We start from the raw sequence: 576,716 nt of genomic DNA on the forward strand, positions 1-576,716 counted from the left end.
TCACTTATAACAGTGGAAGCATTTGTTAATTTTTTAAAGACTCTCAGTCAAGCAAAGTGGTTTGGGAGAATTAATAAATCAAGCAGGATTGAGTGAAAATTTAAATAATGCTGTTATGCATTAGTCATCTAACATTTGTTTGTATTTGTTAATTTTCTTGTTTGATCTATTTAGTTTGAATAAATGTAAGGAAAACTGAGATTTCCTTTTAAAAAGTTAACATGGGCACCAATAAAAAATGCGAATGAATAACAAAGTGCTAATAATGTTTATAAGACCTATGAGGCATATTGGAATAGTCCTTTTTTAATTTTTTTGAAATTGCAATGTTGCATGTTAGATAAGTGAAGGAGAGCAATCTATTTTTCTACATTTGGATTAAGAGTTGGAGCAAGAGCATCCATGAGAATTTGATGACCAGCAGTTCCAAAGCTAAGGTCTTATAAAAGGTCTTCTATGCCTGGATGATATCTTAGTATCTATACCAGCAGGGGGTATTCTGATAGTTCATATAAGGGCCACAACCTATTTATAAAAAGCCTTTTGGCATTGTCAAATAAAAGACAGACAAAAAATCAATGTGTCAAGATCAAAAATCAACAAATTGCTGAGGTTTGCATGTGAGTGCAAACAGCACATAATTAGAAAGATCTTGGGAGATGAAGGATCTAATATTCAAGCCTGTCGCACAACCAACACAAGGTCAAATGTTCTGAAAGCATGTATCCTTAAGGCAAATATCCTAAGCTGTGCTCCATACTTTGTCTCGCGGTAGAAAAAAATAACCAAGGAACATTAATCTCTGAGCATGATCAGTTCTTTGAAGAAGAATAAGAACAAAAATAATTTTAGGTATTTTTTTGACATATATATTCCAGTTTACTCACTCTGATTAGTCATCCCATGAATAAAATGTTAATTTATTAAATCTCTTAACCCTTAATATAGAGGCACTGTTAATTGCTTTAATTAATACATGAGCATATTGAGTCAGAGATAAAGTTTGTTTGGATTCAGAACCAGACCCTTTAACTACACTGCACTGACATTATAATAGAATTAGATGTGTATTAGTAATTATTGCTGCATAAGAAATTACCCCCAAAACACAGCACCTATGACAACCACTACTGATTATCACAGTTTCTGCAGATCAAGGACCTCAGCATGGCTTAGGTGGGTATAGAGCTCAGGGTCTCACAGGCATGCAGTCAAGATGTTGGCTGGTTGTGTTCTTATCTGGAGATTCAAAGAAGGAAGAATCTGCTTCAGGCTTAGCCAGGTTGTTGGCAGAATTAAGTTACTTGAAGCTCCAGGACTGAGAGTTCTCGCCATTTCTTGCTGACAAAGACCAGTCCCCCACCTTAGGTCATTCTCAGCAACTTGACAATTGGGCCTCTCACCTTGATGACTGACTTCTTCAAAGTCAGCAAGAGAAGAAATCTAGCAAGAGTCTGCTGGCAAGATTGAGTTTTATGTAGCATAAGGTAAACAATACAGAGAAGTCACATCCCATGATCTTGGACACAACCAAGGAGTGTGTCATCATACACAAGGGTGTGAACACCAGAAGGTGAGAGGCATTGAGGGTCACTTTAAAGTCTACCCGCTACAGCTAAGAGGACATCTGGGCTACTCCAATATGGCTGCTTATATCATTGAGCCAACAAGGAGAACCTTTCCCTCTGATGAAGTTAGACCTGCCCAAGATAATCACCCACTGGATTTACTTCAAATCAACTAATTTGGGGTCATTAATTACATCACAATTTTTTGCACCTTCTCTATATTCTGCATAACTAGAAGTAAGGCACAAGTCCTACCAAACTCTGTGGGAGGGAATGGCACACAGGTCTGGACACCTCTATGGGGACCATTGGCATCACCTTGGAAATATATTGTCTATCACAGTATATTTGAAATGCTTATGCACAAGTTCTGAGAATATAGAATTCTAAACAAAATTATCACTGGCAACTGTTCATAAAAGAAAGAAAGATGTTTTTCAGGCATAAGTGACTCCAAAACTGTTTCATTCAGATCTTCATACAGACAATATGAAAGGATATACTTTATCATAAATATAAATAAAATGAAATAAATAGGAAGTTCTATGTGTCAATGTGCAAGATAAATAAGGGCCACTAAGAGCCATGTTGTTAAATCTATTAATTAATGTTAATTGTAACTATAATGTTAACATAATGTTAAAATGTTATACCAAAAAGTAAGCTGCAATAGAAATATTAAAATCAATAAGGGATGAGATGTAGGGAAGGGCCTTGACCAGGTTGGGTACACTAATACAATTATCTCGTGCAGAAAGAGGATAAAAGCTATGAAGTTTACTAGAAAGTTAGAAAATCTGAATATTTTAAAGAGCAAGTGGAAAAAGTAAGGAAGCTAAGCCAATAATGAATAGCATCCTCAGAGGCCAGAAAACGAGAAGAAAAAAAGAAGTCAGCTAAAGGTCAGGGGTTAAAAAATGGAAAATATAATTGAGATAGTAGAAATATGCCCATTTATCTGTTATCACACTAGACATGAAAAGCTAAATTTCCCTATTAAAATGGCACAGACACTCAGGTTGAATTAAAACTAAATAAAATGATAATCCAGCTCTAAACTATTTAATAGTGATACACCTATGAAAAAAAATTTGAAAATAATGGAAATGAAACTTGCATACCATGATAGCAATAACCAAAATTAAGTTGATTGCAATAGAATTGAAGACAAAAGTAAGTAACAAAAGTTTAGGAATTTAATATCATAAGAAAAATGTGCCATCAGATATCCATAATAATCAAAAACTCATTATATTGAGACTAAGAAGAGAGTTTTATTGTTTGTTTGTTTGTTTTTCGTTTTTTATTTTTTTGTTTTGAGACAGAGTCTGGCTGTGTCACCCAGGGTGAAGTGCAGCGGCACAATTTCAGCTCACTGCAACCTCTGCTCCTCGTGTTTAAGCGATTCTCCTGCCTCAGTTTCCCAAGTAGTTGGGACTACAGGTGCACCCATCACACCTGGCTAATTTTTGTATTTTTAGTAGAAATGGCATTTCACAATGTTGGCCAGACTGGTCTCAAACTCCTGACGTTGTGATCCACCTGCCTAGGCTTCTCAAAGTGCTGGGATTACAGCTGTGAGCAGAAGAGAATCTGCATAAATAAGTAAATAAACATATGTGTGTGCATGTGTGCATCTATGTATTACATATAGTATGTATAGCATAGTAGTACAGTATACTATAGTATAATATACTATAGCATAGTATAGTACAGTATAGTATGTATAATAGTATATGTGTGTGTGTATTTATATATATATACATACACACACAGGCACATATATATATATATACACACACAGGCACATAAAATGACAGAATCACTAAAAGATATTTTGAAACCACATCTGTAGAAGACTTGAAGGAACCTTTGTCAAGTGTTAATAAAGAAAGCAGAACTCTCTTCCACCAAAAAAATGAGAGAGAAAAGTATACAACGTATAATGTAGTAATTAACAAACTTCATCTGATTGATATATCAATATGTATCACAAAAAGGCATTATGTGTTATTTTTCAGGCATCTAAATTATTTTGAAAGATTAACCTGTGCTACAGACAAAATCTCAAAAATTCCATAGCCAAATTCATAGAGACAACATTCTCTGGCTATTGTGCAGTTACACACCAACAATAAAGGAATATAAAACTATTTGGGTGACAGCTTCAGCTGAGGCCCAAACCTCAGCATCATGCAATATAATCATGTAACAAAGCTGCACATGTACCTCCAAATCTAAAATTTACAAATATAAATAAATAAAAATTAAAACATGCAGAATGCATTGGCTAGAAGAGAAAATTGGAAGCACACAAATAAAAACAAACAATAAAGGTTTAAAATCATTATTTGAAAACACAAGAAGATGACTTTACATCCTTGATTTAAGAAGAAGCCTGTTGCAAATTGTTAAATCCACTGATTTCTTAGCCTAATTTGGCTACTACCAATTATTACTGTTCTTGCAGAAAAATCAGAAAAATTCTGATTTTCAAGGGTCAGATCATAATTTTTGAAATGTGACTATGTTGCATGTGGTTAGCCTTGATTCTGTTTCCCCAGCACCCGGCCATTGAAATCATACATGGATGTAGAAATGCACATTTGTTATTATTTGCAATATGTATTCATTTTCTTCTGTGGTGGAATCACTTGTCTTTCATGGCTGTATTGCTAAAATGTATACATTTAGAACTTTCCATTTGCAAGAGTATATTTATCTTAGAAATATCTTGCGCACTACTCATATAGTATACAGCAACTATATGGCACCTGGAAATGTATGGATTTATGATTTCCCTAAAGCACCCAGGAAGGAGATGAAGGATTAAAAGATGCCATACAGCAAAGTAAAAATAGGGTGCAATCACTAATTACTATTTTTATGTTGACTGAAATTTCAGATGCAGGTTTTTAAGAAACATTCTAGGTTGAAAATGGATTTTAGAATGACTTTCCCAGAACAATGCATCTAATTAAATCTCTGGAAAGAAAAGTGCTTTTCTTTGCTTTGGCAGAACTATAGTAGATAAAGTCAACATAAAGATGTGACTTATGCATAGATCTATTGTTAATGCCCTTGAAAAAATACTTCCCAAGTCATTTAATTGATGATTATGTAAAATAAAGTCAATTTTAGACTTTATTTTCTTACAATTCTAGCTACAATAGAGCTTTTAGACAGTTATTTACAATTTAAAAAGGTGAATTGACTACTCATCTGTGTGAGTACAGCCACTAACACTGAAGTTATTGCTATACCTGGTGGAATTCAACAATAAAAGGGTAAAAGTCTATGAAAGTAGCCTAGATAAACATTATTGCTACAATTCATTGATATAATTTTGTCTAACAATGTAACAATTGCATTAAAGTCAACTGCTTTACTTGTAACCTGCTCTCACAATAAAAGGAATTAGGAAAATTCAATTAGATGTAGTAAAGTACTAACCTTGGCATGTTTGGTTCTAAGTGTGGAGCAATTAAAAAGTAAACGACATTCATTTCATTATTGTATGTGAAATAGGATTATCTTCACAATCCATTAGGCACTTTTCATCAACATATTTATTTTCCATGCATCCTCCTGTATCCTAAAATAGCTTTAGATAGTGATTTAGGGAAAGATGTTCTGAATATTTAGTAGCAAAGAGAATAGGTCAATTAAAGTTAATAATTGGAAAGTTGCTGGGTGATAATTAGAATCATGTAATTCATGTACCTAAATCACTCTGTCCTTTTTTTTTTTTTTTTTTTTTTTTTAAGACGGAGTTTTTCTCTGTCGCCAGGCTGGAGTGCAGTGGTGCAATCTTGGCTCACTGCAGCCTCCACCTCCCTGGTTCCAGTGATTCTCCTACCTCAGCCTCCCCAGTAGTTGGGACTACAGGCACTCTCCACCACACCTGGTAAATTTTTTGTATTTTCAGTAGAGATGGGGTTTCACCATGTTTGCCAGGATGGTCTTGAGCTCTTGATCTCATGATCCACCCATCTCAGTCTCCCAAAGTGCTGGGATTACAGGCCTGAGCCACTGTGCCTGGCCAGCACTCTGTCTTTATAACTATGGAAAGTAGCCCAGGTGTCAGCCACAATGTGTTCCTAGATCTTCTTGTATTTTGAAGTCTCCTTTTAATAGGCACATATTGAAGGATGAAAGACCCATCTCATATCTTGCTTTGGTTTCTTATCACTATCCCTGGGGACTCCAGAGGAATCCAGGGGACATCCACCCATCCACCCTCTGTCCAGTCCTCATTTGGGGCTAAGGATGAACCTGCCCCATGGCTTCATCCTACTATGAATGCCAAGCACCTGTCAGGTTTCCATCTGCAAACCCGACCCCAATGACTTCAGACCTCCTACAGGGTACTCTGACAAAACCATGGAAGGTTTGGGCCATGGTGAGGGGTGATGGAGACTTCAAATTAAATATTAGAAGTTCCAGTCTTAAGAATTTCATTTTCTTCTGAGAGCACAGGCTTTATCTGAGCTCTGTCTTTTCAGATCAGACCCAAAAATTTCACTCTTCACACTCAAGGGAGAAATTCAAGGCATTTCTCTCAACCAGGAGTTTGCAAGCATTTTCCATAAAGGCCTGGATAAAGAAAAATTTCGACTTTGTAGGACTGACAACCATCTCTGTCTCAGCTATTCAGTTCTGCCACTGTGGCATGGAAACAGTCACAGACACTATGTAAAAGATTGGGCATGACTATGTTTTAATGGATATACACTGGAATGTGAAATTTGTATGACATTCATATGCCAAGAAAGATTCTTATTTGTTTTCAACATGCAAAATGAAAACTCCATTTGTAGTTTGTAGCCCACAAGAATACAGGTTTTGTGTGGATTTGCCCCAGGGACCATAGTTTTCCGTGTCCTACCATAAAAGATAAGAATCATTTTGGCTATGCTTCTTAAAACACTAACCCAGTACATGGAAACTGCAACAAACAGATTTCTTTAAGTAACGTAATTAAAGAATTTTACTACACCCAAAGAGACATATCTTGAACAGAAATTGGACTTAGTGGGGTGCAGGACTCAGGCTTATAATCCCAGCATTTTGAAAGGTTGAAGTGGGAGGATCACTTGAACTCAAGAGTTTGAGACCAGCCTGGTCAACATAGAGAGACTCCATCTCTACAGAAAAATAAATTTAAAAAGAAAATTAGTCAGTTGGGTTGGTCCCAACACAACTACTGGGAGGCTGAGGTGGGAGGATGGCTTGAGTTTAGAAAGTCAAGGCTGCAGTAACCTACGATTGCATCACTGCACTCCAGGCTAAGTGACACAGCAAGATCATGTCAGAAAGAAAGAGAGAAAAGAAAGGGGAGAGAGACAGGAAGAAAGGAAGAAAGGCAGGAAGGAAGGGAGGAAGGAAGGAAGGGAAGAAGGAAGGAAACAAGGAAGAAAGGAGATGGCAGAAAAGATTGAAAGAAAAAAGAAAGCAAGAAAGAGAAAGAATGAATGAAAAGAAGAAAGAAAAAGAAATTAGGCTTAGAATCAGAAAACCTTGATTTCAGGCCTAACTCAGCTGCACCTGTTTTGGAACTTCTGAAAACAAGGCCTGACTACTAAATTCCTAATGCAATAAAAACAATAATAATTCCTGTCTTGTCCAATCCTGTGGATTTCTGAGCAGTTGATAAGAAGGAATGTAGAGAGAGGCTGCACTCCACATTGTTTCCTCCCAATGAGGGTCACAGCAAAGAGGTTTTATGTGGCTAGGATTTGATTCTTTGGGCCTCAAAGAAGGAAACCTATTACCTGCATGCATTGCAACATACACCTCCAGAAAAGGCAATGAAGTTTGACCAGACTTGTTTTCTCTTATTCTGCCTTTGTATAAAAAATCAGCAGATATGACTCTCTGGCCACAGGTTAGTCATGATCATGGGATTCTCCCCAAGGTGAAAATCATGCTGTAGTGCTTGGGTCAGTGGCAACTCTTCACTTCAAAGGTTGGTGATGATCAAGGAAGCTCTGTTTATTTGAATCAATCAGGTTTGCCTTACAAGGTTCTCCCGCACTCTCTATCCTTAGCCTCTGAAACAATTTGTCTGCATCGTCCTGCTGCAGATCACCAGCAGAGAGTTTAGGTAAGACTCCAGTGCAACTGAAATATTTATGTTCCATTTTTAAAGTTTTATGACTCCAAATCTCTTCAACAGGCAGAGAGATTAGGTGAGATTCCAGGCAATTGCTCACTTAAAAATGTTATGATTCCACGGCAAACATGGTGGCTTATGCTTGTAATTCCAGCACTTTGGGAGGCTGATGTGGGCAGATCACTTGAGGCCAGGAATTTGAGACGAGCCTGGGCAACGTGTTGAAACTCCATCCCTATAAACAACACAAAAAAATAACTGGGTGTGGTGGCATATATCTATGGTCCCAGCAACTTGGGAGCCTGAGGTGGAAGGAGAGCTTGAGCACGGGTAACGGAGGTTGCAGTGAGCTGAGATCATCCCATGGCACTCCAGGCTCAGTAACAGAGTGAGACTCTGCTAAAAATAAAAAATAGGAAAAAAAAAAAAAAAAAAAGAAAAAAAAAGGCTTGACTCCGTGGCTCAAGCCTGTAATTCCAGCACTTTGAGAGGCCGAGGCAGGTGGATCACGAGGTCAGGAGTTCAAGATCAGCCTGACAAAGACGGTGAAACCCCGACTCTACTAAAAGCATACAAAAAAAATAATTATTAGCCAGGCATGGTGGTAGGTGCCTGTAATCCCAGCTACTCAGGAGGCTGAGGCAGAGAATTGCTTAAACCCAGGAGGCAGAGCATGCAGTGAGCCAAGATCGTGCCACTGCACTCCAGTCTGGTTGACAGAGCAAAACTCTGTCTCAAAAAAAAAAAAAAAAGATTCCAAATTTTTCTATGTTGCTTTTGTTTTAGTGCTTTAAAATTTTTAAATATTTTATGTTCATTTTTATTTATTTTTTTTCCACTTAACTTTTACATTTTGTTGAAAAAAAAATCCCAACTCCCCAGTCAACTTTTAAAAATATTTTTAACACACAATCTCTAACTCTACTGCCTTGAACAACTATGGTGACATAGACCCTCTACTTGGAATTTATGGCACTAAGCAAACCCACCTATAAATACCAGGTATGTTAATTGTGTAAAATACAATGCCTGAGGGATAACGAAGAATTTTCAGGGTGTTCAATTTCTCAGGTTGTCTATAATTTCAGTCTCATTGCTTAATAAGTAATAAACACATAGAGGACTCCTGACACGCTTAACAAAAATAATTAGTTGAAATAAATGATCTCATTTTTTAAGGCACGGAGAACCTACAGAAAAAGTTTTGTGTACTCTCAACTTAAAATTTATTTAAGAAGGAATGCCTTCTCAGGTTGGAAGATCCTATTAGGTCCAAGTGGAGATCAGGCCCACCTCAGCCTCCCAAAGTGCTGGGATTACAGGCATGAACCACCGCGCCTGGCCCCCAGAATTTTTAAATTGAATTCTTCATGGAATTTTTCTTGTTTCGATTTCCTAGAAAAAGTTGTGGTGTGCTTTCTTTCTTCTCTGATAGCCATGAAATCAAATTTCTAAATGATGCCAAACAGGGAGCTGAAAAATTAAAAAAAAAATCATTTATACGGGTTGAAGTCCAGCCCAAACTGAGACCGACTTAGTGGCTAGACCAAATTGGTTGTTCAATGTCAAGGTCTACCAAAACAAACTGAGTGTACTTCTCTTTCAGATGACTGCAGACCTATTAAGAGAGCCAATCCATTTCTAAAAAACAACAAAAACAACCCCAGCTCCCCAACAACTTCGAATTTGTGTTACGTCTGACATATCCAGAAACAGAAGCAACCGATCTCCTGTTTTGGTTTTAGATTACCTTGGATAAATCCGCAGTATCTTTCACAATTATGTTTCTTTTGGCTGTATATAAGTTTGTTTGGAGGATTCTTGTTGAGTATTTCAACACAGGGTTTAGTAAGAAAATCTTCTGTGTGTGAGAATAGAATATGACAGGTGACTTGTCCTTTTATCTCATTTTTCAGTTTATCTCAAGGGAAAGCACTCTTCCAAATAAGAATATTGTTATATATTTGCTTGTCTTGGAAGAAGCCCCTCTGGAGATTAAAAGAGCAACACGGCGAACACTCATCAGTTTTGCAAGCATTAAAGTGAAGTGGATTCACTTTGGGCTATTTGTTTTTCTTGACACCCATTTTTCTTGAATTCTCTCTGAGGCCCTGATTGACACTCCCTTAAAATTGGTAACACTCAGAAAGATTCAGGACAGATAAAACCAATTCCAGTCAAGCGGTAACAACCAAAGCAGAATGGGAAAATCTGGTCAACAACTAAAACTTCCTCACATAATCAATCTCAATCTCAATGTCAATGACAAATGCAACCTGCAAAGAAGAAGTCAATCTTAGGACATCCACAAAGAGCTCAGTATTTCAACGTGGTTCTGGGTCCAAATGTTTGAAAGTAGGGGAAATGTAATTCTCCTCATGAAGTGCAATTAAATAAAATTTGTTCACACCCTGAGAAAACACAAACACTGCATATTAACTACCTATTTTTATTTTTAAGAAACAGGGTCACTCTCTGTTGTCCAGGCTGGTGTACAGTGGTGAGATCATGGCTCACTGCAGCCTCAAACTCTTGGGCTCAAGTGATCCTCCTGCCTCAGCCTTGAGAATAGCTAACAGTACAGGTACACAGCTCCTTGACCAGCTAATTTTTTTTTTTCTTTATTTTGTAGAGATGAAGGTTTGCTGTATTGCCTAAGATGGTCTCAAACTCCTGGCCTCAAGTGATCCTCCCGCCTTGGCCTCCCAAAGTGCTGGGATTAGAGATTTGAGTTACCATGCCCGGCAAGCTACCCACTCTTAATGCAAGCAATTTTCCACCAAAAGTTCATTGACTTTATTATAATAAACTGATGTGGTGTTGTGGAAACCTAGCCAAAGTATTTTCCGTCACATTTTTTTTTCTCATCGTCTCTTCACCGTATTTCCGTGGTTTTCATCCTCAGTAAAAATTGATAGCTATGCCCCATGAATCATATTTAAATCAGAACAAATTTAAAGAAATAATAATCTTCACTTTATAACCATCAAAAGGTCTTTCACATTAGTTACTTCCCTATCCAGAAATATCCCCAGCTGAAATAACAAAAGTTTTGCACAGCCTTTTAAAAAATATAACACAATTTTCATAAATGTTTTTAAACATCAAACTTGATAAACAGAACATTTCAACTGCCACTCTGTGAAAGTAAATATGAATGACCATGTAGGAGTAGAGCTTTTCAAATTGTGTAACAGCCTTAGTATTCTTCATGAAAGCTGCCTATGTTTTCGTCTCCCAAGAAAGCTGAATACAGGAAATCAATCTTAGCACATTCCTACAGTTAACTTCTCAAATTGTTTCCTGTCATTTTTCTCTCATAAAGTAAAATATTCATCCACTGAAAATGTTCAAATTCAATCACTATATTACTTTTACTGAAATCTCTACTTCAATAAGAGAAAGCAGGAGATTTTAGTAACTAAATCGTATAAAAGTTTCACTAAAAACAACTAAAATTTTGTGTTACCACTATTAATCCCTTTAAAGCATGTGGTACATGTTTAAATTCTTCTGTCTCAACAAAACAAACTTCCATCATGTTCACAGAACAAAAAAAGTGCTTTGAATTATATCATTTAATTATAGTTTCATATGGCATTGGCTTGTGATAAAAAAAAAAATTTTCCCAATCCTTGACTTCGAATGACAGATATGGAATACTGTCTTGATGACTCAGGTTGAGTGAGAATGTCTACTGTAATTGTGTCTGATTCATTCCCAACTGTCCAGTAAGGTCAATTCTAAGTCTTCCATTGGAGAGTTAGGGGAAAGGGCTGTTGCTGTCATTTTTAATAACAAGAAAGGTGTCACAATTACTGTGTTTAATTTGTTTATTGTGCATTTTGTTGAAACATAAAATTTCTTAGCCATGTTGTTATAAAATATTTAAATACTATTGGTAATGCAAATAAGTAAAATCCATATATTATGGAAAGATATCATCAAATTCATTGAAACTAACTTTAATACATGCCTCCTAAACATATTAGTAAAGTCCCACACCTAACAGCTCAGTTTTTCTTTTCTTTTCTTTTTTTTTTTTCTTTTTTAAGACAGAGTCTCCACCCGGGCTGGAGTGACAGCAGTGTGATCTTGGTGCACCGTAAACTCTGCTTCCTGGATTGCAGTAGTTTTCCTGCCTCAGCCTCCTGAGCAGCTGAGGTTACAGGTGCCTGCCACCATGCCCAGCTAATTTTTGTATTTTTAGTAGACACGAAGTTTCACCATGTCAGCCAGGCTGATCTTGAACTCCTGACCTCCGGCGATCCACCTGCTTCGGTATCTCAAAGTGCTGGGATTACAGGCGTGAGCCAAGGCGCCTGGCCACAGCTCAGTTTCTTCTAGGCCCATGTCTCCCTCACTCCCACCCCCAGATCATAAGAACTTCACTCCACCTCCTTTGGAGAAAAAGGCCTCAGCCAAGGACAGGAATCAATCTCCAACAGCATTGTAACCAAATATGCATTTTTTTTTTTAATGAAAAAAGCTAAATTTTAAATAATAGCCATTCTAACTTATGTGAGGTGGTATCTCATTGTGGCTTTACTTTGCACTTCTCTGATGACTCGGGATGTGGAGTATTTTTTCGTGTTTATTGACTGCATATATGTCTTCTTTTGAGAAATGTCTATTCATGTCCTTGGACCACTTTTTAATGGGGTCATTTGTTTTTTCCTTGTTAAATTGCTTATGTTTCTTATGTCCTTATAGATTCCAGATATTAGAACTTTACTGGATGCATAGTTTGCAAATATTTTCTCTTATTCTGTAGGTTGTCTATTTACTCTCTCAATAGTTTTCTTTGTTGTACAGAAACTCTTTAGTTAAACTAAGTCTCGTTTCTCAATTATTGTTTCTGTTGTGATTGCTTGTGAGGTCTTAGTCTAAATTTGTATTTTCTCATGGTAGGTTTTATGGGGTTAGGTTTTTGACAGTTATTAAGCTTACAAATATTAAAACTTAAGACTGGTTTATAACAACAGGCAGTTGCCAAAAAGCATGTGTCCTTTTAAGATGTCTGGCTCCATGCCCAAAGGACAAAGTGATTAGGTTAAAAAGGTTTTCACTAGGCTTGTAACAATCATTTAATTATTTTACATAAAATTACTATAAAACCAATTGGGACAAGCTGCATTTGTGAAAAGCCATCAAACCCCAACATAGATGAAATGGAAAAGCTAAACTACGGTTAACTAGCAGGTAGATATATAGATATAGCCTATAATTTTACACTATGTTTCACTGTTTTATTAATTGGGCATCAATTAATCAATTTTTTAACTCTTGAAAAGTATTCCATATAATGCAAGAATTATTCACATTGCATCTTCCAGTTCTCCCTAATAGCTGCAGCAGTCTCCTAGACCAATTTGCACTGGATCATGACAGTTAATCTCTCGTATTTCAGAATTTTTAAAAATGCCATGGTTAAACAGAGTGTCCATTAAAAATTTAATTTTACAATCTTAAAAATAGATACATTATTTTAAAAGGTAATACATGGTCAAAAGTTATTACTAATTATTGTGCTTCATTTTACTATTATCTATACTCTTGAGTTACTTAAGCCTGTTACATCTTCATTGTGGAAACCCTCTAAAATCCTACACTAACGCACCTCTCTTTGCATGTCCACCCTCTGGGAGTTCACTTTGATATATGACGTTTGACAGAATCCAAGTAAATACACTTTGGAAATCAGTAAATCCTACTAATCAAAGTTTCCGCCTCTGACACTTGTTAATATTTACCAGCACACTTCATGTAGAATTTTTCCCTACAATTAAAACAAACATTTTCTGAGGACAATGCCTAATGCCTTTCGTTTTGTTTTTTGTTTTCTTTTTGAGACAACGTCTCATTCCAGTGCCCAGGCTGGAATGCAGTGGTGACATCATGGTTCACTGGAGATTTGAACTCCTAGGCCCAAGTGATTCTCATGCCACAGCCTCCACAGTAGATGGGACTATAGTTGTGCACCTCCACACCCAGATAATTTTTTATATTTTTGGTAGATACAGAGTCTCACTACCTTGCCCAGGCTTGTCTGTAATTCCTGCACTCAAGTGATACTCCTGCCTTGGCCTCCCAGATTGTTGGGTTTACAGGCATGAGCCAATGTTCCTGGTCCCATCCCCTTTCTGAGCAAATTAACGTACTGAGCACCGTACTGCTTATATCCACCTCAGTAAACTTTTTTTTACATACTTTTGGTGAATGTCTATTGATGCTATTTGAAGACATGGTAACATTTTATAATTTGTCCCTTAAATCATAGATTCAGTGCCTTATAGAAATATTTATCAGCTTATTGTTCATTATCCCCACCACCACCTCCAGGAAGACAATTTAGATGTATTTTTAAAATTTGCCTCCACCATGTGATTTTCACGCTGCTGACAGATCTGTTTTTGCTTGTCTACACTATGCAAATCTTTATACATAAAAGACTAGCTTTTTAGCTCTTCAAGGACCACTTTTTACTCCCCAGAGGTTGACATTATCCTGTCAAGAAGAAAAGTCTAATTTGCTGTTGTTGTTACTCATTCATTGTTAGCTAAGCCATATCCTGTGAAACTCTTCTTCAGTATTTTGTTCATGTCTTTTGCTGTGTCTGCTTCTGGATAGAAACAAAAATTCTTGGCCAGCCACAGTGATTCATGCCTGTAATCCCAGCACTTTGGAAGGCCAAGGTGGGAGGATCACCTGAGGCCAGGAGTTTGAGACCAGCCTGGCCAACATGGTGAAACCTCGTCTCCACCAAAAATACAAAAAATTAGCCAGGCGTGGTGGTGCACACCTGTAGTCCCAGCTACTTGGGAGGCCGAGGCAGGGGAATTACTAGAACTTGGGAGGGAGAGATTGCAGTGAGCTCAGATGGAACCATTGCACTCCAGCCTGGATGACAGACTGAGACTTCATCTCAAAGAAAAAAATATATATATTTAAAGTCCTACCTATAGCATTGTGTCCGGAATTTATTCCTTCTGGTGGGTTGTTGGTCTTGCTGACTTCAAGAATGAAGCCGCGGACCGCCACAGTGAGTGTTACAGTTCTTAAAGATGGTGTGTCTGGAGTTTGTTCCTTCACATGTTCAGATGTGTCTGGAGTTTCTTCCTTCCGGCGGGTTTGTGATCTCGCTGACTTCAGGAATGAAGGCACAGACCCTAGCCGTGACTGTCACAGCTCACAAAGGTAGTGTGGACCCATAGAGCAAGCAGCAGCAAGACTTATTGTGAAGAACTGAAGAAGAAACCCACCACACCAAGAAAGCAGATGCTAGCAGGTTGCTGCTGCAGGCTCCATTGGCCAGCTTTTATTCCTTTATTTGGCCCCACCCACATCCTGCTGATTGGTCTATTTTACAGAGTGCTGATTGGTGCATTTTTACAGAGTGCTGATTGGTGTGTTTACAATCCTTCAGCTAGACACAGAGTGCTGATTGGTGCATTTACAATCCTTTAGTCCCCACCAGACCCAGAAGCTCAGGTGTCTTCACCTCTCAGCATTATTATCTACATAAGTCAAGACACGCTTAAGAGACGCTCTAGGCCTCACTTTTCTTAACTGTGTTCTGAAGTGATCAAAGACCATCTTCCCCCCCACTTATTGAAAATATTCAGGAAGAGGTTGCATGTGGAAAACTCAACCCCATTCTCTGATTATAAATGAATCACTCTTCCTCTTAAATATTTTTCCACATTCCGGTTTGGTCAGTTTCATTTCAGTAGATGAGAGCATCTTAAACACTATTTATAAACACACTCTTATGTAGACCAGATGAAAATATTTATCTTTGTATCAATAGTTTGCTATCTCTGAGTGTGTGTGTGTTTGTGTGTGTGTGTCTGTGTATATCTCTCTCTGTTTATCTGTCTCCCTCTTTTTGCTCTGGCTTTTTTCTGCTTCCTTTCTCTCCTGATTTTCTTCCCTTTAGCAAAATAGTAAGCGGGCTTAAAACACCTGGACTACTGGACAGATACGGTGGTTCACACCTGTTATCGCAACACATTCGGAAGCCAAGCGGATAGATTGCTTGAGCCCGGGAGTTTGAGACCATCCTGGCCAACACCGTGAAACCCTGTCTACTAAAAATACCAAAAGAATTAGCTGGCCTTGGTGGCATATGCCTAGATTCTCAGCTACTGGTGAGGTTGAGGCAGGAGAATCGCTTGAGCCCTGCATGTGAGGAGGTTGCAGTGAGTTGAGATCAAGCCACTGCACACCAGCCTGTCTGAGAGAGGGATACTCTATCTCAAACAAAACATCAACAAAAATACGTAGAGTACTGGGGGAAAAAAAGGCCAGAAATTGGAAGCAGAGTGAAAGAAAAGCCCTGTGGATAGCAGGATGCTTCAAGACACACAGAAGCAAACATTTGTTTCTCTAGGAGTCCTCTACCAGGGTAATTTAGCTTCTAAACCAATGCAGTGTGTTTGACCTCCACAATAAATGAAAAGTGCATGTCCTTAATTAAGAAAATGGTGGCTTGAAGGAAGCCATCTTGTGGAGGAATGAGCCATTGGAGGGAAGATATCTTTGCTTCTCTGACAAGGCAGGTGTGATGCAAACTGATTGATCCCCAGAAAGGCCCGGTGTCTGCACCCCAGGGAACATTGCAGTGAAGTATTTCCCGATCTAATTTGGTAATTTAAAGTGCCAACAAAGGGAAGAGCAAAAGTCTTGTGAGTTGCTAGTCACTGCCTAGTTTTTGTGCTGGTTTTCTGCTCATACGGAGCAGACAAATTAAAGGGGAAAATTCCTCTAGGGCAAGCTCTTTGAAGTGTCAGAATCACTCTCCCCAAGCTCTGGGGAACTAGCCAGGTGGAGATGGCCAGAGGAAATTCAAACTCAGGACATGTGTGTCTGTGTTTCAGAGGTTTCACCTATGTATAAAAATAAATGTGCCAGGTGTGGTGGCTCATGATTGTAATCTCAGCACTTCGGGAGGCTGAAGTGGGAGGATCACTTGAGGTTAGGTGTTTGAGACCAGCCTGGCCAACAAAGTGAAAACCTAGAAATACAAGCATAGTGGTGGTGCATGCTTGCAATACCAACTACTTGGGAGGCTGAGGCAGAAGAATTGCCTGAACCCTGGAGGCAAAGGTTGCAGTGAGCCGAGATCACTCACTGCTCCCCAGCCTGGGCAAGAGAGCAAGACTCTTTTCCCAAAAACAAACAAACAAACAAATAAATAAATGAAGATAGTTTAAAAGACAGTTATAAAAATCATGAAATCTTTGTTTGTTTGTTTGTTCGTTTGTTTGAGAGGGAGTTTCACTCTTGTTTCCCAGGCTGGAGTGCAATGAATGGTACAATCTTGGCTCACTGCAACCTCCGCTTCCTGGGTTCAAGTGATTCTCCTACCTCAGCCTCTTGAGTAGCCAGAATTACAGGAGCCTGCCACCTTACCAGGCTATTTTTTTTCCTGTATTTTTGGTGGAGATGGGGATTCGCTGTGTTGGCCAGGCTGGTCTCGAATTGCTAACCTCGTGATCCACCCACCTCGACCTCCCAAAGTGCTGAAATTACAGGTGTAAGTCACCAGGCCCAGCCAAAATCATGATATCTGTTAAACACACACAATGAAATAGTTGATACTTTCAGCACATAAAAGAAAATACAGTGATTGTGTATATCCTAAAGAATCTCATGTTGGGGCCCTGCTATTATTGATGGTGAAGAAGTTGATGCATGAATTTCTTACCCCTGGGTCTCCTTCCTTATCCTGCCTCCTCTTCTTGAGGCTGGAAGTGTGGCCACAGATTTATGCCTGGAAGTCAGTCAGGAGGGTGCTGTCCTGGGACAGGCAGCCCCTTGTGCAACCCTGAACACAAGGATGGTTCTCAAAGAGGCTGAGTTCTCAGGTCAGGGAAGGGCTTCTCAAAGGAAAAGTGTGAGAGAGCCTGAAGTTTACAAAGAGCAGCCTACAGATCCCTCATGGGAAGCAGAAGAATTCCCTACATTTTATAATCTTTGCTTATCACTGCCCAGTTCTGTCCAAGGGGAAAAATGGTGGTTGGGGGTAGGGGTTGTGGGATGGGTGTGTGTCTGTGTGTGTGTGTGTGTCTATGTGTGTGAAGGAGAGAGAGAGAGAGAGAAAGAGAGGAAGGGAGACAGCAATTACTTTTTCTGAGTGTTATGAAACATTTCCAATTTGAATAAAAATATAATGTATAAATGATTTTTATTTTCTTTAAATTGGCCAACTTGAAACAAAGATTTCTTTGTAGTCTTGTATACCTTATGTGCTAGAGACTGCAATATAGATATTTATCCCCATTCACTATTAAAGGCTGCTTTACCATCTGGGGTCTAAGAACAGAATTGCTTAATATTGCTAGTTGTTAGTGCCCATAACTTAAGAATTATAATGATGTGTATAGAAACTGTGTTTACCTGGGACTTCCATCTGTTCCTTTTGTTAATAAAAAGCATGTTACTTCATTTAATACCAGAAGGCCAATGGCATTAAGATTTTATTAGATCTCATGTGCAAGTGACTACACCATGGTCTGCATTAAGACAAGAATCTCAACACTTAAGAAAGATGGAATGTAAATGGGAAGATGTGGTAACATCCACTGCTCCCAGTAAGTTTCCATTGATTTTTGTGAGTAATCAGATCAGTGTACAAAATGAAAGTGAAGTGAAGAAAGTGAAGGCAAATTTATCTGTTATGCAAAATACGTGAAGGGAAAACAAGATTATAGATGTATTGATTACCAGTGAACTGCACACTTAACAATGGCAAAGACAGTAAATTTTATATCTATATTTTACCTCAATTAAAAAAATGAATTAGCTGAGTGCAGTGATTCGTGCCTGTAATTATGGCATTTTGGGAGGCCGAGGCAGGTGGATCACTTGAGGTTAGGAGTTTGAGACCAGCCAAACCAACATGGTGAAACCTCGCCTCTACTGAAAATACAAAAATTAGCTGGGCGTGGTGGCATGTGCTTGTAATCTCAGCTACTCAGAAGGCTAAGGAAGCAGAATCACTTGAGCCTGGGAGTGGCACAGGTTGCAGCAAGCCAAAATTGCACCAGTGCACTGCAGCCTGGGCAACAGAGCAAGACCCTGTTAAAAAATAAAACAAACAAATATTTTTAAAGCAAGGCATTAGGACAGACATGGAAATGGGACCTACATTGTGATGGACAGACCCCCCACCCCGCCCCAGCAACCCACACACACATGCACACTGTGCATGTCATTACAAATAGGGCAATTAGGTGCTGTTAGAAAGTTAAGGTGCTTTTAGAATAGGAAGGTGGGATGATGAATTTTTCTGAGGAAGGGATTTTTGGGGAAATGGGTGAGTCCAAGGAAATTGCAATGATACCATCTTGAGGAAGATTTGGGGGACTATGCATCAGTCCATGAAGAGGAAGGCATCTCCTGTGGAAGGAACACGAAACACTGTAGTCAGCAACTAGCAGTATGTGATCAGCCAACACCTACTAGTTTAACAGTGGTTCTTGGCCAGGAAACTCAACACTCCCTTCTCTCCTCCCCAAGGAGTATTTGCGAATATACAAAGGTTGTTTGCTTGTCAACATGACTCAGGAGCCTAGTGCAATTATGACACAGGTGCCAGAAATGGTAAACATTCTGAAAGGCACTGGAGACAGACATATCACAGAGATTCAAAATGACAGCGGGAAGGTGGTGAGAAGAATTGCCTAGTGTGGCTTTCAATTTTGTGCAAATTGAAGGAGTGATTCCTTGTCTTTTTTTTTTTTTTTTTTTTGATGGTTTGTTTCTTTGTTGTTTTAGAACAATGATTCTCAGTGATGGTGATTTTGTCCCCCAAGACACACTGAGCAATGTCTGGAGATATTTTTTATTTAAACGACTGGGTGGGGCTGGGGAAATGATACTAACATCTAGTGGTGGATGCCAGGGATGCTGTCCAACACCCTGAAATGCACAGGATATCCCTCTATGAAAAAGAATTTTGGAGCCACAAATATCAATTGTGCCGAGCATGGGAAACCTTGCTACAGCCCTTTCCATATGTATGTAGTTCAGGAAATTTGAAGTCCCTGGAATGGCATACTTCTGGTCTCTCACACGCTGCTCAGCACAGTGCCTTCCAGATATTAGGAGGACGTGCTAATCATGTATTGATGTGGTGAACTGTAGAAAGATCAAGACTATTGATGACAGCAAAACAATTCTCAGACAAAGTTAAGAAAATCTATTTTGCTTGATGCAGAAACTACAGATTTGATTGTCAAATTTCTCCTCTTTCTAATTTAACACGTTTTGGCAGGCTTTATGAGCAGATGATGAACGTTTTACTCTGGTTCAGTCATCTATGCTATGTCTGAAAGAGCTGTTGCAGCAATCCTGCAAACTCTAAAACAGCTAGCATATTTGTTCAACTTGCTCAATTTCTTTTTACTCTTCCTATCTGCTAAAGTTGTTTATTGTCATCTGTGTCTATATCTATCCCTACATATGTATTTGCATGCATACATAAATAATAATTTATTACAGCATGGTGGCTTGAAAAATACAAATTTCATATGTCTTGGCTTCTGTGGATCAGAATTTGGAAAATAGTTGTATCCTCTGCATCATTTTTTTTTTTTTTTTTTTTTTTGCGAGCTGCCATCAAGGTGGCAGTCAGGGCTCTGGTCTCATCTGAAGACTCTGGTGGGGAAGAACTCACTTTGAGGCTCACATCATTGTGGGTAGAATTTGGCTTCTCATAGGCTGCCGAACTGAGGGCTTTAGTTTCTCATTGACTGCTGGCCAAGGCCCAATATTAGTCCCTTAATATGTAGACTTTCTCAACATGAAAGTTAGTCAGCACCTATTATTATCACAGGGGCACCCCAGCATGTGTGGAACAGGCCTTAGCCATCCCATGCAGTATTTGACACTCTCCTTTAAAGCCATATGCATTCCACATTGATCCTTTTTATGACAAAAATATTAAAATGAACAAAGACATCCTACAGTCACCATAATCACAAAATAGGTGTTTTATTTTTTTTTTCAAACATAAATCAGCAAGGAAGAAGGCTGGCTGGCAAGATGGAAGTCACAATCTTTATAAGCTAACCACAAAAGTGACATCCTTTAAATATTGAAGTATTGTATTGGTTAAAGGCAAGTTAATCCAGTAGAGGATAGATAAATATACAAACTTATGTAGTATATGGTATTCAAGCCTGGTACGGTGGCTTATCCTGTAATCTCAGCACTTTGGGAGGTTGAGATGGACAGATCCCTTGAGGTTGGGAGTTCCAGACTAACCTGGACAACATGGGGTAACCCTATCTCTATTAAAAACACAAAAATTAGCTGGGTGTGGTGGGATGCAATGGTAATCCCAGCTACTTGGGAATCTGAAGCATGAGAATCATTTGAACTCAGGAGGTAGAGGTTGCAGTAAGCTGATACCATGCCACTGCACTGCAGCTTGGGGGACAGAGTGAGACCACATTTGAAACAAAAAAAAGTATGTAATGTGTGGTACATAGTCTGTCACTCTCTCTCTCTCTTTCACTCTTGCTTTTGCTCTCTCTCTCTCTTTTTCTCTACATGCATGTGAAAGTGTGTGTGCATGTGTGTGTATTTTTAGGATAAGTCTTTCTCTGTTGCCCAAGCTGGAGTGCAGTGGTAGCACAATCTCAGCTCGCTACAGCCTTGAACTCCTGGACTCAGGCAATCCTCCTGCCTCAGCCTCCTGAGTATCTGGGTCTATTGGTTTGCACCATTGCACCCGCCTAATGTTTTAATGTTTTTAGAGATGGGATCTCTCAGTATTGTCCAGGCTCTTCTCAAACTCCTGGCCTCAAGTGATCCTCCTGCCTCTGCTTCCCAAAAGTGTTGGGATTACAGGCATGAGCCACTGTGCCAGGACTGTAGTCTATATTCTTTATATGTATATATAATGATCTTTTACAAATTACATGTATTATCTACATATATAATATACACTATATATGTTCGATACACACACACACACACACACACACACACACACACTATATAATGTTTTTTTCTTATCTTTTTTTTTTTAAAGAGAAGCTCTGGTTCTGTTGTCCAGGCTAGATGGCAGTGGTGCAATCTCAGCTCACTGCACTGCAATCTTCACCTCCTGGGTTCAAATGATTCTCCAACCCCAGCCTCCTGAGTAGCTGGGATTACAGACACCTGCTACCAAGCTCAGCTAATTTTTTTTTTTTTTTTTTTTTGTATTTTTTGAGTCTCCCAGGGTGCTTGGCTTACAGGCATGAGCCTCTGCACCTGGGAATGCATATTTTCAAATTGCGTTTCCTGCAGCCACCTCAAAGACAGAGACTAGAAAATGGTCTGTCATCCCCCCCTATCAGTACACACACTTCATTTACAGCATCCATGCATGGCCTATGTCATAATTCCCAGATTCATGTTGTTGTGGAAAAATAAAGGTGACTTGCATTAAAAAAAAATCTGTATACCCTTTCCATCTCCAATATTATGTCTGCAAAGTTCATTTCATCAATTATTCCACTTTTATATATTAAAATTTTAATATTTTATTCTCTTAAGGGCAGCACTGGATTAACAGAAGAATTCTGAAGATAGTAAGACAGTCACCATACATATTATTGAGGGTACATTCTATCAACATAACATCACTATTGATGATGACCTTGCCCACGTGTTTGATGTAGTGTTTGCCAGGTGGCTCCACTGTGAAGTTACTCTATTGTCACTCTTTTCCAAACTGCAGGTACAAAGTCACTATATCAGCCCACACTTAAGGAATGCAGATTAATGTGCCCCTCCATGAGGGTGGATAATGGTATTAGTGCATTCTTGCATTGGTATAAAGAAATGCTTGAGACTGGGTAATTTATAAATGAAAGAGGTTTAATTGGCTCTTAGTCCTGCAGGCTGTATGGGAAGCATGGCAACATCTGCTTGGCTTCTTAGGAGGCCTCAGAAAACTTACAATCATGGTGGAAGGCGACAGGGAAGCTAGGTGTCTCACAAGGCCAGCATGGGAGGAAGAGAGAGAGAGAGGGAGGGGGTGCCACATGCTTTTAAAAAACCAGAGGTCGTGAGAACTCACCCACTATACAGTACCAAGAGGGAAAGATTCTAAACTCTTCATGAGAACTCTGTATCCACGATCCAGTCACCTCAGGCCTCAAACCCTGAGGATTATAATTCAACATGATATTTGGGCAGGCACAAAGATCCATGCCATATCACAATATCTGAATAAATTATTTGGAATAATTTATCTATTACCTCTCACAAATTATTTATATTATCAATCATTTGTGTATATTAATATTGAACTCATAAAGCATTTTTTATTTTTTGGGTTATAATCAAATACTGCTTTATTGACTCAACTGCTCAAATGGCTACAACTGTGGCCATTGGGAGCTCTTTTGATTGGCTTTTCTGTTCCTTTGATATACTCTTATCATTGCATTTTGTTTGTCTTTGCTTTTTGTCTGTTTTAGCACATTTTTACTTTCTGTAAGTACATGATGCTACAGGCTTATCTTGGATATTTCCTGCCCAAGTCCTAGAATCATTGATTTCTGTATTAAATCCCTTGATTCTTTTATTGGAGAATAGTATTACAAACCAAAGTCTGAGCATTAGGTGTGCTTATTGGTACTTAGACTTTGTGGCTTTTAGATTTCACCAATTGTTTTTAATTATCATTATCATTCCATTATCAAGTGCCAGGAAAAGTACAGCATAATGACAGCATGACTCTGTGGTGCATTTCATGTAGGTTTTATTCCTATAATATTATTGGCAAGCACCAACCAATAGCTAAATTTGAATCACCTATTAGCCAGTCTTTAATAATCTATGACAGTGTGTTAGATCAACTGGTTGATATGATTTGGCTGTGTCCCCACCCAGAAGTCAACTTGAATTGTAGCTCCCATAATTCCCACATATCATGGGAGGGACACTGTGGGAGGTAATTGAACATGGTGGTTCTTTCCCATGTTGTTCTTGTGATAGTGAATAAGTCTCATGAGATCTAACAATTTTATAAAGGGGAACAACCCTTGAACAAGCCCTCTTGCCCATCACCATGTAAGAAGTCCCTTTGTTCTTCCTTCATCTTCTGCCATGATTGTGAGCCATGTAGAACTGTTAGTCCATCAAACCTCTTTCCTTTACAAATTACACAGTCTTGAATATGTCTTTATTAGCAGCATGAGAACAGACTAATAGACTGATTTTATAGGTACTGTATCTCCCCCAAATTATTGCTAATGATTCTGTGTTTTGTTTTGTTTTTTTCAACAAAATGAACTAGATCTGGTTGAAGTGGCTACTTGGCATTTTAGATTGATTATTTTAAAAATCCACTGTAATTAGTCCGATTAAGGATAAAGTTCTAGCACTGTTCTGCCAACGTGTATTTATGTAGTTTCACTGAAACCCAGCAGGTGTAAGCAACAGAGAGAGTGATGAGTGGGCATTCTAATTGGCTTTCATGGCAATGAGAGCAAACTCGTGTCAGGGGATGACAAAATGTATGGCTAAACCTAAGGATGAGCTCAGAAATTTGAAGTTAATTCTCAGTGAGTCACTGGAATCAGCCCAGAAACAAAGTGGCTCAAAGCAAGAAAAAATATTTCAGTGCAGAAGGTGAGAAAAGCTGCCTTGGGGAAAGTTAGAGTTATCCAAGAAGCTGGGTGTAACTGCTGTGCTCAGAATACCTCTCCTCACAAAGTTTGTACATTGAAATTGAATTCCCCATATGATATTAACAAGTAGGCCCTTTAGAAGGTGATAATTTATCTTATGAATGGGATTGGTGCCCTCACCAAAGAGGCTTTCAGGATCCCTTTGTCTCTTCTGCCATGTGAGTACACACAGCAGGCATCATCTTTGAAGGACAGAACCCTCCCCATGTGCTCAATATGCTTGTGCCTCAATCTTGGACATCTAGGCTTCAATAAATTGCTGTGGTTTTATAAACTATTCAGCCTAAGGCAATCTGTAATAGGAGCCCAAATGGACTAAGAGAGTGGCTTATTGGACATATGGAAACATTTTCTCATTAACCAAGAATGGAAAGTCCACAGCAAGTTAAATACATCAGGAAGCAGGATGTCATTGACCTCAGCCAGATATATTTTTACTTTTTTCTACAGTCAGTGAGTCAATAAATGTAGGTGACCACAGATCTATCTGCTCAAATTTGATCCTGAAGATGGATGTATGGAGTTACATTAGGTGTGGGGAAAGAAGGATCATACTGAAAACCAGCTCCTGATACAAGGTCAATTGGAAGCAGAGTTTGTGTGAAAGATTCTGGGGTATGTGGCATCAATGGGTTTGCCAGACAAAAGTCTAGAACGCTAAGTTACATTTTTTTCTTTTAGACAGAGTCTCACTCTTCACCCAGGCTGTCATGCAAAGGTGTAATCTCAGATCACTGAAACTTCCACCTCCCAAGTTCAAGTGATCCTCCCACCCCAGCCTCAGCACAAGTAGCTGAGCCTACAGGAGCACATCACAACACCTAGCTAATTTTTGTATTTTTGGTAGAGACAGGGTTTTACCATGTTGGCTTGTCTGGTCTCAAACTCCTGACTTCAAGTGATCCATCTTCCTTGGCCTCCCAAAATGCTAGGATTACAGGGGTGAGCCATTGCGTCTAGCCCCTAGTTGCATTTGAATTTGAGATAAACAAAGAAAAAAATATGGCATAATTGTATCTCAAATATTGCATGAAATATAATTTCACTAAAGTTTTGTTATTATGAGTCCTGTATTTTTAGCTGTTAAATCTGGAAACCTTAGGCCTAGATGTCTGTACTAACATCTGTCCATCTACCATTTAGATAGATAATTGTGTGGTTATATGCTGTCTACACATGTGGTTATAAGCTGACCACTCCACTTCTCCCAGACAGCTTCCTTACATAGGTTTGCTATGACAAAGCCCCTGTCTTAATACTGCTCTTCTTGAAGATGCATTTTAAAAAATACATTAAACGTGGATTAATAGGTAATCCACCTTGCATATTAATTAGGAGACTTCCTGTGCAAGTAACATAAACCCAGTTGAATAAGTTTAATCAAAAGAAAACAGAAAAGGAAATTTGTTCAAGGACACAGAATGTCTCAGAGGTTCCAAGGGCAGTTTATCAAAATGAATACTGTCCACTAAAATTTCATGTCTACCTAGAACCTGGGAATGTGACCTTATTCGGAAACAGGGGCTTTGCAGATGTGATTAAGGTAAGAATGAAGATGAGATCATACCAGATTAAGGTGGGTCGTCAACCTAATGAGAGTATCCTTACAAAAGACAGAAAAAGACACATGAAGACACATACAGAGGAGAAGGCAATGGGGAGATGGAGGCAGAGACTGGAATGATGCCGCCACAAGCCCAGAGGTGCCTGGGGCCATCAGGAGCTGGGACAGAGAGGAAGGATCCTCCCCTAGAGCCTCCAGAGAGAGAAGAGCCAGGCAGACACCTTGATTTCAGATATCTAGTCTTGAGAACTAGGGGAGAGTAAACGTCTTTGGTTTAAGCTGCCTAGTTTAAGGTAAAGTGTTACAGGAGGTTTAGGAAATGCATACTGGTAAGAATGTGATGGGGCTGGGTGTGGTAGTGCACTTCTGTTATTCTAGCACTTTAGGGGCATTGAAAAGCTGGAGGTTCCTGTGAGGTCAGGAGTTTGGGACCAGCCTGGGCACTCTAGTGGGACCCTGTCTTTATATTACATTGTTCCTAAATAATTGTGGGTTTTGCCATTAAAAGTAATTGTGAAAAACAAAACTACTTTTGCACCAACTTAATAAAAATTATGAAATACCTGGGCGTGGTGGCACATGTCTGTAGTACCCAACTACTAAGGAAGCTGAGGCAGAAGGATCACTTGAACCCAGGAATTCAAGGTTGCAGTGAGCTATGATAATGCCTCAACAGAGCAGACTGTCTCTAAAAAAAAAAGAAAAACAACAACAACAGAAATGAAAACAAAACAAAATATGATGAAGATCTAGAAGGATGTGCAGACCATCTCTTTGTCATTCATTACACTTCTGTCTTCATATCTACTTCCTTCATTTTCCGCTGGACAAGATGAAAAAGCATGACCAGGAAGACCCCTAAATTTACCTGTTGCCCATCTACTCTTGTAGAGCCACTGTTTGCTGTGTATATGGCTGTGTCCATGGATTACAGTGTCACAGTTGTGAGACAAATTTCCAGGGAATGCATATCCATAGGCCAGCTTAGCTTACATGCTCAACCTTGTACCAAGCAATGTGGCCAGAAGATGCAAAGCTCTTTGGGTAGACCCAGAAACTCCTACTTTAACTCTAAGCCTGTGTGACCAGATGCCTTGAAGGCCATGCAAATCTGTCCTGCAGGCAAGAGCTTCTTCAACTTCAGCATTTGGTGCAAATCACCAGAGAAAGTGTTTGACACAGTTGACCTGGGATGGGGACCCAAAGTTATGCATTTTTAACAGACTTCCTGGTATTAATAACACCCATGATATTAGATCCAGGACTATAATCTGTTTAGCAAAGTACCAAAAGTTTAGATCTTTTTGTATATTTGGAGGAAAAGAACAAGTATTGCATGAGTCCAGGTGTTCTTTACATAATTTTAGTCATGAAAATTCCAGGAAAATATTACCAGGCTCCTAATACGCCAGTGTTTTATAACAGATTGATCCTCACTTAAAACAATCCCATTTGTATTTATATGTATATTCCATCTGCTCTGTTTCCACTTGTATACATACACACGTGTGTACTTGTTACATGCAATACAGTATTTGCAATACGTTCCTTCTCTTCTCAATGAATCATACCTGAAAAAAAACAAAAGGGGTGTTTTAAAATGATTCCAATACAGACTTTGAGTTTGAAAGAATAAAAGAGGGCCATTGTCTTAGAAATTTTTTGTCAACCTCACTTTTTTTCAACTAAAATTTGTAAAGCATACTGCATTCACCAGAGAAGGTGTATATGCCTATATGCCTATGTCTGACACTGGTAATTAACAAGAGAGAAGGCTGTTTGCTTGAGCTTTGATAAATAAAACATATTGATGCTACCTCTCATTATGTCTTCCCGCCATGTTAAATGTTTCTTTTTAAAAACATAGATTATTTGAAGTACAAAGCAAGAAAGCAGGAAGAGAGTGTATGTGCACACACAGAAGAGAGATACAATCAGGCATAAATCAACCATTCTGGGAATATAAACTCCTCTGTATCACATACATATATATAGATATAAAAATATAGATATTCACATACATATATAGATTTAAAAATATAGATATACATATAGATAAATCTCTACATATCAATATATAGATATAACTATACATATAGACAGATACATACATATCTCTATAGATATCTAAAGAAGCTACATATATATATACTTCTACAGATATCTACAGAAGATACAGATATCTATAGAGACAGAGGTAAAGATATGTATTGAAATACACATAGCAATCTTTATAAACACCTATATACAGAGGTAGACGTATGAATCTATATAGATCCATCTGTCTATATTCCTATTTCTAAATCTCTCTCTCTCTCTCTCTCTACATATATATATATATATGTACATATATACATATATGTATATCAATAATTCCAAGGTCCTAATTAACTTGGAGAAAGATTTATGTATATTTGCATACTTTTAAAGTGTAGTGCATGTGTCATTCATCAAAGAGACATAGACATTGTAAAAGATTTTCATTAAAAAGTCTTAGACAAGAACATTGGTACAGTCACTGTATAATGTCATTTAAAAATGAACTCTAGGGCCTCTTATATGAAATTCAATATCCTTCATTTTCTTACAAAAGCAATAGTTAATGGATTTCTCACCATCAATGAATGTTATATAATTAACGGTGTGTTATGGGTTTGAAATAACAGATTTCAGAAGAATAAAGGTCAAGAAAACTGAAATATCTTGCCTACAAAGATATCTTTATTCCCATTTATAAGATACAAAACTTGAGTTAAGGACCTGTACAACCTTCTTACTGGAAAACGTCAACTTAAAGTATTTCCTTCAAGGTTTATTAATCTTATAAAATACTTTCCCTATAAAACCTATGGGAATAAACAAGATAATCTCTTTATCTCTTCCAACTGTATTTCTGTAACTATGTTTATATGTAAAAAAAAGTACCGCCATCAACTATTTCAAGAAAATCTCATTTAAGTGACTGACTTTGATTTTAAATTTATGATAACTCAACTTAAACTGGTCTGGAGTTTACTTGATATCATTGAAAGAAAAAGGTTTATTTAGCAACAGAGTGAAATTTGCTAAACCTTAAGGGTGCAAACATTTCTAAGGTATACAGCATATTGCTCTTATTTAATCCATGTTGTTAATGATCTTACTCTTTAATCTAGACTTTAAATCCTGTTTGGGAATAACACTCCTTAAATGTTTTCTAAAAAACTGAGTATGTTTTTTACCCTAGTTTATGATTTATATATAGATAGTATATAACTTATACATTATATATTTTAAATATATAATATCTATATTCATATGTGGATATAGACAGATATAGGTATCAAAACAGATATTACACAAATGTTACTTTTTGTCCTGTGATTTCTGATGTATATTAAACCTTATGCTCTGAACTGGCCTTATATAATTGTGAAACCTGTGGCATTTACCATCAATATGTTGCAGAGATTTTTTTCTAAACTATGCCTACAATAGCAAATAAAAGTAAGAAACACCATAAATAAACTCACAGATATATAAAAATAAAATGAGGGAATTGTTTTGATTAGAAGGGGCATTGGGTAAAGAATTAGGTAAGTGAGAGCAAAAACTATGTCTTGTTTATCCATCTTTTGTATTTTGCAGAGTTTGTGGAACAAGCAACAGTTCTCACATTCGTGCTTAGTGAATAAGCGAATGAAAACAACAATTAGCAAACCACTTAAAAATGTTCCACCACGAACCACAAGGTCAGGAGATTGAGACCATCCTGGCCAACATGGTGAAATATCCTCTCTACTAAAAATTAGCTGTGTGTGGTGATGTGCACCTGTAGTTCCAGCTACTCAGGAGGCTGACGCAGGAGAATTGCTTGAACCTGAGAGATGGAGGTTACAGTGACCCGAGATCCCACCACTGTACTCCAGCTTGGCAAAACTATAAGACTCCATCTAAGAAAAAAAAGAAAAAAAAACAGATCTACCACAACCCTACTATTTCTGAATTTACCTTATCATTTTTTTTCCTTTCATAGTAAGGCTATAATTATGATTTCAGCTTCCTCATCTGATCCCCAGTCATGGATCTATCTAACATATTCAGCTGAAGACTGTCAATGTTCTACGGATTCCAAAATGCAGTGGTACTCTCCCATTTTCCTTCACTACTAAAATCTCTGAAGACTGTGACGCAATTGACTCCTGACTACTCCTTGTGGAGGTTAAAATCCTTCCTTGAATTCCATGCCATGTTTTCTCTTGCCAGAGATCTTTGCAGATGGGACAATGACCCTATTTCAGGTTGCTATCGAGACCCTAACAAGTGTCGCTTCCTCCAAAGATTTGCCTTTCCTTTTACGTGAATATTTTCTCTATTTTACACCAAAATGCTAAGTATCATATCCATAGGGTTTGTGTTCAGATCTACAGATCCTACCTTAAGATCCCTATTCAGGTCAAATCTCCTGTCCCAAAGATCTCAGGTCTGTGGGTCATTGGTATTTCTATGATCCACCAGCATCTCATTTTTCTTTCCATTCAAGTGACTTTGGGTGAATGCACTATCATTCATCTTAGCTTTCCATCGCACCACATCAAAGCTATCTTTAGTCTTTTCTCATTTTAGGGCTCCATCCCATTTTTACTCAACTTTTGCAACTAGGCATATAGTCAAACGCCATCCACAGTGAAAAAAACTTACTACTACTGTGAAATTTCCCTATTACTGTGTATTTTCACTATTAATACCTTAATTTATGAATGCTGCAGTATCACTGTCCTCTTTTGTTTTAGAATGTCCCAGCCCTTAAATTCCCTCATAGTAAATTCTCTGAAAGGTAATCTCTGCCACCATCCCCCAATAACACCAATAAGGATTCCAGTCAATGAATATTCATCATCCTTTGTAGTCCAGCCTTCTTATTCTCCTCTTTGAACAACAAGAAGAGTGAGCCTACAAGCAGCTCACCTCCTTTCCTGTTCTCAGAGTTTAACTTGAGCATTATCTAATAAAACAACCTCATGTAGCAGGGTGGCCCCCCATATGCAGATTCCCAGAACTCACTAGAGACCTGCTAAGTTTGAATCCTGGTGTTTAGCTCTAGAGGCATAGATTTTGTAACCATCTTCCTGGGTCATCCTTGTGGACCTTGAAGTTCCAAAGCCTCTGCTCATTCCATATCTACTTATCTTCTCTCTATATTATTAACTTGGAATAATTTCCCATATCTACTCTCCAATTCACCAGAAAAACCTTGTTCTTCTGTGAACCTTTTTCTCATTATCCCAATAGGACGCCTGTTATGCCCTCTGTATTCTTTGGAGATGGCATATATCACACATTGAGTTGCATTTTAATAATTGGAGAGCTTAATTTATTCCCTTATTAGATTTTAAGTACCTTTTATACTATATATATTTATCTCTCCAATAATGATTAATAACATAGTGTATATTATTATTGAACTAACAATTATCCTACTGAAAATATTTCTGTTTCAATTTGACCATTGTACTAGGAGAGTCAATAGGAATCAGTAGAGTCCTATAGTGTATCTAGCTTCACCAGTATTGTATTTAGTGTTCCACTTATTGATCCCATAGGAGCATTAACATAATAGTATGTATGAATGTATGTATGTTCATAATAGTATGAACATAACAGTATGTAGAATGTAGTTGATAAAGACACTGAGATGGAAAATCAGAGAGAACAAGTAATGTGGTATAGATTATGTCTCATGTTTCGTCCAGTTCTTTGTACCAAACCCAGCTTATATATCCTTCTAGGAACCCAACTCTTTTATTTCATTTTATGACTCCTCCTAGCTCCCACATCTCACTATACTACAGAATTAGATTTCAAGTGGAAACACAAAGAATGATATCCTTATCTCTTCCAGGAATCCAGGATTTAAACCTCTGAAGCTCTACTGTCTGTGTTGTAATCCTGTGGCTCACTTGTTAAGAATTGGTGTTTTAGGTTCTATCCTGGTCACCTATGAGGGATTTTGGATTAGGGAAAATTATAAACTCATAATATCTTATATTCACTTTTTTTTATTAGCATGATTCCATTTGTATAAGATGCTTTCTGATTTTTTATTTTTTTGAGGGAGGGTTTCACTCTGCAATGCAGGCTGGGGTACAGTGGCATGATCATGGCTCACTGCAGCCTCAACCTCTCTGGCTCAAGTGACCCAGCCTTCAGCCTCCTGAATAGCTGGTACCACAAGCATGCGCTACTACTCTTATTTTAATTTTTTGGTAGAAACAGGTTCTCACTACATTGCCCAGGCTGATATCGAACTCCTAGGCTCTAGTGTTCCCCCTGCCACAGCCTCCCAAAATGCAGAGATTCCAGGCATGATCCACTGCTCCTGGCCTTTTTTTTTTTTTTAAGAAATTAATTAATTAATTTTAAAAAGTCTCAATGAGGTAATTCTGATAGAAGTGACTTATCTGCTCTCTCTCAGGTCACATGTCTCAGGGAAGAGATCTGCTACCCAACCAATGCACCCACAAACTAAGCCAAGCATTCAGATTTTGCCCAAAATCTCTCTCCCAATCTCACTTTATCATGCTGCCTTAAAGTATTTAGAAGTGATGTCTCCCCACAGCAACCTCCCCTCTCTTCCCTTCCCCTCTCCCCTCCCCTCATCTCCCCTTCCCTCGACTCCCCTCCACTTCTTTCTGTCCCTTCCTTTTCTTCTTTTCTCTTTCTCTCTCTGTCTCTCTCATTCAGGACTTGATTTGTCACAGCCATTCTTGCAACAACCTTACAAACATTTTCTTTGCTTTCCACATTGCCCCTCTTCAACTAGTTCTCCATGTTGCCATCACAGTGATTGTCCTAAAATATAAATCTGATTATTTCTTCTTCCCTCACTGCAGAAAAATATGTTATTGGCTTTCCCACTGCCTACTGGATAAATTCCACATTTTCAGCATGACATTCAAAACTCTTCACAATTAGGTCTCTTATCCTTTCCTCACTACATTCTTTTCAAACTCAATGTCCTGCCATGCCAAACCCTCCCTATTTCTAGATCTCCACACATACAATATTGCTGCATGTCTTTAGCCACGGCTTCTTTCTCAGCTTCTTCACCCAATCAGTGTCGAAGTACCATTCCTTCCATACTCCAAAAGTTCTTCCTTTGCAAACCCTTGGTTAATCATTTTAACCTCTATGGGTCCCTGTGAATTTATATGTATTCCTTGTACACACCTTCTTGTAATCACATTTTTTTCTTATGCTTTTTGTTATCTTGTATACTATACTGTAGGCTTTCTCAAAAATAAATGGATAAGTCTCACTCACAGATATATGTCTGTGCTTAGCGCTGTGTCAGTGCTAAAAAAAACCCAAAAAAACCTGAACTTATGAATAAGTCAATGAATTAATACATCCTTGGCAAAGTGCATGACTTTGTGGCCTCTTATAGATTAGTGTGTTCAAGTTGAGGTTCTGGTTTAGTTTAGGACATAGATATCTATATATAGTCCATATATCTACATATATATGTCTACATACATGTATATCACTGATTTGGGGATACGCTATATTTATAAACAATACTATCATGTTAATGGGTCTTCAATATCTACACAATAATGGAAAAATGTATATGTATATTTCTAAATATCCAATAATGGGAACACACACACACATATGTATGTATGGATATACATTTTTCCATTATTGGGTATAGATATCTTTTAATAGATAAGTGTATATCTATGTACCAATCTTGTTGGCAAAGGGTGCTTTCATACATATTATCTTTTAGTCCCCACAAGGAAAAGCAACCCACAGGAAAGGTAATAATAATGTCAGCTCAACAGAGTCACAGAACATAACTGACTTTACAACAAGGCAAAGTTTGTGACGATAGAGTCTTAACATGAAACCAGGTCCCCGAATTCATGTCCATCATCTTCCCCATTATTGCTCATGTTGTCCAAAATCCTTCGCATCATCATGGAAGCCTTCATGCTTACGTTTACTTCCTAAAGCAGAAGCAATTAGGAGAATGTCCTATGTGTTGGGGACATTATCTTTTTCCTTCCATAAATGAATTAATGGGCCATGAAATAATTTTAAGAAAAGCTGACTTTTGGGAAATTGGGTGGAGCCAAGATGGCCCAATAGGAACAGCTCCAGTCTACAGCTCCCAGCATGAGTGACGCAGAAGACAGGTGATTTCTGCATTTCCATCTAAGGTACCGGGTTCATCTCACTAGGGAGTGCCAGACAGTGGGTGCAAGACAGTGGGTGCAGCGCACCGTGCATGAGCTGAAGCAGGGCGAGGCACTGCCTCATTCGAGAAGCGCAAGGGCTCAGGGAGTTTCCTTTCCTAGTCAAAGAAAGGGATGACAGACGGCACTTGGAAAATCGGGTCACTCCCACCCTAATACTGCACTTTTCCAATGGGCTTAAAAAACGGCACTCCAGGAGATTATATCCTGCACCTGGCTCGGAGGGTCCTATGCCCACGGAGTCTCACTGATTGCTAGCACAGCCATCTGAGATCAAACCACAAGGCGGCAGTGAGGCTGGGGGAGGGGTGCCTGCCATTGCCCAGGCTTGATTAGGTAAATAAAGCAGCCAGGAAGCTTGAATTGGTTGGAGCCCACCACAGCTCAAGGAGGCCTGCCTGCCTCTGTAGGCTCCACCTCTAGGAGCAGGGCACACACAAACAAAAAGACAGCAGTAACCTCTACAGACTTAAATTTCCCTGTCTGACAGCTTTGAAAAGAGCAGTGGTTCTCCCAGCATGCAGCTGGAGATCTGAGAATGGGCAGACTGCCTCCTCAAGTGGGCACCTACACCCCGAGCAGCCTAACTGGGAGGCACCCCCCAGTAGGGACAGACTGACACCTCACACGGCTGGGTACTCCTCTGAGACTAAACTTCCAGAGGAATGATCAGGCAGCAGCATTTGCGGGTCACCAAAATCCACCGTTCTACAGCCACTGCTGTTCTGCAGCCACCACTGCTGACACCCAGGCAAACAGGGTAGATAAAACCACAAAGATGGGGAAAAAAAAGAGCAGAAAAATTGGAAACTCTAAAAATCAGAGTGCCTCTCCTCCTCCAAAGGAATGCAGCTCCTCACCAGCAACAGAACAAAGCTGGACAGAGAATGACTTTGATGAGTTGAGAGAAGAAGGCTTCAGACAATCAAACTACTCCAAGCTACAGGAGGAAATTCAAACCAATGGCAAAGAAGTTAGACACTTTGAAAAAAAATTAGATGAATGGATAACTAGAATAACCAATGCAGAGAAGTCCTTAAAGGAGCTGATGGAGCTGAAAGCCAAGGATCGTGAACTATGTGAAGAATGCAGAAGCCTCAAGAGATGATGTGAACAACTGGAAGAAAGGGTATCAGTGATGGAAGATGAAATGAATGAAATGAAGCGAGAAGGGAAGTTTAGAGAAAAAAGAATAAACAGAAATGAATAAAACCTCCAAGAAATATGGGACTATGTGAAAAGACCAAATCTACGTCTGAATGGTGTACCTGAAAGTGACGGGGAGAATGGAACCAAGTTGGATAACACTCTACAGGAAATTATGCAGGAGAACTTCCCCAATCTAGCAAGGCAGGCCAACATTCAGACTCAGGATATACAGAGAATGCCACAAAGATACTCTTCGAGAAGAGCAACTCCAAGACACATAATTGTCAGATTCACCAAAGTTGAAATGAAGGAAAAAATGTTAAGGGCAGCCAGAGAGAAAGGTCAGGTTACCCATAAAGGGAAGCCCAACAGACTAACAGCGGATCCCTCAGCAGAAACTCTACAAGCCAGAAGAGAGTGGGGGCCGATATTCAACATTCTTAAAGAAAATAATTCTCAACCCAGAATTTCATATCCAGACAAACTAAGCTTCATAAGTGAAGGAGAAATAAAATCCTGTACAGACAAGCAAATGCTGAGAGATTTTGCCACCATGAGACCTGCCCTACAAGAGCTCCTGAAGGAAGCACTAAACATGGAAAGGAACAACTGGTACCAGCCACTGCAAAAACATGCCAAAATGTAAAGGCCATCAGGGCTAGGAAGAGACTGCATCAACTAACGAGCAAAATAAGCAGCTAACATCATAATGGCAGGAACAAATTCACACATAAAAATATTAACTTTAAACGTAAATGGGCTAAATGCTCCAATTAAAAGACGCAGACCGGCAAAGTGGACAAAGAGTCAAGACCCATCAGTGTGCTGTATTCAGGAAACTACCCATGTCACGTGCAGAGACACACATAGGCTCAAAATAAAGGGATGTAGGAAGATCTACCAAGCAAATGGAAAACAAAAAAAGGCAGGGGTTGCAATCCTAGTCTCTGATAAAACAGACATTAAACCAACAAAGATAACAAGAGACAAAGTAGGCTGTTACATAATGGTAAAGGGATCAATTCAACAAGAAGAGCTAACTATCCTAAATATATATGCACCCAATACAGGAGCATCCAGATTCATAAAGCAAGTCCTCAGTGACCTACAAAGAGACTTAGACTCCCACACAATAATAATGGGAGATTTTAACACCTCACTGTCAACATTAGACAGATCAACGAGACAGAAAGTTAACAAGGATACCCAGGAATTGAACTCAGCTCTGCACCAAGTGGACCTAATAGACATCTACAGAACTCTCCACCCCAAATCAACAGAATATACATTTTTTTCAGCACCACAGCACACCAATTCTAAAATTGACCACATAGTTGGAAGTAAAGTACTCCTCAGCAAATGTAAAAGAACAGAAATTATAACAAACTGTCTCTCAGACCACAGGGCAATCAAAATAGGACTCAGAATTCAGAAACTCACTCAAAACTGCTCAACTACATGGAAACTGAACAACCTGCTCCTGAATGACTACCGGATACAAAATGTAATGAAGGCAGAAATAAAGATGTTCTTTGAAACCAATGAGAAGACACAGCATACCAGAATCTCTGGAACACATTCAAAGCAGTGTGTAGAGGGAAATTTATAACACTAAATGCCCACAAGAGAAAGCAAGAAAGATCTAAAATTGGCACCCTAAGATCACAATAAAAAGAACTAGAGAAGCAAGATAAACACATTTGAAAGCTAGCAGAAGGCAAGAAATAACTCAGATTAGAGCAGAACTGAAGGAAGTAGAGACATAAAAAATCCTTCAAAAAAATCAATGAATCCAGGAGTTGGTTTTTTGAAAAGATCAACAAAATTGATGGACCGCTAGCAAGACTAATATAGAAGAAAAGAGAGAAGAATCAAATAGAAGGAATAAAAAATGATAAAAGGGATATCACCACTGATCCCACAGAAATACAAACTACCATCAGAGAATACTACAAACACCTCTACACAAATAAACTAGAAAATCTAGAAGAAATGGATAAATTCCTTGACACATACACCCTCCCAAGAATAAACCAGGAAGAAGTTGAATCTATGAATAGACCAATAACAGGATCTGAAATTGTGGCAATAATCAATAGCTTACCAACCAAAAAAAGTCCAGGACCAGATGGATTCACAGCCGAATTCTATCAGAGGTACAACGAGGAGCTGGTACCATTCCTTCTGAAACTATTCCAATCAATAGAAAAAGAGGGAATCCTCCCTAACTCATTTAATGAGGCCAGCATCATCCTGATACCAAATCCTGGCAGAGACACAACCAAAAAAAGAGAATTTTAGACCAATATCCTTGATGAACATTGATGCAAAAATCCTCAATAAAATACTGGCAAACCGAATCCAGCAGCACATCTAAAAGCTTATCCACCATGATCAAGTGGGCTTTATCCCTGGGATGCAAGGCTGGTTCAACATACGCAAATCAATAAATGTAATCCAGCATATAAACAGAACCAAAGACAAAAACCACATGGATTATCTCAATAGATGCAGAAAAGGCCTTTGACAAAATTCAACAACCTTCACGCCAAAAACTCTCAATAAATTAGGTATTGATGGGACGTATCTCAAAATAATAAGAGCTATCTATGACAAGCCCACAGCCAATATCAAATGGGCAAAAATTGGAAGCCTTCCCTTTGAAAACTGGCACAAGACAGGGATGCCCTCTCTCACCACTCCTATTCAACATAGTGTTGGGAGTTCTGGCCAGGGCAATTAGGCAGAAGAAGGAAATCAAGGGTATTCAATTAGGAAAAGAGGAAGTCAAATTGTCCCTGTTTGCAGATGACATGATTGTATATCTAGAAAACCCCATCGTCTCAGCCCAAAATCTCCTCAAGCTGATAAGCAACTTCAGCAAATCTCAGAATACAAAATCAATGTACAAAAATCACAAGCATTCTTATACACCAATAACAGACAAACAGTGAGCCAAATCATGAGTGAACACCCATTCACAATTGCTTCAAAGAGAATAAAATACCTAGGAATCCAACTTACAAGGGATGTGAAGGACCTCTTCCAGGAGAACTACAAACCACTTCTCAATGAAATAAAAGAGGATAGAAACAAAAGAAGAACATTCCATTCTCATGGGTAGGAAGAATCAATATTGTGAAAATGGCCACACTGCCCAAGGTAATTTATAGATTCAATGCCATCCCTATCAAGCTACCAATGATTTTCTTCACAGAATTGGAAAAAACTACTTTAAAGTTCATATGCAATCAAAAAAGAGCCCACATTGCCAAGTTAATCCTAAGCCAAAAGTACAAAGCCAGAGGCATCATGCTACCTGACTTCAAACTATACTACAAGGATACAGTAATTGGTACTGGTACCAAAACAGAGACATAGATCAATAGAACAGAACAGAGCCCTCAGAAATAATGCTGCATATCTACAACCATCTGGTCTTTATCAAACCTTAGAAAAACATGCAATGGAGAAAGGATTCCCTATTTAGTAAATGGTGCTGGGAAAACTGGCTAGCCATATGTAGAAAGCTGAAACTGGATCCCTTCGTTACACCTTATACAAAAATTAATTCAAGATGGATTAAAGACTTACGTTTAGACCTAAAACCATAAAAACCGTAGAAGAAAACCTAGGCAATACCATTCAGAACATAGGCATGGGCAAGGACTTCATGTGTAAAACACCAAAAGCAATGCAACAAAAGCCAAAATTGACAAATGGGATCCAATTAAACTAAAGAGCTTCTGCACAGCAAAATAAACTACCGTCAGAGTGAACAGGCAACCTACAAAATGGGGGAAAATTTTCACAACCTACTCATCTGACAAAGGGCTAATATTCAGAATCTACAATGAACTCAAACAAATTTACAAGGAAAAAACAAACAACCCCATCAAAAAGTGGGCAAAGGATATGAACAGATATTTATGAAAAGAAGACATTTATGCAGCCAAAAAACACAGGAAAACATGCTCATCATCAATGGCCATCAGAGAAATGCAAATCAAAACCACAATGAGATACCATCTCACACCAGTTAGAATGGTGATCATTAAAAAGTCAGGAAAGAACAGGTGCTGGAGAGGATATGGAGAAATAGGAACACTTTTACACTGTTGGTGGGACTGTAGACTAGTTCAACCATTGTGGAAGTCAGTGTGGCAATTCCTCAGAGATCTAGAAGTAGAAATACCATTTGACTCAGCCATCCCATTACCAGGTATATACCTAAAGGATTATAAATCATGCTGCTATAAAGACACATACATACAAGTATGTTTATTGTGGCACTATTCACAATAGCAAAGACTTGGAACCAATCCAAATGTCCAACAAGGATAGACTGGATTAAGAAAATGTGGCACATATACACCATGCAATACTATGCAGCCGCACAAAATGATGAGTTCATGTCCTTTGCAGGGACATGGATGAAACTGGAAACCATCATTCTCAGGAAACTATCACAAGGACAAAAAATCAAACACTGCATGTTCTCACTCATAGGTGGCAATTGAAAAATGAGAACACATGGACACAGGAAGGGGAACATCACACTCCGGCGACTGTTGTGGGGTGGGGACAGGAGGGACGGATAGCATTAGGAGAAATATCTAATGTTAAATGACGAGATATTGGGTGCAGCACACCAACATGGCACATGTATTCATATGTAATAAACCTGCACATTGTGCACATGTCCTCTAAAACTTAAAGTATAATAAAAGTAATCACCATGAGATATTGTGAAGATAAGCAGGCCCCACACACTAGTTCAGCTAATCAATACGACAATATTACATGGAGATTATCTGTTCTATTTTACAGATGCAGAAATGGAGGCAAACATTAAAATTCACTCCTAAGTTCACATGCAACTTTAACCCAAGCAATCTCATTTTAGAATCTGTGTTCATTGCCACAACATTCTATGATATCCTCTGTTCTTTGCATTGCCAATTTAAATCCAACTTTCTTCAACCCAACTTTAAATACCAGGAACTTTAAGCATTGTAAATTTCAAGCCAAGTTTCTCCAATCCAACATTAAATGCAGGGGTCACCCTCCTCCTCACCCCCTGCAACTTGAAACTCCCTGGGAAAGATAACCTCCTGGACCTGGGAAATGAGGAGTATTTGGAAACAACTGCCTCATGGTGAGCACACCTCCTATATTTTATCCAAATCATGAAATTATAAGAATAGAAGTAAACAAAAAGACTTCATTCATCCCCTTTCAACCATATCTTGGGCATAAAAAGTTCCTGTACTTTACAGAGCTGAATTCCAATTTTTGCTGCTCTTCAGATTGTTACTATGTCTGTGTAGAAAGACGTAGACATAGGAGACTCCATTTCGTTCTGTACTAAGAAAAATTCTTCTGCCTTGGGGTGCTGTTAATCTATAACCTTATCCCCAATCCCGTGCTGTCTGAAACGTGTGCTGTGTCAACTTAGGGTTAAATGGATTAAGGGCGGTGCAAGATGTGCTTTGTTTAACAGATGCTTGAAGGCAGCATGCTTGTTAAGAGTCATCACCACTCCCTAATCTCAAGTACCCAGGGACACAAACACTGCCGAAGGCCGCAGGGACCTCTGCCTAGGAAAACCAGAGACCTCTGTTTATGTGTTTATCTGCTGACCTTCTCTCCACTATTATCTCATGACCCTGCCACATCCCCCTCTCCGAGAAACACCCAAGAATGATCAATAAATACTAAAAAAAAAAAAAAAAAATTTATATCATTGCTTCCCAACTGACTCACAATAACGCAGACATAGGGATTGCTGGAGATTGTGACCTTAAACAGTTAAAGATGTCTGCATATACTGCATCATGTTTGGTGTGGAGAGTACCTAGAGATTCCTAAAAAAGCAAAGAGGAAGAAGGTTTGGTGTGCGCATCTGGGTACCCTGCTGTATCTCTAGGGTACCTAGGATCTCTCCGTTAAGGCTGGTTTGCACTGGGATTAGTTGCTCTTTGCATGAGTTTGTAGCTGTGGACGTGGTTTTTGTAGCGATTGGGCCGACTCCGGAGATCTATTGGCTGCTGGCTTTGTAAATTTCATTCAGTTTGGTCCAATGGCAGAAGGAGGGCTCCGGAGGCAGAAGGACCTCTGGCCCTGAGCTCTCTTTTTCTTGCAGAGACATTTTCTCCCATCTCTGTCTCTTAGTACAGAGCTCTCATTCAGCCACTAGCTCAGCCCTTCCTGCTTCAATTGTAATTCTTGTTCTGCCTGGGGACACACTATTGACAGCAGAAACAATGAATTTCCTCCAAACCCGGCAATGTTGGCGGCTCTTGCATTCCTCTGGATGAGCGAATCTAGTTGGGGGGTTCCAGAAGGGGAAGGCGCCTGGGCTTTCAATACATCCTCCTGAATCATACCTCGTTTCGGGTTCCCTAGAAAAATTTGGATGTGTAAAAGGAACTCTTAACGTCGGTGCAGGTCTTCCACAGCTAAGGTAGGTGCAGTTTTAAGACGTGTCTCTGCCATATTTTTGTTCTTATTTTAAAAAGCCGTTTGAACAGTTTGACTTGCAGTGGCTCTCCAGCAAAGGAGGGAAAGCCTCACTGGGGATATCTGAGCTTCATTTCATCTGATATTTATTTATTTTTTCCTTTTATTATTATTATTATTGGAAAATTTGGGCAGGACTTTCTCCCATTTGCCTCGCTCCATTTCTTCTATGTGGATGGGAATGTGGACATCAGTGTATGGCTTTTACATGCAATCTCTCCACAGGAACATTTGGTTTTATTTTCACTTAAAAATAAAAATGCAGACCACCAATGTTGTTTGGAAGCATTTTGCTGCAATGAGCTGTTTGAAAGGCTCTGGGGCCATGTGCGATGTGTTTAAAAAGTAGAGCTGCCTTCCATACAAATTAAAGGAAGACTGTGGCGGGGAAAGGAGGGGAAAAATACACACGCGCGCACACACACACACACACAAACACACACACACACACACACATATATGCAGTACAGGGGAAACGGAGCGAAGCGGCCAGGGCTGGAGATGGCGAAAGCAGGAGGACTTCTGCAAACTGTCAGCATGGAAGGCTTTTATTCTCTTTTCTCCCCACCCCAACGCTCCTGTCTTTTTTAAGAAGACCACCACCGCCTGAGGTGCTTTTTTTGGGAGGCTGGGGTTGGGGGTTTGTGCCATTAACCAGAGAGAAAAGGGGAAATAAAGCTTGGTTGGGGTTGCATTAAAATATTTTTTTTCCCTTTCCTTCATCTCCCGGCCTCGGATAAGATAAGGCTTGGGGGATGCACGAAATAATCCAAGTGACTGATTAGGCCTGGCTTGGCTTGGTTGGGCTGGAGAACGATCCGGACGCGCTGGAAAGCCCTCGTGAAGATGAAATGACTGTAGCTCCGTGCTGCTCCTCCAAGCCGCAAAAGTGGGGTAGAGCTGGTGGTTTTGCTTCTTCGGAAGGCTTTGAGTGTGGCCTGGACCTTAGATGGGGGTGCAGGGCGGTTTGCCGCTGCCACCGTGGGCACCATCTCTGAACTGCCCGCTTTTCCGGAGGAGCGGAAAAGTTGGAAGCCGAAAGGAGAGGCGCCCAGAGCCCTGGTCTAGGTATCAGGGGATCCGGAGCCCTAGTTGGTGCCCACTAAGAACACCCCTTCTCCCATCGGGGGTTGGGAGGAGTGTTAAGCCTGCGGGTCTGCCAGTCCCTAAGGTAGGGTTGGGCGAGGGGTCTGAGGAATCCGTTCCAATTGTCACACCACCCCCACAGCCCTAGAAAAGACAACCACCACCCGCTCCTTCCTCCCATACCATCCCATCTGAAGGCTCTCTGCTGACCCTGGCCGATTTCATCTGCTCTCTTCTCCCCCGCTTCCCACCTCCCAATTCCCGCGCAGCTCGGCTCCTTTCCCTCCCACTCCCCTAGGCGGAACTGAAAGCGAGTATCAGCCCAGAGCGCAGTCTAAGGCGGGAGAGACGGTGGCGGGTGAGCTAGGGGCTGCTAGACGAAGCGGGGAGAAAGTGAACTTCAGCCCCTTCCCCTCCCCACTGCCGCGGCTGGGGCAACCCAACCCGCGCCTGAAACGGCTTGGCTTGACCTGCGGAAGCGTGGGCCGGGATGGCGTGGGGAGAGGGAGGTAGGTGCCACTGGGCTGCAGATGACGCGTGGTTGGGGGGGTTTGCTGTGGGACAAGAGGATCAGGCCCCGGCCTGCGCCCTCCAATCAGCGGTGGCTCTGTCTGCCTGCGGTTTTCCTGGAGGCCTATCTACCCCGGGGACACTCTCATCCTTCAGGCGGTCTCCTGGACGCCCTTTCCTCCCCTTGCCCCGAGCCTGACCTGGCTCTTTCGCCCCTCGGAGAACCGGTAGGTTGGGGTCCCTCGGCGGGGGTCTAGTGAGCCGAGCCGCGAGCTTTTCGCCCCCGGTATCTAGGCCCCATGCCCCTCGCAAATCTGGGCCCGGGCGTACCGTTCTGGAGCCTAGTCGCCTCCAGACACAGCGCCCTTTCTACCGGGAGCAGCGAGGGTGGGAGCGGGGGGGATGGTGGTGTCAGGCCAACCCTTGCACCCCAGAGGCCTGCCCAGGGCCACCCTGGGAACGGATGTCCCGCTCGGAAAACGAGGTGCACCTGGAGGACGTCCTCCGCATCATACACCTCCCCTTGCTTAGAAGGCTTTTTCTTTTTTTTTTTTCCCGTACCGAGGGTTTCCTTTTCTCTGGCTTCTTCCACACTTTGCCGCAGGTGTGGGCCTCTTTTCATGTATGTACGGCGGCTATCTTGGGGATAGAGGGGAAGGGGGTGTAGTAGGCAGCATGAAAGGGTACTAGGAGGTGGCGGCGGGGTGATGCGCCCGAGCTTGCAGCTCGCGGGGACGCTGGGCTCCCAGGTCACGAATTCACCCCAGGGCTTGGGCGAGACTGCCTGGAGCGAGGACGGAGGCTCCAGATTTACCATTTGGACCCAACTTAAGAAATTTGGGGTGGGGGTTGGGTAGGGGTTTTGAAACTAAGCAGGTGATGATGTCCTTGCGAGCTGAATCTACAAGGTGGTAGCATGGCTCATTTTTATTTTTATTTTGTTATTTTATTTTTCTATTGTTTATTTTTTTTGTAGGGAGTGGGGGATTATTTTTTGTCTGTGTACTCCAATCTTATGCTTTTTGAAGGCATCCGTTGCCCGTAAGGTTTACATAGGACCGCGTTGCATTATTTTTTTTTAAAAGGGGGGTGGTGTCCATGAGCTTCCATTTCAGAATCAGTCGCTCCTGTGATGTGAGGGAGGCAAAAGCAAAGAAAAGGAAAAGGAAACAAAATAAGAAGCTTAGGGAGACTTCGTTATCCCGATGAAGCCGGAATTGCCAGTTTGTGTGGTCGTTCTGCGGGCAACATTGAATTGCGTGTTTCAGAAATCCTGGGTAGCTTCTTTCTTCTCCAACCAGAAATTAAATGGCCAGGGTGCAAACACCTGACTTTGATGAAAACAAAGTGGTAGAAACTGCAAGAGACCTGCCTGGTTTCAATGAACGCACTGAGTCTTTTCCTAGACGATGGCAGAGCTGGGAGAAATCAGATCTCAAAGAAATCTGCAGTTTTGTGAGGGCAGATTTGGAGAGTGGAGAATTATTTCATACCTTTAGCTGGCACTGAAGAAGATGTTAGCAGTAATCAATTAAATCCTTAGCATAGATTTTCCTGTGGAAATGAGCAAAATATTAAGGGGTTGGGGGATGGCTATATAGGAATTTCATGGAGACCTCTGCAAGGATGTATTTTCTCAGATTAGAAATCCAGTATTTTATTACATAATGCAATGAATGCATTCTACACACACATGCATTCCATATTTCTGTATGTGTGTCTCTGTGTGTGTGTGTGTGTATGTATGTGTGTGTGTGTATATATATGGTCTTTTTAAAGAGTATCTTGTATCTTTGACATGTAAAAACATAATCAGGGCCATTGTAGGAAGTGGAAAATTACCTCATCAGTTTTAAATCAGTGGATTAAAATCGGAGGCTTGATTTTGTGTGTGTGTGTGTGTGAGAGACACTAGAATGATAATTGCATTTTCATAATAATGGCTGTGCTTGGATACCATTTTAAAGGTGCTTTGATGTTTACTTCTCTGGTGAAAGAATTTTTCTTTTCTTTGTGTTTTATTTAAATAAACTAATGCGTCATATACAGTAGGCCCCAAAACCAGTAACCTAGCTGATTTTTACCCAAACCTAAGAATATAACAGATATTTGGTAAGGGACTTGTGGCTGCATAAGGTAAATAATGTTGTTATCTTGATGCTGTAAAATTTACAAGCGGACTTGAAGGAATTTGAAAGTTCACAGTTTTGGGCCTGGAATGTAGACTAATGGTAAGCATACAGATATTTTTTTTTAAATTTGTGAATTTGGCTTTTTCATTTTTGTGTGTGTAGTAATTTGTGGAAAGGTTGTAGTCTCTCCACAAAGACGGGAGTTTTTGACTGACTCCCCACCAGAGAGTTGCTTTCATAAGTGCAGGGGTCTCTTTAAAATCTCTTTGCAATAATGTGCTTTTATTTCTACACCACAAAAAAAGGATCTCACAAAAGTAAACCTTCAAGTGCATGACTGAATGACCTTTTTTTAACATTCTTTCATTTTAATTGGTACTCCACACTTCAAACCTTTCCTAAAACTTTGAATATTGTCAATAATGCAACTTGCTGAGCGAATATTGCGAATATTGCATTCAAATGAACTAGCAATATAAAAATATTTTAAGTCCTTTAATGTCCTCCTTCTGAAGACAGGCATATGTGGTTAAAATATACTTAAATTCCAAATATGGTGAGAGCCGGTCTTAGGATGTGAATGTCAAGTTTAAGCAACACAATTTTAGTTTGTAAACCAGAATGTATTCTTTCTGTACTACTTTCTGATTTTTAACAATATGTATTCTATTCCTAAATGGGAAAAATATGTTCAGTTTAGTTCAAATCCATTGCTCTTTTTTGTTTTTGTCTGAGCACTATACTTTTTCAGAGGAGAGACTTCATCTCCTACTTAATTATATGAATGAATATTCAGACAGACTGTGCCTTCTGTATAGCCCCCTTTTATTTCTTAAACCCCTGAACTACCAGTTTTAAATCAAAGAAACAGCTTTTGCCCAGTCATTTAGAGAAAGTGAGAATGGAAATTAAAGCCCAAGCTGTTAAGGCAATTAGGTCATCTGCTGTGCCCTCTGCTACCATTCAGTCAACGAATGTTTTCCAGTTTCATCATTTTAATCTAAACAACCTACATTTGGACTTTGAAAGGCTCCACTCTTCTTTGTTAAGTGAATGGCAGTGTAGGAAACCCTTCTTCATTTTTCTTGGGGCAGAGTGACACACATGAATGAGAAAAAAAGAAGGTGATACCTCCTAGCAGTTTGTCATTGTGACATTCATAGGCTTTGAATAAATGTATAGATGAAAAGGCCCTCTCTCTGCAGGTGATTACATGAAATAAAAAATAAGTAAATAAAAGGCTTATAAAAACAGTACAGGAGTGGAAGGTTGATGGTGGAAAACAGCTTATCTACCTTGGGTTGAGATTTCAAACTTTAGACATTTCGTGTTGAGTTCACATGTCCCAGAGGTAGGCAGAACACCTCCATACACCACATCTTCCCAAGGCATGCTTATCTTCCCAGAAATGGTACCTGAAGGAGAGCAGGCCTAACTCCCCAATATTTTTAAAAACTCTCTCTATATATGTAACTATATATAGAGAGTAAAATCTGTATCTTACTATATGTAATATATATAGTAATATATATTATAATAAAGTTTGTATTTATAAAGGAAAGAAGTTTAAATTACTCACAGTTCAGCATGGCTGGAGAGGCCTCAAGAAAGTTACAATTATGGGAAAGGAGGAGCAAACACATCCTTCACAGGATGGCAGGAAGGAGATGAATGAAAACCAAGTGATTCAGGGAAAGCCCCTGATAAAATGATCAGATCTTGTGAGAACTTACTCACTATCATGAGAATGGCATGGGGGAAACTGCCCCTATGATTCAATTATCTCCCACCATGTTCCTCCCATGACACATAGGGATTATGGAGCCACAATTCAAGATGGGGTTTGGGTGGGAACACAGTCAAATCATATCATGAGGTTTTATTATTTAAGACAGGAAAAGAGTAATCCTTCATAATTTATATCAGAGATGAAGTACAGTGAACATTTATAGTCTCATTAGTTGAAGAATACATTTTGAAGAGAGAAATGTTAATTTCATTATATTGCTAATGAAATGATCTAGGCTTTCACTGCTCTCTGGAAATGTGTAGAAGTGGCCCAGGAATTTGTTTGGGTTGTTCTATTTAAAATGTATATTATAAAAAGAAATCATGGTTTGTCAAAGTAACAGAGTGGTATTTTTGGCTTATAATGGGAGTTTCTTAGCTCCACCTGTTAATATCAGTGATCATTTTGGTTTTAAGATGCCAGTACCTGATTGGATGGTGAAAACTTGGATCTCAAAGCCTTCACCCCAGACATGTGATTTTATTAACATTTGTGGGCATCTCTCTGGCTCCCACATCAACCCTTCATCCAGGCTCATTTTCTCTGTTTGTTTTTGTTTGGTTGTTTGTATGCTTTGGGTGGGGAGAGGGGACACATATTTTGCTAAGGGCCCCATTTTCAGTCATGAAATGTAGCCTGTCATATAAGCTGAAAAGGAACTTGGGTTGTTTCAACTTGCATTACATAGTAAGTTTTTGGATCCTTAAAAAAAAAAAACACTGAAGTTACTATAAGTGTTATTGGCACTGATAAAAGAGCCATGGTGAATTGTGGTTTGTTTTCACAAGGTGTGGAAAAGGCCCCCTTGGTTCTGTGATAATGGCTGTAGTGAAGTTGCTGCAGTGCTATTTTCCATGTTTAGTATTTCAACACCACCAATATGTGGCTCTGGAGTATGGGATGGGCAAGTCCAAGAACTCAGTGAGGCATGCCATGTGACTCCAACGGTCGATCAGAGCTGTTCAGCATGGAACTGTGGTCCCAAAAGCATGAGAGATAGAGGCAGAAGAAACTCATTTGAACTGAGTGTCTTTAACTTGTTCCAATCCTCACTACTGTCTGTGAATATAACTCTGTGAATGGGTTAGGTGGGGAAACTCACAAAAGTAAATGCATGTTTTCACAAACAAATTATATCATTGTTAACGGTTTTCCTAAGTGAGACAATATGCCCTCATCTCCTGAAGCTACACTGTAAGAATGGCAGTGTGTATCAGCAGGTGTATACACATACATATGCGCATATGCCAACACGTTAACTAGGAACTAGTCCTTGCAGAAAATGTTTTTCTCAGCCATTGTAACACACTAGATAAAAGCAAGTATATGTGCATATATATATATATATATACACACACACATATGTACGTACATGTATACACACATGTATATACATATATACACATATATGTACATACGTATATACACATATATGTACATACGTATATACACATATATGTACATATATATCTGAAGGAAAAATATGATTTTTCATTAGTTATTTTCCTTTTCTTATTCCCATCATTCACCAAACCTATGTTATATTAAACAATCCATAACATCTGGCCTGGACAATAGAGTGAGACCCTAACTCCACAAAGAAACAAAAATTCAAAACAAATTAGCTGGCATGATGGCAAGTACCTGTGGTTCCAACTGAGGTGGGAGGATCACTTGAGCATAGGAGTTCTTGGCTGCAGTGAGCTATAATTACACCACTGTACTCCAGCCTGAGAGACAGGGCAAGACCCTATCTCTAAAAAATATACATAAATAAAACATAAAAAATAAAAATAGAAAATTTACAATAAAAGGAGTAAAGTTACCTATGATGGATCTGGGTGTAATCTTCAACTAGGAGTGAATACATTCATTAAAGTGAGACCTAAGTAGTGGAAAGTATGACAGGTGCCCATTTTCTCTAGTTCTCCTGGAAGTTTTTTTTTCTAATTTGAGTTCTGATTCCAAAACAGGTGTTATCCCCTGTGCTTATGGTGACACTATCTATATGTGTGACAAAATGCTACTCTGTTTTGTCCATCAATATTGTGCAACGTGGTATTCTTTCATGGAACAATTGACAACTTTTACAGTGATCAAACTGGGCACCCTTTACTAAGGCTAAACTCATAACCCTTTTATCTGACTTTGTAGAAGATTCTCACCTTTATTTCTCTTGGTGCCCAAAGGCTGGCCTGAGAGACTGTTCCCATTGAAGCCTTATGGAAAGGCTGGTAGAGCATTGTAACAGCCCAGCTTCAGAAACCCAGCCTTCACTTTCAATAAATATGGAGTTTGAAGTCACAAATATTGAGAACCTCATTATAGTCTCTTTATGATCTTGGATCCTTCTCTTCCTGCAGACTTCCTTTGAACTCAAATTTAATGTGCACTACTTATTCACACTTGTACTTACTGAAAAGCACTGACAATCCCAGGTAATAACTGCAGAAGAAGTGAGTGAATGCTAGAGGGGTTATCATTTAGGTTGTTCACTCACCACTGTGCACAGGCTCTTTAGAAATCTACTTACACATGATGAGACTGTAAGCAGACTTATGTTTCTGAAGCATCAGTATACACGTGTACAGAAAGAAATGGGCTAGGTCACTTACAGCTACCAGTATAACTAAGATGGACAAAATAGTTTTATTTGCAGATTATATCTACAGAGCCTTCATCATCTATATCTATATCTATATATAAAATAGGGTGCATATAAATATACACAGATCATAGATTGTTCATTTCAGCTTCTACATATAATATGTAATTTATATACAGTTGCATTTATGTGCATTTATATAATAGTATTTGTATACAACTTATATACTTGAATAAAACCATCATCTTCAATAGCTGTTTAATATATTTATTTCTAGATAGTTGTATTTATGTACATTTACATAATTGTATTTATATACAGTTTATATTACTGATGAAAGCCTTTATCACTTCCAAACTTACTTATACAAAATACAATTTAACTAAGCATACAATGTATTATATAAATATAAGTTATATGTTAATATATAGCATACGCAATAAGTCATATATAATAAAAATGTGTTTTGTATACTTATTTATTATATATTGAGTATAACTCATTTAAATACAATTTGTGTATTATATAATGTATTATATATTGTATAATAAATATAATTTATATATTACTATTATATATACCTATTATATATAAGATATAATAAAATCCGTCAAAATCTATAATAAAATATGTATATATTTGTGTTCTGTATATGTATTTTTCTTGCTCTTTATGTATTAAAAATACATGCAAACTATATATGTAGTATATTGCAAACTATATATATAGACATGCATTTTCCAAAAGAAACTGTGTTATAGGTTGTGAGTGAACTTCTAGACTGATTCACAGGAGCTATTGTTACTATGGTTAGTGGTCCACGGAAACTACAACTTTACCTTCAAGTGGAGCAGAAGAGCTGTAAATGACTGTAATATGATGGCAAGCACATCATGGCACTCTGTGAATCCTGAGGAATCGACCTTTAGTGTGTGTTCTGAACCAGTCAGGAAAGCTCATTTGAGTGGGAGTATGTGTCAAGCCATGTGTCTCTCCCACTGAGATGGATGGACAACATCTGCTTATAGACCATAGGATTGAGAAACTATCTGAGGTGTTGTGGAAGCCATGACAAATTGGCAATGTCCTCAGTGTGTTCGGGGTGGGAGGTGGTGATGTCACTGGATCTACGCTTAGCTCTTGTCCCTCTGTGAGATAGATTCTGTTGGCAAAATCACTTCTGTGGTCTTGCTCAAGATGAAAAATCAACATGGAAGGCTTAGGAGTTTAGTGCTCTAGAAATGGCAAGAAAGAAAATCAGTGACTAAGATCGATTTATCCTTTTGTGCAAAACAGCTTTTTAACCAGCGGGAGCTAGCTGTTATATAGAGCCACATAGTATGTTCTTTCATTTGTCACTTTTATTGAGCAGCTACTATATGCCAGATACAGGCCAGAAAGCGAATTCTGTGCTGTTAATAGAGAGGTAAAATAGGCTATCCCTGTACTCTAAAAAATCCTTCCTATGTGTGGATGTTCAGAAGAACATTGTTAAGATTTTTAGTTCAGGTATGGATTACTTTCTTTCATTTTTCTGGTATACATTGTTTTTTTTTTTTTCTTTCATCCTCATCCCTCTCTCCTTCCCTTCCTTCCTTCTTCCCTTACTTCTCTCCCCCCTTCCGTCTTTTTCTCTATTTTACTCCCTTTTTACCCTCCCTCCTTCCCTCCCTCCCTCTATCCTTCTTTCTCTCCTTTCTTTCTTCTTCCCTCTTTATGCTATTTGGATAAGTGATAAAATCTCAGGGGTCCTTAAAATATTAAAGGGAAAATAAAGATAATTCTATTGAAGAACAGATCAAATAGGAAAGAGTAATGAAAAGAAAGCCTCCTGGAATGACAAATAAGCATGTCCTTTACAATTTAATAGAATTTTTCATATGCCATATTTGTATAGCTGGTTAGATTTTAAAACTTTGTCAAATCCTATATTTATGAAACCTTAGTTTTCATTTTAGTAAATTATATGGATGAATGCACACATAAAGCGGATTACCTTGATTCAACAAAAGCATTCAAATATCAGTGATCCCTTTTTTTTTTTTTTTTTTTAACATATGGTAGTGGAAACAGCTTCATTAATTTATGGCTATTTTCTACATACTTTTTAAAATCAATAAGCAACAGTCAGATATTTCCACATTTTTAAGGCACGAACAGTACATTGAATTCTAATATATTTTAGTCTAAAACATCTGGTAACATCACAGGTAATTGCCTCAAACTGTACCGTGCCTCATATAATTCACTTTTTCAACAATTTAAGGTCTTCTAGAGTCATGAAAAAATCTTTAAAATGGACAACATCACTCATACTGTTGAGCTAGGATTGCTTAAAGATGGAGCATAGATTACATTGTCTCAGAGGAAAATACTTTATGAAGATTCTTTTTTTTTTTTTTTATGTTTTTGGATACATGTGCAGAATGTGCAGGTTTGTGACAGAGGTATACATGTGCCATGGTGGTTTGCTGGACCTATCAACCGGCTATCTAGGTTTTAAGCCCCACATGCATTATGTATTTGTCCTAGGGCTTTGCCTCCCCCTTTCTGCCACCCTGCAACAGGCCCCAGCGTGTGAAATTCCCCTCCATGTGTCCATGTGTTCCCATTGTTCAAATTGGACTTATGAGTGAGAACATGTGGTGCTGGTTTTTGGTTCCTGTATTAGTTTGCTGAGAATTATGGTTTCCAGCTTCATCACATCGGTGGAAAGGACATGAACTCATTCTTTTTCATGGCTGCTTAGTATTCCATGGTGTATATGTGCCACATTTTTTTCTATCCAATCTATCACTGATGGTCACTTGGTTTGGTTCCAAGTCTTTGCTATTGTAAATAGTGCTATGGTAACCATACATGTGTATGTGTCTTTATAGTAGAATGATTTATAATCCTTTGGGTATATATGCAGTAATGGGATGGCTGAGTCATACGGTATTTCTGGTTCTAGATCCCTGAGGAATCTCCACAGTCTTCTGCAATGGTTGAACTGATTCACAGCCAACAAACATATGAAAAAAAGCTCATCATCACTGGTCATAAGAGAAATGCAAATGATTCTTTAAAAAGTATAAGAACTCCCAAATCAGGTATTCTATCTTGAAGAGGCTCCGTAGTCCAATGTTTCTGGAAAACCTCATGTATCATTTGCCTCTCTTGAATTTTACCCTGAAGACAGACACATTATGGCCTTAAAGCCTCCTGCACTAATGGATTTAGCAGGCATGACAAATAACTTAAGGTTGGTTCCTTGCAATGAATTTTAATCAAATTAACTACCTAACAGTATTGAGAATACTTCCATTGACACAGAGCAGAAAGAAGGGCTAACAGGGTATGAAGTATCTTTAAATTACCAAAATAATTTGGAGAAATTAACTTGTTGATTTTTTCTTTATTTTACTTACTTATTCAAAACTTTTTGAGTGCCAAGAAGTAGGATACAAAGACAATGAAATTGTTTATTTTTCCTATATTAACCATAGGCTAATATTATTTTGCACCTCTGGTCTTATGTTTGAGAAAAAATAAGTTTTATCTGAATATTTTATCTCTCATGTGTGTGTGTGTGTGTGTTTAATCTCTCATGTCCTGTGTCAAAAATTAAGAAAAAGAACTGTTTGATTCAGTCTTCACACATCTTAAACAGTTAAAGGCAAAATCATCAGAGTTACATGGCCCAAATATTGGGAGTTAGGTTCATGTTTGAATTCTCAGAGGGTGATTATATAGTTCAATTTTAACTTCTTCAACAGACAGACTACTATCGTTGATGAGCAAGGAGACAAAAGTATTTGATAAATATTATGTAGTTAATATGATTCTTGAGGGAGGGGAGAAGGCTGCCTGTCTTAAGCAATGCTTTCAATGGTAGGTTTGTCCTAGCCTTGAGGTAGCAGGCTTGCTCTGTTGGCTGAAGAAGGCTTAACATGCATGTCAGTATTGCAAATTTACCCACATGCCAAGTGTATGCTGTGGGAAGAAATGAATAATGTAGATCCCATTACACAGAATGATGTAGAACAGATGGACTTAATGCATCAGAACCATTGGGAAGTAGACATTCAGAAAATAACAACAGCAATGAAAACAAATATAAATAAACCACAATCAAAACCATTACATTTGGGTTTCTAGTTGCCTGTTACCACAGAGGGTTCTGGTTACAAGCTGAAATGTAACCCAGTAGGAAGGTTAAGGCAAGGCCCTTTAAGCTGTGTAAAACAGTAACAAACAGTAAGGATGACCCAGGGAGAAAGTGTAACAGTTACATGGAAATTAAATACCAGTTACCTGTGCAGAGACTAAAAAGACAAAGCAGGCACAGGAAAGGTAGTAGTAGAAGGACAAGGGGCTGGGTGGGGGGCGGGGGGGCAGGAATCTGAATTTGTTGCAGCTTGAAATTGCAGCTTGAAACTAAGTAGCCAACTCCAATGAGGGCATTGATATGGGAAAAACACTACCTCAGAAAACAAAATCTGACAACCTAGGCAGAGATCAAATGGTACCTTATTCTGAGGATGGAATAATAATTCACACATGGCTTCACATAAAATTTGTGTGACAATGGTTATTTACTATGATTCAGTCTGCCATGACAATTTTACCAGTAAAATAACTTTCTTTTTTTTTTTTCTTTTTTTTTTGAGATGGAGTTTCGCTCTTGTTGCCCAGGCTGGAGTGCAGTGGTGCGATCTCGGCTTACCACAACCTCTGCCTCTGGGGTTCAAGCGATTCTCCTGCCTCAGCCTCCCGAGTAGCTGGGATTACAGGCATGTGCCACCATGCCTGGCTAATTTTGTATTTTTAGTAGAGACAGGGTTTCTCCATGTTGGTCAAGCTGGTCTCGAACTCCCAACCTCAGGTAATCAACCTGTCTCAGCCTCCCAAAGTGCTGGGATTATAAGCATGAGCTACCGTGCCCAACCAGTAAAAGAACTTTCTAGGATTTATTTGATATCAGTTGATCAGCCTACCTTAAATGAGTAACCAGAATATGACAATTGAAAATTGATGTAAAATTACACATATAGTTATGTGTCTAGGTATTTCACAATCAAATGTATTTGGGAATTTAATCTAGTCAGATCCCAATAATAAAAAAAATCTTTCTTTCTACGCCAACATTTATCTTGATATTATATATACGTATGTAAATTACAACCATATATTTGCATATGTAAATTACACAGCAATTTACACATAGATACATACATAGCTCACTTTTTGTTGGGGAACACATTTTCCTGAAGGTTTTTAAAATAATAATTATTCTACCTGTAATGCTATAGCAGTATTGGTAAAAAGTTCAAATGTGGCTGGGTGGAGTGCCTCATTCCTGTAATTCCAGCATTTTGGAAGGCCAACACAGGAGGATTACTTGAGTCCACCACTTTGAGAGCAGCCTGGAAAACCCTATATGTACAAAAAATAAAAAATAAAAAAATAAATAAAGTAAGCCAGGTGTGGGTGGTGCATGTCTGTAGTCCCTGCTACTCAGGAGGCTGAGGTATAAGGATCACTTGAGGAGTTTATCAGGAGTTTGAGGCTGCAGTAGGCTATGACCTCACTACTGCATTGCAACCTGGGCAACAGACTGACACCCTGTCTTTTAAAAAGAATGCAAATGCATCATTTATGTGGACAGAATTTGACTGGTGTCATTCTGTTGCTGAATCATTCCAGGGTATGCATTTACCTTTTCTCTCTTGACTTTATACAGCTTATGCAAAAACAAACAACTAGAGAAGCAGTTTGCAAAACTATATTTACAGATAAACCATACTCCCTTACCCCTGTCACCACAAAAATACTGTTTTATGTAGAGAAACCACAGATGGTGCAGCCCCCAAATCTGGAGCATCCTCAGGTACCTTGGGGTATTCTGGATTGAAAGGCTAAATCTCAGAGGCATTTGGTCACACTTGGGTAGGCATCCTGATTGGCTAGTGAAGAAATAGCTGTCCATGCCGTGGTCAGTTTCAGCCTTTCCAGTAGGGAATTTATCCAGCATTGGGGGTTCCTGAAGATGCTTATAGCAAGTTATGTTCAGTGAAGCCAGCTGCATCCTGATTTATCTGTTATTCAATCTAGGCTGCATAATAAAAAAGGTCTGCTTTGAAATTGAAATCATGCACTTTGCTTTATTTTGCCCATTTGGTGTTTCTTCTAATGTTGTAAGCTTGTCATGAATTGGCATAAGCAGATGTGTTAAAAATTTATCCATTCAGGACATCCTTGCTAGTCTTAGCTCACCATAGCAGGTCAGAATGGAAGACAGTTGCTTCTCTTTCCTCCTGCCTTCCTCTCCTCATTCCACCTCACATCTGACATCCTTCCCCTCTGAGGAAAAAAATCTTATGTTCAAATTAAAAAGCGTGGCCTGGTGTGATGGCTCATGTCTGTAATCTCAGCACTTTGAGAAACCAAGGTGAGCAGATCACCTGAGGTCAGGTGTTCAGTCAGTGATACACTCTCTATACTAAAAATACACAAATTAGCCAGGTGTGGTGTCATGCACCTGTAGTCCCATCTACTTGGGAGGCTGAGACAGAAGACTTGCTTGAACCTGGGAGGTAGAGGTTACAGTGGGCTAATACCATGCCACTGGACTCCAGCCTAGGTGACAGAGCGAGTCTCTGTCTCAAAAAAAGAAAAAAATATAGGAAAGTGTTCAAGTATACGCTGTCCACATCTTTCAGCTATTTCACACTTCACTGGGATTGTGAAGTGAAATGGAGTGTTATTATTACCTTGTTATCCGCTTTCAATTTGGAAAGGTAAAAATGTCCTTCAGTGGCTATTGAACTACCTGCACTTAATTTAAAGTACAGTTTGTTGGAATATTCATGATGAAATTGAAAAATAGAATTACGGATTGTTAGGACTTGAATGTACTTGAGCAATCATTTGTATTCCCTCATGTACACAAGGAAATTGAGTCACAGAAAGTTTCAGGGATTTATCCCCATACTTTTAATCACTGAAATGTTCCTGAAATGAAATGAAATACTCCCAATTTTTAACATATCTGCTTATGTCACTTCATGACAAGCTTACAAAATTAGAAGAAATATCAAATGGGCAAAATAAAGTGAAGTGCATGATTTCATTTTCAAAACAGACTTTTTTTATTATGCAGCAGACATTGAATAACAATTAAATCATTTCAATGAAAGGAACAATGAGAGAAAGCAAGAAAAGACATGTCCTGCTTTGAAAGCTGCATTTGGTGGTAACTCATTTTGTTTTATGAGTTATAATGAATGCATCTTAGCTGTTTCTAACCTCACCCCCCTTCCCTATTTTTATGTGTCAGTTAAAACACAGCATTTTTCCTTTTTTTTTTTTTTGAAGTGTTAATTAATTGCATTTGTTTAATGCATCTGGCTGTGTCTCAGGCATTGTTAAGAAGGGATAAGACCTTTTTTCAGGGATGATTCCTTCCTTTCCTTACAGGGCTTTGTCTGTGATGGGAACTTTATGTCTTATTTATTTATTTTTTCTTTAAGAGACAGGGTCTCACCAGGTTGCACAGGCTGGTCTCAAACTCCTGAGCTCAAGGGGTCCTTCTGACTGACCTCTTGAAACATTGGGATTACAGGCTTGAGCCACCGCACTTGGCTCTATCTTTCTGCAAAAGACTAGCAATTCTAATTCTCTCTCCATCTATGTATAGACCAGGCAGATATAATCAAGAGAAAAGAAACATCTACCTTCATTAGATTAAGAGTCAAAAGGGCCTACAGGCGAAAAGGCTCCAGGACCCTCTTGGGTGAGCCTGTGCATTGAAATCATCAGCTTCATAGAGATACAGAAGTCCAAATAGGAAGTTGGATTTGTCCTGTTTTCTTAGCCTCCTCTAGTCTGTGACCGTTTCTTAGTCTTTTCCTTGTTTTTCGTGACCTCAATAGTTTTGTGGTATTAATATTATGGAGAATGTCCACCACCTGGGATCTGTCTGATGTTTTAGACAGGGATATGTGTTTTGGGCAGGAAATCTGCAGAGATGAATCAATCATTTATATCAGTATGGGCACATGGATGTTTTGGATATGCTTTAGGTTTTAATTCAATACTATGTTACTGTGACTTGTTCTACTTTATATTCTTTGTGGCCATGATGAGACACTAAAAAGTCTATTCACTTGAATAGCAAGTAAATGAGAGGACTCAATGGCAAATGACTCTTAGAGAAAATCTTAACCCCACTGATTCATGGATGCTCAGCTTGCGGAAACACCTTCTTCCATCAGGAAACCTCAGTGGACAGGCAAACATTACAGTATCTTTGAACATGCTTCATTGCTTTAATCTATGACCTTCCTATGCAGTAAGCAAAAATACCCATACCACAGCTTAAGAGCAGGGCATAGGTCATTACTTCCCACTACTCATCCTAGTGTTTTTTGATAAAGAGTTACAAAGTTGAAGGAACACATTACTAACCAGAAGGCTTCCAGGAGACCCCATTGATCAGGATAGATGTTGTAGTCCCCATATAAATGGCTGTGTTCATCATTTCACAACCATCTATTTTTCAAAAGGTGATATCATCCTCTTAATGTTATAATGTATTTTAACATAAAATTTTATTATGCATATAAGCAGTTATTATTTAAGGATTGCTTAAGAAGCACTCTTTTTTAAAAAAAAAAAATCATATAACTGGATCCATTCCCTGAATAAAGAATATCAGCAAATCATAACCATTCAAAGAGGCTTTTAAAGGCAGGATGATTTTTTTCTTATGGTTAAGGAATGAGGAGTAGTATAGGAAAGAAATACAGAAACTTTGAAAAAAATGTAAAACTGGATCATCATTCCATAGGCTAGTACTTAATGGTAAATAACGTGTATAATTTGTGCCCGGGATTTTCTGAATATTTTAAACCATAGACAGTAGTTCTCTATCTACATCTATGTGTTTATCTGTATTTATATCGTATGTATGTATATACATTTATATTTGCATGTATATAACATCTTTGTCCATATGGTATCTGTACCAGTATTAGAGTCTATAGCTACAGCATATCAATAACTGTATCATATCATATTGTACCTTTTCTTATCTGTATCTTAATCATATGTTTTTGTATCTGTGTCTGTACAAATATCTTTACTGATGGTGATATTACGTATCTATATCTAGATCAATCTATATTTCTATACCATTTGAACTTACATTTCATACAATATTATAGCATAAGCCATTTAAGGATTATTAAAAATCTTTATAAGCATTTTTCATGATTAAGTTTCTCCAAAGATTATGCTTTAACATATCCAGTTCTTTGTATATTTTTTGACATTTAGGTTATTTTAATGCTTTCGCTCCTCTAAGGTATTTCCCTCTTTTTTTTTTTTTTTTTCTCCACACCCCTCCCTTCTCTAACTTGTTTTCAAATTCTTCCTTGTAAATTAATTGTGCATTCGTCATTCTAGGGACGTTACTTATTTTCTTTTGCTTGCTTCAAAAAACACTCTGCATTGGTCTGTACACATTTTCCCTCTTATATCCTTTCTGTAAACATTTGTATTCAGTTGAAATCTTATGGTATACTTTACCACAGAAAATGTCTGGTGTATGCCAAAAAAGGAAAAGAAAATAGAATAATGGAACCCATGTGCCCATCATTTGCTTCAGCAATTATGAATTCATAGCGTAATCTTTAGTATTTAACCTCATTTATGTTTCCATTCTTATTATGGCATGACGCAATTTATTTAAAGATAGTTCAGTGAGAACCATTCACTCCCCTGGAAAGGAGGCTGAAGCCTGGAAGTCAAAGTGGTCTGGCTTGGCGGGTCCCATCCCCACTGAGTCCAGCAAGCCAAGATCCACTGGCTTGAAATTTCACTGCCACACAGCAGTCTGAGGTCAACCTGGGACACTCCAGCTTGGTGGAGGGAGGGGTGCCCACCATTGCCAAGGGTTGAGTAGGCAGTTTTACCCCCACAGTGTAAAGAAAGCTGCCTGGCAGTTCCAACTGGTCAGAGCTCTCCACAGCTCATCAAGGTCACTGTGGCAAGACTGCCCCTCTAGATTCCTCCTCTCTGGTCAGGGCATCTCTAAAAAAAAGGCAGCAGCCCAGTCAGGCACATATAGTTAAAACCCCCATCTCCCTGGGACAGAGCACCTGGGGGAAAGGGCAGCTGTGGGTGCAGCTTCAGCAGACTTAAACGTCCCTCCTTGATGGCTCTGAAGAGAACAAAGGCTCTCCTAGCACAGTGTTAAAGCTCTGCTAAGGGTCAGACTGCCTCCTCAAATGGGTCCCTGAACCCTGTGTATCCTGACTGAGATACACCTCCCAGCGGGGCCAACAGACACCTCATACAGGAGAGCTCTTGCTGGCATCTGGCGGGTGCCCCTCTGTGATGAAACTTCTAGAGGAAGGAGCAGGCAGCAATCTTTGCTGCTCTGCAGCCTCCGCTGGTGATACCAAGGCAAACAGGGTGTGGGATGGACCTGGAACAATCTCCAGCAGAACTGCAGCAGAGGGGCCTGTTAGAAGGAGAACTAACAAACAGAAAGGAATAGCACATCCACTCAGAGGCCCCATCTGAAGGTCACCAACATCAAAAAACAAAGGTAGATAAATCTATGAAGATGGAGAGAAACCAGTGTAAAAAGCCTGAAAATTCCAAAAACCAGAATGCCTCTTCTCCTCCAAAGGATCACAACTCCTCATGAGCAAGGGAACAAAACTGGATGGAGAATGAGTTTGATGAATTGACAGATGTAGGCTTCAGAAGGTGGGCAATAACAAATTCCTCTGAGCTAAGGAAGCATGTTCTAACCCAATGCCAGGAAGATAAGAACCTTGAAGGAATCTTAGATGAATTTCTTACTAGAATAACCAGATTAGAGAACATAAATTACCTGATGGAGCTGAAAAACACAGCATGGGAATTTCATGAAGCTTATACAGATATCAATAGCTGAATTGATCAAGTGGAAGAAAGGATATCAGAGATTGAAGATCAACTCAATGAAATAAAGTGAGAAGACAAGATTAGGGAAAAAAGAATGAAAAGGAATGAACAAAGCCTCCAAGAAATATGAGACTTTGTGAAAAGACCAAATTTAAGTTAGAGTGGTGTACATGAAAGTGACGGGGAGAATGGAACCAAGTTGAAAAACACTCTTCGGGATGTTATCAAGGAGAACTTCCCCAACCTAGCAAGGCAGGCCAACATTAAAATTCAGGATATACAGACAATACCACAAAGATACTTCTCAAGAAGAGCAACCCCAAGAGACATAATCATCAGATTCACAAAGGTTGAAATGAAGGAAAAAATGTTAAGGGCAGCCGGAGAGAAAGGTCATGTTACCCAAAAAGGGAAGCCTGTAAGGCTAATAGCAGATCTCTTGGCAGAAACCCTACAAGCCAGAAGAGAGTGGGGGCCAGTATTCAACATTCTTAAAGAAAAGAATTTTCAACCCAGAATTTCATATCTAGCCAAACTAAGCTTCATAAGTGAAGGAGAAATACAATCCTTTACAGACAAGCAAATGCTGAGAGATTTTGTCACCATCAGGCCTGCCTTACAGGCGCTCCTGAAGGAAGCACTAAATATGGAAAGGAACAACTTGTACCAGCCACTGCAAAAACATACCAAATTGTAAAGAACATTGACACTATGAAGAAACTGCATCAACTAATGTGCAAAATAACCAGCTAGCATCATAATAACAGGATCAAATTCATACATAACAATATTAACCTTAAATGTAAATGGGCTAAAATCTCCAATCAAAAGGCACAGACTGGCAAATAGGATAAAACGTTAACACCCATTGGTGTGCTCTATTCAGGAGGCTCATCTCATGTGCAAAGGCACACATAGGCCCAAAATAAAGGGATGGAGGAATATTTACCAAGCAAATGGAAAGCAAAATAAAAAAGCAGGGGTTGCAATCCTAGTCTCTGATAAAACTCACTTTAAATCAACAAAGATCTAGAGACAAGGGCATTACATAATGGTAAAGGCATCAATGCAAGAAGAAGAACTAACTATCCTATATATATATGCACCCAGTACAGGAGCATCCAGATTCATAAAACAAGTTCTTACAGACCTACAATGAGACTTAGAATGCAACACAGTAATAGTGGGAGACTTTAACACCCCACTGTCGATATTAGACTAAACAATGAGACAGATAATTAGCAAGGATATTCAGGATTTGAACTCCACTCTGGATCAAGTTGCATCAAGTGGACCTAATAGACATCTATAGAAGTCTACACCTCAAATCAACAGAATATACAGTCCTCTCTGCACTTCATCTCAATTCTTCTAAAACTGACCACATAATTGGAAGTAAAGCACTCCTCAGCAAATGCAAATGAATGGAAGTCATAACAAACAGTCTCTCAGACCACAGTGCAATCAAATTAGAACTCAGGATTATAAATCATTCTATTATAAAGACACATGCACACATATATGTATTACGACACTATTCACAATAGCAAAGACTTGGAACCAACCCAAATGCCCATCAGTGATAGACTAGATAAAGAAAATGTGGCACATATACACCATGGAATACTACACAGCCATAAAAAGGATGTGTTCATGTCCTTTGGAGGGACATGGATAAAGCCGGAAAACATCATTCTTAGCAAACTAACAAAGGAACAGAAAACCAAACACCACATGTTCCTACTCATAAGTACGAGTTGAATAATGAGAACACATGGACACAGGGAGGGGAACATCACACACCAGGGCCTGTGTTGGGGCTGGGGGACAAGGATACTATTAACATAAATACCTAATCTAGATGACTAGATGACGAGCTAATGGATGCAGCAAACCACTATGTCATGTGTGTACCTATGTAACAAACCGGCACATTCTGCCTATGTACCCCAGAACATAGAGTATACATAAAAAAAGATCTTTCCGTACGTTACTCTAAAATATAGGAACCATTTTATTTTATTTAGCTGCAGAATCTTTTCTATGCCTAAAATTATCAACAATAATTCCTCTATGTCATAAACTGTCAAATTATAAATGTCAAAATAATATTTTCATAGTTTGCTAACTCACACAAGGTCTATGCACTACTATCAGTTGATTTGCCTTTTACATTTCTTTTAATGGATATAGATTTCTTATCCTTTTATGCACATTCTTGTTGAAAAAACTGCTCTTTTTAGTCTACACGAAAGTGGGTTTTAGAATCGGAAAATGTAGTTGTTAAGTTATTTTAGAAGGAACGTGAGTATTTTCCATAATGCACAGTCTTAGGTTACTAACTCCTTAGGAGCAAATGCTGTATGACTTGGTAGTGATCTACCCAGAAGGAATGCTGCTGGATAAATTTGGCCAGCTTGTGTGACAACTCTTTGGACTCACTATACCTCAGTTTTATCTACTTTTAACAGTATTTTATTTTGAAGACAGTTTCTGACTCTGTCGCCCATGCTGGAGTGCAGTGATGCAATCATAGCTCGACGCAGCCGTGAACTTCTGGGCTCTAGCAGTCTTCCCACATCAGGCTCATATTATCTAGTACCTGGCAGAGATACAGATCTGATGAGAAACAAAGATAAAGGGGTGTCAGAAGGTAGCTTTTGCTGCATCATCACACACACACATGCGCACACACATACACGCATACACACATGCGTATGCACACACAAATAATCAACTGCAATTTTTTTCCTCTTTACCAACCCACAGTTAGCTAAAATTATCAGTTCTATTGAACTCCATGTAGTATATGATATTCTGAATGCTAGAGACTAAAGAGAGGCCAGAGAGGGAGGATCACTTGAGACCAGGAGTTCAAGACCAGTTTAGGCATCATAGTGAGACCTCATTTCTAACAAAAAAAAAAAAAAAAGAAAGAAAGAAAGAAAAAATAATTAATCAGGGATGGTGCCTCACTCCTGTAATCCCAGCTATTTGGGAGGCTGAGACAGGAAGATGGCTTGAGCCCAGGAGTTGGATGCTGCAGTGAGCTCTGATAGTGCCACTGCACTCCAGCCTGGGTGACAGATCCTGTCTCTAAAAAAACAAGAAGATGACTAAAGAAAAACAAACTAATCTAATCCATGCAGTTATAAATAGTTGGCTATCATTCTTATATTAGTGTAAGTATGACTCATTTTAAGATGAAGTGTGTGTGTGTGTGTATCTGTGTGTGTGTATGCATGATATAAATCCAGACTTCTAAACAAGTATCAGGGGTGGTGAACTATTATTAGCAGAAGATCATTGGAATCTGTTACACAGGATATGCCAGAAAATTTTGCAAATGATTAAATTATGTATAATTTAAAATGTGACTTGCTGTACTCAGATATTTTGCAAGGGTGCCTATCTCTTACAAAACAAGATTTACTAACGTTGATGCTCTTGACATTGAGGCTGGATAATGCTTTGTTGTAGTTGGCTGTTCTGTGCTTTGTACGATGCTGAATGGTATTGCTGGAATTTAGTTTCTAGGTGCTCATAGTACATACATCCCTGTTATTTTTTAAAATATATAAATTTAATGGGCACAAGTGTCATTTTGTTACATGGATATATTGCATAGTGAAGAAATCTGTGTTTTTAGTGTAACCACCACCCAAATCACATACACTCTGTTAGGTAATTTCTCATTCCTCACCATCCAACCATCCTTCCACCCTGCCATCCTTTTGATTCTCCAGTGTCTGTTATTCTACTCTCTGTGTCCATGTGTACACATTATTTAGCTCCCATTTATGAGTGAGGATGTGTGTTTTTTTACTTTCTGTTTACAAGTTGTTTCACTTAAGATAATGGCCTCCAGTTCCATACATGTTCCTGCAAAAGACATGGTTTTGTTCTTTTTATGGCTGAATAATATTTCATTATGCATCTGTATCCCATTTTCTTTATTCATTTTTCCATTGATAGATGCCTAGTTGGATTCTATATGCTTGCTGTTGTGAATAGTGGTGTGTTAAACATATGAGTGCAGGTATCCTTTTGACATAGCAATTTCTTTTTATTTGAGTAGATATCCAGTAGTGGAATTGCTGTGTAAGGTGGCAGTTCTATTTTAGTTCTTCGAGGAATTTCCACACTGTTTTCCACAAAACTTATGCTAATTTACATTCTCATCAACAGTGTATAAGGATTCTCTTTTCTCTGCATCCTCCCCAGTCTTTGCTACTTTTGAGTTTGACATCCACAAATGTCTCCAGACATTTTCAGATACCCACTGGGGAGTAAAATCCATCCCAGTTAAAAAGCTCTGTTATGAAATGAGGTGTACTTATTCCAAGTTTTGCATGTGGAATTTCGCTGGTTTTTGGGTTCTAGTAGTCCTGATGTGTATGCTGGGCATGACCAGATAAGGTAAACCAGGCAAAGAGTGCAATGAGAGATAGTAAGCATATTATTTTGGAAGATATTTTTCATAACCAGAATAGACTTCACGAATTCTATCAATTGTAATGAGAATCGGATTGACATTTGGTGACAGTCAATATAACGCACATTATCCGAAAGGAGATGGCATTGATTTATGTAAATGAGAGCTTAACAGAAAACAAAGACAGGAAATAAAGAAAAAGAAAATCCCTGATAAGTATCTGATAGAACAAAGTGCAGAAGGAAATGCAGCTAGCTTATCTAAAATTGGGCAAAATCATGTTCCAAATGAAAGCTCAGTAGATGGGAAGAGAGTATTTAAACATTTGATGTGAAAACTGAGATATACTGTTCCACAGATATGAACACATTGATGATGGCTGTCAGTTATTAGAAGTTATTAACATCAATGGGAACACCAGAAATGTGTTAAACAGAAAATTAAACTTAAGACTCATTGAAAATGGTGTTATATTTTCTGAACTGTTGCATTGATTAAAATTAGATTATCCAACAAAATAAAAAATTGTAATATTCCATGAGTGAGTGAGATGAATTTATGTGGAAAATGTGTTTCTTAAAAATGTCTCTTAACCTCAGAGGCTCAGAATTAATGTCACTAACCCTGAAAAATGCAGTATAACCTTTGTCATAAATGACCCCATAATAAGTTATTTTTTATTATTGTTTTTAATTTGGATAATAAATGGGGAAGTTTTATACCTTTTATAATTAAAGGATACATGCAAAACAGTTATTTTTATTCCAAGGTTAATAAAATAGCAGTAAGCCTCATTTCATTTGAAGTGCCAACTTCCACTCCATATGAAATTTCTAAAAGTCTGGGAAATACACACCAACTAGTTAATAAAATTTTAATTCTATAAAATTGTATAATGCAGTGAACCCTGTTGTTTTCCTATATACATTTATTTAATATTTATAGTTGATACAAGAGGTCTGTATTATTTTCACTAAACCACTTATAAACCTCAGTGTTTTACTTCTCCCTGGGTACATTTTTAAAAATTTGGTTACATTTTTGAAATGTTGATGCCGTGGTTAAAATATTACGACTAAGTAATGGGGTAGGTTTACAATAAGGTTTTGCTCTACAAGGAAATAGGTCAATAAATTAGGCTCCAGCCAATTACAGGAGAAAAGGAAATGTTATGTATTATTGCACACAGGGTTTGATGTATGTATGCAGATTGCCTCCAAATACAGTTTGGTTGTAGTTGTGTTCCACATTTATGGCGGATGCAGTTTTGAATATGTGCAGAGAGAATATATACTCACCTCATTCATCAGTGTGATGCAAATATGTAGAAATGGCAGGGTCATTTTTGTACGATGATAAAATGCCTGTTTGAAGTAAACACATCCACCCATCCAACCAAAGGTTGCATTTTCTCAATTCCCAATTCTAAATGTGTCTCTCTCTCTCTCTCTCTCTCTCTCTGTGTGTGTGTGTGTGTGTGTGTGTGTGTGTTTGAGAGAGAGAGAGAGAGAGAATCTAGTGCATTTTTCTCATTCTGCTTTGTCCCAGGCTTCACATTTTAGTGATTGAAACTAAAATACCTTGATTCTCACCCTCTAATTTTACAAATAAAATCTGATTTACTGTTAAGGATTGAACTGTGTTACAGATTGATTTGCATTCCCCAAAAAGATATATTGAAATCCTTATGCCCAGCACCTCAGAATGTGATCTTATTTTGAAATAAGGTCTTTGCAGATGTAATTACAATGAGGTGATTAAGGTGGCCCTCATTCTGTGTAACTGGTGTCATAAACACCGTGTGAAGACACAGGCACTCACAAGGTGAAGATGGCCATCTGATGATGGAAGCAGAGGTTGGCATGATGCAACTACAAAAAAGGGAATGCCAAGGATTGCTGGCAACCCCCTGAATTTAGAAGAGACAGGAAACATCCTCACCAAGAACCCTCAGAGGCAGCATGGCCAACACCATGATTTTGGACTTCTAGACTCCAGAACTTTGAGAGAGTATATTCCTGTTTCCTGAGACATAAAGCTTGTGACTCTTTCTGACAGCAATTCTAGGAAACTCATACACTGAGACACAGAGTTCTTTATTAAAATTCATTTTTTCATTTAAAAATATTTAATTGACAAAGACTGTATATATGGAAAATGTCCAATTTGATGACTGGATATACATATACATTGTGTAACGATGATTGCAATCAAATTAATGAACACCTTGCTTATTGACCTTGTGATGCATAACGGATAGACCCAAAGTTATACGGCCAGCCTGGGGCAGAGCTGGGTTTGAAGGGCATACTCCTAACCCAGCCACACTTATCTTCCATAATCACTTTCACATCATCCTGAGGATTTTAATATTCCACTGCTCCATGTCACTACATCAACACATTGTGGAATGAGGGTCCCATATTTCATTGCAGGCATCTGAAGATCAACAGTGGAGTTTCCCTTCCCTCAATTTTAAAATGAGTGAGTTGGAGCAATCCCCAGGACCTTTCTAAGGTACGTGAGTTGAGAGCAATGATCATTGTAATTAAGACTCTTGACTTGAGTACTGCTCATTTAAATCATGATTAGGGATATGAGATGATCTGTGAGTTTTCTAAATAAATTTTAGAGTGACCTGATGATTTATAGTGACCTGCCGAAGTGTTGGATATGAATTCTCAAGAAGGGCCTTGCTAGTAGCAATGGTGTAATTTAAAACCCATCCACAAGTGTTTACACAATCAAAGACATTTAGACCCTCTGAAGTCGGCTGGTTTCCTGTAAGCCCAGTGTGTTATTTATGGTAGACAGTTGAAATTGCACTGAAGTTAAACTTGGTGGTGGAGAGTACACTTCATCGTATTCAATTTTTGCCCTTCAGTTTCTTCTATGTCTGACTTTCAGGAAATAGGAACTGCAACATTGCATTTTTCCAGTATATTTTCTTTTCTTAAAAAATTATATTTTAAGATCTGGGGTACATGTGCAGAACGTGCAGGTTTGTTAAATAGGTACACATGTGTCATGGTGGTTTGTTGCACCCACCAGTCCGTCAACTACATTAGGTATTTCTCCTAATGCTATCCCTCCCCTACCCCGCAACTCCAGGACAGGCCCCTGTGTGTGATGTTCTCCTCCCTGTGTCCATGTGTTCTCGTTCAACTCCCACTAATGAGTGAGAACATGTGGTGTTTGGTTTTCTGTCTCTGTGTTAAGTTTGCTAAGAATGATGGTTTCCAGCTTCATCCATGTCCCTGCAAAGGACATGAACTCATCCTTTTATATGGCTGCATAGTATTCAATGGTGTGTATGTACCACATTTTATTTATCCAGTCTATCATTGATCGGCATTTGAGTTGGTTCCAAGTCTTTGCTATTGTGAACCATGACTCAAAAAACATACGTGTGCATGTGTCTTTATTGTAGAATGATTTATAATACTTTGGGTATAAAACCAGTAACGGGAATGCTGGGTTAAATGCTATTTCTGGTTCTAGATCATTAAAGAATGGCCACAGTGTCTTCCACAATGGCTGAACTAAATTACCCTCCCACCAACAGTGTAAAAGCATTCCTATTTCTCCACATCTTCTCCAGCATCTGTTGTTTCCTGACTTTTTTATGATCACCATTCTAACTGGTGTGAGATGGTATCTCATTGTGGTTTTGATTTCCATTTCTCTGATGACCAGTGATGATGAGCTTTTTTTCATTTTTGTTGCTGCATAAATATCTTCTTTTGAGAAGTGTCTGTTCATATCTTTTGCCCACTTTTTGAGGGGGTTGTTTTGTTCTTGTAAATATGTTTAAGTTCCTTGGAGATTCTCGATATTAGCCCTTTGTCAGATGGATAGATTGGAAAAATTTTCTCCCATTCTGTAGGTTGGCTGTTCACTCTGATGTTAGTTTCTTTTGCTATGCAGAAGCTTTTTATTTACATAACATTTGTCAATTTTGGCTTTTGTTGCCATTGCTTTTGGTGCTTTCTTCAAGAAATTTTTGTCCATGCCCATGTCCTGAATGGTATTGCCTAGGTTTTCTTCTAGAGTTTTTATGGTTTTGGGTCTTATGTTTAAATCTTTAATCCTTCTTGAGTTACTTTTTGTATAAGGTGTAAGGAAGGGGTCCAGTTTCAGTTTTCTGCGTATGGCTAGCCAGTTTTCCCAGCACCATTTATTAAATAGGGAATCCTTGCCCCATTGCTTGTTTTTGTCAGGCTTGTCAAAATCAGATGGTTGCGTATGTGTGGTGTTATTTCAGAGGCCTTTGTTCTTTTCCATTGGTCTTTATATCTGTTTTGGTACCAGTACCATGCTGTTTTGGAGGCATCACACTATCTGACTTCAAACTATACCACAAGGCTACAGTAATCCTGTGTATTTTTGACTTCAAACTTGTGAATTGTAAACTATTAAGCAAATGAACAAACTTCACATCTTTCCTCACTCTTGTGTGGACATACAGTTTTGTTATGCATGCCTTTTGCTTTTCTTATCTGGGAGGAGATCTTTCTTAACTTGAGAAATTGGATTAATGCTATTTTATGTAACCTCATATTTGATGTGAATGTCAGAACTTTTTGAAACTTAGCTGTGCGTTTAGTACATTGGTCACTGAGTGCGTATTGCCTAGCAGGCACTGGGCAGCCCAGTGAGGGTAGGTGAGGAAGAGACATGAGCTCCCTTCTGGTGTGTGCTGTGCTGGAAGATAAAGACACTGCTCAAGCAATAGCATAAATTCATCTAATACTATGACTCTAATCAGAGTGGCACAGCTGATGAGCATGGGGCTAGGAGAACATTAGAACTTGGGGGAACAGGAATGCTGTCAGAGTTCATGAAAGGTCTTCCCAATGATGGGAGACTGCAGTACTGGAGGAGGTAGAAGTATCTGAAAGAAATGGTGGTAGAGGTCCAGGCGCCGTGGCTCACACCTGTTATCCCAGCACCTTGGGAGGCCGAGGCAGGCAGATCACAAGGTCAGGAGATCGAGACGATCCTGGCTAACACAATGAAACCCCCGTCTCTACTAAAAATACAAAAAATTAGCCGGGCATGGTGGCAGACACCTGTATTCCCAGCTACTTGGGAGGCTGAGCCAGGAGAATGGTGTGAACCTGGGAGGCGGAGCTTGCAGTGAGCCGAGATCGCGCCACTGCACTCCAGCCTGGGTGACAGAGCGAGACTCTGTCTCAAAAAAAAAAAGGCAAAAAAGAAATGGTGGAAGAGATGAATACATTGAGGGATGATCGTGTTGCAGGGTGACATCTTTGAGGGATAAAAGGAGTAGAGTTTGAACTCCTGCTGCAAACCCTCAGTCTTGCATTGTAATAGTAAAAATTGGCTCATGGTTTCCTGGTTTGTCTGATAGCTGCATCCACACATCCATGGGTTCAGGGGTTAATTCCCATTCATTCTATTGTTGAATTTCTTAGAATGATCATCTTCAGTACATTGCTACTGTAAGGAGGGGCTAAACCCAATGTCTTCATTGCTTTTGAAGCAGATTTTATAGTGTTTCTCAAACATAAGCATCAGAGTCTGCTTGTGAGCTTATTAAAGGCAAATTGCTGGGATCCATCCCAGGAGTTTCTGAGTCAGCACATCTGAGATGGGACCCATAATTCCCCAGTTCAAGTTCCTGCTGCTGGTCTTGGGATCACCCTTTTAGAACTACTGCATTAGGGTATTTCTAGCTTATATGTGCACACAGGACCTACTTAAGTACTGAGCTCAACATTCTGTTTTACTCCTTCCTGTTCAGAGGCTGGCATCCATAGCTCTGGGTATCATTATTTGCTTTTTGTCATCCAGTTGTGCTCTACTGATTTAAAAGTTATCTTTATATTTTCAGTTTCCCAGTCAATTCAAGCCAAAGCATATTTATTGGGCATCTACCATGTGCTATGGACTGTGAGGGCCTTAAAGATTAATAACAACAACCATAAAAACTCATTGATATGCTGGGCATTATTTCTTTCCCCATGGCCTCCAAATGCTTGACTCATAATTCAAAACATTACAGCAACTTGAAGGCAGCAGATTGTTTCTCATTTCAGGGATCCACAGATATATGGCTTCTCAAATGAAGGTCTGGTAATTCCAGGCTGCATGCAGCTATTCTTCCTTTAAAGACTGAGAAACCATGCATATGACATCTTTTCTTCCTTCGTCATTTATACATTTGATAACTAAGTACTGACATCTTACTTTGAGAAAGTCATCATACCAGATACCATCAGTCATAGAAACAGAGATAAGATTCAACCTCTGATCCCAAGGAAGGCAGACTCTCAGTAAGGAAGACAAAACGATAAATGAAAATACCCATACTACAAGGCATGCGCATCATACATTCCATAAGTGGATAAAAACACGCCTTGGCAGCACAGAATCTTGCTTTCCATTTGTGTCATTTAGCACAGTGCATTAGTTATCTATTGCTGCATAAAAAATTCCTCTAAACCTTAGGTTAAAACTGCAAACATTTATTATCTCATACATTTCTTTACTTCAGGGATTCAAGAACAATGTAGCTGGCCATTTGTAGCTCAGGATCTCTCATCATGTTGTGGTCAAATTGTAGATAAGGCTTGCAGTTTTATGATGGTGTGGGAGAATCTCACTTATGTGTCGCTGGGCAGGAGGCTTCAGTTCTTGGCCACATTGGCTTCTCCCTAGGGCTATACACATGACCTTAACAGCTGGCATTTCTGAAAGTGAAGGCAGAAAGAAGGAGGCTGAAAGGGAGTCTAATATGAAAGCCACATACTCTTAGAACTTGATCTTGGAGGTGACACCTTGTCACTTTTGCACTAGATTTGGAGGTGAAATCTTGTCACCCCAGAAGGTGTTAATTGTAGGTGTCAATTGGCCATCTTGGAAGCTAGACTATCACAGAAGCTCTTCCAAAGGAGGTAGCTTAGGAGCTGCATAGAATTCTGTCATAAGGACAAAGGAGAAACTGTGAACAAACACGTAGGTACAGCAAGTGTTGAGGAATGGGCTGTGTTGTGTTGAGTGTCATCTTAAGGGCATGTTGAGCTTCTGTGATGAAATTGAAATCAGATCATTTCAGGTGGTGCAACTTGCTGGTAAGTCATGGATGTTATTCTGTAGGCAATGGGGGAATCATAGCAGAACTTTGCAGAATTATTTAAGGAATATCCGTTTCGTGATAGCAGAGGTTGGGATAGAATACAGAAGATTAGTAGTGCAAGTTGAGATCTACTAATAGATTCAACTGTGTTAGAGATTGAGGAAATGGGGAAGGAATGAGGATCTGCAGAGGCATTGGAAGGATGACACTGATAGAAATTTGCAAACTGTTAGAGGCCAAGACGAGAAATAACCATCCAAAGTTGCAGTTATAGGTAAAACTGTCCAGATAAGAAAAGGGAAAGAGTTCAGAGGTGGGTGAAGGTCAAAATTATTAGATGCTTTAGAGATCCATGGGACTGACAGATATGTTATTTATTATTTTCTTGGTGATTATAAGGTAGTTAGTAGACTTTTAGAGATTATTGTTTTTCTATATTTTCTTGTTTGGATGCGTATTTTTTAACCTGAAATTGGCATTTCTGTTTTTACCTGAAACATATCCATTATCAAGAAATTTTCAACGAGGCATGGTGGCCGAAGTAGAAGGATGACTTCAGTTCAGGAGTTGGAGACCAGCCTGGGTAACGTGGCAAAATGCGTCTCTACAAAAAGTATAAAAATTAAGCCAGGCATGATGGTGTACACCTGTAGTCCCAGCTATGTGGTAGGCTGAGATTGGAGGATCAGTTAAGCCTGGAATGCAGAGGCTGCAGTGATCCCAGATCACACTATTACACTCCATCTTGGGTGACAGAGCAAGACCCTGTGTCAAAACAGAACAAAACAAACAAAAAACAAAACAACAAAAACAAAAACAATAAAACCTTCTCAACCATTCTAACCTAATTATAATTCTAAGACCTATCTGTGTCCTGACCTCAAGAGCAGGTAAACTTATTGAGAAACATTTCTTTAATTATTCCCACTTCTCTTACACCTTTTATTTTTCTCACAATAGGCAGCATCCCCTCAGTTATCCAGCTGACCACCGGAAGGGCTGATACCTCAGGAAACACATACCCTGCTAGGAGATTCTCCATAGGCCCTGACTTGTTTATTGCCCCGCTTTAGGTAACTTTCTCCTTCCTCACATTCTATTCTCCTAATTTTCTTCCACTGCCTAAAATTGAACTGACTTTTCTGACTGTCTGTTCCTCCTGCCTTTGCAGTCATTGTCACTCCATAAATGCCATCGTTGAGTCACTTCTATTCCTTCCTACTGTCTCTCTTACTGTCCTATGAAGCTTTGCATATACTCATGGTTTGATGATAATTTCCTTTGGAGAGACCCCCGGGGCCTATACTTTCTGCCCTCACTTCCCCTCTAAGTTTCTTCCTGTCCTTATAGCTCCCCTTTGAACAACATTACCTATATGTTCTGCCCAAAACTCAGTTCAGTGTTCCCGAAATTGTCTCATCATCTTCCCAAGCTTACCCTGCTCTCTGCTCATAGCATCTCCTCTCAGTCCCTCATCTTGGATTTGAATCCCCTCTCTTTCTCATCCCCAATGTAAATCACTTTCAGAAATAACAGGTCCTACCATTTCTTCTTATGTGATACATCTCTAATTTCCTTGGTCATCTGCTCACTTTTTGTGTTACTATTTTAATCATATCCTGTCTATGACTTGTACATCCTCTAATCTATTTTTAAAGCTATTCTTTCTTCATTTTCCTATATAATTGATTGTGTAAGACGATCTCGTTCAAAATTCATCAACAAGTCTCCACTGTGCTTCACCACTTGCCCCTTCTCCATCGTTACAACCACAGTCATCATTTCTTTCTTCTGGACGGTATACTTCATCTTCCATCCAACCTGAGTATACCTAGGAATCACTGCATTTCACCCTTGGTTTCTTGCTTTTTCTCATTCTTTTCAGGCCTCCTTCAACTTAGAGTACTGCTACTATTCCATCTCCACACAACTTATTCATTATTGAGGGCTAAAATGCCGTTTCTTGCACTTCTCTCCCAGTTTCCTTATTCTGCAAAACTAATTTACTGATTCCTCTCTCATCAGGGGCCATTGCTTTCCGAAATCCTGCAATGTGGGTCCATGAAATCAGCTAGAGAAAAAGAGGGACAGGATGGAGCACTCGGATTATCATGGGCACTGACATACTGGCCTCTTGGGGTAGGAAGACTAATACTCCCTAGGAAAGAAAGAAAAGAGTCTTGGTGAGGACTGTTTTATCTCAGTATTTCCCAGAAGCTCCAACAGTGGACACTTCCCTGGGACCTTCACCCCATCTGCTCCTAATGAGCTTCCTGCCTATGGTGCTCCACGCGGAACGTTACACCCCGTGATGCATAGGGCATCATTTGCAGAAATGTGTGCATGCGTCCTGGCGTGTGCCTGCTTCCTGGCATGTGAGTGCATGTGCGCATGCGGCATTTACCGAGCATGCATACATGATGTGAGAATGTATTTTCTTCCTTTCCACGATGAACTGCCACAGAATGGGTAAAGTTTTTCAGGGCTGAAAAGGGTGTTTTAGCTTGAATACACACAAATATGTTTTTATCGCAGCAATCATTTAAAATAGCTCTGAAAGCCATTATTTTCCCCATTCTTTCTTCCCCCAAAATTTGACTCTTTATCCAGTTTTCCAGTCTGTGTCTTAATTGAGGCATTTAGCCCGTTTACATTTAAGTTTAATATTGTTATGTTGATTTGATCCTGTCATTATGATGTTAGCTGGTTATTTTGCACATTAGTTGATGCAGTTTCTTCATCGGGTCCATGGTCTTTACCGTTTGGTATATTTTGGCAGTGGCTGGTACCAGTTGTTCCTTTCCATACTTAGTCCTTCCTTCAGGAGCTCCTGTAAGGCAGGCCTGGTGTTGACAAAATCTCTCAGCCTTTGCTGGTCTGCAAAGGATTTTATTTCTCCTTTGCAAGTGAAGCTTAGCTTTGCTGGATATGAAATTCTGAGTTGTAAATTCTTTTCTCTAAAAATGTTGGATATTGGCCTCTACTCTCTTCTTGATTGTAGGGTTTCTGCAGAGAGATCCACTGTTAGTCTGATGGGCTTCCCTTTATGGGTAACTGAGCTTTCTCTCTGGCTGCCCTTAACATTTTTCCTTCATTTCAACCTTTGTGAATCTGACAATTATGTATCTTGGGGTTGCTTTTCTCGAGGAGTATCTTTGTGGTGTTCTTTATATTTCCTGAATGTGAATGTTGACCTGCCTTGCTAGGTCGGGGAAGTTCTCCTGGATAATATCCTGAAGAGTGTTTTCCAGCTTGGTTCCATTCTGCCTGTCACTTTCAGTTATACCTGTCAAACATAGGTTTGCTCTTTTCACACAGTCCTGTCTCACGTGCAGAAATACACATACGCTCAAAATAAAGGGATGGAGGACCATTTAGCAAGCAAATGGAAAGAAAAAAGAAAAAGGAGGGCTTTCAATCCTAGTCTCTGATAAAACAGACTTTAATCAACAAAGATCAAAGAAGACAAAGAAGGGCATTACATAATGGTAAAGGGTTCAATGCAACAAGAATAGCTAACTGTCTTAAGTATATCTGCACCCAACACAGGAGCACCTAAATTCATAAAGCAAATTCTTACACCTACAAAGAGGCCTAGACTCCCACACAATAATAGTGGGAGACTTTAACATCCCACTGTCAATATTAGACAGATCAATGAGACAGAAAACAAGGATATCAGGACTTGAACTCAACTCTGGATGAAGTGGACACAGTAGACCTCTACAGAACTTTGCACCCTAAATCAACAGAATATATGTTCTTCTCAGCACCACATCACACTTATTCTAAAATGGACCATATAATTGGAAGTAAAAAACTCCTCAGAAAATACAAAAGAATGTAAACCATAACAAACAGTCTGTCAGACCCGAATGTGATCAAATTAGACTCAGGATTAAGAAACTTACTCAAAACTGCACAACTACATGGAAACTAAACAACCTGTTCCTGAATGACTACCGGGTAAATAATGAAATGAAGTCAGAAATAAAGATGTTCTTTGAAATCAGTGAGAACAAACACACAACATATTAGAATCTCTGAGACCCAGCCAAAGCAGTGTTTAGGTGGAAATTTATAGCAATAAATGCCCACAGGAGAAAGTGGGGGAAGATCTAAAATTGACACACTAACATCACAGTTGAAAGAACTGGAGAAACAAGAGCAAACAAATTGCAAAGCTAGTAGTAAACAAGAAACAACTAAGATTGTAGCAGAGCAGAAGGAAAGAGATACAGAAAAACCCTTCAAAAAATCAGTGAATACAGGAGCTGGTTTTCTGAAAAGATTGATAAAATAGGTGGACCACTAGCGAGACTACTAGAGAAGAAAAGTCAGAAGAATAAAATAGACACAATAAAAAATGATACATGGCCTGTCACCACTGATCCCACAGAAACACAGCTACCATCAGAGAATACTATAAACACCTCTATGGAAATAAACAATGAAATCTAGAAGAAATGGATAAATTCCTGGACACATACATCTTCCCAGGACTACACCAGGAAGAATTCAAATCTCTGAATAGACCAATAACAAGTTCTGAAATTGATGCTGTAATTAACAGCCTACCAACTAAAAAAAGCACAGGACCAGAAGGATTCACAGCTAAATTCTACCAGAGGTACAAAGAATAGCTGGTACCATTCCTTTTGAAACTATTCCAAACAATAGAAAAAGAGGGAACCTCCGTAACTCATTTTATGAGGCCGGCATCATCGTGATACCACAACCTGGCAGAGACACAATAGAAAAATAAAATTTCAGGCAAATATCCCTGATGAACATTGGTGTGAAATTTTTCAATAAAATACTGTCAAACAGAATCCAGCAGCACATCAAAAAGTTTATACACCACGATTGAGCCGACTTCCATCAATGGGATGGAAGTCTGAATCAATGTATGAAAATCAATAAATGCTGTCCATCATATAAACAGAACCAGTGACAAAAAACACATGATTATCTCGATGCAGAAAAGGCCTTCAAAAAAATTCAACATTCCTTCATGCTAAAAATCCTCAATAAACTAGGTATTAATGGAACATATCTCTAATAAGAGCTATTTATGACAAAGCCACAGTCAATATCATACTGAGTAGACAAAAGCTGGAAGCATTCCCTTTGAAAACTGGCACAAGACAAGGATGCCCTGTCACCACTCCTATTCAACATAGTATTGGAAGTTCTGGCCAGGGCAATCAGGCAAGACAAAGAAATACAATATATTCAGATAGGAAGAGAGGGAGTCAAATTGTCTCTGTTTGCAGATGACATGAGTGTATATTTAGTAAGCTCCATTGTCTCAGCCCCAAAACTTCCTTAAGTTGATAAGCAACTTTAGCAAAGTCTCAGGATTCAAAATCAAGGTAGAAAAATCACAAGCATTCCTATACCCCAATAATACACAAACAGAGAGCCATATCATGAGTGAACTTCCATTCACAATTGCTACAAAGATAATAAAATGCCTAGGAATACAACTTACAAGGGATGTGAAGGACCTCTTCAAGGAGAGCTACAAACCACTGTTCAAGGAAATAAGAGAGGACACAAACAAACGGAAAAACATTCCATGCTCGTGGATTGGAAGAATCAATATTGTGAAAATGGCAGTACTGCCCAAAGTAATTTATAGAATCAATGCTATCCCCATCAAGCTACCATGACTTTCTTCACAGAATTAGAAAAAAATACCTTAAATTTCATACGGAACCTAAAAAGAGCTTGTATAGCCAAGACCATCCTAAGCGAAAAGAACAAAGTTGGAGGCATCACGCTACCTGACTTCAAGCCATGCTACAAGGCCCCAGTAACCAAAGCATGGTACTGGTACCAAAACAGTGTGTGTGTGTGTGTGTGTGTGTGTGTGTGTATATAAAAATATATAAATTTTTAGTATATAAATATATATATTATATTAATATATAAATACATATACATATATAAAAATATATAACTATATAAATTTATATATCATAAATTCTGACATGTAGGTTTCCCTCCTCTTAGGAATTCCATCAAAATTACATGAGTAGCACTATTCTAAATTTTTACCTACTATCATTAAAAAAAAAGACTTTACTCAAAGCCCTGACACTCATTGGAGCAAGTTGATATGGTAGACAATTCTAGCCCTATGCAACTGGAGTGATCTTGATGCTAAGACAATATGACCCAAAGCCTTGTCTTTTCCTTTTGGCTATATGAATATTTTCTAACTTTTGTGAACAAAATATGTCTCATTTTCCTCATGATGGTGTTTCAAAGTGAATCGATGGGTGTTTTTCAGTTATTAGTGGATAGGAGCTCTCTTAGCTCAACCGTTCAAAAGCTTGTGTTTGATGTTGGAATTTTGTAAATTATCTCAATGTATGCATATATGCATACACACATAATCCCCTACCTAAAAGATCAACATATGCTTAGAATTTCTTCCTTTTTTTTTCTCTTTTTCTTTTTCTTTTTTTTTTTTTTTTTTGAGGCAGGGTCTTTTTCTATTGCTCAGGTTGGAGTGTAGGAGTACAGTCATAGCTCACTGCAGCTTTTGAGCTCCTGGGCTCAGGCGATCTTCCCATCTCACGCTTCAGCCTCCCCTGAGACCACAGGCACGTTCCGCCACACCTAGTTGATTTAAAATCTCTTTTTTTGTACAGATGCAGTTCCTATGTTATTCAGGCTGGTCTTGAACTTCCGGCCTCTAGTAGTCCTCCTGCTTCAACCTCCTCAGAGTACAGGTGTGAACCATCATGCCTGGCCCCTTACTATTTCTAATTTTTTTTTTAGCATAAGTCCGTGAAAGAAGTATATTTCTCATAGTTTGTTTTACTGCGCAAATGATGATGTTGAAGGATCTGCACGATGGTTATGATGGCTGCTGTCACTGCACTACAGTACTTTTAAAAACAATAATGAAAATATTCATTTCTCACTAGAATAGTCATACAGGCATTTATTTGTTGCTTTAGAATTTGGAAACTTCTTTTTATATTCACGGTTGTATTTCATTCTGCCAGCAGGTTAGGCAGATTCATCCTGTCCCACTTTCCAGTGGTAGAAACAGGTGTCCTGAGGCAGTGAAGTAGTTGTTGGAAAATCACTGTGGTTTGCCTTCCAGGGGTTTTCTTGTCCTCTGAGTACAAAAGTATCATAATACATGGCACCTTCCCACAAGAAGTTTAGAGTGTGAAAAGTCAATGTATTAATGTACATATGGGATCCACTTCCACTTAAAGCAAAACACATTGAGTCAGGTATCAGAGCTCAGTGGGTGTACATGATGGCATTTAATTATCCTAAATTACTTCATATAATCAATATACACTAAGTTTTGTTATGATGCTACCCATCATTTTTGGAGTCACAATCTTTCAACCTTCATCTAACTAAAAGATGGATATCTGCATTTTATATTAGGTGGTCTGGAAGCCATAGTAGTGTTAGAGACCACATATGGAATGTTTTAGTCTATTTGGATTCCTGTCAGGAAATACAATAGACTGTGTGGCTTATAAATACCAGACATCTATTGCTGAGTTCTGGAGGCTGGGAGTCCAAGATGAAGGTGTGGCAGATTCAGTGTCTGGTGAGGACACATATCTTGGTTTGTAGATAGTGCCTTTTCCTTGTATCCTCATGTGGTGGAAGGGATAAAGGAGCTCTCTGAGTTCCCTTTAATGAGGGCACCAGTCCCATTCATGAGGCTCCAACCTCATGACCTCATCACCTCCCAAGGGCCTCACCTCCAGATACCATCATCTTGGGGGTCATGATTTTAACATAGGAATTTGGAGCGACACAACCATTCAGATCATAGCAGAGAGAGAGAGAGAGAGAGATGAGACTTGCCCAACTCCATAAAGCCATGTGAATATTTTCAGTTCCAGTCCTATTTCCATTTTTTAATGTTGAGTTATGAACTTTATTGATACCTCCTGGTATTTTTCAAAATGTTCTAGAGCTCTCATGATCAATATTAAACCTTTCCCATTCAAAGGACATGATTATTTTGTGTGAGTAATGTGTTGCTATTTGACAAATGAGTACAACTATAAATAAATCTTGACCATCTTGAGGTATGAAATAAATACACCTGTCAAGATATCCTATAATGCTTTTGTAGTCAAAACAATGATGGGGCTGGCATGGTGACTCATTCTTGTAATCCCAGCACTTTGGGAGGCCGAGGGAGGTGGATGACTTGAGGTCAGGAGTTTGAGACTAGCCTGTCCTACATGGTTAAACCTGTCTCTACTAAAAATACAAAAATTTGCCAGGCATGGTGGTGCATACCTGTAATCCCAGATACTCTGGAAGATGAGGCAGGAGAATTGCTTGAGCCCAGGATGGAGAGGTTGCAGTGAGCCAAGATGGTGTCACTGCACTCTAGCTGGGCACCAGAGCGAGACTCCATCTCAAAAACAAAACAAACGAACAAAAAATGATGGATAGAATAGGATATTATTTAAATGAAAACTGTAAGGGGAGTTGTATGCTCTCAAATGTCATTATGTGCAGTCTAATATGTCCCTTTCACTCTGCCACTCTACCTGCTAATTTGCTTCCTTAATTCAGACTTACCTATTTGGTTATTAGCTGTAATATAGGTTGACAATTATGCAGCTTTTCTTCTTTACTAAGACCTGTTCCAAGTGCTTTTTATATTAACTCATTGGTGTCAACAACTCTACCCCACAGTAACCATTAGTATTAGTTTCCTATCTGTGCTGTGGTAGCAAGTTACTACAGACCTAGTGGCTTCATACAGTTCTAGCATTCAGAAGTCCAAAATGAGACTTAGGAGGCTAAAATCAAGGTATAATCAGGACTACATTATTTTTGGAAGCGCTATGAGAGGATACATTTCCCTACCTTTTCCAGATTCTAGAAACTTCCTACTTTCCTTGGCTCATAGGCTCCTTTCTCTGCCTTCAATGCCAGTAGCCTGAGTCCCTGTTCTGTCATCTTTTTGTTTGTCCCTCTTTTTCCCTTTTCTATGGGCCCAATGGATAACCTGCAATCATCTCCTGATTTCAAGGTCTGCTGACTGGGAACCTTAATTCCACCTGCCTCTTTCATTCAAATCCCTTTTCCATGTAAGACCACACAAAGTCACAAGTTCTGCATATTAACACATGGGCATCTCAGGGGGACCATTATTATGCAGACCACACAGTTGTTATCTTCATTTTACAGCCAAGAAAGACAAACAGAGTGAAGTCACTTACTCAGATTGTTGGGCTGCTAAGTGGTAGAGCTAGTTAAAATTAGGAGCATACACAGGGAAGCTAGGCAGTGTTGTGATCAAGGCCCTTGGCCCCCTAAAGATTCAATGAAAAATGATGGAGACAATCAGTGACTATTACTGTCCACTCAACCAGGTTGCACAGCGGGAGAGAGAGACCAGGAGCCTGGCTGGCTGATGAGAATGTCTTACCCTATTGCCAGCAGTGTTGGTTCCTGGGTTCTCCGAACTGCGGCTTTCAAAAGAGCAGAGCAGCTTTCATGAACCCGCTCATTGTGTCATAACTGTAGAGGCCAAGGCTTTTTACCCCCTTAAGTTCTACTGAAAAATTACTGACTAGGCAGACCAATTTACAGGAGAAATGACATACAAACATGCATAATGCAGATACAAAGGAGCCTTCAGAATGAAGACGCAACCTCCCATGAGATCCTGAAGCTTATATACCAACCTGAGGTTACAGAAAGAGTGGGGGCTTGGATCCCAGTAATACAGATGATTGGAGGGGGAGAAGAGGAATTCTGTTGAGGAGATTACTAGAACAGAGATTAACTTGTAAATAACTTTTTGAAAATTAAATAATCCTTGAGGATAACCTTGGAAAACTGACTGCTCAGGTGTGGTGTCATCTTGGTTTTTTTCTGCAGTCAATAAAGATATAACAGTAAGGGGTTGAAAAACAATCATTCTCCTTGTGGGAGTCTGTGTCTTAGGCAAATAGAGAAACTTCAGCTTCTTTGGGAGAGGCAGTGGGAGAGGGGGAGGTCAGAGAGACCTTGGACTTCTTCAGCTCAGCCTGTCAAAATGCCGTATTTTGGGGTATTGGTTTCTGAGCCTCAGCAGGACTCATGTAGTGTTGCGGGATTTGGGGCTGGGCCATGGTGGGACAGATTTTCCCCTGAGATCCTTGTACACCCAAATCAGCGGGTGCCTGTTCACCTCCAACATGAAAAAACTGACACAAAGAAATGAGTATGAAATTGGGGGTAAAAATAATGAAACTAATATGTATATTAAACAACATTTCTCCGTATTAAACTAATGTGAAGAATTTAGAGTCAAGAATTTTTCTGGAAAGAGTAGACTCCAACTTCCTCAGAGTATGAATTTGTAGGATGCTCTTCCCCATTCAGTACTGCACCCAACATTTCTGACAGTTGTCAGAAGAAAGAGACCTGGGATAATTAATCAAACTCAAAACATTTAGAGCATTGTTTGCTCAAGATTCATCAGGAGGTCTTCTAACCACGCCACAAACACTTTAACTCATCAGGGCTTCACAGATGAATTTGCTGATTCCATAAACTTGTAAATTGTATTTCCAGAGCCAATGTGAACTCTCTCAGTTATGGCTTTTGTCTTGAAGACTGTGACTTTTATTTAAAATATTGTTTCAATGATGCATTTTCTGAACTCAATGAAATTATGAAGGGACAGATTTTAAAGTCCATAACCATTTTGTTTTATTAAAGCTGCCAAATATTTTTAAAATGGTGTTAAGAGGCAAAAGAAAATGTAAACCTTAGTTACCACTGAGAGGTCCCATTGTTTAGTCATTTCAGCACCACTGTGTAGACTTCCATAATATGAGAAAGAGACTTAATATTCTAGTCATGAGGAGCACAGGGTTTAGGGAAAAAAACATACACAGATATATCTATATATTTATACACACACACACATATACTGCACACACACTCACATACACAATCAGTAACTTCTTATGATGGTTCAACTAATGATTTTCAACCTTATGATGGTGTGAAGGCAATACACATTGTAGATGTCCATAAAATATTTAAAGAGCTTTATTCTGAGCCAAATACCAGTGACCTAGGCCTGTGACACAGCCCCAAGAGATCCAGAGAACATGTACCTAAGGGGGATGAGCATGATTTTATACATTTTGAAGGGGAGAGAAATTACAGGCAGACATTCATCAATTCAAGGTATACATTTGTTTCTTCCAGGAAGGTGGCACAACTTGAAGCAGGGGGTTCCAGGTTATAGATGGATTCAAAGGTTTTCAAATAGGCAATTGGTTGAAGGAGTTAAGTTATCTAAAGACCTGGAATCAATAGAAAGGAGTGTCTGGGTTAAGAAAAGGTGTTGTGGAGACCAAGGTCTTATGCATATAAAATCTCATAGTTGGCCATCGTTAGAAGCAATAGATGGCAAAAGTTTCCCATTCAGACCCTTGAAAGATGCTAGATGCTCATCTAATTGCATCAAGATGAGCAAAAGACCAGTCAAGGGAAGTAAACCTGAAAAACTTGTTCACGCCACTTTATCTCTCCTTGGATTAGATAGTGTTTGCCTCATGGTTAGAAGACTTCCTGATGAATCTTGAGCAAACAATGCCCTAAATGTCTTGAGCTTGATTAATTATCCCAGGTCTCTTTCTTCTGACAATTCGGGTAAAGAGTAGAATGCAGGTCTTCCTTATAACAGACAGCTTTGAGGGGCCATTTCAAAATATATGAAAGAGGTATATTTTGGGGTACAATGCTTTGATTTCTTTTAGGGCCTGGTATCTATCATGTGATGCTACACCAGAGAGGTTGAAATTTGGTATTTTTTTGTTATCAAGAGTCTATTTGGTTTGTCTTATGATCTCTGTTTTAATGTTAATTCTGGTCAGTTGTGCCTGAGTTCCAAAGAGAGAAGGTTATAGTGAGGCATGTCCAATCCCCATGTCCCCTCATGGCCAGAAGAAGTTTTTCAGGATTAGTTTGGAATGCCCTTGGCAGAGACGGTTTATATTCAGTTAACTGGAGCCTTAGAATTTTAATTTTGGTTTACAGAATTCACTAGAGACTCTACATCCAGTACCCATATAATCATTCTAATTCACACTTTCAGTACAGGATTCAATAAATTACATGAGATGCTCAACACTTTATTATAAAATAGACTTTCTGTTAGATGCTTTTACCCAACTGTAGGCTAAAGTAAAGTGTCCTGCACATATTCGAAATAGACTAGGCTATTTTGCATGGTATATTTTGTCTATGTGATAAATGTTTGTCTTATGATATTTTGAACATATCATGGGTTTTTCAGATGTAATCGCCATTGCAGTTCCAGGAACATCTGTATATATTTATAGGTGTGTGTGTGTATATGTGTGTGTATGTCTGTGTGTGTGTGTGTGTGTGTATGTGTGTGTATTCTTCAACTCCTTGGACAGATCTCAACCTTTCAGAGGCTTTGTTTTCTTCTTTGTAAAATAGGAACAGTGGTATTTCTCTTACGGAATGTCATTGTGGAGTAATTTAGAAAAACATTGCATTCAACCGGAAACCCTCATAGCATTTATTGCCTGGAAAATGATGTTGATTTATAAGGGAGATAAGTACTTTGTTATTTATCACATTTCATAAAAGGAAGGAACCTACTTTTCTTGAATTCTAAAACACATGTGTGCATTGGGAATGGGAATGAGAATACACTTACCAAAATGATCCCTCCAAAGACAATGGCAATGTGTTTGCCAAGGGGATTAATTAGATGTATTTTGCAATACTGTTTTTAGAATGGAAAACAAGAAATTGAGAGGAGGTAGTTGGAAGTGTCCACTTCTCTGCAGATCAGCCAACTGGCCCTCAGTACTTTAGGTAAGGAATTTTAATTTGTCCTTTGGTTTACAGGGCAATGCAGACTTATTGCTGTTTACATTCATCAAACACACATACCTGAGTAGCAGATCTCTACTCTCCCTTTAAATAAAGTAATTCTATGGAACATTTTTGAAAGCCTCGACAAATGTAATACAGAGGTGATATGAAAGAAAATTACATCTATTGTCCTGTTATCCCTTGTCTTTCTCTGGATATAAATGTTTTCCACATTTTTGCAACATTTCTCTGCCTAAACTTTCCTTCTGGGGAAAACATAATGGTATATGATTTTCTGTGTGTTTACTTCTAAAATTGCAAAGTTAATCCCACACCATTGTGAAGATAAACTTTTGAGTTTCTGTTTGAAAATTTGGGGGTATGGAAATTGTCAAATACTGCTGATATATTTGTTTAAGAGACCCAAGGGCATGAAGACTTCTGGAATTTTGAATATAGTGTCTGGTATTTTCACAAAATCATGTAATACATTGTCCTACATTGAGAGGTAACTGTTTATTAATCATAGTTTCTCTTCTATACTTTATTATTATACTTTAAGTTCTGGGTTACATGAGCAGAACGTGCACTTTGTAATAGGTATACACATGCCCTGGTGGTTTGCTGCACCCATCAGCCCATTACCTACATTAAGTATTTCTTCTAATGTTATCCCTCCCCTAGACCCTACCCACTGACAGGCCCCAGTATGTGATGTTCCCCTCCCTGTCTGCATGTGTTGTCATTGTTTAACTCCCACTTATGAGTAAGAACATGTGTTGTTTGGTTTTCTGTTCTTGTGATAGTTTGCTGAGAATGATGGTTTCCATCTTCATCCATGTCACCGCAAAGGACATGAACTTATCCTTTTTTATAGCTGCATAGTATTCCATGGTGTATATGTGCCACAATTTGTTAATCCAGTCTATCACTGATGGACATTTGGGTTGGTTCCAAGTCTTTGCTATTGTGAATAGTGCCTCAATAAACATACGTGTGCATGGGTCTTTATTGTAGAATGATTTATAATCCTTTGGATATATGCCCAGTAATGGGATTACTGGGTCAAATGATATTTGCAGTTCTAGATACTTGAGGAATCGCCACACTGTCTTCTGCAATGGTTGAACTAATTTATACTTCCACCAACAGTGTAAAAGTGTTCTTATTTTTCCATAACTTCTCTGGTATCTGTTGTTTCCTGACTTTTTAATGACTGTCATTCTAACTGGCGTGAGATGGTATCTCATTTTGGTTTTGATTTGCATTTCTCTAATGACCAATGATGATGACTGTTTTTTCATATGTCTGTTGGCTGCATAAATATCATCCTTTGATAACTGTCTGTTCATTTACTTTGCCCATTTTTTGTTGGGGTTGTTTCTTTTATTCTTGTCAATTTGTTTCTTTTATTCTTGTCAATTTAAGTGCTTTGTAGATTCTGGATATTAGCCCTTTGTCAGATGGATAGATTTCAAAAATTCTCTCTCATTCTCTAGGTTAGCTATTCACTCTGATGTTAGTTTCTTTTGCTATGCAGATGCTCTTTAGTTTATTTACATCTCATTTGTCAATTTGACTTTTGTTGCCATTGCTTGTGGGGTTTTGGACATGAAGTCTTTGCCCATGCCTATGTCGTGAATGGTATTGGCCAGGTTTTCCTTCAGGATTTTTATGGTCCTAGGTCTTACATTTAAATCTTTGATCCATTTTGATTTGATTTTTGTAAAAGATGTAAGAAAGGGGTCTAGTTTCCGTTTTCTTCGTAGCTAGCCAGTTTTCCCAACAGCATTTATTAAATAGGGAACCTTTTCCCCACCGCTTGTGTGTGTCAGCTTTGTCAAAGATCAGATGGTTGTAGCTGAGGCCTCCGTTCTGTTCCATTGGTCTATATATCTGTTTTGGTACCCATACCATGCTGATTTGTTTGCTGTAGCCCTGTAGTATAGTTTGAAGTCACTTATCATGATGCCTCTAGCTTTGTTCTTCTTGCTCAGGATTTTCTGTCGAATCCGGGCCCTTTTTTGGTTCCATATGAAGTTTAGACTAACTTTTTCCAGTTCTGTGAAAAAGACAGTGGTAACTTGTTGGGGATAGCATTTAATTTAGAAATTACGTTGGGCATTTTGACCATTTTCACCATATTGATTCTTCCTATCCTTTAGCATGGAATGCTTTTCCATTTGTTTCTGTCCTCATTTATTTCCTTGAACAGTGGTTTATAGTTATTTTTGAAGAAGTCCTTCACATACCTTGGAAGTTGTATTCCTAGGTATTTTATTCTCTTTTTGGCAATTATGAATGGGAGTTCACTCATGATTTGGCTCTCTGTTTTTCTGTTATTGGTGTATAAGAATGCTTGTGATTTTTGCACAGGATTTTGTATCCTGAGACTTTGCTGAAGTTGCTTATCAGCGTAGGGAGGTTTTGAGCTGAGACGATGGGGTTTTCTAAATATACAATCATGTCACATGCAAACAGAGACAATCTGACTCCCTCTTTTCGTAGTTGAATACCCTTTATTTCCTTCTTCTGCCTAATTGCCCTGGCCAGAACTTCCAACACTATGTCGAATAGGAGTGGTGAGAGAGGGCATCCCTGTCTTGTCCCAGTTTTCAAAGGGAATGCTTCCAGGTTTTGCCCATTCAGTATGATATTGGCTGTGGGTTTGTCATAGATAGCTCTTATTATTTTGAGATATGTCCTATCAATACCCAATTTATTGAGAGTTTTTAGCATGAAGCATTGTGGAATTTTGTCAAAGGCCTTTTCTTCATCTATTCAGATAATCATATGGTTTTTGTCGTTGGTTCTGTTTATATGCTGGATTACATTTATTGATTTGTGTATGTTGAATCAGCCTTGCATCCCAGGGATGAAGCCCACTTGATCATGGCAGATACGCTTTTTGATGTGCTGCTGAATTCAGTTTGCCAGTATTTTACTGAGGATTTTTGCATCGATGTTCATCAGGGAAGTTGGTCTAAAATTTTCTTTTTTTGTTGTGTCTCTGCCGGGCTTTGGTATCAGGATGATGCTGGCCTCATTAAATGACTTAGGTAGGATTCCCTCTTTTTCTATTGATTGGAATAGTTTCAGAAGGAATGGTACCAGCTCCTCCTTGTACCTGTGGTAGAATTTGGCTGTGAATCCATCTGGTCCTGGACATTTTCTGGTTGGTAAGCTATTAATAATTGCCTCAATTTCAGAGCCTGTTATTGGTCTATTCATAGATTCAACTTCTTCCTGGTTTAGTCCTGGGAGGGTGTATGTGTTGAGGAATTTATCCATTTCTTCTAGATTTTCTAGTTTATTTGCATAGAAGTGTTTATAGTATTCTCTACTATACAAACTACTATAGTAGTTTATATTTCTGTGGGATCGGTGATGCTATCCCCTTTATCATTTTTTATTGCATCTAGTTGATTCTTGTCTCTTTTATTCTTTGTTAGTCTTGCTAGCGGTCTGTCAATTTTGTTGATCTTTTCAAAAAACCAGCTCCTGGATTCATTGATTCTTGAAAGGTTTTTTATGTCTCTATTTCCTTCAGTTCTGCTCTGATCTTAGTTATTTCTTGCCTTCTGCTAGCTTTTGAATGTGTTTGCTCTTGCTTCTCTAGTTATTTTAATTGTGATGTTAGGGTGTCAATTTTAGATCTTTCCTGCTTTCTCTTGTGGGTATTTAGTGCTATAAATTTCCTTCTACACACTGCTTTGAATGTGTCCCAGAGATTCTGGTATGTTGTGTCTTTGTTCTCATTGGTTTCAAATAACATCTTTATTTCTGCCGTCATTTCGTTATGTACCCAGTAGCCATTCAGAAGCAGGTTGTTCAATTTCTATGTAGTTGAGTGGTTTTGAGTGAGTTTCTTAATCTCGAGTTCTATTTTGATTGCACTGTGGTCTGAGAGACAGTTTGTTATAATTTATGTTCTTTTACATTTGCTGAGGAGTGCTTTACTTCTAACTATGTGGTCAATTTTGGAATAGGTGTGGCGTGGTGCTGAAAAGAATGTACATTCTGTTGATTTGGGGTGGAGAGTTCTGTAGATATCTATTAGGTCAACTCGGTGTAGAGCTGAGTTCAGTTCCTGGATATCATTGTTAAGTTTCTGTCTCATTGATCTGTCTAATGTTGACAGTGGGGTTTTAAACTCTCCCATTAAGATTGTGTGGGAGTCTACGTCTCTTTGTAGGTCTCTAAGGAATCGCTTTATGAATCTGGGTGCTCCTGTATTGGGTGTATATATACTTAGGATAGTTAGCTCTTCTTTTTGAATTGAACTCTTTACCATTATGTAATGGCCTTCTTTGTCTCTTTTGATCTTTGTTGGTTTAAAGTCTGTTTTATCAGAGACTAGGATTGCAACCCCTGGCTTTTTTTGTTTTCCATTTGCTTGGTAGATCTTCCTCCATCCCTTTATTTTGAGCCTATGGGTGTCTGTGCATGTGAGGTGGGTTTCCTGAATACAGCACACTGATGGGTGTTGACTCTTTATCTAATTTGCCAGTCTGTGTCTTTTCATTGGAGCATTTAGCCCATTTACGTTTAAGGTTACTATTGTTACATGTGAATTTGATCCTGTCATTATATTAGCTGGTTAATTTGCTCATTGGTTGATGCAGTTTCTTTGTAGCCTTGATGGTCTTTACAATTTGGCATATTTTTGCAGTGGCTGGGACCAGTTGTTCCTTTCCATGTATAGTGCTTCCTTCAGGAGCTCTTGTAGGGCAGGCCTGGTGGTGACAAAATCTCTCAGCATTTGCTTGTCTGTACAGGATTTTATTTCTCCTTCACTTATGAAGCTTAGTTTGGCTGGATATGAAATTCTGGTTTGAAAATTCTTTTCTTTAAGAATGTTGAATATTGGCCCCCACTCTCTTCTGGCTTGTAGAGTTTCTGCCGAGAGATCCACTGTTAGTCTGATGGGCTTCCCTTTGTGGGTAACTCGACCTTTCTCTCTGGCTGCCCTTAACATTTTTTTCTTCATTTCAGCTTTGGTGAATCTGACAATTATGTGTCTTGGAGTTGCTCTTGTCGAGGAGTATCTTAGTGGCATTCTCTGTATTTCCTGCATCTGAATGTTGGCCTGCCTTGCTAGATTGGGGAAGTTCTCCTGGATAATATCCTGCAGAGTGTTTTCCAACTTGGTTCCATTCTCCCCGTCACTTTCAGGTACACCAATCAGAAGTAGAATTGGTCTTTTCACATAGTCCCATATTTCTTGGAGGCTTTGTCCATTACTTTTAATTCTTTTTTCTCTAAACTTCTCTTCTCACTTCATTTCATTCATTTGATCTTCCATCACTGATACCCTTTCTTCCAGTTGATAGAATCAGCTACTGAGACTTGTGCATTTGTCACGTAGTTCTCGTGCGGTGGTTTTCAGCTCCATCAGGTTCTTTAAGGACTTTTCTGCATTGATTATTCTTGTATCCATTCGTCTAATTTTTTTTCAAGTTTTTTAACTTCTTTGCCATGGGTTCATACTTCCTCCTTTAGCTTAGAGTAGTCTGATTGTCTGAAGCCTTCTTCTCTCAACTCATCAAAGTCATTCTCCATCCAGCTTTGTTCCATTGCTGGTGAGGTGCTGTGTTCCTTCGGAGGAGGAGAGGTGCTCTGATTTTTCGAGTTTCCAGTTTTTCTGCTCTTTTTTTTTCCCCATCTTTGTGGTTTTTATCTACTTTTGATGTTTGATGATGGTGACGTACAGATGGGGTTTTGGTGTGGATGTCCTTTCTGTTTGTTAATTTTACTTCTAACTGTCAGAACCCTCAGCTGCAGGTCTGTTGGAATTTGCTGGAGGTCCACTCCAGACCCTGTTTGCCTGGGTATCAGCAGCGGAGGCTGCAGAACAGTGGATATTGGTGAACAGCAAATGTTGCTTTCTGATCGTTCCCCTGGAAGTTTTGTCTCAGAGGAGTACCCAGCCGTGTGAGGTGTCAGTCTGCCCCTACAGGGGGTTGCCTCCCAGTTAGGCTACTTGGGGGTCAGGGACCCACTTGAGGAGGCAGTCTGTCCATTCTCAGATCTCCAGCTGGGTGCTGGGAAAACCACTACTGTCTTCCGAGCTGTCAGACAGGGACATTTAAGTCTCTAGAGTTGTCTGCTGCCTTTTGTTTGGTTATGCTCTGCCCCCAGGGGTGGAGTCTACAGAGGCAGGCAGGCCTTCTTGAGCTGTGGTGGGCTCCACCCAGTTCCAGCTTCCTGGCCACTTTGTTTACCTACTCAAGCCTGAGCAATGGCGGGCACCCATCCCCCAGCCTTGCTGCCCCCTGTAGTTTGATCTCAGAGTGCTGTGCTATCAATGAGTGAGGACTTTGTGGGCATAAGACCCTCTGGGCCAGGTGCAAGATATAATCTCCTGGTGTGCTGTTTGCTAAGACCATTGGAAATGCACAGTATTAGGGTAGGAGTGACCTGATTTTCCAGGTGACATCTGTCACCTCTTTCTTTAACTAGGAAAGGGAATTCCCTGACCCCTTGCACTTCCCAGGTGAGGTTATGCCTCACCCTGCTTCGGCTCATGCTCGGTGTGCTTCACCCACTGTCCGACACTCCCCAGTGAAATGAACTCAGTACCTCAGTTGGAAATGCAGAAATTACCCGTCTTCTGCATCACTCATGCTGGGAACTGTGGAGTGGAACTGTTCCTATTTGGCCATCTTGGCTCCACCCCCCATGAAATTTATTTTGGAGAAAGTTAACTGAGAACAGAAGGACCTAGGGATATCAGAGAGTGGAGGTGGGGCAAGGGCCTAGGCTCCGTGTCTGTCCTGGGAAAGTTAGGACAGAAGAACCCAGAGACATCAGAGAGTGCAGTGAGGGTGAGGGCCTAGGCTCCTTGTTTGTAAGGGAATTGTCTACACTGTGCATACTCATGATCATGAGCTTTCTTGTCCTTCCTTCCAAATTGAAAGTCACTGGACTCCTTCAAGTCCATTCTGGAGGATGCCTTTCTTGGTAAACTCAACTGGCAGAGAAAAGTATTCAGTAACTGGCATTTGGAGGCCATTTGGGCCTATTACTTATGTACTGTACAATATGTTTACCTGCTGAGGAGGGAACCCTGGCTATCCACACAGACCTGATTCTTAAGTGAGAAAAGGCAGTCTTATATCCCAGATATTCTTGAGAAGGCTTCAATAAGAAACTCATTTTAAAAATTGAAAAAAGAATCATCTGGAGGTAGCACACACACCAACCAAGGAAACAGGGACAAAATTAATCTGTAACCTTTTGGAAATACAATGAAGTAGTGACTCATTAAAAAAATGGGAATTCTATTAAAATGTAATATATTAGACAAATTAAAGAATCCTATTGGAGAGTGAATAAGAGGTGATCTCCAATGTATAAAATTTCAATTAGAGAGAGTGATAGCAAAGGGAAAGGAACAAATATGGAGACTCTGGGAATCTGACATTTAAAGAGTATTATCAGGAAGGGCTACATAGAATACAAATAAGCAAAAGTGACTTACATTCAAATAATGTTTAAAATAATCCCAGCATTATTGTGAACAAGTGCTGCAATAAATGTACCTGTGCATGTGTCCTCACAGTAGAATGATTTATAATCCTTTGTATATATACCCAGTAATGGGATTGCTGGATCAAATGGTATGTCTAGTTCTAGGTCCTTGAGCAATCACCACACTGTGTTCCACAATGTTTAAACTAATTTACACTCCTACCAGCGGTGTAAAAGCATTCCCATTTCTCCACATCCTCTTTAGCATCTGTTGTTTCCTGACTTTTTAATGATTGCCATTCTAACGGGCATGAGATGGTATCTCATTGTGGTTTTGATTTGCTTTTATCTAATATACCACGAAATATATGCAGCCATAAAAAAGGATGAGTTCGTGTCCTTTGCAGGGACATAGATGAAGCTGAAAACCATCATTCTCAGCAAACTAACACAAGAACAGAAAACCAAACAGCACATGTTCTTACTTGTGAGTAGGAGTGGAACAGTGAGAACACATGGACACAGGGAGGGGAACATCCCACACCAGGGCCTGTCAGGGGGTGGGGAGTAGGGGGAGAGATCGCATTAGGAGAAATACCTAATGTAGATGATGGGTTGATGGGTGCAGCAAACCAGCATACCATATGTATACATATGTAACAATCCTGCACGTTCTGCCCATGTACCCCAGATCTTAAAATATGATGATGATAATAATAATAATAATAATAATAATAATAATTGTCATCATCATCATCATCATCATCATCCCAGCATTGAGGGATCTACACTTCCAGGCTTAGGAAACAACATCAGCGTTCATCACAGTGAATGAATTGAAACTCCAAACTCCAAAAGCACATTGTGAGATTTCAGAAGAGCAGATATGTAGGAAAGACCATAAGAGCTTGAAGTTTGTATTAGTCCGTTCTTGTACTGATGCAAATACCCAAGATTGGATAATTTATAAAGAAAAGAGGTTTAATTGGCTCATGGTTCTTTAGGCTGTACAGGAAGCATGGTAGCTTCTGTGGTGGCCTCAGGAATGTTTCAATCATGGCAGAAGGTGAAAGCGAAGCAGGTTCATCTTATGTGGCTAGAGCAAGAAGAGGAGAGAGACAGGACATGCTACAAAATTTTATACAACCAGCTCTCCTGAGAACTCACTCACTATACAGTACCAAGGGGGATATACAGTATCATTCAAGAGAACTCCACCATCCCTCATGCCATCACCTCCCTCCAGGCACCATCTCCAACACTGGGGATTAGAATTCAATATGAGATTTGGGTGAGGATACAGATGCAAACCGTCTCAAGAATTTGTAATTTCATAGAATGCTTCATGTTTTCACCGAATGTTAAAATATAGAAACTTTCATTATTCTAAGAAAAAATAATTTACTACATAGAACGCTATCTTGGAGCAGCTGTTTGTGGGCAGGCAGAGTCAAAGCATTTACGCTGATGTATCATTTCAAAAAATTTACCTTTCATGCTCTCCTTTTTGGAAAGATGTGTGTTCATGTGTTCCTTCAAACAGCGGAATAAATGATGAATATAATGATGGAGAATCTAAGAAACAGTGGCCTTCACAGAAGAGAGCTGAAAGAATTCAGACATCAGATCATTGCCTGGAGCAGGCTGGGACATCTGAAATCCTACAGTTAAACTTCAAGGAGAATGAACATAAAAGAAAAGGAAGTGAGCCATTTGACCAGGTAGAAATAGTACTTGAGATGGGCTTTAGTTCAGAAAAAATTGAACAATACACACACAGACAAGCAAGAAATGAAAATGTGAAGCAGTTGTCTCCAGATGAAACAGGAGGTGATTCAGTGAAGATTTAATTGGGGTAGAATGCTTAGTTCAGGAGTGATTAGTTCAGGAGTAATTGCATGCACAGTTACAGTAAAGTTGAAGAGAGAAGGCTGGGTACAGTGGATCACACCTGTAATCCCAGCACTTTGGGCAGCCAAGACAGGCAGATCTCTTTAGCCCAAGAGGTGGAGACCAGCCCGGGCAATATGGCAAAAGCCCATCTCTACAGAAAAAAAAAATACAAAAATTAGCCAGTGTGGTGGCATGTGCCTGTAGTCCCAGTTATGGCAGAGTCTGAGGTGGGAGGATGTTTTGAACCTGGGAAGTCGGGGTTGCAGTAAGTTGTGATTGTACCATTGCACTGCAGCCTGGACAACAGAGCAAGACCCTGTCTCTAAAAACAAACAAACAAACAAACACGGGGCAAATAGACTGGGTGTTGCCCATAGGTAATTAATAGGTAATAGCTAAAAATCATATATCAAGAAAAAATAGCATAAACTATTTCTTAGAAATATCAAGAAGATATTTGAAGAAGAGAAGCTAAGAAATCTGAAAGCACTTGCCTTCTAACAAGTGTGGGATGTCGTATGCTGGGCAAGAAAGTGCTGTTGTGCAAATAACACTTGTAGTAGTTTGACTTTTAAAAATTCATGCATGCGGGACCATCCTGGCTAACATGGTGAAACCACATCTCTACTAAAAATACAAAAAATTAGCTGGGCATCTTGGTGGGAGTCTGTAGTCCCAGCTACTCAGGAGGCTGAGGCAGGAGAATGGCGTGAACCTGGGAGGCGGAGCTTGCAGTAAGCAGAGATCGCGCCACTGCACTCCAGCCTGGGCGACAGATGGAGACTCCATCTCAAAAAAAAAAAAAAAAAAAAAAAAAAAATTCATGCATGCCTTTCTTTGTTTCCAAAGAAACAAGTAGTTTTATACTACTTACATATTATGGTAGAATGATTTATAATCCTCTGGCTATATACCCAGTAATGGGATTACTTGGTCAAATGGTATTTCTTTACTATTCTTTGTTTCCAAAGAAAGGCATGGTTTGGAAAAGGTTTCCAACGGTTGGAGAAACAAATTTTTTTCCAAAAGAAAGAGATAAGGCCAAGATTGAATGGTATGTGAATGTGAATATGATAGTTAAAAGCATTATTTCTCAAATGTACCTGCCCATTGGAATCAACTGGAGAATGTAATAGGTATTAATGCCTGTGCTATGGTCCTCCAGAGATTCTGACTTGCTTGGTCTGCAATGCAGACAGGGCAGTGAGATATTTTTCAGTTCTCCTTAGGGATTCTAAGATACAGCAGAGTTTAGGAAGCATGGATCTAGGTTTGCTCAGATTCTTACTTTAATTTAAAAATCTGTAGCTGGGCACAATGGGTCATACTTGCAATCACAGAACGTTGTGCTGTGCAGAGGTGAGAGGATTGTTTGTATCCAAGAGCTCCAGATGAGCTTGGGCAACATAGTGAAACCCCGTCTGTATGGAAAAAAAAAAAAAAGAAAAAAATTAGCCAAGTGTAATAGTTCATGCCTGTGTTCTCCGCTATTCAGGAGGCTAAGGTGGGAGGATCACTTGAGCCTTGGAAGTCATGGCTGCAGTAAGCTGAGATCACACCACCACACTCTAGCCTGTGTGACCCTGTCTCAAAAAAAAAAAAAAAAAAATGTTGTCCAGTGTTCTCTTCGGCAAGATAAAGTGGTTTCAGTAATAAACTACTAATAATATGATGATTTAGATTGAGCAAACTTCACTCAGTCATTTCTTTTTTATTATCTGATATGTTCTTTATAAAAAGTTTTAATTGCTTAAAAATGACCTAATGCTTCTCCAAAGCTTCCTTTTTTTCTGTCTCTCTCTTAACTGAAGTCACAGAATGTTCTCCTGTGTGGAGGGCTAAGGAACATTAAAAAATTTTTAGCTTTAAGGACACTCTAAGGGTAAGGTTATAAACCTAAAACCCATAAAACATAAAAGAAAATTGGAAGAGGCAGTATGAAGACTGTCCTCTCTCAGAGGGTCCCTTCTTGTGGAAATAGGCTGCTATTCCAGGTCAGTGGGAGGTGATCCTATGGGAAGCCTGTTGTGTATGGCCCATGGCACAATTCCAGCTTAATTGTTCCAATTCCTGCTGTTTCTCTGACTGCACATGAGGTTAAATTAAATATAATTTTCTCAGTTTGCATTTCCCAGGCAGTCATCCTAAGTGGCTTCTTGAAGGCGGTCTGTGCATTCTGCTATGTAATTCTGTGATGTCCTTTAACTCGAGGGCCAGTGACATGATTATCAGCTCTAGATGTTCATTCTGTGGTCAGAGATGCTTGTGCAGTGGCCATTTTCTTTCATTATGATCTGGCATTTCCCAAGCTTCGGAAGTGAAGAGAATTGACTTTCCTACTAATGAGCATTGGCACTTAGGAAGTGAATACTTTATCTTTTGCAGCTAGTGTGTTCTACATTTCTTCAGTGTACCTTCTGCCTGGTAAATGTCAGATTATTTGTTGACCATCTCTAAGGGTATAGTTCCTTGTGTTATTAAATGAGAAGCTAGTGGCTTACAAAGCATTGGCTTTGGTGATAACTCAAATCCATACAGTGCTTATATTTACAGCTGGGAGATGACGTGATCTTATCCTTGGGTCTATTGCTCAAATTTCTGATTTCAGCAGGACGTACTCACTGGCTGCATTCTGTCTTGGGGATGCCTTTGATCTGTCTTGCCTTGGGGGACCCTTCCCCTGACCTGGAATAGCAGCCTATTTCCACAAGAATGGACCCTCTGAGAGAGGACAGTCTTCATACCAGCTCTTCTGATTTTCCTTTATCTTTTATGGGTTTTGGGCTTATAAATTTACTCTTAGAATGTCCTTAAATCTGATAATTTTTTAATGTTCTTTAGCATATTACTAAAAGCTATTCATCTACTTGAGAGACTGAGGAAGGAGTGTTGCTTGAGCCTGAAAGGTTGAGGCTGCAGTGAGCTGTGATCCTGCCACTGCACTCCAGCCTGGGTGGCAGAGAAAGATCCTGTCTCAAAAAAATAAAAAGGACAGGTATACAGTAGCTCATGCCTGTAATCCCAGCACTTTGGCAGGCTGAGGCAGGAGGATTGCTTTAGGCCAGAGTTCTAGACCAGCCTGCAACATAGGGAGATCCAACTCTTCAAAAAATAAAAAATTAGTTAGACATGATGGCACATGCCTATAGTCCCAGCTTCTTGAGGGGCCTTGACCAGCAGGAGGATTTCTAGGGCCTAGGAGTTCCAGGATGCAGTGAGCAATATGTATGTGGTTAATACATATTGAAACCAGTTATTGGAGAATTAGTATGTGTTCTCCCACAAATTCAGTATGTTTTCGTAATGGTCCAACTAATTCAAATGGTTTAAACATAATATACACAAATTATTTTATGTTTTTTGTTTAAAAACCTTTTTGACTGAATCAGTCTATGATGCTTTATTTGAAGTTGTGGACAGAACTTAGTCTTAAGATAGCACTCGTCTTAGTGATAGATTTCCATGGAGGGAATTTTTGCCAGATGTTAATTTAGCCTGAAGATGTTATAGATGTGGACAGTCACACCCTCTAAGTCTGGGGTGGGCTAATTGAAAAGAACATGCAGGAACCAGGCTTGTTAAGGGATAAATATAGGGGAAATGGAACAATTATGGCAGAGGGCTGAATTGGGTTTAATTGGGTTAGGAAGAGTGAAAGAATCGATATTAATAAGAGGTCTGGAAATAACCAAGAAACCCACTTATTGTAGAAAATGTGTGACATCTGATTACCATAGTGAAAGAAAGATCCCCCTTTAAAAATCCTATACAGAAAGAAGTGGTAGGTAGAAAGAAACCTTCCCATGGATATATTTAAGAAAAACAGTGGGGAGGTCTGAGATTTCAAAGGGCCATGTTTCAGGTTATAATTCAAAAGAGAGGCAAATGATAGTCCCTCTGTTTTTGGGTTTCAGGAATGGGGAAGATTTTGCCAGTTGTGAAATAATTTTGGAGCTCCTATAACCTTGAGCCTTTCATCCTACTTTTCCTGGACTTGGTACATAAGGGGATTGATAAGATGGGGCCAGAGAAGAAGCAGGTTTTGAAATGCCTCTTTTGATTCTGTTCATTTCTGGAATTCTTCACCATGGGCCTTAAAGAGTACATATTTGTTCCTGACACACCACATGCAGTGCTCTGTTAATGAAAATTTCTTTCCTCAGATAGGTTCGCTTCCTCCATTAATTTGTGGGATTTCAGATGAAAACTTACTTGGACTGTGGTTTTCTATGTGTTTGTGAATGGAAGGACATGTTTGTCTTTGACCTTCCTTTAGTTTCACATCTTAGTCTTGATATTTAAGTAGCTTTGGTTCAGACAGAGACGGACCATGCATGCAGTGGCTGGGACTGCTCTCTAGGTTAGAGGCTTTCTGGTCTTGGGGAAGATTCCCCCCAACCTATGCAAGTGGCATAGATGCTTAATATTCTAGATGAAAGAAGCACTAGAGTTTTTTATTCATTGCTTGTGAGCACAGATGTGGCCTCTGGGGAAACTCAGCTGAGGTGGTCTCATGTTCCACCAAAGGTCACCAGGGAGAGATGGCCAGGAAGACAGGAAGACATGTCTCACCTGGGAGGGTATGGCAACAGCTACGCAAGACCTCTTGTTGGAGATATGTGACATTCATTCATTCATTTGTTTATTTATTTTTTTGAAACAGAGTTTCACTCTGTTAGCCAGGCTAAAGTGCAGTGGCACGATCATGGTTCACTGCAACTTCCCTGTCTCGAGCTCAAGCCATTCTCCCACCTCAGCCTCCTTAGTAGCTAGGACAGCAGCCAGGCACCACTGTGTCCAGGTAATTTTTAAGTTCTTTTTAGAAACAAGGTATTGCCATATTGCCCAGGCTGGTCTGGAACTCCTGGGCTCAACTCCTGCATTGGCCTCTGAAAGTGCTGGTATTACAAGAATGAGCCTTGGTGCCTGGCTCATTTATTCTTAAGTACTTATGCTCAGGGCAGGTCTTCCAAGGGGAGAGAAGAACAGCCAGATAAGACTCGTATGAGATAGCTGAGGAGGCGGCATTTCATCCTTCCATGTATATCCTCCTTACCCACAAGCAGAATGCTGTCCTACAACCATTGCTGTCCCCATTAGGTCATGATAGGTAGACATGCCGGTGATGACCACAGACTGGCAGTTAGCCAAGGATTCTCAGTGTTGCATGTTGCATGTGTGAGTGTGTGTGACAGTTGCATCTGGCAGTTTGGTGGAAAATTGGTACATTTTGTAAAAATGATATGTTTAAGTCTTATAATAAGGTAAATACTTATAAAAGGAAGTCAGTTTTATTGAAATAGTTACCACATATATTAATATTAATATTTAAGGCCAGGTGCATTGACTCATGCTTGTAAATCCCAGCATTTGGGGATGCTGAGGTGAGAAGATCTCTTGAAGCTAGGAGTTCAAGTTGCCAGCCTGGACAACAAAGGGAGATTCTATTTCAACAAAGAATAAAATAAAAAAAAAATTAAAAGATATATTTAAACTGGGCTGTAGTAATACATGTGTATCTTTATTGTACATTAAGTAGCTAGATCTACTTATGAGGTTCATACTAGTCACAATTTCTTAGTACAATTGAGTTTAAACAATATTTTGGGGTATTTGTCCTACCAATATTGATAACGGAAGAAAATACTAAATTTCAGTGCATGCTAATGAAACTAAACATGTAATTCCTTTTTCCCATTGAAGTTAGTAGAACCCATAGAAATTATCTAAAGACACCTAGGTGGCAAAGGATAAATGGTTGAGGGTATGATACCCCATTCTCCATGATGTGATTGCATACCTGTATCAAAACATCTCATGTACCTCATAAATATATATACATGCTATGTACCCACAAAAATAAATAAGTAAAGAAACTTGGATGGGATTGGGGTTTTTGGACTTAGGGTGGAGAACGTCTGCATTGAGGATTGTGTAGAGGAAAGAGTTTTGATTTATTATACCCCTGTTTCTTAAAAAAAAAAAAAAAAAAAAACCTGCATGTGATGATAGGAATTTTGCCAGAGGTGGGGAATGTGAGACTCACTAGTTGAAAACATTCTATACTGAGGTAATTTTTTTATGTCAAAAAGAAAGTGAAGAGTGTAGCAGATTAAAATCTTCATGTTATTTGCATTTTATAAGCTTGGAAGTCTCAATATCAATTATTATTGACTGCTATTTACTGCAATTTTTGGCACAAAACATATTTCATTTTAATGAACGTTGCCTTGTTTGAATGTTCATAAGACTTTGGAGGGAGTTTTGGAAAGAGATAGTTGCCTTTGATCCCTGTGGTATATTATTTGGCCTACCCTGATTCTGTCTTTTAACTTTGCACCTCTCCTTCCCGAACCCTGTTTAAAAGAAGCTTCTTTTTATTCCTCTTTTCTTCCTTCCTATTCTAATATGAGATACAGAGGTTTTTATGGGAAACATCTTGTCTATATGCCAGATTGTGGAAGCCTTGGTTGTTACCCAGGGATGGAAAGTCTGACCTCAGTTAAGTTCTGACCCCAGGGCAAGAAGCCCCTCTGGAGTAACTGACTCACTGTTGTCACAAATTAATATTCCTGTCTGGGGATGGCAGTGGAAACATTTTGGGCAATGGGTGGAAATGATAAGTTTCAAGCTGGAAGATGAAGTTTGCCTTTTCTCGGAGCTTGTACAGTGTCATACTCAGGAAATAAACTGTGTGGGAAAGGTGGTGTTTAGTAACCTAGAGCTGTATACCTTGTAAGACCCTCATCTTGTCATTCTGCACTGTAAGAAGCACATGAGGGAAGAGTGTAGGCTGTCAGAGAGAGCATCACACTGAAATAGGAACTTCTTACATAGAGCTGTCTGCCTAAAATGAAATAACTTTAGCAAATAGGATCTGTGATATAGAAATTCGAAACTCTAGCCAGGGTTGTGAAAGACGGAGCTGGGGTCACAGGTGGTGGATTGGAAAACGTCCTGAAGAACCTCACCTTTTTGGATATTGTACAGTTAATTAGGGGAGCTATGAGAAGCAGTTATGAAGCTCCTTATGAATGAAACGTAGAGGCCGGGTGCATTGGCTCATGCCTGTAATCCCAGTGCTTTCTGAGGCTGAGGCGGGCAGATCATGAGGTCAGGAGATTGAGACCATCCTGGCCAACATGGTGAAACCTCGGCTCTACTAAAAACACAAATATTGGCTGGGAGTGGTGGTGCATGCCTGTAATCACAGCTACACAGGAGGCTGAGGCAGGAGAATCGCTTGAACTAGGGAGTCAGTAGTTGCAGTGAGCCGAGATTACGCTTCTGCACTCCAGCCTGGCAACAGAGGAAAACTCTGTCTTAAAAAAAGAAACAAACAAAGAAAGAAAAACAAAGAAAGAGACATAGAAACATACCCATCAGTGTTACTCAAGAGGGTTCTGGTTCCTGTTTTGCACTTGGCAGTACACATTTGTTCTTGTCCACATTAACCTCCATCTGTCCACATGATCAACCATCTGCAGACCCACCACCAGCCAAGGGTCATGCCAGGTCAGAAGTACTAACTCTGGGTCAAACTGTGTTATTTTGAAGTGGAGCTTTTCGTTGTTGTTATTCTTACTCAAACTAGCAGTTTTCCTTTGTAGAAGAACTCAGTTACCACTCTGCGTTAAATATTTCTTTTATGTGATCAAGATTTTCTCTGTCCATCAGATACAGCAATGAGAAACCCTTTTACAGGAAATGGGGTTAAAAGTGACAGGATATCCAGAATTCTTTATTTTGTTTGCTAAATTGCAGGCAAATATATTCGCAGAACTAGTTTTGATAACCTTTTTAAAAATAGGCTTATTTGACATTGGCTGAAACTAAGACTCTAGCACTTTACTGCTACATCAATGAATGACCTCTCCTTCCTGAACCCTGTTCTCTCTCTATTCAGCATGAAATCCCTGGAGGCAAAAACCATAGGGACTACATCATAAAGCCTATGAGAATTTTATGGTGGAAACCTGAGTGAAGCAAGTGGTAGAAGTACCTGATGTAGTACCATGTCCACAGGAGATGATCTAAGAACGCCCTCACACTTAACCTTGCAAGTTTTCTACATTCTGTGTCTTGGTTTCCTCTAATTTCTTTGTCTCTTTTCCTCCTTTTAATTTAATAGGGTTTGCTGAAGACTTTCTCTCTTCCAAGTTCAAGTATTAGGCATCTCTGGGCTTTGCCCTTAGATACTCATCATAGTCTAACAATGAACGTAAGCACTGAGGAAGTAATGGTGACAATGTTCCTTTTGGTATCATCTTTCTCACGCTCTGTAAATCTTGGTGGTCTCATATTCATATTCTTGAATCCAGTGCTTAACCCCTCTCTGCCATCTTTACAGAAGTCCCCTGGTCTACCTCTCTCTACATGTCTAAAATTGTAGAATTGTCTTCTAGGAATTCTATTGCCAAGTCCCTTCTGCACAAGCCCAACATCTCACAGAAGGACCAGGTGGGAGGCATTGGACCACAGGCTGGCTCAATTGTAGCAATTGAAAGGCAAGCTTTGTCTCATCAGCTGGAGTGTTTACTACGGGAATTTGATTGGTGTATCTTTACATTTTATCAAAGTGGGTTTCACCATGGAAGCTTTCAGTGGTACCTCAGTGAATGATTATAATTAGCTAGGATTTCTTTGGAGGATATTTATTGTTCTAAATTTATATATATTTACATGTACATACTGTATTATTTCATTTTCAAGCTGCTAATAAAAACATACCTGAGACTGGGTAATTTATAAAGAAAAAGAGGTTTAATGAACTCATAGTTCCTCGTGGTTGGGAGGCCTCACAGTCCTGGCAAAAGGCAAGGGAAGAACAAAGACACATCTTACATAGCAAAAGGCAAAATGAGAGAACTTGTGCAGGGGAACTCCTCTTTAAAAAAACCATCAGACCTTGTGACCTCATAGTTCACATGAGAACATGAAAGTGAATAAGTCATGGGTGGAAACTGCCCCCATGATTCAATCATCTCCCACTGGGTCCCTCCCCTTACATGTGGAAATTATAAGAGCTACAATTCTAGATGAGATTTGTGTGGGGACACAGCCAAACCATGTCACATACATATGCATATCTTTATGTAGGGTATCTGTATGTAAGGTATGTGAATATAGGTGTGTATATTCATATACTCTTGTACTTCCTCAAACACATACCATGGAATATGCACTAATATCCTTGAATTACATCTGCTACTCTGCTACTCTACCCATCTAACAAGTAAATGATGGAGACATTGATGGTCCTATTGGTCAGGGTTCTCTGGAGGGACAGACTTAGTGTAAAGAATATACAAATATACATATAACTAATAGGATATATATGTGTGTGTGTTTATATAGATAATATGTTTTTATATAAACATATAAATTATGTATATGAATACAATATACATATATAAAAATATATATTTATATATAATAAATATAAACACACACCAGATGTATGTCCTATTAGTGATGTGATAAAGAGTAGTGTTTATATATATACATAAATAATAAATTCCTCTTTATATATATACACATCTATATTTGTGTGTGTCTATATATATATATACATATATATATATTTATAACTTTATTAAGCAGTATTAACTCACAGGATCTCAAGATCCCACAGTAGGCGATCTGCAAGCTGAAGAGCGAGGAAGCCAGTTAGAGTTCCAAAGCTGAAGAACTTGGAGTCTGATGTTCCAGGGCAGGAAGAATCAAGCACAGGAGGAAAGATGTAGACTTGGAGGCTAAGCCAGTTTAGTCTTTTCATATTTTTCTGCCTGCTTTATAATTCCTGGCAGCTGATGAGATGGTGCCCACCCAGCTTGAGTGTGGGTCTGCCTTCCCCAGCCCACTGACTCAAATGTTAATTTCCTTTGACAACACCCTCACAGAGACACCTGGGATCAGTACTTTGCATCAGTCAGTCCAATCAAGTTGACACTCAGCGTTAACCATCACAATGGTGTACAACTGACTGGAGTTAAAGTGAGAGTCAGGGTTTGAATCATAGTTGTAAAACTGCACAAATTCTCTGCCCCATACTACCTCCCAGATACATAATACATGCATGAGTAGGTGTTTTTGTGCCTGTTATAGTGCATTTGAACCTGTTCTTCTTTACTTTGCTCTTGTGTCTGACCATCTCTCTGAAAACAGATGATCAGCATCACACGCAACTGGTAGTATTGATTATCTGCAGCATAAAGGCATGGAACATGGGATTTTCAGGGAATGCAGTAGGAAAAATTCCTGAACCTAAGCAGCTTAATAGCTTAATATTTCACTCGGTTAGTTTGAATACATATATTTATACACACACACACATGAAATTACATGGATAATATAAGCTTTAATGTATTGTATATATAATATAAATCTCTCTAACCTCTAAAAATGTATATATCCAAACTATTTGTCAATCTCTCTCTCTCTTTCCCCCCTCTTACTCTTTCCACATATTTATGTATAAAATAGTTCTTCAAACTAACCAACTGAAATATTAAGCTCTTATGTTATATAATACATATTTCCACAAATAATCAACCAAAATATCAAAGCAATTAAGCTCCTGTTTCATGTATCTATTGTATATATATATGTGTGTGTACATATATACAGTATTTCTCCAAACTAAGCAACTGAAAAATATTAAGCTCTTATGTTTTACATATATAAAATATTTATTCAAATAACCAAGCAAAATATTAGGCTATTAAGCTCATATGAATAGTGTTTTATTTTATTCTATATAAATAGAATCATATGAATATGTTTTATATTATTCTGTATATATATATACACAACAGGTTAGTTTGAAGACATGTACGCATATATTAAAATCTACTTTATAATTTGATGTATAATCAGTTAAGTACAAACTTTCATGAAATAACATGTATGAGGAGAAGGAAAATTATTTTTATAGTATAATTAGTACAGTGAATTCTAGGGAAAAAGTAAATACTTATTTCGAATCCTCATGTACAATTCAAGTAAACAAAAATCTGGTGGCATGTTTATAGCCTGTTAATATAGGTTATGTGGTGTTGGAAAACATTTTATTTTTACAGGTACCTAGTAGGTGTATATATCTGTGGGTTATATGAACTATTTTGATATAGGCATACAATGTATAAAAATCACATTAAAATAAATGGGGTACACATCACCTCAAGCATTTATCATTTATTTGTTTTACAGGCTTTCCATTTATACTTTTAGTTATTTAAAAATATGCAGTAAATTAGTGTTGACTGCAGATACCCTATTGTGATATGAAATGCTAGATCTTATTCATTCTGTCTCACTATATTTTTGTGCCCATTGTTAACCATCCCCACTTCTCTATCCCTTCCATTACTCTCCCCAGCCTATGGTAACCATCATTCTACTCTCTGTCTCCCTGAAGGCAACTGGAAGGCTATTTTTCTTTTTTTCTTTTTTCTTTTTTTTTTTTTAATTTTTTTGGAGACAGAGTCTCACTCTGTCGCCCAGGATTATGTCACCCAGTGATGCAGTCTAGGTTCTCTGCAGCCTGCTCCTTGTGGGTTCAAGCGTTTTTCCAGTCTCAGCTTCCCAAGCAGCTGGGATTACAGGTGCACACCACCTTGTCCAGCTAATTTTTGTATTGTTTGTAGATACAGGGTTTCACGATGTTGGCCAGGCTGGTCTCGAACTCCTCACCTCATGATCCAGCCGCCTAGGCCTCCCAAAGTGCTGGAATTACAGGCGTGAGCCACCCCGCCTGGCCTGGAAGACATATTTTTAAAGGATAGGCTGGAAGGCTGCATTGACTTTCGCTGTTTCTGGCACACTAAATCTTGCTATATTCTGCAGTAGGGATTGCATCACTTCCGTTATGCTTTCCTACTTCGGAGAACGACATTCTGCTCCCACTGGGCTCCTATACTGCCTCTATAGTCGGCTTTGGAGATAACAGCCTGAGGTGTCAGAGCATCTTGGTGGTGAAAGCATCTTTAGAGGTCACTGGCACGGCCGGGTGCTGTGGCTCACGCCTGTAATGCTAGCATTTTGGAAGGCTGAGGCGGGCGGATCACGAAGTCAAGAGGTCAAGACCATCCTGGCCAACATGGTGAAACCCCATCTCTACCAAAAATACAAAAATTAGCTCGGCAGTGTTATATGCCTGTAGTCCCAGCTACTCGGGAGGCTGAGGCAGGAGAATCGCTTTAACCTGGGAGGCAGAGGTTGCAGTAAGCCGAGGTCGAGCAACTGCACTTCAGTCTGGCGACAGAGCTAGACTCGGTCTCAAATAAGGGGATTAAAAAAAAGAGGTCACCGGTACAAGCCCTTGTTTTGCAGTGGAAGGAGATGAAGTCCAGGCCACTATATGATGGGCCAGAGAGCCCTTGGCTAATTAGTGACCACGGCTATAGCAGGCTCAAGTTCCCTGGCTGCTGGCCATGGCTGGCAGGATCCCGGGGCTTTTCTGCCTAATAGGTGGGTCTGTTGTCTTGGGTGTGTTGCATTGGGCTTGTCACATAATCATGGAGAAATATATTTTCCCTTCAATTTTTAAATCCATGATATTTTGGTAGCACATGGGAAAATAAAGTCATTGAGTAAGAAAACCTATACAGATGAGCATCTTGATTAAATTTTCATTATAAAATAATCACAGTCATAAAACCTGTATCAAAACGAATATACAGATAATCATTTTAAAGAGTAAAAAATAATCAGGTACATAGTATTGTACCCACTGACAGACCAGGAAAGAGAGCATTCCCACTGTTTTTGTATATCAATGTGAGTTTGCTTCCTCTCTCCTACCCCTCAGAGAAATGTACTTCCTCAGGATTTGGTTTTCAGAATGCCCTTGCTATTTTATATTTCAGAACAAACACAGTTCTGAGCAATATATTGTTTAGTTCTACCATTATGTAAATGAAAATCACACTATTTGTAGTGTTTCATGGCTTGGCGTTTATGATTGAGGTTTTCCCATTTTGGTCCATATATCTGTATTTTATTCATTTTTGACTGTTGTGTAAAGCTTTCTGCTTTAATATGCCAACATTTATTTATTCATTGTCCTATTTATGGATATCTGGATTGTCGTAACTTTTTTTGCAATTACAATTTGGGCTGCATTAACCTCAGCAAACTAATGCAGGAACAGAAAACCAAACACTGCATGTTCTTACTTATAAGTGGGAGCTCAATGATGACAACATGTGAACACATGTGGGTAGAGAACAACACATAATGAGGCCTGTCTGGGAATGTGGGAGGAGGGAGAACATCAGGAAGAATAACTAATGGATGCTGGGATTAATACGTAGGTGATGGATTTATTTGTGCAGCAAATAACCATGGCACATGTAACAAACCTACAAATCCAGCACATTTACCCTGAAACTTAAAAGTTGAAGAAAAAATATTTGGGCTGCAATGGACATTTCTATACATATTTCCTGATGCAAATATTTTAGAAACCCTATAGAGGATGGGTGTGTGTGTGTGTGTGTGTGTGTGTGTGTGTGTGTGTGTGTGTGTGTCTACTTGCACCGTAGGCTTCTGTATCTTCTACTTTCCAATGTGATTTAAAATTGTTTTGCAGTGGGGTTGCACAGAGGCTCAGCATCATTGCATGGGAGTTCTAGTTGCTCCAGATCTTTCTTCAGTAGTTGATATTATTGTATCAAATTTTTATTAATCCTATTGTGATTTCATCTGCATTTCACCAATAATGAATGGCATTGAGCCTCTTGTCCTATGTTGAGGCTATCTGTAGATGTGAGGACTTCTTCCTTGATACGGATTTATGGTGGAGGAATCAACCACAAAAGACAGCTTTGAGTGTAGGCTGAACGACTAAAAATGTAATGATGTAGTTATCTAAATATAAAACAAAATTGTTTAAGCCATTTAGGGGATTGGAGAATGAGATTTTTAGGAGAACCATAAGATATCCATCTGACTATATTCTTGAAGACAAGATAGTCATGGCACTACAGGCATGGTGGCACACACCATTTTGTCAGCTGGCACTACAGGTGTGTGCTTCCACGACCTTGATGATATATATGACTTTGAGTAGGTAAGACAGATGAACACAAAGCCCAGAGAATCTGCAAATTATTTGATTTAGATTTAGAAATTGTGTTTGGAAAACATTTGACACAGAAAATCAAGCATTAGTAACCTTGTATTATTTGCTTGTGTTAGCTTTAGATATGCAGATGATGAATAATAAGAAAAAAAAAAGCATCACAGGTAGGGATAGATACTGTCATGAAAATGTAAGCTTCTCATGGGCAGGAACTCATTCTTTACCCCACTCTGTGCCCTTACCAAGCACAGTGATCTTTACAGGATACTTCTATGATCTGAAGACTTGTGTCCTTCCAGAATCCACATGTTGACATTGTAACCCCAAAGTGATGGTGCTAGGAGGCAGGGGCTTTGGAGCTAATGAGATATTGAGAGTGGATGCCACATGAATGGCATTAACGAATTTTTAAAAGATACTCCAGGGAGATTACTTGCTCCTTCCCCCTTTTTCAAAGTCATAAGGAAAAGTCAGCCCTCTAGGAAGTGGGCCATCACCATACACTGAATCTACCATGTCTTGATTTTGGATTTCCAGTCTCCAGAACTGGGAGCAATGAATGTCTGCGGTGTATAAGCCCCACCACGACCTGCCCCACTGCCACTCACCCCAGGCTGTGATATTATGTTACAGCAGCCTGAATGGATTAAGCCAACTTCTGTGTTTTGCTGTTGTCTTATTTCTTTGGTCAGTGTAGGATCTTGCTGTCCACATAGTTTGCTCTAGAAAGATGTATGCTGTATTCCTAATGGTGTATTTGGTCTTCCTATCTATGGAATATCCTCCTATCCAATCAATTTTGGTAACATATAAATGATTAACTCTACCCTTGGGTGTAGTTTGGGTTCTGCTAAGTCCCCTGCTGAAAATTCTGGTTTCTACCATTATGGCTCATGCATGTTCCTGACCCATTAAACTTCAGTGGAAGAATAGAAATGGAGAGGGAGGTGATGGAGATGATACCTTAAACTGCAATATGGTGCAAGACCATCTTGAAGATAATATGTTTGGTGTCATCCTGTCTTTTTGAGAGAGGCCTTGCTATGTTGCCTAGACTAAAATCAAACTCCTGGGCAAGTGATGCTCGTGGCTCAGCCTTCCAATTACCTGGCATTATAGGCACGTGCCACCATGCCTGGCCACGTTTTTACTCACCAATTACTTAATATATAGTAAAGCTAATGGTTCAAAGTGGTTCATTTTTTGTGTGTATTCCAATAACATTTTATTTATTTATTACCTTGAACATATTCAATATTTATTTGACAAATTTTTATAATTTTAACTTTTTTTTTGATTCATGGTGTATGAGTGTAAGTTTTTTTCTCTGGGTGTATTGGATGGTGCTGAGGTTTGAGGTACAGATGATTCTGTCATACATATGTGGAGCATAGTACACAACAGGTAGTTTTCCACCTTTCCCCTCTCCGTCAATCCTATTTAGTAGTCTTGAGTTTCTGTTATTGCTTTATGTTCATGAGTACCCAATGTTTAGTTCCCAACTTATAAGGGAGAACATGTGGTATTTAACTTTCTGTTTTTGCATTAATTTACTTAGGATAATGGCTTCCAGCTGCATCCATGTTCCTGCCGAGGACATGATTTTATTTGTTTTTATCGCTGAATAGTATTCCATGGTATGTATGCATCAGATATTCTTTATTCAAACCACCGTTGATGGGCACTTAGGTTGACTCCATGTCTGCTATTGTGAACAGTGCTGTAATTAGCATACATGTGCATGTGTCTTTTTGTTAGAATGATTTATTTTACTTCATATATATATAAAACCATTAATGGGATTGCCAGGTCTATGGTAGTTCCTCTTAAGTTCCTTGAGAAATCTCCATACTGTTTTACACAATGGCTAATTCACATTCTCACCAATAGTATATGTAGCCTTCTCTTCTCTGCAGCCTCAAAGACACCTGTTGTTTTTGATGTTTTATGAGTAGCCATTCTGACTGGTGTGAGTTTTCGATTTGAATTTCTCTGGTGCAAAATGGTGGATTTTTAAATGAGATTTGATTTTTAAATTTTACAGAAACTGCATAGATAACTGCAAAGAACTCCTAAGATATGACAAAAGACAAATTAGATTATAATCTCTTTTATACAGGACAAGAAATAAAGAAGAGAATATTAAAATACGTACACATACAAAAGTAGATGAATTGGCAGATTGCTGGTGTTGGATGCATGTTAAGCAGGGATAAAGGAGGTGTGTGTGCATGCATTCATGGCCATGTGTTGAGGATGGTCATTGGTGTAGGTAACAGCAGAGAGCTCTGGGGTTCAGAACAAAAGATAAGTCACATCCCACTCAGGTACCCTAAAATGTTGTCTTCTCTAGAAACAAAAGAAGATGGAAGCCAGAGATGTCTGTAGCTTGCATAGTTTTAGGAATAGCTATTCTAGACTTTCTTAGTGAACAGCATAGAAGGATTGTTGTTCAAGCCCAGTTATTTGGGCAAGGATCAGATTCTGTTACTTTTGTTTTCTGGATGCTCCGTAATGAATGTGAGATGGAAGCAGATGTCTCAAGTGCTTCTTGCTCTCAGAAACCTCATGACAGCAGACATCTCAGTGGGCCCAGACCTTCAGTGTGTCTATAAGTAAAACACAGGGAAGGGTGCTCTTTCTCATTTATCTTACTTTTTTAATGCAACTACAAAGCTTCCTATTTTCTAATATATTCCAAGCTTTTGAAAAACAAGGCCATAAACACCCAGGAGATCTGATTTTATTCGTGATAAGACCCAAATACCAAAATACCTATGATCAGGGCTTACCTTAATCAAATATGTATCTTAAAATTAAACCAATCTCAATTTGAGGAATTCATACTTTGGGAAGAAATTTATTACAGTTTTTATTCTGAACGTTATATTATAACAGGCTTGAATAGTGTGGGCCTTGCTATAATTACAACCTGAGTCACAATAACTTCCCTGCAGAGAATGATTTAAAATACCCAATCAATTTATAAACTGGTCAAAAATGCCATTCTGAGGTAATTTTTTTCATGCAGTCTTTGCAGAGAAGACACACCATATAGTCCTTCTTCATTCCCAAAGCATATATATATATATTCCCAAAGCATATATATATACATATATATATGCTTTGTGTATATATATACACACACACACACACACACACACACACATACATATACATATAAATATACAGTGAAGTTAGTTTTTACCTTTGTTATAAATATTTTTTATCCATTAAAAATTTTAGAAATGATTTGTGGCATCCCCTTTTTATCTTAGGAAAATTAAAAATCTCTCTATCAACTTATCTGTGAATAACCACATTTCATCCCTTGTGAAATCCATTTTAGTTTGTGAAACTCACATGGGAGATCTTTTATTTTTTGCCAGCAAGGACGTAGGCTGGTTAAATTTACAGAGATTCTTTAATGATGATAATGTACATTTGAGTGATATCAATAAAAAATATTGATATTATCAATATCAACATTTTTTGCAATGCTAAAAATTTACAAGTTGCCGAATTATTTAATTGTTTATTTTTATTATACATTAAGTTCTGGTATACATGTGCAGAATGTGCAGGTTTATTACATAGGTATACATGTACCATGGTAGTTTGCTGCACCTTTCAACCCATCATCTAGGTTTTAAGCCTTTAAAACCTTTAAGCATTTGGTACTTGTCCCAATGCTATCTTTCCCTTGCATCCCATTCCCCAAGAAGCCCCGGTGTGTGATGTTCCACTTCTCCATGTTCATGTGTTCTCATTGTTCAACTCTCATTTATGAGTGAGAACATGTGGTTTTTGCTTTTCTGATCCTCTGTTTGTTTGCTGAGAATAATCATTTCCAGCTTCATTCATGTCCCTGTAAAGGACATTAACTCATTCTTATTTATGGCGGCATAGTATTCCATGGTGTATGTGTGCCACATTTTCTGTATCCAGTCTATCATTGATGGGCATTTGGGTTGCTTCCATGACTTTGCTATTGTAAATAGGAATGCAATAAATGTACATGTACATGTGTCTTTATAACAGAATGATCAATAATCCTTTGGGTATATACCAAGTAATGGGATTGCTCAGTTAAATGGTATTTCCAGTTCTAGATCCCTGAGGAATCACCACACTGTCTTCTACAATGGTTGAATTAATTGACACTACCACCAACAGTGTAAAAGCATTCTATTTCTCCACATCCTCTCCAACATCTGTTGTTTCCTGACTTTCAATGATTGCCATTCTAACTGAGATGAGATCGTATCTCATTGTGGTTTTGATTTGCATTTCTTTAATGACCAGTGATGATGAGCTTTTTTTCATACATTTGGTGGCTGCACAAATGTCTTCTTTTGAGAAGTATCTGTTCATAAACTTTACACTTTTTGATGGGGTTGTTTGTTTTCTTCTTGTAAATTTGTTTAAGTTTCTTGTAGATTCTGGATATTAGCCCTTTGTCAGATGGCTAGATTGCAAAAATTTTCTCCCATTGCCTGTTAACTCTGATGATTGTTCCTTTTGCTGTGCAGAAGCTCTTTAATTATATCTCATTTGTCAATTTTGGCTTTGTTTCCATTGTTTTTGATGTTTTAGTCATGAAGTCTTTGCCCATACCTATGTCCTGAATGGTATTGCTTACGTTTTCTTCTAGTTTTTTGATTTTTTGTCTTATGTTTAGCTCTTTAATCCACCTTGAGTTAATTTTTGTATAAGGTGTAAAGAAAGGGTTCAGTTTTCGTTTTCTGCACATGGCTAGCCAGTTTTCCCAACACCATTTATTAAATAGGACATCCTTTCTTCATTGCTTGTTTTTTTTCAGATTTGTTGAAGTTCAGATGGTTGTAGATGTGGGTGTTATTTCTGAGGCCTCTGTTCTGTTGTATTGGTCTATATGTTTATTTTCTTACCAGTACCATGCTGTTTTGGTTACTGTACCCTTGTAGTGCAGTTTGAAGTCAGGTAGCATGATGCCTCTACCTATGTTCTTTTTGCTTAGGATTTTCTTGGCTATATAAGCTCTTTTTTGGTTCCATATGAAATTTATGGTAGTTTTTTTTTTTTTAATCCTGTGAAGAAGGTCACTGTTCGCTTGATGAGAATAGCGTTGAATTTGGAAACTACTTTGGGCGGTTTGGCCATTTTCACAATATTGAGTCCTCCTATTCATGAGCATGTAATGTTTTTCCATTTGTGGGTATCCTTATTTTCTTGAGCAGTGGTTTGTAGTTCTCTTTGAAGGGGTCCTTCACTTCCCTTGCAAGTTGTTTTCCTGGGTACTTTGTTCTCTTTGTAGCAATTGTGAATGGGAGTTCACTCATGACTTGTCTCTCTGATTGTCTATTATCAGTGTATAGGAATGCTTGTGATTTTTGCGCATTGATTTTGTATCCTGAGACTTTGCTGAAGTTCCTTACCAGCTTAAGGGGATTTAGGGCTGAGACAATGGGATTTTCGAAATATTCAATCATGTTATCTGGAAACAGAGACAATTTGACTTCCTCTCTTGCTATTTGAATATCCTTTATTTTTTCTCTTGCCTGATTGCCCTGGCCAGAACTTTCAATACTATGTTGAATAGGAGTGGTGAGAGAGGGCATCCTTGTTTGTGCCGGTTTTCCAAAGGAATGCTTCCAGGTTTTAACCATTCAGTATGATGTTGGCTATGGGTTTGTCATAAATAGCACTCATTATTTTGATATATGTTCCATCAATACCTAGTTTATTGAGTGTTTTTAGCATGACGTGTTGAAATTCATTGAAGGCCTTTTCTGCATCTATTGGGATAATCACGTGTTTTTTTGTCATTGTTTCTGTTTATGTGATGGATTATGTTGATTGATTTGCTTATGTTGAACCAGCGTTGTATCCCAAGGGATGAACCTGACTTGATCATGGTGCATAAGCTTTTTGATGTGCTGCTGGATTTGGTTTGCCAGCATTTTATTGAGGATTTTTGCAGTGATGCTCATGAGGGATATTTGCCTGAAATTTTATTTTTCTGTTGTATCTTTGTCAGTTCGTGGTATCAGGATGATGCTGGCCTCATAAAATGAGTTAGGGAGGAGTCCCTGTTTTTCTATTGTTTGGAATCATTTCAGAAGGAGTGGTACCAGCTCCTCTTTGTATCGCTGGTAGAATTCAGCTATAAATCTGTCTGGTTCTGGGCTTTTTCTACTTGATAGTCTATTAATTACTACCTTAATTTCAGAACTTGTTATTGGTCCATTCAGGGATTCAGCTTTTTCCTGGTTTATTCTTGGGAGAGTGTATTTGTCCAGGAATTTATCCATTTCTTCTGGTATTTCTGTAGAGGTGTTTATAGTATTTTATGCTGGTAGCTTGCATTTCTGTGGGATCAGTGGTGATATCCCCTTTAATATTTTTTATTGTGTCTATTTGATACTTTTCTCTTTCATTTTTTATTAGTCTGGCTAGCAATACATCTGTTTTGTTAATCTTTTCCAAAAATCAGCTTTTGGATTCACTGATTTTTTTTGAAGGGTTTTTTGTGTCTTTATCTTCTTCAGTTCTGCTCCAATCTTATTTCTTTCTTGTCTTCCACTAGGGTTTAAATTTGTTTACTCTTGCTTGAATAGTTCTTTTAATTGCAATGTTAGGGTGTTGATTTTACATCTTTCTTGCTTTCTCTTGTGGGCATTTAGTGCTCTAAATTTCCATTTAAACAGTGCTTTAAATGTATCTCAGAGATTCTGGTACATTGTGTCTTTGTTCTTATTTGTTTCAAAGAACTTATTTATTTCTGCTTTAATTTCCTTATGGTAGTCATTCAGGAGCAAGTTGTTCAGTTTCCATGTAGTTGTGTGGGTTTGAGTGAGTATCTTAATCCTGGGTTCGAATTTGATTGCACTGTTGTGTGAGAGACTGTTTGTTATGATTTTCATTCTTTTGCATTTGCTGAGGAGTGTTTTACTTCCAATTTTGTGGTCCACTTTAGAATAAGTGTGATGTGGTGCTGAGAAGAATATATATTCTGTTGATTTGGGGTGAAGAGTTCCGTAGATGTGTCTTAGGTCCGCTTGGTCTGGAGCTGAGTTCAAGTCCTGAATATATTTGTTAAGTTTTTGTCTCATTAATCTGTCTAATATTGACAGTGTTGTGGTAAAATCTCCCAGTATTATTGTGCTGGAGTATACTTAAGTCTCTTTGTTGGTCTCTAAGAACTTGCTTTATGAATCTGGGCTCTCCTGTATTGGGTGCATATATATTTATGATAGTTAGCTCTTCTTGTTGCATTGATCTGTTTACCATTATTTGATGCCCTTCTTTGTCTCTTTTGATCTCTGTCAGCTTAAAGTCTGTTTTATCAGAGGCTAGGATTGCAACCCCTGCTTTTCTTTGCTTTCCATTTGCTTGGTAAATATTCCTTCATTCCTTTATTCTGAGCCTATGTTTTACTTTGCCTGTCAGATTTGTCTCCTAAATACAATACACCAAAGGGTCTTGACCCTTTATTCAATTTATCAGTCTGTGTCTTTTAACTGGGGCATTTAGCCCATTTACATGTAATTTTAATCTTGTTATGTGTGAATTTGATCCTGTCATTATGATGATAGCTGATTATTTTGCATGTTAGTCGATGCTGTTTCTTTACAGTGTCATTGGTCTTTACATTTTGGTAGTTTTTGCAGTGGCATTTTGGTAGTTTTTGCAGTGGCTGGTATCTTTTTTTTTTTCCCCCCCATATTTAGTACTTCCTTCAGGAGCTCTTTAAAGGCAGTCCTGCTGGTCAGAAAATCCCTCAACATTTGCTTCTCTGTAAAGGATTTTATTTCTCCCTCAATTATGAAGCTTAGTTTGGCTGGATATGAAATTCTGTTTTTTTATTTTTTATTTTTATTTTTATTTTAAGAATGGTGAATATTGGCCCCCACTCTCTTCTGGCTTATAGGGTTTCTTCAGAGATATCTGCTATTAGTCTGATAGGCTCCCCTTTTTAGGTAGCCTGCTATTTCTCTCTGGATGCCCTTAACATTTTTTCCTTTGTTTCAACCTTGGTGAATCTGACTATTATTTGTCTTGGAGTTGCTCTACTCAAGGAGTATCTTTGTGGTGTTTTCTTTATTTCCTGAATTTCAATGTTGGACTTCTTGCTAGGCTGGGAAAGTTCTCCTGGATAACATCCTGAAGTGTGTTTACTAACTGGTTCCATTCTTCTGGTCACTTTCAAGTACACCAGTCAAACATAGGTTTGATGTTTTCACATAGTCCCATATTTCTTGGAGGCTTTCTTAATTCCTTTTCATTCATTTTTTCTATAATCTTGTCTTCACATTTTATTTTATTAAGTTGATCTTCAATCTCTGATATACTTTCTTTTCCTTGATCGATTCAGCTATTTGTATTTGTGTATGCCTCAGGAAGTTCTCGTGCTTTGTTTTTCAGCTATATCGTGTCATTTATATTCTTCTCTAAACTGGTTATTCTAGCTAGCAGTTCCTGTAACCTTTTATGAAGATTCTTAGTGTCCTTGCAGAGTTAGAAGATGCTCCCTTAGCTCAAAAGAGTTTGTTATTTCACACCTTCTGAAGCCACTTCAGTCAATTTGTCAAACTCATTCTCTGTTCAGTTTTGTTCCCTTGCTGGTGAGGAGTTATGATCCTTTGGAAGAGAAGAGGGATTCTGGTTTTTGAGATTTTCGGAATTTTTGCACTGTTTTATTTTTCATCTTCACAGATTTATTTAACTTTGATCTTTGATGTTGGTGACCCTCAGATGGGATTTTTGCATGGGTGTCTTTTTTGTTGATGTTAATGTCATTGCTTTCTGTTTGTTTGTTTGCCTTCTCACAGTCAGGCCCCTCTGCTGCAGGTCAGCTAGAGTTTGTTGGAGGTCCACTCCAGACCCTGTTTTCCTGGCTATCACCAGCAGAAGCTGCAGAACAGCAAAGATTGCTGTCTTCTCCTTCCTCTGGAAGCTTCTTCCCAGAGGGGTAGCCACCTGATGTCAACCAGAGCTCTCCTATATGAGGTGTCCATTGAACCCAGCTGGGAGGTGTCTCTCAGTCAGGAGGCACTTGGGTCAGGGACCCACCTTGAGCAGGCAATCTGTCTGTTAGTAGAACACAAGTCCTGTGCTGGGAGATCTTCTTCTCTCTTTCAAGCCATAGGTAGGAACGTTTAAGTTTGCTGAAGCTGCACCCACAGCCATCCCTTCCTCCAGGTGCTCTGTCCCAGGGAGATGGGAGTTTTATCTATAAGCCCTGACTGGTGCTGCTGTCTTTCTTTCAGAGATGCCCTGCCCAGAGAAGAGGAGTATAGAGAGCCAGTCTGGCTACAGCAGCTTTGCTGAGCTGTGGTGGGTTCCACCCAGTTTGAATTTCCCGGAGGCTTTATTTACACTATGAGGGGAATACTGCCTACTAAAGCCTCAGTGATGGCAGATACCCCTCCCTGCACCATACTCGAGTGACCCAGGTCAACTTCAGACTGCTGTGCTGGCAGTGAGAATTTCAAACCATTGGATCTTAGGTTACTGGGCTCTGAGAGGGCAAGATCAACTGAGCAAGACAACTTGGATCCCTGACCTCAGCCCCCTTTTCAGGGGAGTGAACAGTTCTGTCTCACTGGGGTTCCAGGCAGCACTGGGGCACGGAAGAAACAAAAACAAAACCAAAAAAAAAAAAAAAAAAACTCCTGCTGCTAGCTCAGTGTCAGCCAAAACGGCTGCCCAGTTTTATTTATTTATTTATTTATTTTACTTTAAGTTCTAGGGTACATGTGCACAACCTGCAGGTTTGATACATTGGTGTATATGTGCCACATTGGTTTGCTGCACCCATCAACTCATCCTTTACGTTAGGTATTTCTCCTAATGCTATCCCTCCCCAAGTCCCCTAGTGCCTGAGAGGCCCCCGTGTGTGATGTTCCCCGCCCTGTGCCCAGATAATCTCATTGTTAAATTTCCACCTATGAATGAGAACATGCGGTGTTTTGTTTTCTGTCCTTGTGACAGTTTGCTGAGAATGATGGTTTCCAGCTTCATCTACACCCCTGCAAAGGACATGAACTCATCCTTTTTTATGGCTGCATAGTATTCCATTGTGTATATGTCTCACATTTTCTTAATCCAGTCTATCATTGATGGACATTTGGGTTGGTTCCAAGTCTTTGCTATTGTGAATTCTGCTGCAATAAACATATGTGTTCATGTGTCTTTATAGCAGCATGATTTATAATCCTTTGGGTATATACCTAGTAATGGGATGGCTGGGTCAAATGGTAAATCTAGTTCTTGATCTTTGAGGAATCACCACACTGTCTTCCACAATGGTTGAACTAATTTACACTCCCACCAACAGTGTAAAAGTGTTCCTATTTCTCCACATCCTTTCCAGCATCTGTTGTTCACTGACGTTTTAATGACTGCCATTGTAACTGGTGTGAGATGGTATCTCATTGTGGTTTTGATCTGCATTTCTCTAATGACCAGTGAAGATGAGCATTTTTTTCATGTGTCTGTTGCTACATAGATGTGTTCTTTTGAGGAGTGTCTGTTCATATCCTTTGCCCGCTTTTTGATGGGGTTATTTGCTTTTTCTTGTAAATTTATTTGAGTTCTTTGTAGATTCTGGATATTAACCCTTTGTCAGATGGGTAGATTACAACAATTTTCTCCTATTCTGTAGGTTGCCTGTTCTCTGTGGTGGTAGTTTCTTTTGCCACGCAGAAGCTCTTTAGTTTAATTAGATCTGATTGGTCTATTTTGGGTTTTGTTGCCATTGCTTTGGTATTTTAATCATGAAGTCCTTGCCCATGCCTATGTCCTCAATGGTGTTGCCTAGGTTTTCTTCTAGGGTTATTATGGTTTTAGGTCTAACATTTAAGTCTTTAATACATCTTGAATTAATTTGTGTTTAAGGTGTAAGGAAGGGATCCAGTTTCAGCTTTCTACATATGGCCAGCCAGTTTTCCTAGTACTATTTGTTAAAGAGGGAATCCTTTTCCCATTTCTTGTCTTTGTCAGGTTTGTCAAAGATTAGATGGTTGTAGATGTTTGTGTTATTTCTGAGGCCTCTGTTCTGTTCCATTTGTCTATATATCTGTTTGGTACCAGTACCATGCTGTTTTGGTTACTACAGGCTTGTAGTATAGTTTGAAGTCAGGTAGTGTGATGCCTCCCCCTTTGTTCTTTTTGCTCAGGATTGTCTTGGCAATGCAGGCTCTTTTTTGGTTCTGTATTAACTTTAAAGTAGTTTTTGGTTTTTTTTTTTCCAATTCTGTGAAGAAAGTCATTGGCAGCTTGATGGGGATGGCATTGAATCTATAAATTACTTTTGGCAATATGGCCATTTTCATGATATTGATTCTTCCTATCCATGAGCATGGAATATTCTTCCATTTGTTTGTGTCCTCTTTTATTTCATTGAGCAGTGGTTTGCAGTTCTCCTTGAACAGGTCCTTCACATCCCTTTTAAGTTGTATTCCTAGGTATTTCATTCTTTTTGTAGCAATTGTGAATGGGAGTTCACTCATGATTTGGCTCTCTGTCTGTTAATGGTGTATATAATTGATTTTGTATCCTGAGACTTTGCTGAAGTTGCTTATCAGCTTAAGGAGATTTGGGGCTGAGACAATGGGGTTTTCTAAATATATGATCATGTTATCTCCAAACAGGTACAATTTGACTTTCTCATTTCCTAATTGAATATCCTTTATTTCTCTCTCTTGCCTGATTCCCCTGGCCAGAACTTCCAACACTATGTTGAATAGGAGTGGTGAGAGAGGGAATCCTTGTTTATGCTGGTTTTCAAAGGAATGCTTCCAGTTTTTGCCCATTCAGTATGATACTGGGTGTGGGTTTGTAAAAAATAGCTCTTATTATTTTGCGATATGTTTCATCAATACCTAGTTATTATTTTGAGATATGTTTCATCAATACCTAGTTTATTGAGAATTTTTAGCTTGAAGGGCTGTTGAATTTTGTCAAAGGCCTTTTCTGCATCTATTGAGATAATCATGTGCTTTTGGCATTGGTTCTGTTTATGTGATGGATGACGTTTATTGATTTGTATATGTTGAACCAGCCTTTCATCCCAGGGATGAAGCCAACTAGATCATGGTGGATAAGTTTTTTGATGTGCTGCTGGATTCAGTTTGCCAGTATTTTGTTGAGGATATTCAACGTTCATCAGGGATATTGGTCTAAAATTCTCTTTTTTTGTTGTTGTGTGTCTGCCAGCCTTTGCTATCAGGAAGTTCTTGGCCTCATAAAATGAGTTAGGGAGGATTCCCTCTTTTTTTATTGATTGGAATAGTTTCAGAAGGAATTGTACCAGCTTTTCTTTGTACCTCTGGTAGAATTCAGCTGTGAATCCATCTGGTCCTGGACTTTTTTTGGTTAGTAGGCTATTAATTGTTGCCTCAATTTCAGAGCCTGTTATTGGTCTATTCAGATTCCATTTCTTCCTGGTTTAGTCTTGGGATGGTGTATGTGTCCAGGAATTTATCTATTTCTTCTAGATTTTCTAATTTATTTGTGTAGAGGTATTTATAGTATTCTCTGATGGTAGTTTGTATTTCTGTGGGATCATTGGTGATATCCTTTTTATCGTTTTTTTATTGCATCTATTTTATTCTTCTCTCTTTTCTTCTTTGTTTGTCTTGCTACTAGTCTATCAATTTTGTTGATCTTTTCAAAAAATCAGCTCCTGGATTCATTGATTTTTTTGAAGGATTTTTTGTGTCTTTATCTCTTTCAGTTCTGCTCTGATCTTAGTTATTTCTTGCCTTCTGTTAGCTTTTGAATTTGTTCTTGCTTCTCTAGTTCTTTTAATTCTGATGTTAGAGTATCGATTTTAGATCTTTCCTGCTTTCCCTTGTGGGGGCATTTAGTACTATAAATTTCCCTCTACACACCATTTTAAATGTGTCCCACAGATTCTGGTACATTATGTCTTTGTTCTCATTGGTTTCAAAGAACATCTTTATTTCTGCCTTCATTTCATTATTTACCCAGTAGTCATTCAGGAGCAGGTTGTTCAGTTCCCAAGTAGTTGTGTGGTTTTGAGTGAGTTTCTTAATCCTGAGTTCTAATTTGATTGCAGTGTGGTCTGAGAGACAGTTTATTTTGATTTCTGTTGTTTTGCATTTGCTGAGGAGTGCTATACTTCCAATTATGTGGTGAATTTTAGAATAAGTGTGATGTGGTGCTGAGAAGAATAGGTATTTTGGTGATTTGTAGTGTAGAGTTCTGTAGATGTCTATTAGGTCTGCTTTTTGCATAGCTGAGTTCAGGTCTTGGATATCCTTGTTAACCTTCTATCTCGTTGATCTGTCTAATATCGACAGTGGGGTGTTAAAGTCTCCCATTAACATTGTGTGGGAGTCTAAGTCTCTTTGTAGGTCTCTAAAGGCTTGCTTACGAATCTGGGTGCTCTTGTATTGGGTGTATATATATTTAGGACAGTTAGCTCTCCTTGTTGAATTGATCCCTTTACCATTATATAATGGCCTTCTTTGTCTCTTTTGATCTTTGTTGGTTTAAGTCTGTTTTATCAGAGACTAGGATTGCAACCCCTGCTTTTTTTTTTTTTTTTTTCTTTCTATTTGCTTGGTAGATCTTCCTCCATCTTTTTGTTTTGAGTCTATTTGAGTCTTTGCACTGAGCTGGGTCTGGTCTCCTGGATCCCCTCCAGATGCTGTTTGCCTGAGTATCACTAGGAGAGGCTGCAGAACAGCAAAGACTTCTGCCTGATTCTCCCTCTGGAAGCTTTGTTTCAGAGGGGCACAAGCCAGATGCCAGTTGGAGCTCTCCTGTATAAAGTGTCTGTCGACCCGTCCTGGGAGGTGTCTCCCAGTCAGGAGGCAAGGGGGTCAGGGACCCACTTGAGAAGGCAGTCTCTTCCTTAGCATAGCTCAAATGCTGTGCCTGGAGATCCACTGCTCTCCTCAGAGCAGTTTAATTCTGCTGAAGCTATGCCCAAAACTGTCCCTTTCCCTAGGTGCTCTCTTTCAGGGAGATGGATGTTTTGTCTCTAAGTCCCTGACTGGTGCTGCTGCCTTTCTTTCAGAGATGCCCTGCCATGAGGAGGAATCTAGCGAGGCAGTCTGGCCACAGATGCTTTGCTGCACTCTGGTGGGTTCTGCTGAAATTTCAGGCTGCTTTTTTTAATCTGTGAGGGGAAAACCTCCTACTGGAGCCTCCGTAATGGCAGACAACCCTCCCCCCATGAAGCTTGAGTGTCTCAGATGGACTTCAGAGTAGTGTGCTGCCAGGAAGAATTTCAAGCCATTGGATCTTAGCTTGTTGGGCTCCATGAGGGTGGAATCTGCTGAACAAGACCACGTGGCTCCCTGGCTTCAGCCTTCATTCCAGGGGAGTGAAATGTTCTGTCTTGCTGAATTATGAAAAAAAAACTCCTGCAGCTAGCTTGGTGTTGGCCCAAATGGCCGCCCAGTTTTGTGCTTGAAACCAAGGGCCTTGGTATAGGCACCTGAGGAAATCTCCTATTCTACAGGTTGCAAAAACTATGGGAAAAGCATAGTATCTGGGCTGCATATCACAGTCCTTCATGGTTTCCATTTGCTAGGGGAGGGAGGTACCTGTCCCCTTGTACTTCCTGGGTGAGTCAGTGCCCCATTCTACTTCTGCTCACCCTCCGTGGGATGCATCCACTGTCTAACCAGTTCCAATGAGATGAACTGAGTACCTCAGTTGGAAATGCAGATATCACCCACTTTCTGATTTGCCTCACTGGAAGCTGCAGAACAGAGCTGTTCATATTTGGCCATCCTGCCAGATCTTGCCTAATTTTCTATATTAGTATATTTTCACACACACTCACACACACTACACACACATACATACACGGCAGCACTAATTATATTCTCTAAATGTACCTACAGACACTTAATCATTTGCACAGCCACTATCATTTTATGCTTGATGGCTTAGACGAGTAATTCTCGCTTGTGGGCAGTTTTGGCCACCAGGGGTCATTCAGCACTGTCTGGAGATATTTTCCACAGTTAAAACTGGGTAGGAGGTGCCACTATCATCTAGTGAGTAGAAACTGGGAATGCTGCAAAATACCATACAATGTAGAGGTGGCATCTCCACAACAAAGAATCATATGGTTCACAAATCATTGTCATTTGTGCTGAGATGTGGCAATGCTGGGCTTCAGACTATAGCAATTATTTGCAAATTTGCTAAATTTCAAAAAATGAGGGAATAAAAAAAGGTAGCTCTCAACCTGTGAATATTGTGAATGCCTAACTTAGACTTAGGAAGTGTACAGGTGCCCTTGGGCTTATCTTCTTAGTTTGCTGCTAGTTTATAATCGCTCACTGCCCATCAGGACCTTGTGGGTTATAGATTTAGACAGAGGAGGGATTTGATCATACAGCTGGGTCAGTCATAACCAATATGTGAGTCATAGTCTCACTCACATTGAGTTTGAGAATTTAAGGCATGGGCTGGAATTCCTCATGGAACTGACTTTGTAAACCTGGGAAGAAATCTACCCACTGAATTCCACTTGAGCTGTCTGTTCCAGCAACTGTGCAATACTTTGAGGTTACATACTATCTCATTTAATCCCAACCTGGGATAGTGTGTAATACCAAATTCTTTACAGCTACGTGGGATTAAATTAAATAGTATGTGAAATTCCAAATAGTAAATTGGTAAAGTGATGCCTAACGAATTTGAATGATCTGCTGCCAGCCTACTTAGTACTAACAGTGAACTAATACCACCTTGTGTCCCTGTACCGAGAAGTCTTTCTTGCAGGACTGTGGTGAACATGGCAGCATGTTGTCTATGTTGACTGGGCATCTGCTGTGCTCTTCAGCCTTTGCCTATATATGCTCCCTTCCTGCTCTGCACAATTTCATGAAGCAGGTGGGACACACTATTTTACCTTTTTAGTAGTCTGCAGAGACTGACTTGCTTCCCTCAGTTCACAAAGATAGCATCCCAGGATGCAGATTTATCTGAATTACAAATTGATGGCCTCATTGCTCACAATAGCAAAGACATGGAATCAACCTAAATGCCCAACAGTGGCAGACTGGATAAAGAAAATGTGGTTCATATATACCATGGAATAGTATGCAGTGGTAAAAAAGAATGAGATTATGTCCTTTGCTGGAATATGGATGGAACTCGAGGCTATTATCCTTAGCAAGTTAATGCAGAAACAGTTAACCACATACTGCATATGCTTACTTGTAAGTTGGAGCTAGAAATGAGAACTTATGAACACAAAGAAGGAAACAATAGAAATAGCATATTGGAGGGTGGGCAGTGAGAGGAGGTAGAAGATTAGGAAAAATATTTATTGGGAAAGAGGCCTAGTATCTGGGTGATGAAATGATCAGTACAACTAATGCCTGTGACATAAGTTTACCTGTATGGCAAACCTGCACACCTACCACTGAAGCCAAAATAAAAGTTATAAAAAACATGATGCTTTCACTTACTCTCTTGGGGAAGGCTCCGAAAGTAACAGCTACCTCTAGTTAAAAATCTTCTAGTTAAAAAAGAAGCAACCAAACACGACATCACCTCTTTGTTTTTCTTGTCTATCTCTTAATTATTCAGAAATGGGATTGCTGCATGGCAGACATCCAAATATTGTCTATAGTAGAATTCAGAGATAGAAGCAAACACCTAAATCAGCCATTTGGTGAGATTCTAAATTAGCCATTTGGTGACATGCTATTTGTCACTTTCAAAGTTACAGCCCAGATTTTCAGTGCATTTTCATCTAACTCTGTTGAACTTTTCCCAGGATGTCATGTACGATGGAATTTCCTGCCAATGGTATTATTGTTCTGTGATAGATCCAGTTCCAATGTTTTATTTAAAAAAAAAAAGCCATGTGATGTATTCTGCTCAATTGATTACTTAAATGAAATGGATAACTATTTTCTGATGCAAATGCTCTGAGTAACCCACAAATTCCTCAGAAACACATTTGCTTACTTTGAGATGAAGAACACTCTAAACACACCCACCTTGTGACACCTAGTGAAATGTTTTCTGTCCCTACAGGATCATTTAACATACTGTCCATTGCTGCACAACATTCTTTTATTGTCACAGGAGCAGCGATTTCTCTAGGGATAGTCATATTATCCATGTAGAGACAAATTGATGTCTTTTAAAGGTGACCCTTTAAAAGTTGACTCCAGGCTCGGTGGGAAAGTAACTCAAATGTAGCCTCAGCTTTTTTAAACGGGGTGCAGGGTGAAGAGGATACCCTCTCAGGCATGCAGTGGCTTACTGCAAAGTCAGGATAATTGCATCAGCACTTTTAGTTATGAAAGAAGTCTTCAAGAGACCAGCACTGCAGCATGTACTTGAAATGCACCATCTTGAACAGTTTTTTTTTTTACAAGAAACTGAGATTCAGAACAGTGAAGTATGTAGCCTAAATATATATGTGCACTTGACTAGAACAAGGAAAATTTGTGTCCAAAGTCTACACTCTTTTTGTTTGATGATTTTCCCCTTGTGGCCTGATAAATATCCACATCACGATGACAGGATGGCCTGGATGCATGCTTCTATTTTGCTCCTACTGGAAAACTTTTAGTTCTGCATGTATATCCCCTTAGGAAAGAGTGAAAATTGCCTTAAACATTTGAGAAAAAGTTCTTCTGATAACCAGTCTGGTAAACAATAGTGAAATTGGTAGGTGGTGTTATTATCACCTGCATAACCTATACAATTCTTGAACATCTGTTTGTTCATTCAACACAGATGTGATGAGTGTTTTCTAAATGTCAGGCATTGTTCCTGGTGACAGGATGTACAGCCGGGATTAAGAAAAGTGATCGACACTAGGCATGGTGACTGACGCGTGTTATCCGAACACTTTGAAAGTTTGATTGAGGAGGATCTCTTTAGGCCAGCCTGGATAACATAGAGACACCTATGTCTACAAAAATTCCAATGAATTGCCCAGACATACTGGTGCATGCTTGTAGTCCCAGCTACTTGGGAGGCTGAGGTGGGAGGATGGGTTTAGCCCTGGAGTTGGAGGCTGCAGTGAGCTGTGATAGCACCACTGCCCTGCAGCTTTGGCAATGTAGCAAGACACCATCTCTAAAAAAAATAATATTAAAGACAAGTTATGTTTTTGCTATTGTCGTCTATGTGGAGATGGCTCTATACACATTCCTATACAAATGAATAGGAATTTCATAGAGATGTTGTGGATTTCATGGAAGAACCAGCCAGTGTTCTAGGTGGTCACTGTGTGGCTTCATTTTTCTTGTCTGCTTTCTCCCTTCTTTAGGCTGCATTGGAGTTTTCGAAAGACTTATCTCTCTGCAGGCTCACCTCTGAGCTTTGTCTCCTTGGAGCCACCTCACTTAGCTTCAGATGTGGATGTGGATTTGAATCATGTCGCAGCCCCAGGGACTGCTATGGCTCCCTTTGTTGTTCACCTCCGTCTGTGTCATGTTAAACTCCAATGTCCTCCTGTGGATAACTGCTCTTGCCATCAAGTTCACCCTCATTGACAGCCAAGCACAGTATCCAGTTGTCAACACAAATTATGGCAAAATCCGGGGCCTAAGAACACCGTTACCCAGTGAGATCTTGGGTCCAGTGGAGCAGTACTTAGGGGTCCCCTATGCCTCACCCCCCACTGGAGAGAGGCGGTTTCAGCCCCCAGAATCCCCGTCCTCCTGGACTGGCATCCGAAATGCTACTCAGTTTGCTGCTGTGTGCCCCCAGCACCTGAATGAGAGATACTTATTGCATGACATGCTGCCTATCTGGTTTACCTCCAGTTTGGATACTTTGATGACCTATGTTCAAGATCAAAATGAAGACTGCCTTTATTTAAACATCTATGTGCCCACGGAAGATGGTAAGTACCTCATTGGAACAGAAAACAATACTTCTTGGGCAGTGTGTAGAGAGATTTGCCAGGAGGGTTTTATAATATCTCGTGCATGATCTTCTCTATAACCTGTTTATTTTATTTTAATTTATTTTTCATATTCCAAATGCAATTCTTGCAGCAGCTTACCACGTGTTCCACTTGTATATATTGGGCCATCTACTGGATGGACAAAACTATAAACAATGACTTTAATTATTTTCATATGTTACCTAATTAACATTTTATGATTTTATTTGCAGATGAAAATTAATATGAGCATATAGTGTTGCATGTTATACCTGAATCATCTGTAAAGGAATGAATCTATAGAAAAAAAAATAGAATTAAGTACACTACCATGCTCCAGTTTGCAACCTGAAAGATAGAGAAAATGGTTCTTTCTGCCATAATGACTTGAGATATTAGCACCTTTTCTGAGTTTTCAAAGAAAAACTTTATTTTTTTTAATATATAAGCAAGAGGTAGTTCATACAATGATAGGATTTCATTGTTTAGAATCCGTTTTCTTAATGTAAATTTGGACTTTGTTTTCTTCCAAGATCCACTACAATCAAATGACAAAATATATTCAGATGATTCTAGCTACATTAGACACTAATGTGTTTGTATTTTTAAAAATTTCCTTTTTTCTATAAAACACCAATGAAAGTCTGTAAACACAATAACATTTAATATATTAACCTAATGTTAGTAAAACATGAAGAGTTTTATGTCTGTATGGTTTCAAATTCAGATTTTCTTGGAAGAATAACCAAAGTTATGCCACAGTGGTATCACATTTCCCAGTTAGCATTTCCATATACCATTTTTAGATGAGGAGAAAGGACAACAGAGAACAAAATATATCTGGAAAGAAAGGAACTAATTTGTGAGAATGATAGACGTATCTAATGTAGAAACTAGAGCTTGTCTTTTGCATGAAGTTCTTCGTGGAGAATGTGATAAATTACTTTTATGGAGAATTTTTTTCTTCTCATTGTTCTTTAAACTTTAATCCCTGGAAAATATTTTTCAGCAAAATTTGGCTGAAAGTATTAAATAAATATTTACATTAATTCATTGATCTCCAAAATATTATTGCATTTGTCAGATTACTCTCTCTCCAGGTAATTGCCAGGTAGTCTAAGTAGAGTGTCATGACAAACTAGACCAGGGTTGTGTGCCATTGAGATTACAAATTGTCATTGAGATTACAAGGAACAGCTCAGAGTTAAAAATTAAAGGACTCTGCTTCATCATATTAGTGGTTTCTGGAATATTGCCCTTCTCAATAGGGTGACAGATCTCCCAAACATCTCATAAAATCCAGGTCTGAATGTGACTGAAGGAGTCAAACTGACGTTTGGATGCTGTACTTCCATAGGGTGTTCTGAGCTGTCTCAGTGCCTAATAGTCCCCTTTGTGCATGTGTGTGATGAGAAAGAGCTGTCAAAATCGATTAGGGTTCTCGTTTGAGCAGCCACCTGGGTCAAGGTCTTTCTCATAAAGGAACTATTTAAAACAAAAGTAAAAAAATGGAAGACAAAAATTTAGAGAAAAACTCCAAACAGGACAAAGTATTACGATTGCTTTTATAATACATTGGGTGTGCTAGAGTCTAGGACCTGGTGATTTTATAGAGCTAGTTTTGGCAACAATGAATGCACTTCAAATAGGATGCCTCCTCATATAGGATGTTGGGTGGAATGAGACCACCCATGAAAAAAAATCAATAGCTGCCATGACAGCACAGCTCTGTATGTACAATTGTGTGGATGTTGACACGGAAGAGTTGGAGACCGAATTCACATTGTGTGTGTGTGTGTATGTGTGTGTGTGTTTGAGAGAGAGAATTTATGTCTACATGTGTCAGAGAGAAAGAGCCAGAGGAAAAGAGGGGGTAACTGAGTGACTATTTTGAAGAAGCAATGCAGAATATGGCTTGGTAGCTTGATTAAACAAAACTTATGAAAGTCAAGCTGAGAAGTTCCAGTCTCACGTACTAAGTTCATGTCAGTTCATACGTGAGAGCATGGCACTACAATTTGAGATTTCTCTTGGTCACCAAGGAGACTGAACACAGAAAGACGAGCTCTGGAAATATTTCAAGTTTTCAATGAGAACCCTTGGTATTGTCTAGAAGTGAGGTTAAAAAGTAACGGAGAATAAAATACATATTTTGAAGTAGTTGCTCACACAAGATATTGTATTAAATATAAAGCTTGGAGGAGAAAAAGCCATAAGTGAGTCCAGGGTGTCTTGGGGAATGGACAGAGCCAAGTAACCACTTCTGGAGTGACTTACACCTGTGCTTTCTCTCTGTTTCCTTGGACATACGTCTTAAGGTCTTATTCTTGAATGATTTCAGGGCAAAAAGCCCTTCCATTCTTCATCATGGTATGTCCGGAATTGGTGGGTGCTTGGTCTCACTGAATTCAAGAATGAAGCCGCGGACCCTCGCGGTGAGTGTACGGTTCTTAAAGATGGTGTGTCCAGAGTTTGTTCCTTCAGATGTTCAGACGTGTCTGGAATTTCTTCCTTCCGGTGGGTTCGTGGTCTTGCTGACTTCAGGAGTGAAGCTGCAGACCTTCGTGGTGAGTGTTACAGCTGCTCTTAGAGGCAGCACGTCTGGAGTTGTTTGTTCCTTCCTGAGCAGTTCATCCCTCCCTGTGGGTTCCTGGTCTCTGCGGACCCAAAAAGTGAGCAGCAGCAAGATTTATTGCAAACAGCGAAACAACAAACCTTCCACAGCATGGAAACCAACAGGAGCAAGTTGGCGCTGTGTGCTTTGGGCAGCTGGCTTCTATTCCCTTATCTGGCCCGACCCACATCCTGCTGATTGGTGCGTTTTACAGAGAGCTGATTGGTCCCTTTTGACAGAGTGGTGCATTTACAATCCCTGAGCTGGACACAGAGTCCTGATTGGTGAACATACAGTCCTCCAGCTAGACATAAAAGTTCTCCAATTCCCAGGCAGCCTGGTGGCTCAGCCTGTGATCCCAGCACTTTGGGAAGCCAGGTGGGCGGATCACGAGGTCAGGAGAGCAGACCATCCTGGCCAACACAGTGAAACCCCATTTCTACTAAAAATACAAAAAATTAGCCAGGCATGGTGGCAGGCGCCTGTAGTCCCAGCTACTCAGGAGGCTGAGGCAGGAGAATGGCCTTAACCCAGGAGGCCGAGCTTGCAGTGAGCGGAGCTCTCGCCACTGCACTCCAGCCTGGGCAACAGAGCAAGGCTCAGTCTCAAGAAAAAAAAAAAAAAAAAAAAAAAAGTTCTCCAATTCCCCACCCTACTCAGGAGCCCAGCTGGCTTTGCTTAGTGGATCCCGCGCTGGGGCCTGCCAGTCTCGTGCGCCACGCCCGCACTCCTCAGCCCTTGGGCTGTCAATGGGACTGCGCCCTGCGGAGCAGGGGGCGGCGCCCGTTGGGGAGGCTAGGGCTGCGCAGGAGCCCACCTTTGGGGGGCTAGGGCATGGCGGGCTGCAGGTCCTGAGCGTTTCCCACTGGGAGGTGGCTGAGGCCTAGAGATAATTGGAGCTCCGTGCGGGAGGGCCGGCAGTGCTGGGGGACACAGCGCACCCCTCGCAGCTCCTGGACCGAGTGCTAAGCCCCTCTCTGCCCTGGCCAGCCACTCCGAGTGCGGGTCCACCGAGCCCGCGCCCACCCAGAACTCCTGCTGGCCCGCAAGCGCCTCGTACAGCCTGGTTCCTGCCTGCACCTCTCCACCTCTCCTTCCACTCCTCACGGCAAGCAGAGGGAGCGGGCTCCCGGGCCAGTCCACAGAGGGGCTCTCATAGTGCAGCGTGGGCTGAAGGGCTCCTCAAGCACAGCTGGAATGGACGCCAAGGCCGAAGAGGTGCAAGTGAGGGCTGCTAACACGTTGTCACCTCTCAATGGGACTGAAAACCCTGGGAAATATAAAGAGAAATATAAATGAAAGTCATTGTTGCCCAGGTGCGGTGGCTTGTACTTCTAATCTTTAGGAGGCCGAGGTGAGTGGATCACTTAAGGTCAGGAGTTTCTGACCAGCCTGGCCTCAGGAGGCTAAGGCAGCGGGATTGCTTGCAACATGAGTGACAGAAGGAGGTTGCAGTGACCCAAGATTACAGCACTGCACTCCAGCCTTTGTGACATAGTGAGACACTGTCTCTAAAAAAGAAAACAGAAAAGAAGTCACTATCATTGTCTTTTCATTGTAGGATAACAGCAAATGCCATTGTGATTTCTAGAGAAGTGATTTTTTTTTTTGCTAGCAATACAATCGAAAAAGGAAGCTATTTAAAAAAGAGCGGATGATTAAATGCAAGGTGTCCCTATCATCTTTTTTCCCCAAGATGAAACCTGAGACTTTGAATTCTGTTACTTAAGTAAACATGCCACGATTAGTGATTGAGGACCTATTCGGTGAAGCTTGGAGCTTTGTGATGAAATATAAACAGACATGACATGGACATTGACCTGTAGAAATTTGGACAGTTAGTAAACATAAAGGTAGATGATAAGCCACAGCATCCTAGTAAAGGAACAAAGAAAGTTCTGTGACAGCTCAGGGACAAGTTATGTTTTGAGGAAATCTTGATGGAATCTATAAATGGTTGAGCTGTGTCCTGAAGAATATTTGGGCTATAGAAGAGATTCATCTATTAAGCATCTGTTGAATGGAACATTTGAACACACAAATCTATGTTAAGCAGCTTGGCGCCAATCGTTACTGTTGTTACTATTTGGGTGTTAAGTGTGGCATGGTAACAGAAGCTCTGCTTTACCACGTGCTCTTTCTGTCAGTGCCATATAATAAAAGTTATTTTATTTTATTTTATTTTATTTTTTTGATTTAGAGACAGAGTCTCGCTCTGTACCCCAGGCTGAAGTGCAGTGGTGCAATCGTAGCTCACTGCAGCCTCGACTTTGTGGGTTCGAAGAATTCTTTCATCTCAGCTTTCTGAGTAGCTGGGATTACAGGTGCACTCCACCACACCTGGCTAATTTTTTTATTTTTTATTTTGTATAAATAGGGTGTCACTCTGCTGCTCTGGCTGGTCTTGGGCTCAAGTGCTCTCCCATCTTGGCCTGCCAAAATGCTGGGACTACTGGCATAAGCCACTGGACTGGGACCATAAACATTTTTATGTTATCCATAGCTGCTGACCATGGCACTTTGTTGGGTAGACAAGCTACCTAAGATGAAAGGGTGGCAGATGAACAACAGGGAAAGAAGCTAGAAAGTCAACTGGCTTTGCTAGTGTTTTTACAAAAAAATGCATTTGCTTCTCTTACAGACAGCACTGGATCTAATTCAAGATATAATTTATAGCATGGTTTTCATTCTCGAATATCTGCCATCTTTTCAGGAAGTCGCACAAACTTTTCTGGCATTCTGCGTTAGTCAAGGGGTGTTGGACTATGTCCAGCTGGTAGAAAATAACCTAGTCTCAATCTGGCATTGAGGGAAAAATTGAAATTTATTAGAAGGGTGGTGGGATATCCAAACTTGCTGCAAAAGTCAAGAAATCAGATTGGGAGAATGGCAGATATGCAGCTAGACTTTAGAGGCACCTGGAAGAAATGAGTTCAAGGACATCACCAATCTTATGTCTGTTTCTTTGCTTCTTTCTGGAAATAGACTTGCTTTATGTGGTGGGTAAGAGGGTTCTCTGCAGTTTTCATTATATGCATTTTGTTTTTCTCAGTACCACCAGTGAAGGACAAAGTAATTCCATACTAAATTCCATACAAAATAATTCCATACTAAAAATCCCCAGGCAGAGTTTTAATTGGCTCAGTCGACTCAAGATAAGAAGAGATAACTGGCTGCTCTTGGGTATAACAGTTGGCAGGGGGAGAAGAACAGCTCTTACCACAAGGTGTCTGGAATGAGCAGGCACTGCTTCACTTCACTGTCCAAAATATTTTTGAGAAGCAGTTATATGCCAGACAAGCTTTAGAGGCTGAGATTTCAAGTTTACAAGCATTTCTAATTTTGAGCGATAGGTACTTGTAGGCAGAAGAATCATGGTCCTTTGAGAGATGTGCATGGCCTTTCTCCTCCCTTCACCTGTCATTCCTGGAACCTCGGAATAGGTTGCTACGCATGACACGTGATTTCTTCAATACTCTGCCTTAAGTATTGACTTCAAATGGCAAAGGGGAATTAAGGTTGTAGATGGAATTATGTTTGCTAACCAGCAGACCTTCCAATAGAGAGAATTATCCTTGGTTATCTGACTGAGCACAGTATATTAACAGAAACCCTCCAATGTGGACCCAGAAGCCTCAAGAGGAGATCAGAGTTGGAGTAAAGCAGCATGTGAAAGCGATACCTGGACATTGCTGGCTTTGAATATGAGAGAGCCAGGAGAAAGGAATGTAGACAGCAGCCTTTAGAAGCTAGAAGAGGCAGGGAAACTGATTCTTCCTTAGCGCTTCCAGAAAGGAGCCCAACAGCCCTGCTGACACCTCGATTCTATCCCCATGGAAGAAACTGACCCGTGGAAGAAACTTTACCTCTGGAAGAAACCCTAGCCCCGTAGAAGAAATTCTGAAGAAACTGTAAAAGAATAGAAAAGAAGAAACTGTAAAAGTAAGCTTGTTGTTCTAAGCTTACTAACTTTGTGGAGATTTGTGATAGTGGTAATAGAAAACTAAGGAAGAGTTTTATCACCCTTTAATATGATTTGAAATTCATAATGAAGTATTACTCTAAAAACAAAGTTCAGAGTCACTGAAGTCATTAGGTTTTCAGCCTTCTGACCCCAAGTCCATTCTGGAATTCTACTTCCAATAATTTCTAGTTGAAAACACTCTTGGGCACTTAGAGCTTTCTGTCTTCCTTAAGAATGCCAAGGAGACCATATAGATTATTCTTTTAGGGCAGATATTTTTCAGATTTTTAAAAAATTTCTCTTCTAAAATTTGAGTGATAGTTACCCTGTCTCTGAGCGGGATCTTGCACTGTTGCCCAGGCTCTAGTGCAGTGGCACAGAAGCTCACTGCAGCCTCAAACTCCTGGGCACAAGTGCTTCTACCACCTCAGCCTCATGAGTGTCTGGGATTATAGGCTGATATTATATGAAGCTTCAGAGAAGAAGCATATCCAGTTTCCTGCAAATTAGAAAATGGTGGCAGATTTTTTTTTTGAGAAGGAGTTTTGCTCTTGTTGCCCAGGTGGGAGTACAGTGGTGTGATCTCCACTCACAGCAACTTATGCCTCCCAGGTTGAAGTGATTCTCCTGCCTCAGCCTCCTGAGTAGCTGGGATTACAGGCCTGTGCCACCATGCCCAGCTAATTTTTGTAGAGATGAGGTTTCACCATGTTAGTCAGGCTGATCTCAAACTGCTGACCTCAAGTGATCCATAAAGAAACAATGAAAAAAAAATCCCCTATTAGATTTACGTTATAATTTTCAGCCACCGTGACTGGCTAGTTTTTAAATTTTTTAAAGAGTTGTAGCCTTCCTATGTCGCCCAGGCTGGTCTGGAACTCATAGCCTCAAGTGATCCTCCCATCTCAGGCTCCAGAATTCTGGGGTTACAGACATGAGCCACCACACTCAGGGACATTCTGCAAATTTGACATTTTGCATCAGGTTAATATAGCCCCATGGCAAATTGTACTAAACAGCATATTCAACAGATATACTATTTTGACTCAGGAAAGTAATAAAGGGTCATTAAAATTTTTTTTTTCAGACAGCTATGACAGATTTCCAGAGATGATGGCTTTGAATGACTTACAACAAAATACCCAAATGGTTCTTTCATCATCTGTCTCCATAGAGTTTCACTTGTGATGGTGGCTGTACCTTTACATGTCTTATTTTCCTACTTACAAACACTGCTGACAAAATCCTCTGAGCTCTCCATTCCTTCCAGCTACAACTTAACCTGTGGTCTCTTCTGGGCAAAGTGACTCTCTCACCTTTTGAACGTACACCTTGTTTACTCCTCCAGCCAAAACTTGTTTGCTGGAGATGGAATGCCAGTTTATCCCCTTGGCAGATCAATCATTATAGGCAAGTGACTCAGCTTTCATGGGACACAGTGCCCTTATGTCTAAAATAGAGGTAGCTGAGAGGTTTAAGCTTATAATCCATATAAAATGCTTAGTATCCAGCACATACAAGCACCCTGTAATCTGATATTAGTGCAACATCATTAATAATAGAAAACAGAACTTGAAAATTTCAGCAAAATTGCATGTGCATAGTGAGTCTGGTATGTATATTAATCCAGGCATAATAAATGTTGATCATCTGTGACATAGCTGTTTACTGTTGTAATGGAGGGGTAAGCTGAAGAAGTAAGACCAACAGCCCATCATTTCTGGTGGTTTCTAGTATGGTTTTAACAAATGGGAATTTCAGGAAAAGTAACATTTTTTTAAAAGAGCTGACTATTATCATTCTGCTTTATTCCTAACTTTAGTCTTTTTGAGCTCCTGTTGTCAAATGGATTTTGAGCATGTGTGAATTAGATAAATTATTCACCACGAAAGGATTAAACTAATGTTTTGGAAAATTCCCTTAAACTATCAAATGGCAATAACACTACTCTGTGTGTGTGATATTAAAGAGAAATTAATTTTCTTTATCTTGTTGTCTAGACAAACAAAGTCCAATTGTACGCATACAGTCACAAAATCTAGGTGAAAAATGAAAACTATGTTAGCAGAGTGAGACCAATGTTTTAACCAATCAACATCAACATGCAACTAGGTGACAATTATTAAATTACTCCAGTTTTCGTCTGTCAGTTGGACGTTTGACGTTGTGTAGACATAGCTTGCCAGTAAAGATAATTATGAAAGATTATTAAATAAAGATCTCCCTGACATGGATTAATTGAAAAGTATTTAGTATTTTTTTTTTAAGCACAGTTAAACTGGAGTGGATTTATGATAGCATGTTTCTGTCCTAGCACAAAAAGCTTTCAGCAATTTGAATATTGAGTAATAATCTTATTGAGGGTTTGGAAATTATGTGTGTTTTGAATAATATTATTGGCAGTATTTGGTAGTATGAATTATGCCTGTTTGAATAATTAAGAAATAGCTTTTCCTAACGAATAACATTTTCCATTACATACATAATCTTCCAGTACATGAATTTTAATTCAATTTACAATTTAGATGCTTGTCATAATTTGAACAAATACAGATTACCTAGAATATAATAAAAATCAAATTTTCATATAGTGCATATCATAATCATTTTTTTCTTAGAAATTGTCAGAGATAGAAACTCTAGGTACATCTAGTCCATTGGAATATTTGGCCATTTAAAACAATTAGCTCATTTATTTGTGGAGTCTTGCTTTCTAAGATGTTGTAGTCTAATTTTTGTCAGTTAATATTGCTGATTTGAATAGTGTTATTTATTTTAGATACTATTTTAGCCAAGTTATATATTATTTATTCGTTTTTTATTTTGGAGACATAGTCTTGCTCTGTTTCCCAAGCTGGAGTTCAGTGTGGTGCAGTGTCCACAACCCCTGTCTCCCAGATTCAAGAGATTCTCCTGCCTCAGCCTCCCATGTAGCTGGGACTACAAGCATCTGCCACCATGCCCAGCAAATTTTAGTATTTTTAGTAGAGATGGGTTTCACCATGTTGGCCAGGCTTGTCTTAAACTTCTGACCTCAGGTGATCAGCCCACCTTGGCCACCCAGGGTGCTGGGATTACAGCTGTGAGCCACCATGCCTGGCCTAGCCAAGCCATTTAAACTTTTAAATATTTAGTATCATCACCTATTAAAAATAAGACTAATATGACTATAGGTCCTCTGATTTTTTTTTTAGAATTATAGTGATTTGGGAGTAAACAACTATATAAGAAATAATTATAAAATAGAAAAGATTAGTGCATTCTTAGAACTTTAATGTCATGTTAATTGAATGTTAATCCAATGACTTTATCTTTCATTGCAAGATTCCTTGCCTGAATGAAGTACTGAAAGCCCTTGTTGAGAACAGGTCCTATCTTCCTAGTCTGCTTTTTGGTTTTCCTAAACCAGGCTGTTTACATAATGACTAGTTTAACATTTTCTCTTTATGTTTAAACATCTCTTTCCTTGGTGCAATCACAGCCAAACTGCAGTGAAAACAACAGAAATTGAGAGCTTGTGAGCTCCAGATTTCAGAGCCACAGAGAGTTTGTGAGATCAAAATATCTGCTCTCAATAAATAAATTAGACCTACCTAAATCACATAGTCAATTTAAGGCAATGGAACCAGAGGGAAAGACTCCAAAAGAGTGACCTATCTATGGAATAGCTACTGGTAAAATGAAACAATGATGAGACAGTGTAGTCTCCACCTTATCATTCAATCTAATGTTCTGTATTGAGGTTCAGAGAAGCAGGTCCAGGTTTCCACAAATTAAAAAGTGGTGGCTTGCTCCTGTAATCCCAGTACTTTGGGAGCCTAGGTTGGGGCTTCACTTGAGCCCAGGAGTTTAGGCCAGCCTGGGCAACATGACAAAACCCTGTCCCTACCAAAAAAATAAAAATAGTTGGGCAGGGTGGCACGGGCCTGTAGTCCTAGCTACTTAGGGGGCTGAGGTGGGAGGATCAGTTGAGGCTAGGAGATCAAGGCTGCACTGAGCCAAGACCACAGCAGGGCATTCCAGCCTGGGTGACACAGTGAGACCCTGTATGTAAAAAGAAATAAAGGAAAAACATTTCCCTGTTAGATTTTACATACCTGATGATGACTTTAATGGTGAAGGTAAGCATTGGTGTGTGTGTTGTGTTTGTGTGTTTGTGAATGGTGTTGAAGGAAGCCCATAGGAAAAGTATCCATAATTCATTCAAGATCAAATATGTTACAGTTTTCTTGGCAAATGCCAAGTTATAAAACACGTAAACCACTCTACAGCCTCTTCTTCCCTAAAACCCCAAACATCTTGAAGTCTCCTTCAAGCCAGATATCCTCTTGGTCCTCTGTGCAAGTTGTCTGTACAGTCCTCAGGTTTATCTTTGGGTAAGTCCCTGTTGCCATCACAAAGAAAGAACACAGCAGGTATTGATTTGTCTCAGGCAAAGGAGCTCTTCTGGTGGGTTTCAACAAGATATGAAAATTCTAGGTTCATGAACACTCCCTTTTTCTTCCTTAAAAAGGATATTTTTAGCTACATTCTACTCTGCTGTCTGTCTTTTATGACATAATCATTCACTCAACCAGGGAACATCTACTATTTGCCTAACATCCTATCTGCCTGTCACATATGGACTTTAGCCTCCAGTCAGGCCAATGATGCTATTGATCTCCTAATCCCCATGTATACTCTTTGGATATTTTCATCTCTTTTGCATTGCTTATTATCTTTAGAGACATTTTACGTAGCTCATTTAAAAATTATTAATAAATAAATCATTATTTGCAATTAGCATAAACAAGGCCTTAGGTGAGTGTAAGTGGGTATGCAGAGAGATCTAACCCCACTGCTGGAAAAGTGAGTGGGAAATCCCATTGATACATGACCCAACTAAACCAACATTCCATAAAAAGCACAAAGTCTTCAGTGACTGCTTTAGGATTTCAGGGAAAAGAAAATGGAGGCAAATGTGAAAGCAGAGTTGATGTCTTCTTTTCTTTTTCTTTTTTTGAGACAGTCTCACTCATGATGCCCAGGCTGGAATGCAATGGGGTGATCTCAGCTCACTGCAACCTCTACCTCCTGGGTTCAAGCAATTCTCCTGCCTCAGCCTCCTGAGTAACCGAGACTACAGGCACCTGCCACCATGCCCGGCTAATTTTTGTACTTTTAGTAGAGATGGGGTTTCACCATGTTGGCCTGGCTGGTCTCGAACTCCTGACGTCAGGCGATCCACCCACCTCAACCTCCCAAAGTGCTGGGAATACAGGCATGAACTACCACACCTGGCTGAAAGTGGATGTTTTCTGTGGAGGTTCCTTGATAGAAAGGTTTTCATCCAGTCTTGACATGAGTATACAGAGTGTAAACACATGGCTGTGCAGTGAGGAAATGCTGTCTGTGTTTCCTAAAACTGAGGTTCTTGTTTGTTGCTTCTTTAGCTGCACAGAGAGATAACACATGCAAAATTGGGGAGAAAGGAGAGAGAAAACTATAATAAAACTGGAGGCAATGTGCAGTGATGTTGTAATTTAACATGCAAAGTACTCACTTTAGTATTTTTTACATTGTTACATTGTGACATTGCAGGATTCATAAGTGGAATTTCATCCAAATTTATTCTAACGCATATTTTTTTCTACTTAGCAGACTATACAATATGGTTAAATCAAAGAACATGAGGTTTTGTTCTTACCAAATTCAAAAATACTTTTTATCACCTGGTGTTTAAATCATTAACACAAAAGATTTCAGTCTCCCCCAAATTTCCAATGTAGTAAAATCCTTTCATAATTTTATATTCAAAATATATTAATTCAGGTGACTAGTATGGAATCAATGAAATCAAGTTATAATTTGCATGTTTCTAAAATGTTTAAATTTAAAAATAAAAAAGTAAGCCTTAAAAAACTGCATCTTTCTCAAGAATGTTAAAATGTTAACAAATTATTTAATTTTGAGCTAAAATCAGATAATAATGAGAACAGATTTCACCACTGCACATTCTACGGGGATCTTTGCATTTTACACTTGTTTTGTTTTGTTTTATAGGAGGAGATTTTGGTATATTAACTATAATACTGGAAATTTACCTGGACATAAATGGTAGAATCAACTTAGACTCTAATCACATAATGATAACATCTTCCAAGGAGAAGGAGTTTTTGGGGTCATTTAACCAAAACTCTTTCACCTTACACTATTTTCATGTTCATGTTAACCTTTTGGTACTCTAAGAAGAGATGAACTATCATTTCTTAAGTTCTATAAGTTGAATTTAATTATGATTTTACAAATCTGCCATCCCCAGTAGATGGTAAATGCTTTGAAGACCCAGAGCATTTTTGAGATAAAATAATGAGTTATATACTTTATTGCACAAAACAAATGAATGAACTAGTAGTGCCTGTCCACCAGCTATTTTTTTTTTGAACCTGAACAATAAAGATGTTTGCAGCTTTTTCTCTTCATTATGGGGTGAGAGGGTAGGGGAGGGATAGAATTAGGAGAAATACCTAATGTAGGTGAAGGATTCATGGGTGCAGCAAACCACCAGGGCACATATATACCTATGTAGCAAAACTGCACGTTCTGCACATGTAACCCAGAATTAAAAGTATAATTAAAAAAAGACATAAAAGAAAGAGAAAGGTTGGTGATGTTTACCTGAGCACTCTCACAAACGGAGATGAAGCAATTTTGAGTGTTACCTTCCTCTTCTAATATATAGTTCTGAAAGTCTTAGAAAACATGTTCTTTTATTCCTTCCAAGTAGTCTTTTGCAAGCATCCTCCTCAGTTGCAAGCATTTATTCTCATGCATCACATTATATGTTATGAATACACCCAGAGTTTATGTGAATTTATTTTTATTTTTATTTTTTTGGCAAATGCATTAAACTCTTTGCTTGTATATTTTGAGCTGGAAGCCACGTTTTTGTAATATTTTAAAAGCAATATATTTTATAATATGCTTTAGAAATTAAAAGAAAATAGGGTACCTCCATTTCCTATGACAAACTGTCAGCATACAGCAAGGCAAAGCCATTTGCTGCTGAAGCTCAGTTTTTCCCTGCGGATGCTGAATGTACCAGAATTACCAGCCAAGCCAGGATCCTGTTTACCGCATGTTTCCCTGAAATGCCAAGCCCCTGAGGTGTTACAAGGAGGGAAGACAGCATACAAGCATGATAGAATGACTAATAAACTAATTGGTTTATAGTTTTGAGAAAGCAGTTGGTTGCCTATTGTGTGTGTGTGTGTGTGTGTGTGTGGTGAAGAAATATTTGTATTTCATTTAAGTGCAACTAATTTCTATTTAAATTTAAGCTGCCATATGTATCTACTAGCTATAGTATTAGACTGTTCAGCCTTAGCAACATCCTTATTCCTATGTACTTTTTCTCTTTCTAACTTTTTTAAAAAATATACTTTAAGTTCTGGGATCCATGTACAGAACGTAAAGGTTTGTTACACAGGCATACACATGCCATGGTGGTTTGCTGCACCCATCAACACGTCATCTACATTAGGTGTTTCTTCTAATGCTATCCCTCCCCTATCCCCCCACACACCGACAGGCCTCAGTGTGGGATGTTCCTCTCCCTGTGTCCATGTGTTCTCATTGTTCAGTTCCCACTTATGAGTGAGAACATGCAGTGTTTGGTTTTCTGTTCCTGTGTTAGTTTGCTGAGAATGATGGTTTCCAGCTTCATTCATGTCTCTGCAAAGGACATGAAATTATCCTTTTTTATGGCTGCACAGTATTCCATGGTGTATATGTGCCACATTTTCTTTATCTAATCTATCAATGTGGACATTTGGATTGCCTATTTTTAAATGCAGTGGGCTATAATTTGATTCAATGCAGAAGGAATCATTTCTAAGAAATTAAAGTTCATAGGTTGGAAAATAACCGAGTTCATCATTAGGGAAAGCTTATTCTAAAACTTAGGATAAAATGAGCTTCCTCTTGCACTTTATCCAACTTAAGTTATCGTAGTTACTTTATCATCATCGTTATCATCATCAAAAACTCATCAGAATCATCAACATCATCATTATCTAAGTTTGAGTAGCCATGAGAAGGTATTGTGAGTTCCTAACTTGAGAGGGATCACTTTCTTTGAGATTTTATACTGTTATTTTAAGACTGTTAAGCATGGGTTAGAATCTGTGTTTTAAAAGCTTTGACAGACCACATCATTGGTAATAAAGTTTTCTCTTAGCATGGGTTATGAGTTGACTTGTGTTACAGTTGAATTGTGCATCTCAAAAAAATGTTATATTGATATCTTAATATCTGGTTCCTAGGAAATTCACCTTATTTGGAAATAGGGTTTCTGCAAATGCAATCAAGTTCAGATGAGTTCATACTGTGTTAGGGAAGATCCTAAACCCAATATGATTGGTGTCCTTGTAAGAAGAGACACACACAGGAAAGGCAGAGCCACGCGCAGGACCATCCCTGCAAATCTTTAGAAGGTGACAGTATTCTTTAAAACACTTCAAAATCATTGGAAGAAGACTACAACTGGGCTCTGCCTCCTGGCCTGGGGATGTAATTGGCTGTGTAGAAAACACGGTGATAACCTACTAAGGAGAGCAGCCTATCAAGAAACTCAGGTGTTTGGCAATCAACTCATTTCTCCAAATGCACAAGTGAAGAAGGCAACCATTTTTCTCAATCCTGCAGCTTGCAAAGGCAAAGCCAGGACTCGATTTGAAAAAAATGCTGCCTTGATTTTACATATATCCAGGATGGATATGTCTATTATTAAGGCAGATTATTTGCCTGCAGCTTGCAAAGGCAAAGCCAGGACTCGATTTGAAAAAAATGCTGCCTTGATTTTACATATATCCAGGATGGATATGTCTATTCTTAAGGCAGATTATGAGGGATAAGCCAAGGAACTCCTGGGACTGATGTTAAACACAGCTGTGATCATTGTTATAGGAGGAGATGGGACACTGAAGGAGGTTGTTACTGGAGTTCTTCGAAGAACAGATGAGGCTACCTTCAGTAAGATTCCCATTGGATTTATCCCACTGGGATACACCAGTAGTTTGAGTCATATCCTCTTTGCTGAACATGGAAACAAAGTCCAACATACAACTGATGCCACATTTGCAGTTGTGAAAGGAGGAACAGTTCCACTTGATGTCTTGCAGATGCAAGGTGAAAAGGAATAGCCTGTGTTTGCAGTGACTGGCCTTCGATGGGGACCGTTCAGAGATGCTGGCATCAAAGTTAGCAAGTACTGGTATCTTGGTCCTCTAAAAATCAAAGCAGCTCACTTTTTCAGCAGTCTCAAAGAGTGGCCTCAGACTTACCAAGCCTGTGTTTCACACATGGCACCTACAGAGAGATGGTGATGGTGATGAGGATGCTGAAGGTTATGGTGATGATGACCTGATGACGATGGTACTGCTGGTGACGATGATGATGGTGATGGCCATGATGATGACAGCAATGAAGATAACAAATATTGTGATGATTGTTTTGGTGATAATAGTAATAATTGTGGTGATGGCCTGTTTCTACACTGCAATCTCTGTTTCTCCCCCAGTCTCCAAACAGAACCACCTTAGAGACATTTCAAACTTACCATATTCAAAATGCAGCTGCTGCTTTTGACACAATGAATGCCCTTTTCTCTGCATTTTTACCATCTTAGGAGAATTCACACCACCTCCTCATCACTTAGTGAGCCAAATGTGCTAGCTGCTGATCCATGTGTCTGAATGGCTGCCTTGAGGAATTGGGGACCTACAGTGAGCCACAATGCTGGACTGGGGCAAGGATGAATAAAGGAGTGATGAGTTCAAGTTGTTGGGGGAAAACAGGGCAGCCAACTCTATCTGGAGCTCTCAGATGGGCTTAGTGGTGGCGAAGATATTTCTAAAGGCATTTTGAAGACTTGGAGATATGTTATCAGGGAGAACAGAGCTTCTTAACTAAGAGCAATTTTGGACCTGCTGTACAGGACAGCCTCCACCCCACACAATGATCTGGCCCCTAATGTGAATATTACTGAGGTAAAGATAACATGAGGTAGACTATAGAAGTCTATAGAAAAAGACAGTCTGAGAAAATTATGCTAGGGGAACACTGAAGAATGTGGAGCAATTGAACAAATGCCTGTGCAGACATATTGGTGCAAAATTGCAATGGAGCGCCAATGGGACAGGGAAAAGGGACAAGTCCTACAATGCACAGTTCTTGACCATCCCTGAAGTTCACCAAAGCTACAGAAGTTGGTGTGCATGAATTATCTCATTGATCCTGTTTGGTAATTACCATGTTGACAGCTGGAGTCACATGAAGGAGCATTTTTAAGCAGCAAAGTGACAAGCTCTGATTTGCATTTTGAGATTAGTGACTCAGACTACCAGTTATTTGTTAACTTGCTCGATTCAGCCTAGGTAGACATCTAGAGGGTGTAATTTGATTTATTTTGCAGAGGGATGATTGGCCTCTCCATTATCTTGGCACACTGCCAGAATTTCTGAACACCAAAGAATTATGTATTTGGCATATGGCCATCTCATTTCTAAGACTCATCAAAGATGTGAGAATGGATTAGATGTGGAATAAGTTGACGATTAGATTAGTTTATCAGATGATTAGCATGCCATACGAATTTATCAAGACATGGGATATTTAAAGAAGGGGAGAGTAACATATATCTGTGTAACATATACAGGGAAGATAGGAGACCTTTGTCTCAATTTCTTTTTTCTTAATGCATCAATAAGCCTATAGGTAGATAAAGTTTAGGTTTGATTCTGCTTTCTAAGTTAGGCTGCAAAATATTTTTTATCAGTACTCTCTGAAACTGACTGCCATGTCAGGACTCTAAAGGGTATCCATAGGTATATTTAAAAATAAAATTTCATCATTTCATCTTATGTAGAACAACATCTGTTTACTATTGCTTGGAATACAAAGTGGAATTTAGCTGTGGCCATTAGGAAGTGACAAACAGTGTTTCTTCCACTATGCCATAATTATAGTGAGAGGAAAGCATCAAAAAGAAAGTTCTTTTATATACAGTTGGCACAAAAATATTCACATATAAATAATATAAATAATGCACCATAAAAAGAAAACCTTCCATTATTATTAACAGAATTAATCAGTTGTCATTACCATGGGATTTGGGATACATCTTACATGTTCTTGGTTAGATTCATGAGCCAAAGAATAATACCTAATTGATGAAAGCGGGCTATAATTTAATGCTTTTAAAACAATGGCCTCTGGCCAAATACAGGGAAAACAAATGACATTTGATTTATTACTTTACATTGATTCCTTGCATCCTGCTCGAAAAGAGAGATTATTTACAATTATAACATATTTTTCCTGCACAATTAACATAATTGTTGCCAGTTTTATAGAAGAGTCAGGAAAGTGGGCTTGCAATGATTTATTGTGAATGTATGAAACAATTAATGCTACTAGCAACAGAGTTTTAATAGGAAAAAGTTAAAGCACACAGTATTAAAAATAAAAGGGGCTGGGCACAGTGGCTCATGCCTGTAATCCCAGTAGTTTGGGAGGCCAAGGTGGGCAGATTGGGACCAGCCTGACTAAAATAGTGAAACCCATCTCTACTAAAAATACAAAAATTAGCTGGGCGTGGTGGTACATGCCTGTAATCCCAGCTACTCAGGAGGCTTGAGGCAGGAAAATTGTTTGAATCTGGGAGGCAGAAGTTGCAGTAAGCCGAGATGACACCACTGCACTCTAGCCTGGGCAACAGAGCAAGACTTCATCTCAATAAACAAACAAACAAACAGAGTAAGACTTCATCTAATAAATAAATTAATTAAATTAAAGGAAAAGTTGGTATCAAAATTCTGTTTGATTTAGGCAAGGTTTATACCTCCATGGACGGCTTTTTCATAACAATAATTGTATTGACATTGGGGGCTTTTCTGTGTTTCAGAGAGTTCCATGTGGATTTCCAATATGGTAGAATATATAATATTGTTATATGAGGGAGTGATGGAAAATCTCATCAAGGTTGGCATTTTTTAGAAAGAAAAGAAGCATAGGGAATATTTTAAAGATTTGGGGCCAGGTCTGGGGCGGGTTCATGCCTATAATTCCAGTGTTTTGAGAGGCTGAAGAGGGAGAATGATTTGAGCTCTGGGTGTTTGAGACATTGTATGCAACATAGCAAAGCCTCATCTCTACAAAAAACAAAAAGTGAGCTGAGTGTGATGGCAAGCATGTGCTGGCAATCTCAGCTACTAGGGAGGCTGAGATGAGAGAATCGCTTGAGCCCAGGAATGCCAGGCTTCAGTAAGCTGTAATCATATCACTGCACTCTGGGCTGAGCAACAGAGCAAGACTCTGTCTCAAAAAAAAAAAAAAATTGATATTTTCTTTCCCCCACAGTTGTCATATACAATGAAAACTGTGTATTTAAGCCAAAATAGGTTTTGTAAACATTTCACTATTAAAAAAGTGTCAGGCTTGCACATAGATACATGATGTTCCTTCAATTTCTTCAGTTTTCACCTGCCCTGGTATGAGAACCATGAAGTAAGCATTCTTCTGGGCACAGAAATGATACTCCTAAACATATTATTTATAATATATAATGGAAAGAGAGAAACATGTCAAAAATAAAGACAAATTAAGCTTTAATGAAAAGCAATCATACACTGATGAATTTAAGGTTTTGGAGCAAATACTATTGTGTTTGATATCTATTAGTCTATTTATCTAGTGAAATATGAGCAACGCAAAATCAAACATCAATAGAAGGTTCCAACTAAGCTTGTTTCTCATGTGGTTTCTCTGCCAGCTCAGACCTCAAGAGTACCTACTGCCTACAAAGTAGACTCTCTGCCCCACACACTGATTTCCACCCTTTTCTGTTTCGTGGGGTGACTTGCTGACCTTCTATGCATGGGTAATAGTACTCTATTGAAGGCAAGAGTTGTGTCTTCCACTTGGGTCTTCTAATCTGCTAAAGAAAGCAACACACAAAGTATAGCTTACAATAATTATCTGTCAAATTTATGTCAATCACAGTGTGGATGGTAGATCTGTGTTTTCTCTTTTGTCTTGAAAGGAAGACTTCAATTTTCTCTGCAGCCTTGGTACTTTATAAATTATTTCCTCTTCCGTCTCTTAAAAGTCACTCTTATTTACCACCCCATTAACCATGAATTCAGTGAAATGCCCACTCATGCAGTGTTGGAGTCACACATTATTTCAGAAGACCACACAGCAGTAGGTGGTATTAAATAAATATCTGAAATGTGAGCCAGGAATGTATTTTTACTGGACTGTCATTTTCTTGCAGGCTCATTTGTATAATCCACTCCAGTGCATCTCAGTTTTATTTCCTATTATGCAAAATAGAAGATAATGATAGGTTGGCACATTCTCTGCTGATACTATTTACATTTGTGTAAATAGATATTGCTAGGGGTGTGTGCCTCAGACTATCCCATCCTTCATAGGGCCCCATGTTTCAACTTTCTAATAACCCATCTAAGACACCTAGGTACACAGAGGAGAACACTCTGATTTAAACAGTCCACCATAAGCCAGACACAGTGGTGCACCCTGTGGTCCCAGCTACTCAAGAGGCTGAGGCCGAGGATCACATGAGCTCAGGAGTTAAAGACTAGCCTGGGCAGTATAGCAAAAGCCTATCTCTAAAAAATAAAAATAAACTCACCATTCTGAGTTTCACATGTTTTAAAAATCTCCCACTGGCTCCCATCTATTATGCCTGGTTTGGTTTGAAACAAAACCATTAGTTTAAATGTAGCAAAATTCCATCAACATATTTTTCTTTATAACAGCTTCTCCTAAGTAGCATCTGTTATAGAAATCCTGTTCTACCCGAACATCAAAAAAACATTTTCTTGCACATTTTTCTATAAGCATCAGAATTTCATTGTTCATACAGACATTTTTAATCTATGCAGAGGATGTTTTTATATATGGAGTTAGGTAGGGATCCCCCTTTGTTTTTTTCTGCAATAGGGAAGCATTGCTTTTGACACATGAAAGAAACAAGGTATTTTTTCCCAGTATTTGTTGTGTCAGCCAGGGTCATGATAGGAAAAGATGGAATGCAACTTGAGAAATATAATAAAGATGGGGACAGTATATAGGGCACCAACACAGGGTAGTGGAGCCCTTATGTGAAGTTGCTGATACCCACTGAGGTTGAACTGGACCTACCTACTAGGGAGGGAACTGGATTTCATATACATAGGCCTTCCTCCCCTTCTGTCCTCCAGATTACCTACTAGTGTCTTCTTTGGCTGTAACCCAGGGACAGCGAGAAGGCAAGAGTGAACTCATGTATTTACCTTCCACAGCACACAATAGTGGAGATGAGAAGAATAAATCTGGAAGGGGCCACATCCTGCCCCACTCCCCCCAAAAATACAAGTTTTAAAATTAATCATACATACATCAGCCAATCCTAGGGCTTTATATTTGGCCTTTGTTCAGTTGCTGATCTGTTTCTGCAAGATGAAGTATGACTCAAATATTACAAATGACGTATGTTTTCCATCTTCAACATTCCCCTTGCTTTTGGTAGAATTTATTCTTTCATATACATTATGGAATCCATGTGTCAAAGTGTGCAGCATTCTTCTGTCTTTGCTGGGAATTGTATTTATTTAAAAGTTGGTTTGGGGAAAAATAAACATCTTCTAAGCTTATGTTATCTAACTTGTAAACTGGCATAGTTTATTACTTGTTGAGATTTGATCATAGCTTTATTAAAGACTTTAAGCATTATGTATTAATTAATTTTTATTATTATTATTTTGCAATTGATACCTTCAATTACATTTTGTACTCTGGTATAAAATAATGTTGATTTTTTTTTACATTGATTAAATATTCAGCCATCTTTTTGGATTTTCTATTATTTCTAGCAGCTTTTCTGTTAAATTACATGGTCTCCACAAAAATGGTGACATTATCTGCAAATAATGACCATTTTCTCTCTTTCCTTTTAATACTTGGAAATTTTTAATCCTTTCTAACTTATACCATTGCATGGCCCATTGACATCTGGTGTGAGGATGAATGCTATTGGTACAAAATTTTATTCCCATTCATGATTTTACAGGAAATGGGTCTAACACCTTTTTTGTAAATACAATGTCGAGGAGAGATTTTTGACATACATATTTTCAAATAATATGAATTACCTGTAATTACCAGTTATTTTCTGTTTTTAAAATGCTTTCTTTTGATCATAAGTAAACATTGATTATTGCCAAATAATCAGTTGGCATTTCTACAGCTGCTTATACAGCTGCTTATATCATAAAAGAATTATAATTCTTCTTCATAATTAACATGCTTTTATAATTAATAGATTTTTAAGTTATCTATTCAATTTAGAAAATAACACATTTTTCATAATAATGGGAACAAAATGGCCTCTCTTGTGTTATAGTGGAATATATTGTATATTCTAAAAATAGCCACTATTCTACTAAGTTTAGTTTGTAAATATTTCACTTACGATGTCTACATCTACATTCATAAGTGAATTTGATTTATAATTTTATGATGTTATACACACTATACTTTTGATATGAATGTTAAACTATCCATACAAAAGGATTTTGATAGCTTTATTTAATTTTATATTTTCTGCAGAAAACTTCAATACACAGGATTATTAAAAATTTTCTGAAAATTATCTTGGGTGGCAAGTTTTTGTGTGGGAGATTTTTAGTTACCCTTTCATTACTACTAATAGTTTTTAGTGTAAGTTTATTTTTTGGGTAATGTTGCTTTTTTCTTAACTATTTCAATTTAGTTTTTTAATATCAGGATTTATACTGTTAAAATATTATTTTGTATTTTTTATAGTTTGATTTACTTGGTGTTTTAAAAGTCATTTTCCTCTTTTTTTTAAAGACTATTTGTTTTCATAATTTGTCTCACTCTTTGGTCAGTCTTGGCAGAAGTTTGTTTATATTATAAAGCTTTTCAATAAACTAGTTTTCATTTCGGTAATTAGATCAACTGTTTTTTCTCTATTTCACTAATTTCTGCTCCTATCTTGACTGTATCCTATTTTCAGATGTATTTGTATTCATTCTGTTTTCACTTCTTCCTGCCCTCTTCTTGACTTGTCTCCAAGCCTTCTTTATTTCCAATTATTCTTGCTGCCTTGTAAAGGTATTTGAAGTTTTTTTTTTTTTTTTTTTTTCTTTTATTGTAATTATTATTATTATTATTATTATTATTATACTTTAGGTTTTATGGTACATGTGCCCAATGTGCAGTAAGTTACATATGTATACATGTGCCATGCTGGTGCACTGCACCCACCAACTCGTCATCTAGCATTAGGTATATCTCCCAATGTTATCCCTCCCCCCTCCCCCCAACCCACAACAGTCCCTGAAGTGTGATGTTCCCCTTCCTGTGTCCATGTGTTCTCATTGTTCAATTCCCACCTATGAGTGAGAATATGCGGTGTTTGGTTTTTTGTTCTTGCGATAGTTTACTGAGAATGATGATTTCCAATTTCATCCATGTCCCTACAAAGGACATGAACTCATCATTTCTTATGGCTGCATAGTATTCCATGGTGTAGATGTGCCACATTTTCTTAATCCAGTCTATCATTGTTGGACATTTGGGTTGGTTCCAAGTCTTTGCTATTGTGAATAATGCGGCAATAAACATACGTGTGCATGTGTCTTTATAGCAGCATGATTTATAGTCCTTTGGGTATATACCCAGTAATGGGATGGCTGGGTCGAATGGAATTTCTAGTTCTAGATCCCTGAGGAATCGCCACACTGACTTCCACAAGGGTTGAACTAGTTTACAGTCCCACCAACAGTGTAAAAGTGTTCCTATTTCTCCACATCCTCTCCAGCACCTGTTGTTTCCTGACTTTTTAATGATTGCCATTCTAACTGGTGTGAGATGGTATCTCATTGTGGTTTTGATTTGCATTTCTCTGATGGCCAGTGATGGTGAGCATTTTTTCATGTGTCTTTTGGCTGCATAAATGTCTTCTTTTGAGAAGTGTCTGTTCATGTCCTTCGCCCACTTTTTGATGGGGTTGTTTGTTTTTTTCTTGTAAATTTGTTGGAGTTCATTGTAGATTCTGGATATTAGCCCTTTGTCAGATGAGTAGGTTGCGAAAATTTTCTCCCATTTTGTAGGTTGCCTGTTCACTCTGATGGTAGTTTCCTTTGCTGTGCAGAAGCTCTTTAGTTTAATTAGATCCCATTTGTCAATTTTGGCTTTTGTTGCCATTGCTTTTGGTGTTTTAGACATGAAGTCCTTGCCCATGCCTATGTCCTGAATGGTATTGCCTAGGTTTTCTTCTAGGGTTTTTATGGTTTTAGGTCTAACATTTAAGTCTTTAATCCATCTTGAATTGATTTTTGTATAAGGTGTAAGGAAGGGATCCAGTTTCAGCTTTCTACATATGGCTAGCCAGTTTTCCCAGCACCATTTATTAAATAGGGAATCCTTTCCCCATTTCTTGTTTTTCTCAGGTTTGTCAAAGATCAGATGGTTGTAGATATGTGGCATTATTTCTGACGGCTCTGTTCTGTTCCATTGATCTATATCTCTGTTTTGGTACCAGTACCATGCTGTTTTGGTTACTGTAGCCTTGTAGTATAGTTTGAAGTCAGGTAGCGTGATGCCTCCAGCTTTGTTCTTTTGGCTTAGGATTGACTTGGCGATGCGGGCTCTTTTTTGGTTACATATGAACTTTAAAGTAGTTTTTTCCAATTCTGTGAAGAAAGTCATTGGTAGCTTGATGGGGATGGCATTGAATCTGTAAATTACCTTGGGAAGGATGGCCATTTTCATGATATTGATTCTTCCTACCCATGAGCATGGAATGTTCTTCCATTTGTTTGTATCCTCTTTTATTTCCTTGAGCAGTGGTTTGTAGTTCTCCTTGAAGAGGTCTTTCACATCCCTTGTAAGTTGGATTCCTAGGTATTTTATTCTCTTTGAAGCAATTGTGAATGGGAGTTCACTCATGATTTGGCTCTCTGTTTGTCTGTTATTGATGTATAAGAATGCTTGTGATTTTTGTACATTGATTTTGTATCCTGAGACTTTGCTGAAGTTGCTTATCAGCTTAAGGAGATTTTGGGCTGAGACAATGGGGTTTTCTAGATATACTATCATGTCATCTGCAAACAGGGACAATTTGACTTCCTCTTTTCCTAATTGAATACCCTTGATTTCCTTCTCCTGCCTAATTGCCCTGGCCAGAACTTCCAACACTATGTTGAATAGAAGTGGCGAGAGAGGGCATCCCTGTCTTGTGCCAGTTTTCAAAGGGAATGCTTTCAGTTTTTGCCCATTCAGTATGATATTGGCTGTGGGTTTGTCATAAATAGCTCTTATTATTTTGAGATACGTCCCATCAATTCCTAATTTATTGAGAGTTTTTAGCATGAAGGGTTGTTGAATTTTGTCAAAGGACTTTTCTGCATCTATTGAGATAATCATGTGGTTTTTGTCTTTGGTTCTGTTTATATGCTGGATTACATTTATTGATTTGCATATATTGAACCAGCCTTGCATCCCAGGGATGAAGCCCACTTGATCATGGTGGATAAGCTTTTTGATGTGCTGCTGGATTCTGTTTGCCAGTATTTTATTGAGGATTTTTGCATCAATGTTCATCAAGGATATTGGTCTAAAATTCTCTTTTTTTGTTGTGTCTCTGCCAGGCTTCGGTATCAGGATGATGCTGGCCTCATAAAATGAGTTAGGGAGGATTCCCTCTTTTTCTATTGATTGGAATAGTTTCAGAAGGAATGGTACCAGCTCCTCCTTGTACCTCTGGTAGAATTCGGCTGTGAACCCATCTGGTCCTGGACTTTTTTTGGTGGGTAAGCTATTGATTATTGCCATAATTTCAGCTCCTGTTATTGGTCTATTCAGAGATTGAACTTCTTCTTGGTTTAGTCTTGGGAGGGTGTATGTGTTGAGGAATTTATCCATTTCTTCTAGATTTTCTAGTTTATTTGCATAGAGGTGTTTGTAATATTCTCTGATGGTAGTTTGTATTTCTGTGGGATCGGTGGTGATATCCCCTTTATCATTTTTTATTGCATCTATTTGATTCTTCTCTCTTTTTTTCTTTATTAATCTTGCTAGCGGTCTATCAATTTTGTTGATCCTTTCAAAAAACCAGCTCCTGGATTCATTTATTTTTTGAAGGGTTTTTTGTGTCTCTATTTCCTTCAGTTCTGCTCTGATTTTAGTTATTTCTTGCCTTCTGCTAGCTTTTGAATGTGTTTGCTCTTGCTTTTCTAGTTCTTTTAATTGTGATGTTAGGGTGTCAATTTTGGATCTTTCCTGCTTTCTCTTGTGGGCATTTAGTGCTATAAATTTCCCTCTACACACTGCTTTGAATGCATCCCAGAGATTCTGGTATGTTGTGTCTTGGTTCTCGTTGGTTTCAAAGAACATCTTTATTTCTGCCTTCATTTCATTATGTACCCAGTAGTCATTCAGGAGCAGGTTGTTCAGTTTCCACGTAGTTGAGTGGTTTTGAGTGAGATTCTTAATCCTGAGTTCTAGCTTGATTGCACTGTGATCTGAGAGACAGTTTGTTACAATTTCTGTTCTTTTACATTTATTGAGGAGAGCTTTACTTCCAAGGATATGGTCAATTTTGGAATAGGTGTGGTGTGGTGCTGAAAAAAATGTATATTCTGTTGATTTGGGGTGGAGAGTTCTGTAGATGTCTATTAGGTCTGCTTGGTGCAGAGCTGAGTTCAATTCCTGGGTATCCTTGTTGACTTTCTGTCTCGTTGATCTGTCTAATGTTGACAGTGGGGTGTTAAAGTCTCCCATTATTAATGTGTGGGAGTCTAAGTCTCTTTGTAGGTCACTCAGGACTTGCTTTATGAATCTGGGTGCTCCTGTATTGGGTGCATATATATTTAGGATAGTTAGCTCTTCTTGTTGAATTAATCCCTTTACCATTATGTAATGGCCTTCTTTGTCTCTTTTGATCTTTGTTGGTTTAAAGTCTGTTTTATCAGAGACTAGGATTGCAACCCCTGCCTTTTTTTGTTTTCCATTTGCTTGGTAGATCTTCCTCCATCCTTTTATTTTGAGCCTATGTGTGTCTCTGCACGTGAGATGGGTTTCCTGAATACAGCACACTGATGGGTCTTGAGTCTTTATCCAATTTGCCAGTCTGTGTCTTTTAATTGGACCATTTAGTCCATTTACATTTAAAGTTAATATTGTTATGTGTGAATTTGATCCTGTCATTATGATGTTAGCTCGATGTTTTGCTCGTTAGTTGATGCAGTCTCTTCCTAGTCTCGATGGTCTTTACATTTCGGTATGATTTTGCAGTGGCTGGTACCGGTTGTGCCTTTCCATGTTTAGCGCTTCCTTCAAGAGCTCTTTTAGGGCAGGCCTGGTGGTGACAAAATCTCTCAGCATTTGCTTGTCTGTAAAGTATTTTATTTCTCCTTCACTTATGAAGCTTAGTTTGGCAGGATATGAAATTCTGGGTTGAAAATTCTTTTCTTTAAGAATGTTGAATATTGGCCCCCACTCTCTTCTGGCTTGTAGGGTTTCTGCCGAGAGATCCGCTGTTAGTCTGATGGGCTTCCCTTTGATGGTAACCCGTCCTTTCTCTCTGCCTGCCCTTAACATTTTTTCCTTCATTTCAACTTTGGTGAATCTGACAATTATGTGTCTTGGAGTTGCTCTTCTCGAAGAGTATCTTTGTGGCGTTCTCTGTATTTCCTGAATCTGAATGTTGGCCTGCCTTGCTAGATTGGGGAAGTTCTCCTGGATAATATCCTGCAGAGTGTTTTCCAACTTGTTTCCATTCTCCCCATCACTTTCAGGTACACCAATCAGACGTAGATTTGGTCTTTTCACATAGTCCCACATTTCTTGGAGGCTTTGCTCATTTCTTTTTATTCTTTTTTCTCTAAACTTCCCCTCTCGCTTCATTTCATTCATTTCATCTTCCAGGGCTGATACCCTTTCTTCCATTTGATCGCATCGGCTCCTGAGGCTTCTGCATTCTTCACGTAGTTCTCGAGCCTTGGTTTTCAGCTCCATCAGCTCCTTTAAGCACTTCTCTGTATTGGTTATTCTAGTTATACATTCTTCTAAATTTTTTTCAAAGTTTTCAACTTCTTTGCCTTTGGATTGAATATCCTCCCGTAGCTCGGAGTAATTTGATCGTCTGAAGCCTTCTTCTCTCAGCTCGTCAAAGTCATTCTCCATCCAGCTTTGTTCCGTTGCTGGTGAGGAACTGCGTTCCTTTGGAGGAGGAGAGGTACTCTGGTTTTTAGAGTTTCCAGTTTTTCTGCTCTGTTTTTTCCCCATCTTTGTGGTTTTATCTACTTTTGGTCTTTGATGATGGTGATGTACAGATGGGTTTTTGGTGTGGATGTCCTTTCTGTTAGTTTTCCTTCTAACAGACAGAACCCTCAGCTGCAGGTCTGTTGGAGTACCTGGCCGGCCGTGTGAGGTGTCAGTCTGCCCCTGCTGGGGGGTGCCTCCCAGTTAGGCTGATCGGGGGTCAGGGGTCAGGGACCCACTTGAGGAGGCAGTCAGCCCGTTCTCAGATCTCCAGCTGCGTGCTGGGAGAACCACTGCTCTCCTCACAGCTGTCAGACAGGGACATTTAAGTCTGCAGAGGTTACTGCTGTCTTTTTGTTTGTCTGTGCCCTGCCCCCAGAGGTGGAGCCTACAGAGGCAGGCAGGCCTCCTTGAGCTGTGGTGGGCTCCACCCAGTTCAAGCTTCCAGGCTGCTTTGTTTACCTAAGCGAGCCTGGGCAATGGCGGGCGCCCCTCCCCCAGCCTCGCTGCCGACTTGCTGCTTGATCTCAGACTGCTGTGCTAGCAATCAGCGAGACTCCGTGGGCGTAGGACCCTCTGAGCCAGGTGCGGGCTATACTCTCCTGGGGTACCGTTTCCTAAGCCCGTCGGAAAAGCACAGTATTCGGGTGGGAGTGGCCTGATTTTCCAGGTGCCGTCTGTCACCTCTGGAAGGGGAACTCCCTGACCCCTTGTGCTTCCCGAGTGAGGCAATGCCTCGCCCCTGCCTCGGCTGGCGCACGGTGCGCTCACCCACTGACCTGCGCCCACTGTCTGGCACTCCCTAGTGAGATGAACACGGTACCTCAGATGGAAATGCAGAAATCACCCGTCTTCTGCGTCGCTCGCGCTGGGAGCTGTAGACCGGAGCTGTTCCTATTCGGCCATCTTCGGTATTTGAAGTTTTAATTGTCCCTTTAAGCACGTCTTCAATCTCATCTGACAAATTTTCACATGTGACATTTGAATGATCCCTGGTTTCCAACTATTTTTGTTTATATTGTAGCATAAAAGCATGTGCACACACCCACACACAAACAAATACATACATATATATGCAAACTAATGACAGAACACTAAACATATATATATGTTTAACAGATATATAAACACATATATACATTTAACAGATATATAAACACATATGTACATTTAACAGATATATAAACACATATGTACGTTTAACAGATATATAAACACATATGTACATTTAACAGATATATAAACACATATGTACGTTTAACAGATATATAAACACATATGTATGTTTAACAGATATATAAACACATAGGTACGTTTAACAGATATATAAACACATAGGTACGTTAAACAGATATAAACACATATATGTTGAACAGATATATAAACACATATATATGTTGAACAGATATATAAACACATATATGTTGAACAGATATATAAACACATATATATGTTGAACATATATAAACACATATATATGTTTAACAGATATATAAACATATATATGTTTGACAGATATATAAACATATATATATGTTTGACAGATATATAAACATATATATATGTTTGACAGATATATAAACATATATATATGTTAGACAGATATACAAACATATATATGTTAGACAGATATACAAACATATATGTTATACAGATATACAAACATATATATATGCTAGACAGATATACAAACATATATATATGCTAGACAGATATATAAACATATATATATATGCTAGACAGATATATAAACATATATATATGCTAGACAGATATATTAACATATATATGTTGGACAGATATATAAACATATATATATGTTGGACAGATATATAAACATATATATATGTTAGACGGATATATAAACATATATATGTTAGATATATAAACATATATATATGTTAGACAGATATATAAACATATATATATGTTAGACAGATATATAAACATATATATGTTAGATATATAAACATATATGTTAGACAGATATATAAACATATATATGTTAGATATATAAACATATATATATGTTAGACAGATATATAAACATATATATATGTTAGACAGATATATAAACATATATATATGTTAGACAGATATATAAACATATATATATGTTAGACAGATATATAAACATATATATATATACATATGTTTAGTGTTCTGTGTCCATAGCTTTCAAGTACGCACCAAATGTTTACAAAATCTACCTTTCATAAAGATACAGCAGCATACAGCATTGTATTCTATGACCATAATTCAATACAATTAGAAATTAATAGTAAAAAACATTCAAAATAATGATAGAACACTAAACATATATGTATATGTTTATATGTAAACATATATATACATATACACATGTGTAAACATATATATACATGTAAATGTACATATATATTTAGTGTTCTATCATTATTTTGAATGCTTTTTACTATTGATTTCTAATTCTATTGAATTATGGTCACAGAATACAGTATTGTATGCAGCTGTATCTTTATGAAAGGTAGATTTTGTAAACATTTAGTGTGTGCTTGAAAGCTATGGACACATACACATACATAGGCATATTTACAAATACAAATATATGTCTGTTTTCTGTGTGTGTGTGTGAGAGTGTGTGTTTTGAGGTGCATATACTTCCATAGACAGCCACCGGATCACACATGTCAGTTATTTCAGTCTTCTACATCTTATTTATTTTTTGGGTGGCAGGTGGGGACTCTGTCTCACTCTGTTGCTCTGGCTGGAATGCAGTCAATCAATCTCAGCTCACTGCAACCTCTGCCTCCCGGGTTCAAGTTATTCTCATGCCTCAGACTCCCAAGTAGCTGGGATTACAGGTGCACACCACTATGCCTGGCTAAACTTTTTATTACTATTATTTTTGAGACAGAGTCTTGCTCTGTTGCCCAGGCTGAAGTGCAATGGCACAATCTCAGATCACTACAACCTCTGCCTCCCGGATTCAAGTCGTTATCCTTCCTCAGCCTCCCAGATAGCTAGGACTACAGGCGCCCACCACCCTGCCTGGCTAATTTTTGTATTTTTAGTAGAGGTGAAGTTTCACCATGTTGGCCAGGCTGGTCTTGAACTCCTTACCTCAGGTAATCCATCCACCTCAGCCTCCCAAAGTGCTGGGATTATAGGCATGAGCCACTGTGCCCAGACAACTTCTGTATTTTTAGTAGAGACAGGGTTTCACTGTGTTGGCCAGGCTGGCCTCAACTCCTGGCCTCAAGGGATCCACCTGCCTTGTCCTCCCAAAGTGCTGGAATTATAGGTATGAGACACGATGTGTGGCCTGTGTCTTCAATTAGATTTTGTCTCCTAAGTTCATCACACCAAGAATGTTAAGTTTTATTTTCTTGTAACATGTCATCTTATCTTTCCTTTGTCTTGTATATTTAATGCATATGGATATACTATGTTATATATATAGTATATATATATAAATATATACTTACCTTTTACATGTTTTCAAGCTTATTAGGAAGTTATATGAAAGTGTCAGTTATACCTTTTTAATCTTCCTTTCCTTTTCTAGTATTTATTATCTATTTTTGACATTTATGATTTTGGTTTGATACTAAATTTGCTTACTATGATTTTTTTATTTACATATTTCTTACATTTAAAATTTTTAGTCTATTCCTGTTCGAGTTTGTGTATCTGTTTTAAATATATCGGTTTTCAACAATATGTTGCTAAATGTATTTTAATCACATTTTATCTGTTTATCCTAATCGTATTTCTGCAGTTATCATTATTATAGATTTCATTTCTGCCACTTTGTTTTATATTTTATATGTATCAATCACGCTTTTTAAACTTTAACTTTTTTTTTTTTTGCTTTTCCTGACTTCCATTGTATAATTTTAAAAGTTTCTGTTACCGACCTCATTATTATACTCTTTTCTACTGACCTCATTGTTATACTCTTTTTTTATGTTTTTTTTTTCCTCCTTATAGTTTGGATTCATCAAATTTCGTGTTTTATATTGCACTTATATTCTAATGAAGATACATCGATTCTTCTTATTGGCTATCAAACTTTTCAGTATCCATAATTTTCCTCAGAATAAGCTATAGATTTAACATTTTCTCTCCTCTTTGGCATCTCTCTCTCTCTCAATCACCCCACACTGTGTTAGATTCTAAGGGAATTTGGGCTGCAGATCATGTTAAAATTTGATTTTAGGTTATTGTTTCTTTGGAGTAACGTCTTGTCATTACCTGTATTATACTGCTGTATTCTGGGTTTATTTCTCTCCTTCCTTTCAGAAATACATTGTTTCAAGATTTCTAAGAATTAAGTGGATTTGGATTTAAGCTATCATTTAAATAATAGTTTCGCTGGACTTAAAACCTAGGCTGATCTTTTTTCCCCTGCACTTGCTGGGGATGAGAAGCCACTGCTTTTTGTATACTACATTGCTTTGTGGTTACCCTGATTTTCATTCCATTGCACATCACCTGCTTTTTCTCATTGGAAGAATTAGACATATTTTGTTTATATTTGAGGTACTCAAAAATCAGAATTTGGTTTTGCTTTGTTCTGTTTTAAATCAACCTTTTCCTTACTCTATGAGAACTTTCCATTTTAAGCCATTTTTTTCGTCTCATCCTGGGAAATTCTCAGCCTTTCTGCCTAATGTAGTTCTTGCTAGCCTTTTTCTCTTTGTTCTCTTTCTGGGTCTTTTTTTAACAGGACTGGCAACACTTCTATTTCCATCTTCCATACTTCAGCATTTGGAGGATGTTTTTCCCCAATTTTTCATCCCGGATCCATTTTGGGAAAGTGTGTCTCTGTCTTTTGGCTCCTATATGCATTGTTTGTAGGTATCTTTCCATTTCAGCCTGTTCTTTGTGCTCTCCATTTCAACAATTTCATTTCTCCTCCGCAGTTGCTCATGTGACTTCCTTTGAAACCCTTTGTTCCAACTTTATATCTCTATCATTGTCTCTCTGTGCATTGGAGGGATATTTAATCTACTTATTTTGAATCCCAGGTTGTTTGCTTGGGTCATTTGATAGTTGTTGTTATTTTGTATAGGATGTTACATTTGTTTAAGTGCTTTGCTTTTTGACTGGCTCTAAAGTGTTTCTTGGGAGTTTTTTTTTTTTTTATTTTGTTGAGGACAGTAGCTATCTTGGAAGATAATGAGTATCCAATGGCCAATCAAAAGCCCACCCTCAGCTGGGCACGGTGGCTCATGCCTGTAATCCTGGCACTATGGGGGGCTGAGGTGGGCAGATCACCTGAGGTCAAGAGTTTGAGACCAGCCTGATCAACATGGTCATTAAATTAGAGCTTTAAGTTATATCACTGATTTCGTATGCCAGGGAAAATTGTAGGATGTGGCTTACAAGGCAATGTCACAATAAGTATGACTTTTGTCTTATAAACAACAACCCAACCTTGGAGTTTGTCCAGTAAATTTCATAAATATAAAATAAACTATGTAAATAAAGTGACTAATATCCTACTAAGTCTTTTCCCTCTCACATGCTTTTTTGCCTAAAGCCACTTAAAGTCTCTGAGGATTTAAATCTATAATTCTGTCATGGAGTGGCAGAAACCCAGAGAATATACAAACGTTGAAAAACTTTTAAGAGTCACTGGTTTAACAGAAGTAGGCTGGGCTCGCTGGCTCACGCTTCTAAACCCAGCACTTTGAGATGCCTAGCTGGGCAGATTACTTGAGGGCAAGAGTTTGGTACCAGCCTGGCCAACATGATGAAACCTGTCTCTACTAAAAACATAAAAATTAGCTGGGCGTGGTGGTGCGGGCCTGTAGTCCCAGCTGCTTCAGAGGTTGAGGCAGGAGAATTGCTTGAACCTAGGGGTCAGAGTTTGCAGTGCCCCGAGATCACAGCAAAGCACTTCAAGCCTGCGGCAACAGAGTACGACTCCATTACACACAAACAACAACAACAACAACAAAAAACCAGTAAAACAGAAGTAGATCTAATTTTTCAAACTACAGTCACTCAGATATGGATGGATAAGTCCATCCACTAATTGTGTATTATGGTTTTTTTTTTGGAAACAAGCATATTCCCACTTGGATTGACTGTTAATATTCACTCCAAACGAAGACATTGCAAAGAACTCTTAGGATGTTATAATTCTAGGCCTTTTTTATAGTCTCAGGATTTCAGATTTATTGCAATGTTGTAATTTTTTACAGTTTCTTGTCCTTCTGAAACACCTAGTAAGTTCAAAAACTTGAACTATAGGTTTTCTTGATAAATACCAGCATCACTGCTTTCTATGTTTATATTTTTCTTTTAACACATGATCTGAATTAAAAATTAAATACACATAGGTAAATTATTCTTTTGAAAAAATATTACCTATAATAGTTTTTTAAATAAACTTTTATTTAATTTTAGATTTCTGCTAAATTTGCGACGATTGTATAAAGGATTTTCCTTATACCCCACCCTTGAATTTCCCTTCTATAAATATCTTAAACATCATTATACATTTGACACTATTAATGAGACAATATGTATATATATTTTTTTAACTAAAGCCCACCCATTCTTCAGATTTCCTTGGTATTTTCGTTCTGTCTTTTTTCTTTCCTCAAACCCCACCCCAGATCCCACATTATATTTAGCAGTCATGTCTCCTTGGGCTCCTCTTGATTGTGATGATTTCTCCTTCTTGTTTTGTCTTTCATGGCCTTAAGAGCTTAAGGAGGACGAAGCAGGGGATTGGTAGACTGTCCCTTTGTTTGGATTTGTCTGATGTTCTACTCATGGTTATTCTGGGGCTATGGATGGTGCAGAGGAAGACCAGAGGTGTAGTGCCAGTTTCCGTACTTTGTATCAAGGGCACATACTAGCACCACGACGTTGCAGTTGATATTAACCTCGATCCCATGGATGAGGTGATGTTGGCCAGATTTCCCCACTATCAAGTTACTCTTCTTGGACACACACTCTCCATATTGTACTCTGTGGAAAGATGTCATTTTGTGCAGCCTACACTTAAGAAAGGGGGACCTGTGATTCCACCCTGGAGGGCAGAGTATCTACAGAAATTACTTGAAATTATTTTACTTAAGAGATGTGTTTATTCTCAGCCATTCATTTACTCCCTCATTTACATATATCAGTATGGTCTTATGGATATTTATTTTATACTTCAGGTTGAAATCTAATATGATGTTGTTTATCTGCATAGATTATGTGTTTGTTTTTAGTCGATATGAGGTCTCACAACTTTGCCCAGGGTGTTTTTGAACTCCTGGCCTTAAACTTTCAAACTTTAAAAAAGAGGGATAGCTTTTTTAAAATCCTCATTTTTACTTTAGATCCAAGTGTTATGTGTGCAGATGTGTTACAAGGGTATATTGTGTAATGCTGAGGTTTGGGCTTCTGTTAGGTTATTCTGTGTCCAAATAATGAGCACAGGAAATATTTTAGTCCTTGTCCCCACTCAGTAACAGCTTGTAGGAAATAATTTGAGACTGATCATTTTCAATTTTTAAGCACTGAACATGCAGTTATTTTATCTGGAAGGTAGACCAGAAAAACAAAATTATATTTTACATTTTAGGACATAAGTGTTTTCTCATTAATCATGATGTACATGAAGCCAGGTTATCAATGTACTTATTCATGACTCTAGCTTGTTTCATTAAAGTTATTCTCCTGCAAAGAAAATGCTTTTTTGCTACCCTGAATATTTTGATGTTGTTGTTGTTGTGGTTGTTGTTGTAGCAGAAGTTTCTTTTTTTATTTTTTTATTTTTATTTTTTATTTTGTTATTACTATACTTTAAGTTTTAGGGTACATGTGCACAATGTGCAGGATAGTTACATATGTATACATGTGCCATGCTGTTGTGCTGCACCCATTAACTCATCATTTAGCATTAGGTATATCTCCTAATGCTATCCCTCCCCCCTACCCCCACCCCACAACAGTCCCCAGAATGTGATGTTCCCCTTCCTGTGTCCATGTGTTCTCATTGTTCAATTCCCACCTATGAGTGAGAATATGTGGTGTTTGGTTTTTTGTTCTTGTGATAGTTTACTGAGAATGATGATTTCCAGCTTCATCCATGTCCCTATGAAGGACATGAACTCATCATTTTTTATGGCTGCATAGTGTTCCATGGTGTATATATGACACATTTTCTTAATCCAGTCTATCATTGTTGGACATTTGGGTTGGTTCCAAGTCTTTGCTATTGTGAATAGTGCCGCAATAAACATAGGTGTGTTGTGTCTTTATAGCAGCATGATTTATAGTCCTTTGGGTATATACCCAGTAATGGGATGGCTGGGTCAAATGGTATTTCTAGTTCTAGATCCCTGAGGAATCACCACACTTACTTCCACAAGGGTTGAACTAGTTTACAGTTCCACTAACAGTGTAAAAGTGTTCCTATTTCTCCACATCCTCTCCAGCACCTATTGTTTCCTGACTTTTTAATGATTGCCATTCTAACTGGTGTGAGATGGTATCTCACTGTGGTTTTGATTTGCATTTCTCTGATGGCCAGTGATGATGAGCATTTTTTCATGTATTTTTTGGCTGCATAAATGTCTTCTTTTGAGAAGTGTCTGTTCATGTCCTTGGCTCACTTTTTGATGGGGTTGTTTGTTTTTTTCTTGTAAATTTGTTTGAGTTCATTGCAGATTCTGGATATTAGCCCTTTGTCAGATGAGTAGGTTGCGAAAATTGTCTCCCATTTTGTAGGTTGCCTGTTCACTCTGATGGTAGTTTCTTTTGCTGTGCAGAAGCTCTGTAGTTTAATTAGATCCATTTGTCAATTTGGCTTTTGTTGCCATTGCTTTTGGTGTTTTAGACATGAAGTCCTTGCCCATGCCCACGTCCTGAATGGTAATGCCTAGGTTTTCTTCTAGGGTTTTTATAGTTTTAGGTCTAACGTTTAAGTCTTTAATCCATCTTGAATTAATTTTTGTATAAGGTGTAAGGAAGGGATCCAGTTTCAGCTTTCTACATATGGCTAGCCAGTTTTCCCAGCACCATTTATTAAATAGGGAATCCTTTCCCCATTGCTTGTTTTCTCAGGTTTTTCAAAGATCAGATAGTTGTAGATATGCAGCATTATTTCTAAGGGCTCTGTTCTGTTCCATTGATCTATATCTCTGTTTTGGTACCAGTACCATGCTGTTTTGGTTACTGTAGCCTTGTAGTATAGTTTGAAGTCAGGTAGCATGATGCCTGCAGCTTTGTTCTTTTGGATTAGGATTGACTTGGCAATGCGGGCTCTTTTTTGGTTCCATATGAACTTTAAAGTAGTTTTTTCCAATTCTGTGCAGAAAGTCATTGGTAGCTTGATGGGGATGGCATTGAATTTATAAATTACCTTGGGCAGTATGGCCATTTTCATGATATTGATTCTTCCTACCCATGAGCATGGAATGTTCTTCCATTTGTTTGTATCCTCTTTTATTTCATTGAGCAGTGGTTTGTAGTTCTCCTTGAAGAGGTCCTTCACATCCCTTGTAAGTTGGATTCCTAAGTGTTTTATTCTGTTAGAAGCAATTGTGAATGGGAGTTCACTCATGATTTGGCTCTCTGTTTGTGTGTTATTGTTGTATAAGAATGCTTGTGATTTTTGTACATTGATTTTGTATCCTGTGACTTTGCTGAAGTTGCTTATCAGCTTAAGGAGATTTTGGGCTGAGAGGATGGGGTTTTCTAGACATACAATCATGTCATCTGCAAACAGGGACAATTTGGCTTCCTCTTTTCCTAACTGAATGCTCTTTATTTCCTTCTCCTGCCTAATTGCCCTGGCCAGAACTTCCAACACTATGTTGAATCGAGTGGTGAGAGAGGGCATCCCTGTCTTATGCCAGTTTTCAAAGGGAATGCTTCCAGTTTTTGCCCATTCAGTATGATATTGGCTGTGGGTTTGTCATAGATTGCTCTTGTCATTTCGAGATATGTCCCATCAATACCTAATTTATTGAGAGTTTTTAGCATGAAGCGTTGTTGAATTTTGTCAGAGGCTTTGTCTGCATCTATTGAGATAATCATGTGGTTTTTGTCTTTGGTTCTGTTTATATGCTGGATTACATTTATTGATTTGCATATGTTGAACCAGCCTTGCATCCCAGGGATGAAGCCCACTTGATCATGGTGGATAAGCTTTTTGATGTGCTGCTGGATTCGGTTTGCCAGTATTTTATTGACGATTTTTGCATCAATGTTCATCAAGGATATTGGTCTAAAATTTTCTTTTTTTGGTTGTGTCTCTGCCTGGCTTTGGTATCAGGATGATGCTGGCCTCATAAAATGAGTTAGGGAGGATTCCCCCTTTTTCTATTGATTGGAATAGTTTCAGAAGGAATAGTACCAGTTCCTCCTTATACCTCTGGTAGAATGCGGCTGTGAATCCATCTGATCCTGGACTCTTTTTGGTTGGTAAGGTATTGATTGTTGTCACAATTTCAGAGCCTGTTATTCGTCTATTCAGTGATTCAACTTCTTCCTGGTTTAGTCTTGGGAGAGTGTATGTGTCAAGGAATTTATCCATTTCTTCTAGATTTTGTAGTTTATTTGCATATAGGTGTTTGTAGTATTCTCTGATGGTAGGTTGTATTTCTGTGGGATCGGTGGTGATATCCCCTTTATCATTTTTTGTTGCGTCTATTTGATTCTTCTCTCTTTTTTGTAGGTTTAACCGTACATGATAACTTCCTTCCAAAGAGTGTATGGTATTGAAAGGGTAAACAAAGGGTATCTTTATAGTGGAGAAACCTGACATACAATAACTCAGACAGATCAAACGCAATATCCACAGCGATAAACTATTTTTACTGTATGCCTTCTTGATAGGATGTGAGGAGGAGGGCACTTTCTTTCTCCCTTCCCAAAAATTCATAATTAGACCTTGGCTTAATCACGGTAGACATTAAACACATCCCAGTTGTGCAATACTCTATAAAATGCCTGACAAAAACTCCTCAAAACCATCAAGTTTATCAGAAACAAGGAAAACATGAGAAACAGTTATAGCCAAGAGACACCTAAGAAGACAAGATGACTAAAATGTCACATGGGATTCTAGATTGAATCCTAGTACAGAAAAAGACATGAGCTACAAACTATGAGAGTCTGAATAAAATGCAGGCTTTAGTTAATTATAGTGTTTACATCTTGGTTCATTAATTATAAGAAATATGTCACACTGAAGTCAATGTTATTTATAGGGGAAACTGAGTGTCAAGCATATGGCAGTTCTCTTTACTATCTTCACAATTTTTCTGCAAATCTAAAACTTTCCAAAATTACAAGTTAATTTAAAACCAATGGACAAATGGAAATGAAAACATTATACCTTTTTTCTCTAATTCTTGGAGAGGCTTTGCAGATGCTACCGTATAATATCCATAAAGATGCCTTGAAAATTTCTTAAATTTTAAGTTTAAATGAGATTTTGCTTAAAAATAAAACACACACAATCTCTAGTCATCATTGTTTAAGAATAATGCAAGTGATTACATTGGTGTCTTCCTGGGAAAGATCTTTCTGTGATAAGTGGTTGGAGTCATAGAATAGTCAACACACTCTCCTTTTCTTGAGTAGCATGATTATATGGCCAAATAATTGACATGCAAATCACAGTGTCATCAGGGATACATACAAAATGTTCATGCAACAAGACTTCCTTCCAATGAGTACAGTATTAAATGGTACAGTATAGTATTGAACTGAGGAAGATGTCATAGAGATTCTGGAACTTGTTCTCAGTGCTCAAAGGTTTTACAAAGTTAGAGAGGAAATTTTTGGAGGGGAAGCTTAGAGACATCACATTCTCTGAATCAAGGAAGAGAATGCTTCATGAGAAAAATCTGAGTGGCAGAAAAGTGTAGTAAATGTTTGAGAAATCATGGAAAATATCAGTGCCAGCTATGATATGAACTAACATTTATGGATTGCCAGCTGTATCCAAGAAAACATTTACATGTTACCAGGGTATCAGAAGGATTGAGAGTAATAAGTAATATTTATGTATATGTTATTTTTGTTTGTTTGCTTATTTGTTTGTTTTGAGATGGAATCTTGTTCTGTCACCCAGGCTGCAGTGCAGTGATGTAATCTTGGCTCACTGCAACTTCCACCTGCCTGGTTCAAGCAGTTCTTCTGCCTTGGCCTCCTATGTCTCGGGATTACAGGCAAGTGGCATCACACCTAGCTAATTTTTGTGTTTTTAGTAGAGAAAGGGTTTCACCAACATGATTCTTTCAAATGCTCATTACATCAGAAAGTTCTTCGTGGAAATAGTTCCTCATAGAAAGGAAAGAATCTCACGTTTCTTGGCCTTAGGTCTTTTAGGATGTAATGAGGACGATATTTTGCTTACCCTAACTACATAGGTATTTCACAATCTAGGTTGATATTCTCATTTTTTAAAATATATATACATATGTATGATTGATTGTGTGTAACGTGTATATATATACACATATATTCATTGTGTGTGATGTGTATATATATACATATATGTGTATGTGTATATATACACAATCAGATATATGTGTATATATATAGGCACATATATATACATATACACATGTGTATATATATATATATCTGTTCAAAGTTATTTGGTTTTGAATACAACATTTTGAGAGGTATCTTAGGGCAATTAGAAGTCAATTATATATGTATATATAATATATATTTTATATATATATATCTCTGTAGCAGTCTATATATGCGTGTGTGTGTAGAAGTTATTAGGTTTTTGTTTGTTTTGTTGTTGTTTTTTAGATGGAGTCTCACTCTGTAATCCAGGCTATAGTATACTGTCATAACCTTGCCTCACTGCAACATCCACCTCATAGGTCCTAGGGATTCTTGAGCCTAGTCTCCCAATTAGCTGTGATTACAGGCATATGCCCCCATGCCTGTATAATTTTTGTATTTTTAGTAGAGATAGGGTTTCACCGTGTTGGCCAGGCAGGCCAACAGATATATAGATGTGTGTGTGTGTGCGCGTGTGTGTAACACATATAAACATCTATGGGTGTATTAGGTTTTTAATACAACATTTCAAGAAATATCTTAGGGCAAATAAATGTCAATTTTCTTTTCAAAATGACTTTTCTTAATAAGATGTATTTAAAATACCTAGCAAAATACAATATTAAGTTAGTTCTCATTTTTAAATACACTGTGATTTAATCGCAAGCTCACAGATCCTTAGAGATAATATTTCCTATCAGCTGAAAATTCAAAAAAAATGGGAGATGCTCATGTAAATATAGTAAGATTTGTATTTCATTCCTGAGAACAGAAACATTTCAGTAGTAAAATTTGCAACCAAAAAAAATGCTTATGGAAGCTTAGACAATGGTTTAGGACTCTAATTGTAAGCACAGCAATATGTTAGGAAGCCATAAAGTCTTTAGATTCATTTTGATTCCTACCTGAAAAAGTGTCAATTCTTGCTAAATCCAGCAAAGCAACAAAGAAAAATTATTATTCACCTGTTTCTCTCAGTGTTTTTCCTAATCCTAACCCTATTTCCTAACACTATTTTAAGTTATTTCCTAACCCTATCCTATTTCCATTATTATAATAAAGCATTTTTGATCTGGTAGAAAATTAGAATTGGACCTTGGTTTTACTGTCATCACAAATGCATTTTATCAAGTTTTTTAAATAGCAGAATTATTATATACTGTATGCTAATCAAAATTATTTTATTACCATGTTATGAATTATAATTTATACGTATTCTCAAAATTAAAGAAGAAGATGCAACATTGCATTTCCATACTTGAGAGGAGAATTAGTTACACATGCTACATAGAGAGCTGTATTTATCATTGTTTTTCACAGCTGGTATGACTGTGACTATTATAATAGAGGTGGGCTTGCAGCCAAAAATATATGATTCATCCAACAGTTATGTGCCATGTAACTTATATGTTCTGGATGTTTAGGTAGTTATTACAAATTAGGAAATATGTTGTCGAAAGTCACAGGAAACACCTTTGTTTTCTTTTTGCTAGCAATCTAGCAAAGAGACCTAATTCAACAAAGTATCATGTTAAATATTACAATTCATTTGGTGATGAAAAATACCAACTGTAGTGAATAATTGAGGAACTCAAGTTTATTTAGGAATAGAATGTTGGATGAACAGGGAATGCCTTTCTGAGGAAATGGAATTTAAGCTGATCAATAAAAATGTGTCTTACAGGAGAAAATGTGCTTTGCAAGTAGGGGGGAACAGCAGAATTCCCAAAAGTCCTAAAGGCAACCTGATGATGAAATGAGTTAAGCCATGTTCACGGTGGTGTTTTAGTTGACTTTTGCTACATAAGGAACCATCTCAAAGCTAGGCATCTCGAACAATTTTTATTTAGCTAAGCATCTCAAACAACTTCTATGTAGGTTATGATTCTTGGTTGGGAATCTGGGCTGTGCTCAGCTGGGAGGCTCTTGAGCCTTCAGTCAACTTCCAGGTCAGTTGGGTGCTCACTGGCCAAGCACTATCTCAATATGGTGCTTGTCAGTGCTAATGTGGAATATCATCCTCTAACAGGCTAGTGAGGACTCTTCATGGAAACTTGTCAGAGTTGCATGTAGATATGTTCAAGTTCTCTTACAGTGAAAGCTACATAGTGTCAGTGTCACCTCCCCGATCCAGAATGTCCAAATAAGTAAATCCAGAAAGATACAAATAAATGAGCAGTTTCCAGGGGCTGGGGGGAAAGAGGAAATATAGAGTGACCACTAATTGGTACAGTATATTTGGGGGCATGGGGAATCATGAAAACTTTCTGCCATTAGATATTGTTGATTATTGCACAGATCCATGAATACATTAAAAACCACTGGATTGCATACTTTGACATAGTGATGTGTATGATACACTAATTATATCTCAGTTAAGCTATTTATCAACCTATCTCTATCTAATCAATCTATCAAACAAATAAATTAAGATAGCCTATGTATATAGACAAATAGACCAGAAGCCAGGCACTGTGGCTCACACCTTTAAACCCAGCACTTTGGGAGGCTGAGGTGGGTGTATCACCTTAGGTCCTGAGTTTGAGAACAGCCTGGCCAATGTGGTGAAACTTCATCTCTACTAAAAATACAAAAATTAGCCAGGAATGGTGGCGCAGGCCTGTAATCCCAGATACTTGGGGAAGCTGAGGCAGCAGAATCACTTGAACAGGAAGGCAGAGGTTTTGGTTAGCTGAGACTGCACCACTTCACTCCAGCCTGGGTGACAGAGCAAGACTCCCATCTTAAAAAAAAAAAAAAAAAAAAAAAAAAAGAACAGAACAGAGCAAGGTAGGCAGAAACAGACTCTGGTAGATGTAAAACATGGCATGTACATGAACAGCTATAATACCTATGTAGCTGAAAATGGGAGTGTTATCTAAAGAAATAATTCAAATAACCTGTATACTATACCATCCAGATAAATAAATTCTAGATGAGTTATGACTCACATGACAAATAAAATTTTTGAACTTTTAGAAGAATAGTAATCAAATAAAATGTCTTTATGTTTTTGGATTACATAAATAATCCTTTTTTAAAAAAGCAGACATTATGGAGAAAATAGTGATAAATTATAATACATATGCATTTTAATGAATTACTTTATATAATTAAAAATCAATAAAATAGTTAAAGGCAACAGACCAGATATCTCGAGTACTCAACTGTGTAAACTTGGGCAAATTATTTAATCTCTGCATACCTAATTTTCCTCACTATAAGATGATATTAGTTACACATCTCAGCAGGTAGTTATGAAAAATATATATTCAGAGCTGGGCATAGTGGCTTTCACCTGTAATGCAGCACCTTGGGAGGCCAAGGTAGCAGAATCACTTGAGGCCAACAGTTCAAGACTAGCCTGAGAAAAATAGTGAGATCCTCTCTCTACAAGAAATTAAAAACAAAAATTAGCTGGGTGCAGTGGCACACACCTGTAGGGGTCCCAGCTACTTGGGAGGCTGAGGTTGGAAGGATCACTGGAGCCCAGGAGCTGGAAACTGCAGTGAGCTAAAAATGCTCTTCAGCCTGTGTGACAGAGTAAGACTTCATCTCTAAAAATCAAACAAATGAAATGCAAATTCATTATACATAAAGCCCTTAAAACAGTATGCATCACTGATTTGCACTGTTAAATATTTGCCTTTACATCCTCAAAAAGAGGCCAGTATCCATGAATGTGAAGATTTCCTGCAAACCAATAACAGATGTTCAGTCAATCAAAAATTGGCTTGCTATTCAAGAAGGGAATTTAGAATGATCAAGATGACAAATGTAGAAATGCACATGTGCACTATTTTCAAGGAACTTGCAAATTGAAATATAAACTGTCAATATTTTATACTCATCAAAGTGGCAAATATATTGTCTGATAATAACAAGTGTTGGCAAGAGGATAAGGCATGCAGAATTTTCTTACGTGCTAGTGGGTATATAACATAATACAACTTGTTTGGAAAGAAATATACCAGGATATACTGAAGATAAAATTAGTACTACCCTATGTATCAGTTAGCTACTGCTGCATAACAAAGCACTGTAAAATTCATGCCCTTAAAACAATAAGCACTTACTACTGCTTATCAACCTATGAATATTGTTAATTGTAAATTTATTTTGGTCTTGGCTGTGCTCGTTGATATGTATTTATTGTTGATTTGGGGTGAGCTCTCTCAGGTAGTTGGGGATTTGCTGGAGGTAATTTTGCCTAGGTTGGGGCCAATGGATTCTTCTCTATGGCATCTATTGTATTCCAATCCACTAGTCTGAATTTTTCAGAGGGCAGTGGTAGAGTTTCAAGAGATTAAGAATATGTACAGGGGATTTCAGTTCCAGTCTTCGAAATAACATATCATTATATTATTTTCTTTTGAAAAAACACAATCATAAAGCCAGTCAAGATTCAAGGGGTGAAAATACAGACTGTATCTCTATGTATGAGGAATAGCACATTCATGGGACAGATTGTAGAACTGGGGACCCCTTTTGCCTGTCAATCTACTACACCCTGTAATTCAACATTATCTATCTAGTAGTTACGTGCCCTAGAACTGAGGTCTTCAACCTGGCAGAGGCCGTTTTAAAAATTTTTCAAAGTATGACTCAGCTGATTATTTTAAAGAAACCAACTTTCAGGTACTCGACCTCCAGACATTATCTTTTCTCAGCCTTCCTGGTCACCAAAATCTCTTCCCATATCACAAAAGGATGACCTTCAGTACACAAGATACATTGGTACTGACCTGCCAAGGTTTGTAATAAAAGAAGTAACCATCTGAATGCTGCTTTCTGGGAATCCACTTTACCGAAAGCTCCATAAAGTAAGCCTCCCAGGCAGGTGCAGTGGCTCATGCCTGTAATCCAAGCACGCTGGGAGGCTGCCAGAGGTGGATCGCCTGAGGTTAGGAGTTTGAGATCAGCCTGGCCGACATGGCGAAACCCCTTCTCTACTATAAATACAAAAATTAGTTGGGCATGCTAGTGCATGCCTGGAATCCCAGCTACTCAGGAGGCTGATGCAGGAGAATCTCTTGGACCCAGGAAGTGGAGCTTGCAGTGAGCTGAAATCACTCCCATATTATACGTATTTCTATTGGTCCTGTTCCAATGTTCTTATTTCAGAAAAAGAAAAGAAGCCGTAAGTTACCTAAGGCAATTCTTCCAAATTCAGAAATTGAACTTTCCTGTCAAAAACCAGTTTTTCGAAGTGCACATACATTGGGTGAAGCCCTTCAGTAAATGATCCAATCTGAAAATCTTCTGAAAGCCATCTTTCAATTTCATGGTGGTAATACTATTCAAGTGGAGGTTCAGATAGATTTCAAAATGTATGCATGGAATATTTTCCCCAGCTAGAGTCTGCTCTCTCAGTGTATGGAGGAAAAAGGAGGTATCCAGGTTGTGTACCTGTTCTTCTCATCTTTCTGGGGCTACTCTTGTCCCTTCTGTGCCCTTCCCCTTCAACCCATGCCTTCACTCAGAGCAGCCTGTTTTCTTTGCTCCCATAAATGTATTACTGGTCCTTGCTCTTCTGTGCATATTTAGCAGCCCTAACCCTCTTCCTCACTAGCCACCCTTCTATCCCCAGACTGTCCTACTGGAAACAGCAGAGGATCCTAAATTCATGCATGCATTTTTCTGCCACATTGGAATGATCTGTGTGCATGCCTGTCTCTGATGTTCATTTCCTTCTTCAGTGCGGGTATGTATGTACCTCTTTTAGCCAGGACTGCATGGCATTACCTCTCTTAGCCAGTCGAAAAGTTCAATAAATACTTTTAGAAGGAATGGGCTTACGAGAAAATAAACCCATGTGTCATGGTCAGTCTGTGAAGATAGACCAGTCACCTCCTAGCTGCAGAGAACTGGGGATTGTAAATTCTCCCCAGTTGCCTTTCTGCATTGGATTACAAGATTAAGCCTGTATTCCTCTGTGGTCAAGTGATAAAATAATCAATCACATCCACATCTATCATGGCCAAGAAAACATTTATTTCCTTACGTCTTTCCATAGGCAAATTGCCCTGTATGGAAAATAATGTAGTTCACTAAAAAAGCCTCTTTCTCTACTTAAGATAACAGTATCAAGTTTTTGTTATAAGGTCTAGCTATGTCACCCAGGCTGGAGTGTAGTCACATGATCTCAGCTCACTGCAGTGAGGTTCAAGTGATCCTCCCATCTCAATCTCTTGAATAGCTGGGACCAGAGGCATGTACCACCATGTCTGGCTAATTTTTTGTGACTTTTGTAGAGACGAGGCTTCATCATGTTGGCCAGTCTGGACTGGAATTACTGAGCTCCACCTACCTCAACTTCCCAAAGTGTTGGGATTAAGGCATGAGCCACCAAGTGCATATCATTTTCCGAATTATTTATGGACTGTTTCTCTTACATTCATAACATAAAGTACTATTTTAAAAAGACTGACTTTGAAAATAACATAGATAAAGCACTAAATGTGAACATCAGAAGAACAGGTTAAAAAATGCTGGAATATTCTTCAGAATTAGGGAAATTGAGATTTTTTTAAATAAAATGATATTTAAATCTTAATAATAGAATGGTTGTACTTTTGTTTGGAGTATTTAAATCTTCTCATTTAAAACCAGTTCTGCACCGCAGTTTTACAGAGATGATAATTGTTGTATGAAATGAATTTTGAGGAAGGATAGACATAGAGAAGAGAAAGGAAACTCGCAGCCTGCTTAGGTTTTATTTGGGCTTCTTTGCATGTGTGTGTCCAAGCCACAAGCTGGGTTTATTCTTGAATAAACACTAGCCAAATTGTTTTTCCTGAACCATCTATTACCTGCATTTACATAGACCATGGTTGTGTCCAAAGTAGATAATCAAGATGACTTTTTTTGTTTTAAAGACATTTAGTTAGTTGTAATTACATGGACAAATAGAGCACAAGTGTATCAAAAAAGAAAGAAAGGATTAAAAAATTATACATAGGAAAGACAGTATCTAATTTCTGCCTTTCTGTTTCTAGAGTCAGGCTCTGCTAAACAAGATTAATTTACAATTGGGATTTGGCAAGTAATTTCTATTAAAATCTCAGCAGTAGTTTTTGTTGCAACTAACAAGCTGATTTGGAAATTTGCATGGAAAGTCAAAGGACCTATAACAGGAAAAAAGACGTTGGAAAAAGGGAAGAAAGTTGAAGGGCTTTCATTTACCACATGCAGAAAGCTGAAACTGGACCCCTTCCATACACCATATACAAAAATTAATTCAAGATGGATTAAACACTTAAACTTAAGACCTAAAACCATAAAAATCCTAGAAGAAAACCAAAGCAATACCATTTAGGACATAGGCATGGGCAAATGCTTCATGACTAGAACACCTAAAGCATTGGCAACAAAAGCCAAAACAGACAAATGGGATCCTATTAAACTAAAGATCTTCTGCACACAAAAGAAACTAGCATCAGAGTGAACAGGCAATCTACAGAATGGAAGAAAAAGTTTGCAACTTATCCAACTGACAAAGGACTAATATCCAGAATCTACAAAGAACTTAAACAGATTTACAATAAAAAAACATACAAGCACATCAAAAAGTGGGTGAAGGATATGAACAGATAATTCTCAAAAGAAGACATTTATGCAGCCAACAAACATATGAAATAAAGCTCATCATCAGTGGTCATTAGAGAAATGCAAATCAAAACCACAATGAGATACCATCTTATGCCCCTTTAGAATGGCAATCATTAAAAACTCAGAAAACAACAGATGTTGGAGAGGATGTGGAGAAATAGGAATGCTTTTACACTGTTGGTGGGAGTGTAAATTAGTTCTACCATTGTGGAAGACAGTGTGGCAATTCCTCCAAGGATCTGGAACTGGAAATATCATTTGACCTAGCAGTCCCATTGGGTATTTACCCAAATCTCTTTGGGTATATACCCAAAGGATTATAAATTATTGTACTATAAAGACACATGCCTATGTAAGTTTATTGTAGCATATTCACAATAGCAATGACTTGTAAGCAACCCAAATGCCCATCAATGATAAACTGCATAACGAAAATGTGACCCTTATCTATTGCAGAATACTATGCAGCCATAAAAAAGGATGTCCTTTGCAGGGACATGGATGAAGTTGGAAACCATCATTCTCAGCAAACTAACACGAGAACAGAAAACCAAACACCACATGTTCTCACTCATAAGTGGGAGTTGAATAGGAGAAAACATAGACACAGGGAGGGGAAAGTCACACACCTGGGCCTGTCGTGGAGTGGGAGGGTAGGAGAGAGATAGCATTAGGAGAAATACCTAATGTAGATGCCAGGCTGAAGAGTGCAGCAAATGACAATGGCATATGTATACCTATGTAACAAACCTGCACGTTCTGCACATGCACCTCAGAACTGAAAGTATATATATTTTTTTAAATAAAGGTACTATAAAGCCATAGTAATTGAGATAGTAGGCAACTCATTTGGGTATAAGTTTGGACTAATGATATATAATTAATTACAGTTGGCCCTTGAACAACACAAGTTTTTGAACCCCTGCACAGTCGAATATTCACTTTTAACTTTTTACTCCCCCAATACTTAACAACTAATAGCCTACTGTTGACTGGAATACTTATCAATAATATAAACAGCTAATTAATGCATCTTTTGTATGTTACATATACAATATGCTGTATTCTCCAAATAAACTAAGTTAGAGAAAAGAAAATGCTATTAAGAAAATCATAAAGAAGAGAAAATACATTTACTCCTCATTAAAGAGAAGTGGATCTTTTTGAAGGTCCTCATCCTCATCTTCATATTTAGTAGGCTGAGGAGGAGGAAGGAGAGGAGAGGTTGGTCTTTCTGTTTCAGGGACGGGTGGTAGAGGTGGAAGAAAAAGGTAGATCTGCACAGCGCAGTTCGGACCTGTGTAGTTCAACAGTCAATTATAAAGAGTTTAGAAATAAATCCTTCAATTTATAGTCAATAGATTTTTTTAAATGCTGCAAAAACAATTAAAGGAGGCAAGGATAGTCTTCTCAATAAATGGTACTGAGACAATTGGTTATTCATATGTAAAAATATGGATTTCAACTCTTACCACTTATTATACCCAAAAATTTACTCAAAATGAATGACAGATGAAAATGTAAGAATTAAAACTCTTAAACTTTTAGGAAACATCAACAACACAGGACAATGGCTTCAGGGCCATGGATAGGGAAAGATTTCATAAATAATAGTATAATAGTTAAAAGAATTGATCAGTTGAACCTCTAAAGGATAATCCTTTAACAAAAAGCATTGATCAGTTGAAAGTCATCAAAATAAAAAACTTTTGCATTTTGAAAGGTATCATTGAGAAAACCAAAAGACAAGCCATAAACTGGGAGAGGAGATTGGCTAACTATATTCCTTATAAAAGACTTTTATCTATAAAATGTGTAAAACAAAACAAAACAATATTCAGTAATAACATACAAATTATTTTTTAATTGGCAAAAATATATTATTAGGCATTTCACCAAAGAGAGTATACATGAGAAGATACTTAATATCATTTTTTGTTATTAGACATTAGCTAAATTAAAACTACAATGAGGTCAGGTGTGGTGGCTTTTGCCTGTAATCCCAAGACATTGGGAGGCCAAAGTGAGTGGATTGTTTGAGGCCAGGAGTTCCACACCATCCTGGCCAATAGGGAAAGACCCCATGTCTACCAAAATACAAAAATTAACCTGGGGTGGCCAGGCTCAGTGGCTCACGCCTGTAATCCCAGCACTTTGGGAGGCCAAGGCAGGCGGATCACGAGGTCAGGAGATAGAGACCATCCTGGTTAATACAGTGAAACCCTGTCTCTACTAAAAATACAAAAAAAAATGAGCCAGGCTTGGTGGCGGCCACCTGTAGTCCCAGCTACTCTGGAGGCTGAGGCAGGAGAATGGCGTGAACCGGGAGGCAGAGCTGGCAGTGAGTCGAGATCTCACCACTGCACTCCAGACTGGGCGACAGAGGGAGAGTCCGTCTGGAAAAAAAAAACAAATTAACCAGAGGTAGTGGTGAAGTCCTGTAGTCCCAGCTACTTGAGAGGCTGAGGCACCAGAATTGCTTAAACCCATGAGGTGGATGGAGGTTGTAGTGAGCCGAGATCACACCATTGCCCACCAGCCTGGCTAACAAAGTGAGACTCTATCTCAAAAACTAAAAACAAATAAACAAAAAAAACCCTACAATGAGACACCATTTTACACCCATTAGTATGGCTGTAACAACAACAACAACAAAAGATATTAGCTGGTAAGCTATTGATGATTGCCTCAATTTCAGAGCCTGTTATTTGTCTATTCAGAGATTCAAATTCTTCCTGGTTTGGAATGTATCCATTTCTTCCAGATTTTCTACTTTATTTGCGTGAGGTGTTTATAGTATTCTCTGATGGTTGTTTGTATTTCTATGAGATCAGTGGTGATATCCCCTTCATCATTTTTTATTGTGTCTATTTGATTCTTCTCTCTTTTCTTCTTTATTAGTCTTCTTAGCGGTCTATCAACTTTGTTGATCTTTTCAAAAAACCAGCTCCTGGATTCATTAATTTTTTGAAGGGATTTTTGTGTCTTTATTTCCTTCAGTTCTGCTCTTCACAGCCGAATTCTACCAGAGGTACAAAGAGGAGCTTGTACCATTCCTTCTGAAACTATTCCAATCAATAGAAATAGAGGGAATCCTCCCTAACTCATTTTATGAGGCCAGCATCATCCTGATACAAAAGCCTGGCAGAGACACAACCAAAAAAGAGAATTTTAGACCAATATCCCTGATGAACATCAGTGCAAAAATCCTCAATAAAATATTGGGAAACCGAATCCAGCAGCACATCAAAAAGCTTATCCACCGTGATCAAGTGGGCTTCATCCTTGGGATGGAAGGCTGGTTCAACATATGCAAATCAATAAATGTAATCCAGCATATAAACAGAACCAAAGACAAAAACCACATGATTATCTCAATAGATGCAGAAAAGGCCTTTGACAAAATTCAACAACCCTTCATGCTAAAAACTCTCAATAAATAAGGTATTGATGGGAGGTATCTCAAAACAATAAGAGCTATATATGACAAACCCACAGCCAATATCATACTGAATGGGCAAAAACTGGAAGCATTCCTTTTAAAAACTGGCATAAGACAGGGATGCCCTCTCTCACCACTCCTATTCAAGATAGTGTTGGAAGTTTGGGCCAGGGCAATCAGGCAGGAAAAGGAAATAAAGGGTATTCAATTAGGAAAAGAGGAAGTCAAATTGTCCCTGTTTGCAGATGACATGATTGTATACTAGAAAACCCCATCCTCTCAGCCCAAAATCTCCTCAAGCTGATAAGCAACTTCAGCAAAGTCTCAGGATAGAAAATCAATGTACAAAAATCACAAGCATTCTTATACACCAATAAGAGACAAACACAGAGCCAAATCATGAGTGAACTCCCATTCACAATTGCTTCAAAGAGAATAAAATACCTAGGAATCCAATTTACAAGGGATGTGAAGGACCTCTTCAAGGAGAACTACAAAACGCTGCTCAATGAAATAAAAGAGGATACAAACAAATGGAAGAACATTCCATGCTCATGGGTAGGAAGAGTCAATATCAAGAAAAATGGCCATACTGCCCAAGGTAATTTATAGATTTAATGCCATCCCCATCAAGCTACCAATGACTTTCTCCATAGAATTGGAAAAACTACTTTAAAGTTCATATGGAACCAAAAGATATCCCACATCACCAAGTCAATCCTAAGCCAAACAACAAAGCTGGAGTCATCAGGCTACCTGACTTCAAACTATACTACACGGCTACAGTAACCAAAACAGCATGGTACTGGTACCAAAACAGAGATATAGACCAATGGAACAGAACAGAGCCCTCAGAAATAATCCCGCATATCTACAACTATCTGATCTTTGACAAACCTGACAAAAACAAGCAACAGGGAGAGGATTCCCTATTTAATAAATGGTGCTGGGAAAACTGGCTAGCCATATGTAGAAAGCTGAAACTGGATCCCTTCCTTACACCTTATACAAAAATTAATTCAAGATGGATTAAAGACTTAAATGTTAGACCTAAAACCATAAAAACCCTAGAAGAAAACCTAGGCAATACCATTCAGGACATAGGCATGGGCAAGGACTTCATGTCTAAAACACCATAAGCAATGGCAACAAAAGCCAAAATTGACAAATGGGATCTAATTAAACTAAAGAGCTTCTGCACAGCAAAGAAACTTCTATCAGAGTGAACAGGCAACCTACAGAAAGGGAGAAAAATTTTGAAACCTACTCATCTGACAAAGGGCTAATATCCAGGATCTACAATGAACTCAAACAAATTTACAAGGAAAAAACAAACAACCCCATCAAAAAGTGGGCAAAGGATATGAACAGACGCTTCTCAAAAGAAGACATTTATGCAGCCAAAAAATACATGAAAAAATGCTCATCATCGCTGGCCATCAGAGAAATGCAAATCAAAACCACAATGAGATACCATCTCACACCAGTTAGAATGGCGATCATTAAAAAGTCAGGAAAAAACAGCTGCTGGAGAGGATGTGGAGAAATAGGAACACTTTTACACGGTTGATGGGACCATAAACTAATTCAACCATTGTGGAAGTCCGTGTGGCGATTCCTCAGGGATCTAGAACTAGAAATACCATTTGACCCAGCCATCCCATTACTGGGTATATACCCAAAGGATTATAAATCATGCTGCTGTGAAGACACATGCTCACGTATGTTTATAGTGGCACTATTCACAATAGCAAAGACTTCCAACCAACCTAAAGGTCCAACAATGATAGATTGGATTAAGAAAATGTGGCACATATACACCATGGAATACTATGCGGTCATTAAAAATGATGAGTTCATGTCCTTTGTAGGGACATGGATGAAACTGGAAACCATCATTCTCAGCAAACTATCGCAAGGACAAAAAACCAAACACCGCATGTTCTTACTTATAGGAGGGAAATGAACAATGAGAACACGTGGACACAAAAGGGGAACATGACACTCCAGGGACTGTTGTGGGGTGGTGAGGGGGTAGGGATAGCATTAGGAGATATACCTAATGCTAAATGATGAGTTAATGGGTGCAGCACACCAACATGGGTCATGTACACATATGTAACAAATCTGCACGTTGTGCACATGTACCCTAAAACTTAAAGTATAATAATAATAAAATTTAAAAAAACACTATTCTGTAGTAGATAACATCAAAATGGAAGAAAGGGTACTTTTTTTAAACCATAAAAATATAAAAAGATATCAGCAAGTGTTGGCTAGGTAACGGAAAAAATAGAGACCGTTTTTATCACCATTGGTGAGAATGCCAACTATTACAGCTAATTTGGAAAATAATTGGTCAATTTCTTAAAACAAAAACATTAAACATAAATTTGCCTTGTGAAACAGCAATTTCAGCCCTAGATATGTATGCAGAAAGATGAAAATATATATCCACGCAAAAAATGGTACACAGGTACACAGATAATTTTTCATAGCAGCATTATTAATAATAATCAACAAGTAGAAATAAACCAAATGTCACTAAAAATGAATGGATTTAAAACACGTGGTATATCCATCCAATGGAAAATAATTTAGCCTTAAAAAAGTATTGATGCATGGTACAATATGGACGGACACTGAAAATGTTATGTAAAGTAGAAGAAGCCAGACACAAAAGACTACATATTATATGAGTTCATTTATATGAAATGCCTAGAAAAAGACAAATCTTATAAAGACAGAAAGTGGATCAGCAAGGCTGTCTCTCCCACACACCCACCCAACTCTGATTTTAAAGGGTATTAAGCCTTATGAAATGGAAGTTATTTAAGTTTTGTTTGATGTATGGAAACAGCAATATCAAGCCTTGGTTTCAAAATATGTTTAACCTCTTCTGAGTGATGTAGAACGGGAAAGTGTCTTTCACTCGCAAGTATTGGACATGACAGTATTTCCCCTCTGCCTTAATCCACTTACCCTAGAACCCTATAGGAAGGCAAAGACTGTTTTAATTGATTGACACAATTAAAGCTATTAATAGTGGGATATGCACACATGGGCTACATCTGTCTATGAAAAGGAAACGATGGAGCCAATTTTTTAAGTAATTCAAGCAAAATTAAATGTTCACACCTTTTAAACCTGGAAGCTATAAAAAGCAAAATGGCACTCTGTACACAAAGAGCATAGCCTAATTTTTGCTATCTTTAAGGCTCTTCCTGCATTTTGCCTATATTAAATTTCCTATGCAGATATTATTGAGGTGATCAGGTAGGTGACTTTAATTTTTATTTTCTATAACAAATTCAAATTCTATAACGTTCAAGTAATATTTAATAACTATTGTAAACACAGAGGACATAGTCTATAATATTTTGTCCTGACTTAAATACTTATTGCAAGTAGTAGATGTTAATAGAAGAAAACAATACTGAATAATGGGTAGTTGTTCTTTAAACATGGAGTAGTGGTAAATCTTAGTGATTTAGGGACATTTCTAACTTTTAGAGATTGTGCAATTTCAAGTTCCTAATGCATGCAATTAATGTTATTTTTCTGATAGTTTGATTAAAGTCCTCCCATGTTTGCTGTATGTGTTTTTGCTTGCCTTATGAAAATATCTAACCATAGTGTATCAGTAACATTTCAAAAATATATTTAAATTATAATAAGTTCAAATCAAAGTACTGTCAAATATGCCATATGCGTTTCTTTTAAGAATGTGGGAGATACCTTTAATAATTTTATTTTCTCTTTTTTTAAAACTCACATTAGCATTTTTTGCAATAGCATCCTTTTAACTCCCAACTGCATATCCACAGTATAACTAATATTTTTTACAAGTAACATAGTAACATTCTGAATTTGTTCTTCTTGACATCTTTATGTTTATATGCATTTTGCATTTCCCTATCTCATTTTTTTGAAATCCAAATGTAACCAATTTCAAGTTTTTGTGTTACATTCATTTTTTTTTTCTTTTACTAGGTAGCATCTTTCTCTTTTCTGGATTTCTTGCAAACATATTGTTTCTGAATTCTCTTTCATCACTTTATTTTCCTTTTCAATATCACCCCAGGAACCAACATAAAGAGAAACGCAGATGATATAACCAGTAATGAACATGGTGAAGATGAAGGTATTTTTTGTTTTTTCAAAGCTCAACCTTGATGCATGATTTTATATCTATCTATCTCTCTCTCTTTTTTTTTTTTAATTTCAACCTGTTTTTCCTCTGCGTATTTAACTCTAGTACACTTTGGTGTGCTTCTTTATTTTCTTCTTGTATAGAAACCGCTGTCATTTTTAAACCCAGTTACCATATACTGGAAACAAATCACTGTGCAAAGTATAAACATTGTTTCTATACATGAAAATAGTAATGAAATACTGTTTACAGAGAAGCCCACCTTTTTTTTTTTTCTTTTTTTGGCTTGGTCCCAGGAAGAAAAAATAGAATTTTAAAGTATGCATGTATAGTCTCTTTTATCCCTTCCAAATGTTATTTTGTAAGTTATTATACTACTTTGGAGCTTCGGTCTTCCTAATTAGTTTTGCAAACTGTAAAACTCTGCAGCACGTTATAATAATTTTTTCATGGGACTGAAATTTCAATTTTGTTTGTTTGATTTGGTATTCTTTGCAAACATATTGATTCCAACATAGGCATCCAATAATCTGCTCACAGTGAAGTACATCAAAAAGCGTTTTAACAAGATGCTGTTGTTAACGAGCCCTGATGCTTTCAGTACTGCCTTTTACAACATTTAAAGAAAAAAATAAGAAGTAGCCCAGAACTGAAAAAGGACAAAAAGCTAGCTATGTGCATCTTTGTTTTCACACCACGGTTCTTTGAAAACATGTTTCTCCTTAAAATGTTTTATTGCTTAAAGTTTCTTTTTTGGGTGACAAAATTGCTTAATATGTTATCTACCAGTAGTGGAAATATTTTTCATAAAGATGGAAGGTCAGAGAGGTCATGCAGAAAACATACACACTGTTTTTCTCTCCTTTGTATAGAAGAAATTTGTATTTGTTTTTGTTGTTTTAAAAGGGGAGAAGCAACAAGAAAGTACTCAAGCAAGCCCTTCCTCATTGATAAGGCTCTATACGATTAGCTAACTGCACATTTTTTCCCATCTGGGTAGCAAAATGTATGGAATTCTATTTATTTTTCCTAAACAACAAGGTCCTGGCTGGACCTTTGGGTCCCTGTCTGAAAGGCCAAGCCCAAAAGTGAGTGTTGCATTATCCTTGCTGGTTAAGCCCCATTTCCTTGAAAGCGTCTTTTGACCAGTTCTAGTAGTTGCTCCCCTCCTTGCTTATCTTCATAAATCAACTGTTCTCCAAGAAAAGAAGTCTTGCCAACACTCTTTTCATGCCTGGTCTTCCCTTAACATTTTGATTATTACTGAGCCCATAGGGTTGTCATTGCCTCAAGTAGCTCTCTAAGAGGTCTCGATTCTGATGGTGGTAGAAATTCAAGTACCCCTTCTTTGATAAATGCTTCCAAATGCCTGACATTTTATCAGTATTGAGCAAATACATAAAAATGAAATAAACTTTTGTTCTTCATACTGTATACTGCTGTAATTTGTATCCTTTTTGGTCTCCTCTAACATACTTCCTTTTGATAATTAAGATCTGTTTTCACATTATTCCCAGTGAATGTTTATTACCATGAAAATGCCATCTAATTTTCTCTTAATATTGATAAGTTGTGATTTTTTTACTTTGCTTTAATATAACAACAATTATTACTTTCACAAGTTCAAGAGAATCTTGTTCTATGTTTTATGAAAGGTAAGGGATGTTAATTTCACACATTTTCAAAGGGAGCACTTTAAAGCAGCCCTTCAAAATCTCTGCTTATTCTTTTTACCACAATTTGCTAGCCAACTGCTGGTAGTGGTAAAAGAAATGAGGCCAAAAATGGGAAATTAGGAACCAGAAAGAAGAAGTGGATCATGAGAAAAGCCATTTCTTATTCATATAGCAGAAGTCATTTCCCACAGAGTATGATGAATAAGTGATTAATAGAAGATTTTTACTTTATATTTGAATTTTATGTGAGAAAATAAAAGACACTTTTCTGCCGTGGATTAAATATCTGCAAGTAAATACTTGGGTAACTTGACACTCTTTTGTATGCTTTTACTGTGACCAATGGGTATGTCATGTCTTCTGTATGCACCCAGTAAAATTGTGATCATAATTCATTCAAATTGGAGCCACCATCCCAATGATGGTAACTCATATCCTCAGAATTCCTTTCTCATATTTCAAAAGTGTCCCTCTGAATTATGAGGGGAAAAAAATCTTTATTAAAGAAAAAAGTGAAAATAAATATGCATGGATACTTGGATTTTTCTTTTGGTAACAAATATACTTACATTATTTGTATACACACACACACACACACATACACACACACACATATCTGTATCTAGAAATATTTATAGGGGAGGTCAGTTTTCTGAAGATTAAATGCAGCCCTAATGGCAGATTAATGTTATAAACACGTTGTTTAATCACAAGTTTTCAGAGAGCAGGCTCCGCAGATAGTCTCTAACTTCCTATCATTACAAATCACTATTTTTATATCATTGTTAATGTAAATAATAAAGTAAATTATGAAGAGGAATCATTGGTTGCAAGTCACCATAGGAGTTTATAGTCCCTGTGAAAATATAAAGCATTTAAATAATTTGGATGCTTTTACCATTTTTTATTACATCTCTTTAATTTTTGTCACTTAAATATGTTAGGATGATAATGATACTATAATCACTGGAACAAAGACATTTGCTTGGACATCTTTTCTTTTTTTCCCCATTTTTGTTCTGTTAATAATTTTTAACTATAGCTTTTACTTTCTTGTCGTTATCTGTCCCTTATCGATCATCGATAGTTTCACTATTTTTATGTTTTTATTGTTAAATTGAAGATGAATCTGTACAGTTACTTGTGAATTAAGATGCAGCTAAGTTAAAATCAAGTATAATTTTGAAGCTGATTTAACATTTAACTAGATGATTAAATATATTTTTTCAGGTGCTTCTTCAATTTAAATCAAATTTTACGGTTTCAGCGAAATTTAGGAAATATGTACTTTACCTAAAAACTTTTCTTTTAGTGCTTTAGATATATACAGAAGCTTAAATTAGTAGAGTATCCCAAACATCCAGTTGCTTCTCAAAATAGCATTTCCAGAAACAGAAAATGTAATAGCATTAGTCATGTTCCTTAGAAACTCTTATCAAGTGTCATATCATCCATAAAAATTCATTTGCTTACTTGAAGTCAAAATAAGGAAATCAGTGAATCTCCTTTGTTCTTAATTTAGCATCAGTGAGTGAGTCCGTAAGATTCTTTACAGTGTTTCCGTACTTGGCTTTTTTTCCAGATATTCATGAACAAAACAGTAAGAAGCCAGTTATGGTCTATATCCATGGGGGATCTTACATGGAGGGCACCGGTAACATGATTGATGGCAGCATTTTGGCCAGCTATGGGAATGTCATCGTTATCACCATTAACTACCGTCTGGGAATACTAGGTAAGTGATTTCATCATATGAACGACTCAGCAGGAGGAAACATGAAAGTTCCACTTCTTATTTTGACGGGACTCATGGATTTGAATCCTGTTGTTCCAGTTCCTGGTTAATTCCACTTTACAGTATTCATTTTATGTGATCAGATACGTTTTTTCGTTTTATTATCTTCATACAACATGACCATTTTATTGTTTTATGATTTTTTTCCTTTCGCTTCTGATCCAATAATTTTTTTCTTGTGGAAGTTGAATCCCTTTTCAAACAAATGGCCACTTGAAGTTCATCAAGATAAAATGAAATTTTATTTAAAGCATGTTTCTTCTTTGGAATTAAATGAATGTGTATTTATCTACATAAGCGTGTATAATGAGCACATATTTGGTGATATGATAATTAGTAATGGCCATAGATCTTAGCTTTCTCGTCTGATTGTGTTACTATATGAATTAGTATATTGTATGGAGGAAAAGATTTTATCCAGTTCCCTAACTGATTATGTTGAGGCTTTGGAAGATCTGCTGTTTAGGTTCTATTAGCTGACTTTTTTTTGCATTTGATAATCTACAATTAAAGGCCAAGTACATGGAAATTCAAGTTTATTTCTTCCTTGTTTAGATGTTTCATTCATTGTCTTCTAATTGTGGGTTGGAAAATTAAGTTACAACTTCAGAGTAAGATTTCAATACCTTCTTAGATGACCTTTCCTGCTGTTGGTTAGTTTGTGAATAATATTCCTAGATCTCTGTAAAAACATTTGTTTTCTGGGTAAAAATCCATTAAAATGATGTAGAAAATAAAATTTTAACAAATTATTCAATTCTCTACATGTAGGTTAGCTTGAATGGAGTTATTTTATATTTGTTGCATGCATTTGATCTTGAATTGAAACCTACGGTTTAAGAAAATCTGCGTATCTTTATATTTTTAACAGACTGTCAGAGTTATAAAATCAAAACATTAGAGTTCTACAGTATAATTTTTTTTGTTTAGATCTTTCATGGGCATTTAAAATCACTCATTATGAAGGAACCATAAACCATGGTTTTCTAAGAGGTGTGCTGAATTTTGCAACTGGCTGGCATGTTTTCTAAATGATCCTGTAATCTTCATGCATTAGGTTTTTTTCATAACAAATCATGACAAATTTTCTCTTTAAACAAGAGGAATTTACTTTCTCATAATTTGGGAAACCAGATGTTCAAAATAAAGGTGTTGGCAGGGCTGTCTTTCCCTGGGTAGCTCCAGAACAAGATTCTTTCTTGCCTTTTCAGCTTCTGGTGGCCCTGGTGTTTGTTGCTATCTTCACAACACTGTCTTCCCTGTATTGCATGTGTCCTCTCTCCTTTTCTTTTCCTTTCTTTTCTTTTCTATTTTTTTTGGGGGGGTGGGGGGATAGAATCTCTGTCACCCAGGCTGGAGTGCAGTGGCATGATGGCTCACTGCAACCTCTGCCTCCCAGTTCAAGCAATTCTCTGGCCTCAGCCTTCTGAGTAGCTGGGATTACAGGCACCTACCACCATGCCTAGCTAACTTTTATATTTTTTTAGTAGTCATGGGGTTTCACCATGGTGGCCAGGCTGGTCTCGAATTCCTGACCTTAGGTAATCCACCCCCGTCGGCCTCCCAAAGTACTAGGATTACAGGTGTTGGTGACCTTGCCAGGCCTCCTTTCCTTGTGAGGATACCAGTCATTGGATTTAGGGTTTATCCTAAATTCAGGATAATTGTATCTGAAGATCCTTAACTAATTACGTCTGCAAGACCCTATCTTCAAATTGGATCACATTCATAGTTTCCAGGTAGAAATGTATTTTTGGAGGATATTGCTCAACCCACTCCACCCAATCCATGATTATTGCAATATGTATGTGTGAACATAGGTGCTTTCAGATGATTTCATTCCATATGTGTGCACAACCACTGTGTTCAGGATTCCACCTTGCTTTCTACTTACTAGGCCACACTCTGGTAAGATGATCTGAGGACAGTCTGGAATTCTTCTTCTCTTTGCATTCAAATAATATAGTCATGCAGTATCTAAAAGTTTATTCCCTGAGCCTTTAAAATTTCTCCATCAGTTTGACAAGGAGTAAAAGTGTTTTTCCCCACTTGTCACAAAACTTGTGCTTTTGCTTCAGCAATACACAGAGCTATATTTCACATTTTCTTCTCAACTTGCAGGGTTATAAATATAAAACAAAACCTTTACCTTGCTGTATTATTTCCACCTTTTCCCTCTATTACTGATTCTGATTACAAATGCTCATTAATATTCTACCTTGGAATTGAAATTTGGGCATGTGCCATCTGAAAATGGAGGTTCCTAAAAATTAATATCAAAGATTAATGCAGGTTTTAAAAAAGGCACTTATTCAAATATATCTCCCATTTTAACGTGACTTGTGGACTTTTAATGAAATGAATGGCCTTGTAATGCCTAAATTTTTTTTCTTAAAATCAACTGTGTCATAGCCTTCTCTTTAGAACATATCTGATTTTCCAGAACCCAAGATTTGTGAGATGGTGTTATTTTTTATTTTTACTCTCTTCCCACCCCACAGTACCAGGAAGAGATTATGTAACATCCTTTCCTGGTGTTAAAGACAGGTGAATAATGATCATGTAACAAGCTGGGTGTTTCAGAGAAGGTGGTATTAATGGTGTCTGATTCACAGATGCTGGCTTGACCCCTCCTGGTGTTAGGACCTATATTCTGGTAAGATCCAACTTTAGGCCATGGATTACAGGACCTAGGTGTATAAAAACGATACCTAAACCCCGTAAGATCTTAGTTCACTGATCAGCAGGAGAGATACTTTTCTTTCAAATGATACCATTATATGCATCTCCAGCAGACTGTTAGGTTGGTGAAAAGAAAAATGGCCATTATAGAGAAGTTCTTCAGACTTCTAAAAATTTCCTAGGATTATGCCAGTGATTCCTACTGTAGAGTCAAAGATATATATATTTCTGAATTTGAGATGTTGGATATTGGTAGAGATTCATCTTCTGAATGCAAATAAACTTGCTTTACTTTTTGCCAGCGTGAATGCTCTCATTTGCCACAGGTTGGCCAGCTTAAGTATAAAGGGTGTTGTGGGTAATGTTAACAGAAGGTTTTTATAGTACCAAAATTTCTTTCTCTTTTTATTATCCTATTTCAGAAAGTTTCTTAACTTTGAGATACTTTATATTGGGGAATAATAGTTCTGGTGCAAGTATAGATTAATAGATCGTTAAACACTTTAAGATATAGGTGGAAGAGTACAAATAGGATATTATTACTGATTCCCATTTACTATTTCTTTAAGTTACAGTGGAATTTTTGTTTATGCTGACTTTTGAAGATACCAATGATAGGAAATTAATAGTGCTTGCCTTTTATAATTTTTCCAGAGCTTATTCATTTGAAGTTCAAATTTGGAAACTTTCCTTTTGTTCTTTGGGAAACAGACATTATTGCCATTAAAAATGAGTAATCCCTAAGCTGATGTAGAAAAACATATTCAAGGCTGGACGCAATGGCTCATATCTGTTATCTTAGCACATTGGGAGGCTAAGGCAGAAGGACCACTTGAGGCCAGGAGTTTGAGACTAGCCTAGACAATATGACAAAACTTCATCTCTACTAAGAATACAAAAATTAGCTGGGCATGATGTCATATACCTGTAATCCCAGCTACCTGGGAGGATGAGATGCAGGAATCAGTGGAGCCTGGGAGGTAGAGTTTGCAGCGGCAGATTCACCACCTCACTCCACCTTGGGCAATAGAGCAAGACTGTGTTTCCAAAAAAAAAGAAAGAAAGAAAAAGAAATTTGAGGTATACTTATTGTCCAAAAAAGTGTAATTCAGTTACTTAATGCAGAAGGTAGTAGCATCACTAACTTACTGACCCATTCATCAATTATAACAGAGGGAAGGTTCTATGTTAGTGTCTTGGAGGCTGATTGAGCTACGGGATACCATTTTAAGTATCAGTTTCATGGAAGAGATTCAGGAGGTCTAAATAGAGGGGTCTACAATTAGGAAGCACCCTCAATCCCACCCCTGAATTCTTGACAGCAACACTAACTAGGGAGCAGAGAGATATTTCCTGATCTCAGCAGTCAAGACAATGGTACTGAAGGTTGCTAGATAAATGTGATTTTTGTAGTCACTCACCTGCAAGTTATAAGCAAGATAATATTTACCTGCACTCCCACCAGAAATTAGCCCTAATTGACTGCTCTTAATCAGAACATGACATTCCAACCTCTTATACATGGTTAGCAATATATACCACTTGCTTCACTTTGTGATTCATCATTGCATTGGTATAACTGGACATGGAATGCATTTGAAACTGAGCCTCAAGTTCAAATTACCATAGAACCTAAAAAGAAAATGTAAGAGAGACAAAACAGAAGAAAAATACCAAATTGAGAGTTCTGATTTAGATGTGTTCATTCTGTGAACAGAGAGCAGATTCTCTTGGATCTGGCTGAAATAGGGTCCCCTGGTGTGTGAAAGTGGTTTATGTCTTCATACATGTTCCCATGGGCCTATACAACCAATTTCATTTGACAAATGAAAAAATGAAGGCTTGTGGTCAGGGTCACAAAATTTGACAGTGGCAGAAGTGGATCCAATTTCCAGTCAAATCTATGACTTAGTCCATCTTGGCCCCAATCATAGTGCAAATCAGTTGCTCTGTTTCCAATCAGTATCAACACACCAGAAGGTCTGCTCTTTAAGGGCATGAATTTTTGTTGTTTGGTTCATTGTTGAGTGTTTGGACCTTGGACCAGTACACTGAAAGTCTTAATTGATGACATTCTCAGTAATGCAAAATAAATTGTGTTCTTGGATCACTGACATCATATCCATTAGGATGGCTGTTAATAAAGTAAACGTAAAATAAGAAGTTGTGATGGAGATGTGGAGAAACTGGAACTCTTTCACATTGCTGGTTGGCATGTAAAATGGTACAGTCCTTGTGGGAAACTCTTAGGCTGTTCCTCAAAAAAGTAAACGTAGAACTACCATATGTGATCCAACAATTCTACCTCTGGGTATATACTCAAAAGAATTGAAAGCAGGTATTCCAGGAGATATTTGTATGCCCAAATTCTTAGCCATGTTTTCTCAATAGCTAACAGGTGAACTTTTGAAATAGCCAACTGCCCAGTGATGGATGAATGGATAAAAAAGTGATGTATATGTATATATGTATGTGTGTGTGCACAAATACAAACACATACACTACTGAAATGGAATGTTATTCATTTGTAAAAAGGAAGGAAATTCTGATACATGCTACAATATAAATAAACCTTGAGGACATCATTCTAAGAGAAATAAGCTACAAGCTGGTCACAAAAGGACAAATGCTGTATTATTTTACCAATATGGGGTTCCATCTAGAGTTGTCAATTTCATAGAGACAAAAGGTTGAATGGTGGTTGTGTGGGGCTGGAAGACAAAATGGAAAATTATTTTCTAACAGATAGAGTTTTAGTTTTGAAAGGTATAAAATCATTTGGAGATGGATGGTAGGGACAGTGGGACAATAATGTGACTGTTCTTAAGGCCACTCAATTATACACCAAAAAATAGCTAAAATGATAAAATTTCATGTTATCTATATTGTATCACAAAAAAAGAAATCATTATGATATCTGTGATTTAATTGACTCATTGTAATCATTACCATGTTAGGTCATGTTCAGTATCTCATATCCAGCAATACTGGAATGGACATGGTAATTTTTGAGTGGTAGAAACTCACATAACTTTTAAAAACACATCTGTATGTATTCACATACTCTTATATTTCTTGGAAGTAAAATTATACTCTATATCTCATTTATTTCTCCTAGCAAAATGTTTACAAGGTTTTCAAGATTCATCCGCATTGTAGCATATATCAGTCAGTACTGCATACCGGTTTATGACTGGATACTGTTCCATTGTATGACAGACCACATTCTATTATATATCTGTTTTTCATTTGATGGACATTTGGGTTCAATTCATACAGACAGAAAGTAGACTAGTGGTTGCTGGTTCTGGGACGAGAACCATAAGGAATTAGCATGTCATGGTTACAGAGTTTCCATTTGTGAAGAAAAAAGAGTTCTAGAGATAGATTCACAAAAATGTGACTTACTAAATGGCATCAAACAGAACAGTACACTTTAAAATGGTTCACATTATGTTATGTGAATTTCATCTTAAATAGAAGAAAAATACTCTCTGAAGTTGTCATGTACTTCACTAGGATGATCTCTTTAAAAGTGTAGGAAAGAAATTAGTTTCCATCCAGGACCTCAAAAGAGCATATAAACAAACTAAACAACAATCAAATAAAACATGTCCATGTACCTCACAGCATTCTGAAAGGGAAGACTAAACTAAACTGTTCTCAGGGCTCCCTTCTTCCTTATCTGTTACTTTCAGAGGCAGTTTAGCTTAGGATTTGATTTGTCTATTCACAACCCCAGGGTGTCCATTTGATCTCACAGCAAACTTGAGTTGACTTTGACCGGGGAAACGCTTTACTTTAAGAAATTGTAGAAAGGAGAGAATTTTATATGCATCCAGTTTCTATCCATTTCATTATGCATATGGTGAGAACTTAAGTGTTGTAAGCATGCCACTTACAGGGCCCTGGGCTCACAGCTACATGCTGTATTTTGTATTTGCATCCACTGTTTTGTTAGTAAATGTATATACTTGCTGATAAAATACATGTTTTAGGAAATAAGATTATTTTAAGAACAAAATAATAATATGTTTTAAGAAAACATGCTTTTATTTACCTTTTATTTTTCATTTAAAAAAATGTTTATGGGTTGGGCATGGTGGCTTATGCCTGTAATCCCAGCACTTTAGAAGCCCTAGGCAGGTGGATCAGGATGTCAAGAGTTTGAGACCAGCCTGGCTAATATGGTGAAACCCCATGTCTACTAAAATTACAAAAATTAGCTAAGCATGGTGGTGCACACCTGTAGTCCCAGATACTTGGGAGGCTGAGGTAGGGGAATCACTTGAAGCCAGAAGGCAAAGATTGCGGTGAGCCAAGATCATGCTACTACACTCTGACCTAGGTGTCAGAATGAGACTCCATCTAAAAAAAATGTTTATGAATTTATGGATGTTAGAAATTCAGTTTTGTTACATGGGTATATTCATAGTGGTGATCTCTGGGCTTATACTGCACCCATCACCTGAATAGTGGAACTTGTATCCAGTAGGTATTATTTCATCATTCATGCCCTTTCCACATCCTCATATTTTGTAGCCTCCAGTGTCTATTATTGCACTCTGTATGTTAATGTGTACCTGTTGTTTAGCTTCTATTTGTAAGTGAGAACATGCAGTATTGAACTTTCTGAGTTATTTCACTCACGATAATGAGTTCCACCCAGTTTCATCCATGTCCCTGCAAAATACATAATTTCATTCTTTTTTATGACTGACTACTGAGTTGTATTCCATGGATATATAAACTATGGTATATATAAACATTTATTTATCCAGTTATCCAGTCATTTGTTATAGACACTTAGGTTGATTTCATGACTTTACGATTGTGAATAGTTATGTAATAAACATATGAGTACAGGTCTCTTTTTAATAGAAAAATTTCTTTTCCTTTGGGCAGAAACCCACTGCTGGGGAACCAAATTATATGTGTGTGTATATCTATAGTTCTTGTTTGTTTTTTTGAGATAGAGTCTCACTCTGTCACCAGGCTGGAGTGCAGTGGCATGATATTGGCTCACTACAAACTTCATCTCCCAAGTTCAGGTGATTCTCTGGCCTCAGCCTCCTGAGTAGCTGGGATTACAGACATGCACCACCACCCCCAGCTAATTTTTGTATTTTTAGTAGGGATGGTTTCACCATGTTGGTCAGGATGGTCTTGATCTCTTGACCTTGTGATCTGCTCACCTTGGCCTGCCAAAGTGCTGGGATTACAGGCGTGAGCCACGATGCCTGGCCCCATATGGTGATTCTATCTTAAGTTATTTGGGAAATCTCCATACTGTATTCCATAGAGTTGTATTAATTTACCTTCTCACCAACAGTATATAACTGTACCCTTTTCTCACCATTCTTGCCAACATATGTTGCTTTTTGATGTTTTTCAAAATGTTATTCATTTCCCCATTTTATTATATTCCTTAAAATTGTGACTTTTAACAAAGAGAAGGGAAAGATACAGTTGGTAATTTTTTTAAGTGCTGTATAATTTCAGTTAGAAAGCCACAGATAAGCCCCGTGCTGAAGAGAGGTGGGTAAAATTGCACAAGTTTGAAATAAAGTAAATTTGGTAAGACAAAGTTGTTTTTAGGATGATAAAGATGTTCGATGTTTAAACGTGGTCTAGTTTTTCTAACTTTTACTGTATTCTTCACCAGCTATGCTGCATGTGGAAGTAAAATGCTTTCCTCCAAAAAAAAAAAAAAAAAAAAAAAAAAAGGACCAATAAATACATAGCTTGGGCCTTTAAGGTTATATCAACCAATGGTTGACCCAAACTCTGTCCAGGTGTGTTGACAAACTTTAGTCTTTCTTCCTGTGATAAGAGTTCAAGTAATAGAAACTCAGGGAAGGGACCTTTGCTTTCTTCTTTGATGGGTCCAGACTTTAACAGATAAGCAACATTAGAGAAAATCTTCCTCCTGTGCTTTGGGGTCACAGAGGGTGGAAAGACAAGAGGGAGTGAGAGAAGATGAGAGACCTGGAGGCTTCTTCTTCAGTTCAACACATCAAAGCACCATATGTTGGAGTATGGATTTCTGAGTCCCAACAGCTGGGTAGTGAAGACCACCCAGGGCTGTGTGTTGAGGATTCTGATGCAGACAGTCAAAGCTCACTTCTCTGGGAGGAAGCTAAATGCCACTCAGGAACACATCCCCATCTCAAATGTGTTTGTTATATTGATGCCAGTTGGCACTCAGATAGCATGCATCCCTTGTGGTTTCAACCATTGGTTGACATGACCTTAAAGGCCAAAGCTATGTATTCATTGGTCCATTTTTTTGAGGAATGCATTTTACTTCCACAATACAGCAAAGCTGTTAACCGTTCATGGTGCCAGTAAGAGAATCCCCAAGATCTGCATTGGAACAGGATCACCAATCACTGCGTTATCTCACTTTTGTTGTTTGTTTTGTTTTACTTTATTTTATGTTTTACAAATAATCTATAGGTAAAATATAATTGATAAAAGCAGTTATCTTGTGATATTAGGATAAGTAAACTAGCGCAGTTCAAGCAACATCTAACCAAGTGTCATTTTCTTGCTGGATTGCAATATTGATAGGCACATGGGATAATATCTCATGTAGATCCTGATTATAGATCAATGCATCTTGATCCTGCATCTTGACCCTCTTCTCAGTTGGCTACATTTACGCCTAAAGAAAAATATTCTGTCAATCCTCAAGAATATGAAACAATACAATCTGCAGAGCAAATTACCAGCAGGAGAAAATGTTTCCAAATATTCAAAAGCATGCTTTTTGTGTGAATGATCTCGAAGCTCCAGATAATGGGGGAAACAGGGTTAGGAGTGCATAAGCCAAGAACCTTATTTGACCCAGCAGGTTCTGGTTTCTAAAACCCTACTCATGCAGTGCCAGGAGGAAAATAACCAATTGGCATCACTTAATGTTTAGTGATAGAAAAACGAAAGCATGCCTTTGTTCATTTTCTACTCTTCTCATTTCCTGCCTCACCATTCCTATTAAATGAAACAGGACATTTTCATTTTCTGTATATAACTAGTTGTATTTTTGTGAATAGATGATGTGCTTAACATATTGCTGCTCATTTATGAGAAAAGATACTCCTGCTATTGTCAAAAGAGAGTGTCCATTTGTGAAATATCTAGCGTATTAGGACAAGTTTTATTTTCATTTTTACCTTGTCTTTATATTTTAAATGTAGTTATAAAATGAGAGAATTTGGGATCACAAAGAAACATGAAATTCATAATTAATAAATGTTATTTTCTATTTGTTTTAGGTATGCAAAAGGCACGTTTGTGTGGGAGCTCAAAAATGTTTAATTACTTTAAATCTCCTTTCACTAATTTAATAAATTTTTTTGAGCTCAGATGCAATCTATTAACACATGTTTCTTGATTTTAGGGAGATTCCACCCCAACATGGAAATTAACAAGAGACCCTTCTAGTTCTTTACAAGTTTCTTAGTGAAACACGGCACTTCCCTGATGCTTTCATGGGTGGGAACTGTAGTGCACAGGTGCTGGAACTTGCTGGCCGCTTCGGGGCAGGGAGGGGCAATCTCCATTCACTCACTGCTCCACCCCTCACAGGAAGGGAAGCACAGGTGAGAGGATGCAGCAGCTAAGATGAGCAATTTTGGACGCCAGCAATTTTGGGTGTCAGTAAGAAGGAACTCCATATCACCCCCACAGCAGCATCTCATAGAGGGTGTTTTCTACCCTGGAAGCCCCAGAGGAAGTGTTACAGTGTCCATTTATCTCTGCCATCTGCGGACAGCATGTTAACAGCTCAGTGGTGGGTGGGTGTGACAGCCTTTTGCACCCACACTCATCACCCAAGTTCTTGTCTAGCATCCAGGAACAATGAAGTCACACAAACAAATTGAAAATGGTAAATGCGGGGTATTTTGTTGCCAGTGAAAGTAGCTTTCAGGCGGAAGGGAAGCTGGGATAGAGAAGAAAGGTAACCTTCCCTAGAAGTCCAGTCATTCAGGGTCAAAATCCTCTCCAAAGCTGCACCATCAAGACGTACTTCTGAAGTCAAGCCACTTCTCTCCGATGTCCAACCATTGTCTCTAATGTCCAGCTGGCATTCCCCTCTGCTGTTTATGCCTAGAGTTTTAATGGGCACCGAATGAGGGGCCGGGAGGGCCATGAGTGGTTTTGGAAAAGGCAACATTCAAGTAAGAAGACAGGAATGTAAGTTCTCACTTTGGGCCGTGGTTGCATGCTTTTTGGCTTGAGGGTGGAGCCCTCTCCAGGTATCCACTCTCTTCTGCCCATAATTTCCCTGCCTCCATCCCATTCAGTTTTATATTTATTTTAGGTATGCAAGAGGCACATTTTTGTGGAAGTTTGAAAATGTTTAATTATTTTACATCTCCTTTTGTTCATTTAAGGAATGTCTTTGGAGCTCAGATGTCAACAGGCAAGTCGTCATTACACATGTTTCCTGACTTTAGGGAGCTTCCTTGCTAACGTGGGAAATAAACAGAGTCCCTAGTAATTATTTCCAAGTTTCTTAGGTAACCAATTCTATGTATTCTACACCCCTCAGCAGTGAGTGTTCATGTTGTCAAATTTCCACTTGTTCTTAAATGAGATTAAAACACAACAACAGCTATGTTTAAAAGTTTCAACAATAAGAGTATAAAATCAATGTACACTCTTTTGGGTTTTTCTCTAAGTTTTTCACAGGATCCTGGTTTGCAAAAAACCAGTAGCTGATTTATCTTCCAAAGAGCTCTGTCTAAAATTAATAGGTATACTTTCATAAGCACACTTCATTTTGCAGGTGAAAATTTTTCTCCCAGCAATTGTGTATGATAGTGATTTACAAGTCAGTATTTTTGCTGTAAAGAATGTGCCTCTTTCTAAGTATCACGAGAAGTAATTTAAATTATGTCATTTCTTGGTAAGCATGTTGACTGAATCTCATGTATTTCCACTGATTCCACACTAAACATAAACTATGTTTTATTTTTACTCCATTTGACTTGGTTTATATAGTTTACATAGACACTTTTGTATGTCTAAGCATGCCTGAGCATTATACTATATGGCATGGTAATGTGGTTTGGCTGTGTCCCCATCCAAATCTCATCTTGAATTGCAGTTTCCATAATCCCCACATGTCATGGGACACACACAATGGGAGGTAATTTAGTCTTGTGGGTGGTTACCTTCATGCTGTTCTCATAATAGTGAGTTTTCATGAGATCTGATAGTTGTATAAGGGGATTTACCCCTTTTGCTCAGCATTTTTTGTTGCTACTACCATTTGAAAAAGGTCACGTTTGCTTCCCCTTCTACCATGATTGCAAGTTCCCTGAGGAATCCCCAGCCATGCTGAACTGTGAGTCACATAAACCTTTTTACTTCATAAATTACCCAGTCTCCAGTATGTCTTTATTACCAGTGTGAGAACGGACTAATACAGTAAATTGGTTCTGAGATTGGGGTGCTGCTGTAAAGATACCTGAAAATGTGGAAGTGACTTTGGAACTGGGTTAAACAGGCAGAGGTTGTAACAGTTTGGAAGGCTCAGAAAGGAAGATATGGGAAAGTTTGGAACTTTGAAGTCCAAAGTTAAGTCCAAGCTAAGGTGGTCTCTGATGGAGAAGAGGAGCTTGTTGGGAAATGGAATAAAAGTGACATTTGTTATGTTTTAGCAAAGAGACTGGCAGCATTTTGCCCCTGCCCTAGAAATCTGTGGAACTTTGAACTTGAGAGAGATGATTTAGAGTATCTGGTGGAAGGGGAATTTGGAGTTAGAACCCCCATACAGAGTCTCCACTGGGACACTGCCTAGTGGAGCTGTAAAAAGAGGGGCATACTCCAAACACCAGAATGGTAGATCCACCAACAGTTTGCACCAAGCACCTGGAAAAGCCACAGATGGTCAACTCCAGCCATTGAAAAGCAGCTGGTGTTGAAGGGTGTACTCAGCAAAGCCACAGGTGTGGAGCTTCCTAAAGCCATGTGAGCCCAACTTTTGCATTACTGTAACTTGGATGTGAGACATGGAGTCAAAGAAGATTATTTTAGAGCTTTATAATTTGGCTGCCCCACAGTAATTTAGACTTGCATGGGGCCTGTAGCCCCTTCATTTTTGTGAATTTCTCACATTTGGAACAGGTGTTTTTTACCCAATGGCTCTACCCTCATTGTGTTTGGAAGTAACTAACTTGCTTTTGATTTTACAGGCTCATAGGCAGAAAGCACTTGTCTTGCCACAGGTAAGACTTTGGACTTGGACTTTTGAGTTAATGCTGAATGAGTTAAGACTTTGGGGGACTGTTGGAATGATATGATTTGTGTTTTGAAGTGTGAGGACATGAGATTTGGGAGGGGCTAGGGACTGAAAGATATGGTTTGGCTGTGCCCGCATCCAAATCTCATCTGAATTAGTTTCTCTAATCTCCTCAGGTTGTGGGAGGGATCCAGTGGGAGGTAATTGGATCTTGGGGGCAGATATCCTCATCCTGTTCTCATCATAGTGAGTTTTCATGAGATCTGATGGTTTCAGAAGGGGCTTTTCTCCCATTTGCTCTGCCCTTTTCCCCATTTGCTGCTGCCATGTGAAGAAAGACATTTTTGCTTCCCCTTCTTCCATAATTGTAAGTTTCCTGAGGCCTCTCCAACCCTGTGGAACTGTGGGTTAATTAAATGTCTTTTCTCTATAAATTATCCAGTCTTGGGTAAGTCTTTATTAGCAACAGGAGAATGGACTAATATCTATGGCACACAGAATCTTTCTGGGGAGAAAATGCATGGTCTACAATATTTTCTTACTCAGAAATAAGGGGATTCTTTGGGAAATCATCTTCTAGATAGAATCATAGCAAGCTGTGGCAGGAGATTTCTGAAGATCAAACGTCCTTGTACGTGTCTGTAAATATTATCTGAGTCAGCACTCCCCATCTAATAAATGCCCCATGTGTTCCAGCTGCCAAATGGTAGGTTTTGAGACAGAATTCACATGTCAGATGAGTCACATAAATTTGCAGAATGTCTGTGAAGGGGTATGGATATCTTTGGTTAGTAACTACCCAACCATTATCCAAAGTGGACTTGATCTTTGGTGTCAGAACTGAGAAGTCCACTTGACCTAAAGAGAATAAGGTATCATCAGGACGAAACAATATAAAACAAATTTTTATACTGTTCGGTTAGCCAAAGACAGATGATGTCTTAGAGATGTTTGGTTACATAGAGGAGAATGAAATTAAACACACAAAACAAAGCTATCCTCCTATTAATATGATTTACTATATAAGACATACTAATTTACTTAGTAAGAAAAGACAATGGTTTAGGAATACAAAATGCAGTTAGATAGAAGGAATAAATTATAGGATTGGATAATGCGGTAGGGAAATGCATATTTCAAAATAGCTGGAAGAGAAGAATTGGAATGTTCCTAACTGAAAGAAAAAATAAATATTTGAGATGATGAATATCCCAGTTACTCTGATTGGATCATTACACATTGTTTACAGGGGTGAACATATCACATTTGTCTCTAAAATATGTTCAAATATATTATATTGATAATAAATAAGTAAATAAATGGCAAAAAACAGCATTTCCAAAAGAGTATATTTCTATTAATAACTTTTTAAAGGGAAAAAGTCCAGTGAATTGCTATAAGGTTAAAAGACAGATCCTGTCTCTAAAAAAAATAATAAAAATAAAAATACATAAATACATTGCTAAAAGGTTAAAGAAGTAAAAACCTTCTACACATCCATAACTATAACACCATTCTTACTGTGGTAACTAGGGTTTTTTCTAGGCTTAAATATTTTAATTATATTTCATATTGATACTTGCTATTAATATAATATGTATTGTATAGTTGACAGAGTAATTGATTGGCCTTTTTGTGATGGCTTTTGCTTGCTTGGTGTATGGTAAAATCATTTATGAAACTTTAGGAAAAAGGTGTTTACATTTTCTTTTTTCTTTAGTATTATGGAGTACAGTTCAAACTAACTAGGAAAATTAAAGACCTAAGATATTTTATAACTATACTAATACTATGAGTGATTACAAAAATAATAATAATGGCTTTCACTCTGTTCTCCAGTCCTGTTCAAGATATTTACAGGAAATATCCAATTCAATTCACAAAAGCAATAAAAAGAGAAGATGCTATTTTTTTTTTCCATTTGTCAAACAGTAAAGCAAAGGTTACAGTCTTTCTTATTGATAACCTGGTGGTGATCTTTTGGGATATCATTGAAATCCCATTGGTTTTTCTCCAGAGGCACCTGCCATTAAGACTTGTTGCCTCAGTGGTTGATATTGGCCAAGACTTCTTAAGTAAAAAATTATTTAATGTTAGGGCGTCTGCCTCACTTTTCTAATTAGTGGAGCATTTTGCCTCTTTACAGAAGAGAATCCCGGAAAATGCAAGAGCTGTCCGGTGTTGCTTAGTGTTCCTGATAATACAGTATTTTCAGTAATGTTAACTCATATCCCTAGGGCTACGGAGGCGGTCACATATTTTTATTCAATTAAATGTCAACACTTGAGAAAAACTTTCATTGTCAGAAAAAACTGAGTAAGATACTCAGCAAATTGTTTAACAGTTGGGGAGTTTGCAATAGTCTATGAAAAACCCTTTTACTTTATAGAGCCAGAGAAATTTTTCTTTGAACCTAGCACAATGTTGGTTTCACTCAGCGTTGCTAACTTTGCTAATACATTTATCCATATACTGATATAATAATTATAATACCATGCTTGTCACTCACTTTGTAACAACCAACCATGTTGTCAGAAATGACATTTGTTATCCCATCTCCCTCTTACAAAAATCCTATGAGATCATAATATTATCTTGACTTTCTTTGAACAAATACCACCAGAGGCCCCCTCTACTTGAATAAAGTTGGGTTTATTTACTCTTTTATGTATTTCTATTATTATTATTATTCATTAGAGATAGGATCTTGCTGTGTTGCCCACTCTGGTGTGCAGTTGTGTGATCATAACTCATTACAGCCTCCAACTCCTGGGCTCAAACAATCCTCCCACCTCAGCCTCTTGAATAGCTGGGACTACAGTTGCCTGCCACCATATTTGGCTAATTTTTATTTATTTTTTTTTACAGGTGTGATCTCATTATGTTGTCCAGGCTGGTCTTGAATTCATGACCCCAGATGTTCTTCCCACTTCTGTTGATTCTTTACAACAAGAAAGAATATGTACATAGGGGATGTCTCAGTACAAGGGTAGGAAAGAGTTAGAGAATTGGGGCTTGTTTTAAATGATTTACAGAGGGTTCTGGAAAACTATTCTTGAATTTGGAATTGATACTATCAGGTAGTGTTGGCAATTCTATGACTGGTTATCTTAATCTTATGTAAGAGGAGGAAAAATGAAGCATAGGTTAAAGCAATGGTTGACAAAGAAACAACAGTCACTGATGATACCAAGGACAGGTGGACACTTGGTTATGTTTGAGTGTTTGGATAACCACTTTTTTGTGTAAGTGTCCAGACAAGATTACAATGTGGTCTTCATTTTGTCTTGTTCTATCATGATCACATAGTGGTTTTTCCTTCTGTCACTGTTCCATTATTATTATTATTATTACCATTATTTATGTTCAATAGAAAAATGGCACAGCCTAGCTGCAAGGGACAGGCCAACACCCAGGATTGCCAGGGTTTAGGTGACATTACCAGGTCAGCTGCTGATCACCAGGGACTGCTTTTCTCTTTTGTGAGTAACTGAAAATGAAATAAACTGAGTAGTATATCCCAAGTCCTACAGACAGTTGGAGGTAATACTGGAGTCTCAACAAAGACTATACAGGAGAGTCTAGCCCATTGATCTCCAGGCTTTCCTCTAGGAAACCAAAGGCCAATATTATATTGGTTGCAGAAAAGAGACACCCTATAGTCAACACAATTTCCAGTGGGAGTTAATTTTAATGAGATTCTTTTTCAGAATTCAAGAAAGCTGGAGAAAAGAGATGTTGTGTAACTCACATACCAGGAGGCATCTTCTTTAGCTAGTCTGTAGATGCCTTTCCCACTGGAGGGATGTAATCTTAAGGATAGGAGAATTCCATTTATAACCAAGACCGCTTCATTCATGGGCCTGGTTTGGATAGGGATGGCCCATACCAAGGTCTTTGAGTCTCACTTTTATTGTTACATTCTGTATGACTGATTCAGATTTGTCCACACTAATATATTTTCTCTGGTTCTGATCATTGTGGCCATGTCTTCCTAGAACAAAGGGCTTGGGTTAATTTTTGCAGAGTAATGACATTCTCAGCAGCAGCTGAACTCTGTAGATCAATATTGCTCCTTCTTGTTTTCTTCCAATGGCAACTGAACATGCAAGACACATCAGGAGTAGGGTATGAGATTCCCCAATAGCTAACCAACAATAATAATGCAACATGTAAAGCTAATGCATGCCCTTAAAATGCCAAGGGATAAATTCATATGCATTTTTTCATTCAGGGCTTGAAGAGCCAGATGACATGGAAAAGAAAAATATTGACAAAAGATATCTTATCATTTATTTTCAGTTATTAAGCTGGATTTTCATGCATTCAACCTTAGTTTTTTAACAGGTACATGACTCTAGTTTTTGAAAGCCAGAAGGATGCACATATAAACCCCTTTTATCTAACAAATTAATCCCATGTTTCTTGGTTCTGATGCTTGCATACTGCTTATTTTAAAACAACTGTGAGCAAGCCCAAATCATAATTTTTTTTGAGGTGGAGTCTCTGTTGCCCAGGCTGGAGTGCAGTGGCGCAATCTCAGCTCACTGCAAGCTCTGCCTTCCGGTCTCATGCTATTCTCCTGCCTCAGCCTCCAGAGTAGCTGTATTATACTTATTTTTAAAATGATAGTATGGCTGAGGTATTCAAAATATGTTTAAAGGTTCTAAGAGAAACATGTTAGAAAAAAAGATGTTTGACAGCTTTTAAGGTTATTAGATACGGAAATTTATGCTTAGATTTATTTAGATTGAAAATTAGTCCTAAGGCATTTAACCAGCTGGGAGAGCTTATGCATGCATAGGAATTTCAAGCTGCAAATAAGGCAGTTGGGCAATAGTAGAAACAAAAAGTTGATATTTCTTTTCTTTCAGAACCAACTGTGACTGATTAACCACAAAAGATCAGCAGGGGTATTCGGGCCTAGATCATGTTGATGGCCTTTTGGGTTTTAATTTGCTTTCGGACTCATTGCTGCAAAACGCTGTTCAGAAGCCTCCTCTACAAAGGAGATGAGACTGCATGAGTACAAAGCAAAGAGATGCAGTGCTTTCTACAGCACCGAGTAGTCAAATTGTGCAGATTTTTAGTAGAATCTACTTAACCACCAATCCATGCATTTGCATTTTATTAAAATGAAACTATGATAATTTAAACTGCACATTGCAGATATGACCTATAAAATGTTTGATGTCCTATTTTTGGCAAAACTTTTGAAAATATGCACTCCATATCAATTTCTGTACTTATGTGTTTTAGTTATTTTTTGTAAAGAATGCCAGATTTTCAAAGCAAGTAGGTCAAGAGGATGATCTTTTTTTCCTCCTTTTTTTCCTAATGTTTAAAATGCAACTGCCATAGGGCTATGCCATTTTAGCTGTTGGAAAAAATAATCTACTATGCCTTGGTTGTATGTGTGAGTCACCAGACTTTCCGGGAATGATTCTTTGGCACATTCTACCAACAATTTAACATGATACAAAATCATTTTCATATCTTGTGATAGTGTCAGCCAAGTGTTTCATACACGTGGAGCTAAGTGCTGAAAAAGGTATTTGAATAAAATTGTTTTCTTAAAGCAACTATAGAGGACATGATAAAAAGATGCACAATTACCTTTCATAAATTGAGAGAGTTTCCTAAACAAGAGAGCATTCCTGGAAATATCAGAGAAAAATAAAAAGATCTTAAAGATATTGTATTAAGATAAGTTAGACTAAGGCAGCTTGGACATGTTTCTCCTTTACTTCATGTTTATATGTAAGTAAACATTAAAAGTAGAGGAATTTCAGTTTCCACATGACTTATATATGAGCAACAAATGGGGCTTTCAAGTACTGACCACACTGGCATATCACACAATGTTTTCTTTCAGACTTCTCTACCTATGACAAAACATAGCTGTATTAGAGCTTCATGAGCTGTGTATTTTTGATTAGTTGATTTAAACTGTCTGGCCCTCATTTTTCTCATCTGTAAAATAATTGAGTCTTATGGTGATTTGAAGATCAAAAGAGTTACTTCACAAACAGTGCTAGTAAGAGTCCCTGCCACATGGAAAGGCTAGCACACACAAACACACATACATACATACACACACACACACACACACACCCCTATACTGTTACATATTAAAGGTGTATGATTTATGAATTATTGTATTAGAAATGTAAATCTGTTATATATATCATATATGTGATAACTGAAATACAGATTTTATAATTTACACCACCTATTTTATTTTTTAAGTTTGTAAGCATATTTTGAAAATTTTATTTTGTGTATATGTCTTCCAAGTCATTCCCCAAACTTCATGAAAATCCCTTTGATTTATGGGAAAATATCTATATATATCAGGTATTCATATATATAACACATATAACTCTTCTGAGTTTATAAACACACATATATATATAACATAGAAAATTACTAACTCTTCTTATATATGTGCGTGTCTATATATAATTTCATATGTAACATTGTACATTACATATAAATATTTATATTACATATGAATAATCGTCACGTTCGGACAGACTTTGTTAATCTAACCTCCCTCAACCCCACCCCCAAAAAAGTAGAAACTAAAAATAGAGGAATTTTAAGTTCCACATGATTTACATATAAGCAAAAAATGGGACTACTGACTTCGGATCACATTAGCTAATCATACAGTTTTCTCTTCTGTGCTTTGTTGTAAATATGATTTTTATTTAAGAGGGTATTATTAATTATCTATACAAGAATTAGCTATGTTCTCCATACTTCTACTTCAGTTTCATATTTTTAAAAGGGGTGAGGATAGGCTGAGCACAGTGGCTCACACCTATAATCTCAGCACTTCAGGAGGCCAAGGCAGGTGGATCACTTGAGGGAAGGAGTTTGAGTGGCCTCGCCAATGTAGCAAAATCCGATCTCTGCTAAAAATACAAAAATTAGCCAGGAATTGTGGTGCATGCCTGTAGTCCCAGCTACCAGGGAGGCTGACACAGGAGAATCACTTGAACCCACGAGGTAGAGGTTTTAGTGAGATGAGATCATCCCACTGCATTCCAGCCTGGGTGTCAGACCAAGACACTGTCTTTAAAAAAAAAAAAAAAAAAGTGAAAAGGGTGAGGATTATTTCTATGGCAAGGCCCACACAGCATTGGATTCCTCAGAAACTGCATCAGTAAATGGGAGTCTCTTAGTACATCTGACAGAGCTTCAATGGGCTGTCTGTTCATTATTCCACAGCCTGCTTTGCTCTGTGTAAGTGGAGACTCCATGCCTTTGTTATCTTGCAGTCCCTAGATGATAAGGGCACAGAGAAAAATCACAGAAATCAAACATGCTAGCACAGAAAAACACCCCAAAGGCAAGGACGAGATGAAAGTTGTGATCGTACACCTAAAAGTCGGACTCTTATCTAGATGGACACAGCTAAGCCACAGGCTGTCAGGCTGAGATTCTGCAAAGGCTCTGGACCCCAGATAAGTTTAACTGATTGCATCATGATCTCTTCTTTTCATTGGTGGAGGCAGTGCTTTGAATGATTAAGCTGGATCTCACTTTCCAGGGAATCCTTTTAGGGACTGTGACCATCCAGCTGTCTTTGGATGGCTTTGATGCCATAAATACTTTTCACTTGGTTGAGGATACTTTTAGCTTTATATTCATGTGTCACCTTGTACAGAAATGTGTGTTCTGGGCTTATAAAAAAGTTTAATCATAAGACAAAGGGCTATAGGTTTCATATTGATTCACAGTTTGATGAATGGCACTTATGGATACATATGTGTATACGGTAAGTGCTCACTGAATTCCTCTTGAGTGTTAAGCTAGGATACAAAATGTCAGAAAATAAAGAGTGAGGATGGGCACTGGATACAGATGTCAGTGAACTCTGAGGGCCTCTTGCTGGTGAAACAACAGAGTACTTTTATTTCCATTCTAAACCCTCCATGACCCGTGCCCTTATGCCAATGAATCACCTCCTCAATAACCCCTCAAACATGTCATCTTTGAAGTAGAGGCTTATTGAGAAGCACTCATTAAACATCTGTCATGGATACTAAAATGGATATATGGCCTTTGTGCCTGGACAACAGTACATGTGTCAGCTGTTTCTTAAGCCTACATCCAACCATTAAGTAAAGACCAGTGTGCTCTTAGTTCCTAAAATCTGTTCAAGTCTTGATGTTTGTTCAACATCTTGCCTGGCTCCAGTCATATGACTCCAGCTATCTGTAATGGACTCAATGTCCTGCTTATAAAATGCTTTTGTCATGTGGGTTCATTTTTGGTTTTGCTGTATAGGTCAGGAATAAGTTAGAAATAACCAAAATGCTCCAAATCAAGTTCTAGATGTTTTGATACGAACATATTCCATCAACCTTACTTCTCCCTGACTCATCTGTCTGTTTCTGTGCCCTTTCCCATGGGGTAAAACCTTTTATAGTATCCAGATGCCTTCTGCACACAGAAGCAATTTTGTGCATAAGGCACCCCAGGGGAAGAAGAGGACAATGCCTTCATCAGAAGCTCCTTTCTGTTAAATAGGATATGCATACCTAACCAAAGCATTTGCTTCAGTTAACCAAGTGAGGGTGGAGAAAGTCTTGCAAAACTATGGCTACATTGAAAGAGATTATTAAAATTATTCAGTCATTCATTAGAGGAGCTTTGACAAAGATTGCAGAAACAGATATAAGATAGAAAATATTACCAAAAACATTCTAAAAAATATTTTATAATGTACAGAACAACTAGCATGACTAACATCAAAGAAGGGATATGTTTTGACATTGATTTACTAACCACTTATCATTGGTAGTAAATCCTCCTTTGAATACTTATTTAGGATTAAGACAGTCAAGTTATATGAGTATGTTCAACCAACAAATGTTGCAAAACGTAGTGAATTTAATATTCCTCTGCCATATGGCCATCCTACACTTCTGCATCACAGTTATGGCTCTGCAAATAGATCAGACTTTTTGGCCAGTCCCTTGGTGGTCACTGCATTCTAAGGTGCTTGACCAGGAAGTAAGATGCTCTTCTCAATAAGTGATATATGTATGGTCCTTGTGGATCTGCTAAAAATCTCAGAAAAGGAATAAAAGATACATGAAATTGTTTGCATGCAACTAGCTCTAGTGGGTAGATCGGTGGCATATTTCTTCATGGCAAAAGACAGAAGGTATCCAAAAGTTCACCATTTTTCTCCTGGTTGGGGGATGGTGTCTTTTGGACCATTTTGTTCAAAAGAAAGTTAAAAATAGCATGAAAAGAGAACCCTTAAATTGCCTTGTTCAAACCTTCTACTCTAAATGACTTGTATAAAATGTCTTGTTAAGTAGTCACCCAATTCCCATCTATCCCCAAGAGGTTCTAGTAAAGTACAGACTAGCTGGATTTAATAAAGCACAAATAGACAGCAAATGCATTCTTACATCTCAATCTAATCAGTAGCCTTTTTTATCCTCACCTGTGACTGACTAATATGCATAAAGAATAGGAATTCTGACCACTCAACGATCTTAACCATACATTCAGTCTATTGCAGTTTTTCTTCCATCACAAATTTTTTTTCACTTTTCTATCCTGGGACAGCCACAGACAGGACAACTATTCAATAAGAAATGAGTGTGAAGGTGACAATTTTCCTCACTAAGAGGAAAGGGGCCATGAGAGGAAAAGGGTACTTCTTGTGTGGCTGGTAATGGAGTTAAAATCTGATGCTACAGTCTTCTGGGAGCAGCAGCTGTGCGTGCTTGAACTTTACTTTGGAGGCATCCTCTAATTCCAGGGGTTCTGTGGCCAGTACCATCCACTGCAGTTCACTTAACTTGCGCTGAGTCTGTTTCTTCCCTCCATCACTTCAGCTGGACCTATTCTCTGACCTTCAGGTGGTTTCCAATGGTGAAACCAGGGAAGAGTCTCTTCGTAGATGACCAAGGAGCACTTTTTTCTAAGTGGTTCACATTTGGCTCCATCACCATGATAGTTAACATGGCCAACCCTCCAGCATCTTCAACCTCCACCACTGTCTTGGTGCTGCCCCATAAGTCCTGAATAAGGCTGATGGGTCATGTATGGCAGGGCCACCCCCACAGTCTAGTAATAGGTCTTGCATTATTGGATACACTTCTTGATTTAGAACTATGGCTTTCAGTCATGGGCAGGTGTGCCCCGGTTGGCAAGGTAAGGAGACATTTCCAGTTGTTACAGTGAATTTGAAGGGTGTTAATTGATTTAGTTCATGGAGACCAGGGTTGCCGTTCAATATCCTACAATGCACAGGACACTTGCCCATAGCAATGATCTGATTCCAAATGTCAATGGTGCTGACATCAATAAACCCTGCTCTAAGTCAATGCTTTTTTTTTTTTTTGTATTCATATTTAAAATGCCTCCTCCAGCTAAACCATTAGCTTTTAATGGGGTATACATTTTTTTTTCCCAAGGGACATTTGGCTATGCCTGGAGACACTTTCGGTTGTTGCAGCTGGAGTTTGGTGATGTTTCTGGTATCTAATTGATACAAATCCTAGATGCTGCTTAACATACTGCTACGCAGAGTATGGCCCACCAGAACAAAGAATTATCCCATTTATAATGCCTCTAGAATTAAGATTGAGAAACCTTATTTTAGAATAGAGGTAGAGCTACTGGTATCTCCTAAGATGCTGTCTGGAAGCAGCTTTGAAGACAAGCATAGACCAGAGACTTTGAAGCCATGCTCACAGGGTTTGATATAGTTTGGATATTGGTCTTCTCCAAATCTCATGTTGAAATTTGATCCCCACTGTTAGAGGTGGGACTTGGTGGGAGGCATTTCTGTCTTGGGCCAGATCTTTCATGAATAACTTGGTGCAGTCCTCCAGATGATGCATGTGTTCTTGCTCTGTTATTTCCCAGGAGCTCTGGTTGTTAAAAAGAACCTGGCACCTTCCTCTCCTCTCTCTCTTGTTTCCTCTCTTGCCATGGGATCTGTGCACACAGCAGATCCCTTTCCCCTTCCACCATGAATGGAAGCTCCCTTAGTCCCTCATCAGAAGCAGATGCTAGCACCATGCTTCTTGTACACCCTGCAGAACTGTGAGCCAAATAAACCTCTTTTCTTTTCTTTTTATTCTTCTAATTAGAGACAGGATCTTGCTCTGTTAGACAGGAGTACAGTGGTGCAATCATTGCTCACTGCAGCATAAAACTTGTAGGCTTAAGCCATCCTCTGACTTCAACTTCCTGAGTAGCTAGAACTACATATTGCATGTCTCCATGTCCAGTTAATGTTTATTAAAAATATTTGTAGGGACAGAGTCTTGCTGTGTTGCCTAGGTTGGTCTCAAACTTCTGACCTCAAAGGATCATCCTGCTTCATCCTACTAAAGTGCTAAGATTACAGATGTGAGCTGCCATGCCTGGACTCTCTTCTCTTTATAAATTACTCAGCCGTATGTATTATTTTATAGCAATGCAAATGGAGTAAGACATTGTACAAGTCCCACATTGGGCTCTTATAGATCTGTCTGTGATGTTGGACAAGTTATATAACCACTCTTTGTGTCTAAACCTGTTGTTTGTTTCTTTCTTATTCCTAATCAGGTCCAGCTCCAATGATGATAAAAATATAAATGTAAATGGAGCTAAGAGGTATGCCTGACCAAAAGTAAACAGTCCAGAAGTGTTATTCTGTCAATATGACTTGGATTTTTGCTTCAAAACTTCAGCTGAAACTGAAGTGACAGGAAAAGGCCCACATTAGAATTCTTCTTATGCAAAATTCCTTCTGTGAGGAGGTAGCCCATCTCTTGTCAAATAATGTGATGTGTGGAAACTTATTAAATTTCTCCTTTCTTTCCCTTTGCCCCCTTTATTAAATGAAATCAGATGGTGATACTATAAGGAAATTAAAGTGAAGGTAAAATAAAATGAACAGGAAGAAGTCTGTTCTCAGATTGGACATGCAATTATTCCTGTCTTTGCTGCTGATTTCAATTATAACTCATTGGAATTATCAGTCCACAATAGATGTCCCCTGCCTATGTGATGTTTTTAATCAAACATTGGCATCATTCTCACATGTTCACTGTTATTAGCACTGATAGATGTAATCTTCATGTATTCTTCTGAACACTGCATGCCGAGGAAAGGCCCTATTTCCTCATGGATTTTCTAGGCAAGAGAATATCAGGCCCTCACCTGTCATATTTCCATCTCACTCAGCAGAAAACACCCTGGCTCATGGAAACTGCAAGCATCGTTGTCAGCTGCACCTGCAGGCACCATGGAATTGCAAGTCAGCATACCCTTTCAGAAATGAGGATGAAATTAGAGGTAGAGAGAAAATTCTCCACTGTCCTCTCACTTCTCTCTGTTATGGTTTCTGCTATGTTTTCATTGATTATGCTATAGGGGGAAGGGAGAGAAGGAATCCCCTAAGAAGAACAGTGTCTCACTGGACATTGTTTCTTTGCAAAAAAAAAAGAAAAAGAAAAGAAACATTTTTGGTATTTTTCTTACTTTTTCCACCCTAGAATCTAGATACCACTTTTAAACAGATTTGAATCTCACAGGGAAAATGTGGTCACATATTTCACTACAAATGCTAGACCATGTCTTCTGGCATCAGAAATGCTGTATTGTGCATGTGTTCTTGTTGCAAGCCATCTTCGACTTGGTTTTTCAGGGATAGGCAAACCATTAGGCAATCTGAATAAAATTGCATTTCTTGCAATTGAAAATGTTTGCATGCACACACATACGTGTATTGGTATTACTGTACAGCTTGCATGGCGCAAAGCTGAAGGCTAAGGGACTAAAGAAGGCTGAAATTTAGCCCTGGACACACTGGGCAGCCTGGGCACCTGTGGGGCTGCAATTCCTGGCTAGAGGTTTGTCTATTTCTCATGCATCCAGTAGAAGGCACTCTTTTGAAGGTCCCTCAACCCTCTCCTCATTCCCCTCCACCTATCGTACTTAGCATACTGTGTATTTGTTCTTAGTCTGTTTAATCTAACTTGATCACTTTGTAGCCTTTCTTTATTCCCAGTGTGTAAATCAGTATTTTGAATGTATTGAGCTAAATTTCAGACATATGCCTTTCCAGATAGACTATCATGAAGGATGCCATTCTGGCGCAGCTCTGCATTCTCTTCTGTGTGATAATGCTCATTGTGTAGTCTCTCCTTTTAAAGTCTGTTTAGTGGAATGTTCCCTGACTTTTCCATGCACCTCTTATGTAATCTTTTGCCAGTTCTACCATTTCCAATAACCAATGAAGATACATGCTTCATGTTATATTCTAAGTAATCTACCTTCTATTGAACTAAATCATTTCTCCGCAAAATTAAAGATCTTATTATGTGGTTTCCACAGACTGAACTGAATATTTCATGTGGCTAGGTAAGTAGGTAAAGTACAGTATGGTAGCAATTGGTGTACATGCTTAGAGGGTCCTAATAAATTATTGCAGATGCTGATATGCAATCAGAAAGAATAATTGTGTAGTGTTAAGCCTCAGATGGTATTATAGACCTGAGGATGGGTGAAGATGGGCCTGGGATTAATGGATTGATAGCTCAGTTCATATTGGAGTTTCATATCTGAGGTTCAGTGAATTTGAGGCTATTCTTCACCTGCTGCTATTCTAGGGAACTGTGTCCATTGAGGAGTCGCTGAAGGGGCTGGGAGATTGGATGAGGTTCTTTCAATACCCCCCTTTAAAAAAAAAATAGAGTGTGGCTCTGTCACGCAGGCTGGAGTGCAGTGGTATAATCATGGCTCACTGCAGCCTCAAACTCCTGGGCTCAAATGATCCTCCTGCCTCAGCCTCCCAAGTAGCTAGGATGACAGCTGGGCAGCACCATAACCAGGTAATTGTTTTAAAAACTTTGCAGAGACAGTCTTGCTATGTTGATTAGGGTGGTCTCAAACTCCTGGCCTGAAGCAGACCACCAATGTTAGCCTTCCAGGGTGCTGGGAGTAAGAGATGAGCCACCGTGCCGAACTGCAATACCTTTTCAATTAGCAGGAAGTAGAAAACAGAAATTCTGCAGCATGTTTTTCTCGTTAACATGAATCAGTCTTGGGTGAAGTGTCCATGGTTTTTAATGATATTTTCAAAATGAACAATTTAGAGACAGGCATTAGAAACCACAAATAATAGGGCCATGTGAAGGAATACAATAGATGCATAAGGTTAATTGGTCAGCATTTATGCTAGACTTACTTTCTCATTGATTTTTTTAAATGAGTTTGAAGTATAACACACAGAAACCAGTTCTGTGTTTTGTATTATGTTATATTATCAATGCTCAGTGCAGTTTGAAAGCCTAAAGCAAGTATTTCTGTAACAAACACACATTTCAAGAAATATAATGTTCCCATCTTCAAAGCAATGCATGCTCTTTTCCCATTTTGTCTCCTTATCCTCCTCAGTGGTAAGCATTTTTCTCTTATGCTTTTCTTTATATTTTCCCAAAAAGAAAGGCATCCCTGAATCGCATAAATTTTGCTTGTTTGGAAACTCTAAATGAATGCCACTTCATATTACTTTACGATGTGTTCTTTTCATGCATAATTCTGTTTTATAAAATTCTTATATGCTGCTATGTATACATTCATTCCACTCATTTTAATTGTTGTATAGTGTTCTAAAATCTGAATATATCACACTCCCATATTTCCATTTTATTCCTAATTGATACAGATAGTTTTTCCAGTTTGAGGTTATTATGAACTCGTGTTATGAACATTCTTTTTCATGCATCCTCATTTCTCACAAGCATTGATTTTCTGAGATATATACCACTATGTAATTGCTGGTTCAAATCTTCAACTATATAATCTTTTCCAGTACACAAATGCCTGTTTTCACCAGCAGTATGCAGCCTTCAACATGTGGCAGTATAAAAATTCTGTTTTCTTCTTCTGATCTAGTGGGTGTATGTGGAAACTCACTGTGTGTTTATTGTATTTACTCTGAGATTGAGATGTTTCCATATATTTATTGGCTGTTTGTTTTTCCTGATTAGTGGAAGTGTCTGTTTGTTTTTGATTAGTTTTTCTATTAAATTATGTGTCTTCTTATTGCTTTATCTTGATTAGAGTACTTCATTGATTATATATGTTGCAAATTTCTTCTTACCTTTTTTGTTTTTACTGATTTCTTTTTTTAAATTTTTTTTTCTTTTCTTTTTTTTTTTTTTTTTTTTTGAGAAGGAGTCTTGCTCTGTCACCCAGGCTGAAGTGCAGTGGCATGATCTTGGCTCACTACAACCTCCGCTTCCCAGGTTCAGGAAATTCTTCTGCCTCAGTGTCCTGAGTAGCTGAAATTACAGGTGTGTGCCACCATGCCTGCCTAATTTTTGTATTTTTAGTAAAAACGAGGTTTCACCATTTTGGTCAGACTGGTTTTGAACTCCTGACCTTGTGATCCACCTGCCTCAGCCTCCCAAAGTCCTGGGATTACAGGTGTAAGCCACCTAATGATTTCTTTAAAGTTCTTACTATTAGTTTAGAGACTTCACCATATTTTTTTTCAGATTAGTACTTTGGGATTTTTGTTAACGGTATCTTTTCCTACCCAGAGATATGAAGATTTCCTTTTACTTTATCTGCAAAAAGGCTTATAATTTTATTTTTGATATTGAAAATACACGTTGAATTTATTTACTGCATTCTGTAAGAGCTCTAGCTTATTTTCCCTTAGAATATCACAATACCATTTATTTTAAACAATTTAACCCATATCACTAAAGTTCAACTGGTCTCTGTCTACCATTGTGCCAGTAATCACATTTGTTATCATCCTGATTTTATAATAATACAAAATATCTAGTATAGCAAATATTCTTTCCTTGTTCTTTTGCAATAGAGTCTTGACTACCTTTGGTGTGTTGATTTTTGTATGCATTTTGGAATACCCAGCTTGAAAAATAAATAAGCTTGTGATTTTCAATTACGAATTAATTGAGTTAATTAATTACTTAATCTCTAGGCTAGTTTGGACTGATTGGACATCTTTAAACATTGAACAGACATATTCATGGAAATGTACATCCTTATACACATTTAAGTATTTTAGATTTTTTTCTCTGTCATATTCTATACTATTCTGAATAGAAGTCTTTTATACATTTTGGTTAATTGATTTGTAGAAAAGATGTTTTCAAAACTATGGTAATGTTTGTTTTAAAATGTTCATTCTTTGTTATTGCTAAAATGGAAAATGCCGTTACTTACTTGTTGAACATTAATTTTGCAACTTGTTAAACTCTTGTATTCTTTGGGATTTCCTAGAACACACTCTATCAACTGTGAGTAAAAACAATTTTGCTATTCCTTTTTAATTTTTAGATGTGTTTATTTTTCTCTCCTTAACAGCTTATCGTGTAACCCTTCAAGTACAATGCCAAATAGAACAAAGAATTGAGCATCTGTTTATGACTTTTGACTTTAAAGACAAGGTTTCCAACACCCTCACCCATTAAAATGAGGTCTTCAATTCTACTGGCTTTTAGTTGTGAATTTTTATTAGATTAGGAAAATTCCCTTTTATTTTTTGTTTGCTAAAATATTTTTGAAGCTGTGAATGAATGGATGTTGCATTTTGTTATTCTTTACTGAATGTAGTGTGGTTTTTTGTTTCTTTTTTCTTTTCTATTTTATTTTCTTTTACTTTTTTGAGACAGAGTGTCACTCTGTCACCCAGGCTGGAGTGCAATGGCATGATCTCAGCTCACTGCAACCTCTGCCTCCTGGGTTCAAGCGATTCTCCTGTCTCAGCCTCCCCAGTAGCTGGGACTACAGGTGTGCGCCACCACATTTGACTAATTTTTTGTATTTCCATAGAGATAGGGTTTTACTGTGTTGCCCAGGCTGGTCTCAAACTCCTGAGTTCAGGCAATCCACCCACCTTGGTCTCCCAAAGTGCTGGGATTACAGGCATGAGACACCGCACCTGGGCAATTTTTTTTTTCTCTTCAATGTCACTGTAATGATTTTATTTTATATATATTATATTTTTATAACATAATTATAGTATCTTTTATATATATAAAAGATATGACTTTATATAAGATATATAAAAGATGGTTTTATATATAAAAGATATGACTTTCTTTTATATAGGTTTACATATATACATAAAATATATTTATAGATTTTCATATTAATTCCACTTTGTGTGTTGGAATAAACCTAATTTGAGAATTATATATTCATATGCTTTTCATGCATTGCTGAAAATAGTCCCTTGGTGATGTTGGCAAATTTCTTAATCCTATTCCTTATTGAATTTGGGATAGAAGTTACACTATCGCACAATAAAATCGAAGTATATGTATTTTTTAAATACTTGAAGAGATTAAGATTGGGGATATATCTTCCTTAATATCTTCCTGAACTAAGAAATACCACCCTCTCTGCATAGCTTTCCTTGTGGCTTGAGTTTTGGCAGCAAATTTGATGTCTTCCTTTCTTTTATTTCTTTGTTTTGAGACAGGGTCTCATTCTGTCATCCACACTGGAGTGCAGTAGTACAATCATAGCTTACTGCAGCCTCAACTTCCTGTGCTCAAGCAACTAATTTGGTATCATAAGTGATGGGGGGACTGGGTGTGGTGTCTCTCACCTATAATCCTAGCACTTGGGAGGCTGAGACAGGTAGATCACCTGAGGTCGGGAGTTCAAGACCAGCCTAGCCAACACGGTGAAACTCCGTTTCTACTACAAATACGAAAATTAACCAGGCCCTGTGGTGCGTGCCTGTAATCAGCTCCTGAGTAGGAAGTTTAGGCAGGAGAATCACTTGATCTCAGGAGGCAGAGGTTGCAGTGAGCCAAGATCACGCTGCTGCACTCCAGCCTGGGTGACAGAGCAAGACTCCATCTCAAATAAATAAATAAATAAATAAACAAACAAACACACAAATAAATGATAAAAGGCTTATACAGATGTGTATTTTTGAATCACTTTTGTTCTACTATACTTTTTTTAAAGAAGTCTTTTTACTTCTTCTAAATTTTCAAATTTATGAAAGTGCCAATGAACTAATTTTTGGTTTTCCTCTTCATTCTATTGTATGTTTTTCCATTAGTTACTACTGCTATCTTAATTATTTACTTCTGATAAATCTTGCTGTTGTTTTACTGTCTTCTTGAAATGCTGATTTTATTAACTTTAAGATATGCTTCTTTTCTCATTTGTTAATATATACCTGGAAATTTTGCTCAAATACTGAATTAGCTACATTCCACAAATCAGATAAATGATACTTTTGCTTTTGTTCAGATAAACTATTTTGTAATTTCTATTATTAATTTTTTAGACATGAATTTTTTCACAGATTATTCTTTAATTTCCAAATAGATTTGTTTTTTTTCTGGTTGTTTATATTTTTAACTTTGTTTATTTCTTGCTAATGTGCTTTGCATACTTGAGAAAAGTGTATATTTTGCAATGGTTGGTGCAATGTGCTATATGTCTAGTATCTCAAACTGTTGAAATATGTTGCTCACATACTCTATATAGTTTTATAGGTAGTTTACATATTCTTTCAGTAACTGAAATAGGTATATTAAATTTCCCCTTGATGTTTATGGATGTTTAAAACCTTTCCTATATTTTTTCAAACTTTAGTTTTTTGTGTTTTAGGTGCTTATTAATTTTAGTGGATATGGTCTAGAATTGTTATTGAATTGTGGCAGATTGAGGTTGTTCTCATTATAAAGTGATCCTCTTTAAGTTTTGTGGTGCTTCATGCCTTAATGTCTGTTTAGTTTGACATTAACATTACCTTATGTTTTAATGTTAATGTTATCTTATGTTTTGTTAATAATCCAATTGTGTATCGTTTCTATGTGTTTACTTCAGGCCTTTCTGCTGGCTCAGGCTTTGAGTGTTTTCTATGTAGCATCTATTTGGGTCTCATTATATTTGATTTTTAACTGCAGATTGACTGATATTTACTTTTATTTTTGATATATTTGTGTTTAAGTCCTCTACCCTAAATTGTGCTTTTAATATCTCACTTCTATATCTTGCTTGAATTGCTTTTTAAAAAATCATTCCAGGCCAGGAACAGTGGCTCACACCTGTAATCCCAGCACTTTGGGAGGCCAAGACAGGAAAATCACTTGAGGATCCTCCAGGACTTCAAGACCAGCCTGAGCAACATAGCAAGACCTCGTCTCTATGAAAAATAAAAATTAAAATTAGCCAGGTGTGGTGGTGTGCACTTGTAGTCCTAGGTACTCCAGAGGTTGAGTAAGCAGGAGAGTTTGAGCCCATGAGATTGAGTCTGCAGTGACCTGTGATGACACCACTGCACTGTAGCCTGGGCAAGATCCAAGCCTAGAACAAGATCCTGTCTCAACAAATAAACAAATAAATAACATTATTCCATTTTCTTTACTCCCACTTCTCCCACTACACTAGCTGTTAAAAGACTGGATTATTTACTACTTTTAGTAAATAATCCTGGAAATTACAACATGGGTCCTTAATATAATCACTAAATTTAATTAATACATTTCGTCTTCTCTGAATATAGTTAGTAATCAGTATGTTTTAATTCCATGTTTATGACCTAACTTACTTGCTGTTAATACCTTCGATGTTTTGTGTTTTTTAGGAATCTTTTTCAGACATGATTGCTTATTTTGTTATTTCAATATTCATTTTGATTTTTTGACAATTACACTCCTTTCTTTGTATTTCATTTCTCTTTGTTCCTCCTACTTTATCTGTGATTATTCTCTTAAAAAATCTATTGGTGATTTAAAATATATTTTCAGAGCTAGTGAGCTGTTGGAAGCTCTCAGTTTGCATGGCTAAATATGTCTTTATCCACTTCTTGAACAATTTTCTCATTGAATTTTAATTTGCAGTTACTTCTTTCAGCTATTCAAGAAAGCATTCTCCTATTCTCTGGATTCCACTGTTCCTATGGAGAATTTAGCTGTCAGGTTAAATGTTAACTTACTTAAAAATAATATATTTGGCTGGCTATGGTGGCTCAAGCCTATAATCCCAGCACATTGGGAGGCTGAGGCAGGTGGATCACCTGAGCAGGAGTTCGAGACCAGCCTGGCCAACATGATGAAACCCCATGTCTACTAAAAATACAAAAATTAGCCAGGTGTGGTGGTGGGTGCCTGTAATCTCAGCTACTGGGGAGGCTGAGACAGGAGAATTGCTGGAACCCGGAAAGTGGAGGTTTCAGTGAGCCGAGATTATACCATTGCACTCCACCCCAGGTGACAACAGCAAGACTCTGTCTCTTTCTGTATGTGTGTGTGTGTGTGCGTGTGTGTATAATATATAATATTAAATATATATTATATATTTAATATATTCAATATATAATATATTTAATATTATATATTTAATATATATACTATATATACATATATACACATACATATATGTGTGTATATATATATTATATATATATTTGGTAAAGAGTTTGTATCCCCTTGTTACCTTTAAGATAGTTTTGCTTTCAGTTTCTGCCATTTCAATGTAATAGTGTTTGGGGTTTATTAATCTGATTAGAATTCCTTGATCACCTTGAAATCTGCCATGGGGTTTTCTTCTGTTCTGAAAATAGTCATTACCTCTTCAAATATTGCTGCTGTTTCTTCTGTTTTCATTCTGTTTGCACATAATTTAGATTTTCTCCCTCTGGCTCCTTTTTTAGTTTATGTGTGTGTGTGTGCTTTTTAAAAAATCTTTATTTTCAAGCTTCACTCTGGATTAATTTTCCTATAACCTACTTCACTCATTCTCTTGTTTACTATATCTAATCCATGGCTAAACCAATGTATCCAATCCTTAAATTTGATATGTGTTTTCATACATTTCAAGGTTGAATTTTTGTTTCTTCTTATAGTTTCCACATTTTTAATGTTCTTAATTTTATATTTTCTGGAATGCTTTCTTCCTAGTTATTTTAAAGTCTGCATCTTGTTTTTCTTTTTTTTTTTACCCCCCTATCACTCTTATGTTACTTCCTCTTTTTTTGTTTTTGGGTCTCACTGACTAATATCTTCATGGACTAAGTATTATAATTATGCATATATTCAGTATTCTCATTTTGTTTTTTTTATTTCTAGCTCTCTATTTTATATTCTTTATATATTACATCTCTCTTTGTTACCCAGGCTGGAGAGCAGTGGCACAGTCATAGCTTACTGTAGCTTTGATCTTATGGGCTCATGTGAATCTCTTGCCTCAGCCTTCTGGGTAACTGGGACTACAGTTGCACACCATCATGCCTGACTAATATTTTATATTTTAATTATTTTTTTTTTTGAGACGGAGTCCCGCTCCGTAGCCCAGGCTGGAGTGCAATGGCGTGATCTCGGCTCAATGCAAGCTCCGCCCCCTGGGTTCTCGCCATTCTCCTGCCTCAGCCTCCCGAGTAGCTGGGAATACAGGCGCCCGCCACTACGCCCGGCTAATTTTTTGTATATTAAGTAGACAGGGGGTTTCACCGTGTTAGCCAGGATGGTCTCCATTTCCTGACCTCGTGATCCACCCGCCTCGGCCTCCAAAAGTGCTGGGATTACAGGCTTGAGCCACCGTGCCCAGCCTATTTTAATTTTTTTAGTGACTAGATCTTGCTCTGTTTCCCAGGCTGGTCTAACTCCTGGCTTCAAGCAATCCTTTTTCCTCAGTCTTGAATAGTTGGGATTACAGGCCTAGGCCACTGCACCCAGTTTCCCAGACTTTTTCTTCTTTGCATGATACTCTCTGGATCATTTCTTCTCATCTCTTCCCAAGTGTATACAATATCCTCTTTAACTTTTCTGCCCTTAGTCAGATGCATTAGTTTTCTCATTTTGTTTATTTCTCTGATCTAGAAGTTCGACTTGATCTTTATTTGTTCATTCTTAATACTTTCTTATTCCTGGCAGACGCTTTCCAGCTTGTTGTTTTCAAGGTCTTTGAACACCCTTCAGAAAATCGGTTATCATATATATATCTGTTCACTGCACTACGATAATTCTTTTGGGATTTCTACCAGGTTTTGCTGGTGACTTTTTGTTTCTTTCTTCATGGGCTTGGTAATCTTTGTGAATTGGCCGCCGTATTTGCAAATGGATTAAGGGCATCTTCCGAACCTGTGGACACTGGAATTCCAGGTTCTTTCATCCATTGAGCCATGCTGTTCCCTGAATTTCTTAGATGCTGTGAAGGTATACTACAAGTCCTTGCAAGACCGAATTTCCTTTTGTTTAATGCTTGCCTTGAGGGGGACACCTACAAGGTAGGAAAATGTTAGAGGTGACTATATTAGATTGCATACCTTCAGGAGTGACTAGGGTTTGAGAATTGTCCCATTATCTGCTGATGCTGCAAGAACCCTAACTGTTTCTTCAAGATTGGAACAGTGCACTAAGGCAAAGGCTGCATTGTGTGCTGGGCATCTAGGTAGACCAGAATTTGGTTATCAGTGTTTTTTGTTTATTTGGTTGGTTGATTGGTTTTTTTGAGGCAGGGTCTTGCTCTGTCACCATGCTGGAATGTAGTAGCATGATCATGGTTCATTGTTGCCTCAAACTCCCAGGCTGAAGACTCACTCCCACCTCAGCCTCCCCAGTAGCTGAGACCACAGGCGTTGGCTAATTTTTAAAAACTTGTTGTAGACACAAGGTTTCACCATGTTGCCCAGGCTGTGATCATCAGTTTTGAAGCTATAATCTTAAATATAATTTTAGCACTGAAATGCTATTGAGAGACTTTGCAAAATCACACGTATTACAACCCACTTTCAATTAGAAGGTTGTTCTGAATTGATCTTCTCCATTACTGCTAGATGTAGACTTTTGATTTATGCTGATACCCACAGAAATGACTAGGTAGAACATGAATTTATAGAGATAATTCAAATATTTTATTAGCACTCCATTATGTTAAGAGCAGTTCAGAGTTCAGAGAATCACGACTTTCTTTTACAGGCATTAAAATTAGTTAAATCAGCAATGTTATTTCTAACAAGTAACACTTCAAAGAAATGTCAGACAGTTAATCATCACCTGACGCCATAGCTCATGCAAATCATGTTTTATTTAGGATTTATGTTACTGCTAGCATTTTGGATGAAAAGATATTGTTTTTTTGTTGAGACAGAGTCTAGCTCTGTTGCCCAGGCTAGAGTGCAGTGGCGAGATCTCGGCTCACTGCCAGCTCCTCCTCCCAAGTTCACGCCATTCTCCTGCCTCAGCCTCCGAGTAGCTGGGACTACAGGCGCCTGCCACCACGCTGGGCTAATTTTTTGTATTTTTAGTAGAGACGGGGTTTCACTGTGTTAGCCAGGATGGTCTCGATCTCCTGATCTCCTGACCTCGTGATCCCCCCGCCTCGGCCTCCCAAAGTGCTGTGATTACAGGCATGAGCCACCGCACCCAGCCAAAAAGATATTAACATTTTTCTCTGAAGCACTGAGTCATACTTTTGTTTTTTCACAAGATTTTTTACACTTTTCAATTAGTATGTGAGTGTTCCTCAGGAAATGCATGTTTGGCTATTTTGCTGTTTTAGAGTGTTTCATCTTTGAATTGCATGATTAAAAGCCATTTTAGAAATTAACACGAGTGTGTTTAAATCCAAATTATGAAGCCAGTGTTTTGTTTCAAACTTAGGGATATAATCTTTTTTTCCATGAAAATGCTCTCATTTATATATACATGAGGTTATGTCAGACTTTTAAAGACTGATAATGGATTTAGTGCCAGCTGTTTATTAGTATGTCTGCAATGGATCTACAGCATGGCAATAACACTAGGTACTATGCAGAGTTACTGTGAGAAATAAATAATAAATAAGACATGATGTATTTAATTCACCTAGCAAACTTATTTGTATACTATAATTATTCAATAAATAATGGCCCTTGTGATTATTTATCTATCTATTGATAGATATTTATCTTGATTTATCTACTGATCAGTCCTATAGCAGTAAATTTATCTTTAAAATCTAGACACATTAGGAAAGAACAATGTCAGATTTTATGTCAAAAATAAAAGTTCTTGGTGTACTAAAATAATATATTTTTTCTATTAATGACAGTTAGGCTTTTATATTGATTATTTTGAATATTTTACTGTGCTTGTTATGTTTTCAAAATTTAGTAGTTCTTAATGCAAGTCTACTTTTAAAAATTTTTTCATTATCTAGTAAGGTTTACTGGTAATTAATTTTAATTTGGTAGACATGAAAAATACACACCAGTTTTTCACACACAATCATAAATCCTGTACATCATGTTGGTGAAGTGGGAACTAAACTGCATCAAATTTCCATTGAATAATAGAAAAGCAATCTATGATGTAATTGAAATGTTAATAAATATTGTAGAAATGGGAAATTTTCAGAATGTTCAGATTTGTCAAGAGAATCTCAAAGCATGACACTTTTCTTTTTTTTAAATTTTATTATTGTTATACTTTAAGTTTTAGGGTATGTGTGCACAATATGCAGGTTTGTTACGTATGTATACATGTGCCATGTTGGTGTGCTGCATCCATTAACTCGTCATTTAGCATTAGGCATATCTCCTAATGCTATCCCTCCCCCCACCTCACAACAGTCCCCGGTGTGTGATGTTCCCCTTCCCGTGTCCATGTGTTCTCATTGTTCAATTCCCACCTATGAGTGAGAACATGCAGTGTTTGGTTTTTTGTCCTTGCAATAGTTTGCTGAGAATGGACACTTTTCTATAATCTGTCATAGATAAATCAGGTCTTTTGTTATGTTGTTTTTCTCTTTTTATTTCCAATTCATCACAAAAACATACTTTGGTTTATGAATATGTAAACTATAGAGTAGTAAATCTGACAAAGTCTACATGTTGAAAACTACATTCTACCACTGAGGGGCACGGAGGAAGTCTTAAACAAGTGGAGAAAAGACTGTATTCACAAACACAACACCCTCCTAAGAAGATACAATATTGTTAAGATATTTATTTTGTACAAATTAATCTACAGACTCATTGCAATCCCAAATGAAATAATGGTAGAATTTTAGAAAATACATAAATTAGCAAGATGAATTTAAAATTTAAATCAAAATAAAATACAAAGGATGTGCAGTAGCCAAACATCTTTGTAGGAGTAGAACATATTGGGAGGACTCCTGCTACTTGACCTCAAGACTTAGTGTAGAGCTATACTGATTGAAACAGGGTATTATTCATATAAAGATAGACAAACAGATCAATATCATAGACTGGAGACTCCACATGGAACTACACATATATGGACAATGAATTTTCAAAAGAAATACAAAGGCTTATCTTTTCAAATCCAGCTGGAAGCAAGCAGCTTTAGTTACATTATAAAATTTTCACTAACTAGAATATTCTTGGGGAAAAATGAAGTGTCACCTAAATGGAATTTTTAAACTTGCTCCCTATGTCTGAACACGATTCTTTTTCAGTTGGGCATGTAGTTATTGAGGACACATTTCTGAGCTGTACATACATCCCGTCCAGTCCCATCCGTAGATGTATTGAAAGCATGTGCTTACTGCAAGAGCAGTGCACTAGCCTTTTTTCCTAGGGTTGGGTCTTCAAAGAAAGGGCCTTTTCTCAGAGTATCTGCCCAGGGCACAAGACTGACTTAAAACCAATGTTAGCAATACACATGGTATTCTGAACCATCTGCTGGAGGACCTCCCTGTGTCCGACACAGTCCATCTATTGAATGTCATGGAAAAGATTGATGGTTGAAGCAAATCATTTTATGCAGTGAGAAAAAGACCATGCTGATTTTTCAGTTTTTGAGCCACATCTACCTAATCTACAGTCAGATTTGTCAGCCTCAGCACTACTGATATTTGGGACTTCATAATTCTTTGCTTTGTTAGGCCTGTCCTGTGCATTGTAAATGTTCACAGTCCAGATACCAGTACATAAATAGATACAGTTTTTACCAATTAAAATAAATAATAAAAAAATCATCTTTACAGGTAAAAATAATAAGCAGCCAGACACAGTGGCTTATGCCTATAATCCCAACATTTTGGGAGGCCAAGGCTGGAAGATCTTATTAGCCTGGGATTTTGATACCAGCCTGTGTCACATAGTTAGACTTGCCTCTAAGAAAACATAAAAAATTAGCTGCTGGGCATGGTGGTACATGTCTAGTCCCAGCTACACAGGAGACAGAGGTGATAGGATCACTTGAGCTCAGGAGTTCAAGGCTATAGTGAGCTATTGATGATTCCACCACACTCCACTGTAGGTGACAGAGCAAGACCCTCTCTCTAAAAATAAAAAATAAATAAGCTAAATACTTTTGAATTGAAAAAAATGTATTCTGTAGGAGATATCTGATAATCACCTACTTTGACCATGTTTTCATCTTTCAAGGATTTCAAACTGTTACAAAAAACTTCTAAACCCATATATCTTTAGTTTAAATTCCTTACATGAATTTAATGCTCCAGTATGTGACACCAATTAATTGATTTTAAAAAAAGAATAGATCTGTTTTAATATTCCTTTACCAATATTCCTCATGTTCGTGAGAAAATATGAGGCAGTGCAGTTGACTGCATTTTTATTTATTTAATATCATGAGCAAGTGGGAAAAATTCAGATGTGGCACCGAGTTGATCATCATTATCAACATGAGAAGGATGCACAATGTGAACATTCTGCCATAGGGCTTGTCTCTGTAAAGTGCAGGTCAAGGGGCATGAAGAGCTTCTACTATTTTTAAAAACATCTTTCTGAACAGATAATGGAGGCTTAACTGTAGTGTAAACATACTAATGCACAAATCTTGAAAAATGCCAAATAAACTGTGTTGAGATTAGAGGTGATCTATTCAGATTTGAAAGATAGAAAATATGCCTACCAGCCACAAAAGGAGTGCATTTACTTTTATTTTTGAGAACAACATGAGAGCAGAAAGACACATTAATAAAAGGGTAAGAGTCTTCACAGCAGATTACTCCCACTTGAAAAAAATGAGTTAAGTGATTTTACAGCAGGAGAGAAAGATATTTGCAGCAAGAAGTTTCATTAGTCACCAAATGAGGTTTCTCTGGCATATATTTTCACAGAATGTGAAGCATGAGAAACCATAATATTTCTATATTTTTCTTGTATTTATTCATTTGGCTGGAAGATTCCCTTCCCTAGCCTTCTGGAAGTTTCAGTCTTCTAATCTGATTTAGTGGCCTTTGTTCACTAGGAAGAACATAGTCCATTTACGTTTGCCAAAGTGTAGTTGCATGTATTTGCAGTTTAAACAGGAAACATTCTAAAAAATAGAGGGTGTATTTGTTGAAACCATTATGACTATTAAAGTCAGAGAAGTTACCTAAAACAGAAGATGCTCAGAGTTTGAAATTGGATGGTTATTAATAGATGCTCCTTTGTGTTGACTGGAGTTTAACTGCCAGTCCTTTCTTGAGCCAAGAGATTTTCCCAAAAGAAACACTTCAGTTGTAGGCCCAGTAAAGACACTGGAATCTGCTGTATGAATTGGCAATAAAAAGAAAAGTTGGGGAGGATAGGAGAAGAAAAGAGAGGGAGTCTTCAGATAGGAAACCCCCCTTGCTTCCTTTGGAGTCTCATCTTAAGATTTAAGTTAAATTGAAGACCCAATTAAGGAATAGAAAATATCAGGATTTTTCTTTGTAACACATAATCAACTTTATCTCTCAAACAATTTACATGATGACTTACAGAACAACTGCATAATGTTGATTCTACAAAAGATGACCGAATTCATTAGGACTACTCATTTGTCCTCAGTTATACTTTCTGCAGTTTCAATTATCTACAGTCATCCATGGTCTGCAGATAATTCCAGAAATAAACAGTGCATCAGTTTTACATTGCCCTTGGTTCTGAATAGCATGATGAAATCCCCAGCAGTCCTGCTCCCTCCCAATCCGTCTTGTCCAGCCAGTGAATCCTCCCTTTGTTTGGCATCTCCATGTTGGTAAGACTGCCTGATCTTTAGTCATTTAGTAGTCTTCTCAGTGACCAGATCTGTCATGTTACTGCAGTGTTTGTGCTGAAGTAACCCTTACTTCACCTAACAATGGTCCCAAAGTGCAAGAGTAGTGATGCTGGCATATTGTTACAATTATCCCATTGTTAGCTATTATTGTTAATCTCCTACTGTGCCTAATTGATAAATTAAGCCTTTTCATAGGCATATATGTATAAGAAAATGCATAGTACATATAGGGTTCACTGCTATCTGTGTTTTCAGGTACCCACCTTGGGTCTTGGTACATGTCCCGATGCATAGTAGAAGACTACTGCTGTCCACATTTTATTTGAAGGAATTTTGATTCATTTGTGGTCTTTTTCATGACCTCTCCCTTTTTCCTTTGGCAAATTTGAATTGGCATGCCCTCAGCTTAATCTTGAAAACACTTCGTCCATTCTATCCTGCAAAAGAATGTTAAATTTTTCATTATGTCAGTCAATGTGCTTTTGGGAAAGGGAATACTCCAGTTTATCTTTTGTCTTTAAATTCATGGTTTAGAGTTTTCTCTTCTTCCCTTCCCTTGAGCCTCACCAACTGCAATGTCTCCCCATTTCTTTAACTTCAGGACTGTGGATTAAACTCTTTTTTTCTTTAATGTGCTGTTTCTCAAGTTTGCATTTACATATGTGCTGCAAATATCCAGTACTGGATGATGTTTCATTTCAATGCATGAAGAGTTTTTATATGTTTGTTTTGAAAAGTTAATTGTGCATGTGGCTTAAAAAACCCAGTGTAACAAAGTGCATACAGGGACACCATTTGTCCATGCCATTTTCCACCCCCTTATTCAGTTGTTTCAGTGACCCCTTTTTTTTCTTGTGGCTTAAGAATGCTTCCAGAGATATTTGTGGCTAAAAAGCCATGGAAATGCCAGTGCAACATCTTGCTTTTTCCACTTAATAATATAACTTTGAGGTTGTTTTATTTTGACACATAGATATCCACCTCATTCTTCAGGAAGCCTCTGTCACAGACCCATGTATGGATGTACCATATTCATTGATTGGACTGCCATGGTTGGACATGTAGATTGCTTCCAAATAGTTGCTACCATAAACCTTAGTACAGTGAAACATCCTTCACACACCTTCAAGTGGGGGTAGGATTCCATATCTATTTTAAATATATACAGATGTTATTGAATTTTAGAGGACTAAATAATTTAGCTTCCAACCACAACCTATAAATGCACCTTGGCCACATTTTTGCCAATAGAGACTGTTATAAAACATGTCATTTTTGTTTGTCTGAGGTCAGTAAAACTCCTGTAAAGGAACAGATACTAAATGTGAGCCACATGGTTTCTGTCCTGACTACTCAAATCTGCCATTGCAATATAAAAGCAGCAATAGATAATTTGTCCATGAATGGTGTGGATATCTTCCAATAAATCTGAATTAACTAAAAGAGGGTCAGGATCAGCTGGGGCATAGTTTGCTGGCCTCCAGTCTGTCTAATACAGCAATACTAATTTTTAGTTTGTTTCTTTTGTATGAGCTAGGCTTGGAACTTTTTGATATGTTTAAAATCCACTTAGGTATTTTTTCTCTTGATTACATCCTTTGCTCATTTTGCATAATGCAGTTGAACTTTTACTGATTTATTTAAAAAAGCACTTTATTTGTTTGAAACCTAATCACTTTTATATATGCTGAAAAATTAATGGGCTCACTTGTTGCAACAATTGACTTCCTGTTAAATTTATATTTGACATAGAACCAAGTAAAAATTATGTTTTCTTGGTTTTAACATTTACTCTTAAAAACAGTTAGATATTACACACATGGTGCCTCACTTCTATAATCTCAGCACTTTGAGAGGCCTAGGAAAGAGTATCGCTTGAGGCCAGCAGTTCAAGACCAGCTTGGGCAACATAGGGAGACCTTGTCTCTACAAATAATTTTGTAAAAAATTAGCTGGACCTAGTGGCTCACACCTACAGTCCTGGCAACTAGGGAAGCTGAGGCAAGAGGAGTGTCTGAGCCTGGGAGGTTATGAGGATTCAGTTACAAGGTTACAAGGATGCAGTGAGCCATGATTGTTCCACTGCACTCCAGCCTGGACAACAGAGCAAGACCCTGTCTCAAAACAAGTAAACAAACAAGTAGGCCTCACACTGATGTTCTATTTTACAACTTCCTTAGGATTTTCAACCAACAGTGTTTTTACCTGACTGTCCATGCTGTTTTGGGGGAAATTGCAGGCCAACTGCATAAGAACATCATCAGTCCCATACTCTGGGCTGTGCTGTCTTCTGCTTCTCTTAGAAGGGAAACACATGTACTTGCTCTGCTGTTCTATAGAGTTTCAAATATTATCCATTTGTTCTTTGTTTCCTGGATTTTTATACTTTATATTTTTATGTGTTGTATTGTATGTGCTTCCATTTGTGTATGGTATATTGTCCATTCACATATGTATAGCCTTTATTTTCTTTGCAAGCAGAGTATTGCTGTGTCACCTAGGCTGGAGTGCAGTGGTGCAATCATAGCTCACTGCAGTCTCAACCTCCTGGGCTCAAGCAATCCTCCCACCTCCACCTCCTGAGTAGCTGGAAGTACAGGTGCATGCCACCACACCTGGTTTCTTTTGTTTTTGTTTTTATTTTTTGTGGAGATGAGGTCTTGGTATGTTAGCCAGGGTGGTCTTGAACTCCTGTCTTCAAGAGATTCCCCCCACCTTGTCTTCCTAAAGTGCTAGGATACAGTCATAAACCACCAGGCCCAGTCTTGTGAAGCCATGGTAATTGACAAGAATCCTGTAGTCACATTTTCATAGACTATGCAGTAGATGAAGTAGACTTAACTTCATAAGAATGTTTTTCATTTTGTATTAAATTGTTTCCCAAGTTTGTTTCCTTTATTAGTGTAGTAAAAGAGTATTGGTAAAGAATTTGGTAGGCAATTTTTAGTCTAGTGACAATTTTGTTATTGATTGTTTCTTAGTAAAAGAAGGATAACAGTAAGAACTTAGCCACAAAATACAAGTTTCCATGAGTCAATACAAAATAACAATGGTAGTTTGGAATAGAAAGGAATGACCGGGAGCTTTGGGGCATAGTTTTCCTTAGTTAAATCAGTATAATAAGTGGGGCACACATTGCAAGTTATTTATTCATAGTTTGATAGTTTGCATTGGCATATCTTAAACTTGAATACTTTGTAGTGAATGAAGTAAACAGGATGAGATGATGAGGAATGCACACCCACCCACATGCATGCACACACAAACACACATGCATGAATACATACATACATGCACACATATGTATGGACATTTATGTGCCTATGTGCGTGCATGTATGACTATGTGTGTGCACATGTATATATGAGTGTTACTTTTAATTATATCTGAATATTAAAGACTCCCCTTTAATTAGATATTGTTTATTGAGAAAATGCAATACACTATTTACCATTACCTAAAAGATGCTTCAAGTTGCTCTCACAGCACAAATCAATTGATGACATTTAATGATGAGCCTGTGTCTGGAGATGGGGAAACGATTTTTAAAAATTAAAGTTTCTGTCTTGAAATACCGTCATCTTTCACATTTTCTGTACACTAGGATGCTCTTTGCTTTTAGGAAAACACGTTATGATTCTGTTAATATCATTGTCCCTCCGACCCGGAACAGAATGTACTGTGGTTGCCTAACAGGAAGGCTGCATTTAAAGCCCAGTTTTGCCTAATATCATTTCCCCCAAGTCTATTAAGTGTGTTATTGTCTATTAAGTGTGTTATCATTTCCCCCAAGTCTATTAAGTGTGTTATGTGTGCAACGCATGTCCAAACATAGATTTGAGCTGTAGAGGAGAAATTGATTAAAGAAATGTGTCATTTCCTTGCAAAAAGGAAAGTGTTGTTGAGGAAATTGTTACTGATAGGAAAAAAGTGCTGAATTAACACCTACCTCCTTTTTTTTTTTTTTTTTTTTTTTTTTGAGATGGAGTCTCGCTCTGTCACCAGTGGAGTGCACTGGTGCGATCTTGGCTCACTGCAACCTTTGCCTCCCGGTTTCAAGCAATTCTCTTGACAGCCTCCCAAGTAGCTGGGAATACAGGCATGTGCTACCATGCCTGGCTAATTTTGTATTTGTAGTAGAGACGTGGTTTCTCCATGCTGATCAGGCTGGTCTCAAACTCCCAACCTCAGGTGATCTGCCCACCTCAGCCTCCCAAAGTGCTGGGATTATAGGCATGAGCCACCATGCCTGGCGTCATTCTGAGATTTTTAAAGTACAGCCCTTTAATATTTCAACCTCCCTGTCATCATTAGTCTAAATATTGGCAACTACATTGTATTATTCAAGACAGTATCAGTTGAGCAATATGGTATCAACTGATTGGTACAACACTGTATCAGATTAAATTTAACTGATTTAAGTTATGACCCTGCCTTCTAAGAGCTTACTAGTTGACAATAAAAGCACATGACTGGTGAGAGAGATGCACATTATTAGATTATAACTATGCCATTCACATTACCTAAAGTTGGAGAGTAAGAAGAGTGAATTTCTTTTTTTTTTTTTTTTGTATATGTATTATATACTGTATTCTTTTTATTATTATTATTATTATACTTTAAGTTTTAGGGTACGTGTGCGCAACGTGCAGGTAAGTTACGTACGTATACATGTGCCATGCTGGTGCGCTGCACCCACCAACACGTCATCTAGCATTAGGTATATCTCCCAATGCTATCCCTCCCCCCTCCCCCCACCCCACAACAGTCCCCGAAGTGTGATGTTCCCCTTCCTGTGTCCATGTGTTCTCGTTGTTCAATTCCCACCTATGAGTGAGAATATGCGGTGTTTGGTTTTTTGTTCTTGTGATAGTTTACTGAGAATGATGATTTCCAATTTCATCCATGTCCCTACAAAGGACATGAACTCATCATTTTTTATGGCTGCATAGTATTCCATGGTGTATATGGGCCACATTTTCTTAATCCAGTCTATCATTGTTGGACATTTGGGTTGGTTCCAAGTCTTTGCTATTGTGAATAGTACCGCAATAAACATATGTGTGCATATGTCTTTATAGCAGCATGATTTATAGTCCTTTGGGTATATACCCAGTAATGGGATGGCTGGGTCAAATGGTGTTTCTAATTTCTTAAGACAGGGATGAAATTACCTCCCCATTCCAACAGTTTGGATCCAGAGAACAAAACTGTTCACACAGGAGATAGGATTTTATAAATTGCTTCAAAGGAAAAATTCAGACTGGTAGTGGTAGCCTAGAAAGATGTTAAATGAGGAATTCTAGGTAAGAGGCCTTGCAGAAAGCTAGGAATGTCACTAGGACTCATGGAAAATACTTTGAGTACCGCAGAGAATAAACGCCTATTGCGACTGGTAGAAGACTAAGCTTCTTCCAGACTTTAATCATTGTTATCTGGAAAGGAATTGAAAGTAGTTACATTTTTTTCTGAATCATTCTAATTATGTGAAATCACTAAATGTCAGTGTTGAAGTGACCACAAGGACCAAGCTAATTATGGAAGAAAGAGATGAGGAAGACATTGAATACAGCAACCCACAGATGCATAAGCAAATATAGATTGTTGAACTGATGAAAGTCCTCCCTGCAACAGCTCCGTGGAGGCAATTCTGTTAATGAAGTCTCAGAAACTAGACTGTGAATGGTTCACAAAAACTGTTACTAAAAATGCAGGTTTATTTAAAATAACAAACTGCTCTTTCATGGGTAATTGGTGGTAAGATTTTATAACTCTTTAGGGACTACTATGACTCTCAACACGTATTAATTCATTCATATGAGATTTTTTCTTTTTACATTCTTTGATAAATAATAAATATCCACTTTTATCACTCAAAATATCTTCCTTCCACAAAATACTAAAACATTAACACAGTTCAGCCAAGTTATTTGCTGCTTTGTAGCAACGATCACCTTTCTTTCATTGTACAATGGCATATTTCTCATTTGCCCCTGATGGCTCATATAAATGGAGTTTTCTGTCCATATTTCTAGTGTCATTCTGTTCAAAATTGCATAGGTCTTCCTCAAGATGATTAAGGCTTTCTCTGCAGCTCTTACCTTTTTCCTGAGCCCTCACTAGAATCACCTTCGATATTCTACTCATGGCTTCATAGGCTCTGTCTACCATACACTTCAAAACTCTTTTGTATTCTACTCATTACCCAGTTCCAGAGCTGCTTCTGAATTTGTAGGTGTCTGTTATCTCAATACCACACTCTCAGTACCAATTTCTGTCTTAGTTCATTCAGGCTGCTATAATGAAATAACATAATCTGCGATGGTGTGGGGGGTAGGTTATAAAAAACTGACATTTATTTCTCACAGTTCTGGAGGCTAGTAATCTAAGATGAAGGTAATGGAAGTTTCAGTCTCTTGGCAGCCCGCTTCCTGGTCTATAGACAGCAACTTCTCCCTGTGTCCTCACATGGAAAAAGGGTGAGGGGCTCTTTGAGATCTCTTCTTTAAGGGCACTAATCTCACTCATGAGCACTCCATACTCAGGATCTAATGATCTCTCAAAGACGCTGCCTCCTGATACCATCTCCTGGGGAGGGGAGTTTAGGATTTTAAGGTTGAGTTTGGGGAGAATGCTAACATTCAGTCTATAAAAGAAGACAGTGTAGGAAAACTACAGAAATCAATAAACTTGGCTATTGTTTTGATTAAAATAGAGCCAAGTGCATTTTTGTCTTTCATGTTTTACTTTATATTTGTTATTATTCTTCTAAAAAGCAAATACACATAGTGATAGTTAATTCTTCCATGATGTTTTTGAAAATGTGTTGTTCTGCATTGGCTATAAGTCTCCTCTCTGACTTTGAAGACCTTGGAAAGCTGCCAAGTATCTCAGAACTTGTTATGTTGACTCTTAAAGTAAATAAAATGACCTCAGTACTACCTGCCTTCTAAAATGCGCTCCGAATTGATGCATACAGTATGCATATACTGTGAACCAAGTATGTTTTGAGACTGCAGGTTTCGGTGTTATTGGAATACATTTGACTCTATATCTCTTTTTATGGAAACAGATATACATACTTAATGTCAAAGAGTTTGGATCTTTTTATTAGCTAATATGATTAGCTAATGTGATTAGTAGAATAAGCAGTCTCTTCCCATCTTATTTTGTATATCTGCCTTCTCCTAGAACTCAACACAAAATGAGCTTCATGATTCACATTTATGCTAACATGGACACAGAACCACCTCGTGCAAAAGAGGTAAAAGCAGGTATAAGATGCCATGAAGGGAAATGAGACTGAATGTATTCAATTTCTCTTTGTTTGGCTTATCACGTATCATAGAGATGTGCTCCTACATGCAATAGAAACAAAAACATCCCTTAACACTCTGTTTGAGAAGTTCAAAATCATATTTTTTTATGTTGTGCGAGTTTCAGGTGATAAATCCTCTTCAAGATACCTCAAGGGTTCACAAAAATGTAAAAAATATGTTTAAAGTTTGAAATGACTCATATTTTTAGTATTCATGCCAAAGAACTGCTTTTCTAGCCTTAATAGGATTTCAAATGGACTTTGATGTTTTAGTAAATCAGAATTAGCTTTTTCTTTTTAAGCTCCTGCATCTTATGTAAATGGCTGTGCTGATTTTTACGGAATTGAATATTCCAGAAAATGTCACTGAACCTAAAACAACTTAACATTCTGATTTTTAGATCTTAAAGGGATATGGTGTTAAATATAGCCTTTGATACCCATCCAATGTGTGCAAGGTTTTCTCTGTACGTGTGACTTTCAAATTTGAGAACTTAGTATGTCAATGAAGGGAAATCTGTATACCTGTTGAAAACAAAATAGAAATAGAAATTCTGAATGAATTATTGTAATTTACTTAAATAAGAACTATAAGGAGTCAAAGACTATTAGTGGAGTGACAATAGATTTCTTTTGAGACCTTCAAAACCTTTTTGCTACAAAACAGCTGTTATAGTCTGAAAGGCAGTCTGTCTTTACAAAAAGCATTATCCAGAATTTTAACTTATTTTCACGAAGAATATTCTACAAAATTAGTGTAGCTTTGTTTAAAAATAAGATACTCCCTCCTGAGGTCTGAAATTTATTATTAATGTGAATATTTTAAGCATTTTTAGAAGAAAATAATTTTGTAAAAGATCTAAGTTATGAAAAACACCTCAGTGAAGTACAAATTCACAAACTTACTGGAACCTTGTCCTAAAAATGAACTAATTATTGGATCATATGGCAAACTGGTTAAGAAGGATAAGAAATTACTTTATATCATTAAAAAACATATGACTATCCACCTGCCCTTCTAAAACTTTTTCCTCTCACGTTCTGTTATTTTACTTAGAATTTTTGTCCATTACACTATTATTTTAGGTTAAGGAACAATGTGTTTAGACAGTTGCTCATTAAAGTACTAAATAGAAAATGTAGTAAATTAAGCTTTTCACACACAATTTATATATCATCTTATAATGTGTAAGAGACAACAGCATAATAAAGATAAATTCTTCATCAGTCTTAGTTATAATAGGCACTTTTTGCTTTTATGTCTCTCATTTTATCGAAATTCCTTCGTGAAATTATGTAAGTTCTTTGATATATTGCTTTAAAATATATTTAGTTTGTAACATGTTTTAAAAATATGGAAATGTATAACATGTGAAATTTCTCTGTCAGTGTTTTCTGTATATTTTCTCCAGCTCTTTCTTGAATTACAGACAGCAATTGTACAACTATACCACCCACCCACACACATTTATTCATTTACACATATTTCTTTTTAGTGCTGTTTTGCAAAATTGGGATATTAATTATACTTCTCTGCAACTTGCTTTACTATTTTTATTTTTTTTCTATTTTTTTGCAGCTTTGTGATAATCCCAAGCATTAAGACACATTATAATGTCAGTGGAATAAATTAGACATACAGTGCCAATTAACTAAGGTTTCTAGAGGCAACTCTTTTTGTTATTGATACAATGCAAATACAACTTTTTCATGCATGGCTGCCAGGGCCCTGGAGTAAAAATCTAGATCATAACCAAAACAAACATTATAACCACATAGAAAGTAACAAAAAACATTTCATGTGGGTTTTGAGTATTTGAATAATATTTTAATAATTAGGTTTTAAAGCAGAAACTGACAGCTTTGTCTACCTCACCCATCCTGTGGTGTCAGACGCAGGGTATGGATCTGGCTGACAGGGAAATTGAGGTAGGAAAATAGAATAAACAAAATGATATTATGTACCTGTGCTTTGGTTTAAGGATGATAAAATTGTTTAACCTTATGTCCACATTCCTGGAGTCGTTCCCTACCCCTACATAAGAAAATCCACCTCTTAGTTCCTCAACAGTTCAGATCTCAATCAATGCAGCTTTTTGTCATTAGCATGCCAGAAATGCCATGTTTTCATGAAATGAATTACTAGTTACATCATAATGAATATTAGCATGAACTCTCATTGGCCCATAACATTAAAATTTTCAAAATATATGAATTGGCTAAAATAATTTACAGAAAGTCCCTACAGTGGCATTATCAAAGTATAAAAATCCAGAGGTGTCTTTGCCTTTGACCTGGTCCAATGCCCATGGCTTGAAGTCTCTTTAGCCCTACATTCAGCTGTTGACACAGGAGAATTTCTCATTACCTGACGCTGACTGAAAAAGATAAAAGAACATCACTTATTTTCTCCTTAGAGGATTGAAAGGCAGAGAAGCTGCAAGATAGAAGTTGTACCTCAAAGGTTTTTGAAACAATACATACGAACTGTTTTGCGTCTGCTGTAGGGGTCTGATGAATGACAATTTATGTAACACATTTGGCCCTGAGACACACAGGATGAAATATAGGTGGAGAGAAGGAATTAATTAATAACCATCACTCATCTCCTTTTTCTGAGGTTACTTTTACTTACCAAAATGAACCTAAAAATTGTACCTGAACAAATTGGCTTAGATAGATTGCAACATTGACTTTATAGTTTGTCCTAGGGCTGCCCCTGGGCTGAACCTAATGAAACTCAGGCGGGTTATATTAAAAGTGAAATAGCTTATATCTCTACACTTTCTGCAACCTGGTTTCTGCACAGGGAAATGCTAAATGTGTTTGCTGTAGGCGAATCTTGAATAAACCATGACCCTGCAAGAAGAAGAGAATAATGTGCAGAGATACTTTAGCGAAGGGATAAGATGGCAGTTTTGAATGGGAGCCCACATGGTACAAGTACTCATATTCCATTACCAACTTCAGAAGCTTAATTACTTTGGATAACCATTTTTTACCTTATTTTAGTAATATGTTAAGAATTTCAGGTGGTCTGCAAAAGCCATATAGCCCATGGTCTTAGCCTACCTCGTCAAACACCAGGCAGAAACACTTTCTAAACCCATTAAAAAGAGTCAAGCAGGAAATTGTGAGTATATCGTATTAAGGAGATGGACTTGCCATTCTTAAATTTATAGAAAGTAATTCTGTATTTTCTTCATCAATCTCCACTTAATGACAGATTTTTTGTTTTTTATAAAACGATGCATGACAGATAATACCTATTTAAACTTACAGTGGTAAACAAGAGGAAATGTTCTTGTTTTTATCCAGACATCTGTAAGAATTTCGGAATTATTACCCTTGTCAAATTCATGTATGCTTTTTTTGTGTTCAACTTTTGTTCTCACTGCTTCCTGTCTTCCCCCATCAACAAATCCCGAATACGTAGGAATTTCTCACAAGCTATTATTTAACTGCATTCCACATGTCCATCAGATGTCCTACACAAGACGGGTTAAATCAAAGCTTTTTCTTTGTGGTAGAAGATAACAACTGTTTTATATTAAATGCATTAAAATTTTTCTCAATACTGCAGGGTGATAAAGACAAGAAAAGGCCAATTTAAAAGGGAGCCCTTTGAAAAAATAAAATGAGGCAGAAATGCTTCACTTTCCTACACAATATGGAAATAATTTAATACTTTTGCAAAAACTAAACTCTAATGATGGAATTAAATTTATTTTATATTGAGTAAAAGTTACGTTATGCATGAAACAACATAAAAATTTTTGGACAACAAAGAGTGATTCAGGACAACATAGTCACTACTGCTCTTGGTGTGGCTTTTAGGGGGTTGCATAATTGGTGAGTTCCTTACCATCACCTCACCTGGGAAGAGAAAGGGGTCAGGGAACTCCATCCCCTACTCAAGGGAAGCCCTGAGGAGTGTGCTGTGAGGAACGCTGCACTCCAGCCCAGATACTAAGCTTTTCCTATGGTCTTTGCAACCCCCATACCTTAGGAGATTCCCTAAGTTCCCACCAGGGCCCTGGGTTTCAAGCACAAAACTGGGCAGCCATTTGGGCAGACACCAAGCTAGCAGCAGGATTTTTTTTTTCATACCCAGGTGGCACTTAGAACCCCATTGAGACAGAACCATTTACTCTCCTGAAAAGACAGCTGAAGCCAGGGAGCCAAGTAGTGTAGCTCAGCAGATCACACCCACACAGAGCCCAGCAAGCTAAGATCCACTGACTTGAAATTCTCACTGCCAGCACAGCAGCCTGAAGCCAACCTGGGATGCTGTGGCTTGGTGTGGGGAGCGGTGCCTGCCATTACTGAGGCTTGAGTAGGCGGTTTTCCCCTCACAGTGTAAACAAAGCCTCTGGACAGTTAGAACTCATCGGAGCCCACCCACAGCTGAGGCAAAACCACTGTAGCCAGACTGCCTCTCTAGATTCCTCCTCTCTGGGCAGGGCACCTCTGAAAAGAGGACAGAAACCCCAGTCAGGAGACTATAGATAAAACTGCCATCTCCCTGGGATAGAGCACCTGGGGAAAGGGACAGCTGTGGGCACAGCTTTAGCAGACTTGAACATTCCTGCCTGCTGGCTCTAAAGAGAGCAGTGGGTCTGCCAGCACAGTGCTCAAGCTCTGCTAAGAGACAGACTGCCTCCTCAAGTGGGTCCCTGACCCCCAAGCCTCTTGACTGGGAGACACCTCCCAGTACGGGTTGACAAACGCCTCATACAGGAGAGATCTCCTGGAATCTGGTGGTTGCCCCTCTGGGACAAAGCTTCCAGAGGAAGGAAGAGGCAACAATCTTTGCTATTCTACAGCCTCCACTAGTCATACTCATGCAAACAGGGACTGGAGTGGACCTCTAGCACACCCCAGCAGACCTGCAGCAGAGGGATATGACTGGTAGAAGAAAACATAACAAACAGAAAGGAATACCGTCACCACCAACAAAAAGGACATCCACACAAAAACCTCATCCAAAAGTCGCCAACATCAAAAATCCAAGGTAGATAAATTCATGAATTTGAGGAAAAACCAGCGCTAAAAGCCTGAAAATTCCAAAACCAGAATGCCTCTTCTCCTTCAAAGGATCACAACTTCTCACCAGCAAGAGAACAAAACTGGATAGAGAATGAGTTTGATGAACTGACAGAAGTAGGCTTCAGAAGCTAGGTAATAACAAACTCTGAGCTAAAGGAGCATGTTCTAATCCAACGCAAAGAAGCTAAGGACATTGAAAAAAGGTTACAGGAATTGCTAACTAGAATAACCAGTATAGAGAAGACTATAAATGACCTGATGGAGCTGAAAAACACAGCATGAGAACTTCATGAAGCATACACAAGTTTTAATAGCCAAACTGATCATGCGAAGGAAAGGATATCAGAGATTGAAGATCAACTTAATGAAATAAAGCATAAAGACAAGATTAGAGAAAAAGGAAGGAAAATGAATGAACAAATCCCCCAAGAAACATAAGACCATGTGAGAAGGCCAAACCTACATTTGCTTGGTGTACCTGAAAGTGACAGCAAGAGTGGAACCAAGTGGCAAAACACTCTTCAGGATATTATCTAGGAGAACTTCAGCAACCTAGCAAGACAGGCCGACATTCAAATTCAGGAAATACAGAGAACAAAGATACTCCTTGAGACAGAGAAACCCCAAGACACATAATCATCAGATTCACCAAGGTTGAAATGAAGGCAACAATGTTAAGGGCAGCCAGAGAGAAAGTCTGGGTTACTCACAAAAGGAAGCCCATCAGACAAACAGTGGATCTCTCTGCAGAAACCCTACAAGCCAGAAGAAACTGGCCTTGTAGGGTGTATTTGACATTCTTAAAGAAAATATTTTTCAACCCAGAATTTCTTATCCAGCCAAAATAATCTACATAAGTGAATGAGAAATTCCTTACAGACAAGCAAATGCTGAGAGATTTTGTCACCACCAGGCCTGCTTTACAAGACCAACTGAAGGAAGCACTAAATAAGGAAAGGAAAAACCAGTACTAGCCACTGCAGAAACATACTAAAATATAAAGTCCTTTGACACTATGAAGAAACAGCATGAAGTGGCAAAATAAGCAGCTAGCATCATAAGGACAGATAACTATATTAACAGATTCAAGGATAACTATATTAACCTTAAATGTAAACAGGCTAAATGCCCCAACTAAGATACACAGACTGGCAAATTGGATAAAGAATCAAGACCTATCTGGTGTGCTATATTCGGGAGACCCATATCATGAGCAAAGATAACATATAGGCTCACAATAAAGGGATGGAGGAAACCAATAAGAATGCTGACACAACGTACCAGAATCTCTGATCTCTGGGACAGAACTAAAGCATTGTATAGAGGGAAATTTATACCACTAAATACCCACAGTAGAAAGTGGGAAAGGTCTAAAGTCAACACCCTAACATCACAATTAAAAGAACTAGAGAAACAAGAGCAAGCAAAATCAAAAGCTAGCAGAAGACAAGAAATAGCTAAGATCAGAGCAGAAGTAAAGGAGATAGAGACACAAAAAACCCTTCCAAATATCAATGAATCCAGGAGCTGGTATTTGACAAGATTATCAAAATAGATCGACTGCTAGCTAGACTAATGAAGAAGAAAATAGAGAAGAATTAAATAGACACAGTAAAAATGATAAAAGGGACATCAGCACTGATCCTAAAGAAATACAAACTACCATCAGCGAATACTATAAACACCTCGACACAAATGAACTAGAACATCTACAAGAAATGGATAAATTCCTGGACACACACATCCTCCTGAGACTAAACCAGGAAGAAGTTGAATCCCTGAATAGACCAATAAAAAGTTCTGAAGTTGAGGCAGTAATTACTAGCCTACCAACCAAAAACAGCACAGAATCAGACAGATTCACAGTCGAATTCTACCAGAGGTAAAAAGGGTAGCTGGTACCGCTTCTTCTAAAATTATTCCAAACAATGGAAAAAGAGGGATTCATCCCTAACTCATTATATGATGCCAGCATCATCCTGATATTAAATCCTGACAGAGACACAACAAAAAAAAAAAAAAAATAGAATTTCAGGCCAATATCCCTGATGAACATCGATGCAAAAATCATTAATTAAAATACAGGCAAACTGAATCCAGCAGCACATTACAAAGCTTATCCATGATGATCAAGTCTGGTTCATCCCTGGGATGCAAGGCTGATTTAACATGGGCAAATCAATAAACATAATCCATTGCATAAACAGAACCAAAGACAAAAACCACATGATATCTTGATAGATGCTGAAAAGGGCTTCCATAAAAATTCAACATCCTTTTATGGTAAAAACTCTCAATAAATTAGGTATTGATGGAATGTATCTCAAAATAATAAGAGATATTTATGACAAACCCACACCCAATATCATACTGAATGGGCAAGAGATGGAAGCATTTCATTTGATAACTGGCACAAGACAAAGATACCCTCTCTCAAAACTCCTGTTCAACATAGTATTGGAAGTTCTGGCCATGGTAATCAGGCAAGAGAAAGAAATAAAGCATATTAAAATAGGAAGAGAGGAAGTCAAATTGTCTCTGTTTGCAGATGACATGATTTTATATTTAGAAAACCCCATCATCTCAGCCCCAAATCTCCTTAAGCCAATAAGTAACTTCAGCAAAGTCTCAGGATACAAAATCAGTGTGCAAAAAATCACAAACATTCCTGTACACCAATTGTAGACAAACAGAGAGCCAAATCATGATTGAACTCCCATTCACAATTGCTACAAAGGGAATAAAATACCTAGGAATAAAACTTACAAGGGATGTGAAGGACCTCTTCAAGGAAAACTGCAAACCACTGCTTGAGGAAACAAGAGAGGACACAAGCAAATGGAAAAACATCCCATGCTCATGGATAGGAAGAACCAACATTGTGGAAATGGCCATACTGCACAAAGTAATTTCTAGATTAAATCCTCTCCCCATCAATCTACCACTGACTTTCTTCACAGAATTAGAAAAAAACTACCTTAAATTTCATAAGGAAACAAAAGTGAGCCCATATATACAATCCTAAGCAGAAAAAAAAAAGCTGCAGGCATCACCTTACCTGACTTCAAACCACAGTACAAGGCCATAGTAACCAAAACAGCATGGTTCTGGTACCAAAACAGATGTATCGATTAATGGAACAGAACAGAGACCTCAGAAATAATGCCACACATCTACAACCATCTGATCTTTGACAAACCTGACAAAAACAAGCAATGGGGAAAGGATTTCCTATTTAATAAATGGTGCTGGGAAAACTGGCTAGCCGTATGCGGAAAACAGAAACTGGACCCCTTCTTTACACCTTTTACAAAAATTAACTCAAGATGGAATAAAGACTTAAACATGAGACCTAAAACCTCTTTTAAGGACCCACAGCATTTCTGAGCATCAATACATACATCACCAACCCAAAACCATGGAGGTAGAAGGAGGGAAAAGCATTTGAAAAGCTAGAAGAAAATCTAGGCAGTACCATTTGGGACATAGACATGGGCAAAGAAAATACTTCATGACTAAAACACCAAAAGCAATGGCAACAGAAGCCAAAATTGACAAACAGGATCTGATTAAACTAAAGAGCTTCTGCACAGCAAAAGGAGCTATTACCAGAGTGAACAGGCAACCTACAGAATGGGAGAAAAAATTTGCAATCTATCCATTTCACCAAGGGCTAATATCCAGAATCTAAAAGGAACTTAAACAAATGTACACACACACAAAAATATCAAACAACCCATCAAAAAGTGGGAGAAGGACAAGAACAGACACTTCTCAAAAGAAGGTGTAAGTGCAGCCAACAAGCATATGAAAAACAACTCATCACTGGTCATTAGAGAAATGCAAACCAAAACCACAATGAGATACCATCTCATGCCAGTTAGAATGGCGATCATTAAAGTCAGGAAACAACAGGTTCTGGAGAGGATGTGGAGAAATAGGAACACATTGACACTGTTGGTGAGAGTGTAAATTAGTTCATCCATTGTGGAAGACAATGTGGTGATTCCTCAAGGATCTAGAACCAAAAATACCATTTGACCCAGCATTCCCATTACTGGGTATATACCTAAAGTATTATAAATCATTCTACTATAAAGAACATGCACATGTATGTTTATTGTGGCACTGTTCACAATAGCAAAGACTTGAACCAACCCACATGTCCATCAGTGTTAGACTACTTAAAGAAATATGGCACATATACATCACAGACTACTATGCAGCCATAAAAAGGATGAGTTCATGTCTTTTGCAGGGATGTGGATGAAGCTGGAAACTGTATTCTTAGCAAACTAACACAGGAGCAGAAACCAAACACTCTATGTTCTCAGTCATAAGTGGGAGTTGAACAAGGAGAACACATGGACACAGGAAGGGGAACATCACACACCCAGGCTTGTCAGGGCTCGGGTGTTAGGGGAGGAATAGCATTAGGACAAATACCTAATGTAGATAACGGCTTGATGGGTGCAAGAAACCACCATGGCATGGTATACCTCTGTAACAAGCCTGCATATTCTGCACATGTATCCCAGAACTTAAAGTATAAGAAAAAAATAAAACTGTAAAAAAATCATAATAGGAAAATGTCATATTCATATTATGAATATGTACTTCAAATTAGCTGTTGAATAAAATTAATAAAATCACTTAAAAAATGAAATAAAATGCAGGTTATTCTGAAGGGTATTAAATATTTATCAGTAACTATCATTTTTTAAAAACCAGGTATCCCCAATATGTTAGCGGATGTGTGAGAGTTTCTGGAGATGTATTTTGGGGAGTCCACTACAACTGGTGAATTTCATCTCTTCTTTGTCTCTCTGTCTCTGACTCTGACACTCTCTGTCTCTCTCTGATTGCTTCTCTCTGTCTTTACATACACACACACACACTCCATACACAGAATATTTCCCAAATTCTCAACACACACCACCAGTAAGTAATGCCAACAATAGATTATAAAACTGGCAGTTATTTTCTTTCAATGTGGCTTTCTATTTCATTGTGTCACAAGTACAAAAGTAACAGGCGGACAACAGATCAGGATACATTTTGTCATGTTTACATTATGTAATAACTAATCTAAAACAAATGCCCAGTGGAGGGTTTCTTAGCTTTCTGTCAGTTTTTCAAATGTTTTCCCTCCTCCTGCCTCCCTGGTCTCAGGTTGGTGATGCATGTGCTGGTGCTCAGAGATGCTGTGGGTCCTTACAAGAGGTTTTGAGCTGGGGCATAGATGATTATTTCCAAAGCAGTCTGCCAAACCCTCAGTTCCTGTAATTCTACACATTTTCAGGCAATAGAAACACAATAAGAAAGATAGTTTGGGTGGTTCTTGGATTGCAAACTTAGGTTGCAAACTTAGGCAGCCACAGTTTCAACTAGCAATACTAATTTTTCTCATCCTTTCCATTTCTACCCAGTGTATAATTTATATAAATTTCCTCCGCAAACCAAAAAAATAAACTATTCCTTATTTTATGATGTTATCAATGCATCTATGTCTTAGACAATAACTGTTGACATAGAAACCAGCTTATGCTTCTATAAGTTTTGTTGTATGATCTTTAAAATTTTGACTTGCTGGCGAACATAGATGTAAATATAGAAATAAATATAAATATAAATATATTTGCCTGAGCATCAAAATTATATATATAAAATGTATGATTGTGTGTATATATACACAAATATTTTGTGTAGATTAGATATATAATGCTATGTAAAACATTACATACCACATCATATATTACAGATTAGCTATATATAACATATATTTGTTTTATATTTATATTTGTATATTATGTAACATGATATATATTTATATAATTATATATATATATATAATTTCATTAGTTGTATCATTTTCTCTAGTTTAATTTCCAGTGGTGCAGAACATTTTATTCATATTTCTGTTACCAGGAAAGGGTGCATATTGACAGTGCAACTCAAGTAAAATATTTAGAAGACACATGGCTATAATTAGTTACTTGCATTTTTCCTGAAAACTTTTCATGGTATTGCCTATTTAAGAATATCTTGCTTTGCTTTCCGAACAAATAAACTATACTAGCAGCATTTCTTGAATCTCTTTGATCTGTGTGGTGTGTTGGTGTGGTCTTATACAGGATTTTGCCTTTTTTTTTTTTTTTTTTTTTTAGTGTGGGTATTCCTCCTTTTATCCTTTAACAAATATTGAAATATTTTAAAATTTTTAATACTGTTCTTATTAGGAATGAGAGTTTCCTATAATTTTCCTGGGGTAATGTTATACACTGCATTTCTGAAAAAAAAAATTCTTCTTAAATTTTGTTAATGTTCAGATTATTTTTTTGTCATTATTTTGGTACTTTGTATTGTTACATTATGATTCAATAGCCTCCTTTGATTCCAGCACTGAGAATTGGTTTTCATTTCCATGAACTCATTACTGAGGCCCTTGTTTCTTTTGAGATATTAAACTTGACCCTGATTTTTTTTTCTTCCCTGTGAGAGTGGAAATTATCATTCTTTTCTACTGGTTCAGCAAAAAAGAAACGTTACTTCCTAAAGAATATATTTTTTCTATGATTAAATATGTTTCAGATAAAACAAAAGCTTTCTACATGTGTCCATAAAGTGTAGGTTTTGAAATTATCATTGGTGATAGCTATGCTTATTTTCTTACCTGACACATCAGCTACCACAACTAAATTCGGTGAACTATTTCTGTATCACTTACTGATGAAGAAATAAACAGCTATCTCATGTTGGTAAGTATATTGCTGTTCCACAATCTGAAAATATTTTGCTTAAACCTTGAGGTGTTACCACATGGTCAGGATTTTAAAAACACACTCAGATCATAATAGTAGTATCTACTTTCAACGTTGTAAAGTCAGATATACCATTGCAGGTTTAAAAACAGAGAGTACTTTGTAGTTTAAGTATCTGATTTACCTTGAAAAACACTTTCATCAATTTTGAGAGCATCTACAAGCTATATTCTGCTCTTGAATTTTCAAGGTTTGGGGGTGTAGGGGAGAGTGAGAAGGGGAAAGAGGAGAGGGTGAGGGTGAGGGGGGAAAGAGGGAGGGAGGAAGAGAGGAAGAGAGAGAGAGAGAGAGAGAGAGATTGCCAGGGTTCATGGAGCCATCTAGCTACAAATGTCAATTTATGAGGCCAGCTACAGTGGCTCATGCCTGTAATCCCAGCAATTTGGGATGTTGAGGCAGGAGGAATACTTGAGCCCAGGAGTTTGAGACCAGATTGGGCAACATAGTGAGACCCCATCTCTTCAAAAAATAAAAAATATAAAAAATTATTCAGGTGTGGTGGTGCCTTCCTGTAGTCCCAACTACTTGAGAGGCTAAGGCTGGAGGATCATTGAGCCCTGGAGTTGGAGGCTGCAGTGAGTTATGATTGTACCACTGCACTCCAGCCTGGGTGACAGCACAAAACCCTGTCTCTGTATAAATAAATAAATAAGTAAATAAATAAATAACTATAAAGAAATAACTATGTGTGTTCTCTCCAGCTTTTCCTAGTCCCCCAAAGCCTTGCAGCCTTCCAAAACTTGATTTTCTCCTAAATTTCTCAGAAAATTGAGGGGAAAATAGCACTTAGAATTTGACAACAGCTATCTACGTCACCCGGAATCTCTGTCAGAACACCAATGCAGTCTCTTCTCTGAGCTTCACAGTGCAGGCATATATTACAATTTTATTAGGTTGAGCACATATGGTCTTTACCCTCAGGAGTTCCTCCATAGGGCTAATCTGTAGGGAGAGGTATTTCTGCACTTTTATTCAAATTCACTGCCCATGAAAGAAAAGAGACCTTAAAGGCTGCAGCCTCCCTGGGGCTTGCATGAGGCATCTCCTATTATTGCCTATAATGCTGTGGTGAAATACAGGTCAAATGCTCTAACATCGTTTTGCTCATTGTATGAACATTATGCATATTGCAGTTTGAAACTAGGAAGAGAGAAGAGCAATATTACAGGCGAACATGAATGCATCAGAATGTGATAACTTTAAATTAGAAGAGAAGGCTCTCAATTTTGAATTCTCAGTGTTTCTCTTCTAATACACACAATGATGTCTTTCATATGATTTTAATTTTGATTATTATGGATAAATAATAGATGTATATATGTATGCAGTGTTTTCCCACAGGCGTGAAATGTGTAATAATCAAGTCACAGTAGTTGCGGCATTTATTACAGCAAGTATTTATTCCTTCTCTGTGTTAAGAGCATTCCAACTCCACTCTTCAGTTATTTTAAAATACACAACAAATTATTTTTTATTGTAATCACTCTGCTGTGCTATCAAATAGTAGATTTTTTTTTCTTTTTTGAGACAGAGTCTTGGTTTGTTGCCCAGGCTGGAGTGCAGTTTTGTGATCTTAGCTCACTGCCACCTTGATCTCCAGGGCTCAAGCAATCCTTCCACCTTAGCCTCCTGAGTAGCTGAGGTGACGGGCACATGATACCATGCCCAGCTAATAATTTTTTTATTTTAATTTTGTGCAGATGAGGTCTCACTGTGTTGCCCAGACTGGTCTCAAATTCCTGAGCTCAAATGATCCTCCTGCCTTGGTCTCCCAATATGCTAGTATTTCAGATGTGAACATCTGCCCAGCTGATAGGAATTTTTGATAGAGTTTCCCAATAAATGAGCTTTCAAAGATTTTGGATAGTGACTGAGATAGTGCAAAGATCTCTCTAAATATCACAATTCTGACCAGGGACCTTGTGTTACCTATATGACTACACTGAGGCTGCTGTCTGTCTCTTTGTTAATGTATAAGTAGAGAATGGTACGTTGATGCTCATCAGATTTTCAGTTTAATATTGAAGCATTACAAATTAAAATATAAGGTGTGGGACACGTGCAATTTTACTTTAGGGGTATGCAAAACCTGAGGGCCCCCAAAGCAGAAGAAGGCATTCAGCCCCTAGTCTGCATTTCCTCCCTCCTGAGTTGCCAGTTAGCCAGCCAGCCTGTCTTACAGATTCCAGACTTTCCAGCTCCCACATTGCATGAGCCAATTCCTTAAAATAGATCAATCTAATAAATGTATCCTATATTGGTGAACAAATTTAGCAGAGAACTTTGATATATATGAGTGCCACTTATTATTTTTAGAAAAGTTGGAATTTGAATAACTTACACTAAAGTCTAATTCGTCATCTGGTGTGTATGTTATAAATGCACACTCACTCACAGAGACCTATTCGTGGCCTCATATAAAAATAGGCAATAGATACAGGAAAAGACAAGCAGCCATAGAGGGTCTTATGTAAGAAACCCCATCCTTCACACACCCACTCAAGAACATTGTTCCCAACATCTACGTCTTTTGTAGTTTATATCCACTGGGCACACCTAACATCACATCCACATTCTTTCATTTATCCCATTTGGAAATATGCATCTGACCTTCACTTTCTCTGTCTGATGTGGCTGCATGTCTTTGTTTCTCTGGCAACCATCTCCTCGTCTTCCAAGAGTCCTCACCAATCACATCTCAACTCCTCTCCACCTATCCTTTCTTAAATCCACTCCACTGCACCAAATTACTCTTGCCAATTATACAATTGGATCCCAGGACCCACAAAAGTGGAGCTGCTATTCCTAATGTTTCTAAAAAATGACCATTCTGCATTTTCCCTCCAATCTCTACTGCTTCTATTTTTGGAAAAGAGTTTCATCTTTGAAAAAGCACTTAAGACCATTTTTTTTTTCCCACTCTAGAGGGAAATGAAATATTACTGAATGCAGAGGACATCTGCATGGCTTCATACTACTTGCTCTGGCAATATTCCCAGATCCTTATCCTGGAGCATTTGTGGTAGTTAGGAGGATGGATTTTCTAGCAGTGTATAGACTGAATGCATATGTCCCCCCAAAATTCATATGTTGAAACCTAGTCCTCAACTGTGTAGGTATTTGGAAGTGGGACTTCGGAAGGTAATAAGGCCATGAGAGTGGAGCCTCATGGATGGAATTTCTACCGTTACAAAAGGGTCCCCAGAATTCCTACCATTACAAAACGGGCCATTACAAAAGGCACCCTCATCCCTTTTACCATGTGAGGACACAGCGAGAAGGCACTGTCTATGACCCAGAAAGTGGGTCCTCACCAGCCTCTGAATCTGCCTTGATCTTGGACTTCTGGTCTCCAGAACTGTGATCAATTTTTGTTTTTTACAAACCATGGGTACAGTCTTTTGTTTTAGCAGCCAAAACAGGTAAGATTGGCGATGTTGGAAAGGAATGGAGAAGGCCACAAACACCCTGAATCATGTACTGCTTTGCAAAGCCCCTGTCCTCCTATCAGAGAAAGCAGGAAAGAGAAGGCTTACTTCTCCAGGTTCAATGCTCTTCTACCCACAGTAATGACAGGCAGGTTGCCTTATATTTTTATTCTTTTTGGTTCCTCTGATCAATTCCCAAATTGCTCAAATGTCAGAAAAATGGGTCAAAGGACCACTTTGGATTTCTGTGGTAGAAAAAGAAAATGCAAAAGACTAGATCCTGGTGTATTCCTAGACTTAAGAAAATTCTTATTTTACGAAGCCATAAATACATATGACATTTCTGGTCCCTAAGAATTTGAGGCAGGTAGTACTCCTGTGAAGTAAGATAATGTCTTATGTAAAAGAATAAATTCATTCAAAACCATGGGAATCATTGTAACTTTCATTGTCAAGAAAGAAACAGACATAATTTTGGATGTAGGTGAACACTAATTATTAAAGATGATTGTTCTCAGAACAAGTTTATTCTGATTTGTAGCTACAGCAGTCTAAGAGAAAAGCAATACAGCAACTACAAACAATATGAGGCGTCTTATAATCATGTTGGGGTGGGGATGCTTCTTCTCTGTCCTACCTCCTGAGAATGGCTGAAGGTTTCCTCCTGTCATGCGATCCTCCCTTCATTTGCTATATTCTAGATTTGCTAGTGTAGTGCAGACACTCCAGGCACTCTGTACTTGTACTCAGCATTTACTGGGTGGTGTGTATCTGTCATAGGCTGTTGGTTATAAGTCTCACGAAAAGCATGTACCATGCCTCCCTTTTTCCTCATGCACCCATCCAGCAAGCCAATTAAGGGCATAAAACACAGCACATAAAGCCTTCCATTGATTGACTTAAATTAATTTATGAACAGTTGCAAGTGTAACTGAGGGCCCATGTGGTTGTCATGTATCATCTAAAAATTTGTTAAATAATGTGATTTGATTTGTCTATATTCTTTTTTTTTCTTTTATTATTATTATTATTATTATTATACTTTAGGTATTATGGTACATGTACGCAATGTGCAGGTAAGTTACATATGTATACATGTGCCATGCTGGTGCACTGCACCCACCAACTTCTCATCTAGCATTAGGTATATCTCCCAATGCTATCCCTCCCCCCTCCCCCCACCCCACAACAGTCCCCGAAGTGTGATGTTCCCCTTCCTGTGTCCATGTGTTCTCATTGTTCAATTCCCACCTATGAGTGAGAATATGCGGTGTTTGGTTTTTTGTTCTTGCGATAGTTTACTGAGAATGATGATTTCCAATTTCATCCATGTCCCTACAAAGGACATGAACTCATCATTTTTTATGGCTGCATAGTATTCCATGGTGTATATGGGCCACATTTTCTTAATCCAGTCTATCATTGTTGGACATTCGGGTTGGTTCCAAGTCTTTGCTATTGTGAATAATGCCGCAATAAACATACGTGTGCATGTGTCTTTATAGCAGCATGATTTATAGTCCTTTGGGTATATACCCAGTAATGGGATGGCTGGGTCGAATGGAATTTTTAGTTCTAGATCCCTGAGGAATCGCCACACTGACTTCCACAAGGGTTGAACTAGTTTAAAGTCCCACCAACAGTGTAAAAGTGTTCCTATTTCTCCACATCCTCTCAAGCACCTGTTGTTTCCTGACTTTTTAATGATTGCCATTCTAACTGGTGTGAGATGGTGTCTCATTCTGGTTTTGATTTGCATTTCTCTGATGGCCAGTGATGGTGAGCATTTTTTCGTGTGTTTTTTGGCTGCATAAATGTCTTCTTTTGAGAAGTATCTGTTCATGTCCTTTGCCCACTTTTTGATGGGGTTGTTTGTTTTTTTCTTGTAAATTTGTTGGAGTTCATTGTAGATTCTGGATATTAGCCCTTTGTCAGATGAGTAGGTTGCGAAAATTTTCTCGCATTTTGTAGGTTGCCTGTTCACTCTGATGGTAGTTTCTTTTGCTGTGCAGAAGCTCTTTAGTTTAATTAGATCCCATTTGTCAATTTTGGCTTTTGTTGCCATTGCTTTTGGTGTTTTAGACATGAAGTCCTTGCCCATGCCTATGTCCTGAATGGTAATGCCTAGGTTTTCTTCTAGAGTTTTTATGGTTTTAGGTCTAACATTTAAGTCTTTAATCCATCTTGAATTGATTTTTGTATAAGGTGTAAGGAAGGGATCCAGTTTCAGCTTTCTACATATGGCTAGCCAGTTTTCCCAGCACCATTTATTAAATAGGGAATCCTTTCCCCATTGCTTTTTTTCTCAGGTTTTTCAAAGATCAGATAGTTGTAGATATGCAGCATTATTTCTGAGGGCTCTGTTCTGTTCCATTGATCTATAGCTCTGTTTTGGTACCAGTACCATGCTGTTTTGGTTACTGTAGCCTTGTAGTATAGTTTGAAGTCAGGTAGTGTGATGCCTCCAGCTTTGTTCTTTTGGCTTAGGATTGACTTGGCGATGCGGGCTCTTTTTTGGTGCCATATGAACTTTAAAGTAGTTTTTTCCAATTCTGTGAAGAAAGTCATTGGTAGCTTGATGGGGATGGCATTAAATCTGTAAATTACCTTGGGAAGGATGGCCATTTTCATGATATTGATTCTTCCTACCCATGAGCATGGAATGTTCTTCCATTTGTTTGTATCCTCTTTTATTTCCTTGAGCAGTGGTTTGTAGCTCTCCTTGAAGAGGTCTTTCGCATCCCTTGTAAGTTGGATTCCTAGGTATTTTATTCTCTTTGAAGCGATTGTGAATGGGAGTTCACTCATGATTTGGCTCTCTGTTTGTCTGTTATTGATGTATAAGAATGCTTGTGATTTTTGCACATTGATTTTGTATCCTGAGACTTTGCTGAAGTTGCTTATCAGCTTAAGGAGATTTTGGGCTGAGACAATGGGGTTTTCTAGATATACTATCATGTCATCTGCAAACAGGGACAATTTGACTTCCTCTTTTCCTAATTGAATACCCTTGATTTCCTTCTCCTTCCTAATTGCCCTGGCCAGAACTTCCAACACTATGTGGAATAGGAGTGGTGAGAGAGGGCATCCCTGTCTTGTGCCAGTTTTCAAAGGGAATGCTTCCAGTTTTTGCCCATTTGATATTGGCTGTGGGCTTGTCATAGATAGCTCTTATTATTTTGAGATACGTCCCATCAATTCCTAATTTATTGAGAGTTTTTAGCATGAAGGGTTGTTGAATTTTGTCAAAGGCCTTTTCTGCATCTATTGAGATAATCATGTGGTTTTTGTCTTTCGTTCTGTTTGTATGCTGGATTACATTTATTGATTTGCGTATATTGAACCAGCCTTGCATCCCAGGGGTGAAGCCCACTTGATCATGGTGGATAAGCTTTTTGATGTGCTGCTGGATTCTGTTTGCCAGTATTTTATTGAGGATTTTTGCATCAATGTTCATCAAGGATATTGGTCTAAAATTCTCTTTGTTTGTTGTGTCGCTGCCAGGCTTTGGTATCAGGATGATGCTGGCCTCATAAAATGAGTTAGGAAGGATTCCCTCTTTTTCTATTGATTGGAATAGTTTCAGAAGGAATGGTACCAGCTCCTTCTTGTACCTCTGGTAGAATTCGGCTGTGAACCCATCTGGTCCTGGACTTTTTTTGGTTGGTAAGCTATTGATTATTGCCACAATTTCAGCTTCTGTTATTGGTCTATTCAGAGATTCAACTTCTTCCTGGTTTAGTCTTGGGAGGGTGTATGTGTTGAGGAATTTATCCATTTCTTCTAGATTTTCTAGTTTATTTGCATAGAGGTGTTTGTAATATTCTCTGATGGTAGTTTGTATTTCTGTGGGATCGGTGGTGATATCCCCTTTATCATTTTTTATTGCATCTATTTGATTCTTCTCTCTTTTTTTCTTTATTAATTTTGCTAGCGGTCTATCAATTTTGTTGATCCTTTCAAAAAACCAGCTCCTGGATTCATTTATTTTTTGAAGGGTTTTTTGTCTCTATTTCCTTCAGTTCTGCTCTGATTTTAGTTATTTCTTGCCTTCTGCTAGCTTTCGAATGTGTTTGCTCTTGCTTTTCTAGTTCTTTTAATTGTGATGTTAGGGTGTCAATTTTGGATCTTTCCTGCTTTCTCTTGTGGGCATTTAGTGCTATAAATTTCCCTCTACACACTGCTTTGAATGCATCCCAGAGATTATGGTATGTTGTGTCTTGGTTCTCGTTGGTTTCAAAGAACATCTTTATTTCTGCCTTCATTTCGTTATGTACCCAGTAGTCATTCAGGATCAGGTTGTTCAGTTTCCACGTAGTTGAGCGGTTTTGAGTGAGATTCTTAATCCTAAGTTCTAGCTTGATTGCACTGTGATCTGAGAGACAGTTTGTTACAATTTCTGTTCTTTTACATTTATTGAGGAGAGCTTTACTTCCAAGTATATGGTCAATTTTGGAACAGGTGTGGTGTGGTGCTGAAAAAAATGTATATTCTGTTGATTTGGGGTGGAGAGTTCTGTAGATGTCTATTAGGTCCGCTTGGTGCAGAGCTGAGTTCAATTCCTGGGTATCCTTGTTGACTTTCTGTCTCGTTGATCTGTCTAATGTTGACAGTGGGGTGTTAAAGTCTCCCATTATTAATGTGTGGGAGTCTAAGTCTCTTTGTAGGTCACTCAGGACTTGCTTTATGAATCTGGGTGCTCCTGTATTGGGTGCATATATATTTAGGATAGTTAGCTCTTCTTGTTGAATTAATCCCTTTACCATTATGTAATGGCCTTCTTTGTCTCTTTTGATCTTTGTTGGTTTAAAGTCTGTTTTATCAGAGACTAGGATTGCAACCCCTGCCTTTTTTTGTTTTCCATTTGCTTGGTAGATCTTCCTCCATCCTTTTATTTTGAGCCTATGTGTGTCTCTGCACGTGAGATGGGTTTCCTGAATACAGCACACTGATGGTTCTTGAGTCTTTATCCAATTTGCCAGTCTGTGTCTTTTAATTGGAGCATTTAGTCCATTTACATTTAAAGTTAATATTGTTATGTGTGAATTTGATCCTGTCATTATGATGTTAGCTGGATATTTTGCTCGTTAGTTGATGCAGTCTCTTCCTAGTCTCGATGGTCTTTACATTTTGGTATGATTTTGCAGTGGCTGGTACCGGTTGTGCCTTTCCATGTTTAGCGCTTCCTTCAGGAGCTCTTTTAGGGCAGGCCTGGTGGTGACAAAATCTCTCAGCATTTGCTTGTCTGTAAATTATTTCTCCTTCACTTATGAAGCTTAGTTTGGCAGGATATGAAATTCTGGGTTGAAAATTCTTTTCTTTTAGAATGTTGAATATTGGGCCCCACTCTCTTCTGGCTTGTAGGGTTTCTGCCGAGAGATCCGCTGTTAGTCTGATGGGCTTCCCTTTGATGGTAACCTGACCTTTCTCTCTGGCTGCCCTTAACATTTTTTCCTTCATTTCAACTTTGGTGAATCTGACAATTATGTGTCTTGGAGTTGCTCTTCTCGAGGAGTATCTTTGTGGTGTTCTCTGTATTTCCTGAATCTGAATGTTGGCCTGCCTTGCTAGATTGGGGAAGTTCTCCTGGATAATATCCTGCAGAGTGTTTTCCAACTTGTTTCCATTCTCCCCGTCACTTTCAGGTACACCAATCAGACGTAGATTTGGTCTTTTCACATAGTCCCACATTTCTTGGAGGCTTTGCTCGTTTCTTTTTATTCTTTTTTTTCTAAACTTCCCTTCTCGCTTCATTTCATTCATTTCATCTTCCAGGGCTGATACCCTTTCTTCCATTTGATCGCATCAGCTCCTGAGGCTTCTGCATTCTTCATGTAGTTCTCGAGCCTTGGTTTTCAGCTCCATCAGCTCCTTTAAGCACTTCTCTGTATTGGTTATTCTAGTTATACATTCTTCTAAATTTTTTTCAAAATTTTCAACTTCTTTGCCTTTGGTTTGAATATCCTCCCGTAGCTCAGAGTAATTTGATCGTCTGAAGCCTTCTTCTCTCAGCTCGTCAAAGTCATTCTCTGTCCAGCTTTGTTCCATTGCTGGTGAGGAACTGCATTCTTTGGAGGAGGAGAGGTACTCTGGTTTTTAGAGTTTCCAGTTTTTCTGCTCTGTTTTTTCCCCATCTTTGTGGTTTTATCTACTTTTGGTCTTTGATGATGGTGATGTACAGATGGGTTTTTGGTGTGGATGTCCTTTCTGTTAGTTTTCCTTCTAACAGACAGAACCCTCAGCTGCAGGTCTGTTGGAGTACCTGGCCGGCCGTGTGAGGTGTCAGTCTGCCCCCGCTGGGGGGTGCCTCCCAGTTAGGCTGCTCGGGGGTCAGGGGTCAGGGACCCACTTGAGGAGGCAGTCAGCCCGTTCTCAGATCTCCAGCTGCGTGCTGGGAGAACCGCTGCTCTCCTCAAATCTGTCAGACAGGGACATTTAAGTCTGCAGAGGTTACTGCTGTCTTTTTGTTTGTCTGTGTCCTGCCCGCAGAGGTGGAGCCTACAGAGGCAGGCAGGCCTCCTTGAGCTGTGGTGGGCTCCACCCAGTTCAAGCTTCCAGGCTGCTTTGTTTACCTAAGCGAGCCTGGGCAATGGCGGGCGCCCCTCCCTCAGCCTGGCTGCTGACTTGCTGTTTGATCTCAGACTGCTGTGCTAGCAATCGGTGAGACTCCGTGGGCGTAGGACCCTCTGAGCCAGGTGCGGGCTATACTCTCCTGGGGCACCGTTTCCTAAGCCCGTCGGAAAAGCACAGTATTGGGGTGGGAGTGGCCCGATTTTCCAGGTGCCGTCTCTCACCCCTGGAAGGGGAACTCCCTGACCCCTTGCACTTCCCGAGTGAGGCAATGCCTCGCCCCTGCTTCGGCTGGTGCATGGTGCGCTCACCCACTGACCTGCGCCCACTGTCTGGCACTCCCTAGTGAGATGAACACGGTACCTCAGATGGAAATGCAGAAATCCCCCGTCTTCTGCGTCACTCGCGCTGGGAGCTGTAGACCGGAGCTGTTCCTATTCGGCCATCTTGGCTCCTCCCCCGATTTGTCTATATTCTTATAGAAATTAATCTATCATATTTCAATAGTATTGATGTTTAATATAATATGTTGGAACACACATGATAACTTGATTCTGAATCAAGACTGTATGTGCAATTTGATGTCTGATATATGATTCAGGGCAGTTTGAGGACAAGACATTTCTTTGTACTGGGCCTCTCAGGGTCCCTCTGTGTGAAGGGAGTAGTGGGAATAAATGAGTCTTCAATAGATAGGACAGTTGCCTTTGTCCCTGGAAGGCTTCATCCACTCATCACAGCAGTCTGTTTTTCTGAGTCAAGATGCAACTTCCCCTTGGTGTAGGACACTACGTATAGTGTAGTGTGCTATATCATATCTATTGGAATCATCACACATGATCAGTCAGGTTTAATGTCAAGGGTGTGACAGATAGAAATGGATGCAGATAGTCTTGCAAATTTAGTTGAGCCCTCTCTCTGCATCTTCTGCTGGCCTCAGTGACTATCTTCTTGTATAGAATGTTCTGGGAGTAATGATTTGGGACTTCCAAGGATGGATTACAAGGAACTATTAAGCTTCCATTTAGGACATTTGGAGTGCTGATTCTTGTGACATTTCCTTTTGGAACCCATACTTCATGCTGCAAGTGTTCAAGCCCCATGGAGAAGCTATGCATGGTGCTCCAATCAGTAGCTTTTGCTTCACTCCCAGTTGACAACCTGCAGTGCCACTATGTGAGTGACCCATTAAGGACATCCCATCTGATTGAGAACTCCCCTTAGCTAACTCAGGAACTCTCAAGAGAGAACTTCTCAGCTAATCCCAGTCAACTCACAGAATTATGGGAGATCCTCATAAAAGAGTGTTTGAAGCCATACATTATGGGCATGTTTGTTACACAGCATTAGCTAACCAGAGCAGGCACTGAAACCAGAAGTGAGGATCTGTTTCAACAGAAACCTAAAGTAAGTGTTGTTGGATTTGAGGCCAAATGGTCTATAGAAGCTAGAACCTCCATGAGGTGAGACTAAGGGCTTGAAGAACAGGGCAAGAAAATTGGAGGCTGGGGAACTGGAATTGATAAAGACAACTCTTTGAATGACTGACTCACAACAGTAAGCACTTTTCTCACTATTGGTGGAAGAAGTAACCTTTTGCATTGTGCAACTGCATGCAAACTGGATTTTGTCCTTTGAAATAGAAAGATGGCATCTCAACACATTTGTCTTGTGTAGTTCCTCATAAGGTTAATACTTAACATAAAGTTCACAGGCCTGTGTTATTTATAATCTTAGTATAGTATAATTTACACTGGATGGCAAAAGGTCACATATACAATGACAATAATAGATTCTTTTAAAATTTATTTTGGTTACATTTAAATGTAAATTGTGGACATCATTTTTATTTTCTATTTTACCCCATGGCTTTTCTATTGTTTGAGTCATACTAAGTCTATTTTTATTGCATAAATTTTGCAACATATATTCTCACAGGAAAGATAAAATTATAAAACATATAGTTTATATATGTCTTTCCTTTAAATGTGAAATTTTAACTAGGTTTTCTTCTTCTCTGTTACTATGCATATGTCTTTTTATTCTTTGGATCAATATATTCCCACATCCCCTGGAACATTTTTTGAAAAGTTGGCAGTGCTCCTACAAATTCTTTTTAGTCTCTATCTGCCTGACATATATTTAGGTTCCATATATATTTATCATTTTCTACTTAAATACACATATTTCCATTTTTATGCTCATGCTATTCTGCAAATGTCTGATTTTTAAGGAGGAGACATGCATTTAAAAAGGACATCTGTTTCTTCTTTCAGAATATTTTTTCCTTAATATGTGTTACTTTCATATTTGAAATTTCATACCCACAAACATACACATACAAACATGCATGCATAGTATACATCTCAGAGAAATGTCAACCACTTTGGGAAAATGACATTTCTGTTGAAAATGTCTTTACAGCCACAAAATATACATTATTTCTTTGCCTAAGGCACAGATCCTCTGTCACCACTATCAATTCATCCCCAGGGTCTAAATCACTTGAAATTAATATCGTTTCTCTGAAGAATTTCAGAATTAATTTTTTTCCTCAAAATCTCATGAACTTGCATGCATTTTTTACCTGAGACCTTGAACACTCTGGACAAATTCCTTTATCCCTGTAAATTTTTTAACTAATTCTAAACAAAACACCTATGTTCACTTTTCCCCCAAATTTCCTATACTTTCATGCATTTTGTTTTGTGACTTGAAAATACTCCGGAAACACTTCTTTATCCCCATGATTCTTTAATTCTAAACAAGCCACTTTTATCAATGCTGACAAGGTTGTGGAGAATAGGAAATCCTTATAGCCTATTGGTGGGAATGTAAATTGTTTCAACCATTGTGGAATGCAGTGTGACAATTCCTTAAAGAGCTAAAAGCAGAAATACCATTTAACCCAGCAATCCCATAACTGGGTGTATACCCAAACAATTAGAAATTGTTGTATCAAAAAGACACATGCATGCATATGTTTATTGTATAACTATTCACAATAGCTAAGACATGGAATCAACATAAATGTCGCTCAGTGTAGACTAAAGAAAATATGGTACATATACATAATGGAATAACATGCAGCAATAAAAAAGAACAAGATCATGTCCTTTGCAGGAACATGGATGAAGCTGCAAGCCATTATCCTTAGCCAACTAACGCAGGAACAGAGAACCAAATACTGCTTTTTCTCACTTACAAGCGGGAGCTGAAGATGAAAACACATGGGCCCATAGCAGAGAATAATAGACATTGTGACCTATAAGAGGGCAGAGGGTGGGAAGAGGGAGAGGATAAGGAAAAATAAGTATCAGTGTACTAGTCTTAGTACCTGTGCCATGAAATAATCTGTTTAACAAACCCCCATAACAGTAGTTTACCTATATAACAAACCTGTGCACATATCCCTGCACCTAAAATAAAAGTTTTAAAAAATACCAGTATCCACTACATGTATGGACAGTTTTCTTGGGTTTCACCTCAGAAAATACTACTAAAATTCAAGTTATAATTACTTTGATTACATTGGTTAATAATAGCTCTCTATGTGCGTCTTAATCCTCTCTCTGTTTCCTATGTGTATTAGTTGATTTTTAAATAAACTGTAGAAGCTCTAAGTGCTTATTTGAATCTCTACATACAATGGTGCCATGTTATCTAATTTTTCCTTTAGGATGTGTGCAAAGACTGTGCAAAATATTTGAATTGTGTAATGGTATCCAGTATGGATAATAAAGGATAAGTAAATTTTTGAGAAGTCAGTTAAGTCCGGGCGCGGGGGCTCACGCCTGTAATCCCAGCACTTTGGGAGGCCAGGCAGGTGGATCACGAGGTCAGAAGATCGAGACCATCCTGGCTAATACGGTGAAACCCAGTCTCTACTAAAAATACAAAAAATTAGCCAGGCTGTGTGGCAGCTTCTTGTAGTCCCAGCTACTTGGGAGGCTGAGGCAGGAGAATGGCGTGAACCCGGGAGACGGAGCTTGCAGTGAGCTGAGATCGTGCCACTGCTCTCCAGCCTGAGCGACAGAGCGAGACTCCGTCTCAAAAAATAAAAGTCAAAAAATAACAGATGCTGGTGAGGTTGCAAAGAAAAGAGAACACTTACACAGTATCGAAGAGAGTGTAAATTAAGTCAATCATTGTGGAAAGCAGTATAGTGACTCCTGGAAGAGCTAAAAATGGAACAAAAAAAAAAAGAAAAGTCAATTAAAATATAATAGATACATAGATGTCTAATTTTTCAGTTCTCAATTATGGATATTTTTGCAAAGACACTTGCTTTTCACTTCAGGAGGTATTTGTCAAGGTCTGGAAAAAATTTTGGTTGCCACAGCTAGATTATGGGAGTGAGTACTACTTGCATCTCAAGGCCAAAGGCCAGAGATACTGTTAAGCCACCCACAAGGCATAGGATAGCTGAGCACATTAAATAATCTTCCATCTACACGTGAGCAGTAAGTACAGGCCAAAGCCTCTTTTTCCATATGGCTGTGATAGATTCCTTAAAATGATCATTGGAAGAAATAAACCCTTGGTTCTATGGAATTCATAAGGAATATTCTGCCTGTGTGCTTGTACAAGCTTGGCTTGGAGCAGAGAGGTGGATATAATGCAAGTGGCTTTGCAGAATCATGGGGTTTTCTACAGGTCATTTCATCACCCAGGTATTAAGCTGAGTACCCAGTAGTTATTTTTCCTGATACTCTCCCTGCTCCCACCTTCCACTCTCAAGGAGGTCTCAGTGTGTGTTATTCTCCTCTGTGTGTCTATGTGTTCTCATCCTTTAGCTCCCACTTGTAAGTAAAGATATTCAGTATTTGCACCAGATAGTTGCTGGAGGCTATTATCCTTACAATCTTCTATATTGATTACAATGGGGCATCTCCTGAATTTCAGAGGAATACTTGTTTCATGATTCCTGATGTATATACTATCAGCATATACATAAATACATAAATACATGGCTGTGAAATCATATAAAGCCTTTACTGCTATACTTGACTTCCTGCAGAACCTCCACATTTCTTATGAGCTTCTATTTTTCTTTCTTCTTGGCATTTATCATTACTTATTTAGAGGTTTCCAAAGTTAGATTAGTACATTAATTACCATTTCTCCTCCTCCTCCTCCTGCTCCTCCACTTCTTCTTCTTCCTCCTCCTCCTCCCCTTCCCTTTCCCCTTCTTCTCTTTCTCCCCAACCTCCTCCTCTTTCTTCCTCTTCTTCCTTCATTATTTATTTGTTCATTTATTTTTGAGACAGGGTTTTGCTCTTTCACCCAGGCTAGAATGCAGTGACACCATCATAGCACAATGCAGCCTCAACCTCCTAGGCTCAAGCGATCCTCCTATCTTGGCCCCCCACAAAGTGCTGGGAATACAGGCATGTGCCACATGCCAGACTACTTTTTATTTTTACTCTCTTTTTTTTAAGAGACAGCCACATTTTCTTAATCCAGTCTATCATTGTTGGACATTTGGGTTGGTTCCAAGTTTTTGCTATATACCTAATGCTAGATGACGAGTTAGTGGGTGCAGCGCACCAGCATGGCACATGTATACATATGTAACTTACCTGCACATTGCGCACATGTACCATAAAACCTAAAGTATAATAATAATAATAAAAAGTTATAAAAGGCCATAGGTACTCATTTTCAAATATCTGAAAAAAAAAAGGCATGGCACAATTAAAACATATGCAGAACTAAAAAAAAAAAAAAAAAAACCGAAACAGCCATGCTTTCTTGACCATGCTGGTTTCGAGCTCCTGGGCTTGACCAATCCTCCTTCCTTGACCTCCCAAAATGCTGAGATTACAGGCATGAGTCACCATGCCTGGCCTTAAATTGTGTATCTTCTAATTCACATAGACTTTTATGCCCTATTCATTTGTGAAAGGATCAGTGAGCTGATTCTGAATGTCTTTGAAGTTAACTGATTCTGAATGTCAGTGCTAGGGCACTGCTTAGTGTTTGGGGGTGGTTAGGAAGATATGCAAGTTTCTTAGAGCGTAAAGCTGCTTACTGCTCCCAGCAGAGGGGCTGTAACTGTTTGGGGGGTTTTAGAGTACTGCCGTTCGTGAGTTATGTGTGAACTTAGGGAAGCCTACCGCTCCTGATTAGACTGGCAGCAACTTTTTGCATTATAATACAACAGAAATTTCATGTCCAAGCCAGGTGATCTGAGCTACCCCTGTTCATTCCAGATCCAGGGCTGGTGAGGCAAAATGGGTACCCCCAAAATAGATGGGTCTCTTTATTGAACTTCTGGGTTATCTCCACCATGTAGAGAAGATATAGAATCATGCATTTATAAACTGTATGGTTGAAGATGGCACCCACAGTTACATTTTTCTTCCAAACTTCCCTGGCCTATCTCAGTTCTTAAATATATTGTCTGAGGATTCCTAATTAGGCATAGAGTAATGAGGCAGTTTTCTCCTTAGATGATTATGGCAAGCTGCTATAGGCCTGTTATTTATCCTCAGTTAATATGGATATTCTAGTAGGAGGGCACAGTGAGGTAGGAAGAAATGGTCACTCTGAATTCAAAGTATCTCTTAATTTAGAAGGCAAGTTTACCACCCTGAAGGTACTGAGAGTCTCAAATTTCATGTAAGCATATTTTTGAGCATTTTCTACAAATCCTCATTTCTTCAAATCCCATCCTTTGCAACTTCAAGTTAATCCAGAGGATTCACACTGCCTGCATGTCCTTCTTGTATGCATTTCTTGTAGTTCCTGTAACAAATTTTCTCACCTGTAGTGGCTTAAAACACACACATTTATTATATCACCATCGTGAAGCTCTGAAGTCTGAGTAGCCTGGATGGTTTCTCTTCATCATCGACCAAGGCTGAAGTCAGTGTGTTGGCAGCAGGGTCGTGTTTCTTCCTCCATATTCCAGGGATGCATTCCCTTCCAGAAACATCTGGGTTGTTGGCTACATTCAGTTCCATCGGGTTGAGGTTCCTGCTTCCTTGCAGGCTATTGATTGGCTGAGGGCAAATTTTGGCTTCTTGAGGATGGAAGCATTCCATGACCCCTGGCCTCCTTCCTTCTTCTTCAAAGCCAGCACAGCCTCTAATGCTCTGAATCTCTCCAACTTCCTTTTCTACCTCTTCTGTCCTTTCCCATGTCATATGGCTTGTCTGGCCTGATTGTTCTGTCACTGTTTTCTTGGTTTTCAGTATCATACAATTGTATTGGACACATTTGGATATTCTAGGATAATCAGCTTATCTTAACATCAGCTGCCTAGTAGTCTTAATTGTATCTGCAAAGACCATTCATGACAGTACCTAGATACATGTTTAACTTAATAGCGAGGGGAATAAGAATCTTGAATGGATGTCTTTATAATTCTTTTTACCACATTCCCATCTATATGGGTGGACAGACTCCTTACAACTGGCGTTGAGTACCCAGAACAATGGCCTTCCATCTTTACTCATCCAGGGAGCTCCTCCAGGGAAAGCTCATCTAAGTAAGATCTCACCATTATTTCATGTCCTTTCTTTTTTTTTTTCTTTTTTTTCTTTGTTGTTTTGAGACAGAGCCTTGTTCTCTCTCCCAGACTAGAGTGAAGTGACATGATCTCGGCCCAGTGGTACCTCCATCTCCCAGGTTCAAGCAGTTCTGCTGTTTCAGCCTCCTGAGTAGCTGGGACTACAGGAGTGTGCCACCACACCTAGCTAATTTTTGTATTTTTAGGAGAGATGAGGTTTCCCCATGTTGGCCAGGCTGATCTCAAACTCTTAACCTCAGGTGATCCACCTGCTTCAGACTACCAAAGTTCTGAAATTACAAGCATGAGCCACTGTGCCCAGCCTCTCATGACATTTTGAAGTCCAAGTAATAATCCTTAGATGGCAGTGCACATAATTATGGAGAATTAACCACTCCTTTCTTATGTGGCTCGTAGCCACCGCAAATAATTTGTCTGTTTATTTTTTCTTTTATTTTTATTTTTTGAGACAGGGTCTCACTCTGTCACCCAGGCTTGAGTGCTGTGGTGCAATTATAGCTCACTGCAGCCTCAACCTTCTTGGCTCATGTGATCCTCCCACCTCGGCTTCCCAAGTAGCTGGGACTAAAGGTGCATGCCACCACCCGTGGTTAATTTTAAATTTTTTTGTTAATACAGGGTCTTGCTCAGGCTTGTCTTAGAACTTTTAGGCTCAGGCAGTTCTTCCATCTCAGACTCCCAAAGTGAGCCACTATGCCTGGCCTATTTGTCCTTTTTAATTTAAAAGACTCAACATGTAGAAATAATTTTATCCCTTCAGCTTACGCATTAAGAGCTTCCTTTTTCTTAACATTCTGCTCCTTGAAGTCAACCTGCACTACTTGTATAGCAGTTTTTTGTTTTGTTTTGAGACAGTCTTCCTCTGTCACCTGGGCTGGAGGGCAGTGGTGTGATCTTAGCTCACTACTCAGGTTCAAGCAATTCTCTTGCCTCAGCCTCTCAGGTAGCTGGGACTACAGGCAAGTGCCACCATGCCCAGTTAATTTTTGTATTTCTAGTAGAGATGGGGTTTCACTACGTTGGCCAGGCTTGTCTTGAACTCCTGACCTCAAATAATCCTGCCACGTTGGCTTCCCAAAGTGCTGGGATTTCAGATGTGAGCCACTACACCTGGCTGTTATTTTAATATTTGTAATTAAAATACAGTTTTCATTTTACCTTATTGGGACACTGAGTGAATGCTCTTGAATTCCAACCTGGCTTTCTCGATTCCTTTGGGTAATCACAGGTTAACTTTTTTCCTTCATCAGTTTTCAGCAGTCAGTCAAAGGTGCATTCATTTTCATAAATCAGCCATTGGCAACATTTGAATCTTTAGTCAGTTTGCAGTCACATTAAGCAACAAAGGAAGGTCTTGGGAGATTATCCTCTTCTTTGGAAGCCTGTGTTCTTAGCTACAAAGTTGTAATGACATTTTTTGAATTCTTTGCCCCAGAGGTCTAAATTCTAAATAATTATAATACTCCTTTTCTGACTCCATTTTATATTGTTTCTATCCCAACTTATTCAAAGTGATTTTACAACCTGAGATAGCTCCATAGAAAGAGTTCAGCTGTCAAAAGCAACTGACTCATGGCATTTTCTGGTGTTCATTTTTCCCTGAATTAACTTGCAGGTTGAAAATCTTCCTTAGGCCATTCTAGGACGTTTAATTGCTTTTCTCTATCTCTTTTTTTAAAAACTTTAAGTCCTAGGGTACATGTGCACATAGTGCAGGTTTGTTACATAGGTATACATGAGAAATGTTGGTTTCTTGCACCCATCAACTCATCATTTATATTAGGTATTTCTCCTAATGGAGGGATAGCATTTAATTGCTATTTCTTAGGAAATATTCATTAAAATATGAAGCAGTCTGTGTTTAAACACCACACACACACACACACACACACACACACACACACAGCTAGCATAAGAACCAGACCAGCATTTTATGTTTGTTTTGTTTTGTTTGTTTTTGAGATGGAGTCTTGCTCTGTTGCCCAGGCTGGAGTGCAGTGGCACGATCTCGGCTCACTGCAACCTCCTCCTCCCAAGTTCAAGTGATTCTCCTGCCTCAACCTCCTGCGTAGCTGAGACTACATGCATGTACCATCACGCCTTGCTAACTGATTTGCATTTTTTAGTAGAGATGGGGTTTCCCCATGTTGGTCAGGCTGGTCTCGAACTCCTGACCTCAGGTGATCCGCTCACCTCACCCTCCCAAAATGCTGTAATTACAAGCATGAGTCACCACACCCAGCCCTATGTTGTGTGTGTGTGTGTGTGTGTGTGTGTGGTAGTCTCCCGCTATCACCCAGGCTGCAGTGCAATGGTGCCCTCATAGCTCACTGGAGCCTCAACCTCCTGAACTCAAGCAATTATCCAGCCTCAGCTTCTCAAGTGGCTGAGACTAAAGGCACACACTATCACACCCAGCTAATTTAATTAATTATTTAATATATTTATTATTATTTATTTTTTGCAGAGAAGACATCTCACCATGTCACTTTGGCTGGTCTTGAATTCCTGGGTTCAAGTGATCCTCCTCCCTCAGCTTCCCAATATGCTGGGATTACAGGCGTGAGCCACCACACACTGGGCCCAACATTTTATCCTTTTTCTGACTGTGAGACTTCCATTGACATATGCCATCTCGGCTGACTTTTCAAGCCACAACGTGGCTTTGGTGATTTATTATTCTAGCTCTCTAATTTTAACAGCTTCTCTGCTACCATGATAGGTTACAATAGAGTGATAGAAGAAAGGCATCTTAAGGTAACTTATGAGCGTGGATCCCATTTTGCTTCACTAAAAATCTTTTTTTTTTTTTTGTAGAAAATGGAACCAAACAATGTTCAATATGTTACACATTCCTTTTAGTGTATTGAACTTTAATGGGATTTTTTTGCAGCATCGAATCTTCATAAGGATGTGATTCTACTATTTTCCCCATTTATTAGCACCGCAGTAGGTATTAGGTTATTTTACTAAAGGCAAGAAATCTAGCTTCTTATAACACAGTCAATTGAAGACACACTCTAAGTCCCTTTGGCTCACCTGTTTAGCTTTCTAAAATTCTCCCTTAAATTACAGTTTAAGTAATAGACTAAAACACACATTTTAAGAAAAATGTAGTTATAATATATGAAAGTGTGTATTAAATCTGCCAGGGGTTTAAAGTATAGCGTACATTTAAAATAAAGTTAATTCTTGACAATAATAGTTTTATTTCAATAAGCCAGGACCAGAAGTGATTTTTTTTTCTTTTTTTTCTGTTTTTTTCCTTGATAAAATGCAGTTCCTACGATAAGAAATGCATGTGAAACAATGTATCCCAGCATATGTAATATTGCAACAATGTGATCTCAGTAGCCTTGCAGATGGCTGAACTGAGGCACTTTAAGTGATGAGATGACATTTTATATTTTTACACACATTCCTGCCCTTTCTCAGATGAGTCTAGGCTTTCATCAGTATTTAAATGCTAACTTACTCTGGCAAGACATTTAGGTCCAGAAAATAGTTTAAAAAATTAACAACTTCACTGAAAGAACCTCCAGGTAGTTAAAAATAGGGGAACTTGTGGATACACCATATCCTGAACAATTAGTGTTGCTAAATAAACCACATTATTTTAGGTTTTTCTTCCTGACATTTTTTTTTCTTCCTTGTGTTACTTTAATTCTGGAACATAACTGGGAACTGATAATACTACAGTGGACCCTTATCTCTTTTCTTTATTATGATTGGAAATCGTAATTAGAAAGATGGATAAAAATGGAAAAGCTTAATGACTTATGCGTATTTTTATAAGACAAAAATATGGAAAGATATGAGCCATAAAATAATTCAGTTTAGAATGGGAAGGGTTATAAAACACTTTTTGAGCAGAAAAGGAATCAGAGAATGGCACTTTATAATATAGTAATTAAGCCAATTTATTTGATAGAATTCAAATGTCATGTCCTCTTTGCACCTATGAGTGCACATTAACAGTAACCATAAAAAAGAATACTTGGAGCTACAGATATGTGTGTGTGTGTGCCTCTGCACCTGTGTCTTTGTGTTTGTTACATCTGATTTGATTTTTCACCATATCTCTATTTTTGCACTCCCAAATGTAAGTATTTAAGTGTTTATTATATGAAACATTTTTGCATTCTTCCTCCCTTCACATGCAGTGATTTACAAATTTCCTATCTGACTACTTCCATCCTGCAAACCCCCAGAGTGCTGTGGCTGAGGTACTCCTCTTTCTGTTCCCTTCTCTATGCAGGTGGAATGTCTTCTGGGAACCATCTTCCATCTATAAGTTTCCCATTCGCAGAGGTGGCTAAATCTGTAGCATGCATCCATCCATATCCAAAAGTGTCTTTACATGGGGGGGTTGGATAATACAAAACCAAGCTTCAACATCAATGGTGTGAGAAGTACACAAACACACACACGCACACAAATACAAACATGCATAATCTCTGTAGATCACAATGGGATTGGCCAGGGTTAATATTGATGTATACTCTTAACTACAAAGTGGTCATGACATCAAAATTCCATTAAATACATTGACTAAATTACTATATTATAAAGCTTCCATTCTCTAATATCTTTTGTGCTAAAAATATTCTCAAGCCATGTTGAAGATATCTTTCAACAGTTATGTTTCCTAAAATATGCCGATTGTTAAGTGTTCACTTCTCCATGTGTTTTTCTGATTATGATTTTCTGTCATAAAGATGAAAGTGACAAGGGTCTCATGTAGTGTTTTACCTCTAAACCTAATACTGACCCTAACAGAAATTGAAACCTTAAAACTAACCTGTGGCCTTTGACCATTGCTTCTTGATCATTGAGCTGACCCATGACCCTGAACAGAGAATGAGAACTTGAACCCAAATTTTAATCTGGACCCTACCTAATGACTGGATATGAAACCTAATTCTACCCAAACTTGAAAATGAATCTAAATTTAAACTCAAAAGCAAACCCAACCCAACACCTACTTTAACTTCAATGTAAAATTTTGAACTCACCCTTGACTTTTGCCAGTAATCCTTGACTCTTGACCCCTGATTCGAACACTGAAGGCATCTACCAAATTCTCTAACCCACAGATTTTGATCCTAATCCTGACCTTTGACATTGTCCCTAATAATGAATATAATCCCTTGATCATAATATTGACTTGTGCTCCTACCCTGACATTCAATTAGTGATCTAACCATACCCCAAACTGAACTTGAAGCCAAATCCTAACATGAACCTTTATCAATACCTAACCCTTGATCTTTGATCTTTAACCCTCTGTATTTTGCTCCTTGACTCCTGACTGTGAGATCCCAGCCTGGACTAAAATCCAAACACACATTCAACACCATTCTTGACCTGAATTGCTACCCTAACCTTAACATGAACCCAAACTCTTACCCTACCCACTTACAAATCTGAACACAAAACCTATCCCTATTCTGAACTTGGGGATTTGAGTGTCTCGGTCCTGTTTGGTAGATGCGGAGTTTGCAGGCCTTCAGTCACGGTGGACACCACAGACTTGAAGAAACTCTCCAATATATTTTTTGGGAAAAAAAGATGCAACCATTTGAGAGCAAGATGTTAAAACATTCATCCTCAATCTCTGTTTGTACAGACTTCAAGGTGAAATACATGTGATTGGACTTATGATATTTCCAGCCACATAATTCTATTATGTAGAGATAATGTAGGTTTCCCTGTCTCTGAAAATGCATTTATTCAACCAGTACTTACTTGCACCAGAAGTCCACCAGGGACCATTTTAGGCCCCTGGAGGCAGCCATAAGCAAAACTTCTCAGATCCCTACCTACGGAATCCCTGCCTATGGAATGGGCATTGTCATAATGGATGTAAATAAGCAAATATCCTGGACTCAAATCTGAACTTCAGTCAAATTGGAAGTCCAAACTCCTGCCCAGACATGTTTTCCAATTACTCATAGAGGATAAGTGAGGACTCAGTTTAATTAACGTGGTTATTTTTGTTGCCAGTTTTATCTAATGTCCTTTGTGGATGATGTATTTTTCACTTGGAATACCAAAATGAGAGACTGGGCCACTTCTCAATTCAGAAATCCACTCAAGGCCAGGTGTGGTGGCTCATGCTTGTAATCCCAGCACTTTGGGAACCAAGGTGAGAGGACTGCTTGAGCCCAGGAGTTCGAGCCCAGCCTGGGCAACATGACTAAAGCCTGTCTCTACAAAAAGAAAAAAAAAAAAAATAGCTTGGTGTGGTAGCACATGCCTGTAGTCCCAGCTACTCAGGAGGCTTGAGGTGGGAGGATCCCTAATACCAGGATATCAAGGCTGCTGTGAGCTATGATTGCACCACTGTACTCCAGCCCAGGAAAATGATCCTGTCTCAAAAAAAAAAAAAAAAAAAAAAAAAATCAGTCAGCTACATGTAGAAGAGTGTCTGTGTGTGTGTGTGTGTGTGTGTGTGTGTATGTATGTGTGTGTGTGTTCATTAGATTTAACTGAGGATTTAAGGAGAAATTTGGGGGCATATTATCATATGGGAAAAATAGGAAAATAAACCTTCTAAAATCAGCATCTAGCCCTTTTACTGATGACCTTTTGGCTATCCTAACACAAACTTTTCTTCTGAATGATTCAAATCTCAACTCAGCAAATCCACAATGAGCTATAGGAAATTCACTATTTCTTCATTTCTTTGGATTTCACCCTCCATCACTCATGATTTAACAATTCTTTGAAAGGCAGTTCTCTTTCAAAGATGAGTTTTGTTTCTCTGTGTTAAAATAATAAATGTGTGCCACTGTTAAAATAGTTTTGCATACACGAGGGAACTCCTTTAGAAGCTTTATTGGGTTTCTTAGCTGTACTTGCAATTTGAATAATTACTACGTAGCAATTCCAGTAACATAGCCAATACATCAGAACCCTCAGGGGAGGTAGCCAGGAACTTTCTTGCGAAACATCCCCTACATCTTCATTCCTCTCTGGAAACCACTGGTAAAATTTACAATCAGTAATAATTTCTACAGACATGGCAACTGAGAATGGTAGAACATTAGTTTTGAAAATCATTTGAATAAAATGGCTTTATAAATATTGAGACTTAATTATTTAATTTGTTTCAGTTAATGAAAGATTTCATTTGGCACAAGACTAGGACAAATTAGAACACGTATAATTTTCTTTATTCCAGACAAACAATTATTTTAATGTCTATTTGGTACTTAGACCACAAACTTAATTCATTGATTTTATAGTACTAGAAAATTTAGAGTTAGAAAATTGTTGGCAGGGCACGGTGGCTCATGCCTGTAATCCCAGTAGTTTGGGAGGCTGAGGGGGGTGGATCACGAGGTCAGGAAATTGAGACCACTCTGGCTAACACGGTGAAACCCTGACTCTACTAAAAAAAAAAAAAATAGCCGAGCTTGGTGGTGCACTTCTGTAATCCCAGTTACTGGGGACGCTGAGGCAGGAGAATGGCGTGAACCTGGGAGGCGGACCTTGCAGTGAGCAGAGATCATGCTGCTTCCCCCCAGTCTGGGTGACAGAGCGAGACCCCGTCTCAAAAAAAAAAAAAAAAAATGTTAGAAGTTGTTAAACAGCTGGATTTGACCTAAAATTACTCTAAGGTTGTATCATTTTTTATGCCTCAAGCTGTTTTGTGCAGTTCTGTTTTCAACTTCCGTAGACAATTGTAATCTTTTATTTTTGTTTTCTTATTAGAGAATGTTCCATGATATGGATGTGAATAATTAAATAAACATCTTTCTATGTACAGCTTGAATTAAAATTAGAACATGATGAAGATTTTTGCATTCCCTTTAATTCCTTTCATAAATTGTATTTCTTTAAACCTGCCCAAAGGGTAACCATCTTTCTGAAATCAATTCATTATTTCCTTCTTTCAATAAATTTTATTTCTACAAAATTAGCACTACCAGCTTAACCTAAAGAATATATTGTCATCTGCTTTTGTTCTTTTATAAATATCATTCTGTGTTTTTCTTGACCTAGCATTTCCTTTTTCATTGAATGGTATGTTTTTGATATTCAACCACGAAAATGCTTGGAGCTGTAGTTCATTTATATTCACTGATATAAGAAACCACACCCTATGATTATTCCACAAGATATTTAACTCTTTCAGAAGCTGGGTATTTGAAATGGCCTTATGTAAACAGTTCAGCTGTTAGTATTCTGTGCATATCTTGTTGAAAAAACATGAAGTTTCTCTACCTAGAAATAGATTTACTAGACTATATTTTATATCCATATTTAGATATGCATCCTAATATCAAGAACTGTTTAAGTGGTTGAACAGTTTTATTTCCCCAAGAACCATATGAAAGTTTCCTGTTCTTACGTTCACTGCACTGAGTCCGAAGTTGCATAGAAATGAAATTAGCTGTATTTGATTTGTTCTCTCTTTAGACAAAAGGCTTTTTGAAAATTTTTTTATTTTGAGACAGTCTTACTCTGTTGCCCTGGCTGGAGTGCAGCAGCATGATCTTGGCTCACTGCAACCTCTGCTTCCTGCGTTCAAGCGATTCTCATGCCTCAGCCCCCTGAGTAGCTGCGACTACAGGTGTTCACTACCATGCCTGGCAAATTTTTTTATTTTCAGTAGAGATGGGCTTTCACCATGTTGGCCAGCGTGGTCTTGATTTTCTGACCTGAGGTGATCTGCCCACCTTAGCCTCCAAAAGTGCTGGGATCACAGGTATGAGCCACTACATCCAGCCAGACAAAAGTCTTCTAATGTTTTATCATTATGTATAATATTTGGAGTAGGATATAAATAAACTACCTTTTTCAGATAAAGAAATATTTATTTCCTTAATTTGATAACAGAAAACCATAAATTAATTTGAGGCAATTTTTTTCAACTTTTAATATTTTCCTTGCTTTGTGTTTAATTTGTTCTTGTAGTAAATTAAATAATTTAACTTTCTAATATCAAGCTTAGTTTGATATTCAATATACTCTTTAATATCATTTTTATATTTGTTGTTATATATTAATCATTTTTGTATCTCTGTACAAAATTGGATAGGCTGTAATTTTCCTTATGTTAGGCTTCTCTGGTTTTAGCATCAACTTAATAGTAGCTGTGTAGAAATAGTAAGAAAACATTTCTGCTCTCTGAGAGAGTTCATATAAAAAAATTAATTAATTAATAGGTGGTAGACTTGCTATTCAGTCCACCTTGGACAGATGATGTCTTTGATGTACTTAAAAACATCCTTTATTTCCTGCTTGATTTGTGGACTTTATTACATATTGATTTCTTGTATATATTAATAACAACATGTTTGCCTGTGTGTACCTGTCTGTTAACACTTTATTATGTACTGTTTATTCATTTGTCTGTTGTCTGTATACATTTTGTTAAACTATTATAACAAATTATGAGAAATGTAGTGATGTAAAAGAGCAACCATGTATTATATCATGGTTCTAAAGGTCAGAAATCTTGGTGCAGTGGAGCCTAGCTTGGTCCTCTTCTTAGGGTCTTCTATGGCTGAAATCAAGAGATTGGCAGGGCTGTATTCCTCTCTGGGAGCTGAAGGGATGAATCTGTTACAACATGTAGATTTTTAAAATCTAAGTATTTGCACTAACTTCTGATTTTACCATATTAGATTCATAGAGTGAATTCCTATCTTCTTGATCATTTGAGTCTTAGAGAAGCTTGATTTCCATCCTACAACATCGTTAGATTATTGCAGATTTCTTATCTGCTTTAAACAAAGAGTTTTTCTCTGTTTTTTGTCAAGATTAACATAATATTTTCAGCATGTATTATACTTGAGTTGTATATTGTGAATATATAAGTATACACAATGAACGACTCTTCAGCATTAAAAAAGAAGTAAATAAGAAAGAAATCAATGGAGGGCAATGTGGAAGAAGTGCACCTGGCTAGGCACGGTGGCTCACGCCTGTAATCCCAGCACTTTGGGAGGCCGAGGCGGGCGGATCACGAGGTCAGGATATCGAGACGATCCTGGCTAACACGGTGAAACCCCGTCTCTACTAAAAGTACAAAAAATTAGCCGTGCAAGGTGGTGGGTGCCTGTAGTCCAGCTACGCGAGAGGCTGAGGCAGGAGAATGTCATGAATCCCGGGTGGTGGAGCCTGCAGTGAGCTGAGATCACGCCATTGCGAGACTCCATCTCAAAAGAAAGACAAGAAGGAAGGAAGCGAGGGAGGGAGGGAGGGAGGAAGGAAGCGAGGGAGGGAGGGAGGAAGGAAAGAAGGAAGGAAGGAATCATGTAAATCATGTAATTGGTGACAACACAGATGTACCTGGAGGACATTATGTTAAGTGAAATTAGCCAGGCACAGAAAAACAAACACTGCATGATTTCAATTGTATGTGAAATCTAAATAAGTCAAACTCACAGAAACAGAGAGTAGACTTGTGGTTGCTATAGGCTGGAAGTTGTGCACATGGCGAATTTTGGTAAAGGGCATAAACAGTTTTTTCCTTCCTATAATATTATTTTCTTAGGTTCTAATTTTTGAGCTATTGGGATTTTCACATCAGCATTTTTTTGGTCTTATTTATAGTTGCATATCTTTTTCTACTTTTGAATAATTTTAGTCTTTCTATATCTTTTGTGTTAAAATTTGTCTCTTAAGTTGATTGCATTTTTCATCTTTGGTTTTGTTACAAATGTGAGATTGTCTGGAATTTTTAATTTATGACTTCAAAACATTTATGTTTGTTGAATATTAATTTTACTAAGGCTTATTTTGCCATCTTGTTTGATATGTTCAATTTAGTTACTTCAGAATAAGCATAATATAACTGTATATTTTGTGTTTGAAAACATAAGTTTCTACCTGTCATTTAATAGATACACTTCTACTGGATTTAAAACTATATTCTACTTTTTGTTTTTAGTGTGGTTGATCATAACTGAACACAGATGCTGCTATTTATTTTCCCAGAATTTTTTTTTTTTTTTTTTTTGAGAGGGAGTCTTGCTGTGTCCCCCAGGCTGGAGTGCAGTGGCGCGATCTCAGCTCACTGCAAGCTCCACCTCCCGGGTCCATGCCATTCTCCTGCCTCAGCCTCCTGAGTACCTGGGACTACAGGTGCCTGCCACCATACCCAGCTAATTTTTTTGTGTTTTTAATAGAGACAGGGTTTCACCATGTTAGCCAGGATGGTGTCGGTCTCCTGACCTCGTGATCTGCTGGCCTCAGCCTCCCAAAGTGCTGGGATTGCAGGCATGAGCCACTGAGTCTGGCCTTTCCCAGTTGTTTTCATAAATTTAGCAACATACTATTGGTTTATACCAATTGTGTCCCATTTCTATATGAAAATCAAAAATATGTAGAATACATCAAGGAATTTGTTGACAGATCTGATAATTTCTGTAGCAGTCTTCTAACAAGACAAACATTTTTCAAACATGCATCCCCTTTTAGTCCCACCACTAAATGTAATTTAAGTAGATATTTCCTAGAATTTAAGTTCTGGGCTGTTATCTGTGTATAATTGTTGTATTATTTTTTACCCATTTTAGCCAAATATAATTATAAATTATTGATTGTCCTTGCATTTCATATATTTTCCACAAGTCTTATCAAAATACTCGTATTCTTTGATAGGTGTTTTCTCAAAAATATTTTTAAGTCTTTGAACTTTTGTTTAGCAAAATGAGTCCCTTTTGGATCAATTTTTTGTTTTTAGTTTGGCTATACTATTTTTTTCTAAACAAAAAATTTAAATTCACAGTTATTTTTCTTCTAACTTTCAAATATCACTACTGTGTCTGCAGATGTTCTGTGCTATCACTGGAAAGTTTAACATCAGTCTGATTCTAGCTTATTCATAACTCAGCTATTTTTTTTCTCTGAAGGCTATTATAATTTTGTATTTGTCTTTGATGTCCTTGAATTTCATAGTAATATATCAACTCAGGGCACTCTATGAGCTCATTCAAAATAAAGTTGTTGTTCTGTTTGTCTGTTTCAAGCATATTTTCATTCATTCATCAACTCAGTTCTTTCTGTTTTTTCTCTCTTACCTGGTATTGATATATCTACCAAAACTGCCTTTCTCTCCTTTATTCTTTCCTGATGTTTACTATGAATGTTCTTCCATCCGATCTTCTAATTCAGTAATGTGTTCTTCAATTCTCTGTTCTATGATTTATCTTAATAGTATGTTCTTGTTCATCTTTACTATTATTTATTCCATACTTACTATATTTACCAAGTTCTCTTTTAATTCTTATTATAATCTACTATTTGAAATATATTCCCTTAGGTGATCAAGTGTATTATTTTGTCTTTTGTAATTTCTTCATTGATCTGTTCCAATAATTATATCTTATGCAGAAGAGTTTTCATCTGTTGAGAGAGAGAGAGTTTGGTAACTTTTTTAAATATTCAGGTATATAACTTTTAAAAAAACATTTAGCCTATATTTTCCTTAAGTGGGTGGAAACTCAACCATCACCCTGTTTGTAATTGTGGATTTGATATGACTTAAGGCCAGGCCCAAGTCTATGTTTATTTTACAAGATTAATATTCAAAAATCACTTTTAGATTACTCTGGTGCACTGAAAACCTGCAAGGAATGCTTGTCATTTGAAATTTGCCTTTAAACTCTAAATGAACTGACATTACAAAGAGGCAGCCTCTTTAGCTTCCTTTCTGGGGGCGTGGAGGGGAAGGGGCTGAAGCAGGAAAAACCCATTGTGGCTGTGAGTGACTGGTGGCCCTATACGTTTTTAGCCAACTCCTCAATGCATCTGAGTTTCCCCTAGGCTTACCCAAATCCTACTACTTGATGGCTGCTGTAGAATTCTATGTTGTATGGAGAAGAGAAAATGGAAGGAAGATTAGATAATGATAAACTCAAGACATTTTTGCTAAGAGACAAGAGTGAAACTAAGACTTTTCTTTCAAACTGGCATCTTTGTGTTACCACTTCCACCCTCTGCCAGAAGGTGCAGCCACTCCTATCTGCCATATATACATGATTCTTCTGGTTGTACTCTCTGCAGAATGGCTTATAGTTTACTGTTTTATGTTCTGTTATTGCTGTTTCAGCAGATTGATGCCTTCATTTTCTTCGCCTCTGTAGTTTCTCAAATGTAGATTTTTGTGGAGGAAGCAGCATTCTCTTCCATTCACCATCTCAAAAGAAGCATAAATCTTTTTCTTGATTTATTAGTATTTTTCCCAACCCTTCAAATAAATCTGTACTTCTACCACACCCTAGACTTTGTACTGAAGAGGACAGAGAATTGGTGAAATACTAAGCTATTTGATAGTTTTTTTCATTCCCACAGACCTCATCAGTTATTGTTAGCTAATATACCCATTAAGAAAATTACTGAGGAAACACCACATACATCCTTATTAATTCATCACTTGTCAAAAACTTTCTAAGTGGCTTTCATCTATTTCTAAAAAAATTCCAAATATTCCAGGGACAATTTCCTAGTATTTTGGTTTTGAATGTCACATAATTCATTTGTCGTCATATATGATAGCTGTAACTACAGAAACCAAAATATTAAGTAATTCTTAATGACAATTAGGATAATGAAAGATGTATTTAGAATTGCTCTGTGTGTCTTTGATTGTCATATGAATTTTTAACCAAAGACTTGTATGAGTTCCAGAGAGCAAACCCACTACATTTTCCCTGCCCTGACTCCCAGCCCATCACTATGTAGATGCATTGTGGAGCTTTGTTACTCCTTTGTGGTGTATTAAAACAAAGGATATAATATCATCTGATTATGGATGAAAGTAATGGAGCACTTACTGCCATGAGAGCCCCTCATGACAGGTGACAGTTGAACCGGAAGTTTAAAGAACTGTGGCAGACAGGAGGGGGTAAAACAATAGGACGCAGGACCTAGGAATACATTAGGGAAGGCAGTAACAGTGAAGGAAGAGCTAGAGGAATTGAAAGGCTGATAAACATTTGGAGCTGGTTCTTTTTATGCTATCATTAAGATAAAATCAGGAGATCAGTAATCCTTGCCTGGTGGATATTTCTTCTTTGCGAGAAAAATGTTTTAACTAAAGGAAATCATTTTTGATAATTTGATTTATATACATACATATATCCTCCATACAAAGTACCTCCAGGCATTTTGGGGCCAGGAGAAGAGGGGAAACCTGTGAGATTAATAGATGCTAGGTAGATAGATAGATAGATAGATGGATAGATAGATAGATAGATAGATAGACAGACAGATAGGTAGATAGATACTTAGGTTAGAGATATAAAGATATATTCTCTCTCTATATATATTTTTTCTTTGTCTCTCTAAAGACATGATTAGGAAACATTCTCTTGCTATATATAAGTATATATATTATATACATACTTACATATTATATGTAATTTATATATAAATGCAATATATATTATATATAAATGTAATATATATTATATGTATCATAAATATAAATATATTTTTTATATATGCATTCTCTCTACAGATGGAACATATCTATCAAGAGAGATGTATGCAGTATATGTATATGTGTATGTATATGTGTATGTATATGTGTATCTAAAGCAAAGAAACAATATAAACACAAAATCCAAATGTCAACTGGAAGAAAACTCTAATCAGCTACAAGGGACAATTAGAACATCTGTAAGAATAATATGTGTACTGGATTTAAAATGATAAAGACATTAAAATGCATATATTCATCATGATACCCAGAATAAAACTCAACTGTTAATATTACTAGGCAATAATCCCATTTTCCTGGATCTTGATCAATAAAAAATTTTGATTTTTTCCTACATTTGGAATAAATACTGAATTTCACAATAACTAAAAAATTGATGATTACAAATAAAATTCCAGATAATATATGCAGGAAAAACAATACTATCAGAAAATCATTATTTTGTGAAATCCCAAATTAAGTTAAGTGTGTAAGTCTGTTCTCACACTGCCAAAAGAGCTGCCTGAGACTGGCTAATTTATAAAAGAAAGAGGTTTAATTGACTCACAGTTCTGCAAGGCTGGGAAGGCTTCCAGAAACTTGCAATCATGGCAGAAAGGGAAACAAACATGTCCTTCTTCACATGGTGCCAGGAGAGGGAAATCAGGTATACATTATAATTTATTCCTCCTGTTTTTTTTAGTTTGCTTTTTGTTTGTTTATATTTTCCAAAAATAAGAGGCCATATCCAACACAGTGAAGCAAAATGAACAAAGACATTCAGATACTGAAATTGAGCATAAATTTGACTTCACAATTTCTGTCAGATGAACCAAAAAAAAAGAGAGAGAGAGAAACATTTGGTTCTGGGATTTTTATTTCCAGCAAGAGAAAGCTTTTCTCTTTTTCTTCTGATTATTGATGAAGAGCAGTTATGAAGTTGGAGATAAAAGGGGAAGATGGCAATGATTGTTCCTTGTTCTTTCTTTCTGCAGTGGCTGTCAGCTTCACTGATGATATTAAGAATAACACAGCGAAGCCTGACTGCCTCCCTAAAGACAGATCCTTCCATTATGTGTGGTGGTACCCTTCACTCTTGAATCTAGAAAATACTACCTGGGCCATGTTAAGTTTATTCTTAAAAGCCTAACATTGTGTAGCTACAGATGCCCAACAAATCTGCCCAAAGCACTGTTCCCCAAATTGTGAATATGCATACTAATAACTTTTCAGTTTTCATGCCTATTCCTGGATCGTACCACCAGACATTCTGATTTGGAAGTCGACTGTGGAGCCTATGCAATTTAAAATTTTACACACTACCCAAGGTTATGTGGATATATCCCCAGATAGCTCAGCCTTCCCAGGCTGTCAGTGCCATAAGGACTTGGAGAGATCACCCCCGCTTACCCACAAACACCTTGCAGGACTAAGAAGAGTGCTTAATCAATATGTGTTCAAAAAATAAAGGAATACACCTGTGCTTGGAGATACCTGGAGAGCGCTCTCTTTCTCTCTCTTTTCGCCTGCCCTCTGTATCTCTCACTCTCTCTGGCTCTCATTCTCTCTCTCTCTCTGATTCATTTGCTATGCCGCTGAGTCATACAGTGAGAAGCAGCTTAGAGTCATTAAAAGGTTGAAGCATCGTGGGAAAAAGTGAACATGTTTTCATTTGAATCTCTATTTTTAACTCTTTCTGAACTTGAGACTGTTGCAGTGATAATGAAATAAGCCTATGCTGGTTCTTTGCAATCATTTTAGACACATAAATTTCTAACATATATATATATAATATGTAAGATCACATTATATATAAGGTCACATAGGGTAAGTATAATATATAATATAATATATTATATAATTGTAATAAATTACATATAAAAGTATATTATATATCATACATATATATTGATATTATATACATATATAATGTATATTATCTATAATTTTAAATATAAGTTATATATGTAATTATATATTATACATTATATTATATATAAAATATAATATACTTCATATTATATAAATATATTTTATATATTACATGATATTATATATAGTATATAAAGTTATATTTTATATTCTATATAAATTCTATATAATTATTTAATATACATTATATTATATATAAAATATATATAGTTATATATACTATGTTATATCATATGAAGTTATTATATATAATACACACTATATATGATATATTATATATAACATAATTCAAATATAAATTTTATATAATATATAACTTTATATAATACATTATATAATATAAATATAATTATTTTACATATTATATATAAAATATAATATAATATGTATTTATTGTGTATATATATTTTATATATAAAACAACATAAATTTATATATGATATATGTCATATATTATATGTAATTATTATATATAATTTATGCTATATATTATATGTAATTATATATAAAATATAATTTAAAATATAAATTATATGTAAGATATAATTTATATAATATATGATTAGATAATATATAATAAGGACATATACTTACCATATGTGATCTTGTTAAGTATAATAGATATATTATATATAATGTATATTGTATGTATATAAAATACATTAAACTTACCATAGGTGATCTTGTTTGACATGCCTTTTTGTATACAAAAGCACTTAAATTACCCCTACTTCAGCAATGAGGATGTTGTGTTTAGGCCAAAAGGCAATATAAACACAACTTGCTATTAAAGTTTTTTCTTAGTCATCACTACTACTGAGCCATTAATAAGTATTTTCCTGCACAAGATAATAATAGCATCTCACATTTCCATGGTACTTTATAATGCCTGAAGCTCGTTCACATTCATAATTTTGCTCATGTCCATTCATAATTTTGCTCATGTCATAGAAAGAATGAGCTTTAGTAACCTCTTCCATTTATGAGGGTCACAGAATGAGTAAAAACCTAGGGTGCAGTTGGAAAAGAACTAGGTTTCAATCATCTAGCCACAGTTCTAGGACTCTTGAAGGCATGTGTAACTCAGGCTGAAAATCCCAGAAGATACATCACCATCCCAAGAGCACCTACACAATTTCAGTAACCTGGTTACAACTGATGCACTTGGATATTGCAGTCTTCACAAACATCTATCCAAATCTAACATGAACCCACATCAGAACAACCATCGAATCCCCACTCCTACCAAATATTCACATCTGGTATTACCACCGAAGCCTGAAGCACCCTGACAACATGTGTCCAAATGATGTTGAATTTTCTCCACCCTGACTGCCTCTCACCGAAAGCCAGAACCAACTTTCTCCTGGATGACTGCAGTGGATTTCTTCCAAAGGCAGCCTACTGCAGTCACTTACACCAGTGGCTCTTATGGACTTGACAAAACCGTAAATTCTGTCACATCACTGCTATCTTCCCATTCTTATGCCTTGTCATTGTTTTATAATGAATTCCAACATTCTGGTCACTTTTCCAAGTGTGAAGCCACTTATGCCTACCACTGTAATACCATTGTTTCACATTTCCTTAGTCATCATGAATCAGTTACAGTGGGAATCCTTCTGTTCTCCTCACCCTTTAAAGTTCCTTTTGGAACTTTGAAACTTATAATTCTTTTCAGGAATGTTTCCCTCTTAACATCTTGTGGCTGCTTCCCTGTCATCATTTCCTTCCATTTCTACCTCTTCAGAGAGGACTTGTTTAGAAGAAAATATAGCAGCAAATCTTTGCCAGCTAGGCTTATGAAAAGGTTTCTTACATAGAACACAAAATACAAGAACTGTAAGAGAATGTATTGATTATGGGGAATTCAAGGCACCATGAAGAACTCAGACAGCAAGCTTCAGATTCAGACGAATGATTTGTTAACTAATAGAGCAGAGAATTGACTTGCATCTTGAATATATATAAATATCTCCCAACTCAATTGTTAGGCAAACACCCTATACAGCAGCACTCCTGAACCTTTTTGACATCAGGAACTGGTTTCACAGAAGTCAATTTTTCCATGTCGGTGCATGGTTTCTGGGTGAAAATGTTCCACCTCAAATCACTAGGAATTACATTCTCATACAAGCACACAACCTACATCCCTTGCATGTGCAGTTCTCAATAGGATTTCCGCTCCTATGAGAATCTAATGCCACCACTTAACTAACAGGAGAGGGAGCTCAAGCAGTCATTTGGGTGATGAGGATTGGCTGTAAATACAGAAGAAGCTTCGCTAGGTTGCCTGCCACTCCCCTCCTGCTGGCCCAGTTCCTAAAAGACCATGGACCAGGCTTTGGTGGTAATAAAAGATGTGAATGTGTGGTAGGAGTGGGGATTCGATGGTTGTTCTGACATGGGTTCATGTTAGACTTGGGTACATGTTTGTGAAGAGTGCAATATCCAAAGTGCATTGGTTATATCTGGTCCAGTACTGGACCATGGCCTGGGGATTGGGGATCCCTGCTGCAGAGGACAGAATAACAGGCCCCGTGTATGTTCACATCCTGCATTATGTGGTAAGAAGGTCTTAAGTGATGTGATAAAAGACTTTAAGATGGGGACAGAATCCTCAAGTATCTAAGTGAACTCAATGTAATAAAAGTATCCTTATAAAACAGAAACTGAAAGTTTGAAACAATAGAAGATCTGAAGGTTAAACAGAGGTCAAACAGAGATTAAGGTGCTGTGCTACTGGCTATGAACGTGGAAGAGGGGTCCATGTGTTGGAAGCCTCTAAAAGGTGGGAGAAACAAGGAAACAGTTCCAACATTGTACCCTGCAGAAGGTACCAGCCCTGAAGAAGCATTTTAGATCTCTGATTTCCAAAACTATCAGATACTAAGTATGTGTTGGGTTAAGCCCCCAAGTTTGTGTATGTTATGGCAACAACTAAGAAACACATACATCACATTTTTTAATCTTTGCTTGTAAACAATCTTTCTTTCCATGCTGGAGGGTGAATCTCCTGATATCAAAGATCCTGTTTGTATTGTTCATTGCCTGTGTCTTCAACACTAAGGACAAAACATGCCTAGCATATTTTGAGCATTCATGAAGACCTGTTAAATGAACCCATGGAATGATCTCAAATGCCTGCTAAATATTTTACCTCAATTTCATTTTGTTATATTAAAACCTGTGGTCAGGCGTGGTGGCTCACGCCTGTAATCCCAGCTATTTGGGAGACCAAGGTGAGAGGATCATGAGGTTAGGAGATTGAGACCATCCTGACTAACACGGTGAAACCCCGTCTTTACTAAAAATACAAAAAAAAAATTTAGCTGGGCATGGTGGCAGGCACCTGTAGTGCCAGCTCCTCAGGAGACTGAGGCAGGAGAATGGCATGAACCCGGGAGGTAGAGGTGCAGTGAGCTGAGCTCATGCCACTGGACTCCAGCCAGGGCAACAGTGTGAGACTCCGCCTCAAAAACAAAAACAAAACCAAAAAACAAACAGAAATATAAACAAAAACAACAAACAACAACAAAAAAACCTGTGCTTTTTTCCCAACAATTAACTTCAACTCTTCATCATCATTCTTTTGCCTTGGGGGATAATATAAGGTTAGTTATATTTTGTAAAACACAAGAGTCATGACCAAAATCTAATGGACCATACATAGCCTCCATGTGCTGTCTATGCAAGATGCAGTGTTTTAAATATAAAACATATATGTATGTATATATGTATACATACATATATACATTCAACAAGCAAACAATATATATATTACCCTGGAGAGTTGCTTTGTTGAATCCTATAGAAGTTTGTGTGTGGAGCCTATAAAATTGAGTGAGATAAAAGTTGGAAAATTGAGATAAAGTGGAGAATTGTTACTGTAATAGTTGCTTAAAATCTAGTTTTCAGAACAGTGCTAAGTTTGACCATAGCTGCTCTGGTATGTGATCCATTTAATGTTTTGCTTTTGTACATTAATTCTCAGAGAGATATCTTAGCCCAAGATATTTAAATCTCTTGATGAATAAAGACTTCCACGCAACACTGAGACAGAATTATCAAAAATGACAAATCCTTGGCAATTATAACAGTAAACTTTAGTACAGTAAGAGATATAATAGGACATGGTAACTGCTCTCAGATCAAACATCCCTCCTGTTTAGTGAAAACTAATTGCACTTAGTGGAAATAGAATTTCACTAATTTCTCTGATACAGCCTGAAAATTACACCAACATTTCAGGTCTTGTAAGAAAAGTTGCTGTCTTCTGGCTTAGAAAAGGCATCCCAGGTAGTGGCTGATGATAACAGGAAGATGAGAGTTATGAGGTAGCCATCGTCAAAAAGAAAAATGGCAAAGACTTTACAAAACCTTAATGTTACAATGTATAAAAATAGTATAAATAAGTAAGAAATTAAAGAGACAGAGAATGTGGTTAAAGCAGCAAGCCAGCAGGACAATTTTAGTGTATAGCTTAAGGTACAATATATGCATAATTTGCCCTTTCTTAATTCTAGAAAATATTGTCTATCTTCTTCAATAATCTTTCTATTAATGAAACTAAACATTCCACTGGGATTTTAACTCTTTTATATGCTGTCATATTTACTTTGCTATTGTATATAATTACAACTAACTTCCCATTTATCTAATATATGTGATATTTTATCTAGTATTTCATTCATTTAATATGAATTTTAATTAATCTAATATTGTAAAAGTCTTTTTCTTATATGTATTTTACAGTACCCTTCATATGTGTTTTATCTCCATACTTTGATGGTGAAAACTTACTTTCAATTCAAGTGTTTTAAAATACTCTCATTAAAAACAAATGGAAACATAAATGAAAAAAAAAACCATTTCTGTAACTTTTCAACGTATATATGGAAATGCACTCAACTGTGGCAACATTTTTCCTCAGGTTTAGCATATTGCTTGGATGATTATGTCTACTTCATACATGTTTGTTGAATGAGAATTTTTCATAAATTTCATAGTGTATGTAAAAGCTATGGTATGTTTTTTGTCTTGTCTTTCTCTTTTGACTTTAAACACATAGTGGATAAACACTGAGCAGGCTGAATAAATACATCCCCCTTTTATGCAAAATTATTCACTAATAAATGGTATCTAATTCATTCTTTAAAACACCATCAGAGAACACATAATCTCTCTTTACCATTTACAAAATTTTGAAGTCAGAGTCTAATTTGACCAGCAGTTGATTTTTCCCTTTGGACTCATTTAATACATTTGAAGAACATTTATTTGTTCCTCATGTGTGCAGGTGAAGCAAAACTAAAGAGCATGGCTTCTGATCTTCATGGAAGCAGGCTAGCAGGCAGCTATTTTTTGTTTGATTTTTGAGACGGAGTTTTTCTCTTGTCATTCAGGCTGGAATGCAGTGGCATGATCTCTGCTCACTACAATTTCTGCCTCCCAGGTTCCTGTGATTCTCATGCATCAGATCCCCGAGTAGCTGGGGTTACAGGCATGTACCACCACAGCCAACTAATTTTTGCCTTTTTAGTAGAGATGGGGTTTCACCATGTTGGCCAGGCAGGCCTTGAGCTCCTGACCTCAGGTGAACTGATTGCCTTGGCGACTGTTTTTGAACATATTCCACATGAGGCACAGTGCTGTTTCTTGTGCATTGTCCAGTTGAGTTCCTCAGCTTTCTATGTGAGGACTACTATTCTCCTCACTTTTTCACATGTAAAGAAAGCGGGGCTTTGAAATCTTAAATTACATGCTCGAAGCCTTACAATAGATGACACCCCAAAGATGTCAGACTGAATCGATTGAATCAATAACTCTGACAGCAATTACAAAGCACAAGACCTTTGTGTAACGTGGTAAATTCTATAACAGAAATTCATTGAATGCCATTTAGTGTGCTGAGGCAAAACAGATAATCACACAGGACACTTATGGAAAGGGGTTTACATTGGTAGACATGGCCAGGTCCTACCTGATTATGTAGGTGACTCCTGCAGAAGATGCAGAGCCTGCCCTTCATGTCACACTGACCTTTCAAGTGGTGCTGTGTCCATGAGCTAGCCATGCAGCTTTTTTATATGGCCATAGCCACAGGAAGGTGTGCTCAGGCAAGGTGTTCAAGGCAATTAAAGACTGCAGAGGGCACCTTAAATCTTGAGGACTTCATATAAAAAAGCAAGCATATCAAAATTCAAGGCATATTTTGGAAGTAGTTAGCAAGTATAGTGGTAGATTTGCAGGCTCAAGAACATAAGTAGGGCATCCCTTGAGAAGGTCATGTGGGCCCACACAGAATGACCCTTGGATTCCCGGTAATGAATTTGTGTGTCCAATACACTAATTATATTGTGTGTGAATGTGATTGCTAAAAAATGAGATATAAATTGTGAACAAAATATAAAGAGATATTAGCAATAAAACATGAACATTTCCTATAACCACTTCCTTTGAGATAATCACTCTCCACTCTTCAAATTTCTTCCACAATTTATTTTTTAATAAAATAAATGGGCCAGGTGAAGGGGCTCATGCCGGTAATCCCAGCACTTCAGGAGACAGAGGCAGGTGGATCACTTGAGGTCAGAAGTTTGAGACCAGCCTGGACAACATGGCAACGTCTTTACAGAAAATACAAAAATTAGCCCACACTTGGTAGCACATGCCTGTAATCCCAGCTATTTGGGGGACTGAGGCAGGAGAATTGCTTGAATCCAGGAGGTGGTGGTTGTAGTGACCCAAGATTGTGCCACTGCACTCCAGCTGGTCAAGAGACTGAGGCTCTGTGGCAAAAAAAAAAAAAAAAAGAAAAAAGAAACCCTAAAAAATATAATAAAATACAATAGAAAGTATTTAGCAGCCCACTATTTTTTTTTTAGATGGAGTCTCACTCTGTCACCAAGGCTGGAGTGCAGTCACATGATCTTGTCTCACAGCAACCTCTGCCACCCAGGTTCAAGCAATTATCCTGCCTCAGCCTCCCAAGTAGCTGGGATTACAGGCAGCCCACTATTTTTATTGAGACACCCGAGATGTGTTCCTGTCTCCATGCATGTAAATACTCCTTAACACTTCAGGCAAACAACAGCATCCCATAATATGGATGCAGCCAGGAGAATCCACTCAAGTCTCTGATTTTTCAACATTGAGCTTGCTGCTATTGTTTGTTTTTAAAATTACAATCCATGTGAACTGTAGAGCCTTGGGTGCTTATTTTTATGCATCAGAATAAAGATATTCATAGAAACCATTCAAAGAATTAGGGCTCCTAGGTCAGAAGTCTCCAATTTTAATTTTCCTGGGTTTTACTCATCCTCTTGCATTGGACAGCATCATGATTATTTTGATAGTGCAGAAATTCAGAGGAAGCTGAAAGGACATAAAACCCAAGTGGTTAGATACTGGAGGACTGTGATTCTCATCTCAGGCACTAGGATGCAGACCCAGGGAGGAACAAGATGTACAAGCTCTTTGAAAAATAAAACCAAAAGGATGTGACAGCCAATTGAATGAGAGTCACCAACAAATCTGGAGATATATTCAAGGAGAAACTGTTCAGTTAAAAAGGCTCAAAGTTGTCTGGGTGTTATGGCTCATGCCTGTAATCCCAGCAGATCACTTGAGCTCAGGAGTTCAGGACCAAACTGGCCAACATGGCAAAACCCCATCTCTACTGAAAATACAAAAATTAGTCAGATGTGGTGGTGTGCACCTATAATCCCAGCTGCTCAGGAGGCTGAGGCAAGATAATCACTTGAATTTGGGAGATAGAGGTTACAGTGAGCCGAAATCATGCCACTGTACTCCATCCCGGGCAACAGAGTGAGAGACTCTATCTCAAAAAAAAAAAAGACTCAAAGTTGACTCAAAGCTAATTGTTTCCAGGCAGGCCAATCTCAAATTTTCATTTCCATGAAACTCATATATCAGTCATCTTCAAATTTTGATATTTTATTGTTTATTAAGCAAACTGTATTTATTATTTTATATTTTGCTCAGAAAATATCCATTTTGTTTTTTTTTTATTTTATATAATTGAAACTAAAGCACTTAAAAAAGCCTATGCAGCTTCATTCTAGATACATGTAGGGGAATATTACCTACCTTATGAAAATGATGCAAGGAATCTCAATAAGAGTTTATGGGCCCCAGAGTTTGGAAATCTGTGGTATAAATACCATGTGTCTGTTATAATTGTCTTAGATTTTCTCTACTGACTTTGGAAATTAAACTTGGGTTCTGTGAAATAATGATATGATAACATGATACAATAGGAGAATAGTCTGCTAGTACTCATTCCATTTTTAAGTAAAGTAAAAACTAAAAATCAAAGGCACGGAATTTCAACCAGCCTTAGCTGTCAAGCTACAGAATTTGAGTGCAGGACATCGCCTTCCCTCCCATCCAGCACACCCTGTATATGTATGTGTTCCTGTGTTAAATCCTACACAATTTAAATCGGAAAACTGAAGCCTCACCTTTTAATAAATGGACTATGAATGACTTCCTATAATCATCAAAGATTAGTTTTTAATCTGTTTGACTGATTTTTTTTTTATATACCTCTGCCTTCATTCTCACCAGATTTCTTTTTGACCACAGTTGTGTGACCTAAAACAAATTCTGTTTGTTCTCACTTATAATTTTTATTTAAACATTTACTGTTTGGTGTCACTTCTTTAGTTTAAAAGTGCACATATGTATGTCTGTGTACATATACATTTGTACACATACATGCATATATATGGTTATACATGCATGTTTTGTGTATGCACCAGCTACAGATGAATGACACACATGGAAATGGTCAAAGATATTTAACTTGTCTATTCACATATTATCTTCTGGTTACTTGTCTCCAAAAAATGCCTACTGTGTTTACACAAGGAATGATCTCATAAAAGAAAGTGGATTATGGCTTTAATGTCATATTACAATGTCTTTTATTAATTAAAAGGCCAACAATATCTGACGCCATTTGTTTCCTTACCATTGACTTGCAGGGCATGGAGAAACAAAAGACCTGCAATTATTCTCCTAAGCCTTGTGATATAATTCAAAAGAAGAGGAAACATCTACATTATTATTTATAATAAAAAGTGGATACTTTTCTATTTTAACAAAAATATTAAGCCCAACTAGAAATCCTCATGTTTATATGATATTCACTTTAGTCAACATGCAGAAGGAAAAACTGATTCCTGTTTTATGGCACTTTTTCCATGAAACATGTTTTTAAATAACCACACTAACTGAATGTATTAGTCTGTTCTCATGAAGTTAATAAAGACATTCCTGAGACTGAGTAATTTATAAAGAAAAAGAGATTTAATGGACTCACAGTTTCACATCGATGGGGAGGCCTAACAATCATGGCAGAAAGTAAAGGAGGAGCAAAGTCATGACTTACGTGGTGGCAGGCAAGACAGCATGTGCAGGGGAACTGCCCTTCATAAAATCATCAAATCTTGACTATGAAAATAGCATGGGAAAAATCCATGCCCAAGATTAAGTTACCTCCTGGTGTGTCCGTATCACTATGGGAGCTACAATTCAAGATGAGTTTTGGCAGGGGACACAGCAAAACCATATCACTGAAAATATCTATTGATATTTCTTGTGTGTATATTTTTGTTGTTGTTTTTCCTTCCAGAGCCCTGGATGAAACTTGGCATCAATGTAGCCATTAACATGCATTAATTCTACATGACCTCTTTTGCATCTTTCTTTTGTTGTTCAATTGGTAGAGGAGAGGTTGCTGATTTACAGGCTTCATTTTAGAGAGAGTAAAACTTAAAAGCCAAAATTTCATCAGCTAACATGCTTAGAGTATGGAGCCTAAAGGACCTGGCAATGAAAGGGGTCCCTTGTTGTATATCTGTGGTTTTAGACAATCAAGGGTGTTGTTTTGTTCATTCACCTGTAATATGTATTTAAAGTTAAGTGATCTGCCTGAGAGCTGAGTCCTCAAGAACAGCACTCATCTTTGATACTATGCATGGCTCTGTCCAAGTTGATGAGCTACCGTCATTTTGCTTTCTACAATCAGGAGGCAAAACCCAGTGATTTAGGTGTGCAGGATTCCTAAAATATTAATTTTAATTTGCTACAAAAAATACCAGGGTTTCTGGTGTCTAAAAACTTTTGAAAAATCACACCATTAGAATATTTTTAAGATCACTCTGTATTTGCACTTTAGAAGACAACTTTTTCAGGAAAATTTTCTTTCTTTCTTCTTTCCTTCCTTCCTTCATTCCTTTCTTCCTTCCTTCCTCCCTCCCTCCCTCCTTCCCTCCTTCCCTTCCCTCCCACCCTCCCTGTCCCTGCTCCATCACATCATATAGCTATAGTGTGCTGCCTTTTCCTCTCCTCCAGTGTTATTGATAGGAAAAACTGGCCAGGTGCTGATGAATAAAGAAAAAGACTGATTTATAGTGAGATCTGATTGTCACAGATCAGGTGCCTTATGAAAACAGGTCATTTTCTTCCTCAAACACTAACTTTCTGAGCTCATAGAATTCCATGACAATAAGCCCACATGCTTCTTAAGTCTCATTTATAGAAAATGTGATTTAGACCTCAGAACACTATAACCACCCAAGGGACTCATCTTCACTACACAGATAGAGCTGATTAGTCAAGATAGAAGAATTGCAATAAAGAGTTTAATTCCTACAAAGCTGGCTAAATAGGCAATTGAAGTTTTATTATTACCTAAATCAGCCTTCCCCAAAATTTGGAGTTTTGAGTTTTTCAAGGATAGTTTGGCAGTTAGGGGCTAGGGAATGAGTGCTGCTGGATTGGTTGGGATGCAATTATAGGGTTTTGGAAAAAAACCCTGGTGCACTAAGTCACCCTCTATGTGGGGACACAGAGATATTAATGGTCCCAGAGGGACCAATCAGTTGTCACAAATACAAAAACCTGAAAAGGCATCTCAAAAGACCAATCTGTACTATTCTTATCACCTGAGTAATAACAATTCAAGATGAGATTTGAGTGGGGACACAGCCAAATCATATCACTGAAAATATCTATTGATATTTCTTGTGTGTATATTTTTGTTGCTGTTTTTCCTTCCAGAGCCCTGGATGAAATTTGGCATCAATGTATCCATTAACATGCATTAATTCTACATGATCTCTTTTGCATCTTTCTTTTGTTGTTCAATTGAAAGAGGAGAGGTTGCTGATTTACAAGCTTAATTTTAGGGAGAGTAAAACTTAAAAGCCAAAATTTCATCAGCTAACATGCTTGGAGTATGGAGCCTAAAGGACCAGTCAGTGAAAGGTCCCATAACATGAAATTTACCTACATAATAAACCTACAGATGTACCCCCAAACCTAAAATAAAAGTTTTTTAAAGGCCAATTTTAGCTTCTAGTGATTGGGGAAGTTGCAGATCTTGTCACCTATAGAATTGTGTCGGGAGTTGTTTCCTTCCTGTGGGTTCATTGACTACAGGAACCAACTCGACCCAGGAAGTCCACTTGGCTTCACATCTCAATTCCCCCTCTAAACCAGACACCCCAAATGCTGTTGGAAATTGGGTGGTGACAGCTCTACCTACTTCCTGCTGGATAGAGGCAAAGAAGTGGCCCTGCAGTTGTAATGTCTTTCAGAGGGGAACTCTAGCCCAGTCAAAGGGCCATGAGGTCAACTCAGGGGTCCTCAGTAGAAGTTGTGAGTTGAGCTCATTTGGGGTTCCATTTGTAAGACCATCTGTAGCTTGATGGCCTCAATCCTGGAGGAAACAAATTTGACAAGGAGGTTAAAAATACGGGGCCCAAATGCAAGTAATAGCAAGATGGCTGTCACAGGACCTAGAAAGGGGAGAAGCCATGTCAGTCAACTTCAGATGTTGGTATAAGAGTTTGAGAGGCATTGTCTGATTTCAGAAGTCTTTTCCTGTAAACACGGGGTGGCATCTCATATTATCCCTGACTGGTTAATATAAAAAAAAATTCTTCCCCTAAGAAGGTGCAGAGTCATCCTTTCTCAGCAGTGAGGAGGTCTAGGCCTCAGTGGTTTTGGAGAGTCACTGCTGCCAAAGAGTCTACTTGGGATTGCAGTGTAAGGAAAGATTTTGTTACTTCTTGCAAACTGTCTGAGAAATCCTTTTAGAGTGTGTGGTAGTAGGATAATGGAGTAGATAAACTGGCTATTCCGGTTCCTGTATCAGTGGCCATTCCTAACCCTATAAGTAGGGGTATTAGTTGCATGGCCCTGCACTGACGAACTTGAACTTTGAGCGGCACTGATAGGGTCTGATTTCCTGGGGAAATGTTCATGTTGGGACTTCAGAAGACTAAGTTCCAAGTGCCTGTCCAGGTGGGGAGGCAGACATAGGTTCAAGTTCCACATAGGAAGAATATGCCTTGGCTTAGTAGACAGAACTGGTTGTGTATGTTAAAAAGGTTTGTGAGTTTATTGTTTTCATTTTCCCATACTCCTAGAGTACTTGCCAAGGTACCTCCGGAGAATAGCTGAAAAGGAGTGTTGGGAGCAAGCTGAGTGGCTCCCTGTGTTCTATTTACCCACTGGAAAAAAAACCACTTTGTATCTACTAGGAGCCATTCAAAACAGTGATTGAAAGAGGTGATGTGAAGGCGTTCATTAGTGGTGGGGATGCTGCTACAAGGGGTCCAGGCATGAATGGTCATGCAGGGAGAACATTTCCCATTACAAAACCCAGACTGTTAAGCAGGTAGGAGGTGATAATTTTTGGAGGCCCCAAGAAGCAGACAAGCCATCTGAATGGAGCTGTATGGGTGACTCGCAAGTTACTATGATCAGTTGTTGGTTGAAGTTGTAGAGTATTATTACACTGATGGCATTGTAGCTTCCCCAGGGGCAGGCCTGATATCAGGTTGCATTGGATGCATAAAGGAGCTTGAAAAGTTAAGATGGTATTCATGGTTACATATATAGGCTTTTCATTGCTAGTGTAATAGGTGAAGGTGGAAATGTAAGAGCGTAAAAGCTGAATTGCATGTCCTGTTAGGGTATTCTTGGTAAGTTTTGTGATAATCCAAATCTGGGAATTATTTCATGAATTAGGACTTTAACCACTTCCTGAGCATTCTCTGTCTTCCAGGGGAAGGCTTCTATCCAATTTGTAAAGATATCAGCACAGATCAACAAGTATTGAAATCCCTTTGACTTAGGCATAGGTGTGAACTCTAACTGCCAGTCCTGTCTGGGGTAGTGCCCTATTCTTTCTTCTCCCAGAGAGGCCTTACGATGGACCATGGGGTTAATTCTTTGGCACACATCACAAGCTTTAACTACTTGTCAGATGGTCTGGAGGAGACATGTCTCTGTAAATAGGGATTTGGCTATTTGATGAGTGTTCTCAATACCCATATGAAAAGTTTGGTGGAAGCTCTTAAGTATTTTCCACCGGCTGGCTTCAGGTATGAGTACCTTTCCCTCTTCTGTCATTAACCACCCCTAGCGTAGAAAACTATGCCCCCTTGAAAGTTTCCATTTTGTTTCAGTCAGGGAATACTGGGGCTTAATTTCTTGGAGAGGGTTGTTCCATACCAAGGGTCCTTCCACAGGTACTTCTAATGGGAGGTTCTGCCTGGTAGCAATTTTGGCCTCAGCGTCTGCCTGACAGTTTCTTTCTACCTTTTCTCCTTTATCTTTTTAATGGCTTTGGCAGTGTAAGATTGCCACCTCCTTGGTTTTTGCACTGTGTGCAATAACTCCATGATTTCCTTGTGATATTTAATGGGGGTTCCCCCAGAGGTTAGGAACTCCCTTTTTCTTCATATTATAGCATTGGCTTGTAGGGTTAGATAAGCATAGTTGCTACCTCTATACACACTTATTATTTTTGCCTTTCCCATTTCTAATGCTTGGGTAAGCACCAGTAGTTCTGCTAACTGGGTGCTGATCCCTGGGTGAAAAGGTTTACTTTCAAGCACTGTTACATCACTATGGCATAACCTGCCCCTTCATCTCCCATTCTCCACAAATGAACTTCCATTGCTCTATAGGTTAAGGTCAGGATTACCTAAGGGGACTCCTTAGAGATCCTCTTGGGTGACATAGTCTGGGCTACAATTTGTTGGCAGTCATACTAGATTGGTTCTTCATGCTATGGGAGAAAAGTGGCAGGGTTGAGGGCTGCACATGTGCATACTTGAAACACCAGTCTCAAGGAGTAGCACCTGGCATCTAAGCAGGTGGTTATCTGATAGCCACAAACTTCCTTGGCACTTAGCGTGCCATTTATATCATCAGTAGTCCAGACAGTGAGATCCTTTCCTTGTATTATTTTGATAACCTTTGATACTAAGATGGCCAGCACTGCAACTACCCATTGACAGTTAGGCCAGCCTTTTGCTACTACATAAATTTCCTTACATAGGTATGCCACTGGTTGTGGGGGCACTCCATGAGTCTGAATAAGGACTCCAAAAGCTATTCCCACTCTTTCTGTGATCTATAAAAGTATTTTTTTGTGTGTGTAGGAAGGCTGAAGGCTACAGCTTGTACTAGGGCCTGCTTTAAGGTTTTGAATGCTGTTTCTGCCTCTGGTTTCCATTCTACTAGATGAGTATTTGCCCTCTGGGTGTCCTTGATTAAAGTATAGAGTGGCCTGGCCATCTCGCTGTATCCAGGGATCCACAGTTGGCAAAAGCTGGCGATCCCAAGGAACCCCTGCAACTGTTTTAATTTCTTAGGGAAAGGGATAAGCCAGTATGGGCTGCATTCATTCTTTGCTGAGGGTTCCTCTGATTAAGATTAGGCCTAGATATTTGACTTGTTGTAGGCAGAGCTGGGCCTTTGATTAGATGCCTTTTGCACTTGATTAGCTAGAAAATTCAAGAGATCTATAGTAGACTGCTGGCATGAGGCTTCCAAACTTGTAGCCAAAAGTAAATCATCCACATTCTGAAGGAGCAGTGTACCTAGACTTGAGAAGTGACCTAGATCTGGAATGGTGCCTGACCAAAGAGATGAGGGCTATCTTTAAATGCTTGAGGCAAGATCGTCCATGTAAGTTGGATGTGTGGTCTGTGGGATCCTCAAAGGTAAAGAGAAACTAGGAGTTAGAGTGTAGGGGAATGGAGAAGAAGACATCCTTGAGGTCCAGAACAGTGAACCATTCTTCTTCCTCTGTTGAGAGTGTAGAGGTATACGGGTTGGGTACACCTGGATATAGATGAATTTCTGCCTCATTGATGAGTCTAAGATCTTGTACTAGTCTCAACTAACCATTCAGTTTTTGTACTCCTAGAATTGGAGTGTTGTAGGGACTGCTGCATTTTCTTACTAAGTCTTGAGCTTTAAAATGTCTAACAATATCCTGTAATTGTTTATGAGCTTCCGGCCTTAAGGGAAATTGACTTTGATAAGGAAAATTGGTGGGGTCTTTCAGTCTGATTTGGACTGGGCCAACATTTTCTGCCCTTCCAAACTGCCCTTACAATGCCCAGACTTCAGGGTTGATTCCCTCCTCAAGCAGGGGACAACAGATGAGTGACTTGTTCCCCATATTCATATAGATAATTGTTCCAGCTTTGGCTAATATATCCCTCCCTAATAAGGGTGTGGGACTTTGAGGCATAATAAGAAAGGCATGTGAAAAGAGCAAAGTCTCCCAATTACAACTGAGGAGGTGGGAGAAATACCTGGGTACAGGCTGCCCCTGGATTCCTCAGATGGTAACAGACCTTCAGGGCAGCCATCCATGGCAGGAGATTAACACTGAGAAGGCCCCATCCATGTCCAGGAGGAACTCAATTTCCTGGTCCTCAATGGTTAAATGTACCTGGGGCTCAGTGAAGGTGATAAAATGAGCTGGTGCTTTCCACATGCACCCTCAGTCCTGCCGTTGGATCATCTGGTTGGGGACTGCTGTTCCCAAAAATCTTTGTCCTCTGGGGCAGTGTGCTTTCCAATGATAGCCTTGGCATAGTAGACATGGGCAAGGGGGTGGCTTGTTTCTCACCGGACAATCTTTTTTAAGGTGTCCTTGAAAACCACACTAATAACAAGCCCTACGAGGTAATTGGCCTGCTCCATTTTCTGTCCTCTCTGAACCACCAAGGTTTATTGACTGAGAGCCATGACTAAGGCTGTGGCCTTTCTCTGATCTCACTTTTCCTTTTGGGCCTATTCCTCTTGGTCCCTATTATAGAACACCAAGGTTGCCAGGTTTAATAATGCCTCCGGATTTTGTTCAGGGCCCAGAGCTCACTTTTGGAGTTTTCTCCTGATATCTGCAGCTGATTGGATAATAAACTTATGTTTTAGGATCAATTGGCCCTCAAGGGAATTGGCTGACAGGGGAATATATTTTCTTAAGGCCTCTTGTAGCCACTCAAGGAAGGCAGTAGGATTATTTTCCTTTCCCTGAGTTGTGGTGGACATCATTGATTAATTCATGGGCTTTTTCCTATTCTCCTTAGTCCTTCTAGAACACAGGTCAACAGATGTTTGTGACTCCAGTCCCCACGATCTGAGTCTAGATCCCAGTGGGGATCCATATGGGGTACGCCTTGCTGACTGGTAGAGAATTTTTCCCTTTCTTTGGCTGTTATTCTATCATTTACTTAATTAAGATACCAGATCTCCAGACACTCTGGCTACAGCTAAAGCCATATTGTTTTCATTAAAGGCCATGGTTTGATCTAACAATAGCATGATATCTCTCCAAGTGAAGTCAAAGATTTGCCCTAGACCATGTAGGACATCTATATACCTATTCAGGATTATCTGAAAACTTCCCCAGGTCTACTTTATCTGCTTTAAATCAGAGAGGGAGAAGGGGACTTGTACCTGGGTTTGGCCAAATTCCCCTCCCCCGACAGCTTGAAGGGGACATAAGCAATAGCCTGAGGGTGTTTCTGGTTCCTTGGAGATTTATTTGCTTATTCCCCTTCTGGGTGGGGGAGACTAGAGGAGGCTTATTACTGATAGGAAGAGGAGCTGTACAGATGGTAGGATATGAAGCTAAGCAGAGAGGTCCTTCTGTGGAATGTAAATTTCAAGCTTTGCCTAGTTGTGGATTATCCTTCAATGAAAAGAAAGCTTGCACATAAGATATTTCACTCCATTTGGCTTCCCTCTTACAGGTCAAAGTGCAGTATGGTATTCTAATTCATACTTTCCTCAGGTGGTCATTCTTCCCATCAGAGAGAGAATATTGAGGCCAAGCCATAGTGCAGAAAAAAAATAAGCCACTTCTTTTTCAGGGTTTGCAGATCAAATTGTTCCCAATGGCTTAGGATATATTTCAAGGGTGAGCTTGTTGATGCCTGAGTGATTCCCATCTGAAAGAAAAAAACAAATATGGTTTTGGTTTGCTTTTTTCCTTGCCCAAGAACCTGCAATAGTCCCTGGACCCTGATGTTCAGAATAGTTTTGCTCACCAAAGCAGCAGCAGAAACACTAGTTTTCCTCCCAGATCACAAGAAGGACAAATAAAGGTCAGATTTAGTGGTGCTTACCAACACATTCTTGAAAACCTGCACCCTTGCCTTTCCTTTTAGACCACAAAGAGGACTGAGAAACATCAGATTTAGTGGCCCTTAGCGATATATTCTTGAAAATCTGTAAGAGTCCTAAGCATTCTCCTCTTAGTATTGGGACCTTACCCTTTTCCTATAAAGATGATATGCCTCAAAATGGAGTGGAGGGCCATACCCTGAGGGAGGGAAGGGATCTCCAGGGTTGGAAGTGTGACGTCTTTTGTCCTCACTTCTCGTCATATGAATAGGAAGGATATAATTTCTGAGGCTCCCCATATCCTAGCTTCAGGAATAGCCTCTGTTAGACCTGCTAGTCTGAGGAGGGTTGATAAGTTCCAGATCGTCCCCCTACCAACAGAGCTTCAGGTGAAAACTATGTTTTCCTGATAGGTGAGCCTGTGTGCCTAAAGAAGGAACAGAGTCCCACAATTTGTACTAGAAATCATTTATAGGAGATACTAGAAGATCACCAGGGACACGGAGTGGTTTTTAGAAACAGGGCTACCTTCAGAGAAGACAGGCAGTAGGAAGGGTTGTCTTACAGGTGTTAGGACCCAGAAGGCAAGGGTCAGGATAGATAGGATAGATGGGCAAGTCTCGCTTGTGCAATGTAACTTTGAGAGTTCTGCTCATGGCTGCAGGGTCAACCAACTTTTAATTGGGACCCTGGAGCTGAATGACTTTTGTCTTTGTCAACCCTTGGCTCAGCCAAGAAATGCAGGAAAAGTGGAAGCTGGTTCCAGGCAAACCAATGCTCCCAACTCTAAAGATTCAGAGGTTGTTAGAGAGCCCTTTCCCAGAAAGCCTGACACCTGTGTCTTTAGTCCAGCAGCCACGCTAGTTGCTTTTAACTGGTCGACAGGTGCCTGGTATTTAGTCCCCGAATTCTAAGGCAAAATAGGACAGGATAGCAAGTGAAAAGGGTCCAGCGGTACTCACCACATGGCAATATCCTGGATGAACCACTATATGTGTCCAGAGTTGGTTCCTGCCAGTGGGTTCATGGTCTTGCTGACTTCATGAATGAAGCTGTGGACCTTCGCTGTGAGTGTTACAGCTCCTAAAGATGTCATGGACTCAAAGAGTGATCAGCAGCAAGATTTATTGTGAAGAGTGAAAGAACAAAGCTTCCACAGAATGGAAGGGGACTCTAGTGGGTTGCCGCTGCTGGCTAAGTTGGCCAACTTTTAATTTCTTATTTGTCCCATCCCATGTTCTGTGTCTGTCCTATCAGAATGCCCTTTTTACAATCCTCCTTGCGATTGACTACTTTTAGGTTCCTACTGTTTAGTGCATTTTACAGAGTGCAGATTTGTGCATTTTACAGAGTGCTGATTGGTGCATTTTACAATCCTCTTGCTAGCTACAGAGTGCTGATTGGTGTTTTTACAGAGCACTGATTCATGCATTTTACAATCCCCTTACTAACTACAGAGTGTTGATTGGTGCATTTTATAATCCTAGCTAAAGAGTTCTTATTGGTGTGTTTTACAATTCTCTTGTAAGACAGAAAAGTTCTCCAAGTCCCCACTCGACCCAGGATGTCCACCTAGCAACCTCTCAGATAATGGTTGGTAATCATCTAACTAATCCAACATCTTAGCAAAATTCAGGCATCTCTCATTTTTCTAACCTGCTGGTCTTTCATTAGTTTTACAAAGGTGGTTTAGTTTTAAGAAGGGTTATTATCATTTAAACTATAAGTTCAATTTCCCCCAAATTTAGCTTGCCCTATGCTCAGCAGTGATCATTGCAGTATGGTGGTGAAAGGCAAGATGGTGTTGGTTAGGTCAGATCTCTTTCACTGTCATAATTTTCTTAAGTTTTGCAACTGTAACTGAAAGGAGTATACTCTTGTAAAGAGTGTAAAATTGTTTAATTCATTTTGTACCTGAAACAGGCACTCCCACTTGTTGACAGTTTAAATTTAAAAAGAAAATTAATAATCCCTGGATGTTGCAGTAAATGAAAATTTCAATGCAGAAACTATGAAAACACCAGCTTCAAAACACCACATTCATTTGTTAAACTTCAGAGATGCAAGCACTGCCATTTCCCTTGGCCAGCTTACAGAATATCTGGAGGAAATTCTGAACCTCAAAGATCAATCCATCCAGTAGGATGCTGTTTGAAGAACTAAGATTTTTGAAAGCAAGGGATATTCATTAGCCTGCTATTGGAAAGGTTACAACACTCTTGTTTTGTGAGGGAGGAAGGGATTGTGGTGGAAGAAAGGCCAGTGATTCATGGCATGTTGAAAATCTTCACGCTCCTCTGCAGAAACAAAATAAGTCAACAGATAATTCTGCAGAATTGAGAAAGAGAGAACAGTGAGTTAAGAAAATATGTGCTGAAGACAGAATCGTTCTGTTAGAAAACTACTCATGCCTTAAAAATTAATTACCTCTCTCTTTAATAGAGGAAGAAAGCATTGTCCTGTGGTATTAGAGGGCACCCACACTGGCGTTATTCATCATTGTCATATGTACTCTGAATGAAAGGATTTTCTTCTCCCAGGCAAAGCCTGATGCTCTTTATGAACAAACTGTGTCAAAGATTTAGTGATGGAGACAGGTGTTGCAGAACATTTTTGGCATGAAGCACTAATTAGTAATCGCTAATTAAATGGTGGGGGGCTAGCATAATGTCTGAACATACCCACTAATCACAGCTAATCTCACATCAAGTTTCTCTGAACTTTAAAGAAATCACATTGGTAGGATGTGTCTTAAGTAAGACCAACCTTGCAGTTGCAATACTGCCTCTCTTTGAAGCTGCAGGCAATAGTGACTCCAGATTTAGGCTTGGAATTTATTGTCATTGTAGGAAAAAAAAAAATCTTATGACTTTCTTTGAAGCCTGGCCATTTCTTCATTTGGAAATGAGCTCAGGGCACTTTTCCAATTGTTCACGAAACCTAATGGAAGAAAACCTGGTAAACTCTACTGGTATGCAGCCTCATCCTCTACTCTTTTTGTTTTAAAAGTAGAAGCCAACACTCAGTTGCTCATTGGAATGCTGTCAACTTTGGTTAGGAATATGCTTTGAAGGAGTTGGTTTGGATTTATGTTATTTTAGGGCTTAAAGCAGTCTGTCATCATACAAACAAGCCCCTCCCTTATGTGACACTGTTGTTCATAAAAGGCATCAGACTTTGCTTGGGAGAAATGCTCAGCTAAGGATGTGAAAATGGTAAAACAACAACAACAAAAAAAAAAACCTTCCCCAAATACCCAACTGTAATATTTGTCCCTTACATACAATTTCTTTTTTTGAAGATCTACGTCATTAACTCATTTGAAGGGATATTTAGTACATAATTTATTGTAGGAGTCTGTTGTGTTTAAAAAAAAATCGTGCACAGAAATGGTACCTTGAACCTAGTAAAATTTACAATGACTTCTGGGATTGCTTCATATTATTAATATTTTAGATTCATTTTCTCGTCTATTGGCCACATATGTACTCAAAGATGACAAGGTATCATCATGTCAACCTAAACAATAATCATTTTTTATGTAATTATTTCTGCCACAAAAAATTTTCTCTAGTTTTTTTCTCTAATTTCCTGTAATTTCCACTAACATTCTAGATTCATTTTTCCTTCTACTTTAGCCACATATATACCCAAAGATGACATAGTATCATAATGTGAATGTAAACAATAATCATTATTTGTATAATTATTTCTGCCAAAAATTTGTTCTCCAGTTTTTTCTCTAATCTCGTATAATTTCCACTAACATTTTAGATTTATTTTGCCTTCTACATTAGTCATATATACCTAAAGATGACATGGTATCATAATGTCAACCTAAACAACAACTATTATCTGTGTAATTATTTCTGCCACAAAAAAATTTCTCCAGTTTTTCCTCTAATCTGTGTGGGAGAGGGTTGTGGAGAGAGAGAACGAAGAAGGCAAGCTACGAGATAACTTTTCAAATGGCGGGGATTGTGTATGCATTTTTTTTTTGACCAACAAAAATGTCCTGTGTCCTTCTGTAGGGTTTTTAAGTACCGGTGACCAGGCAGCAAAAGGCAACTATGGGCTCCTGGATCAGATTCAAGCACTGCGGTGGATTGAGGAGAATGTGGGAGCCTTTGGCGGGGACGCCAAGAGAGTGACTATCTTTGGCTCGGGGGCTGGGGCCTCCTGTGTCAGCCTGTTGACCCTGTCCCACTACTCAGAAGGTAATAATGGTGTCGCCAGGGTCGGTGGGCTGGCAAATGCCCTGAACCAAGAAATGAATAGTCAGAGTTCATAGCTAAGATTCATGTCCAGGTTGCCAGAAGTCACCATGCAAATTGCAACAGAAAATGCCTAAAAGACAAAATGAACCCATCTTCATACATTTTAACTCAGCTTTTTTTTCCATTTGCTCTGTCACTCAGGCTGGAGTGCAGTGGCATGATCATAGCTCACTGCAGCCTCCAACTCCTGAGCTTAAGCCTTCTCCCATCTCAATCTGCTGAATACCCTGGGACTAATGGTTAAATTTTAATTTTTATAGAGAAGTGGTCTTGCTATGTTTGCTCAGGCTGGTCTCAAACTCCTAGCCTCAAGTGATCCTCCTCCTTTGGCCTCTCAGACTGCTGAGATGACAGAATTGAGCCACCATGCTTGGTCAGCAATATCTCCTAATTTAAATGTGTGACAATTAGGTGTCAGTTACAATGATTGGGACAAAATAACTGCTTTAGAAGGGCGGACACTATTGTTTCTTCTGACATTCTCACTGTATTTGATCACTTGAAATTTTATTAACTTCTAGCTACAATTTGGTAACAGTAATATGGAAGAGAGACAGTACATCAATAAGGAAGAGAAACAGTATGTCAATATTGCAGATTTATAGATTTTGTAATCAACTGGGCTTTTAGCCACAAGTTTCTTTAAAAGTCACTTCTCTAATTCACATTAATTCTTTAAATCTTCTGGAAACACTAGAAACATGGCTGGTGCATTCATAAAGTAGATTCTACCCATAGGAATAGTGTCTCTCTCCCTGACTGTCTCCCTCCCTCTCTCACTCTCCCCCTTTCACTCTCCTCTTTCCCTCTCTCTTCCTGTCTCTCCCTTTCTATGTCCTCTCACTTTCTCTCTGTCCCTCTCTCTGTTTTCCTCTGTCTCTCGCCCTTCCTTTCTCACCTCCTTCCACTGTCTTTCCTTGATCTCCCTCTCCCTCACACTATCTTCTCACCTCTTTCTCCCTTTCTCCCCTTCTCTCTTTGTCCCTCTTCCTCTTTCTCCCTCTCTGGTTCCCCACTCTCTTCCTCACTGTCTCTCTTCCTGTCTCACTTCCCCACTTCACACTCTGTCTCTCTCCCTTTATTTCTTTCTCTGTGTCTCCCTTTTTCTCCCTCTGTCTCTCTCCCTTTCTTCCTCTCCTGCAAATATGACTTTCAGCAAAGGACCACCTTACTGGTCAGTTCAGCATGAGGCACTTGGAAGTGTCCACAGTTTGTTTTATATCTCTCTCTCACACACTCAGTTTTAGGAAGAATCTCCTTGCTGGGCCAGTCAGCATGAGGTCCTCTAGTTGTCCCCGTGGGAGCTCCAAACCCTCCCTGGGGCCCTGCTAATAACCTGGAAAAAGGGGCTGTTGGCAAAACAGAGAAAGGGGAAACCGCAGAAACACATGCACATCATGTTACCTCAATCAGACATGCACTTGTACATGGTAGTTAGCATAGGCAACCATACCTAACCAGATGTGCACTTGGGCCCCTAAGAAGTAGTTACTTATGCTGCCTAAGTGGTGGTCAGCATAGACAGCCACACACCTGAGCCCTGCCAGAGCACCTGAGGCTCACTCAATGCAGTTCCCTACTGCTAATACATGAGGGAGGCTCTCTGCAGTATCAGATGAGACTTCAAAGAGGAGTCCACAGGAATTTGAGGCAATTGGTTCTGGAAGCTGGATCACAAATTCTTGGCTGTGGCCTAAAAGGAGAAAGCAGGAAAATCTGCAAAACAGATCCAGCCCTCTGTTACCTGGCCAGGTACAAATGAATATTCATAATAGCCATCTGTGTCATCAACACAGCATTGTAATATGTTCTGTGTCATTGGTAGGCTTCAGAACGGCACCACACTGACTGGACCGTTTACATCTGAAGTACTCAAGATCTTAATGGAATTTTTCTTTTTCTTTTTTTTTTTTTTTTTTGAAATGGAGTCTCACTCTGTCACTCAGGCAGGAGTGCAGTGGCACAATCTTGGCTCATGTCAACCTCTGTCTCCCAGTTTTAAAGTGATTGTCCTGCCTCAGCTTCCCAAGTAGCTGGGCTTACAGGTGCCCATCACCACGCCCAGCTAATTTTTGTATTTTTAGTAGAGATGGTGTTTTACCTTATTGGCCAGGCTGGTCTCAAACTTCCTGACCTGAAGTGATCCGCCTGCCTCAGCCTCTGGAATTGTTATTTATTAAAGTTGTCAGCTGGGTAAGGTGGCTTATGCCTGTTATCCCAGCAGTTTGGGAAGCTGAGGAGGGAGTATAGCTTGAGCCCAGGAGTTTGAGACCAGCCTGGGCAACTTAGTGAGACCACATTTATACAAAAATAAATAAATAAAAACCAGCTGGGGCTGGTGGTGCACGCCTGTGGTCTCAGTTGCTTGGGAGGCTGAGGAGGGAGGATCACTTGAGCCAGGGAGGTCAAGGCTGCAGTGAGCTCTGAAGGTGTCACTGCACTCCAACCTGGGTGGCAGAGAGGGGCCCTGTCTGAACATAAAGAAATAAAATTTTAAAATACCTTTCTTTAAAGTAACTGCAGGACTTTCTTCACTTCCTGCACCATCTCAACAAGTTCTAGATCACTGTGCTCCTCAGTGTCTGCTTTAGCAAGATAGGACAGACGAGGATTTCCTAAAATCCTCCAACCTCTGAATTCCTTGAGTTCGTAGTTCATAATGTTTTGCCCAGGAGACCAAATGACCTTTGACCTCAAACTAGTAGTGCTAATAACAGGGAAGAGGAAAGGCTCATATTTGTAGTAACTTCATTTTAAAAACAGGAACAGTGAATAATCTGATGAACCATTTGGCATAGAGATTTCTATGGCATTTTTGAAAATACATAGATATTCACATTTCTCAGTTGATATGACAGTTGTAGATTTAGAAAGCAGTCAGAACCAACTTCAGGAGTAATGAAACACATATAAGCCACACTAATTAGAGGAAAGTGTTAATTATTTAAGTCAACAGGTTGAAAGTTATTATTTGCTGCAAAAATATCTTTTGTTGGTCATTTCTGCAAGGCAGTGCTTCTAAACAGCCCATCAGCATTATCAAGAATTATGAAAAATGTGAGCCTGGCACTGTGGCTCCTGCCTATCATCCCAGTACTTTGGGAGGCTGAGTTGTGAGGATTGCTCGAGTCCAGGAATTCAAGAACAGCCCAGGCAACAAAGCAAAACCTCATATCTACAAAACATTACAAAAATTAGCCAGGTGTGGTGGTGCACACCTGTAGTCCCAGCTACTTGGGAGGTTGAGGTGGGAGGATCAGTTGGGCCTGGATGGCAGAGGGTGCAGCAAGCCAAGATGATGCCACTGCACTCCAGCCTGGGTAGCAGAGAGACACCCTGTCTGAAATAAAGATAAAGATAAAAATACCCAAATTGTTGGCATTAGCAATTCTAGTCTAATGAAGGCAAAGTACATGTGGAAAGAGATAGTTTTATGAAGGTATTCACCCCAGTATTATTATCATAGCAAAGAATGAAATGAAAAAGCTACAAGATCAAAAGGAGATGAAAGTTATTAGAAACCATATGTATTAACTCAAAAGAATAATAATTTACCTAAGATATTCAACAGCTGGAAAAACACAGTGCGGACAAGTATATAAATATTGGGCTCAGCTATTGCTATTCAAAACAATGTTTGAATGGGAGAGAATGATGTAAGAAAGAATTATGTTAATTCCTAACATACTCATTATGCTAAGGTGAATTGTGCTTTAATGTTTGACTTATGGGTGATTTTTTTTCATTATCCAAGTTTTTTAGTGTCATCAGGAGTTATGTTACTTCCCTAACATACAAATAACTGTTTTATATGTTACATATATATATATATATGTGTGTGTGTATATATGTATATATGTGTGTCACGCACATAGGCTGCTATCTAGATTATTGCCAGAAGTTATAAGAAAGGTAGGAAAGAAACAGCTCAGAGCATTTTTTTCTAATTCTGAATGTTTTAACTAATGAAAGTATCCAACAGATTACATATTGACATTTTTTTCTTTTGGACATTTTAAAATAATCTTCAGAGCCAAGTACTCAAGTCAATACTTGCACATTTCTGACAGAAATGTTTCCAAGATGGTTTTGATGACATAATGGTTAAAACCATATTGGTTTCAAGTTGCAGTCCTATGTGTCATCTTTGGGCAATCCTTTAGTCTTTAAAAATCACATCTTCCTGATGACAATCATATTTTCCTCATATTTGATTACTTCCATGACATTAAAAATCGACAGGGCATCTGGACTTACAGCTGAATGCTTTATTCTTTAGCGCCTGACTCAGGCTGGGATTTACAGAAATGTCAAGAAGTGATCATAAATTGAATGCTGTGATTTTTACAGCCTTCCATCTCTTGTCCTGTCATGATTAAAAATACAGATTTTATACTTCTGGACATTCATGTAGTAGACTGAGCTGATGGAGAATTTTAAGCTACACAGAATTTTACTCCTAAAATAGCCCATGCTTTTTCAAGTTTCTCACCAGGTGGAGAATTTTTCCTATGTGGCAAAACAAACAAACAAACAGCAACAAAATAAAAACAAACAAAAATCTCTGAGTTACCAGTGGATATCATTTTGAAGAAAATGACTTAAAAAATACTTGTTATTTGGGTACCCAGTTGAGGATTTGGTGTAGCTAAGCTAATGCATTTACTTTAATTCCCAAACCGTAATATCTTCATTAGATTCAGAGTAGAAATGCATTCCTAAATTAGCACTCTGAAATTCATTCAACTGGATTTATTTTTTCCCATAATGAAGAGACACCTGGATTTGTTTGTGAGACAAGATAGCCTTTGACCTTTTACTAGCTTAAGGCCTGTTTTTTTGTTTGTTTATTTTCCCTCTTGGAAATGGGGAATGCAGTTGCTGTTGCAGTTTTTATATATGGCATCTGGAGGCAAGGAAGCAAAAATAACACTAAATTGTGGAAGAAAAAAAGAAATCACATGTATTTTACTGGTGCATGAAAAGCCTCAGTGTGGTTTCATTTCCTTAAACTCGTGTGTGTGTGTGTGTGTGTGTGTGTGTGTAGAATAACATTCCCTAAAATGAATGTTCAGGGGGAGGGAATCAAAATGAACACGGTTAAGAGAGCCCTCTGACAGAGATGAATGCTACTACATCCAGAAATTCACATGCTTGCGAGACAATCACAGCCTTCATTACTCAGTAAAAGCTGTGTTTCTGTCCTGCGGGTTTTCATTTGCATGTCCACAATTTTGCACCTGCAGGTCTCTTCCAGAAGGCCATCATTCAGAGCGGCACCGCCCTGTCCAGCTGGGCAGTGAACTACCAGCCGGCCAAGTACACTCGGATATTGGCAGACAAGGTCGGCTGCAACATGCTGGACACCACGGACATGGTAGAGTGCCTGCGGAACAAGAACTACAAGGAGCTCATCCAGCAGACCATCACCCCGGCCACCTATCACATAGCCTTCGGGCCGGTGATCGACGGCGACGTCATCCCAGACGACCCCCAGATCCTGATGGAGCAAGGCGAGTTCCTCAACTACGACATCATGCTGGGTGTCAACCAAGGGGAAGGTTTGAAGTTCGTGGACGGCATCGTGGATAACGAGGACGGTGTGACGCCCAACGACTTTGACTTCTCTGTGTCCAACTTCGTGGACAACCTTTACGGCTATCCTGAAGGGAAAGACACTTTGCGGGAGACTATCAAGTTCATGTACACAGACTGGGCCGATAAGGAAAATCCGGAGACGCGGCGGAAAACCCTGGTGGCTCTCTTTACTGACCACCAGTGGGTGGCCCCCGCCGTGGCCACCGCTGACCTGCACGCACAGTACGGCTCCCCAACCTACTTCTATGCCTTCTATCATCACTGCCAAAGCGAAATGAAGCCCAGCTGGGCGGATTCGGCCCATGGTGATGAGGTCCCCTATGTCTTCGGCATCCCCATGATCGGTCCCACCGAGCTCTTCAGTTGTAACTTTTCCAAGAACGACGTCATGCTCAGTGCCGTGGTGATGACCTACTGGACGAACTTCGCCAAAACTGGGTACGTTCGTCTTCGTGTTGGGGTATCACTGTCCTCTTCGCTTGTTTGGTTGCTCAGTATAAGTGTTGCTTTTACCGGCATGTGCAGGAGCACACATGCATGCACACATATACACATACAGACACACGCTTACACACACAGCAATAACAGGCAGCTTCTCCCCCAGCATCTGTGAGAACTCAAATTTTCTTTATTACCAGTGTTTCAGGAGTAAAACACTTTAGTGGCAAACCAGATTTTTACTAGATTTCTAATTGCCCATTAGAAATTCTAGAGTTCCTACTTGCAGGTGCAGGACTTACACATATATAACGGTTCTGTTAACAGCTGATCAGTTTTGTTTCTGTTCTTACTGTTGTTGAAGAGACACAGTCTCACTCTGTTGCACAGGCTGGTGTGCAGTGGTACAACATAGCGTACTACAGCTTTGAACTCCTGGGCTCAAGGCATTCTCCTGCCTCAGCCTCCTGAGTAGCTTGGATTACAGGTGACTGCCATGCCTGGCTAATGTTTATTTCTTTAATTTTTTTGTAGAGACAAGTTCTCACTCTGTTGTCTAGGCTGGAGTGCAATGGTGCAAGCATAGCTCACTGTGGCCTAGAACTCATGGATTTATTTGATCCTCACATCTCAGCATCTCAAGCAGCTGGGACTACAGACATGCACCACCATGCCCTTGCATGGATTTTTGTAGAGACAGGGTTTCCTATGTTGCACAAGCTGTTCTGAAACTCCTGGTCTCAACGGATCCTCCCTCCTCACCCTTCTGAATAGCTGGGACTACAGGTGAATGCCACCATACCCAGCTAATTTTAAAATTTATTTTGTTAGAAACAGGATTTTGCTACGTCACCTGAGCTACCACTTGGGGAATTTAGATTGCCTGACCATATGAATACAAACAATTGTCATAATATTTATAGAGAAATATAAATAAATATTCCTATATATATTTAACATACATGTAGAGAAAAAGAACTATTCCCATATGTATAATATATATATAATGTTACATATATATTTGCATTTGTACATATATACACATAAATACCAGTATATTTCTGTGTATAAACATATACAAATACTAATATATATACTATATATGCATATACAATATATATAATATAGAAATACAAACACAACTACAAATATATGTGTACAATATATACAAGTACAAATTTATGTACATATACCTATATATATTTGTATTTCGTTTGCTGTATAAATAGCTAGAGACACAGAGTTAGCAAAGGAAAATATATGATATTTGTATTATATTATTATATTGTTAAAACAATGTATTATATTGTTATATGGCATGCATATATAAACAAATACACACACAAGTATGTCACAGGAAAGCTCATTTATTGGCCTAAATATAGTAGAAAATATAAAATATACAAAAAACACACATACAACAGAGTCTGCCAATATTCTACTGAGTGATTCTCTTCAAATCACGGGAGAAAAGAACCAAAAGCATCCTAAATAGCTCCAAATATTGTGGCATCTTTTAATTTTCTCCTGTCTAATAATGTAACTATGTAATGTAATAATGTAACTATGGAAATCAATGGAGTATCATTCTGTTCTACCTGTGTGTGCTACCGTCATCCACCCTGAGTTTCTTTAAACTGAATGAAAGAGCAACATGTGCATGTCACCTAAGGAGGGTTAATCTTCCCATGGGGAATGAGGCTCTCAGACTGCAGTGGCCTTGCCGTGCATGAGCTGTGCACAGTAATTCTGAGAAGATCAGAGCACATAGTTTTTTTGTTTTTGTTTGTTTTTTTTTTTTTTGGCATGTTGGCATGTTTTGGAAGTAGAAAATGTATCATCTGGATACCAACTTTCAAAAATCAGACTCTGTAGATTTGGTCTGAGAATGGCTACCAAGAGGAGAACAGAGGAGGGACCAACACTTGATGGAGATGCTTGTCTGTCACTGAAAGGTTCTTTCCTGCATGAAGAAATGATTCAAATCAAATTCATAATTTTTTCTAAGTAAACCTTGTTTATTAGTTTGCTTGGGCTGCTGTTACCAGAGTGCCAAAATCTGTATGGCTATGCCAGGCAGAGTGGCTTATGCCTGTAACCCCAGCACTTTGGGAGGCCAAGGCCGGAGGATTGCCTAAGGAAGTCAAGAGTTTAAGACCACTCTGGGCACCATAGTGAGGGTCTGTCTCTACAAAACAAATGAAAAATATTAACAGGGCATGGTAGCATATGCCAAAAGCTGAGAAGTCTCAGCTTCTCAGAAGGCTGAGGTGGGAGGATCACTTGAGCACATGAGGCCAAGGCTGCAGTGAGCTATGTTTGCACCACTACACTCCCATCTGGGTGACATAGCGAAACCTGTCTTTAAAATAAACAGACAAAAAGCATGAAAAACTGTGTGTCATATGACAACAAAATTTATCATTTTACAGCTTGTAAGTCCAGAAGTCAGCAACAAAGGTGCTCCCAGGGCCAAGTTCTCTCCAAAAGCTGTAGGGGAGTATTTCTTTGCTGCTTCCTAGCTGCTGGTATTTGAGCATAATCTTTGGCATTCCTGAATTGCAGATGCACAATCTTTGCTATTCCTGAGTTGCAGATGCACAACTCCACTCTGTGTCTTTGTCATCTTATGGCATCCCTGTGTTTCTCTATCTCCACATGGCTGTGCTCATATACGAGCATCTGCCAAGGTGCATTAGAAGCTCACCTACTCCAGTATGACGTCCTCTTAATGTAAATAATCACATCTGCAGTTACCCTATTTCCAAATATGCTCACATACTGAGGTACGGGGGTTGGACTTCAGCATAACTTAATTTAGGAGGAGGCTGTATTCAATCTCTAATAACCTGTGAAGACCAGGCCACACCCTGTTTTGTGACAACATGAAGATAGGTGGTGTCTGCCCTTGTAGAGAATTCTTTTGTCTTGAAGCCTGAAGACTTCCAAGGAAGTTTCCCAAAAGGGCTATACTCATTCAGTCTTCACTATATTGGCATCCAAACATATTACTGAGTTTATATGTAACACTGTGTTTACTTACTTCCATTAAAACCATATGCTTTTTCTTTTCCTTCTTATATGATGTGAAAATAAACTTTATATGATTATCTTAAGGGGAAGGCTAGAGTCAGACTTCATATATATATATATTTTAATATTATACTTTAAGTTTTAGGGTACATGAGCACAACATGCAGGTTTGTTCATATATATACATGTGCAGTATTGTTGTGCTGCACCCATTAACTTGTGATTTAACATTAGCTATATCTCCTAATGCTATCCCTCCCCCCTCCCCCTACCCCACAACAGACTGAGGTGTGTGATGTTTCCCTTCCTGTGTCCATCTGTTCTCATTGTTCAATTTCCACGTATGAGTGAGAACATACGATGTTTGATTTTTTGTCCTTGCGATAGTTTGCTGAGAATGATGGTTTCCAGCTTCATCCATGTCCCTACAAAGGACATGAACTCATCATTTTTTATGGTTGCGTAGTATTCCATGTTGTGTATGTGCCGTATTTTCTTAATCCAATCTATCCTTGTTGGACATTTGGGTTGGTTCCAAGTCTGCTATTGTGTATAGTGACACAATAAACATATGTGTGCATGTGTCTTTATAGCAGCATGTTCCTTTAGGTATATACCCAGTAATGGGATGGCTGGGTCAAATGGTATTTCTAGTTCTAGATCCTTGAGGAATCGCCACACTGACTTCCACATGGTTGAACTAGTTTACTATCCCACCAACAATGTAGAAGTGTTCCTATCTCTCCACATCCTCTCCAGCATCTGTTGTTTCCTGACTTTTTAATGATCACCATTCTAAATGATGTGAGATCGTATCTCATTGTGGTTTTGATTTGCATTTCTATGATGGCCAGTGATGATGAGCATTTTTTCACGTCTTTTGGCTGCATAAATGTCTTCTTTTGAGAAGTGTCTGTTCATATCCTTTGCCCACTTTTTGATGGGGTTGTTTGTTTTTTTCTTGTAAATTTGTCTGAGTTCATCATAGATTCTGGATATGAGCCATTTGTCAGATGAGTAGATTGCAAAATTTTTCTCCCATTCTGTAGGTTGCTTGTTCACTCTGATGGTGGTTTCTTTCGCTGTGCAGAAGCTTTTTAGTTTAATTAGATCCTATTTGACAATTTTGGCTTGTGTTGCTATTGCTTTTGGTGTTTTAGACACGAAGTCCTTGCACATGCCTATGTCCTGAATGGTATTGCCTACGTTTTCTTTTAGGGTTGTTATGGTTTTAGGTCTAACATTTAAGTCTTTAATCCATCTTGAATTAATTTTTGTATAAGGTGTAAGGAAGGGATCCAGTTTCAGCTTTCTACATATGGCTAGCCAGTTTTCCCAGCACATTTATTAAATAGGGAATCATTCCCCATTTCTTGTTTTTGTCAGGCTTGTCAGAGATCAGATGGTTGTAGATATGTGGCATTATTTCTGAGGGCTCTGTTCTGTCCCATTGGTCTATATATCTGTTTTGATACCAGTACCCTGCTGTTTTGGTTACTGTAGCCTTGTAGTATAGTTTGAAGTCAGGTAGCGTGATGCCTCCATCTTTGTTGTTTTGGCTAAGAATTGACTTGGCAATGCGGGCTCTTTTTTGGTTCCATATGAACTTTAAAGTAGTTTTTTCCAATTCTGTGCAGAAAGTCATTGGTAGCTTGATGGGGATGGCATTGAATCTATAAATTACCTTGGGCAGTATGGCCATTTTCAGAATATTGATTCTTCCTACCCATGAACATGGAATATTCTTCCATTTGTTTGTATCCTCTTTCATTTCATTGAGCAGTGGTTTGTAGTTCTCCTCGAAGAGGTCCTTCATGTCCCTTGTAAGTTGGATTCCTAGGTATTTTATTCTCTTTGAAGCAATTGTGAATGGGAGTTCATTCATGATTTGGCTCTCTGTTTGTCTGTTATTGGTATATAAGTATGCTTGTGACTTTGGCACATTGATTTTGTATCCTGAGACTTTGCTGAAGTTGCTTATCAGCTTAAGGAGATTCGGGGCTGAGACAATGGGGTTTTCTAGATATACAATCATGTCATCTGCAAACAGGGACAATTTGACTTCCTCTTTTCCTAATTGAATGCCCTTTATTTCCTTCTCCTGCCTGATTGCCCTGTCCAGAACTTCCAACACTATGTTGAATAGGAGTGGGAGAGAGGGCATCCCTGTCTTGTGCCAGTTTTCAAAGTTTTTGCCCATTCAGTATGATATTGGCTGTGTGTTTGTCATAGATAGCTGTTATTATTTTGAGATGTGGTCCATCAATACCTAATTTATTGAGAGTTTTTAGCATAAAGGTTATTGAATTTTGTGAAAATTTTGTGGTTTTTGTCATTGGTTCTGTTTTTATGCTGGATTACATTTATTGATTTGTGTGTGATGAACCAGGCTTGCATCCCAGGGGTGAAGCCCACTTGATCATAGTGGATAAGTTTTTGATGTGCTGCTGGATTTGGTTTGCCAGTATTTTACTGAGGACTTTTGCATCGATGTTCATCAGTGACAGTGGTGTAAAACTCTCTTTTTTGGTGGTGTCTCTGCCAGGCTTTGGTATCAGGTTGATGCTGGCCTCATAAAATTAGTTAGGGAGGATTCCCTCTTTTTCTATTGATTGGAATAGTTTCAGAAGGAATGGTATCAACTCCTCCTCATACCTCTGGTAGAATTTGGCTGTGAATCAATCTGGTCCTGGACTTTTTTTGGTTGGTAAGCTATTAATGATTGCCTCAATTTCAGAGCCTGTTATTGGTCTATTCAGAGATTCAACTTCTTCCTGGTTTAGTCTCGGGAGGATATATGTGTGGAGGAATTTATCCATTTCTTCTAGGTTTTGTAGTTTATTTGCATAGAGATGTTTATAGTATTCTCTGATGGTAGTTTGTATTTCTGTAGGATCAGTGGTGATATCCCCTTTATCATATTTTATTGCATCTGTTTGATTTTTCTCTCTTTTCTTCTTTATTAGTCTTGTTAGCGGTCTATCAATTTTGTTGATCTTTTCAAAAAACCAGCTCCTGGGTTCATTGATTTTTTGAAGGGGTTTTTGTGTCTTTATTCCCTTCAGTTCTGTTCTAATCTTATTTCTTTATTACCTTCGGCTAGCTTTTGAATGTGCTTGCTCTTGCTTTCTAGTTCTTTTAATTGTGATGGTAGGATGTCAATTTTAGATCTCTCCTGCTTTCCTTGTGGGCATTTAGTGCTATAAATTTCCCTCTACACACTGCTTTGAATGTGTCCCAGAGATTCTGGTATGTTGTGTCTTTGTTCTCATTGATTTCAAAGAACATCTTTATTTCTGCATTCATTTTGTTATGTACCCAGTAGTCATTCAGGAGCAGGCTGTTCAGTTTCCATGTAGTTAAGCAGTTTTGAATGAGTTTCTTAATCCTGAGTTCTAGTTTGATTGCACTGTGGTCTGAGAGACAGTTTATTATAATTTCTGTTCTTTTACTTTTGCTGAGGAGAGCTTTACTTCCCACTATGTGGTCAATTTTGGAATAGGTGTGGTGTGGTGCTGAAAATAATTATATATTCTGTTGATTTGCATTGGAGAGTTCTGTAGATGTCAATTACGTCTGCTTGGTGCAGAGCTGAGTTCAATTCCTGGATATCCTTGTTAACTTTCTGTTTCATTGATCTGTCTAATGTTGACAGTGGGGTGTTAAAGTCTCCCATTATTATTGTCTTGGAGTCTAAGACTCTTTTTACGTCTCTAAGGACTTGCTTTATGAATCTGTGTGCTCCTTTATTGGGTGAATATATATTTAGGATAGTTAACTCTTCTTGTTGCATTGATCCCTTTGCCATTATGTAATGGCCTTCTTTGTCTCTTTTGATCTTCGTTGGTTTAAAGTCTGTTTTATCAGAGACTAGGATTGCAACCCCTGCCTTTTTTTTGTTCTCCATTTGCTTGGTAGATCTTCCTCCATCCCTTTATTTTGAGCCTATGTGTGTTTGTGTACGTGAGCTAGGTTTCCTGAATACAGCACACTGATGGGTCTTGACTCTTTATCCAATTTGCCAGTCTGTGTCTTTTAATTGGAGCATTTAGCCCATTTACATTTAAAGTTAATATTGTTATGTGTGAATTTGATCCTGTCATTAGGATGTTAGCTGGTTATTTTGCTCATTAGTTGATGCAGTTTCTTCCTAGCCTTGATGGTCTTTACAATTTGCCATGTTTTTGCAGTGGCTGGTACTGGTTGTTCCTTTCCATGTTTAGTGCTTCCTTCAGGAGCTCTTTTAGGGCAGGCCTGGTGGAGACAAAATCTCTCAGTGTTTGCTTGTCTGTAAAGGATGTTATTCCTCCTTCACTTGTGAAGCTTAATTTAGCTGGATATGAAATTCTGGGTTGAAAATTCTTTTCTGTAAGAATGTTTAATATTGGCCCCCACTCTTTTCTGGCTTGTAGAGTTCCTGCCGAGAGATCAGCTGTTTGTCTGATGGTCTTCCTTTTGTGAGTAACTCAACCTTTCTCTCTGGCTGCCCTTAACATTTTTTCCTTCATTTCAACTTTGGTGAATCTGACAATTATGGGTCTTGGAGTTGCTCTTCTCAAGGAGTATCTTTGTGGCGTTTTCTGTGTTTCCTGAATGTGAATATTGGCCTGCCTTGCTAGATTGGGGACGTTCTCCTGGATAATATCCTACAGGGTGTTTTCCAACTTTGTTCCATTCTCCCCATCACTTTCAGGTACACCAATCAGACGTAGATTTGGTCTTTTCACATAGTCGCATATTTCTTGGAGACTATGTTTGTTTCTTTTTATTCTTTTTTCTCTAAACTTCTCTTCTCACTTCATTTCATTCATTTGATCTTCCATCACTGATACCCTTTCTTCCAGTTGATCAAATCAGCTGCTGAGCCTTGTGCATTTGTCACGAAGTTCTTGTGCCTTGGTTTTCAGCTCCATCAGGTCTTTTAAGGACTTCTTTGCATTGAGTATTCTAGTTAGTCATTCATCTAATTTGTTTTCAAGGTTTTTAACTTCTTTGCCATGGGTTCAAACTTCCTCCTTTAGCTCAGAGTAGTCTGATCATCTGAAGCCTTCTTCTCTCAACTCGTCAAAGTTGTTCTGTGTCTAGCTTTGTTCTGTTGCTGGTGTGGGCTGCGTTCCTTTGGAGGAGGAGAGGCACTCTTATTTTTAGACTTTCCAGTTTTTCTGCTCTGTTTTTTCCCCATCTTTGGTCTTTGATGATGGGGATGTACAGATGGGGTTTTGGTGTGGATGTCCTTTCTGTTTGTTAGTTTTCCTTCTAACAGTCAGGACCCTCAGCTGCACATCTGTTGGAGTTTGCTGGAGGTCCACTGCAGACCCTCTTTGTCTGGGTATCAGCGGCAGAGGCTGCAGAACAGCAGATATTGTTGAACAGCAAATGTTGCCACCTGATTGTTTCTCTGGAAGTTTAGTCTCAGAGGAGTACCCAGCCATGCAATGTGCCAGTCTGCCCCTCCTGGGGGGTGCCTCCCAGTTAGGCTACTTGGGGGTCAGGGACCCACTTGAGGAGGCAGTCTGTCCATTCTCAGATCTTCAGCTGCATGCTGGGAGAACCACTACTCTGTTCAAAGCTGTCAGACAGGGACATTTAAGTCTGCAGAGGTTTCTGCTGCTTTTTGTTTCGTTATGCCCTCCCCCCAGAGGTGGAGTCTACAGAGGCAGGCAGGCCTCTTTGAGCTGCAATGGGCTCCACCCAGTTCGAGCTTCCTGGCCGCTTTGTTTACCTACTCAAGCCTTGGCAATGGCAGGCACCCCTCCTCCAGCCTAGCTGCCACCTTGCACTTTGATCTCAGACTGCTATGCTAGCAATAAGTGAGGCTCTGTGGGCGTAGGACCCTCCGAGCCAGGTGTGAGATATAATCTCCTGGTGTGCCGTTTGCTAAGACCATTGGAAAAGCACAGTTATTGGGGACCCTGCCCCGAGAGTCACGTAGGTTTTTTCCTATTTTCCTTAAGTGTCAGCCTACTTGAGAAATAAAGGGACAGAGTATAAAAGAGAGAAATTTTAAAGCTGATCTTCTAGGGGAGACATCACGTCGGTAGGTTCTGCGATGCCACATAAGCCGCAAAATCAGCAAGTTTTTATTAAGGATGTTCAAAAGGGGAGGGAGTGTGCGAATAGGTGTGGGTCACAGACATTAAGTACTTTACAAGGTAATAGAATATCACAAGGCAAGTGGAGGCAGGGCGAGATCACAGGACTACAGCACCAGGGCGAAATTAAAATTGCTGATTAAGTTTTGGGCGCCATTGTCGTTGACAACATCTTATCAGGAGACAGGGTTTTGAGAGCAACCAGTCTGACCAAAAATTTATTAGGTGGGAATTTCCTCTTCCTAATAAGCCTGGGAGAGCTATGGGAGACTGCGGTCTATTTCACCCCTATGGCCTCAACCATAAGAGATAGGCTTACCTCGGGGGGCCATTTATAGGCCTATACCTCCAGGCATGTATTCTCTTTCCCAGAGATGTTCCTTGCTGAGAAAAAGAATTCTGCAATATTTCTCCCATTTGCTTTTGAAAGAAGGGAAATATGACTGTTCTGCCCAGCTCACTGGCAGTCAGAGTTTAAGGTTATCTCTCTTATTCCCTGAACATTTGCTGTTGTCCTGTTCTTTTTTCAAGGTGCCCAGATTTCATATTGTTTAAACACACATGTTCTACAATTTGTGCAGTTAATGCAATTATCACATGGTCCTGAGGTGACATACATCCTCATCAGCTGACAGGATTAAGAGATTAAAGTAAAGACAGGCATAGGAAATCACAAGGGTATTGACTGGGGAAGTGATAAGTGTCCATGAAATCTTTACAATTTATGTTTCGAGATTGCAGTAAAGACAGGCATAAGAAATTATAAAAGTATTAATTTGGGGAACTAATGAATGTCTATGAAATCTTCAGAATCCAAGTTCTTCTGCCATGGCTTCAGCCAGTCCCTCCATTTGGTGTCCCTGACTTCCCACAACACGAAGTATTAGGGTGGGAGTGACCCAATTTTCCAGGTGCTGTCACCCCTTTCTTTGACTAGGAAAGGGAAGTCCCTGACCCCTTGTGCTTCCCAGGTGAGGTGATGCCTCGCCCTGCTTCAGCTCACACTCAGTGCACTGCAACCACTGTCCTGCGCCCACTGTCCAACACTCCCCAGTGAGATGAATCCGGTTCCTCAGTTAGAAATGCAGAAATCACCCATCTTCTACATCACTCATGCTGGGAGCTGTAGACTGGAGCTCTTCCTATTCAGCCATCTTGGCTCCACCCACCAGTCTTCATATGTTTTATAGAACCATTAAAACAATAGTGAACTCTAAATAATGCTGTAAAATTCTCATTAACTCCTCCTGACTCCCAAAGGCTATGAGACTGAGGCTGGCTATGTCATTATTAAAAAAAGAAAAAAAGAAAAAAAAAAAAAAAAGGAAAAGATAAAGGAAGTTAATTAGTTCTATGAGGTGATTATTATCATTACTGGCATCAAATGGACACTTTTACCAAGATATCATGAAAGTCTGAAAGAGCCATGAGAATACCAGTGATCTCTCTGTTACTGAGTGTTTTTAATGCCATGAATCTGTTTCTTAAAGTCACTTGGTTTAGAGCCTGTGATTTCCACCCTGCATTTAGGGAGTACATTCACATTGCCATTCATGGTCTGTGATGAGGGTGCTTCTAGTTTTTGTGAAGGCCCTGACATTGCTGGAAGAGATGAGGAAGGAAAAACCACTAGAATCACGAGAGCAGAGATTCTCTGATGCTACTCAAATCAAAAGCTTCAGGTAGGGAGTTCACTGAGGTAATGAGAGCCTGAATGTCAGTCTGTCTGAAGCGTCTATTTTTGTTTCTTCCATCCATAGGAAACATCCCTGAAATAACAGCCTGTATTAATGCAGTGAGTTCTTTTGTTTCATTGGAAAGGTATTAGAATGACTCAAATGATTCATCAAGGAAGTTACTCAGAACTTACATGTCATGTGAAATGCAAGATGTGGATTCAAATATAAATAGTTTAAGTGATCACACTTCTTTGGCAGCCCCATAAGAGAAGGAAATGAGGAATTTCACTGTTGCTAGTTATTTGTTTATTGTACATTGGATGGTGGCCTGATCACTCCAGGGCACAGAAGCATTCCCTGGTTGTCAGGTGCAGAGAACAAACCAACCTGATGCCTGTAAGAAGAAAACATGGGATGTATCTTATTTGTTGTCATGGTGTTAGCTGGGAATTTTAACACCATTCTACAGAGCACACACTCAGACGATGACTCACAGAAAAGGAGGGGATATTTCTGCATACCCTCACTGTTCCCTTCCAGCACTGGAGGTGACAGAAGGAAACAAGAATAGCTTCCAGAGTGTCTGTCACTACACAGTGCTGTGGAGAGAGGATCACATTGTGCCAGGACATGCTTCACCACTCTCAGTGGTCATCATATCATGTGTTTTAAACCTGCAGGCACAGCACAGTCTCCTGATGGCAAATGTTTGTGAAGATGAAGTGAATGGTGTCTGGATGCTTCTTTACAGACATCTCAAAACAGATGGTTCTGACCCTTACTATGAGTTTATAAGTACATATACCTGGTATGCATATACCTTTGGAATTTGGATGATCACAGAAAAATGATGTTGGAATGTGCATGTCAGGAAAAATAAGGAAGGGAGGATGAAGGGACTGAAGGAAGGAGAGTTGCGATGAAGGAAAGAAGGGAAGGAGGAAGGAAGGAGGGAGGAAGGGCGGGAGGGAAAGAAGAGAGAGAGGAAGGGAGGGAAAGAAGGAAGGAAGAAGGAAGGGAGGGAATCAAGAAAGGAGTAAAGGAAGGGAGGAAGGAAGGAAAGAAAGAGGGAAGAGGGAGAAGAGAAAGGAAAGATGTAAGAAGGAAAGGAAGGTGAAAGGACAGAAGGGAGGAAGGAAGGAAGAAAAGAAGGAAGCAAAGGAAAGAAAGAGTGAATGAAAAGAAGGAAGAGAGGAAGGGAGGAGAAAGAAAGAAGAGAGGAAGGAAGGAAAAAGAGATTAGGGAGAGAGGCAAGGATAAAAGTGGATGGAGACAAAAAAGAAGGAAGGGAGAGAGGAAGGAAGGAAGAAAGGGAGAAAAAAGAGGTAATGGAGGAGGAGAGGAAGAAAGGATTGAGGGAAGGGAGGAATGGGTAAGGGAAAGAAGGAAAACAGAGAAAGGGAGAGTGAGAGAGAAAAGAGGGAAGGGAGTAGGGGAGGAAGGGAAGAAGGAGAGAGGGACGGACAATTGGATCCTTGCTTACAAATCGTGTCACCTGTATATTTTCATGTTAGCATTAGGTAAGAGGGCCCTACCATCTTAGAAAGGCAGATTCAGCAAGCACACACAATAGAAATGAGAAGGAAGTTGCTACAGAAGCTCTAAACCATGAAAACCTTGATCAAGACAAGATGTTGAAATAAGTGAATGCCAGGGCCTCAAATAATCCTTGCTATTTTTTAATTATTATTTTGAATAGGGAAGCAAGGGCCCAGGCCTGTGCCTGAGGGGGATTCTCCCCTGTAGCAAGGAGGTGTTTCAATGTTAGTCCAGGTCAGGGGACTAAAATCATGCTTGAAGAGAACTGAGTAAGCCCAAACATGAAAAGCCATTGTAGAAATAAGGTAGATTAAAACCATTTTTGGAAACGAGAATCACCATCAAGCAAAAGTGAAAACTAACTCTAAGTTTTGAAAAGAGTTCTAGGGAATTAAACTTATTTTCCTCTATAATTATTTGGGAAACAGGAGAAAAGGGTTTGTCTAAGCTGATCAATAAAATTCAGGTGCCCATTGATCCAGGATTCTCTCATTTTGAGCTCTATGTGGAAAGAGATTGGCATAAAGGAGTGGGGGAAACTTGGTCTTTTTTTTTTTTTTTTCTTCCGAGACAGAGTCTTCCTGTATCACACAGGCTGGAGTGTGGTGGCGTGATCTCACGTGATCTCAGCTCACTGCAACGTCCGCCTCTGGGTTCAAGCAATTCTCCTGTCTCAGCCTCCCAAGTAGCTGGGATTACAGGCTCCCACCAGTGTACCCAGATAATTTTATTTTTAGTAGAAACAGGGTTTCACCATGTTGTCCCAGTCTCAAACTTCTGACCTCGTGATCTGTGCACCTCAGCCTCTCCAAGTGCTGGGATTATAGGCTTGAGCTATTGCACCCAGTCAAATCTTGGTCTCTTTATAAGATATGAAAAAGAGCAGTGCTTTAAAGTAATCAAACAATGCATTATAATATGTAATAGAAGAAGTTGTGTGCTATTGGAAGTCAGAAATGGGAAGAGAGTTTTGTCATGGAAAATCAGATCAACATATATTTTCATTTTTTATGTTGTTTCCACTGAGTCTGAGGCTTGTACATCAGATTGATTTCTATCTTGTTTGCATCAGACACAATCACTGCTGTTGAATGTTCTCTATTCTATCGATAATTTATATTCAACCATTGCTAAATCTGTTGAGGAAAAAAGAAGTCCCAATGAAGTATTTAGCAGGGATTGGTTACAGAGAGTTGCAGCATAATTCTAGTTGTAAAGGTGACCTTTATTACCAAAAAGGGATTTTAAGCTGAATGAATGAACATCCTCCCCTGGTGTGGTGGAGGAGTCACTGAATGCATAATAAACTAGTTTGCTAGCAATGTTTTGGGTATAAGGAAACCCTATACTACTTAAAGGAACAGCTGAGAGTGTTTACAGATATTTTTAGAGAGATCATAGTACTATACCCATATCTAGCTAAAGAAATGAACAAGACCTTAGAAATGCACTTGAGTCTCCGCTGCCAAGATTACATCTCAAATAAAACAGGACAGGTGGAAATGTCTGTGTTAGGTGCTAGGGGATAAAGAGGAAGACATGCATTGAGTCTTCTACTAGAGAGATCAACTTGTGTTTCTATCCTCAGTCATTACAATCTTTAATTTTACTCACAGGAATTTAAACATTTCTTATGCTGAATAAAAACTAAAGAATAAAACACTGATATCAAACATCTAGACCTCACTGTCTGCAGGGTTTGGTGAGAGAGAATGACGTGGGCTGTCATAATCTCCACAAGTTTATCAGGGCTTAAGAATCCTGGCTATACATCTCTGAGATCTTTAATAGACAGATTATATCAGGCAGCAGCTCACTTATCTGGATTTCCCAAATCCACTTCTTTATTCTTCAAGAATAAATGTTTTTTATTTGTTTTTTAAAGAACAGAATAAATGTTTTTTCTTTACTTTTCAAATATACCCTGAATCGTTCAAAAATTGCCTAGTAGTCAACATGAACAGAACACTCCTTTTGCTAGATTCTCACTGCTTAATAGATGAGATAGCCACACATCTAATAGAACCAATTTAGAAAAATTGGATCCATGAAAAAAGGAGAAATCTTCACTTCCATTTGTTTCTTTAGAACACTAAAAATGAATAACAAATATTAGTATGAAGTTTTTCCTAAAATATTTATTCATTTATTTTTCTTTCCACATACATTAATTAAGTAAAAATTTTATAATTATTTCAGAAGGCTTAAAGAAGCAAAAGAAACATGAGATGATAAAATGAATCCAGTATTTTTTCAAAGCCATATCAAAATATATGCATACCAAATAAAAAGCAGTAGACTTTTCAAATATATTGTTTATGAATAAATATGAAATCTCATGGTATTCGAACCTACGTGATTTTATATATATATTTGTTCTCACCCTCTTAGTAACGTGAAAGCACAGCAGTTAGTGTGCATTCCACTAAAAGTTAGAGGTCAACTTTCTTTTTCTTCTCTATTACATTATACATCTTATATCTATATCTATAGATATACATGTGTACATATATACTGCATATAGTATATGGTTAGTACAGTATAAACTGTGGTACACAGTATACTTTTAGTATGTAATATACAGTATACTTTTATATATTCTATAATGTACATAATTTACAATTATAGTATGTACTCTGATACACAGTATATCACTCCATCACTCCCTAGTTCCCCCTCCCTTGCAATATTGTATGTGTTCTAATTTTTATATTGGAAGAAAAGGGATAATATTTCCTGAATTCTTACCATATGTCAGACATTTTGTCATTATCTTTCAACCTTCATCACTTATCTCCAAGCCTGATATTCTTATTCTCTATGTAGATGGGTAAGTAAGGCCAACAGTGGCTGGAAAATTTGCTAAATATTTCATAGCTGTTAATGAGCCAGAGCTTCAGAAATTTGAATACAGGGACATTATTTCTTTTATGACCACCACAGACTCAGATTGAGGGGAGAAAATCTTCCTTTGGCACATGTGGCATCTCTGAGTCAAGTATATTGTTTGAATCCTGCACAATGTCTGGTAATGACTAGATACATACTATTCCTTGGTCCTGTAACCTTCTGCCATACAGGCCAATATGCAATGATTGGAGGCAGCTTCATGAAAGTCCTTCTAAGGAGGAGTTACCTGGAGGATGGACTTTAGCTTACACCTGGAACCATGGATCAGGATGTTGCAATTCCCTGCCTGCCTGGGTCTGCACATCACATCTCAATGCTGAATACTAACCATTAGATGACATTTTACCATGCACAATCTCAATTTTTTTGTAACAATTAAACCTTAAAATGTAATTGGTTTTATAGCTTACTTTATCAACCATCAGGAAAGGAAGAAATGAGAATTTGGTATATTTGTTTTTTGAAGGGGAAGTGTTTTCTTAAAAGGGTTAGTTGCAAAGATGTTTAAAGGCTCTATGCTTTATGAATTATCTCCAAATTTTTATGATTCTCCTTCTACCTCTGCCCACTTGTGCAAATAATAATAAGATAATTCTTCAGTGTATAGCTTCCAAGCACAATTTAGCATCTGTAACAGCTCTCAGCTTGTTTCTGGGTGTCTTATTTATCCTAAACATGTTAACCTCACCATAAATATATGTACCATTTTAACAAACTTCTTACAGCTGCTGTAATGTGCTCTCATCTTATCTGAACTCAGTCTTCAAAAATTGTCCATGTGTGTATGTATTTTACTTTCAAATAGAGAGCAAACAAATGATACATGTGTTGATTTACAGCTTTTAATTATAAATCCTATTTTATTTTGAGTGTTAATATCAATTTTCATTGCTAAAACTGCAACATGTGTTCATTTACTTCAAATGCAATTATTGAGTAAGAAAGAGAATGCCCACTTGTTGAACAGAATTTCTCAGAATTAATCAGAATTTCTCAACCTCAGTACTGTTAACATTTGGGTCCAGATAACTTCTTTGCTGTGGGGGTCTCTACTGTGCACCAGAGGGTGTTTAGTAGCATCCATAACCTCCACCCTTCATAGGAACTGCCCTCTGTCTACAAAAACCAAAAATGTCTCCAGACCTTCCCAAATACCCCTTTGGGGCAAATCAATCCTGAATGAGTTTTACAGTTCAAAAACAGTGAAACGTGAAATATTGAAATTTTTCCCAAAGACACTTAGTTTTCCTTTATTTTTGAAGATCATTTGATGCGTTAAAAAATAGTAAACATTTTATAAAATTTGCATAATGCTGCTATCAGGATTTATATTTAAAAGAAAAATAAGAGCAATTTTTAAAGGAAAAGACAACATGATAGACATGTCTAGGATTAAAGCAGAATGTACCTTTGCTGCTTGGGTATTTTGTGCTCATTGATACATATATATGAAGATCAGATTGTAACTTCCTGATTTATTGGTTTAAATAATTTCATGTGACATGTGGAAGAGTATGACCTTTCTTTTTTTCTTCCTTCTATCCCCAGTGATCCAAATCAACCAGTTCCTCAGGATACCAAATTCATTCACACAAAACCCAACCGCTTTGAAGAAGTGGCCTGGTCCAAGTATAATCCCAAAGACCAGCTCTATCTGCATATTGGCTTGAAACCCAGAGTGAGAGATCACTACCGGGCAACGAAAGTGGCTTTCTGGTTGGAACTCGTTCCTCATTTGCACAACTTGAACGAGATATTCCAGTATGTTTCAACAACCACAAAGGTTCCTCCACCAGACATGACATCATTTCCCTATGGTACCCGGCGATCTCCCTCCAAGATATGGCCAACGACCAAACGCCCAGCAATCACTCCTGCCAACAATCCCAAACACTCTAAGGACCCTCACAAAACAGGGCCCGAGGACACAACTGTCCTCATTGAAACCAAACGAGATTATTCCACTGAATTAAGTGTCACCATTGCCGTCGGGGCGTCGCTCCTCTTCCTCAACATCTTAGCTTTTGCAGCGCTGTACTACAAAAAGGACAAGAGGCGCCATGAGACTCACAGGCGCCCCAGTCCCCAGAGAAACACCACAAATGATATCGCTCACATCCAGAATGAAGAGATCATGTCTCTACAGATGAAGCAGCTGGAACACGATCATGAGTGTGAGTCGCTGCAGGCACAGGACACGCTGAGGCTCACCTGCCCGTCAGACTACACCCTCACGCTGCGCCGGTCTCCAGATGACATCCCACTTATGACGCCAAACACCATCACCATGATTCCAAACACACTGATAGGAATGCAGCCTTTACACACTTTTAACACCTTCAGTGGAGGACAAAACAGTACAAATTTACCCCACGGACATTCCACCACTAGAGTATAGCTTTTCCGTATTTCCCCTCCTATCCCTCTGTCCCGACTGCTTAACAACATAGAAGAGACAAATAAGGAGAAAGAAAATCTCCAAACCACGAATGTTTTTGTGCCACTGACTTTAGATAAAAATGCAAAAGGGCAGTCATCCTGTCCCAGCAGACCCTTCTCATTGGCATTTTCCAGTATTGTGAGATCAAGTTCTGACCATATGAAATGTGAAAAGTATATGTTTCTGTTACAATACTGCTTTAAGATCTCAACCATGCCAACAGATGTTTCCTGTGACTAGGACATCAGCATTTCAAGGACCCGTGTGTTTCCAACATCATGGTAGCAGCTAACACTTCCAAAACTCAGCCAGGGACACTTAATATTTTTTAATTACAATGGAAATTTAAACATTTCTATCTGGGCTACAAAATGGATGGCTCTTCTTAAGTGAAGAAAGAATCTACGGGCTTTTACACAGCACATGGAGCTATAATCTAGAGAGAAGGAAATGTAGAATTTTATTATCAAAGTAAGAGAATTGACTGTGTAGAAAAATTGTAGGGTTCTGTGGAAAGAGGTGTTCCACCAGCCTGAACTATATTTAAGAAACTTTGTAAAAAATAAAAATGTATATAGCTGTGAGTTCAAACAAAAACTGCAGACAAACAAAAAAGAGAAAAACTTTTATTTGTGTTTTCAGTTTGAAAGAACTTTTAGCAAGATTGTGCTTTCACACACATATTAGTCATACCACCTTAGTTCCTCTACAGCAAAAGAGGCTTTTCTTCTTAATTACATGTAAACGAAGACATGGGATTTTCTGACATGGGATTTTCATTTGTAGGAATATGTGATGTCAAACGGAAGACTCAGAAGTTTTGTGTGGCCTATTTCTCCTGTCAGGTTGCACAGATGCATGTAGAGCATTCTTAGGAGATCATTGTTTTAGAAAACTTTGATTTGTAAGTGTTAGCTTTCATGAAATTGCAGCACAGAGACAGGTGCTAAAAGTGGAATGTATTTAAAATTTGTTGAATTAGACACACACACACAGACACACACAAAGAATCAGCAGAGAAAAAAAAATACAAGTCCTGTTCTGTAGCTCTTGCCCTTTGAATATATTTGGGAAGAGTTGCTTCCTATGTCAGGACCCTGCCAAAAAAGAAGAAAGCTTGCCTTTGGTGGGGCTATGTCCCTTGGAGTAAATACGGCTCTGTGTTCTCTAGCAGCTGCCGGAGGATTTGGCTGATGAAGTACCTGCTCAGCTTAGCTAATCAGATTGAAGGAAGACATGTGTGTTTCTTGTTTAAGCACCTAGTCCCTTATTTATCAGTTAACAGGTTTTTAAAAATCTTTTATATCATTTATAGGATAAAACATATGCTTGTCTGAAAATATCACTTTTCGTGGATTTATCTGATCACCAAACAATGAATATTATAGAAGAATGGGGGGAAAAGGATAGAACATTAAAACTGCTTTGCATGGGTTTTTTTGGGAAATTAGGATATCTTCACTGACAAGACACTGAATGGAATTTATTCGTCCATTTTAAATTGGTTACTTGGGGATCAAAGATTTGTCTCTCCAACAGCTTGTCATTTTCTCATTACTCATTTTCAGGAAAGTTTGGAGTGTTACAAGGCAGAAGGAAACACAGTAGCAATGGTTGCTCTATATTTTGTCTTTCAAAGATTACTGCATTACCAAGAAACACCAGCCAAAGATGTGTGAAGATCATGTCCCTTGGCTGCATTGTGGGTTATTCTAGAAATCCAGTGTTAAATGCCTCTACTAAAGTGAGGATTCCCCATAAAAATTGTCCAGCTACCTGACTCTTTTGCAGTAACAACTTTGATTACTGAATCCATATACTCAAACTATAGTGATATATCAGTGTTTGAGAGTGACCTCAAGAAAAAAGAAAACTGTTTTTAGAAATACATAAAATCACCTCCAACTCCCATTGCTTATGTTGGGTTAAATTTGAAAGTGATTCTCTATATATAAATAAGTGAAATATTATGATCTGAACTTAGCACACGTGAAGCAACATTTCTTTCCTACACAGAGGTGTCATGGTAAGATTTCATTCCCAATTCATTTTTCATAGAGCTATGATCAGGCAGTTTCTGCAAGCAATGTATGACCCCACCTGAGCAACCACAAATAGGCTTTCCATGAAACTACAAAGGAACGGATGTGTGGCATCCATGCTGGTTTTGTCTGTCTATAATATGAATTCCAGTATTTGTTCATTTTTCCAATTGTCTCCTGCTAGCAATATATACAACAACATGACAGGCTTGTGACATCTTAAGGAAAAGAAGAGTTCCTGTTAAATGAATAGCTTTAGTTTTTACAGGGGATTATGATTAAAAGTGATTTAGTACATCTTACATGATATCTCATTTCTACATGAACAGAAGTTATAGAATCTTCATAGAGTTCTATGAGAAAAGATACTTGCTATTTATAAAAAAAGAGAAAAAAGAAAAAAATGAGAAAAAAGTAAGTAAAAATCCTTTCCAGGCTTTTCCTTGATCTTCAAAGGCACACAGGGTTTAATGGTTCCTTGGGTTATTATTTTGAGGTTTTGTTCTTCCTTTTGCCTTAAGTAATCACAGAAGATATATGTGGCCAGACACATATGTATAAATTTTTCAGCAGCATTTTAATAATAAAATATCACACTATTTTCTAATGCTTTATACAAACAATTATGCATCTGTTCTTTCTTAGTAGGTTGCATATTTTATTTACTTTTGTTATTCTTTGAATGCCTTTTTCTTTGTAAATGCTAAGTGATAGCTCTCAAATAGGCTACAAATGGATAAATACATTTGGTAATGGGATGGTTTCTTTAGCTTTGGCCAGCTGCACAGTTGAGGAGGCTCTGCTGGCCTGATTTTGGAAAACCAAGCCTTGTTTGGTGAAGCTCCTGAGATGACACTGCCTGAAAATGAGTGTTTGAATGTGTTATTGTTACCACTGGTTATTCTTGTGTTGCCGTGTTTTGAGTTGTATTCAACAAACTAATGCCTTAACAGTTTCAAATAGAAAGCGTTAGGTGAGTAAACCTTCAAGTGACAGCAAGAAATTCTACTGAATGAAACTCCAGAGGCAGAAAATCATTGTCATTCCAATGGGAGCTCAATTGTCAATTCCTTCCTGTGCATCCAGCCATCATGAACTTATTTCACATTCATAGTAGCTCTAAGGGGCAGGCACCTGCATTACTCCCCTTTCATAATGAAAGATGTTCTGACTTGGAAACATGCCCACTTGGACAGGACAATTTGATGGATAACAGGATAGCATATCCTCATATCCCAGTTTTTCTCCAAGAAGTTATACAGCAAACACTTGTAAGTCAAGGTCCTGCATGATAATCTTTGCTAAGTAGCAAGTAAAGAAATATAGCAAGGACCCAGACTCTTTGGAATATGTGAACTAAATCCTTCAGATATTGTTGGCCTCAGTCATGTTGTGAAGGCACACAGGAGAATACATGCACACACATATGCATATATGTATATATGTACATGTATGTGTACATTATGTATGTATATACATGTACCTATCCTATATATGTATGTATGTATAGAGTCACAGACAGCATAATGTTTTGGACAAATATAGATCACATATATGATGATGGTGTCATGAGATTAAAATATCATTTTTTTTGTACCTTTTCTGTGTTTAGATATGTTTAGACAAACAAATGCTTATCATTGCATTACAGTTGCCTGGAGTCTTCTCTCCAGTCACATGCTATACAGGTTTGTAGCCTGGAAACACTAGGCTATACCATAGAGCCTAGGTGTGCTATAGGCTACACCTCAGTTTTGTGTAAGTACACTACATGATTGCACAATGATGAAATTGCCTAACGAAACTTTTCTCAGAAACCTATTGCTAAGTGATGCATGACTTGTATGTTTACATTATATATACTGTATATGCACACATGCATATATGCACATATATGTTACACATTTACATATATACATAGATATCATGTACTTTAAATTCCTGAAGATGTCAATTCCATTAAATATATATGCACACACACTCATAAACACACACAGACTCATATACACACAAATATATAACACATTTGTGCTCATATATACATTCCTCTGTGTGTGTGTGTGTGTGTGTGTATGTGTATTACATTACTCCTTTTTATCTGTGAAATCACATTCTGCAGTTTCATTTACTGTGATCAACTATGGCCTAAAAATATACGAGTACTTCAATAAGATATTTTGAAAGAAACCACATTCACATAACATTTATGACATTATATTATAGTTGTTCTATTTTATTAGTTATTGTTCATCTCTTACTCCCTCTACTTTATAAATTAAGTTACATAATAAGTGTGTATATTTAATAAAAGACATAGTATATAAAGGGTTTGGTACTATCTGTGGTTTCAGGTATCCACTGGGAGTTTTGGAATGCATTCCGCTTCGAAAAGGAGCATTACACTATATACTCACATATAGACACATATGCATATATACACATACATAATTTACATATATAGACATATTCACAGGTATGAATGCACTTAAATCTCTAAGAATGGCACTTTCATTAAATGTACACAAATAAACATGTATATACATACATACATATATATATATACATATTTAACTGAATGTCATCTTCAGGCATTCAAAGTCTAATTTTTAGCAAATTTCAGCTGGAGGGAGACTCACTCTTGTTTTGAGTATTTTATGCATTCTTGTTCATTTTGAATAACTCAAGGAATGCTAAAAATTATATGCATCCATTCAGCGAAACTTTACTGAATATCTCCACTGCCTCAGGCCCTGTGCTGGGCTGTTGTTAAAACTGAAGAACAAACTTCTCACACCACAAAACTTGAGGAGAAGGCAGAGAAACACAGAAGCAAGGAGAGGCAAGGGGTGCTGGAGATGGCACCCATGCTAATAAGTGGTGCTAATAAATGTCTGGACAGTGCCCTTAACCTAGTCTGGGAAGACTGGGAATACATTCTGTCTGAAGAAACCCCTAAGCCAGGTCTTTCCAACTCTGTAGAAAAAATATTAGTGGGTGGTGTGTTGTGGGGAGGATAGAATTACACACCTTTGAAGTGAGAAGACAGAAGAAGACATAGGAAGACAAGTCTTCTGCATCATGGGTGAAAAATATAAGGTGTTTTTTTAGAAAGGTGTGAAAAATGAGACAGAAAGAAACTAGCTGATAAAAAACCTCCAACTGCAAGACAGGGAGTTTGGGCTTTGTCCCGAAGTCAATTGAGTGACACCAAATGATTGCACCAAAGTGGATTATGAGTGTATTTAGTTGAGACATTTAGCAGTAATTCTCAAAAGTTCACATATTTAGGAATACACAGGATGTCAACTTAAAGTACACATCTTTATTGAGTTGTGGTTCGGTGAACCTGTGTCTGAATTTCCAAGAAAAGTGATGTACTTATTGCTGGTTCTCAACTAACCCCAACTCATTTAGGTTGCAAAAGATTCAGAACTCTTCACTTTGGAAGTAACCATGAGAATTGTCTGCATTGGAATGAGAGGGCTTTGGATGCAAGGAAAGCATTAAAGAGCAGGAGCACTCAGAAATTAATTACTGTCCTCTTTTTAAGGGTGATGGAGACAGTAATAAGATAAGAAGTAAAAAAGAAGGAAAAAAAACGATAAAAAATGCATCATCTTATATCTGCATGTACCAGAACTGATAAAGCATAGTCATCAAAAACCACCTGGAACTGCATTTGTCCTTAAGCTTGGGTTTAGGAACTTGTTTCAACAGAGAGAGGAGAACGATGAGATACCTTGGAAAGGATTTCAGACAGGCTGGTCGAAAGGTTGGGCTTAGACTAGGTTATTTTATAAGTGCTAAAAGGGCCAAAAACTTTTTCCTGGATTGGTTGCTATCATGATAATGGGGATATCAATATCCTTTAGCAAGAAAGTGACGGGACCAGAGCATGACTAGAATTGTCTTCAGTAAAAATAAGCAGTGGAAGAGAAGGGGATTTGGGGTCATTTTCAGTGGTTCCAGGCTGTTCATGTTTCTGTCTTGTGCCATCCTGGCTGTGGGCTGCCTTCCTCTGATGTGGAAGTTCTTTCAATTATTTTTATGTGCAGCCAGATGCACCTTGACTTAGCAATTAATTAGCAGGCTAATTCTATCAGCCAGATATAAGGGTGTTTTTTGTTGTTTCTCAGAACTCCCAGGAAATATATGCATATGTCACATCTCCTAGGCCATCTGGTTCAAAAAAAAAAAAAAGGTTATGCTAAGGAAGTAAAAGTGATACTTTCTCTGCAAAATCTTATTAATATATTGAAAGAAACTGGGATATAAAAAAGGTCCAATGTACCTTTCTCTAAAATGATCATCCATGTAAATACTTAGAACATCCATAAATAATCTGGTTTCCTCTAGAGGCAAGAGAATTAGAAAAAAATGAGAAAAATTGGCCAGGAGAAAACCCTGCCTGAAATTAACAGGTGGCATTCATTAAAGTGGAATGTTCCAACTAGTTCTCGAGGTCACTGATACTTAAAAGGGCCAGAGGGTGAGTCCTTGGAGACTAAGACAAATTGCCAACAGCCATAGCTGGAAGTTTACACAAAAGAAAAATATTTCTCAGCCCTGGGCCCTAAACACTAGAACTTGGACTCAGCAGAAAGGAAATGGAAAGATGCATTTCTGGCACACCAAAATATAAACCTAACAACTCCTGTAAAAACTGAGAAATCAGATGGTGCCCAATTTATAATAGTAGAGCCACTATTACACTTCAGTGGTACAACAGGTCAAACTGGTTTCTTGTGGGCTCAGATGTTAGCTTCATTTTTATGCAACACCTGTTTCTAGAAGTATATACATTATGATCACAGCTTTCAAACTAACATGCTTGGCTTGCCTGGGTTATTGGATGTTATTTCTAGTATTTAAAGAGCCATTATGGTTTTTAGATTATGATAATAGAAAACTACAAAACAATGCATAAGGATATGCATTACCTACAGGCAAACTTTTCAAACAAACGCTTAAGAGATTTCGTAAAAGTGTTGATTCAGCCATTTACAGAGCAATCACTTGTTTCAAGTTTTAAAACCTTCAGATAATCATCAAAACATATTGTTCTGCATAAGTTATATGCATTTAGTCATTTAATCCTTTTACTAGTTCCAGGGTGCAGACTGTCATTTTACAGATGAGGAAACTGGGGTCCAGAAGATTAAATAAATTGCTCAAGGTTGCAGACTTAGAACGTAAAATTTATAGTGTTCACAATCGTAAAGTTTTGTTTTTAAGAGCATGTGCTTGTCAACTATTCTCTAAAAAACCTGGTTATTGCAGAAATATATGCCTCCCTGTAGACATTTTGGGGAAGAAAAAAATCACTATAATCTCTCTATTTATGGAGAACATTGATAGCTTTATATCTTAAAACTTGTCATGTACACACACACACACACATAAACACAGAGTAGATTCAGAGTACTCATAGAATTTTGTAGAGTGCCCATTTAAAACAGTTTCTCAGTTTTTCCTATGATTTTATTTTACTTGTGCTTATTTTGCTTTGTGCTCAGTTTTTGGCTGAAATGGCACTTTAAAACCCTTGTTTTGCTTGCATCTCACCAGAATGCACATGGAGAGTGCATGGAACTTGGAAGATTAAGGTTAGAGAGCACAAAGAAGATACAGGCACACGGAAACATTGTGAATAATGCTTAGCATAGAAGAAAGCAGGCTTGGATTGCTACAGAATGTGCACCAAAATGCATTAAATAGGACTGGCTTTCAAAAGCAGCACTCTTTGAATGAGCTGAAACCCCAGGACACCTGCTCCTAGCCAACGATGTCCATGGACTGCCTAACCTGTGTGATCAGTGCACAGACTTTTTGAAATATGTGGCTATTATTATCACCCCACCATCCCCAATGCATTGTGTCATCCTCATCAGACCACAGGCAAAACACCTTTTCTCCAGATTTGGGCAGTTGGAGAAACTGTTATCTCCCTACCTGATTGCTTCAGAATCTCCTTCCTCTGTCCTCAAATACCATTAGAAGAACATTCAGCAGTGGACCCAGGACAGATCCCCACCTCCAAACCCAACTACTTTGGTTTAATGTTCTCATTTAGGAAGAGTGATTCCACCTTAAATATCTATCAAATATTTAAATAAGAATACATTTAAGTGTGAATATTTGATATACTTAAGTTTTAAATGTGCAGTATTTTTCATCCTGTCCCTCCTCGACTCTGAAATCTAAATTTCTATATGCTGGCTTGCTCCTGAGAGAAAAAGAAATTTGGCAGGATACACCGTCACTGTTTATACCATTTAGCCACAGTTCCATTACTGTTTATACCATTTAGCCACAGTTTTCTTATAAACCTAAGTGGGACCCATTATATAACGAGTTTTAACTTTGTTCTTCCAACCCAGGGAATTGTTTTTCAAACTCAATTAAGTGTATCTTCTGCACTAGCAGAAACAAAGTACAAACTAATGTTTTAAGATGTGTCTCTCTTAATTTAGGGGTATATATAAAATACTTGGTAATATGGAGAGCTAACATTTTGCAATCTCTATTAACTATTAGAGTAACCTAGGAAAATAAGAATTTACAGCATGTTAGCATACAAGAATTTCAAATTATGTGAGTCTTTTATGAACCATGTATGCTGGAGAAAAATAATACTAATATTTCCTTTTAAAAAAATAAGAGTAAGCTGACAGTTTTTTAAATGGTCCCTGGAAATATTATTCCAATGTTAGGCCTATAGGAGGAATGAATGCATGGTTTTGACTTCTCACATTTTGAAGCAATGGGCTGCAACTTCAAAATTATGCTATTAATATAGGTGTTTACTATACAAAAAAACCGAGAAAATATGGCATTCACTTGTGAGCCGTGTAAATTAAATCTCGTGGTTACCTCTGTCCTCTGCAGTTTTGACCCCTTGGAATTTCAGGAAAAGTAATTTAATTGAATGAGCATTCACATTGCTGCCAGAACTTCTAGAGCCTATGGATTATCATCTTGGTTCTAGTCCAAGATGCCATAGAAAGCATCTCATTTACCATGACATATTTTATCACCTATTTAAATTGACAAAAATATCAAAACCACACAATGCACTATTTCTATTAAAAAGCAGCATAAATTTGACTTTTATTATATTAATCCACCATATAATTACTATAAACAGATACCACAACAAGTCCTTTAACAAATAAATAGTGTACAAGTTGAGCCTGTCCTGGTTTTATTCTTCATAGATGGGCAAATATTCACACAATTGTACCCTGTAGCAGTTGTCCTGAATTAATCAGACTTGGGACAATAGTTCAATTTCCTACCCTTTTAAAGTTATTGATCTTATTTCCTATCTTAATGGAGAGGCAGATCATGTATTTTTTGCATTTTTTTTATTTTTTTGTTTCCTTTTTTAGGGTTAGAAGCTATGTATAAAATAAAACCCTTTTTTTCTCATTTCTTTCCTTCCTTTTTTTCCTTCCTTCCTTTCTTTTTTTTTTTTTTTTTTTTTTTTTGAGAAAAATTCTCCCTCTGTTGCATAGGCTGAAGTGCAGTTGTGCAATCATGGGGGAGCGCAGTGTTGCAATCTTGGAGGAGTGTGGTGTTGCAATCTTGGTTTACTGCAACTTCCACCTCCCAGGTTCAAGGGATTTTCCCACCTTAGCCTCCTGAGTAGCTGAGATTACAGGCACATGCCATCAGGCATGGCAATTTTTGTATTTTTTTGTAGAGATGGGTTTTTACCATGTTGGCCAGGCTCATCTTGAACTCCTGACCTCAAGTGATTTTCCACCTTCTGCCTCCCAAAGTGCTGGGATTGCAGGCATGAACCACAGTGCCTGGCCTTTTTCTCATTTTCTTCCATGTTGTTATAGTCTGTGGCTACTCAGTAAGAAAAACTCAGTTTTCCCTACAAAAGAATAATAATAGTAGAAGTCATGATGGTGATGATGATGATGATGATGATGATGATGACGAGGATATAGATCAATGACAGCCCCTGACAATAAAAATAAAAATGGAAATCAGAATGAACATGTTTAAAGTATAGATGAAGGTGGAGACATTTGACAATGTGAAATTGGGAAGCACTGAGGAAATTGGATCAAGTGAAAGGCAAGACAACATGATCTGGAAGAAACTATATCCCCCAGAGAGGAAGAGGAAGGGAAAGACAGAAAGAGGGAAGGGATCATTCTTGGCTGTCTGAGAAGGAAGGATCCTGGTTGTCCTAAAATTCCCCGTTACAGGGCACATTGTCTACATAGCAACACTTGTCTGATGAGTCTCTTTTCCTTGCAATCAAAAATCCAAGATAAGCCATCAGTATTGACAAAAAAGTTATTGATGACTCAAGAGCTGGTTTGGATGTTCGTAGATTTTACAACTCTTCTTTCCCTTAGATTTTATCCCTACTTTTGCAAGGTGTTTAGGCACTTTATCAAGAATAGTGTTAGCTCTGGTAAAAGGCATGTGAGAGAAGAGATTAAAAATATGTGAAATAATAGGAATATTCCATCTCTTCTGTACACATAGCACATCTTTTTTTGAACAAATCTCCTTTAAACAAGTCTTCCTGTAAACAACTCTCACTGGCTAATCTAATTCCATGATCTTCACACCTGTGTCTATCTCCACTGGGCTTCAGAACATTTTCTTCATTCTATCACACATCACATTTGTGATAAGAATCCTTATGTTTATTTCTGAGTTGCAATAACAAAATCACTGGAGACACTGGGTGTGGTGGCTCATGCTTGTAATTCTACCATTTTGGGAGGCTGAGGCAGGTGAATCACTTGAGGTCAGGAGTTCGAGAGAAGCCTGGCCAACATGGTGAAACCCCATCTCTACTAAATATACAAAAATTTGCCAGGCTTGGTGGCCCACAACTATAATCCCAATTACTCAGGAGAGTGAGGCAGGAGAATCCCTTGAACCTGGAAGGCAGAGGTTGCAGTGAGCTGAGATCACACCACTGCACTCCGGCTTGGGGAACGGAGCAAGACTGCCATCTCAGGAAAAAAAGAAAAAAGGCCTGAGATGTTAGTTGCATGTGGGGATATGGGGTGAACCTGGTACACTTCATTACTGATCAAATTCTGCATTTTTAGTGATTAGTCCCCAAGACAAATGGATGGTTAAAATGACATGAAGACAAGGAAATTCCTTCTTGTTTTCTTGTAATAGCAAATACAGTTAAAAACGATACGTAGGGTTGGGCGTGGTGGCTCAATCCTGTAATCCCAGCACTTTGGGAGGCCAAGGTGGGTGGATCACAAGTTCAGGAGTTTGAGACCAGTCTAGTCAACATGGTGAAACCCCATCTCTACTGAAAATACAAAAATCAGCTGGGCACAGTGGTTGGCACCTGTAGTCCCAGCTACCCAGGAGCTTCAGGCAGGAGAATCGCTTGAACCCAAAAGGTGGAGGTTGCAGTGAGCTGAGATCACCCCACTGCACTCCAGGCTGGGCAACAGAGTGAGATTCCATCTAAAAAATTAAAACAACAATAGCAAAAACACCATAAGGTAGCTTCTTTTACCCAAGTGATTTGGATTGGACCATATTGTTAATTTATTGGAATGTCAGCGACATATCAGAAGCACTCTGAAAACACAAGCACCCAACAGAAAGCCTAATGCACCCTGAGTTCTGAATAAACACCTCTTAGGTGCAAATGAAAAATATGTGTATTTATTGCTCACCCATTGCAAAGACAACAATATAAAAAGATCAGTTGAAATTATAGTTTCTAAATGGGAAATATTTATGCAGAATACCTATTTGTAATATGCATTATCTGAATCTAAAACCAGCTGCTAGCCTCCCTACTTTGTAGAGACTACAAACACCGTGAAATCTGTAGTGTGCCCAGCTGGGAAAGGGGTAAAAATGCATCTCATAACACCTCCTCAATGACCCTTTATTTAGAACTGAGCTAATGTGGGAAACTACTTTCCAGCCTAAAATATGAAGTATAAATACAGTGTTTCTTGGTGGAATGGATGATGATATTAACAGCTGGTCTTTACTAAGATGTGCTTCCTGAGGACTAAGCGATAAAGCATTTTCTGGAAGAACTGTAAATAAAGGCAACATATTTGAGGTTATGTATTTTTATTATGTAATTATATGTTGATAATAAAAATAAATAAGTAAAAGAAAACTGTTTCTCAACACTGGGAATCAATCCACGCTCAACCTAGGAAGAGAAAGACTTGCAGTACTGTGCTAAAGGGCTTTGTTACATTCACCTGTAAAGTGTGCATCTAAATAATAGCAAAACACCAAGAATCAGTTGGCTTGCGTCATTCTCCTCCACTAGTAGCAGAAGCTCAAGTTACCCTACTGCAAGCCCCTAATCTCTACATGCTTATGTGATCAGAGAGAGTGTTTGGCCAGTTTGCACCACTGGGTCCAGTTAAACAGCCTCACCCTATACTTTGTGATATTTCTTTTGTGCCTTTTCTTTTTAATGAGAAATGGAGGCTTTCCCTGGAGACAAGGTAAGTCATCACCGAAATCCACTTTCTTGGTCAATATCCAAGTTACCATCAAGGCCATATTGCAATGTGGATAGACAAAAATATTTCCATGAATTTTGTGAACTGTATTTTTTACTAGTTTGGTGTGTAGAGAAAGATATCCTTCCATCTTTATTCTTTCTTTCTCCCTTCACACTTACTTCTTTACTATTTTTTCCTCTTTCTCATAAACATCCTAATAATCTCCCTTGTGAAGATGAAGAGATAACATTGAGGAATATATCATTATGCCAATTTTCCAAGAGTTTTGTGAAACACAAAGTTACTGGAATTTTTTCAAGATTTTATCAGTAAGAGGCCTTAATATATATTCATGTGTAATAGTAAGTAAAATAGAAGGACATATAGTATTCTAATCTTGTACTGACCACTATATGCATGTGTGCGTGCGTGTACACGCACACATGCATATGTGTGTTAAAAAACTCATATACATGATACACAGATACATATTATATGCATACATATCCAGGGTAGGTGTGTTTTTACACTTACGTACACTAAAAAATAATTGTAAGTAAAGCTCTTTAGAGCATACAAACTTTTCTTTTGAAACAATGTTGCATATTTGTTCTAACTGATGCTTGCAAATGCTACAAACAATATTTCAAAATGAACATTTACTTTCCTTGGGATTTTTGGGATGATCTTTGATAAGCACAATCTTTTTCCATTTTTAACTTTGAAAAATTAAACTTCTTATTTTATAATTCTTTAGGCTGACAGAAAAGTTGCAAAGGTAGTACAGGTTCTTCCCATATATGTTGCATCCAGATTCTCCTACATTTTAATTATATATTGACAAATAATACTCATATATATTTATGGAGTACAACTTGATGTGATATATGCATTCAGTATGGACTCGCTGAACAAAGCTAATTAACATATCCCTCACCCAAATACTTATTATTTATCACTCCTGTCTAGCTGAAATTTTGTATCCTTGGATTATTACCACCCCATTCCTCTTATCCATGCTCCTGGAAAGCACCAATTTACTCTCTGTTTCTCTAAGCTAGGCTTTTTCATAGACTCCATATATGAGAGAGATCATGCAGTGTCTCTTTCTGTGTCTGGTTTATCTCATTTAGCATAACATCCTGCTTGTTGTCGCAAATGGCAGGATTTCCTTCTTTTTAAAGTTGGGATAGCATTCCATTGTGTAGCTGTACCACATTTCCTTTAGCCATTCATCTGTTGATATTGTTCATTTCAAAGTAAAGTAAGCCTACACTAATTAGGAAAAAGGACACTTGGGATGTGTGATGAGTCGTTTAATGTTAGCATCTTTTTGACACATCTATTGACATGAATGATGACATTCTGCTTCTATCAAAGACATTAGTTCACACCCATGTAGCAAATGCTACATGTTCATGTTATTCTCCCATCCTCATAAAAGCCATTACTTCTGAAGGTAAAAAATATATAAAAAATATATATACTATATGTATATATAGTAAAAGTATATATAATATACAGATATATATACTATATAAATATATGTGCCATGTAAGTATATATGTGTATTTTATAGCACTATATAAACATACGTACTATATAGTATCTAAATATATTATATATACTATATATAGTATCTAAATATACTATATATAATCTGTACATAGTGCTTAAATACTGTGTATGTGCATGCATATAGTATATCATGTGTATATTGTTTAGTATATATATAAAAACATATATATATAATATGTATATATAAAATTATGGTCAGTTTGCCACAATCCAGTTACGCTTACATCTGTACAGTCTCTTGAAAGATAAACAAAGGGACAATTTCCACTTTCTATTTTAGATACTATTTTTATTGCCTAAGATTTTACACACACATGCACACTCTCAGAAATATATTATGTATCGTTAAGGATGTATGTAAAACAAATGATATAAATTTATACTATATGTTTCACACACGTAAACACAATACATGCATGCATGTATGTGTGTATCTATACATGACCATAATCTTGCCAATGACATAAACTGAATATGCTGCTAAGATTAATTGTGCTAAAATCTGCCTCTATAACAGAAAATTTTCCTGCCATAAATAAAACAAAACAATGTTTTAATGAGTGGTCCCTGAGGTATATACAATAGGTAATAAAGCATACAGTTTTCTAAGAGTTTTATGGAACACAGTTACTGGATTTTTTCCCAATTTTCTTGATCAGTAGGAAGCATTTAGATATATTCACTAAGCTAGGTGCAGTGGCTCACATGTGCCTGCAGTCCAGGCTACTGGAGAGGCTGAGGCAGGAGAATCGCTTGAACCCAGGAGGCAGAGGTTGCCGTGAGCTGAGAATGCACCACTGCACTCCAGCCTGGTGACACAGTGAAACTCCATCTCAAAAAAAAAAAAAAAAAGGTATACTCATTTTATTTCATTTTATTATATGTTCGTTTTCCTAAGCCATTAAAGATGCTTTATATGAAGTTTATGAGGAGTCTTTGAAAAATGTGTCAATACAAACAAAGTACACAATGAGTCCCTCATCCATTCACTTCTTTTATGGGGAGACAACATTTTGTGACAGGTGAGGAAAGTTTGCATCTGAAGCCAGCCTGATATAAATTCCAGCTCCGCCTTACCAGCTGTTTAACCATGAATAAATGACTTACTTTCTTCCTCTTTTCCCTTACAGGGCTTTAGGATTAGAATATCATTAATACATGTATCCCAGGACTTAAAATTAAAACTAAACATTTAAAAAGAATATCATTTATATCATATACCTGATATGAATACTATAAACAGATTTTGGTATCCCTATTTATCTACCACATATCTATTCATGTCATCAGAAAGAAGTATTGCAGGGGATTAAAAAAACAGAAATAAAATAACAGAAAAAACAAACAAACAAAATAACGTAACGACGTTCCATGAAGCAACGTGAGTGTCCCAGTAGATAGAACTAACAGCTCTGCGTTAAGAGAAGCACCAAGAATTTCAGGTGGAAATGGGGAAGGCTGAATGAATAGTGGAGGGTCTGAGTAGGGAGTGTGTTGAAATAAGAAATGACAACCCAAGTGGCAAGACTTCCCATTCACCTTCTGAAAGCCCAGGTAAGGCACTTCTCACTGTCATGTGTGTGTGAGTTGAGCTGCATGGCAGGTGAACTTACTTTCAAGAAAAAGAGTCTGTGGTTTTGAAGAATTCCTTCCAGGTCCATGAACGTTTCTGTCCCATTCCACTTCCTAGAGGCAACAGAGGCACCAACCCAACCAGGATTTTACTGTCAGTCAGCAGGGAAATAGAATTTTTGACACCAGTGTATGAATACAAATTTTGTTACTATCCTTGGATTCGTAGAAAGTCCTCTGGGAGGAAAGGAGATGAGAAATTCCAAAATATTTCATTAGAAATTTTCAGCATCTCAAACTAGCAATTTCTGCTGTGTTGTACATAGATTAGAGAATGATTATATTTAGTGCTCATGAAATTGGTCCTAGGAAAACACGACAATCATTTCAAAATGATGGGAAGAGGCATACACAAATATATTAGTCTCAACTTCAGCTCTTTATATAGCTTGGGAGACCTTGAATTGGAACATGTTTGGGTTTTTTGCTTGTTTTTTTTCCTTCTTCTTCTTCTTTTTCTTTTCTTTTTTTTCAAAGAATGTGTTTTATTTTATTTTATTTTTAACATTTCAATAGATTCAAAGGAAAGAAAACAATTTGTGTTTTCTTTCAAGATTTGTGTCCCTGCCCAAATCTTGTATCCAACTGGAGGAAAGTCCTAGTGGAAGATGATTGGATTGGGGGCAGATTTCCCTCTTGCTGCTCTCATGATAGTGAGTGAGTTCTTATGGGATCCAATGGTTCAAAAGTGTTTGGCACTTCACAATTCACTCTGTCTCTTCTGCCACGTGGGAAGAAGGTGCTTGCTCCCTCTTCACCTCCCGGCATGATTGTAAGTTTCATGAGTCCTCCTAGGCGTGATTCCTATTATGCCTGAAGAACTGTGAGTCAATTAAACCTCTTTTTTTTAATACATTACTCAGTCTCAGGTAGTTCTTAAAGCAGTGTGAAAATAAGTAATACAGAAAACCTCTCAATGCCCCTTCAGGCTATGACTTTCAGCTTGACTCTTGTCTCTGGAGCAAGACCTGCCCCTGCAATTCCAACTCTGTGATTCCAGTCATTGTAGATAATCCCATCTCTGTCCCAACAATTATTGAATGTAGTATCTCCTAACTCTTTTTGAGAATCATGGCCTTGGTCATTGCTGCCTTCCATATGTTTCTTTACTTTATCTCCCTTTTAGAAGTAAAGATGTTACAGTGGTGATGGTGGAGATATTGGTGGTGTTAATGGTGAAAAGAAGAGATAAGTGAAACAGAAAATTGCCATGGCTCAGCATGGAGGCTCACACCTGTAATCCCATCAGTTTGGTAGGCCAAATCAGGATGATCACTTGAGCCCAGGAGTTCAAGAACTTCCTGGGCAATATAGCAAGACCTTATTTCTACAAAACAATTTTTAAAAGTAGCCAAGGTTGGCTATGCATACCTGTAATCCCAGCCACTTGGGAGGCTGAGGCAGAAAGATTTCTTGAGCCCAGGACTTGGAGGCTACAGTGAGCTATGATCATCCTACTCTACTCCAGCCTGGGTTTCAATAACAACAATGAAAATAGAAAAGTAAAGAGAAAAATCACCTACTCTTTAACTACAGGCACTATCTATTGGTGGTTGACAAAATTATTGGGTGAAACTTGGAAAAAAATTAATAAAATATTGATTACTTTAAAAATATATATCTGAAGAGAGCTTTTAGTTACAAAAGTGGGCTCAGATTTCTCAAATGACTTTCATAAAATATACTTTAAGTCATGGATATCTAAAAATCACAAACACTCAAGAAAATTTTCTAAGAACTTTACTGACTTTGAAAGTGATTATTGGAAGTCGTAGCTTTGCAATATGGAGATTCAATGGCTCAATTGTGAGAACTTCAAAACCAATAATATGCATTGCAAGTATTTGTACTGAATTGAAGATTCAAGGGTAATTTCAAATGACATATTTGTCACAAACAGACATACAGGGCAGAAATTGTTTCAAAATATGTAATAGATTATTAAAGGTACTATTACTGATACCAAGAAAAACAAAGTTTTCTACTTTTTAAAAGGAGATTAGAAATATAGAAAAGAATGTAAAGTAAAGCAGACAAAAAATATTCACACTTCCTTATAAGTGAATGATAAATCATACGTACCAATTGACCACTTTTTGGTCTGGCTTGGTAGGGCCTCACCCCCATGGAGCCCAGCAAGCAAATATCCACTGGCTTTAAATTATTGCAGTCAGCACACCAGCCTGAATTTGACCTGGGACTCATGAGCTTGGTTGGGGGAGGGGCATCCACAATTGGTGAGGCTTGAGTAGGCAGTTTTACTCTCAGAGTGTAAACAAAGCCTCAGGGGAGTTCAAACTGGGGGGAGCCCATCACAGCTCAACAAAGCCACTGCAGTCAGGCTGCTTCTCTAGATTTCTACTCTCTGGGCAGGGCATCTCAGATAAAAAGGCTACAGCCCCACCCAGGGACTTATAGATAAAACCCCCATCTCCCTGGAACAGAACACCTGGGGGAAGGGGTGGTTGTGGGTGCAGCTTCAGCAGACTTAAATGTCCCTGCCTGACAGTTCTGAAGTGAGCACTGGATCTCCCTGCACAGTGCTCAAGCTCTGCTAAGGGACAGACTGCCTCCTCAACTGGATCCCTGACCCCCATGTATCCAGACTGGGAGACACCTCCCATTAGGGGCTGACAGACACTTCACACAGGAGAGCTCTGTCTAGAATGTGGTGGGTGCCCTGCTGGGATGAAGATTCCAGAGGAAGGAACAAGCAGCAATCTTTGCTGTTCTGTAGCCTCCACCAGTGATACCCAGGCAAACAGGGTCTGGAGTGGACCGCCAGCAAATTCCAGCAGACCTGTAGCAGACAGGCCAGACTGGTAGAAGGAAAACTAACAAACAGAAAATAATACCATCAATATCAACAAAAAGGATGCTTACACAAAAACCTTATCTGAAAGTCACCAACATCAAAAACCAAAGGTAGATAAATTCATGAAGATGATGAAAAATCAGTGGAAAAAGTCAAAAATTCCAAAAGCAGAGTTTCTCTTCTCCTCCAAAGGATCACAAAAAGCCAGAAGATACTGGTGGCCAATATTCATCATTCTTAAATAAAAGAAGTTTTAACCCAGAATTTCATATCCAGCCAAACTAAGCTTCATAAGCAAAGGAAAATAAAATCTTTTACAGACAAGCAAATGCTGAGAGATTTTGTCACTCCAGACCTGCCTTACAAGAGATCCTGAAGGAAACACTAAATATGGAAAGTAACAAGCAGTATCAGCCACTGTAAAAACTTACCAAATTGTAAAGTCCATCCACACTATGAAGAAACTGCAGTGGGCAAAATAAGCAGCTAGTATCATAATGACAGGATCAAAATCACACATAACAATACTAACCTTAAATGTAAACTGGCTAAATGCTCCAGTTAGAAGACACAGACTGGCAAATTTGAAAAAGTGTCAAGACCGTCCATGTGCTGTATTTAGGAGACCCATCTCATGAGTAAAGACGCACAAAGGCTAAAAATAAAGGAATGGAGGAATATTTACCAAGCAAATAGAAAGCAAAATAAAACCAAGGATTGCAAACCTAGCCTCTGATAAAACAGACTTTAAACCAACAAAGATCAAAAGAGATAAAGAAGGGCATTACATAATAGTAAAGGGACCAATGCAACAAGAAGAGCTAACTATCCTAAATATATACAAACCCAATTACAGGAGCACCAGATTTGCAAAGGAAGTTCTTAGAGACCTTAAAAGTGACTTAGACTCCTACACAATAATAGTGGGAGACTTTAATATCCCACTGTCAATATTAGAGAGATCAATAAGAGAGAAAATTAACAAGGATATCCAGAACTTGAACTCAGCTCTGGATCAACTAGATCTAATAGACATCTGCATAACTCTCCACCCAAAATCAACAGAATGTACATTCTTCTCAGAACCACATTGAACTTATTCTAAAATGGACCACATATTTAGAAGTAAAAGACTCCTCAGCAAATGGAAAGCAGCAGAAACCATAACAATTTCTCAGACCACAGTGCAATCACATTAGAACTCAGGATTAAGAAACTCAAAACCACACAACTACATGGAAATGGAACAACTTGCTCCTGAATGGCTACTGGGTAAATAAAAAAATGAAGGCAGCAATAAGTAATTTATTTGAAACCAATGAGAACAAAGACAAAACCTTCCAGAATCTCTGGAACACATTTAAAGCATTGTGTATGGGGTAATTTATAGTACTAGATGCCCACAAGAGAAAGCAGGAAATATCTAAAATTGACACCCTAACATTACAATTAAAAGAACTAGAGAAACAAGAGCAAAAAAATTCAACAACTAGCAGAAAACAAGAAATAACTAAGATCATGGCAGAATTGAAGGAGAGATAGAGACATGAAAAACGCTTCAAAAAAATCAATGAATCCAGGAGCTGGTTTTTGAAAGGATCAACAGAAGAGACAAACTGCTAGCCAGACCAATAAAGAAGAAAAAAGAGAAGAACCAAATAGACACAATAAAAATGATCAAGGGGATATCACCACTGATAGCACAGAAATGTAAACAAACTACCATAAGAGAATACTATAAACACCTATGCAAAATAAACTAGAAAATCTAGAAGAAATGGATAAATTCCTGGAGACATACACCTTCCCAAGACTAAACCCAAAAGGAGTTGAATCCCTTAATAGACATATAACAAGTTCTGAAATTGAGGCAGTAACTAATAGCCTACCAAAAAATATATATATATATATATATTCTAGGACTGGATGGATTCACTTTAGAATTCTACCAGAGGTACAAAGAGAAGTTGGCACCATTCTTTCTGAAACTATTCCAAACAATAGAAAAAGGGGGACCCTCCCTAACTCATTTTATGAGTTCAGCATCATCCTGATACTAAAAACTGGCAAAGACACAACAAAAAAAAGAAAATTTCAGGCCAATGTCACTGGTGAACATTGATGTGAAAATCATCAATAAAATACTGGCAAACAAAATCCAGTAGCTTATCAAAAAGATTACCCAACACTGTCAAGGCAGCTTCATCCCAGGAACACAAGGTTGGTTCAATATACACAAATCAATAAGCATAATCCATCACATAAACAGAACCAATGACAAAAAACACATAATTATCTCAACAGATTGAGAAAAGGCCTTTGACAAAATTCAACATCCTTTCATGCTAAAAACTCTCAATAAACTAGGTTTTTATGGTATGTATCTCAAAATAATAAGCCATTTATGACAAACCTGCAGCAAATATCATACTTAATGGGCAAAAACTGGAAACATTTCCTTTGAAAAATGGCACAAGGAAAGAAAGCCCTCTCTCACCACTCCTTTTCAATGTAGTATAGGAATTTCTGGCCAGGACAGCCAGGCAAGAGAAAGAAATGAAGTGTATTCAATTAAGAAAATAGAAAGCCAAATTGTCTCTGTTTGCAGATGACTTGATTGTATATGTAGAAATCCTCATTATCTCAGCCCAAAATCTCCTTAACCTGATAAGCAAGTCTCAGGATACAAAATCAATGTGCAAAAATCACAAGCATTCTTATACAGCAATAACGGACAATCAGAAAGCCAAATCATGAGTCAACTCCCATTCACAATTGCTACAAAGGAAGAAAATACCTAGAAATACAACTCACAAGGGATGTGAAGGACTTCTTCAAGGAGAACTACAAATCACTGCTCAAGGAATTAAGAGAGGACACAAACAAACGGAAAAACATTCCATTCTCATGGATAGGAAGAATCAAATCATGAAAATGGCCATACTGCCCAAAGTAATTTATAGATTCAATGCTATCACCATCAAGCAACCATTGACTTTCTTCACAGTATTAGAAAAAACCATCTTAAATTTCATATGGAACCAAAAAAGAGCCCATCTAGCTAAGAGTATCCTAAGCAAAAAGAACAAAGCTGGAGGTATCAAGCTACCCAACTTCAAACTATAATACAATTCTACAGTAACCAAAACAGCAAGGTACTGGTACCAAAACAGATATATAGACCAAAGGAACAGAACAGAGTCCTCACAAATGCCCCACACATCTACAGCCATCTGATCTTTGACAAACGATAAAAATAAGGAATGGGAAAAGGATTCCCTATTTAATAAATGGTGTTGGGTGTCAAGTTTGTCCTGCAGATTCTGGTCAAGCAACAGATGAAAGAAGTAGCAGATTCAGGAATTTTGCCTGATGGAGCAGCTAAGGGACTGCATGGCTTAGCACAGCCGATGAGAGTGCAGCTGCAGCAGCCTCAGTAAGCCAAAGATGCTCACATTTATTTTTATGTAGATCTAGAGACAAAGTCCTTGAGCAAACACAATTTGTAATTAACGTGGTTGACCCCCCAAGTAGAGAGCAGTCCTGTGCACGAATGATCAAAGGTTGGTTTCTGGAGACATAAGTAAAGCAATTTATCTAGATAAGTTCCTTTACATTCCCTTGTTATCTACCCTTTGCCCTAAAGAGTAGGGCAAGCTAAATTGTCATCAGCTAAATTTTCTTCTGAAGCTTTTGCAAAACCTCCTGGCCTTCGAAGGTTTGTGTCTTCCATATAACTTTTATAACTTTTCCAAACATTCTGATGGATCTACATCTCCCCTTTTTGTGTGTTTCTTTGGCATCAGGTTTTGTTGATTGGAGAGTACAGATGTGTGCAGCAACAGGTTTTTCATGTGCAGCCGTTATAACTAATATTCTGGCTTTGCATCCTGGAATTAGTAAATAACATAAGAAAAACATGAGTATAATCAGTAATATTCTTTTCCAACCAAAGAGTGACCCCCCCAGGAGTGAGGTTCTATCCAGGAAAGATGTTCTTGCACATCCTTCCATATGGCTGTTTTTTGGGCATATAGATGTACAGTGTTTAGAGACTCTAGAATTTTAGTTTTAAGTTGCTTTACATCTGTGGTTAAATTATAATGTAGGGCTCCCCTAGAAGTGTTGTTTTACCTCATCTGAACTATGTATTGATTGATTCTAAAATAGAGAGGTGACACAGATGTGCTTATGACACCTGTCACAGTTTAATTGCTGTTGGAATGCCAGTGCATTTTTCCACTCTTCTACATATTCCAAGGCAGCGTCAAGGGCTTGCAGGCATGCAGGCATCTTTGGATCTATACCCTGCTGTAAGAGAAGCTCATTAGACATATTTATGGCTAAGTTATATATAAAGGTAGCTGTTTGTACTGATTCGGTAATAGAGGTCACAGCAACACTAGCAGTTGCCAAGAGACTATGGCTGAGACTCTAAAGGCTATAAGTGTGCCTATGAATCTTTTGGGTTTTACCTGGAATAGGGCACATTCTCAGGTGGCAAGGGCAGAGGGACCTTGCTAATCATGTGTCAAATTGACTGATAGGAATGCCTCAGATTGCCTCCTTAATACCATGACACTAGTAATATTTAAATTAGATATATTGTAATTAGTGGTACCTGAGGTGAGCCAAGCCTGTCCTTGCATTTGGGTCACAAACATGTAGTTTTAGGGTATAATGAATATATTTTTTCTCATAAAGAAAATATATGGATGGGTACTGTAAATCAGGCACTGATCTGTGTGATTATGTATACAGGTCATAGTATAATTGTTACTGAAATTATAATATATCCCATTTTAAGTGTTAAAGGAGGTGCTAAGATGTCCCAGGCACCATAGGGTATCTTGGGATGGTATGAACTCTCCCTGGGGTCTGGGATATCCCATCCCTGCACTGGCCCAAATCATAGAGGAATAGGACATGGCTAAAAACTGTGATTGATGCCATCAGGGATTTGGACATCAGTATGGTCGCCCTGAAGATGGCCTTGGGGTCTCCAGTCTAAGACATTATAATTGCCTAACTGGAGGCTACAAGCTAGTCCCCCATGACAGACCTCCCAGCCAAAGTGGAATCCATTACTTTCTCAGCTTTGTTCTTTAGTACAGGAGGAAATGTTGGGGAAAGTGACATTGGTTGTATTGTCTAGTTTGAGGCTGACTGCAACCAAGAAAGTTAAGGCATTTCCTTTGCCATAATGTAGCTGTAATTGTGCTTGGGCAGTTACTCAGTAAGGGTTAGAACTTTTGTAACTTATACACAGTGGGAGGATAGTGGAGTGATACATAGTGTTACCCGGCATCTTAGTCCAATTTGCATCATTAATTACTCCCACTGGCAGTAAGTCAATCCAAACACTCCTAGACAAGCAGTTACATTATTAGAGGCTGGGAGAGTGTGTCTGCCCAAGTAATAGGGAGGATGAAAGGTGGATCTAAGAGATGAGCCCAACAGAGTTTAGCAGGTATGGGTGGCAGATAAAATGAGAGCATAAAAAAGGATCAAAACCCTACACGAGTTGCAGTGTACAATAGAAAGCATAGAAAGGAGTAAATTACATGAAGTGAATGTTGTCTGTGTCCAGAGCAGGATTCACTCAGTCTTCTGAGTTGTCTTTTCAGCATCCCCCAGTTAATATCTGGGGATTGTGTCATCTGAGGAAACCACATCATCCAGGGCTGCAGGTGCTATAGGGTCATTTTCTTCCTTTCTGTTACCGACCTGGGTTATAGCCACCCTATGGTATGGTTTGATTCACTGTGCTGGAATCCAAAGAGGACCTGAGGGGGTGTGAACATAAGCATATCCTCTTCTCAATGTTAGTAAATCATTTATACCATACCACACATTACTATTTACATCTTTCCATAAAACTGCATGTTTTATGTCTTCAGAGGTTTTAACAAAGTGTTTTTCTATAGTTGACTGAAATTTATTATTTAAATTTAAGAAATCAAGGGTAAATAATGCTTATGCTGGTAGTGTCACAGGGTCCTTACTCATATTCTTTCATTTTTGTTTTTTGAGCATATTTTTAAGAGAGGAATGGACATGTTCTACTATAGCCTGTCCTTGGAGGTTATAAAGGATGCCTGTGGAATGTTGGGTGTGTCACATGAGAAAAATTGTTGAAATTGTAAGCAGGCATGAGCTAGATGATCAGCAGTTTTGATTTTTGTGGACCGCCCCATAAATGCCAAAGTTAAAAAAAGATGTTTAATGACATATTGGTTGCAATCTCCTGGAATAACATGTGCGCTAATTAGATGATAATTGGTATCAACGAATACACGTATATATCTAAGTTTTCTAAATTCAGGGACATGAGTAACATCTCTTTGCCATAACTGATTAGGTTCTAGTCCTCTAAGTTTAACATGTGTTGAAAGAAAGGAAGTGCCTGTGATCTGGAAATCTGGGCATTGCAGGATAATTTGTTTATCTAGTCTTTGGGTGTGTTGAAATTGTTTAGATAATTGTCTGCAATTTTGGTGGAAAAAAATGATGTGATTGGGAGGCTTGGTCAAGCAGTGATGTCATAAATTGCAGGTCTGCTTGATCATTGCCATAAGCCAGTGGTCCAAGCAATGAGCTGAGGGCTCAAATTATATGTGATAAAAACATGATGTTTACATTGGTCCAGCAATTAGTGACTTCGAAGAAAAAGTCTAAATATGGTGGGCTCAAGAGTGGACTTAATGAGGGATATCTTAAGTTTTTGTAATAAGCATTGTAAGCAGAGACACTAATAATATTGATAGGCTGAGCAGAAAATGCTTCTAAGGCCAATATTAAGGCTCCAACCTCAGCTTTCTGAGTGCTAGTAAATCCAGATTAAGTGAGGGAGTTATGTGATTCCCACCCAAGAGCTGCTTTTTCATTTTTGCCAGAGCCATCAGTAAAAAGCATTAAAGCACTAGGTATGGGGGAGTGAATTACTTTGGTAGTCATAACTACAGGATTATAATATAAGAATTGAAGTAGTATGTTAGCAGGAAGAGCATGTTCTATATGGCTTGCATAATCAGAGTGCTATTTGCAGGTCTAGAGATAAAGGCAAGATTGCCTGGAGTTGCATTTTACTCAAGGGAATTCTTATGACATCAGGGTCATAACCTAGCAACTGATTGTTTGATCTGTGGCCTGAATAGATGACTTTGCTAACTAGCTGGATATAGGGAGATAGTGTTTTAGTCCTGGAATGTGAGCAAAAAAACCCATTCTAGAAAGTGCAGCTCTGGGGCCATTTGTCATGTTAATACTCTTGGGGAAAGTTTAGTAGGAAAAATAATTGGATTGAATATTGTGGGTCCATGCAATCTAGTTGCCTCTAAGAAATAGCTTGTTCTACTTCCTCAATTTCCCTTTTTGCTTCAGGAGTTAAATACCTGGGAGAGTTTAGGGCTGTATTGCCCTTAAGTATAGAAAATAGGTTTTGTAACTTATCAGTAATTATGCCTTACATGACACAAAGCCAATTAATATCACCCAGTAATTTTTGATAATCATTTAAGGTGCATAAATTGCTTGTATTAAATTTAACATTTTGAGGTCTTACTGACCAGAAAGCTATTATGTATCCAAAATATTTCCAAGGAGAGGACATGTATACTTTTTCAGGTGCTATGATTAAACCTATTAACTGTGTATTCTTTTGAACAGAGGCATATAAACTTAAAAGTACTGGATCTGTTAGTGGCTCCTAGTAAAATATCATCCATAAAATTAATAATCTGGCAATTAGGAAATTCTATTTCACTGGGGAGCAAAGTGTGATTTACATGATACTGGCACATGGTAGGACTGTTCAGTAACCCTTGAGGATGTACTTTCCAAGAAATCAGTGAACTGACCTTTCATTATTGATAGCTGGTTTTGTAAATGCCAATTTTTCTCTTTCCTGTTCTGCAAGGGGAATGGTATAAAATAGTCTTTTAAGTAAATAATGACTACAGACTAATTTTAAGGGATCACCACAGGGGAAGGGAGCTCCTGTTGAAAGGGCTGCATAGGTTGTTAGTAGCCCATAGGTCATGTAAGTCTCCATTTGCCACATCTTTTGGGAATGATGAAAATGTGCAAATTCCAAGTGCTGTTTGATGGTCCTATATGGCTGAACTTTTCATTGCTCCTCAACTAATGTATGGGCTTATTTTAATTTCTCTCCCTTTAAAGGGATTTTGAGAGAGCCATGTTAGGGGTAGGGGTGGAACAACAACAGTGGTCATAATTAGAAAAGGGTTTGCTGTTCACATTATTCATTAAGTTCCGCCCTCTAGAGGAGGAATTTCCTGGCATCTAAAGTTGTTTTAGCTAGTGCTGACCAGTTCAATGGGGTCATATGGAAGTTTTCTGTTAGGGCTTCAATTAATCCTTTCATAAATGGGCTAACAGCCTCATTCTCTCTAATGCTTTTCCTTATCTCTTTGTTAGCATCAAAATAAATATGTTCATATACCTGATTGCCTTGTCAATCTTGCATTACCAAGCAGGCCAAGAGCTCCCCTTTTAATGCTGCATGACTAAGACAGGGTCCAATACCTGTAGTGCATCCCTTGTCTTTTTTCCAATTTATTGAGGGAGGGAGCTCAGGCAAAACCTCCATTTCCTCTTTGGTATTTTTGCCTGATAATGGTGAGGCTGAGGAGTAAGGAGGAAGCAGTAATGCAGGTGACAGTTCTTTTCCTCCTCTCTTCCCTTTTTAGGCTTAATTCATTGCCTTTGTGCATGATGTTGTTTAAAATTTTTTCTCACTTGTTCCCAGAGCTATAGATCTAGCATCCCCTCTTCTGGAAGCCATGGGTTACGGGAAACAACAGTTTGCATTAGGTCCCTTAATTGAGCCTGCAAAACTGAGACTCTGCTAGCTTTAAACAGCTGTTTCAATACTTTTATATACTGTTGCCATTAAGCTGATTACTGTTGTCTCATGATGAAACCCTTGCCTGAAAAATTCCCTCAAACTTGGAAATCCTGAGCAGGCACCAATGACTTAATGATTGAACAGTCTCTTACCTTTTTCAAGGGTTCTGTTGTGATCCATTGCAGTGTTCCTGACATGGGCCACCACCTGTCAAGTCTGCCCTAAAGACTTTGGTTGAGCTATGGATGAAAGAAGTACACAGACAGGGATTATGCCTGACAGCATGGGTAAGGGACTTTACAACTAAGCACTGCCAATGAGAATGCAGCCACAGCAGCCTCTATAAGCCAGAGATGCTCACATTTATTTAGTACAGATTTAATGACAAAGTCTTGGAGCAAACAGAATTTATGGGTAATTAACATGTCAACCCCTCAAGTAGAGAGCAGTCCGGCATTTGAAAGATCAAAAGTTGGCTTCTGGAGACAAAGTAAACCAATTTATCTAGATAACTTCCTTTACATTCCCTTTCTATCTACCTGCCCTTTGCCCTAAAGATAATTTAGCTGCCCTAAAGAGAATTTAGCTGCCCTCAGCTAAATTTTGCAAAATCTCTCAGCCTTCCAAGAAGGTTTGTGTCTTTCCCTAAAACTTTTATAACTTTTTCCACCATCTTGACTGACCTCCCACAGTTGAGAAAGCTGGCTAGCCATATGCAGAAAGCTGAAACTAGATTGCTTTCTTACACCTTATACAAAAATTAACTCAAGGTATGTTAAAGACTTAAATATAAGAACTAAGACCATAAAAAACTTAGAAGAAAACCCAGGCAATACCATTTAGGACATAGGCATGGGCAAAGACTTCATGACTAAAAAACCAAAAGGAATGGCAACAAAAGCCAAAATTGACTAATGGGATCTAATTGAAGAGCTTCTGCACAGCAAAAGAAACTATCATCGAGTGAAAAGGCAACCTACAGAATGGGAGAAAATTTTTGCAATCTATTCATCTGACAAAGGGCTAACATCCAGAATCTAAAAGGAAGTTAAACAAACATACAAAAAAAAAAGCAACCCCATCAAAAAGCAGATGAAGGATATAAACAGACACTTCCCAAAAAAAGACATTTATGCAGCCAACAAACATACAAAAAAAAGCTTATCACCACTGGTTATTAGATAAATGCAAATCAAATTCACAATGAGATAACATCTCATGCTAGTTAGAATGGAAACCATTAAAAAGTCAGGAAAAAACAGATGTTGGAGAGGATGTGGAGAAATAGGAATGCTTTTACACTGTTGGTGGGAGTGTAAATTAGTTCAACCATTGTGGAAGGCAGTATGACAATTCCTCAAGGATGTAGAACCAAAAATACCATTTGACCCAGCAGTCTGATTATTATGTATATAGCCAAAGGATTATAAATCATTCTACTTTAAAGACACAAGCACACTTACATTTTTTGGGACACTGTTCACAATAGCAAAAACCTGGAACCAACCCAAACGTCCAGCAATGATAGACTGGATAAAGTAAATATGGCACATATACACCACAGAGTACTATGCAGCCATAAAAAAGAATGAGTTCATGGCCTTTGCAGGGACCATGGAAGAAGCTGGAAACCATCATTCTCAGTAAACTAACACAGGAACAGAAAACCAAACACCACACATTCTTACTTGTAAGTGAGAGTTGAACAATGAGAATACATGGACAAAGGGTGGTGAACGTCACACACTGGGACCTGTCAGTGGGTGGGGGACTAGAGGAGGGATGCATTAGGAGAAATACCTAATGTAGATGATAGTTTGATGGGTGCAGGAAACCACCAGGGCAGGTTTGTACCAATGTAGAAAAGCTGCATGTTCTGCAGTACTTAAAGTATAATTAAAAAAAAAAAAAAAAAAGAAAATCAAATGAAGAAACATGAAAAAGAAATGAAAATAAAGGAAGCATTCTTTATTTGTTTCAGTGTGTCTTTCAAATACAGCTAGACATCCCAAATCTGAGATAAACCAAGTTAAATCTATAGAGATGCCTTCTATAAAACTCTTGTTTCATCATTATTCTACATTACATTTTTTCGAATGAATTGTATTAGAGTGTTAGTCACTCTTTTAATATAAATTTCATGTTAGTTATTGTCATGTAAATATCTCAGTATCATTTTTATGTTTCTGTATAATTATAATGAACATAATTCCATTTTGGTCTTGTACAGTTATTTGAAGTCTGCTTATATGTCAAAGTTTTAAAATTTTCTATTTGGAACAATACCTTTCTACTAAATCATGTGATTAGGACAGCCTATCCACATGGGGTAAAGAGACAACATATGCCTTTCTATATCGCTCCTCTGCAAAGAAAGGGGATTATGTTTGTACTGGGTTATATGAAGGGTTGCCATTGAGTTGCGAATTGGCTTTCCATAGTCAAGTTTCTAAACACCTTGTCATTGCGATAGCTATGTGATTTCTACCACTGCTGTTTTCTGACTGAAGGTTTTCTGATTATTCAGTCATATGAATCCCTCGTGTCTACAGTCCATGAAAAATCAGATAACAGTATTGAAAGTGTAACATTATATTTTCAACATGTTGATGAAATACAAGAATTATCATCAGTATCTGTTTATTATTTTTCAGCAAAGAGATCAGTTGTCATTTGTACTATTAGGGAACAGCCTGAAGAAATCATTGATGGCAAGAATGTCCTCCAAAATCTTTGAATTTATTCACATGTTAAAATACATTGAAGAACATGTTAAATACTGGATTTTCAATTAGTCATTTCTATCAGAGTAAACTGGGGAGTCAAGATGAGGTCATTATTTCATTTTCCCAATAATAAGAAAAGCTTCTTAACTGGCTCTGATTACATGCCTGAGACTCTACTTCCATTGTATCATTTTCTTATCATATTGGCATCATTAGCTTTTTTTTTTTAATTCGAGACAGTCTCACTCTGTTGTTCAAGGGTCAGTTGTATATATGTTAAGGGATTTGTAAGATCAGAAGACTATGTGGAGCTGAGAATTTTGGAATCTTTGAATGGAAGGCGTTCAATAATGAGAACTAATGAAAGTTCTTAAGCATGGGAATCTTACATGAAAAGGAATACTGATTGTCACATGGGCTGCAGCAGAGGAAGTCACTATGTCAAGAAATAATTGAAAGAATTTGTGGAAATAATTGACAATTCAAGTGTCAAGAACCTGAAATGCAATACAAACATATAAATGAAGGAAAAATAAGACTAAAGGAGTTATCCACTGGAAGATACAAAACCACCAGACAGATTGTGGCTGGAGCAAATTAAAGAAATGAAAGAAGAAAAGAAAAATGATCTCAATATATATTTTTAAGCAATTCAAAGACAACACATACATGCACTTACATGTATATATGTGTGTATCTATATATAGGTTGGTTATACACACTCATATATGAATATAGGTGTGTGTGTATATATACATAGTACTACATATATCTAGACATACACACACATACACACACACACACACACACACACACACACACACAGAGACCATTGAACTCATAATTCAGATTTTGTTGCAATTCAAATTATCAATGTAACAGAAAACATTCAGCTGAGGGCCATTTTCTTTTACGGATTACTAATGCAGATAAAATTTCAACACATTAAGTAAATCAACACATAAAGTAAATATGGGTTTCTTTAATAGGAATGACTTTGCCAAAAATAAAATAAATTCAAAATAAATTTTAAAATATTCTCCATCACCTTATACTAAGAAAGCAAGATATCAGTGAATTATTTGATGTATCTATATATATGGATGCGTTCACATTCACACACACACTCATCTATATATATATAGACGCACACACATATGTATATGTAGATATAAAACACACATGTCCTTCCTTCAAGCAATCAGTACAGTAAAGGTTGAAGAACCAACAAACAATTGAAACGTGATGTAGAAAGTACTGTAATTTAAGGATCCCTGGGATTTTACTGGGATACAAAAAAAAAAATGCTATGGAACAAAGCTTGGAATGGTATGACAGAAAGGATTACAACTTCATTCTTGGAGAAAATTACCCCAAGGTGAATTTTAAGGGATAACAATGAATTAGATAGGAGAAAGAAGTTGTGAGCTTGACATTTTTCCCAAGGATGGAGTTGGGTCCCCCAGTGCATTAGTCACAGTGAAATCTAAGCTGCTTGTTCAGAAGGAGACAGAGAAGAGGATGTAGGCACCAGAATGGCCGTATCAGAGGTGGTTTGTAATTTCAGATACTTTATTCTTTACCCTAGTCTTTGGTTAGAAATCAGACTTGGCTCCTCAAAATTAAATGTTGTATGCAGTTTTTTAAGCATATGAGATGCTTTAGACATATTTGAATGATTACCATTTGTTCTAGTTAATTCAATCTCATTTTATTTTCTTTCTAATTGGGGTTTAAGTGACCAAGGAATCAGGTTTTATACCTGTTTTTGGATGCTTTTTATTCTTCCTAAGAAATAAAAAAAAATATTAAAATTATAGTCATTTTTTACCTAAGATTGAATTTATTTAAAGACTTACTATATTTCCATGATAAAAAAAGTGCACGTGTATGCATATATATGTGTATGTGTGTGTGTTTGTGTCCTGTAAGTGACTCAATATATGTAAGAGTTGATAAATTTATCAGGGGCAACAAAAGCAAATTGCTAGTATACATGTTAGTATAAAATTATTTATGCATGTTTGATGTGTGTAAAATAAATAATTAACATTTACATATTTAATTTCAGCTTCAAATGATGCAGTTATTTAAATAAGACTTGTAATCCCAAATGTTAATTCTTGTTATTTTTGCAAAAATCCCATTGAAATTTAACCATCTTCTTCCTAAATCTGTGGACTGACAGAAAAAAAACTGTTCTTTTTATAAAAGTAAACCAGACATTAATTTAATATTAACTTTTAAGTATGAAATTTTGACATTAAAAAATGATTCTATGCCCTCTTAAAATCAGTTTCTGAATATAACTTTTTACTCTGTCCCAATATATGAATAGTTGTAAGTATGTAACAATTGTGGTGTGTACATCTTTTTCATGATTGGATGGTCTAAAACCCTAAGTGTTCAGGCTGAGTTTGGTGGTTCCTGCCTCTAATGCTAGAATTTTGGGAGGCTGAGTCAGGTGGATCACTTGAGACCAGCAGTTCAAGACGAGCATGGCTAAAGTGGTGAAACCCCATCTCTAATAAAATAGAAAATTTCACCCTGCATGGTGGCACGTGACTGTAATCCCAGCTACTCAACAGGCTGAGAGAGGAGAATCACTTGAACCGAATGGGTGCAGGTTACAGAGAGCTGACATCACGCCACTGCACTCCAGCCTGGGCAACAGAGTGAGGCTCCATCTCAAAATAAACAAATAAAAACTGTAAATGTTCAATTGTATACATTCTATAATTCAGCAAAATTTTTGTCTTATTTAAAATTTATAGTTACTTTTTGAGCAGTCTGACCCTTAGATAGGATTTATCAGAAGAAGATAATTTGAATTTTACAGAAATGTTTGCTGATGTCTGAAAACAGATTTCACCTGGCTTTATTTTAAGAGCTGACAGATGGGTTTCCTGTATCACAAGATCTTTTTCTGATATTTCTCAAAAATATCAGCAAGAAGAAGCAAGATATCACCATTTAAACAGCAATTTTTAACATCCTTTGAGTCACAAACACCTTGAGTAATAGATCAAAATTACTGGCCTCAATCAGAATAGTGAACACATGCATGTTTTCAGAATTTGAGAGGATTTTCCTTGCATACACAGATCACTGGTTAAGAATGTTTCCTTCAGAAAGTAAATGGTTGGAAAATCAAACTCCCTTTTTTAATTTGAGAGGAACAGTAATTTAAAGAGATAACTATTAGCAAATATTCACAATGAAAATGTTATGTTAGGCCGGGTGCAGTGGCTCATGCCTGTAATCCCAGCAGTTTGGGAGGCTGAGGTGGGCGGATCATGATGTCAGGAAATCGAGACCACCCTAGCTAAGAAGGTGAAACCCTGTCTCTACTAAAACTACAAAAAAAAAAAAAAAAGAAAAAATAGCTGGGCGTGGTGGTGCATGCCTGTAATCCCAGCTATTCTGGAGGCTGAGGCAGGAGAATAGCGTGAACCTGTGAGGCGGAGCTTGCAGTGACCCGAGATCACTGCATTCCAGCCTGGGAGACAGAGTAAGACTCCATCTCAAAAATAAATAAATACATAAATAAATGAATGAATAAATAAATAAATAAATAAAAGAAAATGATATGTTACCAGTATGTCCTGAACTTCCATGCACAAAAGAAAATTTTCAAAAATAAGAATTTGTCATGTCCTTAGTGTTCATGCAGATGTTATAAGAATAGTAAGCATTTTCAAATATTGAACTTAATGTTTTAAATGTTATTGTTTCCTAGGTACAAATTGGTACACTGACAACAAAAATTGATTGTTTAATCAGTTTCCTTTCTGAGTAACAGAGTAGCAATTTATCTTCTGTTGCTGTTGTTAGATTTTAGGCTCTCCACCAGGTTCTATTTAAAAGTGTTCAATCACTGGATAAAATACATAGTTTAAGTAATATCAGGGGGATTCAATGTTACTTTTGACAACTTTAATTTAATATCCAGTTCCTTGAGTTACTATTTACAATAATTTCTTACAATAATAAAAGTATATACAGCTAGATGATACAGTTTCAATTGGATAGATCAACATGATGCTAAAAAAGAGTAAGATTGGCCTGGCTCAGTGGCTCATGAGTGTAATCCCACCACTTTGGGAAGCTAGGTGGCAGATCACTTGAGGTCAGGAGTTTGAGGCCAGCCTGGCTAACACAGTGAAACCACATCTCTACTGAAAAAAAAAAAAAAAAAAAAAACAAAAATTAGCTGAATGTGGTGGTGGACACCTGTAATCCCAACTATTTGGGAGGCTGAGGCAGAAGAATTGCTTGAACCTAGGTGGCAGAGGTTGCAGTGAGCAAAAGATGGAGCCACTGCACTGTAGCCTGGGTGACAGAGTGAGACTCCATCTCACAATAAAATAAACAAAATAAAATAAAATAAAATAAAATAAAATAAAATAAAATAAAATAAAATAAAATAAAATAAAACAAAATAAAATAAAATAAAATAAAATAAAATAAAACAATAAAATCACTCCCAAGTCATCTTCGGGTTGAATACCACACCATACAATCATTAACGTTCATGATTTTGACCCTGAATCTCAAGAATAAGCAAAATTAAGCAAAACTAAATGCCCATAAATGTAAGACAAGAAAAAGAGAAAAAAACAACAACAGTAGAAACAGTGTCATATTCATGTAATGAAATACTTCTTAGGAATTAAGCAAACAAAAAAAATGCTACTAATTTAAAAATAGCATGGATAAACCTCAAAAACAAATTAATAATTGCAAGAAGCCAGACACAAAAGAATGCAAATTATATGCTTCCCTAAAATGAAGCTCAAGATCAGTCAAGACCAATGTTATGTTAACAGATGTAACAGAAGTGGGTGGCTTTAGGAGTGGAATTTGTTGAAAATAGACACGAAAAGCTTTCCTGGGAGGATAGAGATTTTTATATGTTGTTCTTTGTGATGCTTACTTGGATACATCAGTTTTTTTACCACAGTGAATTAAGCTGCATACTTATGGGGTATACATCATTTCCTGTATACATTTTAACTTAGTAAGTCACTATTTGTAAAGACAATAAGCTAAGTTTCACCCCTGATAACATGTATCTCTAAAAGGAACAATTTTACAGGATTTTAATAGGGCTTATGCAATACATTTTATGCATCAAGTAATATTCTATGGGATTAGTGTGCCTGACAACACAATTTAGGAAACTCTCATTTATCTGGTATTTTGTATTTAAAGAAAACATCAAAGTATAACCCATTTGTTAAAATGAATGTTTCCCTTTAAAATGATTAGATTTTGAAAAACTGCCTTACGTGGCATTGCTCACTGATAACTGATTCTATGTAACACATTGCTACAGAAAGTTAAAGTAGTGGAGATTTTTAATTTCACTGTTAGAAACAAAACTAATTCTCAAGAGTAAATATCAGTGAATGGAACTAATTAAAAGATAGTATAACATTTGTTCATTTTCTTCATATATATTTTTAACAGGCATACATAATAAACTGAAATTTTTTTCTAAATCCAGTTTCTTATGTTCTAAATGATGCTAAGAAAATACTTTTGAAGTTTATTTTTCTCTCTTAAAATTTATTAAAACCATCACACACTCCAGCACACTAGTGAATTCTAGGGAACTTACTAATTTTTCAGATAAACTCTCATAAGTGCACACATAGAAATGTGTGATACAATTGCTGTGAAAAATAATATTGCTAAGCTAATCTAATTATCTTACCTACAAAACAATGATAGCCTAGGAAAAAAAGTCACTTACTATTTGGTAGATATCTTCAATAATGTCGATTATTTGGGGGAATAGAATATAAAACTTTCAACTCATTAGAAACAACATAACCTTGAGGATTTCCTGAGTGTATTTTAAAAATGAGAATTCTGTGCTCTTATGGGTTGAATTGGTAGTGACTCATTTTAAGCATATTCATTTCATGAAAATTTATGAAGGTGGATTTTTCCTCCTTATACTCTTGGTAGGTACTAAATCTTCAAACTTCAACACTTCTAAATGAGAATGAATTGTTTTGCTACACATTCTAATCAAAAGAATGTTGAATAAGATTTTGACAGATCCCTTTAATGAAGTGATTTTAATTTCTACATTAATACAATAAAATATAGAAAGCTAACATAACTTGAATAAAAATGACTAAGAACTTAATGGAATTTGAAGCTACAGTTGAACTTGCTTCCATGAATTACCATTAATCAATTTGCTCAATCTTTTGCCTATGGGCTAAAACAACAAACCATAGTTGTTATTTCTGTTTTTGTTCCTCACTACTAAAACTAACAGAAGAGCAAGTCAATAGATAAAATAATATATATTATAAATCACTTGGAGAAAAATATAACCCATTGGAGAATGGAAATTTCCCTCAAATATTGATAAGGTTGAAATGGATTTTTTGCCTATTTGCATGCTAACACTCATCTGAACATCTCAAGTGCATTATCATCTTTCATTTTAAATAGAATTTGTGCAAGATAGTAAAACAGTTACTTCTCTGTTTTACTTTTTTTTCTTTCATTGCTTTGTGCTTGAGAGTGGAAATTTTTTCCAGGTTTTATAAAAATGCATGAGATGTCGGATCAATATATAGATTGTTTTGAGATGTAACTTACATACAAATAATGCATAAACTTAAAGGACTGTCTTTGATGCTTTTCATCTATCGTATACATTCATATGACAATGAACCAATTTAGGATACAAAACTTTTTCATTGCTTTAGAAAATCACCCCATCTAAGCATTCTCCTCCAACTAACTCTTCAAAAGAGGGATGTTTTCCTAACTTCTATTGCCCTGAAAATGATTTTTCCTGTTCTTGTGTTCCTTACTAATAAGGAAATATGACATGTATCTCTGTAGATTTTTAACTCAATAAAACACTTTTGAGGTTCATCATGATGTTGTCTTTGTCAGTAACATATTCATTTTTATTGCAGGTCTGTATTCCCTTGAACAAATACATCACAGTTTCTCTTTTTTTTTTCAGATGTTGGGCATTTGGGTTTTTCCCAGGTTTTGACTGTTCTATAAAGATTTGTATATCGTGTAGAACATATTTCAGATACGTAATCTTCTGTAATTCCTTTTGTGATTTTTTTCCCTATGACCACCAACAATATATACATATACTTTAAGTTGTGGGATATATGTGCAGAACGTGTGGGTTTGTTACTTAAGTATACACAGGCCATGGTGATTTGCTACACCTATCAACCTGTCGTCTACATCAGGTATTTCTCCTAATGTTATCCCTCTTCTAACCCCCAAGCCCTCAACATGCTGCAGTGTGTGATGTGCCCTTTCCTGTGCCCATATGTTCTCATTGTTCATGTCCAGCTTATGAGTGAGAACATGTGGTGTTTGGTTTTCTGTTCCTGTGTTAGTTGGCTGAGAATGATGGTTTCCAGCTCCATTTATGTCCTTGCAAAGGACATAACTCATCCTTTTTTATGGCTGCAGAGTATTTCATGGTGTGTATGTGCCACATTATCTTTATCCAGTCTATCACTGTGGGCAATGGGATTGATTACAAGTCTATGCTATTGTGAATAGTATGGCAATAAACACACATGTGCATGTGTCTTTATAGTAGAATAAATTATAATCCTTTGGGTATATACCCAGTAATGTGATTCCTGGGTCAAATAATATTTCTGGCTCTTGATCCTTGAGGCATCACCACACTGTTTTTCCACAATAGTTGAACTAATTTACACTCCCACCAACAGTGTAAAAGCATTCATATTTCTCCACATGCTCTCCAGCATCTATTGTTTCCTGACATTTTATTGATTGTCATTCTAACTGGCATGAGATGGTATCTCATTGTGATTTTGATTTTCATTTCTCTAATGATCAGTAATGATGAGCTATTTTTCATATGTTTGTTAGCCACATAAATATCTTCCTTTAAGAAGTGTCTGTTCCTACCTTTTGTCCACTTTCTGATTTTTTTTTAAGGTGACAATTTTTTATTACACTTTAAGTTTTAGGGTACATGTGCACAATGTGCAGGTTTGTTACATATGTATACATGTGTTCTGTTGGTGTGCTGCACCCATTAACTCCTCATTTAACATTAGGTATATCTCCTAATGCTATCCCTCCCCCCTACCCCCACCCCACAACAGTCTCCAGAGTGTGATGTTCTCCTTCCTGTGTCCATGTGTTCTCATTGTTCAATTCCCATCTATGAGTGAGAATATGTGCTGTTTGGTTTTTTGTCCTTGTGATAGTTTGCTGAGAATGATGGTTTCCATCTTCATCCATGTCCCTACAAAGGACATGAACTCATCAATTTTTATGGCTGCATAGTATTCCATGGTGTATATGTGCCACATTTTCTTAATCCAATCTATCATTTTTGGACATTTGGGTTGGTTTCAAGTCTTTGCTATTGTGAATAGTGCCACAATAAACATAGGTGTGAATGTGTCTTTATAGCAGCATGATTTATAATCCTTTGGGTATATACCCAGTAATGAGATTGCTGGGTCAAATGGTATTTCTAGTTCTAGATCCTTGAGGAATTGCCACATTGACTTCCACATGGTTGAACTAGTTTACAATCCCACCAACAATGTAATAGTGTTCCTATTTCTCCACATCCTCTTCAGCATCTGCTGTTTCCTGACTTTTTAATGATCGCCATTCTAACTGGTGTGAGATGGTATCTCATTGTGGTTTTGATTTGCATTTCTCTGATGGCCAGCGATGATGAGCATTTTTTCATGTGTTTTTTGGCTGCATAAATGTCTTCTTTTGAGAAGTGTCTGTTCATATACTTTGCCCAATTTTGATGGGGTTGTTTGTTTTTTTCTTGAAAATTTGTTTGAGTTCACTGTAGATTCTGGATATGAGCCCTTTGTCAGATGAGTATATTGCAAATTTTTTCTCCCATTCTGTAGGTTGCCTGTTCACTCTGATGGTAGTTTCTTTTGCTGTGCAGAAGCTATTTAGTTTAATTAGATCCCACTTGACAATTTTGGCTTTTGTTGCCATTGCTTTTGGTGTTTTAGACATGAAGTCCTTGCACATGCCTATGTCCTGAGTGGTATTGCCTATGTTTTCTTCTAGGGTTTTTATGGTTTTAGGTCTAACGTTTAAGTCTTTAATCCATCTTGAATTAATTTTTGTATAAGGTGTAAGGAAGGGATCCACTTTCAGCTTTCTACATATGGCTAGCCAGTTTTCCCAGCACCATTTATTAAATAGGGAATCCTTTCCCCATTTCTTGTTTTTCTCAGGTTTGTCAAAGATCAGATGGTTGTAGTTAGGCTACATTTTTTCTGAGGGCTCTGTTCTGTTCCATTGGTCTATATCTCTGTTTTGATACCAGAACCATGCTGTTTTGGTTATTGTGGCCTTGCAGTATAGTTTGAAGTCAAGTAGCGTGATGCCTCCAGCTTTGCTGGTTTGGCTTAGAATTGACTTGGCAATGCGGGCTCTTTTTTGGTTCCATGTGAACTTTAAAGTAGTTTTTTCCAATTCTGTGAAGAAAGTCATTGGTAGCTTGATGGGAATGGCATTGAACCTAAAAATTACCTTGGGCAGTATGGCCATTTTCATGATATTGATTCTTCCTACCCATGAGCATGGAATTTTCTTCCATTTGTTTGTATCCTGTTTCATTTCATTGAGCAGTGGTTTGTAGTTCTCCTTGAAGAGGTCCTTCATGTCCCTTGTAAGTTGGATTCCCAGGTATTTTATTCTCTTTGAATCAATTGTGAATGGGAGTTCACTCATGATTTGGCTCACTGTTTGTCTGTTATTGGCGTATAAGAATGCTTGTGATTTTTGCTCATTAATTTTGTATCCTGAGACTTTGCTGAAGTTGCCTATCAGCTTAAGGAGATTTTGGGCTGAGACAATGGGGTTTTCTAGATATACAATCATGTCATCTGCAAACAGGGACAAGGTGACTTCCTCTTTTCCTAATTGAATACACTTTATTTCCTTCTCCTGCCTGATTGCCCTGTCCAGAACTTCCAACACTATGTTGAATAGGAGTGGTGAGAGAGGGCATCCCTGTCTTGTGCCAGTTTTTAAAGGGAAGACTTCCAGTTTTTGCCCATTCAGTATGATATTGGCTGTGGGTTTGTCATAGATAGCTCTTATTATTTTGAGATATGTCCCAGCAATACTTAATTTATTGAGAGTTTTTAGCATGAAGAGTTGTTGAATTTTTCAAAGGCCTTTTCTGCATCTATTGAGATAATCATCTAGGTTTTGTCATTGGTTCTGTTTAGATGTTGGATTATGTTTATTGATTTGCATATGATGAACCAACCTTGCATCCCAGGGATGAAGCCCACTTCATCATGGTGGATAAGCTTTTTGATATGCTGCTGGATTCAGTTTGCCAGTATTTTATTAAGGATTGTTGCATCAATGTTCATCAGAGATATTGGTCCAAATTTCTCTTTTTTTGTGGTGTCTCTGCCAGGCTTTGGTATCAGGATGATGCTGGCCTCATAAAGTGAATTAGGGAGGATTCCTCTTTTTCTGTTGATTGGAAAAGTTTCAGAAGGAATGGTACCAGCTCCTCCTTGTACCTCTGGTAGAATTTGACGGTGAATCCATCTGGTCTTGGACATTTTTTGGTTGATAAGCTATTAATTATTGCCTCAATTTCAGAGCCTTTATTGGTCTAGTCAGAGATTCAACTTCTTCCTGATTTAGCCTTGAGAGGATGTATGTGTCAAGGAATTTCTCCATTTCTTCTAGATTTTCTAGTTTATTTGCATAGAGGTGTTTATAGTATTCTCTGATGGTAGTTTGTATTTCTGTAGGATCGATGGTGATATCCCCTTTATCATTTTTTATTGTGCCTATTTTATTATTTTCTCTTTTCTTCTTTATTCTTGCTAGTAGTCTATCAATTTTGTTGGTTGTTTCAAAAAACCAGCTCCTGGATTCATTGATTTTTTAAAGGGTTTTTTTTGTGTCTCTGTTACCTTCAATTCTGCTCTGATCTTAGATATTTCTTGCTTTCTGCCAGCTTTTGAATGTTTTTGCCCTTGCTTCTCTATTTCTTTTAATTGTGATGTTGGGGTGTCAATTTTAAATCTTTTCTGCTTTCTCTTGTGGGTATTTAGTGCTATAAATTTCCCTCTACACACTGCTTTGAATGTGTCCCAGAGCTTCTGGTATGTTGTGTCTTTGTTCTCATTGATTTCAAAGAACATCTTTATTTCTGCCTTCATTTCATAATGTAACTGGTAGTCACTCAGGAGCAGGTTGTTCAGTTTCCATATAGTTATAGTTGAGAAGTTTTGAGTGAGTTTGTTAATCCTGAGTTCTAGTTTGATTGCACTGTGGTCTGAGAGACAGTTTGTTATAATTTCTGTTCTTTTACATTTACTGAAGAGTGCTTTACTTCCAACTATGTGGTCTATTTTGGAATAAGTGCGGTGCGGTGCTGAGAAGTATGTATATTCTGTTGATTTGGGTTGGAGAGTTCTGTAGTTGTCTATTAGGTCCACCTGGTGCAGAGCTGAGTTCAATTCCTGGGTATCCTTGTTAACTTTCTGTCTCATTGATCTGTCTAATGTTGACAGTGAGGTGTTAAAGTCTCCCATTATTATTGTGTGGGAGTCTTAGTCTCTTTGTGGGTCTCTATGGAGTTGCTTTATGAATCTGTGTGCTCCTGTATTGGGTGAATATAAATTTAGGATAGTTAGCTTTCCTTGTTGAATTGATCCCTTTACCATTATGTAATGGCCTTCTTTGTCTCTTTTGATCTTTGCTCGTTGAAAGTCTGTTTTATCAGAGACTAGGATTGCAACCCCTGCCTTTTTTTTGTTTTCCATTTGTTTGGTAGATCTTCCTCCATCCCTTTGTTTTGAGCCTCTGTGTGTCTCTGCACATGAGATGGGTTTCCTGAATACAGCACACTGATGGGTCTTGACTCTTTATCCAATTTGCCAGTCTATGTCTTTTAATTGGATCATTTAGCCCATTTACATTTAAGCTTAATATTGTTATGTGTGAATTTGATACTGTCATTATGATATTAGCTGGTTATTTTGCTCATTAGTTGATGCAGTTTCTTCTAGCCTTGAGGACCTTTACAATTTGGCATGTTTTTGCAGTGGCTGGTACTGGTTGTTCCTTTCCATGTTTAGTGCTTCCTTCAGGACCTCTTTTAGCACAGGCCTGGTGGTGACAAAATCTCTCAGCATTTGCTTGTCTGTAAAGGATTTTATTTCTCCTTCACTTACGAAGCCTAGTTTTGGCTGGATGTGAAATTCTGGGTTGAAAATTCTTTTCTTTAAAAATGTTGAATGTTGTCCCTAACTGTCTTCTGGTTTGTAGAGTTTCTGCCAAGAGATCAGCTGTTAGTCTGATGGGCTTCCCTTTGTGGGTAACCTGACCTTTCTCTCTGCATACCCTTAACATTTTTTCCTTCATTTCTACTTTTTTGTATCTGACAATTATGTGTCTTGGTGATGTCTTAGCTCTTCTCGAGGAATATCTTTATGGCTTTCTCTGTATTTCCTGAATTTGAATGTTGGCCTGCTTTTCTAGACTGGGGAAATTCTCCTGGATAATATCCTGCAGAGTGTTTTACAGCGTGGTTCCATTCTCCTGTCACTTTCAGGTACAACTATCAGATGTAGATTTGGTCTTTTCACATAGTCCTATATTTCTTGGAGGCTTTGTTCATTTCTTTTTATTCTTTTTTTTCTCTAAACTTCTCTTCTTGCTTCATTTCATTCATTTGATCTTCCATCACTGATACCCTTTCTTTCGTTTGATTGAATCACCTACTGAGGGTTGTGCATTCATCATATAGTTCTCATGTCTTGGTTTTCGGCTCCATCAGGTCTTTTAAGGACTTCTCTGCATTGATTATTCTAGTTAGTCATTCATCTAATTTGTTTTCAAGGATTTTAACTTATTTGTCATGGGTTCAAACTTCCTCCTTTAGCTCAGAGTAGTTTGATCATCTGAAGTCTTCTCTCAACTCATCAGAGTCATTCTCCATCCAGCTTTGTTGCATTGCTGGTGAGGAGCTGCACTCCTTTGAAGGAGGAGAGGCACTCTGAATTTTAGAGTTTCCAGTTTTTCTGCTCTGTTTTTTCCCCATATTTGTGGTTTTATCTACTTTTGGTCTTTGATCATGGGGACATACAGTTGGGGTTTTGGTGTGGATGTCCTTTCTGTTTGTTAGTTTTCCTTCTAACAGTCAGGACCCTCAGCTGCACATTTGTTGGAGTTTGCTGGAGGTCCATTCCAGACCCTGTTTGCCTGGGTATCTGCTGCAAAGTCTGCAGACCAGCAGATATTGGTGAGCAGCAAATGCTGCTGCCTGATTGTTCCTCTGGAAGTTTCATCTCCTTAGGAGTACCCAGCCATGTGATGTGTCAGTGTGCCCCTACTTGGGGGTGCCTCCCAGTTGGGCTGCTCGGGGGTCAGGCACCCACTTGAGGAGGCTGTTCTCAGATCTCCAGCTGTGTGCTTGGTGAACCATTACTCTCTTCAAAGCTGTCAGACAGGGATATTTAAGTCTGCAGAGGATTCCACTGCCTTTTGTTTTGTTGTGCCCTGCCCCCAGAGGTGAAGTCTACAGAGGCAGGCAGGCCTCCTTGAGCTGTGGTGGGCTCCACTCAGTTCAAGCTTCCTTGCTGCTTTGTTTACCTACTCAAGCCTTGTCAATGACGGGCCCTCCTCCCCCAGCCTTACTGCCACCTTGCAGTTTGATCTCAGCAATAAGCCATGCTCCGTGGGCATAAGGCCCTCCAAGCCAGTGTGAGATATAATCTCCTGGTGTGCCATTTGCTAAGACTGTTGGAAAAGCACAGTATTAGGGTGGGAGTGACCCAATTTTCCAGATGCCATCTGTCCCCCCTTTCTTTGACTAGGAAAGGGAATTCCCTGATCCCTTGGGATTCCCGAGTGAGTCAATGCCTCCCCCTGCTTTGGCTCATGCTTGGTGCACTGCATTCACTGTCCTGCACCGATTTTGTGACACTCCCCAGTGAGATGAACCTGATACCTCAGTTTGAAATGCAGAAATCACCTGTCTTCTGCCTGCTCATGCTGGGAGCTCTAGACTGGAGCTGTTCCTATTCAGCCATCTTGGCTCCATCCCTAGGTTACAAAAAGATTTTTTTTTTCTTGTACATTAGTTTCAGTCCTTATAGATTCTGGATATTAGCCCTTCACCAGATAGATAGATTGCAAAAATTTTCTCCCATTCGGTATATTGCCTGTTCACTCTGATGATAGTTTCTTTTGCAGTGCAGAAGCTCTTTAGTAGAATTAGATCCCATTTGTCAATTTTGGCTTTCGTTACCATTGCTTTTGGTGTTTTAGTCATCAAGTCTTTGCCCATGACTATATACTCAATAGTACTGCCTAGGTTTTCTTCTAGGTTTTTAATGGTTTTCAGTCGTATGTTTAAGCCTTTATCCATTTGGATTAATTTTTGTGTAAGGTGTAAAGAAGGGGTCCAGTTTCAGTTTTCTGAATATGGCTAGCCAGTTTTCCAAACACCATTTATTAAATAGGAATGCTTTTTCATTGCTTGTTTTTTGTCAAGTTTGTCAAAGATCAATGGTCCTAGTTGTGTGGTGTTTTGTCTGAGGCCTCCGTTCTCTTCCATTGTTCTATATATCTGTTTGATATCACTACCATGCTGTTTTAGTTACTATAGCCTTGCAGTATAGTTTGAAGTTAAGTAGCGTGATCCCTCCAGTTTTGTACATTTCCTTAAGATTTTCTTGGCTACATCTGCTTTTTTTTGGTTACATATGAAATTTAAGATAGTTTTTTTCAAATTCTGTGAATTGATGTATAGGAATGCTTGCAATTTTTGCGAATTGATTTTGTACCCTGAGACTTTACTGAAGTTGCTTATCAGCTTGAGGGGATTTTGGACTGAGACGATGGGGTTTTCTAAATACACAATCATGTCATCTGCAAACAGGGACAATTTGACTTCCTCTCTTCTTAATTGAATATCCTTTATTTATTTCTCTTGCCTGATTGCTCTGACCAGAACCCCCAATTCTGTGAATAGCTGTGGTTAGAGAGGGCATCTTTGCCTGGTGCCAGTTTTCAAAAGGAATGCAGTATTTGTCCATTCAGTATAATATTTTCCCATTCAGTATGATATGTGGTTTTGTTATAAAACTTTCTCATTATTTTGAGATATGTTCTGTCAATACCTAGTTTATTGAGAGTTTTTAGCATGAATTGGTGTTGGATTTTATAGAAGGCCTCTTCTGCATTTATTGAGATAATTATGTGTTTTTCTTGTCATTGGTTCTGATTAAGCCAACTTGATCATGGTGGATAAACTTTTTGATGTGCCACTGGATTCAATTTGCCAGTATTTTATTGAGGATTTTCACCTCAATGTTTATTACTGATATTGGCCTCAAATTTTCTTTTTTTGTTGTGTCTGTGACAGATTTTGGTATCAGGATGATGCTGGCCTCACAAAATAAGTTAGGGAGGAGTCCCCATTTTCTATTGTCTGAAATAGTTTCAGAAAGAATGGCACCATCCCCCCTTTGTACCTCTGGTAGAATTCAGCTGTGAATCCCTCTGGTTGTTGGGCTATTAATAACTGCCTCAATTTCAAAACTTGTTATTGCTCATTTAGGGATTTGATTTCTTCTGAGTTTAGTCTTGGGAGTGTGTGTGTGTCCAGAAATTCTTGTAGATTTTCTAGTTTATTTGCATAGAGATGTTTATAGTATTCTCTGATGGCAGTTTGTATTTCTGTGGGATCATTGGTGATATTTCCTTGATCACTTTTATTGTGTCTATTTGAATCTTCTCACTTTTCTTCTTTATTAATCTGGCTAGTCATCTATCTATTTTGTTAATCTTTTCAAAAAACTGGCTTCTGGATTCATTGATATTTTGAAGAGTTTCTCATGTCTCTCTCTCCTTCAGTTCTGCTCTACTACTACTTATTTCTTGTCTTCTGCTAGTTTTTGAATGTGTTTGCTCTTGTTTCTCTAGTTCTTTTAATTGTGATGTTAGGGTGTCAATTTTAGATATTCCCTGCTTTCTCCTGTGGGCATTTAGTGGTATAAATTTCCCTCTAAACACTGCTTTAGCTGTGTCCCAGAGATTCTGGTATGTTCTCTTTATTCTCAGTGGTTTCAAAGAACATTTTTATTTCTGTCTTCATTTTGTTATATACCCAGTAGTCATTCAGGAGCAGGTTGTTCAGTTTCCATGTAGTTGTGTGGCTTTGAGTGAGTTTCTTAATCCTGAGTTCTAATTGATTGCACTTTTGTCTAAGAGACTGATTTTTATGATTTCTATTGTTTTGCATTTGCTGAGGATTGTTTTACTTCTAATTATGTGGTCACTTTTAGAATAAGTTTGATGTGGTGTTGAGAAGAATGCATATTCTGTTGATTTGGGGTGGAGAGTTCTTTACATGTCTATTAGATGCGCTGGGTCCAGAGCACCTTGAAATCCTTGTTAATTTTCTGTTTCATTGATCTGTCTAATATTGACAGTGCGGTGTAAAAGTCTCCCACTATTATTGTGTGGGAGTCTAACTAACCACTGAGTTTTTAAAAATTATCTTAACTTTAAAAATATGTAGGGCTTGCCAAGTACCTGGCTCATGCCTGTAATCTCAGCACTTTGGAAGGTTGAGGCAGGCAGGTCACTCGAGGTCAGGAATTCAAGACCAACCTGACCAACATAGAGAAACACAGTCTTTACTAATACTACAAAATTAGCCAGGCGTGGTGTCCCATCCTTGTAATCCCAGCTATCTGGGAGGCTGATGCATGAGAATCACTTGATCTGGGAGGTGGAGTTTGCAGTTGCACTGAGCCGCAGTCGCACCATTGTTCTCTAGCCTGGGCAACAAACGTGAAACTTGGTCTCAAATATATATGTATATATATATATTTATATATATGGCTTTCTCTGTCTCTATGTCTGACTTTCTTTTGTTTGTTTCTGTGTCTTTCTCCTAATCCTTCCCCTTTCTCTCTTTCTATCACACACACATCTCTTGCTTTGTTTTATGCCATGGGGTTTTCCTACATATTTGATTGCCATTGATTTATAATTTAACATTATTTTAGCTAGGGGATATATTTGGTATGATTCCAATCCTTTGACAAGTTTTTAGACATATTTTAAGGTACAGCATGTAATCTATTCTAATGAATGTGCACTTGCAAATCAATGTACCTTCTGAAGTGGCTGGATATACTGTTCGGTAAATGCCAATTAAGTAAATTTGGTTGGTAAGGTAGTTGAAATCTTTCATATTTTTACCAAATCTTTGTCCGTTGTTTCTGTCACTGAGAGGGAGTGGATTTTTTCCTATTTCTGACATTACATCTATTTTTGTTTTCTACATTTGGAAGTTCCGTTCTTAAGACTTATTGCAGTGCAAGCCTGAAAAAGAGAAATTCCTTCAGCAATTTACAGTTTTCATTCCATTGTCTTCTATACACCCATGTTTAAAGGAAACTGCAACATTATTTGTCTTACAATTTTGATAACTGCAGTGTGTCTTCTTATTATCTCAGGCTGAATGTTTCTTTATAATTTCAGTTTTCATCAGATTGACTACGGAGTGCCCAGGTGCAGCTTTCTTTGTGTACGTCCTGCTTGAGGGTCTCATATTATTTTGGTGACGTATTTTATCAATTTCATGGGAAGGTATTGGCCATTTTGTTTTTCAATATTATTTTGCTCTTTTCTCAGTGTCATGTCTTTCTGAAGCTCCAATTACACACACAACGTTTGATACTCTCTATCAGCTGACACCTGCTCCTTTCTGTTTATCTACTCTTTTACTTAAAAAAAAATGTGTCTGGGCTGGGAGCAGTGGCTCACGCCTGTAATTCCAGCACTTTGGTAGGCCAAGACAGGAGGATCATGAGGTCAGGAGATCAAGACCATCCTGGCTAACATGGTGAAACCCCATCTCTACTAAAAATACAAAAAATTAGCCAGGATTTGTGGCGGGTGCCTGTAGCCCCAGCTACTCCAGAGGCTGAGGCAGGAGAGGGGTGTGAACCCAGGAGGTGGTGCTTACCATGAGCCAAGATCGCACCACTTCATTCCGGTCTGGGGAAAGAGCAAGACTCCATCTCAAAAAACAAAACAAAACTGTCTGTTTGGGTATTTTTTATGGACCTATGCCAAAGGGCACACACAGGCACTAAATCTGCTTTTCAAGTTTCCTGTTGAGTAACTCTAATAAATATGTCATTTCTAATAACTTTTTAAAATTTCTGGCTTAAAAATAATTGTACCAGAAATAATTAAATATTTTATAAAGAATATATAAATTTGTAATCACACTTAATAAAAAATTTTGGTGCCACTTTACATTTTTACCTTTTTACTAAAATATACACTGTTATTTTCCTTCTTCTTCTACATTAGTTCCTGTAACATAAATACCTTCTCTGAGAGTGAAAAGTATTCTTTGATAATCCTACTATTTCTAGATCTACTTTTATTCGCTATTTCCTCTATTGTTCATTGGTTACACATTGATAATTATTTGGGGGTCTCATTATGTTTATTTGCATGTCAGACATTTTGCGTAAAAGCCTAGTAGAATGTGAAATATGTAATTTTTTTCTCCAGGAGAAAACAGGTCATTTTTTTTCTCTTTCAAGCCCCTAAAGTGTGGATTTGTGGCAATTTGACCTCTAGTTGAACTGCATCTACACGTTCCACCTCTTTAGTTTAATTTTCTAGTGACTTCAAACTTTCCAAAGACATGCCTGCGCTTTTTTTTTTCCAGCATCCCTTGCAATCTTGAGCATTTGTATGATTTCATTTACTGGGTGGCCTCCCTTGTTTACTACCCAGCATCCATCTTGCAGGAGTTCCTTTACAGTTCTGCTTTTATAGTTTTTGTTTTGAGAAGACCTTTTTCTCCACTGATGTCTTCCCCTAGGTTTTAGACGGCAATTGCCTTGCAATCTGTGAAGGTCAAAAATGCTTTGGAGAATCTCTCTCACCATTTTTCTACTCCTGCCTTCAGAGCATGGCTTCATAGTACTAGCGGTGGGCCTGAGGACCTCGTAGGGATACATCTCAACTCTGTGTCCTGTGCCCAGGCAGGTATGAACTGCTCATACATTCTGTGAAGACCAGAATATATGGGGGGATCCCCAGTACCTGTGGCGCAGACCCTCCTGGAATTCTAATCTGTCTCAGCAGCCCATCCATTATGGAAAGTTTGTTATAATTTTAGATTTTAAAATAAACTGCCACCGTTTTCCTTCTTGTACTCCTGTTGCATTCTATCAGGGAGGTGAAAAACCATGGCCTATGTCTCCCTCACAAGGAGATCATCACTTTTCTATTGATTGCAGTAGATTTCTTTGCCTCCTGTGTTTATAATAAATTTAATTTGTGTAATATCCAGTGTGTTCGAGTTGACAGGATGGACATGATATTCTCTCACTACTTTCAGTATTCTAATTCGAAGAAGAAGCACAAATATAAAATTTAAATTGAATGCCTACTAAAAAAGAACTGAAGGCAAGTGTCCACTTAACTAATAATTCTGACAGATGAAAATATATTATGTATATGTAAAAATATGTAAATATACAAATATAGAAGTATATACAAACATAAAAAGTATATACATATTCAAATAGTAGATTTTATAAATATAAATATGTACATTTTATATGCTTATATACACATATATATTTATGTGTTAAATATAGCACAGTATGTATATAGTTTTTTGTTTTTTTTTTGAGAGAGGTTCTCACTCTGTCACCCTGGCTGTAGTGCAATGGCACAAGCTCAGCTCACTGCAACCTCCACCTCCCAGGTTCAAGAGATTCTCATGCTTCAGCCTCCTGAGTAGCTGGAATTACAGTTGTTTGCCACCATATCCAGCTAATTTTTGTGTATATATATATATATATATATATATATATATATTTTTAGTAGAGACAGGGTTTCACCATGTTGGCTAGGCTGGTCTCAAACTGCTGGCTTCAAGTGAACAACTTAAGGAGTTATATGCTAAATTATATATTATTAAGTATAAATATGTATATATATATTTACACTAGATTTTTATACATAGTTTATATGTATACACCAAATATAGCATAGATTGTGTACATAAATATGTATATAGTATATACTATATAAATATGTATATGTGTATATATGCTTTATATAATATATACATATATAGGTATAATTGTCCCTCAGTTTCTCCAAGGTACTAGTTCCAGGACACCAGCAGGTAGCCAGATCCAAGGATGCTCAAGTCCCTGTAATAAAAAGGCATAGTATTTTCATATAACCTTTCCATATCCTCCCGTAAACATTAAATAATCTCCAGGTTGCTTATATTATCCATATGATGTAGATGCTATGTAAATACTTGTTATACTGTATCGTTTAAAAGTATGTACATATTCTGTACAGTTGCAATTATTTATCTTTTGTTTCCCAATAGTTTTGATCCTAAGTTAGTCTAACCCCTGGATATGGAGGGCCAACTCTGTATATACATATATATATATATGCACACACACACACAAGCCAATAATTATCTACTTTTATACGCAGATTTACCTTTGTATTCTATACTTATGAAATTATACATACATATGCAAGCACAGACACATAAAATTTTATACCTATGAATCTTCTGAACCCTTTTGTATTAAAGATATTAAATAAGGTTCAACTATGGTGAACAAAAATAGGAACTCTTTTATTTGAAGTCAGTATTATATGACCTAATGACAGAGAAGAAAAAAGCCATAGCTACATATGGTTTCCCACAATAGACATTTTAATTTCACAGCCCATTTTGTAATTCCTGCATATTCAGGCCTCCATAGAGTTATTTGAATGGGTTTTGTTGAACATTCCTATCTTAGGAACATACTCAGTTCTTTGTAATATCCAATATTAAAAAGTTCAAATATTTATATTTTTACAGTGATGGCATATAGTACATTACACTCCATAAATTGCAGAATGTGCATGCAGAATTAAGATAAAAGGTATTAGGGATATCCTACTGAAGAAGAATCTCTTGGGAATGACAGTGCCCAAGTCTCTCTGTGTTAAGGAGTAGTTAGAAACCATACCTCCCAGGCTCAGCAATGAAGAAGAAAAAGACATTTTCCCCAGAAACAGGTCGAACTGACTTCTCTGCCACGCTGTAGCCTCTTTTCTAACTTTCCTAATTGACCTTTGCATGTCCTTCATTTCTATTATAACACAAACATTCTCTAATATCATTCCTTTTGTTTGGTCCAACTTGCCTAGCCAAACCTCATCTGTGTTGTAACTCCCACACCTGTTTCTGTTTAAAAAGCAACTCTTATTGTTTAGCTTGATCTTCTCTGAGACATCAGTGTAGATTGGGTTCAGCTGTCTGGTTCTGCTAGTTGAGGTCAGGCTTCCCCAAAATTTGCAGCAGAACAAGTCAACCACGTGGTTCTCTCCCTTCTTGGCTGCAGTTGGCAGGTGACTAGGGTCTTTTGGTCTAAGATGAACCCAGATGTGACTTCTCTTGGGTGACACACGGGCAGATTGAAAGGATGGAGCAGTAGTCTTCACATTGCTATAGGAGGAATTTATATTGTGTGGACATGAATATACAGAAGGAGGAAGAACCTGGTCTCTACTGTCATCAACATCTGTAAGCCCTTTAAGGTCAGCTGATATTCTTGAATAAGTCAAACCTTCTAGTTTGCTACTGTGCCCAGAATTGGTGGGTTCTTCATCTCACTGACTTCAAGAATGAAGCCGTGGACCCTGGCAGTGAGTGTTACAGCTCTTAAGGTGGCGCGTCTGGAGTTTGTTCCTTCTGATATTCGGATGTGCTCGGAGTTTCTTCCTTCTGGTGGTTCATGGTCTAGCTGGCTCAGGAGTGAAGCTGCAGACCTTCCCGGTGAGTGTTACAGCTCTTAAGGTGGCGCATCTGGAGTTGTTCCCTTCTCCCCCTGGGTTTGTGGTCTCGCTGGCTTCAGGAGTGAAGCTGCAGACCTTCGCAGTGAGTGTTACAGCTCATAAAGGCAGTGTGAACCCAAAGACTGAGCAGCAGCAAGATTTATTGCAAAGAGGGAAAGAACATAGTTTCCACAATGCGGAAGGGGACCCAGCTGGTTGCCACTGCTGGCTCCCCACAGCCTGCTTTTATTCTCTTATCTGGCCCCACCCACATCCTGCTGATTGGTGGAGCCCAGTGGTCTGTTTTGACAGGGCGCTGATTGGTGCCTTTACAATCCCTGAGCTAGCCACAAAAGTTCTCCACCTCCCCACCAGATTAGCTAGATACAGTGTCCACACAAAGGTTCTCCAAGTCCCGACCAGAGTAGCTACAGAGTGTCCATTGGTGCATTCACAAACCCTGAGCTAGACACAGGGTGCTGATTGGTGTGTTTACAAACCTTGAGCTACATACAGAGTGCGATTGGTGTATTTACAATCCCTGAGCTAGACATAAATGTTCTCCAAGGCCCGACCAGAGTAGCTAGATACAGAGTGTCCATTGGTGCATTCACAAACCCTGTGCTAGACACAAGGTGCTGATTGGTGTGTTTACAAACCTTGAACTAGATACAGAATGCCGATTAATGTATTTACAATCCTTGAGCTAGACATAAATGTTCTCGAGGTCCCCACCGGACTCAGGAGCCCAGCTGGCTTCACCCAGTGGATCCCGCACCCGAGCTGCAGATGGAGCTGCCTGTCAGTCCCGCGCTGTGCACCCGCACTCCTCAGCCCTTGGGTGGTCGATGGGACTGGGCGCCGTGGAGCAGTGGGTGGGCCTCGTCGAGGCGGCTCGGGCGCACAGGTGCCCACGAGCGGGTGGGAGGCTCAGGCGTGGCGAGCTGCAGGTCCCGAGCCCTGCCCCACAGGAAGGCAGCTAATGCCCAGCGAGAAATCCAGCGCAGCGCCGGTGGGCTGGCACTGCTGGGGGACCCAGTACACCCTCCGCAGCCGCTGGCTCGGGTGCTAAGCCTCTCATTGCCCAGGGCCGGCAGGCCTGGCCAGCTGGCTGCTCCCAGTGCAAGGCCCGCCAAGCCCACGCCCACCGGGAAGCCCAGGTGGCCAGCAAGCGCCACGCGCAGCCGTGGTTCCCCATCGCGCCACCCCCTCCACATCTCACTGCAAGCTGAGGGAGCGGGCTCCGGCCTTGGCCAGCCCAGAAAGAGGCTCCCACAGTACAGTGGTGGGCTGAAGGTCTCCTCAAGTGCCTCCAAAGTGGGAGCCCAGGCAGAGGACGCGCAGAGAGCGAGCGAGGGCTGTGAGGACTGACAGCATGCTGTCACCTCTCACTACTCCCTACCTAGCTTCTGTTCCAGCTCATCCCCGCTTTACCTGTTTATTCAAACCTCTCTCCAGTATAAAGTATATATTCCTATCAATCATCCCCCAAATAGGACATTATTGTGGTTTTCAAACCAGAATTTGAAGGAAAATCCTATAATCAGTAATTATGTACTTATAGTTAAAATATGATTTAGAACAAGGTCGTCAGGTACATAATATTGGCTTGATGAAGGACAGAAATATACTTAATAGTAAGAATCAGGTGGGGGCAAAGAGCACTGACAAAATGAGAGATATGCAATGCGGAATTATTCCTTACCTTTATGTAAAATTATAGCTAATCCTCAAGATACAACAAAAAACAGTATTAATGTCAAATTTCTATTAAAAAAAACAGGCCCACATATTGTATGTGGATATATATGTGTGTATATTTTTGTGTGTGTCTACACCTATTTATATATATGTATAAAACTTCATTGCAATGCCTCCAATATGTAATTATATATTTTGATAGTAAATCTATTTAAATTAAATACAAATTAAAAATCAGCTTCTTCATTTATACTGGCAACACTCAAGTTCTCAGTGGGTACACATGGTTTATGCCTACCATACTGGACAGGATAGAGGTAGAACATTTTTTTTTCTTTATAGAAAATTTCACTTGTTCCTTGAAAGCCATTAAATTCACATACACATTAATTATTCATAAGAGGATCACATCTCTTCCTGGGGATTTAAATGGCCAATATCTCCATGTTTATCAATCTGCCCTATGTTGAAATTTCTTTCAAAAAGCAAATAGTAACAGAAAAGGATATTCCCATTGCAGATAATTTCCAAAGAAGATATTATATTGAATAATCGAAAACTGCAGCCTGTGTTGTTCTTTGGGTGAAAGTCAATAGGACTGGGCCTTGTCACTGGAAAATGACAATAGGTAAAATAGGCTCTGCCAATCAGTTCTAATATGCTCTGCCTTTAAACAGAACTGAAAAGAGATAATGATAGTTTCTCAGTTGGATAACCCAAATTGTTGATCATTCCATGAGTCACAGTTCAAAACTATGAGTCTTAATTTTTAATTCTGTTCAGGGGGTAATGGGTTTGTTCTATGTACTACTATGAGAAATATTTCATTTCTTGTGGATCATGCATATCAAAGAGTATTTACCAAGGCAGAATTTTTGCATAAACAACTGAAGCTGGGTGGCATGCAGTGGCTCATGCCTGTAACCCCAACACTTTGGAAGGCTAAAGCATAAAAATCCCCTTAACACTCTTGAACCCAGGAGTTTGAGATTAGCCTGGGCAACACAGCAAGACCCCATGTCTAGAAAACAAATTTTTAAAAATTAGCCAGATGAGGTAGTGCTTGCCTGTGTTCCTAGCTACTCAGGAGGCTGAGGGAGGAGGATTGTTTGATCCCAGAAACTCAAGGCTACAGAGGACTCCAGCTGGGCAACAGAGCTAGATCCTATCCCTAAAACACACACACACACACACACACACACACACACACACTTTGAAGCCCACCATATTAAACTATATAGCTTGCATAGCTTCACTGGCCTGCTCTTTTTGGCTTGGTTTAAATCTATTTGGGGACTGACAGATGTTCTTCAAAATAACTTGTCCCCGATACATGATCTGGCCTGCCATCTGTCCCAATCATTTATTCAACTGTTACCAAGTGACAGGTAAGCATTGCAGATGAGTTTCCAATTGGCTCTGGCTGTGCCCTGGTAGAAGGAAAATGCAGCCAGAGAGGAGTGCTAATTTTGCTCTTTTACAGAATCTACTAGCTGAAGCTTTGTATGCCCATGAAGGTCATCAAATCAAGATTATACATCAGTGATCTCTTATTTTTCCCGGGATAAATGCCTTCTTCCAATCAATATACTTCCAAAGTATATTGAAGTTGTGATACACTTATCCAAACTTCCTTAAGATGCAGGTAGTTAAATCATTCTCTTGTAGGTCTTCCAATGTACCTTCTCATTTTCTCTTAAAATCACAATAGCTCATGTTATTCTAAAATGCATGGTTTTGTTGATTCAAGTGTGCATTGATTTAGAGACTCCTCTTAATTATTTAAAGTAACCTTGGTTTGATATCTAATGTTGTCAGAATTTTCCTTCCAAAGTAAAGTTAAAGAATTGAGTAAAAGACTGGAAAACTCTGCAAAATTAAAAATAGACTTGCATAGAGGAGAGAGTCCAGGAAGAAGCTGGCACCTTTCTTGCCAAAAGATATTTGTATTCAACCAGGGAAATGAAGAAAGGTAGTCTAGAACTACCTTTCATAGGTAGCTATGGTAGTCTAGAACTTGTTTTCTCAGATATTATTTCAGTCTAGGTCTTATATAAGTGTTGTCCTTTTTAAGAACCTTAAAAACAACAGCTCTGAAACAATAGAGGAAGAAGTGATGACATCAGTATGATGATAGCTGACCTTAACAGTCATGAAATCATGAAAATATTCCATTTAGATGAGCTACTTATATATTTAACAGCATTAGAATGAATGCATAGGACTTTTCTTCTTTCTTATGCCTGATATTAATAAAAACCGAGGTTATAATGGTCAACACATGTTTAAGAGCTAAAGAGATGTCAAATGGATTACACATACATTAATTTAGCTCATAGTATATCTTGGAAACACAGTGATGAATTCTGGTTTCACCACTGCGTTTTCCTGCTTTGAGGTGGCTAATGATTTGGGCAAAGGAAGTTTGATATCTCTGTACAAAGTATTCAGAAGAGAAAACGTCATGCCTTGAAAGCGTGTATCATTAGTGACTGCTCTATTTGCCACCTTAGCAACCCTCCTGCTATGTGACTTCAGTTCTGAGTTTTAAATAGGATAGTCTAAAGGGGCTAGTCTGGGCCACTGTACTCCCGCCTGTAGTTGGGATAAAAGCTACAGTTTGTGTCAAGCATGTTTCATCTCTATTTCTTCTGAAGCACAGATAACAGGGGCCATGGCATGTCACTGGAGGTGAAGGTAAACCTACCAGTGCAGGCACTTGTTAATCTGCCACTCACATCAGATGGACTCATCTTCTATTGCCCAAACAGAATCATCTGTTCAAAGTCAAGAGGAAAGAAATGCTTAGCAATGAGTGCATATATTATTATTTCCAGAAAAGTGAAAAATTAGGACAAATTATTGAATCTTCCACATGCATCTTCTTGTGTGAGTTGAAAGATAAAGTGTTTACTGTTAGACAAAGATAAAACATTACACTTAAGTACTGAGAGACGGATGGATAAAGAGTGATCACAGTCGCATGGGCTTAACCATTGAGTCAACTGTTCTGAGTCAGATATGGGAGACAGAAATGACTAAGACAGTGGCACTGGCTTAAAAGAGTAGAGTTCCATGCATTTGAACACGATATCATGATGTAAGGTAACTAGAAAATGGATATAATGGACATCTATAAGAGAAGGGCATCAATTTGTACACAAGTATGGAAAACTGGAAGTAGATTGAGGTTTGGGAAGAGTGTAGAACTCAAGTCACAAGACCAGCCTTGGAATACGAAGTCTACCTTTATCAAATAACACTTTCGAGACTCAGTGTCTTCCACCCAAATGTCCAAGAAAACAGTACAATCTAAGTTACATGACTTAAGATTCCCCTCATATAAGGCAGGATTAAGTTTGATAAAGGAACTTGCAAATAATAGTAATGATACTGAGAACCCTACAGCTTAATGATTTGTCAAAGTTATGTAGAGTCAACAGAAGATCTCAAATGTGAAACTGATGCTTCTTGTTGTCTTTAAACTGGGTTAAGGATCAAATTAGGAACTGTTGCTAATTCTAGAAAATTCCATTTCTTCTATACTCTTCCATTCCTACAGTTCCTCTAAACTGGAACTTGAATGTAGAATTTTTATCAGATTCAAGTCCTAATGTTTAGCAGCAGAACTGCTTCCTAATTGGTGTTTAGTTTTTTCATCAGGAGCTACATAATGCCTATTTGTCCCTCTTTGGGGGAAGCTAAAACATTAATCATCATTGATGAAATCTGTCTTCATAAGGAGTTGCAAAATGATGATAGTGTAATTGTATACATCTTTCTACTCTTATAGGAATTCTTCTTTAAAGGAAAAATTTCCTTCATAAACTACATAGTTTCTAAGAATTCAAGACTATCCAAAACTACAGGATGTTGTTTATAGGACATAACAGCTGACTTGAATGGACTCCCACTGGCTAAAGATCAAATATTTTGACCATCAGTAAGAGTGATAACTTAATGCATTTCAATACACCAAATTTGATAAAAGACATGAGTTCCCAATGATGTTTAAGAAAGGCACATTGATCACCTTTAAAAAATACTTGCAAACTGAAAAACAAAACAAAAAGAAATCATGTGTCCTACTTTTCTTAAGAAACTCTTGAACAGATTAATCAGTAACATTTAAAATATACATTTTTATGGAATCACCTATGAGTTTTGTGTCATATAAACACAGATCTTCAGTTTCCTGTATAAATCTTTAAGCCACATATATATGTATATATATATAATGTTACTATAATATGTTCATAATAAGACAAAAAAATAAGGAAACAGACCATGTTGCATTTTGACCTTGGCACATAAACCACTGGGCTGTTTCTTGACATGCAACTACAATGGCTGGTCAATGTTGTGTTTTGTGTGCCTGGAGGAAAATATATTCCCCACTTTATTGACTGGTAATGCATAGTATACATCTTTGAGTATAACTTTAGGAGAAATAAAATATAATTTATCAAAGGATATTAACTTCTCAATACCTGTTGTGTGAGTTATCTCCTAATGATTCTAATATCTCTAATATATGACATCAATTCAACAAAATTGAGGTGAAATGAAAGAATTAGAACAATTGTGATAAAGTTAGGCAAATATGAAATAAATTATAATAACCACCTTAAAATACAAACAGAATGATTTCAGCTGTCATGATTTTAATTTACAACTTTGTTATGTAGTGCAATAGTTTCTAATTTAATTAGACACAAAATTTTGTCTCAGACACAAAATGAGCCACAATGGTAATTTTTGCTTGGAACATCAATTAAAGGAATCTTTCTTTAACACTAATGTATATTTTACATCAAAAGAAAAAGAATACAATGGTGGAAGTTTGGGAATATCACTGGAACACAAGTGCTCTGAAAGCCCAGAGCCCCACAGGTTGCAAATCACTGAACAGAATATGGATAATATAATACAATTCCAGTCAGCGTTCCCAGGGTTCATCATTTCTTTGCTCTCCACTGAAAACACAGTGAGAGGGGAAAAAATTAGGTAGCATCAGTACGAAATATTATTCAAACACTATTTAATATACCTGTTGTGATACATACATTATTGTGATGTGAGGTGTTGCTGTTTGCTGGTGGGAAAACAGATTTGGACTTTAAACACTTACACACTTAAATAGCCATTTACTTTTATCATACAAAGCCTTACCCATATTAATGAGGTCACCAAAATGTTGGTCAAAGAAGGAAAAACTGATGAAAGAAAACAAAAAAGCCCACTGATTCTGAAAAGTAGGCTCACTACTTCCTCATATTTATTTAGACATGGCAATTTGGATGTATATGAATATATTTTTAAATTTATTATTTCTATCTTCTAAAGAACCATTTCTGGAGTTTGTTCCTTTGGGTGGGTTCTTAGCCTTGCTGACCTCAAGAATGAAGCTGGGACCTTCGCGGTGAATGTTACAGCTCTTAAAGTTGGTGTGTCCGGAGTTTGTTCCTTCAGATGTCTCTGGAGTTGGTTTCTTCAAGTGGGTTCGTGATCTGGCTGACTTCAAGAATGAAGCCGAGCATGTCCGCAGCAAGCCTTACAGCTCTTAAAGGTGGTGCTGACCCAAAGAGTGAGCAGCAGCAAGACGTATTGTGAAGAGCAAAAGAACAAAGCTTCCACAGAGTGGAAGAGGACCCGAGCCGGTTATGCTGCTGGCTGGGGTGGCCAGCTTTTACTCCCTTATTTGTCCCGGCTCACTGCCTGCTGATTGGTCCATTTTACAGAGCACTGATTGGTGTGATTACAATCCTTTATCTAGACACAGAGTGCTGATTGGTGCATTTACAATCCTCTTATAAGACAGAAAAGTTTTGCAAGTCCCCACGGGACAGAGAAGTCCAGCTGGCTTCACCTCTCAGAACCAATATATAAATTACAATCCTTTAAAGTTAACCGTTGGATAGTCTTGGGTTCAAATCCCAATCTTGGCTGGGCACGAGTCTCACACCTGCAATCCCAGCACTTTGCTGGGCCAAGGCAGGCAGGTCACATGAGGTGAGAAGTTTGAAACCAACCTGGCCAACATGGTGAAACCCTGTGTCTACTAAAAATACAAAAATTAGCCATGTATGATGGCATGTGCCTGTAGTCCCAACTACTGGGGAGGATGAGGCAGGAGAATCCTTGAACCCGAGAGATGGAGGTTGCAGTGAGTCAAGGTTGCACCACTGCACTCCAACTTGGGTGTCAGAATGAGACTCCATCTCAGTAAATAAATAAATAAATAAATAAATGAATAAATAAATAAAAATACCAATCTTGGCACTTACAAGCTGTGTGTTCTTGGTCAAGTTACTAAATTCTTTTTATTTGGGGGGACTGTTCTGATAATTCAAGTTAATGAAGCTAATATTTTTGGCACAAAGATGAGTATTTAATAAACGATAGCTCTTATACTGAGATTAAGTCATGGGGCCAGCAAAGGTTTTGAAATTCATCCCCAAACATAGATTTTATGGTGCCCTCCACTGCCACATATTAGTTTAACAATGCATTTATTTATTCACACATTTATAAAATAAGTTTAAACACTACCCTCTATTTAACTTATAGATTATTAACAAATAGCTATATTTTAGGAGAGCACATTCTATTGGGAGAGAAAGATGAAACATCTAATAGTGAATTAGAGGAGCTAGAGACTAGATTGGAGTGGAAGTGAGGATTCAGAATGATGCATGTCAATGGTGAATGTCTGCTAACAACCCAGGCAAGGTTCAGTGGTGTGATAAATACTCAATTTTAGAAATGGTTATTAATCCCAGGTGTATGGTAGTCCAAAGCAGGAGGATCACTTGAGGCCAGGAGTTTGAGTCCTGCCTGGGGAACATAGCAAGACCCTGTCTCCACACAAATTTTAACAAACATTAGCTGGGCATGGTAGTGCTTGCCTGTAATCCCAGCTACTTGAGAGGCTGAGGTGGAAGGATGTCTTGATTCCAAGAGGCCGAAGTTGCAGTAAGCTATGACTACTCCATTGCACTCCAGCCTGGACAACACAGTAAGACCCTGGCTCAAAAAACAGTAACACCAAATGAGAAGTTTTGTGTTACCTAGTATCAGAAGTGGTATCCCAACACTTTTCCCATATCCTATCTTTTAGAAGCACAACACTAAGGCCATACCAAGCCAGGGGGTCTCTTGTACCTCCTCATTCTGTTTCCAAGAAGTTGCCTGTTGCCTCACACAAGGATCAGCAAAATAAATATGTGTTGGTTGACTAAACGTATGTAAATCTGGAATTAAGGCAGGATGCAAGTGCTGATGTCTATGGGATAATAATAATGATGATGAAAATGGTAATGATAACGATTATATAACACTTCTTAGGAGCCAGGCATTGTTCTAAACATTTTATATATTTACTCTTCTAATCCCCACAGAAGTCCTGTGAGAGAGTTAGTACATTATTCAGATTTTGCAGATGAGAACAATGAGAAGCAACAAGGTTGAGTCACAGGCTTAAAGTTACCCTACTAGATGCCTTGAATTTGATGTGAACTCTGGAGGTTTTCACTCAATATCTGTAAACTTAACCAATAGCAATTCTCATGAATAGAGCAAGATTCTGAGATATTTTAATAGTAAATAAACAACTCAAAAATATAAATGTTCTTAGCTGCCCTAATATAAATACAACATTTAAATAAATACTGTTTTACTTTAAAGAATTTTGCCTTTAGAAAATTTAAAAGAAAACAAAAACAATCAAACTCACACCTACAAGGAACTCTATGAAACTTTCCCTTCACACCTCCAAATGAGGCAAGTCCACTGAGATCCTGTGATATGTATTTCTCATGTCCTTTGCTTCTCTTTTCTAACTATACCAATTTGTCCCCTCTTAGTGTCTCTGAGAAGTTAATCTATAACTCTTTTTGTCCTTTACATGGGAGACAGAGAATTTTGTTAAGAAAGTACCAGAGTATCTAGTCAATCTTGGGGAAATTAGGGCAGACTGGCTTAAAGTTCAGCGTTGAGCATCTGTGGTCTGTGGTCTGTCTCCTGGAACAATCATTTCATTACTTTTAAAACATTAGCTAGTGAGTTAATCTGCTGAAGCTTCAGTTTCCTCCATCTGAATGTTGCTGTGACATTTAGTTCTCAAAATGCACCTATAAACCCCCCAGCAACTAAACATAGAGTGACTAAATGACATAGAAATCCCACTCCAGAAGTATATACCCCAAAAGATTTAAAGACAGAAACTCAGATACTTGTAAGCCAATGCCCTTTGCAGCAGTATTCACAACGACCAGAAGGTAGACAAAACCCACATATCTATAGACAGACAAATGGATAAACAAATTGTGTTGTATATGCAGTGGAATATTATTCAGCCATATAAAGGAAGGGAGCTCAGATATCTTTTACAACATAGATGAGCCTTGATGACATGCTAAATGAAATAAGTCAACCACAAAAGGACACATATTGTCCAGTTCCACTTATATGAGGTACCTGGAGTAGTCAAATTTATAGAGACAGAAAGTACAATGATGGGTGCCAGGTGCTGGGGGAGGGGAAAAATGAACAGTTACTGTGTTAAGGGTACAGAATGATAAAACTGTTTTTCAAAATAGAGAGTGGTGTTGGCTGCATCACTGTGTAAACATAATTAATGCCACCAAATTGCACTCTTAAAAGTGGTAGAAATTGCTATATTTACAATTAGCAATTTCAACCACTTATATGTATATATTTATTTTATATTATTTATTATATTATATATTATATAGTGTTATATAAAATATAATTATATATATAATTTAAATAAAACTAGATCCACCTAAGTATGTCATCAATTGCAGTTGTTAACATTCCTAAATGTAGGTGGACAATCCATATAAGATACTAAAAAATGAGGGTGAAAAATGGCTAAGAAGAGCAATGCATTATTTAAATGAATGTTAATTAAACATCTGGGTTAGACATGTCATCCAATAATGGCTCATTTTGCTGTGGTCTTACATAGTAAAGAAGAGCATGGTTCTTAAGTCATAAAATGCACTTGTTCTCCTGGCCGACCTAAGCCCCTGGATTCATGACAGCAAGAGAAGTACAGCCAGCCAGGTGTGCTGGAAGGACAACGCATGAATAAATTACAGTATGTTGCTTATTTGGACCTTTGTCACAAGGAAGACCAAACATGAAGGAGGGAAGTGAATTTAAAAAGTTCCAACTATGTTGTTGGTCTTTTCCATGAACTTAAAAATGGCTTAACTGGAGTCATGTTCATTGCTTCCTAAGTGGGTCAGGGATTTTAGCACCTGTCTTTCTCCACTTTGGCTGCATGATTGAATCATCTAGAAAGATTTTGCAGAGCCTCATGTCTAAGCTCATCCAGGACCTGTTAAGCCACAGTCATAGGGAGTAAAATCCTGTCCTCAGTATTTTTAATGCTTTACAAATGATGCTGGCCAGGCATGGTGGTTCATGCCTGTAATTCCAGCAGTTTGGGAGGCTGAGGGGGGTGAATCAATTGAGCCCAGCTGTTCAAGACAAGCCTGGGCAACATAGTGTGAAACCCTGTCTCTATTAAAAAAAAATAGTTTTATCTTTTATCTAAAAAGAAGTGCGGGATTTGAGGTGGTGACAGAGGCCCACACTACCTGGGAGGTCCCGGCTACCTGTGAGGCTGAGGCCCACACTACCCGTGGTTCAAGCTACCAGGGAGACTGAGGTGGGAAAATCACTTGAATCCGGGATGTCAAGACTGCAGTATGCTGTTATCATGCCACTGCACTCCAGCCTGAGCGATGGGAGAGAGACCCTGTATCAAAACAACAACAGCAAACGAATGATGCTATATGCATCCATCATTGAGAATTGCCATACTCAATGCCAATAATGTCAAGTTTCTGGGTGATAAACTCAAAATCTACTTAAATATTTTAATTATAAAAATTATCTCAAAATCTGTTATGTGACACTAAATCCAAGCACATTTATTAGAGTGCAAAAAATGTTATTTTGCACACAGACTGTGGTCACTCCATAACTGACTAATTCCTTAATGTCAGGTTCCTGATCTATATAAGTCACCTACCAAAGAAAAATTGAAATAAAATCCTTTCCCAATGCTAGCTTTAATATTGTTTTGTTTTGGCAGCTGGAGATTAGAACCTGTTTAATTTGAAAATAGTGTGAGCTATATTTTATTGTAAGTATATGTCACACAGTTCAGTGTTCAGATCTTAAATTTTTGTAACTCTTTAGACTTTTATAAAAATCCAGGAATTTATTTCATTATAAAAAATGTTTAGTCTTGATTGATTCTTTTTTTACATCCAATTTATCAGCATATGTTTCCTTAAGTATTGTTGCATCCAACCAAATCACTCTTCAAAGAGTCCCTTTACTTTTTATTGCTACATCCTGCCTATGGGATACTTAAGCATCACTCCAAGACACTGTGGTCTGTAGAGACCCAAAGGGTAGGTCTGCTGTTGATTTATATAGCAGTACTTGAAATGATAAACTTCCTGCCATAACTAAATTGGGCACTAGTTATTTTGTATCCAATTATGCCCTTAATTGAAACCAATGTATTTACCAGATAGGGGAACTTTGGTAAGTCATGTTATATTATGAATCCCTTGTTCCAGTGTCTGATATATATGAGAATTTGATGTGGGAGCGGAAAAGAAAAATCTACAATGTATGATTTTTCTACTCTCTGGAAGTAAAAGTCCAATGAATAAAGTTAGACAAATTGCATATTTATTAGTGGAGGGACTTTGTCCTCTGAGATAGAGGGCTGGATAGAAAAAGAAGAAAGATTGACAGAGAGATAGAAGAAAGAGGAAAGAGACAGCAAGAGAGAAAGGAGGAGGAGGAAGAGGAGTGGTGACAAAGAGAACAGGTGATCCAATGGAATTCTCACACTTAGTGCACAGTGTAAATAACCACATGCTGAAGGAAAGTGAACAGATAAAAGAGAGAAGCAACTTTAACTAATTCAAAAACAACATGGAACCTAGGAAGCACAGTTAATTGAGTAAGTTATAAAGTTTATAAGAACTATATGAATGATCTTCAAGTGTTTGGTGTGATGTTACCTTCCTTAAATAGTATTTTAAAAATAATCTAAATATTTAAAAATTTGTCCTGAACCAAAAAAACAAAAAACAAACAAACAAACAAACAAACAAAAAACACTTGGGAGGTTGGTAACTCCTAAGTTATAATAAAAAATATACAGTTGAAAAAGAAGTAAAATGGAATGTAAGTTTTTGCTGAAAAACATTCTCAGAATTCAGCCCAGAAGGCATGAATTTGAAAAATACAAGTAATAATAAAGAGATATATATTAAATCCATAGTTTGCAAAATATCTGCATTAATAGTCCTAGAAGGAGAAACTAGAATGTAGAGTGGGAGTTAATTATCAGAGAATCAAATAATATGCACTTCTGTAAAAATAAAGAAAAACATAAGGAATGGACTTAGTGTCCAGTGTGATAAATATCTAAACAAATAAGCAAATCATATTGTTGTAGAATTTCATAAATAGTGGAAAAACAAGTCCTCATATTGGAAAATTATCTGCAAAACCACAAAATCCAATTGTCATTAGATTTATTTTCTATGACACTACTAGCATCTACGATGATGGAAAAATATGTTTAAAAAATTAAGGCAAAATAAAATATGGCAATGATAGCCCTTATTTTTTTCAAATTATTGATAACATTAAAAAGGTTAATAATTTAAGGTATTTTAGTTTCCTGCTACAGAATAAATCAAAGAAAATTCTCTGTCTCCCTCTTTCTCTCTCAAACACATGCACAAATGCTTTACTATTTTAGATCTATTAAATATCTCCATATGAAAACATTGAATATATAAAGATAATGAAAAAAGATGATACATTATACTCTAAGATAGAGGAATTCCTCTTTTAAAACACTTCAATAAAAAAAAACTACTCACGAAAATATTGAATCATTTCGTTACCTCAACATTAAAAATTCACAACAAACTACAGTTATATGTTGCTTAACAACAGGGATATGTTCTGATAAATGTGTCATTAGGCAATTTCATCACATTCGTGTGAACATGACAGAGTGTACTTATACAAATATAGCTGGTATAGCCTACTATACACCTTGCCTATATGGTATAGCCTATTGCCGGGAGGCTACAAACCTATGCAAAAAATGTTACTATACTGAATATTGCAGGCAACCATAACACCGTGGTAAATATTTGTGTATCTACACATAAAAAAGTTACAGTAGAAACATGGTTTCATAATCTCATGGGAAGAGTGTGGAATTGCGGCTATTCAATGACTAAAATATTGTTATGCAGTATATGACTGCATATCCAGAATTTGTGTTTAAAAACCTCCTCACAATACAAACGAAGCCACTAATGAAAAAATTATCAAAAGATTTGATCCATTTATTCAGGATTACAAAAATACAAATTAAATACTAAATACTAATTAACCTTATTACTAGTAAGGGAAGCACAATTTTCACTCATCATATTAGCAAACACTTCAAAAGTATAATAAAAATCAGGCCTGGAGTAGGGAATTTAGTGCTTGGTATGAATGTAAATTTGCTGAGTTTTTTTAGGTTAATTTGGCAGAAGCTATTACAGTAAAAAAAAATCAGTCTGTGATTCAGCAATTCTATTTCTTATGGCTCATTTTAGAAAAACATGCATCAAGAAGCATGTGCAAGGATGTGTTTCATGGCTTTTCTTCTAACAGTGCATAGCTTGGGAGGACATAGACACCCAGAGGAAGCACACCAATAATATATACAGATAGATGGATAAATGAATAGATAATAGATAGAGTTAGTGTAGATGAATAAATGGATAGATGTATACATAGATGTTAAAGAGAGATGGATGGAAGGATGTACAGACAGATAGATAAAAGATACATATAGAGATATACATTAGATAGATCACTAGATATTTATAACTATGTAAATGCTGCTCCAGCATGAGACATATCAAATTCATAATGGCATTTAGTTTTAGAGAGGGAATTATAGTTGGACATGATTATTCAGTGTATCTTAGGATTATCTATATTTTTGGAACTTTCAAAAACAGAATCAATCCATGTATTACTTGTGAAATTAAAAGTTTACTTTGATAAAGATTATACTTGATCAAGTCCACCACGAAAAAAAAAAAAAAAGAACTTACTTCAAATCTACGAGGACTTAGGTGCTGCATAAGCAAAGCTTAGGAAGTCTGCAATACAGAGAGACTCAATCTGTTAGACTGGGATCTGCAGAGAAACAGAACCAAAGATGTTTCTTGGAAGGCATGGGTTCATGTGACTGTAGCAGCTGGCACATCCAAAAGCTATAGGGCAAGTCTTCTGGCTAGGGATTCAGGAATGAATTGATGCTGCAGTCTTGAGGCAAAATTTCTTATGGTTCACAAAATCTGTTTTTGCTCTTAAGGACTTTCAACTACTGTTGGATGAGACTCACTCCCATTATCCTCTTAAAGTCAACCGATTGTGGTTGTTAATGACATCTACAAAATACTTTTACAGCCAAAGCTATATTAATATTTGATTAAGGAGCTAAGTGCTGTGACCAAGTCAAACTGATACATAAAACTCATGTCTCATGCAGCAAACTCCTGTTCCAGTAAAGCACTGATGATTCCAGATTGAGGCATAAAGAATTAGAATCTCCATAGCACAAAGATGATCTGATTCCCATTGTTTTGATTTTATTCTCTTTGAACGCACCTGCGATTACAGCATCAACACTCCAATTATTTTGAATATGTGGAATGTTCATGGAAGGACATTTTGTTGGGTATGCACCTCTCCTCCATGTTTAATTTCTGTGTGAGTTCCCTCTTCCCTTCCACTCACTGTGGCATCTGAGGAAGTGCAGGGTTAAGAACAAAGTCAGCTTTTTAGACTTGCAACCTGGGAGTCAGAACTAGGACCCTGGAGGCATCATTAAGATATTATCACTTTTCATGTGGATCCTTGGATGCCAATCATGCTTCAATTACATGCTTCAAGAAACTCAATTATATCACCACTTGAGACATGGAGGCAGATTATTTCCTCCTACTAATTAGTTAAAACTTACTTGTTAAAACGGAAATGTTAATATTCCCAGAAAAAAACTTATTTGATACTTGAGAAATTAATTCCTTAAGATTTCCTCTTTCTTTTTTGTTTCAACATTTAACCAGTGCATGTCTGATCCTTCTTATCTCAGTTCTGAATTATTTATTCTGCAATCCCGTGACAACACTTTTTGCGAATTCGTGCTACTTTGAAATTTCTCTACAGTAGGCAAATGACACACCACAATTCAACATTTTATCACTAGATTTCTGAGAAAAGCCAGGTCATTGAAAGATAGACCCTACCACCTGATTTTTATATATTTTGTAAAAATGATGAAATTTGAATTATTTTTTCTTAGTTTGCATTGATACTTTTATAATAAGAATATTTCTCCTCTTAGACATACTACCTGATATTGACATAGGTTTATGCCATACTACCTGATGTTGACGTACGTTTATTTACATTTCAACCTTGAACAAGAGTTGAGTAAATTTTCAAATTTTGATTATTTCATAAAATAGATATATTAGTGCAATAATGTTTCCTTTTCAAATGGCAGGAAACAAATCGTTTTTCATATATATATTGAGGTGAGTAAAGGTCACTTGATGACTATCAAGCAAACCACCTGGAAGCAAAACCCTTTGCATCTGAGGCATTCAAGAAGAAATTTGTGCTAGCAATCAGCAAGACTCCTTGGGCATAGGACCCTCCAAGCCAGGTGCGGGATATAATCTCCTGGTGCAACGTTTCCTAAGCCTGTCAAAAAAGGGCAGTATTCGGATGAGAGTGACCTGATTTTCCCGGTGCCATCTGTCACGCCTTTCCTTGACCAGGAAAGGGAACTTCCTGACCCCTTGCCCTTCCTTAGTGAGGCAATGCCTCAGCCTGCTTTGGCTGGTGCACAGTGCGCTGACCCCTTGTCCTGCGCCCACTGTCTGGCACTCCCTAGTGAGACGAACCCGGTACCTCAGATGGAAATGCAGAAATCACCCGTCTTCTGCATTGCTCATGCTGGGAGCTGTAGACTGGAGCTCTTCCTATTCAGCCATCTTGGCTCCAGACACACCAGTCAGAATGGCAATCATTAAAAAGTCAGGAAACAACAGGTGCTGGAGAGGATGTGGAGAAATAGGAACACTTTTACACAGTTGGTGGGACTGTAAACTAGTTCAACCATTGTGGAAGTCAGTGTGGTGATTCCTCAGGGATCTAGAACTAGAAATACCATTTGACCCAGCCATCCCATTACTGGGTATATACCCAAAGGACTATAAATCATGCTGCTATAAAGACACACGCACACCTATGTTTATTGCGGCACTATTCACAATAGCAAAGACTTGGAACCAACCCAAATGTCCAACAATGATAGACTGGATTAAGAAAATGTGGCACATATACACCATGGAATACTATGCAGCCATAAAAATTGATGAGTTCATGTCCTTTGTAGGGACATGGATGAAATTGGAAATCATCATTCTCAGTAAACTATCACAAGGACAAAAAACCACACACCACATTTTCTCACTCATAGATGGGAATTGAACAATGAGAACACATGGACACAGGAAGGGGAACATCACACTCTGGGGACTGTTGTAGGGTGGGGGGAGGGGGGAGGGATAGCATTAGGAGACATACCTAATGCTAAATGACGAGTTAATGGGTGCAGCACACCAGCATGGCACATGTATACATATGTAACTAACCTGCACATTGTGCACATGTACCCTAAAACTTAAAGTATAATAATAATAATAATAATAACAATAATAATAATAAAAAGAAAAATACAGAAAGGAAGGAGGAAGGACCAGGGCAGGGAGGGAAGGATGAGGAAGAAAACATGAGCAATAGATATCAAGAAACAAATTTCTTTTGTATCTTGTTACACCCTGTGATATGTTTTGGATGTGTCTCCACCCAAATCTCATCTTGATTTGTATTTCCCATAATCCTCACATGTTGTGGGAGGATCCCAGAGGAAGGTAATTTAACCGTGGGGGTCATTACCCAAATGCTGATGTTCTCTTGATAGTGAGTCCTCATGAAATCTGCTGGTTTTATAAGAGGCTTTTCCCCTTTTAGCTCAGAATTCTCCGTCTTGCCGCCATGTGAGGGATATGTTGCTTCTCCTTCTGCCATGATTGTAAGTTTCTTGAGTCCTCTCCAGCCATGGGGAGCTGTGAGTCAATTAAACCTCTTTGCTAAATGAATTACCCAGTCTTGGATATGTCTGTATTAGCAGCTTGAAAATGGACTAACATACCCTGTCTATCATCATTCTTGAGTAATGCAATGCACAAGTATTGGATAACTTGGAATGACTTCAAGGTGTTCAGTATATGAGAAAAATCTGGATTTTCTCACAAGGACTTTACTTTGCTAGCTGTGTGACAAGGTAATTTCCAGGCACGTTTGTCTCTATTTGTTCATCAGTAAGTGGAGGGGAATGATTCCTCCCCATCCTAATTGATGTGTAGCATAAGTGGCATATTTGCATGGTGCCCAGAACAGCTGTTGCCTTTTCGTTAGTCCTTTATTTTAGTTCCTTGTACTTTTGGTAGTTTTTCTTACATTTTAGAAATTGTCTTTGGTTGAACTTGAATATTATCCACTTCACAGCCTCCTTTTCTCTTCTCAGAGGGCACATTTCTTCTTCTGCCCCAGTGGGATATGTATCTCTAAATAAAACTGCCCTTGTTTTAAACCCCATTGTTGGCAATCAGGTCAGATAATGCAAAAAGGGAGTAAAGTGTCAAAAAACAAAAAACAAATAAACAAACTCAATATTATTGTGGTTTGGTTAGTTTATTTCTTTAAATGAATTTATTCTGTTTCATGAAATAATTATTTCACAGTTATAATGTCTGTTACCCACATTTTTTGCATGTAATATTAGAGGAAAGAATAGCTCCATCTCGCCACATAAATATTTCAAGTATTTCAAAATAAACAATTAAGTCATTTGTTTGTTTGTTTGTTTGAGATGGAGTCTTGCTCTGTCAGCAGACTGGAATACAATGGCATGATCTCGGCTCACTGCAACCTCTGACTCCCTGCTTCAAGCGGTTCTCCTTGCTCAGCTCCCACGTAGCTGGGATTTCAGGCAAGCACCACCATGCCCAACTACATTTTGTATTTTTAGTAGAAACAGGGTTTCACCATGTTGGCCAGGATAGTGTCAATCTCCTGACCTTGTGATAGGCCCACCTTGGTGTCCCAAAGTGCTGGGATTACAGGCATGAGAAATCATGTGTTTTAATTATGTACTCATGCAAGGAAATATTCAGACTGGCCTAAAAACTGATAGTCCTCTTTTTGTTTTATTTTCCTATTCCAGCCCAAAATGTTGAAATTATCTATGAATAAACTTACACCTAAGCAGTCTCAAAAAGAATTTATATTGTTTATAATTCAATTCAGCTAATGTTTGAGTAACTATGTTCAAACTGCTGTGTTATGAGATATGTGGAGAAGAAGCCTACATAGTTTCTGTCCTTCATAGGTTTATTTATAGTGAAGGCAGCATATACAAGTGATTAATTAAAATTCATTGCAAAAATTGTACTTCTATGCCAGAGATGGTAAAAGCAAAGTAGTGATTCATTAAACCTTAGAGGATGTGGTTACACATTTTTAGGGATGAGGCATTTTGTTTCAAAGTTAAAGGCTAATGAAAATTTTAACAGGCCCAAAACATGGGAAAGAGATTCTAATCTAAAACAGTAGCATGAGGCAAGACATAAAACACCAAAATTAAAAACTCATATACCCAACATACAATTATGTTTTTTATTTGAGGAGATGCAGAAGCAGAATTGGCAGCATTTGATGGACAGAACAGAGGAAGAACTCTGGCTAGAAAGTTGAGTCTGGTTCTTAAAATACCTTCATTGGCATAAGAAAGTAGCCTTGTTTTGCAATGAAGAATACTAACCACTATAATTACAATGACTAGTCACTAACATAATTTGTTTTGGAAAAGAGAAAAGAGGTATAAAGAGAAAGTAAAGCTAAAGAAGAGATGATAAATATAGAAATAAATTTCATATTTTATAAAGAAAAAGCATAGATTTTGTTTTTAAAAACCACACCTTGATAATCATAATTAAAAATAGTTTAAAAATTCAAAGGAAGAATAGTAAATTGGAATGGAGTGGTAAAAAAAGGGAAAATGCATTATAAAGGCATTCACAAAAAAATGGAGGACAGAGAAAAACTAGGCACACTGTCAAGCAGAAGGTTAGATAAATATTAACAAATATGTTATGGGATATATCTGTTTGCATTTGAAAAGATAGAGTAGTAATATATGAAGAATTAAAGGAAAATATGACTTCTCTGTGCAAAAATATACACCAAACAATCAGATTCAAATATTTAAAAGGCAATACAATAAATAAAAAGAACTAAAATAAAGCAAAGTAAAGCTAGCTACTAAACAGCAACAACAAAATAACTAATCATAAAGAAATGGCAAGAAGACTGACAGTCAGATTCTCATCAGCATCAGTAGAGCCCATATAAAATAGACTCATATTGCAATGTGTTCTAAGAGGAAACTTTCAACCTGTAAGTGTATGCTCACTTAAACTGTCTTTCAATAATGGCAAAATAAGTAATTTGTGGACATACGTAATTGAAACATTCACAAAACAAACTCAATTTTTCATAAAACCTACCAAAATATATACCTTATATAAAAAACAACAAAACTCAGTAACAGGGTAAAGACCCCAAAATTTGTAAAAATATTTTTTTAAGATGCAAGCCATCAAAACATTTCACTCAGAAACTTCACCAAAGTTTTTCAGGTAATTTAAAGGACACAAAATGATTCTTGGCAGCAGTGGTGTTAGGGTGATTCTGAGGCTGCCATTTTGTGAGGAAGCCCAAGCCACATGTGAAGGCTGTCTACACATAGATACTTCCATTGATAGCCTGCTTGAGCCTAGTGTTCAACGTGTTTTGGTCCATATGCATGACATGTAAATGTCTTGATATTATTATTATCATGACATTGACTTACATGATATGTAAATAAAGAAGCCTTCCCCAAATTCTGGCTCCCAGCCATCTGAATTACACACAGCTCTTTGAAACTTATCAGCTAAACATCCAGACTCCATGGAACAGAGACAAGCTATTCATACACCTTGACTGAATTATAAACCCTGGCAAGGGTTAGCATAATAAAATGTTATTGTTCTGTGCTATGCAGTTCTGGAGTAGTTTGTTATATGGTGATGGAGATCTCATCAGTTGTTTAATAATCAATATCTGCTATTATAGAGAAGTATGCATATTCATGCCAAGATAGTGCAGGTGATGTCAGTGGAAAATGGAATATTTTATACAGGACAGTAAAAGGTTTAAATCCCACTAGATTTAACTTTTTTTAAGTTTACATGTAAGCATTATATAAGAACAGATCTCCTTCTGTAACCAAACAGTATATGCTGTTGCTGCCTTACTCATGGGTTGTGTGATCTATGTCTTTAAGCCACTGCATTTCACTATGTTTTTTGCTGTAAAGTCATCTTCCATGAAGCTAATAGATTGCATAGATTTTTGTTTGTTTGCTTGTTTGTTTGAGATGGAGTCTCACTCTGTCACCCAGGGTGGAGTGCAGTGGCACTATCTTGGCTCACTGAAAGCTCTGCCTCCTGGGTACATGCCATTGTCCTGCGTCAGCCTCCCAAGTAGCTGGGACTACAGGTGCACGCCACCACACCTGGCTATTTTTTTTTTTTTTTTTAGTAGAGATGGGGTTTCACCATGTTAGCCAGGATGGTCTTGATCTCCTGACCTTGTGATCCATTCACCTCAGCCTCCCAAGTCATAGATCTTTCACCTAAAACATAACCTGCTAAAATAATGTATGCATCAGAGTTCTCCAGACAACCAATAGGATAAATAAAAAGATTTTTAATCAATCATTGACTCATGAAATTACAGAGGGTGAGAAATCCTATGATCTGCTGCTGTCTGCAAGCTGGAGACTCAGGAATGCCAGAGGCATAGTTTGAAGCCTCAGAGTCAGAGATAATGATGTAGGTTCCAGTCAGAGTCTGATGATCTGTGAACCTGGAGCTTGAAGGCCAGGAGAAGATCTATGTCCTGGCTCAAGCTGCCAGGCAGAGAGAGCGCAAACCTAATCTTCCTCTGTGGTTGTTGTTTTATTCAGGCTTCCAGTGGATTGCATGATGCACACTCACCTTAGATCAGGCAATCTGCCTTACGTGAATCCAAATGCTCTTCTTGAAACCATTTCTTGAATACTTGAAACTCTTCTTGAAACTTCTTCCAAGGCACACGGAGACATGTTTCATCAAATATAAGGCCATCCCACAAACCAATCAATTTAATATGCAAAATTAACCATCACAGATGACTCAATTACCAAGCAGTGATTTAAGAGGTTCCTGTTAGTCCTAAATACTAGTCCTGTACAAAAATTAAAAAAAAAAATTAAATAGCAAAAAGGCACTGTTAATACTGGCATGAATAAACAAAGAGAAAAAGATGAAAGAGAATAGATTATATCAAAGACATTTTTGAAACTGCCATGAAGCATTTTTTTTTTAAATCAAGCATTGCTTAAAACATTCAAGACATGAGAAATGCATACTGATGGAAGAGAGTTGTTTCTTTTTTTTTTTTTTTTCTTTTTCTTTCAGTGGAGTCTGTGGCAGAGCAGGAGGGCTGTCATCTTGGACAAATACCACCACTTTAAGTTCCAGCTTCCTTTTTAGCCTCATACATTTCAAGGAAATCATTTCCCTTCTAACTACAAGCAGGCAGAAAGAGCAGACAGTAAAACATAGATATGATAGCTCAGGCATAGAGGGAGGTGGGGGAAAGTCTCTTAAGTAACTGCCAAACTTCACCCTCGTACAATGGGCCCCAGTAAAACAGTGGGCCTTAATAAGCACATTCCCTTACCTTCGGGTGCACTAAGATAGGGAAGCTAAAAGCAAACTTATGGGGTATGCTTGCAGCTGCAGGAAGATCTATGGGAACTGACACAGAACTCTCCCTCCCAGATGAGAACAACAAAGAGACACAGAAGCAGTCCAAGCCTCTGATAAATGCTCCCACCCGGAATTCTTAAAAGCTCTAAGTCTGTAAGAGAATGTGCCTCTGACCTAACTTGGCGAGAAGGCTCCTCTCAAGTTTGTTTTCTCTAAAATAAACCCGTCTTCACTGGTGAGCCACCTTTCATGTTTCTTTCCTCTTTCTTTAATTCTTTTTTTTATTTTTTTGTTTTTTATTATACTTTAAATTTTAGGATACATGTACACAATGTGCAGGTTAGTTACATATGTATACATGTGCCATGTTGGTGTGCTGTACCCATTAACTTGTCATTTAACATTAGGTATATCTCCTAATGCTATCCCTCCCCCATCCCCCGACCCCACAACAGGCCCCAGTGTGTGATGTTCCCCTTCCTGTGTCCATGTGTTCTGCCCAGGCTGGAGTGCAGTGGCACGATTTTGGCTCACTGCAACCTTTGTCTCCTGGGTTCAAGGGATTCTCCTGCTTCAGCCTTCAGAGGAGCTGGGAATACAGGTGCACAACAAGCCATCTGGCTAATTTGTGTATTCTTAGTAAAGACAAGATTTCACTATGTTGCTCAGGCTAGTCTTGAATGCCTAGCCTCAAATGATCAGCCTGCTTTGGCCTCTGAAAGTGTTGGGTTTACAGGTGTGAGCCGCCACACCTGGCCTGCTAGTTATTTCTTAATACTCCCTTTGCAGAATGCATCTTTCATGGGTTTATCCATATTCTGTTTATTATTTCATTTCATTTTATTTCTTTTTTTTTGTATTGCCTTTAAAAACTTAGAATCTCCAAGATAGTAATGCGACCTCTGTTTACAAATTTACATGTGAAGTTTACAACTTTACATTAAATTTGTGTTCTGACTTGGGATAACATCTTAATTACCAAATATCTGTGACTTTAAGCAGCTAATTTTTCTTCACATGTTAATCTGATAATGCATTTTCTAAAAAGTTAATTGTGTTAGCTTGTGTACATTTGTGCAATGATTTGTCACAAACTTAACAGCTACAGCACCATGTAATGATTTATCAAAAACTTAACAGCTTACGACAGCACACATTGATCATCTCACAATTTCTGTTGTTCAGTCATCTTACCAAACTCAGTTGTATCCTCTGCTCTGAGTCAAAAAATGCAGAAATCAAGGAGTCAACCAAGGCTATGGTCTCCTTGAGGCTAGGGGTCCTCTTTCAAATCCATTTATTGAAAGAATATATTTTCTTGGAGCTATGGAACTCAGACTGTCCTGATAGTTTAAAGTCAGCCATTGACAGCCATTCTTCAGGAGGGATTCTTCTTTTAAGAGAATCAGATTACATTTATCTACCAAATGGATATTAGAAGAGTAACAGCCATTAAATGAACTAAACCTAAACTGATTTGCAAATTAGCTCGCCCCCTTCGAGATATTCTATTAGTGAGGAGTTGGTCACAGGTTCTGCTTGCACTAGGTGAAGAGAATTGTACAAAAAGTAACCCTTTTGGGGTTCTGTCAGGGTGTGCCCACCACATATGCATTGTCTTCTTCATAATCTTTTAAAAGGACATTCCCAGAAAAAAAAAAAACTTTCAATCTTCAGTAGGCAGAGAATGGCACTTTCTATTATAGACTCTTGGATTCACCCCATTCTTTATCACTTGTGAAAGACAACTTTCCATGGAGATTTTCTCCATCTGTTTCAAATTTCCTCACTCTTCAGTTGTTTTTAATTTCCATTTCCATTGCATTGGCTGTGAGGCTTTCTTCTTTTTGCAACTCAGTTTAAACAGGCAATAAATTTTTTATGGTTTGATTACCAATTTTGTATCTTTTCATACATTTATAAAGAATAAGATTCCTGGTAATAATCTATTAGCTTTGATTTTGGAAGTACTTTTTACTTGTGTTTGTGCTAGTGGGGGTGTTAGATTTTGTCATGTAGGAAGACTTTTGACCTTACTAAGGCTTTAATCTTTCTAAGTCTCATTTTTCTCAGTCATAACAGTGGAAATAATGCTCACAAGTACAGTGTGAGTGCATATAAGCTAGTCTTATGCAAACATTTTTGTAACAATTAAACAATTGTATAACAATCATAAAAAATGTGTAACACATCATGAAAACATTTTTGTAAAGTTAAGTATACCATAATATTGATGTTACTACTAAGGATAACAGAAATAGCAAGATCATCAAATCAAAGTAACAAAATTCTAGAACTTACTCAGTTTTATTAGTAATTTAAAGTACACAGATAATTATGAAGTACAGCTGAAATTGGAGATGGTATGGGACATTCATCACTGGTCCCAAAGTAATTTTTTATCACATCAGCATATGCTCTGGCTGGATAGATTTCTGTCTTTAGTGCATAAAGTCACATTATTAATATGGAAGGGAGTAACTTTGGGTGTAAAATTTCATGGTGCCATTTTCTATAATTTCATAAAGTCCAGGTCTGCTTATCAGAAGTGATTCTAGCCAGGCTTCTTACATCCTACCAAGAGCATTCCACATTTAAGGACTCTTCTTCTGGCAAAAAATAGTAAGTGTCCAGGAGGTTTCTCCCTGACATGTTTTCAAGGAAATTTGACCAGTTTACTTCTCTTCTTCCTTTACCAGGGGCTTCTATCTTCCCCATGAAAGGAAAGTATGAATTGCAGAGCCGTTATTTCACACCTTTCTTCCCTCTGTTGATAATGAGCAGTCAGACACAGTGGTTTTCAAGTAGTGCTTCCCAAAGCCTTGGATGATAGTACATAGAAGTTTCTTGAGTAGCAAATGTTGAGAAAATCCACCTGTGTGGAGACAGTGTTGGATTCCCTAACCCTTTCCTCAGCTGAGTCATTTTTTTCTATATTCTCTACATATTAGACTCCTGCTCATGATTCTACTAGAACCCTGGATTTTGTAGCTCAAAAAGTAATGTTTGTACCAACGTTTAAAGAACATAATAATTGATACGGTTTGGCTGTGTCCCTGCATAAATCTTAACTTGAATTGTAGCTTCCATAATCGCCATGTGTCACAGCAGGACCTGGTGGAAGGTAATTGACTCATGGGGGCAGGTTTTTCCCATGCTGCTCTCATATTAGTGAATAAATCTCATGAGATCTGATGGTTTTATAAAGGCAGGTCCCCTGCACACACTCTCTTTTCTGCCACCATGTAACACGTGCCTTTGCTTCTCCTTCACCTTCCACCATGATTGTGAGCCCTCCCCCGCCATGTGGAACAGTGAAAAGAAAAACTTCTTTTTCTTTATAAATTACCCGGTCTCAGGTATGTCCATATCCCAGCATGAGAATGGACTAGAAAGTAATTTTTTTCTCGTATAACAAGGAAAATGTAGACATAAAAGGCACTCATCGATTAAGGATAATTTTTGAGGATTACAGAAAGGAGAAACATTGTTCTCAACAGGGATGCTTTCCTTTTTCTCATTTCTCTGCTTTTCTATTGAATTCTGCAATATTAAATTTATTTCAATGCTCAGCTTAGCATGTTTTCCCACTGAGTCATAATAAGCACTGATATACTGCTTCTCTCTCCTCTGAACAAAAAGACATACTATTTTTTTCTACTATTTTTAGTTGTTATCCTACTATATCATGAGAACTTTTTTCTCATAATGATATTTTCATTCATTTTTTCCTGTTTCCTCTCAGAAAAGTAGCATAGAAAGCATACTTTTCCCTCAAAAGTAGTAATTTCTGTGAGGGCAGAGATTACATTTTAGCATGTATCATTTATTTCCAAACTAGTTCATTAAGGACATATTAGACTCATTAAGGGTGACTTTAATAGTTTCACATGTTGCTATGCTATTTTGAATGAATGTGCCCATACTTGGCTACATAGTTTTCTTATTGGCATATACTATTTGTACATATTTATGTGGCACATGTGATATTTTGTTCCATGCATAGAATGTGTAATGATCAAGTCAGGGTATATGGAGTATCCATAACCTTGAACGTTTATTATTTCTTTGTGTTGGGAATGTTTCAAATCTTCTCTTCTAGCTATTTGAAATATGGACTAGAATTGTTGCTAACTATAGTCACCCTGCTGTGCTGAAGAACACTAGCCCATATTCCTTCTTTCTAACTGTGTGTTTGTGCCTATTCACCAGGCTCCCTTCATCCCTCACCATTCCCAGCCTCTGATAATCTTCATTCTACTCTCTACTTCCATGAGGTCAACTTTTCTCAGCTCGCACATATGAATGAGAATATGCAATATTTGTCTTTCTGTGCCTGGCTTATTTTCTTTAACATAATGACCTGCAGTTCCATCCATCATTCTGCAAATTTATTTCTTTTAAAAAGCTGAGTAGCATTCTGTTGAGTATGTATACCACATTTTCCTTATCAGTTTATCTGTTGGTGGACTCTTATGCTGATTCGGTAACTTTATTATTGTGAATAGTGTTGCCATAAACATGCGAATGCAGGTACCCTTTTGATATGCTGACTTCTTCTTCTTTGAATAAATACCCAGTAGTGGATTTGCTGGATTATATGGTAGTTCTATTTTCAGCTTTTTGAGAAAACTCCATGATGTTTTCCTTAATGGCTGTAGTATCTACTAGTACATTGATAAAGAGCATATAATTTGTGGCAAGAATTTGCTTATTTTAGCATCAATTTCTATCATAAATTGTTTAGGCCAAAAGAGAAATGAAGTAAAAAATACATATATCTTGTTTCCATTCTTCCACAAATAGTGAAAACATATTTATTTCAGGAGAATGAAACAAATAGAAACAAAACCACTACATATTTATTCATAGACAATCCACAGTATATGATTTTATCCATATTTATGGAAGACTTCAGAATGGACAGTGAGATGCCACTTAGCCAGCAAGTATCCTTCCATTACAGCTGTCCAACCTATGGTCTGGCCACTCCCCACCAGGATTTGAAGACATATGTCTTGCTTGATTGCCATTAATGCTGACTAAAGCTACTAAATCCATTTGGTTAAACCCCACAGACCCTCCCAAGATTTCTTAGTAATGTTTAAGGGATTACTGTCTACTGAAAGAGTTTTCTGAAATGCTTTCCAGCTTGTTTTCCAAAGAATATAAAACACCCTACAGGTTCATCAGGAAAATCACCAAGATGTAAGGAACTCTAGTAGTCTTTGACCAAAGCTATGTTTAACTTGGTTGAACACATATTCAACTTGCCAAATCTTTTTCAGATACCCAGCTTCCAAAATACCTCACAGTTCTAAGACAGTGAAACAAGGTGGTTCTAAGTTGTTGAGACAAGTAGCTTTAGGTGAAAGGGCATCTTAAACCACAGTAACAGGAACCTTCCCACAGAACCCTTATGAGACCACTTGTTCCTTCCATTAATATAAAAGACACCTTGTCTTCCAATTACATATCCAAAATATCATCCAGTGTCTTCACAAATACATTTATTCACCTGTTCAATACCAGGTATTCTCCCTTATCCTTTATGCTTTTTCTTTTCCTTTTTAAATTTTTTAAAATCACAATGTTCACAGCTCATATTAGTTCAGTGTTCACATATCATTTATTATTCAGGACAATGTGATACATTTTTTATTAGTGTTTTCCATTCCTTTTCTTTTTTTCACACTGTCAATCTGAGCTCTATTTTTTAAAAGATTAGTCATTTTCTGATATTTCATTTGAAGCTACAATTTCATTTTCCAATTCTTATTTGCTAGCATTTCATTTTCTGCTAATTGAGCTTCCCTTAAACCACAGAATAAAGTTTAATGTTTAAAACCTGACCTGTTTTTATGATTTCTTTCACCTCACTTGCTTAGTTGCATGCCATCTAAGAATAACACACCTTGGGCTGGGTTTTGCAAAAAAAAAGCAACTGGCTGGATAATTAGGAAGTAGAGTCCTTTCTATCAAAAAGAAAATTTAAAGGAAGTGATTCACTTGTGGAAAGAATTGTACATATTCATTTCAGGAGAATGAAACAAATAGAAACAAAACCACTACATATTTATTCATAGACAGTCCACAGTATATTATTTTGTCCGCAGTTATGAAACACTTCAGAATGGTCAATGAGATGCAACTTAGCCAGCAAGCATTTGAAACACAGTAAAATATTTGAAAATGTGTCTAATGTATATCCCAGGAGCATTTCACCAATGCATATAAATGAGTTTAGATACCAGACTCCACTTACATTCCTTTTTATATGATTATGCTCCTCAGTTCTGGTGAACATTGAGCTAACTTACCTGAAAGGTAAAGATCCTACCTGGACTAGTTGTTGAAGATGCTGCAGCGTTAACCCTGGTTTTCAGCAACAGGTGACACTCTCTTTCATCAACTTCGTTCCCTGATGGCATGAATTCTGCTGCATTTTTTTTCTTGACAGGCTGTGTTAAAATATTTTTGAAATTTATTTTATTTTATTATTATTTATTTACTTATTTCAATAGCCTTTGGTGTACACATGGTTTTTGGTTAGATGGATGAACTGTATAGTGGTGAAGTCAGATTTTAGTGTACCTGTCACCTAAATAGTGTACATTGTACCTGGTATGTACTTTTTTATCCTTCACTCCCCTGTTTTTTTTGTTATGGTCTCTATTTTGTCAATTGTGTCTGGAAATGATTCCGTGTCACACACACCTTCATTTGAACTTCTAAACTCTCTCATCTCCCAGGCACTGAAGTAATTCATAATGTTGATGGAAAGGGATGATGATGTTTAATTATTATCCACAGGAATAACTTAACTGAACCCACAATCTTCCAATAGACTTTCTATTTTGTTATTTTTTTCAGAGGTGGAATGATATTTTTCTTTTTATCTATTTATTTTCTTCCAATTTTTATTTTAGGTTTAGGGTTACGTATGCAGGTTTGTTATATGGGTAAACTGAGTGTCAGAGGAATTTGGTGTACAAATTATTTCTCCAGGCAGGTACTTAGCATAGTATTCAATGAGTGGTTTTTCAGTCTTCTCCCTTGTCCCACCTCCCACTCTCAAGTAGGCTCCAGAACTTATTGTTTCCTTTTTTTGTTTCCATGTGCGTGCAATGTTTAGCCCTCACTTATAAGTAAAAATGTGTCATTTCATTTTCTGTTTCTGTGTTAGTTTGCTTAGGATAATGGTCTCCAGTTGCATCTGTGTTGCTGCAAAGAGCATGGTTTCATTTTTTTTTACGGTTGCATAGTATTCTATGATGCACATGTACCACATTTTCTTTATCCAGTCTTCCATTGATGGGCATCTAAGTTGATTCAATTTCCTTTCTATGGTGAGTTGTGCTGCAATGAATGAACATACTCATATGTCTTTTTCATACAATTATTTATGTTACTTTGGGTATATACCCAGTAATGGGATTGCTGGGTCAAATGATAATTCTTTTTTAAGTCCTTTGAGAAATCTCCAAACTGCTTTCCACAGTGGCTGCTGGTGGGAATGTAAACTAGTTCAGATATTATATTCTTTATAACTTTTTATATCTTGTCTGCAAATTACTCATAAATCTTTAAATAAATTGTTTATTGTCTCCCTTTCCAACTCATCTGTAATTTTCATGAAAGGGAAAAAAATACGTTTCTTCATTATTTCACTGCTTTAAATTAGACTAATTCTGCCCCTGCTTCTGAGAGAAGGATTCAGGCCAAAATCAGCTTGGTTGAGCACCTCAGAACATCTATGTGTCTCTGGGCAGAGATTGTGGCTAACTATGCCTGGAACAGACACAGCTGTACCCTGGAAAGGGCAGTATTATGAGAACAGAAGACAGAGACATCTAATTTATGTCCTTCAAAATGTCATAATCAGTAATCAATTAGTTATTTGAAAAGATCAATAAAATTGATAGGCTACTAGTGAGACAAAAAAATAGAAAGCACACAGTATTAATTGGAAGAAAGAGGAAGAAAGGAAAGAGGTGCCATCACTACTGATCTCATGGACATTAAAGAATAATAAGTAAAAGATTATATTATAAACAATTCTATGCCCACATATTTCATGATTTAGATCAGAAGTCTCTATCCCTGGGGCCATGGACTAGTACAGGTCTGTGGCTTGCTAGAAGCTAGGCAGAAGGAGGTGAATGGCAGGCAAATGATCAAAGCTTCCTCTGTATTTACAGCCACACCCTATTGCTGGCATTGCTGCCTGAACTCCATCTTCTTTCAGATTATCAGTAGCATTAGATTCTCATAAAAGAACAAACCCTGTTGTGAACTGTGCATGGGAGAGATCTAGGTTGCACTCTCCTTGTATGAATCTAATGCCTGATGATCTTTCACTGTCTCCCATCACCCATCACCCATCACCACACTCATATATTTTATATATATATAATATATATATTATATATAAACTCTCTATATATGGCGTTATATATATGAGTGTATATACATATATAAAACTGGTATGGGCATGTATATATATGAGTATGTGTATATAGTGTATATAATTTCTGAATTCTTATTGGTGAATGGTCATGGGCCATATATATATAGAGAGATAGATGATAGATATGATATCTGTATCACATATACACATATGCAAAGATTTTCATATATATATAGAAATCTTCATATATATGCTTTTATATATCTTACTGGTTCTATGATACAGATTTAGACATATATCATATAAGGGAGTTGTATCATATATCATATAAAGGGAGTTCTACCTTGGTATTTGTGGGAAATTGGTTTGAGGATATTTCAAGGATATCAAAATCAATGGCTACAAAAATCCCTCCTATGAAATGGTGTTATATTTGCATGTAACCTACACACATTCTCCTACTTACTTTAAATCATCTCTATATTACTTGTAATACTTAATACAATGCAAATGCTGTGCAAGCAAGCATTATACTACAATTTTAAAACGTATTATTGTTTTAATTGTTGTACTGCAATTATTTATTTTTGAAAATAGTTTTAAAATATGGTTGATTGAATCCATGCACGTGGAACCCACAGATGTAGAGGTCCTACTGTATTTGTTTTGTTTGTTTTTTGTAACAGAGCCTCACTCTGTTGCCCAGGCTGGATGCAGTGCCATGATCTCAGCTCATGGAAAAACCTCCAACCCCAAGGTGCAAGTGATACTGATGCCCCAGCCTCCTGAGTAGCTGGGATTACAGACACACACCACTATGTCCAGCTAATTTTTTTTTTTTTAAGTATAGATGAGGTTTCACCATGGTGGCCAGGGTAATCTCGAACTTCTGATCTCAAGTGATACTCCTGTCTTGGCCTCCCAAAATGTTGGGATTACAGGCATAAGCCACCACACCAGGCCAACATCCAACTATATTTGATATACAAGTAGATTATATCTCTATCTACTTTATCTATCTATCTATCTATCTATCTATCTATCTATAGATTTATTATGAGAAATTGGATCACAAAATTATGAGCTGAGAAGTCCCATGATATACCTTCCACAAGCGAGAAATTTTCACAAATTTCTCGTGATTTTCACAAATCCTAGCTCAAGGGCAGCAGCAGCCTCATGTCCCAGCTCAGGCAGGCAGTCAGGAAGCAAAAGGAGAAAACTCTTCCTTCCCTCTGCCTTTTTGTTTTACTGAGAACCTCAACAGATTTGCTGTTACCCACCCACACTGGGGAAGGTCATCTACATTATCAGTTCCACAGAGGCAAATGCCAATCTCATCCAGAAACACCCTCACTGACACACCCACAATCATGGGCACCCAGTGGCCCAGTCAAGCTGACATACAATTTACCATCACAGTGCCCTGGAAGGCAATGGCATAAGATATGCTAGTACATACATAGGCAGGTGCCACACAGGAAATGAAATACCATTCTCCTTCCCTTGACATGGAGTTCTCTAAATTCTCTGAATAATTCTTTTCTGCCTCTCTTACTTGACTTGGGAAAGGAAGGATGGTACCCATTTTGATGCAGAAGGAAAAGTCATAGTTCTCCTTACCAATCCAAGGGCTCCAACTGATAATCTTCTCTCGAAATCTGTTGCACTTTATTTATGTCTTTATTTAATTTTATTATTTATTATTTATTAATTTTTTTAATAGATGTCACCCAGGCTGGAGTACCGTGGCACAATCATACCTCACTGCAGCCTCAAACTCATGAGCTCAAGTCATCCTCCCGCATTAGCCTCGAGTAGCTAAGATCACAGGTGCATATCACAGAACCTGGCTTTTTTTTTTTTTTGTAGAAAAGAAGTTCTCACTATGTTGACCAGGCAGGTCTTGAACTACTTACCTCAAGCAACTTCCCTGCCTCAGCCTCCTAAAGTGCTGGGATTACAGGTGTGAGCCACTATACCTGGACATTGCATTTTTAACCTGAGGCAGAAACAGTGGTAATGGATGAAGTACAGGCTTGCAAGGGATAAATATTTATCAACTCTACGCCAAGAACTAATGTTTGAATCCATTTAAATGGATAGTGATATAATTTGACATATGCTGTGGTAAATCTATCTTGCTCTTCTGTGATGTTTTCTTTCATATTTTTGGTCCTTTTTCTAGTGAATAAGATATTCTGTACTAGCCTATCAGATATAAGAAATACATATTTAGATTAAATCGGAGAAACAATTCATATCTTTGCAAAATTGTCACTTCCTCTTCATGAAAATTGTTTAACACTTTATCTTCTTTGCGTATATTTGTATGTTCCTTGTATTAGATTCCTGTAGCTCCAGTTTCTAAAATGCTGCATATTTGGTGATTTATAACAACAAAAATCTATTATCTTACAGCTTTGGAAGACAAAGGTCCAAAATCAAAGGGTGAGCAGGATTATGCCTCCTCTAGAGGCTCCAAGGAACTATCCTTCCTGCCTCTTCCAGGTCCTGGTGGCTTTAGGCGTCCCTTGGTTTGTGGCCAAGTCTTCCCTATCTCTGCTTCCTTCTCCATGTAGCCTTTTCCTCTGTGTCAGTGTCTCCTCTTTTGTATCATCTTTTGACACCTGTCGTTGGATTTAGAGCCCACCTACATAATCCAGGTGAATCTCATCTTTAGATCTTCACCATAATTGCATCTTCAAAGGTGTTTTTCTCAAATAAGCTCACATTCACAGGCTCCTGAGACTATGAGAGGGACATACATTTTAGGAGACATCAGTCAAGCTACTGCAGCCTTCAATAATGCTTCCTAACTTTCTTTTTAAATATGTTCTTATTTTCTGTGTGTGCTCCATCCACTGAACTGATGATCCAAGTATTAGGAACAGCTTTTGGCCCTCAAATAAGGTAGTTTTCTGTACTTTTATGCCTAGTGGTAGCCTAGAATCAGTTATCTTATTTATATCTTTACTATTAATATCTGCATATGATGTATTGCATTAGATCACTGCATAGACATTTACTTTCCCCTGCAAACAAAAATTTTCCTGCATCTCTCTATATTGGCTTAGAAACCCAGATCATCATCACCAATTTTTTTTTTTTTTTTTGAGATGGAGTCTTGCTCTGTCACCCAGGCTGGGGTGCAGTGGTATGCTCTTGGCTCACTGCAACCTCTGCCTGACAGGTTCAAGCAATTCTGTTGCCTCATACTCCAAAATAGCTAGGACTACAGGAGGCCCCCACCACAACCAGTTAATTTTTTTGTATTTGTAGTAGAGACAGGTTTCAGCATGTTGGGCAGTCTGTTCTGGAACTCCTGAATTCAAGCCACTCCAGTGCCTCAGCCTCCCAAAGTGCTGGAATTACAGGCATGAGCCACCACTCCTGGCCTTTTTTATTTGCTTTCTTTTTAGAGACAGGATTTCCCTTCATCACTCAGGTTGGAGTACAGTGGTGTTATCATAGCTTACTGCAGCCTTGACCTCCTGGGCTCAAGGGATCCTGCTATCTTATCCAGGCTATTCTCCACCCCTAAGCTCAAGGGATCCTGCCACTTCAGCCTCCCATGTAGCTGGGATTACAGGTGCACACACATCCACTTGCCCAGCTATTTTTTGTTGTTTTTGTTGTGTTTTGTTTTTTGTTTTAGAGATAGGGTCTCACCAGGCTGCCCAAGCTGGTTGTGAACTCCTGGCCTCAATCAATCCTTCTGCCTTGGCTTCACAAAGCATGCTGGGATTACAGGTGTGATCCACTGCATGTGGCCAATTATCACTTCTTAACCTGTTTCCTTTCTTTACTAGACTGTGAGTCCCCCAAGGGCTGGTGGGCAACTTGTTTGCAGTAATGACTGCCCTCTCACTCATGAACAGCTTTATTACCAAATAGTGCCATATATGCGACAAAAGAGCTATTGAATAAACTAACACATGTCCTATTTTATTCTTTACATTTCCAGTTTAATATAGAAGTATAAAATCCTGTTTCTAAGCAGTTTTTTTTTCTTGTGACGTGTTAGGCTATTTCGGAGGTGTTTGCATATGCTGGATAAAGTGTCCATTCATTTGTTCTGCATTTTTTAAAAAACCTCTGCTCTTCCTCATCTTGAAAAAGGTGATGCTTGTCACCAGGCAGGTGGAAGGAAATTCCCAAAACCTCAATGCTTGACAACTGCCCCAACCTGGGCTGCAGGGCAGCTTGCTGTGATAGCTTTGGGACCTCTCTGTTCCAAGCAGCAGTTGCCTCATTGTTTTAGCTGTGTTAGTTTCCTCCTACATTGTCAGTCTATTTTCCTACTTTTCTGAGCAGATCTGAAATAAATTTAAAAACAAGTTACTCTCAGATGCATGGCTACCAGGGCTCATTTTCTTAGCCCCCACCTAGAGCATTATAGTTAGGGTCAAATTGTCTCTCACGATACATAGCACTGCTGGAAGCTTAGCAACAGATCCTGGAAACTGCACCTTCTCCCTGGATGTAGAAAAACGGAACCAAGTGTGCAGAAATAGGTGAGGGATGCTTTGGGCTGAGGACAGACCAGTATGATGCTCTGGAGAGTTGTAGAATTTCTGTACATTTTACTGATTTTGGGGTTCATTTGTTGATCTTTGTGTTTAACTTAGGAATTGGCACTGTGTAAATGGTGAGGAGAATATACTTGCTCTCTTTAGGTGGAATTCTAAGGTAGAGTGTTGACACACTACAGTCTGCCATAGGCCCTCTGGTCTGTTTTTTTAAGTCAAATTTTATTAGCACACAGTCAGGAACATGCATTTTCATGTTGTCTGTGGATGCTTTTGCTTTACAATGTCAGAGTGGACTGCCTGGCTCACAAAGCTGAAAATATTGACTCTCTGTCCCTTATAGTAAATTGTGTTCATCTTTGTTCTATGTCATCAAATGAAGGCGGAGTTGGCTATGATAAAAAACCTGTTTAGGTATTTATGTTTCTGTGTCTCCTTCTTTTGTTTGTTTGTTTGTTTGTTTGTTTTTATCTGGAAAATAATTGGCTTCAGTCTCTGAATTCTTCCCAGATGCTGGCATTAACATCTCCATCATATTTTTAACTGTTATTGACACTTTGCTGTCTCTTGCCTTTGCATTATAAAAGTGGAAAACATGGTTTATTAGGCTTATACCAAAACCTGTGTCTTCAATATGTGGTATATGTGTTAGAAACATTTCTTTCTAAATTTCTTTCTAAATTTCTTTCTAAATTTCTATAAAGAACTAATATTGGAAAGGGCAGCCAAGATGGCTGAATAGGAACAGCTCTGGTCTACAGCTCCCAGCATGAGTGACGCAGAAAACGGGTGATTTCTGCATTTCCATCTGAGGCACTGGGTTCATCTCATTAAGGAGTGCCAGACAGTGGGCACAGGACAGTGGGTGCAGCACACCATGCATGAGTCAAAGCAGGGCAAGGCATTACCTCACTCAGGAAGTGCAAGGAGTCAGGGAGTTCCCTTTCCTAGTCAAAGAAAGGGGTGGTAGACGGCACCTGGAAAATTGGGTCACTCCCACCCTAATACTGTGCTTTTCTGATGGGCTTAAAAAACGACACACCAGGAGATTATATATCCCGCACCTGGCTTGGAGGGTCCTATGCCCATGGAGTCTCACTGATTGCTAGCATAGCAGTCTGAGATCAAACTGCAAGGCGGCAGCGAGGCTGGGGCAGGGGAGCCTGCCATTGCCCAGGATTGCTTAGGTAAACAAAGCAGATGGGAAGCTCGAACTGGTTGGAGCCCACCACAGCTCAAGGAGGCCTGCCTGCCTCTGGATGCTCCACCTCTGGGGGCAGGGCACAGACAAACAAAAAGACAGCAGTAACCTCTGCAGACTTAAATGTCCCCATCTGACAGCTTTGAAGAGAGCAGTTGTTCTCCCAGCACACAGCTGGAGATCTGAGAATGGGCAGACTGCCTCCTCAAGTGGGTCCCTGACCCCTGACCCCAGAGCAGCCTAACTGGGAGGCACCCCCAGTAGGGGCAGACTGACACCTCACATGGCTGGGTACTCCTCTGAGACAAAAATTCCAGAGGAACGATCAGAAAGCAGCATTCACGGTTCATGAAAATCCACTGTTTTACAGCCACCACTGCTGTTACCCAGGCAAACAGTGGACCTCTAGCAAACTCCAACAGACCTGCAGCTGAGGGTCCTGTCTGAAAACTAACAAACAGAAAGGACATCCACACCAAAAACCCATCTGTACATCACCATCATCAAAGACCAAAAGTAGATGAAACCACAAAGATGGTGAAAAAACAGAGCAGAAAAACTGGAAAATCTAAAAAGCAGAGTGCCTCTCCTCCTCCAAAGGAATGCAATTCTTCACCAGCAGCGGAAAAAAGCTGGATGGAGAATGACTTTGATGAGTTGAGAGAAGAAGGCTTCAGATGATCAAACTACTCTGAGCTACAGGAGGAAATTCAAACCAAAGGCAAAGAAGTTGAAAACTTTGAAAAAACTTTAGGCAAATGTATAACTAGAATAACCAATACAGAGAAGTTCTTAAAGGAGCTGATGGAGCTGAAAGCCAAGGCTTGAGAACTAAGTGAAGAATGCAGAAGCCTCAGGAGCTGATGCGATCAACTGAAAGAAAGGGTATCAGTGATGGAAGATGAAATGAATGAAATGAAGTGAGAAGGAAAGTTTAGAGAAAAAAGAATAAAAAGAAATGAACAAAGCCTCTAAGAAATATGGGACTATGTGAAAAGACCAAATGTACATCTGATAGGTGTACCTGAAAGTGATGAGAGAATGGAACCTAGCTGTAAAACACTCTGCAGGATATTATCCAGGAGAACTTCCCCAATCTAGAAAAGCAGGCCAACATTGAACTTCAGGAAATACAGAGAACACCACAAAGATACTCCTTGAGAAGAGCAACTCCAACACACATAATTGTCAGATTCACCAACATTGAAATTAAGGAAAAAATGATAAGGGCAGCCAGAGAGAAAGGTCAGGTTACCAAAAAGGGAAGCCCGTCAGACTAACAGTGGATCTCTCAGCAGAAACTCTACAAGCCAGAAAAGAGTGGGGGCCAATATTCAACATTCTTAAAGTAAAGAATTTTCAACCCAGAATTTCATATCTAGCCAAACTAAGCTTCCTAAGTGAAGGAGAAATGAAATCCTTTGCAGACAAGCAAATGCTGAGAGATTTTGTCACCACCAGGCCTGCCCTAAAAGAGCTCCTCAAGGAAGCACTAAACATGGAAAGGAACAACCGGTACCAGCTACTGCAAAATCATGCCAAATTGTAAAGACCATCGAGGCTAGGAAGAAACTGCATCAACTAACCAGCAAAATAACCAGCTAACATCATAATGACAGGAACAAATTCACACATAACAATATTAACTTTAAATGTAAATGGACTAAATGCTCCAATTAAAAGACACAGACTGGGAAATTGGATAAAAAGTCAAGACCCATCAGTGTGCTGTATTCAGGAAACCCATCTCACGTCCAGAGACACACATAGGCTCAAAATAAAAGAATGGAGGAAGACCTACCAAGCAAAAGGAAAACAAAAAAAGGCAGGGGTTGCAATCCTAGTCTCTGATAAAACAGACTTTAAACCAACAAACATCAAAAGAGACAAAGAAGGGCATTGCATAACGGTAAAGGGATCAATTCAACAAGAAGAGCTAACTATCCTAAATATATATGCACCCAATAGAGGAGCACCCAGATTCATAAAGCAAGTCCTGAGTGACCTACAAAGAGACTTAGACTCCCACACAATAATAATGGGAGACTTTAACACCCCACTGTCAACATTAGACAGATCAACGAGACAAAGTTAACAAGGATACCCAGGAATTGAACTCAGCTCCACACCAAGCAGACCTAATAGACATGTACAGAACTCTCCACCCCAAATCAAGAGAATATACATTTTTTTCTGCACCACAACACACCTATTCCAAAATTGACCACATAGTTGGAAGTAAAGCTCTCCTCAGCAAATATAAAAGATCAGAAATTATAACAAACTGTCTCTCAGACCACAGTGCAATCAAACTAGAACTCAGGATTAAGAAACTCACTCAAAACTGCTCAACTACATGGAAACTGAACAACCTGCTCCTGAATTAATACTGGGTACATAACGAAATGAAGGCAGAAATAAAGATGTTCTTTGAAACCAATGAGAACAAAGACACAACATACCAGAATATCTGGGACACTTTCAAAGCAGTGTGTAGAGGGAAATTTATAGTACTAAATGCCCACAAGAGAAAGGAGGAAATATCCAAAATTGACATGCTAACATCACAATTAAATGAACTAGAAAAGCAAGAGCAAACACATTCAAAAGCTAGCAGAAGGCAAGAAATAACTAAAATCACAGCAGAACTGAAGGAAATAGAGACACAAAAAACCCTTCAAAAAATAATGAATCCAGGAGCTGTTTTTTTTGAAAGGATCAACAAAATTGATATACCTCTAGCAAGACTAATAAAGAAGAAAAGAGGGAAGAATCAAATCGCTGCAATAAAAAATGATAAAGGGGATATTGCCACCAATCCCACAGAAATACAAACTACCATCAGAGTATACTACAAACACCTCTATGCAAATAAACTAGAAAATCTAGAAGAAATGGATAAATTCCTTGACACATATACCCTCCCAAGACTAAACCAGGAAGAAGTTGAATCTCTGAATAGACCAATAAAGGCTCTGAAATTATGGCAATAATCAATAGCTTACCAACAAAAAGAGTCCAGGACCAGATGGATTCACAGCTGAATTCTACCAGAGGTACAAGGAGGAACAGGTAACATTCCTTCTGAAACTATTCCAATCAATGGAAAAAGAGGGAATCCTCCCTAACTCATTTTATGAGGCCAGCATCATCCTGATACCAAAGCCTGGCAGAGACACAACAACAACAACAACAAAAAAACAGAACTTTAGACCAGTATCCTTGATAAACATTGATTCAAAAATCCTCAATAAAATACTGGCAAACAGAATCCAGCAGCACATCAAAAAGCTCATCAACCATGATCAAGTGGGCTTCACCTCTGGGATGCAAGGCTGGTTCAATACACAAATCAATAAATGTAATCCAGCATATAAACAGAACCAAAGACAAAAACCACATGATTATCTCAATAGATGCAGAAAAGGCCTTTGACAAAATTCAACAATGCTTCATGCTAGAAACTCTCGATAAATTAGATATTGATGGGATGTATCTCAAAATAATAACAGCTGTCTATGACAAACCTACAGACAATATCATACTGAATGGGCAAAAACTGGAAGCATTCCCTTTGAAAACTGGCACAAGACAGGGATGCCCTCTCTCACCACTCCTATTCAACATAGTGTTGGAAGTTCTGTCCAGGGCAATTAGGCAGAAGAAGGAAATAAAGTGTATGCAATTAGGAAAAGAGGAAGTCAAATTGTCCCTGTTTGCAGATGACATGATTGTATATCTAGAAAACCCCATTGTCTGAGCCCAGAATCTCCTTAAGCTGGCAAGCAACTTCAGCAAAATCTCAGGATACAAAATCAATGTACAAAAATCACAAGCATTCTTATACACCAATAACACACAAACAGAGAGCCAAATCATGAGTGAACTCCCATTCACAATTGCTTCAAAGAGAATAAAATACCTAGGAATCCAACTTACAAGGGACGTGAAGGACCTCTTCAAGGAGAACTACAAACCACTGCGGAAGGAAATGAAAGAGGATAGAAACAAATGGAAGAGCATTCCATGTTGATGGGTAGGAAGAATCAATATCATGAAAATGGCCATACTGCCCAAGGTAATTTATAGATTTAATGCCATCCCCATCAAGCTACCAATGACTTTCTGCACAGAATTGGAAAAAATTACCTTAAAGTTTCATATGGAACCAAAAAAGATCCCGCATCACCAAGTCAATCCTCAGCAAAAAGAACAAAGCTGGAGGCATCACACTACCTGATTTCAAACTATACTACAAGGCTACAGTAACCAAAGCAGCACGGTACTGGTACCAAAACAGAGATATAGATCAATGGAATGGAACAGAGCCCTCAGAAATAACATCACATATCTATGACTATGTGATCTTTGACAAATCTGAGAAAAACAGGCAATGGGGAAAGGATTCCCTATTTAATAAATGGTGCTGGGAAAAGTGGCTAGCCATATGTAGAAAGCTGAAACTGGATCCCTTCCTTACACCTTATACAAAAATTAATTCAAGATGGATTAAAGACTTAAACATTAGACCTAAAACCATAAAAACCCCAGAAGAAAACCTAGGCATTACCATTCAGTACATAGGCATTGGCAACGCATGTCTAAAACACCAAAAACAATGGCAACAAAAGTCAAAATTGACAAATGGGATCTAATTAAACTAAAGAGCTTCTGCACAGCAAAAGAAACTACCATCAGAGTGAACAGGCAACCTACAAAATGGGAGAAAATTTTCGCAACCTATTCATCTGACAAAGGACTAATATCCAGAATCTAAAATGATCTCAAACAAATTTAGAAGAAAAAAACAAAGAACCCCATCAAAAAGTGGGTGAAGGACATGAACAGACACTTCTCAAAAGAAGACATTTATGCAGCCAAAAAACACATGAAAAAATGCTCATCATCACTGGCCATCAGAGAAATGCAAATCAAACCCACAATGAGATACCATCTCACATCAGTTAGAATGGCAATCATTAAAAAGTCAGGAAACATGTGCTGGAGAGGATGTGGGGAAACAGGAACACTTTTACACGGTTGGTGGGACTGTAAATTAGTTCAACCATTGTGGAAGTCAGTGTGGTGATTCCTCAGGGATCTAGAACTAGAAATACCATTTGACCCAGCCATCCTATTACTGGGTATATACCCAAGGGACTATAAATCATGCTGCTATAAAGACGCATGCACACGTATGTTTATTGCAGCACTATTCACAATAGCAAAGACTTGGAACCAATCCAAATGTCCAACAATGATAGACTGGATTAAGAAAATGTGGCACTTATACACCATGGAATACTATGCAGCCATAAAAATGATGAGTTCATGTCCTTTGTAGGGACATGGATGAAATTGGAAATCATCATTCTGTGTAACGTATTGCAAGAACAAAAAACCAAACACCGTATGTTCTCACTCATAGGTGGGAATTGAACAATGAGAACACATGGACACAGGAAGGGGAACATCACACTCTGGGGACAGTTGTGGGGTGGGAGGAGCCAAGAGCGATAGCATTAGGAGACATACCTAGTGCTAAAAAAGAAAAACAAAAACAAAAAAAAACAATTTTAAAGGTGAAAAAAAGAGAACTAATAATAATTGTTATGCAGTTTAAGAATTTGATGCCTGGTCTCTTTTCCTATTGCTAAATATTTGACATTTTAAGTGGTTTGACATTTTAAGTGACTAAAAGCATGGGGTAATTTAAGGAATTTCAAAGCCAATCATAAAAGCTATATTAGAAACTAAAGGCCAATATAGTGTGAAAATTAACTTAATGTCCATTGTGTGTGTGTTGTGTGTGTATGTGGAAATCAGAATAACATTATAGTAAAATAGTGTAATATGATTTGCATGAGAAATTCAAAAATAATTTGAAGAGGAAATAAAATAGGACTTACCTTTCCATTGCAAACATGTTTTGATGGCAGTTTATGAATAATTTGGCCCTACAAGTGCCCTTCAGGGAAATTCTGTTTGCTTCACAAGGTATTGAACATGATTTGATTTAATCACTCTCTGAGAAGGACAAGTGCTTTTAAAATGATTATTTTGAAATAATCATTATTTAGAGACTGATTTTTTAAAATAATATTTTGTTTCCCTGTAAGCATATTGTCACATTGGTATTTATATTTTTTATGTATAATTAAGTAATCTTTTCTTGCCTAATGATTTTCTCCCTTGAAAGAACTATACTCCTAAAAAATTAATATAATGACAAAATTTGTTTTTGTTGTTTGATGATAACAGGAATTAAAATTGAATTCCCCTAATACAACAATGGGTAAGGTGTTTATTTGGTATGTCTGATATTCTTTCTCTTTTTTGTATTTAAAGGGCTCAAAGATATACTGGAGAAATTTGCTCTCAATCCAATCTTTCCTTGTTCCTGATAATACTGACAAGTATAAAAGCTATCCCTATAAGAATGTCCACTGTAAATGTAGTAAATAAGATATATGTGTACTTAAAATGTGTCAGGCATGATTGTAAGCATTTAACAGATATTATGCCATGTATTAGCCACACAATGAGAATAAATACGATTATTTTCCCTATTTTATAGCTGAGGAAACTGAAGCATAGCAAAATTAAGTTGGGGTCCATTCACATGGGTAGTAAATGGCTGAGTAGATATGTAAACCCAGTTTCTTTGCTCTTAAATTCCTATATTTAGACCCCAACATAATCCTCAGCACTCTGCATAAGATAGTGCATGTGATAGGCATGTATTACCTTTGATATAGATATGCTTGTACAAGATGCAGATGCAGGAAGTCAAAATCATTCTATAATCTGTCTCCAAGCCATGAGGCCATGCCTGCATATGAATGTAACTGCCTTTGGAAGCTTATGGTCTTTCTTTGATGCCACATTTTCTCCATATGTACACTACAGAGAATTTTTAACAAGTGTCTGCAGACATTGACACAAAATATCTCACAATAGTTGTAATGAGCTTTCAGGCACTAAGCTACTCATTTGCTTTTGCACAATTCCCTTTATGAGCAAGAACATTCATTTGCAAACTCATCTCTGGAGTAAAAATAATGCACACATAGCTGAAAAGGATGTCTTCTTTGAATCATTCTCAAGCTAAATCTACTCAACCTTGCAGATCTGAGCACATAGTACTATATAGTGCTATGGAATGTTTGGGGTTGCCGATCTGTTTTCCTTTCATCTTTTCATGGGCCTGTCAGTCTTTCATATGGCCTTAACAATGGTCACTTTTTTCTGTTATGAGGGAGAAAAGTATGATTTTGAAAGACTACATTTTTTTTTGATCTGTGGTTTTCTTTTTAATTATCTTTAATCTTCTGATCACACATAAGTTTTAAATTTGTGTATATCTCCATTACTTTAATCCTTTTAAGTTGGCAAAACCACCATTCCCAATAAAAAATACACTTCTACAGTTTTATGTTTCTGAATGGCTGTTTAAAGACAATTCTAAATTATAACTTTGTTTGACTTAGACTGTAAAGAATTCAAGAGTGAAGTTTAACTTGCTACTATTTTAAAATCATGTGACCTTATAGATCTATAATATGACAGAGGTGTTGAATAATCTTTAATATTACACATAAACCACACTAAAATGCCTTTCAATAAGTAAAAGGAACCATTTCAAATACAGGGAATTATAATTAGATTGGTATAGTTAAGGCCAAAACTATAGACATTGCTACCTTATTTATCTTCAACCCTTGCCTTTAAGAGGCAAATGAACACAAAACACAGGTGAAACTTGCTTTGTTCTAAGACAGTGAAAGAATTTCCCCAGTATTTAAATATGTTCACATAACCAGTTATATAAATCTAAATATAAGACCAATCTCCAGTGTGTTTTAAGATGGTGTTCACCATTTTTGTGAAAAGTTGAACATTACTAATGAAGTCTAATCATATCTTTAAAAGGGGTTAACAGTGATAGCATTTACTTAATTGGAGTTACTATTAAAATTCAAAAACTGAACATATTCATCTAACCACAAGCCAATCTTAGTTTTAAATCAGGACTGCCCAACAAAATATTCTGTCAGTCATTCATGATCTGAATTTTGGTGTATGAGATCTATTAAAGGATGGTACAAATAAAAAAGTCATGAGAAACTTCTGTTTTGTAATAAATAAGGCAGTGGCCAATTATTATTCATTAGTAGCTTTTTTGAGATAAGCTATCAACTCTGCCCTTTCTTCCTTTTTCTGAATGCTGACAAAGATCATTTTCATTCCAGGAATGTACTTCTTGGGATTCTCCAAATAGTCCATCAGTGTATCCTCTCCCCAGATGATGCCTTTGTTCTTATTGGCAGCTGTGTAAGAGTATCCAGGGGCCTGATCTGTCTTCTGTTCCCAGTGCCACACCATTGAAAAGGGAGGCAAGCACAAGACTAGACCAAATCTCCATGGTCTCTTAGGATGAAAGACTACATTTTCTAATATAATACCAGCCAAAAAACTGAATAGCACTTTAAAACAAGACAGAGAGACTCACTCTGCTGTGTTTAGAATTAATTTTCTCCTGGAAAATGTAGACTGGTATTACATGCCATACTTAGAAGTTAGCTACTTATGCTATCATAATTTTATTCATAATATAACAAAAGAAATGGGATTTATTGGTAGTGGGAATCTAACACACCACAAGAAGGTACAGAAAGCCATTGTCTAACTCTGTATGTTAAATTCTAACTCTACACAAGACAATCAATTTATGAGGTGGAATGCGAGGGCAGTGTGCATCTAACTTCTGGTACAACAAAGTAGTTACTGTGGTTAAAAAAAATTAAACTGAGTATACATAGCTAGATAGAGGGATCAAACATATGCAAATAAAATATTCCATATATAAGAAGATTTTCCTGTGTTAAGTCTCACCTCAAGAATCTATGTTGATTAGCAGAATTACAGAAGATCAACAGACCTGGTTGTAAAATAACAAAAATTCAAGTAAGTGATTTGGCTACAAAGCTTTTCCATGATCTGCACTTGGAGAAAGAATACTAGCAAAACTATGTTGAATAGGAGTGGTGAGAGAGGGCATCCTTGTCTTGTACTGGTATTGTGCCCATTCAGTATGATATTGGCAGTGGCAAAGAATACTAGCACACTGAAGAAGAGAAGAAAAAAATTGCATAACGAAAAGGTTAAAGTAAAGAAGATGTAATCAATTTCTGTGTCTTCTTTCTACAACTACTATTGGGGTTTATGTCTGTGGAGAAGAATGTCAGAAGAATAACAGATTTATGGAAAGAGCAATGATACACTCAGAGAAGATTTGTAGAGTGCCAGGAAATATATCCTCCCTTCAAAAAGAAACTAACCATAGCTATTTATCAATACCCAGACCCAGTATGCACAGAACACACTGACAGATGCACATAGGCACAAGCTTCTGGCTAATTTTGTCATAAAGCTATACCTTAAGCCTATGAGGATATGTTTTTCCTAAAATGTTTGCCTCTGTAAAATAAGTCCTCATCCATTATTTTCAAACTTGTCTAAAATTATGCAAATGTTCCATTATATATTTATACTGAAGGTCATTTGATTGGGTTGAATGGTCCTCTTCACCAAATATATATATACATATATGAGTATATATATATTTATATATATGTATATATATATTTATATATATATATGTAATATCCACTCTGAAGCTATGAAAATGGCTTCATTTGGAAATAGGCTTTTTGCAGATACAATTAAGTTAATATGCGATCATCCTGGATTAAGGTGGCCACAAATACAATGACCAGAGTGCTTCAAAGAGATAGAAGAGGAGACACAAATACAGAGGAGAAGCCCATGTGGGAGGCAGGAAGGAACTTTCCCTAGATCCTCTTATGGGAGTGCAGCCATGAGACACCTGATTTCTGACTTCTGGTCTCCAGAATGTTTTGAGCATCTCTTTTTAATTTCAGTTTTTAATCCCATTCAATTTGTGATACATTGTTATTGCAGCCCTGGGAAACAAAGACAGTTCTTGATAGAACACTAGACCTACATAATAATGAGTGATTTTGAGTCTGATTAGGAAATATAAGTACTTCAGTATGTACAAATTGATATAGGATTTAAATTGCTTATTTTCCTGCCTTTGTGTTTCCTTTAAAAATATATTCAGGCAAAGCAGTGATGCATTTCTAATAACTGATCTTTCCTGTGGGGATGTTGTGAGCATTCAAATTCACATGTCATAAGTCCCTCTATGAAAAACAAAGGAAGCAATTAGCCAAGAGAGCTGGGAATAACATTGCAAAATCATCACTGAATCTCTAAAGTCCCCCAGAACATACAACTGAAAATGTCATTGAAATCAACTTAATTGGGAAAGCAGCAATTCTCAGATTCTTGGTTGCTTAAGCATCACTTATATGATGTGATTATGCAAAGTAGAATATCTATGTGTCAGTGTACTTTATTCATCCGTCATTGGGTCAGAGTCTGCAGGACAGACCTCTGAAGTTTGGTTTTGTGGTGCCACCCAAATCTCATCTTGTAGCTCCCATAATTCCTATGTGTTGTGGGAGGGACCTGGTGGGAGATAACTGAAGCGCAAAAATTATGTCTTTCTGATTGGTGAGCCTGGGTGTCTAGAGAAGGGAACAGAGTCCTGAAGTTTATACTAGAAATCATTCTTGCAGGAGAAACTAGAATAGCACCAGGGACAGGGAGTGGTTTTTAGAAGTGGGAATAGCCTCGAAGAAGAGAGGTGGGAGGAAGTTCATCTGACAGGCGTTAGGACCCAGGAGGCAAGGGTCAGGAGAGATAGGATATAACTCATCTGCAAAAAAGTGCAGATTCTGAAACTGCATGGTGATTCTCATTCTGTAGGTCTGCAGTGGTCCCCAAAACCTGCATATGTATGAGGACTAAGGTGGTCCCAAAGAAGGCAGTCCAATGGGATACTGTTCTAGAGATATTTCATGTTCATAACCCCATCCTGACACTTCATTACAGTTCCTAGGAGAATTAGTCAGACTCCCTGGGCCCCAATTTCCTCATCTGTAAAATACTGACACCATGCATTGATATTAAGATAATATGAAATTTAAAAACATACATACATATCCATCTGTATGCAATATAAAATTATATCAACCTTATAATATAAATATAAAATGTAATTAACATTAATATAGTATTCATATTATATGTAAATATGCAAGTATATATTACAAATATATAAACAAATGTGTAATTACAGATAAAGTTTTATAAACATATATGATGTATATTATATATATATTTCTGAGTACAGTATTGTGTCCTATTGAATTTGGCATAAACAGCACCTTTTAATTTTAATTTTAATACTATTGCTTAAAGAGAACACTCAAACATCACAGACAGTTTGCAATAAAAATCAGATTTTCTTCTTCTAATCCTGTCCTTTCAAATAACATCACCAACAAAGATACTTTTTAATGTTTATTTTTCATGTTTCATATTTAAAAAAATGGCCTCATTTTCCCCCTTACAGTTTTAGAGAGGAAAACATCCCACAATGTTTCTCACTGAACATTAAACTGGTCATACAGTTTAAAACAATGGTTCATTATTAAGCTATGTAATTTGAGTATGGTGTTTTCCTTCATAGAACAGGCATGTATGAAGGAGGCTATAGATGACAACATTATAAATATAAGACACTATTATTGGTAATTTTAAAAAACAAATTATGTTCTGAAGCCAAGTTCTTTCTGAGAGACATACTCCAGCATACTGAATTACTTCATGCATAGAAAATCTGCCTCTGAATTTTTTGTACTCTGCATATGCATCTCAAAGACACTTAATCACTATGTAATTGGAAACTGTACTTTTAAGTGGAGAAAGTTCATAGATACTTAATATTTGTGGAGCACCAGCAGCAAACAGGATGGAGATACATTATTCCTAAGATAGACAGAACTTTGTTTCCAAGGAGAATGATACCTTGTGATGAAATAATGATAACTTGTGATGAAATAATGATAACTTGCCCAATAGCACTGATCCAAATGTGCTTTATCTTCATCAAGACTGGAATTAGAAACAGGCAGGTGGCCAATGGACTGTGTTGCCTTGAGGTTGATGGAGATGTTAGGTTGCAGACTAGGTGGTGAGATTGGCCCACAAGCTTTGATTATACTGCTTGGGTTAAAATGCTTGAGAATTTATTTCATGCTGCTTGCTGTAGACACATGACTGAAGAGGCCAGAATGAATCTGCCTGTATTTCCCCTTCCTGAAAGTGCCTGTCCATTCATTCTGTGCAGGAGAGGAGAGAGTATCTCCAACATACATTGAATCCTGACTAAACTAATCTCAATAAAGGTATTCTAGAATTAGGTCTCTGTGAGTCAGCTAGGGCTTCTGTAAAAACTGCCACAAACTCATTGGCTTCTAACAACATCAGTTTATCATGTTGCAGTTCTGGAGGTCTGAAATTTGGCATGGATCTCACCTGGCTGAAATCAAGGTATCAGGAGGATTGCACTTCCTGCAGAAGCTCTAGGAAAAACACAAAACACACACACACACACACACAAAAAAAACCCTTTCCCTCTTCAAGATCCTAGAAGCCACCAGCATTACTTAGATTGCTGTAAGTCCACTCCTATCTCTTCATCTGTCATTGATTCTCCATCTTTGACTCTGACCTCCTGCCTCCCTCTTATAAGGAAATGACTTTGATCTCACTTGGTTAATGAATGATTATTTCCCATTTCAATATCCATAGTTTCATCCCATCTGCAAACTCCTTTAGACCACGTAATGTAACTTAAATCACAGGTCCTGAGGAGTAGAACTTGAGCATCTCTTGGTAGGGGTTTGGGGAGTTTGTTAATTTGCCTGTCACCGTTCTGATCTCAGACCATATAAGCAGTGATGCTGGGTATTGAACTTTCTCAATTTAATCCAGGTCTGACAGCAAAGTGGAAGGAATAATTCAACAATTACATGGTGAATAAAAGCAGTAAATACTGAAAGGCTGTAATACAGTAAATACTGTAAGAATTTAAATACAGTAAATACAGTAAATACTGTAAGAATTTAAACACCAGTTTAGACTTCTCATTTGACTGTATTATATGAACTAATGTAAGTTATATGAACTAATGTAAGCTAGGGTTGTAAATTTTCATACACAGTGGGATTTGATTTTCTTAGATATTGGGAAAGTGATCTTTATTTGCATTTAAAATGGTGCATGGATGAATTAAGAAAATAATGTATGAATGATGGACAGGATTATTAGAAGCAATATTCCAAGCATGATTGCTTTTGCAAATGAAATGAATATTCAGCTGTCCAGGCATGAAAAATTAATGACACCCTACTTATTGTTCATCATAAGGGTCCCACAGTGCAATATATTTATAAATATTTCCCTAACTGCCTATGGATTTAAAAAATAACAAAGTGGTATTTGTCATAGAAGGACTGTTTTAACATTATTGCACAAAGAAGTTTAGAATGGGATTTAATAGCCCATTATTCTAAGGTTAGAAACACCAACACCTACAATGATTTTATAAGTATATTAGTACATCTGTTCCTGAGCCTTGAACTGTTTCAGTGCAAAATAAGAAAGCAATTACATTACTTCTAAGATAACTGTTGATATTAAATGTGCTTATGAGTGAACTTCTGGACATATTAATTCATAAATGTTTAATGGGCACCAAATAACTATTAAGTATCTATGTTAATTATAATGTATCAAAAGATTGAAAATGCTGTAACACTGAACTTATGATGCTCAGTACATACAAGATATGCCCAGAAGTAATCACACAATGGCTACACTGTGTTCCCAGTGTCATGAAAGCAGTAAACATGAGCTGCTCTGTGGGGAACATTTCCTAGACTGTTAGTTTCTTGGAACTAATATCCAGATGTGGACTTTGAACCAAGGTAAAACCATGCTGGGTTCAGAAAAGAAAGGTATCCTAGCTTCTTTACAAATGTTCATCAATTGTGTGGCTGAAAACAACCAATCTTTATTCTCTCTCAGTTCTGGAAGCCAGGAGTCTGAAATCAAGTCCAGAAGTCTGAAATCACTTCCCCAGGAAGATCTAGGGGAAGATCCTTCCTGCCTCTTCCAGCTCCTGGTGGCTCTAGGTGTCCCTGGGCTGGTGGCCACATTTATCTTCAAATGGTCTTCCCTCTGTGTGTGTCTGTATCCAACTCACCCCTTCTTAAAAGGACAGTAGTCATTGGCTGAAGGGCTCATCCTAATCCATTATTACCTCATCCTTACCTGATGCTATCTGCAAAGACCCTTTTTCCAAATAAGGCCATACTTACAGATGCCTGAGGGTAGGAATTCAACATATCTTTCAAAATATTTAAACTCAATTTAACCTAGGACATGTGGCCTCAGCATTGCCTCCAAGACTGTTAGAATTTTAGAAACTCCAACCCCATATCAGACTGACAGAGTCAGAATCTGCATGTTATCAAGTTCCCCAGGAGATTCTTAGACATAGGAATGTTTATGGAATATGGAACACTTTTCTAAAGGCAAGAGAGAATAGGACAAGTTGTTTTGTTTGTTTGTTTGAGACAGGGTTTCACTCCATTGTCCAGGCTGTAATGCAGTGGCATCATCTTGGCTAACTGCGGACTCAAATACCTGGGCTCAAGTGATCCTCCTGCCTCAGACTCCCATGTAGCTGGGACCACAGGCATGTACTACCACACTCAGATAATTTCTTTATTTGTAGAGACAGGGTCTCACTATGTTGTCCAGGCTGGTCTTGCACTACTGGGTTCAACCAATCCCCCTGCCTTGGCCTCCCAAAGTACTGGGATTAGGGGCATGACCCACTGTGCCCAGCCAGGACCAGTTTTAAGATATGAAAATAGCTCATATGTTTGTGCCAGTGACATGGAAATGGAGGTTCAAGAGTGGAAGTTATTTAGACAGCAAGATTAAGAAGCAAGCAGAAGATAAATTCTGAAAGTCACAGGGCATGTGGCTAGAGAAAGTTTTGTATTTGGCAGAGGGGAAAACAGCACTGGAAGAATTTATGTCATGTGGGTATTATGATCACAGTTGCCTTTTGAGAATGTGTGTGTGGCTGCCATGGGGAAACCATGATGGGGTCAAACTGGACAAGGGGACCCACCTATATCAGTAAGATTATCCAAGGTTGTGGCAGAGTAACAGAGGCTGCTTTGAGGTAACTGAGCAAAAAGAAGCCAAGAGATTCAAAATCTAGTTGTGCATGTGTGTGTTTGTGTATGTGTGTGTGTGTGCATTGAGTTTGGAAAGCTGCCTCTATGACTCTTGCTGAGCAACTGAATTTGGAGAACCAAGAAGAAAAAGTGAACAATGACCTGTAGTGGCAGTGAGCAAGTATGCATGGTCAGTGTATTAGTCGGTTCTCATGCTGCTAAAAAAAATATACCTGAGACTGGGTAATTTATAAAGAAAAGAGATTTAATGGACTCAGTTCCACATCGCGAGGGAGGCCTCATAATCATGGCGGAAGAAAAAGGAGATGCAAAGGCATGACTTATGTTGTAGCAGGAAGGAAATCCTGTGCAGGGAAACTCCCCTTTATAAAACTATCAGATCTCACGAGACGTATTCACTACCACGAGAAGAGTATAAGGCAAACCATCCCCATGGTTCAGTTATCTCAACCTGGCCCCTCCATTTACACGTGGGGATTAGTAAAATTCAAGGTGAGATTTGGGTGGGGACACAGAGCTAAACCATTCAGTGAATGACTCACCAATCCAACAATGAGGATATCCAAGAAGAGGAGCAACTTTTGAGGAAGTCATGGAAATGTTCTTTTCCAGTATTTACATTCCCAACTGCCTGTGCCACTTGAAGATACATGGAATATACATTTGGAAATTTGGGGAGTGGGTCTTTTTACAGACTCATTTTTGAGTCTGCTCATTTGGAGTCATAAAAAAGAATAATGTCAGGAAAGCATTTCGAGAAAGAAAACAAAAAGGCAGGACTGAGTCAGAATCTTAGAATAAATTTTCGAGAGTTTTTGAAAAACACCGCTTATTTGGAACAATACATGGAAGTGGTAAAGCCAGTAGGACACAATAAATACAACTCAGTTAAGGTTTGTGACATGGTTTGGAGTTGGGGTTCAGTCAGACTGGTGGGAAAAATGTTAGTTATAATAGACACAAACCCTCCTGGAAGGCCTCAGAATTTGCTTAAGCTCCAGTAATAAATCTAGCTGAAGGCAGCCTCATCCCCTTACTGTTAATTAAATAAATTAGAGTAGAAACAAAGGAATGTGGGGAGTTTATCTAACTAGCTTGTTCACTTACATGTTCTTAAGAGTAACTTTTGTTCTGCCGTGAATGCTTAATTGCTTTCTACTCAGGAAGTCTGCAATGCCAATTACCCTCTAGTGGTGCTGACTCAAGCCTTTGTCAATTAACACTTACTGATAAATGAGAGTCTCACTGGCTGGGCAGAGTTATGGTTACAACTGTTTACAGCACTCTGTCTGGAGTCTCTTAGTGGCCCAGATGTTCAGCTGGACTGGCAAAGCAGAATATCTATGTGTCAGTGTACTTTATTCATCTGTCATTGGGTCAGGGTCGGCAGGACAGACCTCTGCAGCTTAGTTCTGTGGTCCCAACCCATATCTCATCTTGTAGCTCCCATAATTCCCAGTGTTGTGGGAGGGGCCTGGTGGGAGAGAACTGATAATGGGAGCAGGTCTTTTCTGTGCTGTTTTTGTGATAGTGAATAAGTCTTATGACATCTGAGCTTTTAAATGTCTAACAATTTCCTGTAATCCTTTATGAGCTTCAGGCCTTAAGGGATATTGCCTTTGATACAGAAAAGTGGTGGGGTCTTTTAGCTGTAAGCCCAGCACTCTGGGAGGCTGAGGCAGGTGGATCACCTGAGGTCAGAATGTTTTCTGGCACAAACTCTCTCTCTGTTGGCAGCCACATAAGATGTGACTGGCTTTTTTTTGCCTTCCTCGATGACTTTGAGTCTTCCCCATCCATGTGGAACTGTGAGTTCTCCATTAAACCTCTTTCCTTTGTAAATTTCCCAATCTCAGATATCTTTATCAGCAGCATGAATATGGACAAATACATTTTGTGAGGGGATCAAGGGTGAATTTATTCCTGGAGATAGTAATACAACATATTTTTCAAACACCCAGACCTGGGATCTGATCTTTCTGTGTTTATTGCTAGATCTATAATCTTGGACTTCATATTTAATGTGATTGGCCTCTGTTTCACCATCTGTAAAAATCAGAAATCATGATCATATCTAGCTCATTAGTTTGGAACAATTACCCAACATATATTTAAAGCTATATGAACATTTGCTGCTTTGATCATCATCATTAATATGTTATCATTGTAGTTTCCTTCTGAGGGAACTCTTTCCCATCTATGATGTTGCAGCTAACACTGAGTGCCTTTTTTAGGAAAGAGAATTAAGGAAGTAATTTGTTACACTGCTATCAACCAGTAGCCACTGTCAGCAACTTCCTGGCTGTCTTAGCGTGGGGAGTAAACTCAAAAGCTATGCCCCTTGTATGTTGGAGCCTGAAAGCTTGACCACCAAAGCCCTCCTCCTCCAAGCCCCCCCAGAGGTCTTATACATTCCAGGGTTCACTTGGGGTTGTTTGAGGTTTTGTTTTGTTGCACCAGCTCTGCAAGTTATTTTATCTTCTCCACCTACTTCCTCTAACTTGGCTCAAGCACACCCTATACCAACCTTCATCTCAGCGTTGCTTTGTCAGCCTTCAACATGCAACAACGTGTACTGCTTGCATGCCATCAGAAATGTGTGCATCATCTGACACATTTATCAATTTTTTGACAGAGAAAGGAAACATTAGATTGGGGTGATTCTTTACAATTTTTTTTGACAATCCAATATGGCTCTCCTATTCTAGAAATAGAATGAAACGAATCACTCTTTACCTCATCTATTTTTTGTCAAATACTTAATGGACAGTCAGGGTCCCATCTCAGAATAGGTCACACTCAGGATAGTTTAAAGGAGGTATTGACAGTTTGTTGGTTTCCCATGGCTTCTGTTACCAATGACCCAGCCATGCATTTGCTTATATTTCTGGAGGTCAGAAATCAGAGAAAGGTCTCAGGAGGCTGAAATCAGTTTCACAACTGTGTTGGTTCATTCTGGATGCTTTAGAGGAGAATCTGTCTCCTGACATTTTTAGCATCTATAAAGTATCCACATTCCTAGACTTGGTGGTCCTTCCTTCATCTTGAAATCATATCACATCTCCTTCCATCCTTATATCTCTTCTCTGACTCTGATCCTCCTGCCTCTCTCCTGCTCCACACCTCTGTCTCTCCTTCTCTCCTCTCTCTTTCTTTGACAGGATCTTGCTTTGTAGCCCAGGCTGAATGCAGTGGTGAGGTGATCCTCTCACCTAAGCCTCCCGGGTAACTGAGACTACAAGTGCACACAACCCCACCTGACTAATTTATTTTTATAGATGGGATTGAGAGGTGAAGCCAGCTGGACTTCCTGGGCTGAGTGGGGTCTTACAGAACTTTTGAGTCTAGCTAAAGGATTGTAAATGAACCAATCAGCACTCTGTAAAAATGCACCCATCAGCGTTGTATGTCTAGCTAAAGGATTGTAAATGCACCAACCAACTCTCTGTAAAAATGCACCAATCAGAGCTCTGTCTACTGAAAGGATTGTAAATGCAACAATCAGCACTCTGTAAAAATGCACCAATCAGCACTCTGTGTCTAGCTAAAAGAATGTAAGTGCAACAAACGGCTCTCAGTAAAATGGACTAATCAGTGCTCTGTGAAATGGACCAATCAGCAAGATATGGACAGGGACAAATAAGGGTCTAAAAGTTGGCCACCCCAGCCAGCATCCACAACCTTCTCATGTCCTTCCATGCTGTGGAAGCTTTGTTCTTTCATTCTCCACAATAAATCTTGCTGCTGCTCACTTATTGGGTCTGTGCCACCTCTATGAGCTATAACACTCACTGCAAAAGTCCATGGCTTCATTCTTGAAGTCAGTGACACCCAGAACCCATCAGAAGGAACCAACTTCAGACACACCTTGGTGACCACAAAGGGACTATCACCTAGCAATCGGTGCTGTCAGACCCCTAACACTTGCTATTGTGTCCCATTTTTTGTTAGAATTTGGGAGCTAAATACTAAGCACCTGTCAGCCAGTTAAAAGTGACTAGCATGGCCACTGGACTAAAGACACGGGTGTCAGACTTTCTGGGAAAGGGCTCTCTAACAACCCCTGACTCTTCCGAGTTGGGAGCGTTGGTTTCCTGGAACCAGCTTCTACTTTTCCTGTACTTCTGGGCTGAGCTGAGGGTCAACAGAAAGGAAAGCCATTTAGCTCTGGGGTCCTGATAAAATCTCTCCTGACCCTTGCCTCCTGGGTCCTAACACGTGTCAGACAAACTTTCTCCCACCTCTCTTCTTTGAAGCTAGTCCAACTTCTAAAAGCCACTCCCTGTTCCTGGTGCTTTTCTAGTTTCTCCTGCAAGAATAATTTCTAGTATAAACTTCAGGAATCTGTTCCTTTCTTTAGGCACCCAGGCTCACCAACAGAAAGACAAAATTTTTGCCCAAAGACTCATCATTGTGAGGGACTATCTGGAATTTTAGGATACCTCTTCAGACTAGAAGGCCTAAAAAAAGCTATTCCTGAATCTTGGATATGATGATCCACATTAATGATATCTCCACTTCATTTTTATAGGACATCTTTATAGGACAGTGGTAAGGTCTCAATTCTAACAGGAGAATGCTTAGGACTCTGACAGATTTTCAAGAATGCGTCAATAAGGGTTACAAAATACATTTTTTTCTCAGTCCTCTTTGTGGTCTTAGAGGAAAGGCAAGGGTGCAAGTTTCCAAGAATTCATCAGTAAGAGCCACTAAATCCAACCTTTCTTGGTCCTCTTTGTGGTCTAAGAGGAAAATTAGGGTTTCTGCAGCTGCATTGGTGAGTGCAACTATTTTGATCAGCAGAGTCCATGGACCATTGCAGGTTTTTGGACAAGAGGGTTTTCTGCTGCTATGTCAGTGAGTGCAACCATTCTGATCAGCAGAGTCCAGGGACAGTTGCAGGTTCTTGGGCAAGAGGGGTTTCTGCTGCTCTGTTGGTAAGCACAACTATTCCAATCAGCAGGGTCCAGGGACCATTGCAAGTTCTTGGGCAGGGGTGGTTGGAGGGGAGCAAACAAACCAAAATCATGGGCAGTTTTTTCTTTCAGATGGGAAACACTCAGGCATCAGCAGGCTCACCCTTGAAATGCATCCTAAGCTATTGAGACTAATTTGACCAACAAATCCTGAAAAAGGAGTGGCTTATTTTTTTCTGCACTATGGCCTGGAACCATTATTCTCTCTCTAATGGGGAAAAATGGCCACCTGACAGAAGCATAAATTACAATACTAGCCTGCAGCTTGACCTTTTCTGTAAAAGGGAAGGCAATTAGCATGAAATACATTATATGCAAGCTTTCTTTTCACTGAAGGAGAATCCACAACTATGCAAAGCTTGCAATTCATATCCCACAGGAGGATGTCTCAGCTTACCCCCATATCCTAGCCTTCCTACAGCTCCCCTTATTTTTAATGATAAGCCTCCTCTAATCTCTCTCATCCAGAAGGAAAAAATAAAAGAAAACTCTAAAGGAGCAAAAAACACTCTGGGTATCGGTTATCTCCCTTCAAGCTATAGGGTGAGAGGCATTTGGCCCAACCTGGGTACATGTCTCTTTTTCCTCTCTGATTTAAGCAGATCAAAGCAGACTTGGGGAAGTTTTCAGATGATCCTCATAAGTATATAGATGTCCCACAGGGTCTAGGGTGAACGTTCAACCTCATTTCAAGAGATGTCATGCTATTGTTATATCAAACCCTGGCCTTTAATGAAAAGAATACAGCTTTAGCTGCAGCCCAAGAGCTAGAGGTACTTGGTACTTAGTCAAGTAAATGATGGAATGATAGCTGAAGAAAGGGACAAATTCCCTACTGGTCAGCAAACCATCCCCAGTATAGATCCCCACTGAGACCTAGACACAGATCATGGGGATGGAAGTCATAAACTTCTGTTGATCTGTGTTTTAGAAGGACAAAGGAGAATTAGGAAAAAGCCTATTAATTATTCAATGATGTCCAGCATAACTCAGGGAAAGGAAAAAATCTGTCTGCCTTCCTCCAGTGGTTACAGGAGGCCTTAAGGAAATATACTCCCCTGTAACCTGACTCTGTCAAGGGTCAATTTATCCTAAAACATGTTTATTACCCAATCAGCTGAAGATATCAAGAGAAAGCTCCAAAAGCAAGCCCTGGGCCCTGAACAAAAATCTAGAGGCATTATGAAACATGGCAACCTCGGTGTTCTATAATAGCAACCAAGAAGCACAGGCCAAAAAGGAAAAATGAGATCAGAGAAAGGCCACGGCCTTAATTATGGCCCTCAGACAAACAAACCTTGGTGCTTCAGAGATGACAAAAAATGGAGCAGGCCAGTCATTCACTTGTTACCAGTGTGGTCTGCAAGAACATCTTATAAAAGATTGCCCACCCAGAAATAAGATGCCCTCTTACCCATGTCCACTATGTCAAGGCAACCACTGGAAGGCTCACTGCCCCAGAGGACAAAGGTTCTCTGGGCTAGAAGTCCCTAACTGGATGATCCAACAAGAGGACCGAAGCTGTCCAGGGCAAGGGCTATCACATGTCATCACCTTCACTGAGCCCTTAGTAAGTGTAACCATTGAGAGCCAGGAAGTTGACTTCTTCCTGGACACTGGTGCAGTTTTCTCAGTGTTAATCTGCTGTCACAGACAGCTGCCCTCAAGTTCATTACCTTCCAAGGAATCTTGAGACAGCCTGTAACCAAGTGTTTCTCCCACTTCTTCAGTTGTAATTGGGAGATTTTGCTCTTTTCACATGCCTTTCTTATTATGCCTGAAAGTCCCACACCCTTATTAGGGACAGACATATTAGCCAAAGCTATTATCTATGTGAATATGGGGAACAAGTCAACCATTTGTTGTCTCCTGCTTAAGGACGGAATCAACCCAGAAGTCTGGGTATTTGAAGGACAATTCAGAAGGACAAAAAATGCCCACCCAATCCAAATCAGACTAAAAGACCTCACCACTTTTCCATATCAAAGACATATCTCTTAAGGCCTGAAGCTCATAAAGGATTACAGGAAACTGTTAGACATTTAAAACCTCAAGTCTTAGTAAGAAAATGTGGCTGCCCCTGCAACATTCTAATTCTAGGAGTACAAAAACCAAGTGGTTAGTGGAGACTAGTGCAAGATCTTAGATTCATCAATGAGGCAGTAATTACTCTATATCCAAGTGTACCCAACCACTATACCTCTACACTCTCAAATGTCAGAGGAAGAAGAATGTTTTACTGTTCTTGACTTCAAGGATGCCTTCTTCTGTATTCCCCTGCACTCTGATGCCCAATTTCTCTTTGCCTTTGAGGATCCCATAGATCACATATCCCAACTTACATGGATGATCTTGCCCCAAGGGTTTAGGGATAGGCCTCATCTGTTTTGTTAGGCACTGGCCCAAGATCTAGGCCATTTCTCAATTCCAGGCACTCTAGTCCTTCAGCATGTGGGTGATTTACTTTTGGCTACCAGTTCTGAAGCCTCATGCCAGCAGGCTACTCTAAATCTCTTGAACTTTCTAGCTAATCAAGGGTAAAAGGTGTCTGAATCAAAGGCTCAGCTCTGCCTACAGCAAGTCAAATATCTAGGCCTAATCTTAGCTAGAGGAACCAGAGCCCTCAGCAAGGAGTGAATACAGCCTATTCTGGCTTATCCTTACACTAAAACATTAAATCAGTTGTGGGGGTTCCTTGGAATCATGGACTTTGGCCAATTATGGATCCCTCGATACAGCGAGAGAGCCACACACCTCTATACCATAATCAAGAAGACCCAGAGGGCAAATACTCATCTAGGAGAATGGAAACCAGAGGCAGAAACAGCCTTCAAAACCTTAAAGCAGGCCCTAGTAAGAGCTCCATCCTAAAGCCTTCCCACAGAATAAAACTTCTCTTTATATGTCACAGAAAGGGCAGGAATAACTCTTGGAGTCCTTACTCAGACTAGTAGGACAACCCCACAACCAGTGACATACCAAAGTAAGGAAATTGATGTAGTAACAAAAGGCTGGCCTCATTGTTTACGGGTAGTTGTGGCGGTGGTGGTTTTACTGTCAGAGGCAATCAAAATAATACAAGGAAAGGATCTCACTGTCTGTACTACTCATGATGTAAATGGTATACTTAGTGTCAAAGGAAGTTTGTGGTTATCAGACAACTGCTTGCTTTGGTACCAGGCACTACTCCTTGAGGGACTGGTCCTCCAAATATTTATGTGTGCAGCCCTCAACTCTGCCATTTTCTCCCAGAGGATGGAGAACCAATCAAGCATGACTGCCAACAAATTATAGTCCAGAATTATGTCACCTGAGAGGATCTCTTAGAAGTCTCCTTAGCTAATCCCGGCCTTAACTTATTTACTGATGTAAATTCATTTGTGGAGAATGGGATGTGAAAGGAAGGTTATGCCATAGTTAGTGATGTAACAGTATTTGAAAGTAAGCCTCCTCTCTCAGAGACCAGCACCCAGTTAGCAGAACTAGTGGCACTTGCCCAAGCCTTAGAACTGGGATAGGGAAAAAGAATAAATGTGTATACATATACCAAGTATGCTTATCTAATCCTACATCCCCATGCTGCAATATGGAAAGAAAAGCTTTTCCTAACCTCTGAAGAAACCCCTATTAAACACCACAAGGAAATCGTGGAGTTATTGCATAGTGCAAAAACTGAAGGGGGTGGAAGTTTTACATTGCTGAAGCAAAAGTCAAGGAAAGAGGAGGTGGGGAAAGGCAAAGAGAGAAAGAAAAAAGGAGAGACACAGAAAGTCAAAGAGAAAGAGAGAGGAAGGAGTCAAAGAGAGAGAAAGAGACAGAAAGTCAAAGAGAAAGAAAGAGAGAAAGAGACAGAAGTAGCAAAGAAAAACAGTGTATCCTATTCCTTTAAAAGCCAGGGTAAATTTAAAACCTATAATTGATAATTGAAGGTCTTCTCCATAACCCTGTAACTCTCCAATACCACCATGTTGTCAATGTAAACGAGGGTATAACCCGAAAGCACCGAGGCCACTGACAACCCATAGCCTTTCTATCAAAAATCTTTAACTCAGCAGGTTTCCTAACAGGGAATCTTAATTAACTATGATACAAAGTTCTGACCAGATCTAGGAGTAACTTTTCAGGACAGGATGATAGACGGTTCCTCCTGGATGATTAAAGGAAGAAGACACAATGGGTATTCAATAAGTGATAAGGAAACTCTTCTAAAATCAGAGTTAGGAAAATTGCCTAATAATTGGTCTGCTCAAATGTGCAACCTGTTTGCATTCAGCCCAACCTTAAAGTACTTACAGAATCAGAAAGGAGCCATCTATACCAATTCTAAGTTAATATGGACTGAATGAGGTTTTATTAATAGTAAAGAAAAATTAAAATCCCAAACTTACAAAGTTTTCAACAAAAGTAAAATTTGCTAAAATTTAACAGTGTAATATGTATTATCTAATTTATAATCTTATGGAAATCAGACCTTATCAGTGCCCCTTCAAAGCTCAAATCCATCATCACAGGGCCATACAACAAATAGCCCTACTTACAGGGTTAAAAATGGCCAATGCTACAGGAACCTGAATAGCAGGTTTATCTACTTCATTATCCTACTACCACACACTCTCAAAGGATTTCTCAGACAGTTTGCAAGAAATAACAAAATCTATTCGGTAAGGATGGTAACTACAATCCCAAATAGACTCTTTGGCAGCAGTGACTCTCCAAAACTGCTGAGGCCTAGACCTTCTCACTGCTGAGAATGTAGGACTTTGCACCTTCTTAGGGGAAGAGTGTTGCTTTTACAACAACCAGTCAGGGATAGTATGAAAGGCCACCTGACATTTACAGAAAAAGTCTTCCGAAATCAAACTCTTATACCAAAGTCTGGAGTTGGGTGACATGACTTCTCCCCTTTCTAGGTCCCATGACAGCCATCTTGCTATTACTTGCCTTTGGGCCCTATATTTTTAACCTCCTTGTCAAATTTGTTTCCTCTAGGACCGAGGCCATCAAGCTACAGATGGTCTTAAAAATGGGACCCCCAATGAACTCAACTAACATCTTCTACTGAGGACCCCTGCACCAAACCACTGGCCCTTTCACTGGCCTAAAGGGCTCCCCCCCAAGAGGACACTACCACTTCAGAGCCCCTTCTTTGCCTCATCCAGCAGGAACTAGCTAGAGTAACCATTGCACAATTCCCAACAGCAGTTGGTGTGTCCTCTTTGGGTGGGGGAGGAGGATTAAGAGGTGAAGCCAGCTGGACTTCCTGGGTCAAGTGGGGACTTGGAGAACTTCTACATCTAGCTAAAGGATTGCAAATGCACCAATTAGCATTCTGTAAAAATGTACCAATCAGTGCTCTGTGTCCAGCTAAAAGATTATAAATGTACCAATCAGCATTCTGTAAAAACACACTAATCAGTGCTCTGTGTCTAGCTAAAGGATTGTAAATGAACCAATCAGCACTCTGTATAATGGACCAATCAGTGCTCTGTAAAATGGACCAATCAGCAGGATGTGGGTGGGGACAAATAAAAGAATGAAAGCTGACCACCCCAGACTGCAGTGGCAATACAGTCAGATGCTCTTCCATACTGAGGAAGCTTTGTTCTTTTGCTCTTCATAATAAACCTTGCTGCTGCTCATTATTTGGGTCCATCCTACCTTTAAGAGTTGTAATACTCACCACAAAGGTCCACAGCTTCATTCTTGAATTCAGTGAGGCCAAGAACCTACCGGAGGGAACCAACTCTCGACACAGGATATTAGTATCTTGCCAAGGATTGTGTTGAACTGCTGAGTTCAAGCAATCTGTCTGCCTCAGCCTCCAAAAGTGCTGGGATTCCATGCTTGAGCCAGAGTGCTCAGCCCTGTCTCTTATAAGAAACTTTGTGATTAAAATATTTTTATTGTAAGATCTGGAAAATTAGTCACAGTACCAAAGTCTTTTTGACATGTACTGTAAAGTGTTCCCAGAATCTGGAGTTTAGAACAAGGACATCTTTGGATTTCCATTAGGCTGCCTTGCACGCACTGGGAAAATATGTAAAACAGAGTGGCTGGGTTACAGAGGAACTGAGATGGAGTCACAAAAACAGTTTTGTTTGTTCTTACTGTTTGGAAGTTCATAGGGAGTGTGGGAAAGGGGTTACCAAAACCAAAGAAATAGTCCAGTGGGGGAGGCAACATTGTGGTGTATTGCCTTGGGTAAGAAGACCCTACCAAACAAATAAACCTCAAAAGCCAAGCATGGTGGCTAATGTCTATAATCCCAGCACTTCAGAGGTTAATGGGGGACAATTGCTTGAGGCCAGAAGTTTGAGACCACCTGCACAACATAGCAAGACCTCATCTCTGCAAAAACTAAAATAAAAAATTAGCTGAGCATTGTGACATGTGACTGTATTTCCAGCTACTTAAGAGCCTTAGGTGGGAGGATTGTTTGAGTCCAGGATTTGGAGGCTGCAGTGAGCTAAAACTGTGCAACTGCACCCCAATCTGGGACACAGTACAAAACGCTGTAAAGAAATAAGGACAGACAAGAAACAAAAAATGAAAGAAGAAGAGAGGAAAGAGAAAGAAAGAAAGAAGAGAAAGAAAGAAAGAAAGAAAGAAAGAAAGAAAGAAAGAAAGAAAGAAAGAAAGAAAGAAAGAGAAAGAAAGAGGGAGGGAGGGAGGGAAGGAGGGACAGAGGGAGGGATGGAAAGAAATGAGGAAGGCAGGAGAGAAGGCAGGAAGGAAGGCAGGAGGGAGGGAAGGAAGAAAGGAAGGAAGGAAGGAAAGAAGGGAGGGAGGAAGGAAAGAAGGAAGGAAGGATAAACAGACAGACAAAAAGAGAAAGGAGGGAAAGGAAGAAGAAAGAAACGAAAGAAAGAGAGAAAGAAAGAGAGAGAGAGAGAAAGAAATAAAGGAAAAGAAAGGAGAAAGAACACCTGATTTTAAAGAAGCTTTCACTAATGGTTTCCATCACATTGTTTGCCTAATCAAAAGTTGTAGGTGTCTCACCCCAGTTAACATGGCTTATACCCAAAAGACAGGCAATAACAAATGCTAGCAAGTATGTGGAGAAAAGAGAACTTTTGTACCCTGTTGATGGGAATGAATGTAAATTACTACATTACCATATTAAAAGTTCCACAAAAACTAAAAATTTTCTGAGGAAGCTAAGATTTGAAAGCAACCAAGTGCCCATGAGCAGATAAATGGACAAAGAAAATGTAGTACATATACACAATGGAGTATTATCTAATCAAACAAAAAGAATGTGATCTTGTCATTTGCAACAACATGGATGAGACTGGAGATCATTATGTTAAGTGAAATAAGCCAGGCACAGAAAGATAATCATTACATGTTCTCACTTATTTGTGGAATCTAAAAATCAAAACAATTGAACTCATAGACATAGAGAGTAGAGAGATAGTTACCAGAAGATAGGAAAGGTAGTGGGTGTGTTTGGAGCATGGAGGTGGAATGGATAATGGGTACAAAAAATAGAAAGAATGACTGTGACTTACTATTGAACTGTTTGCAACTCAATGGATTAATGCTTGAGTGAATGGATACACCAATCTTCATGATGTGCTTATTGTATGCCTGTATCAAAACATCTTATGTACCCCATAAATATGTACACTTACTATATACCCAGGAAAATTAAAAAATAATAAAAAATTAAAAATTTGTAGGTGATCCTGTACCCTGGCAATGTCAGTGGCTGGTTCCTACGAGGAGGTGGGAAAGAACTGCATAGATTGCAGATTTCATGAAATATTGATCATGCTATTCTTTTGATATATCTCAGTTAGTAAAGCAAGTATGTGTGAGTCTTTCTGAAAATGCCCTTAAAGAGTCTCTTGAGTTCTTGGCAGAAAAGCCATAGAAATGAAATAAATGCAGGGTAAGCTATTATGAAAGTTCAGGGTAGGCTACTATGAAAACTAAATGCACAATTCTCTTTTATGTACTAGAACATATAGACTTTTTTCTTAGTAAGGTAATCTTCACATAACATGAACATTATTAGATGTTTACAAGTGTACAGTTCAGTGACCTTTAGTATATTCACAATGTCTTGCAACTATCTGTCCATATAGGTATGAAAAATTTATCTCCAAAGCAACACCATTCTTATTAAGCAGTCACTTCTCATTCCCACACCATCCAGATACTGTTATTTGTGTCTGTGTATGTATATGTGTATGTGTGTAAGATTATATTGTCACATAGGAATAAAAAAATCATTCCACTTATCTTGCTTTACTTTCAAATGGCTGACTCTGGTAACAATGTAGTCGTAAGTATTTTTAAATCTTATTTTATGTTGCTTCATTTTTAATTGGTAAAAACAAAACATATATATTTATGGGGCATAATGTGATGATATGATATATGTATACACTTTGGAATGACTGAATCAAGACAATTAGCATTTCTGTCACTTTATATACTTGTGTCCCAGTGGTAAGAATGTTTATAATCTCCGTTATAAATGTTTACAATTTTGAAATATGCAATGCGTCATTATTCACCATAGTCACAATACTGTGCAGTGGATCACCAAAAGTTATTCTGCTTGTGTAACTTAAACTTTGTATACTTTGAGCAACATGTCCCCCTCTCCCAATCCAGTCCCTCTCCCAGCCCCTGGCAACCACCATTCTACTCTCTACTTCTATGCATTCAACTTTTTTAGCCTTCACATATAAGTAAGTTCATGCAATATTGGTCTTTATTTATCTGGCTTATTTCACTTAAAAGAATGCCCTACAGGCCTATCCATGTTGTTGCTAATGACAGGATTCCTTCTTTAAGGCTGAATAATAGCATTATTCACAGTGGTGAAGACATGGAATCAACCTGCATTCATCAACAGATGAAGGATAAAGAAAATGTTGTATATATATACACAATAGAAGGTCATTGTTATTTTAATATTTTTATATAAACTGTTTTATTATAAATAGTCCCAAGTACATACAAAAAGAAAAAAGAAAATGGAGGGAAACTCCATAGACCTGTCATGGAGGTGTCATAATAAACACTTCCCAAACTTTTTTTCCCTTTATACCTCTGTTTCTATTTTATTTGTTGTCTTTTACAGCTAGTTCCAGAGACTATACCTTCTCACCTATAATCCTTTCAACACTCATCTCTTACAGATATGAATTTTATAAATAAACTTGATGCTACTATCACACCTGTAGTGAGTTTGATAGTGCCCCACAAAGATATGTTCATTTGGAATCTGTGACTATGACCTTATTTAGGAAAAGAGCCTTCAAAATGGAAGTTAAGGATCTGAAGATGAAATCATTCTGGATTATCTAGAAGGTCCTAAATCTAAGGACAGTTGTCTTTGTAAGACACAGAAGAGGAGATACAGACACAGAGGAGAAGGCCACATGCAGACAAAGGCAGACATCAGAGTGATGTGGCCACAAGGTAAGAAACACTCAGCCAACAGTACCTCCCAGAAGGCAGGAGAACAAGATTCCCTCTGTATCTCCATAAGGAACCAACCTTGCTCACACCTCGATTTCACACCCTGGCCTCCAGAGCTGAACCTAATGCCTCCTAGTGATGAACCATGGGAGATAAGTTACTCAATGTTTTAAATCTCACATTTTAATTTTGTACTCCACACCATGTGTCTGATACTACCATAAATAGCTTATTTGAAGGTCACTATGCACTTTTTAATGTATTAAAAATAAAACTGTAGTTAAGACTAGGTGCTTTTAAACTTTGTGGGAAAAACATCTTTAAAAAAATTAGTTAAAATTTCGTTCAGCTGCTCAAAAATATATTTCAATACCTTTGAATTTTTGATACCAATATTTATACTGAATATACATGTGATTTTATGTTCAGTTTATACTGAATATACATGTGATTTTATATTCAGTTTATACTGAATATACATGTGATTTTATATTCAGTTTATACTGAATATAAATGTGATTTTTAAAATCATGCATTTATTAAAATGAGATTTATTTAGGATGTAGTGTTAAAAAGATATTTTAAATTCATGTCATGGAGTTTCACTATTCAATTAAATCTTCAATACTAATATATCCATATAATGTGTTAATAAGAATTAAGGATAACCAAGAAAATTAATTATGAGCTTGTGGGTGGATAACGTGTTTTTTATTAAGTGGCATGCACCAATAATGAATATTTGAAATATTTCAACTGGATTACTTCCCTGAAACTAGAAGAAGCAGAGATAGTCATGCAGTTAGGTAAATTTTAAAAGTGTAGGTGACCTTTGAGCAGAAATTCTTAACCCATTCCTCCAGATTTAACAGCTTTTGATTAGATTTATTTTAAACATAATTTGTTTAATTTAAACAAATTGAGATTGAGTAATGTGAGACAATTGTGCAACTTCATTTTCCAAGCTGATCCTGAACCCTGGTTTTTATCAAGAGTAGCAATCATAAAGAACAATATTCTATATGCACAAAACAAGGGATAACTGAAAGTTAAGCATTCAACTATAACAGAAGTAAGTACCTGTACAAGGTCCTTCGTTCTTAACCTATTGCATATTAGGGCAAGTCTTCTTTCTTGGGATTTCCTAACTATTGTTTTACTTTTAATACATTAAAAAGTGCATAGTGACCTTCCTTCTTGGGATGCTCAAATTTTTCTAGTGAACGATGTTATGAGTTTCCAAGGGCTCACTGGCTGGCTGTGGCATTTCTGCTTTTGTCCAGAGCTACACTTAAAATGGGTATCTTCTAATTCCATAAATCCATGTGGGTATAGACCTTAGTTTTATGAAAATATCATGATGATGTGTCAACCCTACTTCCTTTAGCTTGACTCTTTGTTATCAAGAAAACCAACCAGGTCCATTATTATAGTCGTCTTTATTAGAGTAAGGCTAACCCAGTCTGAAAGGAGCTCATCAACAGCTTCAGCTTGCAATAAAGAAGCTAAGAATACACTTTAAGAAAATTTGGCCAAATCCTTTGGCCAAACTAATCCATATGATGACTTTCCCTACCTGTGTGTCCCTAGTGACTTTTTACAATAACAACATAAAATTCAACAACAGAGAGACATTTTACATTCTTAGAGGTGAACATGTTTAGCATCTTAATTTATCAATTGATAAATATCCTGGTTTCTGGTAGCTTCAGAGAAAACAACCACTTGAAACGTTTCAAATATTCATTATTTTTGCATGTGAAATACCATACCCATTGTTGTGTCACTAACCCATTTTGTCTCAGTTCAATAAAAGAGAAAAGCAATATTGTCTCATTATTGCTTTCTCCCATTCCTTCATTTATTCCATTTGCATATTTTCCTTGCATCTTGCACATGTGCCACAGCACAGCATGTTTTAATTCAATAGAGTCTTCCTTACCTCAATAATTTATCAAAATTTCAAATCTCACACATGACACATTTTGAAACCAAAAGTTCCAAACAGGAGAAATGTTTAATTCATAAATATTTGTTGCATTCTGTAATTCTTCCATGATCCAATACCTGAACATTAAATTTAAGAAAGCATCTAAATTATAAAGTACCATGAAATTCTGAAATACCATGAATACTCACACACATATTATTTTCAGTGGATCTTAAAAATAATAATAATTCAGCATTTTTTGAACACATAGCAACTCTGATTCAGACAATATAAAATATTTTGAAGTCATGTGTTTAGAGAACAGGAGGGAAACACCAGACTCAATTGAAAGCCAATGTGACATTATCCCTGATTTATAGTTACCAGATGCAAGGATAACTGGGGAAAACTATTTTTTTTTTTTTTTGCCTCACTACACACTTAAGTAATTATACAAAACAGAACTAGTAAGGCACTCACTTTATTAAACCTTTTATTCATAAGCTTGGGATTTATGGCAGCTGACTTTTCATAGTTGTTATTTGTGGAACACAGAGAGGATGAGATAGAATTCCTACCTCATGGAATGGCTATGAGAATTACACAAGGGAAAATCTGTGAGCCCACAGAAATATTTGCTGTCATATTTTATTTTATAATTTATTCATTTTATGTTTCTGTCTGCTCATTGGAGACACACAAGCACAATTATTTTTCTGATACTGGTTAATTGGTTTATCCATATTGAATATCAACATAATTCCTATAATATTGCAGGAAGGCTGCCATCTGTAGAGATCTACTGATGAACATTCTGGAACTCACATATTTTATGTAGTACTTTATCATGGCTACAGAAAGGAGTAGTGCTGTAGAAAACTTATACAGTTTTGTAGACTTCCTAAAACTTCTGCAAATATGTAATTAAAATGGATGAATTGTAAGGTTTGCAAATTATAACTTATTAAAAATGTTTAAACAACACAGATATTCATCCTGTTGCTCTCCCTTCCCTTGCTCCCTATCCCCCAACAGGCCCTGGTGTGTGATGTTTCCCTCCCTGTGTCCATGTGTTCTCATTGTTTAATTTCCACTTGTGAGAGAGAATACCTAATGCATGCGGGGCTTAAAATCTAGATGATGGGTTGATAGGTGCAGCAAACTACCATGGCACATGTAACAAAAATGCATGTCCTGCACATGTATCCCAGAACTTAAAGTAAAATTTAAAAAAAAAAATGTGATATTACTTTTTGCTCTGCCATTTGCTTGTTTTATAGTTTATTGTATATGAAACAATAAATCTTATATTTCCTCATCAAAAAAGAACACATTTCATTTTACAGCAAACTGGAGTACAGCTTTAGACACACCAAGAATGCTAAAGAATAGGCTAGACATTATATTTTTTATTTTAAAATATCCCCTCCTTTTTACAACTGCTTAAGGGATTGGTTACCTTCTCCAAATCATTTGCAGCCAAGGAAGCAGATGGTGTTTTTGCCTTACCTATAAGAGTTTCTTATGCTATTGTCTAAAAACTGCTAAATTTCTTTTAGGAACTCTTCCTTGCCTTGTCTCATGGTGACTTGTTCTGGGATGTCTTATTTATAGAAGTGACAATTAAGACCAGTTTTGCAAAACTTTTCTTTTCTACTCATCTTAAGTACTATGTCTTCATTAGCGTTGTTTCCTCAGAGCTTTGCATTCTCCCATATGTCACATAAAATGTTGACCATTTTATCCTTATTATCATAGGAATGAAACAATATCTCAAAGGGAAAAGAAAATGTGTGTCTCTTTAGAATTATATGCATAGTAACAGTATTCTTCAGAAGGAAATTCTAAAGAAGAGAGTGGAGAAAAAAAATAGAGAATTTTAAAACAATACAGAGAATCATTGAACATGACTTTTGGATGATTCAAAACATGAGTAAACACTCTAGCTCTCCTGACCAAAGAAAAACTATTAGTGGAGGTATCATCTGAGAAACAGACAACCCAGTGTTTTGGAAATGAAAAACGATCGAGTTAGAATTCTATTTTGTAGTTTTTAATGTGCTGGGGAGGAGTGTGAACAGTGAATATTTCTAGTAGGAAAGCTGTTAATACATGGAACACCCCAGAAAACTTTGAACCCTTTAAAAATAATTAATTAGGGTAAGTGGCCTGAGGGCAAGGGATATCTGTTACTTGCTCATAATGTTTATATTCATACTGTTGTTGTGCTGGCATTTAATAGTCACACACTATATATGAATATACCTGATTAAGTGAATTTATTTCAAATAGTGTCCCTTTCTGACATTTAGACATTAAGTTGATACACACTATACAATCATTTTATTTCAAGTCAATTGATAAAGCAAGCCAGCAGATAATTCATGTCTTTCTGCATCTTGTGAAAATGAAGAATGCATTAAAATTGTATATGATATTAAACAAGTTCCATCTAAAGAAAGAATGTAATATTTGTAACCATTACTGGGGAAAAAATGTACTGGATATAATTTTAAAACAGCTAGTGACATGTTGCAAATGTAAATATTAGTAAGATGCTCTTTTGTTAGGTGCAAAATTGAATCTTCACAACCCATATAGGGAGATATAATACAAGACTATTTTTCCATCTCTTTGAAGATGAATTCTGGACATTGTCTATGGTACAACAATTTTGCTGCTACACAAAGTAAATTACATTTTTTCTTTTCTTTCATTTGCTTGCAAATTAAATTCTCATAATTTTACTCCAGTGAAATTCATACAGGTTCAGAGCAAATGTTGTTAGCACCACAGTCTCCATAAGAAAAACTTGAATTTGCTTTCTAATTTCTCCATTATTGTTTTCTTTCACTGACATTCCAGCTGAATTGGGAACTCTTTTGCCTATAGGACTCACCTTTTCAGGATATTTTCTTCTGTGCTGAACAGAAAAGAACACTTTTTTAAGGTGTGCATTAATCCATTTCTTCCTGGATACTTTTAAGGGCATGCAACAAAAGGAACCCCAATAGATACCTATTATATGCACATAAAAATTAAAAAAAATTAAAAATTAAAGAAACCTGTGTTAATATTCAGTTGGTTTATTATTTTATTTATCACTACTGCATTCAGTTTGAACCAAAGCTGGGATCTTACACATACAAATATCAATTTGACAATATTTGATTCCCCTGAATGTAATTTCTAAATTAAAGTATAGAATGCACAAGAAAATCAATCTCACATAACACAAACACATACACACAACTAAACAAAATACACACACAAAGCTCTCAATCTTGCAAATAATTTTACTGTGTGGAAAGAAAAAGGCCTAAATACAAAGTGCATCATGAAGCATACAGAAGTTAAATATAATGGCAGATTTAATATAGACTTATTTATATCCACTGTGTCAGAATAATAAACCATCCTATGGGGGAGTAAGCGTGGATCTATTTTCAGAACTATAGGATATTAGATATGCCAGTGTGATATTGTAGATACAGAAAGTTTATTAGTAAAAGCTTCAAATACAACTGTCATTTTATTCACTTACATAGATGGCCTTACTCAGGGCATTGTGTGGATTGAGCCTCAAAGCTGCTGACAATGGACTGGGTTTTTTTATTATTCACCAAAGACAATGGAGCACAGAATAAGGGAGAAAATGCACCTGGAGCTTCTCTTCCAAGTAAAGGGGCTAAGTCATATGCATCTTTTCACTGCAGCATCAACAAATAGAGTACCTTCTACAAATTTCTCTTTCCTGTTTCACTACCTTTTTGTCTGCCATATTGGTCTTGCTTGTACCATTGGCCATATGGCCGCCATGGTTTCTTGCTTCTTTCTTTCCAATGACCAAGATGTGCTTCTTTCTTCCTTTCTTTCTTTATTTTTTTATTATACCTTAAGTTTTAGGGTACATGTGAACAATGTGCAGGTTAGTTACATATGTATACATGTGCCATGTTGGTGTGCTGCACCCATTAATTCGTCATTTAACATTAAGGGTGCTATCCTTCACCCCTCCCCTCTCCCCACAACAGGCCCCCGGTGTGTGGTGTTTCCCTTCCTGTGTCCATGTGTTCTCATTGTTCAATTCCCACCTATGAGAGAGAGCATGTGGTGTTTGGTCTTTTGTCCTTGCGACAGTTTGCTAAGAATGATGGTTTCCAGCTTCATTCATGTCCCCACAAAGGACATGAACTCATCTTTTTTTATGGCCGCATAGTATTCCATGCCACATTTTCTTAATCCAGTCTATCATTGTTGGACATTTGGCTTGGTTCCAAGTCTTTGCTATTGTGAATAGTGCTGCAATAAACATAGGTGTGCATGTGTCTTTATAGCAGCATGTTTTATAATCCTTTGGATATATACCCAGTAATGGGATAGCTGGGTCAAATGGTATTTCTAGTTCTAGATCTCTGAGGAATAGCCACACTGACTTCCACAATGGTTGAACTAGTTTACAGTCCCACTAACCGTGTAAAAGTGTTACTGTTTCTCCATATCCTCTCCAGCACCTGTTGTTTCCTGATGTTTTAATGATGACCGTTCTAACTGATGTGAGATGGTATCTCATTGTGGTTTTGATTTGCATTTCTCTGATGGCCAGTGATGATGAACATTTTTTCATGTGTCTGTTGGCTGCATAAATGTCTCCTTTGAGAAGTGTCTGTTCATATCCTTTGCTCACTTTTTGATGGGGTTGTTTTTTCCTTGTAAATTTGTTTGAGTTCATTGTAGATTCTGGATATTAGCCCTTTGTCAGATGAGTAGGTTGCAAAAATTTTCTCCCATTTTGTAGATTGCCTGTTCACTATGATGGTGGTTTCTTTCACTGTGCAGAAGCTCTTTAGTTTAATTAAATCTGATTTGTCAATTTTGGCTTTTGTTCTCATCACTTTTGGTGTTTCAGACAGGAAGTTTTTGCACATGCCTATGTCCTGAATGGTATTGCCTAGGTTTTCTTCTAGGGTTTTTATGGTTTTAGGTCTAACGTTTAAGTCTTTAATCCGTCTTGAATTAATTTTTGTATAAGGTGTAAGGAAGGGATCCAGTTTCAACTTTCTACATATGGCTAGCCACTTTTCCCAGCACCATTTATTAAATAGGGAATCCTTTCCCCATTTCTTGTTTTTGTCAGGTTTCTCAAAGATCAGATAGTTGTAGATATGCAGCATTATTTCTGAGGGCTCTGTTCTATTCCATTGGTCTATGTCTCTGTTTTGGTACCAATACCATGCTGTTTTGGTTACAGTAGCCTTGTAGTATAGTTTGAAGTCAGGTAGCGTGATGCCTCCAGCTTTGTTCTTTTGGCTTAGGATTGACTTGGTGATGCGGGCTCTTTTTTGGTTCCATATGAACTTTAAAGTAGTTTTTTTTTCCAATTCTGTGAAGAAAGTCATTGGTAGCTTGATGGGGAAGGCATTAAATCTATAAATTACCTTGGGCAGCATGGCCATTTTAATGATATTAATTCTTCCTACCCATGAGCATGGAATGTTCTTCCATTTGTTTGTATCCTCTTTCATTTCCTTGAGCAGTGGTTTGTAGTTCTCCTTGAAGAGGTCCTTCACGTCCCTTGTAAGTTGGATTCCTAGGTATTTTATTCTCTTTGGAGCAATTGTGAATGGGAGTTCACTCATGATTTGGCTCTCTGTTTGTCTGTTATTGGTGTATAACAATCCTTGTGATTTTTGCACATTGATTTTTTATCCTGAGACTTTGCTGAAGTTGCTTATCAGCTTAAGGAGATTTTGGGCTGAGACAATGGGGTTTTCTAGATATACAATCATGTCATCTGCAAACAGGGACTATTTGACTTCCTCTTTTCCTAATTGAATACCCTTTATTTCCTTCTTCTGCCTAATTGCCCTGGCCAGAACTTCCAACACTATGTTGAATAGGAGTGGTGAGAGAGGGCATCCCTGTCTTGTGCCAGTTTTCAAAGGGAATGCTTCCAGTTTTTGCCCATTCAGTATGATATTGGCTGGGGGTTTGTCATAGATAGCTCTTATTATTTTGAGATATGTCCCGTCAATACCTAATTTATTGAGAGTTTTTAGCATGAAGCGCTGTTGAATTTTGTCAAAGGCTTTTTCTCCATCTATTGAGATAATCATGTGTTTTTTGTCTTTGGTTCTGTATATATGCTGGATTACATTTTCTGATTTGTGGATGTTGAACTAGCCTTGCGTCCCAGGGGTGAAGCCCACTTGATCATGTTGGATAAGCTTTTTGATGTGCTGCTGGATTTGGTTTGCCAGTATTTTATTGAGGATTTTTGCATAGATATTCATCTGGGATATTGGTCAAAAATTCTCTTTTTTTGTTGTGTGTCTGCCAGGCTTTGGTATCAGGATGATGCTGGCCCCGTAAAATTCGTTAGAGAGGATTCCTTCTTTTTCTATTGATTGGAATAGTTTCAGAAGAAATGGTAACATGTCCTCCTTATAACTCTGGTAGAATTTGGCTGTGAATCTTTCTGGTCCTGGACTTTTTTGGTTGGTAGGCTACTCATTATTACCTCAATGTCAGAGCCTGTTATTGGTCTATTTAGGGATTCAACTTCTTCCCGGTTTAGTCTTGGGGGGGGTGTATGTGTTGAGGAATTTATCCATTTCTTCTATATCTTCTAGTTTATTTGTGTAGAGGTGTTTATATTATTCTCTGATGGTAGTTTGTATTTCTGTGTGATCTGTGGTGATATCCCCTTTATCACTTTTTATTGCATCTATTTGATTCTTCTCTTTTTCTTCTTTATTTGTCTCACTATTAGTCTATCAATTCTGTTGATCTTTAAAAAAAAAAAACTTCTGGATTCATTGATTTTTTGAAGGTTTTTTTCATGTCTCTATCTCTTCAGTTGTGCTCTGATCTTAGTTACTTCTTGCCTTCTACTAGCTTTTGAATGTGTTTGCTTTTGCTTCTCTAGTTCTTTTAATTGTCATGTTAGGGTAGGGCACCCCTCTGAGGCAAATCTTCTGGAGGAATGATCAGGCAGCAACATTTGCTATTCAGCAATATTTGCTGTCCTGCAGCCTGTGTTGCTGATACCCAGGCAAACAGGGTCTGGAGTGGACCTACAGAAAATTCCAACAGATCTGCTGCGGAGGGTCCTGACTGTTAGAAGGAAAACTGACAATCAGAAAGGACATCCACACCAAAACCCCATCTGTACATCACCATCATCAAAGACCAAAGGTAGATAAAACCACAAAGATGGGGAAAAAACAGAGCAGAAATGCTGAAAATTCTAAAAATCATAGCTCTTCTCCCCCTCCAAAAGAACGTTGCTCCTTGCTAGCAATGGAACAAAGCTGGAAGGAGAATGTCTTTGATGAGCTGAGAGAAGGCTTCAGACAACCAAACTTCTCTGAGATAGAGGAAGAAATTCAAACCCAGCCCAAAGAAGCTAAAAACCTTGAAAAATGATTAGATTAATGGCTAACTAGAATAACCAGTATAGAGAAGTCCTTAAATGACTTGATGGAGCTGAAAACCATGGCATGACAACTATGTGACAAATGCACAAGCTTCAATAGCCAATTTGATCAACTGAAAGAAAAGGTATCAGTCATTGAAGATCCAATGAATGAAATGAAGTGAGAAGAGAATTTTAGAGAAAAAAGAGTAAAAAGAAACAAACAAAGCCTCCAAGAAATATGGGACTATGTGAAAAGACCAAATCTACATCTGATTTGTGTACCTGAAAGTGATGGGGAGAATGGAACCAAGTTGGAAAACACTCTGCAGGATATTATCCAGGAGAGCTTCTCCAACCTAGCAAGGCAGGCAACATTCAAATTCAGGAAATACAGAGAACACCACAAAGATAACACCTTGAGAAGGGCAACTCCAAGACACATAGTTGTCAGATTCTCCAAAATTGAAATGAAGGAAAAAATGTTATGCACAGCCAGAGAGGAAGGTCGGGTTACCCACAAAGGGAAGGCCATCAGACTAACAGCAGATCTCTCGGCAGAAACTCTACAAGCCAGAAGAGAGTGGGGGCCAATATTCAACATTCTTAAAGAAAAGAATTTTCAACCCAGAATTTCATATCCAGCCAAACTAAGCTTCCTAAGTGAAGGAGAAATAAAATACTTTATAGACAAGCAAATGCTGAGAGATTTTTGTCACCACCAGGCCTGCCCTAGAAGAGCTCCTGAAGGAAGCACTAAACATGGAAAGGAATAACTGGTACCAGCCACTTCAAAAACATGCCAAATTGTAAAGACGGTCAATGCTAGGAAGCAGCTGCATCAATGAATGAGCAAAATAACCAGCTAACATCATAATGACAGGATTAAATTCAGACATAACAATATGAACCTTAAATGTAAATGGGCTACATGCTCCAATTAAAAGACACAGACTGGCAAATTGGATAAAGAGTCAAGACCCATCAGTGTGCTACATTCAGGACACCCATCTCCCATGCAGAGACACATATAGGCTCAAAATAAAGGGATGGAGGAAGATCTACCAAGCAAATGGAAAACAAAAAAAGACAAGGGTTGCAATCCTAGTCTCTGATAAAACAGACATTAAACCAACAAAGATCAAAAGAGACAAAGAAGGCCATTAAATAATGGTAAAGGGGTCAATTCAATAAGAAGAGTTAACTACCCTAAATATATATGCACCCAATATAGGAGTACCCAGGTTCATAAAGACTCTTACACAATAATAATGGGAGACTTTACACCCCTCTGTCAACATTAGACAGATCAACTAGACAGAAAGTTAAAAAGGATATCCAGGAATTGAACCTGATCAGCCCTGCACCAAACTGATCTAATAGACACCTACTGAACTCTCCACCCCAAATCAACAGATTATACATTCTTCTCAGTGCCATATCACACTTATTCCAAAATTGACCACATAGTTGAAAGTAAAGCACTCCTCAGCAAATGTAAAAGGACATCAATTATAACAAACTGTCTCTCAGACCAGAACACAATCAAACTAGAATGCAGGATTAAGAAACTCACTCAGAACTGATCAACTACATGGAAACAGAACAACCTGCTCCTGAATGACTACTGGGTACATAATGAAATGAAGGCAGAAATAAAAATGTTCTTTGAAACCTATGAAAACAAAGACACAACATACCAGAATCTCTGGGATACTTTTTTTTTTTTCTTTTATTATTATTATTATTATTATCATCATTATTATACTTTAGGTTTTATGGTACATGTGCGCAATGTGCAGGTAAGTTACATATGTATACATGTGCCATGCTGGTGCGCTGCACCCACCAACTTGTCATCTAGCATTAGGTATATCTCCCAATGCTATCCCTCCCCCCTCCCCCCACCCCACAACAGTCCCCGAAGTGTGATGTTCCCCTTCCTGTGTCCATGTGTTCTCATTGTTCAATTCCCACCTATGAGTGAGAATATGCGGTGTTTGGTTTTTTGTTCTTGCGATAGTTTACTGAGAATGATGATTTCCAATTTCATCCATGTCCCTACAAAGGACGTGAACTCATCATTTTTTATGGCTGCATAGTATTCCATGGTGTATATGTGCCACATTTTCTTAATCCAGTCTATCATTGTTGGACATTTGGGTTGGTTCCAAGTCTTTGCTATTGTGAATAATGCGGCAATAAACATACGTGTGCATGTGTCTTTATAGCAGCATGATTTATAGTCCTTTGGGTATATACCCAGTAATGGGATGGCTGGGTCGAATGGAATTTCTAGTTCTAGATCCCTGAGGAATCGCCACACTGACTTCCACAAGGGTTGAACTAGTTTACAGTCCCACCAACAGTGTAAAAGTGTTCCTATTTCTCCACATCCTCTCCAGCACCTGTTGTTTCCTGACTTTTTAATGATTGCCATTCTAACTGGTGTGAGATGGTATCTCATTGTGGTTTTGATTTGCATTTCTCTGATGGCCAGTGATGGTGAGCATTTTTTCATGTGTTTTTTGGCTGCATAAATGTCTTCTTTTGAGAAGTGTCTGTTCATGTCCTTCGCCCACTTTTTGATGGGGTTGTTTGTTTTTTTCTTGTAAATTTGTTGGAGTTCATTGTAGATTCTGGATATTAGCCCTTTGTCAGATGAGTAGGTTGCGAAAATGTTCTCCCATTTTGTAGGTTGCCTGTTCACTCTGATGGTAGTTTCCTTTGCTGTGCAGAAGCTCTTTAGTTTAATTAGATCCCATTTGTCAATTTTGGCTTTTGTTGACATTGCTTTTGGTGTTTTAGACATGAAGTCCTTGCCCATGCCTATGTCCTGAATGGTAATGCCTAGGTTTTCTTCTAGGGTTTTTATGGCTTTAGGTCTAACATTTAAGTCTTTAATCCATCTTGAATTGATTTTTGTATAAGGTGTAAGGAAGGGATCCAGTTTCAGCTTTCTACATATGGCTAGCCAGTTTTCCCAGCACCATTTATTAAATAGGGAATCCTTTCCCCATTTCTTGTTTTTGTCAGGTTTGTCAAAGATCAGATAGTTGTAGATATGTGGCATTATTTCTGATGGCTCTGTTCTGTTCCATTGATCTATATCTCTGTTTTGGTACCAGTACCATGCTGTTTTGGTTACTGTAGCCTTGTAGTATAGTTTGAAGTCAGGTAGTGTGATGCCTCCAGCTTTGTTCTTTTGGCTTAGGATTGACTTGGTGATGCAGGCTCTTTTTTGGTTCCATATGAACTTTAAAGTAGTTTTTTCCAATTCTGTGAAGAAAGTCATTGGTAGCTTGATGGGGATGGCATTGAATCTGTAAATTACCTTGGGAAGGATGGCCATTTTCATGATATTGATTCTTCCTACCCATGAGCATGGAATGTTCTTCCATTTGTTTGTATCCTCTTTTATTTCCTTGAGCAGTGGTTTGTAGTTCTCCTTGAAGAGGTCTTTCACATCCCTTGTAAGTTGGATTCCTAGGTATTTTATTCTCTTTGAAGCAATTGTGAATGGGAGTTCACTCATGATTTGGCTCTCTGTTTGTCTGTTATTGATGTATAAGAATGCTTGTGATTTTTGCACATTGATTTTGTATCCTGAGACTTTGCTGAAGTTGCTTATCAGCTTAAGGAGATTTTGGGCTGAGACAATGGGGTTTTCTAGATATACTATCATGTCATCTGCAAACAAGGACAATTTGACTTCCTCTTTTCCTAATTGAATACCCTTGATTTCCTTCTCCTGCCTAATTGCCCTGGCCAGAACTTCCAACACTATGTTGAATAGAAGTGGCGAGAGAGGGCATCCCTGTCTTGTGCCAGTTTTCAAAGGGAATGCTTCCAGTTTTTGCCCATTCAGTACGATATTGGCTGTGGGTTTGTCATAAATAGCTCTTATTATTTTGAGATACGTCCCATCAATTCCTAATTTATTGAGAGTTTTTAGCATGAAGGGTTGTTGAATTTTGTCAAAGGCCTTTTCTGCATCTATTGAGATAATCATGTGGTTTTTGTCTTTGGTTCTGTTTATATGCTGGATTACATTTATTGATTTGCGTATATTGAACCAGCCTTGCATCCCAGGGATGAAGCCCACTTGATCATGGTGGATAAGCTTTTTGATGTGCTGCTGGATTCTGTTTGCCAGTATCTTATTGAGGATTTTTGCATCAATGTTCATCAAGGATATTGGTCTAAAATTCTCTTTTTTTGTTGTGTCTCTGCCAGGCTTTGGTATCAGGATGATGCTGGCCTCATAAAATGAGTTAGGGAGGATTCCCTCTTTTTCTATTGATTGGAATAGTTTCAGAAGGAATGGTACCAGTTCCTCCTTGTACCTCTGGTAGAATTCGGCTGTGAACCCATCTGGTCCTGGACATTTTTTGGTTGGTAAGCTATTGATTATTGCCACAATTTCAGCTCCTGTTATTGGTCTATTCAGAGATTCAACTTCTTCCTGGTTTAGTCTTGGGAGGGTGTATGTGTTGAGGAATTTATCCATTTCCTCTAGATTTTCTAGTTTATTTGCATAGAGGTGTTTGTAATATTCTCTGATGGTAGTTTGTATTTCTGTGGGATCGGTGGTGATATCCCCTTTATCATTTTTTATTGCATCTATTTGACTCTTCTCTCTTTTTTTCTTTATTAATCTTGCTAGCGGTCTATCAATTTTGTTGATCCTTTCAAAAAACCAGCTCCTGGATTCATTGATTTTTTGAAGGGTTTTTTGTGTCTCTATTTCCTTCAGTTCTGCTCTGATTTTAGTTATTTCTTGCCTTCTGCCAGCTTTTGAATGTGTTTGCTCTTCCTTTTCTAGTTCTTTTAATTGTGATGTTAGGGTGTCAATTTTGGATCTTTCCTGCTTTCTCTTGTGGGCATTTAGTGCTATAAATTTCCCTCTACACACTGCTTTGAATGCGTCTGGGACACTTTTAAAGCAGTGTGTAGAGGGAAATTTATAGCACTAAATGCCCACAAGAGAAAGCAGGAAAGATCTAAAATTGACCCTGTATGCCCTTTTCTATGAAGAGTACACATTGGGCTTGTTACTGTGTGGAACCGTCAAAATGATCTCTTGGTCTTTCTTGTAAGGACAGTGTTGGACACTGTTCACTTGAAAGACTTCTTTACTAGGGTTGATGCAGCTGTTTCTCTCACTAGACTTGAGGACTTCACCTGCCTTTTGTAGACAACAAATTAAAAATTAATACAAAACAAACACTAAATGTGCGTGATGTGTGAGTTGGATAGCTTTGGTTGAAATCCCTGCTTCACCTTTATGGGGCTATCTGGTTGTGGATAAATTATTCAATTTCTCTATGCCTCCTCAGCCTCCTGCATCTGTAAAATTTAGAGAGCAACAGGACCCACTTAGCAGGGCTGCTATGAGGATTAAATGCATTACTACATAAAAAGTGATGTTTAAAAAATTCATGTATTGGATACAATATATTCAACTCCAGTGATGGACACACTGGAAGCCCAGACTTCAACACTATACAATTCATCCACATAACCAAGAACCACATGTACCCATAATGCTGCTGAAATTTTACAAATAAATGCATTTAAAAAAATAAAAAATAAATGAAAATATTTTAAAAAGTAATGTTTAAAGCACCAGAAACATAGGGTGTACTGATAAACATTAGCCATTATTACTATATCAAATATCAGACCTAGAGAAGTTGCACAATAATTGTAATGCTTTCCCAGTGTATTGATAATGACATTTTAAAATAGGTCACTCAATCTTATTTACATGTATAATTCTGTATGTAAAATTTAAAGTTGGCTTTTCAGAAATGTGATTAAGGAGAAAAAAAAAAAAACCCCAGGTTCAAGTGATTTCCTGGATGCATCCATCCGAATACTAACAGGAAAATTAACATCAATTTTACACAGTTCTTTCAAAAAGTAGAACAAAAGGAGACACTTTCAAAATCTTTTTTTTTTTTTTTAACAGGGTCTGGCTCAGGCACCCAGGCTGGGGTGCAATGGTGTGATCTTGGCTAACTGCAATCTCCACTCCCATGCTCGAACCATCCTCCCAATTCAGCCTCCTGAGTAGCTGGAACTACAAGCACATGACACCACAAACCCAGATAAATTTTGTGTTTTGGACAGGGTTTTTCTGTGTTGCCCACGCTGGTCTCAAACTCCTGACCTCAAGCAATCCTCCTGCCTTAGCCCCAAAAGGGCTAGGATTATAGGTATGAGCTACTGTGCCCCACCAAAAATATTTTTATAAGGCTTGTATTCATTATCCTAATACCGATATCAAAGACAATGCAAAAGAAATAAAAGGTAAGATTGTAGCCATGCACAGTGGCCCACGCTTGTAATCTCAGTACTTTGGGAGGTTGCGGCAGGAGATTGCTTGAGGCCAGGAATTTGAGACCGGCCTGGCTTCTTGCATTGCAAAGATTCTTGCATTGCTGTTCAGTAGTGCATGGTGAAATCCCATCTCTACCAAAATTAGCTGGATGGTGGTGACATGTGTTGTCATCCCAGAGGCTGAGTTGGGGGGATGGTTGGTGCCTGGGATGTGGAGATTGTCATGAGCCAAGATTGCAGCCTGGGTGACAGAGTGAGAATATGACTTAAAAATAAATAAATAACATAAAATAATGCAAAAAAAGAAAGTAAGTATAAAATTACAGACCAATATGGCTTTTGAATCAAGACACAAATCTCCTCAACAAAATGGTAACATAAGAATGGTTTGGACATTATGACTTTGAAGTAATTGTTTTAAAATTAAAATCTCTAAGAGCCATACTATCTTCCTGCTGTGAGGGTGGCTAGCCAATCAATGAAGATTCAGGCCTTCAGCCCATTAAAATGGACACATACAACAGGAAGGAGAGATGAATCTTTATATTTTCAGTGACCAGACTTTGAGGATACTTGTTATCATGGAAAGATAAATTCACTCTGACTGATAGCCTGTAATTGGGAACGTTTGGGGATGTTGAATTATAGTTAGCCAATGAATTTTTGTATGATTTTATTTTATTTTAAGATTCCTGCATTGCTGTTCAGTAGTGCAAACAGGTAGTAATTTTCTTTTCAGTGTGCTTTTTTCTGGTCACTTTTGGTGTGCCATAAGGTCTCACTTGAAGGGCTATCACTGGAGTCATTTCTTACATCATCTGGCAAATAGACTTCAATCTCTGAGATGCAAGAGCAAAGAGAAATTGTCAGTTTCTGTCTTGCAGCTTTTTTTCTGTGATTGCCATTTTCTATTTTTCTTATTAATTTCTAGCATACTAAATTGTGAATAGAAATTATGCACCTTTCCTAACCTTTCAAAATTATATAAGGTACTTAAATCCATAGAATAATACATTTTTAAATATTTTAAATGCTTTCTGTGTATTTATTTTTGTTATGGAGACAGTAGATTAAAACAATACATGAAGTAATCTCTTTCCATCCTTTGTTCTTTCTTGAAAAACTTTGTTGTTTCACTTTTCAGTAAAATTATTCTTAAAAGTCTTAATTTTTACAGATGATTTGTTTAGTCAAATTTGAAAAATAATGTGGTCTTGGGAATAATTGGACTAAAACCACCAAAATATTTCTTATTGAATAAAGTACATACCTACTTAGAAAAAATATATGACTCAAAGACAATACAGACATATGTTGAGGGAAAGATTATTAAAGAAATTTTAAAATAAAGTGACAAATCTAGGGAATAAAAGAAAGAGGTGTTCATCTGGTATTTGGTTTACTGACTAAATCTGAGAATCTTTCCCTTTCCTTTTCTACTTTTATTTTTGAGACAGAATCTCACTCTGTTGCCAGGCTGGAGTTCAGTGGCGTACTCTCAGATCACTGCAACCTCCACCTCCCATGTTCAAGCAATTCTCCTGCCTCAGCTTCCTGAGTAGCTGAGTAGCTGGGATTACAAGTGACTGCCTCCAAGCCTGACTAATTTTTGTATTTTAAGTAGAGACAGGATTTTACCATGTTGGCCAGGCTGGTCTGGAACTCCTGACCTCAGGTGATCCATCCAGCTCAGCCTGCCAAAGTTCTGGGATTATAGGTGTGGGCCACCATGTATGGCTTCTACTATTTTTCGTTATTCAATGATCAACCACAAACACATGGATGCATCAAATACATGAAGCAGATTTGAATGATTGAATGAACATTTTCTGCTATTATTGATAATGTGTTGTCTTACAACAAAAAATTGCTATAGCAGTTTAAAAGTAAGTACAAATTAACACAATACCAAATTAACTAGTTAGAAAAGAGCTGGGTGGAGAGTTTTGCCTAACACTTTTATGTAATTATGATTCTTTCTATCCACATTGACATGAATGAGAATTTAGCCTTGGTGTGATATGAAGACTGCTTTAACATATTTCAATTTACCCTTCTTTAGTACCTTTCATATCTCTCCAATCTGAATTGAAAATTAAATTTACTAATCTGAACTTTGTGCTAATATTCAAAAATCCTGCTTTTATTAAATGTCAGCTATTAGTCATTCATGAAATTTTATTTTTTTAATTCCTTCATGGAAGATGAGTTACTGGAGCAAGAAACTAATCAACATTATAAATTCAGATAATCTTGGTTGGGGAAAGACTGTGAATACACTTTACTGTAATAAAGCTCCTTATTGGGACATAGTTTTGTTTATACATGTGTATGTGAAGGTAGTAATGAATATTTTCAAGTAGAATCAAATAAGGAAAAGTGAGCTTTATATATTTTGTCTCGATTTCTCTCTCTCTCTGTGTGTGTGTGTGTGTGTGTGTGTATGTGTGTGTGTGTGTGAGAGAGAGAGAGAGAGAGATAGAGAAAGACAGGGAAAGAGACAGAAGGAGTCTGTTTTTATCTCCACTAAATGCATAGAAAATGTATGCAAATTGTCATCTGAGTTTTAAATTCCATGAAAAATGCATTTAATTAAAAATGAGAATGATGTGAGTCATCTAATTTTTCCAGTTAATTTTATGAGTAAATTACTTGTTACATTTTTTTAAAAAAGTCATTAAAATAATCTGTGAAAGTGGAAATTTAAAACAAGGCACTCAGTTTTGCATTTATTTTCTTGTTATAGATTGTGACGAATATATGAATCACTGGATGGTTGCCATGAGAAACTGTCTTTTATGAGTAAGAAAACACATATCCTGTTAATTAGGAAGACTATCCTATCACATCATTGTAGGAGGAAATCCAAATAACTTGATAAGAGTCAAGGCTTAAGCAACAGTTGTTATAGGACCAGTAGGTTAATGCGCCTGCTGTACAGTAACTGCCCAGTTACACTAAGACGGCAGGGTTTGCAGCAGAGAAAAAGTTTATGACTGCAGTGCACTGAGCAAGGAGATGGGAGGGTTCTAGGATGGGGTTTTTAAGGAGATCATGGAGCGCAAGGGACTGGAACTTTGGGTTCAGTGATTGGTTGGGGTAATGAGGATGAAGTCATCAGGATATAGAAACTGCGTTCTTTGGAGAGTCAGATCCTCGTGGGATCCTTCAGACCAGCTGAGGCAGTAGTTTGATTGATATGCAGGAGCTGAAAGAAGATCTCAAAGGGAAAATGTAATGTTTCATAATGTCCCTTTGGTTATCTGTAGAGCAGTTAAGGGGGACTATAATCTTGTAACAGGGTCTGTGTGTTTCTGGGTCAATAGACACTGTACCAGTATGAGGAAGGAGGTCAGAGAGGAAGCTGCAAGCTTGGTTTATTTTTCTTGCTGCTCCTCCTGCCCTGATTAACTTGATAAAGTTTATAGGGATGGTCTCACAGGCTTACAATTCAATCAGCCATGTAGAGCATAACATGTAAATTTCAAATAACCTTTTATTTTTCTAGCAAACTGTGGGATATGAGTCAAATTGCCTGTTTAGGAATGTCAGATTTCTTATCATGCTGTGTGCTTCAAAATGATAAGGAAAGATGAGATAATCAATTGGTATTAATTATTCCTTGTCCCATAAATACAAGTACTGAGGGATAGTTGCTGTCATTACACTTACATAGTGAGATTCCCATTGGTTGTTTCAATTATACTAACCACTATGGCTGAAATGATTAACATAGCCTCAATATTTCCAGTTACCATGTTTTTCTACTAATTATCTCTTTAATTAACCAGATAGCAATGGTCACATAACATAAAACATATGACTTACTCTTCTGTATTATGGCATATTAGACAGTAAGAATTGAACATTTAATATCCATCCTGTATCACATATTTAATTATAAACATGTGCTATTTGTCATCCTTGATGAGTTTTGGCTAGTAACTCATGAAAATTTTTTATCATGTTTAAGCAGTGTTAAATGTGTACAATGTTAGGATATTCAAGGGCTCAAATAATTTTTGAATAATTTTTCTGATTGCTTTTGAATTCTGTTATTGGTAGACATCATTTATATCAATATCTTCTTTCAGATATTTTAGTTACATGTTTAAAAGCTGCATTGGAATATCAGCAGAGAAAAATTCTCCACATAAGAGAGCAATTCAAGTTCTATGAGATGTTATATTTAAAAATATATCTTTATTCTATGCAGGATTTCATAATGCATGTATTGTAGATTTCTTATAGCCTAGCAATAATGATATTTAAGGGAAGTCACAGAAAGAGTCATGTTAAGGGCAAAAACCACAACAAAACAGACTATACCTAGTAATAAAACTAAAGCTATGATTGTATATGTGCTAACAAAAGATCCCTCTTCTATGGCTGAATCACTTTTGAAAGTATATGCTTTTCTTCACTTAAAACATACACACATTTTTAAGAGACATCTTTGACTGTCTACTTACCCATTTAAGCATCATGTTTTTATTATCATAGACTGAAAATATCTAAGTGAAATGCTCTGGATTAATCGCACACATTTTAGTTGGATAAATTAATTTCTGTTATCTATAAACTACTTCCACATTTTACTTTTTAACACCTACTTTAACCTTTACAACCACATTAGCCTCTGCATTATTACCATTGGTGCACACCTGGATAAAACTCCAGAATCTGTAAATTAATTTCTGGAATATGTAGAATAGCATTCACATGTTCATGTTTCTCTTGCCATCAGATCTTTTAAGTTGCTACAGTGTTTAATATTGATTTGCCTTTTTCAAACCTAAGAAAAGATTTTAGATGTTGTCAATAACATTGCTTTGTAATATCTTCTTTTCTGAGGCAGGGTCTTACTCTGTCACCCAGGCTGGGGTGCAATGTCAAGATCAAGGCTCACTGAAGCCTTGAACTCCAGAGCTCCAATTAATACTCCCACTTAAGCCTGCTGAGTAGCTGGGACTACAGGCATGTGCCACCATGTCTCTCTAATTTTTATTTTTATTATTTATACAGATGAGGTCTCACTTTGTTGCCCAGGCTGGTCTTGATCTCTTGGCCTCAAATGAACCTCCTGCCTCAACCTCCCAAAATGCTGGGATTACAGCATAAGCCACCACACCTGGCCTTTGCTTTGTATTTTCAATATGTTCCATGACTGAGTTGACTTTATGTGGGTTCTTCAATATGCTATCAATACTGAAGCTTTGTGGGTCAAAGACTGTTTTAAAATGTAGGTTTTATTATTACTGAGATATGGCAAGTCCAAAAGATCAAGAGATAACTGCTATAAACAGTTTGTGCTCACAGTTCCTGTGGGTTGAAGGCTTGCCACACCATGGAGGACCACAAAGGAGAGCACCAGCATTGATTAGGAGGGAGGGTGGGTGTGGTCAAAAAAGGTATATCATGGCAAGAATGTTGAATTGCATTTTTCACATAAATAAATGGGTGAGGCAAGGTAAGCAGGTTTAGGATTGGCTGGTTTGAATAACTTCAGCAGTATCCCAGGTGAAGGGGCTTCCCCTTGTTGTCTCATACCTGGTCCTGGGATGATGAGGACAGTGAAATAGAAATGTGGAGTATGAGACACCAGTAAAGGAGGTGGTTAGGGTGTGGCCTCTGGACTGGTTGGTTTGCATATAAAAGGCAAACATGCACTTGGTTCTTCACCATGTTTAGGAACTGGCTAATTCTAGGAGGTATAGCTCCCTCTAGGTCAGCAAAACCCCAAAATGTCAAAGCATTAGAATTAAATTCATGCTTAAAACAAAAACATCTTCCATATACATCCATATTGTATAGTGTATTCCTTTTAAGATCATTTCCATTTGCTTCTTGGTTGCATTTAAGACTGTGGTTATACAGATACCTATTATTTCTTTAATATTCCATGTTTTCTCGGCAGCAGGAATCTCTTTGCACTCTTTATTTTCTCAGTCCACGTCTGATCTGGCAGCAACCAAAGTGAACAACTTCAAGTGATCTCTGACTCATCTTTAATCCATGGCATTATACTCCAAGCAAACACTGGGAATCTTTCTGCATTCTTGCCCAAGTTCTTCCATTCCATGTGAGATCACGTGGTTTTTGGAAACAGCTGAAAAGTTGAAGAGAGTCACCATCCCTTAGGATAAGTGCCCATATATGGTGGGCAAGATTCAATTTTCTTATTATATCCCACATCTCTCAGAAGCAGCTGGCATCATCACAAAAATAAAATGTGTCCATTACAGCATCAGTTAAGATGTTTGCCCTGGGATAAAATCCTGCAGGGATGGGACATCAACTTTCAAGATGCATTTTATGCAGCTAAATGATGACCTGTACATGATGCTCTGTCATCAATAACTAGTAGTACACAGGTATCCAGGAACTAATGGTGATAGTAGGTGTGTCCTCTTTTCTCACAATTTTGAGTTACCCTTTTGCAGAACTTGGGACTTCCTTGTATGCAACTGGCCCGTCTGCAACATGGCAGTCCTGGTTCCAAGGCATCAGGGTACAGCCAAGTGTTGCTGTCAATCTGAATGTACTCTTGTCACTTATCACCTTAGGCTGTTCATGGCAGTAGGCCAGAAGAAAATAAGTGAGATATTATATTGATAGAAGTTTATCCTTAAGTGTTAGAAATGATGCATTATAATGGGCCAAGGGGGAGCATGTCTGGAACTTGGGACATTTACTAGGCTGTAGTCCAATAAAGCAAGGCAATGGAAGGGACATGCCTTGTCTCAGATGAGACTATAGACCTTGGGCATTTGAGTTAATGCTGGAATGAGCAAGTTTGGGGAACTATTTGGAAGGCCTCATTGTATTTTGCAATGTGAGAAGAACATGAGATTTGTGATGGGTCAGTGTAAAATGATATAGTTTGGTTATTTGTCTCTGCCAAATCTCACATTGAATTGTAATCCACAATGTTGGAGGTGAGGCCTGGTGAGAGGGGTTTGGTTCTCAGGGGGTGGATCTCTCATGGCTTGGTGTTATCTTTGCAATAGTTCATGTATTTTCATGATATCTCATCAATTAGAAGTTTGTGGCACCTCACCCTTGATCTCTTTCTTGCTCTATTCTTGCCATGTGCCGTGCCTGCTCCCCTCTGTCTTCTGCCATGATTAGAAGCTTCCGAGGCCTCTCCAGAAGCAGATGCTGCTCTGCTTCCTGTACAGCCTGCACAACCCTGAGCCAATTAAACCTCATTTGTTATAAATTGCCCAGTCTCAGATATTTGTTTATAACAGTGCAAGAATGGCGTAAAACACTGATATTTCTGTGGAAGAGCTGTGAAGATGTATATCACTGTTGTTTCCAATCCAAATACCATCTTAGATATATATATTTCTCTATTAAACAAAAATAATTATTGCCTTCTATCCACCATTTGAGTAGATATCTGGTAGTATCTTCTGATATTTAAGTCTCATAATATATAGAATAGCAGCTTATAACATTATGATTGTGTAACATTAAACTTTCCAAGATATAAAACTACTCACCAGTCATTTAGGGAGAAGTGACCTTTTCATTTCATTTATGTATTTATTTATTTATCTATTTATTTATTTATTATTGCCTTGGCAGAAACAAAATATCCTTTTTTTGTTTCTTTTGTAGGAAAGAAATTGCCATCATCTTTGGAATTTGCATGTTCTTGTTCTTGGAGGCTATTTTTGTATTTTACACCCCGCAAATTCAAAGACTTATCTTATGAAAAGTGAAACCAAAAGGAAAACATATTGATTTTCAAAAGGTGTGAATGTAATTTCTCTCTGGCTTCTCTTCTTTGTTTAATGCTTTTGTATTTGAATGTTATAATGGATACTTTTATTGTGGAGGATGCTTGTTTAATGATATTTACACACTGTGAAATATCTGCCACTGTATTGATGTGTTTTATTAAAACAAGTGCTCTATTACAGAATACAAGTTGTTATTTAAAATTTAGACTGGTATATAGAGGAAATATTAAAATGCAAATTTCAGTTTGGTGTTTTGTTCCTATTTACCTTTTTTTTGAGATGGAGTCTCGCAGTGTTGCCCAGGCTGCAGTGCAGTGGCATGATCTCCGCTAACTGCAACCCCTGCTTCCCAGGTTTGAGAGATTCTCCTACCTCCCAGCTATTTTTTTTTTTTTTGTATTTTTATTAGTGACAGGGTTTCACTACATTGGCCAGGCTGATCTTGAACTCCTGACCTTGTGATCCACCCACCTCAGCCTCCCTGAGTGCTGGGATTACAGGCAGGTGTGAGCCACCACACCCGGCCCCTATTTAGTTTATTTTTAAAAACCTCTGAAGTCTTTCGAAGACCCTTCTGAATTGGTTAGATAAACCATATTAAATAAATCTAATTTCAGATTCTAGACCTCTTTTCCCTATTAAGTTACTGATTTCAGGAAAACTACCCTGATTTTTCTTCTCCAGCATTGATAACTCTTCTATTGCTTCCTCATCTTCATTGTTTACTTCCAGCCTCGTATCTCCTGACCCTATTCAAAAAATAAAATGACATAGCTCTGATTTTTTTACAATGGTTATTGCAAACATCAGTAGACATTAAAAGTAGAAATATTCATGGTTTTGTCATTGGATTCACTTGGGATCAGTGTTCTAAATGTTGTTTTCTTTATTTCATATCAAATCCAACTTCAATTTCTACTGGAAGACTTGCTTTATCACTTATACAGCATTTTCCTTCTCTTTCTGCTGCATCTTATCCTTATCCCAGAACTAAACACAGATGTGATTTACTGAAAAAGTTCACAAATTCAGAAGTTATTATGGAGAAACAGGTAAGGGTTTGAGAATAGGGCATGTGTTTTTATTTCAATCGAATTGGCTCACCCTTCAATGGTTATTGGTTGTGTTAATGCTGGAGGGGTTACTGAATCAGAATGCTTAAAAATGCTAAATATGGAAGGCTAGTAGACTGTAACTGAGAGCTAGCATTGTATCATGGGGTAGGATTGTGAGCAGATGCTTGACAACCCTATGTTGTTGCAATAGTCAAACTTTCATTACTGGAACTGTACTGCTTAAAAAGAACAAGGAAACAAAAACATTCTTCCAATGCATGAAGAAAAACATCTAACTTATTGAATTAAAATTTTTCAGAAGCAGAGAGAAATGTTTCTAGTGTTATGAGCTCTCTTCAGATTGCTTTGTGTTTGTGCTGTCTCACCATTTTCTGATCAACATTAATCAATATATGCCTTTTGCATATTTTCTGAAATCTTGAAAGAAAAATTCAAGTCTCCAACATTTCTTTCTTTATAGCTTTTCTCAGTCCTTAAATGAATGAATGTGCACCCCAATCTTAGTTAAGTCCTAATGGATTGTGTATTTTCTACAAAGCTGAATTCTAAACATGCCATCCTCATAAGTGTTGAAGGGTAAGATTAAAATTTCTGCTGTATTGAACATAGACCTTTTAACGTCCCCAAAAATGTAAATATCACTCTTGGGCTAAATTAATAAGCTATTTAAATCCCTGCAGAAACTTATTTGTGTCTATTCAATATCAAAAGCACAAAATTATAGTTTTGGGCTGAAGATGCTAACACAAATGACATAGCAGTTGCCTGTGTTCTGTGTGGGGAATTCTAGATCTCAAATTAACTTTGTATATCAAGGAAGAGCTAAAAAGGAAAAGAAATATAATTAAAAGGAACCAATGTAATTTTAAATATTTTAGTAGAAAAAATTTAAAGTTAACTTCATAAACACATTTTGCCATCAATGGAGAGAAGATGGTGTTTCTTTTTGTTTGTTTGATGTTGTCTGCATTGGATTGCTGAGTTTTCCTGCCATCCTACCAATGAGAGTGCAACTTTCTACATTCTTGATATTTGCAAAAATTTCAAGTCTTAGTATCTTCATGTTTCTCTCTTTCTTGCTATTGCTAAAGCTTTAAAATCATTGTCCGTGTTGTGAGTTGAATTGTGTCACCCAAAAAGCTTTGTTGATACCCTCCATCTTGGCAACTGTGGATGTGACTTTATTTGGGAATCAGAATGCTTAAAAACATTAAATATGAAAGGCTAGTGAACTGTAGCTGAGAGCTGGCATTGTATCATGGGGTGGGATGGTGAAGGAATGCTTAACAACCCTGTGTTGTTTCAACAGACAAACTTTCATGGCCAGAATCGTGCTACTTAAAAAGAACAAAGAAACAAAAACATTCCTCCAATGAATGTTTGGAAATAGGATCTCTTTAAATAAATAATTAAGATAAAAGTTAAGAGGAGGTCACGCTGGGGTGAAGTGCAGCCTTAATCCATCATGACTGGCATTTTTGTTAACAGGAGAAGATAAAACTGACATTGCAAAATTGTAACTGCAACAGTGAACGACATCTGACTTAACCAATTCCATCTTGCTTGTAACTTCTAAACTCTCCTTGTTCATTCCCGGGCATAGGCTGAAATAACTTTGGGAGGAATTTAGTTTATAGTTTAAAACAAAGAAGAAAATAAACCTTCCCAGAACAAACCTCCTGCTTGCCTGGGGATTAGACTACCTTTGTACAACTAACAAATTAGCCACAAGATTAGAAATTATGGCATAGGATTCGTGCAGCTGGAGGCTACAAGATTCTGAACTTCCCTAATCTGCTCCTAAGATCAGTGATACAGATATTTTGTAGACCCTGCACTTGATGAATCAGCTGGAAGCACCCAGATTGATAAACTGGTTCATCTGCTCTTGGTCCCCTACCCAGGAACAGACTCAGTGCAAGAGGACAGCTTCAGTTCCCTAGTATTTCATCTCTGACCCCACCAATCAGCACTCTAAATTTACTGGCTTTCCCTCGCACACAAGATTACCCTTAAAAACTCAGATCCCCAAATGCTCACAAAGACTGATTTGAGTAATAATAAAACTCCAGTGTCCCACACAGCTGGCGCTGCCTGAATTACTCTTTATTGCAAGTCCCCTGTCTTGAGAAACTCATTCTAGTTAGGCAGTGGGCAAGGTGAACAAATTGGGTGATTACAAAGAGAAACAAAGACACAAAGACAGACACACAATTAAAAGACTGTTATGTTAAAAGACAGACACACAGAGACAACATCATAAAAAAGACAGAGGAAGAGACTAGTGAGAAGCAACTGTAAGCCAAGGAACACCAAAGACTTCAGGAATCCCAAGAAATCAGGAACAGGGCATGGAGCAGATTCTACCTATATTCTCAGAAAGAGTGAGTCCCTGCCAACATCTGAAATTCAGACTTCTGGATTCCAGAACTGTGAGTGAATTCATGTCTCTTGTTCCCAGCTATCCACAGTCCCAGGAATCTAATTCAGTCATTATTTGTGTGTTTTTTTCCTGCATATTTCTATGTCATATGGTTGAATCTTTGTCATCAATTGTCATTTTTTGATTCATAATCTCTCTGGCTACTTTTCTTTTATCCACTTCTGATTTCTTTTTCCTGAATCCTCCCTAACTGTCAAAACACAGAATTAATTGGGAGAAGGGCATGAAAAACGCTGTGGTTTTCTCCCCTCATGATTCATTGCTGGAGAGGACATGGATCTATACCCTTCCTTCCTTCCTGTGGGGAAGTTGAGTGTATTCCACAGGAAAAATATATACCTTTATTATTATTATTATTATTGAGTCAGATTCTTGCTCTCTCACCCAGGCTGGAGTACAGTGGTATGCTCTCCATTCACTGCAACTTCTGTGTCCTGGGTTTAAGTGATTCTCATGCCTCAGCCTCCAAAGTAGTTGGGACTATAGGCACGTGCCACCACTCCTGGTTAATTTTTGTGTTTTAGTAGAGATGGGGTTTCATAATGTAGGTGTGGCTGGTCTTGAACTCCTGAACTCAAGTGATCCACTTGCCTCAGCTTCCCAAATTGCTGGGAGTATAGTCATGAGCCGCCATGCCAAACCTGAGAAAATAAATTCTAATAGATAAAGCAACACTCAAAACCAATTTTCCTGTTCTTGTTAGCAATGTTATTTCTCACTTTCCTATCCTATCTCCTCAGAATTGCAAAACATATTTCTCTATTTTATTATGGTCTTATAGAACTTATCACCATGATTTTTGTCTCAGAGAGCCTAAGAAATGCTTTTATGTTCATGTTTTGGAGACACCTACAAACTTGATGGTGACATATGACGATTAAGATATTACATTTAGTTTTAGATACTATCATATCCAAGTACTCTGAAATTTATAAAGAAAAGTTGCTTTTCATTTCACCTAGTCTACTGAGAAAACAATATTGCTTTCTGTACCTAAGTCAATGAAAAGGTAAGGATAATATCTGCACCATATCCTCAACACTCTATTTGGTCTATATTTCAAATGAACTAGTTCATTTTCTTCCCAGTTCTAAGTGAGGCAAACTTCTATAAATTTTCAGACATTAACACAAATCCAGAAGTTTATCCCATTAAAAATCTTGTCAAAAACATGAAAGAGAGGGAAACAAAAAATTAATAAGGCACAAAATTTAGATTGAAAATAAAACAAAGACAGATGGTGATACCAGAATTACAAATTAAGCCAAACACTTTCCAAACACTTCTGTTGGCTTTGGAGTTTAGATCTACTGTTTCCAGTCATAGCAGAAAAGACTCTTGTACCTAAAACTTGGGATCCTGTTGAAAGAAAGCGTGAATCTACCAAGCATAATGTTTACTTTAGGAAATTCTATTTTATTTGATTTGAGAATATATATGTACACCAATATTCATGCACAAGAGAATAATAAAAGTATCAAATTAAAAAAATGAATCCACAATACACTTGTTAGCCTGGGTGACACAGACAGACTCCATCTCAAAAGAAAAAAAAAATACACAGGTTGAACATCCAAAATCTGAAAACCAAAATCCAAAACTTGAGTGTCAACATAACACTCAAAGAAAACGCCCATTGGAATATTTTGGATTATTGGGTTAGGTATGTTCAACTGGTAAGTATAATGCAAATATTCCAAAATCTGAAAAAAAATAAAAAATCCAAAAAAACTTCTGGTTCCAAGCACTTTGCATAAGGAATATTCAATCTCTCTCTGTGTGTGTGTGTGTTTGTGTGTGTATGTGTGTATATGTAGATTACATGTCAGCTGTCCCTAACAGTTTTGGCACCAGGGACCAGTTTCATGAAAGACGATTTTTCCACAGACTCAGGGGTGAGGGGTGATTTGGGGATGATTCAAGCACATTACCTTTATTGTGCATTGTATTCCTATATTATTACATTGCAATACATAATGAAATAATTATACAACTCGCTATAATGTAGAATCAGTGGGAACCCTGAGCTCATTTTCCTGCAACTAGATTTTCCCGTCTAAGGGTGATGGGAGACTGTGATAGATCATCAGGTATTAGATTCTTATAATGAGCATGCAACCTAATCCCTCACATGCACAGTTCACAATAGGGTTTGTGCTCCTATAAGAATCTAATGCTACTGCTGATCTGAGAGGAGGCAGAACTCAGTCAGTAACACAAGTGATGGGGAGTGGCTGTAAATACAGATGAAGCTTTACTTGCTAGCCCGCTGCTCTCCTCCTGCTATGTGGCCCAGTTCCAATATATGGATATAGGTATATGCATATATGCAGTGGCATGATCTCTGCTCAATGCAAGCTCCACCTCCCGGGTTCATGCCATTCTGCTGCCTCAGTCTTCAGAGTAGCTGGGACTACAGATGCCCACAACCATGCCTGGCTAATTTTTTTTTTTTTTTTTTTTGTATTTTTAGTAGAGATGGGGTTTCATCATGTTAGCCAGGATGGTATCGATCTCCTGACCTTGTGATCCACCTGCCTTGGCCTCCCAAAGTGCTGGGATTACAGGAGTGAACCACAGCACCAAGCCATATTGTTTTAAAACACAGTGCATTCATAGAAATTTTGAGGCCAACAGATCTGGAGACAACTACTAATGAAAAGATAGCTTTTAATCATGATTCTCAAGAAGAAAGGGCATACCATGCCATGGGGGGTTTCACAGGAAGCACCAGGTTAGTCAGGAGGCAGAGGAAGATGGGAATGTTGTGGGCAGAGTCTTTAATGTGGTTTCTATGAGAGGAAGGGTAAGGCAGGGTGAGTAGGCTAAGACTGGCTATTTAGAGAAATTTCAACAGGCTGTGGGGCACAAAGATCTCCCTAACTGTCTGATAACTGGGATTCGTGTCATTGAGGCAGGTGTAGAGAACCCAAATTATGACAGCCTCGTAGAGGAGGCAATTGGAGGTGTAGAGTTTTGACTAGTTGGCTTGTAGATGTAAAAAAAAAAAAAAAAAAAAAAATTTGCTTGCAGACTAGTTCTTCACTGTCTCTAGGAATTGGCTAGCCCTGGGAGTGGCTGTCACTCCAGGGTCAACAGGGCTTAAGATGTCAAAGCATGAGATGACAGAAAATTAAATACATGGTTAATTCTCTCTCTCTTAGCACTATGCCATCTTAAGCTTTAGTTATACCGTATTTTTGCTAGAATGGAACCAACTGGCCAATTGTGGCAGTGTTTTACATGACTGTAATATAAATGCTGGGCTGCGATGAATAATTGAGTCCTTGAGGCTTCAACTGCGAAATCCTTTCTTCTTTCAATAGGGAGGCATTACTTTAATGTAGTTCAAAATTCTGGCAGATAGATTCTCAGATAATTATAGCAATATCAAATGCAATAACATTAACTGTTTTATTGTCCTTGAAGAGTTGGAAGAGGACATTAGGGTCTTCCAGGAGTGGTTTGACCTCTAGAGACTTTCTGGTAAGCACAGTGACACTGAATATCAACAGCAGCAGATGTCTTGAGGGCTTCCATGCTGCGGTTTGAGAAAAATGCATTCTGTGGAGAAAGAGGAAAGTCTATGTATATACCCTCAAACAAAAGATCAATGGCAGATAATAGCCAGGGGCAAAGCCCAGCCCAACATCTGGTTTTGTAAATAATGTTCTGTTGGAATACAACAATGTTCAATTTTTTACCTGTTGCCTTCAATATACATACAATAGCTATTTTGCACAATGAGACTGGACACTATATTTTGTATGCATTTTCATTTTTGTTTAAAGGAGGCTTTCTGAGCTCAGTGGTTATTGAACTCATTAAGTCCTTTCCATTCAGCACAGAGATTAAAGGGTAGATGTTTTTTCCGTGCTTACTGTAAGAGTGCTCATAAATGTGTCTGCTGAAGCCAGTAACTTTATCAATTAAAACTTTGATTTGCTTAAACATTATCATTTGAGACTTAACATAGATTAATAGGTTAAAAAAAGTACAATTACCATAATAATTACAGTAACTGTAATAATGCATGCTTTAATCTTTCATGACATTGTCATTGAGTATATCATATCAAAGAAAACTTATTTTGTGTCTCATTATAGCCTTAAATGATTTTTTCAAATATTTTATAATAAAAGAGTATATTCTGTCCAAAAGTTTTGGGCGTGAGAGGACAGCAAATGACTTTCAAAATAGCGACCAAATAAATCAAAAGAAAATGTCCAATATGTACATATATATTCTGGCAAAAACCCAATATGTACATAGAATTCTTGCAACAATCATTGAAATCCATAAATATGTTTTTGAAGGATGTTTACGCTATTTAATTTGCATGTGGTTGTAGGAATTGTATGCATGAAACATGTCTTTTCACTAGCTCTTCTTTGACAAAAGTGTTGACTCTGACAATTTGTTTTCCCACAATTTCTAGGTGAATGCTTCTCAAAATTTAATATACATGTGAATCATCTAGAGATTTTTTTTTATTTTTTTATTTTTATTTTTTAACTTTCAAATGTGTATTTATTTGTGGGGCTGGACCAACAGCCAGAAAATATCTAAATGAGAACTCAGATTCATCTAAACTTGACATTTTCAGTTGATCTAATGGCTAATTTGTATTCAGTCCACTGACTCTTCAATGGCTTCTAATTAGGAGACAAGCAGAGAATTCTGAGTCCTGTGGTTTGTGATCTGGGTGCCTTATCTCCTAGATGGTTCTAGGCTATCCAGGTGGAATATTGGAAAGTGGGACAAATGGAGGCAGGCCTGGAAAGAGATTTTATTAAACTACAAGCCCTACCTGCATTGTTCAGGAGTGAGGTGCACAGAATCTGCATTTCCAATAAACACTGAGGTCAAGCTGACACAGATGCAAGGATTTGACCTGCAGTATCCAATATGGTGGCCATTAGCAACATATGGTCAATTAGATTTAATAAATTGAAATTAAATAAAATATCCAGTCACTTATTTTTAGTAGTGCACGTCAGTTATTAACAGCCAAGAGTGGCTTGTGGTTACTATAATACACAGCTCAGATATACAATATTTTCATAAGTGCCAAAAGTTTTATTGGAAAAGTCTACTCTTTAAGATGAGAGAAAAAAGAGTGAATACTGTTTCTAAAATGAATAGCATATTTATGTTTTTCAATATAGTGACATATTTCCCAAAGTAAAAATATTTTCAAAAGCATTTTTGACTATTATGTAGTGGTTTAAAGAATTAGAGTATATAAAATACATATGAAAGCATAGTTGAACCAAGATAGAGATTTTCTTTATTTGAGAGCTGATACTCATTGTATTTTTTAAATAGTCAGTTTTGAAATATTTGTCATGTGTATCTCTAGAGACTTCATTTGAATCCAGCAAATATGCCTAGAATATAATCTTTTCATGCAAAATAAGTAAGTGTGGTGGCATTACCATACTGTATATTTTATAATTTCTAAATTTTTCAGTTTAATGCATAGTGAAATATATTATGACTATCTTTTTAGAAAAAAAAAAAAAGAGTTTTTTTTTCCTAAAACTCAATAAAGCATTATTAAGTGAGCCGTGGAAGGCATTTACTAAACCTTTATAAGCCAGAGTGCTGGAAGAGCAAATCAGTTGGATATTGGTTTCCAGGGTCTAACTTCATATTCCTGAACTAACTTAATTTGTGTGTTTTATAGACTTCATGTTCAAGAGAAAGTATCAGATTTCACAGAAAAAAAAGTGAAGATGTCTTCCAGATCTCAACAACCATTCCTCATGCATTTTGAATTAGTATTAGTCATCTAAAGGTGAACAAGCTGCTTTAGGATAGGAGGCTATTGGTCAGAGGTAGGTCCCTGAAGAAGTGTCAGCGTCACTTCAGAACGAAGTAAAATTAAAATGTATTTTCTCTAGTCACCCTCACTCTTTCAGTTTCCTAGATATCTACTCATCCCTTATTCATCAAGTGGTATTTTTCAGGAAAACTTCAACTATCTCCCTCTTTTGCAAGATCCATCTCATTGGACATAAGCAAGGAGATGCAATGTTGGGAAATAAAGCATTGCAGGGGCTCACCTCTGTAATCCCACTATTTTGGGAGGATGAGGTGGAAGGATCCCTTGAGGCCAGCAGTTTGAGACCAGCCTTGGTATCATGGCAAGACCCTGACTCTACCAAAAATAAAAAACAATTAGCTGGGCATGGTGGAGTATGCATATAGCTCCAACTACTTAGGAGGATGAGGCAGAAAGAACAGTTCAGCCTGTGAGATCAGGGCTATGTTGAGCTTGAACACACCACTGCCCTCCAGCCTGGGTGACAGGGCAAGAGCCTGCCTCAAAAAAAAAATATTTAGATGAAGCAATTGGCTGTTTCCCTGAGAAATGCCTTTCTGTTAAATCAAGAGCTGATTGTAGGAAGGATGTCTTGTTCCTCCAAATATGATCAATTATCATAATCTAGTTCAAAATGAAGACAACATTTTTAAGAAATGGTAACAAAATATTTATTTTCAACTGTTAGCATATTGAAATTTTTATTTCCTCACAATTTTAGTAAACTGACATTTTAAAAATTCTGACATATTTTTCTACCTAACCTTCTATTTATACTTTTTTGCACACATTATATGCCTTTTATATGCTCTACTATATGCAATTCATCATTCCTTTAAGGATTACTATATGTAATTCATCATTCATCATTCCTCTAAGTTGTTAGAAAACTTAACATCTTTTCATCATTTTTCTCCAATGTAAATTCAGTTAAATATTTTTTTAACAACACTTGTCTAAACTTTAATTGTCACATTTTTGTCTGTTTGTTTTTGAGACAGGGTCTTTCTCTGTCACTCAGGCTGGAGTGAAGTGGAGTGATCACAGCTCAGAGCAATCTCTGCCTCCCAGGCTCAAGCAATCCTCCCATCTCAGCCTCCCAATTAGCTGGGACTATAGGCATGCACCACCTCAGCTGGCTAATTTGTGTGTGTGTGTGTGTATTTAGTAAAGAGGGAATTTTATCATGTTTCCCAGGCTGGTCTCAAACTCCTGAACTCAAGAGATCCACCCACTTTGACCTCCCAAAGTGCTGAGATTAAAGGCATGAGTCACCACACATGGCCTAATTGTAGTGTATCATTGAAATGTTAAAATATGGTTGTCTATTAATTCCTCTTCCTCCCTTTCTTTTCTTCTTTGTTTCTTTCTTTCTTTCTTTTTTCTCTCTCTTTCACATAAATAGTCTTAAAAATATTGTTTATAATACATGTGGCTTGCCAATATTCTCAGTGGTGATTGTTAAAAATTGTGGTGTGCATGTTAAAGAGTCTTACCAAGGGAATTTTGTGAAACTAAAATTTGAAATCCTCTATCTCCTTGTAAAGTTTATGGACCAGATTTTGACTGAGCAATTGAGTGAGTGTGAATCGGCCACCATATAACTTTTCTTTCGCTGTATTTTACTTGGCTCTTTACCATATCAGCTGTTCCCTGGGCTCTTATCTCTGAAGCCAATTGCATGATCAGTGACTAAAAATATAATTTTATTTAACTTTGATATTTGAAGACTATTTATTTACTAGTTTTCACCCCAAAAAATGCTAATTATTTTCCTCTGTGAATTCTGAAATTTACAATTTTTATTAAAGAAACCGACATTGAAATCAGAAAATGTATGCAACAAGTTACTCTTGGGCATCCTTATAAGGAACATTTTTAAATATCTGAATTATCAAATTAAAAAATAAAGCCCAAGATAATGATGTTTTAGAAATGTCTCAAAAACTGGCACCTTGATTTCAGTACAATGAATGATACCTGAATATACGCCAATAGGATCTCCTTTATTTCTCTTATCTCAAAGTTTAAATGCCTGCTAATCTCATCATGAGTCTGATGGCTGACTTATAACTCTGTGCATGTGAAAATTAGCATGCTCAGAATCTTTAGTCTTCAGTGACTAGAGCAGGTCATGAAAATAATAGTTCAGCTCAACATCCCAATTATGTCAATATGCTTACTTCTTTAAATTAATTACTTAAGGTTGCATCTGTTATAAATATAATATTTTAATTTTGTTATGAGAAGGGAGGTAGCTTTAATGTACACAAGCAATTTATAGGTTTTTTATAATCTTTTCCCCACCCAAAAAGGCATGGAATTGGTTAGCTACTTGTGAAGCATTCTGTAAACGAGTGCATACATTGTATATATGATGGCTTTTTATTTGCTTTGGGTTTAATAGCAGTACAAGCTACTCTTGGTAAGCTTCATGGGGACTGCTACCAGCCTAAATCCAAAAATCATAGTTAATAAGTCTGAGTGGATATAGAAGAGAGATAACAGATTTGTGACTTGTTGACATAACCACCAGAACATCTGTATCATAAATGAAAAATATAGCTGGATTCCCAGATGCTGACCTCCATGCAGGGAAAGGCTTAGTAGTGAAGGGAATCCCCAGTTCTTTCATGGGCTTTGATAGCTTTTCAGGGACTGAGAGGGAAATCCCTAAAATACATGGATCTTATATGCTCTTGTGAAGAAGGTTGGTTTCACAAGGCAGAAGGAAAAGAGAGAAAGAGCTAGCAGGAGAGCAACATATGAGGTTGCTTCTTTCTCTTATAGAAAATTTTTGGATATTATTTTCAACTCAAACCTACAATGTGCACCATCATCTTTCCTCATCACCTGCCACAGACCCACCAACCCACTCACTCCCACACACATATTTAATGACAAAAAAACCAACAGATACTCTGTTGTTCCCAGGTACCCTCTTTCTTATTCAGAAATCCGTGTATATTCCTGCATTTTGGAAGAGATCGCCAAAGTGACCCAGTACCAATCTATCCATTTATGAGTCATATTTCCTTAACTTAAACGATTCAAAAGTTTTAAAACCCAGAGACTCAAACAATTAAAGCAAAAATATTTTTTGATTTTCAGTTTTTATTTTGAGTTCCAGGGTCCATGTGCAGGTTTGTTACATGAGTTTATTGTGTGATGATAAAGTTTGGGGTCCAAATGATCCCACTGCCCAGGTCTTGATCATAGTACCCAAAAGATAGTTTTTCAGCCCTTACTCTCCTCCCTCTTTCCCCCTCCAGTTGTTCCTACATTCACGTTCATGGGTACCCAATGTCTAGCTCCCACTTATAAGTGAGAGCATGTGGTATTTGCTTTTCTCTTCTTGCATTAATTCTCATAGGATAATGGCCTCCAGGTGCACCCATGTTGTTGCAAAGGACATGATTTCATTCTTTTTTTATAGCTGCCTAGTATACCATGGTGTCCATGTACCACATTTTCTAATCCAGTCTACTGTTGATGGGTACCTAAGTTGATTCCATGTCTTTGCTATTGTGAGTATTGCTGTGATGAACATGCAAGTGCATGTGTCTTATTGATAGAACAAGACACATTTTTTTTTTATTTTGGGTATGTACCCAGTAATGGGATTACAGGGTCAAATGGTAGTTCTGTTGAAGTTTTTTGAGAAATTTCCAAACTGCTTTCTGCAGTGGCTGAGCTACTTTACATTCCCACCTGTAGGGTATAAGTGTTCCCTGTTCTCCAAATCCTCACCAACATCTGTGCTTTTTTGACTTTTTAGTAATAGCTGTTATGACTGGTGTGAGATGACTTCTGTTTTTTAAAGTGTCTTTTCTCTTTCAAGTGCGAGATACAAATTAACAGCGAATGCATATGTTCTTGGACAAAATAAGCCATGGGAAGAACTTGTCACATTTGGCCATTTCCTGCTAGAATAAGTAGAATTTCTTAAGCTAATTTGTAAAAGACATCAAGAAAAAACATTCCAACTCCCATTAACATAACCAATATTTTATTGTTAGATGTTGCTTTATTAGCTGCATTTCTTCCTAATTGCATACATTTAGAAATTTAGTTTAATTTGGCTCATCCAGTGGTTTTGCTAGTCTTTGCTTGGATGTGTTTGTGTATTTTAGCTATAACAATAATATAATCTCATAATAGAAAATTTAAAAACAAACTTATTTTACAAATATTTTTATCTAGCTGACTATCATGTATCTTTTTAGGGTTTTAAGTTGTGCAACTTAAATATGCTTCACTTTTCAATACTGTATTTTCCCTCAATATACAACACTTCCCACCTTTACTGATGTGCATTCCTCTTATCATTTCCATCGCTAGCCCATGAATTATTTCTAACGGTAGATAAGAATTAGACTATGTGCAATATTTTGACATGAACACATTTTTGCTACAAATTTTTCAGTATTTCAGAAGGAATACTTAGTATATCTACTCAGTAATGCAATTGTCAGATTAAAGGGTGTGAATAGTTTCTTGGCTTTTCCTTCAAATTAACAAATTGTTTTTGTCAAATCTGTGCTAATTCACTAGTTCCTGAATGTGGCAGGAAGAGTTACCCAGTCCTCATGTCAGGCAGAGATAATGAAATCTGCATGCAATTAATGGAAGAAATGGGGGAACATGGTTAAGTCTCAATGATCGTCCACTTGATGAACACTATTGCTTATTAATACATATGTTACTGTCTTGATATCTTAGTATTTTTTCCAACAGAATTTCAAGGTGCTATTTATAAGATAATCTTATAACTTACTTTTTTTATAGTGTTTTCCTTCCAACCTCTTATTTATTCTGTGTTTTACTTTTCATTTTTAATTGAATTAGAAAATATTTCTGTGTCTAAAACCCTGAAACCCATTCATACTTAACAGATATGAATGCATGAACCCATAGTTATTTCAGACCCATGTTTTTCTAAAAATATAGATCGTACTTACATATTTTTATATGTAGATTCTTACTAATTTGAGAAACATTTAAACATAAAGAGTAAACATTATGGCACATAATAACACAATAGATTGTATTCTGTAAAGCGTGCTCAGCATTCACAAATCAATTAATGTGACCCAATATTTTAACATACTAAAAGGTTTATTGAGATGCAATTAATAGAGGACCATATTCAAGGCCTTCAAAATAATCAATTTATAGATATACAAATATATATTTATGTGGGTGAAAACATCATGATGATAAAGATTATAAACACAACCATTACCTCATTTTTTTGTATGTTTTTGTCTGCCATGTCTATCAGACTTGAATCCCTTTCCCTAGGCAAACTACAATCTGTTTTCTGTCTCTGTAGATTAGTATGCATTTCCTATAATTTTGTGTAAATGGAATCAGACAGTACTTGCTCTCCCTCTCTTTCTTTGCAATCTGATATTTTTTCACTGAGCATAATTATTTTAACACTCAAGTTTTTGTAGGCATCAGTACTTTATTTCTTCTTATTGCTAAGTAGTATTTCTTTTTTTATTATAGTTTAAGTTTTAGGGTACATGTGCACAACGTGCAAGTTTGTTACATATGTATATATGTGCCATGTTGGTGTGCTGCACCCATTAACTCATCATTTAACATTAGGTATATCTCCTAATGCTATCCCTCCCCACTCCCCCCACCCCTCAACAGGCCCCGGTGTGTGATGCTCCCCTTCTTGTGTCCATATGTTCTCATTGTTCAACTCCACCTATGAGGGAGAACATATGGTGTTTGTTTTTTTGGCCTTGCGATAGTTCACTGAGAATGATGGTTTCCACCTTCATCCATGTCCCTACAAAGGACATGAACTCATCCTTTTTTATGGCTGCATAGTATTCCATGGTGTATATGTGCCACATTTTCTTAATCCAGTCTATCATTGTTGGACATTTGGGTTGGTTCCAAGTCTTTGCTATTGTGAATAGTGCCACAATAAACATAGGTGTGCATGTGTCTTCATAGCAGCATGTTTTATAATCCTTTGGGTATATACCCAGTAATGGGATGGCTGGGTCAAATGGTATTTCTAGTTCTAGATCCCTGTGGAATTGCCACACTGCCTTCCACAATGGTTAAACTAGTTTGCAGTCTCACCAACAGTGTAAAAGTGTTCCTATTTCTCCATATCCTCTCCAGCACCTGTTGTTTCCTGACTTTTTAATGATTGCTATTCTAACTGGTGTGAGATGGTATCTCGTTGTTTTTGATTTGCATTTCTCTGATGGCCAGTGATGATGAGCATTTCTTCATGTGTCTTTTGGCTGCATAAATGTCTTCTTTTGAGAAGTGTCTTTTCATATCCTTTGCCCACTTTTTGAAGGGGTTGTTTGTTTTTTCTTGTAAATTTCTTTCAGTTCTTTGTAGATTCTGGATATTAGCCCTTTGTTGGATGAGTAGATTGTAAAAAATTTCTCCCATTCTGTAGGTTGCCTGTTCACTCTGACGGTAGTTTCTCTTGCTGTGCAGAAGCTCTTTAGTTTAATTAGATCCCGTTTGTCAATTTTGGCTTTGTTGCCATTGCTTTTGGTGTTTTAGACATGAAGTCCTTGCCCATGCCTATGTCCTGAATGGTATTGCCTAGGTTTTCTTCTAGGGTTTTTATGGTTTTAGGTCAAACCGTTAAGTCTTTAATCCATCTTGAATTAATTTTTGTATAAGGTGTAAGGAAGGGATCCAGTTTCAGCTTTCTGCTTATGGCTAGCCAGTTTTCCCAGCACCATTGATTAAATAAACAATAATTTCCCCATTTCTTGTTTTTGTCAAGTTTGTCAAAGATCAGATGGTTGTAGATGTGTGGTATTATTTCTGAGGGCTCTGTTATGTTCTATTGGTTTTTACCTCTGTTTTGGTACCAGTACCATGCTGTTTTGGTTACTGTAGTCTTGTAGTATAATTTGAAGTCAGGTAGCGTGATGTCTCTGGCTTTGTTCTTTCAGCTTAGGATTGTCTTGGCAATGTGGGCTTTTTTTGCTTCCATATGAACTTTAAAGTAGTTTTTTCCAATTCTGTGAAGAAAGTCATTGTTAGCCTGATGGGGATGGCATTGAATCTATACCTTGGGCAGTATGGCTATTTTCACGATATTGATTCTTCCTTCCCATGAGTATCGAATGTTCTTCCATTTGTTTGCGCCCTCTTTTATTTTGTTGAGCAGTGGTTTGTAATTCTCCGTAAAGAGGTCCTTCACATCACTTGTAAGTTGGATTCCTAGGTATTTTATTCTCTTTGATGCAATTGTGAATGGGAGTTCATTCATGATTCGGCTCTCTGTCTGTTATTGGTGTATAAGAATGCTTGTGACTTTTGCACATTGATTTTTTATCCTGAGACTTTGCTGAAGTTGCTTATCAGGTTAAGGAGATTTCGGGCTGAGATGCTGGGGTGTTCTAGATATACAATCATGTCATCTGCAAACAGGGACAATTTGATTTCCTCTTTTCCTAATTGAATAGCTTTTATTTCCTTCTCCTGCCTGATTGCCCTGGCCAGAATTTTCAACCCTACGTTGAATAGAAGTGGACAGAGAGGGCATCCCTGTCTTGTGCCAGTTTTCAAAGAGAATGCTTCCAGTTTTTGCCCATTCAGTATGATATTGGCTGTGGTTTTGTCAAAAATAGCTCTTATGATTTTGAGATACATCCCATCAATACCTAATTTATTGAGAGTTTTTAGCAGGATGGGCTGTTGAATTTAGTCAAAGGCCTTTTCTGCATCTACTGAGATAATCATATGGTTTTTGTCTTTGGTTCTGTTTATATGCTGCATTATGTTTATTGATTTGCATATGTTGAACCAGCCTTGCATCCTAGGGATGAAGCCCACTTGATCATGGTGGTAAGCTTTTTGATGTGCTGCTGGTTTCGGATTGCCAGTATTTTGAGGATTTTTGCATCAATATTCATCAGGGATATTAGTCTAAAATTCTCTTTTTTTATTATGTTTCCACCAGGCTTTGGTATCGGGACGATGCTGGCCTCATAAAATGAGTTAGGGAGGATTCCCTCTTTTTCTGTTGATTGCAATAATTTCAGAAGGAATGGTAACAGCCCTTCCTTGTACCTCTGGTAGAATTCGGCTGTGAATCCATCTGGTCCTGGACTTTTTTGGTTGGTAGGCTACTCATTATTGCCTCAATTTCAGAGCCTGTTATTGGTCTATTTAGGGATTCAACTTCTTCCTGGTTTAGTCTTGGGAGGGTGTATGTGTTGAGGAATTTATCCATTTCTTCTAGATTTTCTAGTTTATTTTCATAGAGGTGTTTATAGTATTCTCTGATGGTAGTTTGTATTTCTGTGTGATCAGTGAGGATATCCCCTTTATCATTTTTTATTTCATCTGTTTGATTTTTCTCTCTTTTCTTCTTTATTAGTCTTGTTAGCGGTCTATCAATTTTGTTCATCTTTTCAAAAAGCCAGCCGCTGGATTCATTGATTTTTTGAAGAGTTTTTGTGTCTCCTTCAGTTGTTTTTTTTTTTTTTTCATCATTTCTTCCAATTTTTTAAAAATTATTATTATACTTTAAGTTTTAGGGTACGTGTGCACAATGTGCAAGTTTGTTACATATGTATACATGTGCCATGCTGGTGTGCTGCACCCATTAACTTGCCATTTAGCATTAGGTATATCTCTTAATGTTATCCCTCCCCTCTCCCCCTGCCCCACAACAGTCCCCAGAGTGTGATGTTCCCCTCCCTGTGTCCATGTGTTCTCATTGTTCAATTCCCATCTATGAGTGAGAACATGCAGTGTTTGGATTTTTGTTCTTGTAATAGTTTACTGAGAATGATGATTTCCAATTTCATCCATGTCCCTACAAAGGACATGAACTCATCCTTTTTTTATGGCTGCATGGTATTCCATGGTGTATATGTGCCACATTTTCTTAATCTAGTCTATCATTGTTGGACATTTGGGTTGGTTCCAAGTCTTTGCTATTGTGAATAGTGCCTCAATAAACATAGGTGTGCATGTGTCTTTATAGCGGCATGATTTATAGTCCTTTGGGTATATACCCAGTAATGGGATGGCTGGGTCAAATGGTATTTCTAGTTCTAGATCCCTGAGGAATCGCCACACTGACTTCCACAATGGTTGAACTAGTATACAGTCCCACCAACAGTGTAAAAGTGTTCCTATTTCTCCACATCCTCTCCAGCACATGTTGTTTCCTGACTTTTTAATGATTGCCATTCTAACTGGTGTGAGATGGTATCTCATTGTAATTTTGATTTGCATTTCTCTGATGGCCAGTGATGATGAGGATTTTTTCATATGTCTTTTGGCTGCATCAATGTTTTCTTTTGAGAAGTGTCTGTTCATATCCTTCACCCATTTTTTGATGGGGTTGTTTGTTTTTTCTCATAAATTTGTTTGAGTTCATTGTAGATTCTGGATATTAGTCCTTTGTCAGATGAGTAGGTTGCGAAAATTTTCTCCCATTTTGTAGGTTGCCTGTTCACTCAGATAGTAGTTTCTTTTGCTGTGCAGAAGCTCTTTAGCTTAATTAGATCCCATTTGTCAATTTTGGCTTTTGTTACCATTGCTTTTGGTGTTTTAGACATGAAGACCTTGCCCATGCCTATGTCTTGAATGATAATGCCTAGGTTTTCTTCTGGGGTTTTTATGGTTTTAGGTCTAATGTTTAAGTCTTTAATCCATCTTGAATTAATTTTTGTATAAGGTGTAAGGAAGGGATCCACTTTCAGCTTTCTACATATGGCTAGCCAGTTTTCCCAGCACCATTTATTAAATAGGAAATCCTTTCCTCATTGCCTGTTTTTCTCAGGTTTGTCAAAGGTCAGATAGTTGCAGATGTGTGGCGTTATTTCTGAGGGCTCTATTCTGTTCCATTGATCTATATCTCTGTTTTGGTACCAGTACTATGCTGTTTTGGTTACTGTAGCCTTGTAGTATAGTTTGAAATCAGGTAGCGTGATGCCTTCAGCTTTGTTCTTTTGGCTTAGGAATGACTTGGCAATGCAGGCTCTTTTTTGGTTCCATATGAACTTTAAAGTAGTTTTTTCCAATTCTGTGAAGAAAGTCATTGGTAGTTTGATGGGGATGGCATTGAATCTATAAATTACCTTGGGCAGTATGGCCATTTTCATGATATTGGGGGGGCCGTCTCTTTCAGTACTGCTCTGATCTTAGTTATTTCTTGCCTTCTGCTAGCTTTTTACTGTGTTTGCTCTTGCTTCTCTAGTTCTTTTAATGTTGATGTTAGAGTTTCAATTTTAGATTTTTCCTGCTTTCTCCTGTGGTATTTAGTGCTATAAATTTCCCTCTACACACTGCTTTAAATGTGTCCCAGAAATTCTGTTATGTTGTGTCTTTTTTCTCATTGGTTTCAAAGAACATCTTTACTTCTGCCTTCATTTCGTTATGTACCCAGTAGTCATTCAGGAGCAGGTTGTTCAGTTTCCACGTAGTTGAGTGGTTTTGAGTGGGTTTCTTAATCCTGAGTTCTATTTTGATTGCATAGTGGTCTGAGAGACAGTTTGTTATAATTTCAGTTCTTTTACATTTGCTGAGGAGTGCTTTACTTCCAACTATATAGTCTATTTTGGAATAAGTGTGAGGTGGTGCTGAGAAGAATGTATCCAGCTTCATTTTTAATTAAAATATGGTAGTTCTCCATCAAGTCCCATTTTTTGTACATCAATTTTTACCAAAGTTTTAACAATACGCATGGTTTTTGTGATCTGAATGCCACTGCTCTCAATCCAGTTATTTCTCTATCAGACTTACTGACATTGATATTTTCACCATTCACTTTCCTGTTATGAATTCTCTTCATTTTTATTTCCCTATTTTGATCCCTATCTCACTGTATTTTAGCTTTTATTTTATTATTTTCCCTTGGGATTTCTCAAAGCAAAGGAAGAACTAGGTTGTAGAACTTGAATTATCTTTTTACTTGAAAATCACTGTAGCATTTCCTCTCTCTCCTTCTCTATCTCTTTCTCCCTCTCTCTCTCTCCAAATATACAATTGGCAACATTCCTCATCTGACACAATAACTATAGTATATTCAAATATTGATGCTATTAGTTTCATCACTTAGGTTTAAAGACCCAGAGGCACTGTCAATGTGGTGCCAATGAGATTTTAACATCCTATCCATGCCGCCCTTTAAATTTAATGACCTTTCTAAAATAGAATACACCAGGGTCAACACATCCATGGATTTGATATTTTAGTGACCTAATTTAATTTGTGTTTGAGAATGTTGCTGACTACTCCAGTTATCCATTCTCACTAGTGGACTATAGTTAATTGAATAGCAAAGGAAACCAAAATTGCTATGGAGTTAATAAAGAATTAAAAATACAATAGTGCATACCTTAAGTTCAGATTGACACAAAAAGAAAGAATTCTATTTCAGAAAACCTAATTCATCACAAAGAGCTCTGTAATCTTTTCCATAGCCTTGGTAGAGATAGGTCACCTTGGCTTGCCCAGGATCTTGGAATTATACTTTTAGACATCTCATATTGTCTGACTGTCTTTAATGGACTCATGGGAATGTATACGTGGGCTATTATTGAAAGCTGAGCCACTTAACAAAGTGACCTCTTATTTAGAGGATTAAATCATTAATAAGTGAAGAGTGTTTATCTGCAGAAGAGCTTCAAAGCCTGTTTTGATGAAGACGAGCTTTGTTTCTGTGTTGTGGATATCGTAGCTCATGTAGGGGACCTGGGAACCCAGGGTGGGGATGAGTCCAGAGAGGGACAGGAGGAGGCAACTGAAGATGCAGTGGAGGCTTCATTGCAGGGGCTCACTCACAACTCAATTTAGACTGCTTTCTGAACTGGATCTGGAGAAAGGAGGCCACTTCTCTTCTCAGAGAGCATTCCATCTGAATTCAATTCAGATGTGTTTGGATATCATCACCTGTGCAATTAGTGAAAAGACTATCTCTGCTGCATCTTATAATTACTACAGGAGTTATAGAAAGCACATAGACAGCATGCCAGACCTATTTATTGAAATCTCCTGACTTAGACTTAAATTTCATTCAAATTTGCATTAAAAAATTTCTAGAGACTAAAGTAAATGTTACCATTCCAAAGTAGAACTTCTTATAGTAACAATGGAATGCAAAGTACATATCATTTAGATGGAAGCTACTTCAACAGATAATGGTACTCATATTCAATATTGATATATCATAACAAATAAGACAGCACAGAGTGTTTCCACTGTGGATCACTATTAGAAATCAATCAACAGTGTGCTAAATAAGAATACACAGAGCTCCAAGTTGAGTTGTGTGACGCTTCCATGGTTTCTCTAATTTCCCAGAGCTGCTTTCTGTGGCAGAGTATGGCTAACAGCAGCGACATAAACATCAGACTGCCCAAGAGCTACCTCAACAACTCCCATTGCCCCAACCTGCTACAATGTGAATCTTTCTCCCAACCTCGAATTTGTTGCCTCTAAACTGTGGAATGGGGATATAATAGTTCCCATTCACTTTTCAAAAATATTAAAACACTAAATATATGACAAATACCTGAACATTATAAATTGGTAATACAAGTTAATTACTGTCAACTTGGCTATTGAGGAATTACTCTTCCTTGTCATCACTCATTATGTCTTAGGGTTGGGGTAACATTAAATAAAATATGTACGTAAAAATATATATGGATATATGCACATATATATACATATATACACATCTATGTGAATATATACATAGATACAAATATGTGAATACACACAGATGAGATAAATATCATGGATGATAGAATACATATATTATATATATATATATAGTAGGGAGAGAGAGAGATATGGTGGAAAAATGGATGATAGATTGAGGTGATGGATGGATAGATAAGTAAATAGATGTGACGGGTGAATAGATGAATGGTTGGATAGATAGGTGAGATGGATGAAGAGATAGATAGATAGATAGATAGATAGATAGATAGATAGATAGATAGATAAAATGAATGAATGGATAGGTGTGATGGATGCATAGATGGACAGATAGATACATAGATAGACAGATAGATATAATAAAAGAATGGATGGATAGATGTAATGTGATGATGGATGGATGGATAGATAGATAAATGTCAGGAATGGATGGATGGTACATGTGATAGATGGACAAATGATAGAAACGTGATGGATGGATAGACTATAGATAGATTAGATTAGATAGATAGATAGATAGATAGATAGATAGATAGATAGATAGATGTGATGGATAGCTCACACATAGATACATATGATAAATGGATAAAAGACGGATGGATGGATGGATGGATAGATAGATAGACAGACAATTTATGTGATGGATGGATAGATAGATACATGTGATGAATAGATAGGTGATAGAAAGGCAGTACATAATAGATGTGATAGATGGCTAAATATGATAGATACATGCAATCTATTGATAGATAGGAGACTGATGATAGATAGATGTGATAGATGAATAGATACGTGTGATGAATGCATAGAAGATAGATAGATATTCAGTTATTAAATCTCCTAGAAACACAGTTATTCAGAAAGACACGGAATTGTGACTTTTTGCAGCAGCATTCAGGTCATGTCTCTGATTTCTTCTTTAATGAGATTCCTTCTGCTTTCTTTAATGGGAATTTCTTAAATCATGGGTTCCTCTGAGCATACTAAGGGAGCGATTTTCTTTGATTTCTAGCTATGTGAACTAACAAAGGGTAGCCGGTTGTTGTGCTCAGTTTTACCACCTTGATATCTCAATGTCGAGTATGGTCATCAACATGTTATGGAAGCCTCCTGTATATGCAGATATAAGGGCACTAACAGACAAGTACACTCTTTGGACATTAAAAATATGGTGTTAGCCAGGTGCAGTGACTCACATCTGTAATTCCAGCACTTTGAGAGATCAAGGCAGGAGTATTATTGGAGGCAAGAGTTTGAGACCAACCTGGGCAACAACAGAGAGATTTAACTTTACAAAAATTAAAAAAAAAAAAAAGCTGGGCACAATGCTGCATGCCTGTAGTCCTAACTAGCCCAGATGCCCACTCAAGGGTGGATCCCCTGAGCCCAAAAGATCAGGGCTACAGTGAGCTATGATTGCACCACTGCGCTTCAGTCTCAGTGACAGAACTAGATCTCATCTCTTAATTTCTTTTTCAAAAATGATGATGCAAGTGGATATATGTGGAAATCAACTAAGACTAAGGGGAAAGGAAAAGGTATTCAAAGTGGCATTATGAATCCCATTTTCACAAATAAAAGTCTGCATACTTTTGCTATTATAATTATTATTATACTTTATGTTCTGGGTTACACGTGCATGACGTGCAGTTTTGTTACATAAGCACATGCATGCCCTGGTGGTTTGCTGCACCCATCAAACCATCACCTACTTTAGGTATTTCTCCTAATGTTATCCCCCATAGCCCCCTTCCCCCTTAACAGGCCCCAGTGTGTGATGTTTCCCTCCCTGTGTCCATGTGTTCTCATTGTTCATCTCCCACTTATAAGTGAGGACATGTGATATTTGGTTTTCTGATCTTGCGGTAGTTTGCTGAGAATAATGGTTTCCAGCTTCATCCATGTCCCTGCAAAGGACATGAATTTATCCTTTTTTATGGCTGCATAGTGTTCCATTGTGTATATATGCCACATTTTCTTAATCCAGTCTCTCATTGATGGACATTTGGGTTGGTTCCAAGTCTTTGCTATTGTGAATAGTGCTGCAATAAACATATGTGTACATGTATCTATCGTAGAATGATTTATAATCTTTTGGGTATATGCCCAGTAATGGGATTGCTGGGTCAAATGATATTTCAAGTTCTAGATCTTTGAGGAATCACCACACTGTCTTCCACAATGTTTGAACTAATTTACACTCCCACCAACAGTGTAAAAGCATCGGTATTTTTCCACAACTTCTCCAGCATCTGTTGTTTCCTGACTTTTTACTGATCACCATATCTTCTTTTGAGAAGTGTGTGTTCATATCCTTTGGTCACTTTTTATGGGTTTTTTTCTTGTAAATTTGTTTAAGTTCTTTATAGATTCTGGATATTAGTCCTTTGTCAGATGGATAGATTGCAAAAATTTTCTCCCATTCTGTAGGTTGCCTGTTCACTGTGATGAGAGTTTCTTTTGCTCTCACACAAGGAGGGACACAGGCAGGGGAACATCACACACTGGGGCCTGTTAAGGGGGAGGGGGTCTATGAGGGATAACATTAGGAGAAATACCTAATGTAGGTGATGGTTTGATGGGTGCAGCAAACCACAAGGGCGCGCGTGTACTTATGTAACAAAACTGCGCGTCATGCACGTGTAACCCAGAACATAAAGTATAATAATAATTATAATCAAAGAGCTCTGCGGAAGCTCTTCACTTTAATTAGATCATACCCTCCCACCTTTTACAAAAATCAACTCAAGATGGATTAAAGACTTAAACATAAGGCCTAGGACAATAAAAATCCCAGAAGAAAACCTGGGCAATACCATTCAGGACATAGGCATGGACAAAGACTTAATGTCTAAAACACCAAAAACAATGGCAACAAAAGCCAAAATAAAAGCCTGTGTACATATTTAAAGGCATAGAGAATGTAAAAAGAGTCAACAATTTGCTAACTAACTACCCTGACTCATAAGATTAGAGATCTTTTTTTTAGCATTTACTGTTTTGTTTATCTCTACTTTCTAATTTTTAATACTGCACTATTTTTTCTTGTCTATATTTATGAATGCACAATAAAACAACTTCTTGAAGAAGGGTGTGCACATGGGTGTGTGTGTGTGCATGTCTTTTATTTGTCCTTTAAGTGCAGAACAATGGTTTCACTTCACTGTAAACCTGTATCTCCTTTTTTCTTGGCATGTAAAGATGGCAGGTGGAGCATTCTCTGCCTGCTACCCTCTCCCAGCGACTCTCATGTTAGTGAAAGAATGGTTTCGACTATGCCTTCACCATATAATTGAAACCCCATATCTATGATTGCAAACAACAATGGCAGACACTTAGCAAAGAAAACTTGTATTGTACTATTCTTCACCCTTGTGTTCTCCTGGAGATGGTACTTAGTGCTTTCTGATTTTTGTACGAAGCTCTATTACAATTGAGTCAGGTAGAAAGATTCTATCTTTAGAAATCCCTAGCTAAAGTAGAGATCCAGTTGGAATTATTCTGCATTGGGAGGCAAGAAACTCTTGAGGCATATACACCCAACCATTGTCTAGATAGGAGAGAGGATACAGGATGTGTTCAGATAGCCATTGGTCCCAACTGGCCTGTTAACTATCTCTGAAGTACAGAAGATAGAGGAAACAGCAGTCCTTAACAATAGCAAGGATATTTTGAAACCATTACACCATTCTGTGGAGCAGAGCCTGGGGAAAGTGTCCTTCCCTTTTTCCTTGGAGGATATCTAACTATTTCTGTCATTTCAGCTGTGGGATAGGCATACGCATGAAGCTCTTCTAGATTCCCAAGCCTGTGTTGTGGCCTTTGTAAGAGACACAGTGCTCCACACATTACCATTTCTGAGATTACCGTGCACTTAAGAGTGAAGGACACAATCCCAGAAATTTCAAATTATATTCTTTGTGATTAAAAACATCTGCTAATGTGCATCAAATTCTTTAAATTGCCATGGGAAAAAATATCACAGGAAATAATTCTCTAACATTCTAAAAGGAGATTAAGTGTTAAATATATAATCCTGAACTAAGAAACAATACTGGATGAAGTAAAATATCAAATAGATGGTCAGAAAATGATGAAGTTTTAAGTTTAAGCAAATAGTTGGTGAATGGGATTTAATAAAACATATCTGTTGTTTCAATAATTCTCTGCTTTTGGAGGTGGTCCACACATTCACTGTCTACCATAGATTTGTATGAACTTATCATCTGTTCATTCAAAGCCATTTACAAAGTCTCATTTCTGTATTTTGATAAATATCTACTCACATTGGTTATAAGAAAAGTTATATTTATAGATAACTATCAACAGTATTGCCTTCCAAACATTAAATTATTATTCAAGGGAAACATTGGCTTTTGAAAATAGAATTTCATAAAATAGACACATTTCCCCATCAATATGTAATCTGTGAATCTTATTTGTGTGGCATGTTTAGAATGTATCAAATTATTTCATGAGAAACTGCCAGACTCAGTCATCAAAATCTATCTTACATATTGAGTGCTCTGCTAGGAATTATTCAGCTCATATTTATTCCATACTCAAGTGTTTAGATTTGAAAGAGACAATGTAAAATTGTTCCATTATTTTTTAGTGATTCCATCTCTTTTAGTTTATCTAGAAATTATGCCTGCTTTAAATAAACAAGTTTCTTCCTGTTGAAATGCAACCTATGCAGTCGTGAGAGTTTTGATAGGTGAGATTGCTTAATGGGTCTTTTTGGATTTAAATGCAATATAGAATTTTCTTAAATTAGAAAGTAAAGAAAATTATTCTGCAGCAAAAGGCATTTTGCTCATAATTGAAAATGACAACATGGTAGAGAAGTTATATATGTGCCAACTTTGAATATAGAGTGCTCATTTTCAACCTTGGACTAATTCAGCAACGTGCAAACTGCTCAAACCTGAGACAATTTATCTAGCTCCATCAACCTCAATTCCATCAAATCCAATTGTCATTGTGAAGATCTATTTAAATAATACACATGAAGTACAACATTGACATATAATAAATGACTGGCACGTATTTATACATTTCACAAGGTAACATGATTTCATATGCTTGTAGTTTCATTAATGGCATCTTATCAATGTTAACTTCTCAGTATTGCTTGAAATGCCATGAACAAGACCAAGAAGGGGAAGAGTCAGCAATGGCCACTTCAAGACAGAGCCGAAGTCAGAGATAGTGGTTTCTTGTTTGCCAGGGAGAGAGGACGCTTCATGATAACTCTAAGTTAAGTATCCCAATGTTTCAGATATGTGCAATTGTGAGCTTGAGAACTTTTACAATGAAAATTTAGGATGAGAAGCGTAATCTGTTTACTACCTTATCCTAATAGTAAAAGATTAACTGAGTCTTGATATATAGAAGGTGTTTCTTAGCTTTATTATTTTTGTTGTCAGATGGTGTGTATACACACACAAAGAACATCTAAAAGTGTTGAAAAAAATCTGCATGCCATGCAGTGGTCATTCAAACCATTCACATCACATCACATTCTGCTTTAATCAACTGCAGTGCTTTTATGGAGTCTCTCATATTTACCTTCCAAATGAGTCAGTGTATTAATACCAACACACAAAATGTCCATGTCTTTGTCCTCTTAATCCACCCGTAGATTACAAAGATTACAAAAATAAAAAATATATTATAGAAGCAACAGGTTTTGGGCATAGAATATCGAGTATTATTGACCCAGATTTTTCAGATTTGGAACAGTATAACTCTTTGAGACAACTTCCATTTACAGAGCTGCAGCTCTTTCCACAGAAGTGAACATTAAGATCTAGGTAGTGACTTTTCCAGAAAAGAAAGTTGAGGACCTTATTCTATTTTCTCATCAAAAGCCTTCATCCAAAGAGAGATTTATGCTACTGTTAGCCCCTCTGCAAGCACTAAAAACAGAGAAAAGTAAATTGCCTTATGAAACAGTTAATCCAGAACATAGGATACTATCCTTAGTACTTCAGAACAAATGACACACCATACATAACCTGGTGATTAATCTTCAGAAAAGAAAGATGGAACCTTAATTCCAATATATTTGCCATCTTTTATATTTATATTTATATTTATATTTATTTATGTATTTTTCATTTATTATATTTTAAGTTCTGGGATACATGTGCAGAACATGCAGGTTTGTCACATAGGTATACAGGTGCCATGGTGATTTGCTGCAGGCATCAACCCATCATCTACATTAGGTATTTCTCATAATGTTATCCCTCTCCTTGTCCCCAACTCCCTGACAGGCCCGGTGTGTGATGTTCCCCTCCCTGTGTCCATTTCTTCTCATTGTTCAACTCCCACTTAAGAATGAGAACAAGAGTGTTTGGTTTTCTTTTCCTGTGTCAGTTGCTGAGAATGATGGTTTCCGGGTCCATCCATGTCCTGCAAAGGACATGAACTCATTCATTATTATGGCTGCATAGTATTCCATGGTGAATATGTGACACATTTTCTTTATTCAGTCTATCATTGATAGTCATTTGGGTTGGCTCCAAGTCTTTGCTATTGTAAATAGTGCTGAAATAAACATACACGTGCATGTGTCTTTATACTAGAATGAGTTATAATCCTTTGAGTATATACCCAGTAAGGTCAAATGCTAGGTCAAATGGTATCTCTAACTCTAGATCCTTGAGGAATCACCACACTGTCTTCCACAGTGGTTGAACTAATTTACACTCCCACCAACAGTGTAAAAGTGTTTCCATTTTTGCACATCCTCTCCAGCATTTATTTCCTGACTTTTTAATAATCAACATTCTAACTGGCATTAGGTGGTATCTCACTGTGGTTTTGATTTGCATTTCTCTAATGACCAGTGATGATGAGCTTTTTTTCATGTTTGTTGGTTGTATAAATGTCTTCTTTTTAGGACTGTCTGTTCATATCCTTCACCCAATTTTTGATGAGTTTTTTTTTTTCTTGTAAATTTGTTCAAGTTCCCTGTAGGTTCTGGATATTTGCCCTTTGTCAGATAGATAGATTGCAAAGATTTTCTCCCATTCTTTAGGTTGCCTATTCACTCTGATGATAGTTTCTTTTGATATGCAGAAGCTCTTTAGTTTAATTAGATCCCATTTGTCAATTTTGGCTTTTGTTGACTTTGCTTTTGGTGTTTTAGTCATGAAGTCTTTGACCATGCCTATGTCCCCAGTGATATTGACTAGGTTTTCTCCTGGGGTTTTTACTGTTTTAGGTATTATGTTTAAGTCTTTAATCCATCTTAGTTAATTTTTGTATAAGGTGTAAGAAAGGGGTACTGTTTCAGTTTTCTGCATATGGATAGCCCATTTTTCCAACATCATTTATTAAATAGGGAATCCTTTCCCCACTGCTTGTTTTTCTCAGGTTTGTGAAAAATCGGATGGTTGTAGATGTGTAGTGTTGTTTCTGAGGCTTCTATTCTGTTCCATTTGTCTATATGTCTATTTTAGTACCAGTACCATGCTGTCTTGTGTACCATAACCTTGGAGAATTGTTTTAAGTTAGGTAGCATGATGCCTCCAGCTTTGTTCTTTTTGCTTACGATTGTCTTGGCTATATTGCCTCTTTTTGGGCTCCATATAAAATTCAAAGTAGTTTTTAAAAAATTTTGTAAAGAAAGTCAATGGTAGCTTAATGGGGATAGCATTCAATCTACAAATTACTTTGGGCAGTATGGTCATATTAATGATATTGATCGTTCCTATCCATGAGCATGGAATTTTTTTTTTTTTCATTTGCTTGTGTCCTCTCTTATTTCCTTGAGCAGTGGTTTGTAGTTCTCTTTAAAGAGGTCCTTCACATCCCTTGCAGGTTGTACTCCTAAGTATTTTATTCTCTTTGTAGCAATTGTGAATAGGACTTCACTCATGATATGGCTCTCTGTCTATTATTGGTGTATAAAAATGCCTGTGACTTTTGCACACTGATTTTGTATCCTGAGACTTTGATGAAGTTGTTTATGAACTTAAGGAAATATTGAGCTGCGATGATTGGGTTTTCTAAATATATAGTTATGTTGTCTTCAACAGAGACAATTTGACTTCCTCTTTTCCTGTTTGAATACCCTTTATTTCTTTCTCTTGCCTGATTGCCCTAGCCAGACTTCCAATATTATTTTGAATAGAGAGGTGAGAAAGAGAATCCTTGTCTTGTGTTGGCTTTCAAAGGGAATGATTCCAGCTTTTACCCATTCAATATGATATTGGCTATGGGTTTGCCATAAATAGGTCTTATTATTTGAGATATGTTCCTATAATACCTAGTTTATTGAGTATTTTTAACATAAATAGGTGTTGAATTTTATTGAAGGCATTTTCTGCACCTATTGAGACAATCATGTGGTTTTTGTCATTGGTTCTGTTTATGTGATGGATTATGTTTATTTATTTGCATATGTTGAGCCAGCCTTACATCCCAGGGATGAAGCTGACTTGAATGTGGTGGAAAAGTTTTTTGATGTACTGCTGGATTCAGTTTTCCAGTATTTTATTGAGGATTTTCACACTGATGTTCATCAGGGATATCGGCCTGAAATTTTATTTTTTTGTTGTGTCTCTTCCACCTTTTGGTATCAGGGTGATGCTGGCCTCATAAAATGATATAGGGAGGATTCTGTCTTTTTCCATTTTTTTCAGAATAGTTTCAGAAGGAATGGAATTTGGCTGTGAATCCACATATTCCTGGGTTTTTTTTGTCGGTGCCATCACTTTTCTACGTGTATTCATGCATTCAAGCTACTACAACTCTGCAACATGCACATCTAGCTGCCCAATAATTCTTACTTGAAACCATTGGTTCCTTGTATCTTCAAATCCATAAATGGGAGTGGTCACTCATTGTATTCAGAAGTTGCACCCACACTCCAAGATTGAAGGCCACTGGAGGTCATTCTTAGGGTACATTAGTACATTTTGAGGCCACCAGAAATCTAACTTTTGAGAGTACTGCTAACAATTTTGCAAGTGTTTTATTCCTTAGTTAACAAGATTCAACATGCCCACATCTGTTTTTCCCCTGTGATTAGAGCAAGTACGAAATTATCACCCTAAAAAAATCATAGTATTGGAGTTCCATGGCACTCACTTTCTGGAGTTGGAGAAAGACTGGACCTTTGAAAGAATGTTGGAAATAAGCCTTACATTCCACATCTGAGTTGAAGCTGCTACTAAAAGCTATTGTTAAAAGTCTTAATATTTGGGACAATGATTTTTATTTATTTAATTCTTCAAAAGATGTTCTGCACCTTGTAAAATGTGTATTTGGTTCTGATGCAAATTTCTTTCCTGCCATTGTTAAGAAATCCAACTGTGGTCCATTCACCCAGCACAATAAGACCAGCTATACACACAGAGGCTTTGCAGCAGGAGAAAGAAGAGTGTTTATTTGCAGTGCACCAAGGATGGATATTCAGGTTGTTCATGCTTGAGATCCAACCTATGCAATGGCTTGCAGTTAAGAGTTTTTAAAGGCAGATCTAAATTTCTGGAAAGCAGAAACTACAGGCAAAATAGTAAATAAATACTCAAATGTTACACATGGGTTTTGGTGTAACATGGGGGAATATGTTGAAGTGGGGGCATACAGGTCATAAGTAGATTAGAACATTTTATGATTTGGAATTGCTTAAGGAGACAAGGTTTTCTTTAATAATCTGAGGTCACACTGGATGGGGTACCTCACTCCTGTAATCCCAGCACTTAGGAAGGCCAAGATGAGAAGATCACTTGAAGCAAGGAGTTCGAGATCATACTGCCCAACACAGTGAAACTCTGTCTCTACCAAAAATACAAAAATTAGCTGAGTGTGGTAGTACATGTCTGTAGTCCCAGTTACTCAGGAGGCTGAGGCAGGATAATTGCTTGAAGTTAGGAGGCAGAGGTAGCAGTGAGCTGTGATCATGCCACTGCAATCCAGCCTGGACAACAGAGTGAGATCAATAAAAAATAAAAACTTGTGGTCAGCAGAAAAGAATGTTATCTGTCAATTGTGGAAATGACCTCCTCCAGGTCCCTACAAAAAAAAAAATTATAAAACTGAATTAGCGGTCAGAGTTGTCTTCATTTCCCCTCACCTGACAGCTACCTTCCAGGAGTTTAGTGAGGGTCCAGATTTCTGAAAATAACAAGTCAGGGATATATGCCAAGATATTATCTTTAGTTTCTCTACAAGAACCAAATATTATGTGATTCTAACTTCCCTGGCTATTGTTTAAGGCTACCATTGGAAATGGGAGAATTCCCCTGACTTCTTTGCAGAACTTGCAAGAGGGGTGTGGCTTACTTATTCAGCTGTTGCTGCTCTTAAACCCCTTGCAGAAAGGAGATCATGGAGGCTAGTGGGTGCCAAGGCTGGGGCAAGAACTTTAGGGCTCTGGCCCCAGAGCATAATCTGAGGGTGTCTTACAGTGAATGCTCTTTAGCAGTTGCCGTCCATGAGTAACTAAGCGTTAACCATTAACCAGCTCAGTGGTCAGTGTGACAGCCTTTTACACCCGGCCCTCTTGGTACCCAGGTTCTTGGATTCTTGTCCAGTGTCCAGAAAGAATAAGGTCACATAGACTTGATGGATAGTGAATGCAGAGATTTTATTGAGTGACAGAGTTGGCTTTCAGTAGGATGAGGAGCAGGAAAAGGGATGGAGTGGGAAGATAACGTTTACTTAGAATTTGGCTCCTCTCCAATCATCCCAAGCTAAACTCTCAAAGTTCAGATATTTCTTCTCTCCATATCTGCCTTGCTGCTCTGCTGCTCTGCCCGCTCTGTAGCTCTTCTACTCATGGAGCCTGAGGTTTCAGGTTCTATGGGCACAGAATAGGGGGTGGGGCAGGCCAGAATTGTCTTGAAAATGGCATGAGGGGGCAAAAACAGGAATGCTTGTTCTCATTTAAGGCTATGGGTGCAGGCTTGAGGGTAGAGATCTTGACAGGATCCCTGGCTTCCTGCCTTCTGTCCCTATCACTATCACCTTCTTACTTACTGAGTTATTTAATTGCTTGGCAGGGCTATGCAGCCACCTGGAATTTCCTTTGAAGGAACTGAATATTTTCCTTTGTTTCCATGCTTGGTGGGGCCACCCAGGGCAAAATGAACTTGCTAAGATGGGGTTTCTGCTCTGTTTCACCATTGAGGTGCTTTGGGAAGTATTGGGGTTAACTGATATTGGTCACCATTGCATACCTGCATACCGGTCAGCCTCCCCGGGACTGTGGTGCTATCTTTCTATTACTGTGCAGAGACCCCTTAAAACACACACACACACACACACACACACACACATGCACACACATGCACACACACACGTCCCAGTTTCAAAGGCATGTAACCCACAGCAACTCCATCTTGAATAGGAATTGGGTAAAATGAGGCTGAGACTTACTGAGCTGCATTCCCATATGGTCAAGGCATTCTAAGTCACAGGATAAGATGAGATAAGAGATCCACACAAGATACAAATTGTAAAGACCTTGCTGATGAAACAGGTTGCAGTATAGAAGCCAGCCAAATCCCACCAAAGCCAAGATGTCAATGAGAGTGACTTCTGGTCATCCTCACTTCTATACTCCCACCAGCAGTACTCCCATGACAGTTTAAAATGTCACTGCAATATCAGGAAGTCACCCTATATGGTATAAAAAGAGGAAGCATATGAATAATCCATCTGTAGTTTAGCCTATAGTCAAGAAATAACCATAAAAGTGGACAATCAGCAGTCCCAGAGGCTGCTGTGTCTATGGAGTAGCAATTCTTTTATTCCTTCACTTTCTGAAAAAACTTGTGTTCACTTTACTCCATGGACTCACCCTGAATTCTTTCTTGCACGAGATTCAAGAAACCTCTCTTGGTGCTGAATCTGGGGACCCTTTTTTGTAATACAAGTGCAAAATTTCTAGCACCCTGTGAATCCATAGGCTAATTTGTATCACCCAATGGCACTAGCCTGCAGAATAAACTACAGCATGACCTGGAAAGGAAGCTCAGGTACCACACTATTCAGATGAAAACTCTGAATCAACTATAGAAAACCAGGACTCATTCTTTGTAAGGTTCTGTTCATTTATATTGTGCCAATCTCCTTCAAGTAAAGGCATCCAGGGGAGAAAGCAGCAAGATGGCCAAATTGGGACAGCTCCAGTCTGCAGCTCCCAGTGAGATGAATGCAGAAGGCCAGTGATGCCTGCATTTCCAACTCAGGTACCATGTTGATCTCACTGGGACTGGTAAGGCAGTGGATGCAGCCCACAAAGTGCAAGCAGAAGCAGGTAGGACATTGCCTCTCCCAGGAAGTGCAAGGAATGGGGAAGCCTCCCTACCCAAACCAAGGGAAGCCATGAGGGACTGTGCTATCCACCCCAGATATTACGCTTTTCCCATGGGTTTTGCAATCAGCAGACCAGGAGATTCTCCTGTGTGCCTGCACCACCAGGGTTCAGGAAAAATTGGCTAGCCATATTCAGAAAACTGAGACTGAACCTCTTCTTTGAGCCTCATACAAAGTTTAACTCAAGAGGGATTAAAGACTTAAAGGTAAAATCTAAAACTGTAAAAACACTAGAAGAAAACCTAGGCAATACCATTCAGAACACAGGCATGGGCAAAGATTTCATGACTAAAACACTAAAAACAATTGCACCAAAAGCCAAAATTGACAAATGAGACCTAATTAAACTAAAGAGTTTCTGCACAGGAAAAAAACTATCATCAGAGTCCATAGGCAACCTACAGAATGGGAAAAAAATTTTTGGAATCTTTGTGACAAAGAGCTAAATATCTAGAATTTACAAACAACTTAAACACATTTACAAGAAAAAACAAACAACTCCATCCTAAAACTAGGCAAAGGATATAAACAGACACATCTCAAAAGAAGACATTTATGTGGCCAACAAACATATGAAAAAAAGCTCATCATGATTGGTCATTAGAGAAGTGCACATCAAAACCACGATGAGATACCATCTCATGCCAGTTAGAATGGTGATTATTTAAATGTCTGGAAACAGCAGATGCTGATGAGGATGTGGAGAAATAGGAATGCTTTTACAACATTGATGGGAGTGTAAATTAGTTCAACCATTGTGGAAGACTGTGTAGCAAATTCTTCAAGGATCTAGAACCAGAAGTACCATTTGACCCAGCCATCCCATTACTTGGTATATACCCAAAGGATTATAAATCATGCTACTATGAAGACACACGCACACATACGTTTATTGCAGCACTCTTTACAATACCAAAGACTTGCAACCAACCCAAATGCACATCAATGATAGACTGAATAAAGAAAATGTGGCACATATACACCATGGAAACTATGCAGCCATAACAAAGAATGAGTTCATGTCACTGCAGGACATGGATGAAGCTGGAAGCCACCATCCTCAGCAAACTAATACAGGAATGGAAAACCAAACACCACATGTTCTCACTAATAAATGGTGCTGACCAATGAGAATACATTGACACAGGGAACATCACACACTGGGGTCTGTTAGTGGGTAGGAGCAAAGGGAAGGGAGAACATTAGAACAAATACCTAATACATGCGGAGACTAAAACCTAGATGACAGATTGATAGGTGCAAGAAACCACCATGGCACATGTATACCTATGTAATAAACCTGCATTTTCAGCACATGTATCCCAGAATCTAAGGTAATATAAAATAGATAACCATAAAAAAAGAAAGGTATCCAGATTAGACTATGGAACATATTAATATCATTTACATTTGTATAGATGTTTAAACAATAGTAACCTTTGAAGCTGAGTAAATACATGGTGGTCCCATAGAAAATTTTTTTTAAATATCTGCATAAAATAATTTGCAAGATTTCTTTGGATAATGATAAAAAAGATATTGAGCCTATTAATGGGGAAATCAAACTCTGAAATGTATTTAACAAGGTTTATTCTTTTTTAAAAAAATTACTTTGAGTTCTGTAATACACATGCAGAACGTGCATGTTTGTTTAATAGGTATACATGTGAGTTGGTGGTTTCCTACACCTATCAACCCACCATTTAGGTTTGAAGCCCTGCATGCACTGGGTATTTGTCCTAATGCTCTCCTTCCTCTTACCCCACCACCCGAGAGGCACCCAGTGTGTGATATTCCCCCTCCCTAATGTCCACATGTTCTCATCGTTCAACTTCCACTTATGAGTGAGAACGTGGTGTTTGGTTTTCTGCTCTTGTGTTAGTTTTCTGAGAATGAGGGCTTCTGGCTTTATCCACATCCCTCCAAAGGACATTATCTTATTCTTTTTATGGCTGTGTAGTATTCCATTGTATATATGTGCCACGTTTTCTTTATCTGGTCTATCATTGTTGGGCATCTGGGTTGGTTTTAAGTCTTTGCTATTGTAAACAGTACTGCAATAGACATACATGTTCATGTGCCTTTATAGTAGAATGATACTTTAAATTACATGTGGAATCAAAAAAGAGCCTGTATAGCCAAGACAATCCTAAGCAAAATGAACAAAGCTGGAGACATCGTGCTACCTGACCTCAAACTATACTACAAGGCTACAGTAACCAAAACATCATGGTGCTGGTACCAAAACAGATATATAGACAAAAGGAACAGAACAGAGACCTCATAAATAACACCACATATCTAAACCATCTGATCTTTGACATACCTGACAAAAACAAATAACAGTAAAATAATTCCCTATTTAATATACGGCGTTGGGAAAACTAGCTAGCCCTATGCAGAAAACAGAAACTACACCCCTTCCTTAAACCTTATACAAAAATTAACTCAAGATGAATTAAAGACTTAAATGTAAAACCCCAAATCATAAAAATCATAGAAGAACACATGGACAATAACGAGGTTTATTCTGAGGCAACATGTGTGGCTATAATGTTAGGAACAGCCTCAAGATGTCCTGAGAAAGTGTGACCAAATTTGCTGTTGTACAGATTGGTTTTAGAAATTTTAAGAGCAGAAATTATAGGTAAAATTATAAGTCAGTACATGGAAGATGTAAGCTGGTTTGTCCTGAAAAGGTGAGATGTCTAGAAGTCAGGGTATTGCAGGAAATGGATCTTGATCCAGACTCCCAGAAAGGGTTCTTAGATCGTGTGCAATGAAGAATTCAGTGAAAGTCTATAGAGTAAAATGAAAGCAAGTTTATCAAGAAAGTGAAGGAATAAAAGAATGGGTGCTCTATAGGCAGAGCATCCCTGAGTGCTGCTGGTTGCCCATTTTTATGAATATTTCTTCTCTTTTTCTTTCTTTCTTTTTTTTTTTTTATTTTGAGATGGAGTATCACTCCATCACCCAGGCTGGAGTGCAGTGGCTTGATCTTGGCTCACTGCAAGCTCTGCCTCCCAGGTTCAAGCCATTCTCCTGCCTCAGCCTCCCAAGTAGCTGGGACTACAGGCACCTGCCAACACATCCGGCTAATTTTTTTGTATTTTTAGTAGAGACGGGCTTTCATCGTGTTGGTGATTATTTCTTGATGATATGCTAAACAAGTGGTGGATAATCCATGCCTCCCCTTTTTAGACCATATAGGGTAACTTCCTGATGCTGCCAGGGCATTTGTAAACTGTCACTGAAATAGTGGGAGTGTAGTAGTGAGGATAACCAGAGGTCACTCTCATGGCTATCTTGGTTTTGGTGAGTTTTGTTTGGCTTCTTTACTGCAACTTGTTTTATCATCAAGGTCTTTATTACCTGCATCTTGGGCCAACTTCCTATCTTATCTTATCCTGTGACTTAGAATCCCTTTACTATCTGGGAATCCAGTCTGGTATATTTTAGCCTCATTTCACCCAGACATTATACAATTGCAGTTGCTCTGGATCAAATGCCACTGACAGGGACTCACAAGCCATAGAGGGATTTATAGATTTTCTGATTAATGATTGGCTGAAAGATTTAAGTTTTGTCTAAATACCTGAAGTTAGTAGAAATAAATGCTTAAGAGGAATTGTGGAAACCAAGATTCTTGTTATGTAGATTAAACCTCATAGGCAGCAGCCCTCAGAAAGAATAAATGGTAAATTCCTCTTCTTAGTGTTGAAAGGCATCAGACTTCCTCATTTAATCTCCCTTTGATCCAGGAAAGACCTAGAAAAGGAAAGCCTGGAAGCATTCATGGAGATTGTCTACAGATGCAAATCCCATACATACACGCCCCACCATAAGAGACAACTTTGCTCGGGCATTTCAAAATATGCCAAGTAAATTATTTTTGGCGGTAAAATATTTTGATTTTCTTTGGTGCCTGCTGCCTGTAATACATTGGAAGAAAAAAAAAATGAGGCAGAGGTTTTAGCAATTGACAGATTGCCTTCACGATTCCCAGGACAAAGAAAATGGGGCAGATATTTTAGAAATTCCACTTCTGTGACCTGTCTTCTAGAATCTGTTGTTTAACAACCTGATGCCACTTATTCTTGAGTTCCTTGATACTGAATTTTAAATGTCAAATCGTCCAACCTCTCTCTTTTGAAATTGTACTCCATTCAAATATATCATCCAACCATCAGTATTGTGCCCAAGTGTTTATCGGATTGAAGCACTATATATTATTTTTTTGGGTGTTGTCAGTGCCGTCATTTTCCATTAGGATCATATTTTATCTCTAATGCTTAATACATTGAGGGATGCACAAAATGGAGATCTATTGGTGGCTAGTGGGAATTTTTCATTTCTAACACTGGGCACTTCTACAAATTCATATTTCTACATCTCTCTATTTTGTTAAAGAGTGATGTGTGCTACATCCTCATCACTTGTGAATTGCACAGTTGCAAATTTGCCTGCCAGATAACATTTAGTTTTTTTCTCCCCCACCAATACTGGTAGTGTTTTGCAGTCAGCCATGGACTTAAACAGAGTAGTCAGCAATTTGAGTCTCCTGATATGAAGTTTCCCATCTAAGGTTAAACAGGGCACTGTGTTGTCTTCTTTCAGCTTTTGCACTGTAAGCAAGTCTACTTCTTAAATTCTACTGAGTGCCACATCTATTTTTTTTAATATTCATGCTTTTGGTTGGTGATTTTACTGTTTAAAATGGAACTGAAATGGAAGTGTCAGTGTTTTTGTGTGTCCTAGGCACAAGAAGGTATTACTGAAACATCACCTATTCAGTGTAGGTCAGTAACCCTTTGTTTCTCACCTACCTGTGCCATAGAGGCCCTCTTTGTGCTGGGAGTCTTCCTGTTTTTGTTTCAAGCTGTCCCACATTGCCAGACCGAACCAAAGTACTTCTTACATATATTGATTGATTTCTCACGCCTCCCTAAAATGTATCAAACTAAACTGTGTCCCAATCAGCTTGGGCACACGTAGTCAGGACTTTCTGATGCTGTGTCACAGGTGCATGTCCTCAACCTTGGTAAAATACACTTTCTTTTTTTTTCCCATTAAAAGAAGGTTGTTTATTTAAATATTGTTGACATTATAGCTTTGATTGTCTTTAATGTATATATTTATACATTCAGTTTACAAACTTAATTTGTAAATGTGTATAACTGTAAGCATAAGAACTTTATACCTAGTTGTATATTTGTCCATAATTAAGAACTGTTACAGAAAAATAATTTGTAAAACCTGGAAATCTGTGAGAATTTTTTCTTTTTTTTTATCATTATAATACTTTAAGTTTTAGGGTACATGTGCACAATGTGCAGGTTAGTTACATATGTATACATGTGCCATGCTGGTGTGCTGCACCCATTAACTCGCCATTTAGCATTAGGTATATCCCTAATGTTATCCCTCCCCCCTCCCCCTGCCCCACAACAGTCCCCAGAGTGTGATGCTTCCCTTCCTGTGTCCATGTGTTCTCATTGTTCAATTCCCATCTATGAGTGAGAACATGTGGTGTTTGGTTTTTTGTCCTTGCGATAGTTTACTGAGAATGATGATTTCCAGTTTCATCCATGTCCCTACAAAGGACATGAACTCATCATTTTTTATGGCTGCATAGTATTCCATGGTGCATATGTGCCACATTTTCTTAATCCAGTCTATCATTGTTGGACATTTGGCTTGGTTCCAAGTCTTTGCTATTGTGAATAGTGCCTCAATAAACATAGGTGTGCATGTGTCTTTATAGCAGCATGATTTATAGTCCCTTGGGTATATACCCAGTAATGGGATGGCTGGGTCAAGTGGTATTTCTAGTTCTAGATCCCTGAGGAATCGCCACACTGACTTCCACAATGGTTGAACTAGTTTACAGTCCCACCAACCGTGTAAAAGTGTTCCTATTTCTCCACATCCTCTCCAGCACCTGTTGTTTCCTGATTTTTTAATGATTGCCATTTTAACTGGTGTGAGATGGTATCTCATTGTGGTTTTGATTTGCATTTCTCTGATGGCCAGTGATGACGAGCATTTTTTCATGTGATTTTTGGCTGCATAAATGTCTTCTTTTGAGAAGTGTCTGTTCATGTCCTTCGCCCACTTTTTGATGGGGTTGTTTGTATTTTTCTTGTAAATTTGTTGGAGTTCATTGTAGATTCTGGATATTAGCCCTTTGTCAGATGAATAGGTTGCGAAAATTTTCTCCCATTTTGTAGGTTGCCTGTTCACTCTGATGGTAGTTTCTTTTGCTGTGCAGAAGCTCTTTAGTTTAATTAGATCCCATTTGTCAATTTTGGCTTTTGTTTCCATTGCTTTTGGTGTTTTAGACATGAAGTCCTTGCCCATGTCTATGTCCTGAATGGTAATGCCTAGGTTTTCTTCTAGGGTTTTTATGGTTTTAGGTCAAACGGTTAAGTCTTTAATCCATCTTGAATTAATTTTTGTATAAGGTGTAAGGAAGGGATCCACTTTCAGCTTTCTACATATGGCTAGCCAGTTTTCCCAGCACCATTTATTAAATAGGGAATCCTTTCCCCATTGCTTGTTTTTCTTAGGTTTGTCAAAGATCAGATAGTTGTAGATATGAGGAGTTATTTCTGAGGACTCTGTTCTGTTCTATTGATCTATATCTCTGTTTTGGTACCAGTACCATGCTGTTTTGGTTACTGTAGCCTTGTAGTATAGTTTGAAGTCAGGTAGTGTGATGCCTCCAGCTTTGTTCTTTTTTCTGAGGATTGACTTGGTGACGTGGGATCTTTTTTGGTTCCATATGAACTTTAAAGTAGTTTTTTCCAATTCTGTGAAGAAAGTCATTGGTAGCTTGATGGGGATGGCATTGAATCTATAAATTACCTTGGGCAGTATGGAAATTTTCGCGATATTGATTCTTCCTACCCATGAGCATTGAATGTTCTTCCATTTGTTTGTATCCTCTTTTATGTCATTGAGAGTGGTTTGTAGTTCTCCTTGAAGAGGTCCTTCACATCCCTTGTAAGTTGGATTCCTAGGTATTTTATTCTCTTTGAAGCAATTGTGAATGGGAGTTCACTCATGATTTGGCTCTCTGTTTGTCTGTTATTGGTGTATAAGAATGCTTGTGATTTTTGTACATTGATTTTGTATCCTGAGACTTTGCTGAAGTTGCTTATCAGCTTAAGGAGATTTTGGGCTGAGACAATGGGGTTTTCTAGATATACAATCATGTCATCTGCAAACAGGGACAATTTGATTTCCTCTTTTCCTAATTGAATAGCTTTTATTTCCTTCTCCTGCCTGATTGCCCTGGCCAGAACTTCCAACACTACGTTGAATGGAAGTAGTGAGAGAGGGCATCCCTGTCTTGTGCCTGTCTTCAAAGGGAATGCTTCCAGTTTTTGCCCAGTAAGTATGATATTGGCTGTGGGTTTGTCATAGATAGCTCTTATGATTTTGAGATACATCCCATCAATACCTACTTTATTGAGAGTTTTTAGCATGAAGGATTGTTGAATTTTTTCAAAGGCCTTTTCTGCATCTATTGAGATAATCATGTGGTTTTTGTCTTTGGTTCTGTTTATATGCTGGATTACATTTATTGATTTGCATATATTGAACCAGCCTTGCATCCCAGGGATGAAGCCCACTTGATCATGGTGGATAAGCTTTTTGATGTGCTGCTGGATTCAGTGTGCTAGTATTTTATTGAGGATTTTTGCATCCATGTTCATCAAGGATATTGGTCTAAAATTCTCTTTTTTGGTTGTGTCTCTGCCAGGCTTTGGTGTCAGGATGATGCTGGCCTTATAAAATGAGTTAGGGAGGATTCCCTCTTTTTCATTGTTTGGAATAGTTTCAGAAGGAATGGTGCCAGTTCCTCCTTGTACCTCTGGTAGAATTCAGCTGTGAATCCATCTGGTCCTGGACTCTTTTTGGTTGGTAAGCTATTGATTGTTGCCACAATTTCAAATCCTGTTATTGGTCTATTCAGAGATTCAACTTCTTCCTGGTTTAGTCTTGTCTCAGATTTTCTGGGTTCACACTTCCCTGGCTGAACATGACTTTCTCCTGGAGTTGATAACCATGCAGAAAAGATCATCTTTCCCTATTTCTGTAAACTATGAATCCTTAACACCTTAAAACCCTCTGGGCTCCTGTACTCTTTAAGTTCTTCCTCCCAACTTTAAAACACCACTTCAACTTATTAACAGTTTTGATTGTACCCAGAACAATTGCTTCTTTTCTGCCCCTCTTAGCCTTATGCATCCCTAGCCATGCAATTTAGTTACCTGCTCTAGCATCACTGTCACAGAATTCTCTCTCAGGGCCCTGTGATTAGATCAGACCAATTTGAAATCGCATTCCTATTTCCCATATGCATTGTCATACTATTTCATGTTGTCTTTATAGAGTCATGAAATAATGTAGATAATGAGTTATCTTCAATGTCCACACTCTTAAACAGTATGCTATACTGATTTTCCTGCATGACTGATAAAAATGATGGTAAAATAAAATGGTGCTGTTGATAATGATGATGATGGTGGGGAGGAATACAAACATTGCTGATGAGTATCATTGTATAAAATACCCAAGTATTTAGAGTGTTAATAACAATATCTGAAGGAACCTAAGATTCAAAGAGAAAAATCTTCCTAAGTAAACTATTGAAACACTCTTTGTTCCTTTTATTATCTCTGCCCTAACAATGCTTTTTCACACAGGATCTTAAACCATTTTTGAGGGAAGCAAATCATTTATGACTGAGACCTTATGCTGCAATAACCATACTTCCTTTGAGACAGCAAAATAGAGTCTGGAGGCAGGAAACTTAAGGCCAATTTGTACTGAATCAAGGAAAACCTTTAAGGTCTTGGGACAGGGAATCTGAGGCCAATTTATACTAACTTCCTAAAAGAAAAAACACCAAGTACTGAAGACAGGAAATCTAAGGCCAATTCACACTGACTTATCTAAAGTGGATGAAAAGGAAAACTCCTGGGTCTCGGGACAGAGAACCTTTGGCCAATTAACACAGACTTCCTAAAGCGAAACCAAAAGAGAGAAACGTCATCCTCCCATGTCAAGTAACGAAGGATCAAAGGTTACTCTCCCTGCAACCCTCCCTCTTCCACCAAGTGTCAGATGGAAAAGGAGCATGCCCTGTATTGGCCAAACAGGAACCATCTTTTTATCTGCATATGAAACCAGTTCACCTCAGTCTTTAACCACAGACCAAATTCTTCATCCAGATAAGAGATAGTTGATGAGAACCACAAATGGGGTATTTAAAGGTCAGAAAACTTTGTAACTGGGCCCCTGAGCCATGTGGTCAGGCCAACTCACACCCTGGAGAATACTTTCTTACTTTAATAAATTCCTACTTTCATGGCTTCATTCCTGCATTTCATTCCTCTCCTACTTTTGTTTGTATGTTTTGTTCAATTATTTGTTTAAAAAACACCAAGGACCTGGACAATTCATAGTCAAAAACTACTGGGTACTAGGTAGCACCTTGGACAGTTTCCCCAAAGATATTTTCCCCCTCACCTTATTTTTTTCTCTGTGGCAGTCTCTCCAGTTTTTGGGGGAACTCTCCAGGAATGAGCACTGTGCTGCCCTGTCAGGAATAGCAAATGGTTAAAGGTTGGATCTTGTCAATAAACAATAGCTGTGAATAAAAGGATGGCCCTTCCTTCCCAGTAGGCTTAGGGTCAGATCTTGTCAATAAACAATGGCTATGAAAGTATTAGAAGCTAATAAAGTTTAAAAACTGATTATGTACCAAGAAAAAGTAATTTACTTAGTCTATGTTTAATTTTAGATAATGAATGGGATTTTTAAACATTTTGCTTTAATATGTACAGATGTATGCTATTTTTAAGAAATTTTTTTAATGTAATTTTTTAGCAAAAGTGTTTTGTAGGTCAGTAAATATAATCAAACTAATTTATCCGTCAATAAATACTTAAAAATTAAAAAAATGGCTGTGAATAAAAGAATGGCCCTTCCTTCCTGGTAGGCCTTTGATTGCTTTCCTAATGTGTTGATTGAAACCTAGGAGGACTGCTACAGCAATTAACACAGACTGTGAGTTTCTGATTGGCCACTTTTAGGGCAGATTGGACATTCTCTGCTAATAATGCTTCCTATCTCATATATTTTAATATTTGGAGCAGGGATTTATAGAAAACAGACTATGAGGGGAACAGATGTCTAAGCCCTGTCTTTTTATATGAAGACTTTGGACAAATAATGTATTCAGTGTGGTTTGTAGCAACAGGCATACACAAAATCAATTCTTTTTGGAAGTCATATGTAGGAGAAAGAGAGGGATTTTTTAAAAAGGGGAAAGAAAACCACAAATATAACAAAGATGAAGATGTCTTCTTAGAATGGCTTATTTGGAAATGTGATTCCCTTTGGTTTCCAAGGCCCTGGAGATAAGGGATTCTATCCTATTCATCCTTCCACAATCTATAGGATTTATGTTCATACGTGCTTGCACTGAAGCAATACGCAATACATGGACTCCTAATGAAATCAGAGCATATTTAATTTAGTAGCACCTAAAAGTGCTTGAAATAAACTAATTGATTTTGTTCTCCCCTCGGGATAAATTTATTGGTTATATATTTTGAGACTGTTGGTTTTTTTTGTTTGTTTGAACGCTAATGGGCATTATGCTCAAACAAAAAACATCAGAGTTTAAGCTGATTTTTCTGAAATGTAGGGTGCCTTTCAACCAAAATTTACAGTTTGTCTCAATAGCAATACCCATAGCTTAGCACTCTCCCTAACAAACAGAACACCATACAAAATCAAAATAAGTCTTTCCACTTCAAAGAATGTCAAGGTTGCAAGCATATGAACACATGCATTAAAGTGGAGGGATACATTTTGGTTATCAGTGTATTAACAAGTTTTTGCCTTCAAACAGAAAATTCCTTACTTCTTCCATTTCTTTGAACATAGGGCCCTCCTGGTGCACATTTCATAGCACTGATATCCATGGAGATTATAGTGTATTTCTATATAATAGTGTGTTGACTTGGGTGTTTATAAATTGGCAAGATTCCACATGCATTAATTGATAAATACTGGGATATTTTATATGAAGAACCTGCTTAGATGAAATAATAAAAAAAAACAATTTTAAGCCTCAATTTCTAAAGAATCTACTTTAGGGTACTTATAAAAATGATTTCTACCTAGTTTAATTCTTAAATCAAGCCCTTTTTATAAGTCTTCTAAAATACAACCCAACCTACACTTATTAAATCAAGATATTTTCTAATAAGATTGAGGCCTGATATCCCACGTTTTCCAGTAATTAAAACTATTGCAAATAGGAAAGTTTTGTATGATACTTCCTTCATTTAGTTTTTTGTTTTCTTTTTTCCCCTGAAGCAGGGTTTGTTCATTACACAGTAGACATCTAGAAATGTTAACAGGGCTGTTAATAAGAACAAATTATTGCAAATTAGATTTGGTAGAAGAAAAGCTATGCAAGACGTATGAAATTTCCACAAGACATTTAATTAGTATTTTTGGTTTTTCAGAGGGCAGTCAATGACAGCTTAAAGGCTAAGCCCCATAAACAGTGCAGAAAATGAGATTTGTAGAAGCTGTTGACTAAAAGTAACATCCTGTATGAAAGAAATGTGAGAACAAGAAAGAAACAGCAATAGGGGAAAAGGTTAAAACATAGAGGTAATAAAATTGAGATGCTCTAAATGAAATGTGTCCATAAAACCCTCCTCCTCACAATACCCAGTATTTTCAGTGCCACCTGAAGAAAAATAAGAAAATTCTTTGAAATGCCATTATGGGCCAGGTGCTTTCAAAGACCTCTCCCAATTCAGTCCTCAAACAGCACTTGTAGTGAATTTTGCTTCTTATTTCCCAGAAGAGCCAAGCTAAAGCAAAGCTAAAGTAACCCATTCAGGACACACAAATAAACCTATCCAACTAGCATCTGATTACCTTACTTTTTTCTTCATTCTCTGTTTTTTTCCACTATACAGATGGCATATCTCAACTTTAAACCAAAGTAAGAAGAGACAGATTTTCACAATTAAAAGGTGATTGTGACCTTCAATTAAAGCAACATTTAAAAGTATAACTAGAATAATTTTATTTTTTAATAAGCAAGGGGCTGGGCTTTTGTTATTTTCCTAAATTAATTGTGGCAATGGGTGATGTCTCCTGTTGGACATTTTACTAAGCCAGTGTTTCCTGTATTTTATCAACTTATATGATGAACAATACACTTCAAAGCTGGGCATATTTGATACTGATTCTAACTCTCTCATGAAACTCAACAGCAAGGGTTTCCTGCCCACTGTGTATCCCTCAGGGTATCAGACCCTTTAAATGCTCTTAATAGTGCAAAGCCACAGGTGAATTAGTTCTGATAAGCTGTAGATAACTGATACGATATTTTCTACACTGCTATATTAATTTTCAGAGATATGACCTCAGATAAACAATGACAGCCTTGAGAGATCATAGGAACCATTCTCAAGAATTCAGGGCACCAAGAAATTGCCATGAGAAAGGCCCATAAAACATTAGCAGAGGTGCTTAGTAATGTAAATCCATGGTAATCCATTGTAATGTAAATCCATGGTCTTCAATTCACTTTAGCCACTGACACTGCTCAAGATGTAAGAGGAAGGGCATTTTAAGTCTAAATATCACTTCCTTTCCTTCTCCAGAAAAATGGAAGCAATAATTCCCTAGTTGGTGCATTTGTCATGAAGAGGAAAAATAAGCAAAAATAATTTGTGAGTAGAAGAGACATTCCAGGCTTGTTAATGGCCATATCAGAATAGCATGAGTAGTGTTAACCATTTCATGGTTAGTATCAACCAGAGCAGCACTGTATGGATACTGGAAATTCAACAGCTTGCAGCATCAATCAAAGGATGCATTTGTGCCCACTAACCTTTTCATCAGTTGACTTGGTGGGACATCGCTCAGACACTAACTTTATGATTTATTTGATCACAGTATATCTCTTAACATGTTAGTTAATGGCAGGGTAATCACATCACCACTGCCAAAATCAAAATAGGGAACAATTGCATCAACCCCCTAAAAGTTCCTATTGGCAAATTATATCTTGGTAAAACTTACCTGTTTTGATTTACCAGATATTCAAATGTACTTCAAGTCTGTAATAAATAAATAACAATGTGATGCTGCTACCAGGTTTGACAAGTAGAGCTGGGGAAATATAACACCTTGTTAAGAAACTCTTTTTATTGTAAGCAATTCATTTTAATAAGTAGGCATTGAAAACAAGTTGTCCTTCTCTGATATCAAACCATATTTAAAGCTAAGGTGAATTCATGAAATTCAAAGCTCATGACAATAAATTTGGTAAGTAAAGTGCTTAAGTCACTCCTGTGAACCCTGAAATTTTGAGACAGGTCTCAGTTAATTAAGAAAGTTTATTTTGCCAAGTTTGAGTAGAAAATGTGCCCATGACACCTCAAAAAGTCCTGACAATATGTGTCCAAGGTGGTCAGAGCAGAGCTTGGTATTATACATTTTAGGGAGACATGGGATATCAATTAACATATGTAAGATGAGCATTGATTCTGCCCAGAAAGGTAGAATAACTCAAAGCAAATGTGGGACATCTCAAAATGGGGAGGGAGCTTCCAGGTCACAGGTAGGTGAAAGAATAGTGGTTGCATTCTTTTGAGTTTCTGATTAGCCTTTTCAAATGAGACAATCAGATATTCATTCATCTCAGTGAGCAGAGTGGTGACTGAATAGAATGGAAGGGAGGTTTGCCTAAGCAGTTCCCAGCTTGAATTTTCCCTTTAGCTTAGTGACTTTGGGGGCTCAAGATATTGTCCTTCCATATTCCCATGAAGATATACCACATACCCTATCTTTTCATAATCACAAATAAATTTAACATAATGACAACATCCAGGTCCAGATGCATTCCCCTTGGCTGCTAAAGGCTCACGAGGAAGCTGGAGATTTTTTGTTGACCAGAAGATCAGATAACCTGGGAGGTTTTGTTATCTCCCATTCTCCCTTTCTAGGGTAGCCCACAGCCCCTGACTCACTGATATTATCCAGAGTCCTGGAGCTTCAGAAAAGGTGCCCTGAGGTCAGGGTGTTGGCACTGACTCTTATTTCACACATGTGCTTGTGTAACTAGGAAGAAGGGTTAGGTAGAACATTCCATTTATTGGACACCTCCATGAAAGAAAACCATATGCATCAAGGGTGACACAATTGATATAGAGCAATGGCCTCCCTCCCTTTCTTCATGAATCTATGCCCACTCCATGCCATCCTCCACACTTCTTCACATCTGAAAACCATAGATATTTTCCTAGGGCATCACTCTGACCATATTTGTATTTGTCAATGTCCATCTGCTGCAAAATGCCAGAACTAGATTTTGCAGTAACACTGAGTCAGGGTATTTTTCTTTAAATCAAAATTGAGTAAAATGCTGCTCTTCCCTTGTGGGATAACAACTGATTGTCTACTTCTTTCTCCCTCCCCTCCCACTGTGACACTAAATCAATGGGTATTCTAAGCTGGAACTCAAATGGTTTATTCTCTATATCTCCACTAACTCTTCAAATCCTAATTAATATAGGCATTCTCTTTAGTTTGCTTCCTTCCTTTCTGTCTTTCTTCTCCTCCTATCTCCCTCCCACTGCCCCTCCTTCCTCCTTCCCTTCTTTTTTATCCCTTCTTCCTTCTTTCCTTCATCCTTCATTTCCTCCCTCCCTCTCTTTCTTCCTTCCTTTCTCACATTTTCCCCTCCCTCCCTTCCTTCCTTTCTTCCTTCCTTAATTCCTTCTTTCCTTCTGTCTTTTCTTTCTGTCTCTTCTTTTTTTTCTCTTTCCATTTTTCCTCACTTCCTTCCTGATTTTGTACCAGTTTTATTAAACATCTAAACAACAGGTTTGAGACTGAAAAATAAAATAAGAAGCTTTCCACCAAGGAGTCCAGACACAATGGAGATACATGCAGAAAGAGATAACTGCAATATTTACTACTAAGTCATTTTCAGTTTTATTTTGACAATTGCAACACTCTGTATTTTATATAACTTTGTACTTCCAAATAATTACTTTAAACATTATCTTCTTATTCATCTTTGTTTTCACAACATGACCTACTTCTCTTATTTTTAAGCTGTTTGCACCAATATTTCTTCAGGTGAAATACATCAGATAGAATAAACACAGTGTGATGCCTGCCTCTTTATACTTAAACAGCAAATCATACATTTGATACAGCCTCTACCAGTCTCATATCTAAATAATTGCAACTTAGTGCTTTAGCTTAATGAGTTTTACAAGCATGCTAGAATTATGCCAAAATTTGTGGAAAAGAGAACAGACAGTGCTAACCAGCTACCTTGGCTAGCTCCAGGAGAGTGTTTTATAATATCTCAAGATTTGGGTACTTCACAACATAATCACTGTGGAATGCCTTCATGTTTGCAAAAGTCGAGGAGGATAATTTCTTATCCTAACGAAATTGCTCCAATTCATATGGAATGTCATTAGCTTCCTCCATGAAAATAGCAGTAGGCAATCATCAGCAGGGCTATCACCTGTGGGCACCTACCTGCAGGTGCAGGTGTTTTGTAGGATTGTGTGATATACTCATTGTCTTTTCAGATATTTAAAGAACCAATGAACTGTGATGTGTTGGAAAGAACACACTACTTAAGGTAAGGAAACCATGTGATATGGTTTGGCTGTGTTCCCATCCAAATGTCATTTTGAATTATAGCTCCCACAATTCCCACATGTTGTGGGAGGGACCCAGTGACAGAGAAATGAATCATGAGGGCAGGTCTTCCTTCATACTGTTCTCATGGAACTGAATAAATCTCACGAGATCTGATGGTTTTCTAAATGAGAGTTTCCCTGAACAAGCTATTCCTTTCCTGCTGCCATATAAGACATCCTTTTACTCTTCCTTCCTCTTCTTCCATGATTGTGAGTTCTCCCCAGCCATGTGGAACTATGAGCCCATTAAATCTTTTTATTTGTAAATTACCCAGTTGTGTTCTGTATATCTTTATTAGCAGTATGAAAAAAAATACACCCTGAGTTGAATTATACATTGAACTTGTTGTCCAACCTGAGTTAAAGCAAATTCTTTTCTAAATTCAAGACAACTATTGTACAACCTGGTGACTATAGTTAATAACAATCTAGTGTATACTTGAAAACTGCTCAAATAGTAGATTTTAAGTGTTCTCACCACACACAGGCAAAATAATAAGCTATGTGGTAGACATATGTTAATTATTTCAATTTAGACATTCCACAATGTACACATATTTCAAAACGTCATGGTGTACATGAATATATGAAATTTTCATTTGTCAATTAAAACTTAATTAACAAAAACATATTCCTTTCTTTAGATTTAAGTTGTCTCAATGGTAGAATATTATAACTAACCACCAGACCTCTTTGAGAATCAAATGAAGTTGTCATATATATAGATATAAATACGTGTGTGTGTGTGTATCTGTGTATTAGTGCATTTTCTATTTTTTTCTTTTTCTTTTTTTTTGAGATGGAATTTCACTCTTGTTGCTCAGGCTGGAGTGCAATGATGTGATCTCAGCTCACCAGGTTCAAGTGATTCTTCTGCCTCAGCCTCCCAAGTAGCTGGGATTACAGGCATTTGCCACGATGCCAGGTTAATTTTGTATTTTTGATAGAGATGGAGTTTCTCCATATTGGTCAGGCTGTCTCAAGCTCCTGACCTCAGGTGATCCACCCGCCTCAGCCTCCCAAAATGCCGGGATTACAGACCTGAGCCACTGCACCTGACCATATTAGTCCGTTTTCGTACTGCTATAAAGATACTATCTGAGACTAAGTAATTTATAAACAAAAGAGATTTAATTGATTCACAGTTCCACATGGCTGGGGAGGCCTAGAGAGAGTATCAACTATGGCAAAAGATAAAGGAGAAGCAAGTACCTTCTTCACAGGGTGACAGAAGAGAGAGAGAGAGAGAAGGGAGAAGTCCCAGAAACTTATCAAACAACCAGATCTCATGAAGACTCACTCACTGTCATTGAGAACACCATGGGGAAAACTGTCCCCATGATCCAATCACCTCCCACCAGGTCTCTCTCTCAACACCTGGACATTACAATTTGAGATGAAATATGGGTGGGACACATCCAAACCATATCATTCTGCCCCTGGACCCTCCTAAATCTCATGTCCTTCTCACATTTCAAAACAAATCATGCCTTCCCCAAATCTCCCAAAGACTTAACTAATTCCAGTACTAACTCAAAATTCAAGTCCAAAGTCTCATCTGAGATAAGGCGAGTCCCAGCCACTCGGGAGGCTGAGGCAGGAGAATGGCGTGAACCCGGGAGGCGGAGCTTTCAGTGAGCAGAGATCGCGCTTGGGCGACAGAGCGAGACCCCGCCTCGAAAACAAAAGAAAAAACAAAACAAAACAAAACATTGTGAACCACAGATTTAGAACCATTGGAGGAAAATAGCTTAATTTATTATAAATCTACGAGAGTTTTACCGTTATGGAAATATTTGCTTGACATTAAATGCAATGAACACTAACGGTTATTTTAAATGTTTTTGCCCAGCCCCGTGTTGTTCTCTTTGCGTAGAAAAGATGAGCAGTATCCTAACCTCATACTTGCCATGAGAATCTTCAAAATTCATGTAGTTAAAAATGGATAACGACTATGCAAACTTGAGGCCTGCTTTAAAAATCAAATGCAGAATCCAGAAAATCATTGAAAATTTGCTGAGACTCCTGGTAGGCAGTCAATTTGGCATAACATACCACTGGACGTTTATCAAGGTCTCCCTACATGAATCTCATTGGATTCCCTGGCTTGTCAGTCTTTCTAGGAGAGTTACTACAAATTTAGGCTAGAGTCAGTGGCCATAAATATGAATAACCAGCTCAGATGTTTGCTGAACTGTAGTTGAGACAGAAGTTCATGGTGGTTAGAGGCATCCAATTAAGAAAAGGGGTCTTTTACTATTAGAGACTACTTAAGTGATTCATATGAAAATTAAACATTTTCATCTGATGAATTCTCATCATCAAGAAATAATTTTTAGCTGGGTGCAGTGGCTCATGCCTGTAATCCCAGCACTTTGGTAGGCCAAGGAGGGTGAATAGCCTGAGGTTATGAGTTTGAGACCAGACTGACCAACATCCTGAAATCCAGTCTCTACAAAAAAAGGATACAAAAATTACCCAGGCATGGTGGTAGTTGCCTGTATTTCCAGGTACTCAGGAGGCTGAGGCAGAAGAATCTCTTGAATCTGGGAAGCTGAGGTTGCAATGAGCCAAGATCTCCCTTGCACTCCAGCCTGGGTGACAAGAGGGAAACTCAGTCTGAAAAAAAAAAAAATTTAACATGGTGAGGTATTATACATACTATATGCCTTGTGAGCTACATGTATGTGTGTGTGTGTGGGGGGCATATGTAATTGTATAGCGCACATATATATATAGGGGTATGTGTATGTGTATATTTGTGTGTATAGTAAATATATATCTATATATCTATATATATACACTCCCTCTACTGTCAAGTTGGCCCCAGTGTCTATTGTTGCCATGTAATTTAGCTACTACTTATTAGCAAGAACATGCCATGTTTAGTTTTCTGTTCTTGCATAAATTCCTTAGGCTCGTGGCCTCCAGCTGCATCCATGTTATTGGAAAGGACTATATTCTCTGCTTTTTGTGGTTGTATAGTATTCCACAGTGTATATGTACCACATTTCTCTATCCAGTCTACCATTTATGAGAATCTATGTTGATTCCATGTGTTTGTTATTGTGTGTGTGTATATATATAAATATTTGAGCAATATACATATATATGTTGTGATTGTATATAGATATATGTGTTACATATATATCATATAAATATGTATGGGCTCACATACACATATCATACATATATGTTACACATATACATATATCTATGAGCTCACACATATATAATACATATGTATCACATACATGTATACATGTGTACATATGTGTGTACATATATAACATATATGTATGATATAGATGTAACATATGTATATCTATATACAACAGCAAATATATATGTATATAATTCATACATACACACAATAACACAGGCATGGAATCAACATTGATTCTCATAAATGGCAGACAGGATTAAAAAATGTAGCACATGTATCTGTATACATATGGATACATATGTGTACATGTGTATGTATACATATGGATACATATCTGTACATGTGTATGTATGCATATGGATACATATGTGTACATATGCATGATATATATGTAGCTCATAGGGCATATAATATTTTGCATATATATACACACACATATATATGTACACACACACACACTTCCGTCAGTGAGAATAGGAAGCTGTTTCAACATATCTCATGGCTCATGGGTTTAAGTTGAATAGTAACATACCTACCAATATATCCATATATTCCATGCTGAATGCAATTTACAATATCTCTGTTTCCAAATGCAAGACTTGGAATGAGAACTTTTATTTGTGCCACAGAATAATGATTTTCTAGGACTAAATATTGGTGACAGAATGAAAGTATATTAATTTTCAATTTTGAGGCAACTTGATATAAAAGTTTTCATCAGAGGTTGAAACTCAAAGGTCTCACATGTGAATGAATGTGAGAAAAAGCATGACAACACACTCAAAACTTATTGCACAGTCCACCATTTTCACATATATTTCTTATGTGATGTTCAATTTGTTTTTTCTTTCCAACTTTTATTTTAGGTTCAGGCGTATACATGTGCAGGATTGCTATAGAGGTGAATTTCCTGTCACAGGGGTTTATTTCATCACCCAGGTAGTTGACCATAATGCCAGATAGGTAGTTTTTTGGTACTCATCCTCCTCCCTTGACCCACCCTCAAATAGGTCTCTGGTATCTATTGTTGTCATGCTTTTGACCATGTGTACTCATTGTTCACCTCCTACTTATAAGAATTACTTCTAAGTGAGTATATGCAGCATTTGCTTTTCTGTTCTTGTGTTAATTCACTTAGGATAATGGCCTACAGATTCATCCATGTCACAGCAGGACTTGATTTTTTTTCTTTTTTGTGGCTGCATGGTATTTCATAGTGCATATGTACCATGTTTTCTTTATCTATTCTGCTACTGATGGGCATCGAGGTTGATTTCATGTCTTTGCTATTGTGAACAGTGCTTCAATGAACATAATGCATACATGCGTCTTTGTGGTGGAATGATTTCTATTTCTTTGGGTGTGTAACCAGAAATGAGATTGTTGGGTCAACTGATAATTCTGTTTTAAGTTTTTTGTGAAATTGCCACATTGTTTTCCACAGGTACTGAATTAATTTACATACATTACATTAATATACATCCTGTAGTTTATAAGTACTCCCTTTTCTCCACAACCTTGCTAGCATGTTAATTTTTTTAGGAATAGCCATTCTTACTGGTGTGAGATGGTATCTCATTGTGGCTTTGATTTGCACTTCCCTAATGATTGGTGATGTTGTTAATCTTTTTCATAGGCTTGTTGGCAGTGTGTATGTCTTCTTTTGAGAAGTGTCTGTTCATGCTCTTTGCTCATTCTTTTAATAGATTTTTGTTTGTTTTCAGATGATAATTTGTTTTAGTTCCTTATCAATTCAGGATATTAATTTGTCAGATGCATAATTTGCAACTATTTTCTACCGTTCTGTGGGTTGTCTGTTTACTCTGTTGATAGTTTTTTCTGTTGGGCAAAAGTATAGCTTGCATTTCTCAGAAGCGGCTAGTATATTTGACATTATGACTTCCTCAAGTCAGTGGCTAAGTAAAAACCAGCAGATACAGCTGAAAATACTATTATGATTTTTCTATCTTGGAGAATCCTCCAGGAATCCCCATGTTGAAGATATTGAAGATAATACTGAAGATAAATATTCTGTATTCTCTTCAGTTCAATGGAAACAGGTTTCTCTTCCCATATTGTCGATTTGTATGAAAAATGTAAAACTTTAAATATTACAATCCCATTCCTGTGTGGTGAGATTGGCACCTTATGTAAAACATTCTAGAACTGAGATGAGTAGAGGTGACATCTGACAAATTTTTGCTGGGATGTCCTGTTGGAGCTCTTTTCAATTATTTATCTATATCGCTCCCTTGTTCATTCTCTGTTGACAGGAAAGAACAGATGAATTACGTAAGTTAAGGGCATATGTAATGAAGTGCTTATGTATTCCTATTTGTGGTTTATTCTTGATTACAACTGGATTGCTTCCAGACATGTGACCATCTTCAGTCTTACAACTGTTGCTGTCTCTCTTGTAATGTGGCACCCACATTCTCATTTATTTTTAATTTATTTTATTTTATTATTATTATTGTTTAATAGAATCTTGCTCTGTTGCCCAGCTGAAGTGCAGTGTCATGATCCTGGTCACAGGAGACTCAAACTCCTTGGCTCAAGTGATCCTCCTGTCTCAGCCTCCCAAATAGCTGGGACTATAGGCATGCACCATTACCAATTACCATTACAATTACATTGGTAATTCTTTTTTTCTTTTTGTAGAGTTGGGGGTCTTGTTTTATTGCTTAGTCTGATCTTGAACTCCTCAAATAATCCTCCTGTATTGACCTTCCAAAGTTGTGGAATTACAGGCATAATTCACTTTTCCAGGCCTGAAACCACATTTCGTTTATGGTCTGTCAGACATCTGAACTGAAGGGACCAGCTCCTGACAGAAAAACAATGTGTGATTTTTCAGGCCCTACCAAAGGCAATTAACAAAAGCTTTGCCTGGGCCAGGCACAGTGGCTCAAGTTCTTAATCCCAGCACTTTGGGAGGCTGGAGGCAGGCAGATCACCTGAGGTCAGGTTGTGGAAACCAGCCTGGCCAACATCTCTACTATAAATATAATAAAAATTAGCTGGGTACTGTGGTGCATGCCTGTAATCCCAGCTACTTGGGAGGCCGAGGCTTGAGAACTGCTTGAATCCAGGAGGCAGAAGTTGGAGTCAGCCAAGATGCCGAAATTTTTAGGTGACAGAGGGAGACTCCATCTCAAGAGAAGAAAGAAAGAAAGGAAGAAAGGAAGAAAGGAAGAAAGAGAAAGAAAGAAAGAAAAAGAAAGAAAGAAAGAAAGAAAGAAAGAAAGAAAGAAAGAAAGAAAGAAAGAAAGAGAAAGAAAGAAAGACAGAAAGAAAGAAAGAAAGAAAGAAAGAAAGAAAGAAAGAAAGAAAGAAAGAAGGAAGGAAGGAGAGAGAGGGGGAGAGAGAGAAAGAAAGAAAGAAGGAAAGAAAGAGAAAGAAAGAAAGAAAGGAAGAAAGAAAGAAAGTTTTGCCAGGAGAAGCTGTCCTTCACATACCAGATGTGGTTCCAAGCCACTACAGTCCCTTAAGTGTTGCAAGCAGGGACTCAGGACCCCAAAGGGTCATGTTTTGATGCATGTCTACATTACTGACCCAGGTGATTCCATGTGGAAGCCTCTTTACTAGAGACTTTTGGTGCAGGTCTTCCCTGGATACTTCTGCAGAGACATCTCTGATGAGAGAGAGTGGTGATATAGATTGGCTCTGTATCCTCACTCAAATCAAATCTTGATTTGTAATCCTCAGGTGTTGAGAGAGGGACCTGGTGGAAGGTGATTGGATTATGGGGGCAGTTTCCCCCATGCTGTTCTTGTGATAGTGAGTGAGTGCTCATTAGATCTATGGTTTATAAGTGGCAGTTTCATCTGCACTCTTGCTCTCTCCTGACACTGCGGGAAGATGTGCCTTCATTCCCCTTTGCCTTCCACCATGATGGTAAGTTTCCTAAGCCCTCCCCAGCCATGTGGAACTATGAGTCAATTAAACCTCTTTCCTTTGTAAATAACCGTCTCTGGCTCTATCTTCTTAGCAATGAGAATGGACTAAAACCAGTGGGAACATTGAAGATATTTTCTCCACTCTGAATCAGCCTACAGGACTTTTCCACTTTTATCCACTACCCTACTGTTGCCTTCTGCCCACCCTCAGGTCCATAGAACCACAGAAGCCCTTTGTTTATGGCTCACTTAGGAGTGAGACCAGTCCCTATAATACACGCATTCATTTGAACTTTCACTGGCACTATTTCATGAAAAAGAATGGAAAAAGAAATAGGGTCTCTTTATGTCACCCAGGGTGGTCTCTAACTTCTGGCCTCAAGTAAACCTGGGCTTTCAGCCTCCCAAATTGCTGAGATTATAGACAAGAGCCACTGTGACTGGCTGACTTTCCTTTAGACTCATTGGAATGATTGTCAACTCTAAATACCAAGTCGTTAAAAACAAACAAACAAACGAAACAAAAAAACACCCAGGCCATAGGAATCACAAATCATCCTTCCTTCACTTGTAATCTTCTTTCTGTCTTCTTTTTTGCCTTTTTGTAGACTATCACAAAATACTCTTTGCCCAATGAACAAATATTAAAAAGAACAGAAAAGTGTATTCACATTCTAAAAATATAGTTTAGGCCTATTGTTTTCAAAAAATTCAGTTATTAATGGTCCCTTAAATTGGCAAGCATTGACAATTGTAACTACATATGCAACTTGATTGATTGATTTTTTCTGAGAATTGGAAATAATACTTAAAGCACCTTTTCTGCCCTTTATCACAAAGGATCTATGATATCAGTGCCCAACAAAATTCAAAGCACATGGATTTCCATTTCATTTCCATCTCTAGTTTAGCCTTCTGTTCTATTAGTTACTGATGGTGAACTGACAAACTTGCTGGTGCCTGATGACACCGAAAAAAGATATTTCCTAAAATATTTACCAGTTTCTTCAGTATTTGTTCTCCTCACCATTGTCATCCCTTTCAGACTTAATTTAGGAATGAATTCATAAACTCCCTAATCTGTAGTTGATCAGTAGTTGTTCCCTAATCTGTAGGAAGGAAGGAAGGAAACAGAAAGAGAGAGAGAGAGAGAAACTCCCAAATCTGTAGTTGATCTTATTTTCCCCAGGGCCTAGTGACTGGGGTGAGTATCAATTTAGCTAGTATTTTGAATCACTCTGAAGTGACTTAAAATTCAAAGGTCTTGCATGCAGTGAAATGAAAACCAAGGGCCTTTGCAGCCTTTCAATTGTTCCTATGAATAAAATACTTTCTACATTTACAGAATAAATGACTTTTAAATGTTATGATATATTCGATGACATTTGATGGAAGAAAGAATAACCATTTCATTTATGATGAATGTCAAGTTTTGGAGTTGGAGAACTCAAATCAACTTTATCAGCTAGGATTCAAATGGTGACTGACATCTGTTTTATTCCGTGGATGCTCGGAGCTTAGTGGTGATAAAGAATCATGGAGAAAGCTGATAAACTGGCTTTGCTCTGGAAGAACGCTGTCTATCCTAATTTATTGCCAAATATGTAAAGAGAACAGGGATCTCTGCAGGATGTTTCTGTGGTAAAGTCATCCTCTGCAGTCTCCCTGGACAGCACATGAAAAGCTATGACTGTTGCCTTCCAGCACTTAATCCCTGATTAGCTCTTTCTAAACAATGCCACCTGCTCTTTCCTCTCTACTGAGCATATGTTACTGTTGTGGGACAATCAGAGATGGGAAAGAACGAAGAGTTCAGGAGAGTCCTTTATTATTAAGGTCATCACCAGCTCAGTCGGACTAGGGTCTGGAAAGTCTGAGCCCCGAACAAAGGAAACATACACCTTTTAAGCAGTTAATGGTGGGTGTTACATGATGCAGGAAGCATACTTACAGAAGTGAGAACAAAGACAATTAATCATTCTTTTACTTTTGCTACACCAGATTTTCTACATCCTTGGGAGAAACATGTTTTTGTAACATATACTTATCAACTTTGTGACCTCACAGTTGTGCTAGGAAGGTAAGCAGGAACTTACTGAGCCTCAAGGTATGTGAAACTGTAGAACAAAGATAAGGCTTATTAAGCTCGGAAGAGAATCAGGCAGTTAATATTCTCCTCTAACTCAGGCTTCCCAGAGGGCTATATTACACTTAGCTTTTTAAGGAAAAATAATAAATTTATTGGTTATTATTCTTATAAAATTTATTAATTCCCTCTTCATTCCCCCACCTTTGGTGCTTGCCATAAATGCAGATTAATAAAGAGCACCACAATTATTTACTTCTTCTGATGTAGGCACATATTCTTCCTGAGGGACTGATAGGTACCTTTGCAGTGCCATCAGTTTGGTGGTAGTTGTTTGGTCTGCCATTGCTTCAATGGTGGACTGAAAGCTTCTGATGAGAAGAGGTAAAACACAAGGCAGTATTAGGCATCCTCCAATTATGACTATAAAACCAATCATCAAAGTTTTAAAGCCTCCAAGCCATGAGAACCATCCTCCAAAGAGTGTATTTTGGTTCCCTCAAGACCAGGTCTGCACTGGCACATGGGCTAGCTTCTGCCTTCTAGCAGTAAGTTCCATAACAGCTCTTCCATTATCATCAATTTATAAACAGCAGTTGATCAAATTTAGTTTGCCACAAACTCCTCCTTTGGAGGCTAGGAGATGGTCTAATGCTAGGATATTTTGGTATACGGCATCTCTCATTTGGGTAGCTTGTATAGCTAACAGATCCAAGGCTTGAGCTGTTTCATTGACATAATTTCTAGTAATGCTCATAGTCTTATAATTTAGTTCAGCATGTAAATAGGAGTATGGTAACCATCATCCATCTTGGGCCCATGTAATTGGCCCATAATACTTTATAATTCTCTCAGGAGGCTGTTCATTGTCTTTCCAATTACCTATTTCAATGTATTTTCTTATGTTTGTGTTTATCTTCTCAGTGGCACTTCTTTGGATGAAGACATTCTTTCTGGTCCTCTTTATTTCTTTGTTATAGACTGGGTAACTTATATCTTCCCCTTGCTTAAATGGGAGCAAGAAGAAGGATGGTCCTATTATCCCTAACACACAGGCTCTGGTCCATTTTTCAGGCAAAAGTTGGTAGGCCTTCATCCCACAGATCGAGTATAGTCATGCTGGTGATCTCCAAATATTTGGGGCATCTAGTTAATACCATAACTGATTTAATCTTGGAAACTGGGAGAGGGTTGAAGTCTGGCATAGAGGAATTTTCTATATAGCTTCCCCACTGGGTCTTATTTTCTGATTCCTTGAAATATAGTTAACCTAAACAAGTTGTATCTCCTACTTGAGTGTGAAAGTCTTTCCCCATCATGCTATGAAGTATCTTCCAATGACAGGGATTTTCAGTAGCCAAACACTTGGGTTGGCATTACTTTTTTTTTTTTTTTTGAGGTGGAGTCTCACTCTGTCACCCAGGCTGGAGTGCAGTGGCGCCATCTCAGCTCACTGCAAGCTCTGCCTCCGGGGTTCACGCCATTCTCCTGCCTCAGCCTCCTGAGTAGCTGGGACTACAGGCGCCCACCACCACACACAGCTAATTTTTTGTATTTTTAGTAGAGACGGGGTTTCACAGTGTTAGTCAGGATGGTCTCAATCTGCTGACCTCGTGATCTGCCCACGTTAGCCTCCCACAGTGCTGGGATTACAGGTGTGAGCCACCACTCCCGATTGGCATTAAATTTTGTAGCGAATTGTGGTATAGTAAAGTTATCTTGCGGCATTAGTTCTCTGGCTTCCCACAGCCATTTGTCACCTATACTAGTACCTCCACATACATAACATGAGGTGACTCCATGATTTGTAACTATACTTTTGGCTAGCTGATCAAATAGAGTCTCAGCTGACATCAGAGGAAGCTGGACTTTTGGTTCTTTGGTGTCAAAATGCTTATTAAAAGACTTGAAAAACCTGAAATGTGGCATTGTATTGACTTGAACCTTAGTTCGTAGGGTCTTCTTAATAATGACCCATGGAATGCCTCAATTTGCTCCTTCCCAATTAAAGCTTAGCTCACCTTGGTGTCCTTTAGTCCAAAAGGGCATGTTTTACATCAATATGGTCAGATTAAGGGAGTTACATGTTCTAGTTGCACAACCAACCTTTGTTTCTTGGCTGGCAAACAAGGCTACTCTCCCTGTGTAACAGTGTTGACTGAACTCATGGGTGGTCCATTGATTGTTACAATCAGGGCATCCCTCTTCCATTTCTCTTATTATGGCCTTGGTGGCCATAATATTGACTTTTTCTTGCCCTAAGTTTTGCAGACCACTCCTAAATTGTTTAGGTTGCTGAGATGTGTAGCCTGACAAGCATCAGAAGATAGAGAAACTGATCCTGTATGTGAATAAAGCTTCAGCCATGCATGGACTCACCACCCTCCATTGTGGTTGGAGCAGGGCAGTCATCCTTTTCTGATGTGCCTTGGTCTTTCTGCAAGATCAGTCGAGTTGGATTATCTGGATCTTGCTGAATCCTCCACCAGTCTGGGACTGGGGCTGCAGGTTTCAGTCCACTATAATGGATCCAGGACATGATACCTGCAATTTTATGGAAGTAGGGGTAGATATGATCACAACATGGGGCCATCCCACAAGGGCCTGAGGCTGGTAGTGTTCCAATGTTTCACCCATACAGAGTCCCCAGGTTGAAAGAGGTGTACTGCGTCATGAGACTAATAGGTATTCTCTCTCTTACTCACCCTTGTACTTCTTGTATTACTTCACCTAATGCCTGCATTTTGTCTCCTTAGGGTTAGCTCTTCTATTTATTTTAAATCTCTTTTTATCTGAGCTATGAGTGGGGGGTGGTCATCCATATACTATCTTATAGGGTGAATGCAGTCAATTTAGTAGGGGTACACCTGACTTGCAGAAAGACAATGGGCAATACCTGATCCCAGCTTAAATGAGTTTCTTGGCAAAACTTCTTCAACAGTTGTTTTAGTGTTTGGTTCATCCTTTCAACTTTTCCAGAACTCTGTGGATGGTAGGCTGCATGTAGCTTCCATTTAATTTTAAATATTTGGTGTAGTCACTGCACTACTTCTGCCACAAAAGCTGGTCTGTTGTCCGAGCCTAAAGTTAGTGGTAGTCCAAATCTAGGAATAATGTCCTTTATTAGTATTCTGGTTACTTCTTGACTATTCTTGTGAATAGTTTCTCATTATCATAACTTAACAATTATTTAATGATCAGTATGATACATTTTCTGTTGAAGTTGCCTTTTTGAAGGAAGAATTATTTAGAAGAGGTGGGTGGGGTAAAAGAGAGGTATTAGAAAGGGAATTGAGAACTCTTTAGAGGATGTTTATATGTTAAGTCTCTTGATTGTGTTGATGGTTTCCTGGTTGTATATACTTATCAAAATTTATCAAATTATATGCTTTAAATTATATGCAGTTTTTGTATGTCAACTATACCTCAATAAATCTGTTTTAAAAATGGGGCTTTGTTGGCCATGCGTGGTGACTCATGCCTGTAATCCCAGCACTTTGGGAGGCTGAGGTGGGACCATCATGAGATTAGCAGATAAGAGACTATCCTTGCCAACATGGTGAAACTCCGTCTCTACTGAAAATACAAAACTTAGCCGGACATAGTGGCACGTGCCTGTAATCCCAGCTACTCAGGAGGCTGAGGCAGGATAATCAGTTAAACTGGGGAGTTCAAGGTTGCAGTAAGCTGAGATCATGCCACTGCACCCTGGCAACAGAATGAGAATCTATCTAAAAAAAAAAAAAAGGGATTTATCATAATAGCAAACTAAAAATATGTGACAGTGGCATGTATAGCTATGTAACAAATCTGCACATTCTGCACATGTATCCCTGAACTTAAATAAAACAAAATAAATCTAAAAATGAATTGGCTATAAGGCAAAAATATGAGTCCCGAGGTGCAAAGACTTCATTCATCTTCTTAAATAGTGATAGGGAGAAATAAAAGTGTTAGGCTACAAATTCAATCACTGGTTATGAGTGTGAAAGAAAGAAAGTGAAGAGAAGTAGGATGGATATAAATAATTAGAACTCAGGAATAATGTACATGAAAAATCAAGTATTTGGATTTAGCTACATCTGTACTTGACCAAGAGAATCTGTAGTAGGGATTTCCCAAGCCTAAAAAATTATTTCTATTACCAACACAAAGAATGATTAATTCCTCATGTTAATAAGTTCCCAAGCTTCAATATCTAGTGTGTCTGTCTTTGCAGCAGAATCAATTCTCTCAATGAACAAACATTTCCTCTCAATATAAAGTTGCAATGATCAGTCTTATTACACAGCAAACAAAGACATTGAAACTAATACCAAAACATCTTGAGGTATTGATGGGACAGTTGATCTACTGGAAAACCAAGTTGCTAACAATCACAGAGGAGAAGATACCTGCTCAGATCTGCACAGCCTAGCTTAACTCACTGTCTCCCCTGAGCGCCTATGCTGTCCATCTTTGCTTGCCTCATGATACTAGTACTTTCAGTGGTTTGCATACTCTGAAAATCAAAAGATCATTCATACATCTGCCACCGTCATAGGTTATTTGCCTCAGGTGTATGGCAAGTCAATATGCAGAGACACTGGGGCACAGTAGAGAAAGAGGTTTAATCAGAGAATCCCCCAAAACAAGATGGGAGGAAACCTCAAATCCATCTCCCAGAGGAGACTGGAACTACAGTTTTCAAGGATTTCAAAGTGGGCCAAAGTGTGGACATCACTGATTGGTGGAAAAATGCAGGATGAACTCCCAAGACAGGGAGATGAAGAAGTTGTGTTCTCATGCCAACTGGGTTCCTTTATGGGGATCTTCAAACTGGTTGGCATCAGTTGTTTCATTGGAACTCTTTAGAATTATGCTGGATCTGTGGAAGCAATTCTTAAACAAAACTCTTATGATTCTATCTATAGGATACATGATTCTATCCATTGGATTACTATAGATAGATACGTTATCTATAGGAAAATGTGGATGCAAATTATCAGAATCTGGTTCCATGTGATTTCTGTTTACAAAGAAGTGTGTAAAGAGCAGCCTGACTCATGCTTAATTATAAATGTATTTCTGTCAAGAATTCTTGTGTACCCTGTGAGGACAGTTTCAGATGTACAGCTTTGCATTGTAGCAAATCCCATTTATCTGCCAGTAAATATGAAGCAGAACAACCTATTATCCCACCCACTATCTCAACAGGCAGAAATAATTGCCTTGTCATAGGAGACTTCTGCCAAAGAAAACACAAATATGTGCATGTGTGTAAATGCTTAGGTATATGTATACATAAAATGTAAAAAAAAAAAAAAAACAATATCAGGGTTTGCCGTATGGAGTAACAGTCTATTTTCCCTACTTTCTGAATGTGAGGAAGGACCATACCTTGTTATCATCCACATGTGTAGGACCTCACCTGCTTCCTACTCCATAATGGGAATTTTGCAAGGTTTCTTACATACATCTTCCAGTTTAGATATTGAAGGAACTTGGAAAGAAAGACATTTTCCCCAGGCTACAGAGAAGGACCCTGAGATAGAGCTTCCATCCCAAGTGACAAATTTATTTCGTATTTTGCTTTAAGTTATCCTCCATCACAATTTCATGTTTTTCTTATCACCCCCATAAGGAGATTTTCAATACATATGTATTTATTTATTTTAGTTTTTGAAACAGACTCACTCTGTTTGCCAGGCTGGAGTGCATTGATGCAATTTTGGCTCACTACAACATCTGCCTCCTAGGTTGAGGCAATTCTCCTGCTTCAGCCTCCCGAGTAGCTGGACTTACATGTGCCTGTCACCATAACTGGCTAATTTTTGTATTTTTAGAAGACACAGGGTTTCACCATGTTGCCCAGGCTGGTCTTGAACTCTTGGCCTCAAGTGATTTGCTTGCCTCAGCGTCCTAAAGTGTTGGGATTACAGGTATTTATTTGTAAGACAATATCTTGCTCTGTCACCTGGGCTGGAGTTCAGTGATACAAACTCAACTCACTTCAACCTTTACTTCCCAGGCTCAAGTGATCCTCACACTTCAGCTTCCCCAGTAGCTGGGATACAAGATTGCCATGATGATTGGATATTTTTTGTATTTTTTGTAGAGATGGGGTCTCGCTATGTTTCCCAGCATTGTCTCAAACTCCTGGCCTCAAGTGGTCTGCCCACCTTGCCTACCAAAATGCTGGGATTCCAGGCATAAGCCCCCATGACCAGCCAAAAGCTTAACATTCTTTTTCTAATTGTCTCTGCACCAGTAAAATGTTAATACCATGAACATGCTGTAGGTCAATTTATGTACTGTATGTATGTCTGTGCTGTATACATCAACAAATAAGATGCTTCTTTCACCCCTCAACATTTCCACTATTACCTCCACGTGACACCCTTTGCCAGCTGAAAATTCATTATAAACTGGAATGCACAGGGATCCAATCATACAATCCTGTTTGAATGCCAATGTTTTCCATCTGGTAGATTTAAACTTTCCCAGTACAAGCAAGGAGTAGAAGGAGTAATATTTGAGTAGGTCAATTTTTTTTCAGTCTTTTCAGGTGCAGTGGCTCATACCGGTACTCCTAGCACTTTGGGAGGCTAAGGTGGGAGGATCACTTGACCCCAGAATTTGAGACCAGCCTGAGAAACGTAGTGAGACTGTATCTCCAAAAAATTTTAAAAATTAGCTGCGTGTGGTGGTGCACACCTGTAGTCCCAGCTACTTGGAAGATGAAGTGGGAGGATCACTTGAGCCCAGGAATTTAAGACTGAAGTAAGTGGGCTGTGATCATACCTCTGCACTCCAGCCTTGGCAACAGAGCAAGACCTGTCTCTAAAAAAGTAATGATAGTAATAATTATCCAATATCATGCCTAGCCTTATTATATCACAACAAAAATACTGCACAAAATGTAGAGTATCTCTGATGAAGGATTAATTTTATTGCAGAATTGATCCTGAAACCTAACATTAGTATAGTCAAGCCAACCCTGAAGATAACAGAAAGAGAAAAGCAGGAAAAAAAAGATGTAGAAAAGTAAATGTAGAACTACAAAATCTCATACATAATTCTTGCAGCAAGCAATATATGATGTTCTAAACTATATACACACACATAAAGAGCAGAAAGCTCTTTATATTTACTTGTGAATATTAAGTAAATATTAAGAAATGGTAAGGAGAGAAACAGTAAAAAAATGTAATATATGCAGTGACATGCTTGTGAGTTAAATAAATTAACAAATTAAAAAATAGATATTCAGGATTATATAGTTGGTTAAAATTGATCCAAAATGGCATACAATCTGTAACCCTTTTTCTTGAAATAATATACAAAATGCTAGAGAAACAAAAACAAGCAAAAATTACAAACTTCACCAACTCAGAGAAGCAGCTGGCTCAGATGATTCTGCAAGGAAAATCTACTAACTCTTTAAATAAAAGTTTATTCCAGTGCTTTTTTTAATGGTAGCAGAACCCTCAAAATGGCATATGGGAATTTTGTGAAGTAGAAATGGAATAAACATCTGACCAGGTCACATATATACAAGCATTTCATACACTCTCACCTGGAAAAGTAGACTTGCTTCATCAATTGTTTAGAGTGTGGTCTTAAAACCTCCAACAATGATGTAAAAGTTTATTTATTTTCTTTTTTTTTAATTATACTTTAAGTTTTAGGAATGTCCAACAATGATAGACTGGATTAAGAAAATGTGGCACATATACACCATGGAATGCTGTGCAGCCATAAAAAGGATGTAAAAGTTTAAATTCCTGTCTCCTTTCCTGCCTTCCCCCAACCCCCGGTTCCATGCTTCTTCCTCTGTCCCTCCTTCTCTTTCCCCCCCTCCCTCTCTCCCTTTGTTTCTCTCCCTCCCTCTCTCTGGACTCCCTTCTTCTCCCTCCCTCTCCATGTCTCTCTGTCTCTCTCTCCCACTCTTCTTTTCTCTCCCTTTCTTTCTCTCTCTCTCCCTATCTCTCTGTCTCTCTTTCCCTCTCTTTTTCTTCTTTCTTTCCCTCTGTCTCTCCCTCTCTCTCCTTTCATTTTTCTTTCTTCCCTCTCTCTCCCTCTCCCTTTTTTCTCCCTTTCTCTTCCTCCCTCTCTCTCCCTTTCCATCTTTCTTTCTCACTCTATTTGCACCCTTCTTCCTCTTCTCTCTCTCCCTTATCTCCCTCTTCCTTCCTCCTGGTCCCTCTCTCTCTCTGTCTCATTTTCTCACTCTCTCTCTCCCCCTCACTCCTTGCTTCCCTCTCTGTCTCTCCAACTCTCTCCCTCTGTCTTTCTCTCTCCCTCTGCCTTCCTCCCTGTCTTTCCCCCTCTTCCTTCTTCTCCCTTCTTGTGTCTCTCTCTCCCTCTCACTCTTCTCTCTCTCACTCTTTCTCTCCCTCTGTGTCACTCTTTCCCTTTAATTTCTCTCTCTTCCTCTCCTCTCCTTCTATCAGTTTTGCTTCTTATGCATCATATATTTTTGGAGCTCCGTTATTAACTCCATATACTTACAAACCCATATCCCTTCCTACCTATACATTTCACTAATTTTTTTTTCCAGTAAGAAATGGACTTCATATTTATTAACAGTCATCCTCTTCATATCTACTCCAATGAGAGTAGCAGAACCACTCCGGCTTTCTTCTCTTCAGTGTCAGCATGGGAGAATTCTTCTATCTTAAGAAAATTCAGCTCATATCTGTACAGTAAATTTTTCTTTAAAAGAAACAACATAAGGTGGGGCCATTCTTTTTAAAATCAGCCTAGCAATAAGTTCTTTAATTTGAGCATTTATTCTGTCTTTGTGCAGTGTAATGTTCGCTATGATTGCACTTAAATATTCCATCATTACATTTATTTTCAATTTGTCCCATTTGTTCTTTATTCTCTTGTTCTCTCACATTATTCTTTGTTGAGTAGACTTTACTATTTTATTTTAATTGTTTTAAAACATGTTTAGCTTTTTAAATTTTTTTCAGCAATAAATTCAGCAGTTATAATATTTATATTAGATTGTGAGTTAAACTTCAATGCATTATGCAATTATATTGCATAAAGAAAACCATCTCATACATTAAATTGCTCTGGGTGAGTGGTTCTGAGTGAGTCAATGGCTGAGTGGTTAGTGAATGTGAAGGTCTAGGATGTTACTGTAGAGGACTGTAGACCAAAAACACTGTGCATGTAGGCCACACTAAGTTTATTAAAAATACATTTCTTCCTTCAATAATAAATGAAACAGCTGACTGTAACCATTTTACTTTATACCTTTTTTATTTTTTGAACTTTCTCACCCTTTTACATAACATGTCTTAAAATGAAAACACCAAAAAAATTTTGTTTTTATATTTTTATTCTACAAGCTTTTCTCTTTTTTTTTTTCTTGGTTTGTTTTAGAGACAGGATCTCCCTATATTGCCTATACTCTAGTACAGTGGTGCAATCATGGCTTATTGCCACCTTGAACTCCTGGGCACAAGCAATCCTCTACCATCAGCCTCCTAAGTAGCTGGGACTATAGACACATACCACCATGCCTGTGGTGTCTGCCCACCTAATTTTTTTTTATTTTATTTTACAGACAGGGTCTCTTTCTGTTGCCAAGAATGGTCTTGAACTCCTGGCTTCAAGTGATCCTCCCACCTCAGTCTCTCAGAGTGCTAATATTATAGACATGAGCCACAGTGCCTGGCCTACACGATTTTTCTGTTTTTAAATTATTTTTTTCCTTTAGTTACTTTGTAAACTTTTTTTAAAAAAACTAAGACATAAACACACATTAGCTTAGGCCCACACAGGTCAGTATCATTAAGTCTTCAATATGAAACAGGGATTTTTCAGCTACACAAAAGAGATGGTGTTTATTTCTGTGGACCTATGGGACTACGGTTGTTTATGTGGTTGGTCATTAACTTAAATGTCATATGTGGTGCATAACTGTAGTTATAATATTTATTTTCAATAATTTATAATACTTCTATGACTTTTTGTCCTGTAAGTCCAAAATGTAGGTCATCTGTAGATGTGTTGTTCTTTCAGGATAGTTAAGGCGTTTGATTATTACGTGATTTCTTCATCTCTTTGTCGAAGTGGCTTTATCATTTTACATTCTCATTGGCAATATGTGAGTAATTCAATTTCTTCACATCCCTGCTAATATTTGGTATTGTCACTTTCTTTTATTTTAGTCATTCTGAATAGGTGTGTGTATGTCATGCACATCTGTGTGAAGCGAGTCCACCAACAGGCTTTGTGTGAGCAACAGGGTTATTTATTTCACTTGGGAGCAAGTGGACTGAGTTAGAGAAAAGAGTCAGTAAAGGGGGATGGGGTGGGCAGTTTTATAGGATTTAGGTAGGTAGTGGAAAATTACAGTCAAAGAGGGGTTGTTCTTTTGCAGGCAGGGGCAGCGGTCACAAGGTGCTCAGCAGGGAGCATCTGAGACCCATTGTCCAGGAGAAGGAATTTCATAAAATAATGTCATCAGTTAAGGCAGGAACTGATCATTTTCTCTTCTTTTGTGGTTCTTTAGTTGCCTCAGGCCATCTGGATGTATACATGCAGGCTTGGGCTCAGAGGCCTAACATTCCTGACTTACATTAATAAGAAAAATATAACAAAATGGTGGTGAAGTGTTGGGGTGATGAAAATTTTGGGGGGTGGTTTGGAGAGATAATGGGTGATGTTTCTCAGGGCTGTTTCAAGTGGGATTGGGGCAGAGTGGGAAATTAGAGAGGGAGAGATTAAACTGAAGAAAGATTTTGGGGTAAGGGGTGATATGGTTTTGTTAGAAGGAGCATTTGCCATATAGAATGATTGATGATGGCATGGATGCAGTTTTGTATGAACTGAGACACTAAACGGAAGACACAAGGTCTGAAAAACAGAAGAAGAAAAACAGGTATTAAAGGACCAAGAACTGGGAGGACCCAGGACATCCAATTAGAGAGTGCCCAAAGGGTTTCAGCATAATTATTTGCTTGGTGTTTGGATTAAGGAAAACTAGTGTGCACGTGTCTGTCAAATTAGCAGGTAGACACATGTAGATAGAGGATTCACAGAGGAAGAAAAGAACTTGTGCAAGGCAAAACTGGAAATGCAAAGTGAAAAGATGAGAAGGAGTACTAAAAGATGTGTCTTGCACCCAGACTTTTTAGGGATCTAGTGAGGGCAGAAGTCATGAGAGGTTGTAATGGGGATTGATGAGGCAACTGCATAGAGGAGGAGGTGTGATTTTTATGGTGTATGAGAAAGCTTCGAGTGTCTATGGGCAACCTTTCACTGTTATTTACAGATCTGGATATAAGCAAATAAGAAGAGGGCCTGGGAGAAGAGTGAAAAGCAAGGGGAAGGTAGTGAAAGATGGAGTTAAATACAGGGTAAATGTCTTTTTAAGCAATAATTACTGCTAATGTTTTTAAGTTTGCCTGTATTGATAGAGGGCTTATTTGTAATATGGGGCTAGAAAGCCCTAATTGTTTCAGAAATGGGTGTAGTTAGGCTTTAGACATGAAGAGTGCAGGAGCATCGAGAAGGTGCTACCCAGGGGAATTCCAGTGGGTCTTTGTCAAGAGATGCATAAGGTATCAGCCACAGGAATAGTAGTGTGTGTTGTGAGGGGTCCAATTATAGAGGGAGTAGAGTTGATACAAGGAGAAATGTTTTTTAAGTAAGTGTGGAGAAGGGTGTCAGCTTGCTGATATGAAATGTCTGGGGAGGTCTTGCTGGATCTGTCTAGAAAGTAAAGAAGTTCTTCTGGAGGGGAAAGCTGAGAGCTGTTTAAAAAAAAAAAAAAGTTCAGAGATGTAGGGAGAAAGAAGATGTTGCCCAGTCTGTATGTAAGGCAGGGACAGTTGTGTAAGTGCAGGAAGAAAGGGAAATGCAAATCCAGCAATTGTTCGCTAAGGAGGGATTAGAAACAGCTAGGTGAGTGAGATTGATAGTGTAGTGGAGATAGCTGTGGGGAGGTAGAGGGTGGCATAAGAATGGAAATGAGAATAAGAGTGAGTATAAAAGTAAAGAATAGGACTTCATCAGGGTGATTCATTTTCCAAGTGAAAGTGAAGAGAGGCTGGGATGAAGAGTGCAAAGTAATAGTAAAGGAAGCATGTTTGAGATCTAGAGGAGAATGATGGGTTTTGGAGGGAAGTATTCAGGATAGGAGAATGCATAAGTTTGGCACCATGGGGTAGAGAGGCAAGACAATTTAGCTGATAAGGCAAAGATCCTGGACCAGACTGTAAGACTTGTCTGGTTTTTGGACAGGTAGGATAGGAGAGTTGTAGGGAGAGTTTGTAGGCTTTAAAAGGCCATGTTGTAACAGGTGGGAGATAACAGGCTTTAACCCTTTTAAAGCCTGATGTGGAATGGGATATTTGCATTTAGTGGGGTAAGGGCAATTAGGTTTTAATGGATGATAAAGAGTACCTGATCAGTTACTAAGAAGGTAGTAGAGGTGTCCCATACTTGTGGATTAAGGTAGGAAGACACAAGGGGAGGATGCAAAAGAGGCTTTGAACTGGGGAAAAGGGTGGCAATGAGGTGTGGCTGTAGCCCAGGAATAGTCAGGGAAGCAGATAATTGAGTTAAAATGTCTCCACTTAATAAGGGAGCTGGGAAGGTGGGGATAACAAAAAGGGAGTGCATAAAAGAATGTTGTCCATGTTGACACCAGAGTTGGAGTTTTAAGAGGTTTAGAAGCCTGATCATCAATAAGCACAATAGTTAATGGAGGCAAGGGAAACAGGCCCTTGAAAAGAAGGTAATGTGGAGTGGGTAGCCTCCATGTTGATGAAGGGGATGGACTTACCTTCCACTATAAGAGTTACCTAAAGTGTCTGTAATGGTCCAGGCTTCTGAGGTGATCGGGCAGTGTCAGTCTTCAACCGCAAAGCTGAGAAGATCTGGGAAGGAGTTAGTCAGAGAGCCTGAGGCCAGAGTTCCAAGGGCTCTGGGAGTGGTTGCTGCGTGATTCAGACAGTTCGATTTCCACTGGGTCCCACATAGATGGGACACAGGTTAGGAGGAATCCCAAGCTTCTGGCATATCTTGGTGCAGTGGCCAGATTTTCAGCACTTGAAGCAAGATCCTGGGGGAGGAGGTCCTGGAAGAATACCTGACTACTGCAGTTTAGGTATTTTGAAGTTCTTTTGTGCTAGAGATTTGGCTGGGGTTTCTCCCAAAGCAGAGGCAAGTAATTGCAACAGAGAAATATTTTGCCACTTGGCTGCCTCTTCTTTATTATTGTACACTTTTGAAGGCAAGGTTAATTAATTCTTGTTGTAGGGTTTGAGGGCCAGATTCCAATTTTTGAAGATTTGAGCTGATTGAGTAATAAAATGCTTATTGAGAGTAAGATGGCCTTCTGGTCCTTCTGGGTCGAAGGCTGTAAAGCATCTCAGGGTTGCTGCCAAATAAGCCATGGACTGGGCTGTGTTTTAACTTTTTCCTTGAGTAATTTGTTTAAGTTTGTCATAATTAACAGATTTGTATGCTGCCTTTTTAAGCCCTTCAACTAGGCAGACAATCATGTGATCTCACCTAGCTGTACCTGAGGAATCTGCCTGATAGTTCCATTGGGTATCCTCTCGGGGAACTACTCTAATGCCTTCCTGGGGGTCTGGCTTATGAAGCCAGTGGTTGTCAGCATCAGATTGGGCTACAGAAAAAAATAATCTTCCCCATTCATCTGGGGAGAGCGTTTTAAGTTAGGATGACATTTAAGTCACTCAATGTTAAATTGTAGGAGATAGTTAGATATTGGAATTCCTGTACATATTTAGGTGGGTCTGAAGAGAAAAAGCCTAAATGCTGACTGATTTGGGAGAGGTTGGCTAAAGAAAAAGGAGCATTAACCTTGATTATGCCTTCAGCTCCACCCACTTGTGTAAGAGGAAATTGTTGAGCAGGTGGGATAGAGCTAGTTGCGGAACAAAGCTGTAAGCCAGACCAAGTGTGGGGAGGGGAGGTGACAGAAGTGTTGTAGGGTTGGGGAGCAGAGGCCGAAGAAGAGTTGGAGACTGATTCAACCTGGCAGGGAGTGACCTGAGGAGGAGCAGTCTGGGGAGGAGGAGAGAGGTCAGATGGGTCTGTGAAAAAGGAATATTCAAAAGACTCAGTGACACTTTGGTTTGGGACTGAAGGGACCGGCAGAATGGAAAGAAGGAGGATTTGGGAAGAGTCACATTGGGAACAGACACTAGGGTGGGAACAAAGTGGGAAAAATGTCTGGATGTCAGGCACCTCAGACCATTTGCCCATTTTTTGACAAAAATTGCCTAGGTCTTGTAGGATGGAGAAATCAAAAGTGCCATTTTTCTGGCTGTTTGGAACCATTGTTGGTTTTGTTTTGGGGCCTAGCAATATTGCAGAAGAAAATAAAAGATTTAGGTTTTAGGTCAGGTGTGAGTTAAAGAGGTTTTAAGTTCTTGAGAATACGGGCTAAGGAAGAAGGGGAAATGGAGGGTGGAAGTTTGCCTATAGTGAAGGAGGCAAACCCAGAGAAAAGAGAGGCTAGAGAAACAGATGTGGGGGAGGTGGTACTTACCATCCAGGGGAGATGGTGCTTGCCACCCAGGGGAGGTGGTAATTTCCACCAAGGTGAAGGATCAAGGCAAGCATCCCCGTGGTGATCAGACACCTCTGAAATGTGGGTGATTAATCAGGCAGGTGTCCCCACAGTGATTTAGTCACCAAGGGAAGACTATCTTCCTGAGTCTGTGACCAGCGCCGGAGTTTTGAGTTCATGGGTAAAACATGGCTCCTTTGTCTCTACTAGACAGGAAAAAGAATCAGAATTGGAAGGACAGGGAGATTGATGGGTAGCAAGGGAGGCTGAAGGAGAGTGAAAAGACTGCTTACCTGATTTGAAGTTAGTGAGATGTTCCTTGGGCTGGTTGGTCTGAGGACCCGAGGTCACAGGTGGATCTCTCATGGAGTGAGGGTGAGGACAGGAGACTGGTCTCCCAAAGGAGTCCCTTGTCCCAGGTCTTCAGCACCAAATGTCACATGCATCCATGTGAAGTGAGTCCATTAACAGGCTTTGTGTGAGCAACAAGGCTGTTTATTTCACTTGGATGCAAATGGGCTGAGTCTGAGAAAGGAGTCAGCAAAGGCAAATAGGGGTGGGGCAGCTTTATGGGATTTAGGTAGGTAATGGAAAATTACAATCAAAGGGAATGGTTCTTTTGTGAGTGGGGCGGGGTCACAAGGTCCTCAGCGGGGAGCTTCTGAGACTCATTGTCCAGGAGAAGGAATTTCACAAGGCAATGACATGAGTTAAAGCAAAAACTGGACATTTTCACTTTTGTGGTTCTTCAGTTGCCTCAGGCCATCTGGATGTATACAAGCAGGCTTAGGCTAGGGTGCCTGACAGTATAGGTATTGGATTATGGGGTTCGTTCTTTCTTTTCTTTCTTTCTTTCTTTCTTTCTTTCTTTCTTTCTTTCTTTCTTTCTTTCTTTCTTTCTTTCTTTCTTTCTTCTTTCTTTCTTTCTTATCTCTTTCTTTCTTTCATCTCTCCCTTCCTTCCTCCCTTCCTTCCTTCCTTCCCTCCCTCCCTCCCTCCCTCCCTCCCTCCTTTCTTTCTTTCTTTCTTTCTATCTTTCTTTCTTTCTTTCTTTCTTTCTTTCTTTCTTTCTTTCTTTCTTTCTTTCTTTCTTTCTTTCTTTTCTCTCTCTCTTTCTTTCTTTCTGCTATGTTCTAGTCCTGTTGCCCCGTCTGGAGTGCAGTAGCATGATCACAGCTCACTGAAGCCTCCACCTTCCATCAAGTGGTAGTTGTGACAGTTGCATGCCACAATGCCTGGGTATTTTTTTCTTTTTAATATTTTATAGAGATGAGGTCTTTCTATGTTTCCCAGGCTGGTCTCAAACAGCTGGCCTCAAGCAATCCTCCCACCTAAGCCTCCCAAAGTGCTTGGATTATAAGCATGAACAACCATGCCTGGCAGGCAGTGTTTCTAAATAGTATTTTCCTAATGTTGAAAGTTATTGAGCATCTTTTCACATACTTATCTGCCATTTGTATATTCTCTTCATTGAGATGTCCTTTTATCTCATTTACCAATTTTCTGAATGGATTTTGAGTGTGTTTGTTTACTGCTAAGTTTGGAGTATTCTTTTTTCTTAATTACCAGTTGGTTTTCATACATGTCTGCCAATCTGTAATTGGCCTTTTCATCTTGTGGATAAGGGTGTTTGTAGACCAAATGTTTTTAACTTTGACTAAGTGAGATTCACCAATTTTTTTTCTTTTATTTGTCATGCTTTCTGTGTCATCTCTAAGAACTCCTTGCCTGAGCTTAGGCACAGAAAAAGTTTTCTTCTTGCTATTGTAATTTTTGCTAAAGGTTTTTACAGTTTTATGCTTTATACTTAAGTCTATGATCCATATTAGATTGTATTTTTAATGCTAATAGATTTGGAGGCTACATGGGGACAATTGTTATAGGGTTATATTGTATACTGGTAGAATTTGTGCTTCTGGTGTATTTATCAGCCAAACAGTGAACATTGGGCTGAATATGTCATTTTTCATCTGTCAATCTTTTCCCTCACCTTCTTCTGGAATCCCTAGTGTCTATTAATTTTTTACCTGTATGCTCATGTATACGTATTGTCTAGCTTCATTTGCAAGTGAGAATATGATTTTCTCATTCTGAATTATTTTACTTAAAATAATGGCCTCCCATTCTACCCATGTTACTATTAATACAAAAACGTAATTTCATGGCTGCATAGCATTCTATATATAATATATGTTATATATTATAAAATATTGTCTTTATTGAATCATTCATTGATGAACACTTAAGTTGATTCCATGACATTGCTATTATGAATAATGCTGTTATAAACATACAAATGTAAGTATCTTTTTGATGTAATCATTTATTTTTGTTTGAGCAGATTCTCAGTAATGGGATTGCTGGGTCAAATAGTAGTTATTCTTAGTCCCTTGTGAAATCTCTCTATGATTTCCATAGAGATTACATTAATTTACATTCATACCAGCTGTCTATGGTCTTCTTCTTCCTCTTCCTCTCCTTCTTCTTTTCCTTCTTCTTCTTCTTTTTCTTCTTCTTCCTCTTCCTCTTCCTCCTCTTCCTCTTCCTCTTCTTCTTCCTCTTCTTCCTCTTCTTCTTCTTCCTTCTTCTTTTCCTTCTGTTTTTTTTTTTTGAACGAGTTTCACTCTTGTCACCCAGGAGTGCATTGGAGTGTAATGAAATGATCTCAGCTCACAGCAACCTCCACCTCCCAGGTTCAGGTGATTCTCCTGCCTCAGCCTCCCTGGTAGCTGGGATTATAGGCACACATCACCCTGCCCAGCTAATTTTTGTCTCTTTAGTAGAAATGAGGTTTCACCATCTTAGTGAGGCTGGTCTTGAACTCCTGACCTCAGATGTTCTGCCTCCCTCGGCCTCCCAAAGTGTCAAGATTACAGACGTGAGCCACTGCACCAAGCCAGTGTTCTTTTTTTCATCACATCCTTGCCATATATTAATTTTTCAAATAAATTGTGGGTGATAAGTTGAGATTATGTTTGATTCTTTGTTTCCTATGGATATCCAATTCCTCCAGAATTATGTGTTGGCAAATTTGAGTAGGTTTCAGCTTTTCTTTCTTTAGCACTTTTTCAGCCTGTCCTCTCTTGTGTTGTCTTATAGTAGGACTCTCATGACACAAACTATAGACATTTTGTTATAAGACCACAGGTCCCTATGCATCTACTCATATTTTTTCAATGTACTTGACCCGTTATCTCTGTATCTCAAACTTGAACCTATACATTTAGTTTGCTTTGTTGTTGTTCCTAAATTTTTTCATTGTAAGATTATCATTATTATACTTAAAGTTGTAGGGTGCATGTGCACAACGTGCATGTTAGTTACATATGTATACATGTGACATGTTGGTGTGCTGCACCCATTAACTCATCATTTAACATTAGGTAAATCTCCCCATCCCACAACAGGCCCTAGTGTGTTATGTTCCCCTTCCTGTGTCCAAGTATTCTCATTGTTCAATTCCCACCTATAAGTGAGAACATGCAGTGTTTGCTTTTTTTGTCCTTGTGATAGTTTGCTGAGAATGATAGTTTCTAGCTTCATCCACATCCCTACGAAGGACATGAACTCATCATTTTTTATGACTGCATAGTATTCCATGGTGTATATGTGCCACATTTTCTTAATCCAGTCTATCATTGTTGGACATTTGGGTTGGTTCCAAGTCTTTGCTATTGTGAATAGTGCCACAATAAACATAGGTGTGAATGTGACTTTATAGCAGCATGTTTTTTAATCCTTTGGCCATATACCCAGTAATGGGATTGCTGGGTCAAACGGTATTTCTAGTTCTAGATCCCTGAGGAATTGCCACACTGAATTCCACAATGCTTGAACTAGTTTACAGTCCCACCAACGGTTTAAAAGTGTTCCTATTTCTCCACATCCTCTCCAGCACCTGTTGTTTCCTGACTTTTTAATGATTGCCATTCTAACTGGAGTGAGATGGTATCTCATTGTGGTTTTGATTTGCATTTCTCTGATGGCCAGTGATGATGAGGATTTTTTCATATGTCTTTTGGCTGAATAAATGTCTTCTTTTGAGAAGTGTCTGTTCATATCCTTCGCCCACTTTTTGATGGGGTTGTTTGTTTTTTTCTTGTAAATTTGTTTGTGTTCATTGTAGATTCTGGATATTAGCTCTTTGTTGGATGAGTAGATTGCAAAAATTTTCTCCCATTCTGTGGGTTGGTTGTTCACTCTGATGGTAGTTTCTTTTGCTGTGCAGAAGCTCTTTAGTTTAATTAGATCTAATTTGTCAATTTTTCCTTTTGTTGCCATTGGTTTTCGTGTATTACATGTGAAGTCCTTGCCCATACCTATGTACTGAATGGTATTGTCTAGGTTTTCTTCTAGGGTTTTTAAGGTTTCACGTCTAATATTTAAGTCTTTAATCCATCTTGAATTAATTTTTATAAGGTGTAAGGAAGGCATCCAGTTTCAACTTTCTACATATAGCTAGCCAGTTTTCCCAGCACCATTTATTAAATAGGGAATCATTTCCCCATTTCTTGTTTTGTCAGGTTTGTCAAAGATCAGATGGTTGTAGACATGTGGCATTATTTCTGAGGGCTCTGCTCTGTTCCATTGATCTATATCTCTGTTTTGGTACCAGCACCATGCTGTTTTGGTTACTGTAGCCTTGTAGTATAGTTCAAAGTCAGGTAGTATGATACCTCCAGCTTTGTTCTTTTTGCTGAGGATTGACTTGGTGATGTGGGCTCCTTTTTGGTTCCATATAAACTTTAAAGTAGCTTTTTCCAGTTCTGTGAAGAAAGTCTTTGGTAGCTTGATGGGGATGGCATTGAATCTATAAATTACCTTGCGCAGTATGGCCATTTTCATGCTACTGATTCTTCCTATCCATGAGCATGGAATGTTCTTCCATTTGTTTGTATCCTCTTTTATTTCATTGAGCAGCAGTTTATAGTTCTCCTTGAAGAGGTCTTTAGCGTCCCTTGTAAGTTGGATACCTAGGTATTTTATTCTCTTTGAAGCAATTGTGAATGACAGTTCACTCATGATTTGGCTCTCTGTTTGTCTGTTATTGGTGTATAAGAATGCTTGTAATTTTTGTACATTGATTTTGTATCCTGAGACTTTGCTGAAGTTGTCTATCAGCTTAAGGTGATTTTGAGCTGAGACAATGAGTTTTCTAGAATGTACAATCATGTCATCTGAAAAGAGGGACAATTTAACTTCCTCTTTTCCTAATTGAGTACCCTTTATTTCCTTCTCCTGCCTAATTGCCCTGGCCAGAACTTCCAACACTATGTTGAATAGGTGTGGTGAGAGAGGGCATCCATGTCTTGTGCCAGTTTTCAAAGGGAATGCTTCCAGTTTTTGCCCATTCAATATGATATTCACTGTGGGTTTGTCATAGATAGCTCTCATTATTTTGAGATACGTCCCATCAATACCTAATTTATTGAGAGTTTTTAGCATGAAAAGTTGTTGAATTTTGTCAAAGGCCTTTTCTGCATCTATTGAGATAATCATATGGTTTTTGTTGTTGGTTCTGTTTATATGTTGGATTATGTTTATTGATTGCGAATGTTGAACCAGCCTTGCATCCCAGGGATGAAGCCCTCCTGATCATGGTGGATAAGCTTTTTGATGTGCTGCTGGATTCAGTTTGCCAGTATTTTATTGAGGATTTTTGCATCGATGTTCTTCAGGGATATTGGTCTAAAATTCTCTATTTTGGTTGTGTCTCTGCCAGGCTTTGGTATCAGGATGATGCTGGCCTCATAAAATGAGTTAGGGAGGATTCCCTCTTTTTCTATTGATTGGAATAGTTTCAGAAGGAATGGTACCAGCTCCTCTTTGTACATCTGGTAGAATTCAGCTGTGAATCCATCTGGTCATGGACTTTTTTTGGTTGGTATGCTGTTCATTATTGCCTGAATTTCAGAGCCTGTTATTGGCCTATTCAGAGATTCAACTTCTTCCTTGTTTAGTCTTGGGAGGATGTACATGTCAAGGAATTTATGTGTTTCTTCCAGATTTTCTAGTTTATTTGTGTAGAGGTGTTTGTAGTATTTTCTGATGGTAGTTTGTATTTCTGTGTGATCTGTGGTGATGTCCCCTTTATCATTTTTTATTGCATTTACTTGATTCTTCACTCTTTTATTCTTTATTAGTCTTGCTAGTGGTCTATCAATTTTGTTGATCCTTTCAAAAAACCAGCTCCTGGATTCACTGATTTTTGAAACTTTTTTCTGTCTCTATTTCCTTCAGTTGTGCTCTGATCTTAGTTATTTCTTGCCTTCTGCCAGCTTTTGAATGTGTTTACTCTTGCTTCTCTAGTTCTTTCAATTGTGATTAGGGTGTCAATTTTAAATCTTTCCTGCTTTCTCTCATGGGCATTTAGTGATATAAATTTCCCTCTACACACCACTTTGAATGTGTCCCAGAGATTCTGGTATGTTGTGTTTTTGCTCTCATTGGTTTCAAAGAACATCTTTACTTCTGCCTTCATTTCATCATGTACCCAATAGTCATTTAGGATCAGGTTGTTCAGTTTCCATGTAGTTGAGTGGTGTTCAGTGAGTTTCTTAATCCTGAGTTCTATTTTGATTGCACTGTGGTCTGAGAGACAGTTTGTTATAATTTCTGCTCTTTTACATTTGCTGAGGAGTGCTTTACTTCCAACTATGTGGTCAATTTTGGAATAAGTGTGGTGTGGTGCTCAGAAGAATGTATAGTCTGTTGAGCTGGGTTGGAGAGTTCTGTAGATGTCTATTAGGTTCACTTGTTGCGGAGCTGAATTCAATTCCTGGATATCCTTGTTAACTTTCTGTCCTGTTGATCTGTCTAATGTTGACAGTGGGGTGTTAAAGTCTCCCATTATTATTGTGTGGGAGTCTAAGTCTCTTTATAGGTCTCTAAGGACTTGCTTTATGAATCTGTGTGCTCCTGTATTGAGTGAATATCTATTTAAGATAGTTAGCTCTTCTTGTTGAATTGATCCCTTTACCATTATGTAATGGTCTTCTTTGTCTCTTTTTATCTTTGTTGGTTTAAAGTCTGCTTTATCAGAGACTAGGATTGCAATGCCTGCCTTTTTTTTTGTTTTCCATTTGCTTGGTAGATCTTCCCCCATCCCTTTATTTTGAGCCCATGTGTGTCTCTGCACATGAGATGGGTTTCCTGAATACAGCACACTGATGGGTCTTGACTCTTTATCCAATTTGCCAGTCTGTGTCTTTTAATTGGAGCATTTAGCCCATTTACATTTAAAGTTAATATTGTTATTTGTGAATTTGATCCTATCATTATGATATTAGCTGGTTATTTTGCTTGTTAGTTGATGCAGTTTCTTCCTAGCCTCAATGTTCTTTACTATTTGGCATGTTTTTGCTGTGGCTAGTACCGAGTATTCCTTTCCATGTTTAGTGCTTCCTTCAGGAGCTCTTTTAGGGCAGGCCTGATGGTGACAAAATCTCTCAGCATTTGCTTGTCTGTAAAGGATTTTATTTCTCCTTGAATTAAGAAGTTTAGTTTGGCTGGATATGAAATACTGGGTTTAAAATTATTTTCTTTAAGAATGTTGAATATTGGCCCTCCCTCTCTTCTGGCTTTAGAGTTTCTGCCAAGAGATCAGCTGTTAGTCTGATGGGCTTCCCTTTGTGGGTAACCCGACCTTTCTCTCTGGCTGTGCTTAATATATTTTCCTTCGTTTCAACTTTGGTGAATCCGATGATTATGTGTCTTGGAGTTGCTCTTCTCAAGTAGTATCTTTGTGGCATTCTCTGTATTTCCTGAATTTGAATGTTGGCCTACCTTGCTAGATTGGGGAAGTTCTCCTGGATAATATCCTGCAGAGTGTTTTTCAACTTGGTTCCATTCTCCCCATCACTTTCGGGTACACCTATCAGATGTAGATTTTGTCTTTTCACATAGGCCCATATTTCCTGGAGGCTTTGTTCATTTCTTTTTATTCTTTTTTCTCTAAACTTTTCTTCTCACTTCATTTCATTCATTTGATCTCCTGTCACTGATACCCTTTCTTGCAGTTGATCAAATCAGCTACTGAGGTTTTTGCCTTCCTCATGTAGTTCTTTTGCCTTGGTTTTCATCTCCATTTGGTCCTTTAAGGACTTCTCTTCATTGGTTATTGTAGTTAGCCATTTGTCTAATTTTTTTTCAAGGTTTTTAACTTCATTGCCATGGGTTTGAACTTCCTCCTTACTTTGGAGTAGTTTGGTCATCTGAAGCCTTCTTCTCTCAACTCGTCAAAGTCATTCTCTCTTCAGCTTTGTTCCATTGCTGGTGAGAAGCTGTGTTCCTTTGGAGGAGGACAGGCACTCTTATTTTTAGAGTTTCCAGTTTTTCTGCTCTGTTTTTTCCCCATTTTTGTGGTTTTATCTACCTTTGGTCTTTGATGATGGGGATGTACAGATGGGATTTTGGTGTGGATGTCCTTTCTGTTTGTTAGTTTTCCTTCTAAAGTCAGGACCTTCAGCTGCATGTCTGTTGCAGTTTGCTGGAGGTCCACTCCAGAACTTGTTTGCCTGGGTATCAGCAGTGGAGGCTGCAGAACAGTGGATATTGGTAAGCAGCAAATATTGCTGCCAGATCATTCCTCCGGATATTTTGTCTCAGGGAGTACCTGGTCATGTGAGCTGTCAGTCTGCCCCTACTGATGGGTGCCTCCCAGTTAGGCTACATGGGGGTCAGGGACCATTGTAAAATTTTTATGTGGTTCTCCTTTACATCTTTTAGTTTTTTTGTTGGGACTTTGTTTCTTTTATTTGATCCAATCAGATTTGCACTGATAAAATTTTGGTAACTTTTATTAGCATCAATAGAAAATAAAATAGTTATCTCATGTTTTTTCTAACAGAAGTCACAGGAACTATAAATCCTAAATGTGCATTTTTCCCCCATGGGCACTAACTTTTAATGACAGCATGGTTATATAAACTGGTAGGTTACACATTTCTTCTTTCAGTAGTTAGTGTGCATTGTTACATGGTCTTCTAATATTGAACATTTCTGCCTTGACAACTAACACCTGTCTTATTGGACCCTAACCCACATAAGTGTTCTTATCATTTAACATGCTGCCTCATTGATTTATTTGTTGTTTTCTGAAAAGTCTAGAATATCTCAGGTTGAACTACTTTGGGAATAATATAAAATATAAATATAATATATAAATATAATATATCTTTATATTATATGTAATATGATATAAAGCTTATAGAGATATATCTATATAATGTAAAGCATTTAGACATATGTCTTGTTTCTGGGACGTTTTCTCAGCTTAATCTCTAAATATTTACATATGCTATTATTTAATTTATTTTATTTGAATACACTTGTGTATATTGGATAAGAACCAATAGTTTTATCAGACACATGACAGAAAGGGAAATAGCAGGGTTTAATTATGTCTGCAAAAATAAATAATCTTTATCTTAATTAAAATTCTGATTCAAACATAGAATATAATATCTCATCTTTTATTTTGCTAAATTTTAACAATCTCAAGCAAACAAGGACTTAGAAGAGATGGGCATTTAGAGAATCACATACAGACCCATGAGGAACCTCAGTTAGTAAAACCTTTGGAGAAAATTTTGAAAAGCTTAGTTGTGCGTGGAAAGCCACCCAGGTGCTGAGGCAAGAGACTGAAAGCACAAGCTGTTCCAATATGATAAAGAAAATAATTAGAATAAGAAAAGACATACTAGAAATAGGATATAGATCTGATTACCTATGAATATTACCAATCTTTAGTTGGTATTGTTAGTCTTTGTTTTATTATTATAATAATCTCTGTTCTATATTCATAACCTAGGAAACACCAAGGCATACAGAGTTAGGAGCTGAAGGGATATTGTGTGAAGTGACCAGTAGACAAGAGTGTGAGCCCTCTGTCACACTCAGATAAGGGATGCTTGAGGGCTCCTTGGTCTAGCAGTAGCACCAGTGCCTGGTAAGGCAGCCACTACTTAGCAGACCTTGGTCTAGCAGAAGTGCCAGTGCCTGGGAAGGCACCTGTTACTTAGCAGTCTGAGAAAGAGAGTTTCTATTTCCCTGGAGGAGTTAGAGAACACTCTGCTCACCAGCTCTTGTGGGAGGCCTGCCATTAGCCAGGCCTGCCCACAGTCATCTGGAGGCTTAAACGTCTCCCTGTTGTGCCATGTTTCAGTGGTTACGCTCCTTGTCCACTTTCATGTTCTGCCTGTAAACCTGTTGCCTCTCTTAAGTTCTTAGAAGATAGCAGTAGCAAAATTAGTGAAAGTATTAGTCTTTGATCTTTCTGGTAAGTTCACAGGAGAAATGCTGATGTATGCTGTCCTCCTTCTCTGCTTCAACTACCACAAAGGGAAAGGCCCCCTGTCATGTGGACATGTTACTTGCTTGACCTTATCAATGATTTGAGATGACTCACCCTCCTTATCCTGCCCCCTTGCTTTATATACAATAAATATCAGCACGTCTAGGCATTCGGGGCCACTACCTGACTCCGCGCATTAGTGGTAGTTGTCTCTCGGGCCCAGGTGTCTTTTTCTCTTGCTTTGTCTTATGTCTTTATTTTTCTACACTGTCTTTTCTCCACACATGAAGAGAAAATCCACAGGCCCTGCAGGGCTGGACCCTACACTTAGTAATTTAGTTTATTATATTCTCTGACCTCAAAGTTATAATGTTAATATTGAGTGCACGAATGACTACATGTACATAAAATGATTTGTAGAAAGGTATTAAAATACAATTTCAGAAAAAAAAAGGAGCTGGGCATAGTGGAACCTGTCTGTAATTCCAGTGGTTTGGGAGACCAAAATGAGAGGATTGCTTGAGATCAGGACTTTGGGATCAGCTTGTGCAACACAGCTCTTTCTATAAAAAACTAAATCAAAAATTTGTCAGACTTAATCATGCCTGTCTATAATCCTAGATACTTGAGAGGCTGAGATGAGATCACTTGATCCCAGGAGTTCAAAGATGCAGTGAGCTATGATTGCACTACTTCACTCCATCCTGAGAGACAGAGTGAGGCCGTGTCTCTTAAGTAAACAACTAAACAAATAGATGCATTGCTTTTATTTAAAAAAACCTGACAAATGAAAAACAGAACATTTGAAGTAAAAATTGAAACACTTTATTTCCATCAATAGAAGAGGGTGCGCTTAAAGTAAGGTGTATCAGTACAGAGAGATACAACAGAAATTTAGAAGAATGAAATAGATTTATATCATTTGTCATAAAAGAGCTCAAGATTATGTTTTCCATTAAAAAGGCACATTTTAAATGCATGATGTAGAAAAATGTACAATTGACCTCTATTTCCATAAAGTAACAAAAAACCTACAAAAAATGCTATCTTTTCACATAAAAAATATTTCTCAACATTCACATGTGATTACGAATGTTTTTCAGTGATTATATGACAGGCATTATTCTATTTATTTGGTAATTATTCTGAGTAAGGGGTAAAATTTCAGTATAGGTTCCAAGATGGCCAAATAGGAATAGCTCCGGTCTGCAGCTCCCAGTGAGAAAGAGGCAGAAGACGGGTGATTTCTGCACTTCCAACTGAGGTACCTGGTTCATCTCATTGAACACATTGGCCAATGGGTGCAGCCCATGGAGGGCAAGCTAAAGCAGGGTTAGGCATCTCCTCACCTGGGAAATGTGCAGGGTTGGGGTATTTCCCTTTCCTAGCCAAGGGAAGCCATGAGAGACTGTACTGGAAAGAATGGTAGACTCCAGCACAAATACTGCACTTTTCCCATGGTCTTTGCAGCTGGCAGACCAGGAGATTCCCTCTGGTGCCTGGCTCTGTGGGTCCCATGCCCACAGAGCCCAGCAAGCTAAGGTCCATTGGCTTGGAATCCTCACTGCTAGCACAGCAGTCTGAGATCTACCTGGGAAGCTGGAGCTTGGTGCGAGGAGGGGCGTCAGCCTTTGCTGAGGCTTGAGTAGGCACTTTTATGCTTACAGTGTAAACAACAGTGCTAGGAAGCTCAAACTGGGCGGAGCCCACTGCAGCTCAGCAAGGCTGATTGCCTCTCTAGATTCTACTTCTGTGGGCAAGGGATAGCTGAACAAAAGGCAGCAGCCCCAGTCAGGGACTTACAGATCAAACCCTCATTTCCCTGGGACAGAGCACCTTGGGGAAGGGACAGCTGTGGGCCAGGCTACTGCAGACTTAAATGTTCCAGCCTGACAGCTCTGAAGAGACCAGTAGTTCTCCCAGCATGGCAGTTCAGCTCTGATATCAGAGAGACTACCTCCTCAAGTGGGTCCCTGAACCCTGCATAGCCTGACGGGGAGACCCCTCCTAGAAGGGGCAGACAGACACCTCATACTCAGAAGTCAAATATCTGAGTAGATCTCATACAGGAGAGGTCTGGCTGGCATCTGGTGGGTTCTCCTGTAGGATGAAGCTTCCAGAGGAAGGATAAAGCAGGAATATTTGCTGTTCTGCAGCCTCTGCTTGTTATACCCAGGCAAACAGGGTCTAAAGTGGACCTCCAGCAAACTCCAATGAACCTCCAGCAGAGGGGCCTGTTTGAAGGAAAACTAACAAAATGGAAGGAATAGCATCAACATCAATAGAAAGGAAATCCACAACAAAAACCCATGTAGGTCACCAACATCAAAGAAAATATGGTAGATAAACACAAAGATGGGGAGAAACCAGAAAAGAAAGGCTTAAAATTCCAAAAAGCAGAATAACTCTTCTCCTCCAAAGGTTCACAACTCCTAGCCAGCAAGGGAACAAAACTGGACAGAGGATGAGTTTGATGAATTGACAGAAGTAGGCTTCAAAAAGTGGATAATAACAAACATCTCTGAGCTAAAGGAGCATGTTCTAACCCATCATAAGGAAGCTAAAAACCTTGAAAAATATTAGATGAATGGCTAACTAGAATAACCAGTGTAGAAAAGAACACAGATGACCTGATGGAGCTGAAAATGACAGCACAAGAAATTTGTGAAGCACACACAAGCTTCAATAGCTGATTTCATCAAGCAAAAGTAAGGATATCAGTGATGGAACATCAAATTAATGAAATAAAGCAAGAAGACAAGATTACAGAAAAAAGAGTGAAAAGAAATGAACAAAGCCTCCAGGAAATATCGGACTATGCGAAAAGACCAAACCTACCTTTGATTGGTGTAACTGAAAGTGATGGGGAGAATGGAACCAAGTTAGAAAACACCCTTCAGGATATTATCCAGGAGAATTTACCCAACCTAGCAAGACAGGCCAACATTAAATTTCAGGAAATAAAGAGAACACCACAAATATATTCCTTGAAAAGAGCAACTGCAAGACACATAATCATCAGATTCACCAAGGTTGAAATGAAGGAAAAAATATTGATGGCAGCCAGAGAGAGGTCAGATTACCCACAAAGGGAAGCTCATTAGACTAATGATGGATCTCTGGGCACAAACCCTATAAGCCAGAGGAGAGTGGGGCCAATATTCAACATTATTAAAGAAAAGAATTTTCAACCCAGTATTTCATATCCAGCCAAACTAAGCTTCTTAAGTGAAGGAGAAATAAAATACTTCACAGACAAGCAAATGCTGAGAGATTTTGTCACCACCAGGCCTCCCCTAGAAGAGCTCCTGAAGGACACACTAAACATGGAAAGGAATAACTGGTACCAGCCACTGCAAAAACATGCCAAATTGCAAAGACCATTGAGGCTAGGAAGAAACTGCATCAACTAACAAGCAAAATAACCAACTAACAAGCAAAATAACCATAATGATCAAATTCACACATAACAATATTAACTTTAAATGTAAATGGACTAAATGCTCTAATTAAAAGACATAGACTGGCAAATTGGATAAAGAGTCAAGACCCATCAGTGTGCTGTATTCAGGAAACCCATCTCATGTGCAGAGACACACATAGGCTCAAAATAAAGGGATGGAGGAAGATCTACCAAGCAAATGGAAAACAAAAAGGCAGGGGTTGCAATTCTAATCTCTGATAAAACTGACTTTAAACCAACAAAGATCAAAAGAGACAAGGCCATTACATAATGGTAAAGGGATCAATTCAACAAGAAGAGCTAACTATCCTAAATAGATATTCACTCAATACAGGAGCACCCAGATTCATAAAGCAAGTCCTTAGAGACCTACAAAGAGACTTAGACTCCCACATAATAATAATGGGAGACTTTGACAGCCCACTGTCAACATTAGACAGATCAACAAGACAGAAAGTTAACAAAGATATCCAGGAATTGAACTCATCTCTGCACCAAGTGGACCTAATAGACATCTGCAGAACTCTCCAACCCAGCTCAACAGAATATACATTCTTCTGAGCACCACACCACACTTATTCCAAAATAACTATTCCATAGTTGGAAGTAAAGCACTCCTCAGCAAATGTAAAAGAGCAGAAATTATAACAAACTGTCTCTCAGCCAGTACAAAAACATGGCACATTGTAAAGACCATTGATGCCATTAAGAAACTGCATCAAGTAATGGGCAAAATAACCAGCAAGGATTATAATGACAGGATCAAATTCACACATAACAATATTAACCTTAAATGTAAACTGGCTAAATATCTCCATTAAAAGACATAGACTGGCAAATTGGATAAGGAGTCAAGACTTATCCATGTGCAGTGTTCAGGAGACCCATCTCAAGTTCAAAGACACACATAGGATCAAAATAAAGGGATGGAGGAAGTCATCTACCAAGCAAATGGAAAGAAAAAAAAGCAGGGGTTGCAATCCTAGTCTCTAATAAAACAGACTTTAAACCAATAAAGATAAAAAAAGACAAAGAAAAGCATTATATAATGGTAAAGAGATCAATGTTACAAGAAGAGCTAACTACCCTAAATATATATGCACCCAATCCAGGAACACTCAGATTCATAAAGCAAGTTTTTAGGGACCAACAAAGAGACTTAGACTCCCACACAATAATAGTGGGGAAGTTTCACACCCCACTGACAATATTAGACAGATCAATGAGACTGAGAATTAACAAGGATACCCAGGAGTTGAACTCAGCTGGACCAAGCAGACCTAAAAGACATCTACAGAGCTCTCCACCCAAAATCAACAGAATATACATTCTTCTCAGCACCACATGGCACTTATTCTAAAAACTGACCACACAATTGGAAGTGAAACACTCCCTAGCAACTGAGCAACCTGCTCTTGAATAACTACTGGCTAAATAGCAAAATTAAGGCAGAAGTATAGATGTTCTTTGAAACCAAAGAGAAAAACGACAAAATGTACCAGAATCCCTGGGACACATTTAAAGCAATGTGTAGAAAGAAATTTATAGTGCTAAATCCCCGCAAGAGAAAGCAGGAAAGATCTAAAATTGACACCCTAAATCACAATTAAAAGAACTAGAGAAGCAAGAACAAATAATTTCAAAAGCTAACAGAAGAGAATAAGTAAATTCAGAGCAGAACTGAAGGAGATAGAGACACAATAATCTCTTCAAAAAAAATCAGTCAATCAAGGAGCTGGTTTTTTGAAATGTTCAACAAAATAGACCACTATTAAGAATAATAAAGAAGAAAAGAGAGAAGAATCAAACAGATGCAATACAAAATGACAAAGGGGGTATCACGATCAATTCCAGATAAACACATACACCCTCCCAAGACTAAACCAGAAAGAAGTCGAATCTCTGAGTAGACCAATAACAACCAAAAAAAGGCCCAGGACCAGATAGATTCACTGCAAAATTCTACCAGAGGTACAAATGGGAGCTGTTACCATTCCTTCTGAAACTATTCCATTCAATAAAGAAAGAAGGAATCCTCCCTAACTCATTTTATGAGGGCAGAATCATCCTGATACCAAAGCCTGGCAGAGACACACACACAAAAATAGAATTTTAGGCCAATATCCGGGATAAACATCAATGCAAAAACCCTCAATAAAATACTATCAAACTGAATCAAGCAGCACATCAAAAAGCTTATCCACCATGATCAAGTCAGCTTCATCCCTGGGATGCAAGGCTGGTTCAACATATGCAAATCAATCCATGTAATCCATCACATAAACAGAACCAATGACAAAAACCACATTATTATCTCAATAGATGGAAAAAAGGCCTTTGACAAAATTCAACAGCCCTTCATGCTGACAACTCTCAATAAACTAGTTATTGATGGAGCATATCTCAAAATAACAAGAGCTATTTATGACAAACCAACAGCCAATATCATACAGAATGGGCAAAACCTGGAAGCATTCCCTTTGAAAACTGGTGCAAGACAAGGATGCCCTCTCATCACTCCTATTAAACATAATATGGGAAATTCTGGCCAGGGTAATCAGGCAAGAGAAATAAATAAATGATATTTAATCAGGAATAGAGGAAGTCAAATTGTCTCTGTTTGCAGATAACCTGATTGTGTATTTAGAAAACCCCATCGACTCAGCTCCAAATCTTCTTAAGCTGATAAGCATTCTTCAAAGTCTCAGGATACAAAACCAATGTGTAAAAAATCACAAGCATTCCTGTACACCAATAACAGAAAAACAGAGAGCCAAATCATGAGTCAGCTCCCATTCACCATTGCTACAAAGAGAATAAAATACCCAGGAATGCAGCTTAAAAGGGATAAGAATGACCTCTTCAAGGAGAACTACAAACCACTGCTCAATGAAATAAAAGAGGACACAAACAAATGAAACTCCATTCCATTCTCATAGATAGGAAGAATCAATATCCTGAAAATGGCCATACTGCCCAAAGTAACTTACAGATTTAATGCTATTCCCATCAAGCTACCACTGACTTTCTTTATAGAATTAAAAAAAAACCCACTACTTTAAATTTCATATGGACCAAAAAGAGCCCTCATAGTCAACAATCCTAAGCAAAAATAACAAAGCTGGAGGCCTCACACTACCTTACTTCAAATATACTACAAGGCTACAGTAACCAAAACAGCATGGTACTGGTACCAAACAGATATATAGACAAATGGAACAGAATAGAGGTCTCAGAAATAACACCACACATCTACAACAATTTGATCTTTGACAAAGCTGACAAAAACATGCAATGGGGAAGGGATTTGCTATTTAATGAATGTTACTGGGAAAACTGACTAGCCATACATAGAAAGCTGAAATTTGATTCATTCCTTACACCTTATACAAAAATTATCTCAAGGTGGATGAAGACTTAAATGTAAGAAATAAAACCATGAAAACCCTAGAAGGAAACCTAGGCAATACCATTCAAGTCATAGGCATAGGCAAAGACTTAATGACCAAAACACCAAAAACAATGGCAACAAAAGCCAAAATTGACAAATGGGATCTAGTTAAACTAAAGAGCTTCTGCACAGCAAAAGAAACTATCATCAGAGTAAACAAGCAACCTACGGAATGGGAGAAAATTTTTGCAATCTACGTATCTGACAAAGGGCTAATACGCAGAATGTACAATGAAATTAAACAAATTTACAAGAAAAACACAAACAACCCTGTCAAGGAGTGGGAAAAGGATATAAACAGACACTTCTCAAAAGAAAACATTTCTCCAGCCAACAAACATATAAAAATGCTCATCATCATTGGTCATTAGATAAATGCAATCAAAACCTCAATGAAATACCATCTGACTCCAGTTAGAACAGAAATCATTTAAAAAAATCAGGGAACAACAGATGCTGGGAAGGATGTGGAGAAATAGGAACACTTTACACTGTTGTTGGGAGTGTAAATCAGTTCAACCATGTGGAAGACTGTGTGGTGGTTCCTCAATGATCTAGAACTATAAATACCATTTGACCCAGCAATCCTATTACTGGGTATATACCCACATGACTGTAAATCATGCTACTATAAAGGCACATGCACACATATGTTTATTGCAGCACTATTCAAGATACCAAAGACTTGGAACCAACCCAAATGCACATCAATGATAGACTGAATAAAGAAAATATGGCACATGTACACCATGGAATACTATGTAGCCTTAAAAAAGGATGAGCTCATTTCCTTTGCAGGGACATGGATGAAGCTGGAAACCATCGTTCTTAGCAAACTATCACAAGGACAGAAAATCAAACACCACATGTTCTCACTCAAAGTGGAAGTTGAACAATGAGAACACATGGACACAGGGAGGGGAATCATCACACACTGGGGCCTGTTGAGGGGTGGGGGAGCTAGGGGAAGGATAGCATTAGGAGAAATACCTGATGTAGATGATAAATTGATGGGTGCAGCAAACCTGCATGGCACTTGGATATGTATATAACAAACCTGTACATTGTGCACATGTACCCCAGAACTTAAAGTATAATTTTAAAAAAATTCATCTGATGCATCCCTGTGTATCCATTTAAAAATAATTTATACTTATCTAAAGAGTACCTAGATTCTCTCAAAGCACTATCTACAGAAAGGTTTCTCTATTTATGTTATAAACATAATATAATCATTCACAAGCGAAAATATATGTTCGTGTTTGCAAAATTATGTGGTCAATTTTACAGCATTTAGAAGCATTAGAAGTCATGAAAATATATAAATGGGTACTTGATTCATCATCTATATTAAAATGTCTATATTTAGCTTTAAAACTATATTTTTTGGTAAACAAGTCTGTATTTGGTAATATTTTCTTCTTATTTGGTTTAAATATGTCATATTTTGTTTTGTCTTCTAACCACTGGTTTGTGTTTGATGTTAACTACCCTTGCAATACTTATAAGCCTCCTAAATGACTAAGTGCCTAAAATCAAAACAAGAGAAACTTTGGAATTTGATAGAACTGCATTTGATAATTGTGTATTAGTTATTGTGTGTGTTTGTGTAATCCTGGACAAGCCATTTAAGCTTTTAAAATCCATTTAATACATTTAAATTGGATCCAGGTATCTATCATGGGCTATACTCTGTCTGTCAAAAGTTCCTACATTGAATTTCTAAATCTCAGTACCATTGTATGTGACTGTATTTGGAGACACCATCCTTAAAGAGGTGATTAAGGTAAAATTAGGTCATGTGGATGTGAACCCTGATAAAGTAGACTGGTATCCTTATAAGAAAAAGAGATGAGGACACAGAGGCACACAGAGGAATGACCATATAAGAACATAGGGAGAAGATAGCATCTACAAGCTGAGGAGAGAGGCCTCAGGAGGAGTCAGCCCTGCCGGCACCTTGATCTTGGACTCCTATGCTTCTGTTTTGAAGACTAAACAGCAGGCATTAAACTCCACAAGTTTTGTTGTTGTTGTTGTTGTTAATAGTGAGGTGAAGTTTATGAAAGTGAAGTGTTACGAACACACATAGCAAACTTTTCACATTAGGTTACTTTCATTTCATTCACTGACATTCTGAAAACTAGGATTACCAGATGATTTAACTCACAACATAATTATCTTCATAAAACTAAATGTGGCAGTTTTTGGAAAGCTATTATTTTTACTTTTATTCTTTCACAAATTATCGAGCCAGAAAAAAGTCTCTTTCTCTCTAGAGATGACATTAGAAATTTACATGCTTCTCACAAATACGTTCTGTAGATTATATGTAATGTGCGTTTTTTAGTGTTTTCCTAGAGGGTAGAAAGACAGAACAACAAATAAAACCCCTGAACAGAAAAATTGAAGCTCAAATACATGTCATTTCACCTCCTCTACATTAGTTATTTGATAGAAATATTTTCAAATTTCAGTTTTCACCAACTTTTCATTATGGACACATTTGGGGAAACTTTACAGCTGCCCCGAACTATTGATTTTATTTTCACCCTATAGTTTCTATTTTTGATAAAATGGGAGTACAATCAGCTCTCTCTATTTGTGCATCCCATATTTATAAATGCTCCCAACTCCTGATGGATAATGTTGATATGGGAAAAAATTTAAAAAGTTAAAACATAACAATATAACAATAAAAATCCAGAAAATACAGTGAAATGCCTATGTACATGGCATTTACATTGTATTAGGTACTATAAGTAATCTAGAGATGATTTAAAGTATACAAGAGGATATGCATAGGTTATATGGAAAAAGGTATTTATCTAAGAGACTGGAGCATCTGAGGATTTTGCTGTCCTCAGAAAGTCCTGGAGAAAATCACCTGCAGATACTGAGGAAGGACTGTGCAAGTTTGAGGAAATATTTAGTTGTCTCAGAGACATTTTTATGTCTGTTTCTAATCAGACTTCAACTGTTACATGTTCCCCACTGCAACGTGTTTGTAATAATCTCTTCATTCCAATATGTCTTCAATAGGTCTCCAATTCTTTTTTATCTTGCAGATTGTCATAAGACCCTCCGTTATTGCAAAATTCAGTTTCTCTTCTGTGTAGAGAATCTTTTTATTTTATTTATAATTATTATTTTTGTTATTCAGTCTTTGAGACAGGGTTTTGCTCTATCACCCAGGCTGGAATTTAACTGTTTCTTCAGCCTCACCCTCATGAGTAGCTGTGGCTGCAGTCACCTGCCACCATGCCAAGCTAATTGTCCTCTGTGTAGAGAATCTTAAAAGGTAAAGTTTCACTGGACATGAAAATATAGGACAATAATAAAGTGTTTAAATTCCTACATAAAACAGAATTGATGTTTCAAGTGCACGGGAAAAGCATTATGTTTGTAAACTAAAGGTGTTTAATTAAAAAGAATTGTAATACTTCCCATTGCAAAGTGTTATTCTTTAGTTTTTTTAAATGAAATTCTACAGAGATAATGCACACAAAACACGTCAGAATTTTGGATAATATATATTTAAGATTAGTGATTGTTTTTAATTATTCTTAACACAAAACCCAATTCATTTTATTATACTTTCTAAAATATTCTAAATGTCTTTTCTCTTACACCTGGTTTGGTTAACATCTTCTTCCTGGCTCCACAGAAGAAAATCTTCCTTTTCTTTTATAATCCAATATTATAGGTCTTCATCCTTCATGTTCTACAAAAACAATTGAACTGACATCTGTGGTTTGCCTCACCTGGGTTAAATCTACTTCAACTCTTGCTCTTAATCTTTTCCTGGTCTCCCAAAATTCCAATTAGTCTTCTTACTTCATCCATAAAACCTTTATCTACCATGTTGTGCAAAAAAATTCTTTGTTCTTTTACTGATTTTTAACACATATTATACATATTTGTGTGTTTTCTGTTATTGTAGTTCTTTATCAAGTATTTTCCAAAGGGCTTTATCTGTTAATGTCAAAACATTGCTGAAATGGAACAATTTATATTCTCTTCCTGAGACACCTGTGGATGGCTGATCTTGTTGTTGCTGTTTTATTGAACCAGTGATCTTTTTTTCTTTTTTTTTCAGTGATCGTCTATACTCATGAAAAAGCTGAGAAAAAGTAATGATAGGTTATTTGTTTGGCCAGTAATGCCAAAAGAAAAAAAGGGTTCTTTAACTTTTTGAATTAAAATCAAGCTCATAATATTAGCAGGAAAGCTTGCTTTTCAAGTTTTATGTCTGCATGTTGGTCAGTTGCGGCTAAGAAAAGGCAGCAAATATTTAGCACAAACATTTTCAGAAGAGGCTAAGAAATGAGCCCTCCTTCATCACTGAAGGAATGCAAGTATTTCACCTTTGAACAGTACTTCACTCAGGAGGTAGCAGAGGACTGTGGCTTATCAGTTTATTTGAAACGTGCATGCCTTCACTGTTTTATCAAGCTGTTGCATTTTACAGGAAACTAAATTTTGCGTGTGCGTTATAGGGGCCCAGTGTTTTTGATTTGATGCTGTGTGCATGATTGTTTTTCTGTAGTATTAAAAGAACATCACACTGATTCTCATCCCAAAGGTGTGAATACTAGCTGGCTCTTTAATCTAATTTGACTTTTAATCTACTTCATTATAATTTCAGCATCTTGCATGTGTAAAAAATAGTTGCTAAAGCATCCTGAATTCATATTTGGAAAGAGACACTAGGGCTTTCTTAGACGGAAAGTATCTACCAGCTAATTTGATAATAATAATAATATAATTCCTCTATAAAACCCTTTCCAAAACAGTCCTCTCTACATAAATGTCTTGGTAAGATTTGCAAATCTATGAAGAAAAAAAGTGACAAAATATAATGAATTTATTTTAAATTAAATAGTTTGGTTATCTGAATTTTAACATAACTTGGTATACAGCTGGGTCCCCAGGAAACATAATCTACTCTAGGTAAAGATTAACTTTAACTGGAAGATGCGCCAAACATGCTGATATATATAGTTTACCTTTTGTGCACGCAAAACAATGAAACACTAATGAGTCAGAATTTATGCTTTGATGAAAAGCACTAAATTCCTTCATCTGAATCCATTTGGTAAAGCTAAACTAGACAGTGTTTAAATAATATCACTGACGTTGACTATCAGCTATGCAATAACAGAGCAAGTTAAATAGCCAAAGCATCCTGAAATAGTAACATCGTTCACAGAATTGTTGTTACTTTTTGTCTTAAACACACATAGATAGTTTTTTCACATTTACTGGGCAGGACCACACAGAATATGCATTCAAGTTCTGTTACTTGAATTGAATTCAATTTGAATGCTTTGCTGTGTAAAATAAGAGAGACAATAAATTAAGTGGGGAGAGGGGAGAGAGAGAAAGAAATGTACTCTAGTTAATTGAATGTCTCACACTGTGGCGTAAATGAAACTTGCACATTTATAACCAATTATTCCAAATCTTTCTGAATTTTTCATAACATATAACTTTTAATATGTTATAAGGTAGAAATAACATTTTTAAAAAGAGAATACTGTCTATAAGAAGCAATGATGCCATAGCAATCATTTTCTATACTTGTAAATAGCTCTTCTCTACCAATTCATGAAAACTTGTTTGAGTTACTGGTAAAAATTCAGACAAGATGAGTGTTTGCAAGCAATAATGTGGTGCAGCTTCTCTCTTCTCTCTGGTCACATTGCAAATATAAATTCAATCTTGCTATTTTTCTTGTTGAATTACATAGTGGATAGAGTGGTCGATGTTCAATAAAATTGAGGCTTGGAAAGCTTCTGAAATTTCAACATGCTTTTCTTTGTGCCAGAAAGATGGAAAAAGAAACAAGGATATAAATCCCTTTCCTGTGTGCTTGTGCTAAATTGTCAGGAATTAGCACTCATTTTCCATCCTTAAAGCCCTCCATGAAGACAATCCAACTCCCATTCCAGGGAGGAACAGTTAATCAAAGGGATGCTAAGAAAAAAAATAAGCATATTTTGGGGCTACGCTGAACAATGGACCTGAAAAATGTTGGGTTTCTGGTTTCCCCCATCCTCTCAACTTACTTCCCTCTTTCTTCTCACATTCAAGTACTGACCTATGATAACAAGACTTCTCACAGTTCATCCAGTTTGAATTTCTCCATTTCCAATGCTGATTCCTATTTGCACATTTGCAGGTGTTTGTTTGTTTGAGCTGAAAAAGTAGTACTGCAGGTGAGTGTCCACTTTCCAGATGGAAAATCTGTCTACCAAAGGATTATTAAACTCTGAAGACATGGACAGGTATAGATAAATGAAAATGGAAAATTCTATGGTAAATTTGATGTCTTAAGCATTTTTAAAGTCATTTTAGTGGACAGGAAAACTATGGTCCATCTATACAATGGAAGCAAATCAGCAATAAAAAGCAAACAAATTATTAATACATAGGAAACCTTCAGCACATCTTAAGGGGATTATACTGTCAAGTTGTGGACAGATGAAGTCCAATTTTAACTATCTCCATGGGTACCACTGAGGAAGGGCCCCTTATTCCTCTCATGACAGCTTTAAAAAGAAAGTTTGACCTTGTTACCTTCCTAACTTGGGGAAAAAAAATCAATTACCAAGCCAAATGCCAGAAATATCATTGCAACATAGTTGCCTATTATGTATGTAAAAAGTCTATTAAGCAGAAACATGATTTGCTTCCAACACTGAAAGGAGAAAAATAATTTGTTCTCTCTTATGCACAGTTTTGCTTTCTGCAGTTTCTGTTACCAACAGTAGAGTACTGTTAAATAATTTCAGAGAAATAGAGAAACCATACTTGCATGACTTTTACTATGGTATTTTAATTATTCTACTATATTATGTATTATTGTTGATACTCTTTGAATGTGCCTAATTAATGCATTGAACTTCATATAGGTACATATTCATAGATAAAACATAGTATATATAGGGTTTAGTGCTACCTGTGGTCTCAGGCATCTGCTGGGGTTCTTGGAACATATCCCTCATGGATAATCAGAGACTACTGTAGCATGGTTATGCTAGAAACTCATCAACATTTGTCCCTGCAATGGTTGTTTGTTTGTTTTTTTGTGAGTGAACAGTTATGTAACTAAATGAAATAATTCACCTTGTCTGTGTGAGTCATTTGGAAGATGTAGATGTAGATACATATATAGATAAACATCTTATTTCTAATTAATTCAGTTGGTTACAAATACTCACAGATATCAAGTAGACATTCTAAAATTTTCTCCAAGCTGGGCACAGTGGCTCATGCTTGTAATCCCAGCACTTTGGTAGGCCGTGTTGAAAGGGTTGTTTAAGCCCAGCAGCTCAAGAACAGCCTGAGCAACATAGTGGGACTCCATCTCTACAAAAATAAAAATAAAAAAAAATTAATCAGGCATGGCGTCACATGCCTGTAGTCTTAGATACTTGGGGACCCTAGGTAGAATAATTTGATGCTGCGAGGCTGAGTTTGCAGTGAGCTATGATCACTGCATCTAAAATTATACTCACTAATTGTACAGGATAAAACTCCTAGCTCTAATTTCTAATTTGCTTGCACACAGAACTACAGGCATATAAAATTTTAGGATATAGGCAATGATTGAGGAAAGAGCTAACATACCATTTTAACATTTTAATGCTTTCAGGCCATAAGCACTGCAATCCAGAGTGAGATGCTGTCTCAAATAAAATATAATTAAATAAAAATGAAACAAATAATTAAATAAAATGTATTCACTGTGACCAACAAGTTTTTGGAGGCTATCTTTGGTACCATTCTACAGCTCTACCCAATGACAAGATTTGTTATTCATCTATAGCAATACATTTCTAGATGAAAATCTAAAAATGGAAGCTTTGCACCATGACATTTTTAACACCATCAAAAATCTTACTTCTGCTCTATGCAGCCTACATAATACTAAAATGGCAAATAGTAATTTGCTCTTGGGTTTTTTAATACCAGATGTTTTGTCATGTATTCAAATAAAAATATGCAATCAATTGTAATGTTTGCAAACAATGAAACAGCTTGCTTATGGCCTGAAAGCATTAAAGTGTTAAAATAGTATATTAGCTCTTTTCTCAAACATAGCCTAAATCTTAGAATTTTATATGCCTGTAGTTCTGTGTGCAAGCAAATTAGAAATTAGAGCTAGGAGTTTTATCCTGTACAATTAGTGAGTATAATTTTAGATGGCAGCTCTCCTTAAAAACAGGATTCTATGTCCAGAAACTAGAATATGAACTTCTCTTGATAAAATGTAAAATTAATCACATTCCATCATTTATATGAATATCATAAGGCTATTTTCTTTTTCCTTCTGGGATGAGGCAAAAGCTTATCTAGTAAGTTCAAATCATTTTTTTCTAATATATGATTTGTTATAATGGCACATAGTTTCTCGTGTAAATATATATTTTTAGAATCTTAATAATGCTAAAATCATCTGATATTTTGTTATACTGCTACAATAAATGGAAAATATACTTTTCAAAATACAATTTTATTTGCTTGTTTTGATTTATTTATTCAATTTGTATGAGGTTGCCAGAGCTACCACAACAAAATACCACACACTGGGCAGCTTAAACAGTAGAAATATATTTCTTATATTCCTGGAGGCTGGTAAGTATAATCCCAATGTGTCAGAGGGTTGGTTCCTACTGAAGCCTCTCTCCTTGGCTTGTGGACACTATCTTCTCCTCGTGTCCTCACAAGTTTGTCCCTATGTGAGTCTCTGTGTCCTAATCTCCTATTCTTATGATGACACCAGTCTTACTGGATTGGGTCCATTTTAATGACTTCATTCTAACATAATTATCTCAAAACGTCCTGTCTCCAAACACAGTCACATTCTCAGGTAAAGGCAGGTTAGATACCTCAAGTTATAATTTTGGGGACCTATAATTGAGCCCATGATATTACTTCAGCAGAAAGATGTGTCTGTTGCCTCTTTTCACCTCAGTTCCCATCAGTAAATCATCTTGTTCCTCTATAGAGAAACTGAGCCACCCTAGGCTGATTGGAGCACTTCCAGGTTGTATGCCTCTCGGATGGGAGACAGATGCAAACTCTTTAGTGATTAGATCTCCTCCTGTGAGATGAATCAGTTCTTCAGTTGGAAAGAAGTAACAACTAATTAGATTGACAGTTAAGAATTATGGCATAGAATGGTATGTCTCAAATTCTAATTTGCATAGATATCCCCTGCAGATCTTATTACAAGGCATAACCTCATAAGGTAGCTCTGGGCTGGTTCTACATTTTTAACAAGCTCCCAGGAAGGCTGATTAGGCTGGTCCAAGGTCTGCACCTGTCATAGCACAAAAACATAGCTATGTATCATGGGCATTGGGGTTTTTGGAGGTTTGAAGTCAACACTGACCAGCAAACTCTCCCTACTTCCCTGAAGTTTCTAGTTTAATTTGTTTTGCAGTAGGTTGCAGAACTGCATCTATCAAGAGTAATGGGTTCAGCCCAAGAACTACTACTTCTGTGGAGCCTTGGCAAGTTACTCAACTTTTATTGCCTAAAACTCATCATCGGTGATGTAGAATGATTACTAAAAATGTCCACCTCCAGTCAGGCACAGTGGCTCACACATGTAATGTCAGCATTTGGGGAGGATTGCTTGCGGCCAGGAATTCAAGACTAGGCTGGGCAACAGAGTGAAACACTGTCTCTACAGCAATTAAAAAAAGTAGCCAGGTATGGTGGCACATGCCTATAATCTCAGTCCCAGCTACTCAGGAGGCTGAGGTAAGAGGATTACTTGAGCCCAGGAGTTCTAGGCTGCAAGGAGCTGTGATTATACCAGTGCTCTCCTACCCTGAACAACAGAATGAGACTCTATCTCATTAAAAAATGCTCACCTCAAGGCTCTGATGCAAATTATTCACCATAATATCTGCAGTTTTAAAAAAATCCTGATATGTACGGAGTCACTAATAACTATTTGCTTAATTATTCCTCAAGAATTTTTATTTCTTGCTATTGTTTTCACATTTCTTTGAATGGCAAAATGATCTGAATAATATTTATAATAAAATCTAAGTTGTGGTTTAGAACGTTAAGTATAGTTATAAGAAATACTTTGTATAATGCACCATAATAAGATCTACAGTATCTACATGATGACTTACACTGAAATTGAATACAAGAAATCATTTAAATATCTATTTTATCATTCTTTGCACAATTCTTTGCATTTTTTAGGATTTCTATAACATGAGTAATTGAATGGAGCCTGTTCTTCAGTTTATAGTTTAAAACATATGACTTTTTGCAAATTAGTATCTAAGTGCCCTCCCCCCACAACTTACAGTGGCTCAACTTACAATTTTGCAGCTTTACAGTGGTGAAAAAGCCATAAATACTCAGTAGAAATGGCACTTCAAGTCATGTCCTCATACAATAACATTGTTTTTCACTTTTGTTTCAGGATTCAATAAATTACAGGAGATATGCAACACTTTAGTATAAAGCAGGATTTGTGTTTGATGATTTTGCCCAACAATAGGCAAATGTAAATGTTCCAAGCACATTTAAGGTAGGCAGAGGCAGAACTATGATGTTTGGTAGGTTAGATGTATTTAATGTATCCTCAGCTTACAATATTTTCAGTATACAATATGTTTCTGGGGATGTAAACTCATCATAATTCAAGGAGTATCTTACATACGTTCTCAGAAAGTTAAAATACATACTTGATACACACAAATAACTAATTAATAATAAGAAATAGGCCAATGTTTTAGTATAAGTAAAATAAGATGCTATAATATTGAAAATTCTAGGCTACATATAGTGTCTGAAGCATTCCTTAAGTTACTTTGGTGATTGAGCAAACTTCGGTACACCCATACCATGGGATCTACTTAGCAAGAAAAAAAAGGAATAAACTATTGATACATGCCACATGTCTGGATCTCCAAGGATGTGAAAAAAGCTGATCTTCCAAAGATACATCTTCAGCAACTTCATTTACATAACATTTTTGAAATGACAGAAGTATAGAAATGAATAACAAATTGGTGGTTGCCAGAGATTAAGGCAAAAGTTCGTGGTAGAAGGGAAGTCGGCATGGTTATAAAAGATCAACATAGGGGATGCTTTTGTGAATGGAATTTGACATGATTTGTGTCTGTGTCTCCATCCAAATCCAAAGTTGAATTGTAATTCCCAATGTTGGGGGAGGAACCTAGTGGGAGATGATTGGATCATGGGGATGGATATCCTCCTTGCTATTCTTGTGATAGTGAGTGAGTTGTCATGAGATCTTGGTGTTTAAAAGTGTGTGGCACTTCCTCTTATGCTCTCTTTCTCCTCCTGACATGTGATTTTCTCATTTCCCGTTTGCCTTCTGCCATGATTGTAAGTTTACTGAGGCCTCCCAGCCATGCTTGCTGTACAGACTGCAGAACTGTGAGTCAATTAAACATCTTTTCTTTATAAATTACCCAGTCTCAGATAGTTCTTAATAGCAGCATAAGAATGGAATAAGACAGAATTGTTCTGTGTAGTGGCCATCTCAAGAACAATATCCTGGTGGTGAAATCATACTTCAGTTGCGCAAGATGTTACCATTGGAGAAAACTGGTCAATAGAATCTCTATCATATTTTAAAATGGCCCTGGAATCTCTAGCTATTTCAAAAGTCAAAAAAACTTTAATTTAAAAAAGTTTCAAAACTGCAATAAATTGACCACAGGGAAAAGTTTATTAACTAAAGTTAATGCAAATATAGAAAAAATATTTATTTTCTTTCAATGTTGCAAAAAAATGTCTATTATGGGGAGGCATTTTCTTGACTTTAAATGTTTACCAGCTAGAGCTTGGGTGAGTTCCTGTCTCTTAAATAATATGTTCCTATTCACAAATGGAGACCAAATATTGTTATCTTCAGGTTACATCTAATCTGTTTTCCACCTATGCCTTTTCTTATTATTTAGCTGATGAGCTACTAAACTGTAACTTGTTTCTCCATTTCTAATTCAATTATGTGTACACTTGCAAAGATTTGCTTTGGCACAAAGAGAGAAATGCAGGTTAGAGTACACTTTCTAACTGGCAAATCAATTTACAAAAGGATCTTTAAACTCTCAAGACAGGACATTGAGAGATGAAACCCTGTCTCTACAAAAAAAAAAAAAAATACAAAAATTAGCTGAGCATGGTGGCATGAACCTGTAGTCCCTATTACTAGGGAGTCTGAGGCAGGAGGATCATGTGAGCCTGGGAAGTTGAGGCTGCAGTGAGCCATGATCAAGCCACTGCACTACAGCCTGGGCAGCAGAGGGAGACCCAGTCTCAAAGACAGAAGGAAGATATTTGATTTTGTCACTTGATAATCTTAAAATCATAGGTCAGAACAGAATGTCAGAAACATTCTGCCTGCTCAAAAGAGTTGTCTTCTCTTTCCCATAGTCTCTCACTTTTAGCTGATATAAAATTGGATAAAATCATGACATCTCAATTCCTTCTAGAAATATGATTCAACTGAGGTACCTGGTTCATCTCACTAAGACTGGTTGGACAGTGGGTGTAGCCCATGGAGGGCAAGCAGAAGCAGGGTAGGGTGCCTCCTGACCTGGGAAGCACAATGGGTCAGAGAATTTCCCTTTCCTAGCCAAGGGAAGTTGTGAGAGACCGTACCAGGAGGAAGAGTACACTCCAGCCCAAATATTGCACTTTTCCCATGGTCTTCTCAACCAGCAGACCAAGAGATGCCCTCTGATGCCTGTCTCAGTGTGTCCCACCTCTATGGAGCCCAGCAAGCTAAGATCCACTAGCTAGAAATTCTCACTGCCAGGACAGCAGTCTGAGGTCGACCTGGGATGCTCGAGCTAGTTGGGGGAAGGGGCATCCTCCACTGGTGAGGGTTGAGTAGGTGGTGTAAACAAAGATTCACAGGATAAACAAAGCTGCTGGGAAGTTCCAACTGGGTAGATCCCACTGCAGCTCAGCAAGGCCACCTGCCTCTCTAGATTCCACATCTCTGGGCAGGGCATCTCTGAAAGAAAGGCAGAAGCCCCAGTCAAGGACTTACAAATAAAATCCCTATCTCCCTGGGACAGAACACCTGGGGGAAGGAGTGGCTGTGAGTGCAGCTTCAGTAGATTTAAACATCCCTGTCTGCAATCTCTGAAGACAGCAGCAATTCTCCCAGCACAGTGTTGGAGCTATGATAAGGGACAGATTGCCTCCTTAAGCGTCTCCTGACCCCTGTGTAGCCTGACTGGGAGATACCTCCAAGTGGAGGCTGATAGACTTCTCATACAGGAGAAGCCTGGCTGGCACCTGTCAGGTGACCTTCTGGACAAAGCTTCCACAGGAATAAAAACCCAGCAATCTTTGCTGGTCTGCAGCCTCCACTGGTGATACCCAGGCCAATAGGGTCTGGAGTGAACCTCCAGCAAACTCCAGCAGACCTGCAGTAGAGGGGCCTGACTGTTAGAAGAAAAACTAAGAAACAGAAGGGAATAGTGCCAACATCCACAAAAAAAGACATCCACTTAGAGACCACATCTGAAGATCACCAACATCAAAGACCAAAGGTAAATAAATCTTTATCTTTTGAAGAAACCAGTGCAAAAAGACCAAAAAGTCCCAAAACCAGAATGCTTCTTCTCCTCCAAAGGAACACAACTCCTTGCCAGCATGGGAACAAAACTGGATGGAGAATGAATTGGACGACTGTCAGAAGTAGGCTTCAGAAGATGGGTAACAAAAAATTCCTTTGAGACATAGAGGTTGTTCTAACCCATTGCAAGGAAGCTAAGAACCTTAAATAAAAAGTTAGATGAATTGCTAACTAGAATAACCAGTTTAGAGAAGAAAATAAATGATCCGATGGAGCTGAAAAACAAAGCACAAGAACTTCATGAAGCAAACACAAGTATCAATAGCCAAATCAATCAAGCAGAAGAGATGATATCAGATATTGAAGATCAACTCAATGAAATAAAGCAAGAAGACAAAATTAGACAAAAAAGAATGAAATAAGATAAGCAAAGCCTCCAAGAAATATGGGAATATGTGAAAAGACCAAACCTACATTTGATTAGCGTACCTGAAAGTGACAAGAAGAATGGAACTAAGTTGGAAAACACTCTTCTAGATATTACCCAGGAGAACTTCCCCAACCCAGCAAGGGAGGCCAACATGCAAATTCAGAAAATACAGAGAACAACACAAATATATTCTTCAAGAAGAGCAACCTCAAGACACGTAACTGTCAGATTCACCAATGTTGAAATGAAGAAAAAAATTTTAAGGACTGCCAGAGAAAAATGTTGGGTTACCCACAAAGGGAAGGACATCAGACTAACAGCGGTTCTCATCGCAGAAATGCTACAAACCAGAAGAGAGTAGGGGGCCCACATTCAACATTCTTACAGAAAATAATTTTTGGCCAGGCTCGGTGGCTCATGCTTGTAATCCCAGCACTTTAGGAAGCTAAGATGGGTGGATCACCTGAGGTAAGGAGTTCAAGACCTGCCTGGCTAGTATAGTGAAACCCATCTCTACTAAAAATACAAAAATCAGCCAGGTGTAGTGGTGTGCACCTTTAATCCCAGCTAGTCAGGGGCTGAGGCAGGAGAATTGCTTAAACCCTGGAGGCTGAGGTTGCAGTGAGCCAAGATCATGCCATTGCATTCCAGCTTGCATGACAGGGCAAGACTTGTCTCAAAAAAAAAATGGAATGAAAATAATTTTCAAGCCAGAATTTCTTTTTTTAATTATACTTTAAGTTTTAGGGCACATGTGCACAACGTGCAGGTTAGTTACATATGTATACATGTGCCATGTTGGTGTGCTGCACCCATTAACTTGTCATTTAATATTCGATATATCTCCTAATGCTATCCTTCCCCCCTCCACCACCCCACAACAGGCCCCGGTGTGTGATGTTCCCCTTCCTGTGTCTATGTGTTCTCATTGTTCAATTCCCACCTATGAGTGAGAACATGCGGTGTTTGGTTTTTTGTCCTTGGGATAGTTTGCTGAGAATAATGGTTTCCAGCTTCATCTATGCCCCTACAAAGGACATGAACTCATCATTTTGTATGGCTGCATAGTATTCCATGGTGTATGTGTGCCACATTTTCTTAATCCAGTCTATCATTGTTGGACATTTGGGTTGGTTCCAAGCATTTGCTATTGTGAATAGTGCCATATCCAATCAAAGTAAGCTTTGTAAGTGAAGGAGAAATAAAATGCTTTCCAACATGCAAATGCTGAGAGATTTTGTCACCAGGTCTGCCTTAAAAGAGCTCTGAAGGAAGTACTAAACATGAAAAGGAACAACTGGTACCACTCACAGCAAAAACATACCACATTGTAAAGACTATCAAGGCTGTGAAGAGACTGCCTCAACTAATGGACAAAATAATCAGATAATGTTATAATGTCAAGATCAAATTCATACATAACAATATTAACCTTAAATGTAAATGGGTTAAATGTCCCAACTAAAAGAGAAATCAGATAAAGAGTCAAGACTCATCCATGTGCTGTATTTAGGAGACTCATTTCATGTGCAAAGAAACACATAGGTTCAAAATAAAAAGATGAAGGAAGATTTACCAAACATACAGAAAGCAATATAAAACATTGGTTGCAATCCTAGTCTCTGATAAAACAGACTTTAAATCAACAAAGATCAAAAGAGACAAAGAAAAGCATCACACAATGGTAAAAGGATCAATGAAACAAGAAGAGCTAACTATCCTAAATATATACACACTCAATACAGGAGCACCCAAATTCATAAAGCAAGTTCTTAGAGACCTACAAGGAGCTTGGACGCCCATACAAGACTTTAACACCCCACTGTTAATATTAGACACATCAATGAGAAAGAGAATTAAAAAGGATACCAAGGACTTGAACTCACTTCTGGACCAAGCAGACCTAACAGACATCTACAGAAGTCTCCACCAAAAATCAACAGAATATACATTCTTCTCAGCAACACATCACACTTATTCTAAAATGGACCACATAATTAAAAGGAAAACACCCCACAGCAAAGGCAAAAGAAATGAATTTATCACAAACTGTCTCTCAGACCCCAGTGCAATTAAAGTAGAACTCAAAGTGAGTCCATCTTGAGATAATTTTTGTATAAGGTGTAAGGAAGGGGATTAAGTAGGATTAAGAAACTCACTCAAAACTGCACAACTACATGGACACCGAACAACCTGATTCTGAATAACTACTGGGTAAATAACAAAATTAAGGCAGAAATAAAGATGTTCTTGGAAATCAATGAGAAAAAAAGACACAACATTCTAGAATCTCTGGGTCACATTTAAAGCAGTGTACAGAGGGAAAATTATAGCACTAAATACCCACAAGAGAAAGCAGGAAAGATCTAAAATCAACACCCTAACATCACAATGAAAAGAACTAGAGAAGCAAGAGCAAACAAATTTAAAAGCTAGCAGAAGACAAGAAGTAAATAAGATCAGAGCAGAACTGAAGGAGATGGAGACACAAAAAACCGTTCAAAAAATCAAGGAATCCAGGAGCTGGTTTTTTGAAAAGATCAACCAAATAGATAGACTGCTAGCCAGATTAATAAAGAAGAAAAGAGAGAAGAATCAAATAGACACAATAAAAAATGATAAAAAGCTATCCTATAGAAATATAAACACTGAACCCACAGAAATGCAAACTACCATCAGAGAATACTATAAACACCTTTATGCAAATAAACTAGAAAATCTAGAAGAAATTGATAAATTCCTGGACACATACACCCTCCCACATCTAAACCAGGAAGAAGTCAACTCTCTGAATAGACCAATAACAAGTTCTGAAATTGAGACACTAGCAAATACCCTACCAACAAAAAGAAGTCCAGGACCAGAGAGATTAACAGCTGAAAAGGCCTTTGACAAAATTCAACAACCTTCATGCTAAAAACTTTCAAGAAACTAGGTATTGATGGAACGTATCTCAAAATAAGACCTATTTATGACAAACCCACAGCCAATATCATACTGAATGGGCAAAAACTGGAAGCATTCCTTTTGAAAACTGGCACAAGACAGGAATGCTCTTTCTCACCACTTCTATTCAAAATAGCATTGGAAGTTCTGGCCAGGACAATCAGGCAAGATAAATAAATAAAGTGTATTCTATTAGGAAGAGAGGAGTCAAATTGTCTCTGTTCTGAAATGACATGATTGCATATTTAGAAAACCCCATCGTCTCAGCCCCAAATCTCCTTAAGCTGATAAGCAACTTCAGCAAAGTCTCAGAATACAAAATCAATGTGCAAAAACCACAAGCATTCCTGTACACCAATAACAGACAGAGAGCC

At 38.0% G+C, this 576,716-nt stretch overlaps 1 protein-coding gene and 1 pseudogene across 8 annotated transcripts; both read left to right on the top strand.

Moving 5' to 3' along the window:
* Nucleotides 1–43,237: 43,237 nt before the first annotated feature.
* Nucleotides 43,238–328,928, top strand: NLGN4Y (neuroligin 4 Y-linked). 8 transcript variants are annotated; one of them, XM_063721436.1, is made up of 8 exons: nt 43,535–43,678; nt 110,333–110,411; nt 127,046–127,624; nt 183,243–183,302; nt 186,570–186,722; nt 302,292–302,477; nt 307,784–308,573; nt 325,375–328,928. In XM_063721436.1, exons 3-8 carry the CDS (start codon nt 127,153–127,155, stop codon nt 326,222–326,224), a joined length of 2,511 nt encoding a protein of 836 aa, XP_063577506.1. In that variant the 5' UTR covers nt 43,535–43,678; nt 110,333–110,411; nt 127,046–127,152; the 3' UTR covers nt 326,225–328,928.
* LOC129053392 (acylglycerol kinase, mitochondrial-like) lies at nt 131,030–143,609 on the top strand (annotated as a pseudogene).
* Nucleotides 328,929–576,716: the final 247,788 nt, after the last annotated feature.

Source organism: Pongo abelii, chromosome Y, assembly GCF_028885655.2.
Source record: "Pongo abelii isolate AG06213 chromosome Y, NHGRI_mPonAbe1-v2.0_pri, whole genome shotgun sequence".
Taxonomy (NCBI): domain Eukaryota; kingdom Metazoa; phylum Chordata; class Mammalia; order Primates; family Hominidae; genus Pongo; species Pongo abelii.

Excerpts from the sequence above, each read along its gene's own strand:
- NLGN4Y (XM_054545297.1), top strand. The coding sequence starts at position 127,153 with ATGTCGCAGCCCCAGGGACTGCTATGGCTCCCTTTGTTGTTCACCTCC. Across the intron at positions 186,723-302,291 it reads CTACCGTCTGGGAATACTAG|GGTTTTTAAGTACCGGTGAC; the intron begins GTAAGTGATTTC and ends GTCCTTCTGTAG. Across the intron at positions 308,574-325,374 it reads ACGAACTTCGCCAAAACTGG|TGATCCAAATCAACCAGTTC; the intron begins GTACGTTCGTCT and ends TTCTATCCCCAG.